At 42.7% G+C, this 576,716-nt stretch overlaps 1 protein-coding gene across 1 annotated transcript; it reads left to right on the top strand.

Annotated features, from left to right (window-relative positions):
• The first annotated feature begins 109,161 nt into the window (after nt 1-109,161).
• Nucleotides 109,162-506,063, top strand: PTPRT (protein tyrosine phosphatase receptor type T). The gene is made up of 34 exons (XM_088538697.1): nt 109,162-109,276; nt 213,721-213,846; nt 258,394-258,665; nt 263,984-264,065; nt 267,254-267,369; nt 269,626-269,800; nt 308,159-308,452; nt 367,411-367,707; nt 370,286-370,395; nt 401,155-401,356; nt 404,763-404,865; nt 418,803-419,076; nt 427,223-427,259; nt 440,752-440,887; nt 447,789-447,818; nt 453,800-453,847; nt 456,069-456,217; nt 461,811-461,888; nt 462,085-462,120; nt 469,393-469,580; nt 475,131-475,218; nt 482,392-482,468; nt 483,406-483,442; nt 484,492-484,589; nt 486,364-486,480; nt 487,806-487,960; nt 490,263-490,398; nt 491,360-491,509; nt 494,575-494,748; nt 497,923-498,054; nt 503,182-503,307; nt 504,465-504,628; nt 505,113-505,248; nt 505,931-506,063. The coding sequence occupies exons 1-34, from the start codon at nt 109,207-109,209 to the stop codon at nt 505,982-505,984; spliced, it is 4,467 nt and encodes a 1,488-aa protein (XP_088394823.1). The 5' UTR covers nt 109,162-109,206; the 3' UTR covers nt 505,985-506,063.
• The last annotated feature ends 70,653 nt before the right edge of the window (nt 506,064-576,716 follow it).

Here is a 576,716-nt window from a genome sequence, read left to right as displayed (position 1 = left end):
TTTTGATGCCTTGTTCCAGGTTTTAAATAGCTGCGAGTCCCCTATTGCTCATTAGCAGGCTCACAGAAATGGCTTTTATGGACCCATGTATTAAACAAATAAGAGACGTCAAGGAAACTTAAAAACACATCCAGCTGCTCACAAATTTACTGCATGGACATTAAACTCTCATTAAATGCACTTTTATAAAGAGTGGCTTTAGTTTTTGAATCTGAATACCTGTGACAGCGGGAAGTAGGGTTATCGAAATACAGTGTCTAAATGAGAACACTTACTGGTGTAAAGTTTATTGGCCACATCTTGGTGCCAAGGCAAAGCAGGCAGGGTGTTTTGTGGGCTGTCACACGGGAAGGTGCTCTCGGCTCCTCTAACGGGGGATTCATGAAGCAAATAAGCATTTGCTTGCTGGCTGCTAGCTCGTTTTCTCCCTCATTTTATCCCCTCAAAAAGGATGCTTAAAATGCCAGTACCTTGTCAAGCTGGGGCACACTGGGGAGGAGACATTCCTTCAATTCTGTGTGTTGAACAATAAAGTTGGTGAAAAAGTGCACTCCCCAGAGCACCCACTCCCAAACTTTCACCTTGTGAGTGGCCCAGTGGGACACTGTGACTTCTGCAGCGGGAGGTAGGGTATCGCCAGCAGCGTTAACCGGAGCTGTGCAGAAACACCTGGAACCTGGGTGTTCCTGTGTCCCCGGTCCTCACAACAGCCAGGACAAGGTGTCTCATGAGAAGGCTCTGTGGAAGGGCTGCCTGCTCTCCAGACGTCTTTATGGATGCACAAAATACAGCAGTGACACCTTAACTCCCTCCCCTCTTGCTTCTAGGGACGAAGGCAGCACCGGAGATCTGCTCCCTGAGGCATATTTACTTGTCAGACGCTCCATTGATATGGACAAATGTGAGCAAACAGAATTGATTTATTCTGTATTTGAATTTTTATCTGCTAGAATAATCCACTTATTAGAGAATAATCCATGCTATTAAATACTGAGATCCCTCCTTTGACTCTGAAAGTCACTGAGCCACAAAGTGCTGGCGGCTGGGTGAATATTTGGCACAACATTTGGGCTGTTCTTGCCATACTCTTTCACTCCTCCTTACTGGCAATGGGCAGAGTCAAGGGGAGAACAGGGACAGACCTGCAGTCTGATCAGCCGTGGCCATATTCATTTTCTGATAAGGTATTTTTCCTGATATGATTCATATATTCCATTTCTGGTTGCACAAGTGAAAACCGATTTGATATCAGAAGTAATTGTTTATGTCTTTGGGGACCAATTTTCTAAATATTGTGCAACTGTGCATGCAATTCTTGGCAATAATTAAGATTTTGTATGCAAATTGGGTAGTTGTGTATGTAAATGTCCTTTCAATGCAAAATTGCCACAGTGCAATTTTTGCAGGAGATTGTATCAACTGCATGTGCAGATAAGGCAATTCCATTCACTTCAGTAAATATGCAGAAGTGTGAATTTCAAACCAGACATTCAAGAAGGATGAGGATTCCTACAGGCTGTAACCAGCAGGATTAATTTTGTGAAGATGATGATCCCGAGAAAGGAAAAAATAATTTTGGTGCATATTATGGCTATCTCACAGCAGAGATGGGCACTGGAGGAGATAGCACAAGCTTTCCTTGACCTCCTTGGCAGGAATTGTGCTTGGAAAGCAAGGCCCATACTAACTTTCTCTCCTCTGCCCAGTGATGACCAGGTGCAGACAGCAAGGAAACTCAGGCAACATCCATTCTTGGGTGGCAAAGCCCAGTGTGAGAGCTGAATTTGGGAAAGCTTGGAGCAGTTTCCTATTGACTTCTGAGAAATTACTTGCCCCCAAAGGCAAGAAGTGTTCACGCTCGGGGACATTGCAGCACTCTGTGCTTTCTCAGACTGATCTGAATTCCAGGTTACCTTGTAGAGCTAACCCTCCATCTCCATCCACGGCAGAGATCTGAGCCTGAAGACATCTGCACTTAAGCCCATGCTTAACTTTAAGCATAGGTTTATTTTCTGTTCAAACTAATACAAATATCCATTATTCAACTCAAAGCCCAGGATATGACAAGGATGGGAGAGGCATTTGTGATAATGCAATTGGAGAGGTGAAGGAAGATATTTCAGTGTCTTCAAGGAATTTTCCCAAACTTTTTTTTTAAACAAACCTCAACCATGTTTTTTTTCCCCCTTTCAACAATTTTCCCATCTAACTTTTAAAGCCCCTTTTACAGAAGATTTATTGATAGAAACCCTCTACTGAGTGCATTGATGGCTCTATATTTCAGAAACAAAGCACCACTGGAAGAATCTCTCTCTTTAGGCTCCATTATCTTGGATGCCTTTTGTTGGCGCCGAGTTATTAAGAACCAATGTTACCCTTAAAACACTGAATAGCTTAACTGCTGAAAACATAAAATGAAAACATTAAACACACCAGGGTTGTGTAAAAAATATATATATAAAAGCACCTATTCCCTTGTAATAAATAGATATATAACAGCAATGGCACTAAAACAGCCTGCTGGACTGAACTCCTCTGTGAAAATACATCACCTGCATTGACTTTAACCTTGATACAGGGGACAGGAGTCACTGCTGGTACCCAGGCCATGAGGTGGCAACGTGGCTGGTTTGGAGGGGCAGCAGCTTCAGGGCAGTTGTCCCTCAGAAAGCAGGACCCCGCTGCGAGCATTCCCGTCAAGGGCTCTACATGGGTTCAGCGGAGCTGGCAGGGAGCGCGCGTTGCTCCCCAGCCTTCTGTTGTGGTCACAATCTTCCTACTGGCAATTAAAGCCTTCTGGGCAAAGATTATATCTATCTGTGATAAAAATTGATAAGATAGATATGTCTTTCTTTTTTTCTCCTAGACAAAGGCAATGCACAGGATCTCATCTATCTGAACCAAAAAAATCATTTGATATGTAGTGCCCCATGGGAAATTATTCAGTTAAATGGAAAGTGCTGAGAATTTATTCAGGAACTGTAAAGTGGGGACAGCGTCGGCTACAGGGATGCTAGTGACAGGAACCACTGCAAGGAGAATTATCTGTCTGACATGAGGTTAGTGGTAAGAGTCCCCCAGGATCAGGAACGGGCCCGAACATATTTCATTTTGGTATTGACCTTGGGAGAGAGCATCGGAGTGTGTCAAGGACTCTTCTCAATGTCAGCAGCATCGCCAACACACGACAGGCTTGGGGTATTAACTAGGCACCAACCTTGAGGGCTGAAGGGAACAGAAGTGGGATGAAATACAATCATGTAAAATGTATGGAAATGTACTTAGGGAGCAGGAGCGAGGATTTTGGCTGTCTGTTAGGAATGACTGAGATGGAAGAGGACCCAAATGTAGCAGGATGTCACAGGTTAACTATTAACTGCCAGTCTGCCATCAGATACATCCGAGTGGGATTTCCAGGACTCCAGGGAAGTTCTCATTCAATTGTGCAAAGGGCTGTAGTGAACTCATTAGAGTGAACTCACGGTTTCCCTCCTCCAAGCTTGAGAGAGAAGAATTTAATGCGGAAATGATCCAGTAAAGAGTTTAAAGACAATCAAAGGAATAAAAAACTATTCTGAGAGAGGAATAAAGTCCATACTTAATCTAATAAAGAAGGGGTGCTGAGAGTAGGATGTACGGAAAGGAAAACACCCAAAGGAGAAAGCTACTCCTGAAAAAAAATAACATTGGTGATGGGTACAAGGACAAATGGTTTAACGATGCCCAGAATTAATTTAGGTTCCAAATGAGAGAAGAGTAGCCACAGGAAGAAGTGGGGCATAAAGCCTCTAACGGCTCTTCTAGGTAGAGCGTGAATGATGTATGATAGAATTCCTCTAATGGAGCTCTAAGTAGCCATCAGGAACTGGGTGTTAGGGCCAAGAAATATGTTTTTATTTTATGTTTTCAAGAAGAAACAGGCCTGCTGGGTGCTGGAATAAGCTGTGTAATGGCAGTGCAGGTGCATAGAGAGAAGTTTTTTATCTACAGGACATCTTTGCAGGTAAGCAAGATAGTTCTTGCCTGGAGAAAACAATTCATTATTTGTCATGATCCTTTTCCACTTGTTTTTAAAAAAGTTATTTCATCCAGTGAAAGAGACAAAAAATCAGACCAAGAGATTTACCTGCTTGTTCACAGGCCATGTCCAGCAAGCAGCTGCACTGAGCAAGCCTGTGTAGAGTCCCTAAGCTTGGCCCTTCAAAGGGCTTGCAGAAAACAAATGCATTTGCCAAAACCGGGATTACTTCATGAATGATGCAAGAACAGAAAACAAGGCTGCATTCATCAGATAATTTATATGTAAGCCACTTGTCCTATCAGCTACAGCATTAACCCAGATACTAGCCGGTCGGAGCCGTAGTGAACTGCTCCTGGTAGGAAAGAGGCATTTATGGCCTGGGATATTTCCCCCTTGGTCCATGGCCGGGCCTGTGGCCCTGGAAGCCGTCTCTTCCTTGCGCTCGTCCTGGCAGTGTTGGAGATGCTGCGGTGCCAGGAGCGCGCGGTCCCGCGTGCCGCGGTGGTGGTAATCGGATCGCGCGCCGGGGCCACGGGCACGCTGCCCCCGCAGCCGTCACTGGCAATTTACTGGCACCAAAGAGCCTTTGAAGCTTCCTCGGTCTGCAAACCTGCTCTGTGACCGTGATCAAGGCTGCGGGGGCAAAAGCAGAGCATTTTTGAAGAGATTTAGGGCCGTGGCTTTAAGGGATCGCCTCCGCGCTAGAGGGTGTAGGGTTCTGCAGCAAGAGCGTGCTAATTGCTGAGCTCTCGTTAGGCTCACTGAGGTCCATTACTCATCACGAGCATGCTCTGGGGTCACTGAAATGCTGCTTATGATTTCCACAATGCTGCAACGCATAATTAACTGCATATGGTGGAACAGAGGGGAGGTGACTTCAGCTCTATGTTGGCATTTTGGCACTTCCCTGCCTAGGACAACCCCAGTCTTATTCAGCTACATGGTACCTCTGCAATTAGTCATCCTTCCTGCTCTTCCTGAGGTGTGTTTGTTGGCAGCATCTTTTTTCCACTCTCTTTCTGTGCAACGCAAGCGTTTGCCCTGTGGCTAATTGATTAGCACAGGAAAAATTCTATTTAAAAGTATGTTTGGAAAAACTTTCGCTAGTATTCATCCAGAGTGTAGTCACCAAGTTGTCCTGAACCTGCTGCAGAGCATAATGGAGAGCAAAAATATGTTTTGCCTTCAAGTAAATATTCTGAAATCCATGAATTTAACGGAATGTGCTCAGTCTGTGCCACTTGCCTCCTACCAATATGACATACAACACCAGCAATTAGTTGTTTTAGATTTCTTCCTTTGATAGGAATCCAGGTTGGGTGGGCACTTGGTCTGACCCAGTAGCACTGCTGTTGTTGCTGTTTTTTTTTTTTTTTTTTTTAAGATATAGACTGAGCTAATAGAAAATTTATACTAATTTGTAGCTCCTCCAAGGTTCTCCAGCTGCTGAGCAGTAATGTTAGAGGTTCACACCTGCAAGGACAAGCTTTGCAAGAACCTGACATCCCTCCTGCATTGTTTCATCTGCCTGAGGATTTCATGGGACAGGTGAAAAGACTTGTGCCATCAATGGGCAAAAAAAAGGAAAAGCCTGGTGCTTAGATCTACTTGTAGCTCTTCCATCTTAAACCTAGGAGCCAAGGGGCTTGATGGGCATTAATAATGGGAATATGATCCAATGCTGTGCTCCCTCCTGACCTTGGGGAAGAGGGTGATGACCCTGCTGCACAGCCTGAGCTTTGCAGGCAGGTCAGAACTACTGCCCTGAGTGTTTTGTCTGCCTTGTCCTCCTTGAATAATGAGTCAAAACTGGTTTAGGCCCATTTCATACCTGCAGGACTGACTACTGCAGCTCCAGATTGTGCTCCCACCAGAGGTACTCTGTATATATTACCTTTTTTTGTTTCTTTTTTTTTCTCCTGTTACTTGCATTTGCACACATTGCATTTGCACAAATTGAAATGTTGTAGCTGACCTATTTCCTACTCATTTCTCTGCTAGTATTGCTTTCTGAATTTTTTCCTTAATATTTCTTCCTTCTCTAGGTAGATCTTTTCTTATTGCTGTCTTTCTCTCTGTCCCTCTCTATGCTTCTTTCAAGGGCTCTTCTTCCTCTTTCATTGTTTCTAGATTTCCCTTACGCTACCTGTCCCCCCATTTATTTTTAAGCTCCTCCTCATATTTTTTTCTTACTGGTCTCTCCATCCATTTTTAAAAGGCATCTTGCATCCAGCCTGCATTTGCATGGATGTTGTTAGATGACTTAAGTTCACCCTTCTGCATAGAGGGTGAATAGAGCTAGGATTGATCTTTTAGTCAGATCCCTCACAGGTGCTTCTTGCCACCCAGTCACATGTGAGTACCCTCACCTTCCCCTTAGCAGATCTGCTCATCTGGATCGTTTCAGAGAGCATGACTGCTGGGTTCTGATGGATTCTCAGTTTCTCTAAAAATTAATTGAATACCAAAGATTTTTCAAAGCCATTTCATCTGCATGGTCTTTGCCTTGTGCCAGCATATGGAAAAAAAAAATCCTTTTAATGTAGACTCTTCTTACTAAAGCTATTCTTGCTAGGCTTATTTTGTTCAAAGTGGATAATTATCAGTATTTTCCTCACAGTTCTGCATTGCCTTGTGCACTTCAGTCCTCACTTCAGTGTTGGTTAAGCTGTCATTTACAAGAGTGTCATTACAATATTTGATTTGATTTTTTTTTTTTTGGTGTAACTATCTTTGAAAGCACATTATATATATCATATATATATATATATATATACATATATATAAGGAAACTTGCTGCGTATTTCTTAAATTGAAGATGATGGTAGTGTGAGGCAGTGGATATGGGAGAACACGTCTTTGACTTCTGCGTTCCTGGAGAACCAGGCCCTCAAGCTGTCATTACTTCCCCCTTGAACTTGAAGGGGCAACCTTTCTTTGTATTATACATCCAGCTATCCCGGACATGCTTGCAATGGACACTCTCAAATGCTTCTTGAAAATGAAGAAAATATTTGATGCTCCCCTGAGCCTCTAGAGGTACTTCACCTTGATTATTGTTTTATTTTTTTCTTTTTTATTTCTATCCCTGTTTTTTGATTTGTTTTTATGATCAACATATGGTCTTCTGGACCAAACATGGCTGTCCTACATAAGGGTTTACCATAACCAGTTCTTCTATTTTGCTGAGAATGACACTGCAGAAAACCTTCAAACTTTACCTAATGTATTTCTTTGCTATTGTGACCATAAGGCTGTTTTTCTATCCCTTTGCAGAACTTTGCTGGTTCTAAGAGTGGGTTTTTTTTTTTTTTTTTTTTTTTTTTTTTAATCAGTGCTTCCATTCCAGAAAGTTTTCATCATCTTGATAACCCTGATAAATTTTGATGCTGGGAAAACTGCTGTTGAATCCTCTATTTTGTTGCTTTTCACTAGTTTTGTGTGTTTGTTTTAATTCTAGTACTTAATTTATTTATCAAAGTCAAGCTCATGTGATTTCCATCTGTTTAGTGCTTTTAGAAAGTGTTTTGGCTACTGCTTCTTTTGTTCTTTTGCTGTTAACATCTTTGATAAGCCTTAACAGGCCCTTCAGCTAGTGAGAACCTGACAGTCAGGACCTTAGTGAGGCCATAAAGTGTTTTTCTGTCACATCTTTGGGAAGCCACCTCAGCTTCATTATCCATATGTTTGCTCTTGTCTATACTCGTATTTCACAGTATTTGGTCTTTGTTTCATGGAGAATATTTTCAGCTGCTATTATGAGAGGTTGATGCTGCTGTTGCAGCTATTTCACACACATCCTAGACGACCTCACTCACCAGGACTTTAAGTTTACGTGCCTATAAACAGGTCGTGGTTGTTACTGGTCGGTGGCATCCTGCAGGAAATTCTGTGATCTGTCAGTCAAAGCCTTGTAGCGTCTCATTTATTCAGTTCAAATTGAAATAGATTCTGTGTTTGTCTTGCAGCCTTTCACTGTCAATTTTCTTAATGAATCAGGTTTCTATTGTTTTTGAGCTTAATCCTAAACCTTTCCATGGAAATTATGAACCCTTCTGGCATCATGCAGTCCCTATCAGTGCTCATTCTGAAATTCCTGTTGCAATAGTAGGCTAAATGCTGCCAGTCTTTCACCCTTTGATCTTCGTTATCAAGACTGTGATTTGACTGCTTCTTTTTTCTTAACGATATTTTTTCTGTCTGAAGTCTCTCATTGCTTAGAGTACTTGCATTTTCACCGAACATTGCAGACAGCTGAAAAACTGACCATTAGTTTTATCCCTTTTGCTTCTTGTTAGGTGTCTGATATTACATGGATTTCAACCAGCTATTTGGCTCCCAAATTATAAACAAATCCTACTGTTTGAATAATTATAAGCTTTTTTTTTTTTTCCAGAATGCAAATTACTCTTATAAGGAAAAGTGTTAAAGTAGTTATAAAAAAGGCTGAGAGTTAAATAACAGTTGTTACTGAAACTTGCAGAATTCTCTTCTACTGAGATTCAAGTCTCCTCTAAGGGTAAGCAATGTTCTAAGCTCTGGATGCAATATCTGCACGGACTTTTCTGACTCCTCTAAGTCCCAGTAAGTGTCCATCCTGGAGAAAGCTGTCACTGTTAGCCTGCTACTCAGGCCACTGTGTGAGACTTAGTGGTCCAGCTGTAGAACTTGAAAGTCAGGTACTTTAAGGCACTTAGACATGCTGTTTGGGATAGTGAAGGAAATGCTACAAACGGTGCCTCTGCTGCACCTGCTCTGTTGATCATTTTCTTTGGTGAAAGTGACCCCTTCCCCCAGGGCTAAGTGCACTTCTGTGCATGTCATGGCCCTTGAAGCCATGAGCACAGCAACTGCTCTCTACCTCCTTGTATCACATGCCCACGTCCTGTTTATAGCAAGAGAAAAATCATGTTCTTGTGCATGGTCCCAGCCAGCAGCAAGCAGAATGGGAGAAGCCAGGGCAGGCAAGTCACCATGCAAGTCAGGTTTCCAACAGGGAAAGGAAAAACTGGCTCCTTCTCCTTGCAGCCTTCTCACAGCCCAGCCCCAGAACGTCATGTTGGCCATCATGCAATCTCTTGGAGGCCACCATACCACAGTAATGAGCACATCTGTATTGAGCCAAGTGTATTTAGTTTTCAGAAGACTGGCATAAGTCGTCTTTATTGAATATAATTTAGTTTTAACATATTGCTCTGTGCTTGAGTTATTATCTTCACAGTGCTTGGAGAAATAAATTACATTGAAGCCTTTATTTTTGACCTGTGACATCAATACACGCCATGGACAGATTCCAAAATCTTATCAGCTTTGGCATGACTATTAAATTACAGTAGTGAACAAACCTCTTTAGAAATGAAAAATGCTTTTGAAGCTTCGACCTTTTACATTTCAATTCGTAAAGAGCCCAGTGCAAATGGGAAATGCTGATCAAAATCCAGTTACTTTAATCTCTTGCAGGGTGTCCTTTCTGCAGAAGAAAAGAACAAAAAGTGTCTCCTTGCTTATTAGGCCTTCAGATCTCAAGACCAATGTTTGCTTGCAACTATGAGATCTGGTGCTGGCAAGCAGGCACCTTTAAGGATATGACATGTCAAATCTGCTAGAGCCACTGGAGTGCTAAGAAAAGGCCAACTCCAAAATAAAAACATGCATTAACGCTGGACAAAGGCAACACCTTCTCCCCTTACCCACGCTCTGTCTTAACCGATGTGCAGGGAGCGCTCTGCGATGTCTTATCCTCCGTTCAGCTCCTCCAGATTCTGCTCTCTGAGCGATGGGCCACGGAATGGAAATTGCTACAGTATGTATTCTTAAGCCAGTTAGAATTTTTCCAAGGTTTGGGCCATTCTCTCCCACTGTGGCTTCTGTCTTAACATAATCATTTTTTCCCAAAATTCTACGTTATGCCATGTGCTACACATAATGTTGTGAAGCCTGTTGAGTTGAAAGGGGAATTAGACTAGGATCAAAGGACAGAGTTCAGAAACTGTATTGCAAGGCTTTAAATAACAAGCTGGGGGGAATACACTGTAAATAAAAGTCTAGGTAGGAAAATGAACAAGTTTACAAAAAACTTTATTTAGCATTACCCATTTCATAAAACTTCCTCTGCTCATTTCATGCACTTGAACCAAATGGTTTTCCTGGTCATAGCTCTACAGCCTAGACAAAGGAGCTTTCAAATCTTTACAGGTTTCAATTCTTTACTTTCTTTCAACAGTTTTATTTACTTCTGCAAATTGCAGTGAGAGGCAATTCTTCTATGGTAGATGAGCCTCAAAAGCAAGAGTTACACCTAAGTTAATGAATACAGCTTAGTACGACTTAATTTCTTGTTCCATTTCATGCTTTAATGTAATAGTAGCACTAAGGGGATGCAGAGGAGTTTCTGGATTGTTCACGTTTTTTCATGAAAGTAATTCTACCATAGCACATTCATCAGCAATGCTCATTTAAATTCCATTTAATCCCACATTACCTTTTAATAGCCAATGAAAATGTTGACATTGAAAGAAAGGGATTAGTGAGTTTGCTGAATTGGAAAAAGGCTTGGACACAACTGTTTGGGATGTGCAAAGGCCTTTACATTTGCTAAGGCAGAGAAGATAATCGAGTATACTGGTGCACTGAACGGATCTTACATATCTAAATGGATAATTATAGGCCAATAAACTTCTTGAGAGAGGTTTGCAATTGTTTTTATCTATTGCAGGAACGATATTGGACCTGAAATTATGGATGTAAGTAGTTAACAAGTACACAAGCCTGGTCTGCTAGCCAGACAGTTAAAATAAAGCACCATGTTGCAGTAAAAGCCTAATGTATGTTAATTGAATGCCAATTGATTAAACATATTCATTGAGGTTTCACATCTAGGTCATAAGTAATCTATCTATTACATACTTGTTAAACCTCATTAAATAATTGCCTAGTGGTATTTAACATGCAATAAGTATCCCCCGAAATCCAACTAAAATGTATTCTCGCATTCGCTTAGTGAATCGATTGAAGAATGTCCAAAAAAAAAAGTTAAATAAAATTTCATGCAAAGTTTTTTAAATAGATCTGCTTTACTGTAGTGCAAGATTCTCCAGTAAGTCTGCTAAAAGATATGGAGTATCTTCACAATTATGCATGTAACACTCTGCAGAGAAAAAGGATTAGTCGCTACAAAGCCATGCTCAGGAGCACGAAGCTGGAGTGCAGGGACAGGCGCAGAAACCGTAACGCTTGGGCACTGAGAGGAGCCAGATGCTTTCACAAGATAAAAGGAACAGGGGTTGGAAACTCGACTTTTGCTCTCTCAGGTGAAAAATGCTTACTAAAATCCTCAGTGTTTATCTGCAGGTACAAAGCTCATTTGTGCCACTTGTCCCTTTTGAATCATTAATAATATCTTGTCTTTACAGTGTCTAGAGTGAAAAAGCTCCAGTCATTTTATAACCGTAAATTAAAGACTCTGAGTTTGTGAGAGGGAGCTGCTTTATACCATACCTTGCTTGGTGAAGGCATGAGCAAACCTAGGCACCAAGTTTAAACAATTTGCCTAGACTATCTCAGAAAAATAGATGGAGAACATCAGCAGGAAAATTCAGAAATCTTTACCCCTGATATGTTTTTATTCATTAAATCATATCTTTCACTGTAGGAGGTGCCAGGTGAATAGAAGAACACACTTCAGCCTGAATTTGTAAGCTGTGACTGTTTCTGCAGAACAGACATGATATCAGGACTTAAACTTTCCCTACCATTTATCCAAATGCAAGTGGCTGCCCTGAGGCCATCATTAATAATGTGCAGCAAACAAAAAAAAGTTTATCGGTGACAGCTTAATTTTTGATGGATTACCAAGACATCTGGTTGTAGCACAAATGTCCACAGCATGCAATTTATGAAATAGTTTTTCACTGTGCAACACAGGGAACCTGTCTCTGGGCAGGGAGATGCAGTTTGTATTCTTTACATGATCCTCCTTGAGGGCCTCAGAGCCCCTAGACAAGTTCAAGGTGTTTCCTTGCCTTCTCAGCCCCTCCAGGATGTTTCTGGGAGACATGGGGTCTGTCAGAGCTGAGATGAGAATCCCACTAACCCTTCTACAGTCTCCAGAAGCCCTGATCATGTAATTAAATGGCTTGAATCAACCCTTGGAGCAATTTAGAGACCGAATCTTAAAGGGATGACAGAGCCAGAGATAGGAAGTTGATTAAGAAACCTAAATATATTCTTTTTTTTTTTTTCTGAGAGATATTTTGTGTTAAATAAAAGTGGGTAGAGTATTGACTGAAATCTGCTTTATTATTATTATTTTTCTTCCATGACTTTTTAAGCTTAGAGGGCATTTATAGTCCAAATTAAACAGGAAACTAATGAGAGCAAACGCATGGGGGAGCACTTAGACAGCAACAGCCAGTAACCAGGCACTTATTACAGCCAGTTACCTTTCCTGAAATTTCTCTTTTAGAGGAAAATCTGGCTTTTCAAAATTCCATTTTGTACTAAATAACTGAAAATTTCTCAAGAAAAAAAACCCGCAGTTTTCCCAAAGCAGCTGCATACCTAGAGCCTTGGCAGCAGCTGGCTGATGTGGGAACTTCTGTCTGCTCTGAGGACACAGCAATGTGGATGAAATCTCCATTCCCCACATGTAGGTGATGGCCTGGACAAGAGGGTCACAATCTTTGTCTCTTTTTGCTTAAAAAGAGAAAGCAATAAAAATTTCAGAAGGCCTCAGTATCTTCCAACTCCAAACAAGTGTCAAATTCTGAAAACTGAATGTTTTCACTAACAGACATCCTCATCTTACAGCTTATAGGCAGCTATAGCACTTGAAATATATCTGTATAATCACTTGCATTTTAGTTTGCCTCTTTGCCTAATAATTGGCATAAAGCTCAGTGAGGATGTCTCATTTGGAAAGGGACTTTGAGACACAGGCTTTGAGACTTCAGTGTGTGGTTGGGGTGCCCAAATGGTACATATGAAGGGCTTGAGCAGTGGGCCAATTTTCCTGCATTTGTAGGCTGTTATTGTCATGTTCCTGCAGTAAACATATATGAAATAGATTTAATGATTTAATTTCTGTAGTACTTGCAAAGATATGACATTCAGGAATTTTGCTTAAAAGGTGAACAAAACAGAAAGCCAGCCATTGGACTGTGTTATATGCTTAAGTTTCCACTTAATGCTATTAATAAGTCTATTTTTAAATTGGGAAAAATTATATACTCTCACACTTCATGAAAGGTGTTGTAAGATTAGTCAGAGGAAATGTCGCTTACACTTTGAGTTTCTTTCATTTTCACATTATTAAAGAACCTTTTCTTCATTGTCCCAAAAAATACTCCAGTGAGCATTTGTAGAGGTAAAAAAACATGAATGCAGGAGCCACCTCTCTGCTGCTCTCCTGCTCCCAGAATAACTATTGCCTTTTTTGCAGCTGCCTGCTGTGTTGGGGTAGGAAATGCTGCACTGTACGTGGAGGGCAGAGCTCCACCGCTGAGCATTGCTGCCTCATGGGGAGGCTCAGGAGGGAGAGCAGGGAGCTGGAATGCACAGAAAGCAGCACCGCAGGAGCTCGTGCGTCTCTGCTGTGTGGCAGGAGCACAGCCGTGACCCACAAATGAGGCTGAGGAAGAGCGTGGGTGAAGGCAGGAAGGCAGCGTTCTTGCATATGGAAGTGGGGAGTTAATTTTGTTGAAATCAGTAATAAATTTGGATTTACTTACCTAATTGGTTATTTTTATTCATGTTAACATTGTTAGAAATGAACTGCAAGTCCTAATGCAAGTGACCTCAGATACAGGCTACCTACATGAGCCTGTGAAGCTGTTGGATGCTGCAGCCCTTGGAAACCCATGAGCAGGTGCTTGTACCCAGTCTCCCTGGATCCTTGTAAGACTGCATTTGCCCTTAAGATGTTTTTGTTTGTTTTTTATATTGGCAAAGGCAGACTTTTGCTCCCCCCTTCCCATGGTGGGGTAAAGGAGGACGGATTTCTTACAGTCCTTCAGTTTGGTGGGTCATTGGTACAATGAAGGATGGCATTTATGGCGATATGGGAAGGTGTGGGAGAACATGTAAGCATCAAGTTGTTAGAAAGAGCTTTATACAGTTGTTTGTGCTAATGGCCTCTATGTGGTTACCAAAAAGAAGTCGATATTCCTATCAGCATTTATCAATAGAGGGAAACTGAGGCAAAATGTGTGGCTTCTTTGAGGTTATTACTTAAAAGAGTGGCAGCCATACAAGCTGATGAATAGTGCACTCAAGGGCTGTGGTACATCACATGTGTGAATTTCTCTTTTCAAGGCTCCTCTGGAGAACCCAAATCAAATACAAGAATTAAAAGCACAGTAGGTATAAAAACTGCTTAATGTTATCTCATGGGCAAAAACTCCGTGGTTCTGTAAAAAAAAAAAAAAAAAAAAAAAGTATTTCCAGCCTATTGCACTTTGTGCCTGAAGAAGAGGAGAGAAAACACTACCTTGGAAAAACATGAATCTGCCAAGGAGTTTTAGGCAGCCTCCTCCCAGTGCTCCCTAGTAGAGCGCAGCGGTGCCCGTGCCGGGACAAGGCTGGCGGGCGACGCTTCCGGATCAGCCCTGCTGCTGCTGGCCGCAATGCAGCCACAATACCGAGTGAGATGGCCAAGGGCGTCACTAAAATTATAAAGCATTTCAGAAGCCTCTTAAAGAGCTAAGCAGACATTTCAGGAATTGGATCAGCTTGGGTAAACATCCAATGGAGGCATGTTGATAGGGAGAAAAAAAAGTCATAGATTACTCATTTATAGAGCTGGTGCTACATTAACTATCGGCACGCAGGAAAACAAAAAGATGCCATTGCTAAGGGACCATCTATTCAGCAAGTAACTGCATTCAGAAAAGCCAACAAAATTTTGGTTTGTATTAAGAAAAGGCCAAGCAGTAACACAAAACTATTCTATAGCTTTTGTATGACCTGACACCTCGACACGGATACCTTGCTCTGCTCTCCAATCTTAAAGAAGGATAGAGCAGAACTAGGAAAAGTTTAGGCAAGGCAGTGGAATTGACTAAAGGAATGGAAGAGTGAAGGGTGAAGAGAGATCAAAAGATTAGAACAATATCTTACACGTCAGAAGAATAAGGGGCGCTGATAGATACATAAAGTAGCAAAACGTTTAAAGACGTTAAGTCAAAATCTCCTATTCCTTGAGCAAGAGGCACATACAGTGAAATTAAAAAGCAACTAGTTGAGAGCTAATAAAGCAAATTCCCTTAGCAGCTTACAGTGGAACAGCAATATTCAAAGGGGAACTGGTGTCTCCCCAAAGGGAATCCAAGCATGCTTTAGGATGCTGATTTGTAACGAGCAGAAATCATCATGATTCTGAGCTCAGCCCAATCCTGAGCTCCTGAAGTCTTGAAGCCAATCTCTTACAACGCATCTTGGTTCATTAATGGATTTACTGCCTCCTCTCCTGGAGCAGCAGACATGCCAGCGCTTAGAGAGAAATAGAGTTTTATATCTCTCTGTACTGAGGTCTTTTTTTCCCCCCTTTATTTCTTTGGAACTAATGAACTAGAAACTCCTCTGAGTGAAAGCTACAGCAGTAGGATCTATCCTCAGTGTCTGTTTCAATAGATATGTTACATGCATTTAAGCCAGACACCATATCTCTTCTAAGACTGGTGCAATTGCTGGAAGATGATGAAGAACAGCTTTCCAAAATGCATCTCGGCTTCGGCTGGCCGAGCTCTCCCAGCTCTATCCAGAGCCAGATCAAACTGCCTGTGTGTTCCAGCTTCAACTTGTGCTGGGAGCACGGAAGGAGCCCTCGCTCCCAAGGGAAAATCATGTGCTTGACCTCCTACCAAGGCCTTGGGCATCTCCCTTGACTTTTTGAATGTGGATGGGGAGACTGCTGTGGGCTCAGAGCGGAGCTCTAATGCTACCCATGTTCTTCAGTATTTATTAAATTGGATGTCATTGCAGTACCACCATGCCGGGCTGGCCATTTCCAAGGAATTGTTACACTTCTCTGATGGTTAATCACACGGCCTTTGGCCTCCTGCCTTATAACTCTGCTTGACATGTCCTATAATTACTACTTGGAGAGTTTTATTACTTAATTATGCTATCGGCTCTCGCAATTTAACATGCCATCAATTTTCACCAGTCCGCCCCTCGTGTACCCCCAAACAAATCCCTCCCTTCAATCACAATCTCCTCTGCAAATTTATACAAAGCTATGGAATTTGTGCTTGGATCAATAAATTGTAAAATTTGCTGAAGTAAAAAAATTCTTCCTCATTCTGCCTCTCCTTCTCCTCCACTTTTGAGCCCTTTAATGTCAGGCTTTTATAATATTCACAGTCACATTTACCAGTGCTGGCATAAAACAGCCAAATCATCTCATCTTTTTTAATATGTCTCCTAAAACCAAATTAGGTCTCCACCAGACAAGCTGTTGGCTTGTTTGAACATCTGCCTGGTGCTTCATGGGCTGCTGCGGAGCGCTCGGCGCCGCTGAGCCGCATCCTCCCACCGACCGGAGGCCCGGCCCTTCCCACCAGTCTGCTTGGCTTGAGTCGTGAGCCATTTTGGAGCACTTCAAAGACCAGCTTTGCTGGTGTGTCAAGGGAATTTGATGAAGAAAACATTGTTAGGTTGTTTGGCAGAGCTGGGGCTTGCGATGGGCTCTCAGCCATTTACTGCTTCTTGCCTTATGGCTTTTGCTTTAGGAGAAGCGTGAGGCTGAGGTCCTGTGGTAGTTCTTGAAGGCAAAATCTTTGTGGCAATGATAGGAAGAGCGTACAGGGAGAGATAATTTTGAACCAACATGACACTCTGCAGCAGTCCCTCGTGCAGGAGGGCACTGATTTATGACAACCTCCCAAATCTGCCTGCAGACTGTTTGACAGGCCAGACAGACACAGATTCTTAATGGTGCACAGGGCCAACCCGTCGCCTTCCACCTCCAACATCTCTCCTGCACCAAGACTGGAGCTCAACATAAATCTGCCAGGCCTGCACTGTGGGACTTGTCCCTTGGCCTCCTGCAGCTTAAGGGATGCTTCAGGAGATGGAATTAGAACGTGGTTGCTCAATATTGATCCTTGTTTGATTTATAACCCCTTGATCTGATTTTCTTGTTGGCGTCATGAGTATAAATCAAAAGTAACACCCACGAGAGTCAAAGAAGCGACACTGGCTTTAAAGTTACGTAACTCAAATTCACATTCTCTTTCCTTAATTTCAGCCTCTTCTGATATGAAGGAATAGCAGATATTAAAAAGATTGTCTCTCTATAGAGTACAAACGGAAGAGACACTTAAGATGCTGCCTTCGGCCATCCATTTTAATTATTCTTGAACCTGGATTTCAGAAGAATTATTTCCTGGATTATATCTCATGGAATTAGATTTTTCTCTTGAAACATCCCCATCCGCAATAGCTAGCAATCTTCCCTCTCAGACTTCCATTTGAGACTTGAATTAAGTTTTCCATGTAGAAACTTGAGGAGGGAAGGTAGTAAGGAGACGAAAACTAGTTATACATTATGATTTCCTATGCATGACCATTTTATATTGAGTCATTTGGATAAGAGCCGACAGAGACATCAAAATTCTGTAATCTTTTTTCGCTCCCAAGAATGTCCAACAACTAATATATCTCCTGTAAATTCAGTGGCATCCCATAGCTGTAATCCAAGGGACTGATATGGCCTTGAAACTCTCCTAGGAAATTGAGGGCATCTTTCTAAGACCAGCATTTCTAAAACCTCCATTTATTTCTCCAGAAACCCGTGCTTATGTACTGGGCAGGTGCTGCGTCATGGAAAAGGCAGGAAGACTGGTCTACGTGCACTATTTCTCTTCATCATGGCATATGAACTGAGGATTGATAAAGGTCTGGAGGGATCAGGCTAAATCCTGATGCTGTGGAAGTCCACTCAAAGTAATAGAACTGGTGTGAAAAATTTATAAAGGAGAAAGCTTCCTTGGAGTCCCCTGGTGATTCTCGGCAGCAGCCCTGAGGTACTGATGTGACTGATGGAAAACGTAAGTGTGTCTGAGCAAAGGCCGCATCCCCTAAAAAGGCTTTGTAGACAAAATGGGCCCTGTTAATGAAGTTGTGTGGTTTTTTGGATCTCCAGGAGGAATAACTGTTCAACAATACGGTTTGGAGTAAACCTGCCTGCCTTTCTTCCTCTCTCTTCATGCCCAGGTTTCCTTCAGCACTCCCTCCAGGAACTCTCTAACAAGGTACAGAGATAGATTTTAGTAAAAGCATTGCAAGTTTTTGTTTATTTGTTTATTTATTTATTTTGAATCAAACATTTGAAAAGAAGGAACATGTGATTGCAGAACCATTATTCCTGTAGAATTAGCATTACCATAATATACTTGTATTTTATCTTTACTACGGTCTGCATTTATAACACTTGCTTGCAGAATAATCCCAGCCATTTTAAGTCTTTTACCTCAGATTACTGCCTCTCATGCTTAAACTCTCAGACAGCCAGATAAGGCTGTTGGAGTATATTTGGAATGCCAGCATTTTGAAGCAACATTCCAGTTTATGAGATTATTTTGAAGTTTTGTCTGATTTTTTTTTCAAACAGGCTTGGAGATAACTCTGCTTTTGAAATTAAACTCACCCTGGGGGGAAGGCTCTCCACGTTCACAAACCAACTTGGGCCAGCCAGTAATGCACAGAATGGAGCATGCACAAGAATTTGGCAACATAATACACTAAGTATCATCTCATAGCCTTGGGGGGAAGAAGAAAAAAAACAGAATCAATGCAATCAAAGCAATGCCCACTCAATTTGCTTTCAACAAATTGTCGTCTCTTCCTTATATCACTACGTTCTGCTAATGAGAAAGGGAGAGGGAGATGATGAGAGACCAGTTGCTCCACTCCGAGCCTTGATGCACGTCGTGCAAGCAACACATTATGAACACTGCCTTGTACCACGCACATGAAAGCACCAGGATCTTTCCTTTTGATGATGCCTCATTTCTTAGGGTAAATAATAAGCACATTTCGTGGAATTTCGAAGAGCTTCTCCAGATTAGTTATAGTCTCTGCTGAGAAACCAATTACTCTAAAGTTTGAATGCTCTTTAAGACTGTGACACCTGCTAAATTGGGTTCAGAGAGCACTGTGTGAGCAAAAAGGTGCGTGTTTTTATTATTTTGTATCAGCGCATTTGTGTGTGTTCAAACAAAGATGGGAGATTAGAAAAAGCCAATTCCCTCCAAATATCAGTCTCCATTTTCATGCGACATCAGATGGAACAGAAAGAAATATAGGGACAAGCAGGGAATTGAGATGAGGTTTGCTCTTTGCTGCAGGATACAGGAAGGAAATATGAACAGCTTCCCTTTGATTAATGTATGCCCAAGGTCACACATGCAACTCTACCAGTCAATAGCAATCAGATTAGTGTAATGTATTATTCAGTGTTTATGATGGTGAATTTGTATAGTGCCCGTGAGGCAGCTTTGATCCCTTTGAAATGTTTTCTGAATGCCATTTGGGACTGCCACAAAACCAAGGCCGCGGTGTAGAGTCTCTAGCTGATGTTCCTCCTGTCAGCTAGGTATAATTACACACTTTTATTGCTTCTTTGTGGACACATGCTTGGTTTTAATTGTCCTACACTTGGTTCCCAGCCTGGCTTTTCCAGTCCAAAGTGTTTTAATGTGGTAAAAGATAAAAATGAATCCTCCTAGCAAAGATACTAAATGCTTTACAAATGCTGCTTCATTAGGCCTCGCTATGAATTGGCGATAGCTGCATATATGCAACTCCTGGTCCATCTGCGAGCATGCAGCTCCTTTATGGATGCAACACTGAAGTGTGTGATAGTTAGATAACAGTTCATAATTTGCATTTTCTTCATTTAACAACCTTCCTCTTTGCTTAGGAATGCTTGTTAAGTAATTTCCGGCTCTTTTGATATGTTTGAAGGAATTTTGCCAATAATTCCTATAAGTAATTTCTGATTTTTTTTTTCTTCATGGTCCTTTGCAGAAAAGTGAAGAATTAAGGGATATTTACACAGTCCTTTGAAAATAAACAAACTGCATAATACAACCAGTACAGTGGGAAAGTTTTTAGAGTTCTGTGTTTTTGGAAAAGTAGACTGTTAATAAACGATTCATTGGGGAGTGGGATGTGAGGTTCATTCCGTGAACCCCACAGAAGATAAACACTCCCTGTTTATCTTAGCTGCTCAGAAACTCATGAGTTTAAAATAAACTTTTCATGAACACTTGGAAACACTTCTGCAGCCTCTTATTCTAACCCTTCGCCCAGGTCAGTGCTAGGGGTCAGTTCAATAGCAGGTCTGTAATTCCCATAATACTACATTTGGGGCCCAGAATTACTTCTCCATCTCTCCATTTCTGAGAAACGCCCTTCTGTCCCCTTGCAGCTCTTGGCAGTGAAAACAAGGGCTCGATTCGAACCTTTCAAACTGTCCATCCCACGCATTCCAATTCCTGCTGCTGACCGCGGTTTGTCCTCAGGTCCGACTCCACGTACCCTCCAGCTTAGGACATCTGTGGAGAAAGAGAGTTGAAACCCTGCTCAAACCAAACGGGCCCAACGTGGAGGTCAGTGCAACTCCATGCCTGAGCTCGTGCCTGTGGGCAGAGGCTCGTTGGGTGCTCCAGGGAGCGTGAGGTGATGTCCAGGAGATGCTGTGCTGCAAACCACGTGCTACAGGTGGGCTCAGAAGGAGAATCCGTTCAGCCCCCTATAGCCAAAAGCAGCTCTGCTCCAGACAGGACTCAGGACATGAGAGAGACAACTGAGAACCTCACAGGAGGGTGAGATCTTCAAATGTCCTACTCTGAAGTTACCCTGAGCTGCACCAATGGGTGCCAAAGACAGAGGGATGTTTGCAAAGTCAGGGTGAAAGAGGGATCTGGATGGGATGGTAGGTGCTGTTCTTATTAAAATAAACTTGTTTGGTTCATGGTTTTATTAACTTTGAAAGCAAAGACACATCACAACTTTATAATGTTTGATTGGGTTGTGCTCTAGTAAATATTTTTGCACTGTGGCTAAGTCATTTCAATTACCTTAGAGATAAGCTCTCTTTCATGGACTGAGATCTAGAGAGCTGTGACAACAGACAACAGACATCAGTGTTCAATATCTGGCTTGCAGAAGCACTATGAGGAGAACCTCAGGGATTTTTATGAGGTCCAGTCTTATTCAAAAGCATCATTAATGACCTGGAAGAATAGGTAAAGAACATATTAATTAAATTCTCAGGTCATACTAAAATTGAAAAGCATAGCAAATAACAATGAGAAAACCATCCTGGAAAAAAAGCTGATGGACCAAGAGAGAAGAAGAAATGAGGCAGAATACAATTAATTTAAATCTATGGATGGATTGATTGGTAGGAGGGATGTACATATCAACGGGAAGACACCTACACTCAATAGGAAGAAACAGTGCAGAGAGACCAAAATGGTTGATATTTGAAAATATCTTTTCAGCCATGCAGTGTGGCTTCAAGTGAGGCTATCATTCACTAGGTCTGAATGAGCAGAAACATTACAAGGGAAAAAAGGATGAAAATCTCATCCAGAAAACCCCAGTTGGGCACATGTAAAAAATTGCATTCAGCTATGAGCATTTGAAAGTTGACAAAGGGAGGCAATTAAGGAAGAGAGATGGAAAGTTATCTGCACTTATAAATAAAAACTATATTATGACAGTTCTGCTGAGCTAAAATCTGAATGGGTAAAAGAGAAGTATGGTGAGCATCAGCACGTATTTAAGATGTAGACAGATATATTTAACATGTAGATAGAGAAGCAGTAGGGATTCTTGGTGGCAGCCAGCAAGTGCTCACTTGGGAGGATAGGAAAATATTGGCTGAACATCAGCATCCATTTCCTATTATCTGAGCAATTAGTCCCATTGAACGATCTCTCAAGAAAAGAGCTGAGTGGTCTGAAGTGGGTGCAGTCCAAGAACGGGGAAGTACACCCGAATGCAGAAAACAATCTCCCATGGGCACATAGTTTTAAAAAGTCCTTCACCTTTAGCAGTTTCATTTGTAGCTCTGATGCATTTGAGGCATCCTAACATCCAATACTTTCACTGTTAGAAGGATCTTCCTATTGACCACTTTTATTTTTACACATCGGAGGGCAGCAGTTAACAAGGAAAAGCAACTCAGAGCAGATGAAGGACCTTCCCTATTCATTCCCTGCAAAGCCTGTGGGTGAAAGAAGACTCCCTTGGGGAGCTTTCCACACCTTTCAGGAGTAACACTGCTCAGATGCAATGGGTTGTGCACCCTTGGAAGGGCTCGTGTGAGTTTTGGAGGAGAGATGAGAAGTATTTTAATGATGCCCCTCAGAGGTGCTTGATAGAGCACTGCCAGGACCTGAGGGGCCTGCAAGGCCATAACGATGTGAACAGCCTCAGCTGGGGCATTTCTGTGCTCCCTGCCCATGGCCCTGGCTCCATTCCAGCCTCAGCCTGGCCTAGAGGTGCTCCTGTGCTGGTCCCATCCCCTGTGGGCTACAGCCTGGTGGGTTTTAGGACTGTGCTGGTGCCATCACTGGCCTGAGGTTGTCCTTGGCTTGTCCTGCCCTGTGGAGCATCATTGTTCCCAGCCTGTGTGACCTCGCAGGATCTCAGTTTTCCCATGGTAGAGGTAAGTGCCAGCTGGTGCCTGTCCCCTTCCCAGCACACTGGGCTCCAAACCCAATGTCTCCCTCCTGCTGCAGTTACCCATATGTTGGATGAGGTCATGGGATAGTGAGAGCTTGAAGGGAGAAAGGGACCTTTCTCCCAGGCTTTTTTGTTTGCTTTCTATGGGCTGGATTGCTGTATCATGTCTGACTGCTGCAGCAGTGAACCCTCTGCTCTCGTTAGGCTTGTATTTCACTTTTTTTTTTTTTAAATTGGATTAACATTAAAGTATTGTTTCCTTGATATACAGAGTAAAAGCTGTTGTATAACATAGTCCTTTGTAAAAAGGGAGAATTTGGGTAGCTGTCATGTTCCTGTCTCTCTGTTTGCCCTTTTGGTTGTCTCCCCAGTTTGAGAAGACTGAACCTTTAAAAATAGTTTCTATGTCCTTGTTTTGCAGAAGTAGATTTTGTGTCCTGAAAATCAGGATTTCAAATGTAGCAACGTGTTTGCGTGGAAAGGGTTATTTGCTGAATCCATCACTCATTCCTGTAGCTGCAGGAGAGAAAGGGGCTTTTAGCAGAGGCGGGAAGTAGCAGAGCCAGATAATATGCTTCCAAACGCCATTTAAATTCACTTTCTTTCTAGTTTTGTGAGGGTCTGAAGTTGGCCCTGCTTTCAGCAATGGGTAGGACTGGATGACCCCTCAAAGGGGCTGTTCTGATCTAAATTATTTGTGACTGTTATATAGTGATTGTTGGAAACACAAGTGGAACTGCCCCAGGAACAGCAGGACTCTCCTGCAGTGTGTCCTGCTACCTGCCCTGTCCTGAAGGAAAGAACAGCTCTGCTCCTGAGACTTCCAGCCCTGTCTAGAAAACTCTAACTCTCTGTGTGTGTTCTAAACAGCCGTGCCGAACTTGGCACCTAAGCATCTGTTACCATCTGTAACTCCATTTGTCAGAATTAGAAGCAAAGTTGGGCCACGTAGGACTGTGTTAAAGGGAAAGGGAGCACCAAGGTCTGCTGCGGTGATGTGAGATCAGGCTTTCAGGTGTGAATCCTGATGTCCAGGTCAACATACTGGGCCTTGCGCTGGAACCATTAACCATCCAGAGCCACAGACACTGGAGCTGCTCTGTAAGGGCTCTTTCCAACAGCGCCGAGTCTCTATGAAGAGGCCAGAGTTTATCATCAGGCTGTGGCATTTCTTTCCTTCTTCCCTGCTCTATTCCAGCCCATCTTCCAGATAAGCCATGGACCATCCAGCTCTCCCCAGGCCAGGGATAAAGGAGATGCCCAGCTCCGTGGTGCAGGCTAGGACAGGAGAGCTGCCAGCTGCAAGTGGGCAGGCAGTGAATATAAGTGCTTCTGCAATCATATTATTACTTACACAGGGCTCGTACTGCACTGCAGGAGAAAAAGGCTCTCTGCTATCAAGTACAGGGGCCAGACTCAATCCCTACTGTACCTTCTCACTCACTTTATTAAGTTTACTTCATTTCTGCTCTGTCTCTGTACCTCTGTGCCCCTCTGCTGTGTGTACCAAATCTTGCTGACATTTTAATATTAAATTATTATGACAAGAAGATATTCCACTTGCTAAGTAATTTGTTTTATTCTGAGGAAAATTGGAAGCTGCAGGAAAAAAAAACATTATGAAAGTTTAAGACAATGGAGTGATACTGACTGATAAAATATAAATTATTATTTTGTCAGCAGCACACCCAAGTCCACTAAAATTTTAAGCGATAAAGCCAGCAAGTTAGAAAATTAAATTTGAGAGAATGAGGAGAATATTATGCACACAGGAAAAGAGTAACACTCAGATATACAAGCTGCAGAAAAACGCATCCCAAAGAAACCTGGAAAAATTCAAAGGGGAATTGCAAAATGAGCTCTTGGCCCTAGTTTTGTTCAGAGCATCTTTGAAATTGTCATTGACTTTGAGATGCAATGGATTCTCTTGGGACTAAAAGAATTACTTTCAGAATGGGTATCTCTCCCATCAAGAGGGATAGATCCCTACTTTTTTTTTTTTTTCCCTCTCATCTTTTTAAGAACTCTTGAGCTCCAAGCACTCCCTCGCAGTAGGTAAAGTTCTTGGTTTTGGAAAATCCAAGCTCACAGCTATCTGAGAAATAAAGAGCTAGTGAGCATAGCTGTTAAAGGATTATTTTATATGAAATTTGTGATGCTGTGGTATCACTGCCAGCACTTGCCGTGCGGATTTCATTTAAAATCAGCTGCCTTTCGTATAAAGAACAATTAGCCAAAACATTGCTCCCACCTGACAATTAACTTGAAAAGTGGTAGAATTGTAATCTAAACAAATGCTACTTGCTCTTTACCATCATCATATATGTTTTTTTAAAGGTAAGGTTGCTCTTGGCTGTCTGAAAGGAGGCAAACATCAGAACCGCTTCAGATTTGGAAGCGCTGTTGTGTGCTTGCCTTAGATAGTTTTCTTTGTTCAAATAACCTTGATTGCCCACAAGAGGAGCAGCTCTTCTCTGCTGCTATATTAGAAACATGCTGCAGAGCAGGTATATTCAGGAATAAAAACTCAGGCTTTTTCCCATTTATCAACTGGATACAATTGGGAAATGCTGGTATCCAGCTTTGACTGTGCATAGGAGCCAAAAAGCTGCATCTTGACTGTAACTTTCGTCACATAAGGTTAACTGCTCTAGGCAGTCAATGGAGCAGGCTGGGGGGAAAGAAGTATCAGTTACCCAAATCGAGCTAGATTTCTGCTGAAAACCAGGCTGAGCTGTGCAGTTCAGCCGCTGCTGTGGCTATGGACCTGTCCCACATCAGCTTGTGTTGATACTTCTTGAGAAACTGGAGGGTTGGCTGCAGATGTCTGCTCAAAAAACACTACTGAGAAAAGCTTTTCTAGAAAGCATAAGTTAAGGAAATATCCAGAAAGATTTTGTGGGCCTAATAGATTCTATGGAACCAAATTAATCATATGAATATAATGTATTCAAGAAAGATGAGCTGATTCCACTGTGTGTGTTTTGTTTTGTTCTTTTTTTTTTTTTTTTTCCCAAGTGAGGCTTCAGGTGATTATTGCAGGCAAGTGATTGCAAGTCACTGTATAAATAGGTTCTTCCTCTGCTAGCTGGATTCATTCATAATATCGCTGTAGATTAAAAATGAAGCCTCAGTACTAACACTGTCTACAGGGTTATTTGTTCAAAATAAATGGAAACATTTCTACTAGAAATACAAGCAAGCTGCGGCTCTTTGTGGTTTCTGAGTGGCTGGAATGTCCCATCTTGGGGACCAAGTATAGAGTATTGGGTTTACTCGTTTGCAAGCAAAAAGTGATTGCTGTTAAGGAGATCAAGTTTTTACCTAGAAAATGGGACCTAATGACAGAATGGATTTGTGGCCACTATCTAACACCTATGCAGCTCCTCGTGCTCTGTGGTGCAAGATCTTACCTTGCATTATTGAAACAAAACAGAAAGAGGTTTGCAGAAGGAGCCTGCTGAATTCCTGTGGCCGCTACCTGCATTTGCCAGCGGTGCTGGCTGCTGCCTCCCATTACAGGGGGAAGAACCCCTGGAGCCTGCGCCTTTCAGCCTGCGTTTTTCAAGGGAGTTATTGTGCCATGGGGATCAGGAAACTTTCACGATGAATCAGTTCAGTGTTTTACCCTTTCTCCTAGAGCAGGCATGTTCTCCCTCCTTCCCCGATACAAGGCAGGAAGGACGAAACACAGACCCATCCCTCATGGGGAAACATAAACTGGAGCTGCAGAGCACAAGGGAAGCCCAGTGCTGGGACTTGGCTCTCTGCCTGTTGTATGCAAGTCTTAGAGGTGAGAAGTGCTTGCCTGACATTTCAAAAGACTCATTAACCAATGGACAAGGTAATATATATTTATCAAAGACCTTTCCAACACCGCTATTAGAGCGACATCCTAAGCATGCTTCTGTATTACTCAAAGGATGCCAAGGCCCCCGTCAAATGGGATTGCTTCAGCACAAGCTTCTTTTGGTCTTGGGGTGATGACCTCAATTGCAAAGACAGAACCTGTCATCCCTATCTCTGGAGCCATCTAGGGCCTCTCAGCATTTCCCATTTAAAACTCAATAATGCTGAATAAAAGTTGAATAGAAAACAGGCAACTGGAATTGTTAGTTCCTTCTTTAAAAGACCTGCAGGAACAGTGTCACTGCCTGTAGGAGACTGCTGGGGAGTTTGAGAATCATTGTGTTCACAGAGGATTGTTATCATATTGAAGTCTAAATTTGTAGGTCTGTGATGACAAAGTTTTGAAGATAAAAGATTGGCCTGTAGAAATTACATTACAGAGCAGCCATTAAATATTAATCCTCCAGTACCTGAGAGATTTCAGATTAAAATTTATGATTTAGAAACATATCAGTGCTTGCTTCACACAAAAGCACCAATTGTCTTGGTAAATGTAACTATATGAGCAGAGAAAACAACTGGGTTCAGGGACAAGTGCAAATCATTTTCATATAAAAATAGAGGAATTCATAGTGAAGTACCAGGTCTTGATGTGGCCACAGGAGGGCAGCAAGGAAACATTGTCCTCTCCAGCATGGCTGTGCAGAGATGCCCTCGGAGAAGCGCAAGGTTCTGCAACCCGTGTGTGCTCCTGCCTCTCTGCCCAGGGACAGAGGTTCCCAGTGCAGGCAGGGAATAATGGATAGGGCTGGCTGGGCTCTCCTGCTTTGCTGGGAGACATTGGAAGAAATTAAGGCTATGTAAATAGCTGATGTCCGGGCTAAAATTTGCAAACTGGAAAGGAAAAATAAACTCAGGTGAAGCTGTAATAAAAGTGTTCCAACACTTTATGTGAATGAGACAGTGACAAGCCATCACTTTGGGGTGAATGTTTCATTTAATCTCCCAGTTTCCCTCCATATTTTGAAATAAAATTGAAATAAATCTCAGTATTGCTTAGAACTACACTGAGTCAAAGAAAACTAAACTTGCTGCTGCAACTGTCTCATGGAACTTGTGTTGTGAGACTAGCTTATCTTGCTCTTTGCTCGTGTTTATCACCCTTTTCCAAAGTAAAACCAAAGGTCATGAAATGTTTCAGGGCATGAGAGCAAGGAACTGCAAGCAACAACTCTTTGCTGCTCTGTCTGGTTCTGCACCCATGGGCCCTCCCAGGGCAGATGGCCCCATGCAAGCAAGGCATGAGCTGCAGCCCTTCCCCACGAGTGCAGCAGCCCAATGCTCTCCTGCAGTAAGTGACAAACAGGCTCTTCCAGTCAACAACGTTAAGGAGAAATTAAATAGGATAAAAGGGTTTCAAGAAATGACGTGCTGTGGCAGACGGCAATTAGGCGTGCGGGCTGAGTGAAGAGCAGATGTTTAATAGGGCTCCAGTGTAACTGAAATGATGTGCTATATTAATATATTTTTTTCATTTTCTATTGATCTCAAAACCTTCAACCCAGCAAAAAGGAAGGGAGGGAGGAGAGGAGAAAAAAAAAAAAAAAACTATTGCAATTGCCTATTGCAGGCTGAACAATATACCAAGCTTTATCTTAATTGAACATTAGGGGATGCTCATATGGCCAGCTCAGGGCTTTTGCTAGTTCAGCATTCAGGATGGTGTTGCCCAATTACTGTGATTAGCACTATACTTAGGGGAAACACTTCATGCTTTTACAGGGAACCTGGGCACCTGTATGAGAAAGGGTGTGAACTTGCAATTTGTTAGTTACTCTGTTGTAAGTGCCCTTGTACCTGCTTTTAGCCTCCTGATAAAATGCAGTGTAGCTGACCTTTTACTATTTTTTTTTAAACGAACGATAAGATGTCTTTAAATTACTTCACACAAACTGCGAGATTAAAGCACGTATGCAGACAGTCTCTATTACTAGGGGAAAAGACTGCATATCCTAGTTTATACTTCAGTAACTTTATACACACAAGCCTTCCCCGCCCTCACTTCCAGTCTCTGAGTTGAAGCTGCCATGGATACTGGACTACTTGGAAAACCATCGCATCCAGCAGTGCTATTTTCTATTGATGATTTCTGGCTACTCACACCTTGGAGTTCTGCTAGTTTATTGCTTTACTATTTCACAGAATCTCAGAATGGCTGAGGTTGGAAGGGACCTCTAGAGATCATCTAGTCCAACCCCGCTGCTCCAGCAGGGACACCCAGAGCACGTGGCACAGGGTGGCATCCAGGCGGGTTCTGAAGATCTCCAAAGAAGGAGCCTCCACAACCTCGTTAAGAAGTCTGTTAAGACTAAGACTGTTAACGCTAAGCCTGTCACTTAGTCTTTCTTCATAAGATAGATGCTTCAGTATCATAATCATCTTGCTCTCTCTATGCTGGACCCTCTCTAGAACCTCCACGTCCCTCTTGTGCTGGGGAGCCCAGAACTGCCCCCAATACTCCAGGTGCGGCCCCTCCAGAGCTGAGCAGAGGGGCAGGATCCCTCCCTCGCCCACTGGCAATGCTGCTCCTAATGCAGGTCAGGATCCCATGGGCCGTCTTGGCTACAAGGGCACATTGCTGCCTCGTGGTTAATTTGTTGTCACCCAGACTCCCAAATCCTTCTTCGCGGAGCTGCTTTCCAGCAGGTCAACCCCTAATCTGTGCTGGTGCCTGGGGTTATTCCTCCCCAGCTGCAGGACCCTGCCCTTGTCCTTGTTGAACCTCATGAGGTTCCTCTCTGCCCAACTCTCCTGCCTCTCCAGGTCCCTCTGAATGGCAGCACAGCACTCTGGAGTGTCGGCCACTCCACTCAGTTTTGTATCATCTGCAAACTTGCTAAGGGTGCACTCCGAACCTTCATCCAAGTCATTATTTTCTGCAGTCAGATTTAATCCAAACCCAGAAATCCAGTTTGTCACATTATAATTCTTCCTTTGGAAGTGATCTGTGACTACAGCACTAGAAAAATACATATACTGGCTGCAGTGCTATTTAAAAGTCTATTTAAAAGTATTCTTCACAGTCCAAGTTTTTTTTGTTTTGTTTTTTTCCCTCTCTGAGTGGAATGGAAATGCTGTGATACCGCACACGTCCTATGCCCAGACTCAAAAAAATCAAAACATATTTTCTTTCTAACTTCACTCTTTTTTGACTTTTGGGGATGTTCTAATGTTGGGTAGCTCTACCCCAGATTTGTTTTCAGATTGCAGGCTTCTCCAGATAGAGCTTGGAGCCTGGTATAATGAATCTTTGCTGCCAGATATGTTGATTGAAGCCTCGGAGTTTTTGTTTACCATGTGATTTCCTTATCAAAATACCAAAGATCACGTTTTTCTCAGTTCTTCCGTAAGATATGCACAAAGTAATGGATGAGTGTCACTTTGCATAGCTGATTGCTATCAAGCGCTGCAAATGAACACACAGCAGGCAGCTGCATAATACCCAGCTTTGCAGAGAGACTTGCCATGCATCATTGCCTGCGTGAGCAGGAGTTAACATGTTTCTGACACAGGTTTCATGTGACAGTGACAGCAACTCTCCCAGGATCTGGAAGGACACCTTCTCTGCCATGAACCCCAAGATAACATGGACACTTGCTTTTTTTGGTAGACACTACTGAAACTCCTGGAACCAACTGAGGAGCCAAGTACGGGCAATGTAGGTTTTGGCTGAGAAAAGGGAGATCGTAAGGGAGGGAGCATTTGTTTTCTTTGCCCTATTCATCAAATGTTCTAAGGAAAGTTGCCAGCTTGATGCTAATTATATAGCATTCATCTGCCACCAGGGCCAAAAGAGACTGAAAGAAAGACTTTATAGTGTCAAGCAGTTTTTTTTTTTTTTTTTTTGCCTAACAAAATTTGTCTTTGGAAATACTTCTAATATCTCAGAAACTAAAGCTTTTCAAGTAGCAAGCCTAATAATATATCTGTCTTTTGCCAGACTGAGCACAACTTAACAAATGAAATGATTAAGCTCAAAATTCCCAATAATTATAACCAATCAAGATGCTCCTTCAATTCTAAAGTTTTGTGCTTCTTTCTGTACGTTTACAATTTTCCCCTTGTTCTCTCTCCAGATTTCAAACCTTTAAACATTGTAGTGACCAATATTTTATTGGTGATATGTACCATAAATATAGTATTATATATATAATATATACCACATGTGGCAATATATATGGTATATACCTATATATAATAACCAGCAAGGTGATTTATTTTCAGGTGTGAAGAGTAGGACATTTGTCCTTTTCAACTCTACTTTGCACTTTGAGGTCTTCCCAATCACAGTCCTATATTTTATTAAACTCTGCAATACTTTATGAATTAAATCTTTTTTTTTTAATGGCTTTTTTTTTGTATTCTCATATGAAAACTATGTCCTGATATACTTATCTATTAAACTTCCTTTGTTGATGGCATGGAATTTGACTCAGACTTGGGTAATTCAGGTTTATAGCAGTCTAGTTGTCAGGAAAGCACTTGAAGCTGTTACACTTAGAGTATATAAGAACATGCTCCTGTCAGTGGTGGGTCTACTGTCTTCCTTTCTATTTACAGCCTTTCTTGCAATTCCAGTGTTGCATAAATCCCTTCCAGGTGTCTTCCATATCTTCAGATCCTTCTAGCTCTGCTGGAACTCTTCTACTGCTCCTGTCGACCATTTGAGATATATTCTTTAATTTCTCTTCACATCTAATAGCATGCAGTGTTCAATAACGTCTTGGGGTCCAAAACACTTGAAAGAGATCCTCTCTATGCAGTTAACAGTTGCAGCTGTTTCGGCTTCAATGAGCATGAATTTCTTCAGCATGTCATGCTGAAAATCCCTGCTTCCTGGATCTCCTTTTTTTAGTTACGGTTCCCAGCGCCGTAGTTATCACCTTCATTAATTTTCCTTCTCCATCTCAGTATTGGAAAAGTCTCTTTAGGAGCTCCTGAGGGAACCAAAAGTTGTAAGATTCTTTAGTCCCCAGGTCATGTCACAGCGGGTACATACTCCACAGGCTCAGATCTGGTTCCTCCTCCCTCCACCTACAGAGGTTCACTGAGCCAATGAGAATAGTCCCCAGGAGGGGTTTCTTTTTTTCCCTCTAACTCCTTCACTGAGTTACATTGCTCTGTAAAAGCAAGGAGCATATCGAGGCTTTCCGTGAACATAGGTACACCTGTTGCTTTAATGCTTGGAGATCTGGGGTGAAAACCACTTTATGGACATTGTCATCTCAATGCATGTGCAGAGCGGGTGCGCAGTTTGTAGAGAAGGTACAGAGAAGGTAAGGACAGGCAGAAGCAGGCAGGGACCAGAGTTATTTAATTCCATTTCTGCAGTCTTCATTGTGCCTAAACGAAGCTTCATCTTTGGCAACAGCTTCCTCCTCCAAAATGCTCAAAAAGCTCCCGTGTGACATGGTGCTCTTTGCAGCAGAAGTGTAGAGCTCGGCAGTTGCTTGCCTTGCTCTGTATGGGCTTGGGAGTGATGGAGTGAGTCATCAGCTGGGAGCTTAAAATTACGATGTGTGCCATGCTTTTGAAAAGCTGAAGAAATTAATATAACAAACAGATACAGCTCACTCAGTGGTAATGAAGAGGTATTGTACACACCAGGCTGAAGGTACACATCTGTTGCTGAAGGTATACATTTAGCAACTATTACCATTTCAATGTACGGAGATTAAGTACACGTTAGAAAATAAGCGTGAGGGAAATTATGCCATAATTTCTCCAGGATTGCACCACGAGAGAAAAGAAGCAGCAAGGAAGAATGTTAAAGAAGCAAAAGGCTATTGCTGCTTTTCATAATTGGTCTACTTGATACTTTCAGCTCTCTTGTGAAGAAAATGCTGAAAAAGTACATGCAGTATGCTGGTAGGAGAGTCGGGTTCAGCATCTGCATATGAAGGGACTGGTTCTAACAAGCCTTAATGGAGATCCTCCCAAGTGAGCTTCCAAAGTCCGAACTTTCCAGCATAACTTTCCTACATAAATGTCACCGATGGTCATGTTTTCTTGAAAATCACACTCAGGTAAAGGTTGGTAATTCATTTGTAATAAATGCCCAAGGACTGCACGAAACTAATATTTAGCACACATTATCCTCTTACCATGCACCTTTACAAGCAAACGTTATTTTCTTTCCCTGAAAAACACCTTTACTGATAAAGTAAGATTATTTTGTTTGTTTGGTGCCTTTTGGAAGTGCTATACGTAATATTTCTGAAAGAAGAATGTTAGCAAATACATTTTTTTCCATTACCGATACTGGGTTAAAGCCCAGTTTCTCCGAGACAGTGCCAGATCTTCAGTATCCAGATGGGCCAAGCCAGACTATTTTTTATTTTTAACTTGAAATTTAGCACTGCTGAGCTTTCTAGCACTAACTACAAAGCCTTTGAAGTAGACCACTGATCTAAGGAAGTGCTACAAAGTCATCAGTTGTGCAGCATAGCCCACACTGTCCCAGTACCATCTAATGTAGGAGGCCAAGTGGGACACTCTGGAGCTCAAGATGTACTTTAGTCATTTTTTTGCTGTATTCATTGAAAATATTCTTGCCCTGCAGGAAGATACTCTAAAGTTCTCCATGTCTTCAACATGGTTGTCCCAACTGCTGTCCCTTGACTGGCAGCTTATGGCCCTGTGTGGATTTTTTTTTTTTTTTTTGGGAACAGAAAGGCCGGATCCTGTCATCGCATGTCTTGGCCTTTATTTCTTATATGAACTGTGGATGTCGAGATACAGTGAACTGTAACACCGAACTAGGCATAATCTTGGAATCATAGCCATGTCTTTGCTTATATAAACAGTACAAAAAACACTATTCAATACCCCTAAACTTGCTTAACATTATCCTGAGTTCTCTTTCCTTGCGTGGCAGGTTGTACCAGAATATCCCCAAGCAGAATTTGATTTGTCATTTTGTTTTCATTCAGAAAGATGGGTGGGTGAGGAGGAGGGATGTTGATTTTTTTGCTGCATTAAAGCCAGTAAAGAAAAGAAGGCAGCTGAAACCTAAGGAAATTGTACTACTAATCATATTTTCATAAGCAGTCCTCTGTAGCATTGCAGTCACAGAGTATGTTTATAATTTGGTTTATATGAGCAACAGTTTAAGTTGAGGAAAATTGGTTTTCTTTTCAAAATGTCATGTTTCTCATTTTCTCTCAGAATCTTGGTCTGTTTCAAGCTCTTATCAGCCTTTAAATCATTCAGAAACACACTCTGTAATTAAAATGCCGTAAATCCTCATGAATCAATTTAGTTTCTGATTTGCTGTAAAACACATTTAAATAAAGTTGAAAGCTTTCTAAAATATGAGCTGATAAACATAAGTGCAAAGGAAAGACAAACCCGCTCTAGAATAGCTGGATTTTGATGGACTTAACATTGAGACATGAAACATGAGTTCCTCTGAACAGAAGGGAAGTGGTTCTGGGTTCCCCAGAACGGGAGCAAGTTAGCTTTCTCTTCAGATGAAAGTGCTCTGACTTTTTTGTGTGTGTTTGTTTATTACTGTGTTGTTCTGGGTTTCTAAGAACATTCTGCAATGTGGTGGTTTTGCTGTGTTAAATCCCAGTTTCCATTTGTCTCCAGACATTGCTCCTGTTACTCCTTACTTGCATCATCTGGGCACTGCAGCACCTGAATGGAGCTGGTCTCACCTAGCTGGGAAATCCTACATCCATAATATATGGTTGGCAGTCAGTCCTCCTCCTTGAAGAAGTCACGTACACTAACCCACTGTAGAAAACTCTTCTCTGCTGTTTTGGGAGTAGGCAGACTCTGGATGCTGCATTCCTGACTTTCAGTGCAGTAATAGGTTTGTAAAATGCTGCCAACTCATTGTAGTCTGCTTGTGACTATGCTTGTAGAGGAAGCCCATTAGATTTAAAGCACCTTTGAGGCTCATTTTTATAGAATTTAATCCTCTCTATAACACCCACAGTATCAAAGCACTTCCCTGTCCCCACAAACTATCCTCATGACGCTCTTCTGGGCAACTGCTCGTGACGTGGCCAATTTAACACTGCCTCCTTATAGTCCTGGATTTTTATTCCATAATTCAGTCAGTGTTTGGATCTTGTAGCTGACTCAAATTCTGCCCTCTTCAAGACATAAAGAAGTTGCAAGATTGGCTTCTCAGCCTCACACGAGTCTCACACTATTCTGCTTGCTTTCTTTTCTGTAGCTCTCATACGTTCAATTTCTGCATTTTCCTACTCCTCCAGTGTGTGTAATGCAGTTAGTATCTTCTGTGAGGCTAACCCAAAAACTTTTAAAATCATGAAACGCTTCAGACCCAGTTATTGTCAGGGAAAAAGAAAGAAAAAGCTACTCTGTCTTCCTCTTTACTGGCACTTACTGCTTTCAGATGCGGAGGGAAACTTTGCTAGTGGCATTTTTAAATGTCTCAGGTTTTGAGTGTCCCGTTGGCACTGGATGTACTGCCTTTGCTTCACTTTACTGATGGCGTGTCTCTCAGAACCATGGTGTTGAACAGAGATCTGGCTCATTCCCCGTTAAAGCATTTTTGAATAAGGGACCTGAAAAAAGAAGTTGGTTTCAACTTTACTTTGGAGTACAGGAAAAATGTTTGAATGGTCAAGATAGTGTAAGAATAGTCAGGTTAATGTAAGATAGAGAAACCCTGGGTCCTCATAAGTCATCAACTTCCTAATTTCCTCTGGATCTTGGAAGAAATTGTTTTGACTTCTGTGTGAAGTAGGCATTGAATTTGCTTATGGGTTGGACCTTTCTTGGTACCTCATTTTGCTGCTTGTGAACAAGGGCTGGTGCCTGTTTGGCTTCAGGTGGCAGAGCTGGGACAAACTCAGTGAGGACTCCGAGTTGCTCTGTTGGGATGGTAAGAGATACTGTTCTGTCACACTGCAAAGATGTTAAATAGTTTGGACATTTTTCTCCATCAGGAATAGAAACAAATTACTGATTAATACAAGAGTCTATTTCCAAACTGTTGCACAGTCTGGTGACATTTGGTCTGGGGTTTGGACTTGCCCCGTTCCTAATTATAAGAATGTGATAAAACTATGGCTTATGAAAAACCGTGGAGTCAAAAATCTGTTGATTCATAGGATAAAAATTCTGTGTTTCACCATGCTAGCCATACTGGTTAACAATCCCTTCCTTAGACCTACTTTATGTATCATGAAAATGTGTGGGTTTATAAGTGTTACAGAAATCTGTGCTAAGGCTTATACAATTATTGGTAATGGTATTCAGATTTATTCAACTTGAGTAGCTGCCTTCAGACCTTCGTAAGTGATAGAATAAGGGACAATAAATTAAAATTAAATCAAAAAGAAATGAAATGGAAAACAACTGACCCTTGGGCCCCAAGAACATCTTTACTTCATGCAATTCTAGTTGTAGAAACAGATACGCTTACAGGCTTGCTGTATAAGAAGCAAAAAACAAAGATGCCACCCTAGAGGGAAACAAAGCATTAATATTTCAGAAAGGAGATTTCTACAAAAAGATATTGGGCCTTCTTTGTTCAGACTTTTCATGTCTTTTGTCTGGGTGGGTAAAGCCAATAATTAAACCTCATGAATAGATTTATTTCCTTTTCTCAAAATTTACCTGCAAGAAAATGTGCTGAGGGGACTGTTGAGGATAGGAACTATTGATGCAACACTTTGTAGGGGGAAAAAAAAGAAAAATGGAATTTTCCTGGAAAGGCAGGAAGACCGGGATCCTTATATGTTACTATTAAGCACTGATAAAGCCCTGTTCTCCTGGGTTACAGGAATTTGACAGACTCTGCATATAGATTTCCCTTTTCCTGTCAGCATTGGGTTGGATGAAAGCCCAATGGTGCATTCTGTTAAGGAGCTTATTCATTCAATTAAGTTTAATTGTCAGCAGTTTTGATACTTCAAACTAAAATGAAACCTGGCTCTCTTTCCGAGGCTTAGATACACCTGAAGCCTAGGAACACTATGACGGGTATTAAAATTAGAATCTCGTATTGCTAGAATACCAGTTGCAAGGACAAATTTGGAATAAGCAGGTTCTTTCCTTCTACTGAGCAGCAGACCTTAAACATAGCCCATTTAGTCTTTTAAGCAGTAGTTTCTCAAATATTGGCTTGTAGGGGGAGTGTCTCCCCTGCTTGCGTTGTCAGTGTGTTTATTTCACAACTCTATGCATTTTAGAACATTTTTTTGAAATAGATACTTGTATCATAGTTCATATTTATATTCAGCTGAAATGCACGGAATATTGCAGATGCCTCCAGACTTTCAGATGTGATGCTGTAACAAACCTTTTATTTATTATTTCCCTCAATTTGATAATAGAAATAGAAATCCTCTATATTTGTTGTTGCTTCCTCTGACACTTAGTGCTCCCCTGCTCTCGGACTCGAGGATTTCTGTGCTTCATTTCCCTTTCATTTTAAGAAGAGATCATAGTAAATCAGCCTCTGTGGTCCTCCAGTGCCAGCTCTTGCCTTAGAGATCCTGGTGCTTGTGTAAATTTCTCAGCTGGCCACAGTGAAGATTTTGTTTATACAGAAGGCACAATGAAGTGGAGGTTAATGTTGCCTTTCCTTCCATAGCAGAGACCTCTGTGACAGACCACCAAAGCAGGTCTTTTAATGATAATATCTGTGTGGGGAGTAGGGAACTAGTTGTCTGGTTTGGCCTGTACCTTAGAGCAGTTATGAGCAGGACTGAATGCTGTGCAGGTTAGTAGTGGGTAGTAGACACCTGCATCAAAGTCCACTCCTACATGAGAGCCTCAACTAGGCTGCAAAAGAGAAGGGTCTGCTGTGGAGTATTTGCAAGTCTTGTGGCTGGGAAACTCTCCTAAAAGGAGGTTTGAGCCTGAATATCCATGTTTTTGGAGAGTCCTTTAACCGGGATGTGAGACCAAGAGTTGTGTACTGCTTCCCCAGCACTTTGTGAGTGGTAATAAAATCCTTTTACAGATCTACTACTTTGCTTCCCATTATCCTTCACCTTAAAGTGCCCCAAATCAAATCAAAACAATACATTTTGTTTAACTCAAGCTGTGGTTTCATTTACTCATGCATATTTTTTCTTTTAGAACACTGTTTCCAGATGATCTGAATGGATTCTTTCCTTCTTCCAGACATCTGTTGTTATAGTAACTTTGCTTGCACATTAGTGATCATTTATTTGTGCTGTAATCAACATCAGCAGAAGTACTTTCAGGAACAGGAGCTTAGTGCCCAGTGCAGGTCATGGTTCTATGATATGAAGAGCAATTTGCAGAAGCAGGGCAGCCACAGCTAATCACATTTTGAAAATCGCACAAAATGTGGCATTACTTAATCATGTGCTGTGGTAAACAGTGAACCCTCTGTCCTTTTTTAGAAACCAAATTGCAAGAAAAAGACAATTTAATCAGAGCTTTACCTGCCCATTATAGTTCTGCTGGCTCATTAGGTAGAGTAATTAAATACCAAGCAGAAATAATTATTATAATTATAGGACATTTGCAAGTTCATTTGCCTTCATGAAATATGAGTTACATAAACTAATTCCTTTCGTAAGGTCCACTCACAATAGCAATGAATGTCTAAACAGATATGCTCTTTACCTCCTTATATTTTGCAACATTATTGGGCCAACCTTTCGGTAGCCATTAAGAAGTCAGTAATTACCAACTATTATGATACCAGGATAGCCAAATGGCCTCTGTGCAGCTAGAAAATAGGGAATTACCATAGTAATTGTGCTCATTCGTTTCGTTCCCGATTCTGGAATGATGACAGGAAAAATAATCGGACAGTGTGTAGTATACTATAGGATAGGGAAATAGTTTAGTATTTGCTCTGTGACTCTGCTCGCTATTAGAAAATGTTTAGCTTTTGATGGGAAGAGCTAATGTTTGTACTACTAGTCTGTATATTCCTGGATTTGGGGTCCAGGATTCCTTTCTCATGGTGCTGAGCTAATCCGACAACCAAGTCCCGCACTCCCCGTTCATCCTTCTTGGGAGCGCTGTGCTCTTGTCTCTCCAGGTAAGTTGTGTTCACTCAAGAGCCTTTGCCAGCCTGTCTGAGGCAATCCAAATTGATCCAAATTCAGAGAGCAACAGGCTAAATACACTTAAGTATTTCTAGTGAAGTATTCTTTCGTAGAGAAAGTGTTAAGAGAAGTGCATGATCTTAGGCTGAAATGCAGAGGAGTTTCCAGGATGTGTTCATGAGTGTGCTCTTCTGCAGTGAAGTGTAAGATTGCTTTGTCATATGTATAGAAAAAAAAAACAAATTTTGCCAAAAACGCCTACTAAATGTGGACACTTAACTACATACCTCTGAATCTGGACACCCATTATACATTTCTACCTTCCTACACCAGCCTTCCTATCTCTTTTCTTTGTGTCCTCTCGTGATCACAACTCAAATGAGCAGTGGCCACCCAGCTGAGCTGCTCCAGCCATGTTCTGCACCAACTGCGCTTTCAAATGGAAATGAGTACAGACTGGCCTATGAATTCAGACTTCTTGAAAGGTTTCCAGGATTACATTCTTTCAGATTATTTGGTCACAGAAGATGAAAAAGGAAAGTCGCAGTAAAAGTTTGCCTGGGTTTCCAGGGAAGCACCAAATAAAGAGCACTGAATAATGCCAACAAGGGGCTAAGACTTCTATTAATTAGTTTGTTGACTTGGCTCCCAGAGAAGCTCCCACTCACATTATTCTGAAAAGGAGGCTCAGGTGGCTTTTTTATTTGCCTATTTAAACACCTTCCCCACCTTATCCTGAGTCCTGGTGGGTCTGTGTGTATGTCAGGCTAACTGTGCTACCATTATTCCCTTGAATGTGTGAGTTTATTCAGTCCTCTATGGGATTATCAGGCAGGGAAGAAGATAACAAAAAGATCTATCTCATCCAGGTAGGCAAATAGGAACACTTAAAATGAGTTCAGCATCTCCACAGAAGTATTAACTCTGGCAGAATTTATCCCTGTTCCTAGCATAATGAAAAAAAGGAATTAGAAGGCATCAATGAGAAAGCAAATTAATGCAACAAGCTACTGTTAATGTGCAAGCTCAGCTGCCTTATTTTTTTGTCTTCCGATTCAATTTCAAATAGATGTAATTAATTATTTTATTTAGTCTCTGTTCTCCCTCTAGTCTACAGCAAGCAGACCAACACTTAGTGGTCTCAAAGCTCATGCCAATATAAAACAAAAAGATATATATATACGGATTGCTGTCAAACAATTTTAAGGCATCCTTGGTATGGCCAGGCTTGTAATTAAGCTGTAATTGGAAAGAAATTAATTGATATAAGTAGGTTATTAGCATCACCATTGATCAGCTATAATCAGAATCAGTTTCTACATGAAATATTGATTGCCACTTCTTCTTTCTAAATTTAATTATAATTGTAGCATGCATTGCCTGTACATGGCTGGGCCTATTATTGCTCTAAATATCCAACTGAAGAAAGAGATGAAATCCTGTACAAACTTTAAAATGCCTAGAATAGGAAGTGTGACATCCTTGCTTTCATTTGTTGCTTGATTAAAATAGGATATGAAGGAATATTTTCTGTTTCCTGGATTACAGTTATCATATTTGTATGAGGAGAACAGTCTCTGGACTGCAAGGCAAATTTATAAATGGGCCAAAAGAGGTCTGCAGTCTCTCAGGTCATACCTGGCAATGTGTCCACAAAAGCTGACCCTGATGTAGAATAGCTAACTTGGCAAGACAGATGGGCAATTGAAAATACACAATTTAACTTCTTATATATTTGACCATAGGACTGATACAGCATCTGGCATGGTAGGACTTCAGTCCCTGGGGCTATGAAATGCTGTAAGAGCAAAATCTCTGTCTGCATCTGATATTGCTCATGCAGTTAAAACCAGTACAGGGCATTTTGGCAGGTGTGGTACTTGAAAATCTGGCCACGTAAGTCACCGGAATATTTATGGCATGAGAAAAATAAAGATCTCATTGAGATGATTCATCATTTCTAAGAACCTACCAGGAATTATAATGTAAATAGAAAATTACTGTAGGTGATTGTAATGGTTAATTAGTCAGCTTACCCAGGTACACCTTTTTCTATAATTATTCGTTTGAAATCTGCTTTTTTCGTTTTACAGTGTTAGGATTTGCTTTACCTTCCCCACCTTTATAGATTCATTGCAGAGCAGTGAGAATGGGTGGGAGCTGGGTAGTTTGACTGTGGGCACTTCTGCACCTTCGATGCCACTTGGCCAAAGGTTGAATTGGTCTCCTTCATCTGAGCCATGAAGCTCATGTCCTGCAGGGGGCAAGTTGGGACTAAATATCTGCATTTAGAGCAGCTCATGTCATCCTCAGATTAATTAGTAGTCACATGAGAAATGAATTTTTGAGTCCTTTATGTCAAGTATTGTTTTTCCAAGCCAAAGATGAAATGAGGTCATGATGCAAGGTGAGAAAACCCATGCAGATACCATGAGCTCTGCCTGCTCCACACATTAGCAGTGTCGCTCCCCAGCTCAGGCTCCTCTGTTCTCTTATTTAATTTGTTAATCATTCAAAATATTTGTATTTTCTGCAGTAATGCTTTTATGTGCTCAGTAGTGGGCACACTGGAATGTTGCAGGCATTGGGTCATCTTCTCCTTAGGACATTGGGTACTATCCATCCAGGATGGATTGAGCTCTGCACACGCAGACCAAATGTAGGTTGTCTGAGGAGGGTTTCCAGAGCAGTTTGTTCACCCTCTTCAGCAAATTTAGAAAGAAATGTGAACCTAATGCGTTCAGCTCTGCAAGTTGCCATGGTTGCAACAGAGACGTTCTAAATGTGGGAGATTATATAATCAGCTAGAATGACTATTTATACAAAGAGTTTAATTTAAACAAAAAGAGAGAAAAGCAAACCTGCTGCACAATGCATGACTTTGTCACTTCTGCTCCTGCACAGCAAAGCTGGTGTAGCACCCATGGTGCTAAATCACAGTACTTGCACGTCTGCTCCTTGCAAGGTATTTGTGATGCGCACTAAATCCAAAATAAAATAAAGAGGCATTAAGTAAAAAGTAACTGACCTGATCCAGGCAGGAAGGATGGAGGCTATTTTATTATATCCGAATCAGTATCTTTTTTTTTTTTTTTTTTTTAATGGGGGATACACAAACGATTCTCTAAGTTTTGTTGTTTTTTTTTTTTTACAGTCCTATAGACTTTAAAACCCACTAGTGTGGAGCTCCTTTTTTATAAGGATCATGCAATGAAATGCAATCACAGGGGCTAATTTATCCTCCTTTAGGAGGAATTAGCAGAGCTCTGGCCCACATGATATTACCTATATATAGCAATTTAATTCTTTCCGTATAATCTCCCAAACACCTTCCAGAAAGGAAGGTCTATGTCAAAAGAAAAAGGAAGAAAAATCACTGGTGTTGCACTGGGCGCTCAGGAAACTCGGCATGGAGCAGGAGTATTACAGCTGGTTTATGGTAATTTTTATGGCAATCTGATGGGAGGAGACACCCTGTGCTTGAACATAGACAGATGGGCAGGCCCCGCTTTCAATCCGGTTTTGTCTCTCTGCTAAGCCAGGCTCTGAGCAATGCAGACTTCTCCAAGCCTTTTCACCACTTGACGTGGGGGCCTCTTCCTACCCTGGTTCTTCCTCTAGGTTGAGTCAAAGCACTGGTTCTCCTCCTTGCACGTATGGGACCTTCCAGAGCTTCGATGGAGGCTGGTTGGAAGAAGAGTTCCCCCCTATATCTTTTCCCACAGATAAGCAATGGAGGTCTGTAAAAATGACTAAGTTCAGTAGGTGTTTTCTCACAAGATGCCATTGGCCAGCACTGTGGAAAGGAGCAGTGACAGTAATAAAATGAAACTGCAGGCAGTGCAGGGCAAAATTTAGCCCCAGTGTAATGAGGGTTGCTTTTCTGTAGCATGTTCGCTTGGAACGTCTTGCCTTTGCTGGTCACAGACTAGAGACCCCTGAACAGGTTGTTTTAATGCTTTATATGACAAAGCTCAATCCCAGGTGGACCTCTGAAGCACTAATTTGGAGCAAGGAGACTTTCTATGTGGAGGCAACAAGCGCTGGAAAGAAACAAGCTAAACTGATGCTGCATTTTAGCATCGAGCAGTGGGGCTATTAGTTTGAATAGTGCGTGTTTCTGCTCCCTGCCTTTTGGCTTCTGTAATGATAAAGCTTCCACCGAGGTACAGTTCTACACAAGTGACAAGGAGAAATGGGCTGAGTAACTGCAGGGAGCAAGGACAGAACAAAATGTCTACTACAGACACCATAATGATATTAAAAATCTGTTGAAGTTGTGCAAGTAAATTCAGTTAGAGGGGAAAGATGCGCAGGAAAATACCTCTGCCCCAGCAGGCCTTGGAGGAGGGTGAATGCCTTGTTTCCTCTTCTACTGACTTTCCAGGTTTTCCTTGCCTTGTGGCAGAGCAGGAATTCAGTGAGACTACAGTTTTTGAATACAGATGAGTTTGTTCATTTTTAGTGGAATTTGGCCCAAGAGATTGTGTTTGACGCCTGACCCTAAGATTCAGTAACGGGGCTCAGATGAAGAATGTGAATCGCCAAAAGCTGCAAAGGAGAATATTATCTTATGCTCTTTCCAACCGTGAAGCCCCAGGTAGTTCTGGAGATACAGGAGCAGGAAGCCTGGGAGGAAGTCTGTTCTGGAATTCCCGTTAATGTGTAGTAAGGTGTTTTATTAAAAAAAAAAAAATAAAGCAGGTAGGGATGGAGAGATGAAGATGGATTCCATCACTCTCCGTAATAAGACCAGGAGGCAGAGCACTGACCTCTGATTGATTAGTGAGGGGAGGGTTATTTTTCCTTGGCTGTAGGAGATATTGCTGCTGCCGTCGTGGCAGGACTGTCTGGGGAGGCTGGCTCTGAGGGAGAAGTGAGCCCAGACAAGAAAATGCAGTGAATGTCAAGCAGTTTTCTCCTGTGATTTGGACTGCTCTGGGAGCTGCATCCTGCCTTGATGCTGAGAAAGATGATGGGTAGTAGGAAAGCATATAACAGAAAGCATCTCTTTGGTAGAGCACCCTGCTTTTTTATATTCACTGTAAATCCTGTAATGTGTGTCCCTCGCCTTGATAGGGTTCACCTTCTCTACTGCTTGGAGTGAAGAAAGACATGCAAATGTCTTGCTCATCTGAAGTCCATTTTCACTTTCAGGGAGTACAAAGAGAAAGCATCTTTATAATTCAAGCAGGGAGGATAAAATCTGCTCTGGTTTTTCTAAAATAAAAATGCAGTGCGAGGAGAGGCCTTGCAGCAGCCCCAAGCAAGCTCCTGCTGCTCTGCTATAAATCTCAGAAAACAGGGATAGTGCAGCCTCTGCTCTGCTGTTGTACAGACTGTTGTCACCAGAGCATAAGAGGTTTTTTAAAGGTGATTAATGTTGCTCTCCCATGCACAGAGCAGTCGCACGCTCACTGCAAGGCCCGGTTCAAAGCACGGCGTGCGCAGGAGCCGGAGCAGAGCTCGTGTGGGGAGCTGCAGCCTTGCTGAACGGGGGGCACAGGGCCCGCGTGTTGGAGTTAAATACTTGCTGGGTTCTTTTCCTGCTGAAAATATTAGTGGAGAACTGTAAGAGCTGCTCCTGCAGGCAGAGCACGCTGCCACGTCCCTCTCAGTGCAGATAGTGATTAGTCAAAATAAGTGAGGAAAGCGATCCTTAAGCAAGATGACTGGATGTGGTGATTGCTTCCCATTCATTTGTGTCCTGCCAGCTTTCGCTGGGTTTTTCCAACTTCCACTTTCCAACACAGCCAGAGAAGGAAGTTCTAGCTGCATATGCTTTTTAATGAAAGCCTGTAAGGGAGCTTCTTCTCTGTTGTTGTACCTGCTCACATCCTGAGGCACATCTCCAACAGCACCTGCTCCCTTTGAGTCTTGTTCTATGTAGGAGGATGTCTCTATTACTGCTCCTCTATCCTTCCAACTTTCCTCTGGCAACAACTTTGAAGCTAAGAAGATGAAAACAGGCAAGAGTTTTAAAAATTGGAGAGGCTGAGAACTTCCTGACTGCTAAGGATGTGACAAGCAGTTATTAACCCTCTCTTCCCTCCAGCATCCTGTGAACTAGCCCTCAGCAGGCAGTGAGATGGTCACTTAAAAAGGATTCATCTTACCAAGCCCTACTGAAAGGAGTGGATGCTTTTAGCATGTAATTCACCTGACTTTGCTGTAGTCTAACACAGACTAGATGAATTGCACCCTAAAAATGCTAATTTCTCTCCTCTGACTTCAAAGGCAGTCCAGGGTGACTCACTGAAATAGGAACATTTACTTTTGGGCAAAAAAATCCCACCCTGCTCTGGCAATAGATTCATGAGTCTGACAGTGAGGGCAATAATAATAATATGGTGAGATCGTGAATTTGGTTATTTAAAGGTGTTTTGTTGTCATTTCTTAAGATCTAGGACAGTGTTCTTTGCATTAAGTTGATTTCAGACATTCCTTTTAATTGTAAATCTTCCCCATCAGCTATCTTGTTTGTACTCTACAGTCCCCCAAATCCTATACCCTTATACAAGTTTCCTTAGTTTCTTTTCTGTGATGGTGTGGGATTGTCCTCAGCGACCTAAAATGTCCTTTTTCATCTGGCATTTTATCTCTCTAAAGCTTCATGTTATCTGTGAAGTGCTTCAAACTGAAGTCTCATTTTCCTCTTGTGTCTCCTAAATAAAAAGTATGGAATAAGCCTAGTCAAAATCTCCAGAGGATTTTTTTTTCCTGATTGACAAGTCCTTGCAAACATGTCCTGGGACCTGTCTGTTCTGCCTAATAAATCATCATTAACTTTCACTAGAAATAAAGAGATTCTCTCCATCTGACAGGGTATCAATTCAGTTGCCTTAATGTATATAAGGTTTTAGGTGCCTGCACCAACAAGCTCCAAGAGAGGCTTTTTGTCAAGTGAAAAATGGCATTCTAGCAGCAGACCTGGGCTGGCAGGTGATGGACGAGGCAGAAGGGAGTGCAGCTCTTTCTGGCTCTGCTTTATTGATTCCAGGGCTCTGACCAGCGTAGCAATGTTCTTGTATCAGTAAAACCAGGCAGAAGTGAGTAAGGGGGGCGATGATGGCTTGAAGTCAATGTCAAAGCCAGAGTAGTCTTGGGGAGAGGTTTTGGGAGGCAACGACAGCTCCTATGTGGATCAGCCTTTAATCTCATGGGACCATAAATTGTAGTGTTTTACTAGCTTATTGCAAGCATCTACTAAGAGGAAGATGCAGTTGTTCATTTTTCTTCATCACTTTTCACATAGGCACATCCACAAAGAACTAAACATGAACAAATGAAGGAATCAATATATGATATATGCAAGCCACAGCTTCAATGTGTATTTTTTACCAGGTGATCCTGTGCCAGACGTGGGAGGTTTACTCTGGTTATTTGGCTTTTCTATCTGTTATCTGCCCTTCTACTCTTCAGTTCCTACTCTTCTTTCACCCAAAAATCAGGAAAAAACCACTTTGTTTTCTATATTGCCACTAGGATCCTGAGGGAGGCTTTGTTTCAACATAATACGCTAAAGATAATCACATAACTGTGTTGATACAATAAAATACCTTTAAAATAATAAAGACGAAGTAGTAATTTAGCATGTCAAATCCTTGCTAATGAAGAGGCAGTCCAGAAATTCCATTAAGGCCATAGATTTCCTTGCTTGTCTTTCTTTGTCTTAAGCTTGTATAAACTGTAACAGTAGATTTTTGAAAGAACACTTCTATGTGTGTATTCCTCACAAATGCAAGGTATTTCCTTTTACACTTTTTCCTCTACAGATTACAGACTTGATAAAACTTCTTTTTTTTAATCTAATACTTTCCCTGCAAGAGCTGAGCTATTAAGCAATGCATCAAATGCAAGTTTTGTCATGTAACCATAAAGGTATCAGTACTGCAATTGTGTCATTGATTTAGTCCTTGTGCAAAAGAATCAGATTTCCACTTAATAAAACATAGTTCATGCAGTATGCATTGATAGCCAGATGGTTTATGGACTATTTGTTAGCTTAGTCACTATGGTAAGGATTTAAAAATGAGCTGATCTTGGGAGAGGGAAAGAACCTCCTTAGTTTTTGAAACAGGCCTGTGGCCTTTGAGGAGCACAACAGAATTTGTGCTGCCCGTTGTATGAAGCATGTGCAGGGCAAAGAGTTGGTGGATGTTGCCTTTGAGTCTGGGACATCCTCCTGAGATGCTGCTGTCCCAGCTGGCCATTGGTACTTTCAGTGCCAAGATGACGGTAAAGGAACTAGGGGGAATCAGATTAATGTTCTCAGTTGATTGTAATAAATTGTCTTGAATCAAGCAGAGCTGATTAAATAAGGGAGCAATCAAATGCATTCTTCCTTAATGTGCAAAGGTGTTGAGAGATCCTCTCTTGCCCCTGTAAACTAGATGTTCTCTTTTCTGAGTCAGATCTCCCTTGGAGCCCTGGCTCTTGAGATAAATGAAGTAGAAATTACTACTGGATGGTCTAATTCTCTAAGCTTTTGAAAGGGCTTTTAAAGGAAGTTCCTTAAAATATCTTCTAAAATAGAAAAACAAAATAAAGTACCCACATCCCTTGAGAGTGCAAGTGTCTTAAGATATCCTTAAGATGGTGAGAGCATAGCATTGAAGTTGAGACCCAAGTGTGTCATTCAAGGAGCAGAGTGGCTCCTCATGGTACCTTTGGAGCTGAAAGGAATATCAGTGGTCCGGATATGGAGCAAAACAACAGAGAGGAATGTAATTAACATCCAGCAACCATCAGAAGAAAAGGCAAAGAAAGCCTTGTAGAAATCAAGCTACTCAAATGTTGAGATGAGTATTAACATCTGAGCATTAATACTCATGAATCTAGGTGACCAGATATAGGTGTCATCTATTGGAATGTAAAAATAAGTAGTTTTGTTCTGAAAGTACCTGTAAAATTAGTGCCATAGAGTGCCAAAAAATGGCAGAGTCTTCCTGTTGCTTCTCAGGGCCTAGCAAGTAAAGGAGACATTAGTCTATGATGAAAAAGAAATTTCTTAGAGCGCATTCCAGTATTTAGTCCAGCCTCATAAAATATTTAATGCTTGTCAATTCTGTGGTGCCTCTGAAATGGTGTGATGTTGTGGGAGAAAACTCATAACACTTTTGTGGTGCAGCAAAATTATGTTATCCTAAATACGTATGTAATTGGCCCTTTTGTTGAATAGGTTCAGAGCTGCTTGAGTAACCGGGGCCTTAGGCTGCATGTGGCTAATCCAGTTTTTCAGTCAAGTGAAGCAGAGAAAAAAAACTTGCAGAAAAAGGGGATTGTGAACCAGTCTTATTAATGCTGCCTTTTCTCATGGCAGGTATTAAGATCTTAAATAGAGTTTCCCAAAAATGCAGAATGCAACTGACTGGTAAGAGCACTACTTGCTGTTTAGGGAAAAAATGCCCAAATGAAGTTGAGCTGAATTCACAGTAGAAAGCAGATTAGATCATGGGGTTCCCATAACTTTATTGTGACCGCTATATTAAGCCTCTTTTTTTTTAGCTTGCTTAATTTTTTGGAGTCTTGAATGTTCTGAAAGGGATTAAACAAGTGTTGTGTCTTGCCATATGCCCTGGCTGTATTTTCTCATGCCCTGATACTGAAACATCACATCTGTTACCTTTCTGTTGATAACAGCTTCATAAAAACTGGCCGGTTTCCAGAGCAGTATCTTTTTTTTGTCACTGTCAACTTCTGTCAGTTCATCTCTCAGTCATAAAAATTATAAAATGAAGTCTGCTCCCTCGTTTAGCTTTCCTCCCATTAGACGTGCCCTGCACTTTCATTGTAGGGTTCTGATTCATTAATTTTTGGCACATGTAGTGTTTTTCAGAACTAAAAGATTTATCTGACACAAATTGACCCTCCCTTTGCACTTAGGAAATTGCCATAACTATCCTTGTTTCACAGAAAATATTGAAAGGAATTTCAGACAGAAGGGATACCCCCATTTTCACTCATGGCCTGTAATTCAGGTATGTTGCTATTTGTGTTCCCGACATTTCAGCCTGAATTTCACTGCAGCTGAATAATAAAGCCTAACAGCTTATGTGGGTACTTTATTCCTCTGGAAACCAGGTGTTTTTAACAGGATGTCCCAAAAGAAAATGCTCACAATAGTAATTTTTAGTACATCTAAAAATAAAACTCAAGTCATGATGAAGGTTCCCTTGTTTTGGCACCAGAACTTCAGTTAAATGTTTCTGGATCTCAGAAACATCGTCAACTTTGAGAGAATTGCAAATCCTTTGCTTTTATAGACCAGGATATTAAGAAACCTTTCAGATCCTCTGCCAGAATTTCAATATGATTGCATTTTTTTATTATTATCTGGCCTTCATTTATATTTTGTCATCATCTTTGTTGGTTTCCCACGGTAATGCACTAACCATTCTGCTGAGGTATGACATGTCCCAGCTAGTGGAAGTCCCTGTTCTCAGTATTGCCTGTGCTGCATTATTGTATCCTGTGGTTCAGTTTATAACCCATCATATTTTTACTGACTCTCTCCAGAGGAAGAGTGCTTCAGATTAATTTTATTATTGGGTTTATTTCAGTTCAAAATGAGGCGTGGGTTTCCAAGTGACAGAAAATGGTCCTTTTCTTAGAGTATAACAATGTAGTTTAGAGATGTATTATCCAGAGAAAATGGGAAGGTTTTAAAGGCTTCTTTAAAGAAAGAAAATTTCAAGCCTGGTTATAAACAGAAAGAAATAAAGAGAAAAGTTCAGCAGTATTTCAAAAACAAGAGTTGCAAGGAATGCTTCCATGGGCTGCTGCTGTAGACTATCACCCCCACAGTGAAGTGCTCCTGGACATGATGGTGTAAAACTTCCTTACCACGAACATATGTGCAAATAGAATAGTGGTACAGGGATTTTGATGAACTAAACCTTAGCACAAGAAGGAAAGGAAGAAAAAGATCTTTGGCATTCTTTTGATTAGAGTATCTGATTCACCAAGTGGAGCATTATTCATCAAAACATCCCCGTCCTCAGTGACACTGCTCTTCATCTTAATTTCTTCCTCTTGCTTTGTAAATATCAGATGCAGTTGGCCATCTAATGAACAACACTTGAATTCTTTCATGTTCTCCTAAGACACGTGGTGTCTTTGTACGTTGAGGGCCACGTTCCTCATGAAATGTGTGCTCATTCTTATTCCAACTTCCCACCTTTACAGAAGAGCTCCTTTACAATGCCTGAATCATGTGCCTTGCCTCTTGATACCAGAAGTGCTATGACTACTGTATTTTGCCTAAATTCAATGTTCTTCTTTACCAGCCCATCTCTTTGTAAAGCATTCACAGAGCAAATTATGGAGTCTCAAGAGTAACCAAGTCTTCCTGTTCAACCATTTTCATCCGTTTAGTTAAAGTTGTGAAGACAGAGAGTAGAACTCATTTACAGGGAGCTGAATGTAACTTTTGTCTCTGCCTTGGCTCCAGAGAGCTCTTAATACAGAGCAATTTCCTCTCATCAAAAGCTTTCTCCAAGGTGGTGCTTGCTCTACTCAGAGTGAGCTTACAAGCATTCATCTTCCTCAATACTTCATTAATCACACAGGGGAGGTCTGTTGTGGAGGATCCTGACTGAAAGCCTACCTATTCTCTCCTTTGGTTTAGAGTGGGAGTTAATGGCTCAGTACCTTTGTAGAAAAAAACATCTACAGAACGTAACAGGGAGGCTAAAAGGACGGGAAGCTCCGCTCACAGTTGTGAACACTCCTGGGTCTAACTTACATTGGGAATTTCCATATACGTTTTTCAATGCCATGAAGTTTAGTACTGCTTGATTCTGATATCCTTTATTCTGACTTACAGAAGTGATTTAGTTTTTAGTGGTTGTCACTGACAGTAATTTTCTAAATGAAAGATTAGGCTGCTTTGTTCCTGATTATGTGAGTGTTGTCAGCTACATGTATTTAACATCATCTTCATGAGTCATTTTGACAAGGTCAGGGTTAAGCATAATTGCTTGCAGGACACTTCGCAAGATCGTGCTTGCAGTTGCGTGCACAGTGCAGATGGGGCAAAGTGCCTTATCTCACCCAGGGCATATTAGTTCTTCCTGTAAGAATACCTGCACATACAGTCCCTCATATGAAACATGTGCCTATGTATTCCTGATATACAATATCTTATTACCATGTGCAAGACGTTTACATTTCATCCTTTCCCAAAAGCTCATTCTTCTTGGTGTTGTTGATGTTCATTTGCATCCTAGGTGCACCCCTGTTTTTTTGCATGGTTAGAGCAGTGTTGGAGTATGAGATGAAAAAGTGTCTGATGATAAGTAATTATCAAATTTCTCTGTCACCTAAGTTTCCTCTCCAGGTCACTTGTGAGTCCAGTATAATAAGGCAACCTTGAAAAAGAAGAAGCAGTTGTTGAGAGGGGAAGGGAAATTATATATGTTGAGATCCAAGCATAGTTAAAAGGACAGAAATTATTTTAAGTAAGAAAGGAACTAGGATGGCCTGACTCTACCTTACTCCACTGGTAAGAGTCTGTGTTCATCCTCATTTCTGCTTTCTAAAGAAATTGTTACTAATCGTCCTTTTGATGGGAAAAATAATATTGATTATTAGTTTTAAAAGAATATGCAATTAGCATGTTGACTTATTCATGATATATACTGTTTTCTTATTTATCTTTAATTTTTTTATGGTCCAGAATGCTAGGCTTCTTGACAGAAGCTGATAGAAATTTCACTTGAGAATTTCAGCTTAAGTTTAACTGTAAGTCTGTAGCTGGTGTTATGCAGCTCTAGAATAAGCTGCGTTTATTTTACTTGAAAAGAGGGGTGAAATAAGGATGTCAGCGTGATCCTGCTAGTGCTGCACACTGACTAGTTAAACAAACTGTTGGGAGTTGAATTAATAGACTACAGGCTGCTTAGTCCCATGGCAACAATCAGCCTTAAAGATCTTTTTAACCTTTCATTAGAGATATAGGAAAAAGAAAGAATGTTAAAGAATTGATGATGTTAGGTATTAAGTAGGGCTTTCATTTTAACAATATCCGTTAATCCTTTTTCCCTTAGCTATTGAGAGAGATTCTTCTTAGGAAAGGCCAGGTTTGGGGATGTTCAGGTGTCTCAAATAATATTTGGGAGAAAAAGAGCAATCAGTAGAGATAATGGAGTTGCTGTTGCTGTTGTTTCTGTTGAAATCTAATTCTGCTGCCCTGAAAAACAAAAACAAGACACTGGAAAGAGGAGCAAGACGAGATTAGTAAAGAAAAGATCCATCGTCTGTCTTCTGTGGGACAGATTTTTCCTGGCAGTCTTACTAGGAGAGAAACAGAGATAGCTTGTGATCTGATCCGCTTCTCCAGGGCTGGTGTGGCGATGCCGAAGGCTTTGCTTTTAGCTTCATTTCTCGTAACAAATACAGCAGTGCTGCAAAAAAGATAGTGTCTTTTTTATTCTCATAATACATAGAAAAACAGAAGAGAAAATACAAGTAGTTCAGTGAGCACCTAAAATAATGAAGTCTGGTTTTCTACAGACACTTGTCCTGTGGCTGACTGAATTATCTGCCCAAGGAAGTTATGGTGGAAACTCTTCTTGCATGTTTAAGTCCCTTTAATAATGGGCTGACTTGCATCTGGTGGGATGCTAATTTATGCTACTGCCTTTTCTCTCGATTAAGGACCTACAGGCGATATTAATAAGGTGTTTTTCCTTTTCTTTTACTCTCAGCTCACTACCGTGATGAGACTTTTAGGAATCCAGTTGTCTTTGAGATTTCTAGTCATCTGTCAAATTTGACAAAAATAGACCCACAGGTTTAGAAGTTGTATGCGAGGTGAAGGAATTAAAAAAGGCAGCAGGATCACACAAGCCTTGTTTCCATAGTAAATGAGGCTAAGCAAGGGGAGGAAGAAAGAGGAGACATATGGCTAGTGGTGATACAGGGAACTAGATATCTCCTCCCGAGGGTGGCTTCAGGGTTTAGTCATATATTGGAGGCAGTGATGGAGGCTTTGTCTGAATCAGCCATGATGCTTGCTGGGGTCACATCGAGTGCCAGAGTATCAGGGATCTAGGAAATAATAAAATTTGCCGTCAGTAGGATGAGCACAGTGCTTGCTCTTCCTGCATTTCTCCTTATTGTCACAACACCCACCCTCCTCCCCCTGAACGTTTTTAAGGATTCCCAAGTGCTGATGGCTTACATAGTTTGGGGGTGACCATTTATTTCTTGCTCTTTAACACATTACCTATTGGCAAATATTTGGTTTCCTGTTCATCCAATTGTATTTAACAGTAAATGGTGTCTGTTCCTCTCAGAGCATAGTCCTCTGCATAGTGTTTTAATGTATTGTGACCCCAAACTGAGAATTGACTGCATTAAGAGAGTGGCCAGGGTGAGTGTGTCTCCAGCTCTAGTAGAAGTAACCCAATAATAAATTAGACACAGTGGGTTTGTTACTTGCTGCTTGCGACTAATAATCTGTTTCATAATGTTTTCCTAATTATCTTCATTAAGAAGAGCTCAGAAAAATCTTGTTTACAGTAGCGATGTACTTATTGCCAGAAAAGCAAAGTATTTTCCACACATTCTCAAGAGAAAATAGGTTTTAGATGCATGAGAAAATTATTTGGATCACATGCTAGAACAAGGCAGAAAAAGCAAAATGCTGTAAGGATCACGCAGATTTTTTAAATCTTGCTAATGCAGAAGAAGTGTCTCTATATATACTTCTAGAATGAGGCAGGACAACTCCATTTTTAATGGGCCAGAGGTTGCCATCCCAAGCAGCATCTGCTGGCACCTGGACCTACTAAAACACGTGATGCTGATAGAGAGGATTTGGAAACGGCAGCTGCTTTGGGCCATGTTCCATCAAACCTCACTGTGCCCTCCTGGCTGCGTTCAGGTTGTGGGCTACGGGCCAGGGAGAGGGACCAGGGCTTTGCCAAGAGGCAGAGAGCGAATTAATGCAGCGGGTAAAATATCCTCGATTTTAGGTAATTGTAAGGCAAAATAGCTGTTATCTGCTTAGTTTCTCAAGGGATTCATAGGGAGCAAAGGGAAGAGCTGCTAAGAGGATTCCCGAGGCAAGGAGGAATTTGTGAGGAAGAATCAGAAGAATTAAATATATAGCATGCGGCTGGGGAGGGCGTAACGAAGAGGTCCATCTGCCTGGCCCAATGTAGCACCAGCCACTTGAATGAATGCATTTAAGGAACAAGCAAAATAGCTATGCTGTCCTGATTCTTATTCCAGAAACATACATTTTACCATCAAAAATCTCAGCCTAAGCAGAGGAAAGCCTTCGTTCCAGTGCCATGGCACTGAGTTGTTCCAGGAGATACGTTTTAGTGAGGCAGATCACTGCAAGGACTTGCTTTGACCACGGTGCTAAAACCCAGCCTTTGGAAGAGCCGAGGAAGGAGTATGACAGAGCTCTGTATATTTTGGAGGCTGTAAATGCTAATGTGAGAGGAGAGGGATTATTTTACATAGTACAAAGGGATCTATTTAAGCATAGAGTTACGCTAAAATAAGAATTTTTATATGAGCCATAAGAGAGTGTCAGATAGCTCAGATAATAATAATATCACATAAAATAAAGTAATTGTATTGTATAAAGGTTGTCAGTTTATTTGCAACACATCTAGTCATAAAGCTGCTCATTTTCTGTTAAATTAAAGTAGCACAATTTGCCTCTGAGCAAAAAATAAAGGGAGTAGTACATTTTATTTTGTATTTGTAATTTATTCATTGCATTTTTAAGTCATTAACTGAAAAACACAGGGCCAGACATTTACTTGCTGAAAGATTTCAATGGGAAAAGCCAAGTCAGCCCCAGCCAGTTGCTTTTTAAAAATACCTGGATTTTGGAAAACATCTCCAGGGAGGCAGAACAAGTGTCATCACATGGTGAGGGGGGAAGCAGGAGGGATGAAGCACTGGAAGATGATGCTGACCATGCACAAGGGTCAGGGCTGAGGGGCTCATCTAAAGGGGCTCTTACTGAGGTTGGGAACAAGACTTGCACGGGATCTGCAGTTTCTATTAGGAAACTTCCTAAAAACAAACAAACAACAACAAAACAAACAGACATGAAGAACAGTTAAATGACTTAATGTTGTACAAAGTAAAAATCCACGTTCCTTAGCAGTAAGCTGAAATAACTCTAAAGCAGCTTGGACTGAAAACCAAAATGTCTCCTAACACCTAGAAAAGAAGGTGCACTTTTGGGAAAAAAAGAGCCAGTTCTCCTTTTCAGCATGTAACTGTGAAATATCTCTTGGTAGGGAAATGCCTCAGCAAAACAGTCCTAACTATTAGCAGCATGCAATTTCAGCTGTCTGATAATTGCCACTGGAAACTATTATTCTCCTGATAGGTGACAAACTGAGGCCACTTGTGTTTACTCAGCACGAAGCTTTATACATGCTCCATCACAGGTCATCGGTCTGGTATCCTGCATTTAGTGGCACAGCAAATAGGCATTTGTGTTTTATTTGGTCCTTGGATCAGGACATATACGATTGTCAAACCTTATAATAAAAATCTTTTTTTTTTCTCCTTGCTAAATCAGTTTAAACTCCAGCCCTTCAGATCAGTGAATAAGGAAGATGAAGTAGTAAAGCAGAGAAGATGGTTGTTGGCAAATGGATTAGGAGTTTGAGAACTCTCTCTATATATAGGCTATAACCCCCAAATCAGATTTGATAAATCAAAAGTGATATTAGAAGAAGAGATCTGCTGGGCTCAGTAGGCTTAAATATGGCAAGGAACTCTTATTCCCTCATATCTGTCTCAATGTACAGCTGTATACTGAATATTAAATGGAGATAGATCCGTCTCCTTACATCAGTTGTTATGTTATTGAAGTTAATAGATCAGTAACTCAATTAATAAATAAAAACAGATCAAATCCTATTCAGCTGGACCTGCATGAAGGATGAATTCTTAGCTCTTAATTTATTTGCAGGTTACTTCAGTGTAATAGGAGTGGCTGTAATATAGACTAAATAGTCTATATAGTCTTTTTTAAATAAAAAAGTCTTTTAAATAAATAGTCTTTTTTAAATAAAAAAGAAAAGGAAAGTGGTGTGGAAATATGGTTAAGATCTTCTCCTCTGAGAATCATACAAGGTTTTCTAGACTTTATTGAAATTATTCCAACCAGAAAGAAAAGCAGGATAGGGCATGGTCTCCAGGAAGCATGGTAAGGGACCCTGGACTGGCACTGCAATTCCTCCTGGGATTCTCCTACATAGAGCTAAGGTGAATCTCTCTGTGTTTGTAGCAAAGCTCATTTTGTCTTGGAGAACTGCTTAGGAAGTGGGAAACTCTCCCCTTGAGGCCTTGTGTACCTCCTGGGCTGGCAACATGGCTCGGAAGGTCTGCTGCTCTTCAGACAGAAATCTGTCTTCTAAAGGTAGGTGCTCCAAATTTCAGTTTAGATACCTGCAGTGCTCCCCAGTCAAGGCCATTAACACCATTTGAACCACTTATGTCTTCAGAGCCAATTCAGGAAATTTTCACTCTAATCGAGGTCCGTCAGTTTAAGTCTTGCTACCTTCTGTAGCGGGAAGTGCTCACCAATGGTGGGAAGCACTTCATAGCTCACCCATATCAAGATACCTGTACTTATCTCTGATAAACCTAGGCTTATTTCAATCACTTTTTTAGTTCTTTTTCCCATGAGGTGTAAAAATGGCTGTTGGAGAATCTACTTGAAAAGTACAAATACTCTGTGAAATTAGTCTGCAACCGCCTCAAATCCTGGATTATATTCCACAGATAGAGTATTTCTCCCTCGTCTTTATGATCATTTTATGTTATTATCACAACCAGCATCTGTCTGACTGAGGATGTTCCCTGTAGTAAATTCCTGTTATGCTACTTGCCAGTTTACTTGCATATATATGACCAACACCTACTTTGGGGGATGCAGATTCCAATTACGTGCGTGTGAATTACCCTGTCTTGAACAAACTCCTTATAAAATTATACCCTACAAGGATGTGTTTGTGCGATGTCCAATATAGCTGGGCCGAGAGGGCTTGTCAAAGGTTTCCAATTAGGCTTCAGAGGAAGGGGAGCCTGAGCAATTGGACATGCACCGTGGGTCTGAAAATCAGGCCCTCGACATGTATAAATACGTACATATGATGAGCCCATTTAAAAGGAAGCTAATTAGAAGTATAGAGAATCCACCTTTCTTCAAATAAAATTATTGTATTCTCTGATCCATAAATCTGACATTTATACATATTTATGTCCTATTGCTTAGTGAATACCTGATTAAGGAATGCAGCTGCAAAGTGAATAAATTTGTTGCTAATCAAATGGTACTATAAAGACAGATCATCAGACCTATTAGAATATATTCATTCAGCAGATAAATCTGTGTGCTGCAGCCTGTTAACACAATGTGTAATGCAAATCTAATTGTTCTTTAGAGCTAAACTTCGAGCTTTGCCAGAATAAAAAAGACTTTGCATGGAGGCCGATGAGATGAAATCCCGTATTTTTACCCTTGGTGTTATGTCTTGTACTGAAAGTAAATTTTACCCTAATTGAACACTAACACTGAGGAATGCATAAGTCAGTGCACTGAAGATTTTACTGTGGTCTGTAATTGCCTCTCTCCTTTGTTGGTGTATCTAATTCAATGCTATAAATTAGCAGCTTAATTTTTTCTTATTGTGTGATGTACTAATGCTATTATTCTCTACTAGCAAGAATTAGCAACTGGCATTTATGTTTATGGAGCCTTTCATCCAGGGAAAATCTAATAACAACATTGGTCTAAATATTACTTTAAAGGGCTGAAGAGTGCTAGAGATGAAAAGATAACCTCAGGAAGCTGTGAAATGGCCACAGTGTTTACAGGGATTCTGCAAAACAGTGCAGTGACTTTCATGAAGTGAAACATTGGTATGTTTTTTAATTCGGATCAGAAACACTGTTTGCGGGATCATATGTTATAAAAAGCCACAGGAAGTATATCTGTGCTTCAGGGGTGAATGAAGGGCTTGCAAAACAGACCATAATGTAAATTCTCCGCTTTTCTGAGCCAGGCACCAATTCTGTCAGGTGCATAAGTATGTGAAACTTCACTTTGGGAGTTCTCCTGGTGAAGAAGCTACCTGTATCATTCCTTAGGTCCTATTCTAAATCTAGTCCATACCTTGAGGAGAAATGCTCCATTTGTCCATAGCTGAAGTGTTTGGGATGGTTTTACACTCAGCACAGGCTTTTTTACCTTAATCATGTGCAACGCGCGCATGTCTTCTTGTTACCTTGCGTAAAACATGAAATCAGGCAGATGGCCCGTTTTTTTCACCTACAACCTGCTTTACTCTTGCTCTCCCACCTACCTTTCCTCCTCTCACCATCCTTTTCACTTGAGGAACATTTGCTGATGGCAATAAATAGGAATAGTCATTTCCCTGTATTTGTTTTCCTTCCACTAGCTGCAGAAGATCTTGTGAGGATGTAGGAAAGGACTGGAGAAAAGCAGGTGGAGAGGGGACTGAAATTTCCCTCCACAGCCACTGCCAAGACATATCCAGGAAAAAAAAATGGCAGGACATTGCTTGTCCGCAGAGGTAAGGCAGAGTCACAACTGGCCGTTTTTTCCCTCTCAGTGCAGAGCAGCAGCTCCCCCCTTTCCCTGCCGTGCAGGACTCAATGTGAATACATAATTGGCTCCCTATTAAGTATTATCCCTATTATCATACATTTCGACCACCCTGCCGGAAGTTTACACGCTAATTTGTATCCGATGAATTGCTTTGAAGAAACCTTTGGAGCACCTTCAGCAAAAGCACTCAAGCCAGACACTCTAGGTAATTTCTTCTTAAATCCCAATTAAATCCTCTCGGTCTACTCCGTGCACTGGCCACCAGGGTATGGTGGTAAGCACGCTGAATGCAGGTCAGTCCGCTTTTTTGAATGCCAAATCTTCCTTTCACTGTTGCCTTTCCAGTGGGGAGGTGATTGCAGCCAATTAATCCAGTAAAGTCAGTGGAGAAAATTAAAATCCATAGCCAGAGAATTAAAACCCAGAGAGCCCCTTTGTTCTCGTTCGGCGCTCGACACTCCTGTTAGGAGGTATGCAGACATGGACATGCACACTGCAATGCTCCTTTAATGCATGGAGAGGGCTCAGTGGTTTCCTGCTTTCAGCATGGATCAACTTATTCCCAAATAAACTCTGTGTCCATAAGTGAGAATCTTTCCAGGAAGATATATGGGTTAGGTAGAGACTTTAAATGTTCTATTTTTTCCCTGATATACAATACTTTATCCTTCCAGCATGTGTTCAGACAGGGTGTTGATGGCTTTTGGCTTCAGATTTTGTACAGAAGCTTTTCTTCATTGTGAAAAGTTTCATCTGAGATTCCTTTTTCACTCATCAGCATTTTTCAGGCAGGTTTACATTGAAAAAACAAAATGCTGCTGAGAAGAAGAAAAATTAATTTTGATAGAGTCCCAAAAGCTTTGTAAAAAAAATGGAATTCACCCTCATGTCTCAGTTATGTCAAAAGGTCGTGTTTTTTCATTTTAAAAGTTGACAAAACAGAACTAAGCAATGTTATTTATTTTGCTCGAGGATACAGGAGATGAGCAGTAAGAAATCTGAAAATCTGTATTCTAAAGCATCAGGTATAACCCTGGAAAAATACAGCCTCTTCCAAAAGCAGTGAACTCTGGCAGCAGAGAAGAATAAGTTTTATTTAATTATTTATTTTTGAGAATTGCATATCAAGAGGGAGAAATTGGCAAATATCTTAAAAATTCACAACAGACAGAACAGAAAAGATCCAGTGGTGGTTATCAGTGTGCTACCCTGAGACTCGGGCTGTAGGCAGGCTGAGGTCGGGTAGCTCTGCATTCTCGTACCGCTCTCCTCTGTCTTCCTTCCTTTATGTCCCTTTGTGTCATCCAGAACTAAGTGGCAGGAAATCTATGAAAAGATCCGTCTGGCACCTCGCCTTTGTATTTCACCCAAGGCAAAGGGCTTTATTCCCAAACAGAGTTTATGAACCCTGCCGTCGGACAAGTTTCTTTTCTATGTCCCGGGATCAATATGCACATAGATTTAAGTTCTAGTTTGTCACTGCAGTACATAGACTTTGACTGGTTTAATTTTTTTGGTTCAATTTTCTGTTTCATTTTGACGCAGCCGCTCCTTATCAGCGGGGCGACTGTGCCGAATGATCACGGCTGTCAGGTTTGGGGACCAGCACGGATTTGTCACAACTGTCTTGCTGCTGCCCGAGCCTCTAATGAGGATACCAGCCTGAACGTCTCCCCGCTGAAATTAGACATATGTCCTGACAAATTGACATTAATTTGAACCATTAGAGCCACAGTGGGTTTATTTTACTAACATTTTTAATGGAATTTCAGGGGAGATGTTCTTCATGGCATGAGTCAAGTTAGGAAAAGGCTTCTGAGCAGTCATAATTCCAAAGATTAATTTGGAAATGATTTTCTTGCCAGAACTGTTCTGAATTACACTTGAGAAGGTGGTATTGTAATGGCTCATGCAGTGGCTGGAGAAGAAGGCTGGATATTGTGGTGGGAATGTGCAAGCCTTTCCATCCTAGGCATCAGTATTCAGCTCCAGCTTGACTCCAACTAAAAAACAGTAATAAAGTAACAAAGTAAAGGTAATAGATTTATTCTACCTCCTATATATAACACTGATGTATATGACTATAGTCTGGGTCCAAAATACATTTTGCTACTAAAAAGGCCTTTAAATGCTAACTAGAAGCAAATGGCTGGAAGTGTTTTGTGTGTCCTGGGCTGCATGGGGCGTGTAGGAAAGGCCTCCCGGAGCCCCTGGTGCCACAGCTCCAGCCTGGGCTTCCCAGCTCTCGCCGTCCTCAAGACACCAACAGCCCCAGCCAAGCCTCTTCTCGGCTATTTACGTCTGTGACCATAAGCAGGGAGTAAAAGCTGCTACGGGCAAGGCCAAATGAAATTTCTGGGTCTGAATCTGGTTTGTGGCATTTTCTGGAGTGCCATTTTCTGAGCTCCTGGATGCAGTTGGTCACTTAAAAAACAGTGGCTTAGTAATTTATTGTGGAGCATCAGAGGAGTAAAAAGAAGCAGAGGGAGAGAGAGGATTTTTTGGGGGGGATCTGGCTGGTTTCTTCAGCAAGCCTCACACACCTGCAGGTGACAGACATGGATGGAGAGTGTCTGTGGTCCTTAAGATCCCACAGTCTCCCTAGTGACAGTCTTGAAAGGAAAAGACTGCCATTAGGCTTAACTTGTGTTAAGTCTATGGGACGTGGCAACTGGTTGTTATTTTTGAAAGGTAAAATTTAACTGATGGCTGGGTTTTAAGCCAGGGCACTTCAGCAGATCGTTCATACTTTTATCCCTTTCTGCTGACTTCATAAGGAGGCACTTTGTGCACTTTAAACAATATTCTGTACACAAATTAAAATCAATAACTTATTTATAGGGCTGCCAATGTTCCCATGGTCAAACTGGCCTGTGAATGTACTGAATCAAATGCCATCAGTCTTCAGCCCCTCTGCGCAGCCAATGGTCTGCGGATACAGGTCAACACCATCCTGTAATTATCTCACTTGGTAGTTGTCGTGCATAAATAAGTAAATAAGATTCTGGAACAAGGTAGCAGCAATGGTTGTGTTTCTAGATCTGCCTGAATGTGTTTCCCACGTACATCATAGTTAAACATGACATTACTCATCAAGATCTTTCAGGAACCCATTTCTTTTTGTAAAAGGGAAATGCATTTTAACCTCCTGTTGATGTTCAAAAGAGCAAACCATGCAGCAGTTCAAGGAGCAAGACAGGAGATCAAAGCTCAGCAGTTGTGTTTTTCATACTTGTTTTACCAACCCCCTCCTCTTATGGCAGTTACGGTGTTTTGAGAAGACAGGTAGTGGCCTTCAGCATGAGGGCAGCTCCACACTACTTGTACAGCATGCCGTTATTTTATTCTTGAGGCTAAAAGCTTCCCAGATGCTATATGAGCAGTGAGACCATTAGGTGGATACAACGCCTGGATGGAGCTTTTCTGAATGGGATCACATCATAATACCCTTTCCTTCCATGAGTTGTCTATTTTATCCCCATCAGGTGCATGACATCCTGGGAATGATGTTTTTCAAAGCCCCAAAGGTCTTTTTTTTTTTTAATCTAATATCCAGGATTGCTAATGGATGTTTCAAAATACTTTGTGTGTATCACTAAGTGACACAAAGTGAGACGGAGGGATCACTTAACCCTTTACTGATATATGCCATTTCAAGACCAGCTGTTTGAACAGTGCACAGCAGTGCCAGAAGGGCGGTTGTAATAGTGAATATGGTTTTCCACCTATCAAAGGACATAGATTTTATAAAGTGACTGAAGGTAAAGATGGCTTTGTCCATTTACCTCTACACAGGGAACTTCTGTTGGCAGAACAAAGCTTGCCAAGGTGCAGTGTAGGCAGGACATCACGATTAATGCCTCCTGACTATAGACCACAAAGATTTGGGGCTTCAGTCTCAGTTAAGTCCTTATAATATCTGATTTTCTGTATCCTTCTGGTTCCAATTCCACTTTCTTGAGATCTTTTGGCTTGGATCATCAGCACCTCTTTGAGTCTTTCCACTCAAGTGGGAAAGGTTTTCAATGGCTCAAATGGAAAGGCTTTCACACTGTGTGTGTTGCAGCGTGTGTAGCATTTTTACATGCTTCTGGTGGACTTGGTGAGATTTTGATGTTTCGGGCTTCCTGAAGCAAGTATTTCCTGAAGAGTGTCCATTTAGGTATTCAACTGGAGGGATCAGTAAGTAGTACTTGAAATTACTGACCTTGGTGGTCAAGGCTCAGATTTTAGACTCTCTTCTGGCTCTTTCAGATGGGCACCACTTTATCTAACATTTTCTACAAGCTGTATCTAAGCAGATGTTATTCAGATTCTTTGTGTATCTGGGCTTTGGTCTCTCACTCTCCATCCCTATGATTACTGTGAATTCATAGGGTCTACACACCTAGTCTGAGGGTGGTAAACAGCAATTAGGTTTCCCCTTTAGCTTCTTCATGGCTTTTTGGTAGGTTGTACATCCTTCTGCCCTTTTCCTTTTTTTTCCCCTCTGTGTCAGTGGCCTGAGCAGAACAGAATCGGCCTCACAGCTCCATTAGCAGTGACTAACACCATCAGCAGCAGAACAGTGGTGAAGAAATCCCCCTATTCCTGCCAAGCAAATCAAGCAAACGGTAATGGGAGGAGAGATGAGAATAGATGCAACACAAATTGTCATTTTGCAAAATGACTTTTTACCAGAGCAGTGCTCTGAATACATAGTGACACTGTACAGATGATTCTTGGCCTGTTAAATAACTGTTTTCCCTTTATTTATTGTTCTTGAGTTGTGCCTGACAGTTTTATTGCATGCAGACTGGCACATTATGAAAAGAAAAGTAAATAGGTCTGTGAAATCATGGCCGCTGTATTCCTGTTTAAGGGGAAAACAACTCTTTGGTTTTACCACATATTTGAAAGGAGAAGACCGTTCTCCCTCTGTGTTTTATGGCAGTTCCCCCTCCTGCCTCCCGCTCCTACCTTAAACAGTCTGGATTTGTTTTGCTTGTATAATTAGGCAATAGCAGCTGATCGGATTTGAATCAATGGCAATAAATCATCGCAAAAGCTGCCGCAATTGATGGACAAGAGAGGCAACAGCCTGTTTATTTGAAAAAGCTATAAAATGGCCTGCCTGAGCCATGCACGCAAAAAAGTACATTAGCTCCAGCTTTTCTGTAATTCTTGGAGAGTAGGCACACTGCTAAGGCACTTGAACTCTGTTATGATGTCAAGCTTCTGGTATTTTCTATTATCCTTGGGACAAAAGCAAACGAAATCTCGTGCATGGTTTCATGAAAGAAAATGCGTTCTTTGAAAATAATTGTGCCCATAGCCCTTAATGCACCATCAAACCTATACAAATTAAAATAACCATCCTCAAAGTCAGTGCAGTTTTTATTTAGGCTAAACCACCTCTTTGCTGAATAATTGCAATGATGATGCAGGGCAGCAGTGCTGAAAATGTGTTTTAGTCTCTTATTTCCTTTCTGAGAAACTCTTCAGGAAAAGATACAGCTATCTTCCTTTATCAGCCCAGATTTGGATTTAATGACTTGGCCTCTCCCTCCCAGCCTTTTCTGTCTGGTCAGGTAAGAGCAGAAGTACGTCTTTTTTTTCTTCCCCATGTATACCTCCCTATTTTTGCCCTCAGTTTCTCCCTATTATCTTCTGCTGTGAACATCTTCTAGCTGGTATTCCTCAGTAGGCTTGCGAGTGCAGCAGCACCCTGAGGACGGCTGCACGTAGGGATGCCATGAATCCAAGGGAACAAAATCCCACAAAGGCAGAAGGTTTTCACTGATCTATCTGTGACTTAGAGGTAGAGCTACTTTGGATGTAAAGCTGTACTTACTAGTTGCAGTGTATCCATTCCAGTGAAATCGTTGACGTTGTCTGCAGGAACTCCTATAGAATTAGGCTGAATTACTTGCAAGAGATGACATATATCTAATGTGGGCAGGGACCTGCTGCATATCAATGATGAAAATAATCAACCGTCTAAGTTATTATTAGGAAACTGAAATAGTTTACTATTCCTATGGTTTACTACAGATAGTTTAGTATCCTTCTGCCTGATACTGGGCCATGCAGAAAGCTTCTCCCCATGTGCTGCTCTTGACATCTCGTAGGAACCAAACTGCTCTGCCTTGCTGTCCGTGCAGCTTCTGGCAGGATATGTTTCTTATGCCTGGCCTATTGCTTTAATTAAAGTTGTAGGAATTAATATCTTTGGAGCTTGTTGCGTTTGGATGAAATGATCAAAGGTCTCAAGAGCTGGTGTGTGGGTGAAAGGGTGGCAAGGCTGTCAGCCAAAAGCATGCTAGAAGCCTATTTGCCTAGTTTAAAATATTGGGCAGAAAGCAAGCTTTTCTCCCTTTCATTTCCTTGGCCACGCTGTCTCTAATATAGCTATAACAGCCTGCACAGCATAGGCAAAATGAAACACAGCTTTGAAAGAAAACTTCTGTAGGCAGAGCCGTGCATGGGTCAGCGTGGTTCTCCGCTACGCTCCATCCCAGCTTCAACTGCTGCTCAAGTCACTATTAAAAAGGAGTTTCTGCGTCTCTTATAAGATGCTCCCTCCTATCACTGATGATGCCAGCAGAATTGGGTCTGTAGGGCTTTGCTGGTGGCAAATCTCACCGCTGGGCAGAGAACACCAGCATGGGCATGTGCAGGATTGGCCTGTCTGGTCCGCCTGGGGCTCTCACTCCCATTTCTTAGACATCAAATGTATTGCAATGCTGCAGCGAGTGTTTTTCTCTTATCTAAGCAGTTGGAGGGGAATCGAGCCAAACAGCATTCACCTAAACAGCCTTTTTCCATTCAACTGTATAACATACACCTTGCTCTACTCGTAAATATGAGTGAGAATATGGTGTCATCAGCCCGTAATAAAGCATTCGGGCCTCAGACTGCCACCCGTCAATGATATTTTAGCTTATTTTCTTTCAAGAAAGAAAATGAGCTTATTTTCTTTAATCTCTTGAGAAATTACTCTTGTTATTTACAGCATTGGATTTCCTCAAAAAAAAAAAAAAAAAAAAGATTGTGCTGCAGCCAAGGGGATTATTTGACCAAATAGGGTTCTTTGCCTTTGTTTTGCCGCATTAGCGTGTTTTAAAGGAGTAAAGAAAACCTCATCTAGCGCTTAGGGGAGGCTGCTACAAGTTTCTTTAGTTGTCGCTTCTTATTTCTCTGCAAAAAAAATCATAATACGGCATTATCAGATACGTTGCACTGATAAGTTATGAAACCCAGACTACACAGACTGACTTTAAAAAGTCAGTTTTTAGAGTAATATTTCCATGTTTTCATTTGCCTTCTGTTTTGAGCTCCCTGGAAGCGCTGGGGACTGTTTGAGTGGAAGGAGCCTCTGCAGTGGTCTTGGAGAACGGAGGCTTCAGACACAACCCCCAGAACACAGCGCGGGCAGCGCTCGGTCGCCACCGGTGCAGGCCCTGGTGCAGATGTGCGGTGGCAGGACTCACCGTGGAGGAAGATGAAGTGGTTACAGTGAAGCAAAGTCATTCCTTTTGCCTTCAAATGGAAAGGGATAGCTCGCCAAGGAAGAGGAGGTGCAGGGCAATGAAGTGATACCATGTGGACATGCTCCCTCCCATCATTTCCAAGTCCTTCTTGAGGAATATGTCTCTTTCTCTGGATAATACAACCTGTGTTTAGCCAAATGAGGCAGGATCAGGAAGTCCTGATGACCCATGTCCTGGGGCAGGGAGGCAGGGAAGACCGGAAAGCAGCTCTCCAGACAGAGATTTGCAAACTAGGAATCATTTCCCAGTAGATTTTCTCTTAAAACTGGTAAAAATTGCAACCCTCATTCACTAAAGCTGAAACCCTCATTCACTAAAGCATTCACTAAAGCCTAAACAACCAGCTCTAAAAAATGCTTTTCTTTCACTTGTAACTAATGAATTTTCCCTCTGCTCTTGTCCATTAATATTCTTTTATCAAGAAACTTCTTTTTTTTTTTCATATTAGTCTCAGCTCTCTTGTGTTGGAGCTTTGATACCTAGTTAGTACAATCGGTAAATACCAGTCTGCAGACATTGCCCAAAGGCAGATTTTGACCCTCGCTCTCCGGCCTCCTCTCCCTTAGAATCTCTGTCTACAAAGAGCTGTTTGAAGATCCGAGGTGACTCTGCAGGCTAGTGCTTCAGCAAAGAGTTAATTTGAGGAGGAGGACATGAAATGCAATGGTGCCTTCGCTTCCCCAAGCCACATACAGTTGTTTTGGCATAAAAATACACTATTGTGACACAGTGTTGTTAACTCTCGCAGTTTTAAAATGATTATTATGTTATATTTCTTTGTTATATTTCTTATGTTATATTTCTTTTTGTTTGTTTGTTTTTCCGCTCACAAAGTCATGATGATGGAGTTATGCCAGAGTGAGAAATTTAGCTTTCTTCCCCCCTAAAAGTAAGCTTCTGCTTCATGATTAAGAACAAAAGCTTGAAAATGTGATTTAAATGCATTTTAAAGAATCAAAAAGCACAAGATAAATAACTCAATGTGTATTATCTTTCTGGAAGATAATACCTCATGTTTTTGAGAGGGCTGACTCGTGACTTTTAAATACTGGTGGTTGGCAGCGCTGTTGTTATAATTTATGACTAAGTTTGTTTTTTTTTTCTCTTATCCATCATATCTGCATATACATATTTATATACATTCCAGAATAAATAATATAACTCACATGTTTGTACTGCAGGATCTACTTTCTATTTATTTGGATATTTATATGAATATAGTGTTAGTCTAAAGAGGCGGGGGAGAAGCAATAGGAAAGAGATATAGATTAAATTTGCAGCCTGTATCTCTGCATAGGTGTGTAGAAAAAGGTAAGAAACCTGGATGCAGAAAGCATCTTTCTACTGCCCGCATCCAGCTTGTCTACTGTGGACTTGTGCTGGAGGGATTGCTGGCAATGTCCACACGGCTGCAGAGATTCCCTTACCTCCTGCAATGTTGAGAAGTGCCTACAACTGACCTGGATAAAATTGTGCAGCGAGGGATGCAGCGGTGCAGGGCTGCGGTGCTACCGAGGCCACGTTCGGCATGTGCACGTCCTTGTGAATTAGCCGTCCATCGAGCTACGTCTCGGTTTGCAAAGGGGTGATCTCCCTCCTCCCCATACCAGAGGGGGAAAAAAAGAAAAAAAAAAAAAAAGGCTGTAAAGCTGTATCGTAGGCATATGTATTTATTGCGAATCCGGCAAACTAGAACATTTTGTTATGAAGTACATGTCACAAAATTGCAGTGTGTTGAGCAGCACTTTTCTGGCTGATTTCTCTTCCACATTGAAAATGCAGAATTTCATGCAGGCAGGAATGTCCTTCCTCAGTGCAGAACTTAGTGATGGGTTTTATTTCAGTGAAGCCTTACAGCAGCAAGCGAACCCTATTCAGGAAGCACACAAAAATATAGAGCAATAGTAACAAAAACCAGTAATCTTAATCTAACCCCAAATATGCTGAACGATCACTGTACAATAGCACTTGTTTCACTGAGCAGTTTTGTGCGTGTCCCGGGGGAGAATAAAATGGGGTTGGAGATTCAGAAAGTGCCGTATTGCAAGTTGGATGTTGCAGAGCAGAGATGCTTCTCATTCCTTCCAGAATATTTAGCTGGGGCCTCCCCATCGCTCACGGTGTCTGGTGGGTCCAGGCTGGTGAGCATTAGAGTTCAGTTTGCTGACCCCCCACTTTTAGCCTTTGTAATTAGGTTTTGGGTCATTTTCTAAGCACGTGGGTCACAGCTATGTGCTTCATCTTCACGATGGCTTTCAGGAATCAAACTTCATTCCCAGCCTGGCTTCCGTGTCCAATAAAAAGGTCCAAGCTACAAAGCCAGCACCATGTCATGCCACCCATCAACTCTCCATATGCTGCTTGAACCCCAAACCAGGGTAGCTGCTCTACAAGAGCCAAGAGAATGAGCCCCAGAGTATTTGTTTGAGTGCACATAGAAGGAATGGTGGAAATCCAATTTAAGGTCTTCAGAGCCTCCTAAGGATTGCGTTTCAGAATTAAGAAGGGAAAACTTATTTTTAACATCTTGGAGGATGAACAGAAACCAGTAAATGCTTGCTTTTCTTGCTTAACTTACACTTTTGCTCCCTTCTGTCTAAACATAGTCTTGATGCTTCATTATTTCAGCCTGTAAAATTCCTGAGGGTTGACTAGCTGGAAAATCTGGGGTGACGTTTAGTTTTAAGCTTTTAAACTGAAAACTATGTAAACTAATTTCATCCTACACTGTTTCTTCCACTTTTTACTGAAGAACTCCACAGATTTAACCTCTTTGTACTAGTGATTTTGTGCTTGTAAAGATTTACTTTAATTAATTTATTTTCCCAAATAACTTTAATCCATTTATATTTATTTGCACTTGATTTTTTTTTCCAAGGATATTTGATTACATAAACATCTTGATAAAAAGTATTGCATATTTTCAGTCTTGAAAGAATAAAACAGAGGCCAACAAGATGGTTAAGATGAAAGCAGTAGCTTCCTCCGCGGAAACACAGACTCTGCTTTCTAAAAATTTTATAAAGTTCAGAAAACATGATTGAGTGAAAAACATGTTCTTGCTAGGCAAGGCACCCATGGAATTCTTCATAACATAACTAGATCCCTGCAATAAATTGAAAGTACATGAAGGCAATCATGAAAAGACTCCCACCGCATCGCAAGTTATCCTCTATCCTCAAAGGAGGAACACAAGGCATCTTCCTAACCTGCCCCTGGTGACTGGCATTTGAAGGTAGCGTCTTGCTGGCTCTTCAAAGTGCTGCAGTTGTCTGTGAACTTGAGCTCTCAGAGCTCAGGGATGCTCTCTTGCTTATCAGGCTTCGTGTGGCAGATAGCGCTTGGATAAAATTTGCAGCAGGTTTGGCTCAGCAGCTGCTGGCTCCTCTGTTGCCCATCTCCCTTTGCCTGTCATTCTCATGAACGTGCCCTCCTGTCCCTGTGGAAGGACAAGTGAAACCATCCTTCCTTGGATGCCAAATGCCCAGGAAAAAGGCTTGTGAGCCAGACCACTAGAGGATGAACGAATGCTCCCAGAGCAGCAGGAACATCTCCACGTGTAGCAATGGCCTTCCCTTTTTCTTTTCCTACTTAAAGAAAAAAAAAGTGTAGTTTTCTACACTCCTTACAGCAGGACCTTTTCCAAATCACACTGTTCCAGTACTGGCAAATCTACCATGATGATTTAGCAGGATCTGGAGCATGACAAAGTATGTTATCTTATTTTTCAGTTCAGGAGGCCAGCACATGAGCACAGCATAGGAAGAGGGGTTTCTAACACATCAAGCACCCATTTGGCAACAGTCAGGGGAGCTTGAAAATCAAAGCTCAGACTAAATAACTAATGAAAAATATGTGCACTTTAGGTGTTTTTGTTTGTGTTTTTTTTTGTGTTTTTTCTTTTCTTTTTTTTTTTTTAGTGAATGTTAAAATTTTGAAGAGTTGAAGAGTTCTAAGGATTGTTGCTCTCCTGAGGTGGGTTATTCTCTAATAGTATAAAAAAGACTGAGATGTGTTTATTAGATAGAATCGCTAACACACATCTGAATACTGAAGGTAAGTAACTGTGTCCAGCTCCAATGGGAGATGAATTCATTGCTGCAGCAAAGGTTTTCCATCATATTGCTGTAATTTGATAATTTTGGGGCTGCTGGTAGCGGGGTCTAGAGCAAAAGCTTAGAGAATTATCAGCTAATAGCTCCTGCAGGCCTGCAGCAGATATTAAACCTGAACTTTTATGAAACTGAGTTTTATTCTGCAAAGCAGTAAAAAGAATACTGAATCTGTGCTAAATGAGAAGACATTTTCTCTGTTTGCATGGGGAGCATGTTATGCTCTCCTTCAGCATTTGCCCTGCCAGATCTGTTGGCTAGCAGCTAAGAATATTTGGCCAATCCTGTTTGCAGACCGATTGCTGACATATTTTTATATCTGTTCCCTGCTGTTGCGCTGCGAGAAGAGCAGTAATTTTTGTACTTGGCTTCTTAACTACACAGATGCAGCCACACACCACTTAGCCTTAACGGCAGGGCATCTAAATACAACAGGGGCTGGCGAAACATGCGACACTTCCCATTCTCATGGGCAAGAGGCAAAATTATTAATGTCGAACCCAAAACTGCAGCTGGGTGGCCAGTAAATTCTTGAAACGCAGACATTTCATCCAAGGCTGTTAGTTATGAATGGGGATCTTTCCATGGGTTTCAGGAGGCTTTGGATTAAGTGCAGAAGTTGTAATAATGCATAAGGTCATAAAGACACCACAATTTGACAGGTGTAAGAAAATAAAGGCTACAAAGGAAAAATCAAGACGTAAAAACCTAATGGCATATAACCCACACTGGCACGTTCTAGCATTTATTTAATCACTCTGTAGTCAGCACTATTAGAAACTGAGTAAGGTATTTCAACATCTTGTTGGATAAACTTGCTGGGAGACACACAAACAAGTGATACTTGCCATCATATAGGCAAAGAGGTTTGTAACACTGATTCTGTGCCCAAAAACAGTGACAAAAAGTAACAGCTGAGAAGGACCTTTGAGAGAATAGGGGTATTTTGACTGACCTTTTATTTTACTATACCTGTGCAATATGGAAAGTTGTCTTCATAAAAGCAACACACTGCAAAATTGATTATTTCAGTGCCATGGTGTGCCAGCTGGCACTTGTGTGCTGCTTTTGTGACCTGCACGATGAGAATAAAGCACATGCCACATCGTGTTTTAATCACTCAAGTTTTATTGACAAGCCCTTAGCAAGCTAAATGCCGAACAGTGGATAATCTGTTAGGCTGCTTACTAAGACTAGAGTTTTTGGGTAAACTTGTTTTGTCAGTACAGTTTTAATGGAAGACGAACAAATCAGTCAGGCACTAGGAGTCTCCACATTTCACTCCGAATGAAACCTGCAGTGGAAGTTTCCCACATCCTGGGACTGGAGCATGAAAATGACTCTAAATTCAGAGGGCAGTTATCAGTGTCCAGTTATTATGAATTAATATAGTTGTGGAAAAAATAATAATAAAAAAGCCTGGCAATGCTTTAAGTATGCAGGCCCAGCTTCTGATCTAAAGTAGAAGCAGATATCAAACTTGCTCCAAACATATCACAAACCCAGTCTGGCTAAGGTCACATGCCTTGTGCTAGCCTTTCACTAGCATTAAAAGATAAATTTTGTTTCAAAGTATAACTGGGAGAATATTATTATACGACTCTGTTAAACAGGCATTTGGGGTATTTTCTGTCAATGTTAAAAATCTGGGTTTCATCACTCTAGTCTGCTGAAGGTTTGATTACAGTAATCCTGTTTATTGTAAACTACTAATTAATGTAGTAATTGGTCCCTGATGGAGTAAAGAAGCTAAGACACTTCCAATCCTGCCTAAAGAAAAGACAAGGATATAAGAAAAGCAAAATCCACTGGCATTTCTTCAAGGTTTCACTGAGTTCTTCTGATCACTGTGACCACCTGCATCAACTTTGCTTGCTTGTATTTTTAATAGGTGAGACTGCATCAGGTGTGTCCATTTGGTGGGTATGATTGCTCCCACCACAGGGAACAGCTGAGCAGGATCCTGACAAGTAGTTTTCAGAGTACAAAGAAGAGAAGGAGAGAGAGAAGCAAATCAAAGAGCAAGCATCTGTAGCCAGGTGTTTATAGTAAGGGAAGGAGAAAGCTCCCAGAAGCCCAAAGGGACTGTGCTGGCTTTGTTGCACTGAGGAAGGCACTTGAGAGGAGGAGAACTCACCTGGAGGGATGCAGTAGGCTGGAGTATGAAGGTTTCTAAACTTTTTTTGTTTTGTTTTGTTTTTTTTACTTTTTTTTTTTTTACTTTTTTTTTCTTCTTCCCTTCTCTCTTTGGGCTTTTATGCCTTTTTTCTATTGTAGAAAAAATAATTAGTGTAACTTGTATTCTACCAAAATCTGACTCTTTGAACTTAAAAGCCATTTTAGTCTTTTGTTGTAGTTTGTAGTATAAGGAAAAGGTCTAGGTGGGCCTGCTTCAAAGCCCTCTCTGATCCATGATTGTGTCTTGTCTACTTATCTGCTATGCAAGCCTGTAGGCTAGTACCCAGTGGTGTATCTATATATGTGTATGTCTTCAATTTTAGCAAAAAGAAAGGAAGTTAAAAGGAAATTAAGAGTAAGTCTAACTCATTCCAGGTCAGCTTGATTAATGAAAGAAAGCTTAGCCTAAGGCAAAGACTAGCAGGGTCTAAAGTGTAGAGAGTAAGTAAAGATAAAAATATATGTAAAAATAACATGCTCTTGATCATTATGGAGTTTCTATTCTTGAAGTCAAGTTCCTGCTCCCCTAATGCCCTTAATAAATCTTGCTAACTTCAGTAGGACTTGTTTGAAGCCTATGGTGGAGTACAGTATTTTGTTTTATTGGTTTCTTTATGGTGTTATTAAATGCTTCTTTAAGAAGAGAGTGACTGGATGAGAAAAGTCTCCTTTTAGAAAAGGAGTTGGTGCTTCCTGCAAGGAAAGTGGCAGGAGCTGGGCAGAGAGGGCTGCAGAGGGTGGGTGGGAGAGGGTGGCCTGGGGGACTCCAGCCTGGGCCCATGGCCTGGGAGGCAGCTGGGATGAGACTTGGGAAGGGAGAAAAGGGAACTGCACAGGGCTGGCAGCAGCCTGGAAAGTCTTTAAACTGGCTTGAAAACAAACCAAAGGGGTTTAGTGGAACTGAAGAAAGTGGTAGGGCTTCTTTATAAACTCTGCTCAGTTCCACTGTGCACAATTTTGGATTTGAAACTGTATCCAGGCTAGTGCTTCTCTGAAGAAAAACTGGCTTTTATATTTCAATGCTCTCCTCCTAAGAGGAAAGGTCTAAACCCTTGTACCTGAAAGCTCTGGCACATAAAATGCCCATCTGGTTGGGAGGGCAGCCTTGTTCCTGATTGCCAAATGTGTCTGCCATGATAAAATCATTCAAAGATGTTGGAAAACTACAGAAGTCATCCTGTGTGTTATGAACTGATGCTGTGATTTGAGAGATCGCATCTTGTCATGTGTGTAATTAGTGTATGTATATATTTTTTTCTCATTACCAGAAGGATCTCCAGAAAGGAATGTAAGTTATTAAAATGGACTTATAAATGTTGACAGTGAAAAATTATGGGTCTACTGGGTGTTTAAGTTGCAAATATTACACTGAAAAGCATGCTTTACAAGGAAGGCTCTTCTTGAAAGATTTATGGCTACAGTCACTTGGGGTGTAGTAAATTTAGCATTGAATATTAAAATGTATCAGTCATGGATTTCTTTACAAGATTACAATCTGTATTAGTTCTGACCATTGCTACCTATCCTTGAATTTTTGACCTCAATTATGACCAAAAGGACTTACTTATAGCATCCAAAGAGGGCTTTTCATCAACTGACCTATGGGGAATGAAAACTTGTGTAACAACTTCCCTCAGAAACAAGGTGGGAAGGAGTTGCTGTCTCCAGGCCTGGTAGTAGAAACATGTCCTCTTCCTCTACCTGAATGGCCAACAGGAGAAAGTAGAAGCAAGTTTTGGGCTTTTGGAATGCCATTCTTTACATGTGCCCCCAGCTAGCCTACTGGGAGCAAAACCAGAAACAAAAGCAAGAGAATTGTAAATGGAGGTAAGATTTATTGGGTGTATGGTAGGCTCTTGGTTTCTATTCTGTGCTTGCTGAACAAAGTTCTCTAGTAGCAGCTTTAACTTGCTAATAATTCAGTACCATTTGAGACTGTTGCTTGCTTTTGTTTTTTCTTGAGGTCGTGGTGGTGGTGACTTATCATGAATAGCAGGAACAACAACCCTCACCCCATCCAAATCATTTAGGCAACTAAGTACCACGGCATGAAAAGTGACCCTTAAAATCCAATCTACTTGGAACGAATTGCTGAGTAGATGTATGCCTCTAGCCTTCCCACGTTGATGCATACCGAAAGTAATCAAAGTTGCCTTTCTCTTCATTCTTTCTCATCTGTCAGCTTAAAAGAGTTTCGGAGCATAATTTACAGCACAGCTCCTCTGCCCAGTTCCATTCTGAAATAATTGGGAGATTATTTTGGTCAATATGACTGAACTATGATTTAATGCATTTCAATGGCTAGTTGCATTAGTGACTCTTTAAGGATTAGAAGCTTAATGAAATGCACACATCAGGACAGTGATTTAATCTTTTTCTCATAAAATCTTCACAACAAGATAATAAACCATAGGCGCAAAAATCATTCTGACAAACCTGTCTCTCTTTCAGACTGTGTGATGTGAGAAAATTACCTGTGAGCTGCTCCTGTTTCATTAGGGATTGTGGAAAGGGCATCTTTCAGTACGGACAGAACAAGTTTCTGTGTGGGCAGTTAAGGATAGGAAGCAGTTTAAGGACAGGAATGGACAGCAGGAAATCTCCTTTCCTGGCATGCTGGGACAGAGCCTCAAACACGGCAGGGCATGTGCTTGTCAAAGGCACCTGGGGCTTTCCAGGGTTTGTTTCTACACACTTCGCAAATCTCATCCTGGAAAGTGTGACTCTTGTGAGTCAACTGGTTTTCAAACAGTTCTCAAAACAAACAACACATTCAAGCCTTAGCAGCTTTATTGGTCTGATTAATATTTCTTCTCTTTTGGACATGGTGTCTTGGTCTTGCCAGTCAGCAAAATCTTCCTCTTTGGGTCATCAAGCTACATTTCTCCAAGGTTGATACATAAGTGGAAAGGGTTAATTTGGCAGCCTCTTCAATGGCATCTATGGAACAAGTCTGGAGTCTCATTCCAGCTCTGACAGGCAGTCCTTGTACTCTGCCACATGTTGCCTTCTACTTCCCACCTGTGCTGGGACCTTCCCTCCACCCCCTTGGTGTTACTGAGGGCTGCAGGTGGTGCCTGGAAGGGAAAGTCCTCTTGTGATGGCCCTGCTTAAACTGAGGACACTTAAACATGGTGGCCTTAAATCCCAGATATTTAACTTCTAAAAATACTGTTAAACCTGTGCTGGGGTTTTGATGTATTTATATATTAGGGGGTATTAGTATTTTCCCCCTTTCTTTCTCCTTTTCCTTGAAAGAATAGGAGGAACCAAGAAGTCATCTGTGGAAACCCTGTATTCAAATCTAACCTTCCCTCAGTGTTGGCGTAGTTGGGTGCTACTGGACTTCTCCATCTCTGTGGAAGAAATATGCTGTGTTCTCATACTCCCTTTCAGGCAGGATAACTATAAGGAAATAAATGGAGAGGTAACATCAGAGATATTGCCTATATGCAGAAATGTGATAGTTCTTAGAGACTTCCAAGCCTGAGGATAATATATTCAAACAGGAAAGCAAATGCTACATTGTGAGCTGCATACTGGAACTTGCAAGTGACAAATTATCTATTTTTAAAAAGTCTTTTTAGAAATATAAGGAATGGAAAAATAAGGTGACTGAAATTGGTTTCTCATCAAATCTTATTCTGAGCTTTGTATACTGTTCTTGTCTTTTGAAGCCTTTTCTGTAGGCACCATGGAAATGCTTTGTAAATGGCTGTAAAATGGAAAGTGCCCCTTAAACGGTGTGGTTTGCCCAGAAGTAATATGAATGCACATAATAAGTTTTTACAGTTGAATATTTTTCTGCAGGTGTTCTTCTGCTTCTTTTTTTTAATGCAGCTCTAGAAATGTTAGAAGAAACACGGAGGAGGAGAGGGGGCACTACTTTCCTGTCAGACCTGATCAGCTGTTTGTGGAGGAGAACTTGCAGAGGGGAAACCTCAGTTATCATTGGCACTGCTTCTAAACTTGGGCTTCTAAGACAGGGACAAGAAGGATGAATAAGATGCCAGGGATGTTGAAATGCATTTCCTTAGTGGTAACAGCAAGGCTTCTTGGAGAATCCCCTCTTACTTGTGTGCATCAGATACTCTTAGGTGTTACCTAACATCTCTCTCCACACTTAGTTTCCTGTTAATCAAAGCCAAAATGGTTTACGTTTAAGTAAACCACTTACGGATAGTGTGGTTCAGTTAGACACTTCATCAGGACCTCTGATGTTGTAGTATACTGTGGACCTGAGTGTAATATAGAGGAAGCCTGCTGACAAAATAAACTCTTGTGCCAAGAAAGAACTAATTATCCACTAAGTCTGTGATACTGTGATTAGAAACTAAGGTAGCTGCTTGTTCAAAATCCTTTTAGACAGGGAGGAAATCTAGATGCTTTTTAATGGGGATGTGCAATGACAAAATCGTAGATCACAGGCAATGAATGTGTTTGGTGGTTCTTTTCCTCCTGAAGCTAGAAGTGAAATGCTTAAGTTTACAAGACAGTAGAAGGACGCACTTGGTGGAAGACAGCAATGCCTCATAGTCACATTGTTCCTGGAACACAAATGACCTACAGGCCATATAGATGTGCTAAATTGCTGTTGCAGTTCTCCTTTTTTTTTTTTTTTTTTTTTTTTTTTTGGGCATGATGACTATCTCTCTGCTGCTGAGAGGTGCTGCAAGTATTGGGCTAAGAGAGAGGGTTTTCTGAATGTTTCAGACCTTCTTAAGGTTTTTAATGCTAGTGGAGAATGACTCTAAGAGTTGTAAAATTATGCCAACTGGGATGTCATGTGAAGCTGTGGACCTTTTCCCCTGGAAGGTGTAGGTTGTTGATGAATACTCAATAATACATTTTCCAATCTCCATATCAGGGGACCTCCCAGAATGGACTTTGGAGTTGGGGGAGGGTGTCAAATGGGGTATGCAGCTGAGTAGAGCACATGTAATAAAATTCCATAAATGAGTCCCCCAGAGGTGTGACTCATGTCCCTGGTCACCCCCACTAGTCTGAAATGTGGTTGTACAGGGAGAGTCTTGCATTGCAACAGTGCAGAGCAGCCCCTCTTGGCATCTTGCGCCCATCCCAGATGGGTGCATTCCAGCCCTGACGCGGGGTCCTGGGACATCGAGGGTGTTCCACAGCAGCTCGCCCGCCTGTTCATGGCACGGCTGGAAAACGTCTGGGCCTTGATTGATGTCTCTATTCTGTGATATTGATTGGGTGTGTTGAAAACAGTCAAATAAAATAAAGTAGCATTTGGTTTGGTGCAGATTGAAAAAATTCATCTCTTGATGCTCAGTGCATGAGCCTGCACTGAGCATTACTGAGAGCTCTGTGTATGTGTGGTGTGTGTTTGTTTTTCCCCCTGCCTCCTTTTTCTTCCCTCCCCTCACTTCTTGGGTTCAACCAAGCATTAAAAACCTCTGTGATTCTCTCAGCTGAAAGATCAAGTAGCTCATCTGCCTTGCTGTGTTTCCGAGAACCTTTAAACAACAAAACATCTCCCTGTGCAGGAGCTGAAGCCTGTTATAGGGATTTTAAGGGGGACAGGTGTTGCTTTCTAAATGGATGTTGGAATATTCTGTAGGATGAAAACTGAGGCTTGGCAGACTTGGTTTTCCTGGCTCGGTGACCAGTGTCACTCTTTAGCGGTAGAAAGGGTCGGCCCTTTTGGGCCAAGGTTCTGGGGTCTGCATTCTCCAAGAGGAGTTGGACATGGGTATGAATGAAGAGACAGCTGCAGTCTCCTTTTAAGGCAGTTAACTGTTTTAATATAAACGTACATTATTATCTTCTGTAAAGACATAGAGACAAGCAGCTCTTCATTCTGTAAAAATCAACTTAAAAATTTTTCTAGCTAAGACTGGTGCAGTAATAGCGCTTGACTTTTCCAGGCAAAATGTTCAAGGGGGGGAAAAGGTGTCTAATGCTCCAGGCAGTCCCTGAACCTTGGGTATACACAAGCTTCATGGATTGCAGCTCCTAACTTTGTATCACCTGATAGCTGCAGGTGATGCTCTTGTCCAGACTTCACTGATTTCATACCTGCTCCTTTGCAACTACCAGGTTAGAGTCATTGAGTTAAAATGAGCAGTTCTCTTGCACTGACAACTAAATGGCTACATCTGCATCACTTGTTTGCTTTAACATATTGCAGTTGTAATAGAAATTTTTCACTGTAGTGAAGAATTTTTTTTTTAAATGGTTGGCTTGGCCTTCAGTATAGTATTAAATTCTGATACTCTGTTTTCTGTGAAATAGCCATTGGCTTCCCTTTTTCTCATCTCTGAGAGAAAAAAATATTGCAACCATTTTGTGGAAGAGTAAAAGGACATTGCTTCAAGATACTTTGTTCAGAGTTGCAAGCACTTTCTTAAAATGGAAGAAGACACCCAGGTGTGGTTATATCCTGAGGGGAAGCATGGTGTTTAACATGCTGACTACAATAATAAATTGCCCAGTTCTAATGCTTATTCTATTACTGACATGGGGCGTGTGCAGTGTTTCTTCTGTTTTAAATCATCAGATAAAAGAAAAACTAGAGCTCTTAGACTTCTATAATCTCTGCTTCATGCCATTTCTTAAGGAACTTTAGCTTTATCCCATTCTATTATATTACACTAATAGATTTACAACAAGGATTGGTTCACATTTGATTTCAAGTTTCTTAATCCTCAAGCCTTTACTGCAAAGTACAGAGACTTCTCGGTTGCGAGCAGAAATACCATGTTCTGTGCGGGTTAGCAGCACTTCATTCATCAATACTGTGCATGTGCATATGCTTGAGCTCCCGTGGGTGTTGGGTGAATATTGATATAATCAAGATCAAGAGGTTTTTGTTTCAACGTCATCATTTAGCTTTGTCCTAATTGTACAAAAACTGTTAAATGCAACTCCCCTTAGAGCTTTGATCACTCTTCAGATTCAAAAAGCTGATGGGAGAGGGGAGGAATTTATTACATCAGATAAACATAAGGGAAATAATGATGCTGGTTAGAAGCCCCTGTTGAGCTCTTCAATTGCGTGGACTATAGACTAGTTTCATGTTCCCCTTGTACAATCCTTTGAGTCCAAAGCGACTTAGCGATGTCATGGTCAGTTGGTTATTTCAAATCTCTCCAGTGCTGAACAGGCTCCTGTCAAAATGTTGGTTGTGAATACTGAATAAATGCTGAAGCTCCTTCCCATGTAGTTGGTTATTGGCCACCTCTCTCCTTTAATCTTTTCCTGGCTAACGCGTGCTGTTTTAAGTGTCCCCTCAGACCACATTTTTGAATGTTGCCCCTTTATATTTTCCTTTTCCTGAGAGCTGTCCTTGTTGAATCTTGTGATCAGTGGTAAGCAGTTCATGGAACACTTGCAATCAAGTTTTAAAGGGGGTGGAATTTGCCCATGTTTTTGTCATCTGAACACTGACCAGAAACACAATCTGCAAGCAGTGAGTGCTGGTTAATGCCATGTATGCAGTAGACCAGCACGTCAATGTTGCTGATGGGCTTGTGTGCAGAGCTGAAATAGAGCATGTTTATTTTTGCAAGTATGAGTCTTTAGGAGTAGGACTATGCTTATTAAAAGGCTCATTGATGTTTCACAGTAACAGTTTCTTCACACTCACACAGTGTACTCAGTATGACTTTTTAACACAATTATTTTTGAAGTTATTTATTAATGTTTCCTTCATAAGGCAGGGCACAAGACAGTGCATAGCTCAAGGGAACTCATCTATATAAAGTGCTGCATGTCTGGGCTACAAGGACTCCGTGCCACCCTTATGGCATATGGTATTTAAGATGTGCAAGATGCAGGTGTCTTGTGTCTGGTAAGTCTCATAGCAAATGCAATTGATGCTTTTGTGTGCTTAAGAAAGATTATATTGTCTGATGGTCTGTTTTCTCCTAAATCATTTGTTTTGCACAGATTGTAAGCCTGAGTAATTAAATGCATTGAAGGCTGCCAACAGATTGAGCTGCAAAGTCTGCATGTGCTGTCTGCACCTGTATTTAGAAAGAAGAGGGGGGGCAAAAAATAAGACAAGAGAAGTAGATTTTAAGAATCTAGGTGGGTGAGCACTAAATAAGTAATGTGAGTGCCTATGGTATTTGGGGCTATTTGAATTCAACTGTGCTTTCCTGTCAGTGACTCTCAATGTGTTTTCCTATTGTAGGGTTCTCATTCTAAGTATGACTGCATTGTTCTTATGCTATAAATTTTTAAGACTTCAAACTGGAGAATAGTCAGAGCCACCTCTCTGAGAGACCCTATAGTCACATTTTTTGATGAATCAAGGTTGATGTTTGTGTTTTCTTGTTTGATGCTGACAGGTAATACGTAGCAAAAGTTTTTGAAGTTAAAACCTAATTAAGAAGAGTGGAGAAGGTGACAGCCCTGATGGTGCTATTGGTCCAGTCTGTTAACTGGCCCAGTACGAAATCAGTGACAAGATTTATAGGGAACTGTTAGGTGCATCCAGGATAGGAAGTGTTATTTAAAAAGAAATGCATCAGTAAACGGAAGGTCTGAATTCTGCACACAGAAATAGCTGTCTGCCAAACACTAAAGGCAAGGTACCTAGCCTGTTTTCCTGTAAGAATATCTTCATAAGTCTTATTCTCCTCTGATTAAATGGGAGGGATTAGACCCATATGGGGGAACTGGAAATATTGTTACCACATCCATAGGTGTGCAATGTAGATAGGTCTACATTGGTTTTCAGGTTATCTAGACACAGCATCCAAGTGTTTTGGTTAATGTACCCTGCTTTTCAGCTTTGTTTTGTCTGTAGCATGATCTGCGTCATTACAGCTGGATTGCTCCTCATACCCAAGTCACAGAACACTGGATCTAAGTCCAGGAAATAAGATCCTAAGTAAGGACATCACCGGCTTCTTTGATGTGCACTGAATCCCAAGCTCAAAACACACTGAAAGTAACCCAGCACTTATGGATGGGCCTTCAGTGCGTACTAGACTGTATGGAGTAGGAGAAAAAGAAGCACAAGCTGAAACTTTATTTCACATTAATTAATGCTTTTTAAAAGCCCAACTCTGTTCCTTGTACTGTGGGAATCCACCAAGCATGAGATGTTGGCCAAACATCTTTCATTAACAAGAGAGCCAGACCCTTTCTAGACGGGGGAGTTGTTCTATATGTGTAGAGCAGGCTGGGGTTAATGAGCTGTGAGAACACGTCATTGTCAGGGTATGCAAAAGAAAATTAAGATGCATAGTCTGCTTTAACTTGCTATGTATACCTTAGTCTGTGGACCACAAAGAATAACATTCTTCACTTTTAAATGAGTCCCATCTTGTTTACAGCTGCAGCCTTATTGGACTCTACTCATTTCTCTGTTCATTCAGCTGAGGGCTTTCTAAATTTTAGATAAGGCATTACTGCTGGTCTACAGAAATTTTCCCTCTACTGGGTGAGCTGTGCTTACACTTATTCACATGGGTACTAGCAAATGCTTTGCACTAGTTCATAACTTGGGACACCTAAGGAGAAAACACTGTTGGAAAATGGCAAAATGGGAATTGATCTTGGGCTGGTTAATTCCTTCCAGCTGAAAATGAGGTCTAGTTGTTGCTTTCTTCAGAAAGCAAACAATTTTTAGGTGGATATTGATAACTGATACAAGTTCTTCTTGCATAGTATGGTTGAGTTGTCAGAGAGATAGTTAGAACTCCCTAGGTCTAGTGATGTGTGGGGTGGCATGTCAGATTAGAGAGAAAATCCTGTAACTTTTACCATGTGACTCCACAGCATGAACTATAACTCCAGCCTTCTTTCTTCATGGCATTTTGTTGTTATGCTGCCTCCTACATGCTGCTTCAGAGCATGTTGGCCCTTGTCATGGTTTCTGCTACTGCTTCACAAAGAAAATGTACTTGCATGCACAGCTAAAATACATCATTAAGTAGGGAAATCTGGAGGTGCATGTATAAAGTTGTGGAAAGATACAATGGTTTGCTTAGCTGTTTGTTCTTACTGCTGTGCAAATAATGGTTATTATAATCAGATTTTACATAGGTTCAATCATTTGAACCTATGGGCTATGTTCTTTAGCTATTTTTAAGTAAAAGTTGTTCTTGCATTTGCCTATAGAAATAGTTACTGCAGCACAACACCAAGATTTCTGTTTCTTAACATACATCTAAAATGCAGGCAGCAAAATCCTTCAGGAGTATTAACAGAAAAGGCAGTAATTGTAGGAATGTTGTGGGTATATCACTACTGGTTGCAGGGAGACTTCGGCTAGAATTAAATTGCTTCCTTTTGTCTTACTTCATTCAGCAACACTTCCAACTCTTTTTAGAAAGATCAATTGTAATTTTACTGTACTAGAAGAGACTGTTAAATACCTAGATCACTAGATCCCCAAAGCAGAGAGAAGTGGAGAATTAATTTGTGTATTTGGTCAGTGACTAAGCGCATCCTGTAGTAGCGGTGCTTTTGTTGCTTTTTCGTCTTTCTTTTTCCCTGCTTTTAGAGAGGGGGTCTTGCTGAGAAGGGGAATCTCAGTCCCTAGTAAAAAGGAAGAAAAATTCTTTATCTAAAAAAAGCATTTAAGTTTAGTGTGTTTAAAAGTCTGGCCTATTTATAGAGAACATACTTGGGAAATGGGCAATTTTTTTCCCATAGGGATTAAATGGGTGAGAGAGGATATGTGGAAAGACTTACAAATGATTCTGCCTCTGTGTATTTATGGAACATATTTAAATCCTGAAGAAGAGGAGAGGTAGGGACAGGCTTGTTGGAAGGAATATATTGTTTTTTAATGGTTGACTTTTGGGGGTGGCTTGTTCTGGTTGCTCCATCTGCTAGACTGAATGCCCAAGCATGACCACTGTTGATTCATCAGAAGAAGCTAATGTGAAAAGGAAAGAGGCAGCAAGAACGTTGATGGAGATTTGCACTGGGCAATGATGAAACTGATGGTATCTTGTGGTCAAAGAAGGTATTCTGATAGGCCACCCCTTGAAAAGCCAGCATCTTCTTTGGCTGATGATCGTGCTGCTCCCTTACCATTCTCCATGGCCTTTGTATCGCACTGTTTTGAAGGTTTCCATGTCCATTTACTCTTGTATGGGGAAAAATTGTTCCCTCGGGTGTATGATAGTTAAGGGAGTTGTATATCGGACCTTGAGCAGTAGAACTGAAATGCTGTTTTGATAGAGTTGCAGGTTTTCAGGGAGTATTAATAAAACAACATTATTTTGCTGCTAGATAGTTGTGCAGTTGACATCTGGACTAAGCAGTGGGACACTGGGTCTTGAGGGATGCCTGGCTGTCTCTAATCTCAAGATACTGGCTCTGGTCTTCAGATCTAGTCAATTAGTTGCTTCATCCTTTGGCCATGACTAATCTGGATGCTGATTGACAGAAGGCAATAGTTGCTGCTTGGACTTAGTCCTGGGTTCTGCACTGGCCTTGTTTTAAGCAAAAACGCTACTTTTGCGCTCTGCCAGGGCAGCACTAACGCTTTCCTAACGCTCTGGGAACCAGGCACAGAGTACATCAGCATTACTGGTATCCCAGCAGCACTCCTCGCCTTTCTATCATACGTGTTTCAAATGACTCTGCTTCAGCCAAACAAATTGTACAGGGTTAATTTCTGAGAAGTCATTGTCAAAATTGCTGAACCACTTTAATTCCAGAGCATATATTTATACTGAGCTGCACAAATCATGTCTGAGGAAGATTACAAATGGAGGAGGGGGGAGAGAAAAGTTTTTAATCAGAAATGAGATTAGATTTGAAAATGTGGAGTGTTAGTGATTGCAGCTAGGCTCAGACAGACTAAGAAGTCATAGATTTTATTTATTTATTTATTAGCTCTCAGTAGCCAGCTGAATGCTCAGAAGAGTGCCCATGCCCTCATGATGGCAGCAGCAGAGTGTGGTGGTGATTGGGAAACTGGGAGGCTTGATGTGAAGCTGGGTCATGGAGGGAAGCTAAGGCAAGAGGAGGAATATTATTTGAAAGTGTCCTGGTATGAAGTGGGGAGGGGATGAGCTGCTCTGAAAGGAGCTCTGGTGCGTGCACGTGGAGACGTTTTGCTTACTGAAACCAGCTGAGAGCAGCATTTAGGTTGATCCTACGTATATCAGTTGCCATCCTCCCCCCACCTCCTGATTTTAGTTGGCTGTTGTTCTTAACTGTCAATAAGCATTTGTATCCATGTGTTGTACTTATACCCAGAGACCTTAGCTTCTTGGTGCGCTGCTCTACAGCACTCCTGGGCACTGGGTTGCTTGTCCTTCCTGCTAGTCATGTGAAGAGGGGGTGTCAGGTGCAGGGGAAGATGGGGCAATGTAGCAAAATGCTGTTTGGAAAGTTTTTCATTAAAAGCGCACAAGGCTTCTGCATTTTATGGATATAGCTGTTGATCGTTAACCTTGAAACAGGATATTTCATCTTTTTTTTTTTTTTTTTTTTTTTTGAAGCTGTCTTTCAAGTTGCTGCCAAAAATTAACTGTTCCACTCTTGTAAGTAAGAAATAAGAATTGGTGTAAGCCTGCCACCACTGCCACATCCCTTAAGCTTCATGAGGAAACCTGGGAAGATGTGAAAACAAACAATAATTGAGAGTTGAGCACTGTCCTCACCACTACCTGGTGCTTGTAAAGATTATGTGTTCCCTTATAATCACTGCAGGGAGAAGCACAGCATAGCAGTGGCTTCTTCTATTACAGATGAGCCTGTGTGTACTCAATCCATGAGTGCTGTATTAGATCTGGGAGACTTGTTAAAATTGCAGTCTGATTAGAAGCACAGACCATGATCAGTGTTACCTACAGTCTGCTATCTAACACAGACTGACACCAGTCATTAGCACACTGTTGCAGTTGATGATGCTCCAGATTGGGTTACGTATCTTCTGGCCAATGCAGAAGGCCCGAGTCTCATTCTTTAAAATGTCTTTGTGCTTTCTGCATGAATGAGAGCATTCCTTGAAGTCTTGTGCTTATTTTTGACTAGATGGCTCCCAGGTCTGTTGAAACCAACTCCTTTTCTCTCATGCTGCTTTCTGGTTTTGTGCTTCCTCCTACTATTTGTTTGTCAAGTAGCTATTTCTGAGAGCTATTTTTCAATATAAATTTCTGGACTTAAAAGGTCATGACCCTGATTTAAGAGATTTTCTGTATAGCACCAAGGTGCTGCTGCTTTTGCTGAGGATTTTCATTGTCAGTGCATGTTTGCTGTGAAGGAGGAGTGCAGGGAGACAGTGAGGAGTCTGTCGTCTTTGGTCTCTGCTTGGAAAGTCCCCCATGGGCTCATTGGCAGTGAAGGAATGGTAGAAACCACAGCCCAACTAAATGTCCGATATCCCCGGTAATGCAGCAGGCAACAACAAATGCAGCACACAATATTAACTCTGTAGTAGGCAGAGGGACTGGATAATCCATCCTTGTGGAAACTTCCTACTGTGTTTAAATCTTGGAGCTCAAAGTAATGCTTCTCTTAGTACCTGCGAAGTCTGAGGTAACACTGGATATGTTTATGGTTCCAGGAGGAGGATGACGTGTCCTAGGAAATGGAAGAAATGTTTTCATTCCTTCTCACACCTGTATCGAATGTCTCAGATAACATTAACTGCACAATGCAGTCCCTTGCTGTTTCAAGGTCTGTTTTTCTGTTATAACTTAGTAGGACACAAGTTGACCATAAGCTAGATGGTTGAGGCACTATTAGGAATAACCATATTGCACTGGGTCTTTGAAATACTGAACAGGTTGTTTTAATAATAATAAATTGCTGACTTTCCATGTAGTAAAGGTAGAATCAGTCCAGGGATTATATTGTCACTTCTACCTAATGTAGAATTATTAAAGCATATAAAGAGAGGAGGAGAACTGAAGGCTAATACATCATGTAATAGACTTTGTGCCAGGCTGCTGAGGCAGTGATGCTCATGAAGGCTTGTGCAAAAGCACGCCTCTTGCAAACAAACCAAACCAGCAACAACAAAAACCAATGCTAATGTCAATTAGTGAGGAATGCCACTTTGGGAAGAAGCAGCAGTTGTAGTGTAACCTAAAAGATTAGGAAGTAAGGCTGGATTTTTAATAGAGCCTTGTGGAGAAATCTGTAGGCATCCCGGAGGGACCCATTAGGCAGTAAACACTGCTGTAAGTTGCCTTGCAATGGAAGGTCTGTGAAAGGAAGAGGACGGTGAACAGTTGCGATATTGAACTTGAGGATGCCTTTAAGTGCAATGATAGCTACAGTGTTGAAGCGCCACGTGTGAATAGGCCCTGATGTAGCATATGTGTTTTCTCCGCACCCCTAAAAGTGCACTGTTGTCTGCATGTAATGAGAAAGAATGAAAATGTCAAGGAAAATCTGGAGGGCTGTTGCTTCCTGGGAAAATGATTAGCTTTGCATTGATTGCGCAGAGAGTTTCCCGACTGCCCGAGATGGATCCTTGGTTACACGTGCTGTTACTATGATTTCCAAAAGAAGGGCTACAGAGCAGTCTGTTCCTATATCTGAGGCTTTATATCAGAAGTGAGTTGAACTTCTGATTGTGTAATACCAGCATGAACTGCCTGGGATTGAAATGGTTGGTTCAAGAATGGGTGAATCACGTGGTAGCTTTCTGTTGTGCTGCTACTAGCCTACAAAGGACATTCAGGCAAACGTTTTCTTCCCTCCCGTGTCCCTAGGAACTTAAAAATAAAAGGAGACAAGCAAGATTGCAACAGGTAGTCGTTTCATGGCACTTCAAAGACTCTTACTTTAGTCAGTCCTCTCCTTCCCCCTTAATATTTCTTTTCAGATCTACTTTTCATAGAATCATTAAGGTTGGAAGGGACCTCTAGAGATCATCTAGTCCAGCCACCTTGCACGTGCAGGATCACCTACAGCATGTGACACAGGACCATGTTCAAGCAGGCTTTGAACATCTCCAGAGAGGGAGATTCCACAACCTCTCTGGGCAACCCATTTTTATTTCAAGTCAATACTATAGCGTCTTGCAGAGGGGACTTCTGAGATGAGGCCCTCTAAGAGTTAAGTATGCCAAACAGTATGTGTTGTCATAATGGCGCAGTGTTGCCAGCAGGTGGAGGGAGATGATCCACCCCCTCTACTCAGCTCTGGTGAAGCTACACCTGGACTACAGGGTGCAATTCTGGGCTCCCCAGTACAAGAGGAGTGTGGAGCTTCTAGAAAGGGTCCAACAGAGAGCCATGAAGATGATTAAGGGACTGGAGCATCTATTTTATGAGGAAAGACTAAGTGAGTTGGGCCTCTTTAGCCTGGAGAAGAGAAGACTGAGAGGAGATCTGATCAATATATATAAATACCTGAGGGGGGGAATATAGGGAGGATGGGGCCAAACTCTTCTCGGTGGTGGCCAGTGACAGGGCAAAGGGTACGAGTTGATTCCCAGGAATTTCAACCTCCATGTGAGGAAGAACTTCTTTACTTTGAGGGTGTCAAAGCCCGGGAACAGGCTGCCCAGAGAGCTTGTGGAGGCTCGTTCTCTGGAGATCTTCCAAACCCACCTGGATGCCACCCTGTGCCACGTGCTCTGGGTGCCCCTGCTTGAGCAGAGGGGTTGGACTAGATGATCTCTAGAGGTCCCTTCCAACCTCAACTCTTCTGTGATTTTTTGTGTAGCAAATAGTGTAAAGGGCTGAAAACTCTGACTACTAAGATTAGGAATTGTCCAAAGGTTATTTATTCTTCCGAGGACCTTCAGAGCTTTCTCAAGGACTGAAGGAATTTTTATCCTTGCTCCTACTCAGAGAAGCTGGTAAAAGAGACTGCAGTGGTCTGTGGACAGGGGAGGCTCTGCATGACCAGCCCAACTCTGTACCATAGCTGGGGAACTGAGTATTGGGTAGACTCATTTGAAGAGCCCAAAAGAATTGTTAGGATTTTTGAATATAAAATGCTATGATGTCTTCTTATTCTGTCCTAAAAAGAAATAATGCTAAGTAGATCCTGTTGAGATTTGAGCTTGTCGCTCTGAAAAGACTAGATATTTAAAAATTAGACCATTTGGTCAAATGGGTAATGCCAGGGTAGGCAATTTGGTGCATGAGTCACCTCGGTAGCATCCTGAGAAGGGATGTGCTTTTGTGATGCACAATTCTCACTCACTTTTGTCAGTCAGCCAGGAACAGATTATTTTGGAGGAGCGGGAGATGGACTCCAGGCTTTTGTCAACCGCTGAGCTGTTTTTCTCTGGTTGGCAGCCAGCAACTAGCTGTGCAACTGCCCTGTTCCTCAGCTGGGGCTCCTCAGACAAATTAAACAGCAGTGCTGATGGAGAAAGAAGTGGCAGCAGCACCAGAAGATGCCCCTCAGATTCACATTTGTTTAGTGAACCAGAAGGTTTTGCCGAGTCTTATGGGAATGGAAGCGGCAGACCTTAACTCTGCCGTGACACTACATTTTTCCTTTGCCTTCCCACTTTCCATCATGACTGAAATGGGAGCTGGGCTGCGTTCCAGGCCTGTAGCCTGTGGCAATGGGCTGAGGAGATAAGGATTTGCAGAAATATGGAATGCAACAAAGTGTGCGGGGAAAATTGAAATGACAAAGTTCCTAAAGTAGAACTTCCAGAATTGGAAATGCTTCAAACTGTTTTGTCCTTTCAGATAAATGCAGCCAGTTTTCACACTCCTTTCGTATCTTCTCCTGCCGTGTCTGCAATTATCAAAGATGTTTGTTTAAAAACCTCTCTGGCTCCTATTCTTCGTTCTGTGGGAAATTCTTTCAGCCAAAGTGAACGTGCACATGGGCTCCACCTCCCTGCAGGTCTCAGTGATATGCTGATCTGCTCGGCATCCACATCACAAACTGGCTGTAACTTGCACACAGTGGAGTGAGGTTTGGTGTTTACAGACACCCGATGGCCCTGACAAGGCACTGTTATTGTTAAGCACAAATATAATGCAGAGAACTGTGCATTCAAGACAAATGGCTAGTTTGCACACAGCAGGTGCAGAATTTTGCATGGACAGTTTCGCAGGCATGTTATTCTGCCAAAGAATTGCCTAGGTGCTGAAATAGAGCTGCGACTTCAATGGCGTAGCTTTTTGATCTATGAAAAGATGAAGATGAGCTGGGCAAACATCTTTATCACCCTGCTGTGATCCTTCTCGCTCTCCCTCCTGTTTGCCTTTCATTGCGTAGTTCTGTCTTGCAATTGCTGCCAGCATTTTAGGGAAGGAGGTAGCACTCTAGCACAGTGGAGCCCTTAATCCTTCACAATGGGGCACTCACGACTTCAATAGCAACGATGATGCGATTTCACTTCTTCCCGGTCCAAGTGAAGATGCTGCCCCGTTGTGTTACAGTGGGTGTTTGTGGTACTGTGGTTTTCACAGAGGTCAGGAGACCAGAACTGTTGGTTTCTTTTTTTCCATTCTTTCTCAAATGCATTGCTCTTTCTCTGTCCATGTCATTTCATGTTGCAGCATTTGGCGATGCCAAATGGAAATGGAACTTCTATTATGTTGCTACTATTATTGCTTTCCATGCTCAAAGGGTCATGGGGAAGAACCATATATTCAAGAGCACATGTGTGCACTTACATGTATGTGCTCTGTCCCAAGCAATGTTCCTTTGCCAGCAGAAGACAGGGAAGGGATGATGCATAAACTTGCTAGATGAAGCTGATCAGATGGATGTCATCAGACAGAGCTCTTTATGGCAATTCAATAGCTAAAATAGATTCAGTAAATTTTTTGAAGCCCTGTAGCTTGGAATGCATTATATACTCATCTATTGTTGGACTCCCAGCATTGTTACTATTGACAGTTGTGTAAAGCAAGCGACCTGAGCAGCTCTAGAGTGTCATTCCATGGTGGTGTGATTTACATTACCAGGTATAAGTAGTGCTATCTGTTGGATATACAATGCAATTTTTGCTTTTATATCATAACAGGAATAAATCTAACTCCCACAAAGACTTCTTTACTGTGGATGTTCCATTTTATATAATATATGCATGCGTGCACTTTTCCTTTGTACTGCAGGACTCTGCCTTATTTAAGTTTCTGACAACAGAAACATCATAGAGTCAGGTTCATCAGACAAGGCTACATTTTTTGGGTGGAGGGAATGAAGGTAAGGGGAAGAGGAGGAGGAGGAATGAGAGGGTGAAATAACATTGCCATTTATGATTGAATAGATGGTAATAAGTGTATGTAATAACAAGAGAAACAGTGATACTTTTCTCCTCTTGCTGACATTCAGTGATGCTTTGAAGACAGCAGGAAGCTTTGCTTTGAATCCTGAGCATATCAAAATTAGATAATTTAATTTTTTTTGCCTCCAAATATACCTTATCCTCAAGCAATTTTTATTAAGGATGCTAATTGCCCAGACTTTGACTAATGCAGGCTGTTCTGTGTTGCTGGATTATTCTCCTTTGCCTCTTCTGAAGTCAGGCAAGGCAAAAATTAAAGCAGAAGATGTAAGTACTTCTTTAGTACTTTATATTGCAAATGGCATTTGCAAGTGTAATATTGCCCAAAGCAATCCCATAGATGGACATCTTGCATAGTTTTATAGTTGTGCTCCCATATTAGTACCTGTGAGCTTAGTTTTGTGAACATAATATCAGTCTCTTGCATCTTAAGGAGCTGAGTACAAATTTCTCTCTTTATGCATCTTTATTATATACAGATGTGCATAACATATGCTTGGATGGGCATAGATATATGAACTGGGTCGTAGGTACCACATCGCTTGATATATCAACTTCATTATGCTATACAATACGATTATGTAATATAAAATAGCCATTCTCTGACTGATGCCTTTGTATGTATGTCCTTGAAATGTGTATGAAATGCCTTAATTCATACTCACAGTAAACAGCTGCTTGTCTGTTGTGTCTAGGGTAAAAAAGACTGTAAAGGATAAAGCAAAGAAATTAAAACATACATTTAAGGTGGCCTTCAGTTTTCCTTTTTAACTCTCTTGCATTTCTAAATCTAATCCCTCAAAATATCAAATCTCTTAATCTCTTAAAACATCAACTTCATTTTCTAATGATTTTTTTAATCTCAAGTCAAACCTTGTTTTCCTCTAACCTTTCACAAATCCTTACCTTTATTGACTTTTTGTGTTCGAAGTCATTGAGTCAATCTCTTTAGACGATAAATTAACTGCCTGACCATTTCTTTCTATATAATCCTTTATAGTAAGGAAAAACTCTATAAATTTGCAGGTGAAAACAATTTCAACAAGCATAAGCACCCCTGGCTTTTCTAACAATTGTGGGTACAAGTAGCTTAGAGATGATTCTGTATCTGATTTTTGTGTCCTTTTTCTTTCTGTCTTTAAATGTGCTTTTTAAATGAACAGTTTCAGGATGCAGAATGATTCCATAGCATGCACTATATAATTTAATTGTCTTTGTAATTTATATTTCAATTCACTCTTCCTTTTATAAGCTCTGTCAATTTAACTGGTGACTTATCTTGCTGCTACGTATATGGAGAAGGAACTAATTACGGATACAGCAGAAATCCAATTTGTTGCCCGGCACTCACCATGGAACAGCTCTGCTGGGCACCCATAGAACCTAATCTGGATTCCTTGGGCAATTTGGTCTCCTTTCTGCCTGGATTGGTTCCAGCATTGCGAGGTTTTTGGTTTTGTTTTCTTGTCTGTATCCCTCAGGCATGATTTTATACTACTATTTATTTCTTTCCTGCTAGCATAGGAATGACTTGGGAGGGTAGGCAAGTTCCTGTGTGTTGTGTAAGACGGCAGAAGTTGATCTGAGAAGGAAGATCTGGAAGGTCCTTGTGTCCTGCCCTGGTCAGGAGGAGGGCTGCAGGAATCCATCACTGCAGAACATCAGGTAGTTTCATCTGGAGTAAAAGTTCAGAGAGCTGTCAGAAGTTAGGGCACCTGTGGTTTATCAAAGAATAATTGCTTTTCTTATCCTTATCTAATTCAATAGCTTAGAGTATCCTTCAGGTTTCAGGACAAGATAGGCTATAATAAAGGAATGTTCCTTTTATTTGCTTGTGCACAGCTTTGGGTACTACAAGGCTTGAAGTTAGTGTGTTCATTGGAGCTGCAGCTTTGCAAGTGTGTGCAAGGAGTGACAAATTTTTAAAAGAACTGGCAGTTTCCTATCTTGCAAGCTGCAAACTTGCAGAGAAATTTGAATTAGTCAAGTGCTGACCAAGGTGCAGGTTTGTCTGTAGAGCCAATTAGTCTTAATTTGCTAGGAGGTCTTAATTTGGTGACAGGTGTAAATGGGTAATGCCATAACTTCTTGGGCTCCTAGCGAGGTATTCAAGGTCATACTCAAGTTATATCATCTTCAGATTTGAGTCCCACAAGAAGTCTAATTTATTTGTCACTTTTTCCCTCCCTTCCTTTCCTCTGTTTTTCAGCCTGATAAATCCGTTATCCAGGGACAAATGCCTGTGATCTCCTGGATTCAGAGAGCTCTCCAAGCCCCTATTCAGAAAACATCAAATATCATATCCAATAGTCTTGTTTTTAGTTGCTAGACTCTCTCCAATGAAGGAATATGCCTCAGGGTTGGCTTTGCAGTCTCTGTTCTGTGGTTACAGTGTCTTGAGGAATTAGAGGAAACTTATAGGTTGGGTGTTTTGTGAGCTCCTAGTTATGCACATTGTTATCCTCCAGAACCAACTAAATAAGTAATTTTGTGATTATAAATAAGTGCTGGTTTTATGATAGATTATTTGTGCTCAGACCTCCAGGCAGGTCTAAGGTGGCTATTGCTTCTTGCAGGCACTGCCCTGGGCTGTAGGCACTTGGTGTTGTATGATGAGGTTGTGGACAAGCTATGAATGCTTGGGCAGAACAAACACGAAGGGCTGTACAATTGTAAAATAGCACTCATCTCCTCAACGCCTTCAGTTGCAAGGAATTGGGATTGTATACATATTTAATTTAAGAGCTTTAAAAACAAGAATGCACCTACTTTTAATGCCAGAACAGACTAGTAGTGCTGGAAAAAAGTAGCACATGGAGTAGACTTTTCTGCAGCTGAAAACATGTTTTTTGAAACTTTAAGTCTGTTTTTTTGTTTTTTGTTTTTTTGTGTGCAGTGAGGACAACTCTCTCACTGTAGACTGCATTTGTGCATGCAACTTGATGTGATTATAAAAGGAGCTTCTGTATATACCAGCAAACATCAAGATCATTTAGGCAGAATGAAAAACTTGGTCCAAATTTGGTCCTTAAGAGCACTTGTATGTTGTCAACCTCATAGAAAGCTGCATGGCAGCTGTATCTGCTACTATCTTAGTATTCTGGTATTGAAACTAATGCTTTTGCCTATCCAGGGAACCTGGCTAGTACAGCCTCACAAATAAGGACAGAGAAGGGAGGAAGGAATTATTGACTGAGACCTACTTCTGGTGAGAACATGTGGAAGTTTACTGAAACATATTCCCAAAATTGTGACCCTCTTCCCTAGTCCTGTTTGGAACAGAGAGCGGGGTCGGAGAATGAGGGAGTGTGAATAGATATCTCTGTAATAATTAATCCTTTGAGAAATTAATTAGTTGGTGCTTGTAATTCCCTTTGAACAGCTCAGATGAAAGATGCTATAAAAGAGTAAAAATACCACTTAAAAATAAGCTGCTCAGAAAATAGTGTATATAAATGAGATTTATAGTGAAGCATGTATTTGTTTAGGGGACACGTAGACAGATTCAGAAATCTCTTTGCATAATGTGCATTCACTAGAGCTGACCATGATATGGAGGATGCTTCATCCTGTGAGCAAAGCCCTTTCCCTTTATCAAGGGCCATCTGCGAACTGGCTACCTTTGAATTCATCTGTTACAGATACTTAGTTGAAACCTTTGGGACAAATCCTTAGCTTACAGAAACCTGAATTAGCTGGGGCTTGAGGAGCAAAGGGCACTGAGAAAACAGTGATCTGCAAGCAGGTTACAGTGAGCATGGGTGAACACTGAAACTGAGAAGTGAGCTTTAATGATCTGATTGCATTGTACTATTTGTCCTTTTTCTGAGCCTTCCCAACAGGCTGGCATTAACCATACGAAATATGCCTTCATGAAGATGTAGACATGTCATATGCTCCTTCTTACTTTGCTTCCTAAAAGGCAAAACCTGCGGGGCCAAGCAAGACAAAGTAATATGTGCTTATGAAGTGCAGGCAGATGATAAAATAGGATGCCATGCTGTCCTCTTAATTTCTTAATGGAGCAGTTTAACTCATCAAGGTGGTACCACAATATCTGCCTGTGGCAGAAGCACATTGAGTTTCATTAGACTTGGGACTGGAGCAGAAATGGGCATCTTGATCACAGTTAGGGGAGAGTTAAAAGTGAAACTGCTTCAGTCTAGTCTTTCAGCATCCCTAGTGACCCTTTCACACTTCTTCCCCACGTGTGTTTCCTATTAAGGAGGTGGGGTTTGTGCATGGGGGGAATTACAGAGCTGTTTTATGGCTTCTTCTGGGCAGTACGATAGTTATGGCATCACTATAGCCTTCTATATTAATAACTGTGTGATGCAATTGGCGTTTTCAAAATACATAATGAATAACCTATACTTAAATTGACTGATATTATGGAAATTGGTACATTCTGTAGGAGCTGAACAGATCAATCATTCCAATACTGTTCCTGAAAATATTAATAATCAGAACGGGCAGTTGAGAACCTTGCATTGCTGAGAGCTGCTGCAAGATTCAAAATCTGTGCAACTCCATTATATAAATGGTGTAAGAGACAAATGTATACATAACTGCACTGGTCTCTTGCAGAGCACAGGAGGTAAAGAATATTAAAAACAAATGAGTGATGGGTATTAAGATAGTTGAAGGCAAAGGATACATTTTATTCTCTCCTGTCATCTGTGGAGGTCTAAGGAATATAGTATATTTATAATGTTATCTGTGTCTCATTCTTCTCTTCAAACTTGCACTTTAGACACCTCTCTGTTTCCTGCAGACTACTTTAGTATTCTAAAAATGTTCTCTGGCTGGAGTTGTTCCGTTTGCAGTTGCTTCATCTTCCATAGACTGTGTTTTCAAACCAAGTTTCAGCCCCTGTAGTTCACAAGTGATGCTCTACCTCTTTCTGAGTCAAAGAGGAAGGGTGGACCCTCTCTAGGTAAAGAATGTCTAAAAGTGAATGTGCAAAAAAAACCAAAAAAACCCCAAAAAACCCCCAAACAAACAAAAAACAACAAACAAACAAACAAAAAAAACCTTCTGGTATTCCCAAGAATCATAGCCTGAAGTATAAATTATAAAACTCAACCTGTATTCAACTAAAATATCCAAAAAAGTCTATGTTTGAAGTCAGCTTCTATAGATAATCTATCCTATTTACTGAAGTATTTTGTTATGTCTTTATTAATTTAAGAATCCCTTCAGTAGTTGGTATTTTATTCTCAAGGACATATTTTTCATCAAGTCCCTTGTAATCCTCTTGATATAATAAAAAACAGAGTTCTTCTTGAAACAAGTAAGACTTTCTCCATCAGTCTCCATATAATTCTTTGGATTCTTTTCTTGCCATTGCCATTATTTTTTAAAAAACTACCTAGTGGAATGGGAACATCAAATTTGTTTTCACCATTCCAATCTGTCTTCACCATTCCAGTTCTCTACTCTGCCCATAGATGTTACTGAAAGCAACATCTGCCCTCTATTCACTGTTCCTTTGTTTTACATATCCTAGGCAGATTTAATTCCCTGAGCAATTTTAGCACTGTAATGTTTTCTTACTGACCAGTATGATCCATAAATGTCTTCTAACTGCTTTCTAAAACAGAATCTTCTATGCTAGAAATCATGCCAGTACTTGTATAACATTTAGCACCAAGATGCCCTAAAACAGCTTTTGTTGGACTGGATATTTGTGTATTGGCAAGCCTTCCAGATTGCTTTATATGACTGACTTGGCCTCATTCTCACATATTTCTTCAAATGTTTCTCATCCTTGTACTTAGCTCTCCTCCAGGCTATTGATAAGCATGGTGGTATTTGATGTGCTTGGTGTCTGTTGCTGGAGAACACCCCTGCAAACATATGTGTTTGACTTGAGTTCCTGGAAGCCAACCACTGCTGGGGAGCGATTGACTCCTCTTGCTTACTTGAATTGCTATGCTTTCCTTATCTTATGGTATCAATTTTGTTGTAAGAACAGCATGCATCATAAAATCAAACATCTTAAAAACACTCTGATTATATTGCATCTATCACTCAGTTTCATGAATGGAAATCAACCCAAATTTCTAACTTCCTGTTCTGTGGCTTGTTCTCAGTTAAATACTTGGTCCATTTTCCCTTTATCTTGCCCAATACTAATGCAGAGCTAATCAGTTAAGAAGAGTTATTTAATTTGCCTTTCTTGGATATTGGTCTGATACTATCAGTCTTCAAAGTTGTATTAAATTTACTGCTTGAGGGTGAAACATGACTGAGGAGAGTTACTTGAGGAATTCTTGGTACAAGTTACTGCATTGTTTTGTTATGCTTTTATGTTGTTCCTTGATTATATTAAATGCTGAAGTATTAAATACATCACTTGTGAAACATGAGGCATTTCCTATTGTTTCTTCCTGTTCTAAGCCAGTGATATTTGCTAAATTCTTATTACTATATCAAAAGGGTTAAAATGTTAACTTTTTGCAATAGGGAGAATTGAGGAAAAAAAAAAAATCTTGTTTTACTTTAGAGCAGTGACTCTCTTACCTTAAGTCCTTTTGCCGTGTTTATTCTCCATTGTCTTTTGAGTCCCTAACCAAATATTCCAGTGAGATGCTGCATGTTGTGGTGGACCAAGGTTGTGCCTCCTTGTCATCATTCAGACCACTTTGGCACTTCAGTTGCTGAAGTTGCAACAGATTTAGGTGGTTTTTAGAGTGACCTGAGTTTTTGTGAGTGTTGGTTTGTGCTGTGGATGTGCCCTCAAGTTCACAGGAACTCTTGCCTCTTTATCTGCAGAGGGACATAAAGCTCAAGACAACTTCTTTCTACTGGCTGTTTGGCTACTGCTCCTGTGCAGTGTGGAGTAAGAAACTTAATCTTTTGGACTTAAAGTCAGACCAGCCAAATGGTTCACCTGTCATGCAACAGAAATCCTGAATATTACTAATTACTATTCTAGTTATGGCCTTTGGGAAAGATGTCGGGATTGTGTAAGGAGAGCTGGTAAGTGACTATTAGGAAAGTGGCAGACTTTTTTTTTTTTTTTTTTTTTTCCTCCCCCTCCTGCCATCCTTCCTCCTAGTGGCAGCTCTATCGGGAGGACTAAAAAGAAGAAATCCCTTCCTGCTGGCCATGCTAGTAGAAGCTAAGTGAAATATTTCCTCCCTGGAAGCCACTTGTGTGTATTACAATTAGCTAGCAAAATGTTCCCATCTGAGAGTTCTCTGATTATATAGATTTTGGATGTTGTGCTTTTACAATTTCACTTGTCGAGGTATTACTTTTACTGCAGACTTAACAGGTTTATTTTTGGCTCTAGCAGAAAGCAATTACTGCAGCTACCAAAATATTGAGCAGTGAACTATAATGTTCAGTATTTCTGGTGCCTCTTTTTTTTCCTCTTCCCATAGCAGAACTCAGTGGTGATATACTATGCTGAGCTTGACTTGAGATGGTTTGATTAGACCTCAAAAAATAAAAGCTTTTTAATGTGGGATTTTTATTGGAAAACTTGATTAATTTTTTTCCCCTGCAGAGAGGTCTCATATTCACTTCTCCCATGTGATGGGTAACTAGAGAGCTGGTGGTGGACCTGCTCCTTGTAGATCAAAGGTGAGGTGAAATCCGAGCTGGGGGATGTCATTTCCTATTTGGATGTCCAGCTTGGATTCAATCTGGTGTTTGCTGAATCAATGGCAATGCTCCTATTAGCTTCCTGGGCACACAGCCTGCAGTGGCTTCAACCGCAGAGTAGCCTATGGCTACTTGCAGGAATAGAAAGTGGCAAACACTAGACAAATTCTCAAATATTTCTCAAACCTGAGCATGTGGCTGCCTCTTGGAGACTTCTTAACTCTGCTCAACTGCTTTATATGGCTATTGTTCCATGAGAGTGTCATGAGTGTTTGGTGGGGTTTTTTTTTGATTGGTTCATGAGATGTTTAAAATAGGTAAACTTGCTCAGCAGGCCTGCCTGAGAAACAGCTGTTTTGAAGAAAAACTTTCCAATTTTGGCCACTTCTGTCACCAGCAGCCCAGTGGCACTGGGTGATCTCATGGGTGGAGGCCAACCCAAGCTGGAGAGACCAAGTCCAAGTAGCAAATTCTCTCTAGGAGCTGCTTTCCCAAAGTGGTAGGGCCTTTCCCTACCTTCCTTACCATTCCCGTTACAAAGTTAGCCAGGCACATGGAAAGCCCATCTACTTGGAGATGTTTTGAACAAATTATTAAAACAGCATTATAGGTCTTCTGCTTACAGACAGCTGGGCTTCTGGGGAGGAAATAACTGTTTGCTGAGTTCTCCATCCTTGTTTTTTGCCTGTCTGTTATGGGCCAAAAGGGTACCAGTAACGTGGTGGTAATTGTGGTTTTTAATCCTGGTTCTGCTATCCGCCTTTCTTCATGCGTTGGGAGGACGTGACCTCTGTCCCCTTTGCAGCTGTAAAATGGAGATAACAATGCTAGTCCACTTGGCAGGCTTATTAGGAGAGTAGGTGTATGAAGAATGCTAGCTGAAAAAATAAGTTTTAAGAAGTGTAGGTAAGCCTATATGTCCTGAATGCAATGGCAGGAGAATCTGCATGTGTTGTTTAAGAAGGGGAGGCTGATAGCCATGCAGTCTCACAGGAGGAGGTCTGAAGAAGAGATTAGCTGCTTTTATAGCCAACTCTATAAATTCCCCTTTCTATTAAGTGGGAAAGGCTGCTGCTTTTGCCTACCGATATCCTCACCATGTTCCCAGTAGGAGACTGATTTTTCCTGCATCTTCTTGAGTGCAAAGGCACTTAGAAAACTCCTGGACTAAAATCAGTTCTCCCATCAAAAGCTCAGTGCCTTTGTTTTCTTTAAAGGCCCTGTGCAAGTGAGCTGGAAATATCACTAGTAGCTGCGATTTGAGTCCAATTCCTGCTGCTAATTACACAGGCTTTTTGCTAAAGGTAGTAAATAGAAAGCATTCATGTGCCCTCCGAGGCCTCCGAATCATTCAGTATTCACAGTAAATATATCGGGGAGCTTCATAAGAGAATCATTTTAAAACAAAACCTGGTCAGCTGCTTAATAATTTACTGATAGCGATAGCAAGGAGAATATCTAATAACTAGCAAGACTGGCTTTCAAATAGAAAATAAATTAGTGTTCAAGGAGGGAGCTTTTTTCCAAAGTATCATAATCGCTATTAGAGAAACATTTGGATATTGTGTCAGTTCTTGATTGCTTTACAAGCACTTACAAAAGCAAAGACGCTTTATTTGATTATGGAGGTAGCTGTGAAGCCAAATTCATTTGTGCTGTGCTTATCTGAAGGAGGCAGCTGAAGTCCAGCCTGAAAATACAAAGCCCTTCAGACTGGGTGCAACATCCAATTGATGCCAGTCCATAGTCATTCATCTGCTGTGCAGGTGAGCACTGCTTGACTCTGGCCAGGCGCAGACACTTTTCTTTCCTTTTTTCCTTTTTTTTTTTTTTTTTTTTTGTTTTGTTTTGTTTTCTAATTAGTTTGGGGCTTGATCTAAACAAGTTTAGAGGGACCATATCAAGGAGTGGCATAGTCAGCAGGAAGCCAAGTTAAGATAGAGATCAGCAAAGGAGAGGGCAGGTTTTGTTTTTAAGCATCCAGCAGTGCCTCTTCAATGCTACAGTATTGACATGAAGAGAAGCTGTTACTTTATTAGTTTTGAAAACAAAGGAAAAGATGGACTGAGGAGTAAATGGGGGCCAGTAGTCTTATACCGTAGGACTCTTGCTTCTCCTGTGTGATACAGGGTTCCTTCATCTTCTCCTAATGACTGGTTTGGTCCACACAGGACACAAGTGTCCAGTCTGCAGCACTGAAAGGTAAATGAGGCCTTAGTGAACTCTAGTGAATGCTTGATATGTCTTCTACGGGGTCGAGAGGGGTGGAAGAAAGGTTGAGGGGTAAGAAAAATAAATATTTGTTTGTTTTATATATGTTCATTGCTACCTGTGGTGTTACAGAATTTCTACAGACAGTTGTAAGTGGACAAGGAGACAAGGTACTTCCTATGAATTTACTATTTTATGAGCTTCAAGCAATACATTAAGAAAGGGTACTCCAGGCTTCTGCAAGTCTTCTAAATGGTTTTCTATGAGTGTCAATGCTGTTCTTGAAGAAATACCTGGATAAGATCCTGTAGTTACTCCTTGGTGTAGTTAGAGATTTGGTGCTTAGCATGCTGTACAGAAGGAAACGTTTACACCTTCTGTGAAGATGCAAGTTTACTTCTTTGGTATTTCCAAGTAATCCTGGTAGCGACAGAGATGCTTGCTTTTATACCTGCAAAGCATAAAAACTTGCTGAAGGCTCACAGGCTTGAGGATGCTAGAGGTTTGCTACATCCCTAATCTCTTCTGGAAAGCCTTGGCTTGATAGATTTGACTGCTTGTATCTGTGAAAAGCCTTCTTCATTGACCTTTAGTTTGTACCTATATTGCTGAGTAAGTCAAATGGTCTTTACTGGTATTCTGGTTTTTGACTGAATTAGGCAATTAAAAGCCACCTGCCCAACTGAGAATTTGTGCAGTGTGATGCCTAGAATCCTAATTTTCATCTTAGCATTTTGAAAATTTTGTGCTTAGAAGGGAAGATGGAGTGAGACCATGAAAGAACTAGCCTTAATTTGTCATATTGTTTTTTTTTTTTTTTGATGTATAGAGGAGAGGGGGAAATGATTTGCAGATAGACTAGCTAGAGGTAGAACTGTCATAGTTGTTAATCCTTTCCTTATAATATTAAAAACTGCTGAAGATTAGGAGGAAAAAAGAGTAGAATTTGCATCAAGATAACTGGAAATATACATGTACACTGAAAACTAATTAATTCCTTTAGCAATCACAAGTTATCAACAAATTTGCCACTGGGAGTTTGGTATGATGCGATAAGCCAAATATTCTTATGGTCATGCTTCATATTTCTGCTTGAGCTTGTCTCGCTTCTTAAGCTTTGCCTGCCAAAGCATATAATAATATTCTTACTAATCGATTACTTGGCTTGTAAGGAGGAGCTGTTTGATTAGCTTTATTGGTGCAGCTGAGTGATTTGGAACTGCTAATGTGAACACTAAGTAAAAGGGGAAATTGGAGAAAGTGTTAGTACCCAATCATCTTCTGCTAGGTCTTGCATTTTAATAATTAATCTAATTTATTATGGTTGTTTTTGGTCCCGTTATGCTAGGCATGGTGTGCTCAGTTACCCTCCTCAATGCATTCTTTTCAGTCACCTCTGATCTCACAGGTTGGGAGATCTATACTTGGAGTTGCATTGTAGAATATAATAAAGCTTCTACTTAAATCACTGCAACAGCAAATACAAATTTCTAACCTTTATGTTCAAGAAACTCTGTTGGTGTTGGGTTGCTTTTGTTTTAGGGCAATGGAACTCTGAGGCCAGTCAGGAGCCAGACCTCTACGAAGTCCTACAGTTAGGCCTACCACTGGATTAAGCCTTTGGGGCATGAATGGCCATACAATTTCTGTTTGAGGTTCTTGGCATAATAAATGAGACCTATAATACATATAAGAAAGACCACTTCTGCAGCCTCTGAACATGACCATGAGCAAAATGTGTTAGGTTTCTGTCGCTCATATCAGAGGTGCCTTTGGCAGGTGGACCGGGAATCACAGGCCCTATTTTTCCTGTATGAAAAACACTGTGAAGAAATGGCTTAGCTAATGGAGGGGAAAAACAAATTCTAGAGGGAATTTCATCTGTATTTATATCTTCATCTAAATATATATGACTACACTATATCAGAAGACTTCCTTTCCCATCAGAAGACTTCCACATCTTGAATTGCTTGTAAATGGGCATGGGCTGCTTCAGAGAAAGCCATAATGGTGGTGATCTGAAAACGGAGGAGGAAAGAAAATAGCTACTGTATACACAGCAGTCCACAGTACCATAAAATTGAGTAATTTCATTACTGCCAATAACTCTTACAGTTGCAAGCTGCATGCTTCAGGGCATAGGCTGGTCACATGAAGGGCTCAGAAATACCTTCCCTTTACCTGTGTATATTGTGGCAGGCCACCAATATGCAGGCATTGAGCTTCTCCTCCTCCTCCTCCCCCCTACACCCCCAAAAGAAGTGACCAAGGGCAAATGAAGAACTAGGTGGGGAAAAAAAGTTTGATCTAGAAATGGTCACAATCACCTTAATTCTATTTACTTACGTTATGACAGAAACTCAGTTCTACCCTTATATCTAAGGGAATGGGGGGAAAAAAAATCTCAAAAGCAAAGAAGTTGTGTGTGAATGTCTTGTGCACAATCCTTTTCCTGACCTCTTTTTTCCTTAATAGTTTAATGTCACTCTTTGAATTTCTGTTGCCTACCTCCATCACAGAATGAGCGAGTTGTCTGAAGGTAGATAGCAATGAACATCCCTTACCTGGAGGAGCGGTCCCCATCTCTTGTGGCTAATAGGAAGCTGCCTGGTTCCCAGTTTAATTGCAGCATCCCCTAGGAAATAATATTGAACACACAAAGCTGCTGGCACTAATTTATGTGAATGCTTGAAAGGTCTCCACTTCATAGTATTCCTACACAGAAAATGCATCAAGTATAACTTGCAAGAAGGGCTTTCTTAGTGTAATAAGTGATTCCCGTTAAGGGTTAGTGTCTAGGAGTAGCACTGGGTAGCTGAGGAGTACAACACAATATTAAGCAGCAACTAAAACCAAGTGGAACATGAACTGTAACCAGGCTAGTGCTTTGGACACAGCTCAGGTTAACAGAATTAGGAAAAATGCTTCTCTTATTTCCAAAGTAAAATGATGAAAATAAGTTCTTGTTAGTCAAACTACTGCCCTGGGAAAATTTACTGAGTTGGGTCTTTGGGGAGAGCCTCTTTAGTCCCTCCAGGGTCTGGTGGTGCTTCTGGTCCCCCTCACCCCTGCAGCCCCTGATCCTCTGCTGCCAGCTCGAATCTCTCCATCCCTGCCTTCCCAAGCTGGGTGCAAGCAGCTGCCTCCACTGACTGTGCCCAGGTGATTCTCAAAGGAATATCCCTCCTTGCAGCAGAGGGTTTCCCCAGCCCACCCTGCAGCAGTACAAGGCAACTGCTGCTGTCTTCTCTGCATCTCAGAGTCTTAAAAGAAGCATAAAGTAGTCAGGCAGAGCAGTGCTGCAACTGTCTTCATAACTTTGTAAATTTTTATCTGCAAACCATTGAGCTCCAACCCTAAAAATGGGTAACCTCTTATTCATAAATACACTTTAGCAGAGTACAGGGATGCTTTAACTCTGATCCATTTTATTATGTAGGAGGACCAAGAAGTCAAGTCCCAAATCTGCTGCTAATGGATAGGAGATGTGGGGTTGGTTGGTGTTTTGATATTTTGGGGCTTTCACTGGATGCTGCTGCCTCCAGTGTTCATGTATCACTTCTCAGATGCAATGCTGTCAAGATAAACCGCTAGATGCGGGCATTGCTAGCGTTTCCCGCAAAGTGTCATTGTGTTAGTATAAAGGTGAACTTGTGTTTCTGAATAATTGATAGTCGGTAGTTAATTTCCTTCCCTTCAGAAAGGAAGGAACTTATTAATGAGGGTGATGCATAAGAGATCAATGCTAGTGTGTCTGACATCGATTAATGGTTGCGTCTTGTAACCGGATTAAAAAAGACGGCTGGTGTCTGTATTTATGCACAGAGTTATCTGCAGACGCCCTGGTAACTCAGTGGGAGTGGAAGATGGACAAGGTACCACTTGATGGGTGCAGGCAGCTGGGCAGAGGTCTTCCCTTTGTGATGTTACTTGCTCTCTTGCTACTAACTTACTAACTCTTCAGTATTTAAGATGCCATGCAGCTGTGGGATTTTTTTCTTTTTTTTTAGTGGAGTCTATGTATGTATGCACATAGGTGGGGAGAAAAGAAGGGTGAGCCCACATGGTGAATTGAAGCCAATACAACTGACAAAGTTTAGTTTTTAATAATAGAAACTGAATTTGGGGAAGGCAGGTGGGAGACATTACAAGTGATAGTGGGGAACCCCACAAGGTGCTAGGCTTCCATTTCCCCCCTCCTCTTTCAGTCCTCCCAAGAAAAATTTATCAGACTGTATCTGAGGGCAGATTTGCTGCACACAGTGCAAGGAAGCAGAACTGGGACTTCAGTTCCCTGGACCGCAGGGGACCTCTACCTTCTGCTTTCATCAATGATCCCTGCTGATTAATTGCAAAGGAAGATACTGTCTGATGGATAGTGTTGTAACAAAAGCTGCAGTGTGTGTTTGCCTGTGTATGTATGCAGTACATAGACAAATATACAGAGAGATCTTATTTGCTGGAGGGAAGAAAAAAGCTTACTGTACTGGATTAGACTGATCTGAATGCGTGCCCAAATTTATCAAAGATGAAACCTCTTGATGCAGCAATCAGGCATGCAATGCTATCTAGATGGGACGAATTTCCTTCCATATCTTTAGTAATTTGTCTATATTAAGAAACTTGAATATTTTGGTGTTCTGGAGCCTTGTTGAAGAAGCATTGTGAACTGCAAAAAGATACTTTCTTATCCTTAAAAGAAGCACATGGGTCATGGTGCCTCCCTCTCCTGGGGAGGAACCAGGTTGTTGGCTGGCAGGTCAGGCGCAGCCCAGGCAGGGCTGGTGTGTTGGCTTACAGCTGGGGCAGGAGACTGCAGGGGACATGAGGAATTTCTCTCTGTTTATGTTACAACCTGATAGCAGGCTTGCCTTGTTAAAGATCTGCTTGTTTGAAGTATTCTGAAAGCATATGCATGGATTCAAGCCCATGCAATGATTTTCTTGGGTACTTTTCTTGAGGTTCAACACAGTCAGTGCTATAGCAGGGCAGTCCCCTCAGTTGTCTGGCATGTGGGTGTGTTTGTTTGTTTTTTTTTTTTTTTTTTTTTTTTTTTTTTTTTCTTCCAGGGGCAACCTGCATCGTTGGGGGAATAAAACTGAGGATTAAATTGGCAGTTCCTCTCATCTGGCACAGTGAGGGAGCAGTTTTGAGGAGCCAAGAAGCTTCAAGCACTAGGCTCAAGACAACTTCAGAACTTATGTTAATGTTTTCCTCTTTAAGCCACTCAAGACCTTGCAAAATAAGCAGTGATAATGTACTCTAAGATGGTAATAATGCTGAAACCTTAAAGACGTTAAAATTTTTTAAAGTGTGTGTATAAATTTGCACGCATGCTTAACTTTATGGCATTGCGTATTATTTGGTGGTGGTTTGCATCAGCATTTTTGGAACACAAGTTGTCCTCATTTTGCTTGATGGTGGTTTATTACTGGCCCTGTTTAAATTTCAGGGACTCCCTTTGCTGTAAATTGGTTGTACTGGTAACACCCCTGTCTCTTTTCAAAAGGAATGTTCCTAGCTTACAGTGTGGTGTTGCTGTTCATCTCCTGTTATCCAACTTTTCCATGTTGGATTTCACCTCAGTGCTGCCTGCCCAGACCTCAAAGGTGACGGTGCCTTAAAGAACATTTCAATCCTCTTCTGCGCTGACAGTTTCTATTGACTTCTTGTCACCATGGTGTTTCATTAGCACACAGAACCAGCAGTATTAATATAAAAATTAAATTTTAACAAGACTGCAAAAGACCCGACTGCTAACATTGCAAACCTGTGACCTCAACCCGCAGCCCTGCTTGCTATTGCCATTCTCTTCCCGGATGACTCTCTGCTGCTGCCATTTCATACTAATACTTATTTTCCTGTAGGTTCTTCTAAGATGTTTTAGTAAATTCTGGATGGGTATAATCTGATTGCACTACTCTATTAGCAAAATGTGTTACTCTTTTTAAGAACTATGGGATCTGCCTAATTTCCAGTTGAAAAATCCATATTTTTATTTTTTTCTGTTTAGCTCTAAATCTTCAAATATTCCTTCATAGATTCTATTTTCTGCCAAAAGTCTTGTACACTTTTGAAGGCAAATAGCTCCAGAGATGCTGTGATGCTGCTTTTCCTCTTATTCCACATGGATGTGGTGCCTGTTATTCTGCAATTAGATATCAGTAGTTCAGTGAAACATTCACTTTGGTGTTTTTTTGCATGATTACACCTGTGTAATGTTAGTACTTGTCCTGTCCTCCGTGTAGTTGTCCCATGTCATCTTGTGCTCTTGCTCTTCCTTTTGCAAGAGCATGGTTTTGTTTTCTGACAACTCTTTATAAGATTTAATTTAGTCCGATTTAGTTTATCCTGCTGTGCAGCCTTGCCCTTTCGGATGTCTCGGGCACACTTGCCTCTTCTGAGCAATCCTTTTTTTTTTTTTTTCTTTTCTTTTTTTTTTTTTTTTTTCTCTCCTTCCTTTCCTCCTCCCCCTTCTGGTAGACTGCTTATTTCTAACCTTTTTCTTTATTCTTTTAGAGGTAAAGGCCCTCTCCTCCAACCTTATTCTCTGTGCTCAGGATATGCGTTGCCCATAGGACAACAATGCTTTGACAGAAGTGTTAAGCTTTCCTGCTATCCACTGCCTAAGCTCCTTGGTCCGGATGACCTCAGTAAGTCACTTAGTTTATCAGATTTTGTTATTTTGAACACGTGTTACAGATGCGCTCTTGCTTTCCCTATTATTAGCTTAGATGAAAACCGGTGGTTGCTTTATTTAGGGCTATTTTTACAACTTGCTCTTATATAATGTTTCTTCTCTTTCTCACCTGCACCCCTCTGGGGGTTCAAGTCCCACTGTTTTTATCACCCTGTCCCACTAGCTACATCTTTCCTGTGCCTTGGCTCAGGCAAGAGCTGTCCCATCTCCTTGTTGTTCTGCTTCTCTACTCATGGCTTTACCACTAGCTGTATCCTTGTTGCCCTGTTACTCTGCTAATGCTAGTCTTAACCATCATTTTTGAAGTGATGCTGATACCTACTGTCAGGACCGTATTTCATTGGCCAGAGGTTCTCTGGGCAAGGGTTGGGGTGGCAGATTGCTTTTAAATAAAAAGCTGCCGTCGTCTGAAACTCAGCTCTGCTAGAGGACATTCTGGAATTTGTCTATATTAGCTCTTGGAGTTGTTTATATAGATTGGGAGGTGTGTGTGAGGAGAGGATATGGAGAAGGACCCTATTTAGGAACAGCTGCAATTAATACAGGCATTACTCAGTATTCTCTACCTGCAGGCTCCTGTGGAATAGATAGTCTGTATTTTTGTTGCTCTGTTTTCTCAGTTCAGTTTGTGCACGAAGATCTGGTCCCATTGTGGAAATCCTGCCCCTGTAAGCAGGGGGAACACATGTGAATCCTTGTGTGTGGTGCAGCTGGGGTTGTCCTGGTGCCCAGCTGCAGCTGGGAGAAGAGCAGTTGCTCTTCACCCTTTTCAGGCAGGATAAATAAAACATTTTGCAGAGTGAGCTCTTCCTTTGAAAGAGGAAATTCACTTTCACTCTCTGGAAGTTTTTTCTTTTTCTTTTTCTTTTTTTTTTTTTTTTTTTTTTTGATAGGTTTCCAAAAAGGAGATAATGCCAATGGAAATAGTGTTTTACACTTAAACCCTGGAATGTGGCCTTGGCTCCTCCCATTGCTCTGGGATTCCTGGTTTGTCTGAGCAGGGAACCTCCAGTTGTCACCTTCTTTTCCAGGCAGCCTCATTCCTGTGGAAAGGGCATCGGCAGCCACTGGGGCAGGTTCAGCTTGGCTGCCAGGGCAGCAGGACTGGGATGTTGAGTATTTCTGTGGTGGCTTCAGAATGTTGACCTGGAGCAAAACCTGCTCCAGCCATAGGCCTCCTTACCCCAGTAACCCCCAGCTGCCTCAGGAGTCTCCTCTCCCCCTGAATGGGAGTCTCTTGCAAACAACTCTGCATATGTACATACCCTCCTGCTGCTGCTCTTTGCCCTCCCTACTATCCTGTGTGGCAATGCCACAGCACCGGGGTCTTCTGCAGGGGCCCGGGAGTGCTCTCCTTCACTCTCCTCTTCCCCCAAATTTATCTTAAGCAGAGACAGGAATGAATTTCTGCCTCTGTTGAGATGGGCCTGAAGTTGTCCGGGCATCTCGGAAATCCTTTTTCCTGCTTAATACGCGATTCCCGGGCTCCCGCGCTCCCCGTTATTTCTCCCCAGGGATAACGGCGCGGTGACGCTTGCGGGGGGTTAATGAGCGGCCGCCGCAACGACGGGGACCCGGCGGGGATGGAGGTGGCGGCTGCTGGCGCAACACCCCCCCCTGCGGGCCGCGCTCCCTGACCGGCCACCCCGGCGCGGGGGACATGGAAATAATGACAAAACAGGTTCAAGTCCAAGTGCTGCTAGTGGAACCGAACCTGGTGGCACCGCATTTTTTTTTTTTCTTTTTTGGAAAGTGAACTTGCTGGGACCACTCACGTCCCGTCGAGCCGGGGGAGCAAGGGGGGTGGCAGGCGCCCCGGGCGGGTCGGACCGCGCTTGTTTTCTCCCTGCGCGAGTCTGAGCTCCGGTGCCTGATTCATACGGAGGCGTCGCTTGGTTCCGCGCTTTTTTTTTTTTTTTTTCCCGATGGAAGGAATGCTTAATTTATAGACGGGGTGCCCGCGGGAAAGGATTTTTAGGAATGGGCTGGCGCTGCCGCGTGTGCCGCTGCGCCGAGCGCGGCGGGGCGCGGTGTGATTAGGCGCTTGTGCACTTTAGCGGGGAGGGAGCTGCTGATGAAATCACCGGCTTCAGCTGCGGCTGCATCTCAACGGCTCCGGCCCGCGCTCCGCTGAGTGCGCGCTCCGCGTCCCCGCGCCGGAGCAGGGCAGCAGCGGCGCTGGCCACGGCGATGCTGCTCCCGGCGCGCTCCAAGAGGGATTAGAGGAAAGCCGGGAGCGAGCGAGGGGCGGGCATCCCGGCCGGGCCGGCTGCGGGGGGGCGCCTCCCGCCCCTGCCTCCCGCCGCGCCCCCGCGCCTCCCGCCCGCACTTCGGCGGCGCCGCCGCGCAGCTCCGCGGCCCCGGCTGCCGGGGACGCCGCCGATGCGGGGGAGAGCGGCGGGGAGGCAGCGGCTCCGCTCCGCCCGACCATGCCCGGCGCCGCCGCGATCGTCCTGCTCCTGCAGCTGCTGCCCGGCGCGCACGGCCAGGGCTTCCCAGGTGAGGTGCGACCTGCCCGCCCGCAGCCGCGGAGCCCCCGCGCGCCTCGGGGTACCGGGCTCCGCGCTGCCGCTCCGCGCTGCTCGGCGCTCCCGTCCCGCGCTCCCCGGCTCGCGGCTCCCCCGGGAAGTTCCCCCCGACCCATCTCTCTGCGCTCTCCCTTCCTCCAGTGCTCCCCGCTCTCCTCAGCCTCGTACGGAGTTGGGGGTTCCTTTATTTTTAGCATCTTTATTTCCTATTATTATTATTATTTTATGGAAGACCCGGCGCGGGGTGAGACGCGAGGGCTCTGGGAAGCGCCGAGCTTGGCACGGCAAAGAGCAGGCTGATTAAAAGTCTTTTTCAGGGTTATCGCCATCCCGACGAGCCCCCAGCGCTGGCTGCGCCTCTCGGGCGGCTTTGCCGGTTCCACCGGAGCTGCCCGCGGAGTGGAGCCAGGAGCCGGGGACCCCGGAGCTGGGAGCCGGGCTCCCCGGCAAGTTGTGGGAAGTGAGAGCATTGGGCACGTTCTTGGGTAGGAGATGTTAGAGTCCTTCTGGCAAGCAGCTGCTCGGGGTCCAAGGTATCTGCAGGAGCCGCCACCCCGGGGGAGCCCCTGCCTTCGTGCTCTGCTCATTCAGGGGCTTTTGGAGCCGCTTTTGGAAGTTTGGTGGTGGTTCTTTCTCTCCACTTGCCCTTGTGTTCCCCAGTAACTTTCTGTGGGGGGCTTAGACACTTGGTCCATGTTCTTCCAAGTTGTCAGCATCTCTGTCATGTCGAGGTCAAGGGACACTTTGTTCTGGGACATGTGTACATTAATCGCAGTCCTCTCTAACCACTCCTGCAAGTTCCTTCAGGCATAGCTGGAATTGCTTCAGGATGACAGGTGCTTTTGCTTCTCACATGGTATTTTGTGCTTGAATCAAAGGTATATGTGGGTCTGGTTTCTCTTGGATCGTTAAATGTCTGATTAATTTTGTCCCTTCACAGCTGTTTTTTAAGGAGGAGAGAGGGGGACACAACTCTGACATCCTGTTCTCCTGGCTCTGGGTCCCTCCAACCTTCCAAGTTTTCCTCATTTTTTTTTTTTTCCAGCTCCAAATTTTAGTTGCATAGGCAAAATTTCATGGCCCGGTGCTGCCTTTGCAGGGCTGGATCTCAGTTTCCGAGACTCGAGTTTTGTGCCTCCAGCTCCTGCTCTGCTCACCCGGTAGCAGCTTTCTCCTCGTTGAGACTGAGAGCTCGGTGACTCCGTCTCCTTCCCTTATGCCAGATGTGCCGTAAAGAGCAGGCAGTGGGAGCGTTACATACACATTTCTATAAGATTTGTGATGCAGCGTGGCTTAAGAGAAAGTTTGATGTGCAAGGGCTGGAGCAGCACTGGAGACCTTGGGGAGCTCGGAGCAGGAGATACTCAGCTCAGCGCGGTGCTGCTGACCAACCCACAGTGTCTTATTTACACTGCTGGGCAACCGCACGCGTTTGGGTTTATTAGCAACACGGGGGAATCTAACCCAGTTAAACGGCTTCTTCAGCGAGGAAGCAGAATGCGGAGCTGTTTTTTCCCTTTTTTCTCTCTTTGCAGCGTGTTTCACGTTGTGTGCGGCTGTCAGCCTGTCGAGATCAGATCCGTGGCTTTTGATGAATCGTTTAGCCAGATACTTGGAGTGAGGGGGTATGAAGGCTGCAAACTTCTCGGGGGGGGGCAGAGGACAGTTGTGTTTGGGGAAAGAGGTAGTATAAAATGAGTAAACCCATGGAAGCAGTAAATGGCTAATCCTTAGTATCAGAAAAACATGGAATAGTTGGTTTTCGTTGTCAGTTCAGTAGACACAGCAATCGGGTATTTTTTGGGTCGTTAACATCATCTTCCACCTCCCATTTTAGTGTGTTTAGTGCCCAGAACAAGAGCAGCTTGCTTTAATAATTACTGTCTTCTCAGCTCCTTCCATAAATGACCCTTAAGGTTGTTTTTGGGTTATAAACTTGGCGTCCTGCATAATGGCTTGTATTCAGTTCATGTGGCTGATCTTTTTATGATAAAAAGAAAAGTTGTTTGGCCGTGCTTCCTTGAAATTCCCATGAAGTTTGGGAGCTTTCAGTCCGTGCCATCTGTGCATCTTCACATCTTCCATGGGGTGGTGCTCTCTCCACAACTATTAGGATGCAAATCTCCACGCTCGCTCTTGTTGCCTGAATGATTTCTCTAAGCCCAACGTGTTTATTCAGCAGCCTTTTGTGAAGCATCCCGTGAAAAAGATCGTTGTGTGCAAAGTTGGCTGTGTTTTGTGCTCTGTTTTTGGTTCCTTATGGGGTGATCTGGGTGAAAAGTAGGAAAAGTGCAAATTGGGGCAAAGCAACAGTGAATTCTTGCCTGGCTTGTGGAGTTTCTTCTGCGTTATCGGAAATCAGAAATACCACAAAACTGTAAATGAGCAGCTGTGGTTTCATGCTAGCTTGTATGGAGGAAGGTGGATAACCCATTTGTCTCTTTCTTATAAAACCGCTCTGTTGCTCTGTTCATATTCATTCTTTTATCTAGCAATAATTTTTAGTTCTGTGCAGTCTCTGTTTACAGTTGCAGATTTGCTTTTGAGGGTAGAAACTTTTCATTACTTCTGGGATCAGCTACTAAGTCACTTCCTCTGCTTTCCTGCACCTGAGACCAAGGGAACACCAGGTATTCCTAGCATCTGCTGAAGCTTCCCAGGAGTTTGGAAATTAAGGACCTTCCCTTGATTCCCCCCTCGCATGTTTGATTTTTCTTCACCCGCTGAACACACTGAATACTCTTGCAGATGTAATCTTTGCTACGGTCCTTTTCTATCAGCATAGAGTAGAGAGCAGAAATGGAGTCCTTTATAGCTGTGGAAAAAAAAAAAGTCGGGGGAGAAGTAGGATGGTGGGTTTATGCTGGGACTGTTCACCTGAACATACGGACTAGATTAGTCTAACTTTCTTGTTGTTTATTTACTTACTTTTTTATTATCCTTTCCCCCAACAGCAGTGTTGACCATATATAGCTTCTTTTTGTTGTGACTTTGCTGTAGCAGAGCTCTTCAGCATTCGGCTGTGTTGCCCCTGGTTTATAGGGGCTAAGGGGAGCAAGTCAGGGAGCGGAAAGGAGCTTGGCGAGGGGGGATTAATTTGTTCACCAGGAGTTCATTTACACTCAGGTTTTTGCTGTCAGTAAATTGGCAATGAAAAATGGGTCTTTGTGAGTAAGCTCTGGGTGCCGGTGCAGCCGTTTAACTCAATAATCACTTTTCGCCCCCTCTGGGGAGCTGTTAGCAGCACAGATCAACTTTATTTTCTTGCCTGGCTGCTTTGGTTTGTTTTCTAATAAATAAACAATTAATATTAAAAAACAGCTGCTGTGAAGCTGTGGGTTTTAACAGTTGCGGTGAAGGTTTGCTGCGTGCAGAAAGGTATTTTAGTCGCCAAGTAAATGTTCTCCTGTCTCACATGCTCTTTTTTAGTGTCTACCCTTGTGAAAACCCCCATCACAACTGCCCGTGTCAAACTGTGCTCTTTCAGAGTCTGTTTGATTCTCTATGTGCAGGCCCACTTGCTGTAGTTTTCCATGATATTATGGGAAAAATTTGGGCCATTCACTGTAGAATATTACAGTATTTCTTTCTTTCTTTTTTTTAAGAAGGCACCACAATCTGTTACTATGGAAACCTGTATAGTGCTAAAGATGTAGGTCTGAGGCTTTGTGAACCTGTTAAATATATATATTTATATATATATATATGTATGTATATGAGCTAGAGTTGTCTTTTACAGGAGAGATTGTTTTTGCATACGAGAATGTGGTTAAATGGGGAAAAGAAAGCCATCGATCGCTTCAGTATCGCACTGAATCCTTTTAAATAACATTCAGCACAGAAGGATCAGTGTGTCAGATGATCTCTCTGTGTGTGGGTTTTTCTGCTTTTAGGGAGTTTTTTGTTTAAGCTCATTATTTATTATAATTACTTTGTGCTTCTGGCAATTTTCATGATAATTTTATGGATGCAGGAGGCTAACATTAGCGTTGGACTTTGTAATGGGGAGGTGCACAGCCGGAGCCCCCGAGTTGAAACATTTTGACAATGAGCAGGTTTATCTAAGCTTGGTTTTTTTTTAGGGTGTTCAGGGTGGGCAGGGGGATGTCTTAAATGCAGCAGATGCAGATGGGTCCTCTCTTGTACGAGCAGTAGGAATGGTACCGTTTACCTGCTTATGCCATAGAAATACTGAAGCCTAATTATCATTCATTTTAAAAAAAAATCTCTTTATGATGTTTGGGTGTGAAGGAGCAGACGTATCTGTATGCAGCTCTGTATAAAACATATGGCTTTGAGAGAGATACTTTTTTAATGAAAACTGCCTCAGTCTGTTTCTTGAATGCCTTCTAACGCACAGAATAAAATGTATAATGAATCTTCAGAACTGTGCGTGTAGGTATGTGCACAAACAGGGCTGCACTTGCAGAGAATGTGAAGAACAGCGTTATATAGGAGTCATCATTTGCTGTGTTGAGTTGACCTATGTTGTAGCTCAGATGTAGCACCCACCGCAGTACGAGTATCCTTGTGGACATCTCCTGCTGCCCTGGAATCCAAGGACTCAGTTTCCTTAAGGAGCAGCTTGGAGATGGATAGTTCTTGGCTCTGTGTTGTCATTCTCAAGAATTCAGTGTGCTCAGCTCTTACTGTATTTCTGCACGTTTCACAGAGCAGTATTACTTGGCTTATTTAAGCTGTGTATTTGGCCAAAGTGCTTTTTTTAGTTGAGCTATCTTTTTCTTTTTCCTAGTTAAACTTATGCTTCTTTGTTCTCTAATTCTTTTTCTGATGGTGCCCTTCCAGGTTTTGCTGGCGAGCACTACCGGAAATAGCTCCATTTTGCTGAGGTTGTTCTTTTGGAGAAGTCCTTATCCATCCCTTTACAGAACCAGATACCCTCACGGTCCTGTTGCCAGAGTCGGTCTCTCTTTACCTTCACGGTCCTGTTGCCAGAGTCGGTCTCTCTTTACCTTCTAATGCTGCTCACCTTCCCTGTCCTGCTCTTTCCCCAGCAAACTGAAGAACTTGGAGAAAACATCTCCCATGCACACGCTAAAGCTGATGCAGCAAGGATGAATGGCACTGAGGCCTTCAGGAAGGACTCTTCACAACCTGACCCTATTTTGCTGTTCTGTTATTGCATAATAAGCAATTGCTTCTAGTGTTCATTATTGCAATCTCTAAGGATCGTATATCTTCATGGTAGAAGAGACAATTACTGTGTCTTAATCAGGCTATACATCATTTAATCAGACCCACTTGTTTTTCAGGATTCGATAAATACATCCCATCTATCATGTGACACTCAGAAGTGTCACATACCCTGCAAGCTGGATGTCAGGGTGCTATACAGCGTAGGAGAGAAATTGTGAGAAGTCAGCAAAAGAAAATAAGGCTCTTTGGAGAAAAGACACTTTGTAAGTGTTATTTGATGTCAGTCAGTTAATGATGATGTGAAACTGACCGAAGTCCAGAATATGGAGCAAGAGGAAACCCCAGGAAGAATGAACTTGGTTCTTGTTCTCCTCTGACTTTCTTGTTTCCTTTCATCTCCTGCTTGTAAATCAGTCCAAGGCTGGCCTCTTGATTTCTTCATTCCTCTCTATCTCCTTGAGTCTGTGGGCTTGGGAATTCAGGTGGGCTCGGTGAACTCTGCTGCAGTTTAAAGTTCTGCAGCAGATGCAGTTAAAGAATGATCAAATTTCTCATGAATTTGGAGAGGATGGAGCCTGGCTCTTGTTCCTTGATATTTTGAGTTCTGCTTGCAGAAAGGCAGTGGGGTTTGACAGCTGACGATGTTGTGTGGGCACAGATCAGTGCTGCAGCCCGAGCACTGCAGACCGTTACGCAAACATCTCTGTTCAGAGGTGCTGTTGCCTTTGTGTTGGAAGCACCAAAAGTATCTGGTGTTTTGTATTCTGTTTTGGTGCTAGCAGAAATGGCTTTGGATTCGGCATAACAGAGGAACTGTGGACTTGGCCATGGTCTCTTCTCATGTACATTCTTGTTGGCATCTCGGCTGTGTTCCCGCAGAGCGATTGCATGTTTGTTCACCGGGAAGCTGCTCTTGGCTGCGAGTTGATGATTCTGTGCTTGTGAAGCTGTATCTGAAGCAAGGGAGGGCTCTTAGCTACTTGGTGTCTGTAATGTTGTTTACAACAACACTGTCGAGGGCATTACAACTTAGCTTACTGTTTATCCACCCTCTTTTCTTTGTGTGGGGACTTGAATAGGCATATTCTTGAATTTGAATATTAGTACCAATGAGGAGAGAAGGGAGATCTGTGCAATAAACTTGGAATCTTCTTGCAGTTTTGTGCTTTTAATGACTTTCCATCTGCCAAATTTGTCACTCTCATTCAGTTGACCTATATCTGCATGGCTGTGAATCTCCATTCCCTGGGTATGGACTCAAAGGTTGCTTCCTCAGTGAAGGAAGGAGAAGCTTTGCAAATAGTGAGAAAGGTCTAAGCAGGCAAATACAGCAGTTGTGTGCAGGGTGCTTGCACATGCTTTTTGTTTGTTTTTAATGAAAAGCACTGAGTTTAGAATGGAACTCTAAACTCTACTTGTCGTGTATGGCTGCCTTTATTAAGACAGTAATAAAGGAAAATTGGCAGAATTGTCTTTTGGAGAAAACAGGTATAGCCGTGAGCACCTAGTGCAAGTAGCCTGTGAAGGCAAGATGGGGAGGGAAAAAAGGGGGGTTAGAGGAACTCGAATGCTATAAATTAGTCTCTTTGCTGGGGTGGTATCAAAAAATTTTACTTTGTTCTATCTCTTTTCATAGCTAAGAACTGGAAAGCACCAATATAAACGTTCATGGGCTATTCCTAGTGTTTTCCATACAAACACCCTGTCCCCAGGAGGGGATACCTGCCCTTGTGTCTAGCTGGAAGATTCACTATCTCTGGCTTGTAGTTTGTGCTTGTCAAGTGGATGTGCAGAACAGCTTGTTATCTTCATTCATATTCTGGACTTGATAGGCGGCTATGAATTTGTAACAGTATCGAGTCATCTCCCCTAGTGAGCATCATCTCTAATGAAAGCTCCTTTCTTTTTTTCTTTGTTTATTTATTAAACCTGGTGTGGTCATTTTGTTATTTAGTAACTTGGAATATCAATGGTGCTAAATGCTTCTGAAATGCAAAAGACTCATTTTGGTGCTCTGAGGAATCTTTACATCTTGCAGTTGTGCAGGAGCCAAAGAGCAGAAGGAGCAGTAAAGGTGCTGGTTGGCAAGACGACATCATGTTTGGGGGTGGAAGGGGTGGTTGGGAAGATGATGAGTGTGATCAAATATGATGAGACTGTGGCAGTAGGAAAAGGAAGGGGTGAAGTATGAAAAGAAACCTGAAAGGTAAGATGAGCATGAAACAGGCATAAGGTAAAACTCAGAAATTGGCTCCTGTTCCTGCTGCTTACAGATTCAGCTGATGGCTGTTGCTGCCAGTGCCTCTGTCTCTTCCCTTCTTGCAAGTTAGTCGACACACAGAATTATTGCTAGATAGCTCAATGCTGTAAATTTTGGCCCATAGGGCACAGCATGGGCCGCAGTGCCAGTTTTTACTGTATGTTTTCAGTTGCACTGGTTTATTTTCTTTTATCAGTTTGGTTTGCAGAGAGATGTACTTAACTGTTTTAACTGTATGCACAATGCTAATACCCAGTTCTAGGTTTGCTAACAGAGTATATGAACGTATTTGTAAAATTGCCCATCGTTAGTATTTCAAGAATCTTAAAACAAGACAAAACCAAGTGTTCCCCACTGTTACTCTGGCTCATCTGATATTTCAGAGATCTCCCTGCAAGTTCTCCGTGTTTGTGAGACAGTTGCACACTTTGCTTCAGTAAAGACAAAGAGTAGGGATGCACTTAAGGATGACAGACTTTGATATATTTGCCCCTTGAAATGCAGGTGCTTGTCCCCAGGTAGGTCCCTGTGGCAGCAGCCCCGTGTGAGCTCCATGGGCACTTGTCCCCTCCGCGGTCCCAGCCAGGCAGCGCAGATGTCTGTGCCGCAGCACCAGGACTGTGTGCCGTGAAGGATCAGATCCATGAGCGAGCTGAAGCCACCTGCTCCTCTGTCCTTCTCCCTCCTTCTCTTTGAGAAGAATATTTTTTTTAATGTTAACCATTGGTTTGAGGAAGATCTTGTTTCGTCATTGGCATTATACGGGGCATAGTCTTCTGATAAAGTAGCCTCACTAACAAAAACAAACAAAGTGTTTTGGAATAGATACCGAGGATCACAGCAGAAGGAAATGCTGCAACTGGAGATAGCCGAAACAGAGCAAGACTGAATTTTGCTTTCATGAATTAAAGACATGGAAGTAGCCCAAAGAAAACTTCTTGTAGCTTCTAAGGGTCCATATCATATAGTTCTTTCTTGTGTGTCTAACCAATAACATGACAAAATTCCTGCAGTAGAGTGGTGTGGTTTTTTTTGTGTGTGTGTGTTTTTTTTTTTTTTTTTTTTTTTTTTCCTTGTTTTCAATAGGCTTTTTGGTCCCTTCACACATCTTCCAGGCCTGTCATAGTGTTCTCATTTTCTCTCCTAGCTCATGTTCAATGAACTCTGTTTAGTTGTTTTCGTTAGCAATAGTCTCCTAGATACCCAGTGACTTTTTTTAATGCATAAAAAATTGGGAGATATGGTAAATGCATTAACAGATATCACCACGTGGTAGAAATAATCAGAGAAGCGGAAAGCTTGGAAATAAACAGCCGCGCTGTCTCTATTGGCACAGGATAACCCTGGAGACTGCCAAAGCCAGAGCCTGCAAAAATAAGAAAGTATAATTAATTGTCCTTAAATGAACCTACCAAACAGAACCAACCTTTTAAAGTAATGTCTTGATTTCCTTTTTTAATTATAATGCATTTCTGTGTGCTGAAGCTTTCAGTGTGCTATAATGTGCTTATTTACATTTCTGTGTATGGTGAGTCTTAGGAATTAGCATACTGAGTGTAGCTGCATTGGAAGTCTGCTTTATTTTGGTACTTTGCTTTTTTAAGCAAAAGTAAAATGAATTCTTATGTGTTTTCTGCAAGAAATGTTTTGGAGCAAAGTGGTGGTGTTTGAAGGTCTCTTGGCATCTTCAGCAAATCACCCCGCTGGCTTTTTTTAACATCTTTTTCTGCTTTTCAGTAGTTCCTATGCCTGTGTCAATATAAAATCCTAGAGTTTTTAACAGAAAAGTATTATCCTCCCAGCAGATCTGTGTTGATAAGCATCTATTGCAATCTGAATGCTAAATAAATAAGAAAAAAAGTTTTACCAAGGAAAAGTACTGAATTTCCTTGTGTTACCTGGCGCTATCCCAGTGGCTACTGACTTTGCTGTGACTTTGCTTTGATTTTGGGACTATGGGACAGACAGAAAGCAACCGAAGCATCAAGAAATGAGACAAGTTTGGAGTTTGTCCTGCTGGCCAAGGGCAAATTCCCATGGAAATGTCCATGACAGAAGGGTACAGAATGTGTCCTTGGGTTGTATGGTATGTGATGCTCCATCCATAACCCACTTTCCTTTAGTGTAGGGGATGGCAGAAAGATTACTTATTAGGATACATGAGACCTTCCCTGAAATTCAGGAAAAATTAGTAGTGCTTTTGTAACTTTTTCTTAGCAATGATGAATGTAAAAGAATTGGAAGGGGGGAACACTGTTATTATCAGAGGAATGAATTGCAGGCAGAAACTTAGCCCCACTTGATGAAGTTTCCCAGATTTGCGGTGTTGCAGTACAGGTCTGGAGTGAAGGGATGCAGGGTTATTTATGCTGGGTGGGAGAAATCCAGGAATGATTTCAGCTGAGGTTTTCAGAGGGCTGACAGTCAACTGCACATTAAGTTAAAGCTGAACATGGCTTTAAAAAGAAGCAAGGATGCTTTTTTCAAGTTGCAACTACATAAACAGCAGGTGAAATACAATGTCTTTTGTATTTCTGAGTTGTTTTGCTCTGCTTTTGGGTTTTTTGTTGTTCCTTTTTCTTGTGTATCTGGAAAGTTGCCCTCAGCCCTGAGCACCTTTTGACTTTTTACAGAGTGAAAAATTAAAGCATCAAGTGTACCTAAAAGGGACTGGTGGTTTCTTCACTTGTAAGCAAAGATTTATAAGACTGAAATATATTTAGCTTGTGGAGCTTAGCTGTGGATTGAGGTGAAGGAGAGAGCCTGTCAGAGGAAAGGAAGGGGGGAGATTTATTTAATGTGCACCCATGATAATAGTGAGATTTAAGCGAGAGAATAATTTACTTTGAGTGCTAGGAAAATCTTTCTGTAGATCCATGAAGCTGTGGAAATGTCTCCCAAAGGATAGGGTGGAAAAACCCTTTTGCTGGAGTCATTTACATGTAGACCAGACAAAATAATTGACCGTCTCCTGTAGAGAGCAAGATATTGCGCTCCTCAGGAAAAAAAACAAAAAAAATGAATTGAATAAGACATCGTGTTTTATTTTTTCCCTCCATCTAAATTTCTAACTTATACTGAAGAGAGGAAGGAGGAGGCATAGCAAGAAAAAAGAGCATGTTGTTTAACATGGATAAGATAATATGAATAACATACAACATGGAACAAGAATAACATAGAAGGGCAACGAAGCTGGCGAAGGGTCTGGAGCACAGAGCAGCAGCCGAGGGAGCTGATATTATTTAGTTTGGAGAAGGGGAGGCTCAGGGGTGACCTTAACGCGCTCTACAACTACCTGAAAGGAGGTTATAGTGAGGGGGAGGTTGGTGTCTCTGCCATAGTAACTCAGGTAGGACAAGAGGAAATAGCCTCAAGTTGTGCCAGCAAAGGTTCAGGTTAGATACTGGGAGAAATTTCTACACGGAAAGAGGAGTCAAGCATTGGAACAGGCTGCCCAAGGAAGTGGTGGGGTCACCATCCCTGGCAGTGTTCAAGAAACGTGTATGTGAGGCGTTCGGGAACGTGGTTTAACAGGTATGCTGCTGAGGGACTTTTTTGCTGTTCTGAGTATTTAAATTATTTGAATGTTCAGAAGGACCAAATCATGAGTTTGTACAGAAATTTCTATTTTTCATAACCTCAGGCTTTCAGTTCACTTTCCTCATTCCGATATTTTATTTTCTTTACAAGCCATATATAGTGGATTCATTCCTCCTGTGGCCAGCGTGTTTCATGTAGTGCCACCTGGGCCATTAGGTTACTTTCTTGGAAATTATTGTGCTGCTGCAGCAGGTGTGTGTGGCTGGGTTCAGAACATAAGCCTAATAAACATGCAGATCAGCTCCTGTTCTGAGGCCATAAAGGTGAATGGATTTATTTAGAAATCCTCTTTAAAATCCCCTGCTTGCTACAACAGCAGTCCACTAAGAAGAGGCAGAAGGTAAGGGAGGGAAAAAATAACAATTAAAAATGTTCTGTTGAGTTTGTTTTTGAGAGGATTTTTTTTTCTTTAATAGGATTTCTCCTTCCTAAAAATGAGATGGATAAATGCGAGACTCTTCTGTGCTGGCTTTATGGCATCCTCCTCTAGGGTGAGGGATGCATTAGTGAAGGGGCTCTGCACTGTCCTTGGGCTGGGATGTCCATTCACGTTTGATTTCCTGGAAGTGCTGCTTAATCCCAGCCCATCCATGATGGACTCAGGCCTGCCAGGCAGCGGTGCATGTTAAAGCATCTTTAGCTGGGAATGGCCACCCTGGTGGTGGTGGGGACGATGATGGGCAAGCAGGAGACCGAGGGAAGTGTGGTGGGATTAATACGCTCAGTTTACTGCTTCACATCTAGCTTCAGCTGTCACCTAATTCATGAAGGAAATAAGGCTGTTGTTTTCAGGATGTTTCTGTCAGAACAGTGACTTTATAAATGGTATCTCTTTCTGAACAGTTAGCAGTTCTTTTTTTATGGGAATTCAGGACAAAATGTGAACCTGGAAACTAAAAATTGCTGTTTATTGTTAATTCAGGCCCATAGGATACAGAGTAATGCAAGGGCATGAGAGAACGGGAGCAGGAATCATATGCACAACCTGGAACCTGGTATAGGGCTTGACCTTGACTCTTCCCTCTCCCTTCCTCCTGCTTTAATGTATTTAAAGGAGAAAGTAAAGGAGAAAGTAAATAGAGATGGGTAACTATTGCCGTACTGAATACTGTTCCTCAGGATATCTAACTTTTCTGATAATCGCTTTGATTCCAAAGAGATTAAGGAGGAAGAAAATGTTTACATTGCTGTTTTATACCAAGGCAAATCAAGTACACAAATGTTATCTGTAATATATGTATAATTACACAGGGGAAATGATTTAAAGAAAATGTATTCTAGGATGACAATGCATCAAGTTCTTCCCATCCCCCAGTCTTTTATGGCACTTCACTGTTAATTAATTCTTTTAGAAGCAGATATATTGCAGCCCTCTGTTCTCAGTATTGTGAGAGCATCATAGCATTTGCCTTTTGCAGTCTCACACGTGAAAATAAAACCTTGTCCCTCCTGGCTAGCATTAGGTTTCCTTGATGACAAAGTAGCCTATTGAATGCTGTACTTAAATCGTGCTGATGGCGAGAAGCACGTTCCCTTCCTAGTACCTCTTATCCTCACGGGAATTCCTGCCTTGTGAGAGTGAGACCTTCATGGAGGCAGGGAATAGTGGAAAGTTTTGTACTGCTTTGATTAGGAGGTTGGGAATGGAAGGGCTAAGCCATCTTTTCTGAGCTCTCTGTTGTGTTTTATAATCTCTGGCAAGCTAACTTTTCCATATCTCAAGCCCATTGTAAATGTCACATGTGTCTTCTCTATATCACAGAGGCCTGGGGAAGATAAACAAGCACGGATGAAAGGCCATGTATGACTCTCCATTTACAGACACGCTCCTTCTCCATCCCCCAATTTTATCCATGGGTAGAATCTGTAGGTGGTGTGGGGAGGTCTTAAGTGACAACCCCTAAGCATGCAGGGAGTGAAAGCAGTGGAGCTTCCCTCCTAGCTGCAGGGAGATTTTCTTAGGAACACTGGAAGTGGAAGGGGACAGCTCTGCTAATCAGGATGTCTCACTTGAAACAGGCACTGGGAAGTGTGTCCTGGTGGTCCCATCACTGCTTGTGATGGCTGTCAGACTCGGCATGCTGGAGTGCATGTGCTGATGGAGCTCGTTTTGGACTGCAGCGTGTAAGAGCTTTGCATCTCCTGTGGCTTGTTGCTTTCTACAACCTAAGTGCACGCACGTATATGCATGTGGTCCTCTTCTCCTTGCAGCTGGGCATATTTCTGCAAGGAAGAGCTCAGGGTGGCCTGCACACAGGGCTAGTGCTTGCATGAGCCCTGGAGTACTGGGTTCTGCTGCTTTGGCAAGGTTGATACATGGGAACGTCTCCATCAGAAATGAATTCTGGAACTTGCCTTTTTGGCGGGCACTTTGTGGCAGATGACAGATGCCTCAAGGCAGGGCAGACATTGATTTTCATAAGGTTGACAAGTATTCTTTTAAGAAAGACAGTATGATAGTAAATATACAAATGTTGGGAAGTGAAAGAGGTTTGTTTTTTTTCACTTGAGAGGTTGTTAAAAATTGATTTTGAGGTGAGACCATCTTTTTTATTTGTGACTGATTTATGTCTCTGCTGCAGTAGAGAAAAAGGTTAATGCATTTCTTCTGGGCACTGGGGGCACTTATAATGGATCAAGGTCATTCTTTTCTATTTTGTCATAAAATAACGGAAGTTTATGTGAGTGGTGAAGCACAGTGTTGTTCAGACACTTTCTTGTTTTTTTTTCCTCAGTAAATGAAGTGTTTAATCTGACTTCTGAACTTTTTTTCTCCCTAAATTACCACGAAGTAGCTCTTCTACCTTTATCACACATGTATTTTGTGGAACAGCAAAGTAGTATCCAGTTAAAAGTGACCTAAAATAGTATTTTCCACTTTCTTGAGCTGTAATTGTTGAAATATACCTAGGCATCTAGGCACCTGTTAGATTCTGGTATCAATGTCTCTTTAATGTCATCACAGAACTATTATATTTGGAAGGGACCTCTGGGGGTGGTCTGGTCCAACCACCTGCTCAAAGTCAAGTCAACCAGATCAGACCATGTCTATATGGGTTTGGTGGTGGGTGGTTGGGTTTTTTTGTTTGTTTTAATGCAATTTCTTGTATTTGAATTTGTGCCAGCTTCCCCTGATACAATAGGGAAAAATCTGGCTCTGTCTTCTCTATTCTCCCTGTCAAGTAATTATAATTGGTGAAAAGATCTTTCTGGAACTTCTTCTCTAGGTTAAGCCATCCCAGCCCTCTCCACCTCTCCTCATATCAAGTGCTCCAGCCACTTTATCATCTTTATGGCCCTTTGCCTGATTCATACCAGCATGTTTGTGTCTCGGCCCGTTACGCTGATGTCTGCATGTGCATACACATGAACATCCAACTTAATGCATTATCTGATCCATGCAATGATATTTGTCTGATCAGCATACTTTGTATGTGTATGAATATGCTTGTGTGGTCCCTTTTCGTTTTTTTCCTGATTTGTATTTGGAGACAGCTGATATATAGGGCAGGATTTCCCAGGTGGTTCTCGTCTGGTTAAATTTCAATTTAGTGTTTCATCAAATATTTGGCTTTGCTGAATGAGTTGGCATATTATGTTAGCTCATCCTGATTTACTGTCTCAGTGCTGTCCACTTGGTGCAGAAAGGTAATAATCAGTGTGTCAGTATTACAGAGTCATCTGCGGAAAAGCACACTAATTCTTTTTTTGAGAGAATATGCAAGAAGTGAGAGGCATCTGTTGGTGAAATACTGTCAGTGCTCAAATGTCTTCTTTCAGTGGTGGAAGACAGAGGTGTTTAAGACAATTTGGTTCTTTTGGGGACTGGGTAGGTTTCCCAAAACTTAAGCTTCTTTGAAGTCTGGAGGTAGCCCTGCTGTTTAGCTGGTGTTAGCTTTGCAGTGCTGTTTGCCTTTTTGATTTGCAGTACTCAAACATACTTCCAAGTCAGGAATTTCCTCTCTTTTATGGTATATTGAATGACCTGGGGCTGTTTGCAGTTTTTCTTCTTAACTAAACCCTTTTATTGGGAGTGCTGCTACAAGGTGGTGCAGCTTATTTGATATCTCCAAGAAAGATTGTAGGAAAATCTTTTTTTCTTCCAGTATTGTGTGCGTGTGTTTTGGGTTGTGTGTTTTTGCCCTAGAAATGCAAGGGAATAAGCTATGCTGAGTGGCACAACATTGAGCTCAGCAGTGCAAGAGCATAGCTGCAGCACTTCAAATCGGACCCTTGGATGCAGCAAAATTTTTGTTTGGGTCATGGACCATGGAAGTTTCCTTCAGTGTGACAAGACTCAAAGCTCTCTATGTAATGTTATCCTTGTGTCGAAACACCGTCAATATCAACCATTAGTTTAGTTTAGAAGTAGCAAAAGAGAAGGGCAATAATGAGGAAGTACCAGCTGGAAAGTAAAAATAACCTGAGAAGCTCTGAAGGACAAATGAATGAGAGGTGCTGAGCTGAGGCACTACTGTCACTATGTGCTTCATGAAGAGCCATGTACCTCTTCATCAGTGTCCTACTCTGTTTTGGAAACAGGACCTCTTACCAGCTGTACTGGAGAAGAAGAGGAGTTCTTAAGCCCAAAGGAATGGTGGCAGGACTTGGGCTGTTGTGAGTTAGTCTGCTTGTTGACTTGCCTTTGCACAGATGATTTAAGACTTTTGGCAAAGATTTATGCTGCGGGAAGCATTTTTAGTGACTAGAAAGAACTCTCTCCTGCAGTGGAGGACTGAGGAGATGAGTGCTGAGCAAGTCTCACCTCTCCAATGTGTTTTGAAAGTTGCCCTAGTTTTGTACCCCCTGCTTTGAGCCTTGTGTTTGGGTGGGAGGCAGATGTCAGTCATGCTCATAAATGGCTTGAGACTGAATCACTTTGTAAAACAGCTTCAGTGGAGCCTTAGATCTGGTGGCTGGCAAGAGGAAGGAGGCAAAAGGGAAAGAGAGTGATGGGAGAAAATGAGGGGAATATGGTAAGAATGGGGTGGGGAAAATGTAGGGGATGTCTTGGGCTGGATAACTGAGAATGTGTAATTTATGTTCTTGCTATTGCCTGTGAGTCAGGGCATGTTGAGTTACTAGTTGGAGTTAAACAATTATTTGAAACAAGCCCTGATCCAGCAGCCTCTGTTCCTGGGACTCATGCTCCAGCTCTGACCATCCTGATGACTCTCCACTAACATCGCTTTCTGCAGCAGTCATTCCCTCCCCTGGTTGGAGCTGTGCGTTCTATCCTACTTTGGCGTCCTCCCCATCAGGATGGCAAGCCTGTCATGTCAGTAGGGATAGTATAATCCCACCCTGACAGATGGCTTCTCTCTTGCTTGTGGCCCTTGTTCCTCAGAGGGTACTGAGGCCACCAGTGCCGAAGCTCTGCCTGTGGCACTACCCATACAGCCAGGTGTTAAAGGCAACCTCAACTACTACTCCTGCCCCGTAGGATGCCAAAATCTCATTGTGACTGTTTGCAGAAGCTAAACGCCGAGGAAGACTTATGATAGCAGGGAACTGCTAGAGGTTGTAGTTTGTTGTCTTGTAAGATGGAGTACCAGTGTTCCAGTTGCAAAGCCCCTTTTTAAGATACCTCTTTATCCCTCTTAAAGAGGACTCCAGAGATGAATTGTCTGGTCTAATGTCCTTATTATTACAATTTCTTACTGCTGAATTTAAGTCTGCATCAATAAGTGACTGTTAAATAAGCATGTTCTTTGTTTTGTCTACTGTAAAAAACTTTAAATCCACATCTGGCCAGGAGCCCTTGGACAATGTGATATTCGCTTAGATATGTGGTTACACTCACAGTTTGATTGACAAACTAGAAATGCTCTTTGGAGAGAGTGAGAAGGTAGTAAAGAACATCAAAGAACTTTTTTTTTTTTTTTTTTTTTTTTTTTTTTTTTTTTTTACAATATTCTTGGAGCATTGCTTAATCTTCCCTGTTTGAAGTATTCAGTGTTTATATTATATGAATCAGAAATCAAAATGGAATTTGTTTTATTGATAAGAAAGCCCAATACTAACTAACAACTTGCCGAGAAGCTTTTTTTTTGGCAGAGCTTATGGAAAAAAACACCTTCTTATGTGTTTTTTTTTGTTTGTGGTTCCCCCTCTCCCCCGGTTTCCAGTTCAGAACAGCATATTACTTGTATTGACCAATTAATCTGTTAGTTTTTGCCTGGGGGGTATTAAAGGAAGTTAGTATATGTTTTTAAACTGTTTATTTATCTTAACATGCCTTTTGCCTTGCATGTATAGCTGACTTCCCCTGCCTAGCAGCCTTCTCCACATCTCTTTTTAAATGTCTACGTTTAAATGTAGAATTGCACAGACTGTTACTTGCCAGCGTTGCTAACGGGTGTCTGTCTACATATGCAGAACTATTTCCAAAATCTAATGTCAAGAAAACTGCTTTTGCGAGGCCTCTTTTTGGGGAATCTGATGAGACCTGTGCAAAAGTAACTTTTTTCCCCATGTTTCTCTGCTCCACATGCATCCAAGTCCCTCTGGATATTTTCTACTCCTGAGCCAAATACTCTGTTGGAATTGCTATCCCAAATCAGATGTTGCATCAAATGAGTTGAAGGATATTAATCCACACTGAAACTCTCTGCCTGTATTAGTGATCCCTGCTGAGAAAACAAAGCCGGGAATAACCCTGTTGCTTGCAAGCCATGTGGCCCATAGAAACTGTTCTCTCTTAATTCCTCAAAGTAAGATTTTTTTTTTTTTAAATCCACATAGGATTTTCTTCATTTTTGTTTTTTAGCCACATAGGGTTTTCTACCTCTGTTATTTTGGAGCTATACATAGGTGCACACTCTTGAACATTTGTGTGTGTGTGTATCTATCTATCTATATATATATATATATGATATTTGTTCATATGGGCTGACACAGGTCTGATAGTTACTTTGCCTAGAGTAAGGAGAAGGCTGCTGGCAAGGTCTTCAAAGAATTTTTAATTCTAGTGAATTTGTAACGTTGTTTAAAGCAAGCTTAACAATTCTGTTCTGAATTTCTTACCTATTAATTATTGAAGGTAAAGTCCAGCTCTATAGAAGAGGCTGGAGAAAGATTGTAATTTTAAATACATGGGCCAAAGGATCTTTTCAGGTATGATGACTGTAAAGGGAGAAGGAAGCATGGAGGAGGCATGGGGGAGAGGTGTTAGGTTCATTTTTAGATCAAAAAACCTGTGTTTCTGGACTGTCTTTCTTTGATAGTGCTTGCACATCACATAGAACCAGCAGCATTTTGGATATAGAGCCATAGAGAGGAGACATAAGATGCTCTTTGGATGTATTTAGCATTTTGGTATTAATGGCTGAGCAGTTGTGCTCATGGGCCTTAGTCAACGCCCAGCAGACTCTGGAGAAGCTCCAAGCTGATTTGAATGGCTGTGGGTCAGCTCCAATGCTGCTTGCAGCTTTGTTGAGACAGATGAGTCCTGGCCATTTAAGTTATCTTGCTCCTTGTGATCGTCTGTTGTGAGGCTGCTAGCTCTGTTTGCAGACCTTGGTTCACCTGGCAGATCCAGCCCTTTGGGGAGGTGAAGGTCCTCAGAGTCCCAGCCAGGACCAAGGCCTTACACTGTTTTGATTGCGAGTCCTCATATTCTGTCAATATTTAGTTCTTACTTCATCTGTTGGAATATTACCCTTCTCAGGAAAGCAAACATTTTTCTTCCCCCGTTTCAATACTGGGCTGTGAGAGAAATGTGGTGATTACTGCTTCATACCAAGCACCTGAAATGCATCTAATCCTGCTTTTGAGTTCACCCCATTGAAATACCAGGTTCTAAAGGTCAACTTATTCTCTCCTTGGGCTGCTGAAAATAATGTAGTTGTGTGTAACTGCTCTGTAACGTATGCAGATAAATGCACCAAGTGTGTGAGTTTGGGAGTAACTTGGCCTGGTATTAAAAGGATTAATCATATATGAACAGTGATGCCTGTGCTTACATTTTTACTGAATATAAAACTTGGCACGACAATATCATGTTTGGGCTAATGTCCAAATATCAAAAATGGTCGATTTCTATTGCCAGCTACTGTGGCAAAGAGCCAGTTCTCCTGCTCAATTCCCATCTCTGTGCACGCGTCAATAAATAATCACTCGGCCATGATCCTCATCAACTCTCCCTCAGATTAAACATATGTGTCCTGAAAGCTTGTAGACTGAAAATGGTGGCACACATCAAAGCATCTTTACTAATTTGCATTTCTTTCGATCGGTTAAAATTCTTATTTAGGGCTTAAGGTGTTTGACTACACTTAAAATACGCTATAGAAAATCAGTTACGCTTTGCATGGATGGATTCAACCTGGCTCAGAAACATCCACAAGCCACATGCTGTGTGATAACTCTAGGAACATGCCTTAGGATGCAAGGACCTGACTGGGTTTCTGTCTCCTTTGGGTCTGTGTAGCTTTGAAAATTATGACTTAAGCAATAACTGACATAAGCAATGACTTTGTACTTATTTTGGTTTAATTTAAAATAAGCTCTTCTGTGTGCAAGTATCCATTGTTCAAGAGCTTAAGCTAAAGCCACAAAGAAAACAATTAGTCCATAATCAATGGAGTTGATAGTAGATGGATCTGTTGATGAGTGATCTTTTTTAATTTTTCTTTTGTATTTTTTTTCCAGGACTGTGGGGTTTTAATGGTAGCTGTGAAGCCACCATGCTCCCAGCATGGCTTGCAGATTTCCTAGCCCATAATCATGCTGTGCTTGAAAATGATGGTCACATCATGCTTTGGTTCTGGCAGAACTCAAGCATCAGATTAGTTCTTGAGTCCTAGAGCGGCTGTGCCTACCTGACCTCAAAATGCAGGTAGCATTTGTTTTTCCCTAATTATGGGAAATATGGGAAAATATGGGAAAAAGCACCTGTAGAGAGAACCATGGTGGCTATGGAGTTTCTGTAGGGTCTTCTGGCATTGTCAGTGCTCTCGCCATTGTTTTAAATCCCACATTATGAGGTCAAGTATTGCAAATCAACTTTTCTGATGTCTTTTCTTTTGAGTTTGTGCGCAGGCATCCTTTGATCTGGGACCTGATGTGTGGCTGCTGGAGGAGAGCTATAGGAATCTCAGCTCCAAGGGGAGAAGGAGGCTTTGCAGGCAGACAGTGTAGCTTGTCGGGAGCAGAAAATAATGGCTACAGATGGCATCCTCAGGTTTTAAACCAGTGAATTTAAGCTACTGCTGAGGTGGGTTTGAGTTGTTCTCCAACATAGAGAGTCTGGTGCAGTCTGAACCAGACCTTGTAACAAGAGGTTGTGCTTTGGTTTGGGAGAACAAGTAGGAACAGGTATTTCTGGTAGGAGCAATAGTATTTAGCATCAAAAAAAAAAACCAGCAAAATTGGGTGGGTGCAAAGAACCTGGTCTGTGACTGTTGTTTGTCTCACTGCCCATCCATTTCTAGCCATGTCCTGTTTTCATACCTTGTCACTCATTTTATTTGTAATGATCCTCTACTTCCATGAATATTTCCCTATGCTGTTTTCAATCAAACCAAAAAATGATGGACCTTATTACTGGCTCTGCCTGGGTGTTTTAGGATTTTAATGCAGCGTGATATAATACTAGATATATAGATACTTAGGTATAATACTACCTTTTTTGTGAACCTTTTCTAGAGGCGAGCAAAACTTTAAAATATTATATTTGGATTTGATTGCATCTTAAATCTAGTAAAATGATCTTGTTTTGCACCAAAACCTCAGCTGTTAGTGTTTATTTTGATGGTAAGTTTCCCAGTGCTTATATAAATACTTTCATATAAATCACTTAGCCAAGTTTATGAAGTATGGTATTAAATACCTCAATTTTGAAAGGGGGAAAAAAAAAGTGCTACAAGTTTTATACTACTCATATTAAGCTGATACCATTGGATTTGTGCTGTGAGAGCTTATTTACTCCAACACAGAGCTGTGTTTTGACTTGGGTGGCAATTTTATGCTCATCTGTCTCTTATTGGGGTCAACCAGTTTGATTCAAGAGGGAGTAATTCAGGGCATAAACACAGAATCTTGGCCATGAAGAACATCTGCATTAATGGAGTTATGGGTCTTAGTTCCTCCTGACGTATCTGGTAGCTTGAAATGAGATATTTTTGTTGTGTAAAGTTATTTATTTATTATTTCCTAAGAGAAATCCTTTATAGCCTTAAAGCTCAAAGAATAAATTAGTTGTTCAGAAGGAACTGTTCTCAAATTAAGGTTGTCTCTGGTTAAAGGAGTTGTGCAGATAGCTGCTAATACTCCATTTTTATGATTAGGACAGCACAAAACATCTCCATTTATATAATCCTTCAGATACTGAATTTGGCAATCCAGCTGCCCGTTTGGGATGGAGATGATAGGCAGTTCTGTGAGCTTGGGGAGATCCTCTAAACCCAATCTGAACAGGCAGAGGTTGCACTGGAAATGATTGATTTGCATGTGGAGAAGTGCGTGCCTACCGGGTGATGCACTAAGTAATCTAGAAACTGTCCGGACAGTCATTTTTAAAATTAGTTCAAAGTCTAAAATTCAGAAAACATAGCTTGCATTCCTGATATTTGCAATACAAACTTTGCTGCTTATCAGGAGGCAGGCACGGGCAACAGAGTTGTTCACAGCCTCAGGTTTAGCCACAGTGATTCTGGTGGCTCTGAAATTCACTGATGTGCCAAAAATGTTTTCTGTGGTCTGTGGACTAGACTCATTTATAGTGTCAGTGGTATTTCCTTTGGTAGTCTCAGCTCCTTGCACAGGAAACGGTGTTAAAGGGGAGGCAGTTATGTCCCAATTCGCATCTTAGGAGCATGTGAAGTGGGGAATCCAACGAAACTGCAGAAATAGGTAAGGTCCAAGTGTCTGCTTGCAAATGGCAGCAAACCTGAGGTGTAGGGAGGGGTGTAAGTTGCACTCTTAGGAAACGATGAAAATGCTGCAGCGTTCCTGCAGTGCACTTTCTTCACATCCAGCACCACGTCCACATTCATCACTGTTGTGCACTCAACGTCAGTGTATCAATCTCACTATTCCACAGGTTATGCTGCTTCAGGCTTTGGTGTTTTTTAAGCTAAACTAAATGTAGTGGGGGTTAACATCTGCCTAAGTTACTTAGGAGCTGCTGTTACAAACTTCCTGCTGTTAGCACGTGATGGAAAGAGGGCACCTGGGACTCAGGTGATGCAGCCCACTCACAGATTTGCTCAGAATTAGGTATTGATTTGTGGGTTTCTGACAGTTTTCATTTCAGGTAGACAACAGCAATTAATTATTAGGAATCAGATATGTGATTGTGCTGTGTCCTGTTAAGATTTTATCTTCCTCCCATTTGATGGGGTTATTGAAGTGGTGATCTGTCATCCTAAATGCTCCTTTGCACTTTCAGTTGAGTATTTTCTTCATTTGCTTTAGAGAAAACGTATATTATTGAAAATAAAAAGCTGCAAACTTCTAATCTGAAAAGTCCAAACTCTTAATATCTCCCGGTGCGGATATCATCTGACCATAAAATCCCTCTTGTGCATCTACATAAGACCAATCCTTTTTTAGATTTACAATAACCTATGAGATGAGCACTGTTACAATTATTGCTTGGGCCGCCTTGGGCTGTTAAGATTTGCGTGTCCAGACTGGTGCAACTTTGTCACATATTGCAAAGTGGCCTAGTTTTTCAGTCTTTTGCAAAGAAAAAAAAAAATCATGTGAAGTCTCTTTATAGATACTGTACCTGAAAGATTTGGACACCTCTACGCTAATATTAACATGGCTGGAAAATGATAACAAAATCACTAGTTTCTCCTAAAAACACTTCTGAATAAAGAGTTTGCAGTTAGATGTCCTTGCCTTGCATCTAGTTAGTTATCAAAGATGATATTATAGAGAGATGAGGTGTAATAAAAACATTGAATCAGAAAGTAAGCAAGACCCAGCCCATGTGATTCTCTAAGTACTATGAAAGGCTCAGAGATGTTTCTCTTAGCAAATTTAAAATAATCATTAGGATCCTTCAGCAGATTGCTGTTAATTGGATTGAGAATTAAACAGCTTTGTATGAGTGCAAAGTTAATTAATAGCTCATTACTTTTTTAATAGGGCAAATTCATTTGGCAATAAGAGAGATGCCATGGAGTTTACCACCAATTTGATATGAGATTGGGAATTTTATTCATTATTTGTGTGGGAGGCAGCACTTATAATTAAGTCACAAAAGTTGGTACGTGTCAGGGGAAATGGAAAAGAGGTTTCCAAACCCTCAAAGGGCAGAGGCCCCCGAGACCTCGAATTGCCTTGTGCAGATATGCAGCAGTGCATGTGCCTGCCTTAATTCTCTGTTGTTTCTGGAGAGCTCAATGCTCTACAAGGGTAAGGCCCTGCAGAGTTGTAATGTGAGAATAAAAAGTCTGGGAAGGATGCAAGTTAAATGCTTGAAATACAAGATGCTTTTTCAAAAGTACGTCCTGCATTTTAAAATGAAATCTTTCTTTCCCTGGCAAGTATTTTACCTTTCTTGATCCTTGGAACACAATTAGCTCATTTTCTTCATTACTTTCTTCTTTCCCGTCTCCATCCTTGATCTGCTTCCATTTGCAAAGGCACGCTTGCCTTTTCGACTTTTCCTGCTCCATTAAATTGGCTATGTGTATCTTTCTGACCTAGAATTTGCCATTTTAGTTTCATACCAGTGGATGGTTTGGGGAAGAGGAGTTCGTTTTGTCTCTGGTTTGCTTTTATCTAGGCCTTGTAAGTTGTACAAAGAAAATGCATGTGCCCATGATCCTGAGGGAGGTTTGGATAACAGTTGGTCTGGTCCTTGTTATCGAATTTTGGAAATTGAGAGGTTGTCTTCATGCAGTGGATCTTGAAATCGGTGCAGGAGCCTGTTCTTGACATGTGATTATGCACTGTGAGCTTCAGACAGGCTGGTTAGTTGAGCAAGATGGCACATTATGCCAAGTAAAATCCCTTGTCAGAGTCTGAAATATTTTTGTCAACACTGTTACCCTTATTGATATAAATAGTTTATTAATTTGACATTGATATATATATATATATATATATATATATATGAAAATCAAAGAGATCACAGTATCCTGCTAAGGCCTGTTATTTCAATCAACATGGGTTTATGGATAAATGATGTCATTTTATTATTTGAATTCTCTATCAGCTATTTTATTTTGTCTGGGATTGATGCCAAGTTGACAATGCTATGGTTATTAGGGTCTTTAACTGACCCTTTAAAAACAATCCACTGTATGTATCTCCCCTAGGTTAAGAGACACTTTATTTTTAACTCAAGGTATAAAAATAATGTATGTTCCTCCCGGTCACACACAGAGTTGTATTTCTGAAGTTGGACCTGTGTGCTAGACGCATAGTTCTGTGGTGCCCCATTTGCAGGGGTCATAGTACGTGTTGGGAAGCTTCCTGTGCAGACAAGGAAAGCAAGCAAACAAAAAAACATTTTTCTATAGGCACTGTGTCCAGATTTTTTCCAGCTTTTAGTCATATTTCAATATGATTTGCACATTGTTTTTAGGTAAACCTGCCCATTTTTAAAATCCTTTTTTTTTTTTGGCCTCGAAAATGAGGCCAGGATGCAATCTTCATCATTTTTTCTCACGCCCTTCACCCTTTTTATTTTCCTATAAAATACAACGAACATAAAACCCAGCCGAGTGAAAACTTGATTATGAGGGCTATAAACACACCTCTATTGCTTCTTAGTACCTTGGGGAGGAAGGAAACCCCTCACGTTGTCGTGCTGCCCTTGACCCTCCTGGTTCTTGAGCAGGTTATAGGCATGCGGCAAGACAAACCCCTTGACCGACATGTTGCTTTTCCAAGTAATAACTGAAAACAAATGAAGATGGCGAGCAGTCTCAGATGAGTTATTCCCCAGGATTTTGGAGTGCTTTATAGCTTGGATATAAATGGGAGGAGGCTTTCTAATGGCTTTTCTTGATGGCCCTCGTGAAGGTTAGCAGTAGGATTTATTTCTAAGAAGAGGTGCTTGTTACTCTCCTGGCTTCTTGACCTATGGCTTTTGGGAAGATGTAGGAGACTTGAGACGTGTTCAAAAAAATGATGATGACAAGTGTAAAGACTAGGAGGCCTAACCTAGTATCTTTAGGTGCAGTTACAATTCCAGGTAAGAGGATAACATGGAAACTCGCTTGGACGCAGTCCTGTGCCATGTGCTCTAGGTGACCCTGCATGTGCAGGGGGGTTGGACTAGATGATCCCTAGAGGTCCCTTCCAACCTTTATGATTCTATGATATTGGGTATTTTAGGAGTAAGAACAGGCGAAATAAGTTAAATGTTAAGGTGCAATTTTGATCCTAAGTGCAATGAAGCTTCAGTTAAACTGTGTCATTAAGGAATTCCATAAACTGATAAATATCCAACTTTTTCCTTTTTTCTTTTCTATTTTTTGGACTGCTGCTGTTGCTTCTGATTCTAGGGACTCACTGTACCATGGATATACCAGCTGTGAACAGCTACGCATGAGTCGTCTGTACTGTGAAATCTTCGTTTTTTAAACGTTCTCTCTGAAAGCTTTTTAAAATCTAACACTCGCTCCTGTCTATTAATGACTTATTTTTGCAGATGCATATAGACTACTGGGTTAAAATTGCAGCCGAGGATTTTCAAATGGTTTTATCAGAAACAAGCAAAATACCCAGCTCTTTTAGAAGTAATTAGGTCAGAACAAATACTGTAAATAAGGAGTTGATCAGCTGTTTCTAAGCTGTGTGGACTTATTTCCAAGCTAGGAAGCCCAGCTCTCTGGAGTTCTCTCAAATGGCTTGGAGCATGCAGATGAAATTATGGTCACTGTAATCAGTGCTCTTGGTTGAAAATTAGTTTAATAAACACTATGAACAGAGGAGAGTTCTAGTCTCCTAGTCTAGGAGTCTTGCAATGGTGTAGGCTGCTAATCAAACCGAGGTAATGGCAGCAGAATATAGGTTCTGGTGTTAATATTGGGATTGATCAGCCCCTGCCCATAGTTTAACCTGCTGGGGAAGTGTTGTGTGCCTTTACCATTCAGCGCTCGTTGCTGCCCATGGTGCAGATGGAACTGTGCTAAATCTTGATATGATAATCCACAGGCCTGCAATTGCTAGCCATTGCAGTTCTGTTTTTTTAGCCATTAACAAGTTGTTTTACTCTAGTGCTGGGAGGGAAGATGGTTCAAAGAGGAGCTGCGCTTTCAGGTAAGAAAGTGGAATTAGAGCAGGAGCCAGTGGAGGGGTTGTAGCTTGGGATACAGAAAGCACCTGCATCCCTGATTACTGCTTTTAGCAATGGCAGTGCAAGCACTGAGAAGTTCTTGCTTAAGAGGAGACGCTAACTGGGTGTCAAGATTGTGTAGGGACTCTGTGAGACATCAAAACAGGTTCCCCTGAACAGTGGTGTATTTTTTTGTGTGTTTTTTTTTTTCTTTTTCTTGCAAGCCACTTTAAAATAAGCTGAAGATCAAATGATTTTTTTTTTTTTTGATTCAGAGGTTTTATTCCAAGGTTCAGCAATGGAGTGAATTAAAATAAAAATGCTTGCATTCTTGCCGTGGCCTTAAAGAGTTAAGAAACTTCTGCAGCACTACTCATTAAATGAAAATCCGTGCTAACCATTCAATTCTGAAGCTATTTGTTATCACTTCTTGTTTCTGCCCAGGGTTAAAGGTAGTGGTCTTTGCCTTGACTGCTGTGTCATTGCTGAGAATGTACCATGAATGAAAGATATTCTCTCTTTCTCTGCCTTCCTCTGTAGTGATGGGAGAGGATCCTAGATGTGTTTTGGCTTAGGTAGCACAGACCTGTCCAAGTTTTGACTGCTTCATGCAGATATGATCTGGAGGACAACTTGTTACTATGATGGCACTTGGTGCCATCTGCAGTGCGTCCTGGCTGCTTTCTGGGATGCCTCCATCGCAAGCAAAGCCTGGGGAGCTGCGGCGTGGTTTGATGACTTAAAGTAGTTAGCTGTAAAAAGGGCTTGGAAGAGAGGAATGAAAGACCATGCCCTGGAAGAGGGGCTGCAGCCTGGAATATGAGGGAGAGGCTGGAGGCGGGATGAGCTGCTGGTGGGATCTCCCTGTGGAGCTGTGTGAGGTGCTAGGAGAAACTGTCATCTGGGGCAGCCTTGCTTGGGGAGATGTTCCTGGCAGGTCTCTGATCAAGGTTTATTTTGTGCCTCTGACCTTGAAGGAGTAAGTTTGAGAATTGGTGAGTTGAGTAGGGCTCGGGCACGTGGTGCTCACCTGCTCCTATGGCATCCTGTGCCTTCCTGCATGCAGGCGCGCGAGCGGTGCTTGATGTGGGTCTCCTCATGTGGGCCTGCGATGGAATAAAGCGGAGGCAGCAAGTTGGCTCTTGCCTCAGTAAGTTAATTGTGTGTGAACATCAGGAGCAGGGAAAATTAAACGTACAGGTGTGAAACAGGCTGCTCCTGTGAGTTGTCTTTGCTGGAACAGTCTGTAATTAGAACCTGGGTTGCCATCCGAATCAATTTCTCAGTTTAGGGTCAAAAAGATCCTTTCCTTGATAATAAGATGAATAAAACAAGTTTTCCAGTATAGAGCATCATCTAGTAATTACTGCAGGAGCAGGAGTTTTGTCTGACTGGTCATTTGTGGGGGTGGTTTTGTTTTTGCTTTTGTCTTCCTGTGGTTTGTGACTTCTGAACAATGTTGAAGTGGCAGTAAATCTGGCTTTTGTTTTTCCATTCCTCAGCTTCTTGATTGAAACTTCTACTAATTTTAGTAGTGACTTAATCTGGGCATGCACTCTGAAGAACTTGAATTGCAAGTGCTATTGTAAGCTAAAACATTGATTATCTTGTTAGCAAGTGCATAGGAAGTGAAGCAACTAGCACTTCTAACAAGGTTATGGAAGAAGCAGGAAGAATTTTTTTTATCTGTTATTGTTACCTTTTTAATACACATAGTTTTGAATGTAAAACAGATTTTGCATTGGTGTGCAGATTGTAATGCTGTTTTGCAATTACTTTTCTTTTGGAAAATCAAATTTTCCTCAAATGTTTTCCCAGAGAAATTGGTAACAAATTTGTAATATATCTCTCTGTGCCCAAAGCAAGTGTCTTTTAAGGTGATGAATAGCTGGAAAGATGAAATTCTCACCTTCTGCAAGCTGTTTTCCACCACTTACCTCTAGATGCATATAAATCTTCCAATGTATTTTCCCTTCCAGTATTGCTGTGAGATGTCTTCTGTTTTTATTTGGCATCTTCATTATGTTTTGGGAATGTTTGAGAGCAATTGTATTTATTTTGTCAGGGAGGGTAGCCAGGAGATGGGCTTGTTCACTTTGTTCTTAGGAGTTGGTGCTGTTTGCGTTGTATTTGTGATTTCTTTTTTTTTCCCCACAAAATGCTAGGTTTCATTATCTTAAGACATTTAAGTATATATAATGAAATTGTAAGGGCTATAAAGCCCTTCTTGGTGGATCACCCCCCTCAGACTTCTGCTATTGTTATAAGATACACCAGTCCAAAGGTGATAACGCTGGCTGCAAGTCCATGTCTTTAGCTATTATCTCTAAGGAGGTACAGATGGCATTAGTTGTTAGTTTGGGCATTAGTTGTTTGGTTTGTCTGTAATTTTGTTTGCTTTGTATCACAGTGATTGATATCTTTACATATGTTTCATATACTACAACCTTATTTTTTTTAAAAGCAATAGCTTAAATAAGGTCAAGCATAGTAATTAATGATGGTAATGATTGTAACCGGAATTCAATGTGAATGGGAAAATGGAAGCCCAAAAGCATAAATGACTCTTCTGTCCGTCTCGCAACCTGTGTCCAGATGTGACACTACAAGTCCTAGGAACACCCTATGTACTGCATACTGCCCCCAGGCTCGAGCTGCAAGGTGAAACGTAGGTCAGGGCTGAGGAAGGACTCAGTTAAATGAATACTTGGGAAGATCCGTTTGATTCCTCCTCTAAACCCACTTCTAAAAGGGGCAGATGAGATGAGGTGATGCTGTTTAGGAAGAGAAACATTTTGCCTGAAGTAAATCTTTAAAGTTTGAAGGTAGTGGCTTAAGCATTATAAACAGCTGAATTATTTTTGTAAGGCCTATTTTTTTTTTTTTACTAGAAGTATGAATTTTTGTTTTCTCTTTACCCCAAAATATCTCAAGTTTCCTAAGCCTTTAAATAAAGTGTTGGGTTTTTGTGTTGGATGAAGCTGTGCTTGCTCTGCCGAATAAGTTTAATTTTCTTACCTATGTACCAGCAAAGTTTACTTTTAAGTATGAGACTTTAAAGAAAAGATTATAGCACTGGTTGCACACATGTAATTTCAGGTACAAAACTCTGCTTTTAGCCCTCGACCTGGCCAATGTGTCCGTCCCATATGGATCCTGCTGCTGCTCCTGCTTCTGGAATTCAGTTATTAACGCTCTGCAAGACACTTTCCATCACAGAAGTTAATGCCTGGCTGTCCTCACATGGCACCAGCTTTTAGCCAGTGCTTGCCTGCTAAGGACACCTGCTTTTAGTCTTGGACGTGAAAGGTTCTGTATATTCTGGAGAGAAATGAACTTGATTTGCGTGTTTTCAGGGTTATCCCGCAGTACTGCATGGGGTCTGCTCATCTGTTTGGGGACATAAACTGTGCAGTAAGAGGAAACAGCTGGGACACGGTATGATAGAACAGCTGTTGAGGTTTTATTATTATTATTTTTCTAGGTAATCATTGGTGATTAATGGATTAGATGCATGTTATGCTGAAACTTTAAAATGGAGATTGTAGGGTCCAGTGGCTTATGAATATCTGCATCCTTATGGGTTAGGTGATGCTGTTTGCAGGCAGGTCATTTTCTGGGGGAAAATACCTGGCTTTGACATCATGGTTAGCAAGAAAGTACATAATCAAGCAGTCACTTCCAGCAGATAAGGGTCTCCCATAGAAATAAAAGCCCAAAGCCAGTGGTGCAGCCCAAGTTGTAAAGGGTTTCCAGCCTTTCACTCTCGAATGCATTAGCGCACGATGAGTTTTTGCCTCCCAGGCTCAAGCTTTGCCTCTGTGCGTGTGGCAGGAGGAGGCTTTTTTGGGTTGGGTTGTGCTTTTAGTTGCATTTAGCTGCTCAAGGCTGAGAATAAAACAGATGCTGATTTATCCCATCTGGATGGGGAGCTGCTGCCGCCTCCTGTGCTGAACTCCCGCGGCGCCGTCTCTGCCCGACTGAACATGTCCATTTATACCTATTTAGTGCGGCTGACAAGATAGCAAACCTGCACCTGATGGGTTTTTGGCACTCCCCCCATCTTATTTCTTTTCTACAGCAGCGTCTGCTAATGAAAGGATTTGCTCTGCCTCCTCTCCATGTGCAGCAGCTCCATTGCTATTCGGAGCAGGCACGGCTCAGCCCGGCTGCGTTTTTACGAACGGGAGCTACGGTGAAAAACGTCCCAGATAGTTGAAAAAAGCAGGGGTGGCTGTGGTGGGTAGTATTTGATGGTGGCATCTTATAGCAACACTATTTGTTCTATAATAGTAGGTCTGATGGGCTTATTATAGCTTTTTATTTATTAACGGTCTGTCTTGGGAATGCTGTTATGAGCCCTTTGGTATCAGATTTGGGGCTATTTTGGGGAGGGGAAGGAATCTTTGGCAGTGACTCTCCTGTCTGCTGCGATCTTGCTGTGACCCACCCAGGTGCCAAATATCCCGGGTGCTGGAGAGCCCGATGGAAGAGTCTCCTTAACCCGCTCGTGCAGTGGGGACAGCAACGTGACCCCTGCAGCGGAGCAGGACTGCCAGGAGGGGGGCCCTGGCTCTCTGCTGCGGGTCTGTGGGGGAAAACACGTCAGAAGAGATGGACAAAGTCCCTTGTTTCAGCTGCTTTAGGGGAAAACACCACGTTCACTTCAAACTTATTCTCAGGAGCAACCCAACACCTCAGTAATTCCATTTAGCAGTTTGGTTTGTAAGCAGATTTAATATAGGAGGCTGGCTGGTGCGTGAAAAAGACTTAAAAATATTAATGATACCTCATTTAAGGATCCTACTTATCTTTCCCCTCCTATTTCAATATTCACCTAAATGAAATTCATGAAGTTTATTGGCCTGTAGTTATAAAGCATCAATAATATTTCACTTGGCAGGCAAAATTAGGGCTTAAAGCATGTGTGTCCGCGTCCGTGCATGGTGAGCAGAGGGGAATGCAATCTCCAAGTTATCAAACTGTTTCACACTGTTCTTCGAAACTGCAGAAATGCTTTGGAATATTTATGCCTCTCTTGGGTCTTATTTCCATGAAAATTATATGTATATTTTATGGGATAGGAAATATATTGTATTTCTTTCTGATAAGAACCAAAACAAATATGACTATTTTTTTTTTCTTGCTGGATGCTTTTGGTTTTCTTTCAGCCTTTGCATCTCTTGATTATATTTTCCTCTTGATTTTTGACACTGCCACTCCTGAGATGTTTCTCGAGTTCATTATTTCAGTTCGGATGCATCAGGCGAGCTGGATGCTCCATCTGGAATCCCTCCTCAGAACAGGTCCTGCAGCTGTGCAAGTGCACAGAGCTGCCTAGGGCCTTCAAAGGAACCCTGTGCATGAAGGGGTAGGCAGGACGGAAAGCTGGTTTTATTCTTCCCTTTCTTCCCAATAAATCAGTACAGAAAAATGCAGAGAATTTGCAGTTCCCACAGGCTTCCCTAGAAAGTAAAGAGCATCTTGTACCGCAAGACCAAGCCCTTGCACATCTGTCATATATATATATGTGTGTGTGTGTATATATATATATATATATATATATATTTGCCTCCCAGGCTCCTCTTCAGGCTATGTAAATCTTGTCTCTGTGTGTGGAAGTTTTTAGTGACACAGGGTTAAACTATGGGCCAGGGCCCTCTTGCCTGTTATTTACCAAGACTTTGCCTAGTCTTGGCATCTTTGCCTGTTCTTCACCAAGTCTTTGACTGATCTGGAGTACAGAGGTATCTTGGAGCTGCCCTGCGCAGACCCTCTGTGTTTACATGACTATGTGTCTTGGGAAAAAAAAAGCAAAGAAAGAGGGGAGGAAAAAAAAAAAAAAAAAAGCTAGAAGGGTTGATGGTGACATCTCTGAGTTTTACCCATGTGGGTGACCTAAAGTGGGCTGGAAGGAGGAAGGGTGCTGTGAAATAAGCCTAAATGTTTCTTCTTTAACCACTGCAGCTCTGGTCAGGTGTGTATTTGGCATTAGGAATGCCTTTATGGATTTAGAAAGCATCTAGAAATAACTTCCCTGAGAATTTAAAGTGAAGTAATCTTTATTTCATATTGAAGTCTCTTGCCTGTTACTTGAAGGCATGGGGAGAGGGGAAATCTTTTCTTTTAGGTGTCGTTTGGGTGTGTGGGGAGAGGGGAAACTCTGACTTTGGGTTCATAAATATGGCTGTGGCCTCTGCATTTCACTGTATGGGGGTGCCTGCTGCTTTATAAAAGTGAGTGTGCCCTGTCCTGTGTTTAAGAGCACACAGCTACTGCCAATTAGATCAGGGAATATAGTGCATCAGTCTGCTGGCTACGGAATAAGCTTTAAAAGTTAATTTGGGACCCAGGAGTGTGCTCACCTCGCTGCTGATGGCTTTTCCAGCTGGCTCTGTACCTTTTCTTTCAGGCTACTGTTCTTTATGGATGCTGAGGTTGATAGGAAAACAGCAGCAAGAACCCTGGACTGTTCCATAGCAAAACACGAGTGCAACTGAGCTTGGCCTGCTGGCCCTGCTCTCCTTTTGCAATACCTAGGTAGGGCTGTGTTAGCTGTTGTAGTGCTAACTGGAGAAACTGGAAGAGCCTGTGTAAGCCAAGGAAAACTGGTTTTAGGGCCCTGTATCACAAAGTCTACTTGTTTTCTAATACAGCATTAAGTTCTGGCAATAGGTGCTATTACTTTTGTCTTAGTTCAGCTTCTCTGCAAATATTGTTCATGTCCCTTTCTTCCCAAAGAGCCTTAAATATTTTGGGGAATTTCTCAGCGTGCTTGCACTTCTGCCACCAAAGTGCCGCAGCTCTCCATCAAGTCAACTATGTTTCTTGCTTTGTCTTTGCAAAGTTACTCTGCTCTTGTGCTTGTCCCCCTTGGTTTTGGGGCTCAAAAGCCAGTTTTGGATTTCTAAGCCTTTCTTCTGAAGAATATCCTTCTGCTAGCAATCTGAATTGGAAGTGCCAAGCTTAAGAGTTGAGTGGGTAAATAAGACAAATGTGTGAGTGCCAATCTAACTGAAATGGCAGGGGAATGCAGTAGGAACGGTTTGGAAATGGCAAAGACGACATCAGTGAGGGCACTAGAGAAAACTAATACTCTTAAATTTTGCAGGAGGGATTTTTTCAATGACCACAGGCAGACAGGACCTCTGCTGAGACTTTCATCCATTTTTAATCAGCTCTTCCTTTCTGAGGGCTGTCTGCCTCTCACAACCCTTTTTATTTTATTTTATTTTTTTTAACATGCCTCATCCCAACAGCTGCAGGGGCTGACAGGACCCCTCAGTGTCCCCAGGTGTCCCTGGGCTGCTCTGACCCAGGTGACCGTCCTGGGCAGCCTCGTGTGCTGTGCAGCCCGGGTAGAGGGTGAGGTGGATGCAAATTCTGACATTAAGTCCTAATTAAGATCCTGGCCACGAATCGCTTCGCAAACCCCACTTAGAGGCGTTGTCTAATTGACTGAGGAAGTAGTTTGAAGTGGAAGAACATTTCTTTCCATTAATGTTGAAATTAATGGCAAATTACAGAACTTTGAAGCCTCCATATTTCCTTAAGATAAAAGCTTTTTAAAAATAAAAAAAAAATTGAACTTTGTTTTAAATCAGAAACAGATGCGTTTATATGTGGTGGTGGGGAGGGGGCTTGAGTAATCTTCTGTGTGAATAATTTGAAAGCTGCTGCTGACTGGTGAAGATGGGTTTTAATATTCCCAAGTGGCAGATTTGGAAATATGTAGGGTGTGTGGTTTTTTATTTTTATTTATTTTTTTTTTTTTTGGATTTTGTTTTTACCAAATGGGGACTGATAGGAAGCAGGAAATATTCCCTGGGCTTGGCAGATATCGAGGCATCTGAGCTGACTCTCATGCTGACCCGTTCCCTTTTCATATTAACTATGATAAAACTATGAATATTAACTATGATAAAAATCTGCTGTGCTACCATGACCCAGTAACAAAGTTAGGGTGTTTGTGGCATTGCTGAATCAAAGAACAGAGGAAGGTGGGTAAAAGGCCGAGGCTGAAACCTAGTCTGTGTATTTTTGCCTACTTTTTTCTTTTCCCGTCTCAGGGTTGCTGTTCTTAGGATACACCACAATTGACTGCATGTGGGGTATCACGTATGCAGCCTATAATATGCGGAGCCATTATTAGGCCAAAACAGGATTATTGTACACAACCTTGTTTAAATTCTGTGGGTAGATTGTCCTGCATAGTTAATAATGATGTACCTTGTACCAGTGCTTCCCCTATGCTAGCTGCAATAAAAAGAAGGGAAAACTGGGGAGAAGCTTTGGATGAAAAAACTGCCATGTGTATGTGTTTATATAAATGGGGAGGTCAGTATATGGAAATGTTAAGTCCCACGGGAGTATAGTTTAATAAGCAATAGATTAGATGTCTCATCATATTCTTTTGTCTTACCTTTCGGAATGTTCTACACTGGCAAGACCCACGAGTTAGTTTTATCACTAGTTCTCCTAAGTTTATCACTAAGTCCTCCTGTATTTCTCTTCTGGGCAGAACCAAACCCTATTCACAGAGGTTTTCCTTAGCCCTTGCAGCCAAAAGGAGGAGCTGCCATCAGAAAACCCTTCCTTTTCTGCACCATAACCGCAGAGTGCTGGGATGAATTCCCAAAAGGGCCACAGAAAAAACTACTCTTTTTTACCAGCTTCTTATGATCCTTTCCCTTTTGACCTAGACTATATGCAGAATGTATTAGGTTTAAATACCGTACTTATTCTGTGAAGGATACTTAAGATCTGCTCTTCATCACTCTTAAATCTCCCCAAGATAATGTATGTTGATAGGATTCACTCCCACATTATTCCTTATAGTATGTGTTTGTCCTAATAATATCTTTTTTATTGTTTTTCCTTCAGCTGTTCTGCAGTCATTACATTTCAGTGAAGAGTCATATATAAAGAATAGAGATTTTACGTACAGCTAATGTGGATATTCTCAGAGGTTATAAATATCATGGCACGTTTTCTGGAAAGGGTGAAAGATGGCACTTAGCACACACATGCTTTGATTTTTACAAGCTGTTTTGACACTATCTCAGGAAAAAAAAAAGTTTAGCATGAGGCCATTTTTGCTACTCTCAGCAGTCAAAAGTCTCGAGTGATGTGACCTTCAGTGAGCAATGTCAGCCTGGTGAGCAAAGATGACAGGGAGATCTTTGCACATGCTCGTGTTTTATGGCGAGGATGCCCTCAGAGCTCTGCTTCTCACATGTAAAAGGCTGATGGATGCTCACAACTACATCAGCTCGCTGCTATCCTTAAAGCAAAGATGAAAGGCCCTTTCCAGGGAGAACAGTGATGCAATATTTACTCAGAAGAGAGGGAGGCAGATAAAAGGAGATGCTTTGTTCTTTGCCTACACTGTATGATGCTGCTTTGTCTTGAAGAATGTTAAAGGAAACTTGCTGTTCAAAACAAGCTTAAAGGAAAAAGGTAATAGGGTTTGGCTTCCATGAGGCTTCTTTAGCTCTGTGGTATTGCATCTCCCTTTTAATTACGGAGAAATGATCCTTGGTCTGCATTAATTTAATACAGACCTATTCTACGTGAGCTTAATTCTAATGTATAGCATGTATCTTTTGAATTGTTCAAGTTATTTCAGTTCTCTAACTTGGGGGCTTTGTGGTAATAGTCTAAGTTTATACCTCAAATATGTCTGGATTTTTTCTTGTCCTGTAGTACAAAAATGCACCCAGAACGTGTGGTGATCTGAGAAGGATGTTAACAGATATTGTTTGGAATGTGTTAAGTGTGTGTGAGTATTGCAGGTAGATTTGTCAAACACACTCTGAAAAGACCCCAAAATCATGAATTGGGACCTATCAGCTATGTCAGATGCCATAGCTCAGGTATGAGACCTTCACGTGAAGGCTTTTGAGCAGTTTGTGCAGCTCCAAAGCCTGGCCAGCCAGCTGTAACATAATGTATAGCTAATGTCCTAGGTAAAAATCAGTTTTCTTTCTGTATAATGTTTTCAGTTCATTCATCTGTCAAAAGGGAAATGGATATAATAACAGCTCTAAATGCCCTTAAGAGTCTTGTCTTAACTCTTGTGCAGTCACACACATCTCTTTTTTTTTTTTTTTTTTTTTTTTTTTTTTTAAGGCTGCTAAGGAAGAGCCTAAATGAAAAATCTGTGGAGACAACTAATAGGAAATTATATTGATTGTTCTTTTGGAGCATTAACTTATGAATCACCTACACCCAGGCCACTCATATATTTGTTTTTGTTGCTATTTTCATTCTGTTTTCAAATGCATGCTGTATTACAGGGCCTTAGGGATGTTTGGAGTGATGGCAGGTGGTGCAGGGAGTAGTTAGGAGTTTCTTTTAATTGACTTTATATTTTATGTTTTGGAGAAACAGCAGCTGATGGCCCATTCCTGAGTGTATCATTGCAATCTAACAAGCTCTTTCAGTCTGAGAGCATGATATGAGAAAAGTGGTAGTTGTGTCACTGTGTCTTTTGCTTAGCCCTGGTGGTGTCAGGATGCTGGAGCTGAGGGAAACTAGTCTGCCTGTGTGAAATTTGCCTTTTCTGATATGCCACAGCTTGCAACACACAACCGTGGTGTTTGGGATGACTGTAAATGCTAACAGTAGGACTGCAAGGCTAAACTTGGGCTTTGCTGCTTTATCAGTGACTGAACACGGAGCATGTTAGACATTTTAAACTGCACCCCCCACCCCCAGCAAGGATTTTGTGGCTAATGCAAACTGACTTTACATTGCTGCCTTCATGGGAGCAGTGCAGATGTGTGGTGAAACCAAGCAGCTGAGAAGCACTGAGGAGGGAACGGGGGTGCAGCACCGCCACGTTGTCGTATTGCCCTTCCTGAGGGTCCGTTGTCTGTTTAGGTGTTGCCTTCCTTGAAACTCGTGTTTGTCAGCCTTGATCTACTTCAGATGCAGCCAGAAAACAGCAGTAAATAATCTCTTTCCAAGATTAAAAAAGTGAAGAGTTGAGTCACGCATTTGTTGTCTTGAAATGTTATTTTTTTTAAAATAAATTGTCCTACAAGTCAGGATGATGCGATGTACTGTATAACCACTGTTATATTGAAAAGTTGGTATTTTCTTTGTAATCTCAGATGTTCATCTGGAGCAAATTTTGTGAGACTGGAAGAAAAACCATTACAGAGAAGAAATAGTCAAGGCTGTTCGGGGTGGGCTGAGGATGTCATCTCAGTTTCACATGTGAAAATGTCTGAAGCGTTGCCTTAGCATGGGAGAAGTCACAATATTTGGTACATCGTTTAAAGGGTTTTTTTTTCCTTCAAATCTTTACTCATTTCACAAATTGTTTTTGTGAAAGTGTCATCTTACGTTATTACACTTGGCATCCTGAACTCTAGTGCCTCTAAAAAGAGATTTTTTTTTTTTTCAAATGTGCAATTTCTTTTTCTGTAATAAAGTAGGCTTTTGATATTTTAAGATCTTCAGGGCAGGTACAATTATGTGTTTCCACAGTGAGTGCAGGAGAGCACTTTTTCAGCTGCCACAAAATAAGTGGCAATAATAAATAACACCCTGCCCCTTCTGTTAGATTATTCAAAGAAAAAAAGAATTGGTCTGCTTGTGATTTCCAATGTACTTGACCTCCAAGGTTAAGGGCAGCCAGATCTCAAAGAATAAGAAAAAGTAGAAACCTAGCAATTAGTTTATTCTTCTAAATGTAGTGGATCCACATGTGCAGCTGCAGATTAGAGATGCTTCATGCCCTGCTCTGGAAGAAGGAATTCATTTCCTTTTCTATTGCATAAATTTGCTTTTTTTTTTTTTTTTTTTTTAATGGTATATATGTTAGGTAATACCAAAAATCATTGTTCTTTTTGGAACTGCAAACATAAAGTAATTACTCTTTAGTTCATAATGGATTTGTGCTGTCATGTTAGTGGCACAGAACTTTTACTGTGTTTAAGATGATTTAATTGTTAAGAAAACAAAATCAAAAACAAAAAAATCCATGAAACTCACCCTGTCCCCACAGGGAGGGGAAAAAAAAAAAAAGCTTCTTTCAAAATACCTCTGTCTCTAGCAAGTGCAATGCTGCTTCCTTCTGCGTGTGGTGTATGTAACCACATACCTATGTGATCATAACTGCAAATCAGCTAAATTTCTCAAAGAGGAATTTCTGCTTCTGAAGCACAGGCTAACGAAGGGCTTGACTCTGCCTGTCATTGGAATTTTGTTTGACTTCCTCCTGCAGCTGAGGTCATTGAGAGGTTGATAACGTGTTCGAAGCCCTGTGCTAATTGACACTTGTGTGCCTGCAAGGGACTCCAAGGTGTCGTGCAGCGACATTGAATGGACTGATTATTTCATAAGTTCGGGCTTTAATTTTTTGTTCTGTCTCCTACGGTGGCAGCAGAAGTGATGCAGTTCATATCTATAGGAAAAAAAAAAAGTATTAAAGAGGAGAGGGGACATACACATATGCAGTATGCTAAAGAGGGACAGAGGAAGGGTAGGAAGCCCTGAAAGCCAAGGGGGTGTGCAGGAGGGCAGAAAGCCAAGTCCCAGAGATGATGTGAAAATCTGGAAGCTAGCAGAGGAATATGCAGTTAGGCTTTTACAAATTTATTTTGTTTCTTGATGGACTAAAGCTCAGGAATTGCTGAGAAAGGAGATGATGATGTAGGTGATATTTTCGCCTGGCTTGTGCAGTCAATCATCACTTTCACACCCGAGTGGGTTTGGGAGCCATAAGAGATCCATGTGAAAGGAACTCACAGGCAAGCCTGATCCTGCGGGTGGTTAATTTTATCTGCTTTTAGACCTGAACTTTAAAAATGAAACAGACCATAACAACTCTGAGATTGGGCTCTGTAGAGTTTATAGCCAAGGCAACTTAAGGATGTAGCCTCTCTCTGCTTCCCTATCCCTTCTGTCAATCCTGGAGCATTGCAACTGCTTGCTTTGGTTTTATTCCAACATCCACATCGGAAGGCAGTGTGAAGTCACTGTAATAAACAACCACTAATGGGTGACACAAAGTCACTTTCTGTAGTTTCAAGTTAAGGTCTATAGCAACATGGTGGTGACAAGCACAGATCTGACCTCAGCTGCTTGATTTAGCCTCAGACAGTAACCGGAAAAAAGGGAGCGAGAGGTGAGCAGCTCTACAAGAAACACAGAAGCAAAGGGAGGTCCTTTTCATGGCCTGTGACAGAGCAGCCTGGCTTTGTCCTTGGGTTGCATCGAGAAGCAATGTTCTTCAAAATTAGCCTGGAGATGCAGCCACGAGTCGCTATTTTGGTTGATAGTTATCAAGCTGGTGGAAGAAGCGAGATGAAAAAGGTTTTCTACTGAGTTACCCAACAGAGAATGTAACGTCATGGGGTGCTGTTTCTTCAGATACAGGAATATCACTCATGGCTGAGACAGTAGTTGGAGTGGAGCCAGGTATTTCCAAAAGGTCTGGCGGGCCCATGACGAGGAAAGGAAGCCATTGCAGTTATGAGGAGAGTCTCGGTCTGTGTCCCTCCTAGAGCTAAGACACAGAAAGCAGTGCCTTCACAAACGAGGGTGCTTCTATCCTCGCACAATCGCCAGTGATACTGTCCCAAGAGGATAAGTCTGGATCACCAATGTTGTCTCCTTATAACTTTTTGAATTAATAGGTTGATTTACTGCTTCACAGTGGGATAATAGGGAGTGGCAGCTGCTTATAAAACTTCCCAGAGCATAACTTTGTTTAAAACCGTTTTTTGTGTGTGTGCGGATGCAATGTTTTGTGGAGGAGGTGAGGAAGCAGTGGTGAGCAGTCATGGAGGCTTCGCAGCACTGTGGGTTGGGGCAAGCTGTGCCCTCTCCTTTGGGGCCTGTTCCAGCTGTGCTGTGTATTTAAGCATAAAAGAGAGGGGACTGGGGGCAGACAGTGTCCCCAGCTCCATGTGAACAAGCAAATTCACTGAGGGGCTTCCAGGTAGATTGTCAACCCTTCTCCAGGAAGGGGAGCACAACGTGGAAACAGTACCTGTCTTGAAAGGGTTTCCACATGGTAGGTTGTCTTCTCGTGAGCAGCGTTAGCGCTTGTTGGGTTGCAGTGTTCCTGGGTGGGGTTGGGGAAAAGCAGTTTAGGCCTTTCTTATTCTTCAGGGCCTATTGTAAGAAAGTTTTATAAGACTTGAAAAGCTTTGTTGACAATTGAGGTTGAAATCATGCACTGCTTTGGGATTGCTGGAGAAGGGGAGGATTGGCAGACAAGCCTATAGTATTGCTGTGTGGGTCTGATTCATCAGGATCCAGGCTAAAATCCTACCGCACACCCTAAAATCATATTGCATGCATCTAAGTGATAGCTCAGACTTGACTGTCAGGTAGACTTTGCTTTTAAGTGTGGTTGGTATAGTGAGAGAGAAATACCACTTGGATCATCGCTTTGTGTAGAGTGATATGTTTATGTGCTTTAAATGACACATTTGTAGCACATATTCAGATGTTCTATGTTCTTTTTACACCCACAGATTTATGCACATGCTTTTTTCAAAATTCAGTCTTCAAACTGGATTGTTGCCCTGTCTTTCTTTTTGGAGCTGTGCAATTGCCCAGATAAATAGTAAGAGTTTGACATTTTCTGTTTGAGAAGTAAAACTAGATTCAGGGGAATATAGCTTGGGTGCTCCGTGTTTCACTGCATCATGCAAGCAGAAAGACCCATTAAACATATAACCCCTCGGTTACAGAGGAGAGGGCAGTTCTTGACCAAAGCAACTTGATACTGTAGAAAGGGCTGGTCTGTGATCTCCGTGTGGTTTGGAGAACACCTACTTGGGGGTCTTTCCCACACTGGTTTGGAAATCTCTCCCTTTACAAGAAGATTTAATGAGGAGAGAGTGAGTAAATAGAAGAGGTTTTTGTGGAAACAGCCTCCTGAATGCCACCAAAACAGGTGTGCTTCTGGGTTAGACTTTTCCTGTGAATGTTGGAAAGTTGTGTACTAGTGTTTTGCAAAAAATGATTGTCTCAGATGACTTTGGAGTAGGGAATTGAAGTAGTTTTATGGCCTTTCAGGGTAGGAGAAAGGGGATTGCAGTCTTTACATATTGGAGTTTTTTATGAATGGCATATTTAGAGAGCGATAAGCAGATATTCAATCTCCTTTCTGAGCTATAAGAAAGTTCTGCATACTGAGCAAAGCAAGGGCAGAAGGATGGACTAAGTGACTCGAGCTTTTGTTATTAATGTCAGATGCATTTACTATGTTTATTATTTTAGTTTGTAAAATGATAATCACAGCAAAAGGTATTTATCAAGCCTTCACACTACTGAGTTTTTCAGAGCTATAACAAAGATACTTGTAAATTACAGTGAAAGTAGTATATGGTATCAAGATGCATGAGATTATATGATTATTCAAACAGTTATCAATTTTGGCTAAGTATAATAACTTTTAAGGTTACTCTTGAATATTTTATAAAAGAATTTGCCTCTTCTATGAAATAAAGCAGGTGTTCAGTTGATTTTCTGCTTTGTACTCAAGTATTCAATGTTGCTACAGACTACTTTGCTTTAAAAATCCCTAGGGTTTCTTATCCTAATTTATTCTGTATTTTCAATTACCCTGCATGTTGTCAAAAAGAAAGTTGCATCTCTTCTTTCTTTTCCTGAAAAAGACATTTGTTTTTGAGTTAAAGTCCCCAGTGGAAGGCTCGTGCAGCCTTTGCTAAGGAGAAATTGGAACCGTTTTCACTGGAAGATCCAGGTTCTCTTCCAGGGCCAGTCACAGGTGACAGTAAAGCCTTAATTGAATATTATAGCATCTTTTATTGGTCTGGAAATCCATATATGGAATATCTTAAAGAGAAAGAAAATAATTTATTTGGGCTTGATTTAACATTAGGGAAAAAAAATTACTAAAAGTGCCACTGTATTAATGGAGCTTAGTATCAAGTGCAAACCTTTTCTCCTAATCTATGTTCGTTGCAAACTGATTCTCATAATCTAGGTTTCCCTTTCCCAGCAGACCACAGAGAGCAGTGGTCTTGCACTGTAAGGACACAATGAAGAGGCAGCTTTATGCACTGGGCCCCTGCAAGTCTTTAGGTATGATGCTGCTGTGTGTTGTTTTGTGATCGCAGTTCATTTATTTTTGCTCAGATTGGCTATTGCATTGCACTTGTGGGAGCTCAGGAATCAAGCAGAACTCTTAAAGTCCTTGTTATTGATTCATCTTTTCCTGCTTCACCTATCAAGGAAGTAGGTATAAGTCTATGTGATGGAGAGCAACCTTGTGTGGGATGGGATTAGGATTCCTAGGAGATGGGGGCAGGGAGAGGATAAAGGATAAAAGCTGAATTCAGAGTTAGGCAGGATCCAATCAATAGCACAACACTGTGTTCACTTGGAAGGATATGGTATGTCTAATTACATATTTAGTACAAGGTTGTGATGTATGAATGTTCCCTACTACTGCAGAGCTGCTTTGTTTCCCTGAATTAAATGCTATTTCCTAGATTAAACCTGTACCTGTTTATAAATATCCCTGAATGGGAAAGCTGGTAAGGCTTCCCTCTTGTGAAGAAGGGGAAAAATGTCTCATCATGGGCAACTTCTGATGTGGGGATGTGCCACCTGAGATGGGGAAAGGTAAGATTGAATCCTTCTGTATGGCTAGAAAAGGGGAGGTTGTTCTTTGTTTCAAGGTCGGTGCCACAGAATACTTCCTCACCCCCGGACTTCTTGTCCCTCTTGAACTCTCTGCCGCCATGGCACAGTGATGTGTACTGGTCTTGGTGTGTTTCCACCCATTTCTCTGAGATTTTTGCCTGTAACTAAGAGTTAATGGAAACATCGAGTCCCTGGAAAGCAGGGGCTGCTCTTTCAGGATGTTACTCCATTCTGACAAGCACTTTTCAAAAGCTTGACTCGGAGATATAGCAAGAAACATGCACTGCTACGTTCATGTGACTCGATTCCTGTGTTGCTTTTTGGGTGCCTTCAAGGGTGTGACAGTGGTTATCTTTTCCAATATAGGCAGCAAGTACCTTGTGAGTCAGTAACGCTACGGAATATCTGTGTTCGAAGGAAATATTAATTACTGCACACAATGCTTACCAGGCAAAGGCAGGGCACTTTTTATGGTGATTATAGTATCACTGAAGAGTAAATACATCAGTCTTTAGCTGACAGTATAATTAATAGCATCTATTTAATGGCTTTTGTTCGTCAGCACCAACCCTATTCTGGACTGGAGGTGAACACAGGACTTGGAGCTATGTGTGAACATCCAGAGCATCCTCTGTCCCTTACTGTGATGGGGACCACGAATGCCCAGTTGTAGCTGTCTTTGCCTCATTAGTGTTTACAAAAAGGCATTTGAACAATGGATTGACCTGTAAGTGTTAAGTAAGAGTAGAATAGATTTAAGTCTCTTCTGTGTACTCAGAAGAATTAGTCACGGATCATTTGCAGTGTTTTTGCTGCTGTAGTGAATCTGTATAAAGACCTGAAGATTGATTCCCAGCATTTCTTTCCAGGAAGTATCTCTCATTTCTGTGGTCAAAAATCATCCTCCCTCAGTGGACGGGGGTTGTATCCAGAACCGTCTGGCTGGTAAAATAACACCCGTATCAGCTGAGACATGCAAGGTGAATAAAACTGAGATTCTGTGCGTAGCTGCCTCAGCACTGATTTCTTTTGCTTCTGTTCTTTCCTGCTTTTCATGTAGTTGAGTGCTTGTTTATCACTAATGATTAAAATCAAACTGCTTTTTGCAGACTGTTTAAAAATTGGCCATCTCGCCAGCGTGTTCTGTTTGGTTTCCAGCAGATGCCTGGGAGGGCTTTGCTTACCCTGAGGATCATCAGCCCGAATGAGTTGTGGCACTTCACAAATTGGCACTTAGAGGTGCATGTTCTTCGGTGAAGGCCACAGGTTCATTCCTGCAGCGCCGTGATCATCACTAATGTTAGGAACACTGCTGGGTCTGATCATCTGTGTCACCTACCTGGGATGCTCTGTGCGATGAGGAATGGGGTGGCATTGTGCAAAGATAATTTAAAAAAAAAAAAAAAAAAAAGCACATATTTATGTTGTTTAAATGGGGCTGATCTTCTCTCTACCATCCAGTAGATCCGAAAACCGAAGTTAATAAATGGAGTCTGTGTAATCTAACTTTAGCAATAAAAGTTTTATATTTCCATTACACTTTCTTGGGATGAAATTTTTATCACAGGAGGTTTATGTGGGCTGAAGGAGGAGGGCATGTGAAGTTTTGATTTGAACTGAGATGATTAATAACAAATAACATACTCAGGGAGGTGGTGATGGCTGTGTCCCACTCATCATTTTTGCAGTTGGTTCAGGTGTGGGGCCGTTGCAGCTGGTAGTGTCACATATAAGAGCAGTCTGTTTGCCAGTGATGTTTCCTTTTCTCTGTGTCAGAACAAGAGCATCGCTGTTGTGGGGTGGGGAAGATGGAGAAAGGTGCAATTTTGCCTTTGGATCTCACCTTTGTGAAGGAGGGAACACTGTTTTGGATTTCAGTTGAAGCCTGGAGATGCACTGTGCTTTAATTATGAAAACCTTAGTGGCTCTGCAATATCTTGTTTTAGTTCTGGAAGCTTTCTGTGGTTTGAATGAATTTGATCTTTCTTCTTGTTTTGATAGGAAAAGTGGAAAAGCAGATCACCTAGGGGTTGCATAAATGCTTATCCTTGCTGAATTTTCAAACCAGGTTTCTCTTTTGGCTTTGCTTATTGGTAGCATAGTGTGTTCAGTACAATTTAATATTTTTGGCTATGGATTGAGAGGCTATGGAAAGAGAAGCTATGGGCTGTGTTTTCAGGTTGCTTTTTGTCTCTAGATACATTCAATTTTTTCCACAGGTATCAAGTAAAAAGTACAAGGATTCTCTCAATTTCTAATTGTGCACAATGATAAATTTAAAAATCTTCACTTTTTTAGTAGATTTCAGCAGTAAAAAAACAGCAGTATCAGTGTGGATGAGTCTGCTTTTGGGGTGTATTAGCAAGTAGTGATGTAGTATGCATTGTACTGGCAGCAGTGTTGTGTATCCTGAGTTATTTCAAGGGAAATAAGGAAGCTGACCTGTATGGACCTTCCTCAGGGTCCTGGAGCTAGCAGCAGTAGTCAGATAACACACGTAATATAGAGACATATAGCTAATATAGCAACAATCTCCTGCCCTGCTAACATCTTGTGATAGTCCCATTTACAGGGAATAGTAAAAATTGGGATGAGGCCTTTACTGCGAAGGTTGGAAAAATGGTAATTAGCCATGTCTCTCTGAAATGACTGCTACGGATCATAAAGGATGTAAATTAAAAGGATGTTGTTACTATTTCTGCAACTGCATCTGCTTTATGTGCGTTATCACTTAGAATGGGATGTATGGACCTCAGCCTTTAAATTCGAAGTTGCAATTTTAATTCCCTCTGTAACCTCTGAAGGTTGTTGTCCTCTCACAACCCTCTACTGGCCTATCTGGAAATGATTTATTGACTCATATTTTGATTTTTTTTTAATCACCTGTTAAGTGCAATGCTGTCCTGTCTTGTATTTTGTTCACAGTTGACCTGTGGTCCTTACCTCTATAATATGGGCTCTTTGCTTTTTAAAGCATGTGTTCCAGCTTGATTTCCAGTCTCTGTTATTGCAGATGGGTAGATATTTCAAGAGGCAAAGGCAGGCACATTGTGCTCCTTTAACCTCTGGGTAGTAGATGTCTAGGTTTGCCTGATGCAGCTGGTCCATAGCAGGTCCAAGTTCATTATAGCTCTGGCCAGAGAGTTTCAGATGACTTCCGTTGTTGCTACCTTTCCTTCAGTTAAAACACAAGCCATTCAAGTACTGGACAGGAAGATCTGGAAAGGCTCTAAGCAGTTTGTGTCATGTGGGGAAAGCTGAGGAAGATCCAAAAGGCAAAACATTATTCTTCCATGACTGTGCACTTACTGCAAATTTGGGCTGTGAGCCCCATGTGAACTATGGACTGCATCTAGAACCTTTCAGATGGGATGGGCATCCATTTTTCAAGTATTTAAAGTAGGGCTATTAGTGCTCCTTCTTGGTTTAAAAAAAAGTGATAACAGGGATTTCTGCTGTAATAACCGCACTAAAAACTGAAAGCACCTAAATGCCCCATTATTCTTGCAGTAAATGTTTATCTTCCTACTGGAAGAGTGACCAGGAATGCCATTAATATAGAATTAAGATTACTAGTAAGGTTTGTTCTCGATCTGTCCTCGACCTAATGTCTTTAGCGCTGTTGTGTTCTTGCAGCTCGTTATTGCCTTGCTCCTTAAATCTTTATTTTTGGTCTTGTGTGTGAAGTGCTGTGTGAAGTATGCTCTTTTGTTAAATTAGTTGTCAATAGAGCAGTTGGATCAGCTGTGTTCCGTGAAAGTATTGAGCCAATTACTTATAGTGTGAATCAAGGCTTTTTTAAAATGCTGTAATGATAATCAGTGGTCAGAATACTAAAGCTTTACTTCAGGCAGATAGGAGCAAGCCCCCCTCCCCACCTGTGAACTATGTTTTTCTGTTTCCTCCTCCCTCAATATTAGCCACACTGTTTTAAAATTTATATAAAAACGTGAAAATGAAGTTTTAAATTATCCAAATTTAAGCTTCATCTCTCTTAAAGCACTGTGTAAACAAAACTTGGGTATTTCCGACCCGTGACCCTGCTGAGAGATTTGGGTGTATCGTTTTGGTAACCTCTATGAGCTGCAGCGGACACTGCACGGATTCCCTGGGTGCTGTTTGCCCAGTCTGCGGGGATGGGGTCTGTTCTGGCTGCACTAGTGGTGACAGTGCCCATCTACTGCCTGTTCCTTGCTCCTTCCTTCTGCTGTCTTGGCATTCCCGGGCAGTGGGGCTGGCACCAGGAGAGCAGCTGACTCGCTGCCAGCTTCGATGGAAGTTTACGGCCATCGTGATGAAGGAAATGCTTGCAGAATGACAACCTCCTTAAGCAGGCTCAGGGTAATATGGCAATTGACTCCCTTTTAAAATCATTTTTAATGTTATTGAAACCTGTAGAGTCAGCAATCCAGTTGCCGCTCAATAAAAACAATTATTTGCTACTCATGCAAAGGAAACATTGAAACTGCCCCTTATGTCATTTCAGTGCATTCTCCTCTTATTATTTTTCCAGATGTCATCTTAATTATACGTTAACTCATACGCTTTTGGAGCCAGGAATAACAAAGACAGCAGAGTCTAACTGTGGTAAAATAGGATTAAAGCTAGAAACCTTGCATTTTATAAGCAGAGGCTTCTAGCCATTGCACATTATTTTTGGATTCTTATTTCTTATGTCCAATATATAATTTGTCAGAGGACACTGCTCCTTCCAATCAATACGAAAGCAATGCTTAGGTAAAATAACAGCCCCTGAACCCTCTTTGATTTGCTCCCTCCAAGAGCAAATCTGAACATAATTCTGTACTTTCTTCTGTATGTACTATAAAAAAAAAAGGACATTTATAACTATTCTACTCTGACAGAGTGTTAAATGCAACCAGTTATTTCAGCTGATGGATCTGCTTATCCTCTAGGAAGGTATAGCTAGCTCTTTGATATCTAATGAAAGTACTTGCCATTTTCAGTCGTTTTCATCTTCAAAGCACTGTATAAACACTTAATTTAATACAAAAACCACTCGGGATAGTAAATGAGTGAAATACGTACAAACTTGCACTTACATGACTGAAAGGCCCTTTGCAGAAGTGATGGAGAGCTGAGCGTGCTTTCCTGAGCGTGGCGCTTGGGCCCCTCTGGCTTTGCCCCTTGCAGGTCACTTGCTGCATCTTCCTTGCAGCCTTTTCCCTTCTCTCCCCAGCCCTGGCATCACTTGCAGCCTTTCCTTCTGTGCTTGATGCTTGTGCATTGCCATACCTGTTCTCACCTCGAGTAGATGGGGTATTCGGGGAAGGAAGCCTGTATACTGCTAGGCAAAAGCCAGACCTCTATCTTCAGCATTTTCCTGCACATTTCCCATCTGACTTGCATGCTCTGGTGACTGGTACCTTTTATTTGACAGAACTGAGGTTTCTGGCCCATGACCCTTGCACCTGCCATCACATGGAAGCAATCTAGTGCTCTCGACCCATGCAGTACAGCACTGTGGGGGATGAGGCTTGCCACCTTGCATCAGCTGGGGGAGCTGGAGATAAGTGCAGAGTAATTTGTGTCTACACTTAATGCAGTTAATCATTATGCTTATCTGGTGGAAATGGTGTGGATCAGCACTTGAACACACAACACTGAGTTACTTCTGTTTTTCCTGGCTTCTTGGTTTAAAGGCTTTGTTAGCTTTCTCCTAACACCGGTCTGATGCATCCCCCCAAGTGTTTTTATTAAGCTGCCTAGATGAACTGTTGTCTGCCTTCTCCACGAGTGGCATCAGGTATTGCTCTAACCCAGAGGATGTAGGGTTTGGGTTTATGGTACTGCCCTATTAATCAGCACTGGCTGAAGTGGTGCTCTCATTCTTTCTGCTTTTTTTGCTAGTTAATCTGCTACAGTTTTGCCCCTGTGCTGGCAAATAGGAGGATGGTCATTTCTACCCACTAGCATGCTGTGTAGAAAAGTTTTTGGTGTCGTGGATTATCGAGTAAACTGAAGCAGAGTTTGGCAGGTAAGGTCAGCGCATTGCAAGTGTTTAATTTCAGCCAGTGCTGGTGGTTAGAAATAGACAACAAATCTGCAAAGAGTTGTAGCACTGGTGAACTTCCAAGCAGGTTTTTTTTTTTTTTAATCCCTGAGCAACTCAAGATGCTGAGTATGCTGTTGGTCCTGCTGCATGCAGAATGCCTTCTGTGCAGTGCTAGCTGCTGGGGTTTCTAACTAACACTTTGAGGGCTTTTCTCTGCTAAAAGAGAAGTAAAAGCTCTGCTCTTCTAGAGCATTTGTTAAATGGAGATATAGAGACATATAGAGATGGGATTCTATCAAATGAAGTCATTCCTGGCAAAGGATATTCCAGCCTAGTTTTTGGTGTAACCTTCCAGCCCAGGAAAGCAGCTGGTGTCCTGAGCTGAAGTCAGTGCTGCCTCCCAAGGGGCAGTGCTCAGAGGCAGCCTGCTCTGCCAACTGCCTTGCACTTTCCACTCCTAATCAGACCTTAAATCAATGAAAGAGGGCCAAAGCCAGCAACTTTAAACCTACACTTAATATGATACATGGTGGCATATTCGTTCTCCTGTATGGCATTTATCTATTAGTATGTGTTTCCATGCTCCTGTAGATGTTTGGTTTGATGTGTTTGCTAACGATGCCTGTTTCCTCATCACAGATTTTGAATTTCTTATTGTTTTCTTGGTTTAAAAAAAAATAACACAAATTGCTTGATTAATCTTTCTTTTGTAAGTATCTGTGTAAAAGAAGCAAGCTTCACACTCACACATCCATTTGTTATTATGGTTATTAATTTCAATTTACAACTAATTATGCTGTTCTGCATCTATCCTGCCCCTCCTTAGCAGTAGCGGAGGGGAATTGGTGAGTGTGTGACTTGCAGGTGCTGGTCTGCACATTGGCAGCGACGGCTTTGCGAGGAGGGAGCCCATCCCGGGGAATGGCGAGACGGGCGCCTGTCCTGCTTCCACAAACCACAATGGCTTTGTCAGGCTTTGAATTGCTTTGCTATGTGGGAAGGGAGGTGAAATGTGGGAATGTCTTGCAATAATTGTGTGGTGTGGTGTTTTTGTTTTTTTTTTTTTTTTTTTTTTTTTTTTTTAAGTTAGCAGAGTGATCAGAAATATATACTGGTCCCACTGAGCGAGGAGATGGGAGGGGGAAATGCAGTAATGCTATGCACAGATGCTCTTTGATCTTGGCTCTAATTCAGAGCAGCACAGTCCTGCTGCAGGTGGCATTAGATAAGAGGACATATTCCCTGGATAGATTTTCCTGGCACTAGGAAGCAATTAACTTTTGCTTGTTTGTAAAGTGAACATAATCAGGTGCTCCCTCCCTCCCCTTCTGAGAGAAGAAGAAAAAAGAAAAAAAGTGTTTGAGAGATTCCCATTTCCCGAATGGATTAATTATGGTTTCATCTCCCTCCTGGATCAATTACAGACTTACATGCTCCTGGGTTTGCTAAGGGGATTTTTTTGCTCCTTTTCTCTCCTTTCTTACTGAACGGTGTGCTTGAACTGAAATATTTCTTAATGTGTGTAAAACAAAAGGTTCAGAAGCTCTTGAACATTAAAATGAGACCCAGTTATTAGGATGGTTTTAGTTATAAGGACCAGAAAATTCCTTCTAGGCACACATTGGCATTTTGAAGATGGAGTGAGATACAAGACAGAGCACCTTAGGGAAGGAGAGCTGCTCTTCAGAGAGCAGGGGCACTGCACATGCTACTCCAGTGACTATTATTTTGCAGACTGTTTCTGTTGCAGAATAGGAATTTGGATGCCTGCTTTCCTGATTTGTCTTTGCTTGTGCTATTTGACCCTCATAAGCAGTAATGGATGCATTAGGAACAGCAGCAGGGCCAACGTGATGGTGCTGAGAATGGAAAGCTGCTCCAGCTTTTACTTTGTAGGTGGAGAGGCACAGATATGACAGTGCTGCAGAGATAAACCTGAAACCCTACAAACTTAGGCTAAAAACCTCACCTCAACGGGCATTTTCTTGCTTGCGGGCGCTGCACCTTGGACGTAGATGAGACCTGCGGGTCAGAGGGAGGAGAGGTTTGCTGCTCTGTCGGGAGATCCGCTTTCGTAGCTGGAGGCAAATAGCTCCTTCCTGCTGCAGCTATAAAATGCACATCTTAAATAAGCCTCCCTCCTTCTGCAAAGGAATTTCAAGGTAAAAAGATGGACTGGCTCAAGTTGCTTTCTCACATAGTCATTATTTGTGTTTTATTCATCTCAAAGAAGATCCGAAGATACGTTCTGTAGTGGCCCCCATGGAGTTCTTGAGATTGTGTTTTGAGCTGTTGCTTACCCAAGTTCTTACCTCCAGGAATTACTCTAACAAATCAGCTTTCTCAAGATCATCAGACATTTGTTGCCTTACAACATAATTGTATGTGACTCTTTCTCATTAGACAGCAGTATTTGCCTCTGGGGAATGGGGCTTTTCAGCCTAAAATGAATTAAAAGGAAACTTTGGCAAATGCCATTGCTGTTGTCAGGACTGAAATAAATGAGCTGTCTGAGCACATGTAATTTCCAACACCTGGGTATTGTGTCTCTGGCTGCTGTAAGCTATCTGAGGATGGAGTAGAAGCTTTGATAAAGCTCTTATCCTTAAACCACATCTTTTTTCCTAAGGAAGAAGAATGCAGTGTGTGAGAGCATTGCTGGAGTGTGTTATATTGAGTGCATTTGCTTTGCACTGGGGACTGTAGGCAGGAAGCCTGTTCATACCAGTGCTGCCCAGCTTGTCAGGCACTCAGTTGTGTTTTGGGATATACACAGCTGTTCTCGTGTGGGTCCAATGTATTAGCTCATTCATACACAATTGCAAGAGGTAAATTCCAGGTTCGAGCATGAAGGACATAGTCCTCCTCTTTTCATCTCTGCGGGAGGAGGATGGGAGTTCTCTCTTGTCTAAAGTTTTTGGGGAAAAAGTTTTGCTTGGCTCTCTGCACGGGGTATGGTTTCATTTTATGGTGTTGCCTTCATAAAACTGTGCTAGATCCTAAAGTCTTTTCTCTGGGGGTCCAAACCCAAAAAGTTAATGAACCATTTGTACTATAGGGACCACTGATCTCCAGAAGCTGAGTAATGGAGGCTGCAGCCTATAATTAGTGCAGATGGGATAGTGATGGGAAAAGGAGGAAAAGTTGAGTTGGTAGAAGCTATTTGGCTTCTGTGTGAGAGGGGTTCAGTAGTTTTGTTTTCTTTTGTTAGTACAGCCCTCCCTTCAGGGTTGTTATTTTTCACTGAAGTACCAAGAAGTAAAAGCAGGGGGGCTATTCCTATAGTCCTTGCCCCTTCAAAATGAATTTGCTTCTTTTGGGCCTTGGGTATGTTTGTAAGGAGGTGCACAATAATCTAGTGACTGGCTTCTATTTTTTTTTTGCTCATATGCTTTGCTCCCTTATGCATATTTCTTCAGCCTTTTCCTTCCTTTCAACCTGTTCCCCTTTACTGCTCTTCTACTCTTCCAGTAAGCAACTTGCCTATTAATACCCACAGGTACTGTGGACTTTGTCCTGTTTGTTATTTATGATGATATTGCTTTAGTAATTTCTGTGTTCTGCCAAGCTGATATCCACATTTGTAATCTATAGTGTCCTGCAGTTTCTCCAGGTAGGGTCATCACAGGTCAGAGTAGGCTATATGTATATGTGTGTGTGTATATATACATATATATATATATAGTACTCTTGCTGTCTGTAACATCCTGCAATTCCGTATGATGTTATCTCAATGGAGGTGCCACTAATTGGAATTCACAGGCTGTGTGTGTACTCTGAGTGTTTTGATCCCTAATTTTGAAACAGTGCCTGGTCTTGCAAGTTGATGGTCTTCTACAGTGCACTCTAGCAGCACTATCACTTCTGCCAATGTTCCTCTGAATGGAAGTTTATGCGTGCCACAAAAACCTTCAGTTCAATTAAAGTGTTTAATCTGGCATAGTTATGAACTAAATCCATGTGGGATTTATTTAAAAAAAAATACTGAAGCTAATGGACCTATGTCAGTTTAGAGCAGCTAAGAGAAGGGAGCCTGAGGAGCCTGATTTATGAAGAACAGGCAAGCAGTTCAAAGAACTGAGCTGATGCTTAGCAATGTCGTGGTCAAATTTCTGTGTGTAGGGGATGTCATGTGGCTGATCTATGGAACATGGACAGTGAGATTCATCTCACAGATGTGTCCGTTGCAGACAGCTGTGTTTAGAGCTGAAGGAGATGAGCAGGTTATTAGTGGTTCTCGGGGATGGTTTGTCTCAGCTAGATACATGCATCAGGATGAGGTGACGTTTGGGATGAAAGTACCAGTCTTTCTTCACAGACTATAGAGATAGCTAAAGATAGGTCCATAGAGATAGGTGAGTTATTCTGTTATGGGTGTCTACTTTATAAGCATTTAAGTTTTTGATGAATTCCACCTGATGTGGTTTTTATTCCTCCCTGAGGTTGGTAGGATTTCAAAGAATTTGGTTTGATGCAAGAGATGGTCGGGAATTGCAAAGCTGAGCTTGAAATGCCCACATGAGATGTGAAAGTCCTTTCATATCTGTCCTAGACTTGTGTTGGCAGCTAAGTGTACTGTGTCCTCCTGTTAGGTGGAATAGTGAATGATGTGATAGTGTTATAAACTGTGGCAGTAAGAAGATGAAAAATAAACCCAAACCTGTTGGTTTTCACAAGAAAATGTGAAGATTTTGTGGGGAAAAATGTGGAACTACAATGATATTTGAGTGTAGCATAGCTTAAATGTTGAAAATGTCCAGATATACGTGTATTTTCAAAGATTTTTGTTATAATTATTTTGATTCTTTTCTAGGACAAGATAGTTGATTCTTGTCCTCATGTTTCCCATGGAAAATATCTGATTTAAATACAAATTAGTCTGAAAACAATCCTCTTGTTATTTCTTTTTAAAGCTTGGATTTAGCTTTTAGGCTCATTAATATTCACAAATACTGCTCAGTTAAGCTTGCTTTAATTTTTCTGTGTGCTTTGTTAACGGGGATTATAGTGATGTTTGCATTTGTATGCCAGACTTCTAGTGTTATGCAAGTTTTGGTTATTACTGTGGAAAAGGGAGAGGAGAAGGAAGTTAACTTCATCCAGTATTTTCTCTAACTCTTGCACTTTATAACTTTCTGAGAATGTGTTTCTCCAGGTTTATTAGGTCAAATTTTTTGTCTCTGAAAGATATCTGTGAGTCTTGGAGCCCCCAAAGAGAAGGCAGACTCCAATATTGCCTTTGGCACATATTACCAACAGGGAACCCCCTGAAATTTGGAAAGGAAGACAGCCTTAGATGAGACCCTCGGTTGAATCTTCCACCCTTCTGTGAACGCTGGGGACATTCATGACCAACCTCAGTTGCACTGGCCAAATAAGCTGGAAAACAGAGCAGGGATTTCTGATGATATTCCAGAGCCAAAGGTCTGCTCCCAGCAAAACACCTGTATCTGCAGCTACATCTGGCTCACTGCAGAGGCTATTAAGTGTGACTGAAAGATAATCCATGGCTCTGTTTCTCTGTTTAATTCTGAACTTGTTTAGTGTTTATAAAAAGGGATGGATTAGTAACTCTGGAAGCTGGAGCCTGCTCTTCTTCCTGAGAGAACACACAGGCCCCTGTGGGCTCCACCGTGCTGGCCTAGTGCATAACGTGGGTCACGGCCTGCAGATCTGCCCTGCTGGGAAAGCCGGGGTGAGAGATGATGCTCTAGAATTCAGGTTGATGGCACAAGTCACTGCAGAGCAACTGCTGTTGAGTTTGCAGGGTTTGGTGCATCCTTTTGAAGGGTGAGAAGAGTTAAATGCACTTTCACTTGCTTTCCTGAGTTACAGCTTAAACCTTTGTTTTTTATTTATTTTTTTGTTTAAGTGTATCTCTGATGCTTTCCAAGTCAGATTCATGTATATTATTTCAGTGTTGTTTTAATGTCTGGCTTTTAGACTCATTTCTGTTCCATAGGCCAAACCCTCGCTTTTGCCAGGCTCATTGCCTTTGGCAATGTGATGCTTTGTTTTTGGTGGGAAGGCCAGTCCAAACCAGCAATGGTTTCCAAGGAACTGCATGGCAGATAACAGTTTATAACTGAGGCACAGGCTTAAATTTTGTTGTCTGCCCACTACTTGCTATGCCTCTGGATGTGACAGTAGAACTGAATGAGGAAAACTCTAGTTTTCCCTTGGTGGGGGGGGAAAATCTTTCCTGAATTTGAGTCTTCAAGAGGGTTGGCGATCAAGATAATGGAAGGCATCATCTGAGGACATGGGATAATGAGGAGATGTGACCTTCAAGGCATGAACTTGCATTTTTAAGTCACTTATGGGGTGTTCTCTGTGTTTCCTGCCTTGTAGGGCTGTTCTCTTCCCCCATCCTATTGACTCAACTTGCCTAAATGCCTTGTCGTGGCTTTTGCAGCAACTTGCAGCTTATATCTTGCAAAGAAGCACATAGAGGCCTCCACCTGATGTGTTAATGACATCTAAAGCTTTTTTGGCCCTGTAAGAGCTCAACTGCTGTTTTTTTTTTTGTTTTGTTTTATTTTTTTTTGTCATGTATCTGTCAGCATATGCTACTAGGTATGTGACTAATGCTAATGTGAACTGCTTAGAGAGCCATGAAGGAAAGTGAGCTCCTAGAATCATAGAATCATAGAATGCTTAGGGTTGGAAGGGACCTCTAGAGATCATCTAGTCCAACCCCCCTGCATACGCAGGGACACCTAAAGCACGTGGTACAGGACTGCATCCAAGCGGGTTTGGAAGATCTCCAGAGAAGGAGACTCCACAACCTCTCTGGGCAGCCTGTTCCAGTGCTCTGTCACCCTCACTGTTAAGAAATTTTTCCTTAAGTTCCTATGGAATTTTTGATGTTTCAGTTTCCGGCCATTTCCTCTAGTCCTATCAGTGGCCACCACTGAAAAGAGACCATCCCCGTCCTCTGCACTCCCTCCCTTGAGGTATTTATATACACTGATTAGATCCCCTCTCAGCCTTCTCTTCTCCAGGCTGAACAGGCCCAGCTCCCTCAGCCTCTCCTCATAGGGCAGATGTTCCAGGCCCCTGATCATCCTTGTAGCCCTGCGCTGGACTCTCTCCAGCAGCTCCACATCCCTCTTGTACTGTGGAGCCCAGAACTGGACACAGTACTCCAGATGCGGCCTCACCAGGGCTGAGTAGAGGGGCAGGATCACCTCCCTCGACCTGCTAGAGATGCTCTTCTTAATGCAGCCCAGGATCCCATTGGCCTTCTTGGCCACGAGGGCACACTGCTGCCTCATGGTCAACTTGTCGTCCACCATGACACCCAGGTCTTTCTCCGCAGAGCTGCTCTCCACAAGCTCCTGACCAAGGTAAAGCTCAATCTGAGTGAACATGCTCTGCTTTTCAGCCGAGTTTTCAGTTTGGGCTTGGTGGCAGGTAGCTTTTAACAAGAGTGGGACATGGCAAGAGAAAGAGATGGGTGGCGTGATGCCCCGGCAGGTCAGCAGGGTCCACACTGGTGCCCGTGGATGCCTTGGGTGGATGTGGATGCCTTTTTCCACGTGTGCAATGCCGAGGTACTGTGGGAAGAGCAGGAGTTTGAGGCATGCTCTCCTAGAAAGCTACTGATGCTTGTCTGAACTCTACAGTTGTATGCAGCTGTGTGCTCAGAGGGAGTATTCCCTTTTCTCTTTTTCAACAATAAACTAGAAGCCAAATGAGAATCTGTACATTTAGCAAGTTTTCATGCAAAGCGATGGCTCCATTTCTTTTCATTTATGCTTTGAATGCACACACGTTGCACCTGCCTTTTTGGCATCTTTGACAACGTGTCCCCTGTACTCTGTAATTTCATGCATCCCTGTAATTTATCACTCATATAGCTTTGGCTTATGAAGCAGAGAGATGTGGCAGAACCTGTAAATCAGATAAAATATTTTGCTTGCATAGTAAGAAGCACTTGTATTTATCTTATGCTGTGTTTTCAAAAGTAGTTCTCAGCTTTCTAGAAAAGTAAGCACCAAGGTAATTCTCTGGCAGTGGAGCAACTCATTCTTTTGCGTTTGGACCTGGTAGGAAGGAACTCCAGTAATTCAATATAGATTTCCGACCAGTCGTGTGTCTAGTCCAGTTTCATTCTACTGAGAATGACTATTGTGGGGTGCATCACGCAAGCATGTCAGAAATGCAGGAGAAAAGAGTGCAACTCCTAGGGGTGTTTCCTTTCCTTTACTGCAGAATTTGCTGTATGTTCCAGAGTTAGAGATTAATTTGCCTTTGAACTTCAGTAAATAATTTCTGATGAGATTATGGGTTTTCAATTTTCAAAGTTGACAATTAATCCTTTTGTTGCATGAGCATGCAGTCTTTGTTGAATTTTTTTTCAACTTAAACCATGAAAAATGATGGTAAAGAGTGGTTGTAGTTTCTGTATCTTTTTATGTTAGGGAATGTTTCATCTGAAATGTCATTTAGCCAATAATCTGTCATCTCTCAAAAGAGGTGAGAACCTGGAAGGTGGCCTCTGATGATGAGTTCGTTCTTTAAAGTTTGAAAGAGAAAGCAAAGAATTCCTCTGTTTATATATGCATATATGCACCAGCAAGAACTTTAGGTGTTTAACGGTGCTATATGTGGTTTGGGGCATCTTTCCCCATTCATAAAAGATAAATACAGAAATTTTTCTTCCTTCCGTCTATTCAACTGCTTTATAGAGTCAGTTTATAATGAATGGTACTCTAGAGACTGTTGTAAGCTTGTGTAATATCCATATAAATGAGGATTGTAGGCTCAGGAAGTGTACTTTGAAAACAGTGTTATCAGCTATTTTCTCCGATAAATTTCTTTTTGAGGATTTACTTTCCTACTTTTATTTTTTATTCCATAAAGTAATTGTCAGTTTTCTCGCTGGAATTACAGCTGTGCTGTGCCCCTCCTTCCCAGGCTGGTCCACAGCATCTCTGCAGAGCCTTGTTTATATCTGCTTGTGCTATGCAGACTTCATGAATGCAGTAGTTTTGGGGGGTTTCATATTAAAATAAACGTAGTAAAATGCACAGACTGGTTTTTTTTATTACTTTAGTTCCAACTGTCAGGACTTGGGGACAATATAGTTGGCTTTGGCTTTTGCATTAGAAGTTCTGGTTTCCTGACAATGACTCATTTAGAATTTTTTGGTTGGTTTTATGATTTGTATATGCTCCAACAGAGGAGTCCTTAAAGGGTTGGTGATGAAAAATCTAAAACACTTGGTCTTGTCAGATGTGCCTGCTTTGTGCAAGTCCTTCTGATTCCAGATCAGAGCGATTGGGACAGTTTGAAAGAGTTAACAGTATTTGAAAGATCTGGGATTCAAATGGAGTGAAGAATGTCTGTATGTCGCAATTATAGTCTCTAACTCCAAGGTAAGGCAAAATTTCCAGAAAAAGAATATCAAATTTTTGAGGCTTAGTCTTAAGGATGAGAAAAATAGGAAGACCTGCGAGATCTTCCACGGTTTGCTTGGATGCAGTGAGTGCTGCCTTGGAGGCTGTTCGGCTCTGCAAACTCCCACCTCGGTTGTGCTTCCTTCTCTTACTGCATCTGTAAAAACTGTGGCTATCTCTGCTGAGTCAAGATTCATCATTAAATAATCCACAGTAGTAATTCCAGTTATCATGTTCCTAAGGCCACCTAGCAGGATTTCACTGTGGAGTGTGTGTGTCGGGGGGATATATCAGCTTGATTGTGGTATTTCAAGGTAGAAGAAACATGTGGTAGTGTTTAAAAATCCTGATACAAAGGGATTCATGGTTTGAAATGTTACCTCCACAAATAATTTCTTTCTGTTTTAAGCGTGTGAGCTGTGGCACAGGGTTATTTGCAGCCATAAGCATTGAGCAGGCAAATAGCTGTGAGCCTGAGGGTTACGGTGTGTTTGCATCGTCTGCGGAGCTGGATGCAGCCCCGAAAGGTCTGAGAATTGCACTCTTGGATAATGACATGTTCATTTACTGTGGCAAAGAAGAGAAGGAGTATTAAGGGAAAAAAAAAAAGTCTAATGATACTGCAAGAGTCTGAAAAACATTAAATTGCATAGATGTGTAAACAGTAAAGCTTAGCCCTGATAAAGATGAGATTATTGTTTCTGTTTTCATTCTGAAGGAAAGCTGAAATAAAGCACTGTTTGCCTCTGAGACAACAATAAGTCCCTTCATACCTTTTCTCATTTTAAAAGAGATGAAAACTGCTAAGCAACAGAATATTTTAACTGTGTGCTACCACGATTTTCCTGATTATGTAGGAAGGTAATTACAATACCACTTTTTGGAAAGAATCAACACTAAAAGATGCTTCTAAAGCAAAATATTTTTATTCTAATAAAAAAAAAAGATTCAAAGCATTTGTTGAAATCACCATGGAATCATTCTCTCTGCTTTTTATACTTTGTGATTTATGATTAACTAATTTATGCATTAAAAATTTTACACCCCTGTGAAAGAAGGCCATATTCCCAGACACTTTCTTCTAAGAATTTTCTAACTGTACTTCTGAGTTAGTCTCAGGGGAGCTGGAAAAGCTGGTTAGGTTGGAAATGTCAAACCTTCATGGGTAGAGGAGGGTGAAATCAGGAGCTGCGTGACTGAAATGGTTAACTTCCTTTCACCTCCTTTCACCTTCTAGTTGAGTAAATATTAGAGTTCAGACATGAACTGCTGTATAAGTCTCTACCCATTAACCAGTTTATTGAATCCTCCTTGCTTTCATGCTCAAGCCAGAGCAGCCACGATTATTTGAATCAAGGGATGATTCAAGCTCAAGCTAGGGTTTATCACGCGGTGGTGTGTGATCTGAAATAAGGGTTTTTTTTACATCCTGTGGCTCCGTAGGTTTGAAATCTCAAGCTCTTCTTTAAAAATTGCCTCACAAAATGTCCAAGCTCAATAAAAGGCATCTTGTTTCCATTCCCTCTGAAGTGGACCTCCTTCTCTGGCCTGCTGAAGCACATCACCATCTGAAAGAAAACTTTTGATGTGTATTTTGGAATGTGTGTTAGCTCAGGCCTGTAAGTCTGAATGTTTCTAAGGGATATCAATCCTTTAGATCAGTTTATGCTGTTACTTTTTCTATTGTTTGTTTTAGGAAAACAACAACAAAAACAACCAAAAAACCCCACACATCTATATGGTTCCCTTCCTCACTTCTTGCTTGGCCTTGGAATTGGATGCTCTTTGAGCTAGGGAGTTTTTGCCACCAGTAGCGATCTTACCTGATCCATTTATGTTATTGTTGCTGCTGCTTCAGTGTTTTGATGGATGAAAAAACACCATAGCAGTAGGAAAAATAAAGGGTGTAGAGTGTTTGTGATGTAGTCTTGCTCTAGAGAGAACCCCCAGCATATTGTCCAAATCAATCCCTGCAGTGGTGGTGGCTCTCCATATTGAGGTGGTTATGTTCTGATCGGTGTTTTCAATAGAACTGTTTTTAGACTTGGATCACTAACTCCTTGGATGTTTGTCTTTTAAATACCTAGTTCTGTGTCTCAGGGAGTTTTCCTGACTCCTGATGCTCATCTTCCAAAGAATTATCAGTTTGTCTCTGCTCTTCTGCCTTACTGCTTGCCTATTATTTCTAACTGAGCATCTGTCCTGATTTTTAAAGCTCTTCCTCTAACCAATAGACTTAAGTAAACACCTTACTGTACTGAGGTTTTCTAAATGAGAGCGGGTACCTTGATTTTTATTGAAACAGTCTTTCCCAGGATGTTTGGCTTCGCTATTATTTTCAGCAGTGAATTTATTACTTTCATCCAGCCTGCTATTTTTAAACGAGGAGATTATTTGGTATGATTAAGGGCAGACTTGCACAAGGACTTCAGCTCAGCAGATTCTTCTTGTTCTGCCAAGGCACAGAAAGCTCCAAAGTTTGAGAAATGGTGGGCTAGAACAGCCACTAAACTCATAGATTCACAGGCATGGGACAAAAGGGACTATCTAGTACCACCTCTTTTGTGTTCGTCGTTCATTTTCACTTACTGACTTCCACTCATGTCCAAGCAACACACTTCTTGATACCAAAGATATCAGAGCCTAACTCTGATGTGGCATATACGTGTTTTTCAGGAAGGTTTCTTTTCAAAACATCAAGATAGGGAGAATATAGCCCTTCTCTCTGCATTTTGTCATTGTGGTTAATCACCCTTACTGTTAAAAATGTGCACCTTCTAATTTGAAATAGTCTGAAATTCCATAAAGAGCAGCTGTGAGTTTGACACAGCAGTGTTTCATGAGATTTCCCTGAAGTGATCTAATAGTATTTAACATCTGTGGACCACTCAGATTGCCAAGATTTTACAAGCCTACAAGTGAGAGAGCTTGTAAATAAATGACATCCCCTTTTTGTACCACTGTCATACATGACAGATTTTCTTTCTGATGAGTTAGCATTTTGGTATCCAGGCAAGTGAACAGTAGATGTTGGAGAGTATCAGTGTTAATGTGAATTTACTGTGTTCCTCACTTTTTATCCCTGTTGCCATTCTGACTCATTCTCTCTGCTGTCCTAGAAAAAAATATCTTGGACAGAAATAGTAACTAGATCAGGGCAAATGTTGCCAGCACTTGTTGTTCATAGAACAGAAAAATTAAAACCTGGAGCATGCATTGATTTGTGCTGGAAGCTCAGTCAGATACAAATCGCTAGGTCTTTTGTTACTCTCAACAAAACTTGTTTGCTTCAAGTATGTGCACGCTGTTTTAGATTGCCTCTCATAAAAGATAGTTTTGGTGATACTCAGAGATTGTTATTCTCAAAGGAACATTGTATTTGGAGGAAAAGTTAGATGATTTGGGCCTGTACGAAACATAATCTCTCACCTTGGAGTTGTGAGATGCCCTGAAGTGTCCTGGAGGCAAAGCTGCATGAAGCAGCAGAAATGCTGGAGGAAAGCACCTCGTTGCTGGGGGACTGATCCTGGTCCTGGAGGACTTCGGTTTGCAGCTGTGTGGGGAAAAAATGGGGAAGGGTGCAAGGGAGCATAGGCCTGGTACCTGGTGCAGTGGCAAAACCGAGCAGCCTGTTTGCAATATGGAACTGTCCAATAGTGTGTTAATATGGAATTTTATATAAAAGAAATAAAGGTTTGTGTGCCCTTATCCTACCTGTGGGCCAGTGCCCCCCCCAAGGTATAAAACATGGGGGCATTTCGGAGAAACACAGCTGGCACAGTATCTGAGGGGAGGGAAGGCTTCAATTTATTTTAGCTTGTTTGCATCACTAAAATTTCCCTGTGATTGCCAGTGGCTTCAGAAAGGATAGGATTAGAGAAAAAGTGATTAAGATTATCCTTTTCCTTTAATACTTGTATTATGTCTATATTGGAATAGCCGGTATGATTATGTGTATATTCTGAGATTGATTTCTTGTTGTCTTACTCAGATGATAGAGCAAGAGCCTGGTTTCTATGTAAACATTGCAATGGTCAGGCTAACTCGGCTGCGGTTAGGAGTGGTGAGGACCTTTATGTCGGCACGTGTGCGAGTGGAAATCCTTGTGTTCTGTGTTTGCATGATAGATCTGCCTTTTGTCTACCCCAGAAGTATTGTGGTCTGTCCCTGCTTGCTGTTTTCCATCATACTATCTGAAATGGATTTTTTTTTTTTTTTTTTTTTTTTTTTTTTTTTTTTTAGATTTTGAAGTGTTTTTTTGTGGGATGCCAGCCCATACTGCATGTAGCTTGAAAATGTTATATTAAAGTTACTTCTGTTTTTATTTGTAGTTTTGTTTTGTCTGGTTTTATTTCTCTGTCAATCAAGCCAACATCCTTCATCTATTGTCAAATCAACATTGTTCTTCTGTTCCTCGTTGGGAGGCAGGGGAGAGAATTGTTTGCGTAGGTGGCAGGGGCTTGATTGGCATGCGAGATATGAACAAGCGGGAGCAAATACGCCTCTTCTTTCTGTTTTTATTTATTTATTTAAAGCTCTAAGCTCTAAGTACTTCTCAAAATGATGTGGTCCCCACCTGTGAAGAACATCTGCCCATCAAGTTACAATCTTTTGTCAGCTACCCCTGAAAATGCTCCCTAATGAAATCATTTAGGATCAGTTGGTGCTCTGGGTGTCTGTCTACCTTATCGTAGTTATAGACACACACTTGATTTCTCTGACATACTTGGATGCAAGCTAAAAAGCCTTCTACAGAGAGGAAAGGATGAACCGAGGCCAACTGTGTAGTTTTTAGGATTAGGACTATATTATAAATATATGCACATATTTAAGTAGGCTTATAGATTATTATATATTCTGATTCTTGGTTTCCTGTATGTTTTCAATCAGTGAATGAATGATTTGCGTTGTTTCATTAGATTTGATTGTTTCCTTTGGTTTGTCGCTATGTATTTGGAAACTGAAATTCAAATTATGGTGGGGAGAGAACAGTACCATAGAATTAACTTTGTGTCCAGTTCTGGGCTCCACAGTACAAGAGGGATGTGGAGCTGCTGGAGAGAGTCCAGCGCAGGGCTACAAGGATGATCAGGGGCCTGGAACATCTGCCCTATGAGGAGAGGCTCAGGGAGCTGGGCCTGTTCAGCCTGGAGAAGAGAAGGCTGAGAGGGGATCTAATCAGTGTATATAAATACCTCAAGGGAGGGAGTGCAGAGGACGGTGATGGTCTCTTTTCAGTGGTGGCCACTGATAGGACTAGAGGAAATGGCCGGAAACTGAAACATCAAAAATTCCATAGGAACTTAAGGAAAAATTTCTTAACAGTGAGGGTGCCAGAGCACTGGAACAGGCTGCCCAGAGAGGTTGTGGAGTCTCCTTCTCTGGAGATCTTCCAAACCCGCTTGGATGCAGTCCTGTGCCACGTGCTCTAGGTGTCCCTGCGTATGCAGGGGGTTTGGACTAGATGATCTCTAGAGGTCCCTTCCAACCCTAAGCATTCTATGATTCTATGATTCTAACTGCATAAAACAGTTGTAAAAATACTGATAACAGGCGAAGAAAACTGACCCATTAAGCAAAGTGTTAATAGAGAATTAAATTAGTCTAATATTAGGTGAGTATTTAATATGAGACACATAGATGCCTTTGGATACTTCTCTTGGGTGTGATTTAAAAGGAATGGGGAGGTTGTGTTTTTTTGGTTTTGCAGTTTGGATAGGGGCAGCAAGCCAAGAATGCAGGAACGAACAGGGAGGAGATCGAGGGATCCTCAGCTAGGAGCAGCCACATGGAAAGGGTACGAGTCTCTACAGTGAACCGAGGAGCTTCATCGTGATCTAGGAACAAGAGTTATTTCCCTTTCAAAGTCTCTTGTGAATTGCTATGTCTGTCCTTGCAGACCATAAACCCTTCCTAGTTGCCTACAGAATGTTCTTTGGGATAAATCCACACTTCAAATTTCTTAGTGAATTCCCACATTTTACTGTTCTCAGTCATCACAAAACACTTTATCCTGGTGAACTGTGAATATGGAAAACTTTTTTAAAAAATAATGTGCTGGATAAGCACAAGATAATTGTGTTTATTTCATGCAAAACCAGCTTTAACACCACATTAAGTCAGAGAAGTCAAGCGTTTAGAAAATGCAGTATTAAAGCTGAGCAGCAAATCTAAATCCTGTTTTTAGTGCCACTTCAGAAGTTGCCTCTTACCAGCTGTCCCTTTACCTTTTTCTCTTTCTTTCTTCTTTCTCGTGAAACAGGAACACCAATGGGTGTCGTCCTTCGTGTCTGCTATTAAAAATCTGTTTGGGCTGCTTTGCCTCCTTCTACACTGCAGTGTAATAATGCAGTGGAGAAAGAAATGATCTCTACATCTAGATCTTGACAACTGCATGGAAACAACTGAGCAAAGAGCGCTGATTTTCACAGCTGGGAGAGATTCATGTCTATGAAGCTTCTTGCTTCTAGCTTCCTTTCCTTTGCTAGCCCCCCACAGCTAGATTCTTCAGCATCAGGAAGGTTGAAAAGTGCCTCTTCATGCTATATCACTGCTGCACCTGCTTTTAGGCTGAGAACTGCGTCTTGCTCTTTCCTTTCTACATATGTTTTTCTTTCTTAGTTGAAGATGCAGCATTTTTTTTTGTTTAGGATAGGAATGGGTCTTTGGTAGACTTTCAGATAAATCAGAATTCAGATATTGGTGAATTCAGCTATTGATCAGAAACTTTCTTTTTTCTTTCTTTGTGCTTTTTTTTAAATGGCAGACTGGATGCCATGAGGCTGCTGGAGTGGATTATTTGTACGCTTTGCAGTGCTGCGTAGTGTGCAAGTGCTTGATGAGATTGAACCAGTAGACAAATCTGACAGCAGGTTAATAAAGGTGGCTTTGGATATTCATTAAACTGATATATATATATATATATATATATATATATATATATATATGATATGTGATACTTGGGACCACTATTCACTCACAAAAACCTTCAGGTTTGGAGCTGGCTGGGCCAGGTTTAGCTGCATGTCAAAAGCAGAGGAGTCTTGCCCTCTCCTTGGCAAGTGTGTAGTTAACTCAGACTTGCTGCTTTTCCAGATATCAATCATACGGCATTTTACCCAGCTATTTGGTAATTTTCAGGACAGCTGTCTGCTAATGCCAGGATTATAGCTAGTAGTATAGTGTGGGAGGGCAGAGGGTGCTTTGGCATCACTAGGTGAAGCTCTCGGGATGGGCTGCTCAGGCCATCCCGAGAGCCTCTTCCAACCAGGTTTGGTTTTTTATCAAGTTCAGGGCACCCAGCTAACAATGAGCAACAATGCAACAGTCAATGGCTATTTATTATTGTTAAAATTAACTGTATGCTTTCTGTATATGCATGTCTACAGTTTTTAGATGTACTGGCCAATTTAAAACATTTTGAACTAATCTTAAATTCAGTCAATATGAAAGCAGTGGAAATCTTAGAAATAACGTTCAGCAGAAGTGTTTGGCATTGGTAGCAGGGGGAAGGGAGCCTGAGTCCTGTGGGCAGCCCCAGACGTGCAGCTCGGGCAGTTCTTGGAGAGCAGCTGTGTGTGCCAGGGCACTGTGTGCAGAGCTGCAGCCTGGCGCTGCTCTCTGTCTCTGCCTGGCACGGATACCTCTGCAAGCGGCAGGAGAAGGGGAGTTATGGCAGTCCTTGGGGCAGGAGGGGCAGCAAAGACTTCCAAATCCAGTGTGAAGCAGGGTTTGGGAGAGCCTCTGCACTGCAAGCTGCATGGCACTTCATCACCTTCCGCTCCAAAGGTAGTAATGCCTTGAGGTTCCCGGCCCCGCAGAAACCTCTGACAGAGGGTCTTGAAAACGCAGCGGAACTTCCCAGGAAATAACCACCCAGCTCCAGGGCCGGCACTGGGAAGCCCAGGTCACATCAGCTGAGGCCGTAGCTTTGTGCTGTGCTCTGTCTCTTGAGGAATGAGTTGATAAAGGTGTTGTGCATTCTGCTGAAGATCCTGTGTGGTTGGGACCGGGGCAGCAGGGAGGCAGAGGGGGATCTCATGCTGGTGCATCGTTTGAGCAGGAGAAAAGCTTTTCCCCTTGTTTGCAGCATAGGGAGGATCGCTGCAGGAGCGCCCTGGAGCCACATCTTCTGAGGTGCAGGGCAGGTGTGGGATTGCTGCTCAAAAATAAGTGAATGACATCTGGATTAGTAGTGCTGTAGCAACACGATGTTGCGGTGTAGGTTTACTTTCTGTGCATTGAGCACGTAATGGCTTGAGCATTTTAAGTACCATAATTTTAACCTTTTTTTTTTTTCCCAAGGCAGTCATTTAACATAAAGTAACGAGAACCTGGAAGGCAGCAAATGCTTTTTCCTTTGCTTCCAAGGGACAGAATCCATCCTCATGCGAGGAGAGTACTTGACAGCTCACCTCAAGACTCTGCATGCAACATTAGAGAGCTCCTCGTATTGCTCCCCCATGCCTGTGTTACACAGCTGTGAGAAAAGGCTTTCTCTCATCTGGCTGGATCCTTGTCAATCATGCTTTGAGTCAAAGGTCTAGGGACCAAGCTCTTGATATTGCCAGAGCCGGAAATATGGCCTCTCATTTGAGTTTGATCTGATCCACTTAGTTCTCTTCCCATCATGTTTCCTGTTTTTGGAGGTATACAGATAAGTAGAGCAGCGTTTGCATAAGTGTTCTTTGTTCTGCTGCTGTTTGATTTATTGGAATCCATAATCATAAATTGTGTACTAAAAATAATGCTAAGTGTTGACACAGCTTCTCCCTTTTAATTTCCTGTGTTTTCCCAGCAACTTCAGCATCAGTGCCACACTACTCTTGACTTGAATTTTTCATACAATGTTCTCTTGATTCTGCAAAGCCAGGATTTTCTAAATTTGTGTTCCCTACATACCCAACTTTGTAACATCCCTTTCCCTTATTGGACCTGGCTGTGTTCTGCCACCTTAGGCAGAATAGTTGCCTCCCTGGGGCATAATGTAGATTGTGGTGAGACTTGGTGACCAGGAGGTGCCATCAAAGGGCTTGTTTTCCTTGTGCAGAATCAGGGTGTATATTTGTAGGAGCTTTAAAAAACAGCTTAATTGGTAATTAATTATCCTGTACTAAGCCAGTTGTCTTCAATTTAATCATCAAGCTCATTTATTTGCCATTGGAGAATTGTCACCTTTGTCAGTGTTTTCTAAGACTGCTCTGTGGCATAACTCTGGTCACCTTTTCAGAGCTTTTATCTTGTGTGGCTTTGCCCGTGCGTTCTCCTATCATGAAGCCATTCTGACAACCAGCCTCTTCTAGGTCTTGTTTTCTTGCTCGGTCTCCTGGTCTTTGGCTGCTGCTCTCTGCTTCCCACTGTAAAGTTAGTAAGCGAAGGTATTAGCTGGTTTTACTGCTGTTAAATTGCAGATCTGATACTAGGAGAGTCTTAACTTTCATTCTTGGTCATCGTGGCCGTTGGTCGCTTTGGGGCTCTCCAGCAGTGTTACTCCGTGAGTGGGATCTCCATGTTCTCTGTGTGTGTCCTTGCTCCCAGTGGTCTGTTACCTCCTTAAGTAGCTCCTCTCATTTTAAATGGTTCCTTATCAGGAACAAATGCTTATCTTCATGAGCATATTTCATTAAAAGGAGGTTGATCAGGCGCATCTTATATCCTGTGTCCTAGGGATGATAACCTCTTGGGCTGCTTCTCTGGTGTGCAATAGATTCTCTGGGATTTTTTGGACATTTAAGTATCCTGCTGATGTGCTGTATGTTTGCTCTGATGCCTAAGCCCATGTCTTGAATTTTTATTAAGGAATTTGGGGATTTTTTTTTCTCTACCTTTGTCATCTGGATATATGTATCTTTAGAAGTGAAGGGCTAACATAGCATGAACTGATTAACTTGTCATTTCTGTCCTGATTTGTCTGATCTGCAGCAAGAGTCTTTACCATTAGGAAACACAGGAGCTCAGTGCTGCTATAACATGTACCTTGTAGACTCTGCACAGAGTTGAGGTGTCTGGCTTTAAACTGGGATTTATACAGACAACAAACAGCATCAGTGTCCTAACTGTGATCTACCGTTAAGCGGGAATAAACGGAACACCGATTTGTGAAAGATGCTGTCAGTTTAGCTTTCTGTGGCTATTATGTGAACAGTGTAAGCTCACTGGATATGTTTTATTTGCAGGAAGTGCAAGACACTTTTTCCTGCCTTTCAGAAGTTCTTGAATCTCTGCTTTCTATGGAACACCTTAATGTGTTCCTTTGCCTAAGAATACAGCAGACTCTTCAGTAGCTCCTGGCCTTATTTAAATGAGTACTTTCTGGCTTCGGTAACTTTATAAAGTTGTTCTTGCTTTTGCCCCTGCTTCACCCAACAGAAATACTGACTGACTTTTTCAGTCTACTTTGCCTAAAGCAGAAAATCAATTAAATGATTCAGTTTGGAAATAGAAACTTGAATAGTGATGTAACCATTTAGAATTGCTTTGATGAACTGCATTGCCTTTTTGTAGTTTTTGAATAAAATAGGAAAAAAAGAAGAATTTCTAGTTTCCATTTATAATAGGGATTTTAATTATTTCTATGTCTTTAGGGCAATACTGAATTGGAGATTCTTCCTGCTGTGTCACATTAGGGGATTGGAGGGGTTTCTGGGGGGATGCCTTTCCTCCTCTTTCTCCTCCTTCACTTTAGCTCCGAAGCATTCACCTTATCAATCTTTTAAATGAGCTTTCATAGAATGAAGTATTTGTGCTACTCCTGGAGAGCCTACAAAAATATACACAACCAAAGATACCATTTCCCTAAACTGCAGCCACCTCTTTCTGGAGTATTGGCACTCAAATGACAGGAGGAGGGAGGAAAAGCTAATTTTTGAACTTTCTTGCAGAGTTTGGAATAGGATTTGCATTTTAAAAATGCAATAGTGATCAATAAATGTGTTGGGAGCTCAGTGTTTTGCACCAAAAAGGTAGATTTTTTTCTGTTACAGACACGTGTTTGTCTTGTTGGGTAGCAGATTGCTTGACCTCTTGATTTTTAGAATGTAGATTATATTTAAGGTGAAAATGAACACATGGATATTCTTGAACACTTTGCAACTGAAAGAAGGATAGAACAACTGATTATTTGTGCTTTTTCTTTTAAAGAGGATTTCTGTTACTCCATTTGAAAGACTCGATATTAATTTGAACTAATCAGGGTGAAAAATTCAACTGCAAAACTACAAAGGCATTTCATACCGTGTTTGCAGGCACCACAGCCTTTCCTCCCACGTTTGCTGGAGGTGCTGGCTGGAGAAGCTCGCAGTCACTGTGTGGATGTGCTCATATCACACAAGTGTGTCTGAGATGAGAGAAGTGTTTGCTCTGTGAATCAGGCTGCCTGCTACATTATGGAAATAGTTTGTGGAGTCCAGAATTTGGGCTGCTTTTTTTTGCTGTTGAATTTTTTGGCTATGTTGATATGTCTGTAGTTAAATCTGGGGTGGTTGAGTTTGTGTGCCTTGTCAGCTGTGTTTGAAACACAGAAATTCCAATGTCCTTGTGAGTATTATTAAGAATTATTATTTCCAAAGCACAGCTGCTTGGAGATGATGAACAAGATGATGAGAGACCAAAGCTCAACTGACAGATGTTTATCACAACACTTAATGCTCTATTGGCCCCAACAGTGATGAGGACTGGGTGAGAACCCATGTACCAGGATCTTCCTGATGCTCTCCTTTGCCTACAGAGATGGATATGATCATAATATATTCAATGCCATAGAAGATTTCTTGATTTTACAGCATTGTAACCGAGTGGGGAAAAAAATCATGCCCTTGGTCACATTTAAAGTTGGCAGTCTGGACTGAAAACTTTTCACTGCAGATTTCAATTGCAGTATTAAAATAGAATCATGAAGTTTTATTGCCCTGTCCTCCTTACTTGCCCCTTCCTATGGGGTTTCTAGGGACCCAAGAGGACCACTTTCATCTGCTGAAGTAAAAAGAGACTCTCTTTTCTGCTGAATTCTTCATTTTTGCTAGCTTAAAAGCTTCTCCTTCAGGCAAAAGTCGCCTTAACACCAAGTGGCAAGGTTCTTATTCCCCCTTTGTTTGGATGAAATTGGAGAAAAACGGAAATCAGCCTCTTCTGTGAAACTCTGGAAGCAGATGACGACTTCTCATGTTTCATCTAAACATAGTATAGATGTATGGATGTCAGAAGGGAAGTTGATATTTCTTCCGTAAATTACAGAGCACATAAGAAAATAATTAGGAGAGATTAAGTTGAACTAATTCTTTAATTTTAGTGGATGTACCACAGACTCCTCCTAAGTTCCTTTGGAAAGCTTCTCTGTAATATTTGGGATTTGCAGAGCTTGCAGGGAATGCATGGTGCCCTCCACAGTCTCTTCTGGTTGAGTTGTTTTCTTATGAAGTCTTTGCAGTGCTGTGAAAGGCGGCTGTACTTGCGTGGGTGTATTTGCTGATAGGGTGTAAATATGTTCTAATTTAGAACAACTCTGTGATTCAGCTAGATTTTTTTGACTATAAAAGTTTGTGGGGCAAATTCACAGTATTAAAATGAAAGATGGGCTTTCTCCTCTCTGCTCCTCCCCCTTTATTTACTTAATTTTGCTTGAAATGATAATTCAAGGAAACAGACTGGGATCAATTCTCCAAGGTGATGATTGAAATTGATGCCAATTTTGGTGATTTCTGTCAGGGTCAAACCAGAATGGCAACCTTCCATGGAATTTCCTGCTCTAATTTATAGGAGCAAGTAGTTTGAGCCAGCTCCAGCCCTGAAAATCACCAGTTTCACCTGAGAGTAGTACAATCCTGTTCAGTTAGTGTTGGGAGGATGTCTCTCTATATAGCTAGATAGTATAAATATACCTAAATCTGTCCTTAGAAATTGATGCTACTAATTTTTTGACTAAATTCTCTATGATTTTATAGAGATAAGCATCTAGTCCATCTTAAACCTACCTTATGCCTACATAACCCTGTTTAGCTAGCCATGTTTACGTATTCCTACACCATCAACAGTTAGAAAAGTAATTTCTCCCTTCCTGTGTGCCGTGTCTTCTAAAATAAACCCTCGTGCTCTGTCTAGGCAAATATGTCATCAAGGAGAAGCTGTGCAGTGTGTTGTCAATGCAACAGAGCTTAAGGTAAGTGAAGTGTAGAGGTTGGGGCTTTCCCCAGGGAATATGTTGCCATGTGCTCCTGTATACATCTGTTTCTCTAGGATGTTGTTTCTCAGGGCATTAGCAGAGAAGTCAAGCAATTTTGGCAATCCCCAGGAGATATCTCTAGTTTTCATTTTAGCAGACAAAATGCCTGTTTTTTAAAATTGTTTTTCTTCATAAAACCCTAGGGTATTGCAGACTTTAATTTACAGAAATTAGTTTCTTAAATTAGTTTAAGGCCATGAATTTTGGAGAACTTTAGACTGCTATAGCTATCTGTGCATATGTAAAATGACAGTGTTGAGTTGAAAGAGGCTGCGACAGCAGCAGAGAGCAGGTTTTCTGGAGAGCTGTTTGGGGCTGGTATTTTCCAGACAGAATAATTTAGCAGCACGTATTCATACTCAGTGCCGTACGTGCTCTCCAAGTTGCTCCTTGCCAACCCCTTTGCAATATTGAAGAAAGTGAGAACAAGTCTTCCAGTGTTACAGGTGGAGGAAGAGAATTGCAAAGTGATTGCTTTAAAGCCATAAGGAGCATCTGGGAGATAAGATTAGGATGTGAGAATCTCTTGGTATTTTTTCTGAATTTCCTGAAACCAAGTGCTAGCGAGAGAGAGGCTCCACATCCTTGTTTGAAGTTTGTTGCACAAAAAACAAACTTTGATGTCAGTGGATTTTGGATCACATGATACAATATGCTGTGTTTACATTGTTTTTAGTGTGTGTGAGTGTTTTTAACTTACATTTCTGAAGATGTATAAGTTAGCTATTTATAAGGGAATTTCAATATGTAAGGTGGTCTTGGATGTTATGTCTGGTCTGGCTAGTCATACTAAGAAACAGCTTGTTTTTTGCATTGCTAATTTTGAAAGCCGTCTGTGCATTTGCTAGCTATTTTAAATGCCTTAAACGTACCAACCCTATTTATAAAGGAAAGAAAGATGCAAGAGAAGTTTTACATGCCAAGCCTGGTAAACTAGTAATGAAAAATGTATGTAGTTACAGCAAGTGTCACTGTTCTCTAATTTTGTGAAATAGCCTTGGTTTGTAAATGTAAATTAGTGACCTTTTCTAATTTATAACCTTTAACTGTTTAATCAAAAGTAAAATAATAAATACAGAGTATACAATGGGAATGCTCTGTTTTGCTCTTGGAAGTGCTGTGGGTTTCACTGCTCCTCTGCACTCACGGGAGCGATGCTGCCATATTACTTCAGATGAAAGCAGTGGAGCGTTGTGCAAGATGAAGGATTCTGGCTAACCATAAAGAGCTCTGCGGCAACAGAGATTGCCTTTTGGCTCTGCAAGAAGGGTACTTCCCCGAGGACACTGCCTCTATTCCCATCTCCGAGTTCTTTTAAATTAAATGGATGCTCTGAGGGCTGTTTTTTTAGAGTTCTAGTTTTCAGGAAAATTGCCTTTGATCTTTGCAAGTGAAAAGTATTAGTTCTTCACCATCTTGGGGCGTTCTTCCTAAAACTGCCTGCTAATTCTTTACATTAGCTTTGAGAAGCAGCTTAGTCAAGGAGGTGGACTTGCCTTAAGAAAAGTCTGTTTTGCATCTCTAGGACGCTTTCCCATTTTCTTCCCGTGTTTCTAGTATCATCTTTGAAAGATATAGCAGAGTAATGGGAGACTGGCCCGCTGATGAGCTTGTATCATGTAAGATTTTGGTAGCCATTGCATTCTTTCCTATTTTTTGGTTACTGTGAAGCCTACTAAACATAAATAAACCTCCTTAGAAAAGCCTGTGGTGGGCCAGGTCACTGAGAAGCATGCCATGCTCCTGGCATTCAGCATTTACGGCTTGGCTATTGTTGAGCAGATTAAGCGAGTAGGCCAGGATGCAAATACTTTTAATGGATGTTATTGTGATGGTAGGGTAGTCATCTTAGGGCAGGTCTTTTGCACAGTGCAGATTTACAGCCTGTTCTGGTTCTTCCAAGAAGCCTGACTTGGCTGGTCTTCTGTGTAAGGTCCTTCATGATAACACTAATCTTGATTATCCAGCAGAAGATTTTCAGTTGTCTGCCTTGGATTGATAAGTTTGTATTCATTTGTTCTGCTGCTTGTTGTTTTTGGAGCCTGTTTTAGGGATGGGACACATGTTTTTCCTGATGTCTCCTTGTCCCGCAACTGGATTTATGAACCAGTACCGAGTGTCCTCTTCTACCACATTCCATCCTCCTCAGCACTGCAGCCTTCCTTGCCTACATCGCCTTGCTTCTCTTGGTTACTGACATCCTCTCTAACCCAGCCCTTTTCTTGAAACCAATTTCTTTTTTGCTATGCAGTTACATTGATTAATATGGAATAAATATACAAATTAGTAAAGCTTATTTTTTGTTTTGTATCTTGCTTAGGGTGTGCCACACTCCTTTGGATGGTATGTACCTCCTGTGCAGTATTTAGTTGTTAGCTGCTGTTTGTGGCTCTAGAAACACAGGACAAAGACATTCAAAAATATGGAAGGTAGAGCATTTAAACCGATGAAAAGAGCACACACTTCACTTGTACCATGCCCTATATTGAGGCAGTTGAGGAAAATAACTTAGGCTTGGGAACAAGAGGACAGATTTACTTGAGAATCCCCAATTAAATTGTGTAAGATGAAGATCTAGGGCAGATGAAGCCTCCTGCTCTAGGGCATGATCCAGCCTCTCATTGCCCAGGGTTAGGAACTGGCTGTGTCCCCGTGACTCTTGTTAACTGCCTGGAGCCCTTGCTGAGTCGCTCCTACCGTTTCTGTAGTTGGCTCCTGATGGAGAGCGGGTGTCAGACAAGCTGCTCTGTTGTTTTAATCCAGCACACTGCTCTTGCTTTAGTTTACCTAAGTACACTAATTAATTGCTCATAAAGTTGTTCAGGCTTTCCATTAGTGGGGAACATGAGTGATTTATAACCCATAGGGACGGCATATCAGATGAACTGTGCATTCGGTCTAGCTCCTTTCCAAGAGGCTCTGTAGGGTTATGCCACTCGCATAGCAAAAAGCAGCTCTGTAGCCATTGGTATTCAAGGAGTGCTGCCCAGAAGGGATTTAAAAAAAAAAAAAAAAAAAAAAAAAAAAAGACGTTTGATCCTTTTCTTCGCTTCACCTCCACATTGATGTGGATGGAGACACGGGCGGCAGGCGCCTCCTTCCCCTCCATGCTGTGCTGGGCCTGCAGTGAGAGTAGGCCGCCTGGCGTCTGGATCTTGGCACTCGTGAATATCGGGGGAGACCATTGGGAAGGGACTTAGGTTGGGAGTAAATGAGTAAATGCCCCGGCGTGGTGGTACGTGTCTGAGGGGGCTCCTAAGCAATCAATCTTGCCATACTGACTATCGAGGAGATACATATATATATCTATACATATAATATATTCCTTTTACTTTGCGATGATATTCCTGTTTCTATGGAAACCAGGATTTTTTTTTTTTTTTTGCAGGCTGGCAAAACTGCTTTGGAGGCAAATGCAGGGGAACAGGTGCCAGGCCTCGCTGTGCGCCTGGCCTGGTGTTCCCCGTGATGGCGGCTGCTTGGGGAGGGCCTGGGCCGCAGCCGCAGGGGCTCCCTGTGCGCTGCCCGGCTAGCGAAGAGGCAGGTCTGGGACAATGAGAGCTAATGAGAGTTTGGGACTTACATGATTAGTGAAGCTCAGCGAGGAAGGTGATGAGCAGGGTGAAAACTTGCCCGGCCTGATAATTTAGATCCATGTTTCGCCACTGGAATAAAGATGGTCAATAAATATTTATTTTTGTGTTCAGAGAAGACAAGTATCACAAGTTTTCCTTGGTACCAGAGCAGGTGGTGTCTTGCTGGAGATCTCACCAGCAGTCCTGGGTGGAGCAGGCCTGGCCACCACGTTGCTCTTCTCTTCCACATCTCCCCAGGATGGTCTTAGCCTTGTGTCCGTGTCTTGGCTGTTACTGTTCCTGGGAGACAGGATGCAATTGCTCATCTATAAAATCTTAGTGTGTGAAATTGTATCATGAAATTGTGTGGCTTTGGTATTTCTGTGGAGGAAAGGGCTTGCATATTAGTACAGGGCTGTATTTATGAGAGTTGGGGCAGGAAGGTTTCTGGTCAAGTTTGTCTCTGTGTTTTGTTGTCAGCAACGAACAAAGCAGAGATCAGAATCATTAGAGAAAAAAAGTTTTTTGAGAATAAGATGATATGCCCTGTTTTCTTGTTGAGGAGGTGAGGAAAATTCAAACAACCTAAGAGATTGATGGGAACTGTTTTCCTCACCCCAACAGTACATTCAATAATATGATGATATGCACTGTAATATGTGAACTTCAGGAAGAGCTGACTACTGGGCACCCCTAGTTCATCTAGTCATCTAGTCCGGTGCGCTTTAGTACGCGACAGGCAAAATTAAGAAATCTCTATTCTTAGCTGAGCACGGAAATGTTTAACCTGTACCCAATTTGCTTCAAGGCAGGACTAGGAGTGTTGCTGAATATCAGACTTCCAAACTGTGGCAGGATTGCAAATGCTCTGAACAAGCCTAATTGGTGGATGTGAATGTGTCTGTTCTCCCCTCAGCCGTCCTGAGAGCCCCGAGCCCAGCGCAGGAAAAATAATTGGAGCTTTAAGGTGCTTCGTAGAAGCTTAGACATGAGTGTTCTGCTCTGTTCACATCTCACTTGCAAAAAGACCATAATCTTAGAGGTCTCAGACTACCCATACATAAGTGTGCTTTCACTGACAAGCATATATATATATATGCACATTTTTTAAAAACAATTCAATCCCTCTTGTGTCTCTGAGTAGTTTATATGTTCCGCAGGTTGCAATCAGGAAAGTATCCACCTGCAAATAATTCCTCTAAGTCGGTTCATCTGTCTATTCACTGAATGCTGCTGAAGCAGTATTTACTTCTACTAGACCTGCAGGATGCCTTCAGGTGAAGTGGCAGAGTGGAAAACATGGTGTTGGGAGCTCAGTTCTCTCGAGCAGCGATAATTTGATTATGATCCCTCTGTATGTTCTCACTCTGCCCATGCTATTGAGATGAGAATGAAAGCTGATGGGCTGCCTATAGTACTTGTCTGAAGCAAGTTGGAAAGTCAGGAGGGTATTTGGTCTGTCCCTGTCCCAACACAGGATTAATCCTACTCAGTTTTCGCAGGACCAGACTATTCTTAAGAATAAAGAAAATCTCCAGTGCTGGAGACTCTGCAACCTTCCAAGACAAACCATTTCCATTGCCTGGCTGCTATTATTCCTGACTGGATATTTGTAACATCTATTTCCCCTCCCCTGGGGTACCACTATCATTTATGACAGTGGAGAGTCCCAGCTTTATAGGGATGAATTTTAGACTGAATTTTATTTTAGTATTGGATGGTGCATCAGTAATCTCTAATTCATTGTTAGGGAACTACTGTATTTAGGAAAAAAATGGGCTTCCGTGAAACCAGTGGATTTCAGGCAGTGGGTTTAGGAGTCTTTTTTATGAGACAGTGTCTAGATAACTAAATTCTGTTCCTCTTTTATCCTTTATCCACAAAGCCTGCTACAGCATTAAAGAAAGAAATTAGATTGATTCTTGACAAATCTGTGTTGGCTGTTACTCGCTTCCTTATCTTCTAAAAGCCTGTAAGTGGTTTGTCTACCAATATGCTCTATCACTGTGAGGGGGAATTTAAGTTAAGCCAACTGGTTTATAATTAGTTGGTGCTTTCTTTAAAAAAAAAAAAAAAAAACGTCCTATTTTTGCCTTTATGCATCTCCTAGAGTTTCATCCATCCTCTAAGTTCTTCGAAGAAAATCTTTAGCCAAAACTTTGGTTCTGAGAATCATGTGAGGCCCAGCCAAATGACGAATATCTGGTGCCTGTAGATAGCCTCAACTATTTCTCTCCTCTTCTACCTCTTTTTCTTCATAGTAAGGTGTTCTCTTACCTGCTTCTGTGCTGTTACCTTTTTGTCATAGTATGATGTTTTTTCAATAATTTTCTTATCCTGTCTTTAGTTTTATGCACTGGCCTTTCTCATACAGATCTTCATATGCCGTATTTTTAAACACAGTCAATATAGTTCACTTTCTTTTGAGAGTTCTTGGTTGCTGTCATTCAAGTTGCCCTCAGTTTTCATATTCTCAACCACTTCAACATGACTTAAATCCAAAGATCTATCTTGTAGTTGTCTGTCTGTTTTTCTGGCAGTTGGGGCCCACCAACAGATGATGGATGATCTTGACACCACTGCAGTTATCCAAGTGCTGATCATGATTCTGTCTTCTGGGCTAACAATATTTCTGCAGGTTTGATCTCAGTCAAAATCTAAGAACCTGCAAAGCCTGAGAACAGTGTATCTGCACAAGAAATACAGTCAGCGGAGCTGCAGCAGGCTTTGTTAAATCAGGTTTGCCCTCTTCTTGCTTTCCTTTTAGAGCTACAGAAATGGTGGGTATTTTCTCCCACGCTGTAAAAAGCTCTGAATGAGGGATGATATTGTCAGGCACTGAGCTTTTGGGAAACCCTTCCTTCTGCAATTAAAATCCAGTCCTCATTTACCCTGCAAAGAGCAGACATCTGAGAAACAAACCTCCAAGAGCACAAGCGTGGAGGTGGTTATATGGTATGCCGTACTCGTGTACGGCTTCAGATAAGCCAGCAGTAAGTGAGGACTTGCTCACTAGGGCTGGGGAATGGGAAATATCTCCCCTTTCCAGAAACAGCACATGATTTGTTAACAAACACTTCTACAGTTTAATTGTTCCAATTGTTGCTTTGTTTTTTGGGTTCCTTCCAAAAGGATCTTGTGCTTCTGTTGCTGTCTCTCTCCATGTCTCCCTCACAGGGTAGAGGGCACCATCTTAGATTTTGTGTATCAACCTAGGCAACATCTCTGTGTTTCACTGCCACTTTGTAAAACCACAGTGTGAGAGGAGAGAGGGAGATGACTTAAAAATCAAACAAACAAACAAAAACCTGTACAGCTTTGAAATTAAAAGAAGGTTAACACATTCCACAGCTTCTCTTCATTACTTACAATCTTATGTGTTTCCAGAGGCACAATGTAGCCAACCAGCTATAGAGAGAATTGAAGTCTTTGAGTTAAGGTTCCTCATGAGCATCTCATTCTCAAGTTAGCATGGTCACACAGAAGGAATGGCTGCAGAAGATCTAGAGTTAAAAGAAGAATGCTCCAAATATTCAGAAACAGACTGAAGGATTCAGCTCTGTGCTCGCCTTTCCTTTCACACAGCATTCCCGTGTGCTCGTCCCTCCTGATGCAGCCAGCAAGGCCACCCGGCACTGCCTGTTAGCAGAACATGGTACTGGAATTACAGGAGCTCCATTTCAGTTCCTGACTGTCTGAGAAATAATGAACAGAGAGTTTGGGGAAAAGTTGAGTAATAGGAGACCTTAAGCCATGCAGGCAGGTTTTTCAAGCTGTATTCTGTACCTTTAATCTTTCTGAAGATTATAGGGTGACAGGATATTTTAGAAGTGGGCCAGATTGCAAAAACTGTCTGTTGGAGATCAGCTGGGAAATGACTACTTTTATCATAACCTCTCAAAGAGCCCCCTCTTTATGCTGTTGAGAGATAAACGTAGGCTCTACCTGGAAAGTTATAATAAATGCTAATTGAGTTTAAGAATTACTTTAAAAACTTCTGCTTTTTCTAGAGAGGGAAAAAGAGAGGAAGAGAGTAGATTTCTGAGTACTTTAAATGGCGTTTGAACTAATTAACAGAACATTAGACTGTGTAAAATATATATATATTTATGCTTTGTTATAGATCCTGCTAGTTTACACAAAGATGCTTTGCTTGAATGCATGAGAATTCACTTCAGCCATCTTTATGGTTGAGAAAAGAAATATTTCTGTATTTCAGGAATGAGGAAAAGACGTCACCATTCTTCAGTACTTTCTGTTGCTTTCATGTTCCCGCTGCCTGCAGCAGATAGCAAAAAGCAGACGTGTGTCTTGCTGTCGCCCCGTGTAGTCTGGGTTTCACAGTGAGCGGCCCTGCTCGGGTATTGGAAGTGGGAGAGACAAGTCCGCAACTTTGCCTCTTCCCAGGTGGATTTGCACCATTTTGCTGCTTTTTAATCTGGGCCATGGCTAAGGACTGCGAATGCCCTGGCAGTGCAGTTAGGCTGGGGCCTGTAACTTTGCTCTCGTTGTACAAACAATATGTAGGCAGCCTTTAAAAAATGGCACTAGGAAGAATACAAGGTCGGCTTCTATAGCCGAGACAGTCAAGGACTGAAAAAAATGGCCTCTCCACAAAACCAGCCATCTAAAAGCCTTGAAGGAGTAGCCTGGCAGACCAACCACACTGAGCTGCTTTGTCTCGGCTGATGTCTGGAAGCAGACATGCCAGTGGAGCCCCTTGGCTCTCCAGAGAGATTTTCATTCTTCTCTTCATCTTGAATTCCTAGCTGTAGAAATAAATCTCGTCTTTGCCAAAATAGGGGTAGTTTTGCCTTTCCCGGTCAGCAACTGAGGCTGCTGTGGCTTTGTGACTGCTCAAGGATTTCACTGGAGGTGTCGTCTTTTCAGTCTCTTGTTTCCTGTATGTTCTAATTAATTCTGATAAAGAAGGTGATCCTAGATGCCACAACAGGGCTTTCCAAACACAGTTAATATTAAGTTATTGGGGACTTGGCCATCATCCTCCATGCTTTTCAATTCCAGAGGGGAATTGTTGCCAGGATCTCCTCAGCATCTCCCTGGAGTCTGTGGCTGCCGCAGGAGCAGGTTTGGTGTCTGCGCTCTCCTGTCCTGGGCATGGGGAGCACTGACCGCTGACCCCTACTTCTTGATGAAAGGAGCAGGGCCGAAAATACTTAAATATTCCCTGCAGGTTATTTTCCTGTCAGGAAGAAGCAGTGTTTTTTCCTGGTGACAATTCTTTGCAAAACATGTGCATTATGAAAAACCACTGTTGCTCCCATCTGTGCCCTGTGTCACGGTGCTGTCTGAAGAGCTCAGTGAGGCTCAAGTTATAGGGCCAAGCAGAAGGTGGAGAGGCTTTTGGCCGTGACTTTCCCCATGGGTGAAATGAGCCACAACAGTAGCGAAGGAGAGTGCTGCCTATAGAGCTGACCAAGTATTTGGTGGTTTAAATGGACTTGGATTGGGAGCAGTACCTTTTGCTCCCAGATGTCCTTAATTGATGCCTTTACTGCAAACGTTGTTATCTGCCACGAACCCCAGTGCAGGTCTTGGTCTCTCTCCAGTTGCTGTATTGCCTGCTAAGATCATAGCTGGGGCCTGACTTTGGCCTACTTCTGGAACTGGTGCATATAAGTCTACCCCGTAGTATTCATCCCCCTGGAGCGGGCTTCAGATAGAACATCACTGCGCATAAAATGGCTGCTGGAGCAGGGAGAAAACTCAGAAGAGCTGATGGTAACGCATGAAGCAAAGGCCACGTGCCACAGGTACTCGTGTCACATGTGGCTCAGGGACAGACCTCTGTGCTGCCGGGCATTGCGGCCGCACAGGCTGGATGAGGGTGGATTCCTCTGAGGAGGATAATGCATCCAAACCTACGCAGACAGAGTAGTAGCTAAGAGGTAAAAGCTGCTGGAATTAGCAAAGGCTACAGGTTCCTGCTGGCTGATTTGGAGTCCCAGAGCTTTTGGGACTGAAGAACAAACGTCTGAATCAAACATCTTTGAGCAAATAGAGCAGCTCAGGAAAATGAGTAAACCTCCCGGTCACTTCTGAGGAAGAAATAACCTTACGATTTTAAGGTGACTTAAAACTGTGCATTTGTGTTAGTGTTAGGTAAAAGGGAGAAGTTTTAGCTTTGAAATTGTGTATCTAAAAGTATAACGATTATGTGTCTGTATACAGTGATTTTTCGTTTGATGCAGTGGGCTTCTTGCATTTATATTTAGTGATCATTAGCATCATGAATAACTTATCATTAATATGCTATCAAAATGTTTTGAACTTTTAAATCATGGAAATGTTGATTATTAAGCACTCTGTTGCAGCTTGCAAGCTCTTTGTGCAGGCAGGTTCCTTTTGCTGTTTCTTGTGACAGCTGAAATGTGTTAAGAACTCCCCCAAAATGACAGCACGAAAGATGCTATCGTGCAGCATAAGGGAACCGCTTGGTTTTAAGTGTTTTCTCAGTACAAGCTGCCATGAAAATGTTTGCATGTTCATAAGGTAAAATAAACACTTTCTCTTGATCCAGGAGGTCGAACAGATTCTTTTTATAGAACTTTTTATATTGTTACAATGAAAGTCCTGATCAGACATTTCTGTGTCAGGAATATACTCATTACAAGAAGGAAAAGGGGTGTGTGTGTGTGTGTATATACATATATTAGATATACAATACTACTTAAAAATACTTCCCTATTTTCTTTTCTCCCTATTCATATGAAGATAATAGAGGAACATTCTCCATATGTAGTTTTGCTGTGCAGTTCTAGGAGGATGCATATGCTCCTAACAGGACAGTGGAAAAAATGTTTACTGTAAACCACAAGAAAAGGAGAAGAAATATAATTCACTTTCAGGATTATAAGCTATAAATAGAAATTATTTGCAATACCACTTTTAAAATTCCACCCATTTCAAATCACGAGACGGTGACAACCATGTCTATGTTGTGCTTACAGCATCCCTATGGGCAGTCCAAATGAGTCTACTCTAGGACAGGCAGGAAAACTAGGGACTTCTGTGATGAAGTCAACTATGGTTCATGATGAACTAAGATCACACTAAAAAGTCCATTTTAGCATGAGATTCCTCACTTTCATGTGCAAGTCACCTTTGCTGCTGTTGTCCGGTCCCTTTTTCTTGGTGCTTTATGAAGCAATTTACCAGTTTCAGCCAAATCTCAAGTAGGAGTTCACGTTGGGTAAATATTTGAAATACAGGGTGCTAGATAGGCTCACGGACAAAAGGCTAAGTCTAGTGTTTCAACCATTTTAGTGATTCCCATCAAATTAGCTTTGTGCAAGTGCTAAGTTGCTCTGCATTAAAAACTCAGATGTTTGACTTGTGGAGAGGGTTTGAACAGATACTTATCTTCAGGAGGACTTTTATATGACTGCTCCAGAAGAAGCTCATTTTGGTTAGAGCACTTCAGGTTGAAGTTGCTGGCTGCGAGCGTGTGGAACTGATTTTTTATAACTGAAGGACTTTTGAAACCTTCCCCAGGGTGAAGACCTATTGCCTGTCTCTGGCTTCCTGATGAAGCAGCACTCATCTTAAGGTAGAATCACAAAATGCTTAAGGTTGGAAGGGACCTCTAGAGGTCATCTAGTCCAAACCCCCTGCACACACGGGGTCACCTAGAGCACGTGGCACAGGACTGCGTCCAAGCGGGTTTGGAAGATCTGCAGAGAAGGAGACTCCACAACCTCTCTGGGCAGCCTGTTCCAGGGCTCTGGCACCCTCACTGTTAAGAAATTTTTCCGTAAGTTCCTGTGGAACTTCTGGTGTTTTGGTTTTGTTAATTTAAGATCCTGATCCAAAACACATCAAAGCCAACAGTGATTTCTGCATCTGCTTTAGGTTGGGCTGGGCTATTCAACCAAAGTGGAAGTTGATGCTAGTGGTGTTGATGTAAGTTTTTGCAGTGGCTCAGTTGAACTGAGACTTGGATGGCAGAAATGGCGAATCCTGCTGTAAAAGGATGGGGATGTTCCGCTCTCTAAGGTGAGAAATGAATAGGTTTTATCCCTCTCTATTTGTGGGGATGCTTTTTCTTTATATCTTTCTGTTAGAATGCAGGACAGCTGATACTCTCTGGCTAAACGCCTCTCCTAGTCCTTTCTGTGTAAGGCTCTACTGTCATTATTTGGTTTAAGAAGTCACCCCAGTGGAACATGTTCGCAGGGGTTCTCCTTGTGCCGTGGTCTCACTAGCCTTTCTCCTGTGTGTTCTTTGAATGCCCGTCGTTTGAGCAACGTTTAAATGAGCAGAGCTCTGGCTTGACATACGCTTCTAGTTGCTGAATTTTGCCCCCCCTTTTTTTTTTTTCCTTCTTCCCGGAGTTCTCTGCATATGGATCACAACAGTCAATGTTTTTGTCTCAAAATACATTTTTCTGTTTAGCGAGAAATTGCTGCTGCATTCGTAGGTTTGTGTGCGGTTCATTATTTCTGTATTATTTCCCACCTGAATGAAATCCAGCTTAGACAATATTGTGGATTCAGTTTTTATTGCAAGCATGTGTGCATCCGGAAATATATTTTCAGTGAATATTTGTATATTAGAGTTTAACATTTTCTTTTTGTCATGTGTGTGTGCCAGAAATGACTGTCTTCAACAGTTCTACACCTGGTATCAATGCAATTAGAAGCAATATTGCTTCCCAGTTTCAGAAAGAACCTTTGCTGTTTGCTAACTTGTTGCCATGGTGGCACTGGTTTTGTTTTTGTAAATTCAGACCTTGCCTCCTCCGTTGTTAAAGCCCTGCAAGTACAATATCAGCTGGCTGTACAGATTGCCTGAATCCTTATTGTTTAAATAGGCAGATCTGGGGATTTGTGGATAGAATAAGCAGATAAGCGGTCAAGGGGCTTCCAGAAAATTGCTCTCCCTCTATTCACAGAAGCTGGGAGTTTTCCCTTGTTGGCTCCAAGTTGCGTTCTTCCTGATGAACTTCCTGGCTTTCTTTGAACACGCAAGGTGCTGAAATCCTCAGAGAGCAGACACCAGACTGCGAGCTCCCTTTTAACCTGTGCTGTTTCCTTCCTTCTGTCCTCATTCGAGGAGCTGGGCCATTTGCCCGAGACAGGGGCTCTTTCTCATGGAGCTGAACGTTCTTCTCAAAGTGATGGGGCAAGTGAGAAATATTTGAGAGGAGCTGGGCAGCGCTGGAGACACAGTAGCACTGAGCAAACCTGCACGTACGTCTGCTTAGCCCTGTGATACTGTATTTAGGCAAGTGGATGAAAGAAGGGAAGAGCTTGGCTTTGCTTAAATACTTAATATGAAGAATGCAAATACCAGCTTCTGGGGAGGCTGGAAGCAGAGGCTACTCTGGGGGCTCTGTGTTTCCTGCAGTGTTGGGAAGAGGTTTCTGCTTGGAGCTACCTCCTGGCTGTGCCTCAGGGTCTCCTCGGGTCTGCGGCACCCGCGGGTTTGGGGCTTGGTTTGCTGTTTGCAAAACAGATCAGGAAAACAGCTGACAACTCCTATATGTGGTTGCTCTACTGAGTGAATAGGAAGCCTGGTATTTTTAATGAGCCCTCCCATCCTGGGAGGACATTTAAAAATACTGTTCATGTGGAAAATAATGTAATTTCCCTCACTGGATTGAGGTGGTTTCTTTTTCCTCTGTTGGTCTCCATGTAGGGCGTTAGATGGGGGAAAAGCAACAATTTAAGATTTCCTCAGCTGCTGAGAGCTCTTGGCACTTGCAGTAAGTGGCACTTTCCAAAATAGGGCCCTTTCCTGATGCTAGTGCTTGCGACAGCTGTTTTATGGGTGAGAAAGGAAGGCTCAGAAAACTCGAGCAACGGCAGCATGAGAAAGTTATTTCCTGGGATTAATCCCACCTAGGAGCAAATACATGTGATTTGCTTGGAGATTTAGGAGGAATCTTGGGTTTCACGTGATTTACTGCGTTTTCCTTGGCACTTCCATTCAACTCCTGCTCTGTCCGTGTCTGCCCTAACCCAAGTGCTGGGATGAGCCTGTGCTGCCTGGGGCTAGTTCTGCAGCTACGGGCAAATGCAGGAGACGTGAAAGATCAGGTCTGACTACTGATGTGTTCTGCTGGCCTCACGGGGCTGGGAAACGATGGATTTTGTGCCCCCTCCTGAGTTTGGCAAAGCTTTGCTGGCTTTAAGCCTTCATAACATCACTTTAATTTAGGATTTAGACCCGTGCTTTGATACGTGGCGTTTGCAGGGTCACATTTGTAAGTGCAGGGGTATTGATGGATGTTCAGTGTGTAAAAACTCAGTGCGCCCCATGCTGTGTATTCACTACTCACTGGTGGCTTCCCACTCACGTCCTTGGTGCTTTGCTTGTAAAACTGAGATCTCTGTTGCCTGTAGTCCTAGCGAAAGGAAAGGGTGTTAAACCCGGGAAGGGTTCAAATGGCAGCAGTGGCTCTAAGGGCCCGTTAGTGCCTGGAGTTGCAGGGGGTGGATGTATCTCTGCTTAGGGACCTGGTAAGTGACTCCCTGCCCCTTGTTCCCCTTGGCTGTTTGGAGCCTGCCCAGGGACATCTGCTGCTTGCTGTCCCCACGGGGACACCCCAGCCTGGCGCTGGAGCCTCTTTATTAGCACGTGGGAGAGCGGAGAGCTTAGTGTGCAGAATGCATGTTGCCTTCTCGACTTGCTCTTTGAGGTGGAATGTAGCGTCGTGCTTCAACATGATGGTATTTTGATTCGTAGGATGCATGGAGAAAATAAGGAATTTTTCCCTCTGCCCGTTATTTGGGGAATTTTCCTCTTAGCCTTGGGAGACGTTGGCTCATGATGGAAAGCAGCTGCTGCGTTTTCCTCACCCCTTGAGGACACTGATGGTGTTTAATTTGAAAGGCAGCCCATGTAAAGTCACTTGTTTTCCTCCGGAAGTGTCAAACCCTCTTGGCAAGGGATTCCTGAGTTAACCAGTTGTGACATAATGGAGTGTGGACATCCCTTTTGGAGTGTCCTGTGCTCCTGCACCTTGCAAGGCCTGAAGAAATCCCATCTCCTTGAGTGCATCTCGGGTGACAGGGAGAGACCCTCAGTGCTCCTGACCTCACCAGCTTTTCCCTGGTTATTCCCCCGTGTTGCTTCGTTTCCAGCTGCTGCTGGAAGCTGCAGGTGGTGTGGCCTGCACTCAGCTCCTCCGGAGTCGGCAACGAACCAAATGGATGTTTTAGTGCCACGCGGCTCCTTTTCCTCCCGCTTCCCTGATGGTCTGTCCCCAGAGTGCTGCTTGCCAACGCTGGCTGCTGGCGGAAACTCTTATCAGGCCTTTGGTAATTAAAACTCAGGAATCTTTGGGCATTTAGGGTCTGTAAAATATGAAATGCCAGATGTTCAGTGTGGGGCAATCTGGAGAGAAGCGCATAGGAATTTTAATGGAGCTATTGTTGTGTATGGAGCAGAGGATGGCTCCATCTGAGACAGCAGTATGAGACATCTCAGGAAATTTGTGTTTCTAAATGTTTTCTGATGTAGCCCTAAATCTCTCTGTAGTCAGCCACTCCTTCAGTGCACAGGAAGAAGTCTTGGTGGAGCAGCTGTGCTTCTGGCAGCTGCCTTGCACTTAGGTTACCTTGAGCAGGGTTAATGCAAGCTGTTGTGGACAGATGCGCATGCCAAATCTTTTTGAGCCTCTTCAAATTTTTGAAATAAAATCAAAAATTGCACTTCCATGAATGAATGCTGTTGCTGCAATAGTATGTCTGAATCACTACAATGGCAAAATGGTAAGTACAGAGCTCACAGAACAGACTCAAACTGAGGTTGGTGGTTCTGGGCCCTGTTTGATAATGTTGGCAGTGGTGTCAAAATCTTGACTTATCTTAAGTCTTACTCTCCCAGAAGAAAATCTGGAGAAGACCTTTATGCTGCTCAAGAGCTTTATAAAGCTCTTTGTGCAGGGTATTAAGTGACATTAGTCTTATTTCACAAGCAGAAGGTATAGTTTTAATATATTCACTTGTACAGGAGAAGAATGGAATGAAACCCTTGCTTTCATTAGGGCATGTGCGCAGGGAGAACATCTATTCATTTACCGTGGTGACAAAAGCCACTGGCTTCAAACTTACTTCAGTCTAATTTTTCTCTATTTCTACTTTTATAGTTGACTTTTAAACCGAACCTTTTACTCTGCTGATTAAATTTGCAGTTGTGATTTTCCAGCCAAGCAATGGCAGTTAAAAGGGTGAGGAACAAAATAAAGCACAAACCCATTGCCGTCATCTCACAACTTGAGTTCTGTGTGTGCAATAGCTGAAACAAATAGCATAAAAGAAGGTGGAAAGTTCTGCGATTGATGAAACCTGGTGCTGCTGGAGACAGGCTGAATGTGGAGGGGATCTAGGTCATGGTCAGCGTGGTAAAGGGAGATACCAGGGTTATTTCAGAGGTAGGTAATCTTTCAATGGTATTGATCTGACTCAGTGTTCTAGAAAGTCAAATTTAAGTTTCCATTCTTAGAAGATCAGAGTAAGATGCTGTGAGCTGGTTCTGCCACATTTCCCTACCACTTTGAGCAGCTGGAAGAGGAGAACTCCTGTGTCTTCCTTGCTCCTTCCTTTTCTCTGCATGCGCTAGGTCCTGCTCCTAATCTCCTTGGCCATTTTTATTCATTGCTTTCAGTAACTTACTCCTGCTAGTCCATAATGCTAGGGACGTCTACAAACAGGAGCAAATTAAAAGTCTTATCAGTATTTAGCAATTTTTTCAGAGTTAAGTGAAAAGCTTTAACACTGCGTTTATTGCAGCATTATCCTTAATGTCAGATAATTCTATGAACAGGTATAAAAAGTAGCACTTTAAAAGCCTTTTTCCCACATAATCTAAACTGATGATAAGTATTTACCAAAAACATTGACTTTTCCAGAAATACTGCTTTTTTTTCTCCTTTGGAAGAAAAATACGGCTATTCTTCCCTTATGCTTCTCTTCTAAGACAGAATTGGAAGGGGAAATGATTCAGCCATCTCAAGTGGTTAATTGTGTTAAATAATAGCTTCTCTTCATGATTTTAGTGTAGTTACCCAAGGATGCATCTGAGTTGTCTGCAGACATGTCTCTACTACAGTTCTACACGACGAAAGTGTCTCCAACACCACACACATCTGGAATTTTTAACCTAAATTGTAAGTGAAAGCTTCATGGTCACAAGTGCTGAAAGTTTGCTCACTCATGAAAGTGAACATGACATTGGGGTATGTATAGGAATACATTCTCATTTCAGAAAATAAAATGCAGTGTTTGGCAGTTTTACATCACTGTCATTTATGTGTTAGCAAAAGCAGTATATTCTACAAAAGCAAAGGTGTCCTGCTAGCCCTGCTGTTAAGCTGCAGAGCTATAGGAGCATCAAGCAAGCTTGTTTGGTGCATTAATTGTCAGATTGCTTTAGCTGAATTTAAAAAAAAAAAAAAAAAAGGCAACGGGCAAGTGAACCCTCATACAAATGAAAACCTGTGCTTTTTTCTATAGTGAAAATATCCTGAGAAAAAGCAGATGATACATGATCATAGCATTTAGTTTATTTGAACAGCATTTTGTACCTCAGAAGGAAAACAAAAATAACCTTTTCTTCAAAAGCAATATTTATCTTGAAAATGCTTGGTGGCTGTTGTATGGTGAACATTCTGGACCTCAAGTGATAGTGTATCCATTACTTTCTAGTTTTCCAAGAGTAGCAGTAGCGAAAATAGAGCATCACTCTTGTAACCTGGCTCTGTGCATAGATAGGTGTTTTGGATGGTGACACTATGAACTTGGACAGGTGAGCTTTTTCTGAGCCTTTCAAAATTCAAGTGGATCAAGTGTGTTTTATGTGAGCGAGAAAAATTTCATGACTGTTTTGAAGAGAATTAAAATGCTTCATGGCTTAAATTCGGTAAAATCTGCATAGATGTAGTGGCAAAAGGGGACAGATGCAAGTCTTAAGACTGAAGGTTTATACTTGTTTTGTCTTAATCTAGAGCTGTTGCCCCTGTGTACCACGAGGTGGCCAAGGCAGAAGAAACCCAGGCAAATGCCTGGAGCTGGGTATTTAAGAAATTGTGACAAATTTCTGGCAGGGATTGGCTTGCTGGTGGGAGGTCAAACATAAGGTTGATTGTATAGACAGCTCTTTACTTGCTTGGTAGTAGTAGATACCAATTTGTTGTGTCCATGCTCTGAAATGTGGAGTTAACACATGAACTGGTTCTAAATATTGCATGCGTTATTCTTGAGAGTGTGTTTCACCTATCTCAGTATTGCATAAATATATGACCATAATGCAGCAACTCTGGGGGACCACTGCTTGGGATGAAGCTGCAGAGAAGAGTTGCTCTATGTTTGCACCTAATGGCTTGCTGGTTATTAGAGGTCTCTGGCATCATGATGCCATGATGCTGTTGGTAGCACAGGAATAGGAATGTTGCTGTGGCTGAGTGTTTGTTTTCTGTCCATTTCGATGGGCTGTTCTAGTTTTCTTTTTCCTTTGGTTAGTTTTCCTTTATGAAAACGGACAACCTTCAGTGCACAAGGTGCAGTCCTAAAAGTGGAAGAGAAAAATTATTTGGGGGCTGGTGTTTGTTAAAGCACTGCTTTAACTACAGATTCTTCTGTTGCAAAATTCCTTCAAATTTCTGTGCGAAGATAGTGGAAAAAGCTAGAAAACTCCTGAAGACCAGGCTTGTACTAAGTGCTTATTAAATTAGGTCTTTACAGGATAAATTGTGCTCTTCTTATAGGGCTTCCCTGGTCGGCCTAGAGAAAACACAAGTTTAATCATGTATACCAGTGCCAGGCTAGCAACAAATCTTAGACTAGTATTAATCCAAAACACTCAGCCTGCAAGAGCACAGCCAATATAAAATTCTTGTGCGTCTCGGGAATCCATTACTGCTTCTCCGTGTGGACTTTGTAATGTGCAGTTTATTGCTGATTCCAAGGAAATGGAGGATTTTTAGCACAATAATGTGAATTTGCTGAGATCCTGACCATCATACAAGTCTCATGGGTGCTATGATAATACAAGTACATGGAGAGTTGTGTATTCAGCTGGGTATAATTTTTATCTCTGGCAAAATGAAAAGGGATTGAATATCCATTGCGAGAAGAGTTTTTTCTGGGGAAAAAACAACTGATTGATATCTGAGTCAAAAAGATTTAAGATTTTTGGAAAACACATTATGCTCACCCAAAAATGCTGGTGATGAAAGGCAGCAATTTGAACAACTCAAAACATTTTAAAAAGTTGTTTATAATCGTGTGTGTTTTATATGCCTACGTTCTGCAGTGTTTCAGGCAGATCATGCTTCCTCAGAAGTCATGCAGAAAAACATGGCCTAATACAAAAACCTTAATAAAAGTAGAGAATGGGAACTTCAGAATGGGGATCTGCTTTATGTATCTCTTGGCACCTTTTTTAACATATCAAACATTTTACAGTGGTTGTATATAAGAGAGTTCATGAAGCCTGCAAAGCTCATGAAAATCAGGTGAAGTCTTTTTGAAAATCACATGCTGATAAGTAGAATTAAGTGACCTTTGTAGTAGCCTGGAAGTATGCTAAGCTAAATGAAAAATGATACAATATGTCAAAAATCTCCTGACATGCTTATTTTCTAGTATGCATGTATTTTTGAGAAATTTTTAAATTGCTAATGGTAATTTGTGTGTGGATGGCAGTTTGAGCTTAACGAGCAGTTAGGCATTTACTATCCAGAGCGACAGCTCTGCCTCTCAAGTGGGAATGCACGCTGAACCAAAATATGTGGGGAGCAATAACAAATCATGCTTTTACTTTTAATTGATACATGGCTGTTGAAAAAATAGTAAGTGTTTGAAGGTTTACTTGCATTAGTGTAGCTGAATAATAGGAAGAAAGTTGAGGTGTTCTAATAATAATGAAGAAAAGATGCTACGTCTAGGCAGAAGGCTTAATTTTCATAGCACATTTCCCCAGTGAGAAGTTCTCTCCTTAGTCTTTCTGCTTCAAGAATTTAAGTGTAGCCAATTCAGCTGATGTGCATGGATCTGTAAGCAAGGTTTGAGGAGTGAAGGGTTAGAGTGCAGGGTTTTGGGTGCAGTGATAGTGCAAATTTTTGAGTTTTAGTAACAGCCTGAGTTAAGAGTTCAGCTCTTTTGCTGTGCTTTCTCCAGGTCCTTTAAAGTATATTTTAAAGATCTGATAGTACCAAGCTATTGCCTTATAAAGCAAGGTATATACCTGATGTTTTCAACAAAACCATCTGGGACTTGCCTGCTTCCCAGCAAAGCCTGGAGCCTTCCCATCCTGCCAGCACAAGGGGTGACCTGTTGTCCACCTTGCACAGAAAATGGATCACAAGAATGTATATAGTCTTTTTTATTTTTTTCCTTTTTTTTTTTTTTCAAGCCAGGGTAAGAATCAGCAAAATTTTATAATGTATGTCAATATTGTAAAATTCTCCCAAGACTCGGGGCGGGGGGGAAGCTTCCCCTAACTTATAAGTATTTTCCTCGTAAGAACAGTTTCTAAATCAGTGATATTTAACTTCAAATTTGAGAAAGTAAAAGGGAGACTTGTTAAAGGAAAGGTTTTAAAGTCAGTATACTCAATCATATCTTTCTCATTATTGCTTTCTTATCTATTAAATGCTGTATCAATTTGAAAGTATTGGAAATCAGATTCTATTAAATGATTGTCCAATTTTAAGCAGTTCCAGCATTACATTCCACTAACTTTAAGGTATGAAATCAAATAGCCCTTCTAATACCCCTAAACTGTGTGGAACTGGTTGGATAAAAGATTAAATTGGTATGGAGCTGGTACCAATTCTTCTTTCCTATGCTACTGAATCTTGTTAATTGTTAAGGCTGGGTAGACGTTGCAATTTAAAGTGTAGGTATTTTACAACACACTCGCGTAGATCCTAAGTGACAGACTATATGAAGAAATCAGCACATGGATGTGCTATTTCACAAGATGCTACTAAAAAATAATTGAAGGTTTTGAGATCAAGTGCTAGGGATGGACTGTGCATGAAGAGGTGGTGCGGTAGATCTAACTCGGGCTTCATAATGTCTTTCTACATAAGACTTCAGTTAAGTAGGTGACACTAGGGCTAATCTGGGTGTTTTTAGCTTTTAGTGTTACCTTTCCACTGCATCAGATAGAAGGGAGGTTAACTAAAGCTCAAGGATAATTTTTGAGATCCAACTGAATTTTTTTTTTCTTTACTGATGCCCTGATGTAAAGACTAGGAATGTGCTAATACAGGTAGTCCACGGCACAGAGGTGGGGGTTAGAATAACTGGTCCAGAATTAAGACTTTGAAGCATAGTAAAATAGAAAGGGGATGTGATTTAGGATTACAGAGTGTGAGGTCATGTGTCTAGGGACTAATTAGTTTTTCTGTGTTACAATAGGAAACGAGTTGAAAGTGACAAGGAAGCTGTTGGAGCATTAATGAGAGGAGATTGAGAGCAGCCTGTCGGATTCCCTCATGAAGAAGGGAAATTGCTCCTGTAAGGAGAGATGGTGAAATAAGAATACTTTATATAGATCAAAAATAATCTTGTCTGGAATATTCTGTACACAAGAAAGGTTAATTCAGCCCATGACAGATGCAAAGAAAGGCTCTGAAAACTAGGGGAAAAATTGAGAACTCTCTCTATGGGGACACCAAGAAAGTGTGGCTTGCTTAATTTAGTAAAACAAAGGTTAGGAGTTGGCTCCTCATGAATCTACCTGGAGAATGGAGACAAGGAAGGGAGACAAGACTCACATTAAGCTCTAACCACTCCAATCATAAGAAACAATAAATAAGCCAGTTACTAGTCATCAAGTTATATATTTAGTCACTGATTGAGAACCTACTGCTTCATAACATGAGTAACAGGTAGGAAAAGGTCCAAGGGCAAGTGAACGGTCATGGTCCCTGATGATATTCCCAAGAATATAATTCCCAAGCTGTTTTCATCCTCATTCAGCTAACCAGATAACCTACCTGGATATTTGCTGATAAATGTTACAGGTTTTATTTGTGGTATGCAGCTCAATGGCATCTCCACCTAGTCCATCACAACTTGCTGTCATCTTCAGTACAGTGTTTCCAGTGGCTGCTGTCAGCACCTAGGAAGGTCACTTGGCCATAGGTCCTATTTTCGTTTTCCCGTTTTCATAGTTGTGCCCAATCAAATGCAGTGTTCTTGGGAACTCTCACCCCATGGAAGTGTTGGCGCCCTTAGCTCTGTGTCCATGAGACATCTTGTGGCAAATACTGAACTGAGCCTCGATGAGTTTGAGGAGCAGGATCACCACAGTGTAACGGTGTTTCACGAGTTAGCGACGCAACGAAAAGTCATGTCCAATATATATAGTAAGTCAGTGTTCACGCTTGTTCTGCATTTGAGAGCAGATGAATTGTGGTGGTGTGTAGTATCTCACTTTTTTTTTTTTTAAGAAAAAATGAAGTGAAAAGGGAGAAAATTTCTATAAAATCCTAACCAGCACAACCCCCTGGTATAATCATAACATTAGAATCCATGTGCCCTCACCTTGTTTCTTTTTATTTTTTTTATGCTAATAAAATCATAACTGCCAGCTAAACACTGCTTTTCCTGAGTCCACATTAATTGTAGTCACACTTCTGGGAAATTATATTAGTTTTTATCACAGATGAGTGTTTTCAGAGGCAGTTAAATTACATCCTTATTCCAGGTGGGATATCCTCTTCAGATTTTCATTCATTATCTAATCTTAAAATAATGTGAAATTGTTGCAATATAGCCCTATATACCACGGTTGTTTCCCTGTGAGAGAGCTGTATAAGGAAAAAGTGCTGGAGCTTGATAGTCCTAGAGTGAAGTCTATCCTGTCCATAAGTACTGGCAGGTTTGGGAGAAGGTTGGGCAGCTTCAGAGCAAAGAGCAGTCCGTGCGTGGGAGGCACGGAGATGCCACCATCCCCATCAGAATGGGGTTGCCTGAAGCTAGGAAGGTGTTTCAGGAAAGATGCGCTGGATCCTTCTGTTCTGGCATCTTTTTTAGGCTCTCCCTGCTACAGTAGTCTGACCTTTGGTCTGATGTGTTTCACACATTCCTGTATTTTTAAGCTGATTGTGTGAAGCATCAACACAGCCCCATATATCTGCTAGTTAGGGGAGAGGAGGGGAGACCCTGGGAGAGAAAACAAGGGTTGATACCCTGTTTCTTCTAGGCATTAAAGTGCGTCGATATTACGTTGATGGATGTCTAATTAGTTTGTTTTATTCCTGCTATGAGTGTCTTTTGTGCAGTACACTAAAGCTGGTATCAGAAAGTTTTAAGTTCTAGTTTTCCTCAGATGAAGAGAACAGGGCCAGTGCTACAGGAGAGTGCTGCTTTTTGGCTGCGGTGCCAATGTGTGGCTGTTAGCTGAAGTATCGATCTAATTGCAATGCAGCTGTAATGGGGTAAGTGTGTTTAATGCTAATTCAGTTGTTCAGAACTTGAATCTGATTTCTGAATTAATACGTTCACAATCTTCTGAAGTGTTTAATGAATCTGCTTCTTGCGTAGACATTTTGAAATTACAATGACCTAGCTAAAATTGTTATTAAAGAACACTGAGTTTATGGGAAATTTTATACTCTACTTTTACTGAGTAGCTTATTAGAAATTTTATAGAGCGCTTTAATGGAGTATAAAATTTCTAATGCTTTTCATGGCTGAAATGTTTAGGAACATTTTTAAAACAATCTCTGCACCTGAGGATCCTACACCTTTGCCTGTGCGTTGGGCAGACGTTACCAGCAACAGTCTTTTAATACTGAGGCTTCCTGTGCCATTAATTAGTGTGCTTAGCTACACTCATAAATGCATTTACAAGTGTAGAAATCAAGTGGAGATGAATCTTTCAGGGCTTTATGAGGGTGTAGGTAAAACAACATCATGCACAAGGTCTGATCTATACAGAAGGTGTCATTCAACTTCTTACTGTTAAGAGAAATCTTTTAAGCAAAGGCATTTATATTTGAAATTGCCGTTAAGAGCTTATTCCCAGAAGTGGCTTTCTAGCAAATGAGCTTTCTGTGCATTTGAATTGCACCTATGAGCCCAGATTATTTCAGTATTAGGAACGGCAACATAAAGGTTGTTGGGAGAACTTCTGGAGAGTGCTTTATTTTACAGTATTTTATCAAAAGTGTTACAGTAGGTGCACAGACTACTATAAGGGCAGGTTAATAATGACAGCTTGTCAATGGGAAACGGTTTCAAACCATTTTTCAAATTTAGACTTTTAAAGCTGGCCCTTTCATCGGCTGTCAGAGCTGCAGCAAGTCTGTCTGTCAGCGGCTGTAACTGTGGGACAAAAAGCTGGGGGTACCTGGCCTGGGTGTCTGGTGAATCAAAGACCAAGTTATGATGGTGAGAACAGGGGTTTTATCACCACTTCATCAAGCAGTGGTCTGTAAAATGATTGCATCTATTTATTTCACTTGTTGTTTTGCGCCCTTCAAGTGCTAGAAGTAAGAACCTTCCCAGCAAAATTCAACCTTGATACTATTTTAAAGAAATAAAAACCCGAATGCCCAGTACATCCTTTTATATATTTTTATTTAAAATGTAATATTATAAGTTTTAGTCTCTAAATAGACTAGAGAGAAAAAAAAGCCTTGGATGAGGGGTTGGATGAGGAATTTTTTCCTCTGCTTTTGCTACCAATCGAGTTCAGTGTCATGGTGAAAGCACAGTCTCAAATCGCTTCTGAATGAAGCGCATAATGACCATAAAATGTTGAAAACATTTTGCAGTTTAGAATTACTTCTTGAAAATCAAGAACACGAGCAAGTGATTATGGAAGAGTTCACAACCTATTAATTGCGGATAATCACTTCTCCACATCAGTGGATCTAGAAGAAAAGAGAATAGCAGAAATATTTTTGTTTTGTGCTCAGCTTCATTGTCATTTAGGAAACTAGCAATTGGCTATTATTTATTATTATTATTGTCAAACTGCTGCTTAGACCTCTCTTAAAATGAAATCTGAGCTCTCTTTGGAGAAAACTGCATTTGTCTTAATGCTGTCCTTAGCTTGCTCACCTTTCGTGTGAGGCCCTTATCTAATGTGGAGCAACAGCTTGGGCTCTCCTGTGTGCCCTGGGCTGCTTAAAACAAGTGGAAGGTGCAGAGCTGTAATAGGGCACTTCCATATGTGCTTGCTCTTCGCACATTGAATGAAGAGCATGATTTAACTGAAAAGAGTTTGAAATACATGTTTCTAAGTCTCCTTGTATGGTACATGGCACCTTGTACGTGCTAGAGTAAGTGCCAGCAATGAGTAAGAGCATATTTTGAGAGCCTCAATGTGAGAAATGGACAAACTTGGAGCCATTATACTTCTTACACCAATAAAAGTTATTTATATGGCCACCAGCTGGAAATAGCTTCCAATTACCCCATTATTAAGTTTTACAGGATATGCCAATTGCAACCCTCATTGCAAATTATTGCCATTGTATTAGCCAATTAAGTTTCATTTGCTGATACTCAGTAATGTCTTTCCTTTTACATCTGTTTCTGTTATTCAACAAATACACAGTTGAGCTGTGGCATATTAAGAATATCAGAGAGAGTCTTTGGAGAGCTGCACAGGGCTGGAGCCTTGGAGGCATGTATTCTTCTGAAGCAGTTGAAACAAAATTAAGTATTATTCACTTAAGAATCAACATGCTTCATTAAAGTCTCCTGCAAGAAAGCATTTGAATTCCTGGGATTTCCTTTTGGAAGCAGAACAGGAACCATCATGACTGAGGGTAGATGGATGGTGTGTCTTTGTGGACTTCATTTAGGAGGAGAGTTGAGCTATTGGTATACTTCTGAAAATGTCAGCCTGGAAAGCACCTAATTTCTTCTCTGAAAGAGGTAAATATATGTTCTAGTAGCTCTAAATGCGTCTGAAGTAGTATTTAATTCTGTGCCACATTTACTGGAGGAGCAATATACCAAACCTGCCCTCGTTCAGGTTGCCATCTTCGTGTTTGCTGACCTGGAAACCTTCTGAGAAAACATCTCAAACGCAAAGATTCTCCTCCAAACCACTAGCCCCAGCAGTGCTGTGGGAACGTTTGTTCAAAGAAAGGAAAAAGATGAAAGCACATTTTTCGATTGACTTGGAAATGCTGAAATGGTGCTGCTGAGACATGGTTTCATTCATCATTGTAGATAATGTGAATCAGCCAATGACAGCCTCTTGCTTCAAGTTCAAACATGTTACTTTAGAGTTTGTATCAAAGCTTCGTCAGAAAAAAGTAGACCTCTTTATTGAATATATAATAAGTGATAAACAGCTATCTCCTGACAATTATGTGTGTGTATGTGCATATATATATTTTTTTTTCTGTTGTGGTGGATATAATAAGTTATATGCCTGATTTAAGTGACTTTACAGTGTCCCGTAACTCCAGAAGCAGGTACTTAAGCAAAGCAAGGCATGTCTTATGTTTAGGTTACAAGAATAATGGCAAATGCATGATGCAAACTTGTATTTTAAATAAAAAGGGGTGCTTTTTTTCATTATATCTTGAATGCCGGAGGAGACTGTTTCAGGACTGGAAAGGCATCCAATTATTGAATTTAAAAGATGTAATTAGGTAGAAGTGTTTTAAAAAGGCAAATGAGGAATGGCAGTTTAATAATATCCTATGTTTTCTAAGACCTATATTCATTTTACATGGGGAGAGGCTAGTCAGAAAATTCTTCCCATAAAGGAAATATGTTTTCGAAGAATATTAACATTTAATATTTAGTGTAAAGCTATGCTGTATAGATTGACTTGGTTCTATAGCTGGAAGAAATCAACTGAGATTATGGATTTGTATAGATATAAACTTTTTAATAGAGCAATAAATGCTAATATTGAGCTATTGAAATAGTGACAGCTAAGCACTCAGAAGCCTTGGTATTAGATAAAGGACATGCTTGCTGTCAAGTGGAGTTAGATGAGTCACACTCGAGTTGGATGTATAAATTTGAACAAATGACATTTAGTGTTAGTTGTACTCCTAGGATATTCCAACGTGATTTCACTGATCCTTGATGGAGTATGAGGTGAAGAACTAGTAATGAGTCTAGTAGCTGGTCTGGTGCTCAAAATTGAGACACATTTCTCAAGTTTTTGCAAAGACAGAAACCTACACTAATGAGTTTAAGAATTAAAACTTAGTTTAACTTGACAAGATGAGGAAATATAGCTTAAATAGTTTCTTGCTCTAGAGGACGAGCCTCACTACAATGTCTGTTGTGCAGCGAAGTGATTCATTGGAAAGAGGAGGATAACTGATAAACTTCGACAGACTCTATTCTGCATTTAGGACCAAAATGTCTTCAGAGAAGCGCTGAAATAAAATCCTAATACTGGGAAGACAAAATAGGTGTTTTGTAGTATGCTAGATGCTATTTAATCTGTCACTTTTGTAGCATTAAATTCATTATGTTATTAATGAGGTTCGTCATGAAAGAACCTCATTGGCCTCTTACACAGCCCCAACAACATTTTGAATATAGCAGGATTCCCATGTGAGCAGTGTGCAAGTGGCTATGTCCATGCACATATGTATATATGCACATGGAGACTATGACAGTAAGCTGCACTCGGTTTGGGTGGAAATGGATGTGTAATATTAAACTTGTCAAGACAGCAGTTTCTTTGAAATATAAATTTGGAAAAGGCTTCCAAAAAGTACTCCCTTAGTACAAGTTTTCCTTAATAGGCTGCTATCACTTGAAAGCATCGTGATGCAAAATATCTCATGTCTAGTCTACTTTGGGGCCATTATGGCTTGCAGTTGAAATAAAGAGCTTTTCTGAATTGCACTTTGTTTTTTTTTTCCCAAGTTTGTAAAAGGGGGAAAAAATGGTAGGGAGATATCTAATCCATATCTGTTTGTAAGCGAGGTATTTGTCTATCTCAGAGAACCAGCACTCCTCACGGTAGCTAAAACCTCGCTTCTAAGTGTAATAATGCTATGTTTAAAAGTAACACGGAAAGGGAATGGAAGCATCCTGTAGTGGATGCACCATCCCTGGGCTGTGAATGCTGATATTTGCAGCAGAGAGGGAACAGAAGTCACCGTTCTGGCAGTACAGGAACATGTTTGAGGCACGGAGTTCCCAAGCGTGGGGATAACCTGGGAGAAGCACGCAGTGAACACCCCAAGATAACAAGCCTGATTTTTAGTGAATTTGTGTTTCGTGGGCAAGTGGCTTAGCTGAATTTGTTAGGTCTGAATTCAGTTCTTGGAGAATTCACATAATGCTTAATACAAATGCTTAAGTGGGAGTTAACGCCTTGTTAGACCCTAGAGAAACTATTGCTCAGTTTCTCCCTGTGTAGATCCTCTGATGACTAATGAGGCACAAAACCCAATCAAGGATTTTTCTGCTGTTTGGGTAGTTATAACATCTTTCTCTTCCTCGTGAAGTCTGGGTTCTGATATGCAGTGAACGCACGTGCTGCTCCTTGTCTCAGTCGTGATCTCTCATTTCTGACTGCAGCCACCTCTTTCCTGGGCCATGGAGGAATATAAAATACTCATGGAATGGTGAAGTGTCGTTTGGAGTTAGTCAGCTATCACAGCAGACTGATAACACATTGATGACAGGTTAGTTGGGTTTGGATCTAGTTTCTAGTTAAGCTTAGCATTTTGGGCTGCTTGTATTCAAGTTTCTGATGTTCAGTGGTATTTCTGAATGGAGTAGAAAGCACACAAAGCTTGACTTTTCCTGGGAGAGGAAAGCCCCATATCTCTTTAAAAGATTTATACTATTTTAAAGCTACTTAGCACAAGCTTTACTTTTTTATTCTCTCTCCTCCACCCCCATAGCAATACATGGTAAGGTTTCTAATGCTGTGTGAGTCTGAAAAATGATTTGTAAATGAATTTCTGTACAGCAAATACTTTCTGTGATAGAAGTTATCCTAGTGAACCAACTGCATCTCTTCTGGCTCTGTACACATGCACATTGCCATAAGAGATGGGAATGAGGGATCAGAAATGGGGGTGCTCTTGCTTCTGGTGTTTGTATAGGTTGTGAGCACAGCATTTGTTTCCTCTTCTGCTCTTGTATCTTGCGAGGCTAAAAACGTCCAAGTAAAAGGACTAAATCTCAGCTCCTGTGAGAGAATTTCCAAATTGATGTTCCAGGAAAAAAAAATGTTGGAATTATACACGCTTTTATCATTTCCACTTTAAAAAAACAAACAAAATGTGTAACAAAACATTTGCTGCCTACAGAAGGAGTCCCTGGAGTGGGGAGAAGGGGATTGCTGAGGTTCTTGCTGTCTTCTCCCTCACCTTCAGGATGCTATAAATGTTTGATTAAGTTATGCTGGATACTGTGTTGTCTTCTGGGCTACTAAAAACACAGGATAAGGAAAGAGCTTTCTCATATCAATGTGTTTCTTTATGTCTTTTTTAGGAGCGTTGTTTTTATGTAGCGAGTCCATGAGAGTTTGACATTGGATGACTTTATAAAATATCCTACTAATTGGATTTGTTAAAATAAATAAATCAAACGCTAATTGGAACGTGCCCTGCCATTATTTTTGCTTACTGAATTAGATATAATGGCACGGAGTCCTTTTTATCGTATTTGTGCACTTATTTAAACACCCCCCCGGCACCCAGTTCTGCAAATTCAATTATATATTCAAAGGAGGCATTCAATTTATGCAAGGCTGGTTTACATTTAATCCGGGGGCAAGACTCGGTAGCTGATGATAGGTCTGCTCAAGATTAATTAGCATCACTCAGCTGAGCGGCCGCATTGTTACGAGCCTGCAGAGTGAAACAAGGGATGTTTTATCCATCCTCTGTGAGCTCCTCTGTGCGTCGGGGTGACCCCTTCCAGGCAGGGAAGGATTTTGCTCTTGCTTGGGTTTCATCTCATGAAAAGGAAGGGTCAACATCACACACGTATTATCTGCCACCATCAAAGTCACCGTCATTTCCTTTTCTTTTCAGCTCCTTTTAGCAGCTTTGTTTTCTGCTATTAGTTTTTAGCTGATTGATAGATTCCAAGATTCCCCTTTGCTTCTGAATATCCTCGCCCTCATAACAGCTAATGAAGATGGAGAAGCCCCTTCTGGTTGTTGTGTGGATGCTTTTGTTTTCCTCAAAGCGCCTTTGTGATACGGTAGCTAAAACTGTAACATGCAAACCAGGTACCTCAGTTCAAACTATAGGATCTTTGGATCTTTTTCTTTCAAATTGTGGATTGTTTCCCCCTTTTTTTTTTTTTTTTTTTTTTCTTCTTCCTCTATTGGCTAATGAATAGGTCCGTTCCGCTGCCAAGCGGGTGGGTTTCACTGATGGATGATTATGCATTAAGAGATCCTTACCCATTTGTGTTTTAATTTATTTCAGCGTACTTAGATGTAGTTCACGTTTAGGTATCTGCACAGGTGACATTTTATGAAGAGGTTCTAAGCAATAAGCTTGCACTGATGGTGAATATCTGCTGGTTTTATTTGGCTTCCCCGTTTTGAACTTATTATTTGTACTTAAGTGGGCTTTAAAATCTATTAATACCTTGGCAGATTAACCCGAAATTCTTTAGTGGAGGCAAAATTTCCAAGGATCTTGCTGCTAGATAGTTGCGTAGCCCACAAAGCCGGTCACGCAGTGTCATCGTGCTAGGAGTAGCTGCACAAGGTCCCCGTGCATCTCCTGGCCAGGTGTCCCAGGTGGAGGACGGGGGCCCAGTCCTCACCAAGCCAAGATCTGATTGCGGAGGTGGTGACATGGTGCAGCTGAGCAATATTCCCAAATACGGGATTCATTCCTTGCACTTCCTGAAGTTTCTTTCCTCTTACGTTGTGTTGTCCACGCTGTATTAGGCAGTGCTGGTAGAAAGGCTGCAGGTGTTTCAGCAGCCCCTGAGTATGGCTTACAATGGGGCTCGTTTTTGCTCTCTTTTGACCCACGTGGGAGCAAACACACGGATAGATGTTTTCTTCCTTTTGAGATCCAAGATCCAACCTTTCCATGCTTACTGCTTGCCTCTGCCCTTGAATTTGACTTGAGGTTTTTCTCCCCCTTCTTGTGTACTGCAAATTCACCTCTCCAAATTGCAATTTTGGTGCTTCTGGTAAATGAGTCCTTCCAGTTTATTGCCTTGTCACTCTGTGTTTGGAGGTTCCTCCACTAACTTTTCCTTTTGGAAGTGCAGGCATCTTGCTGCTACGTTCAAGGCTCTTCATAGTTTATCCTTACTTGTCTTAGGCAAACTCAGTGTCTTACTAGAAGGTCAACCTTGACTTTCAGACATGGCACTTTCAGGCTTCCTTTAGTATCTGATCTTTTTTGGGGAAACTCCCAGATACTTTCCTGTAGTTCTAGCTGTATTCTCTTCTCAGCTTCCCTGATTTTATCTACTTCATTATGTATAAAATAACCTGCTACCTGCTGATATGATGTGATGATGTGATAGCAGCAATTACATTCTCTCTTAAATAAGGACTGTGCCTTGTATTTTTACACAGGTAATGAAGCGCCATAAATACTTGGAGGGAACTCTGCTGAGACAGAGACAGCCCGGGTTGTCTATAAAATATGTACAATCTATCAAAAATATATATGAAAATTGAAATTGCTATTAGTATTTTAGGACAAGCTTCAAGTTAAACTTTTCTTTAGCAACACCATGGTTTGGGATATCAGGGTTTTGGATATCATTCTACAAATCCCCTTAATAAATACTTGATTAAGTTTTAGTAGTAAATTATTTATGTTAAGTTTTGTAGAATTTACTGGAAAATGCTAGAAAATGCACTAGAATGCACATAAAGTCATTTAATAGAGTAAAGATTTAACGGAGATAATGATTCGAAGTGTATTTGGGTTTAATATATATGAAGTGTTTTAGAGGAACCAAGACATGTTTGGAACTTAGAGAATAAGAAAATGCAAGTGATCACTGAAGACGTAAATATCCCCTGTGTTGGGTGACCCTTTTTGCAAAGGAGCCACTGATCACTTGTTCTGGCTGTTTATTGTGGATTTTCAGACGACACAGCCCGTGGGAAGGAGTCAGAGACATCTCTGTGCATCTAATTCTCCCATTAGTGTCAAGAGCAATTGGCAGTTTGGCTGGCAGAACAAGTTAACGTAGCCTTGAGCGCTGCTGAGTCCTCTCGACTCCAGGAGTGCTAGATGTGTCCAGTTGACTTTGGAGCACTAGTGTCTATGCAGAAAAGTTATCCTTGCTTCTCAGAGAGAGAACACCACAGCAGAACAGAGCTCCTGAATGCAAGGTTAAGGTATGGACTCCAGGGCCTAGGCTGCCTTTCTTAATGGATTCAATGCAGGAATGGGTTTGACAGCCCACCTTGGAAGGAGGTGAAGAGGAATGAGCCTGAGGCCATGTAATCAGCACCAACACAGGGCTGATTATTCTGAGACTAATCCCAGCTAGCTTGATTTGTCTGCGTGACGCAAATTTTTAAAATCTGCGCTGTAATATAACATTTCACATTTCACATTCTTTGTGGGTTTCAAACGTTCGGAGAGCTGTCATGGTGTTTTTTTTTTTTTTTTTTAATTGACACTTAAACATAAGTATAGCAGGAATTGCAGTAGGAAAGATCATCTGGTCAACAGCTTGGGATGGGTGGAATTGCCATCCCATCTCCTTGTTGTTCTCATTATAAAAGGAAAGCTTCTACTCTAAAGTACTGTAGACCTTGAGGACAAGTCAGGACCATGTGAAGCTCCGTGTTGGTATCTGTGAAAGATGGCTGAAGGACAAGTTAGTCTTTACAGCAGTTATAACCCAACTGTGTATAATTCAAGAATTAAAAGTGAAATGAAGCAAAGACTTTTAATTATTTTTATTTACTTATTTTGCTGTAAGAGTAGTGGAACTGTGGCTGTGTCTTCAATGCGTGGGTTGATTCTTCCTTCTTTTTGAATATTTGATTTGAAAATATTTCCACTTAGGTACCAGTTCCTGGGACCCAAACTGAAATATGCATGCACAAGTTCATTGTGTGTAACCGTGCTATAAAATCTTAAGGCAAAAGGTGAAATTAAGCTAACTGGTCTGAGGAACAGCAGCATGGAGGTGGGGAAAACAAGGGCATCTAATGGATTCAAGTGATAAAAGATTCAAAAATTATTTTCCAGGTAGCTCCAAGGCACTTCCTCCCTGGTGCCTGAAACCTAATATACTGATTATTATTATTACTATTATTTCTTCATCTTGGAATTTTGGATACAAAATGCTCATGTAAATGAACTAGCATAATGAGAATGAATACATTTTCATACTAATTATTTCTTTTTTCTTGTCTTTAGGTGGTTGCTCATTTGATGAGCACTACAGTAACTGTGGTTATAGCGTGGCTTTGGGGACAAATGGATTTACCTGGGAGCAGATTAATACCTGGGAAAAGCCAACGATGGACCCTGCTGTTCCAACTGGTGAGTAGGAAACTTCAACAACAGGGCAGAATTTTTACCAGCGTTATCAATTGTGAGGATCAACTATTAGCTCAAATGAATTTTATTCAGTGCTGAGAAACTGATTTTTGTGTTCAAAATAATTTGGCAACAGAATCATAAATGTGGGATGGCTTTTTAGTGTCAGTCACTTGATGTCTTTTGATGTCTTTGCTAAATTTCGGAAGAGTTTAGTTTAGAATACTAAAGTTAATGTCTTAGTATATTGGCTTTTCAGAACTTTAAGTTTTCATATGCAAGAAAAATATTTTCCACAGAGGGAGTTACCAGAATATCTAAGTTGCTAACATATATTGAGAACATCCAGCAACATCTTCCACAAGGTACTTGAAACATTCTCTGGAGATGTCCTAGTAATGATGTTTTCTGGAAGTTTTGTTTCTCACTGGAAATGAACATTGTGTGCTAATGTGTATGGGGATAAATTCTCTATCCTTTCTAAAATACTGTGGAATGCTGTGTTGGAAAAGAACTTGTTTTTTAGAAAGTTCATTAAGATTTTTCTAAAATTTCTACTTCACCTGCTGCTTTTGTGACCTAAAATAACAGAGCGATCTCTGTTGAAGTCATTCATATAATGGCAAGCAGCACTGACCAGCCATTTAAGATTTTGCTTTCAATTCTAAGAAAAGATGGATTTGTTTCAGTTAGTGTCTTGCACTCTGAGAAGCATGAGCAAAGTTGCAGAATCAACATGTGTAGTGCTCAAGAGGTACTTTTACCCCTCTGTTTCCTGGGAGGAGAGATGTGAAGTTGCTAAGTGCCTGTTTAGGTCAGAACGCGTATCTGATAGAACAGCCTCTCCCTGCTGTAGCTATTGGCAGAGAGCTGGTGGTACTAGAGTTGTCAACAAAAAACTTGCATGCAGGGCACCAAGCTCACTGCGACTTCCCCATTACCGGGAGTCAGTGCAGCTTTTGTGTCATGTCTTTGATGAGAAACTGTTTGGAGCAAGATCTTTCAAAGCATACAACACCTTGTGTCACTTGATCTGGCCCGGCTATCCTAAAGTTAATGGAAGTTAACTACTGCTTTCTGGTCTCAGCTGTGTTCATTCCAAATGTGTTGCCATCTTAGTGAGGGCATTTTTGTCCCTCTGGTACTGTAGCATCCTGCCTTTGTGTCATACTCCCTTTTGCCAGTGCACCTAGCCAGAGAGACAGGGCGGATTTTTGAATTAACTGGTCCCAGAACACTGTGAAGGACCAAACATGAACGATTTTAAGACAAATTGGAAGGCAAGAAATAAATGGAAAGGCTTGCATGGCCTGGAGGAGCTTGATGTCAACTCTAAGTGTTAATGTGAGTCTAACTTCAGGCACCTGGGGACTATACGACAGTGTGTTACTGTCCTAATCTCATTAGAACCACAGAAAAATAACAAAGAATGGTCTGAAATGGCATGCTAAAAAAACAAACCTACACAAAACCCCGAAACCATCAGTAACAAAACATACAAGGTATTGTGTATGCCTCACAGGGCTTTCAGAATTAATCCTTCTAAAACTAAGCAAATACAGTAAGTTATATGATCTTCCTTTTAATACTTTAATTTTATCATATCTTATAGCAGCCCTAATTATTAAATGCATAGGGGTCTCAAAGCAGCTGTGAATTTAATAATGTTGGACCTAAAATAAGAAATGCAGGAATTTTTTTTGTGTACTTAGAAATATGCATCAGGTGAATCTGCGAACCACCTGGAAGATGCTGATAAAGCAATAATACCTAAAGAAACTTTGGGAAGTGTGAATGGAAATGACTCAGTTCCTCATATTGCCAGACTATTCAATTCATGTAGAGCAAGAGAACATTGCCTGCTGACAATATGAACGGATGCCTCCAGTAGCAAACATGGTTTTGAGCACTGTTCACATGGCACTAGCCTTGAAGTAAATTATTGTGGTCAGTTAGATTGCCTCGAGCTAGCAGAAACACTAGAGCTGCTGTTGGGAGTCTGTCCTGTTGAACATAAGTGGAATACATTTTCTTTGTATTGACTGCACCCTAAAAATCTGTTTTACAAAGATAAAGGATATTTACTTCAAACTCACCTAGTAGTAAAGCCACCTAAATAAACTCATGATTGACACATTCTGCTCCTGCAAGTGGGGACACCTTTAAAACTGGAGTACCGGACCAGTGGGAAAATGCAATTTTCCATTACACCTGATTTCTTTGCAGCAGTGGAAAGCAGCAGGGGGTTCCTCTACGGAGCTGCAGCGGTTAGAGGTGGTATCAGAGATGCTGGTGAGCTCACCATGCTCTGGTGGCCAGCGCTAGCCAGGAGAGCTCCTCTCCTTTGGGGAGTGGGGAGCCAGAGAGCCAGGTTTCATAGGGTCCTGCAGAGGTGGGCAGCGATGCAAAGCACCTTGCAGGGATACTTTTCCAGCAGGAAATATAATAAAATGCTATGTTGTGGAATCCTGAGAGTGGAAATGGTGGGGAAAAACCCTGAATGGGCCTTGAATTAGTTGAAAGATACTAAATAAGTCTGCAGCGCAGCCTGCTGGGGGCTGTGGGCAGGAAGCGGGGCCTCCACCCGGCCTGGTCGGCCTACATTAACATTTCCCTCAGCGCTATTTTCCTCTGTAAATGTGTTGCCTTTCAGAAGCACCAGCAGGCCCCTTTGAATTCAACCAAGCCACAGAATTCTGCCCTCCTGCATACTAATGATAATATCTCACACGTCTTGCAGTGCTTTTCATCGTTAGAGCTCAAAGTGCTCTTCAAAGGAGGTCAGTGCCACGTGTGCCAGCTGAGTCTATAGTGTCTGCTGCCACCCTGCCACAGAGGTCTCTGCCCAGGGACAGCTCTCTATTCTCAGTTGTTTTTTTTCTTTTTTCTTCCTTTTTTTTTAAAAAAAAAAATTAAAATGTCCTGAAAAGAGCAATTAAAATGCTCCATTAGCAATGGAGCTAGTTTGCAGGCGATTTGTTTTACATCTTTGCTAGCAAATAGGCTGCTTTTTGTGAGTTCTATAATTTATTCCTCAGGGCCGGAAGCAATGTTAATTGGAGGATTAATAACCAAAATATTTTGTTGTTTTGAATAAATACCTCAAAAATCAGGAGATGAAAGGTGAGTAGCCAGTCTCCTGACTTTGAAACTGTTGTTCCATGTCTTTATATAATAGCAGGAGAGATTATAGCAGGATATTCTTTAACAGATGGGTGTTTATTTGAACCCAGACAGCCTTACCGATGAGTGTTCTCCATCCTTTTGGCTACTTATTCCAGTAACCGTTTGAGTTGCAAAGTTTCTCAGTCTCCATTTTTCCCTCATTTTTTCCTTCCTTCTTCATGTTGCAACATTGCAGTACTCCAGGCACTGTGGACCTGCCTGCCCTTGCTGCAGTTGTAAGAATAATGTTCATAATGAAAGTATTTAACATTTGCATGTTCAAAGCACTTTACCAGCATTTACTAATTAACTCCAATGGAGACCTAACCAGGGCTGACTTGATTGGAGTAATTACTTTAATTGTATTAAATATGATCCCACTCTGAATACCAAGCCGTTATGCCACGTGCCTTTCTGCTGCAGCATTCCTCAGTGCTAGATTCACTGTTAACCTTGTGGAAAATGTCACTAAGTTTTAGTGTTTTTGTGAGATTATTTCTGTGGCATTTTTCAGTAGAAGACAACTAATATCCCACCACTGGTTCTGAAGCCCACTGGCATGTGTGTTTGTGCTTCCCCTGGTTGCAGTGGAGCTAAAGGATTTGACCTGTTTTCTATTGCTCCAGAAGGCGCTGGTAGGTTAGTAGCAAATGGATAATAAACTACGTAGCATAGTATGTGAGCTTGGAGAAGGAGTCCTGTAAACGGTGGACGCCTGGAGATGGTCAGCAAGGTTAAGGCACAAGTGGGTTCCAGGTTGCTTACGTGCCTGTACTCCATATTCAGGTGAGATGAACCCAACTCGGGAGTTGGTGAGTGTGTGCAGCTCCTCATTTTCCTTCAATACATTGTGGTACCTCACCGAAAATTTATGGCAGATTTTTCTTCGCTGTTGTGGCAGATGTGAGGGCTGGGGACCTTCCCCTTATCTAGCTGTGGGTATGTTTGTGGGTTCTAGTGGCTGGAGGGCTCTCTGAGCTGCTTGCTGGAAGGAAGAACAGAAGGGTTATCATCATTAGCATTGCTTCGTGAAGTACCCAGTTAGCTGGTGAATGTCAGAGGCAGGATGTATATCTGAGTACCAGATGGCTAAATTCTACCTGGACTCCACTGAACTGAGTGAAGTTTAATGTTAGTCTAATGGATCAAATGTTCTTCTGTCACCTTCCTCTCCATGATGAGTGACACCATGGAGTTAGTGTGAGTGAATAATTACAGAGCAGCCCTTACTGAGGAAGGGAAGATGACAGCCTTCCATCTATGCCCACAGGATTCTTTAACTTAACTCACAAGGTCAGTGAACGTAAAAATAATGTTAACTTTTACAAGGGACAGAGAGCCTTGGTGCACGGGTCAGATATTTGTTGTCTATTTTCCTTCAGGCTGGCAAAAAATGCCAAGAGGAGTTAAATACAACATTTATAAATTTGAAAGGCAATGCAATAAAACTAACATTTTCTTCTGTCTGAGTGTATTAATTTTTACTTACAAGAAAATACACCAACAAACTTGTTAAAGGAATAAATTAAAAACCAACTGTGTGTATGATGAATCATGATCCAATTTTGTCTGAGATGGAGAAAGAAATTTGACTCAGCTGCGTATATTATTTTTTCCTTTAAAAAAAAATCAAGGGAAATTACTAAGGATGTGGGAAATATGTTTCTTCAGTCTTTCACTGCCGTACAAGTAAATAGATTAGTCTGCGGTTAGGAAATGAACTAAAAGTCATTTCTTAGCTTTCAAGTTCTAGGCAAAATTGGATCTCTGGATGATTTCCAGAGCGCGTTGATTTTGGTCTTTGCTGTGGAGCCTCATGTCTGTGTTTGGGGGTTGCTTTTTATGGTTGCAGTTGTAAATATTTTTTTTCATTTTTCTGAAATTTAATCCTGAATTTGCTTGAGTTTTGGGAGTTGATTTCTTATTTTCCCTGTTTTATTTTAGTGGATGTGCATGGGAAAGTTGTATTATCGGTCAAGTGTACTGTTCTGGCCTATTTAGCAATGAAGACTGGGGAGAGATGCATATTTGCAAGTAGCTAGAGAAGGCTTTACTGGGTGGCCTTCAGTTGCTTCCCTATTCAGTAGCATCTCCAAAAACATTATTATGATTGATTCCGTAATTGCTGCCAGAAACCCAGCAACTAAATCATAGTTGTGTTAGAATACGATCGGCGGCTTCCTGCCAGGAAAACCAGCAGTGAAGCTCCAAGCGGTTGTTGCTTCCGTTGCACAGAACTGCTTTCAGAAAGGTAGCTGGATGGGGTTGTTCCTACGGGCTGTTCATATCCTCAAACATCTGCGCGTGGCCTCGTGTTCTGTGTCACAGCACTGGGCAGTACTGCTGCTCTGCGCGCAGGCCTGGTGCTTTTGAGCACATGGGCTATATGAACAGGGATGGGCTGACAGAAGTGCACGTGAAGGAAGAAACCTGTAAATTAAGAATCTTAAAAGAAAGGCAGACATCTCCAGTGAAGTAAAATGCAAGATATTGACTGTTAATTAAGTGCATTTACCCCTGTTGAGGCTTTCTGCTGGAGGGTAACTACATCTCAGGTTTTTAATGTCTTGTCATTTGCATTTGGGAATGTAAAACAGAATTTCTTTGCATGTACCACAGAGAGGTCAGCAGAAGCAGGTAGCCATGTAGATTTGGTACATGAAGATTTGGTGCTTCGGTACTGAAATCAAGCTTGCTAAGGCTACTTAGCCTTCCCTGAGCGTCCATGGTATAAAAAAAAAAAAAAGTTATAAAGGGAGTCTGAAAGGATGACTTCTCAAAATATGTTTAATGACCCTGAGGGGATTGCTGTTGGCAGGGAATACGTGTAGTTGCTGCACCTTGATGTGCTGGATTGGACACCCGAACTGTTGTCAGTCTCTCTCTGATCCTGCTCTGTGAGGTGAGCAGGAGCGGGGGCTGTTGGGGAACGTCAGGGCCTTTCCATTAGTGCGGCCGTCGCAAGTAACGCGGCCGCAGCGCCGGCGTCGCGTGGAGGCCGACAGGACGGTCAACGTCCGCGCTCTGCCGCTGCGGATCCAGCGCTGGAGCCGCTGGAATAGCTCTCGGCACCCCTTGGTTCGAATGGGAGCTGAGGACTCGCAGCATTTTAGGACCTGTTCTATTTCTTTGTTAATCTGTTAGTTTGAGTGCTATTAGGGCCCATTGTCCAGATGCCAAGGGTGTTAGGGCTGGCTCTTGCTTGGGAGCCAAGTTATGGCAACACGAATGGAAAAACATTTCTCCTTAAAAGCTTGGAAAGCTTCAAGAATTGGGGGAATACAAGGAAAAGAGGATCCTTTTCATGTAAGGAACTTGATTTAACTATCTTCCAAGTAGAGAGTTTTTTTTTTTTAATCATTAAAGTAGTTTAAATTCTTCAGAAGGAAATATGATTGCCTTGAAATAAGGTTACTCTGTGGAGTAAACTTTGAGACTAAGATCTTTTGCTCTAAATGCTTATTTTGTGGAATTTCTTTCTATGATAGGGGGATGATTGATTGTAGAGCCTTGTCAAGTGTGTTGATGTGAATTTCCAGCTTTTCTCAGGTGTTTATGTTGGGTAGCTGTTGCATGTTATTTACTTAATGCTAATTATTTGCCATAGTGAATACACTTCCTCAGTGCTCACTGAGGTGACTGGAAATCTTTCCACCAGTGGATGGGGATTCATAACAGGCTGTGGGCACAGTCTAGATTTTCAAATATTTTAATATTTAATTAAAAGCTTGCAAGTTGTCTGGAATAGTATTAACATTACCTGTTCACTGGTTCCACTGAGAATACTTATAATCCCTGGGAAAAAGCAGGTCATTTCTTAGGCTTGGGATATATTAGCATTTGCTATTCTCAATATCAGATACTTAGTGTGTATAATTTGAAAGCAAGTATTTTTTATGTGCCAATATGTATATTTTTCCTGAACTTATTTGCATATATATAAAAAAGAAGCTGGTAGCAACAATGCATAGATATTCTCATGGGGCAAAATAATGTATGCATCTCCTGTATCAGGCAATCCAACCTCCTCTGTAGCATCCACCTCTTTTAGGAGGTGGTGGAAGCTGTTGTAGTTGTATTCCTTTAGGATAGAAGTCCTAATATTACAAATTATCACTTGTTTGCAGTATTGACTAGAAAAATAAATGCAATTATGTTTATGAATGTTGAAAATTAAGCAAGATAAAGCAATTGAATGTGTCTGAGAATCTTTTCCAGTGAAAAGCTGCATTCACTGAATTCTCATTGGCGCTTTTTCTCGCTGTCGCGTTTCGCGATGTGAGCGCTGAATTGAATGAACAGCTGTGGCAAAATGGCACCGCCAAGTTGCAAGGAATTCACAGGGAACTGAGACGTTTCATTCCATAATACGAGCTGTGCTGAACACTAATTACTTTGAGAAACGGTTGATTTTTTTCCTTTTATTAGCATAATCTCCATGAATACAGTTCACAGAACAGAAAGGTGTCTGGCCCTTGTTTGCAGCACTTGCACTGGTAGAGTGGGGTAGGAGCAAAGTCTCTGACGCTGGAGGGTTTACATTTCTAGGCATGGAGACTGGCTTTTCTTTTAGTCTTCCGCTTTAAATTTGCTTACAGTGTGAGCCTGAGGGTAATATGAAGGGAATGGCAGTGGTGTTCTTCAGGTTATTCTAAGGAAAGTTGGATAGGAAGGTTTCAACGTGTAACTCAGGCAGCTGAGAGCCTCCTTGGTCTGTCTGATTCTTCTCAGTCAAGCATGTTGTTCACACTAAAGATGGGCCAAATCCCTTTGATCTTTGAAAATGCCACCTCTTGCCTTGCTAGGGATGTTGTCTGAATCAGGCTGTAGTCTCAACTGGTGTTTTATCCACTTTTCTCACTGTGCCTGTATTGCAGATGTAGTGGCAGAAGATGTGGAAATGAGCTCTCAGAAATGAGCTAAAAGAACCACCTTACAGGGAATGCAAGTGGTCTATCCTCTTCAGAATCTGGAAGTGCAGATCCATTTCTTTCAGTTCAGGAATTTAATATGCTTTAGAATAAGTATTTTATGCATTGAAAGTTTGTGCAGTAACTCTCTTCTTTTGTTTTCTATTATACCACCATAACACCCAAGTTTTGACTCACTGAGCAGTGTGGTTAGTGGTTATCACAGGGTAATTTAGTGACACCTCCTTATAAGCCAGTCTGTTTCATAAATTCCTATCTGTTTGCTATTAAGATTCTCTAAGACTTTAAACTTTCAAAAAGTTCGTTTTCACTCTATTTCTCTCTGTGATCAGTATGTATAAGAATTGTTTTTTTCCAGTGCTAGCTTCATCTTTAATCTGCCATAATTGCTCTAGTGAAGATCTGTGTGTGAAGAATCTTAGCAGTAAAATCCAACTCACCTTCTCCCTCTCTCCTTCCCAAACCAGGCTAAAGTCAGATTGTTGTAAAAAATACCATAAGCTAAGTTAACTTCCTGCTAAACTTGATGCATTCTAGGGTGACTGAGTGAAGATAGACCAGAGATGACTTTGTGCATTCTTGTGGCCAGTTTTAGTACTCCATCTCTCCTCAGCAGACAAATGTCTTTCCCCCCGTTAAATTTTATAGATTTAAGTTGTTTAGCCGTACAGTTATGGGAATATTCAAAGGAGGAATCATAACCAGGAAAAGTGTTCAGCTTAGTTCTCATTAGCTGTTCATCTAGAACAGATTGCATAGGATGATCTTCTGGAGTGTGTCTAATTGCTGCAGCATGGTAGCTTAATGGGGACACATTTATAAGCTTGTTTAAGTGCATCTGTGCCAACTGACCTCACAGCTTGGTGTGCAGTGATTCGGCTCTAGAAAGTAGATTTTAAATATAGGATCTCATTTGTATGGTTCCTTTTGAACTTGATTCACTGTTATGCACTTGTTTGATTTTTGTATGGCATCTGGCAACACTGTGATACTCGAGCTCTTCACCACCCATCCCATTCACCGCTCCCAAATATTTGTCATTCTTCAATCTGCTTTTCAAAGCCTGGACAGTCTATTCCTCTCCATTTCTGCTTCTCTGTTTTCTTGCATCGCAAGCTTTTCTTTTCATTGAATATCTGTGTTCCTTATTTTATCTAGGAACTAAGCTTTCTTCCTTTCCTCAGACACATTTTTACCGAGAAAAAAAAAATCAGATGTTATCATAATTCAGCACTTGAGCAGCTCGGACTGGAAATGACACTGTTCTTTTTCTCAAGACCTTTCATGTCCCTTTCTCCCTTGTTTGTTCTGTAGCTTCATCCTTTGAGATTCCCTGTTGCTCACAGCCTTGAGGCCAGTGGAATGTAGATCTGTAAAGCGGTTCCTTCCAGACTAAGAAAACAGACATTCACACTACTTTGCAACTCTGTTCAGTTGCTGCAGAAAGCATCCCTCCACCTTGTACCCTTTAGGTGAGAAACAGGATTTCAAAAGCTAATTTGCTTGTTTTCATCGCATGGCCTTAATTCTGTAAGGGAGAGAAGATGAGTTAATGTAATTTAATTTTACTCTTTGAGAAGAAGGGAGATCGCTTGGCCAGCTGCTGCCCTGAGCAAACAAGGGTGCAAGATAAGCTCTGAACGTTATCAAGTCTCTCAGCAGAAGATGCTAATGAACGTGGTTGGGAGATTTCTGAAACTTTGGGCTTTGTTATTAATTAGCGTGTGGCTCCAAACCGGCAAAGCAGGCTGAGCTATAACTAAGCCACTATAAAACAAGTGCTGTTACACACAGGGCTTCTACCATCCCTGGTATTTTTGGGCAGGGCGGTCTGCAAGGATGTATATTTGAGCTGATTTGTGAAAACACAGGAATTTTATCGACTTGATTAGTTTTTAAACATGCTTTTGACATGTTTTCGCACTGTAATCTAATCTCTTCAAGCTTTTGATTTGTGTATGCTTCAATTGTGTGTTTGACAGGAAGCCTTTTCCTCCCAAATATTTGAGCTTCTAACACATAAGGTAAGAAGCATCCCAAAGCTTTGAGTGCTCATACCAGATTTCTCCCTCTAACGGACTTGATTTCTAAGGGAGCTTGTTGCAATCTAGACCAATACCTCAGGACTCTTAAACTAATCTTTCTCCAAAATAGATTCACTCTGCTCTTAAACTAGGAGTTTTCAGTCAGATTGCCAGTACTGGCTTTTAAGACAGTTTCGTATCAGACACATTTAAAAGAGCCAGCCACCTTTTTATGTTTTTCCTGGAGGCGATGCCTCAGACTCCCCCAAACGTTCAGTCATTAGAGTTTTTTATCTCCGCTTCCACCTTTCTCCTTGCTCCGCAGCCCTGGTGTGAGAGCTGCCTTGTCAAGAAATCTAGAGATCTCACAAGAAAATAAAGTGCACAGTGTTGGCCAAGACAGTTTTTAGCCATGCATGTTCAAAACTATAGTACATATTTGAAAAATTAGGGAGCTTTTTAATGATTGCGCTGCTTTACTTTTTCCAGAGGTTCCCATGCTAGGAATAAGCAGTCTGTGCTGTGTGTGTTTTTACTTGACTGTGTTCCATGTGGAGGTGGGACAGACTGACAGACACCGCCTGTCTTCTGAAAAATAAAACCAGGCAGGACTTCAGTTACAGACTTGCTGTTCTCCCCTGTCTTTAGATCCCTAGCAGGAGTCAATGGCTTTCCTAAGAGAAGAGTCTTTTGTCACAGTGTTTGGGCGAGCTCATTGCTGCCCTGTATTGCAGCCTGAGCAGGGCATGGGGAGAGAATCAATCATCTGTGGAACAGCACGGAGTGGAGGGCAGGGTGTACAGTACGTTAAATTAGCTTACTCAGATTGGGGTTTATGACTGTATCGAAATGAGAATTTCAGTGCATCTCTCTCCCTGCATTCCAGACACTCTTCTGTCTTCATACCCATTTTTGCAGATACTCAGTCTGTTATGGGAAAAGCTCCACTTAATTTCATCTTTAAGAATCTGTTACCCTGACAAGCATAGGTCCAGACTGCAACTTCATATCTATTCTGGACTATTGTTAAACCAATGTATCAGGTGCCTGCAGTTTTGGGAGGCTTTACTTTACATTTAGCCCTTCTCAGACATCTCCCTAAACAAGGAGATCAAAATGTTTAGTGAAAATCTTGGTGTTGGTACAAAGGCAGGTCTGCACTGCTCAAAAATCATGTAAATTAGATCCAAACACTGATCCATGACAGCTTTTTTAGCATCGCTAATACTGAGAATTATTTTGGCTTTTATGTTCTATCAGCTACCCCTTTAGCTTCCCATTTCCTTTTGTGTGAGAGAGATTTAAGAGACAGATGAATCGCCAATATCCTTCCTCTGAAATAGAGATCATAATAAGACAAAGTATTGCATCAGATCTTCTGAAGGACGACTCCTAATCTTCATTTAAGGGAGGAAAACAAGCTAGGAATGTTTCTAAATGCTTCACCTGAAACTTGCTGTTTCTTCAAGTTGAAATTGGTTCAGTGATTCTCTCCCACACCATCTTCTTTATTCTTCAGATACCAAATCCAATCCTCCCACCTGCTTTTCCACCACACTTTCTTTTTATTGCTCCAGAAGTAGAGGCAATAAGTAATACCTCATTTGATGATGAAAATATCTAAAATCCTCTTAAACTAAACTCAGACATGAAATCTGAGCAGGATGCCTCGGGGTGACAAACGTACCATGTAAAACCCCGTGCAGAATCCAGAGGGCTATGGCAGACTGTTTCCCTGAGCATGAAAGCTACGCTGTGTCCTTATGTATGTGCTTCCATACACCTGCTTTTAGAGAAAGTGATGAAAACTTGTCAGCCTTGGAGCCTATTCCGTACTTTATTTAATAGGTGTTCTTAGGACAATGATTAAGCCTTTTCAGTTTACCTACATTTACTCCTGGAAATTCATTGACTGTGGAGCTGTCTCACTGCTTGAGCTAAGAAAAGTTGCTCTTTGCTTTTGTACCTCTCTTGGTTGTGAAACTTGGGCCACGCTGAAGCCTCCTTGTGCAGCTGTGGGAGAAAAGGAATTCTGCAGTTGAATTAGTAGAGCTGTGGAAGCTGTGCTGAAATTTGCAATTAATTTTTTTGCCATTGCCTCATGCCTCAGCCTGAGATCCAAACACAAACGTGCACTTTTCCTCACACCACACATGATAATGTTCTTACAAAGTGATTATGTTTTCAAAAATAAATGCATAATCACTGTGGCCTTCAGGTTGCTGTCTCTAATTGAAAGTTTGCTGCAAAATCTCTCTTAACCAGGACAGTGTAAGCATTTCTATTGTAATTATTTGCTTTTAGCCTAAATTGCCAAGGCAATATGATGCTATTCTGGTGGCTACAGTTATACTGATATGAAAGCTCTAAAAATCCCTAAATGAATATTAAAAAGCCTTTTTGTTTTTAGGAGGGGGGATGCTGGTATAAGCTCAGCACCAGTCAATCAACATTACAGTAATCTGACTGAAATTTTGCTATGAATGTAAATGAGAAGCCATTCTGTTCTGAAAGCTTCAGCTAATATAATTAATTGCGTTCATTTTTGAGGTGATGTCTTGCTTGTTTGTGGAAATGTGCGGTGGGAGATGGAATTAAAAAAAAGTCTGGAAATTTCATCAGTGATTACAAAAGAGATAGTGATTTACTAATTGCCTTTTGCCATTTCCTGACAGTTTGCATCTCTTATTAGCCAAACAATCTGCCTCAAGTCACTGAAAACATTTGTGTGTTGAGAAATCAGGGTAAATATCCTATGAGTAATTGCCGAGCTGTAAATTTGTCCTTTTTTTTCACGGGGGCTTAGATTTCTCCCCTGTGGTTGTGGCAAGCACAGCCGTTTACACAGCACAGCCTCAGGTGAGCGCCTGGGCTCGAGACTTGATGCGAGATGCGTGTAGAGCAGAACGTGGTTGAGAGGAAACCTGTGTTGCTGCGTTTGTTGGAGCAGGGCCACGCCAGCTTCACTGCTTTTAACATTTGGGCTCTGGAAACATGAAAAAGCAACAGTTAGCATCAGCTGAGCGAAGGCACGCGTTCCCCTATTGCTCACTTACCCAAATACAGCCCATCCTCCAAATTAAATGAGCAGGTTTTGACTTAACCCTCACGGTCAGCTGGTTTATCTGCAGTAGGGCAGTGGCCCACCTGGTGGATGGCTCCTGGTTCCTTTGGTTCTTTACTGGCATAGGGTTTGTTGTGTAGTTGACACTCCTGGGGATAGTATTTGATCTATTTACAGGTGTGTAGACTGAAATGTATAAAAGCAGGTGTTTCTTTTGAAATCCAGAGTTCTTAGAGTTCTAAGGGGAACATTTCTTTTATGAACATGAACAGTTGGGTTTTCCTCTCCAAAACAGAGAACCTAGTCTCTGAATCAACACATGATAAGACTTTCAAGGACCCTTTTAAAAAAAAAAAACTATTTGTATGCAAAATACATTTTTGACAGTTACACTTATTGCTCTTACGTTTAAACGTTGTGCATTCCACAACTGTAGGACTGCTCAAATACTGTGTATCCCTTATGTCAGAAAGTGCAAAGAAAATTTTTAAAAATAAGAGGAAAAAAAAACTGCTGGTGCTGATTGAGAGATGTTCTGTAAAGGCCATGTAGCTGTAGTTAAATACTCTAATTTCTAGTAGTAAGTGTGGTTATCGTAGCATGGCTTTTGAGTGGCCACAGGAGGACACAGGTAAACAGGAAGGTAAGGTTCTTGCCCTGCCTATGGCTTCTGTGGCTTAGCAGAGTATTTTATTTTCCAAGACTGTTATTTCAACATCTCTCAGTAGCTTAGAAGAGCCTATTAAAGACGTAGACTGTGAAGAAATACCAATTAGTTTTATGACTGCCTTTAATATGAGGCTTTTTCTGTGTTATCAATCATTACTCCCTGTCACAGTCTTTTAATAGGCAAAAGGGTTTTTAAATTTGTTCAGGAGGGGCGGCTTTTTTGTTCTCTTGGAAATGAAGCAAAGCTTATTCTGGGAGCAAAAGGGCACTGTTTTGTTTTTTTAACCTGATGTTAGTTGCAAAGCACCATAATTACTCTCTGATGTTCAATAAATGCTGGACAAGGTGATCCGTTGCCTGAAGACTTGGAAGCATTTACAGGGCCACTCACCAGCTGAGCTTAGGTCATGAAAAGCCATTATAAAAGTCTGATTTCACATGAAGCAATTTATTATAGCTATTTCTTTTTGGTGGAGGCCACTTCTGGCTTTATAAGATTGTCACAAATGCCTTTGATCAAATGGAGAAATTCCAAGACCGCAGTGTTTTCCCGAGTCGCTGGTGTGTTTTGCTGGCCTCTCTCTGCAGTAGGCCTGGTGCAAAAGCCGTTTGGGAAGCGTCGATGTTTTGTTGTTGATTCCGAGGTAAGGGGAATTGCAAAAGGGACATGGAGGTTGCTGCTCTAGAGTGCTAAGGGGCAGGAGTGATGGGGAGCTCAAAGAAGTCCCCAGTGGTGTCTGGATGAGGCAGGTGGGCAGAGGCCTTGGCTCTCCATCAGAGGTTGGGCGCCATGGACCTTCTGGATTACCCAGCATGGAAGCGTGTGCAGGTCTGGTCAGTGTGTAGAGTTAATAACGGTTAAGATCTGGCAATAATACTCTGTTCTTTCTTTTGTAACCCCCATGAGAGGGTATCTGGAACTCACAAGCATAAGTAACTACAGTAAGATAATTCAATGTATAGAGGCCTCCATACATCAAAGCACTTACGATGCAGTAAGGATAAGAAACTAATCCAGGGTACCATATCTTCATCTAACATAAACCATAAAGCAGATTTAGCTGTTCCTTTAAGTACAGAAAGTTAACAAATGTGGAGTGACATGCAGAGGAGGAGCTGTAGTAGGGGAGGGAATAAAAAGTTAGGAAGATTTCTTTAGTTTAGCTGGAGAAGCTTTGGAGAGCCAGAAATCTGCCCCACACTTAAAAGTGCATTGCTACTACAGGCAAATCCAAAGGAAGCAAACAAGAAATATTTGTTGTGGCTGGTGACTGAATTAAGAAATGAAATAATTTGCCTTTTGCAACTGTTTGGTGTCCCTCATGAGAGCTGTGTGAGGATCAAGATCAGAACCTACTTCTAATTCCAATGTGCTTAAAAATCTCCAAGAGGAACCTCCAGGAAAGAGGAGTAAATAAGCAGAAAATCTCGGAAGCTGAATGGAAAAGCTGAATGGGTTGGACAGTGTATGGAGAAAAGATTACAAGCTGCATATGCTGGTTAGGTGAGGATTAAATCAATTTCCTGTAGCCAGTTCCCTTTGGGAATAAGTAAATACATTTTACTGCATGACTGGTTCCTTTTCTAGTAGAAACACGTTCACCGTTTTCTTTCTTGAAATGTATATTTTTAATTAAAATCAATACCAAACATCAGCCCAGAAATAATGAGGTGTTAAATGAAGCTGCTCTGTGTAAGTGTAAGCAGTGTGTCAGGTTTCTGTGCCCTGGAAACATCTCCCGTGATATTTCTCAATCTGTGCAATACAAACATTGCCACGTGCTGTTAAGCAGGTCCGTGCAACACCACGTGGTATGGTCAGGTGTGATTAATTCTGTGAGAAGGCCTTAGTTTTTTTTAAGGAACAGCTTTTGTAAATAGGAAAAAGTCTTTGTGCAGCTTGTGGATGATTTGGTGGACGGAGCCGGGAGGGATGCTGTGAGCAGGGGCGGATATGGATGCGTGGCCTCGCACGGCTCTCCGGCGATGCTCACAACATTGCAGCCCCCAAATTTGGCTTCTCAGACTGTGCCCCTGTTGAGATAAAGGTGTGTCTGAAGGGAAACATCTTCTGCTATAAATTTACTCCATTGGCCCTTGGTTTCTCTGCTCTTCTTGCAGAGGTGTGGAGGAATGAAGTGGAATTAGTGCTCCTGGTTCTCTCTGCAAATCTTCTCCCCTCCATTGCAAGTTTGTGTGTCACCCATGTCACATTAAGTGGTGGCATTTGTTTAAGAACTCTAGAACTGTTTAGGACACCCACTGAACTCTGAATTCACCAATTATTTTTCTTCTAAATCTAAGCACTTGTTCCTAACACTTAAAGCCCTCGGGCACAGTTTTGTTAACGGTTGTGACTGTCACCCAGTTGTTTTTCTTTCCGGCCCAAATGAGCTGTCTCCCTTGAAAATTACAGGAGTCTCACATGCAGGAGGCACAGCTTTCAAATGTTAAACTAGATGGCAATTATCCCAAATTAGTCCCTCGTTTGCAATACTTCCATTTTTTTGGAGGTCGGGGTTATTATTATTTTTTTTTTAAAGCACTCGTGATTACTGTGGTTTGATATTTAAGGACTTCCTTGCTTTTGAACTGGTTGGAAAAGTCATGTACTGCTTCTTCTCTGTTGGAAAGACAGCAGAGACATACAGGGGTGGCATTTGGGTGATAGGAGATTTGGCAGCAGGGATATACAGGAGAGACCGGATTTGTTTCCATCCTGCATGGTTCCTTCGCCATCCAGCACCTAACCAGAGAATTCACAACCTGTTTTCCTATTCAAACAATCTGCAATATTTCTCTCCAAATGCCACATTTGTTGTACCCCATAGTACTTTGGTTTTGAAGCTTTTATTTATTTTTAATTGCTTTTAGAACTATGACATAGAACCCAAGTCAGGAGATGGGAGCCTTTCTGCTGGCTTGTTTAATTTATTGAGACTGAAATTGGACTGTGGCTCTGAGTGTGTCTGCCAAAAGGCCTTGATCTCTCCCTCCTTCACACAGGAGCTGTATTACTATTACTCCTAGTAAATATGAAGATTAAACAAACTTATCTTCATTTTATAGTGTTTTAAAACAAGAATCTCTCTTTGAGCATGAGAATGATACGGATTTTTTTAATGTGAATACTGATTTCTCAAAAATAGGAAAATAAAAAGGTACTCATATATTTTCTTCACAAAAAAGGAAGTCAGCTCAGGTGGTCCTGTAAAGCATGGAAGAAAATTGCTGCTTCCACAGTATCGTGCTGTCCTTGCTAGTTGCTCTGTGCTCACCCTGGCATTTGGCCTGCAAAGAGAAAAACAACCCATGAGGATAGTTCCGTTCCAGCACCTTTAGCATTATTTCTCAATTTAGGAAACTCATATGAGTATTTCCATGTATGTTTCTGTTTTATGAGCTTGTTCATTTAACTTTTCGTGTTCTGGCACACAAACCTTGAAGATGTTTGAAGCATGGCATGATATCAGAGGACCTTGATTAGAAAGCAGTTTGTGGAAGTGGGAGTCCTGCATAGATCCAGGCTTGCTTGCTGTCCATGTGAATCTGTGCTGTTGTATCTCTTTAATAAAAGTTTGTGTTATTTCCATATCGATTTCTACAGGAATATACAAGGTCCCTTGTCCTATACAAGGAAACAAGCCCTGAAAAATGCTGGGTCCTATGTCTGTCAAGGAAACAAAGTGAGTGTTGAGTTTTATTATTCAAGAAGATCAGCAATTCTCAGTTTCCTATCAGTTGCTTGCTAAAAGAAATAAAAAAGTTCTTTGCTATCAGATAAAGAAAAAAATGTGCGTCCTGAAGCAGGAGAACAGTCTGCACAGATCTCCTGTTCTTATTTGAGTACCAGCAGATGCTCCCTGGCTGAAGTAACTGGAATATCAGCCACAGTTTTGTAGCTACCACTCCAGAGAGAGATTATTAACTCTGGGATATGCATGATCAATCAGAGATATCAAATATATTTCTTTTACATGTAGCAAAGTCCACCTAATTGGCAAAATTTCATACATTTGGAAAAGTTCAGCTGAACTAGACCCCATCTCATATATCACGGTTTTCCTTTTTTTGGAAAACTATGTTCCGGTGCTGGATGTGCTCAGCTTTGTCTAATGCTTTGATAGAGGGGTGTGTGTGTGTGTTGTTTTTCCCCCCCCTTTTTTTTTTTCTCCTCCAATGACTTAAGAATCTCATAATAGAAATTGAAGAAATTCTTTTGGCAAGTGCTCAAAAGGTTCAGGTACTTAAATCCCTTAATGAAGTATAACTTTGAAGTGTAAGTCCTCTTAGTGTACTTTTCTTTATCTCTTAGCTACTTTGGGGAATATTGCCTATGAAGTATTTATTTGTAGTCATAGATTGTTCTAAGTACATGCAGTAAGATACCATGTGCTTCTGCTGTCATTTCTAATTGTATGGTGAGAGCCCACGGACAGGTTCCTAGTATAGCAACCATAAGTAAATATCAGGATCAAAATACTCAGAGGTTAAAGGATCAAAGTATTAAAATAGGTGCAAGAATAAAGTAGCATCCTCATACAGTTTCCAAATTTGGTCCTCCCTATCTGGATATAAAGTAAAAAAACCTAAATGTCAGAGTATCACAGAATCGCAGAAGGTTTGAGGCTGGAAGGGACCTTTAGAGATCACCTAGTCCAACCCTCTGCTCCAGCAGGGATACCAGGAGCATGGGACACAGGGTGGCATCCAGGTGGGTTTGGAAGATCTGCAGAGAAGGAGACTCCACAACCTCTCTGGGCAGCCTGTTCCAGGGCTCTGGCACCCTCACAGGAAAGTTGTTCTTCCTCACATGGCGATGGAACTGCCTGAGGTTCAGCTTGTACCCGTTACCCTTTGTCCTATCACTGGGCCACCACCGGAAGGAGTTTGGCCTCATCCTCCCTATCCTATCTTCCCCTCAGGTATTCGTACATGTTGATCAGTTCTCCTTCCAGTCTTCTCTTCTGTAGGCTAAACAGACCCAAAATAAACCTGTTGTTGGGTTTAGCCATGGGATCTAGTTGGGCTGAGCAGGTGACACCTGCATAAAGTGGGACAGTTCTGATAAAAGAGGGATGAGAAGAAGTGAAAGCAATGACCCTAGTGTAAAGTAGGAAGAGGAGCTGCATTTTCCTCTGAGATGAGGAGCAGTATCTATGAAGAAACTGATTAACTAATGAAGAAACTGAAGAAACTACTTAAAAATACTCGTGAAGGAATCTACTGACAATCTTAAGTTGGTTGGTCTGTCAACTAAACCTGTACCATAAAAAATGGTTGCCAGGAGAGTTAAAGGATTGCCTTTGATAAGTTAACCTGGACTTATGTCTGTGTTATAGCACTTAGGTATATAGGAAATTGTCACAGTGCTGGCTCCTACTCTGAATATTTTTTTATCTGGGATGTGAAATCCATAAAAAGATCCTGAAAATACAAACCTAAGCTTTTATGAAAATGATGATTATAATTAAGGAAGCGATGAGGGGGGGAGGAGATCAGAACTTGTGCCAGCCATGTGGTGAAGGCAGTAAATGATACGGGGTTCCAGATATGCGTAAGGTAATGAAGCTGTAAAAGCTGAAAAGCAAGAGAATGTAAATAAGTGTATAGTGTGAAAAAACAGTAATAGAAAAAGGGTTATAGAAGATAAAGCCAAGGCCTTTAATGCATTGCTCAGCAGCATAAAAAGTGCAGCATTAAAAGCACAGTGGAAAACAAACAAATTCTGGAACGAGCAAGTAGAACGAGCGAAAATAGTAGCTGCATCTGCAGGGCTGTTGGGGTCACTGTATGGTCTCGAGTTGACCCTGTTATAGGAAGGCTGTTAGAGGAGAGAGGAGGATACAGCAAAGGTCAACCTGGGAATGACCAAGGGTTCTGAGCATCTAAATGCATTAAGGGAGGTTGAAAAAATATACATCTAAAATTTACATTTAGAAAATCGAGGGGAAAAAGGCAATTAATGGGGCCTCGTTCAAGTAGAAAGATATTCTACTGGGAATAAAATGGATGCTACAGGAATATCTGAGCTGGTGATATATTTAAGAACAAGGCATTATGAACCAAAAGTGAGAGAGAGCTTAATCAGAATTCGGTAGTGTAATAAACTAGGAACTAACTTTAAGAACATGAGGAAATTTTCCTAGTCTTGCTTCATAATATAATTTGGGGGCGTGGGGGGAAGCACGTGATCTAAACTCTTTGGTTAAGGTTTCTGTGGTCTGAGACTGTTAATGGATATCTAGGCTAAGGAGAAGAGAGGAGAAAGACTCTCAGGTTGCACGAAAACGTGACTCTTGTCAACCTTGCTATTGGACTTGATCTTCTATCCAGTGTTTCTCTTCTGTGACAGTGTGAGGTGTGACTTTCTTTACTTAGTAGAAGCTCTTTTGAAGACACAGGCATGCCACCCCAAAAAGTACTTCTGCAAATATGACTTAGTAGATGCAACACCACACTGGATGCTGGGCTTTAGTAGCAACAGCACAGAGTTCTTCCGAAAGACCGTAGAAGGATTCATTCTCTGGTAGATTAAAATTTCTGGAGAGCCACATTCCTTTAAAGTTAAGATGAATGAGGTCAAAAATGAAATGTTACTGTATTAAGTTAGTTTATGGCTCTTCTGCTGCTCTCCCTCAGCTCTTCAGTGATTATGTCTCACCCTCTTGCTCCAGTGCTCTCATATGTGCTTTGGTCCTGCTGTTTTACTCAGCTGCAAAACTTCATTTGCTTTGTTATTTATGTGTTTTTATTAGGGAAATATGATATATCATGCTGTAGCAGTGAATAAATAATACATGATAGGGCCAAAAGCAGAGTATTCAAGCTCAACTTCATCTGAGCATGTACTTGTTTCAGTATACACGTCGTATATGCTTCTACTCTATTTTTCTGTCCTGCACTTGTTAGTAAATTAATTTAATCATACACTAAGCATCCATTTATACTGTGGCCATAATCAAAACGGTGTTCGGTTCAGTCTGACTGTCCTTAAATATTATATATGGCCAGGCTGTATGTTCTCACTGAACAATAATACAGGAATCTTTCATGGATTTTGGTTCATAGCTAGACTAAGGCTCTGCTCATTAGCTTGTCTAGAGACTTATTGGTTATCTGTCAAATTTTTCGACATTTTAACTTGTGCAGCTCACGTTTTCTAGGCTGTGAAGGCATTGCTTTCTCCTGAAGCAATGATATTTATCTTGGACAGTAGGAATTAACACACTTATCCTGATAAATAGTAAATAGAACAAAGTCATAGATATTGATTCTTGTATTAAAAAAAAAAAGCTTTTTTTGCCCTGCAAAAATATCTTATTTGGCAGTTAAAAATGAAATGTTTGTGTATTATTTTTGTTCATGAAGCTGTTGCTTTTTCTAAAATGCATGTTTCAGAATCATGAGCTCTTTTTGACGTCTGCATGTGGGAAGCATAAAGGAGGCAATCGCTGTGCCATAAAATTGTCTGATAATATTTAGGAGCAAAGAAAAAACTGGTACTCTGCATGACCTTGTTCTTTGGATCCTAACAATGGGAATATTGCTTCTTTTAGCTTCTTGTCTTTCTGTCTCTTATGTCCAGGAATCCAGTCCCTTTGCAATGATTTGAGTGGCAAGTAGTCCATCACTTCTCCTAGGCGACTCTTTCACCAATTACACTGACTGTGCTCTGAGAAAGCTTTCTGTGATACTCAGTGTGTTCTTTCTTTATTTATTTGTATCTCTTTGGAGGACTGTTCCACTGTAGGAAAAAAATTAAATATCTTTTCGGGGAATTTTTTGTAATAATGTTGACAAACATGAGGCATGGATGGTATTATCTAGAGTGGTTTTCTGAGTTTGATAGTGTTTCTCAGTGGCTTTTCATACTGCTTCTGGAAGTATTTCATCCTGATTTTTGTGAGGAATGATTTGAAGGTTGGTCCGATTCCCCTTCCCGTAGAGGTGCTGTTAGGAAGGCTGAAGAGGTCATTCAGAAGCTCTCAGGCAGCAGTGGTCTGCTGCCTTTGGGCTTTTGATGAGTGGGAAAGAGTAATTTTGAGGGGACAGATGAGTTGTACCAAGACTGCCCTGTGGCAGTGAGCAAGAGTTGAGTCTCCTTGCTGTTAGATGTCTAGAACAGAGGATGAGGTTTGAGCCTTCAAGCAAACGATGATGCTTGGGAGGGGCTGGAGCTCCCCACTTTGTGAGGGCCAGGGCATAGGATCTTTGCAAATGCCAAAGGCAGGAGTGTATTCCTGTCTGCTAACCAGCTTCTCATGTGAGATATTCAGTGCATCCCTGTTGGCTTCTTGGAGCCTGTCCAGTTTGGATCAGTTGAGGATTTAATCTTCCTTGAAGTACACTGCTCTGTCAGCTGCAGTTGAAATTGCAGTGGCAAGAACCCTTCTTTCCATTCTGTGACCTGCTTTCCTGTTCATGTTGCTTTTCAAAGGTCAGAATATCTTAGCACGTTCTGAATGTCACAAAGGATTTGAGTAACTACTGCTTCAACATATGGTATGTATCATCAGTGAGCTCTGTTACAGATACTGATAGCTGAAAGCAAATGGTATAAAAGAGTCAGGCAGAAAGACAGAAAATACTAAAAATGTGAAATTAGTGGAACACTGAGACAAATTAATAAATCCATTACAAAAATTTTCCATAAAATAAGCTGCTTGAAGTGCCTAGAAGAAATTAGTCTCGTGTTCAGTCTGTTTCTCACATGAATTTTACATCTTCTGCCTGATTTTAATGTAGCTTTTTTTTTTAATTTAATAACTGTGCATACTTGCTAATCTGAATAATGACAGAAGTGGATTCTTGTAACTTATAAGTAATTGTTTTTGTTTTTTAAGTTAGCAGCTGGAAGACCAGTCAAGATAAATTTGCTTGTGTTCAGAGAAGGCCTGTAGGAAAACGGAGAGAGAAGCAGCAGTTCCTTTCCTGTCCCTAGGAAACCCTACCTAAACAAATTATTTATCAAGAACACGTAGGTCAAGAGAGTTACTTAGTCTTACTAAATGGTATTTTGTGGAATTTGTTGCTTTTCACTGATGGTTATTTCTAGCAGTTGAAATAGCCCATTATGCGTGAGTGTACTTTTACTATATATATGTGTGCACACACACACACACACACACACACACACACATGTAGGCCTTTCTGCAGCAGAGAAATAGATGGCTAGGAACATATGGGGACTCCTGAACTTCTGTGTAGGCTGTCCTGAAACTTGGCTTTTTAGATAGGATTTGCTGCTTTTCCAGCATGGGAATGTCTTACTCTCCTCCTCTGACCTGTACTTCTGCCATCAGAGTGCAGGAGCCCCCCGGCACTCTTGGGGTGCACGTGTGCTCCTCAGGTCTGTCTCTGCACACAGCCGAGTGTCTTTTAATAATTAGCAAGGAGATAGTTTTGAAAGCTTGCTTCTATTTCAAAAAACAAAACAAAACAACAACAACAAAAAGTAGTATCTCCATTCTCTTGGAATGGCACTGAAACTACTTGTGGAGATAGAGTAACCTATAAAAAGCCAGTTTTATTTGCAACCTATTCTGGATAGCTAGTTAAGAAATTGGTGCTTCAATTTACTCTGGCACCTGACTGCTTGCATGGATTAAGTGGAAAAAATATTGCATTATCTGGGGCTTTGTTATTTCATTGTGTACTTTGTGGTGCAGCAGCTCATGGAGCAAAGATAACGGAAGGGAGAAGTTGTACTGGAAGTTAATATTCTAGCAAAAATACTTTTTCTTTAACTTCATGTTTTTTATTCCTGCAGTCTGAGCAATGTTCGCTTGTTTAGTTTTGCACAAAAGGTGGAAATGCAATGTGTGATTTCCTGTAATTACTTCCATCATTGAATTCAGTCCGTTGAAGCAAACTTCTAAATTTCATTTGCAACAGCAGGAATTAAGACTCTTCAGAGAGCTGCAATTTATCACATGCAAGTACAATATATCTTGCCTCACTCAGGCTGGACTTTCATAGATCTAATTTAACTACGTTGCCATTGGGGGTTTTTGCTGCTGTTGGTCTCACTTTGGGAAGGAAGCTGTAAGTATTAGAAAGCAAAATTAAAGCTGAATGGAAAACTAAACTGCAGAAGAACAAAATGTTACATAAGGCAGGTATCCCTATATGTCTTTGAGAAATGGGACTGAAGTTGCCAGAGGTGGTGTTTGTGACTTTATAGCTGACATCAGTGAACCAGGTATGAAGCTGAGAAATGGCATGGTTTGATGCAAGATTTAAAGACACAGACGAGCACAGAGCTGTTTGTCTTGTCCCTAAGCATAGAGAGAACCTGTGTTATTTTAGGAAGAAACAACCTTGGATGAGTGACAAACATAATTCTAGTGTACTAATCTTTTTGCTCATACTCAGCTGTGTTTTCTGTTGAAGTATGGGCTACATCTGTCCTTAAGATTCAAATATGTGTATTTAAAAGTGTGTTACAGTTTATTAATACATTTTTAAAGTATGTGTTTGAAAGAAGCATCTGCAAGACTTGTTTTCAAACAACCATTATGGGAAAATTCCAGGTGTCTTTGCAATGATATTGGGCCTTAAGCAAGCTTATTATTATTATCTTTCCTTAGCTTTTGTAGCAGTGGTGTCTGTAGGCGTCTTCATATTCAGCAAGTGGCAAACACATCTGCTTGGGGATGGGAGTGAGCAAGGCCTTAGCCCTGAGGACACTTGTGCCCCTTTTTCCCAATGCTGCTTCTGCTCCCAGAGCTGCAGCACAGTTGAACTCTGCTTGGATGCTGTGCATGGTACAGAGGGATCACGGTCTGTGCGCCTTTGGTTGATGATTCTCATATGCTTCTAGGGATGTTCATCTTAATTTTCTTAGTCATGGCCAAATTTAAGGTAAACAGAAAGTGAGAGAAACATTGGGAAAATGCTCATAATTGAGAGGGCTTTTTTTCTTCAGGGCATGGAAAAAGATGAGAAATCTGGGGAAGTGCCAGTTCTTGGGAATTCCGTTGCCTACTGGAAAACGTGTGGGTGATGTTTGCTGTTAGTTACAGCAGTAATTCTTCCTTGCTCATAAAAGGCTTAGTGATCCCACCCATGAACAGAAACAATGTTTTGTTGCTAAAGAACACATACCGCGACAAGATAAAATGAAGAGCAAGTAACCCACTGGTTAAAAACCACAAAATTCAGACTATTACAAGCCCTAAAGAAATACATAAGTGTCCAACCAGGTTGGTGGATAACTAGGAAATAAAGGTCCATGTTACTGAATTAAACACGCCTATAGAATAGGCTGTGCCCAGCCCCTTCTCACATTGTAAACTCATTCCCAACAACCTTCTCTTGTTTCACCTCTCCATGGCAGGAATTCAGCTGGCACCCCCATCCCTCAGCCAAAAGTTTGCAAGAAACTGAAAGGCGATCTGTGATCTTCGGTTCAACAGATGGCCTGACAGGGGCTGAAAGGAATCTGGTGATGCCAGGAGAGCCGTTCACTTTGGGTTCCCAAGATCCTGCCTCCATATGTGCAGCAGCAGGGGAATGCAAAGCATTTGCTCTCATATTCATTACAAGGGTCAGCAGAGCAATATGGCTTGGAAGGCCCGTCTGGCACAGAGAGCTGGTGTGAAGGGATGGGTTTCTAATGCTAAACATTTTTTCTGTAGAAGCTTTTTATCTTTGAGAGATATTTTGGGATGGGGAAGGTCAAGAGTACCAATCATGTCTTATGCCAAGCATAGGATTGCCCTGGCTGAGATTAGCTCTTGTGGTGCCTCAATTGGCTGTTATTGCCTGCAGTAAGCAGGTGACTCTGGTCTAGCAGGGCCAAGAAGGCAGTTGGCATCTGGAAGAGGGATTCAGGTGAACCACTCAGATGGTTGAATCATTTCTGATGTGTATCACCTGCTTTTTCATCACTAAATTTGAGTACCTTGTGGAAACTTGGTTCTTTGAAGGGGCTGGTGCTTTTTACCCCTATCTTAAGACAAGGTGCTTAATCTGGCTGGCATTTTAATGGGAGAAGTCCCAAATCTGACCCTCGTATCTACTCATTTCTGAAGGAATCTCTGGGATGCTCTTTCAACAAGCCCAGATTAGCATGGTCCAGCAGCTGCTGTAATTAATACGAGTGGCTCCTGTGAATGAAGGTTCAAGTGAGGCATAAAGGCATTCTGGAGCTTATTTTTGTTATTCAGCATACACTATCAGTATATGTTTATGTACTGCCCCTGTTAACTAAGTGTTATTTGCAGCATCTGGTGCCTTGTGAGGCAAACGCCCCAAAAAACTCCAAGATACAAAAACTAGTATGTTGAGATTGAACTATATCAGCCTTGAAATGCCTTGTTATGAATATAAATAACAAGACTTGGCTGGTGCTATCCCTAATGGCTTATTCATCAAATAGAAGAAAATCTCTATGGGCAAAAGGAGATAAACTTGTGTTCTTTCACAAACATATGTGTCAATGCATACTTCAGTTAGGAAAGCACACATTTTTATAGTGCTAAGGCTGTCATAAAGGACTAAATTATGCTCCTGCACTATGTGGCAGGGTAATATATTTGAGCAAATCTCACTTTTGAACAAAAGCCACATGTCTTTCCATTAATTAGGAAGCAGCGGTGTTCCATCTCATCTGCTTTTTGTCAGGCAACCCTCATCGATTGCACACCTTTAAGTGGAAGGACAGCTTGTTTTTCTTGCAAGTGTTTTATATCTGTTTGCTTTCCATCTTGGGACGTTTACTGGAGGGTTAAAAAGGGCAAATCCCCAATTAAGTGAGATATCAGGGCAATGAAACATCAGGAAAGTGTCTCCAACTGAATTGTGGAGGAAAGGGAATTCTGAATTTTATGGGGTTGGAGGTGGCCTTGAGACCCTTAGCTCATTTAAAATTTGTCTTAGCAACAAATTCTCTGGTACTGCATCTCTAAGCAAAGTAGCAAATATGTTATTTTTCAGTAGCTGAAAAGAATTTATTTTTCTTGTAATACTTCTCTCTATAATAAGCCTTGAAACTCGGAAATTTCAAGGTTTATAACTAATTACTGAGCTTTAGAAGAGTTTCTGTAGAAGATGTTATTCTGTAACTGTCATTATAAGACTTCTTGTATTTTATTTTTAGGGAATATTACAGGTTAGCTGATTTTAGAGAGAAAATAGTGGACTAATTAGTTGCTTATCTGATGTGGGATGTCACTTCCAATGTTCCTTATGGAAACTAAAACGTACAGTCATACATTAGTGAGGTCTAAACTGCTCAAACTAATTGCAAGTTGACCTTAATGCTCATTCAGTCTTTGCTTTGAGGGGAAAAAAAAATGTTCCTAATTATTTATATTTATTAGGAAAGTGTTGAGTTTTCAAGAGTTGCAGGATGATTGTGTGAGGAGGTACCAAGAGCATTTATTTCACTGCTGCTCCTGGTCCTCCACTAACAGGAGGCTTTGGCTGGAGAGCAAGAGGGAAATGTGGTCTCTTCTGTGGCCACCTTGGCTGTTTTTCAGCCGACGGGCTCAGTGGGCTGTTGGGGACCTGCCTTGCTGTGCTCCTGAACCCTGGTGGCTCCTGAACCCTGTGTGGGCCCTGCCGGTCTCCTTTGGATGTTCCCGTGTCCTACCACGTGTCATGTGTGCTTGCACCAAGCTGAGAAGGGCAAACTGAAGATGAGGGTGAGCTGTAAAGCTGTATTTCCTGCCTTTGCCAACCTTAGTTCCATGTAAGATACGGAGATATATGGATATACAGATCAGCTCTCTGCAGTACATCATTTCAGAAATACAAGAACTGCATAAGACACATTCAGAGTTTGTTTGCATAATTTATGCAATGTATAATCTTTCTTTCAGTGTTCTCCCTTTTTAAATTTTTTTTGATCTCTGGGTCAGCTTTCTTCAATACATTGGTAGCTTCCACCGCTAGACGCGTGACAGCCCTTCTGCGGAAGCTTTCGGAAGCCTTCACATCCCTGCTATGCCGGTGGCTTAACTAAGCGTCTTAGGTAGCACAATACTAATAACATCTTGAAGAGCTTAATAAGAAATTAAAAATGTGCACTTTCAAGGTTGCAAATACGCAGCTTTAGCAAAGCCATACATTTTAACCCATGCTATAAAAATAGAACTTTTGCTGTTACAGTTGTGTGGTTGAGTAGGTATAATCCTACTGTGTGGAAAATGTACACAGGTGCCTGGAAAATTGTACCTATAGAGCTGAAAGTACTTCAAAGTGTCTGTAGGTTGCTGACAATGCAGATGATGTATTTAGAGTTAGTTTTTCGTTGTGTTGGCATAATTAAAATTTTTGGTCTGTGGCCTCAGTTTTGAGATGTATGGTGGCATTGGTCGAAACGCTGAGAGGACATCTGTGTTAGGGCTAATGCATCCAGGAATGTGACACTTTAGCTCTTTCTTTTACATTTATGGGGAGAAAATAATTGTGACTTGGTGTGACCTGGAATTGAGTGCTTCGGGGTTGGATTTTCAGTATCAATGGGGAGGATATAGATTTGCTTCATAGTTTTCAAAGTAATAGGCAGTTAAAACAGTATTTTACATTGGTGTGTAATGGAAATATGTTGGAAAAAAATAAGTATGTACCCAGAGAGTTCCATGAAGGTTAAGGATATGCCTTTTAGTGGAAACAGGACTTCTAGAAAGCTATTTGATAGGCACTGTTGCATGCTGAGGCCAGCCAATTCTGTCACCAGGAGGAAATCACTCTGCTGTTCTTCCAAATTAGCCCCCTTGATAGAGGCTGCATGAAGGCAGGTTAGAAGCTGATCTAAATGGGGAAATGATCTTAAATCGTGTTTATTTTAAGCACTGTCATGAATACACAGCCCAAAAGACCCCCAAAGATTTTTTGGGGTAAGGTTGACTTTAATTTATGGTGTCAATAGCAATGTAAAATTAAAATGCCGAGAAGTTATCTAGGTTGAAAGCAGAACCCCAGGGCATTTTGCCAGCTTTTAGCAGAATATGCTGAGCCTTTGCCTTGCCAGGGTGGAGCGTAATTGCATGTCCTGAAAGCACAAGCTGCAAGTGAGAGACATTCAGAACGGAAAGACGTGGTTTAAATGGGCTGCCTGTTGCTTTGGAAATTAGATTCTTCCTTACAGCGTGAGAAGGCAAACTTGCAAAGCAAACTGTCAAATGGGAGAGGACTGCTCAAATTCCCTTCCTTGTGGCTCGCATCATGGTGCTCCACATACCTAAATAACACAGAAAACTAAATAAATGAAAAGAAAAAGTTTTTTTTTTCTTAATGCATTCTTCAGTTTTTGCATTTATTGATAATCAGTAGTGGTCCAGCTCAGGGAAATATCTTACCTAACCACTGAAAATGGTTTATAGAGCCATTCAGAGCACAGCATTATCAGGGGCTTTAAGGTAGGAACAGTTTTGCTGTGCTGCTAAGTAGAGCACTTGCTCCGTTCTGCTATGCTCCTCTCTGGGCCTGAGGCCCTGGGGCCAGGAGGGGATAACGCTATGTGCAGAATGTCACTGGGCCTTGGCCATCATAGGCCAAATGGTACAAATGAGATGTCGAATGGGAAGGATTAATGACACAAATAGTATTTAGGTTCTGCATTCCAGTGCTTCATCAAAGCAGTCTATGTATTTATTTTGAGAAATGTTCATAACTGGAGAAACACTCAAACTCTCGAGTTGCAGGATATGGTCTTGATAAGCTGCTCATCCTGGCAGTACAGGAGGCTGCCTCAACATACAATCTTGGTTAAAACCAAAAAAAAAAAAAAAAAAAAAGATGGGTATGATTGGATGAGGCTTGGCAATAACTTTATTGTGCAATATCCTTCATGAGTGATTGAGTTGAGGAATCTACGCAGGTTATCACTATTGAGCACCAGTAGAAGCTCCAAAGCTGACAGTATTGCTGTGTTTTGCTCATTAATGGTAAGATTATTTCATTAATTGTTTTTCAGAACTGTAAGTTTCCTGATGTTTGTTATATTAGCCTGTGGACTAGGCTAAGGCTTATCTGTTCCTGGACCTGTGGGCACACAGCCTGCTCCAAGCTCATGAGTACGGGCCAGTCAAAGGGAAAGTGGCCCCTAGAAGGAGAGAAGTTATATGTGTATTTTTTGATCATATTGCTAGCTTTAGTAAGGTTAAAGATGATTTTTTTCTTTTTCCTTTTTCTTTCTTTCTTTCTTTTTTTTTTTTTTTTTAAATAGATTCATTGTGTGTCATACACAACTGCTGGAGGAAACAATCTTCTTTGATTATGCATGTGGAGACATTTTCTTATTTCTCCTGTGATTTTGCCTCTAAGGCTGTCTGGATACATGTAGTCTGGAAAACAAAAGCAACACTTGATTTTCCCTCTGAGTTGCCTTTTTTTTTTTTTTTTTTTTTTATGCAGAGATGGTTTAAGCGAAAGTGACCTGCTGATTCTTGTGCTGGCTTCTGTGGAGTGCAGAAAATACTTCTAAACAGTTATTTGACAAAATGCTTTAAGGATTTGGGGGATTTTTCTGCCTTTTTTCTGAGTAGTTTTCTTTCATGAAGACATCTAAAAACTTTAATCACTTTAGGGAAATATCAGCAAATCTGTCTGTGTACACAGACACATGTTTTACTTTCTTACAAGCTGGGCATCCGTTTAATGTTTAGTTTGATATTCTGAAGACAACAAAAGGGACAAGGGAGTCGGTTACACCAACCAGCATTTCTAATGGAAGTAAAAATACAACATAAATGTCTTCCATGCAGCATCTGAAGTTGGTAGAACTAACATATGTCTGGAATTACTCCATTAATGTCAATGGATTAAAAATTATTTTTATATGCAGAGCTGGACTGGAAGCCCTTGATGGGAGGATGAAAAAAAAATAATCCATATTCTTTCTGCTCCTCCTTCAACTCCTGGCTAGAATTCATGTGTGAAGAGTCAAATAAAATCCATTTTAGCTTGCCAGAAACCCAACTGGCTGTTTAAATTGGGTTCCCAAAGTGAATAGGGCATAGATACTAGAGAGAGAAATCTCAGCCGCAAAATCTAGGTCAGAACAGCGTTCACTCTTGGAGCCATCTGCAACGCAAACAGTTCCTGCTCGAAAACCAGAATTTGATATATTTAACCAGGAGGAGTTGAAATACAAGTCCTGGACAAGATCTCTGTAATAGAGATTAATGGGAAAGCCGAAAGCTTAATTGCATCCACATGCTTGGAAGATTAGTCTGTTTGCATGAATTCGTGAAAATTTTAGCTAGCTCAATGTAAATCCTACATAAATTGCTCATTTGTTTGCAAGACTATGAAGAGCAATTATTTTTCAAAGATGGATAATCCTACTGAGAGAATGTATGGTAATAATTTGGCACTGATCCTGATCATGCTGTGTTCAGGAGAGAGCTTCATTTTTCTGCTTTATTTACAACAGGATCAGAACCTGAGAAATCTGCCTGATCATAATTTCAGTTCATGCTACTCAAGACTTTTCAATGTGTTTCAACTGGAAACTCTTGGAATAATGAGGAGGAGCCTTGCCTTTGGAAAAATCTCTGCTCCTTTTTGAGCCTCTGCTGGTACTAAAAACATCATTTGTATTCTGAAAACATGACTGAAGTTTTCAGTTTACCTCTTGGCTAGCTTAACTGTCCTGGCTCTCACTGCCTGACACTGTAGTCAAGTCTCAACACTCTAAATAGTTCTCAGACCTCTCAAAATTCATATTTTTATTCCCATGTATAGAGGGAACGTTCATTTTCTGGTAGCAAATAAAGTGTGTAATGCCCCCAAAAGATACTTGGTACATGCTTAATTAGAATAATTTTAAGAAAAAAAAATAGTGAAGTAAGAGTATGTTGAAGATCTGCCCTTCTGCTGAAGTTTGTGCATATCTTGTCACTGGTTTCAGTTGCAGCCTCAAGAGCAGACAGTAAACTGTGGAGGAAGTCTTCTAAAACAGTTATTTCATTGTGGTGTTGTATTTGGCAACATCATTGAAGACTTAAAGTACCACCTGGGGGAGACTGGGGGGACTGTGATGAGTAGCAGAGTGCTTTGAAGATAAAAACAGCATTCTACTGAATGAAAAAAAAGGAAGCCAATTAATAATTCTGAACTGTAGCGTAGACAATTGAAACTGGGTTGAAGAAATAATTTCAGAATACTCTAACGTGAGGTATGAGGTTTGTTTAAATCTCTTAGTTGCAGGAAGTGGGAACTGGTGAGTCAGCTAGGGTATCAGTAAGGAGCTGCTGCTTCACTGGGGGAAAATGTGCACTTCAGCCCATCTAAACGAGTGCTTTGCGCTAGCCTTAACTCTAGAAATTATCATGTCTTATTGGGGGCAATTTAAGTGAAGATACTGTTGGGCAAATGACCAAGTGTGGCTTTGGTCGGAAGCAAGTCCTTGCTGATGGTCTGAGGAAATGTTTAAATGTAGCTATTGATTTGCTAATGGTTTTTTTCACATCTTTTTAATTGGCTACTAAAAAGAGAACGGAGGGTATTTTTAATTTGAAGAAGAGGAAGGATGATCCTAGAAAGCACAAGGTAATGAATAATTTTTGGAGAAGTAAAATGGTTGAGTAAGAAGATGATGAATCTACCCAGATCAACCCAGTGTGAGAGACTAATCAGCAGAGCATTTGCACAGGAAAACTATGGCTTTCTAATATGCTGAAATTACTTATATGTTGGTGTAATAATGGATAAAAACTGGATTTACCAGGGATTTCAAAGCTATTGAAATACCTCCTGAGAGTTTATTAAATAAAGTAATCCTCAGGGGGGAGCAAAAGTCTATTTGGGATTTGAAGCCTGGCTGTGACAGAAAATAGTCAAACAGGGCAGAAGGTTAACAGCTGACAGCCCAAATTTCATTCCTAATAATATATTAAGCTGCAGTCTGTAAGAGGAAAAGAGCAATTAAATTACTAATGTGGCACCAACTGAAAAATTTGCCGAGGGCTGTGAGGATCTTGAGCCAAACCAGCATCTTCGTGAGAGCTTAGGGGCTGTGTCTTATATTTAACTCGTGATTTTGGGAGAACATTATGAAGTCTATGTATCTTGCAAACTAACATCTCTGTTCTCATAAGCGCAGTCTGTACTCTCATTTTTAATTCCATCTGTTTAACTTGGTGCAGTGCTTGTTAAATGCTGTCTTCTGTTTAAATGATCCTCCTAGTCTGGTCACTGCGTTTGAGACTACATTGGTCAGTTGTTTTGGGTGGCTGCTACTAGATGTGTTACCTAATGGGAAAACAAGGTGAGCTTAGATTGGAGCAAGGAAATGTCCAGGTTGGATATTCAAAGGCTTTGGAAAATTCCCTTTTCTCAAATGATATCATGTCAATCTGTCATTGCCTGTGAAGCTCAGAACATGTTCTGGTAAGCAGCAAAAACAACCAAAACGTGATAGAAATATTCAGTAGATTTTATTAATTTCTGATCAAAATTTAACACATATACAATATCAGTGCCTAAAAAATCATGGAGGCGGATGGAACAGTATGTATCTTAGAATAACTTACTGAAAAATATTTGCTCAAGAATGCAGTCAGGCTCCAAAGCCCTGCTAGAATAATAGCCTCTTTAGATGCTGATAATCCTGTTGTTACTTAGCATCAGAAAGAGCAAGAAACTAGTCATGATAGACACTCTAAATTCTACGTGCGCTAGGCATACTGAGTATATTTATTTGATTAAAATGCAAGACCATATCCACTGGCTTGAAGGCAACATCTTTTAAGCTAGCCGGAGAAAATGTTTTGTTATTGAATACAACTGTCAAGTTATTTGAGTAAAAATACTTGACAGGTTTCAATAACTATCACGCTTGATAAGATAAAGCTTAGACTTTTGTGTAATGATGAATCCAGATTAATAATCCTCAACTACAGTGACATGGCTTGGGCTATTTTTCATTTATTTTTAAGCACACACTTCATTTTGTGCAAGAACATTAAAATTCTTCATATTGTGGAGAATATTGTTCTGTTTGGATTAAGCTAGCTCCTCAGCAAGACTTTTCACCTTATTTTGCGTGCTAATATAAGCCACTGTTAGCAGCAGAGCTGCTTCAAATGAACATTTCCTGTTGTTTTCTTGGAAACCAAATCGGTAGCATTCAGTCAGAAACAGAAGTGACCATCTTAACGGGGCAAAGAGGAGGCTCACGCTGGCTCCCATTTCCAGGTTAGTGCAGTTGTAAACAGGAGGCTTCACTCCTGTGAAAACAGATATTGCTGTTTCAAAAGAAAAACGTAGTCTAATTTTAGTTTTCCCGGGAATGGGCAAATGTTAAGTATCACAACTGCTACAGAAGTAGGTAGGAGTGACTGAAGCTCCATTTTTCCTATGCCAGTTTGCCTCCACAGTGGCCCCCATCAGCCTCTGCTTTTGCAGATTTGAACTGCTCCTTTTGAGGGATTCTTTGCTCTGCCATACTGTGCGATGGCTTGTGAGAAGGTCTTAATTATGTTCTCAATTCACCGTGCCAAATTCCATCCTTGGCTCTCCTGCAGTAAACCCAGAATAGCAACGTTAACTTCAAGAGCGACTAACACTTTCTATTAAAACTGTGCTCAGCATTGATTCAAAAATAGCATGTTCAGAGTTTAGAGTTGTAGTGCTGATTTGTTAAATGTGCAAATAAATGACCATATGGTTTGAACAGTTATGTAAAAACAAACTGTTTAAGAAACAGCTCCTCTTCAGACATCATTTGCTACAGTTGCCTTTTGGCATTAAGTTTAATATGTGTTTTCTGTCACAAATACAAGTGCTAATCCACCAATTTCCTAGAAAATACTACAAGCAGAAGATAGATGTTGCCCAAGTTACAGAGACTGCAGATGTAGGCCAGCAATGTAGCTGAATGCCAAGTAATCAAATGTTTTTACCAGCTGATAAGTAAAACTGTTTTTCAACTGTTTATCTTCAATGATTAAGCAAGCCAAAAGTCCAATAATATATTGACAATAAATCTGTACTTGAACTACTTGGAGCCCAATCAACATTCTAGTTGAGTGAAGTTTTTCCCAGACTGTTTCTGGCTGGTGGCTTGTTGACGGTAAAGGTGAATCTGGAGTGTCTGAGTGTCCACAGTAGTTCAACCCTTAGGTCCAACTGGCCCTTCAATTTAGATTTTGTGTAAGTTTTAATTAAATGCAAGAGCATAAGTAGTGTGTCCTAAACTTAGCAAGAGGCTGTGAACACACAGCTTTCTCTATGTGGTGTTTGAGACACGTGCTCTGTAGACTGTGACAAGTGTCTGACCCAACACAATTCGTGTCATGGTATCATGGTCTGATACCAAGAGATGCCAGGGCTTTGACATCTGTAATGTCTTGCTGTCTGCTTCCTCGTTTAGTTGATATTGCTGTAGATGTAATTAAGTGATATCATTTTTTAATTGTTTGTAATCACCAACTTAAATCATGGTTTTCTTGAGCCTGTATCCATGTGGCTGGAGAGTGTTGTTTTTTTTATTATTTTAGCGGAGGTGGTTTAACAGGATGTGGAATTGAATTTTTCAAATAAGTACCATATTTGAAATCAGACCCATGGAACACACAAAACATTTGTTTTTTCAGGAAAGTTTTTACTAGCCACTACTTCTGAACTCATTTCTTAGCAATTCCTTGTGACATTGTTAGCATTTATGAATAAATGCTATTTGATTTGCTGATGATCATTGATCATTATACAAGTAATTGTAGGTATTGGACTAAACTTGATCAGTCCTTTTTGAAGGATGTGTGTGGAGGCTACTTACAGAACCACTGCCATTTCTGTGAGAGAGGAAAGAGTTGGCAGCAGTTTCATGCCACAGATTGGAGGAGATGAGGAGGTTCCTCAGCATCATTCTGCTGATTCTAGAGCATTCAGGTGGTGTCTCTAGAAGTTAGTAGGTCTTGGAACTATGTTTGCAAGAGGCTTTGAAGGGAGCCTGGCTAGTGCCTCTGCATCTCTTTTGTGTTGGCCTTCTCTTTCAAGGCTCAGTTATACAATAAAGTCCCGGCATGCTAAGAATTGCGATTTTCCAATGTCTGTAGACAAAGACACTGTGTTGAGTTATGACCCTTTACACTATTTTGTTGATTTGCTGATTCAGTAACCAAAACTTAAGTAAAGCCTCCTGTTTATCAAAGCTTAAGATAATGATTAATAAGATGGACTTGTCAAACTACTGGAATTGAAAAGCAACGGAAGCTGTTCACAGTTTTCAGGTTTGGTGTGTATTTTTACCCATTTTAAAAGATTAGTAAGACCAAGTGATTTATACTGTATGTATAAATATTGAATAAGGGCAGTCTGAACGTATACTACAGCAGTGACCTTTGCAGCACTGAGTGCTGGCCGAGACTCCCTTAAAAACATTTTCACTGCTGAGATTTACATAATTGTTTCTAAATATGCAGCACGCCACCCTCTCCTGTTCCTCGGCAAACCTAGGCCTTGGGCTGTGGTGGTCCCTGTTTTATTGAAAAAAGCATTTATGATGCATATGAAGAAAATTCAAGAAATAACTGTCCGTTGTAGAGGTGAGCCGGGCCGTGGCCAGAGCGCTGTATCTTGGAAGCAATGAATGTCTTGAGATCTGATGGACAAGTGTCTGCTTTGGAAATCAAAACCTGAGCTTGGTGAGGGAGAGGAGGTGATAACCCTGCCCCACTGAAGCAAGAAGGTCTGTTATGAGTCTTCACGATGATCTGTGGTGTCCCCACTGTAGTCCAGAACTGCCACATGTGGATGTTCTTGGGAATCTCCTGAAGCTCTGGGTTAAGCTTTTGGGGTGTCATAAGTGTAGTTACATTTTGTTGCTGTACTCACAGTCTATGCAGACGTTTGTTTAACCTTTGCTGATTTTCCTGCCTTTACGGATGGTAATTTTCCACCCTGGACCTAACAGTAGTTTGGATACGGGTACCGGGTACAGTTTATTGACTTGGATCTGCAGCATGTTACTAAAACACATAATTTTTTTCCTTCTTTCTTTTGGGGTCCAATAGAAGTGTTTCCTTCTTCTGTTGAGGGTAGTTCAATGATTCCAGTTTTGACAGTTAACCCCCTGCACTAGATATTACCCAGCCGAGAACTTGAGGAGTGGCAAAAAGGAATGTGTCATTTGGCTGAAGGCCACTGCTAGACTGTCGTCATCTTTCAGTGCTCCTTGAAAGGCATTTGTAAAAGGAGGGTAGCTTGGTAATACCTATGATTTGCTGGTAATGGTGCCTCGGATGGCGCTGAAAGCGCCTGCATCGTTTGTGGCTCAATCAGTGGAATCGATGAAAAAGTCTACGGTTTGCAATTATGAAACTGCGGGAAACCTGGTTTCCCTATTTCAGGGTATTGTGCTTTGTAATTACTTGGTTTTATTATAAAATGAAAGCTGCAAACATCCCTTCTCCCAAGGACACTGCGAAAGGTGCAAACTGGAATTTGTCACACACCTAGTATTTCAGGGAAAGTATTTATGGCACAATCCTCACTTTCTTTAAATAATTACAGCAAATATTTGCAGTCACTAAAGTCATATGGGATAAGCCCTATTCCCAGAGAAGATTTTCTTACAAAGGAAAACATAATTCTTTTCATGGCATAGATTTTCAGAAGAAAATCTCTTTACAAATAAAAAAAGATGGTATCTTTAAAAAATGTTGTCTTATTATCTGACAGTCTCCCAAGTGAATGAATTATCGTCATGAATTTTACGGAATTCAACTTGCAGCTTGTATTCATATTTATCTGTGGATCAAGCTCTTTAATTCACTGGTAGATTAATTCTATATGGCCTGCATTTGAGAAATAAAACCCAGGGGCCTGATTTTGTACAAATATTTGAAAAAGGGATAGCAACTGTGAGATATGCCTTGTTTAATTTGGAGTTTGTGCAGGCACCGCTGTCTGTGGTGTATCAGTCAGAAGCTTGCCGAGTTATACGTGAATATGAAGCGTGGGGATATAAAAATGTGAAAAGTGTGAAGCCAGGTGGGTACTCATAACTTTTCATAAAATAAAAATATAAATTAGGTGGCAGCAGCTTAAGCAAGGACTTAGAAATACTGTTTTTTTTTTTCCCCCCAATACATAATCAGACTTTAGAACCTGTTGACACAGGGTGTTATTCAAAGGAAAAGATGAAGCAGCTCAGACTTCTACAAGGAAGATTCATTTGTGGCTGAGCGTGGAAGGGATGGCTGCAGCCTTTGGTTTAAAAATCCCAAGAACAGGTGTCAAGCTGAAGCAGCATTTTCACACTCCAAAAGGTCCTTTTCCCTTTTGAAAATAGTCGTGTCATTCCTCGAAACTCTGTGCAGAGGTAGATGGCCTTTTTTCTTACATTATCCTTAAACATTTTCTTTCATACTTAGTGCAGATACTTTGCATTATCTGTTCTATGGCATTAAGATTCACTGAGAATATTATAAAATGTGAGCCTTATCAAAAGATGTGTGAAAAGTCATATTTGAGAAGCTTATAGAGAAGGCATGAGCTTGCTTAACTCGCTGGGGTAGGTGTGTGTTTCTTTTGAACTCCCCTTCTGTAAGAATGTCCCCTGATAAGGGACTTATTTTGCACTGCTCCTTCTGGTCATTCTACAGGGACTGGGGCTGACCCTAATCCCAGTCTCTGGTGGGATACCAGGAAAGAGATAAAATGCTCTTGCAAAGCAAGTGATATCTGCAAATCGATTGGATTAATTGGACAAAGTGGCAAGAGCACAAGTAGAGCAGGTGCTGCTGTTGCATTTGCCTTTCAGAGGCAATGCAGAGGATTTCCCAAGGACGTCTGAGAGGGCTTCACCTTAAAGGCTTGAGACTGCTGTAAGATGCCTCACAGCAGCCCCTGGCTGGAGGGGTAGGGACAAATGGCATAGCTTGAAACCAGAGGTTTGGTCTGGGTATAAGGCAAAGCCCTGAGGACAGTGAAATATTTTAACACTTTAACTTGCCCAGAGAGTTTGTGCAGTCTCTGTCCTTTGAAGACACAAGAGGATAAAGGCTTGAATGTGAGCTCTGATCTCGTGGCTGACCCTGCCTTGAGCAGGGGGTTGCGCTAGAGACCTGCTGAGGTCCCTCCAGCCGGAGCAATGCTGGGGTTCTTTGTTCTACCAGAACAGTGTCAGGTGCCCAGTGCTTAATTTGTTGGAAAAAGAAATGAAATGAGCAAAACCGTGTCTGTAAAACATGTTCATGCACCTGATGGAGCTGGTGGAAAGCCCATTCCTGTAGTTTGGAAGGAGTTTGTTATTTAAAAGGACAGTCTGTACCTGATTTTGCTTTTTCGTGTTTCAGAAGTCTCATTTTGCAGTCAAGCGTTTTGACAGCATTCTCCTCAAGTTTACATTCAGTCTTTAATGGCTGCTATAATTTCACTTTTAAACAGCATAGTTCTTGAAAGCCAGCAGTGAAACAGCATCAACTGAGGTCTGTCTGGTGATCACGAGGGGTTCTCAGTGGCTCATTTCTTCAGCTGTCATTTGTCAGAATACACTCATGTAATCTTAATGAACAATGTGCACCGCCATTAAAAACTCAATTACGGCTTTCTTTTTACTGCAGACGTGAGAAAATGCAATCATAAAGTGCTGATGTGTAAACACAATAGCCACCATCTGCTACAGAGTAGCATTTCAGCTCCAAAAAGAGGATATATGTTGCAGATGCATCAATAATGGGAGGCTTATCAAGGCATCATTATGCACCAAGCAGGGGAAAAATTGAAATTTATGGCCAGCTAGAGAGCACTTCATGGTTTAATTCCCCAATTTTCAGTGGTATGTTTAATAACTAGGAGAGAGTGCCATTTTATGTTCCCTGTCGTTTGAACGGATTTTTAAAAATGAATTTATTTACCATCTTCCCTTCCTTCTTGTTTCTGACTGATGTGAACATAGCAGGTTTATTTTTGGTTCTTCAGGAAGCTGGCAGAGCCAGCAGGATATTAATTAATCTAACCTGTTGATCTAGGAGCACTAAATTAAACTGGGCTAATATTCCGCCTGCTTTAACAAGCATATACCTCTATGTGCAATAAATCTAAAGACCAGATTTATACGACATGAGTAACTCCCTCCCAGCTCTTCAGTTCAGTGTCTATTTTATGACATGTGAACCTTCCAGATGAAGGAAAACAAATCAACAAGGTTAATGATTATTATTAGTATTATTATTGTTGTTATTATTCAAAATAGAATGTGTAGTGCTCTAAATAGAAGAGTTTCTCCAAGATAACCTTTTGTTTTATTCAGATTCCTGCGTGGAGACATTGAAGAGGCCTTCAGTCATGCATCGATCAATAATTTCCATTTGTGACATGTTAATTCATTCCCTGCTCCTTTATACAGGAGCAAAAAATGTGACAAGTGGTTTGTTGATGCCAGACCAGATTGTACCTCTTTTATTTGCACATATAGGCCTATAAATTGAGAATAACTCTCATCAGGTTCAATTTTGCATTCAGTCTAAAGAAGGCTGTCAAACTCTGAATCACAATATGGCAGGTTTTTATGCAAGATAATAAGGAAAGAAAGGCTTCTTTTGACTTCTTTTTCTTTCCCCCCGCCCCAGTAAGAACAATGTTTGCGGTCTCAAAGCCACCGCTATGAGGCCTGTGGAGCCTCTTAGTTGTGTGACTTGAGTGTGTGATCCTGGTGGATCTCCCGATGAGTTCATGCTGGGAAAAGAAAAACGATAAAGGTGTTCAGCTTCTATTTTGGAAGCTTACGTGTCTCATACAGGGTGTGATTTATTCTCGGCAACTACATTTTGTGAACAGGTGTGTTTTTATCCTTTATCAGCGATAGTGTTTAAACCTGGGTGTTTAAACCCACTGCTGATAGTGGCCTCAGGGACACCATGTCTGGCCAGGGAAGGTGTTTTTGGGGAAGCTGCTCTGTGAAGCCTCTGTGGAAGTCAGGAACATGCCACAGGCAGAAGATTTAAACATGGGTGGTTTTTTAACCAAGGTGTGAGAGGCTTCCTCCGCTGGACATGGCGCTGCAAATGGAAATTTCTCATGTTTTCCCTGCATAAAATAGTGCATATTACCAAGATTTACCTGGAGACATCATAGAGATGTTTTTTTTTTTCTCTGGGCTTACTATATTAGAGGGAGGAAAAAAAAAAAAACATAAAAATAAGAAAACACTCGGTGGTAGCTAGTGATAGGACAAGGAGTAATGGGTACAAATTAAAACACAGGAACTTCCATCTCCATGTGAGGAAGAGCTGCTTTCCTGTGAGAGTGCCAGAGCCCTGGAACAGGCTGTGGAGTCTCCTTCTCTGGAGATCTTCCAAAGCTGCCTGGATGCCGCCCTGTGCCACGTGCTCCTGGTGTCCCTGCTGGAGCAGGAGGGTTGGACTGGCTGATCCCTAGAGGTCCTTTGCAACCTCAGCCATTCTGTGATTCTGAGAAAATATGCATAATCAGAATTTGGCAATTACTAAATTTATAAGATTATTCTTGCAGTAAAATAAAAATCTGATGTAGTTATTCTGTGCTTTTTTTTTTTTTTTTTTTTTTTTTTTTTTTTTTTTTGGAGCAGTGATGTTTTACGTGTTGCTGCTGTGCCGGTTGCTAGAAGGTGGCTCCAGACTCTTCTAGATGCTCAGCAATTGCACAAAGGGCCATTGTTGAGCTGTGAGCAGCTTGTGATTCATTTTTTTGTGGGTGGCAAAAAATAAAAATGTAATTATTGCTTTGAACTTTATATAAAGCTGATGTTTTTCTCCCAGAGGAAAAATCATTATTTTTATACATGAATCTATAAAAGAGAAATACTCCCTAACTTTTCTTATCTTGAAACACTCGCCTACCCCAGTGTGGTTCAAGACCCTATTGTGTTAGACACAGTGCAGCTTCAGAGTAGCTCTTTAGGGTAGAAATCCTTTTATAATCTAAGTATAAAAGAGATGAAGGACGCCCAGAAGCGATACAGCTTGCCCGTGATCCAGTCAGCAATAGAGCAGAAACCAGTTTTCTTGAGTTCCTTCCCACTGTTTCAGTTGCTTGGTCAAAAACGTGTGGATGAACCAGAACTCTGCTTTTCTTTACTGACTTATTTAATTGGCTGTCCTCATCCTTGAATCTGAGACCTGGCAGATGTACAAGTTGTCTTCATCCGTATTGTGCTACTTCTCTCGTGTCATTAAAATGCTGCAGGCAGTGCGCTGCAAAGCAATTCTATACTCCTGCATGGGGAAAAGTCTACTACTGTTACTCAGCATTTGTCGTAGTGCCTCTCCTCCTGGGTCCCTAGAAGGGGAGTAGTATCATTCCTGCTTTACTTACAAAGGTAAATGAGGCAGACGGCATGTACAGTCAAGGACCATGGAAGTGTGTGACATGTTTAGCCTTAGAAACAAGGGCATCCAGCCTCCTGCTGTGGCCACCATGCTGTTGGCAGTTGTGCTTTCTCATGGTACCTTGAAGTAGTTCGATTTCTCAAATTTTTGGTTTATTTGGGTTATTATATATATCGTGGCCAAGAGTGGGATCCTGGCCTGCATTAGGAGGAGTATTGGGTGCAGCTCTGGGCTCCCCAGTACAAGAGGGACGTAGAGCTTCTAGAAAGGGTCCAACAGAGAGCCATGAAGATGATTAAGAGACTGGAGCCTCTATTGTATGAAGAAAGACTGAGATCTGGGCCTGTTCAGCCTGGAGAAGGCTGAGTGAGAGGAGATCTGATCAACACGTACAAGTACCTGAGGGGTGAATGTAGGGAGGATGGGGCCAAACTCTTCTCGGTGGTGGCCAGTGATAGGACAAGGGCTAACAGGTACAATTTGAAGCACAGGAAGTTCCATCTCCCTGTGCGGAAGAACTTTTCCTGTGAGGGTGACAGAGCCCTGGCACAGGCTGCCCAGAGAGGCTGTGGAGGCTCCTTCTCTGGAGATCTTCCAAACCCACCTGGGTGCCACCCTGTGCCATGTGCTCCTGGTGTCCCTGCTGGAGCAAGAGGTTGGCTAGATGATCTCTATAGATTCCTTCCAACCTCAACCATTCTGTGGTTCTTTGACTATATATATATATATATATATATTTGGGATAATGGATATATGCACACAGAGTAGTCTGTTAAAGCTTCTCTCATTTAGTTGAATAAAGGTGCTTTGTTTATTGATTGGAAGTGGAATTTGATCAAAAGGGAACACTTAACTGTATCTTTTGCTTTTTGGTTATTAGTGAGAAATTGCAAAGTTTGTATCTGCTGTTAAGTTTCTCAAAGTCCTTGCTGAGTTTCTTGATTTGGTGCTGTTTTTATTTTCAACACACCAAGATGAAAGACAGGCTTGCCCGAGAGCGTCTTGCCTGTAGCTTTTCATCTAGCTTAGTAAACCCCCTTCCCCAGCTGGGCTTGCATTGTGCTTGCGTTTTCCGAGGTCTCTGGAGTGTCTGATTTCTTTATGAAAGATCGACTTCCTTCTGCTGCATCCGAGCTTCACAGTCCTTTACAAAATGCGGATGTATCATGTAAACACTGCAAAAAAAAAAAAAAAAAAAAAAAAAGGGGGGGGGAGGGGGCAGTTTTGTGGGAGAAAGTTGCTGGTGTCTGTTTGGGATTTTTATCCGGCTCATCTGAGAGTCTGCAGCACTACTGCAGCATGGAATAGGGATAGTCAATAGGTTAGAGTAGGGCAAGCCTTTTCAAACTCAATCTTCTGTGAACTGCAAGAGGCCAGCAGAGAAACATGTTTGTAGCATGACTTGGTGGCAGCAGCAGAACTGAGAAATGTCAAGAGGGCTGCATTTGATTAAAAATTATCATGCCTGGCTGCTGACACACAGAGTTTTTTTCCCCCCATCTCTCAGCATTTCCTTCAGCTTTTTCTCTGTGTGTCTGCACACACATAAAGTAGCGCCTTTAAACAGAAGTGAATCAAATAACTCTCATAATGTTTTTCCTTATTGCTAACATTTGTCACCTTGATGCATCTGTGAAGAGATGAGTCGAGACGCAACGTGCTGTAGAATAACTGCCTGATGAATCCAAACACGAGTTCAACATCCAGCGCCGTGGTTAATATGATGCAAGCCCCAGGGTTAACAAACTCATCAGTGGCTTCAGTGTATATATTTCCCTACGTAAATTCAGCCCGTCCTTCCCTCCCAGAAGTGTTATTGTCCTTGTTGCATTATTTCTGGCTGCGATGTCACTAACAAGTCTAATTCATCTGGATTCTGCAAATTAGGGTTTTGTTAACACATTGCATCCTTCGAAAGCTGATAGAGCCAAGATGCAGGGTTGGCAAATGGAGACTGGCACCAAGTAGGTAGTTGCATGGAGACTTCCAGCAGCTGAGGCTTTGTGCTGCTGCTCCAGTCTGGTGCTTGGAATGTGCTCCTGGCAAAGGAGGAGCGTGGGTATGTGCTAGGAGAGCTGAGCTGCTGCTTTAACTGTGGATGTGATTCTGTTTAGAGTGACTGTTTTATTATAAGGTTATAAAATGATACAAGCAAAACAGTTTTTTTATTTGTTTTTTAAATTATATAATTATGGCAGTGGTAGTTGGCCCTCAATCTGTTTGTATTGCAAGCCTGTAATTTTAATATCCTTTCTTTTTGTTACCTAACCACTAACATAAAATAGCTAGTTTGAGTTTTCCAGGAGAATGTTTCGTTTTCTGGCTTTTGAAGAATCGCTTGTGTTTTTGATGGAACTGCTTTTGTTGAAAGAGCCAAACAAAAACCCCTTTTTCTTCTCTTTCCATTTTCCCTTCGCTGTCTATAGGCTCCTTCATGATGGTTAACAGCTCTGGACGGGCATCTGGGCAGAAAGCCCACTTGCTTTTGCCTACGCTGAAGGAGAACGACACACATTGCATCGACTTCCACTATTACTTATCCAGCAGAGACCGTTCCAGTCCTGGCTCTCTGAATGTCTATGTGAAGGTGAACGGTGGACCACAGGGCAATCCCATATGGAATGTGTCAGGGATTGTTACGGAAGGATGGGTGAAGGCGGAACTTGCCATCAGTACGTTCTGGCCACATTTTTATCAGGTATGAATTTGTAATACTTCTCACTCTTACTCCTTTGAAAGTCTGGCTAGTTATGAGGCCCAGCTATGGTTAGCAATAGATATCCTGCAAGTTTAAATCTGATCTCTCTTCCCCCTTTTGTGAATTTATACACAGTAGTTTTATAAGAAGAGGTGATTTAGACATTTTTACATGTTTTACACTCTTTAGCTTTTTTTCTTGGGAGACTGTTAGGTCATAGAGTGTTAAATTACTGGAAAAGTTAACACCAACTTGTGTCTTGAAGTTGGCATGTGAACATGACGCTTTGCAAACTTAAGTTTCCAAATGAATGTTGAGATGTCTAACTGTACCTCCTCGTATGAGCCTGTGTGACCTAGTTTGGGACCATACTTGATTCCAGGAGAGCAAATGTTTAACATGTTTATTCAGCTTTGCATCTGGGTTCCTGCTGCACACACTGGATATGTAAGATACTAATAAAATCTTGTACTATGTTTACAAAATGAGCAAAATCTTCACCTGATTTTTTTTTCTTTTCCCTTTGTTTTTAATATATTTTTAAAGCCTTGCTTCTACCACAGCTGGGCTTGTTTTGTTAGGAGATATTTCTCCATGGGTTGGTAAAGCAGGCATTTTCATGATTTTCTGAGCTTTCACCCATTCCCTACTACAGGAAGTAGGCAGACGTGCCTGGTGCTGGAAGTCTTTTGGCTCTGCTAAGATTAATGATCTTGATAACTCGAGAGCTTGAGTGTCTTTGCCTGGAGGAAGGGCAAATGGTAGTTGTGTAAAACTTCAGTTCTGTTAGGGGCAACATCTGTGGTCATCAGCAGGCGCGTTCATCTTGAGAAAGACCCAGGCTCCTTGTTTGGTTCTGCAAAATCTTGATTCCTTGAGTAGATGCAAAAGCTGATGCTCCCTAAGGCCACCTGGAACTGCATAGAGGACTTGGTTAGGGGGTAGCTTGGTTTTTGTTTTAATGTTTGATTACCTTGCTTTCAGACAACGATGTTCGTGCAGTCCGAGAAAGTTGTTCTTTAGGGCGGCAGGGAGTAAATTTGCAGTTAACTGCAGGGGTTTAAGCAAAGAAAGGACTCACAAAATCTGAATACCATGTTTGGTATTCAGACCAAACATTCAGACTGTTCTCTCACCGATTTTCCCTAGAGAATGTCACTGTTTCACATTTTAGCTAAGCACAAAGTTGAGTATTTTAGTGTGCCTTTTTTCCCCCACCTTTTTTTACTCTCTCCTAGCCACTAGGTAGTTCTTCAACTCATGGGGAAGGACTTGAAAATTCATGGTGCAACTTTCCAGATGTTGTTTTAGTTACGGTGGCGCGTAACTTCTTGTTAAGTGTTGGGGCATTTTTTTGTCTTGTTTTTCATCCAAGATAAAAAGCTGAGGAAGTAATTGCATCCCACACCTTGCAGAAGAGGAGGTGCACATCTGAGACTACTAAAGGACACTAGCAAAACAGAAATTTAGTACAGGTTAATCTCTGAAAAGAAAGAGAACGTTCTGTATACAGACAACAGCAGGTGGAAAAGCTTCTTTTTATTTCTTCGTATTATTTTTTTCCCCTTTTAATAACTGGATAACAGCTCTCAAAATCTGAGTTGAAGCAGAACACTTTAATGTTCTGCCTTTGAAAGAGTCAGGACTATCAGCAGAGCCCAAACCTGTGAGACACTGGAGTCAGGGACAGGGGCTTTGAGGACTGAGCATGATTTGCCTCTTATTCTGAAATCATATTAAAATTCTTGACATGGAGTTCACCTTAATGTGAACCTGGTCATGACCCAAAATCATCTTCATAGTTGGTGCTTTTCTTTATCTCTAAAGAGATAGAGAAAAGTTGGTCTTTCACCCTGGTAATCAGGGCTTGAGAAGCCTGCAAAAGCTGGTCTGATATCCTGCTAAGAGATCTACCCTTAGATATACCTATCGTAGGCTTCCTGAGCTTTCACTGCTCTTGCAAGTCCTTTTGCAGGTCAGATTTGTAGTTTCTGAAGAAAAGTCTTTTAAATAAAATGAGTCTTTTTTGCTGCTGCCCAAAACTACACAGTTTGAAGGTCAGCAGCAGCTTTCTAGGAGTAGCTTCTTCCCAGAAACCATTTTTTTTTAAGATACTGCTGATGTTTCAGTCTGTATGTGTATTCTTAATCATTAAAGAAGCTATTTTGTTCCTTTGTGGTGAGCCCACAAGCTAGTGGATTTCTGCATTTAGTGAAAATGGAAAAGAAACAAAAATAAGCTCACAGAAGTGAAGAGGAAAAGGTCTTCAAGGACCTCTGTTAAAATTACTGTTGAGTGACTGCCTAGTGGGTACACCGCAAAGAAGGGAGGATGATGGTGACCGTGTGGTGAAGCCGAGCTGACACTCGGGAGGATCTTGCTGTGACAGAGCTGTCTGCCAGCTGGATATCAGAGCTGCATGCCCGGAGTGCAAACTGTGCCCAAGAGCCCTGGGAGCAATGTGAGGGAAACATGAGGAAAAAGCACCTTCTTCCTGGGTAATTCAGCCTGTTTAAAGAACAACCCAGACACACCTCTCAGCGCATGCAAACTCCCTGGCGTGGAGCTTGGTGTGAACTCATCGTGTCTCAGAAGGATTTGTCATGAGGTATCAGGACGGGGCTGCTGTGTGGCCGAGGCTCCGGAAAGTGCTCCGGGCTTTGGGGACGTGTTGGAGCGAGCGGGACGCGCGAGCAGCCCCGTGCTGCAGGCCCTGCTTTTGGGCCCGGCGTGTCTGTGCGGAGCCCCTGCGTGCCAAGCAGGTCCAAAGCGCTCTGCTGAGCTAGGAACGTGGTGCAGATATATCGTGTCTACCCTAGAGTTAGTTATACTGGTATTCCCAGCCTGCATGTGTTTTAGTGTAGCAAACAAAGCCATGCCAGTACTTGGAGGAAGTTAATGTGTGTAATTCGGAATTATTGCTTGCCATAAGGACGGGCTGAGTCCCAGGGTGCGGTAAGGGCAGCAGCAGTCTGCGGGAAGAGGCTTTTTGATGTATAGTGAGGAGTGTTATTGATCCGTGCCTGAAGAAAACTTGCACCGCGGATGAGCCGGGCTGCTGGGCTAACAGCCGGTGCAGAGCAGCTGTGAAAGGCAGGTTCTTTATTGGCAAGGAGACATGAAATGACTTGGGCTTTGCGGTTCTCAGGGGCGTTTAAAATGCTTCTTAAGAGCAAAGCCTTGCATTTGGTCAATGTGTTGTGTTCTGAGAAGCTCCTTAAGTGTAAAGCACCATTTAAAAAAAGGAAAAAGGATGGAGGGGCGGGAAACACTATATCTCAGCTGTTATAATTCATCTCCCGCTGAGGTTAAAGGACATGAGAGATGTTCAGTGTTGGGTTGGCAGCAGCAGGCCTTGCATAAGCCTGGGTTTCTGCTGCCTCCACTTCACTGGGTCTCAGTTCTGGTCCCCAGCACAGCCTTGGGTGCTCCCATACTCCTGACCTTGATGGGGTTGAGCTGCTGCATGATGCGAACCAGGCCAGGGATGCCCAAGTTTGCCCTGGGAAATAAAGAGAAGATCTCAGCATAGGGATAAAACCCTGCATTAAAACAACATGATGTGGATTCTGCACCAACGTGAAGATTGAATTCAGGGGATTTCTATTGCCTGACGCAGTGACTCCAGCGGCTTGGGGTATATTGCAACATATTAAAGGCTCACAGCTAATGCCAGAGTTTCGGAGAGCTTTTTGTTCCCAATTCCAGGTCTCTGAGGAAAGTGGCATGAGGGAAATTGAGGATGGGGTTTAGCATCTGGCTTAGAGCTTTTCACAAGCACAAAACTAACTTCTAGGAATTGTGCAGTGCCGTTGTTTGAAGGAAGCTGAAGTAGTTCCTTAGGTGACCTTCCCAGCAGGTACAACATGTATCATGAATGACATTTCCTTTTACAAAATTAATTATAATTTCTGTGTTATAGATGTACAGCGCACTATTAGTCTATACAGTTTCTAGATAACCTGTCAAGGATCTTTCATCACTCATGACACTAGTATTTTTTTTTTCTGATCATTATTTTCTCTTCTAGAGACTTGCTTCCCTCTTCCACCTTTTAGGCTGTCTATTTTTGTCCACTGTCCTCTGGCATAGATTTTTTTTTTTTTTTTTTTTTTTTTTTAGGTTTTGTTACCAGAGTTTCTGTGTTTATTTTTGTATTCCACCTGTTTTTCTAGATAACTTGGAGGACTGTTTGGGGTTTGAGGAACAATTCTCAGGAAGTTCTGGGAGCTTGAGCAGAAGCTAGGTTCTGGAGGCTCACATGCAAAGTGCAATGATTAACAGAAAGCTTGTGCTTATGAAGTGCGCACAGCTCTGGCAACCTGAGCACGCAGTGATAAGCATTTGGACCATTGGATATTATACTGTATTTAATGTTCTGATGGAGGACATGAAAAAGAGGCTCAGCAATGAGAGACAGGGACTATCAACTTCAATTCAGGCTGCAAATTAACAGTGCTAAAAGCTGGCTTGAAGTAGTTAACAGACTTTGTGTACACCATATTTAGTACTACTTTCTCCTGAATATAATTTAGCTTATTTGACAGTATTTAGTTTTAATAAACTCTTGACTAGTCTTTTATCTTTTTTCTCAATTCTTTTCAAGTAGTCTGTATATTTTTAGCAACAAGATATTCCAAATTAGGACAGATTTCCAGGTGTGTTTCCAGAGTCATGGAAGAGAGTTGTTTTTTGTTTGCCTGTGCTGTTTGTGTATTCAGCCCCAAATTAATGTAAGATTTTCATTGACCAGAAACATTTAAAAAAAAATTGTTTCTCAAACCATATTAGATTTATCCAGAGAAGGGCAGAGAAGCTACTTTATTCTAATATTTTTGGGGAGGATCTTGTTCCAGGGTAATAGCTGGAATGCAGGGACTTCTATTGCTCATAACTTGCTCCCTGGCACGGTAATGGCTTGCATGGCAAAGCAAAGTGTCCTCCAAATGAATCCATGCAGAGTTCTCAACTCAGATCATTTTATTTCAGGAACAGCTTTCTGTAGCTTTTTGAAGCATACTAAGAATAAGATGTCAAATGACTGCCCACGAACTGTTCTTGCACTGGTGTTTGAATTGAATGCATATGTGTGTATCCATGGAGTATTTTTTTTCCCCCTTCAAATCAAAGTAGTATATAACTTTAATCCTAATAAATGCTACAGTGACTTTGGTTACTTTGCTGAATGGCAGCTGTATCCCCTCAGCATTAGTGGTGAGATGCCTTGAATGATTTTGACCATGGAATGAGAGAGGGATGTGGTATCTGGCCAAATGGCTGGCTCTTTTTAAGAAAACCTTTTTTACTTTGTATTTCAGGTGATATTTGAATCTGTCTCCTTGAAAGGACATCCAGGGTACATTGCTGTGGATGAAGTCAGGGTTCTTGCCCATCCATGCAGTGAGTATTTTTTTTTAAGCATGTTACTGTGTTATATATCAGGATTTGCAGTCTAGATGGACAGTTCACCCACTTCAACCAACTCTAAACTGTCTTCTCAAGTCCCTCTTAAGAGAACCAGCCTTGCATAGCTATGTAACAGCAAGTGTGCAAAAGGCAAGACTGTTCTGGTGGTTTTGTTATTTCTGAATCACACTCTTGATAAAAAGATCCCAAAAGCTTCTGATCTTTTTAAACAAAACTTAAGCCCACTAAGCACTTCTGTGCAGATTTAAAATGTCTTATTCGGACTATGCACTTGCACAGGAGTGAGACTATTGCAGGCTCGTAATGTTGTTCAGAATTTAGTACTATGGCTTTTTTCTGCCCTAGTCACTGTGCATCTGATCAAGATCTTTGTGTTTAAAAAACCCCCTAAATGCCAGCCTTTGGGGCTGAGCTGCTTTGGTTTGTGTCCACAGTGTGTGTGTTGTATACGTAGTGTGCAGTCTCCTCTAGAGATTTTTAGAGCCTTTGTGTTCTTTAATGAGTTCAGACATGCTTTTTGATTTTCTTCTTCAAATATATGAATGTCCTTATGAATAATCTGTAATGATCCCATGCCTTTTAGTGCTAAAGTTATTACATGTTTGGTATTCAAATTCAATTTGGGATGGTACCCTGATTTTATTTGTCTTTTGATGCTGCCAATGCAGCAAGCCTGGGGCCATTTGGAAAGGCAGCACAAGCCCGTTGCAGAGCGTTGCAGCCTGTGGCACCCGTTGGTGGTTCTGGGGAGGCCGTGGCAGCTGCTGAGCACAGGTCAATCACGTGGGCCGTGTCTGCGGGGTGAGATCAGTGGTTTTCATGCAAAACAAAATTTCAAAGAATAGGTGCCGTTGAGTGTGCTAGGCATGGTTCTGCTTGAGCTTAACAGGACATTTCTGCTAACTGCAATATGGATAACTGCTGTTTAACTGAATTACATTTATCACGTGCTCATTTCGTGGGCCTCTGGGTGCATTTACTTCATTAAGAAAAACTTACAATCAGTATTAACCAGCTGCTGTTGCGAACTGGCAGCATCCAAGCAGATCCCCCACCTGGTGCTTCGGTTGCACAGTGTGATGAGTGCTGCCTCATCCCATTACTGGTGGAGGGGCCAATAAAGCCAAGCAAGACCTGGACAAGAAAAGTGGTTTAAAAAGGAGAAAAGATGCAGTGTTAGACCCCTGCGTATTGAAGTATTTAAACTGCTGTTTAAGTCCATTTCTCCAAGTATTCACAGGGAGTTTCAGTGTCAGTTGAACTCCCTTTTTGCCTTTTGTGCAGAGGCCAAGTGCATTGCTCATAAAGATCAACTGAAGTCCTTCATGTTCTTTCTACTACTTTTTAAAAAGAGAAGGGGGCATTCTGCCCAGTCAGGTCTCTTCTGAATATTTTAACTGTCTTTTTTCTGCTAGAATGAATAGGAGTTTCCCAACTGTGCCATTATTATTGGACAAATCCACCAGAAAGCTTCATATCGTCCTTCAGAAACCCGTTAATGCTACTGATGCATTTACTTTATTTACTTTTTAACTGATCTCCCAGTTCAAAAAAACTCCTAACTGCAATGATGCAACCTGTAACCGCTTGGCTGTGCATTGTTTTGCCACTCGCAGCCTCCAGTGGTGCCTGCAAGTAAATTCTTCAAACATGCACAGTGAGGGTGATGATAGAAATTTGAAACAGGTTCGAAATGAGTTTGAATATACGGTATTCTCCCTGTATGTTCCTGGCAGTCTTTCAAATGCTGCTTGTGGCTGATTCCTGCAGCTGCATTTGCTGTTTGGCAGCAAGAGCCACTCGAGGCAAATGTCAGCCAAGTGCTCCCTTGACTTGGGCAGGTTTTGCCCCCTTTTAATTCTTTGCAGGTAGCCTAACTGAAATCCCAGGAACTGTGAAACTCCTGCTTACCCTGGAGATGACTGAAATAATTTTTCCTTTTTCTCATTTCTGTTTCGCCTCCCTAGATCATGGTGTATCAGCAAAATGCCCCTAGTGCCATGGTGATGGAGAAAGAAAATGTCTCTAGGTAGCAGATAATTGCTCTGTTTCTGTGGTCAGAGTTTGCCAGAGTTGTTGGCGACTGTGGTACAGCACCCACTTACAGACATTCCGTGTGAACGTGTCTGGAAAACGTGCTTGCCCACAGACAGCCATGAAAGCGGTAGCTAATGAGCTATATATCAAGCTATACATCAAGCCTTGTGCGCACACACAGATTCCCATGTCCTTTTGAAGCTGTTTAATTCCAGCAGAGAAGCTGGGATTGATATGCGCTCAGAAATTATGCATGCTATTGGTGCCTAATCTCAATATGCACAGGCCTTTAATATGAAAGGTGAGCATGAATTTGAAAAAGTCTGACCTTTAGAGTCTCACAAGACTCCTCTGTGCCTTACTAGAAGTATTTAAGTGGGGCACAAACTTTATTCTGAAGCCCAGAGCAGAACTGATTTAATTTGAAAGGGGCAGATTCACTGCTGTAACAGTCTTACATTCCTCTAAGTTTGCTTACAGAGATGAATGAGTCTATGGTTTAGTTCAAAAACAGCTCCCTAATCTCTTTCCTGCATGAACAGATGATTAGTTAATATCAGGGATGTCAATGTTTTAGTATCAGTGATCTAAAACTTAGTACTGAATATAAAATCAGTGGCACACTGATATTAGTGATTAATAAACTGAGAAGTGATATGCTAATGTCAGCGATGTTAATATTTAATAATAGTGGTTTGATATCTAAAACCCTGGGATTTATTTGACAATGAAGAAATTAAAAAAGGAAAAAAAACAACCCTGTGTGAAATGGTTTGGGGCCTTTCACACTTGACAAACTCTAAAGTGTTTGATTATTTTTTGACCTTTATAGAAACATAGTTTTATGAAGAAAATAAATTACTCAATTAGCCTTTATAGCAAGTGCTAAGAGCTTGTGCTGCTGACTGTGATCTGAGAGTAAATGTGGGATTCGGGATGTGCTGGAGCTCCCTGTGATCCCTTGGGTCGCCCTCTGCTCCGTGCTGAATCCTTAAGGGTAAAGGGCAGCCCTAATTGCTGACCCGCTTTGTCACGGGTGGCCCTGCTGTGGCCCTACCAACTTGCTGAGCGTGTAGCTGATCCCACCTTGCTCCGCTCCGGCGTCACTCGGCGTTTTCTTGTAGGAAAAGCACCTCATTTCCTGCGGCTGCAGAACGTGGAGGTCAACGTGGGGCAGAACGCCACCTTCCAGTGCATCGCCGGGGGCAAGTGGTCGCAGCACGACAAGCTCTGGCTCCAGGTAAAGCCCAGGGCGCTTCCCAAGCAGAAATCAGTATGTGGGGAAGGACTGGGTGGTGGGACAATGTCTCTTCATGGGGATCTTTTTTTAGCTGTTTTAGGCTGTTCAGAGGTCACATTGACAAGATACAGAAGATGGTGACAGTAAAACTATGGTTTCAATCAGATGCCCACATGCCTGAGGTTTCAATCAAACACTTAGTAGTAAAATAGAGAAGGTGCTAACCCCTCCCACGGTAACAGGAGGGATCTGGGAGGGCTGCCTGGATGGTGCAAAATAGGCAAAGCCACTGTGTACCCACCTGATTTCTTCTTTTTAGCTACCCTTGGTTGGGTTAATCAGATCATTCTTTCTGATCATTCACTCGAAGACTTCAAGAAAGAGAAGCAAAATCTTCCACCTCTTTTTTTTTTTGGTCTGTATTTTTGCCCTCTTGGTACCCTCTTGGTGCTCGAAAGACTGGTTCGTGCCGGTTGTGCAGGTATGGCAGCAAGCTTTCGGAATGGATTCCAGTTCTAAAGTTAGAAATGGAAAAATGAGCAAACCTAAAAAGCAAAGTACTTCCCAGTGAAGGGCAAAGTGATTTTTGGCACCCTCTGATGTGCTTGGAAATATGGAATGTTAACACTGCCTTGTTCCACACACAAAGCTCTCCTGAAAGCTTTTAAAGCATGAGAACTCTGCCTGCTTCCAAGCTTCTGTGCCATTTAACTGTTGACACCCCAAACAAGAAGCCTCTGTTTTTCTGAATACCTCCAAGATGTTGTAGACTTCAAACTTCAGCAGCTTTAATTAACTTCAGAGAGTTGAAGGAAATCAGCAGGTTTTATTCACAGCTCAGGCAATGTGATTGAGGCCCTAGTTGGACAAGCAGGTGCTTAGAGCTCTTCCACTACAGCAGAGCTGAAACGTGCAGCTTTCCTTGCATTGATGCCCTGAGGACAGAATTCAGTTCCTTTATTTTTGGCATCTATAAAAAGCTTAATTTTCAACACCTTCTGAAGTAGAGTGACCCTTGCCATAATTGCTATGGCATTTATTCAGATAACTAATGGATTTTCTCATTATTTAAAATTTTATTTTAGAAATGTGGCTGAACTTTAGTTGAAAAAAATTGAGTCTAAATATTAGGAGACTAATTAGCAAAGATGAAAATTAGTAGTAGGAACCCACTTGTAGTAATGGGAAGAATACTTGAGTTGGTGAGAAATGCATTTAGCATTATGTTAAATGGCCCAACAGTTGTTGTAACTGTATGGCTACCACAGCTGTTATCTTAATTCCATTTTTATCTGAAATTTCTTGACTTATGTTGTAGTTTTAATGTCCATGGAGATGCATTTTGCCTTATGCTTTATCTTTTTTGAGTTCTTTCTATAAAATCTTCCACAATTATGACTAGATGTGTGTAAAAGTTCTGACCTGAAGCAGTGTGGGCCTTTTCCCGTGAGAAGCAGAGATTTGAGAGAAAAATTATTGTTGTTGCTAGTGGAAACTTGTTTTCGATTCTTTAAAATTGAAGCATTTAATGAAAATAGCCTTCAAAATGCCACCCAAAAAGATTGATTATCAAAAATGGCAAAATGTTATTTTTCTTTGCAACTCCTGATAAATTAGACCAACTGAGCAAGTTCAGGTGTTTATGTTGTGTAGAAGCATCAATTTATGGTCAGTTCTTCATCTATCTGATTTTCAGTTATGAAAATGTAGTGTGGCCTTGGTAGAGAGGAGCTTTTTGAGCCATGTTTGGCACACAAACATGTCTGTTGTCCAATTAATTTATTTAAATTGGTCCTGAACCAAAATTTTACACCTGCCATTGCCAGGTGTACCAAACCTGTTTGTATTTTTCCAGGTGTACAAAATCTGTTTATTTGTGGCATTTTCACGTGGTAGCTAAGCTCCTAAATGTGTCCTGTACAAATACAGGGTTGGAGCTGTCGCTCTCCAGCCTTTCCAGTACGTCTATCACAGCAGCTATCCAAATATGCTTCAAAAATTGCATAGGAAAACCTGAATAATCTTAAATATATATGCAAGGGTACTTGCACCCATTAGATCCTACAATGCAGAGCCCATGTTAGGTTTGAATGGTCCCGTTAGCAAGCTTTTATTGAGAATTTGTACCATATTTAGCCCAGCAATGGGAATGTGAAGGTCTAAACACTGTTAAGAAGCTTAACAAAGCCTGACTTACCTGCAGAAAAGCCATCAGTGTGTTCTCCTAACTCGTGCTGTTGTTGTCTGCTTTTCCAGCAGTGGAATGGCAGGGACACAGCGTTGATGGTGACCCGAGTGGTCAACCACCGGCGCTTCTCGGCCACCGTGAGCGTAGGCGACACTTCGCAGCGCAGCATCAGCAAGTACCGCTGCGTCATCCGCTCCGACGGCGGCTCCGGCGTGTCCAACTACGCGGAGCTCATCGTGAAAGGTAGGACGCTTCAAAGCAACAAGTTTCTGGTGATTATTTCTTCACAGGCGGCAGCTCTGCATTAAAAAATTACATCCTATTGGACCTTTCTCTTTCATTCGTTATGTTTTAAGTAGGAAAAAAGGATTGTGAAGTGGCATGTATTTCAATCAGTTTTCTTAAATATTTGAATTGTGGAAACAAACTTTGTCTGGATGCAGCCCTGTTCGCAAGCTCTTTTTTTGTTAACCCTATTAGCTATGGGTCCTTTTAATAAGTAATGCAGCACTGGGTGTGCGGTGTCTTTTAGACGAGTCGGTCTGCACAAGGCTGCTCGTGGTGAATAGTGGGCCTGATTATTCTCGTGTCCCAAAGGAAACGGTGGAGACAACAGCAGTTGCTGAAGGAAGCTTGGCCTGTGTTATGCCCTAAAATTTGATAGCTGCTCCTGTTTGGCACGTGCAAGATGGTGCTTGTTGAAGAGTGTAGAACGGGACTAGGTTAATTGAGGAGAGAATACTACCATGAGGCACAGGGTAAAGTGCTGCCTTTCTCAGACTCTTCCTCAGTTACGTCACAGGGACCCTCACTGCCTCTTCAGAAGGAAATCTGGGAGACAGCTGAGTCACTCCTGAGCCTGCTTTGTCCTCAGTCCCATCTTACACATTGGGTGAAAGGAAGATGCTCACAGAGTATGATTTTATTGGTGGAGGGCTGCTGTAGAAACAAGATTGCTTTTTTCCACTGCCGTCCTTGCTACTGGATTCCTAGGGCATTTGACATTCAAACCTTTGCAAGATCTCAAATGCCGAGTGTTGAGTGTTGTAGGTATCCAAGCTGCACAGATCACAAGGAAAATGTTCCAGTGAGGTGCCAAGGGCTCTTAATGTCCCCTGAAGGATCTTGATTCTGTCTTGTTTGCCTCGGAAGGAGTTAATTCCTGATTGAAAAGGAATCAAGTCGCCAGTAGTGGTGTATCTAGTGTTGCATTACAACCAAATAGAAGGAAGACAACCTTCCAGAGGAGCAAATACCAGAATGTGCAAAGTAGGGTGTGTGCTGGACGCTTTCTTGTGTGGGAACTTGAGAAAGGACAAATCAACAGAATAAGTTACGAACACAAGAGATATCCTTTGCATAGGATATCATTGATGGATTCATTGTTGGATTATTAAAACAGGTGGACACCAACCTAGAAGAAATTAAGGGATTATATTGAAAGAATCTTCCTCTATTTCTTATTCCTATTTAGTAAGCAGGTAAGGTTGGTTGTTTGAGGTTAGTTGGAAGCAGCAGTAAATCACACTGGGATTGCATGGATCAGTGCTTCCAAAATAGTCTGACTCATTTTGGTGTGGATAATAACAAATTTGTGATGCATGTGCACAGGCTGAAATGAAAGCAAACCGGAATTGTTAAATTCTGAAGACATGTTTATTGAATTGCAATAATGTACTTGGGTAACATTAAATTAGTTTGTAATTGAAGTTTTGCTCAATTGACAGCTCCTTCCTTAAACTTGCTAAATCCAGCCTAATGCTGCCTCTTGTGTTCCTTCTCGCAGTCAGTTAAATGCAAAACGACACAGGATTGCTTCAGCAAAGGTCAATGTCTCTGTGTGTCTTACCTGTACAGATCTCAGTTTGCTTCCTAGGAATAAGATTTTTTTTTCCCCTATGGTATCAAAATAGGAAAGAGTAACTCATATTTCTTGACATTTCATCATTATTTAATAAGTACAGAAAGAGAGAATTTGCTTTGAAATACACTTGCTACTCTTGCACTTTACATTGAAGCAATAGATGATCTAGTTCACAGAACAGCTTGATCAGTGAAATTAAACCTAAACCAAATCCTTCCTTCCACAGGTTCTCCCCTTCCTTGTCTGCATACATGCAAGTGCTTAGCTAAGCTAAAAAAGGAGATTATTGCAAAGTAATTACTGGAAATCTTGCACAAAAGACCATAACATAATTAGTTTCAAATTATTGCAGTGTGTTTAGAAGCGGCTGATGCTTTCACAGCACTGAGAATAAGTTTTTCTGTGGAGTCAGTCAGTGCTTACGGTAGCACTTCTCTGTATTCTGACTCAGTTGATACAATGCCTGTATAATTGATGATATATTTACTTATTTGCACTCTAGAAACATAATAGTCAAGTAAGAGAAATCTATCATTTCCATCTGTGCACCCTACCATTCCATGCTGCCCCAGTAGAAATTGTTCTCCTTGATTTCTTCTTTCTCACTGTTGCACATGCAGTCATTTAATAGATTTTTGTCCAGGGTGGTTTTCAAAAGCCCCACAAACCCCCAGAGATTCCTGCAGCTTCCCCTCCTGCTGCCATACGAATGAAATGCTTCCTGCCTCTCCTGGCTGTAATATTAAGTTAACTGCACGGCAGTTACTCGTGTTGTGAACTGAAAGTGGGTTTTGCTGCTGTGAAGATTGTTTGAAAGACTGTGAAACCGGCTGCAGCGTGGGCATTTACGATCAGTATTAATGGCGTAGCTCAAATGTCCTTGCAGGAAACGTGTCACCTTATGTCACATTTTACACTGGGTGCTAGGGGACACACATGGCCTAGAGGTTTGTTTGGCAGTTGTTTTGTTCTGCTCCCTCTCGGATATTTTGTGTGCCTAAATTAATGACCTACCCGCTGGTAGCAGTCAGCTGGGAGCTGATCAGAAGGGAGTGTTTCAGCATCTGTGACTTGCCTTTCATGAATGATTTGTTTTCTCTGGCTTTTGCTCTCCGGAAAGGCCCTCCAGCTTCTTTGGGTGCTCTCACATGTGTTTTCATGGCGTGCTCTGCTCCAGGAGAGCTCCCTGCTGCCTGGGAGATGCTCCGCTGCTCTTCAAAGCATTCCCTTAGTCAACACGGATAAAACTTACCTAAGTGGCTTTCTGTCATCATCGGGGTGTTCAGGACAGCTTGGTTTTCATCTGTCACTCTTCTCTAGAAGCTGTTAGCCGTGAGAGCTGATGCCTTGAGTGACACCACGGGGAGAGGTGGCTCCTTTTCCAGAGTTGGACTGGCTGATTATTTTCTCTCCTTCCTTTCAGCGATGACACTTGTTGCTGAAATTGCATCAACTGTTTATTAGCTCACCAGGTGTGCAGGGGAGGCTGCCCCAGTGATAGCAGTCATTTCTTCGTAGTGTGCTCTAGAATTAAAATAAATAATAAAAAAAACTCAGCAGCAACAAAAGCTGCCCGCGCAAGAGAGTCAAGATATTCTAATGTGAAAAGCATGCTAAATAAGAAGACAGTACTGTTAAGAAGCTCCTGTATTAAGCATATTGTGCAAATTCAGGATAATCGTTTAAGAAGCAGACTTAACAAGACAGATATTTTGATTATTTCAGGGTTTATGATAGGAGCTGTGTACAAATAGCTGCAATGAATTATTAAACAGCCAGAAGATTTATCTGGAAAAATAGCATCCTAGAGCTTAAAGAAGTGAAAAATGAGAAGATCTCCAGTCTGTGGCTGAGCTGCAGTTGGCCCCAGAAATGCCTTTTCTGACTCTCCATAGGTTTCCATGCGTGACACAAACACAATATGGGTATGAAAGAGTATAATATGGCATTACGCATGTGCGCTAGAGCAGGACTTCTGTCAGAGTGGGGCAATGTGCTTCACAAAGATGAGAATAAAATTGCATGTCCGTAGACTCCTAGGTCTTAGGTTCCTTATAAAGCAATGGATATGAAGTGGTGGATAGCAAACGGATTCTTTTTTTTCTCCATTTTATTTTCATATTTTGTGAATGGGTAGTTCTGTATCCTAGGATGTTCGTGCCAGATCAAAGAATCACAGAATGCTGAAGGTTGGAAGGAACCTCTTGAGATCATCTAGTCCAACCCCCTGCACACGGAGGGTCACCTAGAGCATGTGGCACAGGACTGTGTCCAAGTGGGTTTGGAAGATCTCCAGATGTACATATTAAAGCTGGCATCTTTCCTTGTCATCGTGGGGTAATAAAGCAGGTCTGGCGAAGATGGTACTCAGGCCCCCATATTTCAGTTGTGACACTGGTTACATTGGTGGTGGTGAAGTGGAAAGTCCTCTTGTGCCCATCGGGATAGCGAGAGGACTGAATCCGGCTCCTCTTGGAGCTGTTTAGGAGATGAGCATTGCTGATGTCAGTAATACATGCATTTTGGATTGCAGTGCTAAAAATATATTTTCTGGCACGCGTAATAAAGTTCAGTAGCTGAAATGAATCAAAATGTCTGTCTGAGATTGCAAAAGTTGCTGCTTAGATTTGAATTTGCCTGCTTGACTAAAGCCCATTAATGAAGATCCTCCAAGTCCTCCCCGTGTGGCCAGGGCAGCGTCTCGTGCTGGTTCCGCCAGCGGCGTCGGCGAGGCCGCGGTAACGGGGTTACCTCAAGGCTGCCGCTGTCCCTGCTCCCTTCTGCGCATATTTGCAGCAGTAAATCAAGTCTGCAGCGTCTGCGTGTCCCTTGCTTTGATAAAGCCTGCAGTGAGGCTGCTCTGTTGAACCCTGCAGCCACACGCGACGCTGCGTGGCTGGCTGGGGACGGTTGTGTCCCCTTGAAATTCCTGAGCAGCTCACACCGACCTTATCACAGAGGTATCGGTTAGAGCCACCGTGTCCAGAAAGAACACCAGGCCACAGCTGGGATGCAGGAATCGTCCATAAACCAAAGCCTTATTGATAATTCAATTTTTACTCTTCCCCAACTTTTTGTATCCATCTTTTCACTTCTATTTGTACACCAAAGACTAGGGAGAATTGTGTAAAGGTTTGTCTTTATTGTAGCTACCAGGGAAATTAATATGACTTTTCTGTCCTGTCACCGAACTGAGTTTCAGGAATTCACTGAAAGGCTCACATGGTGTGCACACTGAAACCAGATTTTTTGTGAGGCAAATACCAGCCAAAAATTTTGGTTTTAATTTTGATTCAAGTTTCACTGAGATGAAGTTCCTTGAGCTTATTTGTAATGTATGGTTTGCCGAAATCGAGCGTGCTTCAGTCTCCCAAGGATGGCAGAGCACTGTGCCTGTCGGATTGTGCTTTTTCTGCCTTGTCCATGGGGTTTTCCCCAGCCTCCCAGCACGGAGGCATCGGGAATGGCTGGGGGCTGCTCTCGGCTCCCACCCTGAGGAGGAGCCAGGAGGCATCTTCTCCGCTCTCTCAAGACTGTAGCAAGTAGTTTTTCCTTACGGGAAGGTGTGGTTAACTTGGCAAGAGGTTTGCTTATTTTTAATTTATCTTTCCTCCCAACTTGAACCTGCTGTAACTGCAAGAGTCACTGTGAGCGGAAGGGAGACTTTTTGCTGCTTTGAAATATTCTCAAAAGCAGAAAAATAATGAAAACAAAATGATCAGGGGGCGAAAGACCTTCTCTATTCTCTGGATCCTTCTGCCTGCCTTGACTTTCAATGATCGATGTTGTAGGAGAGACCTCTGAAGAGGATAAGCCTTGTGCTCTCATCCCCTGTTCAAAGAGGCCCTTCCCTCCATCAGACTGTAAAAGGGGAAAAAATGGGCATCCAATAAAGTCTAACTAAATTAACAGATACTTTTGTCACACTTTAACAGACTTTTTTGCCTGATGACAGTGTCATCTATCAAAAAAATGCCTGAATATTATGTAAAATTTTGGTTTGCAGATAAAAGATGTGGCTCTAAAATTATATTAGCAGTAAATGATATTTGTTGACGAGTCTTCTTTATAGGGCGTGCCCCTAACACACCGAAGCAGGGATGCTGGCACGTGCCTTTCAGCCTGCCTAGGGTGCTGCTCAGGTTGGCAGGCTTGCCCCTAGGCCTGGGCAAGGTAATAGCACGTATTTCATGCTGCCTTGCAGAGATGTCCCAGTAATGTGGCCTTCCAGTGTGTTGCCTCTAGAGTGTAAAAACTATTAACTATTAACTCGGGCTCTTGGGTTTCCAGGGCTGGAGGCTCCCATTTTCTGTAATTTCCATTTGTCAGTCTGCAGGGTTTTGCAAGCACCGGTTCTTATTTATTTTTACAGGGAAGGTTGGAATTGCAGTTACTTTGCCAATATACTTTTCCTCCCATTATCTTTCTAACATGCTTGCCAAGGGTGGTCAGAGCAGAGAATTACCACTTTATATCACTTTTTCTGCAGCCTATGCTGCTGTTTGCAGTAGGTGGGATCGTGCCACGCAACGCCTTTGCTTTGCACTGAGCTCCCTGCCTTCTCAGTGCCTAGTTAAACATACCTGGAAGGTTTAAAGCAACTGTAGTGTTTAATTCAGGACTGTAGGTTTGCAGGTGAGAGCCTGCAATGCTGGGGCTTATTCCAAACCCCAGTCATAGAATCATAGAATCACAGAATGCTCAAGGTTGGAAGGGACCTCTAGAGGTCATCTAGTCCAACCCCCCTGCACACACAGGGTCACCTAGAGCACGTGGCACAGGACTGCGTCCAAGCGGGTTTTGAAGATCTCCAGAGAAGGAGACTCCACAACCTCTCTGGGCAGCCTGTTCCAGGGCTCTGTCACCCTCACTGTTAAGAAATTTTTCCTTAAGTTCCTGTGGAACTTTTGATGCTTCAGTTTCTGGCCAATACCTCTAGTTCTGTCGGTGGCCACCACTGAAAAAAGGCCAGCACCATCCTCCTCACTGCCTCCCTTGAGGTGCTTATAGACACTGCTCAGGTCCCCTCTCAACTTTCTCTTGTCCAGGCTGAACAGGCCCAGCTCCCTCAGCCTCTCCTCATAGGGCAGATGTTCCAGGCCCCTGATCATCCTTGTGGCCCTGCGCTGGACTCTCTCCAGAAGCTCCACATCCCTCTTGTCCTGTGGGGCCCAGAACTGGACACAATACTCCAGATGCAGCCTCACCAGGGCTGAGTAGAGGGGCAGGATCACCTCCCTCAACCTGCTAGAGATGCTCTTCTTAATGCACCTCAGGATCCCATTGGCCTTCTTGGCCACGAGGGCACCCTGCTGCCTCATGGTCACCTTGTCGTCCGCCAGGACGCCCAGGTCCCTCTCTGCAGAGCTGCTCTCCAGAAGGTTGGTCCCCAGTCCTGCTGCTACTCGGGGCTCAAGCGCCTGGCCTGGCACCTCGGAGCAGGGGGTTGGCGTGAGCCAGTGCTGCCGCTGCGCGTTGCTGGGTCCCCTTGTTGGGCCTGGCCTTTTCTTTAATTCATACAGTGAGTTGATGCCTGCTGATGCTAGTGTGACATTGTGAATCAAAGTGGCACTATCGTTTTCATATTGATTATGCCTGCACTAAAAAAATAGAAAAATGAGTTATGTATGTTATTAATTTGTTCTTCAGCTTATCCCTCCTACTTCTGCCTTTTAATTGCAGGGACTGCATTAATAGGCTACCAAATCTTCTAAGACGTATGGAGTATAGAACTGTTCTTAAACTGTCTCGTGCATTCAATCCTGTTAAATGCTTACTATTTAAGAGAAGACCCTTAAAGTATCATCTGTTGTCATACTGCCTATTGGTGAAGACTCTGCTATGATTTAGGCTAACTTTGACATTTGTGAGATATAACTGGTAGGGAGATGATAGGGCAACAGGAAGGGCATCATTTTCACATCCAAATATTACTTTTGTTGTTGAGGAAAAACACAGCCTAAATAAATAGTGAATGAATGTAAGACAAGAATGAAAACCTTGCATACGAAACGAGTTAAAGAGTGAGCCCTATAGATCCCATCTGTGTAGCAAAACCAAATGAATTTCCAGTGCAGCGAGGAGCTTGTTCCCGTGAACGCAGTGTCTCCAACCAGCGTGGCCGTTGGAGCTCTTGGGTTTTGCAGCACTAGGTGCCCAGTGGGAAGGAGGGCGGTTGCTGACGGTCCCTTTCAGACGTCCGGGAGCTCCTGCAGCTCCCAGGCTCTCCAACACTCCTATAGCCCGTGCAGGGCACCGGAACCAAGGAGTTTAAAATGGCTGTGAAAGGTGGATGGTTCCTTGTGCTGAACAAGGTGGTGATGAATTCTCTGCCTGTCTTTGACCTGGCCTAGTCGTTAGTTTTCTGGGTAGCATGTGTGAAGCTGCTTGTGTTTCTGGTTGTGTTTCTTGAGGTGAATGAACTGGTTGCCCAGCTTTTTATTATTTATTATTAATATAAAAAATACGCTTTACAAATCAAAGTACAGAACACTTAAAAATAATGTGTCAGTTCCTAGGAACTCATGCTAAAGACCATTCCATAAAAGGTTTTAAATAGCTTTTTCTCCTGTAGGTACCTTGAACCACCTTTGTACTGGGGCTGAAACCTGTCTTAATCTCTCTTTTCATGTGAATCCTGCCTTCCTAGTGACCGCCGGGTCTGTCATCAGTGGACCCAAGGATGTAGTGCAGACCTTTCTCTCTCCTTTGCTTTTGGCATCTTAGCACAAAAGTTGCTCTGGTTCTATTGTGTGAGCACTTTTAAAACTGCTCTGCCGGGTTTGGAGGTGAGTATTTACAAGCTAAAGAGGTAATTCTAAGCAAAAGCAGCAGTTTGCAAGTTTGGGATGAAGGAATGATGGAGCCTGTAAGCACTACTAGCTAGCTGAGTTCACAGCTAAGGAGATTAGCGCCAGGCAGCTCCAGAATCCCCTTAGCTTCAAAGCCGGGAGTTGGCACAAGTCTTGTGAAGCCTCTTAGCTGTTCTGCATGGAGCCCGTTCAGCAGGGCTGTGCTGGCTGTTGGGCTAAACAGGGTTTTTAGTTTGCACAGTGCTTCCCTTTGGGTGATGGAGCTGCAAGGGTTTGCTTTGCCTAAGCCCGGGGCCAGCTGGGCTCTGCAGGGCTGGACTCATTTGCGCTGGGCTTTTCTGAGCGGAACGATTAAAGAGCAGGTTCCTGCGTTAGGAAAAGAATGATTGTGCTGAGGTTGGTTCCCTGAGGTCATCGGAGACAGGAGAAGGGCCGAAGTTGCAGTCTGAATGGAGGATTTGCGCAGCACTTCTGTCCAATTGAAGCAACTTCCATTCTTCTGAGCACATAATTTCCCAGCACCTATTCTTGCAACCGGACAACCAAATCTAGTTTCCCTAGAAAAACTGCCCCAGAATCTACTGTGCCATTTCTTAGCTCTCACTGTTCTGTTAATCGTGGCCATGTTAAGCACCACCAGTTATTCCCCTCACTTGCCGGTGCTGGGGCAGCAGTTCATAGAATTCCAGAATTGTTACGTTTGGAAAAGACCTTTAAGATCATCGAGTCCAACCGTAAACCCATCGCACCACAGCTGCTAAACCCTGTCCCCGAGTGCCTCGTTTCCACGTTTCCTGTGTACTGCCAGGGACGGGGACTCCACCGCTTCCCTGGGTGGCCTGTTCCAATGCTTGGCTGCTCTTTCCATGTAGAAATTCTTCCTAATGTCTAACCCGAGCCTCCCTGGTGCACCAGGAGGCCGTCGCATCTTTCACGTGACCCTGCCTTGCTGGGACTCCTTTCACAAGAGGCTGCAGATGTGAGAACCCAGCAGAGCAGCAGCAGATCAGTGCAGTTCCCACAGGCCCTGCAGGAGGAGGGTGACGGGAAGCGTCCCAGCCAGTCCCTGCAGCCCTCGGAGCAGTTCCGACAGCTTCTCCGTGGGTCTTGGGATATCCCGGCGGCTTCACAGACCTCTGCTAGTCTTGCTGATTTTCTCTGACTTTCCTTTTATTACAAGTAATTTCAGTTGTATCTCAGTGTATTGACTGTCATTTGCATCCAAGTGCAATGCTGCACAAACATGTAAAAAAAAAAATCCATTTATTCCAGTTGTCTGTCTTTTTCACCAAGGCTTCTCTGCACTGTATCTCTTGCTCGTCTCCCTCTCTCAGCAGGAAGCTTTCATCAGTGAGTGTCTGCGTGCGAGGAAGATGCAAATAGCTGCAAGACTTAAGCTAGCTGTCTTTGGATTCTATAACTCAGCCTTTGCATGTGTTTTACTGTCTTATTTATTAGCCTGCAGCTAATACTGAATTACGCGACAGACTACAGTTTATGAATTGTTTGTTCCTCAGCAGGATACAGACACAAATTAAAATTGAAGAGGTTTGGCTTGCCTATTTCCTTAATTTTCTCTTTTTCTTGTGGCAAATGCGAAAAAATTACACCCTCTCTTGCTGCTGCTTCTGACTTTTGGGTTGTCTCTTGTGAAGGGTGCTCGCAACAACATATTGCCTTGCAGAAGGCTGGTAAACTAGTACTTAGTCTTCTAGCTCAGGCTGCTTACTACGTTGTTATTTGTTAGTATTTCCACACTTACGAAGTTGAAACTCTTAAGCTTGAGCCCTCCTGTCCCCCTGCTTAGTCCCCAGCCTTGAGCACAAACCCGCCTGTTCCTGAGGACAGAAATCTCATTGCAGGCCAAAATCCTGTAGAAATTTCTAGCTAGCGAACTATGAAAAGTCCTAAACCACTATAGTGTTTGAATTCTTTTTTAAGGTTTAAAATTGGGAATGTTCATGTGACGCTGACTTTAAATATATATACAGAGCTCTGAGAGCACCAGGCTTGATTTTTGTGGATGAGCCCTGACAACCAAGTGCCATATTCGTTCTCTGCTCTGTGCTAATGAAGAACAAGATGACATTAAAAGCTTTGTGGATCAGATGACAAGTGTTGAAAGCACCCAAGGTTTAACTTCACAGTCTCTAATTGAATTGCACACTGACAATAATTAGGAGAAATACACTCTGTCTCTCTCGGATGTAACCTTTTCAACATATGTATGGTCCTCCCCAGAGCTCTGCTAGGTGGATATTATTATTAGTTACCGTGCATTTAGCTGCGGTGTCTGAGAAAACTTACTCTGCTAAAGAATAATCTTTAAATTGTTCATCACTTATTTTTCCGTCTCCCCCCTGGAGTCCTGGTGCAGATACAATCTTTGCAGTTGGATTGTTGGTATTTTCTGGACAAAAGAAATGGACGCTCCTCATTAAAACTGTGATAGTTTTAATAGGAACTATGCTCTTGCCTCTTCTAAGAATCACGCTCGGAGCAGAGGAGCAGAATTTCTGCGTGTCTCAGCCCCAGGTAGAGCAGCTCCACACTTGCAAGGAATTTGTTTATTGTTTCTCATGTAACGAGTCTCACTTGCGGATGCACTGTCAGACTGAAAAATGGTTTAATCTAATTTGACCTGCTTCAGTATGCAAGCCATAGAATTTACTAGTCATTTTCGCTCACGTGCAATAATGTATGAATAAAACAGAATAGTTTCAGAGGGTGATTTAAAGTTTTTAGGTGATGCAGAATCCCTAACAACCTTAGGTAAGCGCTTTGAATACCAAATTATTTTCACTGTTTATCTGTATCTCGATTTTAGTCGAATGTTTTTACCTTGTGTATCTAGCCACCGGATCCCAGGCCTTTCTGCTAATTCTAATAAATCTTCAAATATTGAATGTTTTGTCCTTGGGCGAGTATGGGAACTTGTACTGACCATGATCTTGGCTTTGATTATCTCCCGTAAGTGCCTCGAGTTTCTCTGCAAGATCTCTTGCTCTGTTGAAGCACTGCTTTCAGTTCTGCTGAAAGCATCTCACGCTGGACTTCCCACCCCTCCTTGGAACATCTGCTTTTGTTTCCACAATCAATAGGTTTGCTTCTCGTGTTCTCTTTCTTGCTATGAGATGCAGAAACTCAATGCACGAGTAAATAACTTTTCAGGTGTGATGCAAGCCTCTCCAGCAGGGACAAAGAAAGGAGCTATAAATACTTAGCTGTCTGCTAAAGAAACAGCACTTTTTCACATAGAAGATTTCAGGTGGCAGGAGAGTGACTTTGCCTAGGTGGTAACCTAGGGGACTCAATACAATATCAGAACAAACGTATTAAAATTTAGTGAAAGAAACTGTAAGAAAGTGTGCTGGATGCCTCAAGCAGAGGCTGTAAGGAGATTTTTTTTCTACTGAAGTTGTTGGTTTTAAGCTTGGATAGGTAACTCAAATTATGTTTTGTCACGTAACCTTTCAGTATCTGTTACAAAGAAAATGAGCGTCTTGAATCCCTCATCCCCGAAGGCATCTCAGTATCCCAGGAACACCTTCCTAATTGGAACACCCAGGTATTTTTGCATGGGCTTGCACAAAGCTGTACCAGTATCAGTGTATGATGAAGGGTGAACTCTTTCCATGTATTTCCTTGGCATGTCAGATATGGGATGTTTGGAGGCAGTCCTGCATGCGTCGCATGCGTGTCCTGCCCGTAGCCGTGTGCTAAACGCAGGTGTGGTGGCCCTGCAACCAGGTGTTGTTTGATCAGCTTGGAACTAGCTCTCATAAAACGTGGTGGAAGAAATCAATGAAGTGATGTTGCCTGTGGCCATCTTACTCTCGGATAGCCATAAGCTCTTCCACTGTGATCTCTGCTTCCTGGCTCTGGAGATCTGCGCTGGAGATGGGAACCTCCTCTGGGAGGTGAAGCCTCTGCATCGTGAGGGTGTCAGGGAGGTTTGTGAGTGCCCCTTGTGCTTCTCGTGGCACTTGTGCACCTTGTGGCCTGTAGGAATGAAGCACAGAAGGTATTTTATGAGCATTGGCAATCACTCTGTCATCAACAACAGGGTGAACTGGTAGATTTGCCTTAGTGGAAAGAGATGCAATGCTTTATGCTTCTGGAATAAATCAGATGAAAATCTTATTTGGTGCTGCCTCTGCCATCCTTTTCCTTTATGCGGGACTTTTGAGTGGTAGTTTCAATCTTTTCCTCTTTCTTGCAGGCTCTAGAATGCTATTTGGGAAAATACCAAGAGCTATCATGGGTCATTAGAGCTATCATAGTGAACAGCATACTGTGAAGCAGATTGGAATTTCTAGCATTTACTACTTCTTCAAAATGCATTTGGTAGGGAAAGAGAAAAAAATTGATCTTTCGTTGTAATACTTAGGAATCTCTCACGGGGAGCAGTCTAAATCGAGAAGCGTGTTGCAGGGCTGAGCATTAAGCTGAAAATAAGCATGTGTCCAGCTGGAGTGAGAGTGGAAAGTGTGGTGATCCGGAGCACTTTCTGAAACATGGTGTATAATAAAAGACAAAAATGACAGGATAAGTATGGAGTGGAAAAGAAAGATTTGCCTAGTTTTGAGATGGTTTAGGCTGGCAGACCCTTCTGGGGTGTCCTTCATCCCCAAGGAGGAGCCCAACAGGAGTCATGCTGGGGCTGCTGTGCTTAGTGCAATGGCTGGGGGATGACGGGGCAGATCTTGTAGGGTTTTGGACGCGGGCATCCTGCGACTTGTTTTGGAGTTGGTCTAGGTGGGAAGGGAGGCGAAGGGCCCCGCGCAGTGTCCTGCCGTCCTGGGCAGCACGGACGGGCTCAGCAGGTCCTGGTGCCGCCGGAGCCGCCGCACTGGCATGAGGGACCTGAGCGAAAGCAGGACAAGGCGGGTGGCTGGAGCGCCAACACGCAAGGAAAGCCTTGGTGGAGCTTAGCAACAAGCTGAAATGGATTCTCTTAATTTCTTAACGTTACCACTGAGCTACAAGACATAATCCAGCTTTATGTTGTTCTTAAAAAAAAAAAAAAAAAAAAAAAAAAAAAAAAAAACTGGGATGAGTTCGGATGAACTTGAAGACACTTGCTCACCAGAGCAGTTACTGGCTGCATTTTGGCATTCAGAGCTCACTGGTGCGCAGTGGAAGCTCTTCTGCCTCCACTGAGTTTGATTCTAGCTCCTCTAGTCTCAGCTGCTGCTGCTTAACCATCTTTTGCTTTTGAGGTTGACTTGAAATTTTCAGACAACGAGTCCCCCAAGCTGGCCCTAAATATTAAATGCCGTTTACTGCGGCGTACTCTTCAGCTTGCTGCTACGGGAGGTAGCAGGTCTTCAGCTGTCGTGTCTAGAAGAAAGTCAAGTGGGGCAAAAATGGGGGGAAATCACTGAACAGATGTATTTATTGAAAAAATACGGCTTCGTGCACAAAATTCAAGCTGTCCTACCCACTGAGCGGCTTGAATTTTCCATGGAAACAGCATATGAATTGGCATATGTGTAACTTCTAATGCTGGTGACCTCTAAAGCAGAGGCATGTGAAACACGCTGCAATATTTTGATGATTTCCTTATATGATTTGATTTGCTTAGCTCTCCAAAACCGTAGCAGCCTGAGCATCATCATAACCTAGTGACAACAGAACTTCCTTTAGAGCCTGCGCCTGTAGCTCCAGGACCTTCGGAGCTGGGGTTTGTTCCTGAGTTTTGACAGAGGAAGAAGCGCTCTGGAAAAAATACCTCCTGTTAAAGTCCTTCTGGATTGGATCTCTTCTTTAAAAACAGTAGTTCACAACACTGATGAATCGGATTTCTCTTAAAATACCAGCAGGAAGGAAAAATAAAAGAAAAGTAAAAGAAAAATACAAGAATCAAATACTTCAGGAATGGATTAGGTACTTGCCTGGGTAAGAGCTTCCCCAATGGTGCTGCCAGGAACTTAAGGAAGTAAATCCACCTCAAAGCATGATCTGAAGGTCATATCAGAGCATGAAGAAACCTCCTTCTGAAGTCTGCTCTTGTGCAGTTGGTGGGGTATCAAAAAGAAGCAAATTATTTCAGCTGGGCTGCGTACACTAAGTGAGAAACCTTCAATGTGTACAGCCTTCAGTGAGGCGTGCTGTACTACCTTTGTTTATAAGTTCTTTTGGGTAAATCCGTTGTGTGTTTTTGTGTCAGCTCTTCCATTTTTATATGCATCTGCTGCTTCTCTTCCTGATTAACTGCTCTCGAGAGCAGCAGCTCAAGTGCCAGGCCATGATGATGTCCATTCATCGTCATGTCTGTCCACATGAACATGTTTAGGTGCAGGTAAGGTGATAATTTTTCTTACATCAATCAAAATTGTGTTAGTAGGATGGCCCTCTGCTTTCTGCAAGGCATATTTATCTTGTTTTCGATGTGAACAAACAAAAATATGGTAGGTAATGCAGGTAGAACTGAATGGAGAAAATAACTCATAATTGGCGAGTAAGGCAATTGGGTTGCTAGGGTTACTCCCAAATTGTAGCGGTTTATTTACAATTACAGCAGTGCAGTTTCTGATATGGGGACCACAGTGTTGGCATACATTGCTTCAGAGGTGTTTTTTAGAAAGCAAAGCAGGAAAGCCAGGTTATTTACAATTAGTGAGGTGGTTGTATACAAAATACTGCTCTTTTATTCATGTTCCTCCAATGTATCAGAACTGTGTGGGCATTGCTAAGCCAAAAGAATTTGGTGCCAGATATTTGTCTATTTTTCTCTTGCCATTTACCCCTCTTGAATCAACTAATGTCCCAGGCAATTTTTTGAGAGTGACAAGTTCAGCTTTCATTGAGTACGTGGGGTATTTGCTAGCCCTGTGTAAACATCACAGGTGCCTGCCAGCAACTACAGCTAATGGGGGACAAAGGTGCACGAGATGTGCTCACAATCTTTGACTGATGCCACTGCAGGAATAGTCCCTGGTGAGGGCAGTAGGTGCTGTCACCTGGGAGTGCAGGCACATGTCCGGGTCCTGCTGTGCATGACACTGTGTGCGTCAAAGTAGGCACTTGTTCTGCTGCAGTCATAAACCTGCACTTGCTAATGTTCCTGAAAACTGAACCTGGGGGGACTTTAAGATGATGTCTGGCTAAATGACTCTGATTGGAGCCTGGGAGCTCATGGTGTAAAGTGCGGTAGGGCATTAGGTTCACTTACCCGAAATAACAGCTTAAAAATACGATGTTAAATGAGTTGTCATGTATCTTGCTACGTTCTGCTGCCTGCTTTTCACTATATGCATTATTATATTTCTGTGTGGAGGCATCTCTTTAAAAACAAACAAACAACAAAAGCACTTGATAAAACCCTGCTGGGTTCAATTTTCAGGAAAATTAACAGATGTAGACTGACTTGGAGTAATAAAATTGGGCAGGGTCGGGTGTGGTTAATATTGCATGAAATATATATTGAAGAGGAAAAGGAAAGTAAAATTTTTTAGGGATGTGTGTTGCTATCCTCAAGTTGTAGGAAGTGTTCTTCTCCATCCTCGAGGTTAAGGCAGGGCAGGAGATGTGGTCGTTTACTTCCAGTTTGAGTACACGGCTTTGGAACTGCCCCTTAAAAATGAATGACATCCAGGGACAGTGGGAAATGCTGCTTTTACTGAGTAGTTACCTAGAAATTCATCTCAAAACTTCTTTTTTTTTCTTTTCTTCTCATTTACTGGTATCTGTTGGCTTTCACAACTCTTGAGTTTGTTTATTTTTACTTTAATTGGTACCATCTTTACAGCTTGCAGAAAAATGAGCCACTGCGGAGGGGTGACGTTGGGAGGATGAGAGGAGAGGCTTCCGAAGCTGCTACTACTGCTCGTTGAAGCCCAGACAACTGGGCTGCAAGAACATTTGGATCTTGGATCTTTCCAAGTGAAGAGCGAGCAGACCATTAGTGCAGGGCCCAAGATATCCCGGTTTGCATCAGTTATGCCAATTAGCATTCTATTTTCCAATTGAACATGAGATTGCAAATTTAATTAGTCAACAAAAGCTTTTCTTGTTCTTTAAAGACAGCCCTAGGGAATGCTGGTTTTACGTAGGTTAAATTTAGTTCATTTTTAACAAGGGCAGCTTGAATGTTGTAGCAAGTTTATTTTGGTGCAAGACGCTTCACTGTTGGATGCTTTAAAAAAATACTTCTTCAAAACATAGCTTTTTTGTGGGGGTTTTCAGAAGTAAAAAAATTACAGTAAATACCACTGCCATCTGTTTCGTATGGGAAATTCTGAGCTGTGAATGTACTTTCAAAAGCTGAAAAGCCCATCCAGGTTTTTGGGTTTTTTTGTGGTAAAAAAATGAAGTAATTTGTAGAGTTTTTGTTTAATTTTTCATTGATTTGATTGCATGGAACCAGATGTTCTTGTTTTTTTTTCCCGTCGAAGTCTGCACCAAATCAACATGTGTGCGGGTGGCACGTGCATGCAGGAGAGACAGGGCTAGCAGGTTTTAAGAGTCCGGTCTTAGAGGCTTTGAGGGTTCATGGAATCCAATCCTTTCTGTAACACTTAAGTGTGGAAATAGCTGCAAACCTGCCACACTGCCAATGAATGGGCTTATTTAGCCAAACAGATTTTTTATGTATAATGCATTTTTTTGCATCTGTCCTCTCCCCTCCCTTGTGTGTTCACTGTGGATGTAAAACAACTTGGATTCCAGACTTTTTGAGGGAATGTTCAGCGCTGTTATGTGCCACAGAAATGGAAGTGCAGGCTGTGTACGGACTAGAATAAGCGAAACTTCTGCATTGGTTGGAAATTGCAGATATAATCACGAATGCTTTTATGCATCTGGAAGCAGTGTGTTCCTCTAAAAGCCTGCTAATTTTATTTTAAATAGGGCATGTAAATATCTGAGTCATTCTCTCATACGTCTGCTGAACCTCTATAGAAAATGCAGTCTCTTCAGTATTCAAGGCATCTAACAATACTTATTCATATGCCACTTGCCTTTATAATAACTAAATAAGAATTTCTGAATAACCATCATTAAACAAATTAGTGCAGAGCATAAACATCCATTGTAGGGTCCCTGATAAAGAAAGACCTTGTATATTCTCTGATTCAACCATTTCTGTTACCGATAAGTGTCTTCTGAGGAGGCCGCGCTGGCAGATCCGCTTTGCCTCTCGAGCCGTCTGCGCTGAACTGTTTGACACGCGGCACTTCCTTGCGAAAGGATTCCAGGTCTTACTCTGCAGGAGGGATTCAATAAGGATCCCCAAGTTTCTAAGAACCTTTCAGAAGTTCAGTCTCAGGGAACCTTAAACATCTTGCGCCTCCTCTGAGACTGCAGTTTGCACTGGTGCGGCTAGGACGCGGCTTCTCCCAGCTGGAGCCCATTAGGAGCAGTCTTCAACCGCTGCAAGGGCTCCAGGTCATATTTGGGGTGTATCTCCAGCCATGGTTCCTCTGAGCAGCCTCTGCTGCCTCTCTGGAGGCCTTGTCCAAAGGGCTTGGCTTGGTGCTCCCTCTGCAATTCATCTCGTGTGGCTCCTTCACCTCACTGACCTTGATTTGTGGGGACAGGAGAACGGGCAGGCTCTGCAGCCACCACCAAAGCCTGTGGCTGTCATCCTACAGCTGGTTCCTAATTCAGCTTTGTGCTTTGACTCTGGTTTCTCAGATTCCATCTGCTAAGCCCTGGTAAAACCCTACTGTTCCCCTTGGACACAGCTGCCTGTGGTCCAGTTCCTGGAGCATACAGAAATCCATCTTTTGCTACCAATGCTATATATATTGATATTTAATGCATATGGAGTAATGAAGTTTCCTCTCCTACCTTACTGTTAGGTAATTTTAGTACTGCCAGGTGTGCTTCTCAGTGTATCTGTAAGGAAGGCACTGGGGCATAAAACAGTTTTCCGCAATTATCCCACTGGCAGGGCAATTAGTGCATCTCCACTGGCCACTGCCTTTGAATCAGGAATACTTTTATTCACAAGCTGTCGCTTATTACTCTCTATCTAGTTCACAGGCAAATAAAATATGCCATCTTTCAGGATTGCATTATGGAGGGGAAATAAAAGGAGGTTTAATAGGGGAAAAAAAAAAAAGTAAAGCCTGAACAGTAGCCTAATTCTTCTGGGAGAAAATAAAATAAATACCTGCTGACAGCTCTTACCTTAATGATGTTCTTGCTTCTGTCAAAACATCAGACGCCCCATCATTTCCATTGGCATTTGCAAGGCTCTTTAAAGAGCAGAGTGTTTTGATGGATGCTCTCTTTAGTCAGAATCTCTTTCCATACCCACTGGTTTACTTGAAAAAGATCCTTTTTCCATCTGCCCCTTCTCGGAACAGCCATGAGTTTGATTAGAGAAGAGTTTGGGAGCAGGAGGAAATGAAGGGTAGACTGGAGATGTAAAATTTACTAAAGTCAAGCCTTTTTCTCCTGTAGTATAATTAGGCGGTATGTACTGCCACTACAGAATATCACTGTGATGATTAAAAAAAGGTATTTATAACCTGGACGAGCTGGCAATGGGGAGCTGGGATACGATACCGCTGCGGACATCTGCGCGTTTGACATCCTGAAACCTCCTGCGCGGAGGTGGCAGGTAGAGCAGAGGAGGTACCAATGCCCGCTTGGACATAAATAGATCTTTTCAGCGTTCAGTCCTAAACTCCTGACCAGTTCTGGCACTCTTCACAAGCATGCAGGGAGTCTGTAACTCCTTCTAGTGTTGGCTATTATCTGGATTAACGTGGGAGGCGGGAGAGGGGCTGTGTGGCTGGGATGGGGACTCTGAGTGCAGGTGTTTGCCTGGCCTGGTGAAAGAGGAGGGGGCTGGTTGTCTGTCAGGGGGAATAAACCCTTGGAGAGCTGATACCTGATGGGTCTTGGGTCCTAAGTTAATCTGAGCTCATGGAGGCAGTCACTGAAATCCTTTGAATTTGAATTTGACTCTGGTGACTTTAGCAGGTGTCACCTCTTCTCTTAGAAGGTGGTAAGTAACGGAGTCTTGTACTTCACACACTGTGTGGGCAGAGGAGGCTGAAAACACGCCGTGAGCCGTGCCCGTGCCCTTCAGAGTTCACGGGAGCTGCGACAGGGCTGTGGAAACGGGAGGAACGAGCATATGGGGCCTGAGTTGCAGGGTTGAAGTACCCAGGGCTGCCGGAGGGGCCTGTGCTGGAGTTAGGCTGGGAGCTGCCCGAGGCCGACACGGGGGCTCCAGCCGTCTCCGAGGCCGGAGTGGAAATCCCAGTGACACAGGAAGAAGCGCTGAGCCCACAGGAGTTCAGCACAACCCCAGCTACTGCCAGCTGTCAGCACCTGAGGAACTGGGAGGGCTGGAGCGTATCCGGGCGGAGCGGAGGGGAGGCAGCGGGATGCCCTCCTGAGGACTCAGCTCATCTAAAGCTCCCTCCTCCGTGTGCCTAGTGCAGGCGGGAGGAGTGTCAGGTTCAAACTTGGAGTGTATTGAGTAGTAACGTGGTTTACTTCATAGACTCTCCTTCAATAGCAGGCCCCCTAGGATACCAATCTTGTCTGTCCGTGTCTGCTTGCGAGGCAGAGAGAGGATGAAAATAGGCATTGGGTGCCTAAAACAGCGAAATTAAGAGCAATTCCCCCTCTTATCCCCCCTTATTCAGCTGATGGTGATTCCCTCTCCAGTTCCCCTTTACCCAGCTGGCAGTGGTTTGCAATTGCTTTGTCAGGTTGTGTCACCCCAGGACAGGGTGAGGAGGACTCCATCTCCCGCACGCTGGGTGCCATCTGCAGTAGGTGCGTGTTTAGCTGATTCTCCTCCTGCATTTGGTTCTTGTCATGCCTTCAGCTGCTTCCTGCGGGTAGTATAGATATCTCTATATCTATGTAAGTTGTCCATGTCTTTAGACTTGCCCAAATCTACTCCACACAGTCAGGGCTGTGCTGCAAATGTCGAGGCTTTCACAGTTCACATGTCCTGGAAGGACCAAGCACCTTATATGAAAATGATCTGCTTCTCAACTCTTAGGCAAATTTTCTTCACTGCGGGGACTGTACGGGGATGTGGAGATCAAATAGCTTGTGATATGTTATCTACTGATGAATGTATGATATAAGATGCATGCCTGGCTCCCTGAAAGTTTTCACTTAAAACAATTATTTATCAAAGGTGCTTTTTACCTTAAACACTGAGTGCTGCAGTTGTTCTAAGGTGGCTTCTAAAGAAATAGCTGGTCACGGGAAATGATTTTGTTCCTTGCTCACCTAGAGAACAGGTTTAGATTGTCCCATCACAGCTGCTGTTACCTGTCCTTGAAGTGCATCTGTAAAAGCTTCATTTTCCTTTTGTACCTCTTTAGTGCAAAAACTACCTGTATGTGTTTTTTTTTCTGCTTTTAACAAGAAAAATAAATAGTGTTGATGTTTTAGAGTGTATATGCTTGTAAAATGCACTTGTGTACCTTTTCTGGAGCTATCCACAATGTAAATCCTTTTAACACACTTTTCCTTCTTGCTGTCATTGCAAAATAATTTTCAGCAGCTGCCCCTTTGCTGCAAATTTGCAAGACTTTGCAACCTGTGCTAAAGGTTAAAGGTCTGAATCCCTCAGGGCAGTGCTTGTGAAAATGCGTATGTAATAAATGGTGTCAGCTTGTAGACATAAATGTGGAATCTGTCACGCTACTAAACACTAAAAATGAACTGTTGCTGCCATGTCAAATGGATGTTACTGCTGCTCCCCACTGCTTTATCTGTTCAGTATCTGTTTATTTTATTATTTGTGGAAATAAGGCAAGCAGTCCTTGCTTTCTGTAGATAACACTATATATAAGGACTCTGCATTCTAGAAAACAACCTATTGAACAAGCTGACCCCAAACTGCTTATTACAGACATAAATCTTGGAGTGTTCCTGCCCGTCTCTAATGCAACGTGTTAAAGGCGAGGAAAAAGCTGTGTTCTTTAGCTATGGTGAGCCCTAGAGCTGTTCATCCACGTGCTCCAGGTTCCTGCAGCAGGTCTGCGGTGTTTGGTGACCGAAGTGTCCTGTATGATGAGCATCCTCGCGTTGCACAGTGCTGGGGTGGCTGGTTATGTGCTGAGGGATGTCTAAACTTGGGTGGTGATACCCAAGCGCTGCTAGTTGTGAAGTGAGGGGGCAGGGAACCTGCAAGTCCTTTGGGAAGAGGATATCTGGCAGTTGGGTTCATATGGCCCCAAGACCAGTTTGAGAATACTTAAAATGCCTTAAAATGGTCTCTGAGAGTTACAGTGTATATTTAAGTGCCCTATTTTGCATTGGTCTATATTTAATTCTACCGAGCAAGTTGTGACTACACTGAGAGATGTTTTTTAGCAAAGAATGCAAGAATCCCAGGATTGCCAATTGATTCCTCATTGTATGCAGCTAGTAAGCGTTTTTATAAAGTTCACGCACAAGATAATGGTGCCTTTTGATTTATTTCACATTTGTGAAAGAGATGCAAATACTGTTGTTATCCATATAAAATACCTCTCAGCAAAAAAAAAAAAAAATCTTGTGTATAAACAAAACTGAGTTTGGTGTCTGGGCACTTTTAATGAAATGACAAGGAATGATTAATTCCCTGTAAGCTGACTTTGCACTGGGACATCTTTCCTTCTCTTTAATTCCAAAGACTTCGGAAGCAAGACAGGGTGCCCAGAGACAAGTAAGCTGACAGTCTGCTGCTCTTCTACCTTAGCTCTTTTTCAGGAGCTTGTTGTCCTGAGAAGGTATTAAGTTGTATATGTGCTCATCATTGGGTCTTTGATGTCTGGTTAATATGACTTATTTGGATAATGTTGATGCACAGGCTTAGCATCATAAATCTGCAGTGTAACTTCTTAGGAAAGCAGGGGAGTACAAAGCAGTGGTAAATTAATCAAGTTAAGTAATTGTAGCAGATGAATTTTTTAAAACCACAACTTTGCTGTGGCTTTCTTCCTTTCATGTGGCTACTGTAGGTTTCTCGAAGGATTTTACTGATGGAAAAAACATGTGCTGTTGTCACTAAGCATTTGAAGGAGGTACTGAACTTCAAGAATCAAAGACATGAAGGCGCTTTGTAACACGCCACTTAAGGCAAATGCACTAAAAAGATGCTTGCCAGGGCCATGTGGGACAAGTTAGCTAATTGTGAATATTAACTTGTGGACTGTGTTCTGGCCAAGCAGCGCTGACACAGCCGTGGGCGCCCGCGGGCGAGTGCCACAGGGACCCTGTGCCCTTGTCTTTGGGGCCTGTTGTCTGCTGACTTTATGCTGTAAAGGTTTTCTGAAAGCCGCTTTTGCACCATGCATTGATAACACTAGTTTGTGGTGCACAATTTAGCTTAATTCCTCTGTAATTGTTGGCTTGCATTGAATGGTGTAAAGAAATAGATATTTTTTATCTTATGTTTTCAAGAAGATTGGAGACTCTTTTTAGAGGAGTTCTTAGCAACTCACAGGTGGATGCTCAGATCTTTCTATGCCAAAATTCTTATGCCAGAAGTAGAAACAAGCTTAAAGACAAAACTGTGCATTATAGCAGTAATTATTAAGCACGTAAACAAAGCCGACATGAAAATTCTGGCTTCCTGATGATGCAATTCTTTATGAAAGCATAAAATGGACAGCCTGCTTGTGCGGGAGCGCAGTCCAAGAGCTGCAGTCGGTGGGAGCCCCCTGCGGCTTCGCTGGTGCAGAATTCTCCCCCAGCCCCAAACCTGAGGGCCCTGCTGACAGACGGGTCTCCTCGCCACGTCCCTGCTTTGGGTCGTGTGTGTCAGTGATACACGTGGGTAGTGTGGAAACAACACACGTGACTCCAGCAGGTGTACGCTGACAATGGAAATAGTTGGACAAGCAGCTTTTTCTACAGTTAGCATCATCTGAAAAATTTAAGGGTTTAAATGTTATTTCCTGTGTTTCATTTTGTGCCCATTCTGTCTGGTTATATTACCAGGTTCTGGCTCCTCTTATAAAACATTAGAAGTGCAGCCGTCTTTAGGAGATGATATCAAATGTTAATCCTGTGATTTCAGCAGGATAACAAGATAGTCTAAATAGTAAGAAATGGGCTGTAAGGACTAGAAATCAAAATTGATGCCACAGGCAGCTAGGAGTTGTAAGTTAAAATTGCAAGGAATTGTGTAATGGATTGGCAGCTAACACAGTACTTGAAATTCATTTGGCATTTACATGCACGGTAAATTCCAAACGAGCTCCTAAGAACCCAATAAAAAGGGGGAGAAAAAAAAAGTGTGTGCAAGTGTGTGGACTGCCTCTTCCTCCCTCTAACTTATATTCTCTTGGTTCTGCAATTTAATTTGCCTTTGTGTGGTCTTTTTAATGGTATGAAGCAACGATTTACATTCCTAGGTGAAGCACAGGCATTTCAGACAAGGGATCAGAATAAGTGGACTGTTGTTATCGTTGCAGCCGAAGCTTTGTGCATCCCCTGTGAATTCCCTCAATTCTACTGTCTGCTTTTTGGGGCAGCCAGCTTTTATTTGATGAATATTGGTATATCCCCAGAAAGCAGAGCCACGTATTTTATTAACAATGAAGCAAACCCGTTGCGTGGCAGATCACGTTCAGGCTGGCAGCTTATGACAGATGCGTGTGTAATTCACATTCACTGCACTCCATATTTTACTCAAACAACTTTCAATAACAGTTACACAAATAAATTAAAGTGCAGCTGTCAAGGAGATCACCAACGGGAGCTGAAGACATAGACATAATATATTAAAGAGCTGATGCCTCCTGGAAATCTTTGAAATCTGTTTTACTAGATGAAAGGAACAGATTTGTTACTACTGTTTATCTTTCTTCTCTCACTTTTAATAATGAGGAACACTTGTAATTCCAGAGGGTTTTGTTGCTGTTTTGGGACCGGTTTGGTGTTTGCCTCGTTAGTCTCAGCACACCCTTTTCTGGCTCTTTCAGCACTTCAACTCACCCAGCAGTGCAGCCCGTAACGCTTTGCTTCGCCTCCCTGCTACCTATATGTGAAGAGTTGTTGCTCAGGTGGTCCGGGCGGGTTTGGCAGTGGAATTTGTTCCTTTTCCAGTTTATCCAGCAGGTCCTTTTGTCTCCAGTCGCTTTGCAAACAGCTGGCCTCACTTGCTCAGGCTGGAAGCTGTCGGCTCTGCTCCTGCCGGGGTTTCTTAGGGAGCTGAGGCCGGTCCCAGCAGCAGCGTTCCCCACCAGGAGCATCCATTCCTGGTGCTCATCGTCTCCTGATACAGTGGGATTTAATCCAATAATCCCACCGTGGTGAGGAGTCTTGGCAGCCAGGCAGGGGTTTCTTTTCCCCAGCCCCTACTTCTCTCTCCTGGTCCCGGCAGTTTCAGACCGCGTCAGTCGGCAGAATGAGGATGCCCTGACGTTTCTCTGCGCCCAGCTCCGTGGAGCACTCGTCGTTTAAACATCTCTAGAAAGCCTTGCGTGTTTCTTTCCAACAAACAGTGTTTTTTCTTTTCCCTCCAGCCTGGCTCTAGCCACCTGTTCAACAGACTGACTTCATCAAGCTGTTTTTAATCACGTTCGTTGGACTGTGGAGCTGAGCCAGGGTCCTGCAAAGCAGCAAATGGGTTCGGAGCGGGCACGGTGCGGATGCTGCTGGAAAATAGTTCCCTCTGGTGCTGGTTCTTATCAGCTTGCCTATGAAGGATAACAAATTATCAGCATTTCAGATGACTTGGGGACAGAGGAGAAGAATCATGGGTTATTTGCTTCACAGCAGTAACTCATTTATTCTGGATTTGTACCAGCATAAACTAGAGAAGAATTAGGAAACAAGCTAAATAATCTCAGTATTTCTTTAGTAATTAACCAAGTCTAAAAGAAGCTAAGTGGATGAATGGAACAAATACGAGTGAAACGATTGAATGCTATTCATAAAAGCAGAGTACTATATCATAATCTGGATATTCCTGTTCTCGATTTGAAATGTACAACTACTTTTAAGGATCCCTTGAAATAAGGAGCTCTGTTACCAGTGCAGCAAAGAATCTAGTTTAAATAGCACTGCGAATGAATAGATTTCCCTGGTGCAAGTTCTCTGGGTAAAAAATTTGACCTGTAGCATTTCTCTCTAGCTCTTTTAAAAGACTTAATTATCTGCAACAATTTACTTCTAGTGATTTTTACTTGCATTCCAAGGAGGGAATGCGAATTTACAAGTTTGAGAAATGTTTTTTTGTGGCGCTGAAGAAAGATCTCATCAGGCATTAACTGGAGTTTATTTGGAGAGCGTAGAGTTCTGCTTGTGGAGGCGGAAAATAAATAGAAATAAAATTCAGAGGCTGAATCCTTGACTGCATATAATCAGGTCAGATCCTTTTAGATAATCACACAAGACTCTTCTCGCACATGTTTTGTGTTGCTGTTCTCCCCCACGGCTTCTGTGCTTCAGCAAAACCTTGCAGCACTGTTTCATGTTGAGAAGTATTTGCAATCCGGCTGCTTCAGCAGGTACGTGACAGGTATTACTGACAGAACAAAAAGTGAATTTTGACCCCATGCCTGATAATTATGTAGCAGGAGAATCACTTAACTCTTCTTTTTGTGCAGATGTACATGAGTATAAAAATGACAGACTATGCAGTGACTTCTCTGCTTTCAAATTGCCATCGATCTACATCAGCAGGAGCTCTGCATGTACAAAGTAACTGAGAAGTAATCCCTCGTGTGTTGTAACTTTGGTTTACGCATGTAGGGATTGCAGTGGAGGTTACATCCTCCCTGGATGGTTTGCTTGCTGGTGGAGGGGCCAGCCTCAAGGATCTGGAGTTGACTTTCCAAACTCTGGCATTTCTTTACTGAGTTTGTCTGTCCATCAGCACTTCCACTTGCAGCATAACGAACCCAAATGCTTTCTCTACGGAGTTAACAAGCAGCATCCTCATGCAAAAACATGATCATCCCGTAGGGGGGAGAGAGATAATTTGGCAAATTTTAATTTGAAACTACAGTGCAGGAAGAAAGCATCTTGCACTTAGTAGCACTCCCCAGTCCTTACGCTTACAAGAGAGTTTGTACAAGAGAGCAGCTGATTACGCTGTTGTGTGAAGTGACGACATGAGTTTTGTTGTTAGGACTACACAGTGCTTGCTAACAGGCTGGTAAGGCATTCAGGCTACTCCTGTCTTGTTGAGGGGACTGCCACCCTTTCCTTGTATGAGCTGAGCTTCATGATTCGGTGCAGCAGCTGCTTGGAGGGCGCTTCTCAGCGAGATGCTGGAGACATTAAGGTAATACCAAGATTTGCAGGTGTGTACGGGTAGAAACGTACCTAAGCCACCTCTCTCAGCTAGTAATAAATTCAACTCCCCTCGGCAGCAGCGTAGTTAATCAGTTTATGCCTCTCCCATTGCAAGCAGAGCACATGGGTGGGTTCCTATTTCCTGATGATGTTTTAGTAGGGGTAATATCACAGTCTGCAGCCTAGCTCAGCTTCTGCTGAGGTAAAATAGACAAAATATATATAAAAAAATCTTCCTACTGTTGGAGTGTGTTTTGGGTTAATAGGATTGACTCTTGAGTGTTCTTTGTTACCTTTGGAAATAGAAAGTTTGCCTCTGTTCTTTAACGGAGAAAAAAAAAAAAAAGGTTATTTGAGTTTATAATTACCTGTATAAACTTTCTGCCTGGGCAGTAGCTTGGTGTCTTTGTGTAGTACCACATTTATATATATATATTTTTTTTTGCATATTTTACACTAGACAGGGAGATTGGTATGGGATTTAAGGGTGAGCAGAAATGGCTGTGGAGCTTCAGGTCACTCTTCCTCATGTATATCTTGCTAGTCAATATGATTCCTCTTGCCACCACAAACAATGATCCTTGCCATGCTGTTATTTTCATAACCAATTAGATTACTTGCATAAATGTTTACGCGTATGACCTTAGTGACAGCAGAGTAGTTATTGGCAGCTACTTGGCTGTTTTTTCAGACTTTGTTGCATATTTGTTATGAGTAAAAGTCGGAAGTGTAGTCTTAGTGGTGAAACTCTTGAATGAAGAGTTCAGTGCAAAGCACAGTACAGCTAATTTAGGTGGTGTTAGAGTCGGTGTTTGGGAATATGTAGAAGGAATATTAAATGTCATTGATGTCCAATGATTCAGGAGTTTTTTTTTAGGCTTTTAGGTTTTGCATTCCTGCTTGCTTCCAGCTGTGGAAGGAAGAAGTTTTAAGAGCTGAATGAAGCAACGCCCTGATAGCAGCAAAGCCTGTTATTCCCTTGTGCTCACCACATTTTTCTCAGTCTGCCAAAGCAAAAATGTCATTTCAGGCAGTCCCTCCGGAAACACAAACCGACCACCCGAGGTGAGCGCCCAGCACAGCTCCTATCCGAACGTGTCGATGCTGATTCATCCGGGCTTCCTATGGAAGCTCTGATCTCAGCTGCACTCTGGCTCGGATTAACCTTGGGAATGTCTCTACCCTGGCATCCCTCCGCTCGGAGGCTTGGCCAGCTGGGTATGCTGGTCACGGTAGGGGTGCGTTGGTTGAAAGGCCCCTCGGAGCTGGTAGGGGATGTTCCTGCAGCAGGTGACTCATGGAGCTCCTCTGAGGCGGCAGCCGCGCAACAGCGCTGCAGCGTGAGCCCTGAGGGGCTCCGTCAGGCTGCCTCTCCCCCTCGTGTGATCAGTGTTTTCCACAGGAAAATAAATACTGGGAGATCTTTTTTGATTGTTTTAAATGGATCAAAAGAGCCTAAATCTGTATGTCATCACTGGCATACTCTTCTTTGTTGGGAGTCATGGCATCCACTGGCTGGAACGTGGCACTACATTAATTCTCTGGACCTGTTACCACCTATTCATCGTTATTTGCACAATTATAAAACAGCAGTTGAATACTTCCTGCAGTGAATATGAGGAGGAGTAGCCGTGAGTATTGAGTTCCTAAGGAAGAAAATCGTGTTGGTCTCCCTGGTCTCCTTGCCTGAAGCTGTCCCAGCTCTGGGTATGCAACGTGTGAGTGAGAAGACAGTTCTGCAGCGGTGCTGAAAGAGCAGAACAGATACTGCTGGGTGGGAAATCTCCCCACACTTGGGACCTTCTGCTTAAACTCCTTTCTACCTGGGGCTTCAGTTCTCCTTGCTTCTCCTCAGCTCTTCCATACATCTTTAGATGGTGGGCAGGGAGGTAAAGGACAGCAGTTTTCTAATTCTCCACTTTGCCTTAAATGAAATGAAAAATCCTGCCTCAGGCTTTTCCTGCAAACCTAGCAGGTTGCTATGGATTAAGCTCCTTAATCAATCCAGACAAGCCATTCCATGCTGCTCATCGTAGTCGATACCTCCAGTCACTTGCCATTTCAGCAGCTTGGACGCTAACGATCCCTCATTGCAGGCAGAGATGTGCCAGAAAGCAAAAGTTACTAAATAGCCACTATGGACGAAGCTATAAAATCTCATCGCCTTCATGCTTTCCCACCATCATATGCTCGTAGCGTAGCAACTGATGAAGCTGCTTGAACTTGCATTGACCTGAAATTACATGTTTCATGGTTTATGTGTTTACTCCTGCCTTTCTTATTTTTGGTGCTTGTTGAGTTTACCTACCCAGTCCCCCATGAGAGATTAGCAGTTTATTCATGCAGAACGCTGAAATAGGTTTAATAACATGGGATACATGAGCTTAAACAGCCCATGGAGTTAGAAACATGAGACAGAGCTGAAGCTGGTTGTAAATAGTTCTGGGTGGAGAGGATCTCCTTTTGGATAGGATGCGAGTGCAGTTTTCAGTAGCTTTATTACAGACTTCGAGCAGCTGTGAGAAAGGACAGGCTCCCATAGCTTGTTGCATGGTGTAGCCCTGCAGAGTTTGTTGTTAGAGAAATTACTGTAGAATGTAAATATGCAGAGATTATAATAACCTCTGTGCATCTTACTTGGGGGAAAGGCAGTGAACACAGAAGGGCTGATTCAAAACCAACAGCAGGCAACCTGGGAGACTGTTGGCATCTGCAGAGTCACAGCAGTTTCTGGTGGAGACATGGGTAGGTTTTCACGAGGCCTTTTAGGATGCTCCAGGATTTTTGTGTCCTTTGATGGAGGCTAGCTGATTTTCACTTCCCATGCTTTGTGATGTTTTCATAATTACTGCATGTCGCATGTTAAACACTACCTTGGCTTTCTTCTTAGGTCATTTGAAGGTTAACATGAAATTTTAGCATATGTATTTCTGACACAGCTGTCATCAAGGGCAAGATCCAAGTAATGAAGGAGGCAGGAGAAAAAATGACTAATTCTGTGAGAGAGTATGTTGTAAATGAGACTAGAGAAAAGGACTTGGTTGAAGAACTCAGGATTTTGTCAACAAGAAGCAGTTGGATGCTGGTTAGAGAAAGTCATGGTACTTTTTTTTTTCTTTGGTCAAACACAGAGGAAAGAGCTTTTCTCTGTGTGTATGTGATCCAGCTTGAACAGAAGGGACTAAAATGCTCCTGTCTCAGAGCCGTTTCAGTGAGAGAAAGAAATTCCTTCTTTGACAAGAATTGTAACTGTTGAGTTATTAAATCAAAGGGCATCACTGTCACCAGTCCATGTTCTGGCTGCCTTTCTGAAAGGACAGAATGTGTTGTGCTCATCTGTTCCACAGAAAAGCAAAGTCATTAACCTTAACAGGATGGTTTTGGACTGCAGCAGCTGAGTTCTGCTGCCCTCAGTGGGAGGGCACTCGGGAGCATTTGGAGAGCACAGAGAGCACTACTACTTGCTGAGCAGTTTTTTTGCCTACCTTGTTGACTTTGTAGCTTCCACCTCTATTGACTGACTTTTCTGATGCCTCAGTGTTTTGTGCTGAAGGCCAGGCACTGAGAATGCAAGGGTTGAGATGTGGAGGCATCTCACCTAAATTTGAATATAAGTCAAAGAAAGGAACAGTTTCAGGAGGCAGTTCACATTCTGTCTTAAATGTACACTTTAAGATGAGTTACACAGTTCTCTGAAATTGCTGTAAAGGGAACCTGAGATCACTCGTATGGACTTGTATGTGTAGAAGCTGTGCATTGAGAGGCAGGATAGTTCTAAGCTGTTTAAGGGTACATGAAAGATTTCTGAAAATGGAACGGTATATCACAACATTGTCATTCCATAAGCCTCTTGTTCATGGTGTTGTTTAGTAGCTATTTAGCAGCTGAAGACACCAAAAAATTATATGCTCTTTAGAAACAAGAGCCACCTGTTTATTGTCCCCAACCCTAGGGGCTGGTTGAGCTCCTGCCCACGTGTTGTGTAGGGGAGCACTTCTATCCATGTGGAAGGAGGTTGTCTCGTAGCTCTCCCAGGGTGCGAGTTTTACAAACGTCTTTAGCCCCAATACTGGAGGTTCCTGCTTATCAATATCGAGCCATTAGGGAGCCATGGGAGAGTCTCCAATTGTCGTCTTTTTTCCTCTTCTATAGTACAAGTGATGGCTCAAAGAGAAGCATTCAGTTCTAATCTGTGCGAGTTCTTGTAATAAGCTTTACAATTAGAGCACAGAGTCTTCCATCTAATTCGCTTAATTTACGCTGGTAAATGAGATGCTGTTCAACTAATCCAATGCTATTTTCTTCTTTATTAAAGAATGAAAGCATCCTCTGAAAGGCTCTGGGGGGATTCAGGCTAAAGCTTCTGAGACCCCAGCAGTATGAAAGGCTAATGAAATAGAATAGGACGGTAATTCCCGCTTGATATCTGCTGCCCCTCTCCTTTAACCTATAACACAATTACAAGAAGGGTTAGTAGGAGGTAATTGGCCCGTACCAAGTCCTTCTGGTCTCAGGGTATATCTGTACCTTTTTGTTTAATAAGATGATGTGAATAGAGATGAACTTCCTTCTTGCAGGGTTTGTTGCATGTGTCTTGCATAGATGGTTTTCAGGAATGAGCCATGAGGTTGTCTGGTGCTTTAGAGCAACTCCTGTAAGAATTACCGTTTTGTCCTCTTAAATCCACACTGCCAGTTGCTTAATTTAGAATATAGTACTTGCTGATTGGAAATATGTATTTTCACCACTTCCTAAAGCGGAAATATGTAGAGAAGATCTTGCATCTCCATCAGCCTGCATCAAGTTCCCCGTAGTACATCTGTAGGTATCTGGTATGTAAGGACACCGTTGTGAGGTGCAAAGGGAGAGTCTTCTTCAGTCTTTGACTTGTGGGGTCTTTGGGAAGGCCTGAAGACTCCCCTTTTGTCAAATAGTGTCTCTGTGGTGGCTTTGATGATGTTTGCCCTCCCTTGAGATCTGCTCCTCTTGCTTTCATTGCTGTTGTGCTGGTTCGTAGACCACTTTGCTTTGTGCTTGTGCCATTTCTTTGAGCAGTAAATGGAACCCAGAAGTTCAGACAATTGCCACAAAACAGAATTCAACCGCTGCGTTAATAACAGATAGTGTGGAACGTACTAATAAGTAATGCCAATATAAATACTGTGATTCAAAGGTGAGGCTGCTTATTGCTGACATGCAGAGCTAGGGAAGGATGGCTCTTGCATGAAAACTCTTCAGAGAGTTAAACAAATCTCAAAAAGCCAGCAATAATTACAAAAAGAGTATACAAAACAGTTCTGAAAAGATGGCAAATTCTGCTAAGAGGATGAAGATGCAGAAAATCAGGACATGGGCACTTTAGCATGATTTCCATTTTTTTTCTGAGAAATCTGCTTCTGCCTTTTTAAATGCAAATTTAAGTACCTATGTTCTCAGCAGCTCTTAAATTGTAAGTCTATGGCTATTGTGAGGAAAACTCTGCAAATGCACTTTTCTCTGTATTGTTTGTTAAACAAATAAACAACAACGACAACAAAAAACCCTCCGAGAAGGGGGGGTCCTCCTTGCCTCCAGTCCCATTCTTAGCTGCTTGGCAAGCACAGTTTCCACAGCTGCACATGTAGGATCCTGTGAGGAAAACTTACAGTTCCCATTAGGAAGGGAGTAATCAATATCAGGTTTGGAAACATAGATTCTTGCTTGTTGAGCATCTATCTTTACTAGCAACCCCTCTTGCAACCCCCAAAGAATAAATAATATTATGTATCCTCCAATCTTCTTTTCAGAGCCCATACTATATTTTGTGGATGTGTATGGAGACAGTGATCTGGAGTTTTTGGTTGTACATTTTACCATCTGGACTTGTTATCAGCAAAGAATGAATTTTTGAAAGAATCAAAGTTTTACTCGCATAAAACTCATTGCTTAAGAATTTATCCAGTTGTTTCAAGATTAAAATTTTCTTTAATGTCTTTCTCTTGTGGATTATTTCACAGAAGACAGTGAACCTAGTTGCTGGAGATTTTTCTTTCATGTTTCAGTTGTCACAGTCACAGCTGAAGGATAAGAAGTTCTCATGAAACTGGAAAAAATATTTCAGAGATCTGAATTTCCAACCTCAATTATTCTCTTTCTTTATTTTCCTTTATTATTTTTGAAGTGTCAAGTGTGTTCTTCATACAGTTGACCTGTGGAATTCCTTGCCAAGTGATGACACAGATGTTAAAAGATTACTTTAGGAGTTTCAGGAAGTCCTTAAGCTGGAAATATTTAGCATATCATATGGAAACTTAGTGTGTAATTGCCCTGTTCTTGCAGTCTTCCCTAGATCTACACTCGTGGAAGCTACTTTAGAGATGATACTGATCTTGGTGAAGCTTTGGTCTCACCAGGTGCAGCTGCTCTTATGTTCCTACGTACTCTGTTTCTATGAACCAATCCATCTTACCTTAATAAACCGTACAAGATGGGGAAATCATATCCAATACCGCATCCAACAGTTACACTAACTGGGCCTAAAAGACTCAGCTGGTTTCCCTTTGTTTTTTCTCTTGGAAGAGTAGCTGCCTCTCTCCCTGTTTAGAGAGCAGTAAAAATTCAAATATTCAGTTCTTTAATCTTGAACCTCGGAATGGTTGAGGCTGGAAGGGACCTCTGGAGATCCCACCCTCAGCTCAAACAGGGTCACCTCCCGCAGGTTGTCTAGGGCCCCATCCAGGGCTTCTGAACCCCTTCGGGGATGGAGGCTCCCCAGCCCCTCTGGGCAGCTGCTCGGACACGCAGATCATCCTCCTGCCTCACACGCTGTGGTGAAATTTCAAAACAAACCAGCCCCCACCTTTAGCAATTTGACAGGTAACATTTTTCACCACATTTCGGAAGTCAGAGATGCTGGTAGAAAAGACCATTTCCAAGACTCATTTTCATATCTTGGATATTCATTGGTTTTTAGACAATTTTGCTGACAGTTCGTTTTTGACATCCCAGACAGCTCTAGAATATTTGTAGAGGTGCTGGGGAAGGACCATGTTCTTCTTTGACAGGCTGTGTTGGTGGGACTTCAGCCTTCTTTTGCAAAGATTTTATATAGTTGTCTCTCAGCTGTGCTTTTTCCAGCTTCATAATCAGGCATTTTTTTTTTAGTTTAGAGTTCATTGCTTTAAATCTCCCATAGGAATATTTTTAAACAGGCATTGGAGAAGGCTTTGCTGGGGGCTTTACACTAGGTGAAATTTGTCTCCCTTGTCTTTATAAGGTCGTATTGGCTAAACCTCAAAGTTTGTGTTTCTTCATGTCTTGTATTTAAAGCAAAGCTAAATACAAACGTAAGAGGAGTTAGGCTTTGTAAAACTAAAAAGTTTAGGATCTGTCTGCTCTGCATACCGAGACAAGTTAGAAATACCACTAGATAAGGTAGCTCTAGTACCGGTGTGACATGATGCTGCAGTTTATCTGCTTCGTGTTGCAGAGCTCAGACATCCCCTCAGCCTCAGGCAGGGTTTGCTCTGACATTGCATCGTCTGTTGCAATAACAATCAAAAATACGCATTTGAGAAAGTTAAATAAACCCTCCAGTTTGAGCCTAAAATAAGAAGAGGTATCAACTCTCCACAGCTTTGTGAGATTGGATCACTGTCACAGAAAGATGGGAACCCAAAACGCCAGGGCTGAAACACCTTTAGTTTCACAATAAAGCTTGAACCTTTTGCCAAGATGAGGACCTTGCTGTGAGAGTCACTGTGCTGATCCATACCAGGTCAATAAAATAATAATACTTCCATTCCACAGGTGAAGACTGTGTTTTACTTTCCACATTTGTGGCTGACCTGGAACTTCCAGGTTGGCTATGAATCATAGGTTGTCTACCCACAAAAGTAATTGTAAGTAGAAATAATTGCTAAGGCATTAATGTAAGAATTGAATGAATCTGGATGGTCACTGGGTGTTTTATTTAAGCATTTGCTTCTCTCTCCTTGTTCTCCTTATGTTCCTTATCCCTAAGGTTTCTTAGTCCTTTCCATGTTCCAGTGAAACTTGCCATTTTTGTGGATTCTGGGTAATTCATCATCTGAAAAGATGGTACAGATCTAATTATGTATGAGCAGTGTTCATCTAAAACCGTATAAACTTTTAAGATTAACCCAACTTCAAGAACAGAGACAAAATTAATACAATTGACAATGACTGAAAGATTTAAATACCTCTTTAATCATCCAAATGGATGTTATCTAAGAGGAGGAGTATCTCCTTAGAGAACTGAAGCAAAGGGTCTCTGTGTTTATTACCTGGTAGTGGAATCCATACCTTTAACTATCTGGTTAAATTAGGACTGAACATGATTCTTGCAGCTCTATTTTCATGCATCTTTCACCGTGCCTGCTGCTTCATCATATGCTGTTGCCCAAAGGGGGGACGTTCATCCGTAGTTCTACAACTTGAGCTTCCATCTTGAATGCTCTTGTAGGCAGGAGTTTTACCTGGAAGCAGGTGAATTGGACAGAAGTTGATTTAAAAAAAAATCATAAAGATTAGTACTCAAGACAACAATCTTAATGCACTCCTGGGTGTATTTCCAGGATGAAACTCTTGGCTGAATGGGGAATATTTGTCACACAATTTTCACACTTGGATGGTAGACAATCTAATACATTTCTTAGCTGCTTAGGCATGTAAGCTCTCCTGAAACCTTTCACAGGGGTTCCAACGCCTACTGAAGAGAGGATTGCAGTTACTTTCTCCATAGTAGCCAAAATCCAAATGACATTTTGTATTTTTCTCAGGAGCTCTGGTTCCTTGCAGGACTTCCAAACAGCAGCAAAGCCACCACCAAGGACAGACAGGCCAGCTGCATCCTGTCATGCTTCTAATGGGCTTGCTGATTTTCTGCAGCATACCATTTTCTTGCTAATAGTGCATCATCTTTATGGGGAAAAAATAATGCTGAGAACATGACACAAATGAATAATTCATCTTCCATAATGCATTTTCCTTCTTGCTAGTTTAGCAAATCAGAGTTTAGCAGACTTTTATTGTCATTTTGTTTTTTTGTTTTATTTTGCCTTCCCCCCCCCCCCTTTTCTTGCTATTTTACACAGAATTACAGATCTCTGGAGAACTCGATGTAGAAAATAACTTCTTGTCTCACATCTGCTTCACCTGTGCTTTGTCCAGCAGGGTTTTATCACTGAGCTCCCTGTCCCTCTTTTTTGAGCCTGCTCTTCCATGCTCTAATAGCTGTTGCATTGCTTAGAAATGGCATGTAGAAGTATTCCAAGTATTTATGTAATCTTTCCGTGTCCTTCAGGGTGGTTTTGTGTTCCCAGGCTGTTTGCACTGCTGTCGGGGTCCAGCTAAAGCTCTAACCCTGTTCTGCCTTCACAGCTGTGCCCTGCACCTGGATTTCCTCTTGCAGTGGGAGAAGGCAGCCCTGCCTTGAATTGACAGCCTAGCTGGACTTGCTTTGCACATCTGGTTAAGTTAGATAATTTAAAAATTAAATAAGATCTACTTATTTATTTGATTAAATAAGGTCTCCTTACATTTTTTGGATCTTGTAGTATATAGGTCCTTCTCGTCCACTAGTTTCTCTTATGTGACTGGAGGAAGAGGGGGTGAGGCTGGAAGGGAGCAACTGGCTGGATGGAGCTTGCAGTATGAAATACTGTCTGGATTAAATGGGGCTTAAAATACGGGTGATTGCAATTACATATGTACAACCCCAAGCTGTCACCAGGTTTATTTAATCAAGATCACATAGAGATTTTAATCAAAATAGTGAGCTCATAACGTCAGGCTGGTCATCTGTAACTGACAAGTGTATTTAGTTACAGAGGCCAAAAATGTTCCCTGTGTGTGTGCTGGTTTTGCTAAATAATGAGTAGTTTGTTTAAATCACTGGCAACAGTTTGGCACTGAGTGATATTAAAGACTTGCTCCTTGTCCAGTATTTGCTAATAAAAAGGAGCTTGTTGTTTCAGTGATGCAGGAGTAAGGAGACATCTATTTTTTTTATTTACTTAAAAGGACATAAAAACACACAAAAGCAAAGTAAGGGAAAACTACTCTGACTTTTGATAATTTGGCTTAGATATGGCATAAAATCCAGAAAGAAATCAACAATATTGGTTGTCTCCTTAATCGAAATCAGTTTGGCAATTTTAGTTTCTAAACTTGCTTAAAAGCTGTTCAAAAGACAAGGCTTTGGACACGGTGTGACTTGTGAGATGTCATTTTTGCGCCGGGAATAAAAATCGCTTAAGTCTATTTTCTAATTTCCTTGCAAGTAATAAATCGTTTGTGATGGATAATGATCAGGTTTTAATGAAAAGGTATCAACCTGCATTGCTTGAAACCAGTTTTCTTGGAAAAATAGTCTTGGCAAGTCAAAACTTAATCAGTCTGACGTTTTGTATCAGAAAAAGTTCTGCCTAGAGCCATAGGAACAGTGCTGCAACAAGGCAGCAACGAAATTTCCTCCAAAACCCTAGCTCTTGATGCAGCTTTGCTTGTGTTGCATATCTGACTTTCTTCCTCTAGTTAATGGTACATAACTACTGTAATCAAGCTCTGTGAGACAGCATTTGTCGGAGTGCAATCTGTTAGCCAGTGAAAATAAGATTAACTAACATTTCAGCTGATCATTTTGTCCATTAATGGTTTCCTGCTGTCGCTTCCCTTCATAGAGCAGCTGCAAGGCCACTTCTGGGTGGAGGTTCCCTGCTCCTCTCCTCCCGTGGTGCCCACACTCCTTTCCTTCGTGTTTCTGTGTCCGGGGTTCTTCCAGCTTTCCGGTCTCTTTGAGGACTCACCCAGGGGCATGGGCTAACTCTTGTACAGCTCTAAAATTTATAGCATGTCGTAACATTTATGACTTTTATAGGATCCTTCTGCAAGGGCTACGTCCTCTCTTGTTGCCTTAATATCACAAGAGAACAGAATTTGTGTATCCTCTGGGCAGAGGGCAAACCCAAGCAGTGTGTGAAGCAGGGAAAGCTGCATGAGATTGGAGAAACTGCTCATAATCTTGCACAGTTCAATTCAGATTTTCAAAACCACAAGGCACACAAAGTTCATATGGCTTCCAATACCCGTTATTTATATATTGCCTTTAAAAAACAAAGCAAACAGTCAAAAAGAAAGCAGAAAGCAAAACTTGAGCAGGCAGCCAGACCTCCGCAGACTTTTTGTGGCTCTTCTCCAAGGATATAGCGGAGGTGTCTTCCTTGGGCTTGCTTCTCTCTGTATCACAGAAGGGATGTCACGCAGGGATCGCTCTGGCTTTTTCCAGGTTGTCTTTCAGTCTCGTGTGGATTTTACTGCAATAGCTTTGCTGTGAAGTTAAGCAAACTTTGCCACTGGACATAGCAGGGTATAAAATCGATTTTAGCTGTCTCCTATCTCTGATAGCACCATGTGAAAGTCCCTAGTGTTCAAATTTACCAATATCTTGGTATTTTTGTGGTATGTGTTTCAGAATTGGTAATGCTTTTTTCTCCTCTGCTTCCACTCTGAGGGCATTGAATTTTTTGTACAAATACAAGAAGCCAAATTCTTTTCGGTAATGTATTAAACTGTTAGGAAAGGTTTGGTAAATGACAGGAGAAACTGTCTCTGTAACAAGTTTTTGGCACAGCTTCACTGTGGCTGCATAATAAAAATTTGATCTTTTTGCTCAAACCTCTCGCGATTTCTTTCTGCCTACAGAACCCCCAACGCCTATTGCCCCTCCGGAGCTGCTGGCGGTCGGAGCCACCTACCTGTGGATCAAGCCCAACGCCAACTCCATCATCGGAGACGGGCCCATCATCCTGAAAGAGGTGGAGTATCGGACGACCACCGGGAATTGGGCGGAAACGCACATTGTGGACTCCCCGAATTACAAACTGTGGCACCTGGATCCCGATGTGGAGTATGAGATCCGAGTGCTGCTCACGCGCCCCGGAGAAGGAGGCACCGGGCCCCCGGGCCCACCGCTCACAACCAGAACCAAATGTGCAGGTAGGGCTTCTGCTTCCTACGCCGTGACGAGGCTTGGGCTCGCTCGCTGGTGCATTAACTGGTGTAGAAGTGTTTCTACAGAGATTTAAATTTGCAGTAAGATCTGTGACATGTCCTGGGATGTGTTACTTGACTTTCTCGTTTTCTGTAGGCAACTCCTTGAGGCTTGTTTTTATGCATGGAGTATATTTGCTTGCCAGATTTCTGGAGACAGTGTTTTACTGCTTTCTGTTGCAGTGGCCAAGCCAGGGACTAGGTTTCAGCCAATTCTCTAGGAGACAAATTGATGCTAAAACTGCCTGTTGTCAGATTGTTGCCATATGAGAGCATAACAGGTTATATGTTGTTCTTGAGTAGTCAGGCAGTGTTCCCCATTAACAAATTGACAGTGCTGTTAATTGTGTTGAAGTGGTAAGCGTGAAGTTGTTAAAATATACTTTTTGTATCTGTTTGGTTCTGATTTCTCTCATTTCTGACAAAGAAAAGGAGCACTGTGCAGTGCCTTCCCTTTGTCTTTTAGTTTGGAGCAGATCAATTTTGATCTTTCAACTTTCTAAACCACATTTGCTTTTACTGGAAAAACTAAAGGATCGTGTTCCCTCGCTTCTTTTTCAAATATGTTGTCTATTCATGCTGTTTTCATACAGTAGTCTTGAGGCATTAAGGCAAATCAAGCTCTTTGCATTGCAGGAGAATGAACTAAGCAATTTACTACCTAGCAGTTCTGCCAAACAGCCGTTGTCTTCTCAAGGTTTGCACTTTTGCAATTTTTGCAAGACTGTTATTGTGATTTGAACAAAGGACAGAGCCTGAAAGATTGCTCTCCCCTTTCATTTCCTCCCCATAAATAAGAGGTTTACAGCAAACAGACTTAAGTAGTGGGTAACTTACACAAAAGCATTCTCGTTCAAGCTGCTCTTTCTGAACAAACAGCAAGTTTGAAGTGTGAAAGTGACTGAGAGTGCAGCAAAACCAGCCCAACTCCTTCCTGGGCCAGGGCTTAGTGCTGCATTAGCAATCTTCACACGCTGGCTTAACATGGGAACCCCCAGCACTCTCTTCCCTTGCTAAGAGGGGAAGCCCAGCGAGTAAAGAGTGCTCAGAGCGAGGGCAGGAAAGTCATTGCTGCCATCCCTTTTTGGTGTGGGTTATTAAACAGCCAATATCTGCTGTCTTTTTGAGAAGAACTGTTTAAAAAACAATAATTCACAAGGATCTGGCCTGTAACTGTGTTTTGGTCAGCATTTGCCCATTGGTACAGGCAGATCTTGGAGGCTTTCCTGCAGTGACACTTCTCTGCTGCCCTGTTTGGACACCTGGCACGTGCTCCTCTACTCGTCTTCTGGCTGGCTCCCCGTCCACTCAGCACTGGAATTGTGGTCTGTAACCTTCAGTGAAAACAACTGCATGAGACCCTGAGGAATGACAGAGCAGGAAAGAAGAGGTTTGAGTTTGAGCCCAGTGCTGATCTTGGAAAAACGTTACTCTGTCCTGCTCCAAAATGAGCACCCACAAGCTCCTGAGGCTGCACCAAGAGATGCACCGTTCTGCACAGCAGCAGGGCTGTGTCTTGTGTAGCAGATCTGAGAAGGGCAGAGCATTGTATCCTGTGTCCTGCCACTTGCTTGTAGTCCCTCTTGCACTCACGGCCTTGGAAAGGAGCAGCAGCTTTACACTATAATGGACATGATTTGTGTTTGGACATGGCTTGGCCTGTCACTGTGTGCTTGCACGTGCAAAGTGGCTCTGCCAAGGGATGGTCTGTGCAGGCATTGGGGCTTTGGCCCTTGCTCGTCTTAACTGTGAAGGTCCATGCAGCTTCCTGCATAGTTTTTAGTTAAATCTGGAGGTCAAAGAGGGGGGTTGGCTCTGTGCTGGATGATGCTTGTAATGCATCCCGGGTTGCTGCGTTTTCTTGCTTTGCCTGGGAATTGACTGACATCGTGAAAGATGATGTGCATAGTGTGGCCAGTTTGGCTAGCAGTGCCACTCACTGTTTTCCATCCTAATTTACTAACAAAAATCAAACCGGGGAGGCCGTTCTATTCGTGTTAATTGTCACGCAGAGCTCGTGGAGATGGATGGTGGCAGCGTTCGTGCTTGGGTTACGGCATCAGGCGAGAGCAGCGGTAACGACCTTCATCTAAGTGTGGTCTGGAAGGAAGGGGCTTACCCATTTCCACAGTAGTGCAGCTTCTTCAGAAGGCCAACAGAAATGATAGACAAGAAAATGTTAATCATTATCCCAATTTTCCTGTGTGGTGGTAGAACACCTTAAAAATATTCTATTTCTAGTATAATTACATGAAACTTCACAGTCAAGATTTACAAAAGCCTAGTGAGTTAACAAAGCAACACTACTGCCTTCATTTTCCTTCATGTGCCTAATGAATAGCATCGGTTTAAATTGACTTTATTTTTGCTTTTTTGTTTTTTTTCTTGTTTTTAATAGTTTCTGGTGAGTGATGACGCTTGTGCTTAAAGGGCTCGCAGATGGCAAAGCTGAATGCAGAAGTGGTAATGAAGAGCATCATCTATGCTGGAAAAAAAGTATTTTGCGTAGTTATCCCAGGGAGACCTTACAATGCAGTAGTTGTTCTCGGCTCTGGATTGGGGCAGGGATTGAGAGGGACAGGGTTTGTCTTCTGCAGTTCTCCAAGCTCCAGAGGCTGCTCCATGGAGCTGCCGTTGTGTGTGGAGAGGCTCCAAACCGCTGGGGATGCGTTGGGCTTTCCACAGGATGTCATTGCAAGACTTTGTTTATGTTTCATCTCATAAATGATGCTGAAAATGAAGTCTCAGCTTGCCTCTTCACTAAGAAAAGCCAGAAAACGTGGCAAAAGCCATCTTTACAGAGGAGTGATGGATTATTATTATTTCCCCGCCCCGTCATAGAAGGTGACTTGGGGCAGGAAAAGGTAGTGATCTTGCGGCCCAAAGTAGAAGCCTATCAGTTAGGATGAAGAGTTGCCTAACAGGGAATGGAGAGAAGAGAGAGCAACGGCCTCAGGTTAATTCCAGAAACAGTTTTGATAGCAGCTAAAGGGAAGGAAAATACAAAATTGTATATTTCACCCCAAAATACTTGGGGGAAGAGAACAGAACTACATAATGTGTCTTTACTCAGTTCCTTGTCCTGTTCTGTTCAACATCATCTTCTGGGTGTGGGTTTTACAGCTTTGTGCAAGAGGTAGTTCTTTGGGAAACTGTGATTTGGGAAGGCCGGGATTTGCTTTTCTTCCCTGCTCACCTTTCTTCTCGGGATTTTTTTTTTCCTTCTTTTCCGCCTCCTTTTCAGTTGCCAAGCACAAGAGCCTAGGCAAGGAGTCTCTTTGTCCTCTTGCAAATGAGGCCGCTCTTGTGAAAAACCGCCTCCTTTGAAAAGGGTTTACCTTCAAGCTGGAAGAACCTGCATGAAAAGCAAGGCCAAAGAGTAACATTTAAATGGATATGAATAATGGACAGAGGGTTTTTTTTTTATCATTTTTTTCCTAATAATTCTTAGACCCAGTTAAAATAATAGCTGTAAAAAGCTATGATGAGCAATAACCTCTCAGCTTCAGGCGAAGAGCAGCAGGAGAGGGAGCAGGTTGAGTAACCCAGGGGCTCCAACAGAGGAAACCTGATGGTCTGTTTGATGATCCGGCTTAAGGAAGAAAATAATTACGTCTCGATATGAAAGATTTCACGTGGCTCCTTTGGCGAGCGCCTTTGGAGCTACGTGTGCGAGAGGGGACTATTCAGCAGGAGGATGTCATCACACTCCCGGAGAAAGGAGCAGTTGTAAAGATCAATACTCAATTTTTGTTCTTAGGCTAGGGAAATAAAAGCTAATCTCGAACAATGTGATTGAAACACTTCTCTCAAAAGTAGTCACATAAAGCAACCCAGATACATGCAAAGAAGTTGGTATTTTCCAAGCTTGCTCAGACGCTGCTGAGGAGCTTTTTCTTTGCAGGTAATAGGAGCAAGGCACACTGCTGCCACAGCATCTTGCTAAATTTATAAGTAACGAGCAACTTTTGGCAATTTGATGGTGGTCAATGTTCATGTTTTAGGGAAATGTTTTTCTAGCTTGGCTGCTCTGTTACAAATGAGTGCAGTGGAACCACGGAGGTGGTTGCTGACCGCGCCGTGAAACGCACTGCAACATCACTGTATAATTAGCTCTAACAGGGGAAGTCAGTGTAGCTTTTAAAACCTTCATCTTCTACACCTGTAAATGCTCCCAGCTGCAAATGTAGACTCTCACCTAGTAAACATGCATGCACTTAAAAAAAAAAAGAGCCTTGCCAGGGCTTTGGGTTTTCCTGGGAAGCCCGCAGGGAGCTGCTGGCCTCCCTAGCGGCGGGGACCCCGGCTCCTGCAGCGCCTGGTGTTAGTTTTTGCCTTCTAGGTGAATTCCCTGGATTCCTCGAGCGCGGGGCTGTTTTATCCGGGCCCCGACGTTCCCGAGGGATGCGGCCCTCGGTGGCACCGTCGCCGCCGCGGCTGGACGTGTGCGGCCCGCGACGCCGCTGGCGCCGGAGCTTGTCCTCGACCAGCTTGCCTGGTACCTTTAGCTTTCATTGAGGATTGAAGCTCTGCTTTCGTTCGGCCTCCGCAGCCTGTGGCATGTCAGCTAGGGAGATAAGACTTCAGAGTTAAGAAAAATATATATGATAGTCCTTCTTTTTGATCTCTGATCCCCAAATTGTGCTTGGAAATACAGCCTGGCAGCTATGTCGAAAGATAGGGGCTTCATCTATATCATATCCTAGGGGCTTAAGTGCCTTTACATGCAGGATGATAGTTTTCCCCATCACACTGGTTAGACAGATAGCAAATGTGTCCTGATTTTCTCCTTCATCCATGCCCTCTCCCTGCTTCTGTATATTTTTGGGAATGGGTAGACAGCACCTACCCTTTAGGTACCAAGGGAGGGAAAAGGTGCAGTATTTCTTACATGCATTTTGTGACCTTGGCACGTGTGGCTTGATGATTCCTCTTGGCTTGCTCTTGTCTCTTGGTGTCTGTTTAACTTCTCTCAGCCCGTGATGTCCCTTCAAGGACACCCAGCTCTGTGGAAGCAACGTGTTTCCGTGGCCTCTCTTGACCCTGGGAAGGTGCAGTTGGTTACCCTGAATAGTGGCATGATGGAAGCAGCAGTTGCTTGGAGCATCCATTGACAGCAAATTAGATGTGTTTGCTACAGAAATTTGCTCCGAATGGAAAAACACCTTTGAGAGATCAGTGGATATATAATCATATTTAACTGTGAACAGAAGGCAGTGGAAATGGATTGAAGCAAGAAGCACTACTTTGTCTGGGATAGCATAACCTGTATTATGTCCTACATGACACAGAAGGACTTTGGGAGCAGATAGGGGGTTAATTATATATGGGGAAGTTGGAAGCCAAGTGTTTTGGTGCCCAATGGGCGTCCAACTAAATACAGAACTTCACAGAATTGCAGAATGGTTGAGGCTGGAAGGGACCTCTAGGGATCACCTAGTCCAACCCCCCTGTTCCAGCAGGGACACCCAGAGCACATGGCACAGGGTGGCATCCAGGCGGGTTTGGAAGATCTCCAGAGAAGGAGACTCCACAACCTCCCTGGGCAGCCTGTGCCAGGGCTCTGGCACCCTCAAAGTAGAGAAGTTCTTCCTCATGTGGAGATGGGAGTTCCTGCAAATCAACTTGTACCCCTTGTCCTGTCACTGACCACCACAGAGAAGAGCCTGGCCCCATCCTCTCTACATCCTCCTCTCAGGTACTTGCACTTGTTGATCAGGTCCCTCTCAGGCTTCTCTTCTCCAGGCTGACCAGGCCCCGCTCGCTCGGTCTTTCCCTGTTGGAGGAGGGAACGGTGGGAGCCGGCGAGGTGCCGGGTTGGATCCGAGCGCTCGGCGCGCTGCATGTTCAGGCACCACATGGATGCGTCGGCAGCGCCACCGCGCAGAGCGAGGCTGAGATTTACAGCCACAGCCTCCGCGTGCCCTGAATTGCAGCAGCCTCCACCCAGCCCAGCGCATGGGCTGAGGGAATTTCTATATCCCGAGTCCTGCCAGAGCTGCCTTTTGTCTTCAGGCTTGAATACCCCCATCTTAGTCTGCATAAACACAGTTATTAATATAGGGTCAGTTATAATCTCCAGAAGGATTTTGCTCATGATGGGTTTAAATTCTCAGGATTTATTAATGTTTTTATCTCTAAGGGCAGTGTGTTACTTGCGCACACTTTTTATTTTTATTTATTGGTATGAAGACTAGTTATTCACTTCCACATCAAACTTAGTGGTGGAGGGAGGTTAATTTAATGGCTTTCTATAGTGCAGGTTGAATATGGCATTATTTTCCGAGTGGGCAAGCTGGTCTGTAAGAGCAGCTCTTTCATAAAGGCCTTCAGCTTTCATGCTGAGAAGATGAATAGTTACTATTGGTGGGACCTGGTGACTCCTTGGAGAGCAGTGAACCCATCTAGTACCTGCTTTCAAGCCAGCTGAATAGTGCCCCTGTCTTGCAAGGACTTTCCTGGCCTCTGTGTTCAGTGGTCCCGATCCCAAGAGCCTTGCAGAGTCCTGGGATAAAGGGAAAAAAAGGGAATTTGGCTGCTGCGGGAAGAAGGAGCCTGTTAGCACCATAGCATGTTCTGCACGCTTGGTTTTCCCACCGTAAAACAGAGGTAGATTTGGAGAGTGGGGGGAAACCATGTACATATGTGACAGTACCTAAGCTCAGGAGTTGAGCCTGGAGGAGATCTGGAGTTGTCATCACTGGATGTATGGAGGAGACTCCATGGGAATGGTTGAGGTAAAGCTGATCTGTCTTCTGGACAGCAGGGAGGGCTAAAGTCCTTCCAGGTCTCTCCACGCACTCATTATTGGCTAAAATAAAAACATATTCCTTGTGTGGTGAAACCTGCAGCAGGGCAGTGGTCGAGAAGACCTCTTTGTGTTACACAGAGCTTCTCTCTGGAACTTAGATGTTTCTCAGTGCCTTACCCTGTTTCGTTGGACTTGCATCCCTGAGCTCCCGCTGATTTAGTGACACTGCAGATGGGAAGCAGGAAGAGTTGGGTGTGAGGAGCGTTTTCCAAAGGGAAGTGGTTTGGAATGGAGTATTAACCAAATGCAAATCTGATCTGAGCTTTCTGCTTGCAGTTCCTCCACACTGCGCTGCCGCTCACAGCGCACTCGGTGCGCTCGAAGGCGACATCCAGGCTGGCCGGGTAGAAGTGAGACCCACCACAGTCGTTTCAAGTCTTCTGCACCAGAGCCCAGGCTAAAGCGGTGCCCAGAGCACCCCAAACTGAATAAACCTCTGTATTACCCAGGTCCCCATTAGCGAAGTAGCTGAGACCCCGCGGCCGTGCGCAGCACAGCAGCACGGGTTGAATTTCCTTGCCTGTGTTCAGCCAAGCCCTTGATGATTCCCCTTTTTCAGCTCCTTTAAAGAAACTTCAGGGCAGGGGGACAAAATTAGCAGCTATTTGACACGTTAATAGCTGCTTTTCTCTTTGCCTAGGCGCCTTCCCTGGATAGTGAGCAGGGTGTCCGTGCGCGTTCCGGAGGGCTTGGCGCTGGCAGTGCCGCGCGGAGCTGCCTTTGCTGCCGGCACCGAGTTCACCCCCACAAACCGGCCCCGCAGCGCCGAGCCGGGCGCTTTTCTGCTGATTGTCACTCAGTCCCCTGCTAAAAGCAATTTATTTAAATTGCATGGTGTCTTTTAGCCTTCAGTTAAGTGGCATCTTTCATGAAATTTCCTCCCTCATTACCACATTATTCCTGCTGCTGCTGAGGCTGTGCGAGGGGCAGTGAGATGATAGAGGCGGCTTCGTGCGGGTGGGCGACGCTCCGCACCGGCGAGGGTGGCACCGCGTTGTGTTCCTGGAGCAGCCCAAGGGACCTTCCCTTTCTCTTGACATGTAGCGCAAATGGGACCCACTTGAGGAGTGAGCAGACAGGGACGATCTTGCAGCGGGTTTGGCCGCTGGGGATTGCCATGGGCAGCATCTTCTCTTCATCCTGGGTCAAACCTGTCTCGCTGCCTCCTGCACCATCCTCCTCCTGCACTTCCGAAGGCAGCTGAAATGTAAATGTCTCCCATTTCCAAATGCAGTCCTAATGTACGCAGCTCTGCGCTAAGAAGCACTCAGATAATAAGAGGCATTTAGAGTTTACACACTCCAAGTGCCCCATTTTAAGCATTTGAAAGACTAAAGTGCACTTTAATTGGCTTTCTTGGAAGCTCTAATGTGTGACAGAAAAAGCGAGCAGGGGCCGAACGGAGCAGGGAGCAGGACGCTCCAGTTTTAATCCCACGTTACCCTTTCAACCCTGGGGCATCTGTAAGACGTTTGGGAACAGCTTCCTTACCCGTGTACTTGGTTTATGTTTTGCCATGAATGTTTCACCTGTTTATTTCCCCCTAGTGGTTCTAGAAATATTGACGTGAACAGGACATCTGGTTTAATGTTCCCTCGTCCCCGTATCACTCTTAATTCCCAAGCCACAAGTCCCCCTTCTAGCTGCCCATCATCCTTCAAATCACAGGACTGACACGTTGTGGTGCCGAGGTGGTTGGAGAGGGTGGCCAGAGCGTGACCACGAGCCACACGCTGCAAGCTCTGCACACCGAGTACCACCCTCTCCTCCCGCGGCGCTTCCAAAGGTTTCCCCATCCACGGGGGAAAGGAAAAACCAGCAGGGAACAAGCAGGACTTGTAAATAGATCCAAATCTCCAGAAAGTGATTTCATATAGTGAAGGTTGATGAAATGCTCTGAGATAGAAAGACTAGATGATCTATCAAGAAAGTTAATTGCTTTGAAGGTAAAGCCAAAAAGTGACAGAATTTTCCAACCTGGAATTCTTAAAGTACATATATTTTACTAATGTTTTTGATTTCTTAACAGAGGAATACAGGATGTGCAGCTCAAGAGAAGCAGTATTGTACCTAAGGCAATCTTATGTATGAGCTACAGTATGTATAGGAATGAAATCATACCCATTAAAAACCATTGCTTTCCATTTGGTTTTGTTTTTCCTCAAACAGATTATCTGCTAACCTGATATAAAAGTAAATCTTTCCAACTGCTGTTTTATAGACCACCTTTACTATAGCATTTATTTTTACACTCATAACATTCCCCTGCAAAAAGATGCAACTTTATTATTGTTTTTTTTTTTGTTGTGGTGCCTGTGGCTTGGGGTGGTAGCAGACAGGTGTCAGAGATTTCCTCTGTGTGTGTGTTACAGCCTGAGTTCTAAATTATTCCACAAATGCACTCGCATTAGTTTCTGTTGTAAAACTTTCTCATGTCACGGCCCTTTTTTTCTTTCCTTTTTTTCTTTCTTTTCCTTTTTTTCCTTTTTTCTTTTTTTTCTTTCCTTTCTTTTTCCTTGTGCGCTTCCCTGCCCCGCTTGCTGTCCCGCTGGCAGCATCAGCTCTATCCGTTCACCGGTAGCCGTCGGGCTGTGTCAGCCGCCCGCGCGGCTGTTGCTGCTGCCGCCTGTCCCCCTGGTGACTGGGGCAGACGAGTAGAAAAAGGGAGGCCCCGATACAACAGACTTCAAAATCATCCTGCAGGAATCACCTCTGTTCACCATGGAAGGAGAAAAAGCATGACCCTGTGCCAAATACCTCAAATACAGGAGGACAGGAATTGTGAAATAGCGCTGTGCCAAGGCACGCGAGGAATCCTTATAAACCTGGTTCCCTCCGGGAGCTCATGAAACAATCCTGCCTCGGGTTGTCCCCTGGGTTAAGGGCCAGGCTGCTGGTGCTGGGTCACCCTCATGATTGTCTTGAAATTTGTCTCCTTTAAAGAGGAATTGGAGTGCGAGGGGCAGCGGTGCCCTGCTGCTCTGGAGAGCACGGGGACACCGTGGGATCTCTCAGGTCTCTCCTTAAACCCTTTTCTGCTTTGCTTTTGTGGTACTCATGCCAGTTACGGTACTGCTGGTCCAAAGAGCTCTACAGTCCGGAGTCAGAAGCCGACCGTCTCTTCCCCGCCCTGCGTAACCTCCTGAAATTTGATCTTTTCATTTATTTTTAAAATATGCGGAGCTGCTGTCATTGCCTGCACTGTATGACCCAGCGGGTATGTGGCAGAGAGAAATGGAAGTTTGTTTCAGCCTGGTTTGCTAGAGCCCATGTATCTGAGGTGCTGTCTGGTGGCGCCGTGCAGAGTCCCGGCAGCCACGAGGTGGCCCGTGGGGCTGGGGTTCTGCACCCTGGCTTGGGGCATTGCAGGAGATGCCCTTCCCCAGCCTCAAAAGTCTGCTGAAAAAGCAGGATTCTCTCAACTTTGTTCCTTCTGCTGCAACCTCAGGGCGATGGCAGAAGGTCCTGTGGCTGCTCCCCGTGAGCTCCAGGGAGCAGCGGAGCTGTCGCCTTCCTCAAGACGCAGCACTGTGGCCTACAGCAATCCCGATAAGCTCCAGCAGTTTCTCTGAGCTCCCTGGGTTCCTTGCAGAGGTTTCCACCAAACCACAGAGCTTGCAAGACTTTCAGCATTAAAACTGTTGTCTTGGACCCCGCTCGTCTGTTTGAAGGGAGCGCGGGAGCCTCAGGAGTTGTGCCAGTCAGGGGGATCTGAACAGCTTTACATTTCCTGCGTTGCTGAGACAACATATGGATGTACCACACTAAAGAAACATTTATAAGGGCAGATTTGACATGAAGCTTCAGAACCTCTGAGCTCCTTGGCAGCCTTCACGCCATGTCGAACCAGCCTTTATTCATACAAAGCTATTAGAACATTAACATGCAGTGCTCAACCTCGGGGGAGGCCCGCGGATGCTGTGAGCGCTGCTGAGCTCGCTGGAGATGCGGCAAGGCTGGCTTGAGCGCCGCTCGGCTTTTACATTATCGTCTGCCACTTCTGTTTCCTTTATTTTCTTGGAATTTTATTATCTCTTTTTCTTCTAGGGTGAAAGAAGTGTTTGAATTTCAGAGCCAAGCGGGTGCTTCGTTCTCAGGGGAGTGTGAGCTCAGCTGTTCCTCCCTCAAAGCAGGTCTCAGATCTGCCATTCCTGTAAGTGCCGCACCAGCCCTCAGCCCTGGGGTGGCCGCCTTGGGCAAATAGGGAGTCCTGTTGCCTCAAACCTGCCTGTTGTCCTGGGTGGCTGAGGCATCAGGCCAGGGAGGCCGCTGGGTTGTAATTAAACATCTTCTGGTCTGCGTGCCCTGGGGCGCAAAGCATTTTCACCTGCTAGTACCATGGCTAGTAGCCATGATGGCATTCCTTAGGTATGACTGAATAACACGGGGCAAATGGCCTGCAAAGCTGGACTTGAAAACACCCTGCGTGCGCCTAGGGAGGGGGGGGACATAACCCCTGAGTAACATGTGTGACAATGGAATATCTAAGCAGTGTCACTTCCTCGGTAGTGGTGGTGGGAAGATCTCATTATCTGATACCATGTAATGGATTCTTTATGATAACGGAGCTGGAGAGGTTTTGTTCTGCAGCCCGTGCCGCGGAGGTGCTGATGCGTCGTGCGCATGTACGTACCAGAGTCCTGGTGCTCGTGCTTAGGGAACCTCATTGTTATCTGAGGCTCCTAAAAGCTGCAGGAAGGCTGCTACATACAAGGGACATAAACTGCAGGGAGAGCCTCAGCAGGTCCTCACGGCGCGGCCTGGCAGCTCGGTGAACGTGCCTGGCCCTTTGGCCTTCTGCACATGCCTGCGAACAGAGCTGCCCGTCCCGGTGGGAAAACGGGTCCCACCGCCAGCTGCTTCCTTCCCGTGAAGCAGGGACATTTCTCCATGTCGCTTTCCCTGGGTTCTAGTCATTGCAGTGCTGTGCTCACGTGTAACTGTGGTGTAAAACTGGAAAAAAGAAGTCTGGGATTTTTGTAGTTTTCATTAGAGCCCAGGTGGAGGGAACAGGTGAAGGAGGAGGAACCTCCTCCTCGCTGCCTGCCTGGACGTGTCGCCCGTTTTCTCCAGCGCGCTGCCGGGAGCCGGGGCGCTCTGCGAGGTCTGTGCTCCCCTGTGCTGCGCCCAGGTTGCCCCTCTGTCTACAGCGTCTTGGGAGGCTCTGTGGTGACCAGGTGAAAAGGAGACCCAGGAGAATTACTGATGTTCCAATATGAGCTGCCAGTGGAATAATTAAAACAGATGAGTTTGCAATGACCTTTTTCTGTTGCAGAAATGTTAAAATTAAAGCACGATGGGGAAATATCGAAACTTTCTGTTAAGCCTTCTGGTGAATCACTGCTGAAGACCTGTTTTCTTTATGGTAAAGTCTTCATGTAACCGCAACGTGCACATGTTGGCTGTATGTCCCAGTACTTCATTTGAATTGAACTCCATTAGAAATAGCTAAGGAGCTGTGGGGACGGATGTTGCAGCAGTAAATATTACAGCATGTTGAGAAATGGAAAAGGCAAGAGCATTTTGACTTCAGAGTTTTTATTTAGTCCTATCCCCTCCCCCCCCCCCTTTTTTTTTTTCCTTCTTTTTGTAGCCCATTGAGTGAGTCTTTAGCTTTATTGGTCCTTCCTGAAATGAGAGACCTTTTTCTTGCTTTCTGGGTGTGACTCCCTGCAGGGGCACCAGGCTGTGGCCTTCTCCATCTCAAAACAGATCCCTGACTCCAAAGCCCCATTAGAAACCTGAGCAGCCTCCTCCTTACCCTTGCACGTCCAGGAGAAGGTTGCAGTGATATTAAGTAGCCTGCAGTAGGTTTCACACCATCTGTGGCAAACGTGGATTTAAAAGCGTGAGTTTAAATCTGATTCCTGGCCTAAGCAGATCCCATTTAAGATGCAGTACAGTCTCACCCAGCTTCACAGCTACTGGCTCTGCCATCCCAAGATGAGATGAAATGAAGTGTTGTCTTACATAGTAGGTGGCAGTTTGAAGCATTAGCAGCTGGGGAAGAAGAAGATTTGAAAGGTAATTTCCCTTCTCAATTTTCTTTTAGGTCATTAAAATTCATCTTTGGTTCTTGAAACATCCAAATTTCTGTTCCGCTTAGCTCTCTGGATTGGAGATCTTGGGATTGTTCACTGCACTGAATCTCCCTTGCATTTAGAGCAAACTGTTTGACACCATTTTACAAATTGTCCATGATTCTACAGATTTATCTTTAGAAGTTTAATTTTTTTCTCTACCAAATTGAAGCTAATCTCACTGTGAACTGAGTTTAAAACTACTTAAACCTGAATGTGCTACTTTGCTTTTTACCTATTCTCGTTCTGCGGTGTTAAGTCACTTTGTTCTCACTTAGCTTGCTGCAAGTTGGACATATTCTATCTCCTTAATCCTTTGGTTTAATAAGTTGCTTTATGGTACTAATCACTCTATAACCAGCAAAATGACTGGAGGGAGGGACCTGGTATGTTCGTTCACTCATCCAAGCCTTAAAAGCATCTCTTTGGGAGCCAAAGAGACTCTAAGTTTGTCTTAGAAGTGCAGAGGAGCATAAAAATAACTTAGTAACTGTGCCACCTTATCTGACTTTAAAATAGCTCTTGCATTTTTAATTCATGGAAGTCCCTGGCAGGAGTTGTCAGGCTCTGGGTGTCCGAGAGGGGACCTGTGTGGGACGGAGCGCGAGGGCGGTGGGAGCACGCGGGGCTTGGGGTGCATCTCGCCCTGTGGGAAGCTTGAGGAGGGAACAACCTTTTGCCACCTCGTGTCACGTTTAGTTGTGGTTGAAGCCTGACGAGGAGGCAGCAATGTGGCTGCCAGAGCAGCCGTTTTCCCTTGCCTCCCTTCTCGCTCCTCTGCTCTCCGGGTTCGGTCGCTTTGGGCAGTGCAGAGGAGAAGCGCCGGCTCATGGCAGCAGAAGCATCTGGGGGCTTTTCTAGTGCCACCTGCCCCTGCTGGTGACTTGGAGCTAATGCAGTGCTATAGTCTGCACCCTTTTACGCTTAACAGCAGCCCGGAGCCACACTCGTTTGCTCCTGGTTATGGGTAAATCCACAGCAGGGGTAAGCAGGGGCACCCTGCAGTGCATGAGCTCATCGGGGAGCCGGTGTGCTTTGCCTGTCCAGGTAGCAACTCCAGTGAATGAGGATTCCAAAAATTGGGGGTAAATCACAACATTCTGCGCCACAAAATACACAGCACTGTGGAAATGCACTGTGCTTATTTATACCCCGGCCGCGATGCTCCTCGGTGCTGGAGGAGGCTGCTGGGGACTCTCCAGCCTCCATCAAGTGCGCAACGAGGGGGATCGCCTCATTATTTTGTGTTTAAGGGCAAATGCTAAAAGAGAAGGTTAAGTGAATGGTGAGAACCTCTCCTATTTTTCATTTTTCTCTTCAACTGTGCCTGTAATTGTGAGCTGCTCATTAAGTAGCCAAAGGCCTTTTGAAAACTCCTTTCGTTTGAGAAAGATGCCAGGCAGAGCTGCTTGTGAAATAATTATAGAAAATGAGTGTTGATGCATGTTTTGACTCTGCTGCAGAAGTGATTCTGTCTTCTCTAGTTGAAGTAATTACATTTGTTTCTAAATAGAGGAAAAGAAATGATAATTGTCAAAAAAAAAAAAAGTAGATTTGGCTTCTACCTTTATGTAGTAGTAGATAGATGGAAAGCAGAAACTAATTATTATAGTAGTGCAGTCATTATTGTGTGTTATGCGTTGAAATGAAACACCGTTATTAAACACATTGAGTCGGAGAGGACGGGTGCGATTTGCGGCGTTGGCTGCGTGAGAGTTGCTGCCTTTGGTACCACCGAGCCCAAACGTGTCAGCCTGGGTCCTGCCGAGTTGCTGCAGGTCTGTGCCGAGATTCGCTAGCCTGTTGTTTCGTATTTGTATTTTCTCCTCAGGGAAGTTGTGCGTCGTGGTAAGACAGCCCCTGCGGCCATCGTGGCCCTTCGTGGCGCAGGGGAAGCTGCCGTGGGTTTCCTGCAGCCCTGGCAGCACAATCCCTTGCCAGTGAATACCCCTCGATAGAGATGCAGGCAGTAAAACCGTGTCCCTCAAAACGCAGTTGCCAAAGAAATCCTGTTGTTGTGCATGTCGGAGGCAGCGCTGTGGGAGATCCCCACGTCCTTGTAATAACCAGCTGGAACAGGTAATTACCCGTAAATAAACGATGGCCCCGCGGCAGCAGTGGTTTTCCCCGTGCTGGCCCTCCTGAACGTCGTCCTGCCCCTGCCAGCCGCAGGGCTTGGCCAGGCCCTGGCGTGTTCAGTGCCGCTGCTGGCCCCGCGTGCAGGCCCTGCCGCACGCGGGAGGTTGGACCCTCTTCCTTTGCCCTCGTCCGGCCCAGCCGGGACTGGCAGGTCTGGCCCGCGGGCTCTGCGGCAGCCCCGCGGCGCGTGCAGAGCCCGTCGCAGCTCTGTGCCTTCAGGAGCCTCCAGTGCAGCTGCACCCTCCCGTGTGCACACTGCGGCGGGAGCTTCTGGAGGAGCTGCCCACAACAGTCACATCATGGAGGATTAGCGTTTGTTTGCTTGACTTCCCGGTGCTCTTGTCATGCAAAAGATGAGTAGGCTAGTCAAGAATAATCTTCTCCAGTTTAACTCTCTTCCCTTCCACTCTTGCTGATGCCTTTCCCCTCTTTTTTTTTTCCTGAAAAATCATTTGTCATGTGAGAACTGGGAAAATGATCTTACCTGGAAGCAGGGTTTGAACTTTCTGGAGCAGAACAGTTCCTTGTCTTCCTAATGCCTGTCTTCAACTGGCAGGAGCTGCATTTCCAGGCTCTGATAGTTCACGGACGTACATCAGTGAACAGACATACATGAATAACGGGTCTGGCCTAGCACCTACTGCGCTCCTGGGGTCTGATGAGTGAGAAAGCTCTGCATCACCCAGCTGGTCTCAGGTCATGGGAAACCTGTCCACGTAGATAACTGATTCCAGGGTTAAGGAACTAGCCTTGTGTTTCAGCTCACCTTGCACCGAGCACAGAGCCAGCGGCGCTTGGTGTCCGGAACCGCACAGCGAGCCGGGCAGCGAACTCTGCCCTCCAGACTGCGGGGAAGACACGAGAGAGCCTGCAAACAAAAAATAAACCCCTCCCATTCAGTTCTGTGGCCTTTTTTCATCTTTTGTTTGTAAGGAGACTCTTCCTTCCATTCTATGCCTTTTCCTTTTTATTTTATTTTTTAGGAAAGAGTTGCAAAAAAAAATGAGGCTGCTTTTCTGAGAAGGCAGAAGGTCACAGGTCGATTAGTCACAGTTCTGGTTCAGCATCAAACTTGGCTGAGTTACCCCAACCATTCCGCAGACTTGCATGCAAATCATTCCTTAGAGAGCCACGAAATGATGCTCCGTTTACGGGATTTTTTTTCCTTCTTGCTTGTGCTGGGAAGCCTTGGAAGACACATGATGCTGTCAAGCCTGTCAAAACTTCATGTATTTTATTTCATGTATTTTTTTATTTCATGTGTTTTTATTTCATTCTATTTTAACTGTAAAAATTAAACATCCATCTTGACTGCGAAGGGGGAGAAAATGGCAAGAGATCCTTGTGCTCCAGGAGTGAGGAGGCATCAAGAGCTTCCCCTGACCAGTGTTATAGGGAGCACAGGTTCAACTTGGTGTTTCTGGAATGGAGGGAGAGACAACATTTTGGGGCGAAAAGCGTATTTAGTACTTGCAATACTTTTGTGTTAACCTAGTTAGAGTGAGGAGGAACTTCTTGCTACGTAAGTGTCTCCAGTTCATGGTGATAACACTGAGCTAGACCTGGTAGCGCTCGTGCGATGCCCCTTCCTGAGCTCTTCTGGAAGCCTGTGGATCACTTGGGCTCCTTGGAAATAGCTGTCTCATGAGGGGCTTCAGCTGCCCCCAGTGCAAGGGCAGTATGGCAGGATAGAACAACTAAAGAGGTTTTGGGACGGACTTTCCTTTCTACTCCAGCCCAAGCAAAGCTGGTTGTTCTCCCGTAGACATAAGGAACGAAAGGGTCTTGTTGCATAAAGAGCCATTGCTGAGACTTTCATGCAAGAATTCTCCCTATGCTGCTGCTCTTCATAAAACTTCACGGTGTGTTTTTTAAACTCCAGGGAGCAATGTTTTATATTAAGTCTGTGAATGCTTCTAAGTGACCTTTATAAATTGCCTAAGCTACCAGATGGATCATAGACTACCACGTAGTCACCCAAGTGCAGCTGGGTGAGGAGAGCAGTGGTTTTACTGAATGGGGAGCTGCATGCACTGGACTTTAAAAGATTCCATTTAGGGGAAAAAAGAAGAGATTTTTCAAAGCTGGTATTTTCCAAGTAAATAATTCTCTAGCTTTGATATGTCTGTTTTACACTGTCTTGTCAGTCTAGGGGGAAGACGTGTCTTAAATCAAAGCGGACAAGTAAGACCGAAAGCAAATAAAAGATTACAATAAAAGAAGAGAATCACTGTCACCAAAAAAAAATCAAGACGTGGTTTTATATCCATGACAGCGAGCATCCATAGGAGTGAATAGCTAATGTACAGCCTGGACTGAGAAGCTTTGTTGAGCTTATGTCATGTACTTAAAGCTCTGCAAGGTGAAGGGAAAAATAATAATGGGGAGAAGAAGGGGGGCAATCTGCAGCCAGAGTTTCTGCATCACCTTGCACAGTCTTGTAATGTTATCATTATGAAAGAAAAATCTCTAATGGGCTGATAATAATTTTGCCGAGCAGGCAGGTACGTAGCCTGCATGAGCACATGGACCAGGATTCATTAGTGTCATATTTTATAGTGGAAATCAAGGTGATTAATATTTAAGCAGAGCATTCGGCCGCTGACCTCAGGCAGTCCTGTGAAGGACGTCGTTACAGCCCAGTCATGAAGGAGGCAATAGGGCTTCATTAGAATTGAGGTTTTTGGTTGGTTAGTTTTTGGCATAAATCTTTAAAAAAATTGTATTCAGGTCCTGGATATGTGTGTTTCAAACTAGTAATTGCTGTTAAAAGTAGGTAAAGTGGAGAAGCGAATCTGCCCTTGCTGGAAGAGCAGGAGATACGTAACGAAGGTGGTGATGGAAGGTACCAGAACAGCAGGAACGCAAGTAAATCTAAACCCGCTTTGGAAACCCTGCTCAACCTTCACTTCCTTGGCCCAAGGCTCCTGCGTGGCTTCAGGCTGGATAGGTTTGCTTTAATTCCACACTGGTTTTAGTCTGGCATACGGCTGTGTCCCTGCGGAAAGAGCTGTTACGGCCAAGGGGAGGCAGATGAGGAGGAAAGGAAAGGTCAGCTTCAAACTGAGCAGCTCCGTGATCCAAATTCCCAGGTTGGTGGGAAGGGGGTGGCTCAGGTGGAGCCCTGAGGTGCTGAGGGGTCTTGGCAGGGCTAGTTTGAAGTCACTGTGAAAAGAGTGCTGACCTCTTTGCTTTTGCCTCATTTTCCTGTCTATAAAATCAGGATTATCAATACTTCTGTGACTGCAACCCTGGCCCTCCTCCCTGCTTTGGTGTGGTAACTAGCAGCAAGGTGTAATTGCAGCTGTGATACAGAGCATGCGATAGCTCCAAGGGGGGAAGGGTGGCAGTCCGTATCGCTCCGAACACACCCCAGCCTGCAACAAGTGGATTCTGCAAAGTCCTGGGATCTGAGAGATCCCCCTCCTGTCCCGCTGGGAGCCCTCTGCCAAGAAACCCGTCCTTCTCACGTGGAAAATTATCAAAGATTTTCCAAGGATTTCGATTTGCAACCGTATTGCACGGACCCATGAATGGTACGATGTTTTATTTTGTTTTTACTGTCAATGAGAAATTAATTAGTAATGGTTTGCCAGTTAGTACCCATTTTTCTTTGAAATGGTGCAGATCCTGGAGAACGTCATGGCTTATGTGAACTGTATAAATCCACCAGAGCTGATCCTCTAGAGTCGTTTGCTGGGTTAGTAAAAACATGTGCTTGTGGTTTTAGATATTGCATAGGTGGAAACATTTATTGGAACAGTTGTTTTTCATGTCCTTTCCTTTGATGCTCTGTCCTACAGCATTTTAAATAGCTGCTGTCAAGTGATCCTAACCTCTTGCTAGAGACTCACTTCTGGAAAAATAGAAGATTGGAAGTGAAGAGAGTGAGGATGAAATAGGGGCTAGTTATCATTAGCTAGTAAAGGAATGGATGGAGAAAGCTGCAAGAGGGAACAGATCCCTTAAATTAGAAATACAAGCAAATTTAATATACCCCATGAAAAATGTAGTATTTCTTATCAAATGTTACTGTTTTGGGGTGTTAGCCTTTGAATGGAGTCTTTGGCCAAGAAGCCCGTGGAGCTGCGCTCGCGCTGGGTTTACCCTGCCAGATGGTGCTCAAGTTGGAGCTGCATATCCTCAGTGATGGCACTTCCAAAACCGTGCGGAGTCTCCAGGCACAGTCCGTGATGGATGGTGCTCATTAACATGCTGTAAAGCAGCCGACTGAAGCTGCCCAATGTAAGATGTCTCGGGAGAAATAAACTTTGCCCGTCTTGCACCTCGCCAACCATAACGTGGTGCGTTAAAGCAGCCAGGGAGAAGCTATTCTGTGCTAATGTGCTGGGCTAGAGGAACGGCCAGTTTGAGATTGATGGATAGCAGATAGGGCTAGTTAAAAACAAGCACTCATCCTTTATAATATGACTTTTGTGGGCGGCTTCCTCCAGAAATAACTCCCGAAATTTGCAAACCTTAGGGTCAAGCTGAAGTGGAAGCTCCTGGAACGCGCAGACCTGTATCTCGTTGTCCTTTGAGAGCAGCGATTCCCACAAACGTGCTCTGCTGCTACCTCCCATTGGGAATCCCTGCCCGTAACTTGTCACTGAGATGGCCTCAAGCCCCCCGGTGCTTTAACCTGGATTTGCCAAGGTTTATTTTGAGATGGGGGGTGATTTTAGCGGCACTCCAGATTTGGGGGGTGACCCGCTCTTTTCCAAGCATGTTCTCGGCTTGTAGCTGTCTTGAGCCAAAATACACGTGGTCCTGCAGCGTGCTGTGCACAGCAGCATGCTGAGAACTGTGGAGGCTGGGGAGCATCTGTAAATGTTAGAAATAGCCTGTAGTAGGGAAGACAAATAACAAAACAGAGGTTGAACCAGCTGTAACAGCCAAATACTTCTATAGTGAACTGAGAAGTTTAAATGTCGAGGCCAAAATAGTAATTAATTCAAAATGCTTAATTATCATTTTCTATCCTAATTTGCTCTCTGTGTTGCAAAGCCAAATAGTGAACAATTTACGCTGAGATGTGGCCACTGCCAGGAGACACAGTAGGAGTGTTGCTTGAGGAGCCTTATGGGACACCCAACACTTGCACAAATGCTTCCCAGTTTTGAGGGAGCGAGTCTGTGGGCAAACAACGGAGCACATTCCAAGAGAGAAGGAAAAGCAGTCGCCTTCCCTGGCACCCTTGTTTGGAAAAGCAGCAATATTGTGGGACAGGGAGCCAATTGCTGCATCTGCTGCTTGGGCCTCTTTGGGAAAGGAGAGGTCTGTCTGGTGCTCGATGCACTAGATGAACAGTATTAAGTTTATATAAATGTGTATTTACGGTTTATTTTACTTTGTGCTAAAAAAATCATTGGCTTTTTCCTCTTGAAACTACTTCTACAGTATGCGTGTTTGTGTCCTTTATATATAAATTGTTTTGAAATGCATTAACATTGTTTTGATCGTACCTGTGAATGTCTTTGGGATTCTGGAACTGTAATAGCAAGGTATTTAAGAGTTACAGATATGGATCTAGTTTTTTGCTTGTGTGTACTTTATGTGTACTTACAATTTAAACTGTAAAATGTCCTTAATGTGTCCCATTAAGGTACTCACTGAGTTGTTGCATCTTGAGGCTGGAGCTTCAGCTTTCATCCAGTAGCACCAGCAGATCAGCACCCCAAACCAAGACTTCAGCAGCCCATGGTATGCTGTCAGGTAGTTAGAAAGTAAAATAATAAGGACAACATGAAAACCCTGAGAGGGAGAATTTTGATTATTTGGGTTGCCGTAAAGTTAGTTAACACCTTTGCTATCAGCTGCGTTGGTGGTTTGAAGTGCTGGTGAACGTCGGGGTTGTGGGCTGTGAGACCGCCCAAGTGGTGAGTGAGAGGTGTGGAAAAAGCTCAGTTTTATACTGTGTGTGTCATCTTCTGCAGCAGCACTGCATAGTGTTCTTGTTCCCTTCTGGAAACTTGCTGGTTTAATACAGATTGTAAAACACAGATTTTTGTTGCTTAGAAATAGCTGCTGGCAAGATTTGTCAGTCACTTGCAGAGCAGACAGGGAGGGGAAAGAAGTTATTAATACTAGATTATCATCTGCTGTCTGGTGGCCTTAGCAGACCTGGCGTGTGGGCCGTGGCTAGACGTTTCGGGACGTGCAACCTGCTCACGCTCAGGTAGAGAGGCCCACAAGCTCTCGGCGAGATGGCAGTGAGGTTTCCAGCTCAGAGCAGGAATGTCCTCTGTGCCTGTGTCCATGAATCCTGTGAGTGTTGACGTAAGGGCAGCTGGGTTAGGCAACGTGGTGAAGATGAGATCTCGGAAGCATTAAGACCATGGCAAGGGGATGGGGGAGGGTGTTCCTTACTCTGCACTCCTCTTGTTACAAGCCCATGAAGGCGAAAACGGCCCTTATTGATGATAAATATTGTAATTTTGAAATAAACGGAGATGGCAGAGCCCTCGAAGGGCGTCGTTGCTTCTCACAGTGCAGTCTTGTTTTGTGCAAGACTCTTATGTTCAACTTTGCTGTCCAGTCTGGTCTTAAACTGCTGAAACGATGGGATTGTCACCAGGTACTTGCACAGATGGTTTTTTCAGTTGCCTTTTGCTTTTGTTGCTTGCATTATGCATGCCTGCAAAACCTGAGCAAGCTCTGCTGATGAGCTCATCAAATACCTGAGCTCTTCAGCCCTGAGCTTGGAGTGATATTTGCTGATTTAGAGATTTAAATGATAAATCAAGATCTTTTTCTTTTCCTTTTCCTGTTGAGGAGATAGAAGCAAAAAACACAAATTTAAAGAGCCCGGCAGGTTTCCTTGTAGTCTAAAATTCTCTTTATATTTAATTTTGCAGTATGCTCTTGTTCAAGTCTGTCTCTAAACAGTGTCCTTAGCCTCTCAACCAATGAGACTAGGATGCACTCGGGCTGCTGGGTGCATAGGGAAAGCACGAGACAAACTCTACCTTGAGCCGGGATCCTTCCACCTGCCTGGCCCAGGAGATCCAAGGGAACGGGCCCGTTTTCCCAGATAGCTGAGGGATATGGGACATCATGACACGGGAAGCCACCACCACTCTTGCCCTGTGGGGCTGCACAGCTTCTCAGCCCCTCCGTGCTGCTTGTGGCAGCAATTTGGAGAGCAGAGGTTGCATAGTTCTGCCTCAAAGCACAATAGTTACAGAGTGAGGAGTGGCTGTAATAAGTAAAATTGACTTATTTTTGCAGATTCAAGGGTCTAGAATAAGTACTTTTCAACCTCTTATGGCTTGTTTTGCAGTTACACAAAAGAAAATTGGGGAAGAAAATTTTTCTTCCTGTTCTTAATGCCCAGTTGCATAACTCATAGAAGAAACAAAAACAAACAAAAACCAACCCTGTCTGCTCAACTAAGTGGCATGTCTGCAACATCTACTTGGCACGTGTAAAAATGGTTATAGCTTATTCCATTTTAGTATTTCAACTAAATGTGTTTCCAAGGTCCTGGTGACTTCTCTAAGATCAAGGATTTGACTTGTATGCACTACGTGAAATAATGAAGGTCCTCTAAGAAAATGTGTTTAAATTAAAAACAAACTCCAACAAAATTAAAGTATTTAGAAAACTGACATTTACAGATTTCCCTACCTGGAATGAGTTCTGTGATCTCCAGGCTGTTTTTGAAGTTAAGTTGTCTGTATAAAACATGACTTATGGAGGAAATGAGGCAGAAATATGCACAGGCAGGCATACATTTGCATGCATTCACATGAACTTTCTTAGGTTATACATTTTATATACATGAAAATAAAGTACATGCAGTAAATGTGACTCTTTAGCTAACGTGATTTAGTTGTGTTTGACGCTCTAAAATGTCACACTCTTGCTCTGAAGACGTTTTGGACTGTAGATGGTTGTGGTAGTGTTCATTGGCTCAGAGAGGATTGTGAACCTAGCAGTGAGAAGAATTGCCTAAAACAGGGCTCAATTCCTGCAAGAAGTAATGTAAACGTGCTGTGAACCTGGCGTTTTCCCATTTTGAGATTGGATTCATTGCTGTAGCTGCAGATGCTCCGTTTGTTCACTTGGGTACCTACGTGTCGGGCTATAGAGAGGGACTCATGGACTTTGGGAGCATTTAGGAAAAGGAGAATGTGCACAAATAGTGCATAAACAGACAGCTCCAGTGGGGAGCTGATGATCTGGCTCTCCATCATGCTGCTCCCATCTCCTGGGAGTCTTCAGTGGATGGGGACCCTTCCCCTTGTTCTCTAGTACTTTTTGTGTGCTGGGAACCGCACTTGCCCGCAGGAAAAGACTCAAGTCGAGGATTTTTTGCTCACTCATTTATGTTGCTGTCAAAACTGTCTCATGTGAAATCACCAAACTTTGGGCATTAGATGGAGACTTCTAGATGAAGAAGCTGTATCCAGAGCTCCAAGTCTCCAAGGTCCTTGTATTGACTTTCAGAGTTGGGACAGCAAATTACAGCCCAAGAATGATTCATGAGACTGGAAGGCAAGCTGAAAAATGCTCCAAGACCCCATCTTCAGGAACATCTCTGGTTGGATTTGGGTTAGTGTCCTGTAACCCCATTGCCAGTGGTGCCCTGTGTCTAGCTGGCTGCTTTGACCTGTTTGTAAGGCCATAAAGGGCCTTTGGGACCCAGACGCATTAAGCTTGAAGAACTAGGCCTAGTTGCTTCTCTGAGGTCATCCCAAGGAAACAGTGAGGAATATAAAGATCCTTTTAATGGGAACCTTTAGGTTACTTCTTAGGGACACGCAATGAAACTTTCCCGGCTGTTTCCAGAATGCATTTTGTGGCAGAGACCATAGCAATATAATAAATGCGGCATTTTATAGAGGCTGGAGGCCTGAAAAAATTGGAAAATATACTGGCGAAATGCTTAGGGTGCACCTGGAGGCCGCTGCTTTAATGCCAGGGGTGCCTGCTGCTTTCCTGCACTGTTAATCTGTCCTCCCGCTCCATGCTTGGTGCCTGGGGGTAGGAAATCAAAGGACCCTTGGTGACAAAGATGATGGGCAAGTGAATCATGTTGGCAGGGACTTAGGGGGTGACCACCCTCTCCTGGTAACTGAAGAACATGATTAAAATAAAACTCAGTGCTAGTTTTCCAAGCTTGTGAGCACAGGCTTGGTTCTGTTTGGTCTTTCTCTGGGCAGTTGCATGGGGGGCTGTGTTCAGGTGCGAGGGACACATTCGTGCTTTCCAAAGGAATTCCTGTTAGGTGGGAAGAGGATTTGATGCAGGGTCACAGCAGCTTGAGCCCATTGACCTCAAACATGCAGTTTTTTTGATGCTGCTCTTGGGTGGGGTATCTCTCTGCTTCAATAGGAACATAAGGCTTAAGGTATTTAAATGTTTGGAAATCAAGTGATGTAAAGCTCAGGTTTGTATGTGCTACAATTTGCACTATTCGTTGAAAAGGAATAAAAGGATTTTTTTTTTTCTGACAAAAATTCAGAATAGGTGACAGCCTTGGAAGCCTGCACCACCTAAAGCATAGCAGAAATGTCAGCAGCAGAAAGTGATAGGGAAAGGTGTCCCCTGAATTGCATCTGCACATCAGGCACGAGCTGCCCTCCGAGTGCTCCTGTGTTTCACTGGGAGAGTGAAGACATCACGGATCTGAAATGTAAAACCAAGGATGAGCAGCCTCACAGATTACTCATATCAAATAAGAAGGGATTTTTTTCCCCCTTTGGTGTTTCTTATTCAGTTGTCAAGCAAATAACTAGCATTCCCCCGGGAGCACCCAGGCATTGCTTAGGATGGAGAATAATTCAAAGCACCAGAAACCGTGAGACGGCTGAGCTAAAACAAACCCTGAATGCCCCATTGCTCTTCAGGGAGAGGAGTATCGATTGCTTGTTATCTGACGGCTACTGCCTGCTCACAAAGCTGCCTTGTTCCCATGCATGAGGTTTTATTTTGCCTTTAATTGCACAAAACGTAGAAATCGTGGTATAAGCAATGTGCAAGTTCACGAGCTGCGCTACTGTGGAGGAATTGCATTTTCAGTTATCCTTACAGAGCAGAGAGTTCTCTCAAAAATTACCAACATATAGTTCAGGTTTCTTTAGCTTTTACAGTGGAAATGATCAAATCTTTCTCCTAGTTGGAAAGATTTAGTTGTTTCAGGGGCATTTGCTATTTAGTACTAAAAGCCTTCTTCCGAGAGTCAAACTTCTGCAGTTCTGCAGAAGTTGGTTACTTCTCTGATGCAGTTAATAGCTGCAGTTAATACTCAAGAGTCTTCACAGTTGTGATATTTAAGACATGTCAATAGCATGTTTGAGCTGATACGATGCTATATGAAGGACATAGATCTATAAAATAGAAGAATAAAAGAGAAAAAATAGGCAATTAAATAGGGAAGGGAGAGAAATCTCCTTTATCTGTACGTGCCATTATAGTCCATACATATCAGGAGGGCTGATTTGCTGTTTTCCTCGTGTAACATCATGAGGGTGGCCAACAAGATGTACCTTGGTTCAGGATTCCTCTGAGCTCGCATTATCTCTTGGTAAAAGCTAACTTTTAAGGATTGTGTGCGTTGAAATATGGCTCTCATAAGGGTTCTCAAGTGCCCTTACGGCATTGACTATGTCTTACTCATATCTCTCCGTCACTTTGTATGGCACTGGTTGCGTAAATGACTTCTGCAGCCACCCTGGCCTTCTCCTGCATTGGAGATGATGGTGCTGTAGCACCTGCAGAGCTTCCTGCCTTGAAAAGTTCAAGTCTCTCTTGAATTTGAGACTTAAAATAATTTCTGAAATGCAACCTATGTAACATTTAGGCCAGTAGCATGAGCTATAGAAAACAGCAAAAACATGAACAACAAAAAAACAACCCTTCTTATTCATAGTGCCAAGTGTGTAGTTCTAAATATTTCACACAAACGTGTCCAGACCACAAGTAAATATTCAGTCTGCCCATTTTGACTTAATTAAGAGATGTCTGAACTTTGTGCAGAGCTTTCAGACGCAAATGGCTAGCAGGGGGCAAATACTCCTTATTGCTGTAGAGTGTTTTATGTTTTTACCTTTATGCTGTGCTGTTGCAGACAGCATTAGATGCCTGTCTGCCCAAGGAGAAATCTAATTGGGCTTCTTGATCCAGCATCTAGTTCTAACAATGTTAGAACAGATGGACTAAAACTTCATTATTGCCCTATCTATTTAGAAGTAAACCAAAAAAGAGAGAAAAAAAATCCTGGCCAGCGTCTATCTATTTTATAGCTGTAGCCTTTGGCAAGAGCAGTGTGTGCTTCTGTAAATTCTGTTTGATATTGTTGGATCTTTTATGTGACAGCGATGTTGAAATGAAAGAGTATTACAGCAGAGAATCCAGGCATGAATAACATGACAGCCTAGTGGGGTTCAGACAGGGGAAAGTGGCCGTGAGTTTGAAAGGGAGCTATTCTCTTGATTTCTCTCTCTCCCTCCTGGAAGGAAAGAAATGAGAATGCGCCACGTGTGCCGCAGGTAGCGTGGACACTCGCACAACCTTCGTCGTCCTTTTGCCTTTCCCTGCGAATAAATTGCGAGGGGAAAATTTGGCTGGAGAAGATGCTTTTAGATGCCTTTGAAGATGTAAAAGCAGCAAATGGAACTAGCGATGGTATCATCAAACATCAGCCCAAGAAAAATCAAAGGATTTCCCGGAGCAGAGCAGCTTGCCCATAAATCGAAATGCTGCAACTCTGTTGCCTTCCTCTGCGCTGGATCCCTTGTTGCTGCCTTTGATGCCACTCGGATATGAAAAGACTTTGCAGAGCTTAAGCTTCCTGCAGGATTCAACATCTCAGTCCTGTGATACAGTTCTGCCAAACCAACTCTTCTTCCTTGTATCCCCTGTTTTGCTAAGTCTGGACATTCAACTCTCAACCCCTTATACTCAAAACTAAGAAGTCTCTGTTGTTCTAGGGCTGGCAGTAGGTACTGCTGGAAACCTGTGACTCAGAGCACTTTGGCTAGTGCCATTACTATTAATGGCACTACCAGAACTAAGGTATTTCATTAAATATTCTAGTTGATACGACTGTCTGTTTCTATAGAGAATATATTTTGCATGATATATGATTACATGGTTAAATAGGTAAATATTTATAGATAAATAATCTTGCCTGACTAACCTGATAGCCTTCTATGATGAAATGACCGGCTGGATAGACGAGGGGAGAGCGGTGGATGTCATCTATCTCGACTTCACCAAGGCTTTTGACACCGTCCCTCACAACATCCTCCTGGGCAAGCTCCGGAAGTGTGGGATAGATGAGTGCACGGTGAGGTGGATTAGGAACTGGCTGGATGGCAGGGCCCAGAGAGTGGTGATCAGCGGTGCAGAGTCTAGTTGGAGGCCTGTAGCTAGCGGGGTCCCCCAGGGGTCAGTCCTTGGTCCAGGCCTGTTCAATTTATTCATCAATGACCTGGATGAAGGCACAGAGTGCTCCCTCAGCAAGTTTGCTGATGACACGAAACTGGGAGGAGTAGCCGATACCCCAGAGGGCTGTGCTGCCATCCAGGGGTACCTGGACAGACTGGACAACTGGGCGGTGAAAAACCTCATGCAATTCAACAAGGCCAAGTGCAAGGTCCTGCACCTGGGGAGGAATAACCCCAGACACCAGTACAGGCTGGGGACCGACCTTGTGGAGAGCAGCTCTGCAGAGAAAGACCTGGGTGTCATGGTGGATGATAAGTTGACCATGAGGCAGCAGTGTGCCCTCGTGGCCAAGAAGGCCAATGGAATCCTGGGCTGCATTAAGAAGAGCATCTCTAGCAGGTCGAGGGAGGTGATCCTGCCCCTCTACTCAGCCCTGGTGAGGCCGCATCTGGAGTACTGTGTCCAGTTCTGGGCCCCACAGTACAAGAGGGATGTGGAGCTGCTGGAGAGAGTCCAGCGCAGGGCCACAAGGATGATCAGGGGCCTGGAACATCTGCCCTATGAGGAGAGGCTGAGGAAGCTGGGCCTGTTCAGCCTGCAGAAGAGAAGGCTGAGAGGGGATCTAATCAGTGTATATAAATACCTCAAGGGAGGGAGTGCAGAGGACGGTGATGGTTTCTTTTCAGTGGTGGCCACTGATAGGACTAGAGGAAATGGCCGGAAACTGAAACATCAAAAATTCCATAGGAACTTAAGGAAAAATTTCTTAACAGTGAGGGTGACAGAGCACTGGAACAGGCTGCCCAGAGAGGTTGTAGAGTCTCCTTCTCTGGAGATCTTCAAAACCCGCTTGGATGCAGTCCTGGGCCACGTGCTCTAGGTGTCCCTGCGTATGCAGGGGGGTTGGACTAGATGATCTCTAGAGGTCCCTTCCAACCCTAAGCATTCTATGATTCTATGATTCTATGAAATGTATTGTTAATATTATTTATTAGGCAGGTAAATCTTCTGGGCTCCCAGTTTTTGTTAACCTGAGGGAGGAGATGCATGTTTGCTGAGCAGGAAGGAGGAAAGGAGAATGTGGCTCTGCACTGAAAGCAGGAATCACAGGCCAATAGCACAGAAATCCACTGCCAGCTCCTGTATACCCATTTCCTTTGTTTTCTGCAAACTTACTCTTGTGTCAGAGCAGATTAGGCTTAATATTAATGCTAGTAGGACACAAATTTCATTTTACATTATTTTGGATATCTTCCCATGTCTTGCTTTTCAGATGGGAACAAGAAATTGAGCTCTGTAATGGCCTTTGGTTGGTCGCTGTCATAGTGTCCCAAGCCCTGAATCCCTCGAGCCTGGGGGCAGCGCCAGTTCTGTCCCAGCAGACTGCAGAGAACAAATCCCTGGTGTTGAACCCGAGGGGTTAACAGAGGAGGCCCTTCTCCGTGAAAGAGAGAAATACTATTTTGACAAGAGTTGCCAGGTGGTGATTTTCTTCGGATGTGTTCTACTGGGTACTGGAAGAGGAGGTTTTTGTTCTTTCTTTACTTTTAAACAAAAGCAACTTTTGCGAGCTAAGGATATTTTGGGTAATAGTCGTTTATTGGTATTGTGACTGTTTCGTTTTGGTAATTTTCTGTTTTGTAAGAGAAAGGAACTAATGATACATGTGAAAGCACTAAGAACTATGTATTGGTTAAACTGAGTTTCTGGAAGTTTTCGACCTAAAAGGGGCAGTATGATCTGTTAGGCTGGGGGGAAAGAATCCAAATGCTGGAAGAGCAGCCAAGGGAAATGATTTTCCAAGTATTCACTGAACAAAATGAGATACTTCTTGGGAAATTTATTTTTGTTTGCTGTGGAAGTGCAACTAGGAGATGGGAGAGGCTCTCGGTTTGATGTCCGGGTAGGGCTGCAGTTCTGCTCACCCGATGTCCTCCTGGCCCCTGCGGAGCGCCCAGGGCATTGGAGCCTCCATCGGAGCTTCCCCCGGGAGCATTCTGGGAGCCAGATGTTCTGATGGAAAAGTGCTTATACGAGCCATGGGTATATTCTGTTGAAACTTTTGTTGCTTGGGATGATCTTCCAATGGCTTTAGGCTCTGTGCCTAGTGCTCGAGTTGCTGTGCCTGCAGCACCATGTAGACTGTGTCAAGGGGACGTTGTTGATGTTAAACTGATAAAAGAGGGAAAAGGAGGAAAGGAACAGCTTTGACAACTTGACAGTGAAATACTATTTTAATAGCAGCATCCTCCAAAGCCGTGCTGCTGGCCGTAGGGTTTTGTCCCTCCCGGCTTGGCCTGCGGAGGCAGTGGGCTGAGCCGCTCGGTTTAGGCCCTCAGGCCGCGCAGGTCACTTAATGGCTCGTGTTTGCCGTGGGTGGAGTTCAGATGTGTGATAAATGCAGAGCACAGTTTGCTTTCTGCTCCTGCACCCAGACAGGCCTGTGATTCCCTCTGCCTGTGTTCATGTGAATGCTGAAAGTCTCAGACACTTGATCTAGTTACGCTTCTCACCGCCCAGGAGGGAAACCTTATTTCCTCCCTCCTGACTCACCCCAGCAGCTTTTCTTTTGTCCTCTGAAGCTGGGGTTTTTATTGCTTTAAAATTCTGAAAAGTGATATCCTTGACCCACGAGGATAGAAGTATGTGGGAGTATTTACAAGTGACTGGTCTGGATCTGGTCATCTATCCTATGAGGAAAGACTAAGTGAGCTGGGCCTGTTTAGCCTAGAGAAGAGAACACTGAAATGAGAACTCATCAATATGTGCTAGTACCTGAGGGGAGAATGTAAAAAAGATGAGGCCAAACTCTTCACGGTGGTGACCAGTGATAGGACAAGGGGTAATGGGTACAAGTTGATTCCCAGGAACTTCCATCTCCATATGAGGGAAAACATCTTTCCTGTGAGGGTGACAGGGCAGGCTGCCCAGAGAGGTGGTGGAGGCTCCTTCTCTGGAGATCTTCCAGGTCCGCCTGGATGCCACCCTGTGCCACATGCTCTGGGTGTCCCTGCTGGAGCAGGGGGTTGGACTAGATGATCCCTAGAGGTCCCTTCTAACCTCAGCCCTTCTGTGATTCTGTGGAAGGGAGAAGATTGCTCAAGATGGGTTCCTTCTGCCACACTAGATGGATTGGAAGTGGCTTTCCAGTGCATGTGGAGCTTTGCTTTATTCCCTCCGCTGTCCTGTCCTAGAACGCTTGTTCTATTTGACAAGCTTTTTGGTACCTTTCTGACAACTGGTGAAAAACAGTCTGTTACTGGTTGCCGCTCCTATCAGCAGGCTCTTTAGATGATTGAACAGAGAAGCTACCTGCTGGTTTCAAGTATTTGTGTTGCACAGAGCTCAATGTGGAGCACCAAACTGAGATCCTAGCGATGGCGAGCATCCTAATTACTTTCATACCAGGATTTCAGTTGTCCTAATAAGATAGAGAGGGGGGAGTATGAATTTCCTGCCATCAGACACCACATAGGATTCAGTTTAGTTTAGTTGGTTTGATATCTATGGATAAAACCCTCCATGTGCAGAAGGTCCCTTCTGTTTGTTCTTATGTGGCCTCATTTTTATCTGTCCTCCTAAACCCGCTTGATCCAGAAACTCCCTAAAACCAGAGACAAAAAGAGGCATCTCTGAGAGACCTTCTGCTGCTGAGGGGCTCTTGGGGAAGAGGAGTTCATTAAAATAGATCAGGAGCTTTGACTTGCTCTTGCTCATGAAGGAATCAGCAGTCTCTAGTTGGGAGAGGACTCTGCTGCTTCAGCAAATAGGAGAAAAGTAGCAGGACCAGTAGAAGCGTATGGTTATATGTATATTAACTAATGTTCATGCATCTTTCTCTCTGAAGGAGACTCCTTGTTTATCACCTCTTTTTATGTTATTTTCTCACCTCTGAATGGCCAGGCAGGTGCTTTTACAAATGGAACTGTATTGTTGGCATAAAAATGGAGTGCCTGTGCCTGTTAATACCCAAAATTCAGGTATTATTCTCATTCAGATCCTTCTTGGAGAGAAGACGTGGCTCCTTCAAGTGCTTCAAAGGATGCCCACTGGGTCCTAAGCAGCAGATCACACGTCCTGCAGCAATGTCACATTACAGGTGTAATTGCTGAAAGATCAAGCTTGCCGTCCTGCATGGCAGAGTAGAGCATCCGAGCTGCTCAAAGGATGCTTTTTTGTTTGCTAGTGCTGCCTGCGGTGCCTTACAAAATCTTACAAAAAGTTTCCTACAATTGTATTTTTTCCATAGTTACTTTTTTAAAAAACAGCCATTTATTATGTGTGGAAAAGAGGCATAGAACTAGGAAGATGACTGATGTTTAAAATAGTTTTACTGGCCATTTTTCACTTGCTCCTCTTTCAGTGCGACAATATTCCCTCTTCTTGTAAGCAGCGAGTCCCAACCTGTGTCATAAGCACAAAAGGCAACATGTGTTTTATTTGCAGTTCAGGAGATGCTGTGGTTGAGCCTCATGTCCCAAAGATCTGGAGCTGATGCCGGAATCGCTGCAAGGTTTGTGCTGTTAATCTTGCCACAAAGGGTGATGTATAAAAGTGTCGAAAGGTCCCTGAAATTCATTCACAGGGGCACCCTGAAGAGCCTTTGCCCATCAACAAAGCTATTTTAAGGAACATATACTCTAGAAGGAATGCAAAAACAACCATTTAAGAAAATGTTAAGAAACTGAACTGCATGAAAGAGCCGGGACTGGTAGAGTGTGCTGCAGTTCAGGGGTTTGTCTGCTGCACCTTCACACTGCCTGTGTCACCTCCTTTGGCCATCAGCTTGCAGTGTGGGATGCACCTGAGCCACTCGTGGTTTGGGCAGAGCTGCTGAAGTTTAGGGACTGTTCCAAGCTTGGGAGGGAAGCTCAGTAAATTGTTCTGTGGAAAAGGGATCACTGTTCTGTTCTGATGGTTGCATGTTTCATGAATAGAGAAAGCGACTCCTGATTTTCTTTCAGACCCAGTTGTGATAGCTCTTGATGCAATCACTGTTGCTGGGGGAGAAAAAGAAAAGAAAGCACAGACAGCAACTGTAGCACCTGTTTTTATACGAACATTAACTGCCTCTGAAGTAGAAGCCTCATTTGCTGCAGAAACGGCCCCCTTGCAGTTTGCTCAGGCAAAGAGAAGTGGTAACTTGGACAAGAGGACGACTCTTGCCGTGGTTGTAATGGGTGTGAACAGAGAGGACGGGCTGCCCGGAGTAGCTGCCCTGATGTTAGGGGTAGATCCGTAGCTTCCCGTGCCGCGATGGATCTCCTCCCTTTAAGTGTTCCTGCTTTGTCTCCAAAAGCTTGTGAAAATGCAGCTTGCAGTTGCTTCCCCACACAAGATGCTGCCAGATGCTGGTTTTCTTCCTTCCAGTTTTGTTAGCTGCCAGTATTCTTAAGTATTTTTTTTTCTGTTTGTATGCTACAAAAAATTCTCTGCTTATTTTTGACTAAATATATCCTGAATGTTGAAAATATCCTAAACTGGCTCATGAGCATTTTAGCAGCCACAGCTGACAAGGGCTGCAGCTCTTCTTTCCCCTCTCTTTCGTGATACCCTCGCTGCCTCGCGCAGTGTTGCAGCCCTGTCTTGCTCTTGTCTTCACTGAAACGTATTAATGAAACATTCACTAAATAATGCAGATCTTATTTCCGGGCTGCGTTACCTGGGCAGAATGGTCCCTGCAATATGTTGAGTGTTTCTCTTAAAAACCAAAAATGGTGAATCTGAACTCTGTTTCAGCAGCTGGTATCTAGGAAGGAATAAAATGACACAGAAAAAAGCCCCAAACAAGCGCTCAGGAGCCAGTGGCTGCGTTTCCGACTGTGTGTTTTGCCATGGGCTTCTTATGGCAAAGGACTTTGTCCTCTTCCAGCAGACCTCTGCCCTGCCTGGTGACATGATTTCTTGCATAATGCTTCAAGCAGATGCTAAGGACATGGTAGTGCATCTCGGTGTGAGGCCGGTCTTTTTAGTGCAATGTAAGAATATTCCTTCTGTGAAAATCCTGCCCTGCAGGTGTTTTGTGTCCAACACAAAATTACTAAGATCAGAATAAATTTTCCCCCAGAGCTTCCCATGTATCTCCTCTTCTCTTGGCTGTTGCTTCTAGGCAGGCTTCAGACTGCAGTCGTTACCAAGGCAAGCAGCCCATGGAAATCCTGGGCTCTGGGCACGTGTTAAATCACTAACTTTGGGGCCAAGTTGGACCTGCTGCCCTAGGAACAGGACCATGAACTATCTTATATATGAAATATGTTACATATGAAATGAAATATGAAATGAAATATCTTACATAAGAAATATCTTAATTGTGTGCTGACCTGGATTGTTCTGTCCTCGGACAAGGGCCATTTTCTCTCTGGGGCACGAAGCTGTGGAGCAGAGTGTCTCTCACCTTTGCTAGTCCCTTTCTGGATTGAGGCAAGTCTTCAAGTGAAGTAGCAAGCCCAGTTTTGGACACTGCAAAGCCAGATGTGGAAAGTGACTGGACAAGTGACAAGACAAGGGATAACAGGTACAAATTGAAGCGCAGGAACTTCCATCTCCATATGAGGAAGAACTTTCCTGTGAGGGTGCCAGAGCCCTGGAACAGGCTGTCCAGGGAGGTTGCGGAGTCTCCTCTGGAGATCTTCCAAACCCACCTGGATGCCACCCTGTGCCATGTGCTCCAGGTGCCCCTGCTGGAGCAGGGGGTTGGACTAGATGACCTCTAGGGATCCCTTCCAACCTCAACCCTTCTGTGATTCTGTGAAAGCAACCAGAGAAGCCCAACGGAAAGTGGAGAGAACAGTCAGAGGTCTGGAAAGGGAAGATTTAGTCAGTTAAGAGAGGTTAGTCTGAAGGAGAGCTGATAAAGAACATAATATTCTTCAAGAATGTAAAAGGAAATGAGAGAGTAATCGCTTTTCCATGTCGGTAGTGGATTGGACAAGAAGTAATGGGCTTAAATAGCAGCAAGAAAGATTCAGCTGAGGCTTTAGCAAAGAGTCTTTAACAGCGAGGCTAGTGAAGCAGCGAACTGGGTTGAGTGGGGAGGTGGTAGAGCCATCGCATCCGAGAAGGAGGAGAATTTAGCCTGTCCCTGTCGGGAATGGTGCGAGTAGAGATGACTGCGGTGTGGGGCAGGGAAGGGGAGTATAAAGCCCTGCAAGGTGCTTTCCTGTCTTATTTTTCTATACATCTTCTCACATGGTGCCTTAGAGAGGCAGCTGGTGACTGCTGGTTGATGAAATGATTTGCAGAGGCACCCCTGTGCTGGTGGGAAGTGGGTTGGAGGGCAATTCCCCACCCGCCTGGAGCTGCTGCACCGACCCACAACTCCCCACATCACATCACAGTAGCATCTGGATCTTTAAAGTACTTGTAATTAGGAAGCCTCTTGATAAATTACTGCTTTCACCAAGATGGGTGTCCCAACACAGCCGGGTTGGAGGAGGGGGTTCATTTCCTCCAAGAGCTTTGGATTGGATCCTTGTGGCTGGAGAGCTTGTGCCATGTTTCAAGTATAAGTTGACCTCACTGAAGAACTAGTTAAAGTCCTTGCAATTTGATCCAACATTAATATGCAAAAGCAAAGCTTGATCTATATTTTCTTCTTCAAGATTCACGTGGCGAAGTTGTGAAGTTGGCAGCTATACTGCAAAGTGGGATTTAATGCTGTGCAAGAGTAAAGTAGGAAAACAACAACAACAACAAAACAGATCAATGATGTCATTTAGCTAAGTCAACTTTTTTGGTAGCAATGCTTAGAAACGTGTGTGTTTATGATTGAATGCCTAATTAACTATGAGCATCTCACCTTGATAATTAAGCAATAAAGACGCATCAGGCAATGCCTTTCTGGGTGATTATAATGTGCCTCGGGTGGTGCTATAAGGAATGAGGGCAAAGATTAAGTGGCTTAAACCACCTGAGAAATTCCCTAATACCTAGAAATTTGCTGCCTGGATTGTTTTGTTGCTGAGAACTAGATTCATAGGTAGGAACAAGGAAACCAGGTCTGGTGAATGGGAAATGCAGGCAGTGTGTTCACCACATAGGCGTTAACAGTGCTATGAAGGGGTTGTTCCAGGCTTTATATTCTCTGCACAGGGAATATATATTCCCTACATTACTTTTATCATCTGGTTTGGGAGGATGCTCTAATGGGAAGGTTCAGAAAGTGGCCATAGAGCAGAGTTGGGCAGCAGTCATTAGGGTACTGCTGAAACTGGTCCCTAAATCTGTATTTTCTCTCCTCCATCCTGCTCCCATTGGCTCTCACAAGGCTGCATGTACATTCCACCTCAAGAAGTAATGAAAATGCCCACGAAAGCAGGTGCATTTGCTTGCAGTTCCTGCCTGTAACTCCGTTGTACCTCAGTGGCTGCCGCCTCCCCGCGCTCCGTGCGCATCCCATCACGCTGTCCTTGCCCGGGTTCCTGAGGTGCTGCTCTGGGATCAATGCCAGGCAATAAACCTGCGCTGGTTTGGGTTAAGCAAAGAAGGAGATTTAGGGGCTTTGTGAACTTCTGTGCCTTAGAACAGCCTGTACTGGATTCTCCCCTCTCACATCCAGCTCTCCACCAGAGTGTTGACATTAATGTAGATTTACTCTGGGTTTACAGGCAAGTAGGAAAGCTGAAAATTCAAGCTACTTTAGTATATCTGGACAAATCATAAGAAAATGTTATGATTATTTTGTTGTTCTGTTCAAGGTTGATTTTTTTCTCCATTTCCCTCCGCTTCTCTGCTTGTGCCCAGAACAAATATGTTAGAGTTGGATTTCGGATTATTCCAGCGTAGCACATTCCTTAGCACAGCCACCACGTACAATTTTGTGTCAGTGGGGACTTGATGAGAGCTCTCCCGCTGCAGATGATAGTTTTGCCTGTCATCCGAGCTGTGATGCCTGTCTGTTTATTTTTGGTTGGATGAAATATAATTGCTCTTCTGGTTGACATTGATGAATGGTGCTGACTGGAGCGCGTTCCTCTGATTGCTTCAATGAGCGTCGTTTACCGTGCGCCGATCTTTGCCAGTTAAACAAACAGCTCCTTGGGAGAGGGTAGGTGATTAACCTCTAGCAACGAAATGGTAATTAAAGGCTGGGAAGAACCAAGTAAATGAGGGTCTGATGCCCCTTGGTGTTTAGCAAGGATGAAGTTTCACAGAGTTGTTGTGAGATCAGGAGGGAAAGCAGCAGTGAGCAGGAAATTCTGTTTTTTTTTCTTTTGAAAATCCTGTGTTTAAAGATGTTTCTTTTTTCTTTGATGCAAACCTGCTGTACCTCAGTGCGGATGTAATTGCTGCTTCAAAATTAGAACTTAAAAGTGGCTGGTATTAAATGTGTTTGGCTGCATTTTGACCCAAGTTCTGCTCATTTAAACAGGGAGCTTTGAAAGGGTGATTGAAAGGAAGAAGTTGGAATTTCTCTCCCATTTCCACTAAAAAATCTTTCAAACTGTTTCCTCCCAGAGAGTTTTTGAAGCACTTTGTCCTCTCTTTCGTGGCCCTGCAAATGTCCTACCTAGCTCTGATTTAACCTCTCTGTATTTTTTTTCAGTAATTTTCTCATAGTTTGTCTGTAATATTTTCCTATGCTTACTTTTACTCCTAAAATAGCATCTGAATTTACGCATTAAAATTTTAAAAGTCCTCTTTGAATATATTTTCCACAATGTTTTCTGAGAGCTGGCTCAAAATATGGGCAAACGGGGGTCCGCAGGACACGTAAATGTTTTTCCCAACCCGAGCGGAGAACCTGCTCACTCAAAAACCTTCCTCGCACACAGACCTCCCATGGGCAACAATGTCCTGAAAGGCAGCATAAGCTCTGCTTGGAAGGGCCTGACTCTTTCCTTGCTCCTTTAACCTCCCTTAAATTTTCTGACTTTTCTTAAGCCAGAAGATTTCATTTGTTGCATTTGTTTTACTTTGCAGGCAGTGCACTTAGGGGAACGCTGCAGATTCTGACATACTGAAATTACCGGTAATCAGCAGATCAGCAGGAATGTATTTTTTGCCAACTTTATTTATTTATTCACTTATTTATTGCTTCTCTTGTGCCTCTTGCATTTAGAGTGGATTTTCATGTCCACTCGCACAACGTTGCGGCTGGGACTCGTGGTCCTCCCGCTCTGATGACTTAGACACATCCAGTGCTTGGGTTCGAAGCATGAAGACGGGTGCAGGGGAGAGAGCAGGTTCTTCAGCATGTTATTGTAATCAGGGCTGCCTTCAAAATGCTGGAAAAAGGAAAGATTTAAAATAATAGCACTCAAAACACTCAGGGAACTGGGAAGAGCTAATTAGCCCTACATATTGTGTCTTGATTGAGCAGAAGGTACAAAAATCATTTCAGCGTTTGTAAACACTTAAGAGAAAGCTAAGAGGTTAAGGTGATAGCAAGAAGATATCTATGAAAAAAATGGATGGAAATTGAGAAAGAAAAAAAGCCCAGATTAATTGTATCAAGCCTCAGTCTTTGGGAATTCCTTGGAATCATCTTTGCCTGGGGCATTTAAGCATAATGTGGAAATTGCAAAGCTAGATCATTTCCTACAGTATATTTTGCAGAGAGAGGTAAGATTATTTATGATCTGTGTCCTAAGGTGTTTCCAAGTTAAACGTTGTTTGAGGAATTTTTTTATTTCTATATGTCACCTTGTCTTTTCTTTGTTGTTGTCCAAGACCCATTACAAATATGAACGTTTTTGTGTTGACAAGTTAGAAGGATATTCTGTTGAAAATGGTGATGTGATACTGAACTCTTTACATAGAAACATAATGGACATGACACATAATTTGAGCAAAGGCTGCTAGTGCAGGCCTCTGCTGATGGCACAGGAGTACCCCATGCTTGAGTTTGCTCAACTTAGGGCTGCTTTTAAAATAGAAAGGCTTTGGGTAACATGGAACCAAAAGAAAAATCTGAGGAAAAATAATATATTTCAAAGTATGTAAGCTGTAAAATGTGATTTCAGATTTTATGATCGTGCGATTGATCTCACTGATACCTTTGTCAAGAATTTTCATCCTTAATCTTACTCTCTTTGGCATTATCTATGTTATTGATCGCACACTGAAGGCCAATTGCAGGCCAGCAGCTCCTGATTTCCAAATGCCATTTCAGGCTCCAGAACTCTTGAAACTCATTTGGATGCATTAGCCATCGATCAAATCTGGAGTGCCTTTGGTTTGATTCTAGCAGGGAGATAGCCAAGGCGATGTCCAGGGACCGCAGGCATGTCGGAGTGTCAGTTAACCCTTCCTTATGTTACTGCTTGCACATATGGTTTAATTTAAATGCCTCGTTATTTAAAAAAAAAAAAAAAAAAAAAAGTCTTTCTCACACTTTGGCTTTTGTTCTCTTTGGACGTATTTCTAGTGTAATGATCTGGGTACTGTCTGTACAATGTGCATCTGGGCTGCAGTTTTGGGTTCCCTTGGTGAGGGCTGTAAGACCTGCTTCTTGTCACAGTCGCTTGCCGAATTCAAGCACATTCCTCGTTTTTATTTAGCCTTGCAGCATAATGTACACGCGAGTTCCTATAAATCGAATGCAAAGTAACTTGTCAAAGGAGATGGAAACAAACGTGTTCAGTTTGTATTCAGATGCAAATGGAAAAGTGTTCAAGACAAACACTGTCCTGCCTCTGAGCAAACCAATGCATTCCCGTTTGCTCGGGGAGATTTGGGGGCTTTTGTGCTCCTGCCTGCCATAGCAGGGCAGTTGGGCCGCAGCTAACAGCCCCCCTGGCTTCCCCTTCCGAGAGCCTAAGCACGTAATGGGAAAAGCCACAAGGACATTGAAGAGCCACCTGTTTCCTCTTAGGATTATATAAGGATGTAAATATCTCACTTGAGAAAATCTTAAGAACACATGCAAGTATTCGCTGATTCACAAACTATTTATCTCCAAGGTTACCTATCCAGGAGAAAAAAAAAAAAAAAAAAAAGTGCGTCACTCAAATACAACCCAAAATATTCTGTGAACAGTGCAGAACCCTTAGAAATGGGGCAGAAATGTGCTCCATCTCCAGCATGGATGTTTCCTTCCTGAGGTTTTCCTGCCCTGCTCTTCCTTACTGTGTATGAAGGGTGTTCAGGACTGAAGACAGCCGAGGTAGGTGCAGGTACAAGCAGCAGTCAGGGACCGCTCTTGGTGCGGGGAGGGACTGCCAACCCTTCTCCTTGAACAGGCCCGAGCAAAATGGCAACAGGAGTTTTCCACGTCTGCTACTTTGGAAGGAGCTTGCAGACTGTTTCAATGCTTCAGGTCTGTGCGAAAGGATAAACTGGCCTTTCAAATGGCCATCGTATGTCCCAGTAATACTTGGGGAAGCATTTGTTCAAAAACTTCTCGTTCTTCTCTAAACATTCGATATTGGAAGTAGTGAATATAAAGACACAAACCTCCATGGGTACTAGCTAAGAAAAGCCTTGCCTGCTATGAACGAAATGTCTGCATGTGAAGTTGAATTCTTTCCATTAAAAAGATGAAAAATGACCGAAGCTAAACTGTGCTGAAGTTCAAAGGCAACAAAAAGCCATGTGGAAACACTGAACTAAAAGATTTCTGAAATCCTAATGAGGGACATCTAGTCTGTTGGCAGTCCTTTGGGGACTGAATGAAGACAGGAGTTGGTGGGGAGCTGCGAGAGGGCCCAGAGTGGAGGAGGATGACCAGACGGACACGGGCAGTGCCATCGTGTGGTGCCCCTGAGCCAGACCCGTGGTGGGCATCGAGATCTGCTCATGGGCAGCCAGATCCCAGCAAATCCCCGGAGGCCAAGCCGGAAAGCCGAGGCAGCACCAAGCTGGCAAGATGTGTGGCCAGCACTGGTCAAGCCGCTGTGTAGGCCAAGCCAAGGAGCAAGGGGGAAAGCCCACACTTGACTTTGGCATCCCCATGGAGTGTTTTCACGCTAGCGCTCTCAGAGTCAAAGCAGCACCTCTGTTTCCCAGGCAGAGATTCATTCATAAAAATAACCCAGCTAGGGCTGGCACAAAACACCGAGCAAGCAGCAGCGTCGGTGGTTTTAATGCTTGTGTGTCTTGCCTGCACGGAGGGTTCAGTTGCCTCTCATCAGCGCGACGTGTTCATCAAAGAAAAGCCCTTTTATTCCCATTTGATTAGTACTGCAGTTTTAGGCTAGGAGGAGAGTTTGGAGATGAAAGCGGTCGCTAATGAACGAGGTCTGCTTCCCTCTGGCTTTGTGCAGCTAAAGCTGCGTCTCTGCAAGCGCCATCGCTCAGGCGACAGATTCGAGTACGGCCTCACCTGGGCCTCCGGGCTCCCAAATGCGGCTTTGGGGGCAGGTTTTCTGCGATGGCTCCTTCTCCATATGGGCGGCATCATTCCTGCTGCCGAAGCACGGCCTCCCCGTTAGCCGCTATGCGCAAACCGACCCCAGAGCTGGGGTTGCTCAAGAAGGCCAAATTCTCAGCTCATCGACAGTCCAAGGCCCGTGAAGGGGGCACATCACCCCAGATAACCAGGATATATTCCTGTTGTTTCTGATGGAACTGCAGGACATTCCCAAACTGGCAGATCTTTTGGAACAACTTCTTACAAAACAGAAATGTCATCAAATGCTGGCAGTCTTGGGGTGAGCTGGAGGCTTCCACATATGAGGTTGAGTAGCTGTCTCTAATGTCATGGTTTGGGATTCTTTCATCTATATATTTATTGTGTCAATGGACCAAGCCTTTTTTGGTCTATCAGACCAAAATATGGATTTTTTTCCTACTGGATACAGGTAGAAATTGAAACATGGGGCCACTTTGATGTTCCCTTTTTGCATGTCATGTTTGCACAGGGCTACTGTTGACTACTGGGAGTGAGACAGTTTAGCGTTTTCCAGTGTCCTATTTAAAAATTACAAAAAAAAAAAAACCCAAAACAAAAAAAAAACAGAGAGGGTTTCTTACCTTGTCCTCCTATTTGCAAGGATGAAACTTGGTTTTTCAGATCATCAATCTCTGCCCCTGCAACCTACATCTTTGTCTCCCTTTGTACAACAACTTCATTGCTTCCGTTTTAATTTCCTTTGACACTTTAGACATAAAACACATCAAAAAGGCACTTAGGGACATTTTGTCAAATGTTTTAGATCTTGCATACCTCTATTGCAAGTCCATACATCAAAATTCCTAGTCCTTTTCACTGTAGACTCAGGGTACTGTAGGCAAAACACACAGACCTGCTCTTTTTCAGAGTACAGTTACAGTCTGATCCAAACTACAACCGTTCTCCTCATGTTAGCGGATTGAGCGGTGCTGTGTCCATCACCATTGTGTTCTGGCTGAGCTCCGCAGCTGTGTGTGCCTGAATAATGTTTACTCGTGTAAGAAAATCCACAGCAATGTTGGATCGGGCCATGATTGCGGAGCAGTCCAACCCGTTTTGCGATCATCGGCTGTGATTATGGACGCGGTGAGCTGTGGGATCGGAGGTCCCAGAGCAACAGCCGCCCCCCAAACCTGCTATTTTCCCATGTCTGGGCTCTTTATCCCGCCCAGCTCCGGAGGGTGATGGATCCCCCCACACGGCGCAGTCGGAGCGGCTCCCGTTATCCGAGCGTGCGCGGGCAGATGCGCGCGCTGCTCCTTGGGATCCCGCCCTTCCCGCTTAGTGCACCAGGATAAGCTGACAAGGCTGCCTTTTTATCACAGCAAAGCCCGAGATTGGAAATGCCAAAACGGTATTCTTATGTAAAGGCTGGTATTCCAGCTGATGAGCTAAGTAAGACTGATTTATGGTTATTTCTACCTGGGTATTAATTTCTGCTTAGAATAGAAGCGCCGGGCGCTCTGTCCACTGCTGCTGAACGCAGCTTTATTTCGAGCTGCAAAGCCCTCTCCTAGGAAGTTGGATTTGTCACATCTCGGAGAGGAGGATTATCTTCACAAGAGTATTAGCGCTGTAGCTGAGGCCTTCTGGGGGTTGTTACTTCTCATACGTCGCTTATCTTGGGGCTGTTTGGCCTGACAGCAGACCCCGCGGTTTCCTGCTGTGTCCTACCTGGTGGATCTCCCTGGCAGTGCCTGCTGCTTTGGGGGACCTCAACTTAGGTGACAGGCATGTGGCTTGGGGCTCTTATTCCTGGAGATCCCAGCGCCCTTTCTACAGGAAGGGGCAGAGAGACTCGCTCTCTCTTGGCTGCCCTTGGGTGCACTGTGGTTAGGGCATCGTGTGGCAGCGTGGTGCGGGTGGCCGCTCCTCACTGCGAAGTTTTCCTGGATTGTCTCAGGAGAACGTTGCAGCATCAGCTCATCCTTTCCACGGCACTTTGCTTTCCATACAAATTGATTAAGCAATAACATTAATTGAAATGTTCTGCGCGGAGCACGTGAAAAGAGGATTTCACAGGCAGCGGCGATGGTCCTTGTATCTCATCTGGCACGGTGACCGTTCCCGCTTGCGGTGTTGCAGCCCCGTCAGCGGGAGCCCAGAACCTGCTGGTTTAGTTTAGGCTGAGCCCTAGAGGGCCCGAGGCCCCACGTGTGGGTGGCGTGAGGGGGCTGAGCGCGTTGGGAGGCCCCACGGAGCACAGAGGGTTTTGCTTTCCTGTCCATCCCCGTGCTGACATCCGGGCTGGACGCACGTGGCTGGACGCAGGGCTCCGTAAGGAGACAGTTTGCGAGCGGACGTGTTAGCTGGACTGACATGGTGAATTTATTCCCATCGGCTGCGAGCCTTGCCGGGGAACGCTCCTGACAGAAACCCAAAGCTCAGGCTTGAGGGGCTGCTGTGAGCGGGAGGAGGAATTTCCTTATGGTGCCACCTGCATAATAACCTGCAACTTTCCTTTTGATGTACTTTCAGCGCAGTTGCTATGGAAGTATATAAAGAGATTAGTGCTGTTTGGGTAATCTATAACTTGAACTGTTCTGAGGATTTTCTTACTCTCATTCATTAACCTTTATGGGAGCAGTTGTCAAATGTGCACTGCTGGAATCATCTTTGCCACCAGCAGCTGATCTGTTTCTTGGCAGAAAGTGTAGCATGGGAATAAGAAACACTCGAGGAGATAATCAGTGCAACCAAAATGGTGGTTTGCTGATTTTTTTTTTCCCTTCATCTTAATATATATATATTTTTTAATTGACAATCCCACGACAGTGAGGGAAAAACATATATTAGTCTACATGTATTCTGAGCAACGTGTATGACTCTCAGCTCTCTTTCAAACGCCTCTGGCAGATCAGGTGCTTCCCTCGACGCACGTTTCACCCTGGAGTTTTGCAGTGGGATTGACCCAGCATTACCACAAATCACTGCAAGCAAAAACTCATGTAAAACGAGGGGAGAAAAGGAGCCTCAGAAACCCTGAGCTGGGTCTGCCGTGAGCTGTGACTTATTTGAGGCTGTTTTCTCTGGTTTTGTTAATGTTTTCAGTGAAATTCTCGTACCTGAAAAGGGCTCTTTAAACTCATTCCCTCATGTTGCTTCCATTCATGCATTTGAGATGTAAAACCCCCTTTTTCATGCATTTCCTAAAATCTACTTTAAAATTGGATAGATTTTGTAGGTCCATGTTAATCAGAAGGCTATTCCAAAATTTTCTGCGAGCTACAGCTAATTAGTGCCTATAGTCAATCCTAAAGTGCGCTAAAAAGCAATCCAGGGTATCAATAATATCACTTAATTACCAACGCTGCTGAAGAGCTTCCAGGATTTCATTTACCCTAATAAACTGCCTTTTATTGAACCATTTCAGGTTGTCTTGCAGAAAGTCGAAATGTTTCTGTGCCTTTACAAAATGCCTCCACATGTAAGAGCCACCAACTGATACTCGTGTGGATATTTGTGGTGCCTCAGCCTCACTCCTAGCTCTAGATAACACTCCCTGCCTGGGTAATCTGGGATTAGGGATTTTTGATCTCTTTGATACTGAAATCCCCTAGTTAGAAACTGGGTCCTTTCACACTGGGTTGCTCAGCTAATATTGCACCTAATTTGCCAAGTTTCAGCTCTTTTTGCTCTCCTTCCTGCTCTCTCAATGCTGAGCTAATCCATTTTGTGACCGTGCTCACTGTGGTCTATGCAGGTCTCCTGACCAAGTTTCAAAATGTTCTGTATAGCCATATTCCCACTTTCCACGTACCTTACTCCAGTTTAGTTTTTGTATTGTGTCCTAGCAATTTTCTTCTAAATTCTCATTTGTGTTGATCAATTTGGAAGCTTGAGCAATGATTGACTTGGTGAATAACTCTATTTTCATTAAACCTGTAGCTCTGAATCAGAGATTACAACTGTTTTAAATGAGAAAGAGACCGAGAGGCTTTATATAGATGTTCTCCTCCTAGAATGAAGTGCCTGGAGTGTGTGGACAAGCCATTTTGTACTTTCATTTTGCAGATGTCAGAAAAGCATTTTATCTTCCGGAGCGGTAAAAAGGAGAGCGGATTGTGCAGCGAGTTGTACTAAGTGCTGTCAGGCACCTTTCTCTTGGCATATGGAAACTGTATTTTTTTTTTCAGGCTATGTTGGTTCCTCCTGGCCCTTTCCCTTCTCGGAGGAAATCTGAAAACGCCGTGGGGATCTCACATACTGTCCTCTTACACAGAAGGTACCACCACCATTCCCAGGCTGTGGGGAAGAAAAGTCTTTCCTTGCCCTGAACGCCGTTGCTGGAGGCAAAATGGGAGAAAAAATAACGTGAGCTCCATGCTGGAGTTGGTTGGCAGGATGATTCATGGTAAATTACGGGAGATATCCTGCTAAATTCATCCGCTGTGTGTTCAGAAAGCACTAACGCTCTAGGCCAGGGCTTGCAAATTAGTCACACAAATGCCAGTCGGCTTCAGACTTCATAAATGGGCTTTGTTTGGATACTGCAGCATTAGCCAGGAGGGGCAGCTTTGCAGCCTCTCATTTTACTGCAGCCTTTGGGAGAGACTCTGCCCCGTGGTGGTGATGAGTCACAGGGGCACTTTGGGGCAGGACTTCTAGCTGAAGAAACTCCATTTTGCCTGTTTTTCAAAGCAAATATATTTGAAAATTTAGTGGAGAAAGAGCAGAAGGTCAAAGCTGCTAATCAAACGTTAAAAATCCCAAACCTTGTTCTTTTAACAAAAAAAAAGACAAATTTTCTGTAGCTTGTCATCACAGGAGGCAGGTGCATGCGGTAGGTTGCTGCTTGTTTCTCCAAAAAGCCTATTTAGGTGCTGAAGTTGCAGAGTAAAGTTATTTTACATTTTACTGTTTTCTGCTACTTTCCCTTCACATAATTTCCGAGTAAAATAATTCCCTTTGGCTGATGGATTCGGGGAATTTGGCTGTCACATTCGAAGTGTGACATTTGCTAACGCATACTAATAGGCTTTAAATGCGCTGCTGCAAGTTTTCAAGTGATTTTTTTAGTGTTGAGGTGGAGCACTAATATCTCTTTGCTAGAATCTATTGCCCTCAGAGCCAACATTTTGAAGTTCAGTAATATTTGTCACTACATACCCCTTGCACTTGGATCACTAAGAGAAAACTGGCGTGCTTTATAGTCCAGCACTTGTCCAAAATAGCTTTAAAAAAAATAATAGATTTTAGAGCACTGCACTGCAAAAGGTAAAGAAGTGTTGGAGCAGGTGAATAGCCGAGGTGCAGGCAAAGGGGGGCTGCAGAGCCCAGGGTTCCCATTTCATTGCAGGGGTTTCTCGGTCTCGGCCGGTGCCACCCGTTCGGGCCGCAGCGTTGCCTGCATTTCCGCAGGGCAGCGGGGGCTCTGGGGACCCGGTGGGAGGTGGGGAGCTCTTCCAGGATGAGGAGCCGGCTGTTTGGCGGACGTGCGCGCTGGGCAGCGCGAGGGTTTCCTCAGGCTGCAGCTGGAGCGTGACCCGTGCGCGTGTTGGTGCTGCCGGCGGGAACGTGGCTGCCCCTGCTCTCATGTGGCTGAGGTGTTGGGTTGTGAGCACCGTTTGCAAGTCAAAGCGTGGTTCAAATGCCCGTGCTGTTATAAAACACCATTTTCCTAATGTTATACTATTTTGCTCCTCGTTATTAAATCATCCTTGGGGAGTCGTGGCTTGGGTTTCGTGCTGCGGCTGCTTCGCAGTGGAGACAACAAGGTCCTGGTTGTGGGGCTGCCTTGCTCACGGGCCTGCATCCAAAGGGGACTGACCCGCATCCGTGTCCCACCGTGAAAGCAGGGTTCTCAATTAAAAAAAGATGGTATTTTTGTTTGCCAGGCAGCAGAGCATGGAAGCCTTTTAGCAAAGAACAAATGCAAACCACTAAAATGACATTTTCATGGTCTCTTGACCACAGCCATACTTTGAGCTCTTTAATGATGCTCCAAGTTAGCAGTGCAAATTATATGCTGTGTTTGTATTTATAAGTGGTGATAAATTGCTAATCATATCAACGATTAGCAGGCAGCTCACCTGATGAAAGGAGAAGTCATCAGACGGATTCTGCAGGCTGTCATCTGCTCGAGAACAAATATGTGCTGTGCAGAAAGATGCTAACTTCAGCCCGAATAATTGGAGCAAATGTAGATGAGAGCTGTGTGGCTGCTGGAGGTCCCCTCCGCTGTCGCTCTCGGAGGGCTCTCTTGCAAATCGGATCTGTAATGGATATTATGCAGATTTGAAAGAAAAATTGAAACGTGACCTTTTTTTTCTTTTTTTTTTTTTTTTATCTGCTTTTGATGTTGCGTTCGGCTTCTTTCATCTCGGAGGATAAAAGTAATTGAACAATAATCCCAAAGAGAGTCAAATATACAAATCAATAAACTGTTCCCACAGGAGGGAGTTTTGTTTTGCTGAGTGCGCTGATACCCGACGCGTCCCCGGCCTGTTTGGCTGTGCCTAGGTGGTCGGGTACGACTTAATGCAGCTGTCTGGGTCAGAGAAAGCAGTGAGCAAGGCAGCTCTGCTCTGCGGATATCCCAGACAGGAGCAGCTCTCCACTGCCCTTGATCAGCATCCTAAACTGGAGTTGGCTTTCGAGAGCCAGTCGCTGTCTTCCCATTCCCGTGCCGGGACCGCGCGGGGCCAGCGCTGCACGTCGCATGCACAACCCTCCTCCTGACCCATCCCAGCACGGAGGCACCTGCAGTGGGACACCCTTGGGGACAGGCTTCAGAGAGGGATTCTGGAAACTGGGAAGGAAGAGAAAGCGTTCGGGTAAGCCTTGAGAGAATGGAGCTGAGAGTGTGCCAGGTTTGTAGAGACTGGCGTTTGCAATCTCCTACTTCTTAAGCGAAATTGTGGCCATGTGGGGAGCAAAGCAAATCTAACCTGTCTTTGACAGGACTGTTGCTGTTTCAGTAGCAAAGCTGTTTCTTTTTTGCCTTTCCACCCCGAGCAGAAGGAAATCACACGCAGCTAGAGGACACCCAGCAGTCAGACTGCCCTCAGCACTTGTTCTGGGTAGAAATACTAGAGGAAGAAAAAAACAGGAATGCAGAATTTTCTTTATATTAACTCTGTCATATATTAATTGAACGAAGAGAGTGTCTCAGGGTAAGAGCTGTTGCAACTTGCAGACAGGTTGTGGTAGCAAGCATTACTTTATCATTCCCTGGAAGCTCTTCGTGTACCTGCACACGCTTTCAGCATAGGGATTTGGATTGAAGAATCCAAATTCTTCAGTTGAGGAATTGGTAAGAATCTCCATCCACTCCCCCTCTTTTTTTTCCATTTCAAAACAAACTCTTTGAGGGCACAGCAGTCCATTTGTGTGAAAATGGCTTTGTGGAGGAATTGGGAGGCAGGGTCTGGATCAGTTCCTGCACGAGCTTAGCGATATCCCTGGAAAGTGTCATGATCCGTGTTCGGAGCCCCGGGCCTCGCTTAAGCTAGCGAGGGGAGAACTAATCTCTTGCGCTTTCATTGGCAGCCCTGTCTCATAGACTGATCCTAATGGGGTGGAAATGAGTTCAGCTGCCTAATGCTGTTAAAAACATAGGCTTTTTTTTTTTTGCACATGAATGCTCATCTGCTTCCTTCCAGCCTTGTTGCTAAAGCCATGGCAGTGAAGAATCAAGCCATATTGCCAAAAACAAAATACGCCGCCCTTTTTCTTTTTTTTTTTTTTCCACTTCAGTTTGTCATCTTTTAAAAATTTCTTTATTCAACAAGAAAGGGCCAGTGCAAGAGGCTTTATTTGCCCAGAAAAACTTGGGGGTCTTGATGCAGACAGCCGAGCCTTACCCTAACTTCTTGGGCATGGCAAAGTTGCTCATTTGCGCCGTGGTTCTGGGTAGCCCTGCAAACACCAATTCACCTGGTGTTCCTGCACCAAACGGGAGGGCGCTGGCACCCGCACGGCTCCTGGCGCCGGTCACAGTCTCATCCCTGAGCTCCCCGTGTGATGAGCTGCGTGGGGCCAGTCTGCACAGCGGAGAGTGCTTAAGGAATGGGAAAAGAAAGCAATAATTCTTACCAAATAGCTATGCTATTTCCCGTGTCATTGTTTAAACCGCAAAACCCAAAGTCCCTCCAAGTTTATGAAGTGGGTGAAAAACTCTCCCAAGAGAAGTCCCTGCATGAAAAGGGCCCTGTGCTGAGCCCAGACGGGAGGCGGCGGAGCCCTGGGGCTGGCGGCAAGGCTGGCACCTCCTGCTCTGCAGCCCCTGGAGCAGCCCCGGAGCAGGGAGCTCGGAGCCGGGAGCAGGGAGCTCGGAGCTGGGAGCAGGGAGCTCGGACCGGGAGCTCGGAGCTGGGAGCAGGGAGCTGGGAGCCGGGAGCTCGGAGCAGGGAGCTCGGAGCCGGGAGCTGGGAGCTCGGAGCAGGGAGCTCGGAGCAGGGAGCTCGGAGCTGGGAGCAGGGAGCTGGGAGCAGGGAGCTGGGAGCAGGGAGCTGGGAGCCGGGAGCTCGGAGCCGGGAGCTCGGAGCCGGGAGCTCGGAGCCGGGAGCTCGGAGCCGGGAGCTCGGAGCCGGGAGCTCGGAGCTGGGAGCAGGGAGCTCGGAGCAGGGAGCTCGGAGCCGGGAACTTGGAGCAGGGAGCCGGGAGCTCGGAGCAGGGAGCCGGGAGCAGGGAGCCGGGAGCAGGGAGCCGGGAGCAGGGAGCTCGGAGCTGGGAGCAGAGAGCTCGGAGCAGGGAGCTCGGAGCTGGGAGCCGGGAGCTCGGAGCAGGGAGCAGGGAGCTCGGAGCAGGGAGCTCGGAGCAGGGAGCAGGGAGCTCGGAGCTGGGAGCAGAGAGCTGGGAGCCAGGAGCTCAGAGCCGGGAGCAGGGAGCTCGGCGCACAGCGTCGCTGGGGGGAGGATTGCAGCTGGGAGGAGCAAGTTAGGATCACTTGGAATTGAGTCGTTTTCGGAGCAGGCAATTAATCCAGTTGCATTTAAAAAAGAAAGCTGCTGAGTTTAAAAAGGTGTGTTTAAAAAGAAAGACTCGGAATTATAAGAGGCCTAGAAAGGGGTGTGTTTGGAGCATGAACAGGACTGGACGTAATCCCAACGTTAGGATCTGTGCTCGGGTTATGCTGCCTATGACAGGAGCTACGTCGTCCCAGTGAGCTTGGGAGCGTTGCTGAAGAGCCGGTTTATGTGTCTGCTCCTACGTCACGTCCTGGTGTGATTCCTGAAGAGCGTCTCCATAGGGGCACACTCGTGAGAGGGACACGGTCCCTGCTCAGAGAAGCTCTGCTCCTGTCCTTGCCCTCCCAGCGCTTGGAACAGGGAAACCCTAGGCAAGCTACAGAGAAAAATTAGCCCCTTTCTTTTGATTGGAGTTATAAATACAACCACGCCATAGGGAAAGGGCAATTACAAGGCTGAATACAGTGCATTGATCCTGTCCGGAATGAACTTTTACTGCCTCCGATCCCAAAGAGCATGTGCAGCATTTAGAGGTGAACACTGGTGCGAACGCATACGTGGCGTTTAACGGTGCGCGGCGCTGGGGGCATTGCACTGCTGGCTGCAACACGCTGGGGAAGGCAGGCGCGAGCGTGAAAACAGAATTAAACAGCTGATCACGAGTCGCATTTGTAGCCTTTCTAAAAATAAGCTCCTGCAATACCCTGCAACCAGGACGTGGTTGCGGGGATTTGAGAGGCTCCATCTAGGTAAGGGGAGAAGGAAGCCGCATTGACGCAGGGTTAGAGTCTGTCCCTTTTCCATTAGCTGATTTTGCAGCTGCCCTTTTTCTCCCTTGGTCCTTGTTCCCAGGTATTTTACTCATTACGCTTGTCCCTTGTTTGCCAAAACTCACTTATGTGCCTGTGACATACTCTGTTTAGCCCCAAGTAATTATCCAGTTCTCGGCAATTGACAACCTTGGGTTTTTTTTCCCTTGAGCACGTACGGCAGAGTGTGAGAGAAGATTCCTTTTGATGTCACAAAGCCAGGGAAGGAGCTAGTCCTGGGCTTATTCAACCTTCACACGTCGGATGGTGCCTGGTGCAAAAGGGAATTGCAGCTCCTTGTGAATCCTGGAAAAACACCCAGCGAGCCCCAAGTGATTTGGGCCGCCTAGCGCATTTCGGGAGCTCTCAGAAACCTTCCGATGGGCCTGCTAGTAGACTGGAAAACCCTCTTTTACATTTTGCAATTTGTTTTTGCCAGACAGACTTCCAAAGTAACCTAAAGAATTTCTTTTTCTTGCAGACTGCACAGGCGTAAAGAGCAAGTGGAGGTATAATGAGAGAAAGCAGCGCTTTTCTCTCCAGCGTTGCTCAGAATAATTCAACAGACCCATGACTGCATAGAGGAAGCTTCAGTTAAATATTTGCTTAGCTTCTATTTTGATTATCTTATTTATTTTTATGGAAATCATTTTCTTTTTTTTGACAGAAAATACTTAATATATAATTCTAAACATTTCCACTTATTCCACTTGACAAAAACAGCAGCTAACATGCACAAGGAAAGGTAATGAAAATAAATGCACATGCATAATAATTAAATAAATAGTTAAATAGCTTATTTATACATAATAAAACCAACATTTTTTTTAAAGTTGCACTTTTGTTTGCTAAAACCTGAGACATCTACCTGCTTTAATATTCCACTTTCATTAGGATATTTAATTAAGCTTTTGTATTTAATCAAGCAAAAGCTCAGTGAAGTACATTTTGTTCTCAGCTATGGAATACCACCATTATACAAATCCATGATAGATGTTTTTAATAACACCAGTAATTACCCGTTGTTGTCTTAAATAATTATTTTCTTTAAGTTTGTTAGAGAACCAATACTTTCAGGGCTAAGAGGAAAAAGATTTCTTTTAACCATTTAATAATAGAATGGGGAGGAAGCCTTTAAACAAGAGGGAACTTGTAACAAATGGGGATTTTGGAAGGAATTTTGTAACATGGGGATTTCATAGCGCGTGGAAAGGTTTGCTGATAGATACGGACCTGCGTGAAGGCCATTTGGGTTGACTGATGGTTGTTTAACAAGGTTTGAGTAAGACAGCAGAGGCTGTTGAACAGTTTTGTAATGGGGTAGGTCCTTTGCTTTGGATTTTTATTTGTTTTTCGATACAGAAATCAAAGATAGATTTGCAGAGGAAGCAAATCTGTATGAAGGAAATACGGAAGAAAATACGCTGACAGAGCTGAAGTGCAGTGAGCAGGTCAAGTCTTTGGAGAGCCCTGGCTCATCCAAGCACCTACTCCATGACCTAACTTATTTCAGCTTTCTTTCATAAGAGCTTCGGCTACGTGCCAGGGCAGCTCTTCATTTCCCAGAGAATGCCCCAAAATGGCCTATTTGAGCTTGTCAGCTTAATGACACCGATTTCTTTGTGTACGGCTTGGGCTTTGGTTGATTGTAGGTATCTCAACAAACCCTCAGTTTGTTCTGCTCCATTTTATTGTATTAGGCTCCTTCCTCCCTTCTGTTCACTGCTCTCTGTGCAAGTCTTCTCTCAATGCAGGCTCCCCTATAAAATCACCTGCCTGCAGCTCTGTCTGCACTCTGCCCCGCGGTGCCCAAACTGGTTAGAAAACATAATTTAGATCCAAATGTTAGGGAAATGTTCTTTATGCAGAAAAGGGCGAAGCCAAGAGGCTTTTTCAGTACTGGGAGACTAGTGCAGTCTGTTTAATTGTTTTTTTAATCTGTCATGCCTTAAAAAAACATTTAGGCTGGGTTTATGCTGGGAAGGCTTTGAAATCCAAGGGGCATCATCCGAGGGAGTTGTGGTGCTGACCAAGAAAGGCTCTCGGCGGAAGCCAGGCCGCGCTCCGGGGCCGATGGAGCGGCCGTAGCTCGGCAGCGTTGGCACTGGGGAGGCAGGAGCGTTGAGGAAGCCTCCCTAGAGGCGTTTTGTGAAGAGCAAACACTGCTGAGCTGGCAGCTCTACCCTGAATTGTGCATTGAGGCAGCACCACAGTGCTGGCCTTGCTAGTCTCATCGTGGGTTTTGAGGGTTAATAGGCTTCGTTAGGCTCGTTTCATCCTAAGCAAGATGAAGGTGAGGAGGAGGAGGACGAGAAGGAAGGCGACACAAAGCAGCCTTCAGCTCTGGTCTGAACCCTGGAGTGAAGTTTTTGTTGGATAATGCCTTTGCCTTTTGGGCCTTTTGGGTTTCCAACTGCAGCACACAAGCAGAGTCTTTGTAAAACCCATGGGAATCTGCAGAGGAAGGAGGCTGTCACTGACAATTCACCCTCATGAAGGACTTAGATGTTGACACCTGAAAATTGTCCACTGTCTCAAGTTATGGTGGGAGTGGATTGTTCCATGCAGTTTGCAAATATGTGTTTTGTAAATAGAAATGAATTTAAGTATTCTTGTGACCTGTGCAGTGTTTGCACCAAGCTGGTAGCTGGGAGAGCTCCAAATTTGGTCTTACCATCAACTGGCAGTGTATGCAGGTGTCTCCTGGCCTTCAAGACAGGTCTCTGCATGGGCATCCCACCGTAGAGTTGTCAAATAGACAGTTGGACTGCTTGGTCTACGTCTAACTTCAGAGCAGATAAAAAGAACAGCCTGGCCCTCCTTGAACTCTCGCATGGGTCTGGAAACCTTTTGGTGTCCTAACAGTCACATTCTGTAGAACTTCTCCAGCAGGAACATATATTGAGAAGGTAAAACTGCACATTATTGGATACCCTGATAAAAATTGATGTCTCTAAGCTGCAGGCTTTCATCGGCTTTGCAAGTGAATTACAGGAATTGCAACCACTCTCATTAAACTGCTTCAGTCCTCATACTGGATGAGAAGTAAAAGGACTAATTTTAAAGTAATAAATTTTCCATCTCTTTAGCAGTTACTAGTTCCAGAAATCTCTCAGCCACACTTAAAATGTGTCTGTAACAACAGAATTTTTAGCAGCTCTCTGTGCTGGCTTTGCCATTAAGAGTGAGCAGGCCAGATATATTCTCATTTGCTCAGGCAGCAATGATGTACGGAGCCGCATTATTCCCTGTGTTTGTCTGAAAAGGTTGAAGTTGCAATCTGGGAAAGACTGACACAGAGATCGGACCCTTTCTGCATTAACATTTACCTCCGGAGACTCCGATTCCCTTGTGGGAAGAAAGGAGTCACCGCGAGGGAGGACAGGGCTTCGTCCTGTGCCTCAGAGCTGCGGCCTCTGCTGGCCGTAAAATTCATTTCTGGAGGTTTAATAGAGACCTACCCTGAAATGAGCTGCACAGCTGTAATAGCCTTACAAATAATGGAAAAACATGTCCACTTTCTTTCCCAGCTGGAGAAAATGAGAAGGTATTTCTTGCTAAGCACTTGGTATTATTTGATACAGTCTGCCTAGGAAAAAGAGCTGTGGACCTTGCTGGGCTGCCAGATACTAGTTGGTCTATAAGCTCTGGTGCGTGTGAGGCTCACACATGTTTCCATTCTGTTTTCCTTATCAGAAAGCATCAGTTTAGGCTCTGGGGAAAGCTCGTGCGCCTGTCATGCTCATTTTCCTTCCTTTGAGCATTCTCCGTCTCTGTAACCTACTTTTGGGAGGCAGGATTTCATCAGCGGACAACTGCACCATTAATAAACTCTGCCTCTGCTCTCCACTGGGTCAGGAGACATGGACAACGGAGCCTGCAAGCAATGTGGACATCTGCTGAATGCCAGGGTTTTACTGACAGCAACAATTTCTTGCAATTAGGTTCTGGCAGCAGGTAGTTAACCTGAAGGGCAACGGCTGATTGTCTGTGTTTAACTTTTCTGCTCAACTTTAGCTTTGTATTTAAACCTCAGAGCTTTGCCATCACTTCCTTTCCCCTCTTTTCTTCCCAGCATGGAGGCCTATAAACCAGGGACAACAGTTGTTAATAATCTAAATCAACCTTTGCCTTCCTATGTCTCACCTTGAGCCACAAGACCGCAGCGAACAAAATGAGATCTGTAGCCCTTGATAAGGAAGGAGCAAAAGCATCCCAAAATTGGACGTTTTGCAGAATGCCACTAGCTGGAGACGTAGCCCGTGAGCGTTGCAGGTCACGGAGTCAGAAGCGTCTGCGTACGTGGACCAAAGGACCGAGGCCATAGCTGGAGCCCTGTGGGTCACGCTGTCTGGCCGCTTGTCCCTCACAACTTCAGACAGGTTCTTGCCTTGCTAAGGGTTTGCAGCAGCTGCCATGGCCATGCGGCTGGAGTGGTCAGTGGGAAATGCTGTGTTATCCAGTCACAGAATCACAGAATGGTTGAGGTTGGAAGGGACCTCTGGCAATCATCTAGTCCAACCCCGCTGCTCCAGCAGGGACACCAGGAGCACGGGGCACTGGGCGGCATCCAGGCGAGTTTGGAAGATCTCCAGAGAAGGAGACTCCACAACCTCTCTGGGCAGCCTGTTCCAGTGCTCTGGCACCCTCACAGGAAAGAAGCTCTTCCTCACATGGAGATGGAATTTCCTGGGAATCAACTTGTACGCTTTGTCCTATCACTGGCCACCACGGAGGAGAGTTTGGCCCCATCCTCCCTACATTCTCCCCTCAGGTACTTGTACATACTGATCAGATCTCCTCTCAGTCTTCTCTTCTCTAGGCTAAACAGGCCCCGCTCGCTTAGTCTTTCCTCATATGACAGATAATTATCTTTGTTGTTCTACGCTGGATGCTCTCTGGAAGCTCCACGTTCCTCTCGTACTGAGGAGCCCAGAACTGCCCCCAATACTCCAGGTGCCTCCCCAGAGCTGAGCAGAGGGGCAGGATCCCCTCCCTCGCCTGCTGGCAACGCTGCTCCTGATGCAGGTCAGGATCCCATGGGCTGTCATTGTCCTTGACTACAATAGGAACTTTAAACATGTATCTAAGAGTCAAGACAGGCTGGAATAATAATGATGCCGTTTGCCCGGCTTCATGATAAGTGGTGGTTGTTTCATGGTTCTTTCCTGTTAGGGATTTCCATGTTTGTTTATTTCCCCCAAGGTCCCAGGACACTTGGAAATTTCAGTTTATGCTGGCTACAGGGATGTCTTAAAATATGCAATTCCAAAGCTTTAAAATTGAGTCAGTCTGTTTCTCTCTTGCTTTGGTAGGGCGTTTTGGTACAGCTTTCATTGAGATATACCGTGGAAGCTTTTCTTCTGAAGCCAAGTGTAAGGTTAATAATTTTCAGGATTCTTGTTGCTTCATTTGAAGCTGTAACTTCAAGAGTAGAGAAGGGGATCAAGTTGTCTAACCTGCAAATATTTACCATTAGTAGAGGCTTATAGCTCAAATACAAACATTTTTATTTTTCTTGCTTGTTTGAGGGAAAATAAGTCATTATCACCTTATGGAAAATGTGACATTCTAGAGCCCCAGGGGTACATATTAACATCGTTTGAGACTAAGATTGAAACAGAAGGATGTGTATTTGGAAAGCTAAAATGCATAGGGAATTAAATGGACAAGATAGTAGGACTACTGTCCTTTGAAAAACAACACCACAAAATCTCATCTTTGACAATGAGTAAAAATGGCTCATACTGCAGAGGAAATCAGAGTGGAAAATGCGTTCAAAATTATATGGTCTCAGTTTTCAGTAAAAGGAGATTGCAACTGTGGGAAGGGAGCAAGAGAGAATATAAAACTCCTCAAGTCCTGCTTCGATTTGCTGAGTTAGTTCCAGTCTAGTTTCTTCATTTCTGAAGTTAAAGTTCAAATAGTTTTTGTTTATGTGTTTGTTTATTCCCCCTTTGCTCAAGACTCTTCAGGCTGCAGGTGTATCTGAAAACTACTTCCCATTGCTGCTTCTGCTGTGAACTACAGCATCACGGTCTCTTTCTGGGGACTGAAAAATGTCACGTTTTCAGACTACCGACCTGGGATCGGATGGTTCTCGGAGAACATTTTGTGTTCAGTGATGCAGACTTGTAGTGCAGCAGGGTTGCTATTTTAGCTTCTCACTTTGTGACTCAAACCCACCTGCAGTTAATACACAGGTGATTCTAATGGGAAGACTCAATGGGTGAAAAACAAAGAAGGGCCTCAGGCGATACCTTAGAGCATTTACAGAAAAATTTTGAGTTATAGGTAGAGATCCGATGCAAGCCAGCTTCTGAGACTGCTTGTTGGGGGTGAGAAGGGAAAGCGTGGGCAAGAACATGAGGCAGAAAATGAATAAAATGCAAGTAATCTTTCCTAGGCGTTTTGTCTGTGTTTTGGGCATATGTCTTGATGAGGTTGGTGCGGACTCAGAGTCACTGTCTGCACACCAAGGGAGTCAGCACATCTGACATCAATAAACCAACCACCCTCTAATTTCCCAGTCTTCCATAGCATGACTGACTTAAAGAAAATAACTGTAATTTAGAAAACACCATAACGCTGACAAGGGCATTAATTGCCATCTTCAGCTATGGAGTTGTCTTAGCATGGAGGTCTGTGCTGTCTCCCAGCCACGTTCCCGTTGGGGTCTGGAGCCGACTGCTTGGCGCAGCGGAGAGCTAAAGGACATCCTGCACCTTCCTTTATTTTTGGTGTTCTCTCTTTTCAGTGTGTCTTGGAGGGAGGTTTGTGCTTACCCTTGCAGAACCGTTCTCTTGTTCACCTTGATTACCCCCATGAGTCGTCTGCAAGAACTGTTTTTTCAACAGCTTTACAGAAAATGAATGATTATCACCTCTGCCAAGTAAATATATGTATCTATGTGTTCTTTCTGTTTTTTTTTTTTTTCTTTTTTTGACACACGCAGTCCTAAAGAATCTTGTCAAACAGGTTTTTGGATGCTGGGGGAATGGCATGGCTTATTTGGAATAGTACCTGAGTCACAAGCTTTAATATCCCATTAAAAAGTGTGTTCACAGGTGTGTGTAGGAATGCAAATATTTACAGTGGTGTTCATCCCATAGCTGTTTTCCTGTTGTCAGTGTTAAGAGTTTTTTGGAAGTGATATGAAATACATTGGTTATTATAGTGTGTTTTCTGCTGATGCATTAGTTAAAGTCAGTATGGGTGGTACATGCTTTACTTTAAAGAATTACTAGAAGGCTTTTTCTCTGCATTAATTCTCTTTCAAAAATGCATAGCTAGTACTTGGGAGTCTTTGTGATTTCTTTTGTTTCCAATAAAATGTTCTGTTCTTTTCATAGGTTGAAATCATGAGAAACTATGAGAATTGGGTGAAGTACTTTGTGCTTTAAATCAAAAAACACTCTGTGAAATTACATGCTTTCTTATGAGATTGCTTAGGTATCTTTTGAACAAAAAAAAGCTACACGAGTTGAAGAAATGTCAGATGCCAACAAATGATGGCATATGTGATATTACTACCGTGAGACATATCTCAAACACTTTCTGATTTTGCTCTCTCATTCTTCATATTCGCATGTCTAGCAGCATTTGTATTTTATGTAAAGGACAGAGTCTGCAGTCAGAGCATTTGATTTATGCTGTTAAAAATAAATTAAGGAACAGCGGGTGAAAGTGATTCCTGCACATGAATATTCAAACTTTACCTCAGTCTTTCCTGTCAAAAGAATAAAGAGTAATAAAACTTTGCTGGGGCCAGGGCATCAATATGATGTCATGTGAAAGCTTTACTGGTGTGTGCCTGAGATGACTCAGAAAACTTTCTCATATTCCCCCTGCCAAAACAGCCAGGATTCCTCCTGAGAGTAGCACTGGGAGGGCAGAAAGAAGATCTCATCTTCATGCTTATATTTGTACTTTAAGGTCTCAGAAGAACGAGTTAGGGTTGGCAGGAGGCTCTAAGAGTTATGAAGCTAAATTAGAAGTTGAGACACATCAATTCATTCCCGCGTCACTGATTTCTTATATAATTGCATTGCTTAAGGCCTTACCAAGGTGCTGAGGCACTTCAGGTGGACCGTAAGGGTTTTTTTTTTTTTTTTTTTTGTATTTTGTTATTAAGAAGGAAGAAGGAGCAATTCCCCACTGCTTTCAGGATGGGAACTGCAGGATCTCATGTGTGGACCAGGAGTGTAGCTTCCGTTCAGGGCCCTGTGGTAGGGGCTTTTCAATGAAAATACAGGATACGCTTGTGGATGTGACATGGATTGCCCATGTCTTTGTTCTGGTCTCTAAAAGGTGAATCATATCCATGGATTCCTTTTCATCCGAGGGAACATCTAGGAGTGCCGTTAACGGGCAGGTGACTTCCATTAAGGTTTTCTCTTCTTTCCCCATCTGCTTTCTTCACAGACCCGGTCCATGGGCCGCAGAACGTAGAAGTTGTCGATATCCGTTCACGGCAGCTGACCCTGCAGTGGGAGCCCTTCGGCTACGCCGTCACCCGCTGCCACAGCTACAATCTCACCGTCCAGTACCAGTACGTGTTCAACCAGCAGAAGTTTGAAGCGGAGGAGCTCATCCAAACCTCCTCGCACTACACCTTGCGAGGCCTGCGGCCCTTCATGACCATCAGGCTGAGGTTAGCCCTCTCCAACCCCGAGGGCAAAATGGAGAGCGAGGAGCTGGTCGTGCAGACTGAGGAGGACGGTAAGTGGTGTTGGCTTGCTTGGGTTTTGGGACAGCTGCCCAGCAGGGTAGCCACAGGGCACAGCAGGTTTAATTCTATAGAGGCCACTTTCTGAACTCCAGCAGGCCCTCAGAGCGACATCCTTTCTCAAACAGGCAAATACAATTCTGCCATTTGGTGATTTTCCTTTCGCTTCACTTTACTGCCCATGAAAGCTGTATGATGTCTTCCTTTTCAGCCTGTATCACTTCTTAATGCCAGGCTTCTAGACGTAAGATTTGATGCCAATTCTTTGGGTGCTAACTCTTCCCTTGGTGATACAAAAGAGCAGTTTTCAGGAAGTACAGATGCTCTAAGTATCGTTTTTCCTGTCTTTACTAGCTCAGGCCAAGGACTCACCTAGCCCAGCAGCCCCCGTTTTCTCTAATTCATTAAAAATAAAATGTTCTTCCACTGCCAGAGCTGTTAGGAGGCGCTGCCCAAAGCTAAAAGTGGTTCCAGTATATCATGGAGGGCATGTGAGAAGATGGCAAATCTTTCAGGAAAAATGAACAGGGCTTTTCATCAGGCCGGCTTGAGAATGCGTCTAGTTATCTCTCACAGCATTAACATTTTGCTTGGCTATGTGGATTTTTTGCTGGCCTTGTAGCCATAATGAAATATAAATCTTACATTGTTACTCTACTAAGGAAATCAACCTTTCATATTGATAAAGGGGTGCAGGCCAATAGCATTTTTACACCAAGGTGCAATCTGGCTGTTTAGATACGTGGAGTTTTATTGTTGTGCGCGTGAACAAGGACACATTAAATCCCCTATGGAATGCAACTATCTTTTGACATTGCAACTAGAATGTGTGGTAATTCTGTACTCAAAACCTCTCTGCTTACTGTATCTTTAGCAGGTGGGTAAATGAACAAGTCAGCTTGTAAGCAAAATGCAAATGCCTGGTCCTGCAGCCCTACTAATTAGGGGAGAACACTTCGCCCTTGGCGGGCATCGTTCCCATCCTGGCTGCTGCTTTGTGTGACGCCTTGATGTGTTACATGTTACATGCCCGTCTGTAATGGCCCCAGATATAGAACATGAGCCAAGATGGTAGTCATGGAAGAACTGGAATTACTCCTTTAAACTAATCGCTGAAGGAGGCTATGTTGGCTAGATGTTTACACACCTCCACGGGTGTCTTTTTGCTAAAGGAGGCATCCTGCTTCCCTGTGGGTTCCTGTTCTGCCAAGCGTGTGGGAGAAGTATTCTGTGGCTGTGGGAGACTGGTTGGTTTGATAATCCACAAAATTATTGACTGTTTCCTGGAGGGAACACAGCTCTATTGGAAATACCTCTGGATTGTTCCAGAAGGGTTTGGAGGACAGGGAAGGGATTAAAGCAAGATCTGCTGTAACTTCACCTCTGCCTTGGCTTCCAGAAGTTCAGCTAAACACTCAGAGAATTTAGGAGTCATCACAGGTATGTTTATTTGGTGACAGAGCCACACCTTGTCCTAATGAGTGGCCAGACCTGTAATAGGAAGCTCCTGGGCCGAGCGTATGTGATGCAGTGAATGTGAAGGAATCTAGCTCAGGCTCAAATACAAATGATGAAGTATTTCAACAACGAGAAGGTCATACTGAAGCTGAGTAAATAGTGTGCAATGCCACCACTCCTTTCCATTGCAAGGATCATCCTAGGTTATGTTCCCAGGTCTCCAACTGACCAGGCTTTAGGAAAAACAGTCCAGAGCAGTCTAGGCAGAGCTCTGCAGAACAAGTCCGTGAATGTTACTGGAGATCTAGTTGTCCAGAGTTATCCAAGTTGGCTCTGCATCGTGCTGCATTTTGCTGTTTGGACATACCCTGAGGTTTTCCAGTAGTGTAACAGCGTGTGGAAGCGGGATTGGCATCTTCGTGCATTGGGACTTCTCTTTGGGAAGTGCAAATAATACTGCTTAAATCACCTTCAGGTTATAAATCTTTACGTACAGAATGTTAATTACTGTTATTTGCACTTGTGTAAATATCTATATTTGAGGCTATGTTAAATTGGGCTCTTTTTTGAAGTTTGTGTTTGAAAGATACATATTTGGCACTTATTTAAATAGAAGGGAAAACAAGAAAAAATGCATAGAGCAATGGAATATTGATGTTTGAAAGTAATAAGTTCAATGCATAACTTAGCATAAAATTAAGTTGTTACTGTGTGATATTTTATGGGATAAGGAAACATAAATTTATGTCTTCATATGAGGAAAAAATTTTCTGGTAACTGACTGGATAAACTCATGTAAATTTACCTTTGTTCTTTGGTTCCATGTTAGGTACTGAATGATCTATTGCTTCTATGCTGTACTGCAATAAAGGCATATTGATGATAATGTCATTTCTTCATGTATTATGATTTTATTTATGGCCTAGAGCCTGCATTAGGGTTATTTGAACCAAGGTTGAGAATAGCCCAAAGGCAGTGATCGGGGGTTTTGAGTTTCCTTCCTTTTCCCCTGAGCTCTGCACATGTGGTTGGGTGGAATCTTGGTATGTCCTCATGTATGTGGCATCTCCAGCTGGTGGTAGCTTCTTACATCTTTTTTAAAAATTTGTCTAGTTCCTGGACCAGTTCCCTTGGAATCCATCCAGGGAGGCCCTTTCGAAGAGAAGATCTATGTTCAGTGGAAGCCTCCAAATGAGACAAATGGCATCATTACACTCTATGAGGTAAGGAGACCAGATTGCTGTCAAGGAATAAATGCCATGGGGCCTCTTTCATATGTGCTCAAGCCAAACCTGAGCTCTGAGATATTTCAGCAGGTGCTGAAAGAAGTCTGATCAAAATAGATGAGAATTTTCAAGGTAGTTTGATGCTGCCATTGAAAATGTTTTCCAGGTTGGAGAGAGGAAAAAAGAAAATAAGTCGTTACATGTATTTATGGGAAACAAGGGTCATATATTCTCCCATGTCTTAGGTGTTTAAATGCTGCCTTTTTTCTTCTACGATGTTTGCTAGATCTTTTTCTTCACTTTCTGTTTCTTGAGGTATACTTCTGCTAAGTTTTTATACCATCTTAAAATACTGCAACCAACTGCTCTCTGGCTTCCTAGTAGTCATAACATTTTCCAGACACTCTCAACAGAATGCAGTCATTAGGTTTTATCCTATATTTGTTCCTCTGAATACATATGTTCTTCTTTAATCTTTCAGTAATACAGATTTCTATCAGCCGCCCCCTCAAACAAAATATAAAGCTGGTTGTAGATGTTTATAATGCACCTATTACATGATACATGCTAATATAGCATGAATATAAAGCTATAGAAAGATGGCCTATGGCCACTGCATTCAGGATGGAAAAAATGAAGCATGATTCTAGGGTGCATCAGAGGAAATATTTCTAGCTGAGATGCAGGAATGGTAATGTAGTTCTGGAGAGACTGTCACGTATGCCTGCATGTGAGGAAAAAAAGAAATTTAAAGAAAGGACTGCTGAGGGGATCATGGAAAATGAGGAAGTGTCCAACAGAAGAAGATATAGACAAGTTTATTAAACAGTGCGGAGTGGTGCAGACAGTCCGAGCTGGTGCTGCCTGAGCATGCTGCCGGTAAGAGATTCAAAACATTGCTTTATGGTGTAATACAAATCCTTGCTGCAGCTTCATGCAGAGTGGTGTGCTAAGGAGGGGCAAGAGCCACTTGCCTGCTTTCTCTTTTATGCTGGAAGAATGAACAAGCTTATTTTGAAAGTCATGGTTATGAGAAGTGAACTGGAGCCTGAAAACAAGGTTCCAGGCGCGCTTTCCTCCTCCTGATCTTCTCAACTTTGGAACAGCAAGGCATCATGCAATATGTTACTCCTAGAACTGCTTGCTCTCACTGGACCACATTATGTGTGTGTAATACAGTGTTTGTCCAGTGTAACAAATCAACCAAGTTTAATGTTGAGCAACTTGCAGCTCAAGCAAGAGATGGCAGTTTTTCCTCTTGGGCTTAAAAGTAACTCCATTTTTAGGTCCTCTGTTCAGCTGGCTTGCAGAGGGTACACTGAATTTGATACAGTAAAGCTAAATAAATAGAAGTTCCTCATGCTAATTCTGTGTAATTTCAGCCAGGAAAAGTCTTTGACTAAAGTAAGCAGTCATGTTTTGTTGGTCACAGCTGAGATATCTGTTGAAGTCTATGTAGGTTGCATATGACCTGTCTGTTATATTGGAACTAGAGCTACTTCTCCATTTCCATGTTTCTAGAGATCCACCACAGGCTATCCTCTGTATATGGGTAAGGAATTCTACAAGAAAGTTATCTGTATTTTTTAAGGAATTGATTTGAATAGAATCAGTTGCAAATTCGTTATTGTTCTGGCATCAGCAATGACCGATAATAGAACACATTTAGAAATATTCCAAGTCAAATGATGCAAAAATAACTTCTTTTAATTTTTAAAGAGTCAGTTTCCTGCTAAAATATTGCCTTGGGCTGAGCTCATTGAAAGGACGTGAGTAATCTGAGTAGCTTTTCTGGATGAGCAGCTGCATAGAGATACTTTAATGCCTGCAGGGTAGTGATGCATCATGACAGTGCCTCTGCCCCTCAAGTCACATCATTGCTTGGGTCTCAGTGGAGACACACACAAAATATTCCATTTCTGCTAGTGACTCTACACATGTATGACAGCTGAAGACAAAGAGAAGTCAAGGTGAATGAATTCCAGCTCTTCTTCCTTTTCATCCTCCCCCTCAGCTCCAGAAAGATGAAAATCTAAGTGTTAAAAACATCAGGAGAAATGAAGTGCCTGAAGGTCGACACGAACAGAAACTCTTTCCTCTCCTCTCTCTTCTTGCAGGGGGTAGTCACTAAGTGCAGTCCCACACTCTGAGACAAGTGTTCATCAGCTGAGATGAAAGTACAGATGACCAGTTTCGTACAGCTTGGAGAGGCGGCCAGAGCGCTCTTTAGGTAGTTGTCAGGCTGCTCAAGTCCCTATCACATCCAGCAGTATGAGTGTTTATTCTTGATATCAGGAGATTCTGTTTCTGATACTCCTCAGTAAATAAAACACAGGTTGCAGAAGCATCTTAGCCTGCTACCTGAAACTGAAGTGTAATCTTCCTTAAAATACCGAAAAACTTATTGTATTGCCCAGGTGATGGATAGATGCTTATTACCTGCAAGTTCGTATTGGTATTATTTTAGGATTTCATGCCATGTGTATAGGAGTGAAATAATTCTTCAGCAGTAGTGACCTCCAATGTGTTGTTTGAGATGAGATTCCAGCATTATTCAGTATTGCTGTGATCTTGTCCTGCTTTAACAGGGTTCAGCTGGCCTGTTGGTTGCAGAGGAAGAAAACAAGTTGTACGTAGTTGGTGATAAGTTTTCAGTTCTTTGAGACGTCAGTGGTCTGCGGCACAAACGGTTAGGAAGAGAAGCCTTTAACTGCACCAAAAAGGTCAAAACTGCAACCCTAAACTATATGAACCTGCATAGCACATAAATATGAAGTATCTATAGGGAACACTCTTTCTGAAAACAACACCTGCAGTGCCAATCTTTCACCAACAAGACCGGGGGACTCAGTTGATATACTAGCAAATTTGCAGCTATCTAGACACTTCACAACTGTCTTTATGGAGGAAAAACAAATCCCAAGCACCTGCCAAAACTTAAGGAAAAATCCCTTCCAAAGTATAGGTCAAGAAACATCATTTTATGAACGTGGGTTAGAGATGTCAAGATCTGCATTATGCTGGAAAGTAAATGACTAGATCAACATAGAGGTGTCTTACAGATAACTCTCATACTCCCTTATGCACAAATACTCTTAAGAAAAGCTCCTCCTTTGCCCAGATAGGTAATACTTCCTTACCATTACCAGCCAGCTTTATTACTGTATGTAGGTATTTTCTCTCTAATTTTGTTAAAATTATTGTCTGCAGGTTTCCAAATGCTTCCAAATAAGCACACTGCCTATTCCACTTACATCCTGCTTGCTTTTCTTTGGGACAGAATTTCCCCTAGGATCTCTAGTTATTCTTGCAGCTCCTTGGCAGAGAGACTTCCATATCACACAAATTGCCATTGCAATTGGCATGTGCCCCAGTTATTTGCCAACTGGGCTGAAATTCAGTAGCACAATCTTCAGCAAGTAATTTGGCAGCCAGCATCACTAAGTTCATCACGGCTGAATACCTCCAAAGAGCATAAACAAAATCAAAGGACCTTAATGAACCTTTTTGACTTATGCAGAGCTCCTCTGATGGACATTTACCCCACACACGGCTTTTGTAGTGTCTTAAAAGACATATCTACAGCCTTGCATTTAAGGCCAGCTAACCTCCACCCCTGCATTCAGCTACAGAACTAAGTGTCTTGCTAGATATGGTCAGATGGATTTGGAGAGAAAGAAATCTTCTGGATCATGAGGTTAGCAGGTAATTGCTCTCTTTTTCCAGAGAGCAAAAACCTCTTGTTCAAGGAGCCTTGGCAAGCCCCAAGAATTGAAAGTCTGTTAATCAGCATGCTGGAAAGATTGGGATATGAGCTACGCAGAAAGTGAGGGATGCTCAGGGGAGCGCAGGGAAGCAGCTCCTGTAACGGGGAGGTGCCGGGTTAGCAGGTGTCAGTTTGTCTGTGCAGTCCTATGAGCCCAGAGGGAGGGATGCTGCAGGCTGTTGCAGGTAAGCCGTGCAACAGGGATAAAACTAAAGCTAAAGGCGAGTCTACGGGTAGGTTGAAAGTGCATCAGAACTTACATGAGGCAGGTAGATCAAGCTGCATTCAAAACCACAGGTAAACAGTCTTTTCTAGTACAGTGGCTTGGTTAGACTGCCTTATATAGATAATTTTGCATGTGACATTCAGGAAAAAAGGCCTTATATCGTCTGTCTGCTAACTGGCTGCAAGTGGCAGAATTGAATAATACTGGAATAAATCCAGCACCACATTCTCTCTCCTGCCAAACTCAAAGAACCACAACTTGTTTCATGCCTTTTACCCATCGTGTAAAAGCTGCTATGCTTTAAAATCCCTAATAATTAAATGATGCTTAGTGTGCTTGTACTGTGTGGCAGTTCACCCTGTGTGTACAAAGATAAGCGAATAATTTTTTTCATCCCAAGTGCACGTGAAGTCAGTCCAGCATCAAACAGTAGGAAGATCCATGCTGTTATTGAAGGCACATGCAGGCTAATTCAAGGTCACCAATCAGCTTTTGCAATTAAGTTGTTCTGCTTGTAGATCAGGTGAGGTTGGCTCAGATGCTTGTTCCCCAGTTCAGATGGAAGTGCTTCATATGCACGTATGGATCCAGGTATTTCGTGCAAACTTGAATTTAATTTGGAAAATGTAAATAGAAATAATCCTGCATATCTGCATTTTACTGACCATTTTTGGCAGCTGGAAGGTTACTGGTGTACAGTAGAATGTTGGTTTTTGCCCTTGTAAATATATTCTATGTAATCTCTTTCTCAGAATTGTCAATTTTTACAACATTTCTTCCTTAAAGGGAAAGAAAGAAAAAAAACATGCCGCAGTCCTGTCTAAAGTATTTGTCATGTTACTTGAGGGGAAGGCATCATTAGGACACATTACAGTCCTGAAATCATTTAAAGAGTAACTACAGGATATTCAGCTCCTTGGTTGGAAAAATGACTCTCGTGCTGGGGAAGTCCTTGCAATGAGCCATGCCTAAAGGCAGCGTTTCAATGGCAAACGGTCTTTTTAAACATGGCAAGGTGCGTTTCTGTAATCACTTATGTTCTCATCTTTACGATTATTAAGTCCCATGTGAGTTATACACGTGTCTTGGGAAAAATAAGGACGTATTTGCAGCTTTTAACTAGCTAGTTTTCTCTGTTACCATTTCTGAAAGGCTGCAAATCTGTGTTTAGATGCCAGGAATAGTAATATGAAAGACTTTCACATGCATTTTCAACTCTTTAATGGGACGCTTGGAGCCTAGTTCCCTTAATCCCAGTGGATTTGAGTTTAAATTGCACTTCAGAGGTTACAGATCTTCTTAGTTGCCATGTAAAATTGCAGTCTGCCCTTCATCATCGCTCCGGTTGCCAATACACCATTTCTTCTCCATTACTTTGCTGAGTTTTTCTCTGCAGGAGAGGTCGTTACGTGGGAACGGTCTCTCAGAGGGTTGTGCATAAGGTCAAACTTTGTGGGATGCACTGCCTGCATTTACAATAGGGTGGAACAGATTTCTTCTAGCTCTGACCTTTGAAAGTGCATACTTATTATAACACAAAGCATGATTGTCTGGTACGATAGCTATCCACTGCAGGGTTATGCAGGCATTTCTATTCATAGACCTTTTTTAAAAGCTATTTGTGAAACCTGAATTTTTTAGGATAACATCTTGCCTGTTGAAAGGTGCAGGAAATAAAATTTTCCTGGAAGAGCGGTGGGAGCAGAACTTGGCTTTGTTTGTTTGTTTGTTTGTTTGTTTGTTTGTTTGTTTGTTTTAGGGTTTTTTCTTGGTTAAGAGCAGTGAAAAATGGCTCCCACAGGAAGGAAAGTAGCAACCATAGAATCTTGCAACCAATTTATATAAAGCTCTACAGTCGAAAGAGTAGAAAGATGGGCATTTCTCGGAAATTGCCTTCAGTGAGAAGTGGCTTTGAATGTTCCCATGAAAATCAGTCATGTTGCAGCTCCTCAGTCGCGTTTGGCGGATGCATGATGCTCTTGGGAGGAAACTTTCTCACCAAGCTCGCTGAGCGTGCGCTGAAGGAAGTCCATGCCACACACAGCTGGCCACCGCCTTCGGCTGAACATGAAGAGAACGTTAAGGAGACACTGTTAAGTGCTCAAGGCCCAGGAAATGGTCAATTTAAGATTGTATATATGTAGCCCTGGCTCTGTCACCCTTCTGTAAAGGACATAGGACAAGGCAGTCTTCATACAGTTGGATACTACTGCTCTGTTCATCTGTAACACTAATGTGTTTTCCCTTTGACACGAGATTTATGTGGTGTCTTGTACAGCAGTATATTGTTTGTCCAGAGTCCATGAAAGTCAATTACCCAAAGAATAAGTGTTATATTGCATCTGCACTGTGTTGAATCAGAATCCTTTAATAGGCTCAACTAACAACAAAACTGTGCAGCTATGTATAATCTGTTTAAGTTTGAAGCTCTCTCAGCCCTCATTGAGCACTGCATCCCCTCCATTACACGCAAGGAAAGCTGTGCATATACACACGGCTAAATTCATTTTGTAGTTAGTAGCTTTTTGTGCAAAATTGCATTGGAAGAGGGCTAGACTGGCTGGAAATGAATTGTTTGCTCTATGGTTGCTGACTGTGAACGTGTGGTGAAAAGGCTGGTTGGCCACTGCCTTGTCCTCATTGGCATTCAGGCTAGATTTGGAAGAGGAATGGTGCTGTTTTTTTCTTGGCAGTTGACAAGAGCCAGAAACTTGAGCATTTCTGGTTTTCTTAGCAGGTTTAGATGTCAGCCATAGACCCTTTGGTCCACTCCCTGAGGCAAGGCAGAGGATAATGGAACAGTTTTCTAGGTGCAGTTGGAGAGAAGCACTGGATCACAAGAGATACCTTTTCTTTCAGCTCATTTATCTTCAGCAGAATCACATGGAAAGCCCCTCTTCCCCACATTAACATAATAACATGGCTTAAATGCTCCCTGTCACTCCTAGGATTCTTCTAACTAGTAGGTGGTGCCTGTGCTGGTCATGGGGCACTTTGGGTAACTTGGTTTAAAACCAGCACTCGCAGCTCTGCAATGCAGATGCGTAGCCACGAACACAGCTCTGCTGCTCCCATGAACTGAGCACCAACCTGGCAGGAGCTACTCCTAAAGGCAGAATGAGTCACTCCTGCTTTTTATTTCCTGAGACCTCTGTTAAGGAAAGCTCTTAAACACATCTTTAATCGTGAGTATTTGTTTCTTCTCAAGTGCAATCCCGAGTAAGTATAGACTTGGAGGGAGCTAGTCATGTGCCTAAGTCCCATTAACTGCAGTGGTATTAGCACATCCTTAAAATTAAGCAAATGTTTGAATGATTTCCTAATTAGCAATGCTTTTCTGAATAGGCACCTTAAAGAGCTGTTGAAAGAACTTCCTCCAATAACACAGAGATTTTAATCACACTCTACTCCCTTTCTGTTACTTGAAGACATCCTTAACTCGAAAGCACTAGTTAATGATGCTCTCGGAAATCCTGTGGCTTCCAGTAACATCATGATCAGAGAATAAGAAGCTATTTAGAGAGCACCTATATAATTTTTAATGTATGACAACTTTCAGGTAAATAGCATACTCAGGTTATAAATAACATGAAGCAATTGTTTTTTAAAAATTGCTTGATCAAGCTTTATAGAAAAACAACAACAATAACCAATAATAATAAAAAAAGAAAACAAAAAACATAACCCAGTCCCTTGGGCACAGGAGTTTCTTTGATTACCTTCTTTTTGTTCTTTTGAAGTCAACAGATAGATAGAGCAATGTAAATCCAGTGCAAACAAGAGAAGATATTTGACTACAATGAAATCTTTTTTTTTTTTTTTTCCTAAGGAAGGAGATGAATGATTTTAATGTGTAAACCAAAATAAAATAATAAGAACTGAAAAATCACTTATTCTCTTATATAGTAGGTTCAAGTGAAAAAGTCCCTTTGTAGGTTTGTGCACATCATCTTCTCTTTCTGCCTTCCAGTGTTTTCTGTTATAGAAAAAATACCGTTTTGGTTCTCTACTCATTTTTCTTTCAAACATGATGTTTCTTTTGCTCATTCAGAAGACAGTTGACTCTTAATCCTCCTTCTTTTGTCTCATCTTTTCAAGTACCAGTCTACCTGTGCTGTTGCAGTAATACAGATAAAGCTCTTGAGCAACTTCATGTTCAGATCTTGCTTTCCCAACTAAATTAAAACTAACTTAAAAACGTGCCACAGGAACAGGGTTGTGCTTGATTTCCAGATCCCTTTTTCCCTTTCATCTTGAGAACTGCTTAATTTACCAATGAGGCAGTGAAAAGCTCAGACCTGGTGGCTTCATCCTGTGACTGGTGTAACTGAGGAACTGTGCAGAGGAAGAAAAGGCAGTTGATGTTTTACCCCAAGGTGAGGAGATGACAGTGTTATGGTTCCTTCTGGAACTGCTGCCTTTGTGAATGTATTTTAGACCCCTTTTTTCAGTGTGATCTTGCCATCCCGTGGGTGGGTCTTGACCTTACCTTCCTGTGCCCCACCTTCCATTCCCAATCTACATGTTGCTTTTGAGTCCTTTTCCTCCCCTTTTTATCACTGTGTATTCCTGATGGTACCTCTCCCTGCCATCCAGTGGCACTGCTGGCATTGGGGACATTAGAGAAGGGCGGGTTTTGGCGAGGGCAGAGTGATTCCTGGGGTGCCCTCCTTTACTTTTGGTTTCTGAGTCAATAGTTTTTACCTGCAACTTTCAGAAGGGGCTTTGGGTGAGGCAGACACTTGAGAGCCCCAAAGGGATAGTTTAAGTGCCTAAAAATATGGTGTTAATCATCACAGAATCACAGAATGGTTGAGGCTGGAAGGGACCTCTAGAGATCATCTAGTCCGATATGGGTTAGGGCTGATGGTAGGTCTATAAAGGTGACAAAAACACCTCATGGTCTCCATTCTACTACTTTATGGCATGTAACAAACAGAAGAGGGGTAAATTGAGATTATTATAGTTCCATTGCATTGCTTTGGTCTCTTTTTTTTTGCCCACAGCTTTCACTACACCAAATATAATGGGATGAACCAACTATGAGAATTTATTCAGCCGAGCTTTTGGCCTCAAGAACTGAGAAAAGAGCAGAGAGATTGAGTAACCTACCAATGCTGCGGTCCTATCAAAGCAATTTTTATAGTTGTCATTTTGGGCTATTAAACTGAACAATGAGCCTCTCCAATAAAATCATATGAAATAACAGCTCATTAAAAGCTTTCCGTAATATATAGCATGCTAATTAATGTCAGTGGGGTGCAAGCTTGAATGGCAGAATAGACTATAATGTTTAGAAAGTAGGTAAAATAAAAGAAGATATTTTATCATTAATGACCTTTTAGTAAACCTAATGAAATCCTTAATGGCCTGAATACATTACAGAGGCGCTCCCAATTGCTTTGTTACCTACACCTCTCTTTTCACCTTTCTCAAAGACATTAAATTTAGTTTTATTTATAGAAAACACCACCAACAACAAAAAACACAGTAAAGTCCCAGGGAGGCAAAACAGGAGGAGGAATCTAAGCAAGGAAGAGAACAGATAAGACTTCTCATGCCTGATTTCCCCATACCTGGTCAAGACAGCTGGATATACAGTCATGATATAGCCAGTCTATAGGTGTGTTGGCTGTGTTTGGGAGGTTTAATTGACTCTGTGTTTACCACATGGCTCCATAAATCTGTAAGGGAGGAGATGGGTCTCTCTTGTTCACAACTTCCATATTCATTCCTAGAGCAGTGCTGGGGCTCTTTCCTTTTTCCTTTTACCTTTTCTTTTCATGTGGTTGCTAACAAACAAAGAGTATAAGAAAGCAAGACTAAAAGGTACTTGTTTCCTCTCCTTTCCTGAATGAAATTTATTGGGCTGTGGAGTCATAAATGTAGCAATAAATGCTGGACTTGCACTGATTTTTTTTAAGAGAGCAAATGCCCCTAATCTCCTAGTTAGAAAATACAATCTTCCGTTCTGAGGTCCAGCTCTAAGGAAGGCTCTTCACTAACCTACTCTTTTCTTGTTCATTAGAAGATAGCTTCTCCCAAATTACTCCTTTTGTGTAACCCTTAGTACAATTGCCTTTAGTCTGGTACCCTTCAAATGTCTGAAACTTCCTGATAAGATGGAAACTAATGCCCATCCCAGCTGCAGTTCGAATTCAGCTGCACAAAAGTAATTGTTCCAAAGAAGCACAGGCAGTCAGCAAGTTTTAGAAAAAAAGAGCCCATGGTTTGCTGTGTAATCATGTTTCCATCAGCTTTAGAGAGTCATGAAATTGATTGTCCCCCTGACGTTCTCCACACTTCGGAGCAGATCTTGTGTTAGGCAAGTTAATTCTGTACTTGGCTTCAAACACACAAAATGAGAGAGGTTTCTGATTGTCCTCCCATTCTCACAAACCAAGGTGGAAGGCAGCAGTAGCCACCTTGAACTTGCAACTCGAGAGCATAGCAGCATCAGCCGGCTCTGCTTTATTTTCCTAATTATCCAGTGAAGGTCATACTGACTTAGGAGAAAGATGCCCAGCCTGTTGGCTGCATGTAAGGGAACTTGGATGAATGACAAGAAACAGTGGACATGATGAGCAGGTAATCGAGGAGCTTATAAGAATCAGAAAAGTCCGTCAAAATGGAGATTTGACCAGATGCCACATTTGACCAGATGTCTTCGATATTAGAGACAACTTCTCTGTTCTCTTGGAGCTGGAAAAAAAAAAGAAAAAAAGAAGTGATGTGAAAGAAAAGTCTTGAGGCAAAGAAGAAATTTAAGATACCTACGAGGAAGATCTGCTCTAGTCTTCATAGAATTTAACTCCTGTGCCAATCTCCCTCCTTGGAGGACTATTTTGATCCGATCAACCCTTAAGTTCAAAAGAGGGTGTTGAGAAGAGCAGCCTGTTTCTGTCATCCTTAAAATCCTTTATAAGGCCAGCATCTCTAATAGGAATTCTGGAGAAGAACATGAACTAGAAAAGGTAGAGAACTGCCAAGAAAGACACTTCTGTCCAGATTTATGTCATCTTTTCACAGAATTACAGAATGGTTGGGGTTGGAAGGGACCTCTAGAAATCATCTAGTCCAACCCCTCTGCTCCAACAGGGACACCTAAAGCACGGGGCACAGGGCGGCATCCAGGCGGGTTTGGAAGATCTCCAGAGAAGGAGACTCCACAGCCTCCCTGGGCAGCCTGTTCCAGGGCTCTGTCACCCTCACCAGAAAGAAGTTCTCCTCACAAGGAGATCAAACTTCCTGTGTTTCAACATGCACCCATTACCCCTTGTCCTGTCACTGGCCACCACGGAGAAGAGTTTGGCCCCATCCTCTCTACATTCTCCCCTCAGGTACTTGTACATATTGATCAGATCTCCTCTCAATCTTCGCATCTCCAGGCTAAACAGACACAGCTCGCTTAGTCTTTCCTCATAAGTTAGATGCTCCGGTCCCATAATCAACTTTGTTGTTCTACACTGGATGCTCTCTAGAAGCTCCACGTCCCTCTCGTACCGAGGAGCCCAGAACTGCCCCCAATACTCCAGGTGCAGCCCCTCCAGAGCAGAGTAGAGGGGCAGAATCCCTTCCCTCGCCCGCTGGCAATGCTGCTCCTAATGCAGGTCAGGATCCCATGGGCCGTCTTGGCCACAAGGGCCCATTGCTGCCTCATGGTTAACTTGTTGTCAACCAGGACTCCCAAATCCTTCTCCACGGAGCTGCTTTCCAGCAGGTCAACCCCTAATCTGTCCCAGTGCCTGGGGTTATTCCTCCCCATGTGCAGGACCCTGCACTTGTCCTCGTTGGACCTCATGAGGTTCCTCTGTGCCCAGCTCTCCAACCTGTCCAGGTCCCTCTGAAGGCAGCACAGCCCTCGGGAATGTCGGCCACTCCACCAGTTTGGTGTCATCAGCAAACTTGCTCAGGATGCACTCTGTGCCGTTGTCCAAGTCACTGATGAACAAGTTGAACAGTATTGGGCCCAGTACTGATCCCTGGGGGACACCGCTTAGAATCAAAGATTTGTGTTGGCTTTTCCAGAGTAAGAAACATGGTCCACTGAACTGCTGACCTTCTGTTTTCCAGATGTTCCTGCAGAGAAGTGCTCAAAAGCCTGTTTGTTGATCTGCTCCCACCTTTCCTGTCAGTGAGAGTAGGATTAATAGACTATCTTCTGCTGTGGGTGTCCCAAAATTTCACGTCTTCTCCTGGAAAACAGACGGCAGAATAGTGCAATGTAGTTTGGTTGGTTGGTTGATTAGTTGGTTAGATTTTGCAGGACCACAAGGGGTAGTCACTTCAAAGTGATTGTTGGTTTACTTAGTGGAGATGAGAAGTATGAATACAGCTCATGAACACAGACCTCTGTTGCTTTACCTTTTAGGATGCTTTTCCTTCAGCTCTTGAGGTTATTGCTTTCTCCATGAGCTCAACAGCTTTTTGTAAACTATTCAGTTTTCTCTTTCTTTGTGTCAAACTCCTAGTAAATTTGAAGGAAAACACAATAACGTGTATACAGTGTTATTAAACTGCTGTTTTCTTATTTAGGATACAGGTAATTGGAAGTTGTCCAAGTTGCACTAGTTATTCAGACAAATCTCACATCCTTACCTAGCTAGCATAACGACAAACCCTATGATCGTCTCCACGCTGCTGTTAGGCAGAGTACTGCTTAGTGGAATATAAGTCAGTGTTTTTCCAGGATGCTGTAGTCTTCCTCTCTTGTTACTTGTAAAAGATGTCTTGCACCACTCCACCGCGCAGAAGCGTTCTCTCTCCTTTCCAAAGGTCTGTGCACAATAGAGCCGTTTTCCAGCGAAATACAGCTGAGGTTCCTGCTTTAGGAGGAGTGCCAGGAAGAGACAAGCCTGCTGCTCCGCTGATACCTGCCTACCAGCAACCTTGGCTGGGCCGAATAATGAGTCATAGCCCAGGGCTATAATTGCATCGACATGGGAACACTGGGAATTCACTCTGCTTCGCCTGAGGCAAAGGTCTGTCCGTGCTGTCAGTTGAGTTTCTCAGGCTCTCAGCTGCCTCTGTCATGGTAATTGAGCACCAAGAAAGCTGCTTATGAAAGAGTTTTGAGGGAGTCCCTTGTTGCCTGCTACTAGTTTAACTTGTGTAATCTCAGCAGCAGCAACAGAACGGCAGTGCTGGGAATGGTGCGGCCATTTCTAGCTGCTTTATTGAGAGATTTAAAGAAAGACAGGGAGACTTTGCGGATCTTTGCAACAGCCTTGCTGGACCATGAGAAATTCCCTACAGCTACAGCCGTTTGCTGGTATCAGGAAATGGCACTGAAGAGCTACTCTTCTGCCTGCTCAGTGGAGATTTCGGGGTTTCCTCTGAGCTCCTTGGTGGCAAAAGGAAAAGGAAAAAAAAGAAAAGGATGTCAAAGTGTTTGACAATCCTTCTAGGAGAAGCCTGGATGAAAGGACTTTTTTTTTTTTTTTTTTCCAAGCAAATTCTGAGATAAGGAAGAGGAAGCCCTAGTGAAATTGCTGTGCCTGGGAAGAATCAAGACATGCAGGTTATCCTGTTTTTTCATGTCATTGTCTTCTTGTTCTAGCAGCTTTGCTCCTCAAGGGATCTACGCCTGTCTCAGTGACCTGCTGCTTTGCTGGGATTTAACATGGTGCTCTCCTAACAGAGGACTTGTGAACATGTTCTACAGGAGGATGCTGTGAGCACCCGTTGCTTGGGGAAGCTTTGCCTGGGGTTAATCCAATCATAGTAAAATCAGTGGTGATTCCTCTAGTTTGGTGGACAGCTTTGAACATGCTGAAGGTGAATGTACATCTGTACTTGTCCACAGTTCTGTATGGAGTCTTCAGAGTTGTCCTAAACTGGATAAACATAGAAATAGGATACTGTGCCAGTTGTTGCTCTCCCCAAAAGATGCCTGGTTTTTGGAGAGAGCTTCCTTGGTTGAATTTGTGCCATTGATTAGGCTACTGCCATGGTTTTTACAGTCTTATCAAATAGAATGTGTGTAGAACTATGGATAGGTGAATAGACAGAACGTTTGTGTTTGCCCATGTGCTACTTGGACACTCACTACTTGGCGAGTTGAGTCCCTGATGAGATTGGCTGAAATACAATCTGGTTGGGAGATTCATGGCCTTTTCACAAAGCTGTTGGAGATCTCGTCTGAATCTGCATGCTATGTCAGCTCAGATAGGAAAGCCCCCAGAAACTCTGAACCCATAAGATGTACTGCTCTCACCAGGAGACCTGTTGGCCATGTGCATTTACAGCAAAGTGTTCCAGTGTTGACCCTGAGCACTCAAGTGTTTGCATTGTGTGCAATGGAGGTCTCTTCTCCTCTAGCCAGATAAGCAGAGTGAAATAAAATAACTGCAAAAGCAAATAACAGCTTTGAATTAATATTCTTGTTCAGCGTAGGTGAGGTGGACATTCAGGAGTTAGAGGTGTGGGCTAGTTTTATTTAGTTAGCTTCAGAAAATTCAGGACGAGTAGCCAGTGCTGTTGCTGGAAGCTCATACTAAAACAAGAAGGTAGTTAGTGCATGGCAAGATCACTCCCCGCTATCCTTTTCTCACCTCAGGGACCCAGCATTTCAGCAGTGTGCTGCGCGGTATGTTTAGCGGAGCTTTTAACAACATGTCACCCTGTAAATTTACTGCTTATAAATATTTCTGCTTATAAACCTTACTGATTATAAATATTGCCAGCATCTAGATGCATTGCAATCTGGTAGAGCCCATCCAGCCTCGGCTGCCCCTCAGAGAGCTATCATTTTGTTAAAGAAGGTAACAGATGAGGTGACAGAGCTCTTCTCTGAGGTGGCACTTGTTTTTTTCTACTGCTTGCCATTGCAAGCAGACATGTCCCTGGATTGAAATGTAGCGGAAGATGTGTTGCCTTCTGTTCAACAGCGTTTCTTTTCACATTAAAGTCCCTGGAGTGAACTATGCTTCTGTGGATGGGACTGTTAGAGATTATTGCAATCCTCTGCTGTGTAAATAGAGTTTAACATCACTGCCAAGAATCTGTTACATTAAGGAACCAATGTCATGCATCGGAGGAAGGGACAAGATACAATGGCCTAAGAGGTGATAGGTCTCTGCCTTGATTAAGAAGTTTGGAAACTCTGTCCTTGAATAGATCCAGATTTACAGCCCAACAAGGTGAATCTCTATGTAGATGTTTATGTGAAATACTAAGAAAATCAAACTTGAATGTGACTCGTAGAGGGATTTTTGAGGTCATCACTGTCTTTGACAGCCGATACAGCATAAGAACAGATTTGGCTGTACTGGTTTTTGGTGCGTCTGCCTCCAAATTAGGACCAAGCAAAGGGGAAGCAGGCAAAGCAGAGAAGTACAAAAAAGCTGGTTAAAATATTTTTCAGTAAATATTTTCAGAAAACAGAAGCATAATGCCTAAGGGAGGGGTTGCTGAAGGCTTGGATTCAGGCCTGGGCTCCACTGCAGTTTACTTGTGACCTCTGTTATTCTCTCTCTTTTCTGATATGAAGTTATGAATGCTTTTCCTACATCACGTTGCTTTGAGGACAAAATACAGGAGATGTGCTTGAATTATGCTGCTAAACCCGTTGACTTATCCCACAGCAGGCGACTTAAAGTTTCATAATTAGTTTTGCTTGATTCTTCTCTAAAAGCAAACTTGTTCTTTCCCCGTTTCCTTGTTTCCAGCTATGGTCCCTGGCCAGTAGCGCTTTTTGGCAATGTTTTCACTTTAGCGTCTTTTGAGCATTGCAGATGAGTACCTTATGCTGACGTTCGAGCGTTTCTTGTGGCTGTGATCTCAGGTCATTCATTTTCATCAATATTATAGTCAAAACAAAAATGATTGTGTTCGAGAGTGAGAAAAGGGGGAACAGAAAAGCCACGGCACCTCACCGGATCTGCAGCTAAGCAGCTGCTCATCGCTGTACAAGAGGATGGAGTGATCTCTCCACAGATGAATTTTGCAGGTCATGCAGACATCAGAGACCAAAAGATAATGATTTAATGTCAGCGTGTAGTTTGTGCTCTTCTACTTGCATTACTTCTCTTTCCACTTACAGAGTACTCATTGTACCATACTTGTAACTCGATAAACATACCTGTAATAGGAATGCTTAGCTACACCCTAATTTCAGGAGCTCTGTTTCTTATTTTGGGAGGTGTCCTGAGGTTATTATGACATGCTGAATGAATGCAAAGTGGTACCTTGGTAAAGAGTTTGCACAGACTAATTCTGGCTTGCCTGACGTCTGCTAACGTTGTCGCAGTTTTGAGGCCCTTTCTCACGTTGCATCTGAGTGTGAGCTGTGCTGCTCTGGGGCTCACTGCGGCCGGCCCTGTCTCACTGGTCTTACACGAATAGTCTTGACTGGTTGGACCTGTAGAGTCAAGTCATGAGCAGCAGGTCTCTACGCGTCTATTGGTGTGACATCTATGGTGTGATTCAGCCTGCACGTAACAGATGGACATCATCTGGGAACACAGAGGCGGTCGTGAGAAATGGCTGTAAAATAATATTTCTGCAGGGAGGTGGTCTGTCTTCTTCATTGGCTTTTTAGCTACCCGCTGCTATGGTAGGGAGTGAAAACTCACTGTCGTTAGCCTTGCAGAACAAGTGCTCTACATCCAGCTCCTTCCTCGCGGCTGTTGCTCGTCGCTATGTACCAGGCAATTACAAACAGTAGGGTTTGAGCCACAACCTGCAGGTCAGATTGGGCCTGCAGGGCAGTTATTAATGAGGCAAGAGAAGGGATGGACCCAGACCGGCATTTAGAGTGAGAGATGAACTTGCAAGGTTGGCAAGTGGGCAGAGCGGGGTTTCCGCAGGGAGACCAGCTGATGCTAATGGCCTAGCTCCACCAACCCTGCAGCTTCACGAAGGGGCTTCTCCTGCTTCCCTCACCTGAGAGTTTGGATTGGTATTTTGGCAGACGGATTTTTTCTTTTTTAAGTGTTAAATTCAAGCCATTAAGCCCAGAAGTCTGCAATGCATTTTTAATTTTTTAAAATTGCTTAAAAATAGAATCATAATTGGATCAGCAGGAGGCATTTTTTTCGAATTTATTGCATCGTGAAGACTAATAGTAACTTGATGCAATAATCAAAGTACTTAGGTCTGTTTCAAGTTATGCTAGTTTTTGCCAGAAATGGACCATAAAAATTATATTATTTCTAGGACTTTAATGAGCTAAGTATGTAAATTTAAATTTGAGTGTTGGAGACTTTCAGAGGAGGAGAAGATCCAATATAAATGTTTATTCCTGTTCTTTCTTGGAGAGTAATTATTTCCTTTGATGCCCTTTTCTTCTCCTTTCATGATCTGTGGATTCTCTATCTGCTAAGAGAACTATTGATTTTTATTCCCAACACTTTTGAGCTGTCATCCAGCTTTATTAAACTGGCAATTTGTTTTAACATTGCAGTTATGCATTAACTTTTACATTCTCTCTAGCTGTATTAATCATTGCTTTTTACAAACTGGGTATGTAAATTATCTCTGTGCTGTCTGTGCCGTCCCTGTGATAATTTGCCTTTGCAAGTGGTTCCCCAGCACTTTATGCAGTTTTTTTTTCCCCCCTTCACTGTAAGATACTACTTTTTACTATTGTTTTCCTCAGACTAGAAATCACGCCAAAAATCAGATTTTTCATAATGCTGCTTTACATTTCTGTTCATGTGCTTCTCTGACATGAAAGTTTGCATGTGCAAATGACAAAAGCTTCGACAGAGGCTTCTCTTGGGGGGTATAAGATTTGATTTACCTGAGAACAGTCTTGTAACTGATTTGTTTTATCTTGCTGGTCAATCCTAAAATAGAGATGGTGATGGCGCAGTCACACTAGCAGATTCACTTAGCAGACTGAGTTATAGCAAGCAGTCTATGTGCGTATGTATATGTGTAAAATATATCAAAACACACTTAGACTGCTGTGTCTTTAGGCAACGTCTTTCATGCAAATCATGGCTTTTTTTTCAATAAATTACCCTTAATTTGAATCAATAAAAAAAATCTGCCTTTCCATTACTGTGTGATGACTCTCTCCAGTTCCCCAGTGAATTCATAAATGTGTTTCACTTTCAAGCCTCCAAATTATTTTAATAAGAAACAAGGAGGAGCTGTATAAACTAAGTTTTCTGCATGACTTTTCAGGACCAGGTGTTTGCACTCCAATTTGCCACATTTTTATGCTAACCTACTCATGGCTTAGACTTAATGCCTAAGCTGAGCAACATTCAAGCTCCCATTCTCATTACTACTATTCAGTATTTTAATGCTTGTTGGTAAAAGGCAATAATATAGCATTAACTCACGGTGCAGCTGCTAAGACTATTTAAATTATATCTTGTAACAAGATGCTCAAGGTGTCAGTGTAGGAGCCTTTTCCTTCTCTAAAATGCCCATAATGATCTTTTTCCAAGGTAAATTTAGGCAGCACTCACTAATGGTATTTTAGTACCTTTTAGGTATGGCTGAATAAATGTTTCTTAAGGAAAACTGGGGAGCTATTGCTGAGTTTTTTGTTTAGACTTATGGCTGTTTTTCAGTTGATACATTAGATTTGGAGAGCTGAGAAGAGCTTTGTGAAATCTTGAAATTGGGACAAATAAAGCCAGCACAAAATATTGTATCTGCATACTTAGCTTTGAGAGTTCAATAAGAAATGATTCTGTGTTGTTTGGGGCTGAACCAATACAAGTTTTGATGTGGAAACCATGAGTCACTTGAGGTTAGCGGAAAATCTAGGCCTAAGCAATGGCTTGAAATGCTCTGGCTTTGGATGTCCTCTGTGTCCTTGGTTTTCGCTGTTAAATCCATCAAAAGGATGGATCTAGGGGCTTGTCTGGCCACGTCTTCCCCTCGCCCTGCTGTAGCCTTCTTGCAGTGTAGGAGGGATGGCTTAAGCCCTGCGGTCACGTTTCTTGGGAATATGGGTCAGTGCAGGAGAGAGGACTTGAAGAAACACCGTGAAGCGGGAGAAAATATTTTCCTCCTGTTTCTCAATTCCTTTTTCTCTGCTCTCGCTTTGCAGTTGAAACCTAATGAAGTACTTTAAAAAAAATTGCCTGAACCTTTCAAGATTAGTTATATTCTGTGATTCCCAGTGAGCAAACCTTAAGCCGACACGCGCCGCAATTAACCCTGTTCAGCTCCTTGCTGTGCGAAGATAGAGCCCGTTGGCTTCCTCCGGTCGCTCGTCGCGGTGCCCGTGTCTCTGCGCCACCCGCGCTCGCCCCGTGTCCAGATGCCAACGCAGTGGTGCTGTTGGCAACGTGGCTTCTGCCAGCACGACGTGTCGCTGAGAAACCAGTCTGTTTTCTTCCACTTCTGCCCCCGCAAGTGGTTCAAGAGTTGAGGGTGGGAGACAAGGGCCTTGAATTAGGGGAGTTTTCACAGATGTTCCCACTCTACTAGATGTGAGGGAAGAGGCTTGGTGGGGTGGAAGATTTGAGCACAGTGGGCTGAGGAGTCAAGGTACAGTTTTTATAAACATTCTTATTCATAAAGCTGGGGGGAAGCTAGCCAGGCTCATCTGGCAGCTTTGTGCATGATTTTCCAGCTCATTAGCAAAAGGGAAAGGAGAAACGGAGCTAGATTATGCCAAAGGGGAATTCGAAGAATAAATTGGACTATTTTAAATTCTTCTTCTTTTATCTGGAATGCAAGAGTTTGGAGTATGGTGTTTGTCTTGGAACAATGATTTTCAAAATATTTAAAAGACTATAAAAGTGCAGAGTGTTATCATGTGGATCAGAAGTTAATTACAGGACCATAAAGACAAAGCAGAGGTAGCTAGAGGTCTGTGCAGTTCACATTTTACTCACGTGCCCACAATGTGCTAGGAAAACAAAACAATACAGGTGCCCAAAGCCTTACAATGTAAGACAATGTTGTATACGCAACGTAACGCTGCCTTTAGTGCTTCGGAGATCGTCCTCCTGCAGACAAAGCGGCTCAGCCCGTCGGGAGCCTTCTGCCCTTGGGCCTTCAGCGCTGCGCTCCTCAGGCCTGCCCCTTCAGAAGGTTTCACCACATTTTCACCCGGCACTTACATTTGGGGAAAGCGGGATTTCAGGGTGGGAAAAAAAAACCTGCTTTTAAATCCCCTCTGCCCCAGATTCTCAGTGGTGCCTTGTGCAGCGGCTATAACATGCTCTGTAACACATAAGGAATCCTAGGTTTCATGATTCGGAGTAGATGAGCAGGAGATAAGAGCACGTGGAAGAGCCAGGATGCTCTAGGGTGGAAAAGAGAATTTTGCAGGCCTTGTACAATGGCTTTACTTTTGATTATTTGATGGGAATGAAGAAGTGTGAAGTTTCTGCCTAGAGAAACATGTAAATGAGGCATCACAGGAACAGGTCCATCATGGTCAAGTGCTCGTGGGCACTTGCTTTTTAGGACCCGTATCCTACAAACAAGCCTATGTGGCCAGATCTTCCCAGTCTGATGGCTGTAGGCTGAATGAGATTCCCTGCCAATACTGAAGCTCTGCCAGGAGTCAGCATTAGGTAGGAGCAGTTGTTGAATGGCCCTCTCTTCCCATCCTATTGGAGCCTTGACTTGGAAATTTGCCATTCCCAGTTCCCTCCTGGTTAACAACAGTTTTTCATTATATTATTTTCTTGCCTTATTCCTCACCTGATCATAGTTTTTGAGCATGTTCACCTTTTTCATCCACACAGGGTAGGCTAAGAGGTTGAAGCTAACCACGGTCTTGTCCTTCGGGCAAGTTGTGTGGATTGCTCAGGTGGTACCAAATTCAGTTTTATTTAAGCCTCTGATTTAAAATTTTGCTTTAAAATGCTGGAATCATGTGCTGGTGGGTTTTATGGGTTTTATGGCATAACCAAACATGTTTTCCCAAAGTGGTTTGAAACCTACTCTGTAGCAAAGTGATGCCTTGTTAACGGACTTCATGGTAGCTTGTTCTTCAGAGCACCTATAGAAGAGGCTAAGCAGGAGCCTAAGGGCCAGGAGCCAGAACAAAACAAAACACTCCAGACAGGAGAGGGCTCAGGCACTTGTAAGGAATACCAGCGGGCAAGGACGGCCCGTCTTTGATTTGTAGAATGAAATCACTGTACTGAGAAGTGACTGCCAAGGAAAAAAATGTTGCCTCGGTCAGACTTCCGTTCAAAGGTAAGAACTATGAACACATTTTCTTTGCTTATAAGGCTACTAAGAGCCTCTCTGCAAAGAATATTCAGTTGTTAGGAGACGTTTTTCAGCCAGTGGATAGCTCAGAGACAGGTTTGTGCGGAAAGTCACTTAGGAACATTGAAACATTGATTTTTCTAGTGGAAAGTTTTAACTTGCTTTATACGCCACATATTTGACAGCCCATAGTTTCTATGAAAAGACAGTTCGGGTGAATAACCCAGAAAGCTTCCTACAGCTAACCAGATTGGAGAAGACCTCGTCTGCCGCGGTGGTGGAATTGTGTTCATGCAGTGCCTGCAAAATGTATCCCAGGCGCGTGTGCTGTGAAGCTGTTATGTCTGGAGAACAGGGTGTTTTTTCTGAGCTGCTGGAGCATTTCTATCTTTCTGTGGACTTTTGACTCTCCCCAGGTTGTTGGAAAATGAGGCTTGGACTGTATTCAAAAGGAAACCAGCAACAGTGACTTTATTCACTGGAGTCCTGAGCAGTTTGTGCACCCTGGGGAAAGCTCTTTGGGTCTGGATACTCCTGGATATTTCAGGCATGAGATGGGTTCTGTCGCGTGAAATGTTTTGATTAGCATGGAAAGCCAAAGCGAGGCGGAAAGCCATGTATTATGCATTCCCAACGCCAGTGTCACCAGCTGCTGCCCTTCCCACTTGCCTTGCCCAAATCCATGCCTGAAAGAGGGACCCGGGCTCCTCGGTTTAGGGCACGGTAATAGCAGGATAGGGCCAGCAGCCGAATTCGTGTTCAGACTGAAGCTGCACAAACAGCTAAGTAATATTCATAACTTCAACCTCCTCTACCTTTGTGTAGCTGCTCAGGAAAATATGTTCCCTCTTGCTATAAATACTAATGTGCAGGACAGCATCTTAACTGCTAAATGCCAAGCAAATATTTTGCATATAAAAATTTATTTGGCTTCACCCCATATTATCTAGCTGGCAAAGCTGACCATTTTTTCCTGCTAGAATATTGCAGAAGCGACTTTTTTTTTGCTGGCTGAAGCAGTTCAGTTGGATTTATTTGCTATCTCTTAGAACATTAAAACAGGGATTTTCTTTAACTGGTTTCAGAAAGAAGTCTTAACTTCTTATTTATGACAGGTGTGCATTTATGGGGGAGGTGAATTGTCTTCCTCTCTATTTCCTAAGGCTGAATTTAACAAATTGACTTGCAGTTCTCAAAAGCTTTGTAACTGGCCAGCCTGTATTTTAGGGAATTATGCTAGACAGGAAGTGTGCAGGTATTAATTTAAAGAAATAGAAAAATGGGTTTGGAAATTGCACAGTCTATTTCCATCCTTCACTTTCTCTTCTTTTCATATTTCTGGTGAGGAAAATCTATATCAGGGACAGTTTGATGGCATAACTTGAGAGACAGCTATATAAACTGCAATCAGAGTCATTGCTTGTAATAGGCGATGCCAAAAAATGATGAAACCTTCCATTTTTAGGTGTTCTGCCAGCCTGTCGTGCTATGGCAAACTCAGCTTCAAAAGCAATAGCATATGAGAGGTGCAGCAAATGACTTATTGGATGGTTAGCCAAGCACGACAGCTCCTCTGCGGTTTAGTCTTGGGTGTTTGGTGGTTGAGATGCTGGTGCTTCCTGGAAGTCCAAGACTGGAAACGGGAAGTTCCAGACAACAAGGCTAGGATCAGAAACATGAGCCTGAGAAAATGAAACTCGAATTCCAGATGCCTGTGTGATGGAGGCAACACAGCCCAAAGGTTTGGTCCTGGAATGTGACAGAACTGGTTTTGGAAGAAGTTCTGATTCTTCGTGCTGTGTGAGTCCTTCTTTTAAGATAATTTTATTTTTTTCATGTGAGTTTTCATGAACAGAACCTTTTTTCAACCTAAGGATGCAGCTTTGGGCCCTATTTGCCCACCCCTTGCTTTCGAGATGAGCTTGTAGACACATTCCTGGGACAGGAAGTTTAAACGTGTGTTTGAGGGGTATCCTGGGCCTGAAACCTTGCTGAGCCACCTTGAGCTGGGCATCACACAAAGTATTCTACCCCCTGGTCTGTCAGCCATCACTGATGCATGCGCAGGAGTATAACCAGGCTGGGCACTTTTGTGTTCCTTAGGAATATGAAGACCTTTGCAAAATGCTGGATGGGCCACGGATTAGGGTTTAAGCCATAATCTGCTGAAACGATGGTTCTTTGTCTTTTAATTCCGTGTGCTGGCTGCTGTGGAGCTGATTGCACTGTGAAGGCTGCTTGTGGATATGTACCTTACATTTACATGTCATTGGAATTAGCTGACTTGACACCTGCTTGGGTTTTCTTCCCCTTGTGTGATAGCTGACATCAGCAAGGTGATGGAGGGAAGGAGAAGCATTTATTTTAATTTGGTTTATGGAATGGATTGAGGTTTTACTAGTCATTTCTATGCCTGAGCTGTGAAAAATGCAGAGCTGAGACTTCTGCTTTTGACACACTCAGTTTTGAACTTTTAAATCAAATGTGTAGCCCATGCCCAAGGCCCTGCTCGCTGATGATCTGCTCTCTGCTTGCCATCAGCCTGGGAAAGTGTTACCAGTGCAAGCACCAGTGTGGAGTGTGTCTGTTTGGGAGACAAGGCACCCGAACCAGGATCGTTTTTTGCAGGGAAAAGCAGCTCCTTCTACAACTACATGAAATAACAATGTAAATTATGGTCTGTAGTGTGCACACACACACAGGTATTCTTTGGGAAGTGGAAAAGACCTTTAGCATTTGGAAGTGCTTTCAGCAGAAACACAGAAGTCTGGACCCTGGCTCATTCTTTCCTAACTGTTGTTGTTGGGTTACAGCTGACCCAGATGCTGCTTCGCATCCCAAAATCAGCTTTTTTCCTCTCCCTGGGTTGCATTGATGACTGCCTGTACCGGGAAGCTTTCCCATGGATTTCCAGGCTCTGAGAATGACCCCAGAGACTGTCTGGAAGCAGAGAGCTGATTTTCGTTTGTAAGGTGCATTTCAGGCTGGGTTAAGGTGTTGCATTGAGTTCTGCTTTGCTTAGGTACAAGCAATGGCAATTTTCTTGCCTGCGCTCCAGCCCCAGGCCTAGAAGGTGTCACTGAGGGAAGAGGGAACAGAAGCTGGAGCAGCTCATGCCTGAGGGCAGCGTTGTCCCTGCAGGCGTGAGCAGGAAGGTCTGTGCGGTTGGGTGGTTTTAGGAGCATCTCTGTAAGCCTCTTGTCCAGCTTGGGGCAGGCAGGAATGCTGTGGTTGGGAGGATGCCTGTTTCCCGTGGTGATTCGCCATGGAATGTGAAGCTGCTTTTCATATTGAGTGTCTCAGGAACATGGCACGGCCACTTAGGTTCAAAAAGAAGCTTCAGAAGCTCAGTACCAACCGTGTGAGAGAAAAGCAGACGTGGTCTGAACTGAGGAGAAACCTGGCCAATCTTCTGGTCTTCCTGCGCTCAGCGACGGCTGAACTGGAGCAAGATGCTCGGTAAAACATCTCCTTAGCTTGGACACCCTTTGGAGCCCCTGAATTCAAAGAAAAAAGGATATAGAAAAGGCTGTGAACTGAAGGATCCTTTCACCATAAAAATGTTGTTTGCACAGTTGAATTCTTTGCACTCCGTCCCTGGGTGGGCAGCAGCAGCTCTGGAAGCGAAGGAACCGTTCTGCTGGCTTCAAGTTCAAGGAGACTCTTGTGCTTCAGTTTATTAGTGTTTATTTTGGGGAAAGAATGGGAGAAAAAAAAAAAAGTAGTTTGTTTATCGGCTTTAGTAGAGCATGGAGTGCCATATGTAAAACAAGATTAAAAACGAAATGGCCTATTGTTTCCCCGGGAGTTTTCAATCATGAAGCTTTTCAGTTGGTTCCCCCTCTCCTCAGCGTGAGGCGCGGAGGGCTGCGAACGCCCCTGGCTCTCGACGTCGGTGTCTGCTCCCCTCATATCTCGTGACCTGCATAATGATTTCTTGCCTCACACTATCACACTTTGGCTGCAATAAGCTTTTTTTTCATGTCCATTTGTCAAGTTTTGGGCTCACTGTGTTGTGAGATGGAATTGCAGCCAGTGGTGCCGATAAGCACTGAGGGGAAGTTGGTATTTTGAAGGCAACTCCAAGCTATCCTGCTGTCCCCACTGGCTGGAAAAACCACCCTCTTCCTGTTTCCTGCTAGTTGAACAGCAGTGGAAGAGCTGAAACCCATCACTAGGGTCCCTTCTTTCCACTGCCCCTTCTGCAGAGAGGCCACCCCGTTCCGTCTGCCCGTGTGCTCCAGTGTGCTTCATGGTGCAATAAGACCCAATGAATAAAGAAGTCCTGATTCCACATCTCTTCTTAACAAGACAGGAGTGATTTCAAAACACAGCCATAATTCCAGAAAAATTGCATATTCTTTGTGCTTAATGAACTACTACCAGTTGGCTAGTTATGACCTGTTCGAGTGAGGTTGTCTGTGCAGACCCAGATCCTGATCCTGACAAGGTCGTAGACCTGGTGATCTTGGTGTGTTCTTAGTCCTGGCTCCTCTGCAGGCCGTAGCACAAGTCTGAGGACATTACTGATTTAAAATAAAAATAAAAAAATTACTGCTGGCTGTCAGTTCCAAAGTATCCCCTGAAGTCGAGGCCTGTGCATCGTACTGGGGAGAACGGCAGGGCTCAACGGCCTGTTTTATAAAGACAGGGACATAAAACGGCGATGGGCACACGGGGGCCAATGTCACGGATTTATAGGTTTCAGATGCCTTCCCCAAACTGCTACACAGACTGTCGCCAAAATGGAAAATAGATAGAAAGTGGCATAATGTACCTCCAAAGTAGCATTTGATTTAAGAGCAGGTCTTACCATCCGCATTGGAACGGGCTGCGGTTGCTGGGATCAGGGGGAGGCTGAGGGCCCTAATGTGGGATGGCAAATGTTGTTGCAGAGGGCAGAGTTCTGCTCACACAATTGATTAATTCTGTATGACAAAAGATAGGAGATAAAGTGGTGTTTGTACTGTGATCGTTTGTTGTAGAAAGCAACATATGAGCATATTTTTTTTTGCCTGGACTGGCACGTTCTCGATCCAGAGGTGTTTGCGTTTGCTGCCCTCAGTTTTAAGGTTATGAGCACTTGAAATCCGCACGGTTCGGTTGTTCAGAGGTGGGAAAGTTATCAGGAATGCGCGGAATGACCTCATGGATTTATCCACCGTGATTTGAGCAGGTTATCCTTTCTTGTTAATTAATTGATTTATTTAAGAGGATTAAAGACACTCCAAAAAAGCCACCCAGAGTTTTCAGAAGGATTTTACTGCATAGCACTGGAGGGCGAGAAGGGCCATTTCAATGAAAAGATTAGATCTAAATTGCAGTTTGGTCTTGTGTTAAGTTTAGGACCTCCTGCTTGGGTGATAATACATTCTTCTAAAGGAACACGTGGACATGAAGGGTTAACTCATTGAATCTCTTAACCATGTTCTCAGCAACATGTACCCTTTTTGTTTATTTTTTTTTCAATTTTAATCTACACTTTTTTATTAAACAAAGCCCAGAAGGAGGACCACACTGGGGCAACCATCAGCATTAATTCAGCTTCCCATGCCTGGTCCTGCGCTCTGATCTGTGCCTGCTGCTTGGACTACTTGATGAGCCTCTCTAATAACCCCAGCTGCATCGCCAGATCCTCTTGCATGTGTGAACACGCTTGCCCAAACCTGCAAGCTGAGTGAAAATTAAGGGGGATTAAGATTTTTATTTGCTTCTTGAAGAAACGCTTGCAATGAGAAAGAGCCTCCAACTTCTGGTAGTGCTTTGTGATCTTGCCCTTCATGGTGGAAGTTTTTTAAAAAGTCTCGTGTTGTAATGGAAGTTTTACAGTCATAAATGATGATCGAGAGTAAAGTGTTCGCTTTTCCCTGGAGCACTGTGTTAAATTGGGCTCTGCAAAGGAGAGAAGAGCTGCCTCTAATGCTCTCAATATTGCATCTTGATCTCGGCAGTCGTTAATGTCGTGCGTACGTGCTGATTGCAAGGAGTTAACGCTTTCAACGTTGAAAACGAAGAGAAAACAAAGGGGAAGGTGGAATAAAATGGTCTGGTTAATGGGAAGTGAGAGGGCACTGGAGGAGACAGGAGAATTTTCCAGGATGTCTGCCGAGCTAATAGAAAGGAGTGAACTTGCTAACGATCACATTGCTTATGCTCGTCTGTTCTCATTTTATTCTTCATAATCTAACACAGCAGATACATGTCAACACTCGGAAACAAAATCTATTATGTCCTTTTGGTGGTTTCCAATAGGCTTGCGTTCCATACAGCTGACCTGCTTTAAATTTTGTTCATGACACATTTGGACTGATGTAGCCAAATTTTGCACAATTCACATGGGAGCTGAACTGACCAGAGACTCGAGTTGTCATCTCGCTCTGCCTCTGGAATAAATCATTCCTCTCCAGGTGGAGAAGTGCAGAGATCAGAGTTTCATCCCTCCTGGTGTGGTGGGAAAAGCGGCTCTTTCTTACTTATTTTTCCAGATTCCTGTGCTATGTGGCTTTTTGAATTTCTGGTTGTTTTATATCTGCTGCTGCTGTTGCTTCAGCGTAATGGTCTTCTCCACAGCTTAGTGAGAGGGAGCCCAAGGAAGCATTGGAATCATGTGTGTTCCTTGGTTCTGTTGTTTCCTGTAGGGAGAACCGTAGCAGGGGCCATGGAAGTTCTTTCCCCTCAACCATCGAGCTGCAGTGGAGCCAATACATAAATGCTAAACTACATGTGCAAACTTCAGGCAGGCATCCCAGCCTGCAAAACATAGATTTTTTTTATATATATATATATAGATACAAATTCCCTCATCTTTGTACTTGTATTTATTCCAAATCAGAATCAAATCAAATATTTTCAATTAAACTGGAATCTGTAGAATATATTTTTGAATATTTTCTTGTTTGCTTTTTTGTCTAGCTTTTTTAAATGTTTAATTTTATTTCATTTTTTTTCAGACTATGGGAGTGTTATGCGACATGACTTGTCATGAAAATAGCATATGTTAAAATAATTTAGAACAGCTGCTCTCTACTAATTGAGTCATCTAATTTTCTCGCTCAGAATCTTGTGTTTGTTTTGTGGTGAAACGGTCTGTCCCTGGGAACGGGAGCTGCGGATAAACACTCAGCACGTCAGCAGAGGAGTCGATGCTTTTGCTGACAGCCCCTTGTTCCCGGGAGGTGGCATCTCTCCTCTCCAGACGTGCTTAGGGCACTTATAAAGGACCCCAGTGCTGGAAGTTTCCATAGTTTGAAAACAATTCCACACTCGGGTTCCCTGCAATTTCTCTTGCTTCAAAACTTTTAACTTATATTAAGGAGAAAAAAAGGCCATATCTTGCATCTCCATTTCATCTGGTTGTAGTGTGGTAGATTATAGATTCATTCACAGATAATTTTGGTGCCATCCTTGCTAAAATACAGTAGTGCAGCTCCTGCTATGCCATTGCCATGCCAAAACCCCAGATCCAGGGTGGAAATAAATACACAGAGTTGCCTTCCTTCCAGAAGGAAGGACTGGGAGAGGAGGAGGGAGTGGGGGAAACGCAGTCGCTTCCCCCGGAGCTTTCTGCATCAGGATGCTTTGCCCATACGTGAAGTCAGTCTGCTGGTCCACGCTGGGGCCTTTAGAAAAGCAGTGGTGTTGTCTGTTCTGCAGTTTGTATCTGCTGCAGTGGGGAGAACCTGGTGTTTTGGAGCGTTTTGGAGGGTGTCTCACAGTTTAGGGATGTCACGAGTGTCTCCTGAGCCTGTATCCCTCCAAACCTTGGGGCAGTAACGCAGCCTGCCTCCGAGGAACAATCTTTTTGAAAACTGCCCCAAACTTCATTCCTACATCTCAGACCTACTCCCCCTCAAGTGTTTTTTTCGCTCCCTCACTACTTTTAGTGAGTTTTGAATCCAGGTTGTTTTAAGGTCTCTCATGCTCCTTTTCTGTTCTCTTGTGAGTTGCAAAAAACAGCCTTAAATTCCAGAAGGTTTTTTTTGCCTAGATTCCCTTGCTGCCTCCGAGCACCTCGATGAGCCAGAGGTGTCACAGTGTTGTCCCCTGGCTCGCGTGGATCTCCGCTTACCCAAGGAAAAGCAGCAAGTGTGAAGATCTCTCCTGCCTATTTTAAATAGTTTGTTTTAATGACCACGATGCTTCTGAATCCTTCTCGGGTCTCTGGGAACTAGTGAAAATTAAAAAAAAAAAAAAAAAAGTTCCTGGAAAAAAGGAGGGGAGTGTCAATGAAATCCCCAAAAAGTTGGTTAAATCTAGCTCCTTTAGGAGTTCTGCTTTCCTTATTTTTGCTGCTCTGTCAATCTGGATGTGCTTCACTGCTTGTTCAGTCTTGGCCATCAGCACTGTACAAATAACCATGTTCAAACACCCTCCCCGTTCCCTGACCATTTGATGTCAGTGGGATAAGCCTCTTGCTCTCGTCTGTCCTGTTATTAAACCCTCACTTTCTAAACATGGCACATTTACTTTTCCTACAAAGGCAGCATTTTCCTTCTTTCATGAAACAAGAGGCTTAATTTTTTTCAAAGCCTCTTTCAGCAAAGCTGCGAATCAGGTTCTTGTGGAAGCCTTCATAGAAAATGGAAGCCTTTGCTATATTAACATACCTTGATTTATTCATGGTGTTTCATTACAAATAAGCGAGGATCCCATAATATCAGGAAAGGTTAGGAGAGCAGCAGAGCACGCTATATTATATTGACAGCTCAGTTGAAATTGAGCTGCCTTTGGATTGAATTTGGAACAGAGGAGAGGAATTGGCTGGTGAATAAGTCATGAGTTTTGCTTCCAGGTGTCTCTATGTGGCCGGGCTTGTCGCCCGTGAGCGTAGCGCACCCCGAGCCCCATTCCCAAGGTGGGTTCGCATCCCGGCATCTGCACCGGCCGGGGGTTGTTCCTGGGTGGCTCCCCAGGACTGCGGTGCTGCAGGCTTGCTCTCCCAGGCAAAAAGCAGGCTCAGCATCACACAGAATCCTGCCGAGCCAGGCCAAGGAGCCAGGAGGGAGGAAATTCCCTTAGAAACTCGGGCAGGAAGAGAGGTCTTGTGGCTGAAGGCTTCATGGTATTTGCCTCATCTAATCATGTGATTTTATTTTGACATTTCATTTCAGCATGCTCTCATTAGAGCATGAAAAGAATTCCAAAGTCAGGAAAAGGCTCCCGTTATTTTCAGTGGGTTTTGGAAAAGACTGTTTGTTGGAAGAAAAAAAATTACTTGATGGAAAATATGTCCCAATCCTGCACCAAAAGTTTTCCTGTGCTATGGGGAATGGTATGGGAAGTTCTCATGAAGTTTCTGCAGCTCATGCAGCGCATTCGGGTTTGGCTGCGGAAGGTCTGACATCTGTAACAAACAGAAATTCTTTGCACTTTTTGTTTTCAAGCAGCACGTGCTGAAACGCAAGCAGAGAAAATAAATTAGTCCCTTATTAAGTAAAGGCTTGGAAAAATTGCCGTGTTTGCTTGCCAGCATCCAAATGCAGGTCTGTACACTGGAGATACTGAAGTAATGTCTGTCCTTTGATTTTCGGTCTCTAGCCCAGAGCAGGGGAGCAGTAGGGGAGCAGAGAAAGGGCAGGTGCAGAAGGCCCCTTATCACCTTACTGTCCTTGTTCTTCATTTGCAGATTACATACAAGGCCGTTGGGTCTCTGGATCCCAGTGCTGACCTGTCCAGCCAAAGAGGGAAAGTCTTCAAGCTAAGGAATGAAACACATCACCTCTTTGTAGGATTATATCCAGGGACTACGTATTCATTCACCATCAAAGCGAGCACAGTGAAGGGCTTTGGGCCACCCATCACAACACGGATTGCAACTAAGATTTCAGGTACTGCTTTGGAGAACAAGGAACCTGCTAGGACTTTGTGCTTTAGATCCACAGCTAACAGAGAGATAAAACAATACAAAAGTGTTTAACTTAGTGACTGCTATACATGCTTTATAGGCCAGATTTTTAAAGGAGCCACAATCCAGTGTCTGTTCATGTGGATTACAAATGCAGTGGTAGAGTTCACCTGAGGATCATTTTCATGAGAACCTTCATTAGTTCTAGAGATGATTTATCCCTATAATAAGTTATTGATATCATATACTTAGTCTGGTAGGCACCTTCAGCAATGTGACTTTTATCTTTAGTATGTCACCAACGTGGGAGTAGTGAAGTATTTGAATTAATATTAGAAAGACATTAAAAATATATAACAGAAAAGAGGAAAGCACTTCTGTGGATTTTCTTCTGAATAAGGGCAGAGGTAGGGTAAACACACGAATATTTGAAAGACACCGAAGGAAGAAAGGTACCACGTCCTGCGAGGGAAAAGAGGAGTTTGTGGTAGCTAGAACAACAACAACAAAAAAAAGGGCAATGGGGGGAGAGATGGTGGAGAAAATAAGGGACAGACATGTGTAGGTTTTAATTTTAGGATTTAATTGATAGCACTTTATAGCACTAAAATGGATTCGCTACCAGAGTTTAAAACTACTTTTTATTTCTTCTTTTTTTCTTTATTTTCTCAGTAAAGTCAAGACAAGTGTTCATTTTAGCCGCCTGGTGGACTGGTTCTTTGTGACACTTGTAATGCTTGGGATTACTGGGGCATAGAAAAGATTATGCAGTAATACATATTTTCCATTGACCTTGTTTAAAACTGGTTAATAAAAATAAGTTGTTAGCAGTAAGTGATGGCATCAATTTTGAGGAAGCCAAATAGATGCATTCCCTCTAATAACCATTAGCGGGGTGTGAAGGTGGAGTTTGGTGCAGAAGCCCCTGTCTCACCGTGCAGAGCAGCTCCAGAGCGCTGTGGTTCCTGCAGCCCTGCACCCTGGGGAGCCCCTGGCACACGCTCCCTGCACTTGTGTGCAGAACAGCAAAGCACAAGAGCACCACAGACCTGCTGCATTTCCCCTTTCATTCACTTTCTTTCCACATGATTATTCATTGAGTGGTCAGATCACTCAATGGGCAGACTAGGAGCCTGCATGGTTTTTAAGTGCATGCACGTTTTGCTCTGGCTTTCTGCTCTCCTCTGCCTTCCCAGGCTCGGGTTGGCAGGAGGCAGGCGCGGACCCCATGCAGACACCAGGATAGTCTCTAACGTCAGATTTATCCTGTTGCATGCTCAGTTCTGTGCATGTGCTTTGAAAATATCTGCTAAACTTGCACCAAGACACAGTCCCAAAGGAAGCTGGGGGAAAAGTAATTGGCTCTGATGATTTTCATGTAGAAGACTTTCTGGCAAAGCGTATTTTTTAAAAGGAAAAGCGACATTGTAAGAATGTGTGAGTATATGTAAATGTGTAGGTGCACCTTTGTTTAGCTCTTCAGCATGAGTTAAATGGCAGAATTCCTAAAGCCTTGCAGAAGATCAACATTAAATCCAGGATCAGAGCATGTCGTCTTTAGAGAGGTCACTGCTAATTCTCCTTTTACTGAGGTACTGCTTAAATATTCCCTGTGGGGTATATAAGAAAGTTACTGTATTTAATTACAGTCTTTTAACTAGTACAGGCAGCGATCACTGATTTACACTCCATGGCCTTAGCTAGCCTTGGAAAGACCTAGATGTCTTTCAGCAGCTTCTTAACCCAGTGTGGTGTGGAGGCAAGACTGCAAATCTGCTGTGTCCGGTGCGACAGTTTACACAGAAGATTGAAGACCCAACGGGTCTTTGCGCGACCAGGAGGAGACACTCGAGCTCGTTCACGTCTCAGGAGCAATTCTGTTGTGTGAGGACAGCACTCCAGCGAGGCCCTCGGAAGCTGCTTCAGGGCAGAATTACAGAGTCGAGAAGGTCCAGCCTGTTTCTGGTGGCCAAGCTGGAGCTTTTAGGGGCACTGCCTTGAGCTGCAGAAACATCCTCCCACCGAACAACTTTTATTTTGGCATTTCTAGGAAGTGCTGTGATGTCTGACTGTTGGTGAGGAAGGTCTGCTGTGATACCTAGATCAGAAGACAGCTGGTGACGGGCATCTGTGAATGCCTGGTACTGCTGCCCTGGGCGCAGAGCCCCCTTCCACAGAAATCCTTGTAAAGGCTTTGCCTTCGTTCTGAACTCCCTGACAGCCTGTTGATGGGGAAGCTGGTAGCTGAGCTGATAATAGCAACTACCATTCTTGACAGTTTGGGGGCTTTTAGATAAAACTCCTGATTGTAAGCAGGATTACAGTGGAAATCACTGTGAGAGGATTAAGCATGGAACCCCTGCAAAGCAGTTTGCCCTTGCGAGTGGCAGCTGAACTGAGGGGGACTATGGTCTTTGTTTAAATTCTCCTATTTGCTTGAAGGTATTTCAGCAAAACTTGCATCTTTGGGATAAATCTGATGCCACACTATTTTGCGATCTCATCATTTTATCCACTGTAAAGCTCTGGCCCAAACAGGTGTCTGCTACTGGGGAAGGAAGAAGAAACAATATTAAGTAAAATATTGATGTCTAAAGAAACATATCTTACTTTTGTGAAATGACCCTAACACAAAATAGCAAAGCAGGAATAGTCTTGGAAATAAGACTCGTTAGGTTAAATGTGAATATTTTGCAGTTTTTCTTATTGCCTTGGGGGAAGATCCTCAGTGAAAGGATGGACACCGTGGGTGGTTAACTGCTCAAACACAACCATTGGAAGCCTTGCAGCTGCCTAATGCTTTTAGTGTTCGGAATCACTAAAGCACTGGGGTAAAATACTACAGATTTGAGCGCTGGCATAACCTAGCTAATTTGTGCTCCTCTCTTTTCATGCTTTTTTGTTTCATAACACCCTCCAGCTAATCAATGAGACACCCAACTTGAGCCTGTCTATAAAAACTACGCCTAAGATGTGTGAGGTCTGATCTAGGGATGAGAGGAGAAAGCAGGAGCCAGGATTCCTGCCTTCTCTTCCTAGCTCTGCCACTGATTTGCTGGTCCTAACTGGTGTCGTTTAATATTGGTGCAGTCTTTGTAAAATTGAGGAAATTATCCCATCTTAAAAAATTACTAAATCTTAAAAAACTCAAGATATAGGATTTTCAAAGCCAGCTGGAAGGTTTGGGTGTCCAGTTCATATTTGATTTTAATGGAAATGTGTGTACAGATTTTTTTAATGTTTCTGACATTTTGTCATAACTCTTGCAAAGTATTTTGACATTTCATTTGAGCAATATTAAGTAGTCCTCAAGTTAATGTTATGTTGCCAGCGCTACCAAACGGAGGTGGTGGTTTATACCGAACGCTCTGCTCTCTGTTCCTCCGTAGCGCCGTCCATGCCCGAGTACGACACGGACTCCCCGCTGAATGAGACGGACACGACCATCACGGTCCTGCTGAAGCCTGCCCAGTCCCGGGGAGCGCCCGTCAGGTAGCATTTGGGTCTTTTTTTCCTCAGATTTCTCTCTCTCTCTTTTTTTCCCATACCAAGTTTTGCTCAGGCCTCTATCATTCTCATGTGATAACGCAGCAGCTGAAAGCATGCGCAGGCTGAAAGGCCAACTGCTGTTGATGCTGCCTTTCACAGGCTCTATTTATAAGCGCCTCCATCTGCTTGTCTCCTGCTGGGCACCCCGGGCAGGAAGGCTCATGGTGTTGTGAGGGGTTGTGACCCTTCCAGCGTCACTTCTGATGCCTCGGCAGTGCTGTCACTTCGATATGTGCAAGCATGTGTAGGGCAGTGTTTTGGGTTTAGTATTGCCATGCAAAGGCGAAGGAGGCTTCAGGTAAGTCCTTTCTTTGTAGCCAAAGAAGGAATGCCCAAAGCGCCTCGGGTAACAGCACTGGAACAAGTTGCCAGAGAGGTGATGGAGATGGACCTGAACACCTTGGAGATGTTCAGAAGACATAGGGACAGGGTTCTGGGCAGTGTGGTCCAGGTGACCCTGCTTGAGCAGAGGAGTTGGATTAGATGATCTCCAGAGGACCCTTTCAACCTCAGGCATTACAGAATCACTCTGTGACACAGAACATTGAGTGATCTTCAGAATTTTGCAGCTATGTTTCTACAGGTTGTGGGTCCAATGAGACTCCTCATGCTTTGGGTTATGGTCTAGCTGTTCCTCCTGCACTGTCTGTGGGATGAAACAGGAGCTAATGCAGAGTGGGTTAGTCTGGTCTCTGCAGCCAGTCTGAGAGTGAGACTTTGTTGGCTCCTCTGGCGAACAGTGTCCAGAGCAGAGGGCTTAAGGGCAGGAAACCGCACACCTACCCTTGGAGTGAATTGACGACCATGTGGAAAGTACTTCAAGCTTCTTCCTGAGTTGGGCCCATTCTTCCTGGTGACATGAGTGCTGCAGGAACGGGGCACTCGTCCACAGATCACTGCCTGACTGTGGAAATAATACAACTTATAGACACCTGTACTTCACTGTCATCTTTTGTCTAGGTGAATTTGTATGCTGTGAAAGGTACCGGCACAGAAAAATAAACATCCTGAGAGCCAGCACTGACAGCTGCCCTTAGCTGTCCCCAGCAAAAACTCCAGTTAGTCGTTTGTTCTGCTCATCTCTTCAGGAATTAGTTTAATTTTTGATTAAAAAAAAAAAAGCAACCTAGGAGCTTTGCAGAAGTATCCAGCAATCATTAGCTTCCAGTAGGCTCTTCAGACTTTTTGCTCAAGTTTTCAGAATAAACTGAAACAAGAATAAACCTTCTCGGTTTATTGAAATATGCTATGTCAATCAGTGATGCAACCTAAATCACAGATTTTCCCCCAAATTACTTTGATATTTTCAAGCAGAAAATCTGTTCTTCAAGACTTAGCACCATCCCATTTCTAGTTTGTTCTGCTTTAAAGTTTTACTCTAATGTCTGGTACTCCATATGAGCAAATTTAGGAGCCTATTTTCTAAGTCCTGTAGGGATGTTGTTCTGCCGGAAAGAGCAGTAAAATCACACATTTCTGTTTTGTTTCATTTCTTTATATAGGGGAACATTTCTGTATCTATCTTGTTTTACCACCTGCTGTCTGAAGAGTGTAGCTATTTTGTCTTTTTATTGAAAAGTCTTGCAATTTTTCTCAATTTACTACACTTTAACTACAACCAATGAATAATGTATTTTCTATCAAATAAGTCAATTATAAAAGCAAATCCATAACCATTTTTTATAAATTTTCAGTCTGATTTCTTTAATTGCAGTGTAGTCTACCATATACATATTTGCAGAAATGGCAATATTTAAATGCACATTCATGTGATCAGGTTACTACTGCAACGAGCCCATTCCATCGACCTTCAGAGGGATAAATGAAGCAGGGGGTGGCAGGGTGTCATCATTTTTTTTTTTCTCTTACCTTTATTTTTCATGGTACAACCCCCAGGGCTTGACTTCACATTTCCCTCAGAAAATAACTTCTAGATGTTCTTATATCAGTCTAAAGCCCCTGAACAGTGTTAGGATTGATTTGCTGAAGACTGCCATCCATCTTCAGTGGATTCAGAAGAAAGAAGAATGCGAGACTTCCCAATCTACATTCTTCAGCTCTTTCTTGAAAAAAAAATCCAGTGTGTTTTTTGGTTTGTTTGTTTGATTTTTTAGGACAGTTCTGCCTTTGAATCTGTTATTGTCAAGAGGGCTGAGTCAGGAATTCATAGATCATTCATGTATGACGTGTAGAGTTCTGTGTGAGAATTTATATCCCATTTGCTACATGAAAATGTTGCTATGGGGGATTTTATCTGCATGACATCCACTGAGCAGTTTGCAGTATGTTGGATATTTGAAAGCCCAGCTGGTTTATTAACATGTGATTGGTTGTATCAGTCTATCTAGACCACTAGAATGGAGAGCAAAATATGAAATCAGATTTCCAGTGCATGCATTAGTCTTGAGAATTTTGGCATTTACATAAGTGTCCACTTCAAACTTGATTTCCTTGTAGCTATGTTACTCTGGATATTGGAGCTGCTTTTTTTTTTCTTTCTTTCTTTTTTTCTTTTTTGTTTTCCTGGACACTGCAGAAGAAATTTGGGAAGAGTCTGTTATATCTTGAGAGTTTGAGCTTGATTTATGTAGACTGGAGGGCTTCTATCTTCTGACAGCTGTGTGGTGTGTGAAGAACCTGTGATGTTCTTGGTGGACTTGGCCAGCATGACCGGAGTGGTAGTTGGGTGTGCTATGTTGTGCTATGTTAAAAATGGTGCTTTTAGAATATAGGTATTCAGACTTTGCATGTGGCCTCATGCTCACATATATGCCTTGCAAGAAATAGGGCTAAGCGATTCTCGAGAAACATTCTCAGATAAGAGTCATTTATTTTCCAAATGTGGCTAAATGCATTTAATCACTTTGGTTGCAAGGAAAGGTGGGTTGTTGTATTAAAACATGTCTTAAAATACAGACAATATCCTCAATACAATACAATATTTTGTCCAAGAAATGCATTTAATCACTTTGGTTGCAAGGAAAGGTGGGTTCTTGTATTAAAACATATCTTGAAATACAGACAATATCCTCAATACAATACAATATTTTGTCCAAGAAACCTAGATGACCTAGGAGAATCTAGGAAAAGGTGATTTTAAATATTATGAATTTTCCAAATGTAAGTGTTTGGAAGCACTGAGTAAAAATGAAGCAAGTATTTTTGCATCAAGATCGTACAGTAACAAAAATTATTTCATAGGGACCAAGCCCCATAATGGAAGTATTTTGGGTTGCTATGATGCTAAACAAAAGAAAGTAAAGTTGTGTTATATAAGAGAATAGCTAGGAAGGAGGACAGTGTGTTTTTCTACTTTTGTGCTCAGGACTTTAGCTATTCCCCAAGTAAACCATCCTGTACAGTGTATCTGTGTGTTTATATTGCTGCATATAGAAGCAAATGAAGACTTCTTGTGATGTAGGAGTGTTCCTGTGATGAGTAATACTGCTTTTATTCTATATTAGAGAACTGACTTGATGCCGTGGTGGAGAGGGATGGGATGAACAGGAGCTGTTAGCTAGCAATTTTGGGGGGTTTGGTTGGTTTTACAGATAGTGGCTTTGGTTTTTTCCACCTAGGAGCTATCTGCTGAGTGGTGCTGCACGTTACATCTTCTTAGTGGGATTTTATTGCTATTGCATGAGTCTGTCTCAGGTTTTTATGTTGTTAATTAATTCATTAGTGTCAGGAGAGGGTAGCAATTTCTTAGTCTCAGACCTCCCACGCAGCATACCTTGTGCTTGAAAATGAAGACGGGAGTCAAAGATCAGTGAAACAATAGAAAAGGTTCCTATTTTGAAAGCTTCGGGGAGCTTAAAAAGTGATCACGTCCTTGGAGCATCACAAAGTTCAGTTGCATTGACAGGCGCGTTACAAATATCTAGAAATAAAAAATCCTGGCTGCCTTTTTTCTAAACTCAATAAGCAAATACGTGCATTGTGTGAATTGTCTCATTGATTAGAGGGAAACAGTCATCATATTAGATATATTAATTTGGTAGTATCTAATGAGGAATAAGATTATCCATCTAGGCTCCTGATAGTGTATATCTAATTATCTGTATTAATTAACGTCTCCCACATTATAGCCTAGGGATATTGTTCTGAATTCATTAGAGCTGCAAGGCATTCTGCCTTTAATGTAGGCAAGAAAACGATGGCAAATGAGCAAGAGTGACTTTCCACTTGAAGATAAAGCAGGGCTGCTTTTCCTTTAACAGCATGTGAATTTAAGAGGAAAAAAGACCTCAGGTGAGAGGTCGTTATTACACCCAAAAGGAACCCAACGTGGTTCCCCAGGAGCCCTTTGGGTGTTTTGAAGAATTTTTTTTTAGGTGTTGGCCCTGGGGTGTCAGGATTGGCTCCATTTGCGGTCCGCCCTCTGATCTGGTGCAATAAATCTGCTTGCTGCCCGCAGCAGCGTCCTGCTGGTGTGCGCACCCTGTCCCTTACATGTCCCCAAGCTGCCCCTGCGCGGGGTCCCCGCTGCGCCCACCGCCTGTTCCCAGGGAGCTTTGGCCCCAACTACAAACGGGAGAGGAAAGCCTTAAAATTTGCATGTGTTTGAATTATGATATTTAACAATCAAATAACAGATGGAGATGGTTATTGTGTGTCGAGCACCATTTTATTCGTTCACAGTGATGCTTTTGCTAACGTTTTTAGTCTGTTTTATGAAGGCTTGAGGATACTGATTTTGAGGGAGGGAGGTTTTTTTTGTATAAATCCTATTTTGTCTGTGTGAAGTGTCAGATTAAATTCCAGCAATCAAAAGGTTAATGAAGTCTGAACTCTAAGCTGAAAATCACAAATTGCGGGCCATTTTCTCACATTAAGCTGTCAACTGGTAAGATGGGGGGAATGGGAGAAAATAGCCCTGGTTGCCAATTTGAGAACTTCTTTATTTGCTTCACAGCTTCCAAAGCCAAAATGCCCCTTTCTTGTTATCCCAGAACAATAACAGCAAGCTGTGTAGGACATACCAAGAATTAGAAACTCTGATGCCAAGCATCGCTCTGCCTGTGATAGTCTCTGGATTGGACGCTTGCATGGGATGAATTGGGCTCAGCCATGGTCTCCGTGAGCTGCTCATGAGGAGGAGCTTGGCCTTCTTAAGGGACATGGACCATGGAGGAAGCTTTACCAAACGGAAGCATCACCTTCAGATACTTGACATGAGCTGGGCATGAGCGTGGGCGCTAATTCCCGGTAAATGTCCCCAGCTGGGAAGCGGCACAGACGCTCTCGGCAGCGAGCAGCCTGCAGCAGGAGCGGGGCTGAGGAGTGCACAGGGCAAGTGGCTCTTTTCTGCTGCACGTGGCAAGCAGTGTCTACGCTAGCAGGTGCCCCTCAATGGTGTATAATAGCACAGAAATGCAATGAAAGGGAAGATGAGTAAGCCGCGCTTTGCTCTTGCAGACTAAGGCATTTCAGGATTTAATTATACTACAGGTATATAAATTCCGGAAACATGTTAATGCTCCCGTGATTAAAATTATAGAGGGCCTAATTGAAAAAGCATAAACTGAATTGAAGAATTCCTAATTATAGTTTGCTTTGAGGTGTTAATTTCCTCCATAATGAATGCATAATTTCTTGGAGCTCGAAAAGGGGGCTGCTGCAGCAGCGCGTGGGTTGCAGATGGAACGAAGGGATTATCATAAACGGAGCCAGACAATTCCGAAGAGGAAACCTCTGCAGCCATGCTGCTATTTTGTCTCTCTGTAATTTCAGTTCTCCTTGCGCAGCGCTTTTCCAAAGCAAAAGGCAGAGCGTGAAGGCGGTGGGAGCTGAGATGCTTACTGTGCATAAGGAAGGGGGAATGGGGCGGCTTTAATCAAAAGTAGTCCTGGTGCAAAAGTGGAGGGAGAAAGGCAGAGAACATTTTTCTACTGGAAAGGTCAACAAACCAAGTGGAAATAGGAGAGGGCAATTCTGCTTTCCCTGGGTGCCCACCTTAGGAGATTCCTTCGTATACTCCAGGTGTTGATATGCTGATGCAGGTAGAGCTTTTTCTTTCCAAAGGACATACTCTTTGCCTCTTGTTTGCTCATGCTTAGCCTTGAAGGGAGTTGGCCAAGCACAGGATTACGGGATACAACCTGCTGACATACAACTTCCCCATCTGCCCCATTTCCAGCACGGTGGAAGAGCTGTTTGTGAGCAGTGGCAGAGTAGATGAGATTGGACTAGAGAAGGCGCTTTGCCCTGCCCTCTCCTCAGGATGTTCCTTCTCCCCTTCCTCAGCATCAGCTCACTTGTATTCCTGGGCAGGAACAGGGAAGAGTTATATACCTGTACCTGGGCATGAGGTGCCCAGAACAGGGGGGAAGATTTGGTTGATATTTCTGCAGCCTCAGGTGCTCAATATTGGTATTTTCTCTCAAAAGAGCTCATCTTCCCTGCTGTACCTTGATGATATAACTGTGAGTAGAGTATTATCTGACCATATTGGCCCTATCCAGGAATGAAGGTTCTCCTAGGGTTTGAAAGAGAGCTCATTGCCCTCTATTTAAGTCTTTTCTTAACCTTTTAGTTAAAAATGTATTTTTCTGATGTTCTCTTCTATAAAAAGACAACAGATTCTTGCTTCCCCTCCACAGTCCAGTAGCTATGGCTCTGTGAAGGAACTAGAAGAGTTTAGAGTGCAAACCAAGGTTGTTTCTCCATGCAAGTGAGCTCCTTTAATGGAAGCTAGTGGAAATGGCTGTATCTAATGAGACTGAGAATATATCCTAGTATAGACACCCTTGTCCAGCGGTGGACTCCTCTGTGGAGTGCCCTGCATAGGAACTTCTTCACTGTGAGGATGACGGAGCCTGGAACAGGCTGCCCAGAGAGGTGGTGGAGTCTCCTTCTCTGGAGATCTTCAAACCTGCCTGGATGCCACCCTGTGCCTTGTACTCCAGGAGCAGGGTGGGTTGGATCTCCAGAGGTGCCTTCCAACCTCAACCATTCTGTGATTCTGTGATAACTGTGATTGCTCTGCGCTCTCCTCGTTCCACAGCTTGCTGAGGGACCCCTTTAGTTCCTCTTGTCCTTGAAACTTTCCCTTGGTTTTAAAACAAACCAGTGACCACTGAGGATGACAACAAGACCTTGGTCAACAGCCTCTGTTTAATGCTAAGTGACATTAACACAAAAGGGTGTTTTTTTTTTTCTTCTTTCTTTCTTTTTGTAGATCAAACAGAGGGCAGGTGGTTCAGAAGGGAAAAAACACCTCCAAAGCCACTAGCATTAGCTCCTGTTGTTGTAAAAGCCATATCTGTCTGCACTCATTATCTTTAATCCGCCAGCACAAAATAACGTAGAGCTGGAAAGATAGGGTTTGGGCCCATTCCACTGGGGAACAGCAGCTATTTTGTCTAATCTGTGTTGCAAGCCAGGTCAGGCTTATGGAGATGGTTGAGATAATGGAGCGTAGAGCTTTGCGGTGCCCTCTGGTTCTTTTTTTCTTCTTCTTCTTTTTTTGTTTATATTCCCAAGGAGATTAAACAGAGAGAATTTAAGACATTTAAAGGAATGATGCCTATATAACATGGGTGAATAAGAGCTGTGGTAGTGCGCACATGATTGGAGGATGTAAGGAAGGCAAAACAACAAGTGTAGATAACATCTTCTATTAGACTGAGTTAGAAAAAACGGACTTTTAAGTACTCAAATCCCTCTTTTGGTCAATAAATACTGTCTCCCAATTCAGTTGACTTTGGGGCAGCTTCTTTCATTTTCTGGAAGTTGTCACATTTGTTTGCTTTGCACAGATGCTGCTGTGGTTACTAGGTTTTCTCAGAACTATATGGACATAGTTGCATTTCTGGATTTCTTCAGATATCTGCTCATCCTTGATTAAAATTCACTCTAACAAGTTACAGCAAATGAAGCAAAATGGGAGGTTGGAAGGATCGATTTGAGCCATACAAATACATGCATACACACACACGCACATATAGCTGTTTGTTTATACTATTGCTGTTCCAAAAGATGAAGAAAAATCACTATTATAAGCTTTATTTTTGTAAATGTCTTCTAGATGGGAAGAAGCTGATTTATTTAGATGTTGTCGTGGATGGCAGTGCTGATGCTGGTATCCAGCACAGGCTGGTTTTTGAATCTTGAAAATTGCCAAACACATTCTGAAAGACCTCTTTTATTCAGTATGTTCTGCCTACAAGATGTTTACTGAGGGCTAACCTTAGCTTCATATTGCATTTTGTGTGGAGCTGGTCCACACCTTTATGGAGGTTATGATAATCTAATTGAGTTTAAATGGGTTTAAAATCAATCCCTAAATAGAGAGGAAAATCACAGAGCAGTGTATTGAGACCCTGTATCTACTCTTGCTGTCCTAGGTGGCTGTAAACTCGGTTCATGATGTTTTGTGGATTAGATAAATTTTTGTGCTTCCATCCCTATCATATTTCATCAGATTTTCAAGGAGGAGAAAACATATGCCTGGATCCTGAAGTGTTACCAGATCACAAAAGCATATCCAATGCCTGGATCCCCTGTTTTTCTGAGCGCCTTTGGTCTGGAACTGCCATGAGATTTACTTCTTGTGGGTGGTAGTACTTTGTTTTTTACTGCCTAGGTGGCAGAAGTCAGAGGTTTAGTTAGATACCTTGAAGAGACAGAAGATAAAGATGTTGCTACTACTCTTCTGTCTCAGCCTCTGTCACTGAAATCAGCTTGGCCATAAAATAAGCATGTGCCTGTTCAGCAGCTAATTTAAATTCTCAATTTGAGTATGAGGCAACATATCAAACTCTCTCCCTTCCAGGATCCTGGGAGATGGTTCCATGTTGTAGGATAAAGTCAGGAATTATATACAGGACGTATACACACATATATTGAAAGTGGTTCAACCAAATTTAATGGGGCACAAGTTAAATGGAAGAGCAGAGGAAAAAAATACCAAGTGTAACTATCTGTAGCCTGGATTCTTCAATTTCTTTTCATTCATCTTGAAAAAGGGAAGTTGGACTGTTTGGGATTGGGGTTCCCATGTTTTGATAACATCCAGGGAGACAGTTGGTGGGTGCATTTGAAAAGGACAGGCCTGGCATCTGGTGACTGAAGCTGAATCTGTTTTTTTGCCATTTGTTCAAGTGGGGAATCAGTATTTGGTGCCTGAGGTTTCTTGGTGTTGCTTGGCGGAGATGTGAACTTTTCTGATATTCTCAGGATATGCCCATAGTCTTAAAAGCATGAATCTCTAGTATTTTTGCAACCTGAAGAGGAGGAAAAACGCCGACATGATAGTTAGCCCTTCCAGTTAACATACCTTTGATTCTCAACATAGGCAATCGTTGCCTTTGAACCAGACAGAAGAAAATCCTCTTCTCTAAGGGCTGGCTACAAACCCTGCTCACAACCAGCCAGTCAGATCATGCACTGTGAGATCAGGCTTTGCTAATTGCCACTTATTTTTCTTCCCCAAGGGGAAAATATTATTGGAAATAATAAGCATCTGATAACGTATTGATGTATTAAATATTAAAGTTAAACAGAAATCTATTAAATCTTAAATGGATACGGTGCGTTCAAGGAATTCCAGATACCAAAATGGGTCAAGTGGGAATACTAAACTGCTGAAGGATTGTTTCTTCTAAGCTTTAACAGGTTAAGCAAGGAGAGCAGCGTAAGGTCAGGAAGACATTTTATTCCTTTTCCCAAGGTCTCATTATCAGGGATAATAGTGCAGATTTCACCTTGTTGGGAAGTACCATGTCAGGGTGCTCAAGCATGCTGGTGAGTTGTTGGAGCCACTGTGGAAAGCTCTGGAACGGCTTTCCCTCTCCATCCTATACCCAAAACTGTATTTCTGCCTCCTTGCATCATGCTGCAAAATCAAGAGCAGGGATGGAGACATTGGAAAGCGCCCGGGGATCTCTCAGCATCTGGGAAACAGGACTGCGATTTGAAACGTTGCTTATCCACGCTTGTGCTTTCACACTGAGTAGCGAACTCATAAGTTATAAGAGTACCTCATAGATGATGATAAGAGCACATTGCTTCCTGTGCGGACACGTGTGCTGTGGTGACCAGTTTGACTGGTGGTTTTTGTCAGTGATTTAGAATGGAGCTGTCAAAAACTTGAAACAACTTCTATTAGAGTCACGGGGTTTTGCGTATAGGCAGCCTGTGAAGCTGATCAGGGAGCCCAGCAGGGCGCCGGGCACTGGGCCAGGAGCCCGTTTGCCGATGTCCCAGCAGCAACGTCGGGAGAGGGCAGCTCTCTGCGCGCGGGGAGCAGGGACGGCCGGCAGCACCGACGAGCTCCGTTCCTCACCTCTCCTTGCAGTTTGCTGGTGCTGGGCTCTGCCATCTGCTATCACGAGCTTTCCCGTGCTGCTTTCGTAGTCTCTTGCAGTATAATTTCAATACGTGACATCGAAACAGTGTTTTATCCATCTGGGCATCTTGAGCTGATGTGCTGACTCCCGCTATGCGAGCGGTGTTGGCCGATCCTGGCTGCGAGCCGTAGCTTTGAAGCTGGGAGAGGAGATGCCCAGGAGATCCTTGCTGCTGCCTCCTGCTAGCCAGAAGAAAAGCTAATAAAATACCTGGGATAGCTCCTCTGTATGCCCCCCACCTGCACTTTTTTTCCCCTCTATTCTTTGTAATGCTTTTTGGAAGCTCTTTTTCTTAGTTGTAATCGTGCTGCTGCATGCCATGAAACTGTGAATTGTACAGGTTTGGAAAGGCTGACCCTGCTCAGTGTCGGCGTGGGGATGTGTCTGCAGCTGAAGCAGGCTAAAGCAAGCACATCATCCTCACTGCGCCCAACTGCAGCCTTCGGGGGTCGTGAGGCATCGAGTGAAGTTGTCTTCTGAAACAGCTGAATTGCTTTGACTCTTGAGAATTGTTGCACTAATGCAGATGTTCTGGCCAAACTTCAAGGTGGTAATTTTATGCTTGCTACTCAGGATAAACTCCCAAGAGTTTTATTTTGGTGTCGGGTCATTGCCTTTGTCTCTGCCTCAAAGAAGAGATGTGCAGTGATGGTAATCGTCATGGAGGCCGTCACAGGTGTCCAGGCACTTGCCATGCCTAGCAGTACTTGACGATTGAAGCTGGAGAAGCTGATAGCTGAAAATGACCTAGAGGCAGTTCAAGAATATTCTACTTCCCAGTAAAACATGAGAGAAAAACAACCTGAAAAACAGAGATATCAGTGATATGGTAAGAGTTTGAGTACTAGCTGGAATCCTGCCCTTCTAGAGGGAGCAGGCAGACTGGAATCTGGATCACACTGTGAGAGGGCAACATGCAGAATAATCATTTGGGAAGGCAACAGCTTCCCAGAGTGCTGAGCTTCAGGCCGGAATAGTCTCTGGCAGTGGCCCCTCTTTTGGCTCTTGACCACTACCTTTGAGCGGCACTTGACCACCACCAAATGACTGAGACTCTGAAGCAAGAGGGAGGTGAGCAGTGAAGGACACCGAGTCCAGCAGGTAAAGCCAAGAGAGATGGGTGCTGTAGAAATCACTCTGAGCAAGGACAGTGCCAGCCATAAAGGAAAACCCACCGAGAAAGGCAAGCAGTCACTCTTCAGAGTTTCTGCGCTCCTTAAGAGGAGGGAACAGTGACAGCACTGCTAGCTCAGATATTTTTTTTCACAGAAAAAAAGAGGCAGCATTTGAGCAGGAGATTAATAGAGACTTAACTTGCACGTGATTGGAACGTCTGTTCTACTTTGGTTGAATGCTCGTGAACGTCCCATTGTGCTTCCAGAAGCACCTCAAGTTATTTCAAAAGATGAAACATCAGAAGTAAAAATCATCAGTAAGATTTCCTGACATTAAAATGGTGAGTTATCCCCACAACAAGAAGAGTATGAGTTAAAGGCTAAGCAGGAAAGCTACAAGTGAAAGAATACAAATAAAAGAGTATCTGCTCTTAGGTTATGTATGTATCAGAGCTCTTGCACATTGTAAAAAAGGGTAGGTGTATTGGAAGAGCAGGTGATCAGAGCAGTCCAGGAAGACTCTGAGAAGGTCTTAAAAGATAATAGCTTCTCTATGTATAGAAAGAATTTATTTATCTGGGTTATTGCTTAAAGTGGGATATTGAAGAAATTAGGTTGCTTTGGGGACATTGTGGGGACGGGGAGATGGGTAGCAGGAACTCCTTGCTTCTGGGTAGGCTGGAAGGAGTTATATGTATATAAAAAAGAAATATGTTCTACTATCAGCAAAGGGAGGCATTTATGAGGGGATAAAACTGAAACCAACCTTTTCTTCAGATAGAAGGCATGTGGCCAATGCCCTTAAAACAAAAGTGACAAGTGTGCGTGTGTTATTTGGAAAGGCTGCCGTTGTTCGTCCAGCTAGTTGCTGGGTTGTTGCTGTTCAGAGCTTGCACTTCCTTTTGAATTAATTGTAAAATTTGTTTTGTTTTTGAGGATATGGAATATACTAGTTATGCTATAGTGAGCATTTTGCTTACAATAAAACAGGAGAGGAACATGACCTGGCCATTGGCAGGTTTGGAAAGAGCAGGCACTGCTTGGGTGTCCTTGGAACATTTATCTAGGAAAAAAGGGTCAGTGAACGTTGTCCCCTCTTCTGAAGAAGACTTCCTCTGAGTGGTGGGTTTTGTTATCTAGGTGAGCAAACCTGCAACAGAGAATGAAGCCGTGCAAGTGCTTCTTCTCAGAAATGCCCTTTCTCCTCAAACACATCAAAAAACAACTTCTCACCTAAAGCCTTGCAGGTGAATGCTGACTCTCAGGAAATTCAGTGATTGTAGATATTCTTTTCATTGCTCAACAAATTTGGATTCCTTGCAACCTTCTTGAGCCTGAAAAAATAGTCTAGAAATAGCAAGAATCACTATTACATATCTTAGAGGCCCCAAATTTAGCAATTTTCCTTCCTTGCAGAAGGATTAACATTTCATAGAACTGGGGAGACTCTGAAGAGTTGTCATTTACTGAAAAAAAGCAAATTGCAAGAGATGTAAAGGCAGCAGCTCAGTGTATAAGGCTTGGTTTTACTGTTCGAGGTTAGGAGGAAATTTGCCATCAGGAATTAGTATTACAGAACTCCTTATCCTGGGATATGACCCCAAAATTGTTGAAAGAAACATCTAAAAAAAGTGACATTCTTAGAAGTTAAGAGATCTTGTTTGTTGAAACTGATTCTTGCACCCTGAAACATATTTTTCAAAAGGCATCTGACACTGTTGTGAGCTGCTGATGCTTTCCTCTAGCACAATCACCTTTTTGAGCAAACAATCTGTAATTTGGTAGCAGAAAGAGAAAACAAATGTATTCCAATATGCAGTAAAAGGAAAAAAAAATGTTATAAGTTGTATATTTTATATGGTACCTCCTTTTCCCAAAGTATGACATCATTGTGAATAACTACAGATGGGACAAGAGGAAATGGCCTCAAGTTTTGCTGGGGAGGTTCAAGTTAGACATTGGGAAGAATTTCTGCATGGAAAGAGGAGTCAAGCGTTAGAACAGGCTGCCTGGGGAAGTGGTGGATCCCCGTCCTTGGCAGTGTTCAGGAAACGTGGAGACAAGGCACTTAGGGACATGGTTTAGCAGCTGTGGTGTGAAGGGTTTACGGTTAGACCTGATGATCTTAAAGGCCTTTTCCAGCCGTGTTTCTGTGATTCTGTGATTGCAATCTATTTGGACTTTCACAAAGTTCTGCATTGATTAACTCCACTGAACCAACAGAGTGAGTGTTCAGTGTCTTGCCCATGGAGCACCACTGAGTTGTAACTGTGTCTGCACTGCTCCAAGAGCAGTATTGGCTGCGATGCCCCAGAAGTGTTTTTATTGCTTTTGCTTTTGTCATTGCAAAGTTGATGTCTAGGGCTCTTGAGGTTCTAACCTTGCCTTCCTCTCTGCCTCCTCTTCCTCCTAGTGTCTATCAACTCGTTGTCAAGGAAGAGAAGCCGCAGAAAGCCCGGAGAGCTGCAGACATCGTTGAGTGCTTCTCCGTGCCGGTGAGCTACAAGAACGCCTCCAGCCTGGACTCCCCCCACTACTTTGCAGCTGAACTGAAGCCCATCAACCTGCCCGTCACGCAGCCGTTCACGGTGGGCGACAACAAAACCTACAACGGCTACTGGAACGCTCCCCTCTCGCCCCTGAAAAGCTACAGCATATACTTCCAAGCTCTTAGCAAAGCCAATGGAGTAAGTGCAGAGAAAGTTAAGTTGGATCTGTATGTATGGCCCACCTCTGTCTGTCCTTCACACCTTTCTCTTCCCCTCTCCATGAGATGCCAGCTTATCTCTTCTTCATCATAATCTTCTTGCAGAAATTTGGTGAAATCTTAAGCTTGCCTCTACTTGTCCTTCACTCATATCTCTCCCTGATGCTTGGATCCAATGGGAAACCCATAGAGGGACTAGATGATGTAAAGGCACATGTTGGGTTACTGTCCCATGGTTTACAAAGTGGATTGCTAAGAATTTACTTTTTATTACTTTTTTTCCTTGCAGTTGCATTAAAATTGGTGTGGGGACTATTGTTACATCTTGGCAGTCATGAATTCCAGTGCTTGCTGTTTTGGAGGAGATGTTAGGGGAGCTGCCCAAATGCTATAATATTGGTCTACTTTATTGACTTGCATTTACTCACATCATAATTTAGCAATTATGGTTGGGATTTTTAGTTTGAATACTGTGTAAGTTAGGCAGTGGAGGGGACAATGTGCATTTCTGTCTTGTCTCCTTTTGGATATCCTGGACTGTACTTTTTAAAATATTTTCTCTGTGATACTAAGTTTAAAATGGAGACAGGCAACTGAGTCTTCCCCGTTCTCAGACTCAAATGTCTTATGTGTCATCCATGACAGTCATAGGAAAAGTAAAGGCCTCTTCCATTTTTCCCTTTCCAGGCTAAAATCGTTTGTGACTTTCTTTTAACTTGGCTGTTACAGTCTTGTTCAGCTAACAGCGAAGAGGTGAGACCCAGCCTGAGTGGTGATTTACCTTATTCCCTTCCTAACCTTTGGCTCCCCTAATTGTTTTTCACTATCATATATGACACGATCTGATTTGGCATTCCGGCCTCATGAAAAATCTTACAGCATTAATGTGCAGTCAAGAACATGGACAGTTGTGGGAGTTCTTAGCACCTTTGCCAGTGCCTTTATGAATCCAACTTTTACTTGGCAAAGTTTTTCAAGACAGTTTTGCTCTGAAAGAGCAAATTTAGAAGAAGCAATGAGAGGTGAAAGGTGCCATAGGCTTTGCTCTCCACTTGGAATAGAGTCTTCTGCACCGAAAAGACAGTGTATTACAGGGGACTGCACGTTGTTTAGCAGGCGAGCAGTGCTAATGCATGTCCACGATGAGTCTTACTTGCTCAGTGCCTCCATTCATCACTGTTCTCCAGCAGATTCTCTGCTGTGGGGCTGATGAAAACAGATCTCTTCCTTACGGTGCCATTTTTCACCTTGGTTCTCTTGCTAGTCAATGCAGGTTCCTTCCAATACTACTCAATTAATTCAATTTTAGATTTACCTTTATAAAGGAAATTGTGAAATATGTGCATGTGTCTGTCTGTGTCTAGTTAGTTCCCCCTCATGTGCTAGTTAGTTGCTGCTGAATGGATCCCCAGGGAAGGAAAGCTTTATTTGCTCAAGTACAATATAATGTACTGTAAATGAGCAGAATAAATGGAATTGTAGGCTTCACCTGGCAATCTGGATTAAGGCAGCAATCATGTGCAGTTCCTGCTTTTTTCTGGACCTCTGTATCTGGTAATTCCATTGTGATCTGTATATGCAAGGTCACAGGGATGCAGAAAGCTTTGCAAATTTGCTTTGCAAATACTTAAAAGAAATTAAGAGCAGTTAGTAAATGGCCTGCAAAGCAGTTAGACTGTGTGGTGGGAGAGGTCCGGGTCATTGCCAATGTCCTGAGTCGCTGCAGTGGCAGAGAACTCATATAAATTCCCAAATTACCAGTGGATACGGAGTGTGCTCCATCTGTTACAGATAAAAGCAAACTGCAGACGAGAAGTCCAGGAGTCCTTGCCAGTCTGAGCTGGAAAAATTGTGGGTTTCTATCATCTGGGCCATTCCATAATTTTCAATTACAGGCAGAAATGATTATTTTTTTTGCTTACAAGGTCTGGACTTGCAAGCATAAAGAATCCAAGGAGCCTGTATGCAACAGGATACGGCTTGTGAATACAGGGAAAAGAAATACTTAGCAGATAAAACAAATTCTTTCTGAGCGAGCAGTTGCCTCTTGTGTTAATAATTTGTATAGTTACGGCATATGGTTATGTTTCCTTAAAGTGCAGTTTAGCTGATAGGTACAGGAACAAACAGAGAGAAAATATAACAGGGCACCATCTGCTGGGTGCAGGTCCAAGAGTGAAATTTGGCTCCTCAGCTGAATAAATGTGATACTTTTTGTTTCACAATGAAATCCTTATGTCCTGCATTTCAAACATTAGGGTCTGATTTGCATCCAGTCTTTTACAGCAGTAAATAATGAGTTTTGTTTTGTTCCCAGAATTGTTTGCAGGTATAATCTGTATTTAGAGCTCTGGGTAGACACTTGGATCTGCAAATTGAGCAGTTTTGACTGCAGTCTTCACAGAGCCTGCAAACAGGGCTGCAATGTGGCATTTCTGATAGTGCACGTCTGCAGAAATGTTGAAACACTAACGTTTGGCAGCATTAAAATACAGCCTTGTGTTCCCTTGCATATTAAAACCTTTTTAATAGACTGTTGCCACTCATATTTTAACTAGGATATTCTGCAGTCACATTAAGCACTGGGAGTTTTGGAATGATGAAACTTCTTTTCACACCTGCAGTGGAACCTGCAATGAGAAAGCTCCACGCAGTGAACCACAGCATCTTTTGGAAATGCAGGACTCCAGAGAGGAGTAATTTGAAGGAACATTCTGTGTTTGCTCAGAAAGCCTGATGAGGAGGAGGCGCCCGTGGCTGCGGCGTTCCCGCGTTGTTCCCGTGCCTCTGTGCGTGGAGGGCTGTGCTCGCTCCGCGCTCCCGTCTGCTCTCTAGCCATTAGCCCTGATTGTTGCGTTGAAGGGAACATAATTAACAGCTGGGTGCAGAACAAGTGTGGCAAATTGCTGCAAAATCAGATTGCGAGCCTCGCTGCCTTCTCTGTGCAACGCTGTGTCTGCCGGCGCGAGGCTGAGGGAGCTGCCGCTCGCTCAATTCGCCTGTTCTCTGGACCCTCGCGGGAAATCTGGTCAACGCGGCATCGCTTCCAGCGAAGGGAGTAAATAGCACACGTGCAGCAACATTGTTTTGGGCTCTGCCACACAAAAGCCTTCCAAATTGTGCCCGCTTCCCTCCTAGGGCTTGTCGAGAGCCAGATGCTGAGCTGAATGTGTCAAGAGTTTGAAGTAAGAGCGGGGAGAAAATTAAAAAGCAAAAAAAAAAAAAAAAAAAAAAAAAAAGAAGCGAAGAAAGCAGAACCTCCAGGTTTTGTGTGGGTGAGAAGCACAATTAGAGACTGTGGTTTTGTTAGAGAGAGGTGGTGCAAAAAGTGACATAAAAAGAACAGGCTTCTCTAGGTGCCCTGGCAAAATCTCCACGCGTGCTGCTGCTGCCGCTCACGTAGTTACCTGGATTTGCTGTTTGTCCTGGTGCTACCGGCAACATTGGCTGTCTGACCCGGTGGGATGTTCACCTTGTCCAAAAACTGAGCCCCTTCGCAGCACCCTTCTCTGCAACGTCCTCCTGCCCCTGCAAGGTGAGGCTGGTGCGAGACGGCAGCGTCCTGGCTAATAACCAGAGTTAAGTGCTGAGGGGTTTATTGCTCCGCGGTTCTTCCCCCCGGTCATCGCGGGTGACAGTCCCTGAGCAGCGATCCAGCAAACTCATTCAGCCAGGGAGGATTCTCCAGTTGCTGTGAAACCTGCCTGAATTTTAAGTAGTGCAGAAACGAGAGCTTCCTGGAAATCCTTCCTGCAGTTGTTGAGTTTTACTCCTCTGAGTCAAACTGAGATCCGTAGCAGCGCAGTTGCAATCAATAATTCTTGGCCGTTTTCCCTCTAATGTGGAACAGCCCTTGCAGTGCAGCTGGGCGGTGTGGAAGCGCTGCCCGCTGCTCGTGCAGCCTGCTGGTCCAGCAGGTGAGTGTTGCTTTCAGACCAGGAGGGTGGAAATAGCATCGCTGTAATCAATGAGAACAGTATTTTCAAAGAAATGATAAGACTCTCCAGAGTTTCTCAGCGCTTTTTTTCTTTTCTCTCTCTCTAATGACTTGTACTCATGCACAACTATGCAGTTCATTAGTAGCAGGGGACTTGAGGCTGAGTTTCTAGATGCTTCTCACAATACAGAACATCCTTCTAAGAGACTCTGGGCGTATGTTTGGAGCTGGCAACACTTAAGGTGAGATTCATACCTGTGGGAGATGGCCCACACAAAGTGTGTGAGATACTTGAATCCAGCACAAGCCCTGTTCTGGGAACTTGAGTAGTATCTAGATGCCTACACTGCTTCTACAAACAGCTTTGAGAAGCTCTATATTCATCAGGTTTTCAGGTGTACAGTTTTGTCCACTGACGCTTATTCTTCTGAGATACATTTTGGAGCTCCTGGAACAAAAATACAGCAGCTGTGGAAACACCAAGTTCTTTGTAAGCCCTTGTGTTCATGTCTGCTTGGTGGTCCTGGGCCAAAGTATGTTAAACCAGGTACCCAAAACAGCTGGTGTTGGAAAGTCAGCGTAAGGGGTTGGCTTAGTCCTCTAGGAGAACAAGCCATTTTCTTAAACCTGCAATAGAAATTACAGGGGGCTCCATGGATGCTGCCGAACCACACACAAGATGAATTTTAAATACAGCAAACAGTTGCCTTAAGTGAGATCGCATGGACATGGCCTAGTGCTCCCCCAAATTTCAACAAGATTTGTTAAGGACAAAACACAAATATTAATTTCTTAGGCGCTCAGCTGAGAAGGGCAGTGGTTTGGCTTTGGTAGGAAACGTTGCCTGCAAGTGTGTTCATCCTTGGGACACGGGGTGCTAACGGTGGTGCTCGAAACAGAGCAGGAGGTTGGTGATTACGTGATTACGTGTCTGCATCATCCATGCGGCAGCAAAAGTGCAAACTGCTGTGTCCAGTTTGAGCTCCTTGATAAACTGCCTGTTACGGGCCAGCCTGGAGCAGCCCGCGCAGGGGACGGCACCGCGGTGCTCGCCCTGGCAGTGGTGAAGGAAGGAAAAAACCCGGTGTGGAAACGGATGGATGGGAGCGCTCGCTTCTCCTGTTGTGCATACTCTGGAAGCAGCAAGCTGTCATTTTGAAGGGAAAAAAAGCATCACTTGCCCTTTTATCTTGTGAAGATGCAGCTGTCACATAAACATATGTGCTGCTGCCCCTTCCACAGAGAATTGTTTCTGCCCAAACACTCCACGATGGAGGAGGACCAGTCCCCCCGGGCGTGCTTCAGGGAAAGGTGCTTTGGGGAACCTCAATGAATATAGGCAGGATCAGCTCCCTTGCTTTGGAAAGAACAACCTATACTCAGAGAATGCTAAAACATCACAGGCAAAATTGCAGAGAATTCAGAGGTCGGCGCTCCAGGAGGAGCCCAGAAGGGACAATCGGGGGTCCGAAATTTGGGGATATTATTTTTGTTTTTCTAAAGCTTTTTTTTTAATCCCTTTATTTCACATTTTTCTTGCAATTGCCCTAAGACACCTGGATTATAATTGAGAATGAACTGTATTATTTATTCCTTTTTTACTGTTGCCTAAACAGAAGCATCTTCGTTTACTGTGAACAAGTAAACACACTGCCTGAATGAAGACTAGTATTTTTCAGAAAACAGGTGTGGTTGTCAGAAAATTGCTTCACTGTTTTGAGGGGAAAAAAAAAAATCTGTATTTGTTTATTCTGTTTGCTGGCAGAAGAGTTCAGGCAAACTCAAAATATGAACAAAACCCCCTTTTTTGAGACACAGAAGAGGGAAGCACTGGGTTGATCAATGAAAGATGATCAGTGGAGATCAAAGGAGTAGTCAGTCCTAATGGGGGATATGGATGAGGTTCCCTGGAGCATCCGCAGGAGCTGCATGTCTGGTGTTCTTTCGAGTTGCTTTCAAGTTCTTCTCCTCAGAAGATGCTGTCCAAAACTCTGAAGTCCAGAAGACTTGTTCCTCAAGTGATGAATTGCTCTTCCTTTTGTCAGTACCCAGTCACTATCTTTTGCCAGGGCCCACGTCTGCTAAATGCAGCAATAAGGAGCTGTACGTGTATCATCACCAGCATTAAAGATGTGGGATTTCAGGACATGCAGGCAGAGCGAGTGTCCAGTCCTCTCACTTTACCCTGTGGGAGGGCAGTGTGCAGGAGTATGGACAAGCTCAAATGAGATCAGTTACAGCTTCATTAGCAAGATTGCATTCTTGGTTTTCTCACCTATTCTTTTCTCAGCGTTGACTAGTTTCTCCTACTTTCTATTGTGCTTTGGAGCTATTACAAAACAAGAGCTACAAAAACAATAAAAATTTTCCATGACAAAATTCATGCAGGTGCCCAGCTACTTTGGGATGCAAAAATGCTATCTTGATATTCAGTGTATTTCTCATCACTGATTTTCTGGGTCACCTTTCCTTAGATTATAAACTCCACCAGGATTGGTTGTTATTATTATTTCTATCGCTACATGCTGAGGCTGGGCTCTGAAAGTAAAGCTGTGCTCTTCTCGGTTCATATATCATCACCGACATTAAAGATGTGGGATTTCAGGACTGGCTGGCAATTGGAGCCGGTTTCGCGGGAGGCGGAAGGGAGCGCAGAGCCCCATGGAGCAGCCTGCACCGGTGGACTCGCTGGTGCTGGCGTGGGTGCAACTGTGTGGGGGGAGCATTTTTGCAAAGAGAGAGGAGTCATTGCTCCAAAAGATTCAGCTCTGGGACAAACGGTCCTTTGGTCGCAGGCCGAGGATGATCCAGAGGCAGTCTGGATGGGGCTGTCCACCATGGACACGATGTGTCCGGTAGTCCAGGAGCCCCTTGAGAGAGTTTCAAGGGAAACTGGAAGGGAAAGGTTCTCCTCTTGGGTACCCTTTTCTTTCTGGAATACCCGTGGGGTTGCTTTTTCCAACCAGCATGGCCAAGGTTTCCCCTGAGGAGCACGTGGAGAAGGATCAGACGGAGCTGCAGCTGTACATCCCAGCGCACGGATCCCATGGATCCTGCCATCCGCCCTTTCTCGTGCAAAGAGGAAGGCAAGTGTGGCTGTGCGTTCCTGCTGGAGCCAAGGAGGGGCTGCCCCAGGTGCGACAGGCTTTTTCCAGGGGCAAATCCAGCCTTTTCCTGCGTTCCTGCTGTTGCTGGAGGGGGTGGGAGCCGCTCAGCGGTGCATCTGCCGGGTTGTTGTTTCCAACGCACGAGCCACATCCATATTAATGTCGCATTGTTGCATGCAGTAATTTATGCAGTATTCATTACACCTGAGACATGTACAAGAGCATGTAAAGACATAAAGTGCTAAGAAACCCCTGCAGCAGATTACTGACTGACAAAGTCACTTTTCTAACTGAAGCAACACATTAGGATTTGGCTGGCGATGGTGTATCAAGCAGAAGCAATCCATGCCAGTAACGGCTGCGAAATGAGGACTTTGGGATAGCAGAAAGGATGGGTTTTCAATGGAGGTGGCCTGAGAAGTCTGCCGAATTTGAGGGTTGTTAGTTAAGCCAAATACAACATTGTTGCTCACATCCAAATTGCTGTTTATGCAGATCTGTGGACCTTGAGGTGGATGGAACAAAGGCGTTGGGTTTTTTCCAAGCTCCATGGTGAAACCCCGCAGTGGTTTGGGTCATGTCCGAGCCGTGTGCTTGGCAGGGCTGGCCACGCGACAGGCTGCTCTGCTTCCCACGCATTTGAGATAGCTCAAGTACTCAAATGACTGCTTAGGTGTCTCTGTGCTGTGTGTTTAAATAAATACCCAATTTGCAAAATTTGTAGTAATGGTGCATGAAAATTAGATGTATATTTGCATGTACTTTTGACCCAAAGCTTCTCTGCTTATTACAGATCAGATCATTTAACCGGTAATTTCTATTAGTTAATCAGCCCGTTGTCTGGGACCCATCACTCACACATCTAGTGTGGAAAAATATATTGTCACTTTAACTTTGCAGCAGTTAGCAGGCTGCAGGTCCATTAGTATGGAGTGTTTTATGGAAGTGTTGACGGTATTTTTAGAAATGAAGTGCAAGAAAAATGCTAATTTGTTTTAGTGCTTGCTTTTAAGGACTGTATGTTTATTGCAGATGGGCAAATTACACACCTTGATGTTTTGCTCTACTTTTATATTTTTCAGGAAACAAAAATCAACTGTGTCCGGCTGGCAACCAAAGGTATGTGGGTCTCCTTTTCCTGTAAAGCCCAAGGCCAGTAATACAAAAGCTGCAGTGGTGACACAACTTGATTACAGTTACCATGCAAAGGACCAGCCTCGTTTTCAAGGGACAGGTCTCCTTAAAAAAAAAAAAAAAAAAAAAAAAAAGTTTTTTTTTAAGATTATCAAGGCAGAAGAGCAATTTCAGGAACCCCTTTACTATATATGTGGACTCTGCTATTTCTTGAGACAGAGTCTCCTTCTCTCTCTCTGTGGTTCATCTTTTCCCTTAGTCTGTCCTCAGCTGTCCTGTGCCAATGCCTGTCCTTCCTATTGGCAGAAGGTGTTGGAAAATGCTTCCCAATAACTTCATTCTCTCTGCCGCTGCAGGAAGGAGATAAGTAAGAGACCTCCTGTAAGCCTGACTTTCAACGGATTTTGAAAACCCTGACCTTGAATGCAGCAGGGCACAGGTCTCCTATCACACTGTTTTCATGGTATAATTCGACAAACTAGTTGAATTATAAGATAAATAAGAAAAACAAAATTTCTCGTTTTCAGTGGAGGGAGTTCAGGGTAGAGCAAGCACGATGGCCAATACAGACGATTTGACGCTGTGTTGAAATGCAGTGCTCTGATCCCAGGCTCTGCTTCACAAAGTGTAGCTCTTAAGGGACCAGTGATAACAATATCTTGGTTATTTTCTGAATTTCAGAGTTGTTTTTAACAGCTCTCCCAAGGACTTCAGCATCGCCCCAGGGGCTACTTTGCCAGCAAAGGTGTCAGTGAAGCAATTTACTTGTGTCACCAACAGAGGTTTACCTGCAAAAAGACTTGCTCAACACTTACCTGGTCTCAAAATGAGCTGTAAGGAGATTGCTGTGGGCCATGTTACAGGTAGCTGTCCATTTTCAAGACTCATGACTGCGTCTTGTGTTTTCCTAACAGCTGTATTGTAATGCGGAACATCTCCATTACTGCCTATGGAGTCTTTCCAGAGCTGACTAAAATTGGCAGGAGCCTATAACCCTCTCTCTTTAAGAGGTCCCACCCTGTTCTTTTCTCTTCTTTCATTCCTTTCTCTCTTTTAGCAACAAGAGATGCTAATTACTTCTGGGTATTTTCTCCTGGTTGCTTCTGCGCTTAGCGGGCAGTTGGGAGGCATCAGAGAGGCCCCAGGTAGCTGTTGTCCCATGTCCCTGCTATGAGACATGCCTGCCGTGTTAGGCACAGTGCCACACGTGGGGAGGGCACTGCGTTGGGTCACCCACCCCCTGTGTGGCTCTGATCACTGCTCAGACCTGATAGTGGGAGCTGCTGGTGCTGTAAGCAGTTGTGTCACCACTGAAAGCCAAGGAGGAGGATTTCCGCCCTCTTTCCTTTCTGTCTGTAGCTATGGTAGTCCTCATAACCTCTTGTTGCTTTCCCCTTTTAAAAAAAATCCTCATAAAATCGTCATTTGGTTCATATCTTAAGGTTAGTCTGTTTGTCTCAGTCCCCTCTCCTTTCTCCCTCAGTTTTCCAACCTATGAGTGATATGACCATTGCAGATACCTTATTTTGGCTTTCTGGTGGTAGAAAAGCAGGCTGGGATAGAACAAGGCCAGGTGAAATGAACCTCCCAAGGGTTCCCAGAATGTGGCTGGAGGTCTCTTCAGGAGATCAAAGAAAGTGAATTCATGCATTTTTTAAAATCTATAGGATTTTTTTTCCATTTCAGTGGTTCCTATTTTTGGAGCTGGTAGAAGAATGCTGTTATGCTAACAGAAAAGATAATTGTTCAGGCTGGTCAGATAAAAAAAATAGCTTGAAAAATCCTGTTCTTACATGATCTTCCAATTTGCACAGTCTGATTTGGGTAATTCATAAAAGATTCACACAAGTATTTAAACCTTAGGTGGCTTCTGCAAACTGATTTAATTATCATTGACCTGCTAGGTCACAAAGAAGAGTCAACAAACTACCCTCATTCCATCATTTCTGAACGAGTTCTTCTAAAAAAAGTGCTCTCTTAGTAATAATAATCTAAAAAGAGGAACAAAAGACATGAGTAGAATGTGAAGATGCCTAGAGCTTTTGGATAATCTTATTCTAGCATTTTTATTGCTTCACATAAATGGAAAAGGGCAAGAAATTATGGTAGATACAGCATTTATTCTCACTGTCGCAAGTGATATAATGGAGTACGGCCACATGGAGTGTAGAAATTTTTTTTGAAAACTTTCTTTTTCTGTAGGTGCTTTTTTTTTTTTTCTTTTCCTTGCTCTGTGATTGGCAGTTTTGCATTTTTCAATGCCTGACAATTAACTGAGGCACTGGAAATATGCACAGATGTGGCTAATTTTAAGCAAGTTTTTGCTCTTCGAAGGTACCATATCAGCTGCAGCTCGCAAGGAAGGTAGCACCACATGCGAATCTATAGTCTTGATAATATACCATTATCTTGAATTTCTGGCACTTCTAAAGAGTCTTTTGAAGTACGAGCAGCTGAGCAATAGCTAAATAGGGTGGTTCTGTGTTTGGAGCTTTTTTAGTTTAGGATTCCTGCACGTCACAAGGCTGAACACTCTCCTTGCATTAACTGCTTGTGAGTAGGAGGATGCAGCCACGCTACATCCGAGCTCCTGGAGCGGGGCCTCATATCTGCCCCATCTCTGCTGGGTAGCAAGAGGCAGAGGCATTTCAGAAACCGTTAACTACCATGTGTCTGATCAAAGAACAATGGTTGGGATGTCCTAGCTGGCTGTGTCTGTATCCTCTTCTGTCCAGCTCATTATATTGATCACATTTAATGGCATTGCCCTGCAGTTTCTCTTTTTGCAACATTGTCCATCTGAGGCTAGAATGAGTGTAATCTGTAATCTGCCTTGAACAAAAATTATTAGGGCTGCTGGCAAAGATAAGGCTTTGCTTGTAGTAGGGGCAAGAGGCGAAGAATAAACTTCTTGGGAGTCTGGACTAGTCTCAGCATTGACAGTCCTAAAACTCCCTTTGGAGTCTATGCCGTGGAGTGAGTATATTTTGGTTTGCAAATTGACACGAGAGAATAAGTGTATGCTCCTGGTGCCAGGTTAAATGTTCATTTCTGGCTATTGGCCTGATTTTTACATTAGATATTTGACACTCCCATAACTCTGAGTTCTGATTTACACCAGTAAAACAGAGATTACAATCAAGTTATGTGTAAGCAAGGCAAGTATTCTCCTGAAGCGCTCGATTAACAAGGGCAGTAAACATGAATGTGGGAGTAATTAAGTGATAAAATATGTCAGGCAATGTGTTGCTAGGGGATTATAGCACATCTTGGGTGTTGCTGCAAGGTACCAGTCCAGAGTGGCTTTAATGACTTGCAAGGTTGAGGCTCTTCCATCATCACTATTTCGGCAGTCTGCAAGGCAATGAGCTTTTTGCCTCAAAAAAAATTGGAGTAGACAACTCTTCAAAAATATTTTAGACCATTATAAGGAATGTTGGCTACCTCCCAGTTTTCCCTTCTCCCGCTTTGTGTCACTGAGATCTCAATTTTTGCAGGACTAGACGGGTCAGGTTGAGCCCCTTCCCGGGGTGCTCTCTGCAAGGTGCCTCTGCTGCCTGCTGCGCCTCTTTGGAGGGACTTGATCCTGTGGTCCCCAGAAGGGTCTTACAAGTCTTGATGCCAGGGTGGCTCCAGCGTTTCAGCTCGTGACAGCAGTGGCAAATCCCACCCGCAGTGCAGCTGGTGGGTACCCAGCGGGGCGAGCGCGCCTGTGCAGCCCGTTTCGGACCCGCCAGCATCTCACTGCAAGAGTTGGCTGATGCCAGCAACGAGGTCCAGGGGCAGAGACTTGTCAGCTTTTGCTGTGGTGACATTTGACAACCCATCAGAAAGCTCTCTTCATTTGTCCAGTCTGTGTAGCCATTTCACATCTTGTCAGCATGTCGTAAGTCCACAAGCATTATTAACCTCTTGTATCTGTGTATGTATTTATTTTCCGAGTTGCTGGTCTCAGGTTTGTCACTGTTTCCAGCCTTAAACACGTCTCCTCAGATGGACAGCTACTCTTTTTAAATTACTCATGTTTTTTCATGGTATCAGTCACTTGGATGCCTATCATCATCATAAAATGCACTCTAAAATAAGTTTATAATGAAATCCCAGTTTACCAGCTCTCTGCCATACAATTTCCATTCAATTAATTAATTAATTAATTAGTTTTACCATTTGGCTTCCTTAATGGCATTTATTTTAGTATGTCCAATTCTTTCTGATTTAACTGACTTGTTGTCCCTGTCTTAAAGCAACATATTTATATCGATACTTTATTAGAGAAATTGAAACCTTTTACCAAAAGAGAGCGATTACCTCTTGTATCCTTAGAGTGCATTAAATTAATTTCACGGTGCAATTGAAACCAAGGCAAAGGGCTCATTAATCATTCCTTATCTCTTGATACTCATTTCTTCTTTCTTCTAAATGTGAGTTCTTGCAAATTAAAAAGAAATGGAAGTTTATCATTACGAGGTACATTTTTATTTTTTTCCTTTTTGTTTTCTTGTGCATGCTGCCTGGGAACGGTGTTCCTTGTTCTTAGCAGTAATAGGCAGGCAACAGGTAACCACCCGCAGCCCGCCCAGCCTCTTGAGCACAGGTGATTATCAGCTCAGGAAAGGGAAGATTGTTACAACTGGGGCAAGTCTGAGCCGCTTTATGACCTCGTTTCCTGTTTTGTCTGCATGGGAAGATAATTTTTAAGTTATTCTGACTAGAATTTTTAAATTATTCTGACTGTTCGTGGCCCTTCTTTTGCACCAAGGGGAATGGACACCTGTAGCACAGGTCACCAAACACGTACATCTTCACAGGAGCGTTGCAGGATGATTTAGGCAGCATAGGGGTTCCTTGCTGCTCCTCTGTAGTGCCTCAAAATCTCCCTGAATACGCATGGAGATATTTTTTCATTTGTGCATTTAAGAAGCTATTGCATGTTCTGGCTCTTATTTCATTTGGACATGTTGCTCCTGCTGTTGGAGACATGATGACTACAAAATGAAGCCTTGATTCTCCAAGGCCTCTGTTTGCACACACCTGTGGGCATCAGGAGCACTGCAGAATCAAACCCTCGGGAACATGGCATTGAACTCATTCACAGAGCACAGATGGAGAAGCTCCAAACATTTTAAGTATCTTGGAGATTTCCATCAGGACCTATCAGGTCTGTGTGTCACAAGTGTGTTGCATTATGTAACACTGTGTCCCATGTGTCCTAGTGCTCCAGAAAATTTCAAAAGAGAAAACCAATACTGCCAGCTCAACTCGAGCTCAGTAGGCACAGGATCGGGACATGACAGAGTTATGCATCATATCATAAAACAGGAGGGGGAAAGGCAAGATAGTTTTTCACTTTTGGGATGGATTAAATTTTTGTAGAAATGTCCCTCTGTGGTTGTTCTTAGATAGATGAGACTTGCTACACATCAGTTATTTTAACTACATAAAAAGGCAGCCTGGTGAAACTGGAACAAAGAAGAACTGGGATTACTGTGGAGTTCAAATGCTTTTAAAATTGAGAGAAATGGTCCTGTGCTTCCATTGTACATCAGAAACCAGGAGGAAAGTTGTCACCGAGCAAAGGGGCCTGCTTGGAACATGGACACAGAACAAGCTGTCAACCTCGAAAGTGAGCCCAGGTCCAAGAAGTGGCTAATTAAATCATCATGCCCTCTTACCCTCCTTGCAGATCAACAGAAACAGTGCAAACAAATTGAAAATTGGGAGGAAAATCACCCCCTATTCACACGGTTTTGCTGTATATGAAAAATGTTCCTTTAATAGATCCTGTTTCCTAAAATTCATTTAAGAAGGCTCCGTTGTCTTCTGAAATATATTCTAGTTTTGTAGAAAGATAATGTATTTTTTAAACAGATTTTGTCCCACTTCAAATCTGTTTGTTACTGCATTTTGTCTTTTGATACACTAGAGTTTTATTCCTTTGACAGGTTTATTCTGTTTTGTGCTATTTATTTCAGAAGACTTCATTGCATTTTTTAAGTTGGGTGCATAAAAATGTATTTTTTTTTTCTTGAACAAGTCTCTGCCTTCTGAAAGTTATTTTTGAGCCACAGGCTCATGTATCACCATAATTAAATGTTAATAGCAGGTACACTTATGTTGCTCTTACTGAAAAATATTCCCCCCTGGGAAGACAAATCAAACTTCCTGGCATTTGAATGCCCATCTAACTAGCGAGCATCCTCATTTTCATCAAATTTAGTATCCAGACTTCTGTAGAGGGTTTTAAAATGTCTATTCTGGGGTCTTCCTTAACTCAATGAGCTAATGCACCAACTTTGAATTATTGGCCACATTGGTGCAGAATTGGGTGAGGCTACAGGTGAACTGAGTTTGCTGACCTCAGCCGAGTATGTAGGGGACATCTGCCTCTTCTAGAGCTCTGCTACAGTCTAGGGCTCCCCAGGAGGTGTAACCAGAGAGAAGGGAGAGACCAAGGTCTTAAGGTAAGATGTGGGATAGATATTTTCACAGTCTGTTGTTGCTGAACACTTCAGAGTAGCCACCGCTGGGATGCTGCAGGTCACTTGAGAAAAGAGGATTTTTAGAGCAGATTAGAACTGATTATTTTGGGATGAGCCAAGATTCTCTGTATTTGGAGATAGCTTCCTAGATGTGCCACTGTTCATCTACTGTGGATTGCCTGAAAAAACTTTTGTGGACAGATTATTGTTGTCAATGTCCTTGCCTGGCACTTGTGAAGGCACACCAAACCCAAGACTATTGCTAATACTTTATACCTCTGTTTCCTTGAATAGATTTCTCAACACAGCCCCGTACAGAAACAGGCAGGGTTGTTATTAATGCATTAGGTTCTCAATTTCTTTTGGGAACTGGACATCAAAAAGCTATATAGAAGCATGAAACTCTGTGACAAGAGGTAGGTGTGGGATAGGGCATCCCTTAATAACGCTGTAGAGGAAAGTAAGATTTCCTCCAAGACCCAATGGAAAAAGCTGCTTCGACTTGCCAGAAAGTGGACTATTTTATGCACAGTATTTTATGCAGGGCACATAGTGTCTGTGTGCATGGACTCACTAATGAATTGACCATAACAGTCCCTTTTTATGGGTGGGAGCTGGGTCCTCTGCTTCGTGTTGGTCTTTCAGCTTGAGTGTGACGTCTTATTGGACCCTGTTTTCTTGGGCCACCATGGCCTCGTAGCACCTCTGAGCAGTTGGGCTGTAAAGGTGACTTTAATTCAGACTTGCTATAGCCACCTCTGGGCTTTGCTGACCGCTTTTGTAATTCTGCAGCTGGTCTGGTTGTGGGGTTTTAACGATAACCATGCTGAAAGCAAAGTTACTGCTTCAAGAGAGCAGGCCTTGTGTGAGCATTAGGTAACAGTGCCCAGTATTGTTCTGCCTTTATCATTGAATGAATTCATCTCCCTGTTTCTATTTAAAGCCATACAAGAAATCTGTAAATTTGGCCTTGGGATGATGGGAACTTAACTTTTTCTCCAACTTTATGGTTTAAAGCTTGCCTTTAAGTAGATCTGCACAAGTGGAGAGCTGCAGTGGAAATGTGCTGTCGCCTCCCGAACCATCCCATCGCTGTAGACATCACAACAGCTGCTCTTCATCTGAGCTCCCCTTTCAAGAAGATGTAATAACCTTTCTCATTCCTGGGGACTGTAAATCTGCCTGTAGCTCAAACTAAGTGTCTCTATTCTGAAGCGAGAGGAAGCAAAACAGAAAGAGAAAATAAAAGCCTTTGTGTGGTGGGCTTTTGACTCAAATCGCCAGACTCAATTATTTTCTTAGAGCTATTTTTTTTTAATTCTCATCGAGTTCAGTAACACTAATCTTGATTCCTTGCTGTGTGTTTACCCTCATCCCCCTTACAGATTCAACCTGGTTGCCTGCTAATCCCTTGCATCAGTTCTAGTCTCCTGATCTCCCCAAGGCTGCTCAGTCGTGTTGCTTCCCTCCACTTAGAACATGCTTGGCTCTCCTCAGTGCTTCCTTTCCCTTTCAGCTTTTTGTGGAAAATGGGAATGTGGCATTGTAACCTTCAGCCTGCGCGTGGAGCCCTTTGCTCTTTGCAGGCTTTGGCAGTGGAAAATGAGTATTGAGCCATTACGGATTGGTGATAAGGGTGATGCATTGCCTTTTATTTTTAAGGAATTGCAAAGGGCAATGGCTAGAGTGGCAGCCTCCTTTGGGATTAGTGCTTTCCCTTTGTTCCCCAAGGATATAAAGAAACGCCAGCCTCGTGCAGAGTGCCAACCAGCCTGGCTCGTGCAAGCCCCGAACTCGGGGGCTTTGCTGCCTGCCCGGCTCGCTAGCAGCTCATGATGCCAAACACTGCTGGTATCTTCATGTCACCTAGGTACACGGAACCAGCAGCATGCCCTTGTGTTTAGGTCTCGGGGATGATGTTGTCGGAGGTGCAGATATGATCAGGAGCTGAGCGTGCAAGGGAAAATGTTTCTACCGTTAGAGAGGCTTTAATCATCTGTAGGTCACTAGCATAGAAAACAGCATAAAAAGGAACAAAAAAAAAGGAAGAAAGAAAAGGAAACCGTGTTTACAAGTGATCTGAGAATAACTCTCTTTTGAAAGTAAGTCTCTAGGTCCATTAGGATATTTTACCTTCTGCATGCTGCCTAGCTGCTGTGTGCTGCAAATAAATTATTTGGATTAACTAAGTAGCTCATTTTAACTCATAATGAATTTTTAACCTGTTATTTTTCATTAATTCTTCAGGGTTGAACACTGTTGTCAAGTCATTTTTTCTGAGTAGTTTTTGTTTCAAGAGTGATGTTCTACCTAAGCAGATGGCCTTCTTAGGTGGTGTAAATGTAAGACCTATTTTCACCAGATTTCTCCCATTTCTGGGTCTTCCTGTCACCCAGCCGTGGTTGAAACTCCCATCACATCTGCCTTTCTGACTTTGCCCCTATGATTTGCCTTCTCTTGGTGGTTTTGCCCCTGGGTGTCTAGCCCAGCTATCCCTACAACCATTTTGTTTTCTCCTCTGCTCTCAGTGCGGGGTCCAGCCGTTCTCTCAGATGCAGTAGCACTGCTGACAACTATGGTACCACTTCCACTGCAGGACTAACCATCCTTTTTCTTATACCTTCCTACTTGGAAGTCTCTTACTTGAAATTAATAATTAATTTAACCATTCTCTGTCACCTGATGCAATTGCCCCAGGGTGCCAGCTGGGGAATGTCAGTCCTCAGCTCTGCTGCCGAGCAGCTGCAGTGCCAGCTCCTCAGTTCTGTCCAGTCCCATAAAGCTGTGTAATTTCTTACTTACCTTGTACGAGCATTAAGATAATTTAAAGAACATATGAATCATTGTGGATACTTGTAGCACTGCATATGAACTCTTGCTGGTAGGTGGATGGTCTCCGAGGTTTTTAGCGTTTTGAGAGAGGCATACTCTGTAGCAACAGCCAGTAAAAAACTGTGGTTTGGCTGCTCAAAGCTCTTTAATGGGCCAGCTCTTCCTCCTTGTGGACAGACCATGTTCAGATGGAAGCAACCTGGAAGGTTTAACTTGGAATGCAGATGGCAGCCCTTTGTAGTGAAATTCATTTCGGATTTCAAAATTCCTGTTGCTCAGAAGTGGGTTACTAACTTTGGGCCACTGCTCTGCCAGCTTTGACCATTATATAAAGCAAGGGGGAATTTAAAGGCTTGAAAGGCCCGAAGAGCTATAGAAAACAAGCTTTCTGACACAACCAAGAAACATTTTTCCACTAGTTGCACGTTACTGAAATAGTTTGGTACTCTGAATTACAGGCTCAGGAACAGGACAGCTGCATTAGACATGGGGTACCTGTGAGAGCATTACTAAAACAAACACTGTTTCATGATCTGTAAATCTGACTTTTTCAGGCTGATGAGGTTAGCAGCTTTGCAGAAAAACCCGTTTCCCCCTGCTTTGTGCTTTTTGCATTTCTGTGATGTGCTGAGAATTGTATATGCTGTCAACATGCCCCTTGCACTGTGCTCTGTATAGCAAGAAAATGTCAGATGTCGGTGTTTGGGGATCTTGAAAGGGTTTGAAAAAAAAACAAGAATGGGGTCTGTGGGTGAGGATTAAAATCTTCAAATACCTGCGGATGTAAGATAGGGCTCAGTGAATGACAGTGTCTGTGAAAGTCAGTTCTGGTCAAACTTCTGGGACTGTGCAGTCCCAGTACATAAATATATATATATATATATATCTTCGAAAGAAGAAGCTTGATGTAGTGGATAACACACAGACAGGGAGACGAGGGACCTGGGTTCCTCACTCCTCTGGCCGTGACTTTTCTGTCACTTGCCTACCTTATTAAGAAAGGAAGCCCGGGGCAGAGGAATGTCCCACTTCTTGCAGGTACAACGTAATGGGGTCCTGACCTTAACGGGTGCCTCTGGGTGCCTCTGAAATGCACACAGTAATAGCAGTGGTGACCTGTCCCATATACTATTATTCCAGGATCCAGCTTCAGGTACAAGAAACAATTTATAGCCAGAAATGTGGTGGAAATGACCACCAGAAACTAGGGCGATGATAGTTTATTTTCTTTCCGTTTTGATCTCTGCGATACAGAAACATTGCTTTTCAGAAAGAAAAGGTTGGCCCCTCAAGCCCAAGAGTGCAGAGCTTCCAAAGCTATTTAAGGAGATTTGTGTGTAAGAGCCATCCTAGCAATTGTTATGGACTTTTTGCCCGTTAAATTTCAAATCTTTTATGTATGCATGTAATGAAAGAAGCAAAACTTCATTCCAAACAAGTTGTTGAAGGCAGGGAGATATGTAAAAATGGCAGCAAAAAGAAGAATGGAGAGCAGCAGAAGTCATCTTCTGCAGCTGCAGCATAGGCGTCCCACTGCTAGAATAGAAATGTTCTCGGGTACCAGCAGCTGGTGCAACCATGGGAGATTTAGGCCTCTACAAGGAAAATAATCCCACAGAACAGCAGGAAAGCGATGGGCTCTTTCAGAGGACTGTTTGATTGCAGAACTTTAAGAATGCCGAGGCTCGGGAATTTACTGGCTCTGTGATATTATCAGTTCCTAGGCACTATTAGCAGAGACATCTTACAAATGGTTGGACTAGTAGCCTGAAGGAATTGTTGGCCTTTCCCAAGATAGAGGGAGAGTTATATAGGAGCTTCAGTGAATCAGTCACCACAGTGCGTAGGTGTCAGGATGGATAATCAGACTTTATTCTCTTTCTAGAAATGCAGTAGTGCAATGGGAAAGGAAAAAAAAAACACACACATTGACCACTCATTGCCTGGAGTGATAAGCAGCAGCGTCACAGAATTAAACTAATCAAGTGAATTGGGAGATGGCACTGACAGCATATTCAGGCTTTGTTTAACATGGTTTGCAGTAGATAAAGACATTCAGATGGTACAAAAATGGGTGGAAAACCATTCTCCAATAGCTAATGTTTGTGGTCATTGGAGAAACTGGGATTCAAGTGGAGGATAATTTGGAGTACCTCTGATTTTCAGGTCAAACGAATAGTTTTATTTATTTGCATGATAAAATTAGTGACTTTATTTTGTTGTATGGCAATATCAGGGCTAGTTGTCTGAATGAGATATAGCTCACCTCCTGGACAGGTTTGCTCCAAGATTGTGAGAGATGTTGCCAAACATAGATGATAATATGCAGTTGGTATGGAGTCCCATCAATGCTTTTCCGACGTCCACACAAAAGTTTATCAGTGAGCTCTAATTGCACGAAAAAGCTGTTGTACACAACATGTAGCAGATTGGTAGAGTGGCCAGGGACGGAAAGCTGGAAATTACATGTGCCCTGCAAAGACAGTGTTTGCTCGGTTAAATACTGGGTTTGCTGTGGTAAACTAGATCATCAGCTCAGCTTTAGGGAAACTGTATCTTGATCATGGAAAGTGGTTAGTTGTCTTATGTTTTATCGTTTTATATTTATTCCCCAAGATATAGCTGAGAGGAGGATATTCTACTTTGTTCAGGATCAAACTACATCCCGCTGCAGTCCATCAGCTCAGGCTGGTGTTGGTGTTGAGGACATCTTAGGAAGCCCTATATTCGTTTTCCTTATTGGATCAGGGTAATCATTGGGAGTCATCTCTGCAGACAGAGATTTTCTGGATCACATGCAGATTAACAAGTGGAAAATGGTCACAAGAACAACCCAGTGAGGCTTTCTGATTTCTCACCAAAATCTTGGCTAAATTGAACATCATGTCCCCGAATGCTTCATGAGCAGAATTGATTCAGTTCTTCCTGAAAGTCAGCTACACAGAGGGGTAGAAGAGCAGAGCATGACAGTTTTCTGATGACAGCTCTGTGTTTTCCACGTTGATTCTCTTTTCCTGCCATGTCCAAACTGCAGAGGAAGATTTGCCTAAATTTAGCAGTTAGGCTAAAGCCCGACATAAGACTGTGATCCCACGTGACATGAATCCCTGTAACTCCATCAAATTCAATAGCGGTGTTTTTTGCAAGAGTTAAGTTTATTGGGAATATAATAAAAAATAGGGTCATTTAGTCTTTAGGATAACCATGACTCAAATATTGTGGGCCTTTCTAAACCAAATTCAGTGTCTTAAGCTATATCTGGAAAGAAATCTGTACAACAGTAACAAAGTCAGCAGACGCAAGGTGTGTGTATGCATTTGTATATAAGCACTGTACATATATGTGTGTATATATACATATATATATATATATAAGCACTGTGAGTGGTCCCTGCAGCAGAGAGGAGGGCCACATTCAGCCGTTACTGGAGGGGTAACAGAACCTTGAGGTCAGATCATGACAAGTAAGTAAAAGAGGAAATGCTTTGCAGATAAGTTTCTCAAACTGTTTTATTTTTAGGTGTGTAGGCTGTACTTTTTATATATATACATATATATAAGTATATAAAGTGGTAGAAATAATCTCTGGCCTAGACTGGAGAAGAACTCATGCATAGAATGTATTAGATGGTTCAGAGGATGCTCTGGGGGTTGGATTAACACTTGTAACATGCATAATTGGAATTGCCTATTTACAAAAGCCAAGACGGTAGTGTAGTGAGAAGTACCAATGCATCCTGATTTTAAAAGGAAAAAAACTATTTTTGCAGAACTATGAGATATATCACTGCAAACTTTTTCATTCGCTGTTTCAGTGAGTAAGGATTGTACCTCCACTTAAAATACTTGAGATGATAATTGTAACTGTTATTAATCCCCCTGCTTCTGGAAATGCTGAATGCATCAAAAGAATAAATACCCCAGTGCAGTATAATGTTATAAAATATTATTGTCAATTGCATTACACTGGGGTTTTTCTCTTTGTTTTGAAATATCTGGCACTAGCCATTATTAAAGGCAAAGGATTAAGTGGACAGTTGGTCTATTGCTATTAGATTGCAACTTATAGTATCAGGTTTTCAAATGAATGTTGAAACTGAATAATTTCAGGTTTTTTTCTACAAGTTCTCTTTTTATCTCCTCCTTCCTCTCCCTTCATCTTTCAAGGAGCTTCCACACAGAATTCCAATGCAGTGGAGCCAGAAAAGCAAGTGGACAGCACAGTGAAAATGGCTGGAGTTATAGCTGGTCTTCTGATGTTTGTTATTATCCTCTTAGGAGCAATGCTTACCATCAAGAGAAGGTAAGTTTCTGCTTTGCTTCCATCCTAGACCTCCTGTCTGGAGTGCTGAATAAATTTGGTAGAAATGAAATGCTAAGAAACACTAAGAAATACTAATATACTTCTCACAGGTGAGAAGTCTGTTTTGGCAGATCCTGTGTGAACAGCACAGGGCTCCTTGTTACACCTGAGAATTAATGGTTTAAGAGAGGGAGCAGCAGGTGAAGGTGATTAAGGAGATAAAAAGAGAAAAGGAGGCAGTGGCAGTCAGCATGGGAGAAGGCTCAAATGCCTTCTGCAAGCTTGTGAGGGTCAGAGCCTGCAACCACTAGAGCAAAAATAGAGTTTTCTGAAGTGATAGAAAGGGAGGGGATGAGGCATCAGGACTTTTGAAAACAAAGGTGAGTAGCTCATGTTAAAAGTCATAAGCAGGTGGAGATAGCAGAGGAATACAGTAAAAGAGGGAGGGAGAATAGTGTGGTCCAAACTGAGCAGTGTTCAGATTAGATGCAAGCAAGATAATTTGGTTTTTGTTGAAGGGAGGGAAGAGAGTTGTAGGTGAAAGAAGAGCTGAAAACTGGGCATCAGTTTGAGCACACTGTAAATTGAATAAAACTTAGAGAAGTAGGAAATTAGAGATGAGAACAAGCAGGTGAGTGGGATTGTGCAATGACTTAAAGGTATGAGAGGAGGAAGGAAGACAGTGGAGGGGACAGAAAATGAAGGAAGAGCTACTGAGGTTGTCCACTCTGGGCCCAGGACTATGGCAGTAAAGTTGCTTGTGGTGTGGTAGCCACTAAGGACTAAAATGCAAGGCTCAGAAACAAGGCTTTGTGGCAGAATTTGGCAGAATAGCTTCACAGTATGAAGCAAGTCCTTTTATTCCACTGCAAAAACAAAACTAAGGAGTGAAAAATACCTCCAAGAAAGCTGGTGAGCTTTTATAAAGCAGTCTCAGACCTTCAGATAATCACATATGTATGTGTGAGCATATGTGAAAAATGGGCATAAAATGGAAATTGAGCAGCTCAGTAGTATGAAGTCTCTCTATTTTGTCCATTTTGTCAACTTGTTTATTTTTTACTTAAAATTTGTTGGTTTTATACATACAGTTTATATTTTTTCTTTTGCATTCTGGCTTGAAGGAGTAATGCAGCTTTGCAGGGACTCTGCATTCCCCTGAAACTGCCTAATGACTGCTTACAAAAGGCAGTAGAGAGAGGGCTGAAGAAAATTTCTTTCTATTTTATTATTTTGTTCTTTAATCAAAAGCTTGTATTCATGCCTAGAGCAGGGTCTTTTTCCCAAGTGAGACTTGATGGCACATATTTGCACATAGCAATTTATTTGCAAGCAGTGTTCAGCAGGGTTGTTGCCTCTTGCTGAGGGTTAGCAGCCTTTCTGAGAGTTAGTTTTAGTTTATTGGGGGCCAAAACTTTATACAATCACGTACAAAAGAGAAATTTCTTCAAGCAGTTTATTTTGTGTGATTTTTCTTGGGACTCTTTGCACTTGGTCATGGACCATTGCTAGCTACTGCTCTTCCAAGAGCTTTATGTTTGCTGTTTAATATACTATGATTCAGAAAACTGCTTTGGCAAGAGATTTTCCTTAGGAAAAGGATGTATTTTGTATCTGTTTCTACCGGTTGTATTTCTAAAGTGAAGCCAACTTTTCAACATTAATTTCCTTCTAGATAAAATGTGAGCTAGCTAGCCAGGTGGCCCCTAGCCTTGGGTGCAGGTAGCATGACACATGAGTAATCTTGATGACTTTACTGGGTCTGCTGCCAGGAGTGGGGCTTGGCAAAATAAAGCCCTCTTGCCTTAAGTCTCTTATCTTTATGACAAACAGCCCCACATTTTCCAAAAAGGCAACAGCAGTTAAATCAATATATGATTTTTTTTTTGTATATTCCTGCAGTTTGCATATGTGCACAGAGTAATTTTATGTCTTCGATGCTGGAGTGCAGGACTGCTAGTTGGAAGGGTCTTGCCAGGCTGGAGAAATGGGCCGATAGGAACCTCCTGGATTCCAATGCAGTCTTCCCTCTGGGATGGGTTAGCCCCGTGTTGCAGCAACAGCTGCTGGTGACTTGATTACCTGGGCGGCTGTGGGATGGAGAACCTCTGTTCTTGGAGATCATAAAACTTGCCTGGACAAAGCTAAAAGTGAGTTAGATGTTGCCATGTGCAAATATTTCAGAGTTTTTGGGCAAATGTAGCTGCGTACACACTTTACAGTCATGCTCATGACACCTTTGGTCAATACTCAGCCCGAAGACTACAGATGTTTCTGTAACAGCTTCCAGGAGCTTTTCAGCTCTTAAGGAGGAGGGCGGGCAGAAATCAGATGCTGCCAGTGAAAAGTAGAAAAAGTTTCAGGAAAGATTGATCCAAGTTTCTAGTTTTTGCTTAGTGCTCGCTATTCCCTCATTCCTGTTCAAAATTATTTGCTAAAGGCAAGAAAATCTCTCACTTTCAGCTTGAAAATGAAACCTGTAAGGAAAGCAGTCCTGAAGTACAGAATGATGCCACATCCAAACATCCTTGTGTGTTTTGCAGGATTTCGGTGGTGTTAATATCCTTCATTACTTTCACACTATGTAATGAATCATGTATAATCCTGAGCGGAAAACAAACAATTTTTCATGATGATTAAGAATCTATTATTTGGGTGTAATTTTTGAGTGGTGTTGGCATCCTTCAATACTAAGCAGTTAGTATTCATTTGAATTAAAAATATGAAACAGGAGGAATTTGGAAGAGCAGACATAATTTGTCAGTGTATGTATATACACTTATAAATGCTTTAGTGGCAGTAAAGGGAGACATTAAAACACATGAAGGTTGTTCCTGTATGAGAGGTATCAGCAATATCTTCTGATCAGAAAGGAAATCCAATAGTCAAGTATCCGTAGTATTAGATTCATTTAGGGATTTCAACAACAAAGCTGGCTGCCTCCAGCTCATCAGTGATGATTTCAGTTTTCTTAAGGCTTTTTTTTTTGTTTTGTTTTCAGCCAGTCATGTTCAGCACAGTGTCTCCCCTTAGTTGTTCACCAAAGACCATTTTTCCTGTCGTAAGATTTCACATAAAACTTGTTTTTTACAAACTGTCCGCCGCAGCTGTAAAAATGTTAATGTGAGACTTGCTACTCGGCAGAGTGATTGCTGCCAATTTAGTTTTTATATAAATTTCAAAATAGTTAGGGAATTTCTCTGCAGTAGAATTATGGGCAGTTAATTTTCTTCAAACATCCTGGAGGAGATCTTTATCATTCTGGTTCTGATGAATGCATCAGTGTGGGAATATCTTGATGCCTACCCTTGATTCATCAACTGTGCTTAATCTTCTGTCTTCCGTTGGAAACCAGGGAACCAGTAAAAAGCCAGGCTCTCCGTAACGAGGTAATTCTGAGTGCAAGAGTAAAACTTCACAAGTGACTAAAATTGAGAAACCTGCTGACCATGGGTGGCCCTTTGAGGTCCCCTTGAGCAGACCCTGCCTATGGCTGCAAAGCAGGGCTTGCAAGTGCACATGGACAAGTGTTCCCTGATGATGTGCTTAAGCTCTCCAGGCTTGTTTTGCTGGTAAATTAATGCAGGTGAGGACCAGATTTTGTAACAGAAGAGGCTGCTTTGGACCATGGCTTGGTTTGAACTTCTGGAGGAGCATGGCTAGGAGCTCACGCTCATCTGAGCAGTTTATCAAGAAGGTTATTCTCCTGCTTCACAAACAAATGGAGCGTAACCTCCTGGCCTCAAATTTAGTATTAACCTTCCTTTAAAATGAGATTCTCTTCTCAGTTCCCAGAGGCATTAGCATGAGACAGTGTTGCCTTGCAAGGCAACAATGCAGAAAAGTAATTTAATTAGACAAACTTGAGGCGTTTCCTTTGAATGGAGCTGGAAAACATCATAGTGACACTTGTTCATGGTACGGGGCGTCATAGCTCCTCAGTGATGGCCACAGCACGTTTGCTTTTCCACAGTGAAGCACTTTGTGAATCCCTGCAGAGAGCGAAGGAAGGAGCAAAGGGGGAGAGCACTAAGAGGAGGAGGAAACCGGGTTATTAGAACTAGAGAGATCATCGTAAGTTTCTTTTTGCCTTTAGGGAGCACCTTAAATGGCACACTTTGTTGAAAGGAAAAAAATAAATATATATATAAAACGCCTAGGTAAGAGTTGGTTCCTATTTCCAAAAATCATATTTAACTTTTTCTGCAACTGATGACTTTTGTTGGCCTGCCTGCTGTCTTGTGGGGTTAAGCCAGCTGGAGCTTTCATGCAGCTGAAAAATTGCATTTGACCTTTGTTGTTGTCTTAAAATTAGCTAAACCCTGTAGGTCACCACAAGCTGTTAGTACATTTGTATGTGTATGTCTATGTTTTTTTTAAAAAAAAAAAAAAAAAAAAAGTGTGTTTGGGTGTAGTAAATTTCTGCTTTAACTGTAACTAAGTGTCATAGGGCATTTAAAGTCAAAGCAGTTAACACAATTCGGGTTTTTCCTCAGTTTTGAAGCCCCAGTAGCTGTATGGGTTATATGTTTATGGTGCCAATATCAACATCTGGGTATGGACATGCAAATTGCTGCAGAATAATTGAGCCTGTTAATTTACAGCATGTGAGTTGGTGATCAGTGCCCACATGGGTCCAATTACCCACACAACTCAAGGCAGCACAGCCTGCTTTCATTAACAGGTACCTGCCTTGAAACACCTCATATTTATTGCACTGAGGCATCTGTAATGCTCTGAGGAGCTTGTTTGTTTGTCTTTAGTATTAGTTAAATATTTTTGTGCAACAGAGAATAAATGATTACTTGGGAAATTATGAAACAAGGGGAAATAAAAAGGCATTTGGAAACGTTTTTTCCTGGAGGAGATACCCGTTGGCTCTATCCCCTCATGCAGGGATTAACTGCTGGTCAGTTCTGAGCCCCCCGGACAGTTTGGACTCCCCTGTGACCTGCCTGTCCCTGGGGTGACGAAGGTGCCGCTCCTCGGACCGGCGCGTTGACGGGGACAGAGCCTCCGGTGACCCCTTTCAGCGTGAGACTGGATAAAGGGGATCAGACAGTCTGTCACGGGCGCGCTCTAAATAAGACCCGTTAAACTGCTGTTGGTAGCAAAAAAGAAGATTTGAGGCTATGTAGGGTCTCGGATTAGTTAGGTCCAAGAAAAGTTGTCTCCTTATTCTGGATTAGGATTTAGGTTGTCACCTAAAGCTAATTAAATAAAACCCAACAGTCTCTTAAGCAGATCACACCAGAGTTATAGGGCAGAATTACAGGAGAGGTTTTGGCACATCCCGTGACCCCTGTCGCCTGCGTGTCCTTCTTTAAGAAGGATCTTCTGTCCCCATCATGGGCCAGGTTTGCAGGTTACCTGATGCATTCTTGGAGTGAGTTGTTTTCAATGGTCTGTAACTGACCAATTTTAACCCTTGGGTTTGAAATATTGCTTAGTGAGCACATACCTCAGGCACTACAATTTGGGAGAATTTGCCCGTTTCCAAAATATGATCCTCCTTTTGTTTGCTGCCTCTGTTTTCCCTCCTTAGGGAGTTTGTCTTCCCAATCTTCCTCCTGCTGCCTTGAGGCACAGGCAGGAGTTTAAAGAGAAGTGGAGGGTTCTGTGTGATCGCCTAGGTCCAGCGGCTGAGGCGTCAGGAGATACTGCAGCATGCTCAGCAGCAGGATTGCAGGCGGCAGCGCTGTGGGAATTGTGCTGCCAGCTGATCAGAAGGGCTTAATGCGGTATTTTCGGGTGCATCTGCATTAGCTTTTTTTTTTACATCCTGGTGATTTTTTTCTTCTGCTTTGAGGTTCAGAGGAACTCAGGATTTCACAGTGAAGCTCAGTAGCCATCACCACTTTTCTATTTCTGTTTTCTATTTCTGCAATGCACATGCAGAAATTCTAATTTTTGTGCAATTCTGCTTTATGCCATAACTATATGGTGGTCTGCCTGGCCTTGGAGTCAGCCAAAGAGCTTGGGATAGATCAGGTCTCCAAGCCTGAGTTTTGGGTTTATAGCAAGAGCCACAATCTGGCAGCGTAAGCACTTGGTGCTGTCAGCTGCCCTTTCCCAGGAAAAGTGTCTCCCTGGGGCAACAAATTAAATGAGAAAGTGGGACAGGAGGGATTTTTAACATGAGACCACAAGACTGTGTGACCAACCATACGCTGAGTGCCTGGGGATGGATAACCCCAATATGCTCTTTCCTATCCTGGGTCTGAAAGGGGAAGACACCTCCTCTTAATCTTCAGCTGTTCTCCAGGTCTCACTTTGTGGTGCTGCTCCGTACCTAAAAACGGTTTGGAAGCTGATTGTGTAGGAAAAAATGTCAAAAAATATGTTTCATCACAGCAACACAGAAAGCTGATGCAGAGCCAGTGATCAGCTATAAATATGTAATGTTTTGTGAATTGTTAGTAAACTATTTGCAGTTTGGAGTGTGATGAGTCTTAGTTTGGCAGTACGCAGTTGGTTTGTTACCCAAATATTCCAAAATCGTGGCATTTTTCATTGTCACTTTCCTGTTTGTTATTTATATTAATAGCTTTTACATAAAGCTTTCTATTCCCAAAATGTTAGAGCATTTTAGAAGCAAAGGTAAGTCTCATTATACTTGAAATTGTGACAGAAGGAGGGGAAGTGACTTTATCGTAGTGACACAAAGTCAGTAGCAGGAGTGGAAATAGCTCCATGTTTCCCATGTCTGGGTCAGTGTCTGTTCCTCAAACACAAACAGCTGCAGGAAAGAAGCGTAGGAGAAAGAACTCAGTGAAAATGAAAGCACAAGTATTTTATACACTGAGAAAATAAGCTAAGAGATCATATAAATCTAATTATGTATTTTTCTTTTTTTTCCCTTTTGGATGTTTTCTTCATCTGACTGGCTGCCAACATTTAGAAGAAATGCGTATTCCTACTCCTATTACTTGTAAGTACCTGGCTGTGGATGATGATTCCTGAGCATGCTGACTGTTGTAACCTGTGCTTTCTTGTATGCTTTTCTTTTACCATTTTTTAAACCATTCCATGTATCCTTGTCTTTCTAGCAGCTTGCACTTTATTTTCTCACTTCACACCTATTATATTTTCCCTCTTTCACCCTTAGACCTAACACTGTGCCTGCAGACACCTGTGCAAATGGGCATAGACATGTCAGTTGGCATCTATAGTCCCTCACATGCTAATGGACAAATGCAAGCAGTCCCACTTGCACCATTTTTGGTTGTCTAGCATATTTAGCCAGACTGCAGGGAGATTCACACCTAAAATCTATTGTCAGGAATTTCTCAGCCTTGGATATAAGCTTTTTTTTAGAAACATAAGGCTTCTGAATACTATTGATGCTCTTTTGTTACCCAGGAACTAGGGAGTCACCATTTTCTCAGCTAGTGTCTCTGTTCCCCGAGCTGCCAGGTCCAGAGCTGTTCAGACCAAAATCACCCCTCTAACCTTATCTAATGATGATGCTGCATAATTAGGGCAATCATTAAGGCACATGCAAATGCTTTACAGATGACACCTTCAGAGCCAGCTGTTGTCTGAAGTTTGAGGGGCTGGAAACAAATCAGGGCCAGGCTGTTCCTGTGGTAGTGGTAGTTGTCAGGAGATTGGGAGGAGACTTGAGTTGACTTGTTTTCCATGTGAGCTGGTTTGAACCTTAACAACAGGGTGAAGGACTTCAGTGTCAGTCTCCCTGTTTACCTGTTAGTGTGACTTCTTGAAGTGGCAGATCAGAAAATATTAGAAAGAGGCACCTCTTCCACTTGTTATCTGTGCAGAGAGCCCATCTGTGGAGCGTCTGAAGCCCACGCTAGTGAGACTTGACTCTGCTTGGCTGTATAAGAGTAAGTGCAGATTAACGCCCATTTCTCTAGGCTTTACATTAATTCTCCAAGAATTGGCTTTGACCATAAAAATTTAGAATGATTTCCTTGAGAGTTCAATTAAGTGTTAAACTCGTGAGCAGTTTGAACCTCAAGGTGCTTTTCTTGCTCCCAGTTCTCCTGTGTGTTTCCCATGGATGTCACACCGCTGCTGTCTGGGTGTGCACTGTTTTTCTTTTCTTATAACCCATGAGGGCCGTTGTCTGTACAACTCAGTCCCCAGCCTTCTGTTACGATTTTCTCTTCTTCCTACGGGCAGTATGTGGTCAGATTGTTCCTGGCTTATTAAATCCTGAGTTTCATGTGTTTAAAAACCATGAATCAAATTGTGAGGCCTGTCTGACCCTGTTTTACAACAGAGCCACAGTGCTGCTTTAAGCAGCCAGCTGAGGATTGCTCTGCTACGGAGAAAGTGAGGACGTGGTGAAGCCATCTCTTTGCTGCCTTGCAGTGGATCACATAGGCTAGACTTCTTCAGGGATAGGAGAGTGACACAAGAAGAGTGAGGAAATAACCTTCTGGAGATCCCCCAAGCCTGAGACCGTAGAGTGGTGGCTGTACAGATCCAGTAAGGTGGATGTGCATCATGCAGTATATCACAGCAGGTAGAAATCAGAGGTGCCTCAGGCTGTAGAAACCTGTAACTATTTCAACAGCCCCCCAGCCTTTCTGCACATCGGTCATTAGCAGTTCTGTGCTCGTGACATTCCTGGTATCCCACCTCGCATGGGCTCTGGGGCATCACTCCAGGAGAGGTAACACCTAAAGAGTCATCAGATGATTCCAGCAACATCAAGCTCTGCCTGTCCTGTTTGATTGCTGTTCCAAGCTTGGCCTAATCCACAATTTGGCGAAACCAAGTGCCCTCTCTTTTTTTTTTTTTTTTTTTTTTTCCTCCCCTCCTCTGAACAACAATCTAGGTATGAAGGACACTCGTGAATGAAAAAAGCAGGAGAATTCAACAAGGAACGGATAACTAAAGAAAATCTAGTTTCACGTTTCAAATTCCATGTAAAATGGGGTGTTTTACTGTGATTGCAGATGCAAATCTTAAATTGCTAAGGATCGTTATCTTAGGCAAAGCTGATAGAAATTGCCAGAGCCTCTTATGAACAGAAAGAGGTTTGATTTAAGTTTATTTGAAGTGTTGTGAAAATAAGAGCAGCAATATGTATATTGCGGGATTTTTTTTAATAGAATTGGTTTCCATGCTCTGACCTCATATGAATGTTTTAGTCCTGAAGCAAATTTGAATTGAATGAGTTATCAGTATTGAAAAGCAGGTTCTCAAATAGTTCTGCTGGCAGAACTTTAAATACAACCGTAAGGACTTCATTGCTTTATTTTTAGCTTCAATTTCTGGACTCCAAAGTTGTGCTGCTTGGAGAAATTCTTTTCTGCTTTGCGATAATTCCTCTTAACCCTTTCTCACCTACTTTGCTGTTATTTTTTCTCTTGTTAGGGAGCAAAATCACTTGCATTATGTTGCTCTCCAGGAGACTGATTCTGTAAGTCAGTAGAGTATCTGTAATGTCAGAGAAAGCAATTAACAAAAGCAAAGAACTTATTTATAAGAGAAGCTCCTCTTTGTTCTACTTTGTGCTTACTGAGTGAACAACATAGGATTTTTGTATGGCAGTGCTTCGTTACAATTTGCCTGTGGGAAGGGATATTATGGTAGTTAAGATTTTTAGCACAGATTAAGTGGGAATACAAACCCAGGAAGCTTTTTTTCTGAACTTGGTCAACATGTAGGGTCGACATCATCTTGTGTGCCTCGGTTTACCTTCATTAAGCTAATTGCAGAGGTTTTCACAGACCTTGCTTTACCTGGGGCAGGACTTGCTTTACCAGCGCAGGATGTGCCAGTTAAATCCCCCTGTCTCTGAGGAGAGAAGAAAATGAGGGATCTTGATGCACCAATGACATCACCAACACCAGGATGGTGCTGGAAACTACTCAGAGGAGTTAATCTGTATTCATGCTGAGATTTTACCTGATTTTTACAGAACTGCTAGCTGTTTCACACTGCATGTAAGTTTAATATGTTGTAAGAGGCACTTCGGTGTTGTGTTGTTGAAACTACAGGCCATAACATTGCAGCATGTGCAGTATGACCTAAGAATGCCCGAGATGACAATTCTTATGGCTTAGCTGAAACTAAAGCAGAGAAGGCAGTATATATGCTTTAAAGTAGGCTTTGCATTTAATCACAGGCATCTCATATTTTTAGTATCTTTTTCATTGCAGAGTTCTTGTCAATGCTTTATTATTTCCTCGTAAGGTGAGAACTGGGAATGTTGGCATTGTTTTCTTTTCTATTATTACTTTATTTTTAATCTTTTTGCTGATCTGTATTAGAGAGGTATTGTGTTAGAATGACATTTGCTGAGTGATATCACACCAGAGGAGAAATCCATCTGGCGATAGCTGGACTCATGGATGTATTACAAGCACTCAGTTTAGTGGTGTTTCTGAGAAAAGGACTCTCAATAGCAAATACGTTGCTTTCCCTTATTCCTGTTCTGGTGAGAGTGCTGAGGGGCCTGTTGCGATGTATGAAGCACCTGCAACTCCCACTATAATTTAATGCAAATTGGAACAGTTGCAGAAGTTTGAACCAGGAGTTTCTCTTAATGAGAGAGATTCTGTCAAAGGCATTAGGCTAAATGCCTTTTTTTTAAAAATAGCAGAATTTATAGGCTAAATTTATTTCCAGCTTTTTGAGGGGTATTTGAAAAGAAATATCAATTTCATTTATGATTGTAATTCTTTGTAAACACATGCCTGCAACAATATATCAATATATTTCTTTAGAAAGCAGGATCTGCCTGTGCAGGTCAACTTTTAAATCAAAATTTTAGGAAGAAACTGTTTATTATTATTATTATTATTATTATCTGCTGGAGGAACAGAATAATGAATCAGTGGTTATGCCAGGCTAATGAAGGTGCCCCTGGCCCCCCCCCCCCCCCCCCAAAAAAAATCCAGGCAGTATGTGAGGATTTTATTTAGAACATGTCCTTGTGGTAACTGTTAGCCTAGGCTTTGAAGAGGGGTGAATCCCTTGGTGAATCTCCCTGTACGAGTATATTCTTCTGCTGTGCGTCTCTTGTGTGGACTCAACTGTTCCAGTGTTGGTACCATTGCAGGTAAAGATCCTTCACAGATAAAAGAATTGATATTTTTCCCAAGGAAGCATTGGAGTCCCCCATCCTGTGCTCATACGCTCCCTAAAAGATATTCCTGTGGTCGCAGTACTTTTCCAGGTGTTTGAAGACTGTTTGGTCTTGGTACCTTTTGGCACAAGTGTGACTTGAAGGGCTGTATTGCAGAAGTGGGCACCAGTACTACTGGAGAGACCTTCCCAATCCCGAACTGGAGCAAAAGGATAACTCTGCAGCTCACGGTGCAGTGTCTAGTTATTACCTTTTATTACACCAACATGGAGCTATTCCTCCAAGTGACGCCTCTAATCTGACATCGAGATGGGGGAGATTCTCTTTGCAAAACCACTGTTTAACCAGTGCTCCCTGTTGTGCATTGTGTGGCCTGCCTTAAATTTGTGCAGATTTCCCAGGAAAGAGCAAACCACCTTCTGGCAGGCTACTCCGCACAAATACCTAGTAGGAATTGTGTAGCCTTCCTAAACTGCTTATTGCAAATCATGACACTAAGCAATTTTTGTCTGTAGGAGGAAATTTCATGTTTAACTTGCAGGATCTATACCTAATGTCTAAATTACCTGTGCATGCAAATCCACATTATGGTATATATAATCCATCCTTGTGAGACATCTAAAATTAAATCTGTCAATGTACACGTACAGGAGCTCCTTAGGAGTGGCAGTTTGAGATTTAACATTCTTGCTTGTAAAAATGACACAAAGTTGGAGAAGTGTTTGAAGCTGTTTTTAAAATAAATTCTTGCAGTTTTTCCAGACCACTGCAAAATTGGAATCTGATCTAGGAAGCACTTAAAAATGAAAGTATTGCTTGAAATTTCTGATTTATCGCTGTAGTAGCAAGTGCTTTCTAGTTGATAGAGTCCTTGACAGTTATACTGGAAATGCTGCAATTCCTATGTGATGTTTTAGCAGCTTACAGTTTTTCCTTGAAAGGAAGAGAGGTTTCAAAAACAACTAAATCAAATGTCATTTTTTGACCAAAATTGGCACTTAATTTAGACTCACTGCTCCTAGTCCCTGTCCTTTAGCTCGGCCAACTCCCCCATCGTGCCATAGTTGCATTTTTATCCCCCTTCAAGCCCCTCTGTCTCATCGTTCCCGTGTGGAAAGTGCCTCTCCGCGTCTGCGTTTATGAACCCTCCCTACTGAGCCAAAAAGGGCAACCCAGGAACGTCCATCACGGATTCGTGTTGTCCTTTTGGCACATTTCCTGTGCACTTCAGTGTAAAGCAGCCATTAATCTCACCCTGTTGACATGTTGACATTTCAATCTCGCCATCGCGTCTGGACTGTATCAGCCTCTTCTTCCGAGTCTCCCCCGCTCCTGTGTTTCTTCCCCTTTTCCCACTCCATAATGCATGAGGCATCTCCAGGCCGGTGACAGGCCGGCGGGGAGCCCTGACCCGGCGAGCCCTCGGGGCGCCCTGTTTTTGGAAACGGCCTTTTCAGAGAGACGCTTTTCCCGTTGCAGAGACATCTTGATGGGCCGGCAAGGAAAGCTCTGCCTCGCTGGGGGTTTAACCTCTATCCCTAGTGCCACTCATTTGATTTTATGATCCTTCCAATGAACTGTAATGCCGGTAAGGACCGAAGAGGCTTAGTCCTTTGCTGCCGCTCCAAGACAGCCTCAGAAAAGGCATGTTTAGAAAGCGCGAGGCCCTTGGCGTGTTGGCGAGCTGAGCGTGGAGGCCCTGCGGATGGAGCCGTGTTCCCGAGGGCCCCGTGAGCGGGAGGAAGGCGGCGGTGCCCAGGAGAAGCTCACGGCTCCCACGCGCTGGTGCCGCCAACGGCGGTGAGGGAGCACGAGAACTTTAAACTCATGTCACCTTTTCTTTTTAGGCATTCAAGCCAGTGTTTTAGGGGCCTCTCTGTCTTCTACAGGACCAGGTAGAACTGCTTTGCACAGGGCTTTTCCTTTTTTGTGTTTTATTTATTTATTTATTTTCTTCTTGTGAGCAGGCCTTGGGGGAACTGGTCTTGGGTTCTGGGGGATATTTTTCTGCACAGAGTGTGAAGAGTGTGTTACTGGGAAAAATGAGCTTGCCCTGTAGTGTTTTGGTGTTTCTGGAAAAAGATACTGAGCCTGGGCACTTGGAGGAGGTTATTGCCATGGATAACTTGGTCGGGTTTTCCTCAGGAGCTCTCTCCGTGCTTCAATGTCTTGGCATCTCAGCAGTGTGGACTGCGCGGGCTCCCCTGGCACACTGGAGTGCTTGTCGTTAAAGACATCTGCATTTCGAACTAGTGTTTCCCACTGAGAAAGTTTTAATTCCTCTTTGCAAAGATTCCATGTAGCCATGTATGATTAGCAAACCTAAAGGATTAAAGTAAGTGCAGACCAGAGTTAAGGTACTCTCAGGCTATTGCTTATACGAACAGGCATGGGGCAGTGGGCTTGCTTGGCTCTGTCTCATGATAAATAAACCAAACTGCACTCGCATTGCTGTGTATGGAAAGTAAAGCTTGTAGTTTCCTTAAATGCCAGTATTTTGCTTCATCATGCAAGATCTGTTCCACCCTTGGCATCTTCTCCACCTGCAGAAGTGGATGCACCATGGAGATTTAGCAAGATTGTGAGGTCCAAGCATGCCAAGCACCCTGTAGTTATGTCCCCAAGGGGAACAGCTGTGGCTTTGACTTCAAACCGCTTTTTGGTATCTCCAGGTTCTTGCCTGGTTGAGCAGATGAGATAGATGCATTTGTTTGGTAGTTTGCAGAAGCTGTTGGAATTTCTCTATAAATTTATGCTCCCCTGCTCTGGATCATGCAGCTTGCCTTAAATAGTAGTTTCCCCCAGATGCAGACCAAAGTTTGGGTCCACTTTGACCCCTCCTTGCAAATGGATGCAGCTGGCTGGGCTGATCCATCTCACCAGGGGTTGGAGCTTGCTGAATGTGCTCAGAAATGCCAGCTGGCATCTGCAGTGAGCAAATAGAGCTTGTTGAACGGTCTTGCAAGGAATATCCTTTCAAGAATCCAATGAAGTTTAAAATATGGGTAGTACTTACCATAAGCGTGTCACTTCAGTGAAGGAAAACCTCTTTGCAAAAAGATTTAGTATTTAGTTGTTAGGATTTTTTTTCTTTCTTTTTGACTTGTGGGGGAGGAAGAGAACTAAAGCTCCTACTTACAATGATCTGTTTTCCTCCCTTTTATTTTGTTTTATTTTCTTATCTGTGGAAGCCATGTAAGCAAAGTTTCTGCCAGTGCTAGGGATTTGTATGGTATTTTTTCAAGGTGCGTGTTGGAGAATGTCACGCATTCATTTTTAAACAGTTTTGTGCTCTGATATGAATGAAGTACAGGGCAGTCAAATGTCAGAGGAAGCTTAGCAGCTGGCTCTACCTGCTTCTCTCCATTTTCTTATTAGCTGTGTTTGCAAAAGAGCTGCTTATACATTTAGCTTTGTTAGTGTTTTCAGAACTGGCAGCATTTCAGCTCTTGCCAATGTTTTTGGTATCTCCTCAGAATAAGAAAAGATACATTCTGCCAAACTAGATCTACCTGGGCACCTTTTTCAAGTGTTTTCAGCCTTTAATTTTGCCCTGCTCTTCCCTGACTCTGGTTCTAGTGGAGGCTGCTGTCCTGGTTCCTCTGCTTGGGGACAGGAGAAACATCCAACTCGGGGCTGCAGTTCTCCTGTTTCACTAGAGCACTGGGTGAACAACCCAGCCTGAGTGCAGGTGTCCCCAAGGGGTGGGTGCCAACATCCTGTTGGCAACTCTAACCACTGCCCTCATCCAGTGCCTGCTGGACATTCCGGAGTGGCTTCCAGAAATCCGTGCCTGTCCCTGGGGATGTTGTGGCCCCCCTTGCTGCTTGGGCCATGCAGGGTTGAGATGCAGTGCTGCAGGGACAGCTCAGCTTGGGGTCCCATAGTGCCACCATGATGCTTATGGCTCTTCACGATTAGAGGGTCAAGCCCTGGGTTTTCTTCTTGTACGACTTGCATGTAGCAGTCTGTCCTAGTCCCTGCATGTCAGTCCTAGTGGGTTAACTGCATGTGTGTGTTTTGTTTTTGTTTTTTTTAAAAATATATATATCTTTGTTGTTGTTGTTAACAAGGGAAACTGACCTTGCTTTCTCCCCTCTTCAAAATGCCGTAAAGGAAGCTAGCGAAGAAGCAGAAGGAGACTCAGACCAGCACACAGAGGGAGATGGGTCCTGTGGCTACTTCAGACAAGACTTCTACCAAACTCAGTGCTGTTCACAACGAAGAAGCTTTTTCTTCCAGCTGCCAAGATGTTAATGGATTCAGTAAGTTTAACTTGCTTGCAATGGATATATCCCCCTTAGGGAGCTGCAGGGTCTTCAAAGGACCTATTCCTATTGAGTCACAATATTGAAGAGTTAGGGAAGACCATGGTAGACTTTGTTGCAAAAACTCACTAGAAATCCATCTGAAATATCTCTGATACTGCCCTTATTTTAACTGTCAGATAGGTGGAGAACATTCCTGCTGATTCTCAGTCTGCTGAGAATAATTTATAAAATCTGTTTTGGTAATTACATCAGACAATAAAAAAGGCACATATTTATTTGTTCCTCAAAGTCAAATCAAATCACTTAACTACCCTCTACAGCAGTGAAACGACATTTTCTGTACCAAACTGTTGTGAAAGAAAGCATGGTCTCATGGCTAGGACACGGCAGTAGGAGGAAGGGCAGCATTGTTTCTGCAGTGTCTTCAGTTTGTTCTTCGTAGGAGTTCAATAAAATAATCCTAGTTAATGTTTGCAGCCCCTCAGCTCTCTGTGGATGGAAAAGTATTGTGGGCAAAGCAGCACAAAGATGTACTGTAGTCAACCAGGTCCCAGACTGAGAGCATGTAAACGTCTTCGTATTAAATACATCTGAACTTAGACATGATGATAATGCCAGTCTCCCTTTTGACAGTTAGCTTTAGTTTGAAAGAGGGCTAGGTCTGAAACACAAGTGTGTACCAAAACTCTCTTGTCTGTCTTGAACATCTCCAAAGTGTTTTTTCTTAAATACTAACAAAACGCTTGTGTTTTTTTTTTTTAAAAGTATCATTGAAACCTTTCTTTGTAATCTCAGATAGAGCAAGACAGGCTGAGTGAGTCTTCCTTACACCCCTGTGTGTAGGTCACGCCGAGTTCCACCTGCGTAGATTGCTGCTGTCACTCTGTGTAGCCTACCTGCTAGATGGATAAATAGGTGCTCGGGATCTTCAAGGCGAGCAGTGAAGACTTGTCTCTGATTTTAAATTGACTTGAGTCAAGATCTAGTTCTCGCAGGTGCTGAGTAGCTGTATCTCCTAAAGAAGACAGCAGGACTTGTCAGTGGTTCATATCTTCGAAAGACGAGATAGCAGAAGACAGTGTTGTAACAAGCATCCTCGAAATAGCAAGCGGTAGCTCGGGTTAAAAGTGGGGGGATTTGAAGTTCTTAGCGTGTCCTTCAGACTCTGAGGTTTTTAAAACTTACTTCCAACCAGAAAAAAACCTATATTATGCCCCCATCATATTTTTTCTCATTTTGAGAGACTGATTAAAACAGATGAGTTGTTTACTTGAAATGGCAGCTATAGAAAATACTTTTTGCAAAGCAAGTTACAAAATATCCTGCCACATTTCTTCAGCTCTCTGCTTGTTTGACATCATTGCAGATTTTGCCAGTACCTCCCTATGTGACGCAGCCTATTGTAAATCACAGGCTGTTCTGAAATATATATATATATATATATACACACATACATATATAAATACGAGCAATAATTACCAGTAAGTCTTCATGATTTCTCCACATTTTTTCTGCCAAGTCCAGGATGCTGATGTGGCAGAGGTAAGTTCTGTTCTGTGCAGCAATGTGCACATGCTGATATAGGAATGGGTTTAGCACTGATGATACAAATAGAAGAAAAGGGAAGAACCCCCCCCTTTTTTTAAATAAGTAAGTCTAAATGGAATTTCCTGCTTAAGAATTTCTGTAGGAAACTTTTTAAACTTTCAAATAGTGTAAGGCGGATTACTTTGTCACCTTTCTGCTAACTAATATGATTTTACAGGGTAAATCAACTCTTTCCTAAAAGACAGCCAAGTTCCTTCTTAAATTTTCTTCTACCATACACACACAAACATATGTGGTAGATAGTCATCCTCTCCTTCTGGAGCTCAGTTATGGGAGCTTGAGATAGCTGGAGCTGTGACATGGAGACACCCCTTCTTTTCTTGAAGGGAGTCCACCAACAGCTACTGAGTGCTTTGAATCCTAAAATTACTTCTTTAGGGTCACAAAAGCAAAATCGAGCAAAGGGAACTTGTAAAGTAGGAAAACTCCCAAACTGTTGAATTGAATAAAAGACTTGCAGACATATTCCTCTCCTGGTAAGCGTCCTTGCAGGATATGTGTCCTTTTCTCCATTTTTTTTTTCCTTCCTGTCCCCCTCTTTTTAATGATGCTTGACAGAGAACAAATTCCAAGACCCTCTCTAAGGGCCTTTTTCCTCCTTATCTCTCCAGCTTGGCCAGTGCTCTACTCTTGTTGCTGTTCTCGGGTGATTCCCGGTCTCCTGCCGTAGATTCCCTGCTTATGGGGATGTCTGCTCCAAAGGGAGGAGCAGGGGTCCTCTCGTCAGGGTGTCCCAAGGGCACCAGGAGAGAGCGGCTCCCTTCTCACCCCCATCTCTTCAGAAAGAATGCAAAAAGGGTTGGGTTTATACAGTCAGCTGGAAAAAGCATGTGGTGCAGGAATGGTAATTCTTTTGCCATTGAGAATTACCGTCCTCTTGCCTTTATGATTAGTAAAAAATATATATTTCTTCATCTTCTCCATCTCAGTGCTTTTTATTTTTTCCCTGTAAGCTGATGCAAATAGTGTGAGCCATAAAGTCAGGGTGGCGGGGTGAAATGGGGCTCTTTGCAGAGGGCTGCTGTGCTGCACCAGTAGCACAGGATTGAATTTTATCATTTGGCAGAGATGTTTGTTATCAAATGTAATTATGTTCCAGGAAGATCTGTAACCTCTGGGCTGGAACAGGGAGCTCAGGTTTTGCTGAAAATTACCGCAGAAATGGGCATTTATCTTTTTTGGCCCAAAGCAAGGCTCCTTACCCCTTTTTTCCTCCCACATTAATAGTCCTTATTCAGGCAGAATTCATACTGATGTTATCAAGGTTGTTACCAGAGAGGTTTTATGGAACTGACCTGTGTCTCTGACACCATATGGCAGGAGGAATAAATATTTGCTGAAAGATGAGTTATTCCAGCTTGTTAAGTTTTATCCAGAGGTAATGTGGAGACGAAGCAGGCTCATTGTAGTCTGTCTATTTTCCCCAATGTTTTTGGTAGTATTTTTAATACAATAGTGGTATAAACCCTGTAAAGGTAAATGGTGATATTTGCAGTACTTGAGATAGCTCCTTAGTTTGTAAGAACTTCTGGAAAATGCTCATTTTCCTCAGTGTGGCAAAGTCCCATTTAGACATGGGCTCATGCAGGGTTATTATGAAACAAGGTGATAGATATTCCGCAGGGTGAGCCTCAAATTGTCCACATACTTTGACCAGAAGGGTGCACAAGGAGTTGTTATTGCCCATAAATTCTGTGTAATTTGGCATCCTGTCGATGTGATGGCAGAAGCAGCAGTTTGTCATTTCCCCCAGTGATGCACTAATGATCTGCCCTGTGCCCAGGGACTGCTCTTCCAGCTTTGCAATGATAAAATGCCACCCACAGGGCTATAGATAATACAGGCCAAGCCAGGCTTGTCCAAGGAGAATGCTACATCACCAGCAGAGCCATCTCAACATCCCTGTGGACTTGCTGGCAGGTACTCTTTGATTTCCAGCTCATGATCTCTTATGCAGCTATTTTTTGCTAGAGACTGATGTATTATGGCATCCATAACTTTTGTGACATCTTAGTTTGGGAGAAGACTTTTCCAGACTTTTGAAGGAATGAGGTTGAGGCAGATTAGGTCAGTAGCCTTAATGATACAGGTAGCAGGCCATTAATTAAAAAAAAAAATCCAAAATATACAACTAGTTATAAAGCCAAATGTCAAAAGTGTAGAAGGAAACAAAGGTGTGGTTTCTTTATGTCAAAATACAAGAGCACCTTTACTGTTTTTCATGGCAGTTTGTTTTCTTTTGTGGGGGCCTGGGGGAAGAGTTGTTTTTGGTGTTTACAAAGTTCTATAAAAGTTAGGAGAAGACCATCTTTGGTCCTATCTTTGAGATAGGAGTGGACCATCATACTCCATGACTGGAGGGACCTGTATGGCCTCATGTGCTGCTCTTTAGAGGTGGAGCCGCTTTTGAATGAAGCAATGATCCCTATTCAGGAATGAAGTCCAGTGGGCAGTGGTTTCCCACAACAGGTGCAGAAGACCCCCTGGATAGGTGACTGCTGTGAACACAGCTCTGTGCTTGTGCAAGCCCCTACCTGATGGGTTTTGCAAACACGCTCTTCAGAAATGCCCTTTCAAAGCTCTGTTAACTACTCAGACTGCTCAGTGCCCAGGCAAACAAATGACTTTTTTTTTTCTTTTTTTTTTTTTTTGACCTTATCTTACACTCTTTAAAAGTAGTCAGGCTTCTGGTGTAGTAAGAGGAGGGTTGGATTTGGGCTGGTGCACGGAGGAGAGAAAGGGGAGGAGGCCCCAGGTGGGAGATGGTCTGTGCTGCAGTACTTCTGCAGACCGGGCTGTGAGGCAGCTGATGGTCTTAACAGGGTTGCAAATAGTCTCAGTCTTGAAAACAGAGCAGGAAAATACAGTGTTCAAGTGAATTCATTTGCTGGATGCGTGTAAATAGCTTAGGAGGGAACACTGCAGACTTCATAAACTCCCCACATTAGTGACTACTTCATTTTATAGAATAACTAAAGGTTTGAAAGTGATGTTTACTTTAGAAATGCAGGAATTGCTTCTGAAATTGCTTTGCATACTGAGTTTTATCTACTTCTATTGGATTACAGAGTAGTTATTCCTCTGTTATCTATTGTCATCTTTCTGATGTGCTGAGATTTTGTTAGCTTGTTTCCCATCATTTTGAGAAGGGAGATAAGCAGTGTTTGCAACTCTTAAGAATGAACACAGAGGGACAACAAAAGAATGTGATTTTAGTAATGACATATTACCATAAAAATGTGTGTGCATGCTGTCCTGTATATAAACCAACTTCATAAATTTATTGTCAAGAAAATAGACAAATTCTGTAGCTGTATAGAATTGATCCTTGCCTCTTTTGCATGTTTATTTGATTAATTTGGAAACTACTACTGTATCCTTGACCAGAGAAATAGGAGAGCAGGGATGCTTGACCTGCTCAAAGAACCTATCTCAGAGGAGAGAGAACTGTAGGAATGATGATGAACAGTTTTTAGGTGAAGAACAAGTCCCTTATTACCTTAAATCATGGTGCTAAGAAAAAATATACTGTCTTACCTATATACTTGTGAACAACTGCAAAATATGCATCTAAAATATTTTTGTGATACTAGTGTACATTGTATTTGAGCAGGATTACTTTGCTGTTAATACTGCATTTACTTGTTTGTGTTTTGTTTTTTTTTAAGGATCTTTCTCTGAAAGCCAAAAACAGTAATATTGCATATATAGGTCTTAAACACAGTGGATTATATTTTCATCTCAACATGCTTAATAACATTAATACAGTGTGGGCATCATGATGGATTCCCTATATTAAAGGGAATCCATCATGATGACACTGTAATAAATGTAATATGCATGTTGAGATGAAAAATATAATTCACTGTGATAAGCCTTATATATGCAATATTACTGTGTTCTTTGAGGAACATTCTCCCTGATCTTCCTCTCTCTTAATATATGTCTAAAGTCTTTTCCTTATGTCTTTCCTACCTAGCATCACCCTCTCCTTGTTCATTTTCTGTCCAAAGCAAAACCCTTCAGAGCAAATCTTTGTTGAATTCCTACTACTCAGGTACTAGTGCCAGACTTTTATTTCATTCCTTAATTTTCTTTGCTTTTATGCATTTCCCAATATGACATATAGACTGAGTCTCCTGAGTGTTAGATACCGCTAACCTTGTTTCATTTTTTGTAACTTTTTTCCTGTTGATCTTCTGTTGATTTCCATTGATCCGTGTCGTGTTGGTGAACGGAATTTCATCTCAAAGTCTCATCAGACACTGTTCCATCGACCACGCTGCTAGGTAAGAAGAAGGTATGGTGTGCTGCACTTCATTGCAGAGAAAACCACTCCCTGCGCCTCAAAAATGCTCAGAGAACACAGTTAACTGGCTGGGCTCCAAAGTCATTATTTATCTCGTGTTCAAGTACTGTATTAATTCAAAGACCTTTTGCAGGATTTTCTTTATTAGTATTCTAGCTTTATCATTATTATGGTGATGATGTATGTCTTTTTTCAATTTTAGAGAAGAACTGTTTCATTGTTATTTCTTCTGTGAATGGATTTGACATTCCAAGCGAAATTGCCCCATGTTCTCTTGCCTTCTGCTTAGTTTTGGCTTGTGGCAGTGATGGTACCTGCTCGTGAAGCTCAGCCCTGTGTGCCTTAGGCTTGCAAATGGGACTGAGGATTTGCATGTTCAAAGCAGGTGGGAGCTGACTTCTTTGGGCTCTGTAAATAGAAAGATCATATGGAGAAATCAGGGTTTTAGCAAGTGACTCACCTCATTTTATGTAAGCTGTGAATTAAATGCTAAATATTCAAGCAATCAAGTATAGATTTGAGAGGCTAATAAATAGTAGCTCAGAGAGTTGTAGGCTGTCTGTGGCTGCAGTAACTTTAAAGACAGATGATAGTGTTGAACATTTCTGACAACCAGCCCCTTATGTTCAGGTGGTGAAGTGAAGCACCAGGACGTACCTCTAGCTTTGGAGCTTTAAAATAATGTGCTCAGGGTTAAGAGAGATGGCAAACTGCCAGAAACTGCAAATCAGTGAAAAGTTACTCAGATCTGAGATAGCCACTCGAAGGGAGTCCAGGCGCGTATGAGCTGCTCGAAGGGAGTAGCGCAGCGTATGAGCTGCTCTCGCTGGGGACGCGACTGGCCATCTGGGGCCTGGCGGCACGGATCCCCACGGAGCCTCCGGAGGGTGAGGGTGGCTCATCGGGATCTCACCGGGGACTTTAGGAGACTGTCTGTTGGATTGCCTGCAATAGCTGCTCATTCCAGGCACACTAATGGCCGGACCTGTTTTAAGCATTGCTCGGTGCACGTTGATGCCCAGGGTTAGCACGGAAGAAATCGTAGCCCATCACTCGGGTAACTTCTTGCCTTGCAGACTCGGCAGGGACAGGATACAGACATTGATCAGCCAGCTATCGAAATACCAACAGCAATAAATGAGCCTTTCTCCAGAAGGTTTGCTCTTGTTTCCCAGAGACTCAGTGTTGTCAAGAGAAAAGTCTGAAGTAGATTGATATTTGGTTTATAGCCCTTTTGAAATAGTGCTCAGACCTGCAGCTAGCTGGAAGGTGTCCAGCTGGAGGTGTCCTACTCTGAGGGACAACGAGCCATCTGGAGATACAACCTATGCTCCCACAGCGTAGAGCAAACTCCCTAAGGCCCATAAAGCTTTGAAAACAGCGTAGAGCAAACTCCCTAAGGCCCATAAAGCTTTGAAAATAGCAAATTTTAGGGGTGGGAGGAGGGGGAGAGGAATCTGGAATTAGTCTGTACTGATGGATTCAAAACTCTTTCAAACTTGATACCTGCTAAGCACCGTCTCTGGGGTGCATAAGGATTAATATCCCTGTTTTGCACATGGGAAGTCAAGCACAGAGCACTTTTAAGACATGATTTACACAGACAGGTCATTTTCCTGGTTCCACCCGAGCTGAACAGCCCAAAGGGCCATGGAGCAGCCCTGAGCTTTGAGCAAATTTCTGGCCTGTGACTTGGACAAATGAGAGCTGGAAACAGCTGTTCTGCCTTGTCGGACAGATTCACAAGACTTTGGAAGATGCTGTTTAATTAGCAAGATCAGCAAATAGACAAAATAAGTTTCAAAGTTGACCGATAATCATTTCTGGGAAGTAGAGAGAGATGTTAGGAAGGGCCTCAGTCATCCACCACCGTTACCAGGCTCTACCTGCAGTTCAGCAGTGTTTGCTCCCTTGCATGATGCCTGTTGCTAATAAATGTTCTGTGTTTGCAATGACAGATGGCTCAAGGCTAGGCTGTTGCCTGGTTTGTTGATAGTAAGATACAGGGATGTTTGTTTTGTTTTCTTGGGGGCCTCTGCCCCATCCTGTGCTTGGTTAATACTTTTCTGTATAGTGCATCTTTTTAACTGTGTCATTTTGTTTGGATTTAAATGTTTTGCACAGGTTTCTAAGCTAGGAAAACAAATACTTAATAACAACAAAGGAAGTAGGTTTTTCTACTTTCGATATCACAGTAAGAACCATTTTATACAAGTAATGTTATAGGAGGTAGTGCAGACTTTAGAGGATGTCCTTGGAGGAAATGTGCATGGCCAGGAGCTCTAGAAGATGTTGAGCAAATGCCATCAGGGCAGGCTTTTTGGAGGAAGGAGGATGTCCTTCGCTTCATCCATTAACACCATCTGATTGCTGGGCACATCACCTAAACATCATCGTTCCACCTTTAAGGGGGTTTCTTCTTTGCTATCTGGTGAATATGTATGTGTGTGTGTATATAACTGGTGTTTTTTATGAGATTGGAGTGCACGTCTGTAAGCTGATTTCCAAGTTGGTCTTTAAAAATCTCTTAAATCTAGAGGAAAAATTCTCCAGCATTTTTTTTTTTCAAATCATGCCCATACAGCTTCTTCAGAGCATTCCAAATGAAAGATGTATCCTCCGCTTTGTCAAGCGTGGTGTCAGGCTTTTTCCTGAGGAATGTGCCTTGTGTAGCTGAATTGGTATTTTTAGACAAATGATGGTTTAACTCGGCTTTGCCATATGACTGTTTGTAATGTGTATACCGTATTACCGTAGAGCTGGATATTTATCATACAATAAAGCCTTGATGCGCACATAAAAGCAAATTAATCTTACCAAGTACCACTGTATCCCTAGTGTAATGGGAAGAGATATTTGCCATGCTGCAGCCATCCTTGGAAGATGCCAAATAATTGACAACCCTTACTCTAGTAGAGCAGAGATTGGATATGTGTGTAATTAAATCCATCACAAACACCATGCAGTATAATTTATTTTGTGCAAAGGATGTCTTATCGTGTTACACACTTGCCAAGACTAAGAGAATAAAAGTATAAGCAGAGATGATAGGCCTGTCATTATATTGAAGCAAAAGTTTGGAAAAAAAGACTGTATTCAAGCTCACGCATCAGTGCAGCATTGCTTTAGTTGTTAGAGGCATAGATTAGTTTTTGTTTTTTTTCCGAACAGCAAATCAAAATCTGAGTGTATGTGTAGATATCTATCTCTGACCAACAAAACTGTTTATGAAACAAGATAATGCTCATGAAAGGATCTAAATTTTCCATCTCGAATGCTGCTCAGGGTGAGCAGGTCCCTTCCCAGCAGTGTAACGGGTACATTGCCTGGCGCTCTGACCATACACAGCAAATGCTGCCCTGCAAATCTAATTTCTCATCTGTTTTTTCATCATCTCCGTGACATGTATGGAGGAGTTTATCAGCTTTTCTCGGGAGGCAGATGCATGTATTTTCCTCGTCTGGACAGCAAGGAAAGTATATAATGAAAGGTGGTGTAGCAGCAGGCAGGCAATAATATCCCGCCCTCGGGTTACTCATCAGCAGGAGAAGATGCCATCATCCATCCTCGGCTGGAGCTTCTCTCAGCACCCCCTGCTCTGCTGCGCTTCTCCTGGCAGCGCTGGACCTCACGGGCTGCTCCAGCAACTTTATCTCTCCAAAAAGGAGAGAACCACTGAGTGCAATTTCATAAGCAGGGAGAGCTTGTGGGAAATTATGGTGTAGCCAATGTTTCTTTGAATTTGACTGTGTACACTTGCACCCCCAAAGTGATAAGGTGAGACGCCAGAAGAGTTCCGCAATCAAGCTAGTTATAAGGGAGCCAGTGAGTGGGTGTTTGTCTTTGTTTTTTATATGCCTTTAGTAGTACTTGAGGACATTCTGTGAACTGACAGGCTCATCATGAAAGTGCTGTCTTCCAGAAGCCAAAACATTTGCTTTGGTGATGGGTATCTTGAGATGGGGAGCGAGAGTGTGACATCAAAAGTGTTACCAAACAAGCCAGCAGAATATTTTTCTGCTGCAGCTGCTAATACTGGAAATGATCCTACTGCACACAGCTTGGTCCCAGCAGCGTACCAGGTACCTGTTTTATTTACAGCTACTCCAGAAGAACTTGGGATAACTGGAGATGCTTTTAAGAGGGACCTGGAGCTCAGAAGAATGTGCCCTAGTGAGACCTCAAGCTCTCTCCATTGATTTACTTTATCAAAGAGAGAAACTGAGGAAGTGATTTGATCAGTACCTGCACGGAACAAGATTTCAAACACTCAAGGGGCGTTTTAATCTAGTTGAGAGAAGGTGGAATAAGATTCAGTGCTTGGAAGCTGAAGCTAAACAGAGTCAGCTTGCAATTAAGACACTCAACTGCACAAGTTGGGAGGTTGGGATGGAATCACCATCATGGAAGTTGTTTCAATGTGGAGATGTTTCTCAAAATCGCGTTCTGCCTTTGGTATTCAGTGAAATTTCGTGCCTTAGGATCCCAGCAGAACAAGCCCGTATGACTAAACATAAGGTGTGGGTGTGAAATGCAATCCAAAATGTGTTGCATGGTTTTCTGCTCTTACTAGTTAGAGGGCTATTGAATTATTTCCAAAAATACCTGTTTTCATAATTGTTTTTTTTTTCTTTCTCACTGGAAACTTTCATAAGAGTTTCTTTAGAGGTACTGTCAAAAATTTAGGCTCATTTGATCTATAGGCTTATCCATATTTGCAAGAAAAGGAGGGGATGCTTGTTAGCGGGGGGATGGAGAGAGGGGTGTGGAAAATTAACTGTGACTCACAAAGTGCAACAATTAAAACAAATGTCTGATTTTGCTGAGGGGCTGCTGCTTTTGTTGCCTTTCCAGTAATAAAAGTGTCAGAAGAAGCAAAATGCGTTTTACGGCTGCAAGTGGCAGGAGAAGCGAAGCCTGTTTGTAAGCCCTCCAAGGGCTCTTTGGGTTGATGCTCCCAGGGAGAGATCCCTTTGCCGCTCCCTCGCCTCCTACCCTGTGTTTTGGATCATTCATGGAGTTACTGCAAAGGTCCCTCCGCAGGTGCCCATGAGGTGCCTCGCTCCAGGGCCTCGTTAACCGCGTGTAGGTTCATGCTCACGCTGTGGTTAGACAGAGATGCTGCGATACGTCTCTTGCGTCGGATTTTATTAGCAAAACGTATGAGCGCGCGGCTCACCTTGTACACAGCAATCTGTCTCCATAAAAGTCCCTCTCGTTTTCTCTTGGCCCAGATAAAAAGTTTGCGGTGAGACTTGTCAGCGGCCCAAGGTGGTGCAAGTGCCAAGCTTGGGGTTTGGGGGACAGGCAGGACACGTTTGTCATAGAAACCCAGAGGAGGTGATAGTCTTCATTTCAGACCTCAGCGTGTTTTGGGGTTGAGCATAGAATGACCTGTGTTGTGTGAAGCTTTTTCTTTTTTTTTTTTTTTAATTTTTTTTTTATTTTTTATTTTTCTAAGCAGAAATCCCCAGAAAGCAAAGCAAAGAAGCTGTTTTACAAGGGAGAGAGGGATGCACTTCTCCCTTTCACCTCTCCCTGTGAAATCACCGAAGGACAGGAGCCAAACAGGCCAGAATTAACAGATGTGATGAAGAGAGAAATTAATAATTTGCCAGTGAAGGGGGTGACTGATCTGAGCTGCACTGCTGGGCAGCCTGTGCTCTGTGTGTGCCCTCCCTGTATTAATGCTAGAACCATACATTAGTTTTAAGACTCCCTCTCGGATAGAACAGCATAATGTTTTTTAATTGGGGCTGATAAAAAATGTGGCATTGCATGTAGGTTCCTCAGAGAAGCCAGTTGTGAAATTGGGTTTGTATTAAACCTAATGATGGAAAATTAAGCATAGTACGTCTGTCGGAAATGGCCCGCGATAAAATCTTCTCTTTTCCATTACAGGAGGCTAATAGGGAATAAGGGAGGAGAGATGCACTGGGAAAGCGAATCCAGCTAGGGGAATTAATAAGCCTTGAAATTCCCTCTGTTCAGAGTTCTCACACTGTCATTAGTCAGAGCATTAGGGGTGATTATACAAATGCTTTGAACGTTACTCTTCCTTAAATTCCAAATTTATTCCCATTTTGTATGCAAGGGTTGCTTTGCCAGGGCCACAACTCTGTAAACCCAGAAGTGTGAATGTGTTGGAGAACCTGAGCTTCAAAAATACGTTTATCCCTTCTGAAACATGGTTGCAGGGTTGCTGGCATGGGACGGTGTTTAGGTTCTTGGCTTTTACAGTAAATCTGCCATAACAATTGAGCCAGCCGTAAGCAACCTTTATGTTTTTCAACAGTTGGAAGAAGGTATCTTTTATTCTTGCTTATCTGCTGTTACTTGTTAAGACCAGAAAGCCCTGATGCAGAAGGTCGTTCTCTGCCAGGGAGTCTGTGTATTTCCAATACCCATAATAGTAAGAAAAGGCAATGGTTCGTTTGGGAAACCACCAGAATTGAGGCAACTGTGGTAGATAAGAAGCTAAACCTTGCATTTAATCTGAGTTACGTTAAAAATAAATGTTGTAACAGTCAAATGTTTGTTGATTTTAATTCTTTGCCATTAGTCAGTTCTTTAGGGATATTGTGTTGTATATCCAGAGTTTTATTAGGGATATAGGAAGCTGCAATTTCCATCTATATAGTGATAGAGCTTTTTAAATCTGTTTCTATGGAACTTTCTGTTGTAAGTATACTATTTGGAAATTTAAGTTTCTGCATGCAAGGTAACTATATTTTCTGTGCTATTTTATTCATGCTGCTAATGCTATATGTTTAGGATTGATGTGTAAGTTTTAGGCCTAAACTTGCAGATCATTTTCATTTGCCTAACGTGCCTGTTTAAAGTGCTAGTAATATGTTCTCTGTTAACTGGGCCCCTCTCCGTTAGCTCCTGTTGTACCCCCTGAATCTTGACTATCGCTCATCTGTCCATGCTGCTCAGTAATGTTCTTGGCAGGTTTGTGGTGAAAGGTATGGAACTGCAGCAGAGTTCCTGTGCAGAGCACTCAGTTATGATACGTGCTGTTTTTCTATGTATGCTATATGATTATATTTGTTATGTTCTCATCTCTTTGGTGTTTGCCTACTTGGCACAAAAAATACTGTCTGTGATACAGCTTTTCTAGGCTATAGGCACGTGTGCTTTTTTCTTTACCTTCTTTTGCCTGTGTTGGCCCATGGGGGGTGGGAAAACAAAATAGAGTGGAAATAAAAGATAGGCGAAAGCGTGTTTTACCTCCCTATCTTTGAAACAGACAGTAGCCACGGAGAGATGACCCAACCGACCCTGACCATCCAGACGCACCCGTACCGGAGCTGCGAGCCCGTGGAGATGTCCTACCCCCGGGGACAGTTCCAGCCGGCCATCCGCGTGGCCGACCTGCTGCAGCACATCACCCAGATGAAGCGAGGCCAGGGCTACGGCTTCAAGGAGGAGTATGAGGTGAGAGGAGCACCCGCTAAGGGGACAGGTTGGACTCGTGACTAAGGCTACATGCTCAGCAGAGGAGGATAACAGGTTTTTCTTAAATCTGTTTGCTGTCTTAATCCTTCTTTCATCTTATTTCTGTTTATAAGGCTGGTATTTCATAGCAGGGGCAATCTCAAGGTGCCTGCTGTTTCCTGGGTCCACAGACAAGGTGTCTACTACTGCAGTAGGAGCCCAACATCATGTTGATCTGTTAGTGTGTGCCCTCGCAGGTAGTAAATATTTGAGGTGCTGAACTGAGTGAAGGGTTTGGAGTCCCCCAGTCTCATTTTTAGCTACAGGAAGGATCTAAGCAAAGGAAGGGCTTTTGCTTTGGCTTTCTCTCTGTTCAAGACCATTGATACTCTGCATCAATCCATCACATTAAATCACAGCTTAATTGCCTGTGTGCAGGATTGTGAAAGCAAAGTCAGCAACCTGGTGTCGCTGAAATGATGATGGAGTTGTCCCGTATGTTCAAACCCCAAACTCGGGATACATTTGACTGATCTGCTCTTCCAATTCCAATGCGAAGAGAGGCAGTGAGAAAGCTGCTAAAAAAATAAGAAAAAAAGTTCCAAAAGCTGGAAATACCAAGAACATAACTTGAAAGCCAAGACAAGATGAAACATGACACGAGGGAAGAACTGGAAGAGAGTACAGAAGAACAGAAGAGGGAAAGAATATTAAATGTTTGTGAGACTTAGCTCTAACAAGCGATAATTCTAATGAGTGGAGTAATCTTGTGGGAAGGCAATAAGTAATAATGCACATGGTGGCATTAAAACTCTTTAAAAATAACATAACAGCTGTGAAAAAATACGTAATTTAGAGAAAATAGCTCACTTTTCAACCCTGCATGTATGAATCCCTGGGATTTGCCTCACTGGTGCCGGCTTATGCTCTCACTGAGCAGCAGGTGCCCTGGGTGTCACCTGGGGGTGATTTTTGATCAGATGGCCTGAAAAGCTGCCATAGCAGATATTTGTGGTAACGCTGTTACCAGGGTCTACTCAGTCGTGCCCCGCAATCAAGCATGCTAATTAATCTGTCAATACAGAGAGCTGTGTTTAGCAATGCAAAAGGTGCTAATTCTCATAGTTTTTGCTTAGCTTTCCTCCTTAGGCTCCACTTCCATGAATAGCACCCAAAGCTGCATGCAGCTCACTTACAGATGCCATAAGATCTAGTTCTTGATGTTCAAGAAGGAAACAGGTGCTGGCATATATGTAATTTTCTGGCACGGGCATTGGTAATTATCAAAATAACACATTAGCATGAAAAATGTCAATGCAACTTTTGGCTCCACACATTCTGCCTTTTGCAGAAAGTGCTATCCGCATATGTATATAATGATGATGACATATAGATTTGCATAATTCCTTTCTTTACAAAAAATAGCCTGGAGAATTCCACCAGCTCTGAAATCATAGGAAGCAGCCTACCCTTCAATCAGAGGTAATTATCTTAAATGGCACTCATTTTAGGTGGTGGAGTTTGGCTTGCAGAGCATGGGATGCGGGTAGCGCTCCAGCCCCAGCGTGCAACCACGAACAGTAATACCGCAAATATGGGGAGGATGTTGAGGAACATAAAAACCAGTGGAAGGAAGGGAGGAGAGTTGGCAGAAAGCAGCCTCTTGAGCTGGAATCTGGAAGAACAGAAAATCTGTTTTGCAAAATGCTTGGTAATCTCTTTAATAAGAACTGGCCAAAAACTTTGCTTTATGTCGCCCTTAAAATGTATTTTCCTAAACTGATATCTGTGTGACCTCTGAATGTGTTTTGCTTTAAGGAGCTGGTTTTCTCCTTTCTTTGCAAACTGCTAGCATAACTTACAGCTTATTTGGTAACGTGTTATCAAAGACGGTCAGATGTGGCAGTCTCATATCTCTGTCCATTCCCATGTCCGCTTGGCTGCCGAGAAATTGCATTTCTGTTTGTTCGAAAAATACTTTCACCTCTATAACATTAGAGCAAAGGTAGCATGTTTTTCCAGGACAAGCAGAGGAATATTTCCACACAGGAAAAAGTCAGGGAATGACCATGTAGCTGCTGTCACTGGTGGTGCAAGGTAGCCACAGTGTAGATGTGGGCATCCCTGGGGAGTTATTTGGGGTGCGCTGCCCTATCTGTGTCCAAAGTGTGACAAAAGCTGGCCTAGGTGCAAGCCTTTAAGCAGGACTTGCTCACATGTCACCAGTTCGTTCTTCAGCACCTATCGACTGTGATTTGTTGCGAGCTACTATACTAGTCCCAGATTTACTGTGAGCCCGATTACCTGCTACGGAGATAATAAGCTTAAGCCTCCAAACTCATTTTCGAATGTGATTTAGGATGTCATCAAAGTGCATTCCTCTTGCCGCGTAGCCGAGATCGTTTAGTTATTTGGGATTTTGCAGCTCCTTCCTCAAGCAATTTTGCAGTGACAGTGAATCAGAGAAAACCTCTGGATTTTAACCCTTTCCCTTGCGAGTGGCTGCACGTCCTCTTTCTGGTCTAAAGACTAGATCCTGCAGCTCAGGCTCAGACTCGAGGTCAAACAGCTTTTGTCTTGCTGAAACCATGGACTATGCTGGCCTAAAGCTCTGTGTGCCCTTGCTGTGAACCACAGTGGGAAGCTGAACTGTCTGAAATATTTCTTTTTAGCTTCTTTTTAGCCAAAGCAGCCTTTTAGCACAGTGGTGGGAGCAGTTGTGCCCCCACTGGTGTGCTCACCCAGCGGAGCAGCAACGCTGGTAGCTGATGCTGTTTCCGAAGGCTCCGTGCAGCAAACTGCAGCGCTGGAGCAGACGGGTGCGAAGGAAGGACTCGAGTCCTTTTCTGCAAATGAAAAACAAGCAGCAAACTCGCCAAATGCGTCCATTGGAAATGTAAATTGGCCTGTGCTAAGCCTCAATTTAATGCGAGTGCTTCAGTTATACTTGGGTCGTGATGCTTAAAAGCTTGATGGAGATGAAGGTGGCTTCTTTTTTAGAGAACTTGCCTGTAATTTCAGATAAAATATAGACCAGTTTAGTCCAAAAGCATCATTATAACATATTCACAACTAGGAAAATGTTATATATTTTACAAAACTTCTCTTGAAGTACAAAAGAAAAGCTTAAGAAATGAGCCCAGACTTTTGCACACTGAAATGTTGCGCTTAACAAATCAAACAAACAAAAAGAATGCAGAGAATTTACTGTGGATAGCTTAAAATCATCAAATAAGGAGCAAGGAGAAGATACCTGGGTGATCCATGCTAGTTTACCACTCCTGATAGTACAGAGAGGAACAGAAATATCACCCTGTTTTGAAAGCATAGAAATATTTATTGTACAAACCAAAACTCAACAGACAAAACTTCTGGTGAGATTCTTGCTTTAATATTTCAGCTGTGGGTTCAAGTTTTAATTGCATGTGCTGCACTGCAGATGAGTCATAGGAGCCATGGCCGTAGGAGAGATGATCCGTCCTGCAGATACTCCACTTTGTTCATCTGCTGTGTAGAAAAGGGGTGGAATAAACTCCACTTTTGCAGAGGGGTGTTCCTCACTCATCAGGAATCTGCCCCATCTCATCCAATGGAGATGGCTGGTTTGGTGCAAAGTAGAGATTTTGGTGTTTCTTGAGGTGAACAGTCCCAGGTTTTGTTAAATCTCTGGCGGCTCTGTCAGGCAAATACCAAAATACCAAAATTTTAGAGGAAAATTTAATGTTGAAGTCATAGGACAGAATGGAATATAAGAATATAGGATTTACTGGGCCTGAGCAGGTTTCCCATGGCCAAGATAGCCTTCCCCATGTGTGAAAGTGAGGAAAGAGCTTATTTCCTTTTCAGAGAGCTGTGATTAGATGTCTAATGACTGCAGCCATCACTGATCAATCTGCTGTAACTCAGTATTAGTAGAAGAGAAAATAAGGCACCTTTTTCCTCAATCTTTGAAGATGAAAATGAACCTATCTCACCTCTCTTATTCAAGGATTTTTTTGTTGTTGTTGTGTGTGGATTTCTCTCTTTTTTTCCCAAGAGATGAGATACTATTTGGAAACAGCTGTCTGTGAAAGGAAATCTATGCGTGATCAAAGCCTCTGCCAATTACAGAGTTATTACTCTTTCTCGTAGGCTTTTGAATAGGACCTTGCTGTTCCTAGCTTTGTCAGCGATGCTCAGGGCAGTGCTGCGAGGCCTGACGTTTTCTGGCTTCCAACCCCATTGAGGCAAATTCCCCATGATCAGGTGCCAGTTCATCGCTCGTATTATGTTTGATTGTAATCGCGTCAGCCTGCAGATCCTAAAATTGTGTCTCTCTGCAGTTACATTAAGGCACTGTAATAGGCCTGGATGGCTTGTGAGAATGCAGATAAATTCATTTTCCTGTAGAGCTGTGTCAAGCTACCTGCTGCTAACTGAGGATGATATGATTCTGTGGTGACTGCATTATAAAAAAGCATTATTCCTTAGGGATTATAAATAATAGAATTTGTGATGCTGTAGTTGTTTTCAGCAAGGTAGGATCACATTAGGAAGTAGATCTTGGAGGAGAAGGATCAGAAAAAAATCTGGTGGAAGCTGTTCTTTCTCACCTACGTTTGCAACCGAATCAGTATGCAAGTTGGCTGTGGTGAACAACAGTTGTCTTCTGACTGTGACTCTCCTCTGTTGCAACTGGAGGAGGATCCAGCAGCTCCAGCTACTTGGATCTGCCTGTGCTGACATGCCCTGATGATCCTGGGGAGGGATCATCCCTCCTATGGCCAGTTCCAAGGAGGAGGAAGACCACCCTCCAGCTAGGTCCCATGACGACTGCCTTTTTCCTGCCTCTGACATTAAGATCTTTCCTTGACATGTCTCCAGGGAAAGTGGCTCGCTGGTTGTGTTCACAATAATTCACAATAGGACCAAGCTGGAAAAGCCTGGTTTGCTACTAGACTTTCCTTGCCTCATCCCTTCTCCTCTAAAAGAGCAGATTTTAGGAGGATGATTCTTTATTGTCGCAGTCTATATGTTTTGCTTTCTTTTGACTCACTTCCATAGCTATGATCCAGCGCACTGCAGCTCTATATTTTTTTCTCAAAGAAAAAGAACCCATGGCTTATGTAGTGTGAATAATGAAGACATCGCCCCATTATTAATATAGAAGTAGGTGAAAATATCTACTTGAATAGCAAGGCCTGATTCCTGTGGGTTTTCCCCATGAGGGCTTTCTCCTAGGTATGTGCATGTAATCTCTGCAGAAGCAGTTCTTCAGGGGAAAAGCAGCTTGACCTGGGACCGTGCCCCCAGAACAAATTTCTCTGCTACTTGTGAGTCTGAAGTTGCAAGAGGGAAACCCTTCTTTGCCAGCAAAAGCCCAAAGATGCAAATGTTCTGCACCAAGCTCTGCTTTCTAGTTATTAGAGGTGCCCTTTCCTCAAGAGCAGTGGTTGATTGGACCACTGCTGAATTATACAGCACCTTGATTTCTGCCCTGCTCCGTTGTGTTAATTCCCCTGAAGGCATTGCTAGATTTTTATAAATCCTGCACTATTGTTTATTTTGCAGGCACTACCTGAGGGGCAGACGGCATCCTGGGATACAGCCAAGGAAGACGAGAACCGCAATAAGAATCGATATGGAAACATAATCTCCTGTAGGTGTAAATTCCCATTAAGTTGAGTTTCCTGTATGAGTTTATAAGCAGCTTGTGGGAAAGGGCATTTTTGAGAACCTCACTAAAACCTGGCATGTGGTGTCAGGCATTCACTATTTGTTACGGGCTAGTTACTTTTCATGTTTTTTTTTGTTTATTTTACATGTTTTCATTGGTTTACTTTTGTTTTACTTGACTTTACAGTTATACGTTTATGAGCACTGCTAGTTTAGGTTGATGTTTGCAATTTGAGGGCTTAATCCTTTTTTCAGCTTTCCTCAATGGATCATGATGCACGTTATCTGGGTGTTACTGCTACGTTGCACAGAGATTTCCATGCCCTGAATGGGAGCAGGGCCAAGGGAGATGAGGATGAATCAAGATTTCAGGTGTGGCTCAGAGACAGGGTTTTCTCTTTGTGCAAGGACCAGTAACCATCAGAGCACATGCTGTGTGTCTGCAGAGAGCTGCTTGGTTTTGTGGGGCGAGATTTGTTTCTGCTTCAGAATCACAGTCAGGCTGTTGAAAATGCAGTGAGTGCTCCCCCGTTTTCCTTCTAGAAGTGACTACCATTGCAGTTACAGGGACAGTAATTGTAGAATGGCCATTGTGGAATGGCAGGGCTGCAAGGACTCCATAAAAACATTTAGGTCAGTCTTATTCTCTAAGTCAGGGCCAGCTCTGCCACTGTCATTTTTATCAGATGTTTGTGAAGCCTCTTGCTGAAGGTCTCCAAAGCTGAGCTTTCCATAAACTCTTCAGGAAGTTTATCCCAGTGTATTGTTATTCCCTGGGATGAGTGAGTGGGGGGGGGGAGGTACCAGATCATTATTTTTAGGGGTTGCTGAACAGCTGCAAATTGGAGAAAAAGAAATAGGTATCAAGAGAGTGGCTGTTCCATATGTTTACAGAACACTGTAGATCTATGGAAACCTATTCCAGTAAGAAGAAAATCAAGTCACACAGTATAATGTGTTTAGTACTGTATTTTTCCCCAGGGTATCCTGTAGGTCAGACATTACTAAAGGGATAAAATGGGACCATAGTGTGGGACCATAGTGTGGTGGCATTAGGAATATTTGTGCACCCTTGGTCACAAGGAACGACGATCTCACATGTTTCCTACCTCTCGTCTCTGTTTCATTTATCTGAAAGAAGTATTTTTCTGTTTCGGGGACATGAAATGGAGCAAATCAGTTCAGAGGGCTTATTTTAAAGGTGAATAATTCTGGGGAAAAAAGGTCAGAAATTTAACATCTCTGATCTCTTTTCTTCTGCTGGCTTTCTGCGTTACTTGTGAACTGGTTGCGAGCACCTTCTCTCTTTGTTTCTTCCTGTGAAAAATGAAACTAATAATGCCAGATTATTACTGTTAGTGTGAAAATGTCCTTTAACCATCTAAAATCTTGGCCTCTCCGTAAGCTTCCTTTGTGTTAGTGGCACAGAGAGGCACCATTAAACAATGGTTCAATCTAGTTGTCTTGTTGATTAGGTTGAATTGAGTTAGCCTAAGTGAGAGGAATCATCCATCTAACAGCTACATGATGTTTTAAAGAACCAAGTGCCTTTGTGTGTTGTAAGAGCACGGGGAAGACTCTCTGTTTCTTTGCATGTCCTTGAAGAAGATGGCATTATGTAAAAGCTGAGGTGAAAAGAGACAGGATTTTGGACAGTAGTCACCATCTAATTCAGGTTGAAAGTGGCCACAAAAATTGAACTCCAAGTGAAACGCAAGAGAAGGAATTAAGGAAGCAAAATCAAGCGAGATAAAGGGGCTATGACCCAGAGGGAAGGTGTTCGCAAAGATGTATTGTTGTCTAACAAAGAGTGATGCTTGCCTTTTAGCGATAAATATAAATACAGTGGGAATACGGATGGGAGGAGATGTGCTTGTAAAAGGAAATGCAGAATGTAATCAAAGTTAAGAAAGAGGTGTCTGAGCAGTGTAAAGCATGAGAATAGAAGCTCAAGTCGGAGGGCTGTTGGGAAAGGTTTCAGAAGGAGGTAGAGAGGGGTGGAAAGGCATAGATAAGAAAAGCAAAGGTTGTGAAAGAAAGGAAGGACGCATAAGAGTTTAAGTTAAATAACGAGGTTGGATGGGTTTTATTCCCTTCAAATATAGGTGAAATAAAGAGCTTGAGGAGGAGACAGTAGCTCTTCTAAAAGACAGCAAGACGAATTTAGTAACGCGTAATAAAGTGTGATGAAGTGAAATGGAAGGAAATCATCTTTTCGCTTGCATGAGACAGGAGAGAAAGGAGATAATGCCTAAGAAAAGGGGAGACATTTAGCAGGTGTTTTTTGAAACTGGTAGAAACTTGGCAGTGATGCCATGGGCTGTGTGTTGAGCTCAGCTTTATGTTCATGTCTCCTGCATGTGGGGCAGACCTGACACGGAGCAAGCACATTTCCATCCGGACAAACATAGTAGCCCCCTTTCACAATTCCCAGGTTCAGCCATGGAACCAGCATGAGCCATTTGATCCTGACAGGAAAGGAATTTGAAATCAGCTGTTAAAAAGTATCTGTTACAGCTGATGGATACTGAGAAAGTTGTCTACCAGTGGATGGACTATGTGCAGGATTTGCAGCACGCATCAGAACTTAATGGTGCCACAAACGATTGCAACTGCAATATCTTTTATATTTTTACTCTGGATTTTCTGCTGCTATAGAAATAAATAGCTCCCATTAAAGGCTTTGGTAGGTTCCCATGTGCTGTGATAAGACCAGATCCTTAGAAGGGAGAGGAGGGAAGTTCAACACTTGTTGTGGTTTCTCTCCTCTTCCCCTTACCATTACTACTGATGGACTAAATTGGGCAACTTGCCCGAATAAAAGCAACAACGGGATCCAGAATAGAGGATATTTAGCAGAGTTGAAGATAGAAAGCAGGAGACTGGCTCCCTCTGGGCAGATCGTGAAAACAAATTGTACTCGGTGGGTACAAACTATGCAAAACCCTGAGTGGGGGAGAGAAGGTGGAAAGCTGTAATACCCTTAACTTACTGCTTAGTTACACTAGAACTGCGATTGCTGCAGAAAACAGTCTGCCCTGATTACTCTTACCACTTTATTTGGTAAAAGGCTGCTGATGGTGATTAACCTTATTTATTTAACCGCAGTTGCCGTTTCATCACTCCTGGAACAAGAACTTACAAATCCCTTTTGGGGAATGAATTGAGAAGTCAGGTTTTGATCTAACTTTTGTAACGGCTTCAGAGAATTGTGGTGAAATGTGGGTTTGTAAGCTCTTGCAGTAAGTAGCGTTGCTCAGTGAATCACGGCAGATTAGATCTTGTCTTTATGCCCTCTTGGGTAGCAGTGCACTAACAGGACTGTTTTACTCGGCTCATCGCTTTCCTAATGCTGTATTAACACCATGCCTCTCTATGAAAATCTAGATCTTGCTGCCAACCTCAACATCTGCCATTCCTACATTTGCAAACCCAAACTGCAAATGAGGCTTAGCTGCTCATGGAGAGGAGATGCAGTAGAGCTGTCGGCTCCTCCATGTTGCAAAACTAGATTTCTCAGGGTTCCCCTCACTCTGAAACACTGCTGCTTTTTAGAGAAATGAAATTTGATGACTGGAGTGGTCTATGTATTCACAGACATTCTGCTGATGGTGGCAAGATGCTTTCTTACTGCTGTCTGTAGTTGTATAGCTTTCTCCATGCTTGATGGAACTGCCTTACTAGTATTTCTTGCTATATTGACCCATTGACTCTGCTCCTGGACTTCAGGTATAAAAAATTGTAAATGCCATGCAGTTGTGAAGATGGAGGGTTTTTCTTTGGTTTGTGTTACACAGTGGATACATTCATGTACTGAAGCTAAATTACATTTGCTTTAAGATACATTTGCTTTAGGACTTAGATTTTAAGGGCTTCAAAATACATTGATGGGTCTTTGCTAGGGGAAGGATATTGTGCTTGTGGGCCTGGGTAGTCCCATGATACCGAAAACTCCCACAAGTTATTTGGGGTGTCTGGTGTTCAGTTGCACCACGTTCCTCACCATCTTCTCCAAACCACTGCACATAGGTCTGAAAGCTGTCAACTGAGAGCTGAGTGAATGGCTTACAGGAGAGCTCTTGACTTTCTGTTGTCCTGTTGATGAGCACAGGAGGAGCTCAGCTCAAATCCTGCAAGGCTGGCAGGGCTGGTGCTTCATCAGACACAATTCTCCCACCCACAGGGTAGCCAAGCCATCTTCCCAGTTAGGCCATGATTTTAAAGTCACGTAATGGTCCATTTAAAAAATCCTGAGTTGAGCTGATCCAAAGGACAGTGGGGAAACTTGCTTCGTTTTCTTCATGCTCTGATGTGTGTTTTTCCTTTGAAGATTGAGAATCCCAGGATTTTGTGGTGGAAGAGACAGATTTCAGAGAGATTCCTGGAGCTCCAGGCTGAAACTCAGGTTGAATGTGCTCCTCAGCCGCAGAGAAGGATAATATGTGCAAACAACAACAAAGACAACAGAGTGGAATTTGGGTTAAACTAAAATTGAATCTTAGTTTTTCTTCCAAGCATTCTCCTTTCATATTTCTTTTGTGTAGTGCTTTGACCCTAGCTTACCTTTAAAACATCCACATTGCCCCATGCTGGGAGGGTGGATTCGTCACGCTAGTTGTTGCTTTGTTCTCAAGGCTTCGTTGAGAACCAGTGAGGGCAGAGAGGGGAGGACAGTGTCCCTGGGAGGGCACCTTGTCCTGCAGACACCGCCGTGGTGTCTGCACGCTCAGGTGTCTCTGTTTCTCCACCATCCGTGATGCAGGGAGCCCTGACAGCCAGTCTAGACTAGCTCCATAGTGTTTAGGTAGCTGGAGTTGTGGGGGATGAATCCAGCGCTGGTGTCAGAACGAGATGTGGCAAAATTGCCCTGAAATGTAAAATGATCACTAATGGGAATTTTGACAGAAATTTGGAACAATAACATTTTTGTGCTAAAATGGGAGTGTGGTGCTTTTCAGTGAGATTCTTGTCATTTTTGAAATCTGTTTTAAGCCCAATTTTCAGTCGAAGTACTCTTCCTTTCCATAAAAATTTAGTTTTGCTGACTTGCATGGGGACTATAGTAAATAGGGAGAAATAAAATAACTTAAATCTTTGTTTTCCATTTTTCTACCTTCCTAACTTGCATATGGAGTATGATAAGTAGGGAGACATATAAAAAATTGTTTTCCATGTCTATACAGTCTTGACTATCACAAGCATGAATTTTCTATTTTCCTGCATATTTTTAAAGCAATTTCTCATTATCCATCTGTAATGCATGGTGATTTTGTGAGGTCTAATGAATTTTCAAATGAGTTGAACTACACTTTCCATTCGGTGCACCAAAAATGTAGTCTCTTTGGGTAGCCGAATCCTCTGGAAAGTGTGCAGAATCAGGAATACTTTCTAACCAGTGGGAGGAGATGTAATGATGACATTTGCTGTTCTTTAAAAAAGCCCTTTGAAATCCAAAGATTAAAAAAAATGTGAATTAATAGAAGTGTTTTCCCTCAACCGTTAGCTCTGGGGATGTTTTTTTGAGTTTCTTTTGTTCAGCATGATGCTTAACTACCATGGTTTCCAGCCTTGAATTGCAAGTGTGAAATTACGTACAGGAGTTTTTGTGGGTTTTATATATGTCCAGTTTAATCAGCTCTTTGTCTGGCTTTGAGAATTGCTTTTGGTATAATTCTTTTGTTGTCTCTCTCCTGCCTGATTTACTCAAACTCCTGGTGTGATTGCCCTGGGCACGGGTGAGCAGCTAGAGCTGGGACAAGATCAGCACTTTGAGTAATACACCTACCCTCAGTGCATTTGCAAAAGTTGTTTTTATTAATACAAATGTAGTGGAGCCTATGATGGATTCACCTGTGTAATCAGTTTTGCATGCAAATGTAGCATTTGTTAACAGTACCAATATGGGGGTATTTTTTTTGGTGTGAAAATCCCACCCAGAGAATGAACAGAGTATGAAAATCATTGTTTTACATGAGCAAAGGAATATTTAATACATTAATATATTGGTTTTCAGAACTGTGTCCACATTTGGCCTTCACAACTTTTGTCTGATTATGCATTTATTTAAGTCATTAGTAAAACCCTTTCTGACTTAGGGCAGAACCTGCCCTCACATTTTTATGTTTCACTGCTATGATTCTTTTTAATTGAATGTAAATGGTGCTGAGGTCCATATTTAGTAAAATGCTTTTAAACATTAATGTTCTACTCCCTGGGAGGTGCATTCTGCATAACCATCAGAAAGAGTAAAATTGAAATTAATGAAATCTGTGTTACAGTTCTGGAGGGGAAAAAAAAAAAAAAAAAAGCCTCAAGAAGGAAGCCAGAGTGTCTAGCACTGCCCTGTGTCAACCAGGCAGTTGCTCCTTAGATGACAGTTGTGCACATGCCAGTGCTGGAATTTTAGGACGAAGTTGGATTTCCAGTGCAGCTCTCTCTGATAGACCTCAGCGCAAACTGTGCCAGGGACAGATCAAAATATTCCCTTGGTGGAAAATTGTGCTATAACCTGCCCTGAGGTAGTTTCTTTCTAGGTCTGAGCATCCTGGGAGATGAAAAGATTGATATCTGTAATTTTATTGCCTTATCTAAAGCAACTTTTGAATGTTCTCAAAACCATGAACTGTTCTATTTTTTTTTTCCTTGAGTCTCAGTGCCATTTTGCTGCAGCAAGTTTTGTGTTGTATAAAATAATGTTGCTTTGATTTGGTTTGGTGTTTTCGTTTACTTTGGGAAGGGATTGCTGCGTTTGGTATTTGCAGGATTTTATTTGCCATTTTATCATATTTAATATTTCATCTGCGACCTGGCCAGGGCAGTGCTTATTTCCAAGTGTGACTTTTTGGCTTTTGTAGTGGAGATACTTCCCTAAGAGATCTGTCCCCCAACCCCCAAACCAAGCAGTATTTGCAGGCTAGGTAAAGCTGTTATATGACATCAGTGTATAATTAACATTGAACATGAATGAACAGTAACCTAACAGTCTAAACATGACATCTTAATCCAAAAGGAAGATCACATAGTAGGAATAGTTCTGATAATCTCTCATTTTGTTGTAGGCAGTCAATTAACCACTTGCAAGAATCCGCAAATAAACCGAAGCGCCTAGGGAGTCCCTTTTATCGTTACTGTTAGTATTTTTCTTTCCTCCTTTCAGATGATCACTCAAGGGTGAGATTGCAGCTGCTGGACGGGGACCCTCATTCCGACTACATCAACGCCAACTACATAGACGTAAGGCTCGGGATGCTCCTCTGTGGCAAAGACTCCTGCTGACGGGTCCCCTCGCGGATTTGGGGCCTCTTAGATAGGGACTGACTGTTGATCTGATATGAATGACAGACAAACGTTACACAAACGCCATGTTGTGACAGAGGGAGAAGGCTCTTGGTCTTCAGTTTATTCTTTCTGACTGATCTAGATACCTGGAGATTTCCTATGCTTGACAGATCCACAAACATAAGTGGAGTGTGGGATAAATGCACAGCGGATGTGGAAATCACAAATGACATTAATAGGTATCTGAGATTTATTGGCTGCATACAAAGGTGCAGTGCTGTAGGCATGTAAAGGGAGTGGTATACACTTTTACATGTTGCAAAATAACAGTGAAAAAGCCTTCCTCATACATGCAGATTGGCCATGTGAACATGCAGTATTTTGTGCACATTTCCTAGTACGTTGCAACATAATGTCATTAAGAGCTGCTTTAATGGGGGGAGCTGAGAAATGCGCTTAAAGCTGCATAGCATTGACATTCACCGTTTTCAAATGCTCAGCTTGCCTGTTTTCAAACTAGTAGGTGCAACTTTTTTGCATGTTCATTTTCAGAGTTCCCCACAGAGCAGTTATAAGACTTTGAGGGAGTAGTGAAAACTCTCTCATTTCTGTTTTCTCTTGGTGTGGTGAAATGTTCCAGTTTTGGGGAGGGGGAAGGGGAAGGCAGGTTTAAAAATTCAGTCTAAGCGAGATAGCAAGATACCATCACTTATAATCCCAAAGTGTTATGCAGGTGTTTGTCTTCATCTACTCAGTTGCTGGTGTTAGTACACTGTTAAGTGTGCAACAGTTGTTGGAAGGTGTAAAATGATTCCTCTTGTGCTTTTTTCAAAGGTTTTTTTGCAAATGTTTTTGCAAACCTTCACACATTTTCACTTTTTTTTTTTTTTAGGGATACCACCGGCCTCGTCACTACATTGCAACCCAAGGCAAGTTCATTCTTGTATGTCTAAGTACTCGTTAAAACCACTGCAGTTTTAAACTGGTAAAAGAGCAGTTCTGTTCTAGAGGATGTCAGAGAACTTAGGGTGACATAGGGATATCAGAGGGATGTAGGCTGTGCCAAGAGATTTAAAGCAGTTGAACATAAAACCTTACCGCATTGCTAGATATTCCTTGCACTAGGATAATATTTTCCCCCATTATGAAACCTCCTGCTGACAATATTTGTCCTCACATGGATGCACTCCTTCCCTGCAAGCGTGACTTTCCCATAAATGGCCATGGTGTTCAAATTCTGCTTCATGACGTCCCCTCTGTCTTGGCTCTGTTCAGAAAGAAAAGTAACATATTAGAGTAGAATTGGGAGTCAGGTGGTATCAGGGTACAGGGAATGCAGCCGGACAAAGAACAGGGAAGATGGAACATGGGCGGAAGGGAAGGAGGGATCCATGGCAGGATTTTGTCTATGGTGGAAAAAAGAGGAAGGAAACACGGTCAGAGATAAGCCCTAGTCTGAAAAACCTCCTGTGAGTACTGCCTGTTTGACTGCTGGAGCCTGAAAACTTTATCTCTGGGGGAATTTCAAAAATGGGCTCTTTTCTGCAGGTTTCCTCTGCCAGAATTTTCAAATATTAAAGTGAGAAATGGAGGCATTTTAGTCCTGCATCAAGTACAAATCTCAGCAGAGCCTTAATTAGAGTCTCTAGGGTGCATCCATGTCCCATCAATCGTACAAGATTCCCAACTGGGGCAATCTCCAGTATTTACGATGCAACCAGAATCTCTGTTTCCAGCATGCCAGAACCCTACAATCCTCGTGCCAGGAGGGATGAGGTGTCTCCTTTCTTAGGGAGCTCAGTGTCCTTCCCCTCTGCAACCCTGAGCACAGAGTGACGCTCTGAAGGGAGGAGTGGGGACTTCATGAGAACATGGCAAAGGATAGGGAACAACGGGAATGGGTTGCTGGCACTTGATACTCTCTCTCAACGTGTTCTTTGGTCTCTCAACGTGTCCTTTGGTCTTTCTTCCGGCCCAGGGCCGATGCAAGAGACAGTGAAGGATTTCTGGAGAATGATTTGGCAAGAGAACTCCGCGAGCGTTGTCATGGTCACCAACCTAGTGGAAGTCGGCAGGGTAAGGATGCCGTTTTCCCAACAGGTAAAGCCAAACCAGCGCTGGGCATGTTCCAGGCATGCGCAGGGAGGGAAAGGCCTCTTGTTTGCTGTAGTTTGAGGAGCCAGGGAATGAATGATGCCACTCGGGTCCTTCTGTGAAATGCTGGATTTTGTAATACTTGGCTGCTTCCCTGCCAGAATAATAAGGATCTTGTTCCTGCTGTAAATCTGGACTTCAATAGTTATACAAATTTATGCTATCTGAGGAGCTGTTTCTTTTTCACTACACAGGGAAAAATGTACTACTGTAATAATTATTCTTTACCCGTATAATTTTAATATGTCTCTACTCACCAGAGGGTATGTGCAAGGGCATGTGACTTGTATTGAACCTGATCAAAGAGCTCTTTAGATGGCACTTCAAAGCCTAGAGCTTCTGAAAGTTGGAGCGTCACTATCCCAGGGTGGTGTGGGACCACGTACAGATGGCACATGGGGCCACCCAGCAGCGTTGGCCTCCCCAGTACCCACAACTTCACTGTGGTTCAGAGGAACCAGAAGCCAAGAGCAATCACCAGGAGCCCAGGATGGGAGCAGACGTGAGCAATGCAAGAGGTTTAGACTGACCACCACCAAATCAATAAGAAAAAATGCTTCTCCTAGCACATTCTCCTCACTTCTAGTTGTCCTCAGTGTAGAAGCATTCTCAGAGAGAGACAAGAGTGCTTTGAAATTTTGCCATGGTGTTTGTCACCTCCCATTGCTTTGGTACGAAGACAAATTGCGATGATGGGTTACTCACAAGCATTAGTGATTCAACGGTTTCGTATGTGCTTGCCTCTAAATCTCGTGGTTGAATGCCACATGGCCTTTTGATTTGTTATTATTTACTCTATATATTTTGTCTTCTACTGACACTCCTCTCTAAAAAGAATTTACATTAATCATTGTTTTTATATTTATTAAAACCTTTCTGATTATGGGACTGGAATATGAAGCCTGCCTTCTGCCTTTCAGTCGCTAATTAGCTTAGGTTTTAGGTGCCGTTCCAAGTTTTTATGTTACAGCCAATTCATGGTTTTTATGAACTTAAATAGTCCTTGAGCTTTACAGCTCTGACTTGAATTTCTGCTATTAGTTTTGCACATGACTAAAAGTAGCTAAGCTTGGGGTATATTTATATGATATGATTTTTTTTTTTTTCTTGAGCCTCAGGTCAGGCATGTCTCAGCTGGTAAAATGTCAAATTTGTGTCAATATCTCATAAGGAAAGCTTAGAGTCAAACAAATGTAACGTATCAACAAGTATCACTCATCTCCTGTGAACTGAAATTCTGCAGTGAAACAGAGAGCTTGGAATTACAGTAGCATTAGAAAAAGCATTGATTTTAGTCAGAAGGATTGTGCTGGAGACTGCCAGGTATTCTCTGAACCTGATACATGTCTGTTATAAGCCTGATATAAGATATACCGATCATGGGGAGGGGGTGTGTGTGTGTGTGTATGTATAAAAATATATAAGGCAATTTAAGGAAGAGAAGATCAAAGAAAAGCTAAATAAATCCTTTGCCATTGCTATTCACTACAGGGGAAACTGAATAAATGTCCTCCCTGTAGTTTCCATCTATGGCAGAGAAGTTTTGGCCTCACTTATATACTATATTTTTACAGGATCTGAACATCAGGAGAAAGGCCAATTTGTGTTGAGCTTCAGCTTGAAAGTGGAGTAAAGTGTAGTTCAGTGCTGATTCAGCTTGAACTATTTCTTCTCAATATTTTCTTTGTGTCCCCAGGTAAAATGTGTTCGGTACTGGCCAGATGACACAGAAGTGTATGGAGATATTAAAGTCACATTAATTGAGACAGAACCATTGGCAGAGTATGTCATACGCACATTTACTGTCCAAAAGGTAAGGAAATCTCTAGTCAGCCGAGGTCCTGATTCAGCACTGCATTTGTCATCTGTCAGAAACTTGTCCAGGATCCTCTCGGAGAAACTGGCAATATTTGGATAGGTTTCAGTCCAGAAACCAAAGCTTCCAGTTCTGGACAAGTGATTTTGCATGAATGTCTAGATATGGGCACAAAGGTAGAATCCATAGTGCATGAAGTCTAAATGCATCCAGAAGCTGGCAGGTAGTTGACAACATGCCATGGATAATAACTTCTGTTTTGTAGTAGTAAATTACAGATGATAAAAGGTACCCATTAAATAAGATGAGAGGTATGGTCCATTTCTGATAGGAAAAGAATTATAATAAGGGCTTGACCGCAAGCTTATCCCAAAATCTGCAGGATTGGAAAGATTTTTTTATTATGTTTCATTAGAAATTGGAAGTCTAAATGACAGAATATTCCAGGTCCATCCAAATCAAAGTACAAACATTCAGGGAGCTGTTTTAAAGCTTTTCAGAAATGGTCTTTGAGCGAATTTCAGCTGAGCCACACTGGGAATGTTCTTCCAGTTTTCTAATGCACCAGCTCTGTGTTTTGTTAAGCCACTGAGAAACTTAATAAGAAATGCTAATGTCGAAGGATGTGTTGATGCCAAAGTGCTAATGTTCACCTAGTCTCCCTCAACGCTGGATTCCACATACATTTCCTATATGATAAAATACTAACTGGCACCTCTTTGTTACCCTTTATGTGGCAGACTTTCATGGTCTAGCAATAACCTGCTCTCACCAGAATGGCCAAGAGATGGGTCAAGATATCAGTTTTAGCCCACTTAGCTACTTGCTGCCATCTCAAGATGAGGGTGTTTTTTTTGACCATAGGTATCTACTGTTCCCTGAGACGTACCTGCTCTGAAGGTTTTAATTCCCCAGTCTGTTGCTTCAGTACCTTTCAATTAACATTAATATTCATTCCATTGAGAAGGATTTGAGAGCATGGCTTGATGGTGGTTTTGGAAATGTCACCAAAGGAGGCTGTGAGTAAGTGCAGCCTTGGTACACTGGGACTAAAGTCACCTTGAGAAGTCCCCAGTCGGCTGGTACTGAACTCAAGGAGAAGGTGGACTAGGGAGCTGGTGTGCACTTTCCCACTCCTCCACTGCATGTTACCCACTTCATTTGTAATTGGAGACACTCTCTCTTGTTCTTTGAAATCTCTTGGAGTGAAAAGCAGTGATGACACGTTCCTGCACATAATTGGATCTGCAGAAGGGATAGGGAGCAAAATAGGCTGGTTGCAGCCTGATGGAGGGAAAACAGTGGCTGCCTTCTCTCCTCAGAAAGGCTACCATGAGATCCGAGAGATCCGGCAGTTCCACTTCACCAGCTGGCCGGACCACGGCGTTCCCTGCTACGCCACGGGTCTCCTGGGCTTCGTTCGGCAGGTGAAGTTCCTCAACCCTCCGGAAGCAGGACCTATCGTCGTGCACTGCAGGTACGCGGGAGGTTTGCCTTTCCTCTCCCTCCCTCAGCTTTCTGAGGTTTTTTATCCTTTCTCTGCTAGCCCCACAGTAACCAACTACATCTTGTTTGCTTAAAATTACATGCAGTTTGTCCCACGAAGGAGCAGAGTGGAAGCAGGTTCTCCCTTCCAGCGTGGCAGCTCTGGAGCTTCGCTGACTATTGCTGTTAGTGTTGTGGGCTCCTCTGCTCTGCCTTTTCCCGGCTGAACTTAAAGCCCTGCTATGCAAGGCACTAAGTAGATATGTAGGAGAGTGTCCCTGCCTTGAAGAGCTCAAGCAGTGCAATCAGACACGCCAACGATGGGAGAGCAGAGACGTGCAAGGGCTGGCGTCAGGGCCAGGAAGGGAGCCCAAACCTCCTCATGGGGACTGCCCTAGTAATTATCAGGTTTCCGCACCGATTTGCAGCATAAGAAAGCTTTGGAGGATTCGAAAACTTGGATTGGATCAGGGGATTTATGTGATCTATTATGAGGATGATATACTAAAGTTAACAAATCTCAGAAAAAAACTAGTGAGTGTTGTATGTACAAAAACACCCTTTTCTCAGCTTTACAGTGAAAACAGTGGCTCTTGTAGCCCATCAGTGAAGTATACTTGTTCAGCTTATTATTTTATTGACCTCAAATGCCAAGAAAGACATTGCTACCAAAGCAGAGTTTGAGTTTGTCGCAGTTAGTCCTGCAATGCTGTGGCCACAGCTAAGTGCACCAGTCCTGTAGAGGAGATAGGGCTGCAGCACGAGCCTCGAGCAGAGCTAGCTGCCCCAAAATCTCACCCCAGATCAGTCCACTGGTAATTCCAGGCTGTGGGATCAAGAGGAGAGAGAGAGAATACCTCCCTAAACCGCTTCAAAAAGGAAAATCTAGTAAATTTTACTTTTTTTTTTCTTTTTTATTACAGACTGTATTTTTCAGCACACAGTGAATCAGATTTATAATAAAATACAGCAAAACCTCAGGAGCTGGCCGGAGGGAGTTCTTCCACAGCTTAGGGCTTGGATTTGCTTCCTTGGAGCTGTGACATGGGTCTGGCCTTGGAAAGATTCATCGTCACCAAGAAAGCAAGAGGAAATTTTTCATCCTTCATATTTTAATGAATAAATGCCATTTCCTCTCTGTTATTTATCTGCTTTCGAATTTTAATGACTTGCTTTAAGTAGTAATTACCAAATTCTCCCTACCGATGCCTTGCTGGATAATGCTACTGTTCGATATTTATGAAGTGCCAGGGTCCTCTAAATATAGAAATGTTATAACTATTTGTTAAAATTCTGAAAAGCTGAGAGATAAAGGGAGAGGAAATGCCGCTTATTCACTAAAATTCTGCAAATGAAAAATATCTTCTCTCTATTCAGCAGTTGATTAATCTGGCCCATTAATTTATGGTCATTCATATCTCTCTGCTTTCGGCTCTGCTTGAGTTTCATGCTACTGAAGTTTCCCTGGTTCCAGTGAAGTTTTCCTCCTTCCTCCTCCTTCCCCCAAAGCAGTGTGAGGACTTCCTCCTCCCTCTGTCCTTCCCACCTAAGCAGCTTGGATTTTCCAGGAAGGAAAGGGGACACAATGACAGCACAGTGGGACACACTGACAGCACTGACAGCACACTGTAGGAGATGGGCCCAGGTCTCACAAGCAGCAGGGGGTTCTGAAGTGAAAGGTTTTAGTAGCCTTGAGTTCCTTTATCTGCTATTTTAAAACCTTTGCCTTGACATCACCTTGTTCTGACCCAAAAGGTCTCTGGAAATAAGTTTAAAAAAAAAAAAAAAAGGAAAGGAGATGTTTGAGGAGGAGGACTGAACATCTTTCATCATGCCCACCTGGGTAAATGTGCGCACTTTCCAAAAAGCCCATGAGGAAAAAAGAAAAAAAATATTAAAAAGCTTTTTTTTGGAATTGTATCTATTTGTTGCCTGGAGGCTGTAGTGCCATATCCTTTGCACTGGCAGATGTGCAGCTGAACAGGCCTGTAAAATCATGATGACTCTGCTTTGAAAAATTTGTCTGTAAATGTTCAAGAAAGAATGTGATTTTTTGTTTGTTTGTTTTCTCCTGCTGCCTGCTCCTTTCCACCTTGAAGAAAATTTTCACCTCCTCCTCTCAAATCCTCAGCTGATTTAGCCACACACAAAACCCAAACCTGGTGGAGAGAGAAAAGCAGCTTCTGAAGGAGCCAGCTGTGTCGATGCTTGAGCCATTTTCGTCTCCTCAAAGCTCTCCCCCTACGCCGTACTTTAATTCTTTTTTTCCTTTTTTTCTTTCTTTCTTTTTTCAGCGCCGGGGCTGGGAGAACAGGGTGTTTTATTGCCATTGACATCATGCTTGACATGGCAGAGAACGAAGGTGTGGTCGATATATTTAACTGTGTGCGAGAGCTGCGCTCCCAAAGGGTCAATTTGGTGCAGACAGAGGTAGGTGCCAGCCCTTCTCCCCTCGCAATGTTCAGCTTCCCCGCAGCTCCGTGGGGCCGGGTTTGCTGCCTCTGTGCTGTGCCTGTGCAGGGCCCTCTCTGGCTGACCATGCCAACGTCCCCCGAGTCTCGTTCACCGGCATCTCCTACCTGCCTCCGAGGCAGGAAGGCAAGTCATGAAGTTCAGGCTTGGCAAGGCTGCTTAATTTTGTTCTCATCTTGCATAAAGTCTCATTAATGAATCCACTCTTGCCTTGTTTGCAGGTATATTGTAGACTTGGGCAGTACCCGCTTTATATCAATGACTACATAAGAAATGAGCGAAACATCCTCAATTTTTGCTTTGAGGTCCAGATTAAGTAAGCTGCTCTATCCCAAACATTTTGTAGCTGCACAGGCTTCCAGGGAGCTGCTGTCGTACTCAGAAGTGTTACAGAAGGTGCTTTGATACCTTCCCAAGGGTCAAGTCAGTGGTCTAGAACAGAGCATGACCTCAACTGGGCTTCATATCTCATGTGGGTCAGGAAGGAGCTTTACACAGAAAACCAGGCATCTCCACAAGTCCATTAGAATCGATGGAGAAGACCTGCTAGCACTGTTGGCAGTGTTGCAGGTGTTACAACACCCAGCAAAGGGAGCGTTGTCTCATGCTCGGGGACAGAAGGCCTCACGTGCCAGTTTCCCCTCAGTCCATCCCCATTTTGTCTCAGCATCCAGAGATCAGTGACTTCACATCATGCTTTTAAACTGGAAAGGAACATGGGGCTTCATGTTCAGTGATGAATGAAATACGCTCCGAAAACTGTCACGTAGCACGCTGTGCAATTTGCACATGAAACATGAGCCAGGTATGCGTATCGGGCACAGAGGAAAAAGGCAGCCTACATTATTTAACTCGACTGTGATATTGCATGATCTGTGTTGAAAATATGATCTTCATGTCTTGTCCCGGCGCTGTGCAGGAGCAGTACGTGTTTGTCCACGATGCCATTTTGGAGGCATGTCTCTGTGGCAACACAGCCATTCCAGTCTGCGAGTTCAGATCCATATATTACAACATCAGCAGGCTAGATCCACAAACCAATTCCAGCCAGATAAAAGATGAATTTCAGGTAATTTCTTCCGCCTGTCTCGGTCATTGCAGTTGGTGTATTAAATGTGTGTTTAATCAATTTCTTCTCATTATTTGACAATTTCCAACAGAGCGGAGAAGGGGGACACTGAGCCAGGGGCTGACTGCAGGTGATTTTTGTTGGGTTGCTGCTGGATTGGGTTGAAGTTCATGTTTGAGCATAGACTTTTCAGCCTTCAGCAAAGAAAAATTTCCCCGTCTCTTCGACAGAGCAAGGATATTAATTTTCGCAGATAACGTTAGACTTTCTCATTTCAACAAATATGTTGTTCATTTGTTTCTGTAATATATGCAGAAACATTTGTGCCTCAAGGTCCCTTATTAACTGGCTCCCGGCTTACGGGCTGTTCCCACGTCCTGACTAGTCATTCGATTTGCTAACATCCCTTCCTGCAAATGAGGAAGGGAGCAACGAGCGCTGCTTTTTCCAGTGCTGATTCTCAGCAGACTGCAGCCCTTAGTGTGCTGTGCACTTCTTCACCAAGTACCTGGTGGCCAGAACTGAACATCCCAAAACTCACAAGCAGGGGAGTTGTGCAGCTTGCCTGGAGCAAGCAATGAAATGAGGGCTGCTCTGTATTTTGCTAACAGCAGGGCTCATCCCATCCTAATAAAGCGAGGCTCAGGACCATGAGCCAGTTGTAGCCCTTGCCTAGGAAGGGCCTGTCCTTCCAGAGCAGAGAACTGAACTTGTCGCTCTTATTCCTGAGGTATTTGTAAAGTCTGTCAGGATTTTCAATTGGCTCCAGGGTGTGGGTGGGAAAACATAATAATATGTCAAATTTGAGGCAAAGTGAGTTGGACTGTAAGGCGAAGGAGACCCCTGCCATTTATTGAGGCTGTTCTAAGTCAGAGGTAAAAAGGTGGAGAACTCTCTGGCCATAGATGTTCTTCATCCGCCAGCCAAGTGTCTTCTGCAGCAGTAGAATGACTCCTAGCAGCCCTGGCATAGGTCAGATGCAGCTGCTGCCGCTTCAGGGCTTTTCCTTTCTCTCTGCACAAAGGGATGATTTGTTTTTTATTTGAAGCCTTACAGACAAACATCAGGGTTAGTATAGTGAGATAAAAATTGTGGATCCCAGCTGATGGCAGCTCAAGTGAAAAAATCAGGTTTTCTCCAGTGATATCAGATCTGTAAAAGTGTTTCTGGTTCTGGATGCCTGATGCGAAGGAACCAAAGCCTAACTTTAGCAAATGCTGTTATGCTATTAAAAAAAAAAAATGACACTGCTCGCTGTGCTTGTTTTGTCATGATATGAGACAAGATTTGTCACTTGTGTACTTGTTCCTTTGAGCTGCCAGGGGCTGGTGGCTCCTAAGGGAAGGAAAAGCTCCCCTGTACTTTGCATAAGAGGTTTGTTCTCTGTCTCGTTGTAGAATGCTGTTTTTACAGGATTTTAGCTTAGAGCGCTCCTCACCCTTAATGCCTGCATTCAATGCAGCCCGTGTTATCTCTTGCTGCAGTCTTTATGAACTGGTTGATCTAACTGTAGATCTGTTACTAATCTGTATTACGTTGGTCCCACCGGTGGTTTTCTGGCATAGTGCACGTTGTACAAGCGGCTCCGCTCGGGAGAGCTGGTGGAATCTCACCAAGCACAAGAACGAGGGCGAGAGGGGAAGGACATGGAGCAGAGGGGCAAATCGCTAACGTGGCACCTGCCTGCTCTTTTGCACTGTCAGAAGTTTAGCAGAATCATTATTACTATTTTTTGTGATTTCTCTGCCAGGCTGCCCACTGTCCATTTGTGCACAAAGGGATGTCTGTGTGCAGCCTGCATAAGATAGAGCAGCAAGATAATTTAAAGTTTTATACTTCGTGCGTTCTTGAGTATTAGATTTTGATCTTCCTCATTTTTCCATTAATAACCTTTCTGTGGCAGAAATCCCACCCTATGTAAGTAAAGTTTTGCCCGCCAGATTTTTACTTGTTCATCTGATGGCTGCAAATGAATTCACTCTATTCAAAGAAGGGCACATGGCAAGTACAAGCAGAGTGATATCGGATCACCCTGGTCTACCAGCACTTAAGAGATGGTGTGGAGATGCATTCACTTTCATTTGTTGTTTCTGACCCCTGCTAAGCTCCCTGGACTGCTTTGTCAGGAGACCCCCACAGTGATTAACACAAAATAAAACTAGATTTAAAGAAACATCTTCCATCGTGCTGTGGGAAAGACAAAAAAGTGTGAAAGACTGACAGGCTGACCCCACAGGCATGGTATGACTAGGTAAGAGAAGCATCCAAAGCATCTCTCCAAAAGGAAAGCAGCAATCTAAATAATATACACAGCAGCTTTACTTCCTTCTGATTTTGTTTTGTTTTATTTCGTTTTGTTTTTTAGAACAAAAAAAGGAAAATATATGTATATATGTTTTATATATATAAAAATATAAATATATAATATGTGTATATTTTATAAAAAATGTAATAATATATATATGCTATATGTTTATATATATGTATGTTTTATATAAATACTTATATAGTTAAGATAAAAACTTAGGGTTTGAACCAGATGTTGCCTGCTGGAGAAGTCAGGTCAATTCTCACCATGCTTGTGCACATGGATCCCACCAAAGGAGGAGAGGGATGCATGAAGGATGTGTGCTGCCACCCCGGAGGTGGTGTAAACACAAGGAAATTTTGCTCAGTGATGGAGTCAAAGCTGCAATTTGTAGCTGTGACAGCTATTTCCCATCTCTGGGAAGGAACAGAAACGTGTTATCTAACTGCTGTGGGATTTTAGAGCTGGGAATTGTTAAAACTTCTATAGATTAAATCCCTAAGGGAAAAAGAAAAGATCTTAGAAGTATTTAGTGCCCTCAATTTATGCTAGATTTACTTTGGAAGTGCTCCTCAGGAGTACATGCAAAACTTCTGTATTAGAACAGCAACAAGCTCTTGAGTGCTTATTAATGTTCATAGTCTCTGGGATAAAGCTATTCCAGCTTTAAATTCCATTAATTGTGTGGAGGACCTCCCTTTTAGATGTGAACTCGGAGATACTCATCACGCGCCCGTCTGTCGTGCCCCTTTTGCAGACTCTCAATATCGTGACGCCACGCGTCCGGCCCGAAGACTGCAGCATCGGGCTCCTGCCGAGGAACCACGACAAGAACCGCTGCATGGACGTGCTGCCCCTGGACCGCTGCCTGCCCTTCCTCATCTCCGTGGATGGGGAATCGAGCAACTACATCAATGCTGCGCTCATGGATGTAAGCGGCACGGGAGAGTCCACGCTGCCCCTGGGTTGCATGGAGGGAATAAGGGACAGGCACGGGAGGGAAGTGGAACCAAAGCAAAGGGTATTTTTTTCCTGCAGTTTCTCAAGCTGACATCTGGAAGCAGAGCAAAGTCACATGAACTCTGTCACCTTCACAGAAATGCAAAAATAGGCCACGCAGACTGTGGTCACAATACTTTGTAGCTTTGCTTCACATTAGTGGAAAAATTTTGACTAAACAGCACATCAGCTTGCAGCCTGGGGTTACATCTTAGAAAAGCAGATAGATAAAGAAGTGGTAGGCCAACTCTTGCACTGATTGATGTGTAAATGAAAAGAGAAATGTTCACCAGAAGGAACTGCCAGGTGAACTTTCTGGTAAGAATAGTTTGCAGTGTGAAGAGAGCGATTTATTTCAACTTATGCAGTTAAGACTAGAGGAGTACAAGGATGAGATGTGCAAAAAGCTTAAGGTCGGGAGGATGAGTTACACTGATATGAATCTGTCTGAAGGCATTTCCCTTTGTGTTTATAGAATCTAGCAGGGCAGGTCATTTGTGTATGAAGAATTACATTGATGGTTTCTTTTTTACTATGATGTCTAACTGCCTTTGGACACAGATGCCAGTAAAAGCCTCTAATTATTGCGACTGGAGTATGTGTAAATATGATCTAGGGTGAAGTGTCATCATTTTTTTTCCAAGTATGGTTGAATAGGGTCAGGCTTTTTAATTGTGCTTGGTTCATCATTCTTTGGGAAACAGTGATACTCTTGTATTTAAGAGGGTTAGTCAAATGGTTGTAGAATGGATTTTAGATGTTTCTGTTCAGAAACGTTTTGATATTTTCATTACAAATGTGCCTGGCGAAACAGTTATTCTTTTTTTCTTCTTTTTTCTTTTTCTTTTTTTTTTTTTAATGTGTTTTGTGCTTTGGCAAATCTGCCTGAGCACAATCAGTTCTCCTGTGATTTCTCAGGGCTTGTGAATGTGCACATTTCCATGTGCAATACTTTGAACCAGCATCACCCTTCCCTACAAAATTGCTGCCAATTAATATCCATGTATATGGAGATGTTTCACCTGTCATTGAAATTCAAACACCTATGATGTGATGTCATCTCTTAGGATGTCTCTGACATTCCTTTATCTTTTCGTAGAAGAATCATTAGCTCTTGATAAAGTCTCAACCTAAATCCCAGATCTTCCTGGGCTGTCCCTACTGGGGACAGACCTTGCAATTATTTTAAACAGAGAAGGCCCTTTGGACCTGCTTCTAGAGCCATGGAGGCTCTGGAGGAGAGAAGGTCCCTCAGAAATTGGAACACTTCATCCGAGCTTCCAGTTCAAGCTGTGTAGAAGACTGTCAATGTCTCAGTTCTGTCTAAGTCTGCAGAAGACTGAAGAGACTAAGAAACTGGCCTTTTGGGAACACCCTGAGCAGTTACTGCCTAGGAATACCAGTTAGGGAGTATCCGTGCGTGCCAACCAACACCCATTCCAGGCACTCAACTCCATCCTTCTGTTGTTCATTTGAAGAAATTTTTTAATGAATATAACAAGCAAAAGAAAAATGTATTAGTCTACACACTGTCTGGATTTGAGCAAAATCTTCTCTGGGAAATAAGGCCAAAGGGCTGCTGCTGTCCAGGGAGAACAGAAATTCTACTCAGGGGTTTTCAAGACTCCTGGCCTTTTCTCTTCACCTCCTCTGTCCCTTTCAAGTCAACAGATCTTCGGGTCTTTGCTGTGACAACCACTCAGTGTCACATTTGTGTCAGCAAAATGCCTTGTTAAGAAGAAGGGTGAAAAGCTGTTTCTGTTCTTCCCCCAAAGGAGTCCAAAATGCTTCTTAAGCAAAGGGCCTGTACCTGCATGTCTAGTTCATGCCTTGCAGAAGTTCTGGTGGGTTTTATTTATCTTGGGAAAGGTGAAAGTGTTTTCTTTCCAAGAAATGCTCTCTTACATGATGAGTTAACATCTTGGTGTGTCAATTCCTTCCCTTCAAAACAGGGCAGTGAGGCTGGCTCCTCACTTACAGCCCACCTGTTTCTTTGCTTTATTCTTTTTTCTCCTACTGGCAAAACCTACAAACAGATAAGACCTTCAACCAACTGCTCAGCCAATTATGCAGCCTGCTAATGTGGAATGAATAAATTAGCAGAAACATCACCATGTTCCTGACCCTATGGTTTGCTTTTGGATGGGAGGATGGAGGAGATAAGTTTCTCCATTTTATGTCCCACTCTATTGTCTGTCTTGGTATGTACAGCATAGCCTTAAATCCCTATTGGTGCTCGTAGGTTTGAAATACAGAGTAGGAAGAAAGAGGATAATTCACTGCAGATGTTTTCACAAGAGTTTTCCTCTTCCATCCCTTTATTTCATTTCCCTTCACCGTGTTTGCCCATGCACTCTCAGAAGCAAGTTGCAACCACCCTGCAAGCTGAATAGACGGGTGCAGAGCATGGGCAGCACCGTCTCATCCCCAGCATAGTCTGCTTGGCACTTCCACCCACAGATGTCTCACATGGAGGAAAAATTGCCAGCCTTAACAACTGGCATCGTGATACTTTGAGTATTTCTTTTTTCTGTATGGTAAAATCAAAATTTGCCTTTGTCTTTTACCTAGTCTGGCAGCCTGGCATTTGCTCAAGGTAGCAGCAGCCGTCGATGCCAGGCTGAGCACTGCCCTGCACGCTCTCTTGCGGCATCTGTAAATTCAGATGAGCCCGTTCAGTGGCACCATGCCACCAGGGAGCAAGAGCACATGGGGGCTAATCCCTTCTGTATTCCCGGAGTCCCTAGCAGCAGCAGGGATAACATTCTGCTTCCGGCTATTTTCTTGCTAATTATTAATATTACTACTAGTAGTGCTAGTAGTAAGAGTAGAATTAGAATTATTTGCTGAGTCTCAAAATATAAATAATTGATTTAGGTAATCTCTGCTCTTGTGACACTCCTTTAATGAAATGTCTTCATTGGGAGCAAAAGAATCCCATTATGAGACATTCATTCATTGCACAGCGATAACAAGGAGAAGGATATGTGATTTGTATAATCTGGTTAAATGGCTCAGATTGCCTCGCCGTAGCCTCCTGGGTATAATATTCTTTTGAATAAAAGTTGATTGAATTTTTTCTAAACTAATCTTGTTCTTTTGTTAGAGCCACAAGCAACCTGCTGCCTTTATTGTAACCCAGCACCCTCTGCCCAACACCATAGCAGACTTCTGGAGGCTGGTGTTTGATTATAACTGCTCCTCCGTCGTGATGCTGAATGAGATGGATGCAGCACAGGTAAGTGATTTTCTTATCATTTCTTCATGTGGCTTTCTTCTCGAATCCATTTTCTTGAGGATTAAAAAAAAAAAAAAGTACCAGGGGGAACTGGAAAGGAATAAATAAGATTTTAGGGTACAATGAAGGCTAAAATCTGGGTCCACAAGTAAAGGTGGTTGGCTCTCACTAAGGCACCTCATTCTCATAGCAATTAGCAGAGATTAGCTGTATACATATGCAGGCCTATGACTCCCTCCCAAAGCTGGTTTCTTCTTTTTCTTATTTTCCTTTTACTTTGGTTCAGAAAAATGTAATTCCTCACCCATAGCATCAGTGTCTTCATGCTTGGCCATCATTTTCCAAGATCCCAACTGTAACTGCAACAGTGCAGTCAATGTGCCACTTGCCGTGGGGTTCCAGAAGAATGGAAGCAAGAGAGATGCTGAAACTGTATTGAAGGAGCTCAAGAGCTTCCCAATGGAATTAAATAGGGTAGAGAAGTATAGTTAGTTGGTGTAGGGTCTGGAGAAGCAGATGATGCTATGTATTTTTCTTTCTGGAGTCGTGTGAGTTGAATTCTTACTGAACGCAATGTTATTTCAGAAGTAGGTCTTGCTGGATGAGGAGTAGCTCCTGTTCCTTCTGTATGAGAATTTGCAGCCACCTTGCTGATGAGTGGCAGAAGATAACAGCTTTCAAAAAAGGGTAATCATGCAATTTGTGTAAAGAGTGCATTTGGCATTGCTAATTCATCCATTACAGCACTCGTTAAGCAAGAGGAGAAGAGCCCTCAAGTACTTGGTACTTTACAGCTTAATTTTTCATTTGTCTCTTCACTGCCTTCTGAATCTTACCATACTCAAAGACAGTAAGATTATTGGGACCTTTTTGTGATGGTAATGGAGAAAACAATCATGTTTTCATTGAGGGGATCTGTGGAGGCTTGTTCAAAGACAATAGTACCTTGTTAGCAGATAGTTAACCACAAGGGTGTCAGTCTTTGCAGCAGATGGGGGACAGAGCCGAGAAAGACGAGGACTGAGGAACACCTCCCCCTGCCTTGTGTGCGACGTGTCTTGCCAGAAGAAAAGAAACAAAGCCAGACAACCGCGCAGGTGGCCAGATGCTGATTGGTTGTGCGCTTTGCAACACTTGTGTTAAGAAAGTATAAAAAGAAGTCGGTTTGGAAATAAAGTTGTCTCACTCTGCACCCCAGACTGAGTCCGTTTCTTCACAAGGTGCAACAAATGGCGCCCAACGTGGGGCTCGAAGACTAGCTGTCTCTCCGGTTGCACCGCCCAGCTGAACTCCCGGGAATCACGCTGAAAGGAAGCGTAAGGATCAAGCTGAAAGGAAGCTTACTTTGTGTGCACACTAAAAGCCTCTTGAAAGGAAAGAGGTAAGCGGCTGGGAACTATGGGTTCATACCTAATGAAGGAACAAAAGGACGATTTAGAAGCTTCTCCTAAAAACTTGAAACCGCAAAGAAAAAAATTAGGTGAAGAAGAGCTGCAAAAGGTTCTTGCATGGGCTTCTAAAGACGATCCTTCGGTGAATAGTAAGAATGTTTTTAATCTGGAAAGATGGGACCAAATTGGGGTCCGACTGTGGGATAGTGCCACGCGCGGTGATAAGGCTGCTGCTAACCTGTTGCCACAATGGCGAGTTGTACTCGAAATATTGAAATCTCATAGTGGGTTGCAGTCGAACATAAATGACGGGATCGGGGCCCCTGCCATCCCCTCCGCGCCTCCTTTACCTCAATCGTGTCCTGATGAGAATCAGAAAAGAAAACGTGCTGCAAAAGCCTTTGCGGTACTGCCACCTGATGAACAGGACGATGATCCTTTTGGTCCGGGTCCTATTGACCCTGGAAAGGAGCCAGACCTATACCCCCCGGATCCTCACGATAAATGGGCCTCAGTAAAACGAGGAGCAAAACAGGCGGGGGATGTGGGCATGCTGAAAGCCTTTCCCGTTATCTGTGCACCAGACCAGAATCCGCGTTGGGAAGGTTTGTCGTATAATGTTACTGTGGACGTGCTAATGGGGGAGGGCGATCACAGTGCTACAACAGCACAAGCAGAAATCCCCCCTGAGGGCTTGCAACAAGTTAAGGCACTTGCTCTCCGCGCCCTTAAGGCCGTTCCGGAGAGTGGTAAACAAAGACAACCTTTTGTTAGCATAAGACAAGATGCGAATGAGCCATATATGAAGTTTTTGGATCGGCTTAATGAGGCTCTGGAGAAACAAATTGATAATGAACAAGCACGAAGCTACATTTTTAAGCAACTAGCAGTTGAGAATGCTAACCCCGATTGCCAGAGAGTTTTGCGGCCACTAAAGGATCCTACTATTGATGACATGCTAAAAGCATGTATTAATGTCGGTACCAAACAGTATGAATATTCACTGATGGCCGAAACATTTGCAACAATGTCTATGAAAAGGCCATGTTTTGCTTGTGGCCAATTTGGGCATATTCGTAAATACTGTCCGAAAACACAAGCAAACAAAGGAGCGCCTGGACTATGTCCGCGCTGCCACAAAGGACAACACTATGCTAATCAGTGTCGATCAAAATTTGATAAGGAAGGTCGACCGCAAGCCCCTTCGGGAAACTTCAAGCGGAGCGCGGCGGGGGGTCGCGCCATGACGGCAAATCACCCCTCGGAGTGGCTCCCACCGGGAAGCAGCCGCCGCTTGTGCGCCAGCACAAGCGGCAGCGCCGGGGTGGACCTGGCCACCACAATAGAAGTGCTAATTACTGATACATCAGTTGTGCTAATTCCAACTGGTGTCCACAGCCCCCTGGGGCGAGGAATGGCAGCACTATTGATTGGGCGATTTTCAACAACGAGACAAGGGCTGTTTGTGTTACCTGCAGTTATCAACGCAGATTTCATAGGAGAAATTAAGATAATGGTATGGACTCCGATACCACCCTGTACTGTGCCAATGGGAAGATATGGATGATATATTGATTGCTGCAGAGCAAAAGGAAACAGCAGAAGAGGCTCTGCATCAGATTACGCGAGCAGCATCAGCTGCAGGATTAAGAATTGCGGAAGATAAAGTACAGGAAAGTCCGCCTTGGCGATATTTAGGATGGAGAATTTCTGATCATCAAATTCGACCACAATCATTGACCCTAAAGACAGACATAACGACTTTGAATGATCTTCAAAAACTTTTGGGAACTATTAATTGGATCCGTCCCTCCTTAGGGATTTCCACAGAAGATTATCTAGTCCAGTAAATCCGTTTGTAACCTGTCTAGTAGGACAGCCTGTTGATGTTTGGCATATTTCGTTTATTGTTAGTGTGCCTGCTTTGTTTCTTGTTATGTGTTTAAGGATAGATCATTTAATTAAGTCATGGCTGTTCAAACAAAAACAAATAAAGAAGGGTGAGATGTGGAGGCTTGTTCAAAGACAATAGTACCTTGTTAGCAGATAGTTAACCACAAGGGTGTCAGTCTTTGCAGCAGATGGGGGACAGAGCCGAGAAAGACGAGGACTGAGGAACACCTCCCCCTGCCTTGTGTGCGACGTGTCTTGCCAGAAGAAAAGAAACAAAGCCAGACAACCGCGCAGGTGGCCAGATGCTGATTGGTTGTGCGCTTTGCAACACTTGTGTTAAGAAAGTATAAAAAGAAGTCGGTTTGGAAATAAAGTTGTCTCACTCTGCACCCCAGACTGAGTCCGTTTCTTCACAAGGTGCAACAGGGATCTGTCTGCAGGATGAGAGCTGTGGGATTTCATTTCTTCATGGAGCTGAAGCGCTGCCTTCCAGCCCTTCTGCCGTGGGCTGTCCTGGTGACCAGCGCCCAAGTCCTGATGCTCCATGTGAGGAACCAGGGCCCATACATTTTGTACCACTGGTCACATTCTCCTAGGCAGCTTCTGAGTCTTGGTATTGAATCCAGATACAGATTTCATCTTTTCCTGATGCTTTAAAGAAATGCACCTTCTGGAAACCAAACACAGTTTCTCATGTTTTGCTTGGAAAACAGTTTGATACCAGCTGTGAAAATAAGGCTTCTGGACAGGAAACTCAACTGTCTTAGGAGTCACTCTATGCCCACATCATTGTTATCTACCTGTTCATCTAATCTGAACACTATGCCATAACCATTACCAAAGTGTCAGTCTGCAGTTGCATGCAAATACTGTCCTAGTGCACTCAAGTATTGTGTTCCACCCATGTGGATTTAGAGGGCGGGCTTGAAAACACCATCACAGGAAGTGCTTATATGTCCAGCTATGGCTGAAATGAAGAGTTAAATTAAATAGATAAGTAAGCCTGTAATCCACTCTGCAGTGAAAAAAGGTTCAAGTAAAACCATTTTAGAGTTCAGAGAATGTAACAGACTATTTTAGGCACTGTATAGAAGACTGCATTTGGGTAGATGGCCATTCACAGACCTTCTTTATGGAAAGCAGATTTGTAATATTAGGACAAATCTTTCCCTTCTCTTTCTGATGTGCTTTAAGGTGGTTTCCTAAAGCATCTGCACAGCTTGGATATCCTTACCTATTGGAGAAATGCTTTGAGAGGAGATCTGTAGGCTGCTTGACAGTCTGAGAGAGGAGTAAAGAAGCCTTCAAAGGAAGACTTGCTTACATGGTCTTGGCTTACTTTTTAATCTTGCAAAGCTAACAAGGGTAAAGATGCATAAGATTGCATGACTATCCCAAATTTAATCCTTATGATCAAAGGAATAATGGGAATGCAGAATTAATGCAGTGGCATGCGCACACTTGGCGTCATTACTGACTATGATTGAACTTAAATAGCTTGAGATCAAGTTCAAATGAGCATCTGGGGGTTTCAAAACTTCTTAAAATTACACTCGAAAATAGGAAGAAGAAAGCACAAAGAAATGCAATCTCAGCAGAAACTACTAATGAGATCCCATTCCTTTTTTTTCCCCACAATCTATTGCAATCTGTGTGGTTAGGATTTTCTTGTCCTTTCAATTCAGCAACATCAGCATGGGCAAAGATTGTGCATTTAAAAAAAAATAATCCAGGATTGGTTGCAGATTTGAACTGGATATAAATTCAAATGGACAGAAGAGTTACTGTAAGGTTACTTGTTTACAGTTAATGTGCTCTCCCTTTTTTGTGGTATTTTCACCAGCTCTGCATGCAGTACTGGCCAGAGAAGACATCCTGCTGTTATGGCCCCATTCAAGTAGAGTTTGTTTCAGCAGACATTGATGAAGATATCATCAACCGGATATTCCGGATCTGCAACATGGCCAGGGTAAGATCGGTGAAATAGGAGTTTGCTCATTTATTCTGTAAAATATAATTTGGCTTGAATCTCTCACCCAGGAAAAGGATTCCAGTGCAAAATACTAGCTACTTGCTTTAATTAACACTTAGTTGCATCAGTCTACATCAGTAAGATCTTTCTGGCGGAAAGCAGCAAGTGGGGGATAGAAGCTGAAAATATGCATTTAAATGGAGTGCGTTTTCTGTGTATATTTGAAAATGATTAATCACCTAGTAGCCAACATAAAAGCATAAATATTGTAGGAAATAAACTAGGATAATGTCAACTGCTCTCCATATGTCAACTACTATGCAGGATTCTTACAGTAGTTCTGTCCCTGTAGACAGATGCAGTTTCCTGGCTGGACTGGGATTCCCAGTCCAGTGTTTTCCCATAAATAAGCCACTGCCATTTCTGCAAGCAGCTTCCTGTTCTGCAGCCTGGGGGTAGCTGAAATGGTTCTCTCTAAGTTTATCTGCACACTGGGCCCAAGCAAAGCAACCTAGGGGCTGCAGTGCAAAGGATTTCGGTAGAGGATTTTTCCATAGTTTTGCCCAGATTGATTATATTCCCCCCTCCTTTTTTTTTTTTTTTTTTTTTTTTTTTTTTTTTTTAAATCAGAAGAGGAAACAGGCTCCAGAAATTAGATTTCCATCCTAAGCATCAGTCTCTGATTGTGGGTTAGATGTGTTAGAGTCTATGCAGTTCAGTTACACCATTACAGAATGAACCTTGTCCATTTACAGGAACGGATAAATCAGGTACACACAGACACCCTGACAGTGTCCCAGGGCAGCTGCCTGTGAGCCAGGGACAGCCCTGACAACAGGTAGCCAGTAAGACTTGGCTTCTGTGACTCCCACAGTGGAAACTAGCTGGGAAAAGCATGGATTGCAGAGTGGTTGCTGGAAATTCCTGGCTCTCTCCACCCATCTATGTTCAACAACAGCAGCTTTGCTGAAATCTTTACGAGGAGGGTTTCCTTCTGTGGTCCCCAGAGATATTTTGAGGGCAGTCTTTGCTTTTGACTCGGATAGCACAACAAAGCTGCAGTGCAGGCTACCAGGAAAGATGCATCTGACCTGTTCTTGCAGGTGAATGAGACTTCGATGATTTTAACTTCTTAAAAATGCTTTTTATTTCAGCCCCAGGACGGATACCGCATCGTTCAGCACCTGCAGTACATCGGCTGGCCGGCATACAGGGACACCCCTCCTTCCAAACGCTCCCTCCTGAAGGTGGTCAGAAGGTTGGAGAAGTGGCAGGAACAGTACGATGGGAGGGACGGACGCACTGTTGTCCACTGCCTGTGAGTCTGACAGGAAAATTTGTGTGACTTTGTGAGCCCTGGCTGATGAGCGCTGATTATAGATCTGGAGATCTGGTAGGCTGCCAGGCTTCCGCTGGGGAAAATGAAGTTTAAATTACATTTGCAATACAATTCAAGTTGAATATTGTGCTACAGCCTCGCTTCCTGGCCCCAGGAACTTACTAAGCATAATGAGGAGTAGCCGAAAAGACTCTGTTGCTTTGTGTCGAGTAAAGGGGGATTTTAACCTTGTGCTTGCAGCCCAGACCTGCAGAAACAGCAGCGCCAAGTGCCCAGCTCTGCTCACAAGGCTTCTCATGCTTGTGTGGCCAGCTCAGGGGGAGCAGCACTGCGGTTGTGGGGCTGTCTGCTCTCACCAGGGATCAACCTGTCGCTTCCATCCCCAACTTGTACTGCTGTCCATTTCTTCCATTGCTTAGTCCTTGGCCAACTTTACCCATTGCCTCTTTCCTTCTGCACCTAGGAATGGCGGGGGACGCAGCGGCACCTTCTGTGCCATCTGCAGCGTGTGTGAAATGATCCAACAGCAGAATATCATCGACGTGTTCCACATAGTGAAGACGTTGCGGAATAACAAATCCAACATGGTGGAGTCGCTGGTAAGCTCGGTTCCTGTGCCTCACGCACCCAGGGTGTGCCCAGGGGGTGTAGGATAGCAACAGAGCTTCCTGGCTTAGCTCTGTCAAAAGCAATCTTCATTTAATGCCCTCAGAATTAACACCAATCCTGTTGTTAGCACACACAGTGGGTTCTCCTCCTTCTCCTCTTGAGACGAGGGGTTAGGGTCTCCTGCATCCAGCTGCCTCCAGGGGCCTAAAGCCCCCAGTTGCCTCCCCGATGCAATGGGGAGGGAGAGAGGGAAGGGAGTAATCCCCGGTGTCCAGGGCTGAGTGCGCCTACATGCCTCGAATCTGGGAAGGGAGAAGAGCCCAAACCCAGGGCTTTGCTCCCTGTAAGTGAAGAGTTTAAACTGTCCTGAATTAGAGCATCTCAATTGATCAAACTGAGTTCTTGCCTCAAAAGCAATGCGTGCAATGAGGGCATGAAGGAGATAACGAATGGCCCATGTCATGCCTGCCTCTTTGGGTATTCTCCCTTTCGTTGACTGTAAATCTCTTAGTCGTGTGCATCCAGGATCCCCATGAAATACAATTAATGTTTGTCTGCTCCTGCCAAATGGTATCAGTGAGGGAGAGGCGGGTGGTTTGGGCAGCTTGTCCAGCGAGGCTCTGCAAGAGTTGACCCATGTCCTCCTGCCACGACTTTCTGCTCTCTCCTCAGGAACAGTATAGATTTGTATACGAAGTTGCACTGGAATACTTGAGTTCCTTCTAGCCGAGCGGAGGGCGAGGAGTCTCCGGAAGGCCGGAGCCCGTCTCAGACAGACGCTCTCTTCCCTCTGCCATGCTTGAGGGCAGTGACAAGTGCGGGAAGGAAAAACTCTCCTGCTGGAGCCGGAGCCTGGGGCTGCGCAGAGCTCGGTGCCCGCGGGACGAGACGATGCTGTGTTTGCTGCTGCCTGCTTTCTACCGGAGCCTCCGCCGCTTCTCAATACCCCACTGTACAAATCAGCAACTGGGAGACGGGCTGCAAGACTGGACTTTGTAATCCCCTCTGACTTCTCTCCTCTTTTGGATTGTATTTTTGTTCTCTTCGCTACAGTGTGGAGACAGAATGAAACCTCGAGGAAACTCTGTCTTTTAAATGTCTCCTTTTTAACTTATGATTTTCTTCTCAAATCCCCGTCTTTAAATTTTGAATTTCATGCAGCAGTGATCTGGGAAAAAAATGAGATATAGCCATAGGGGATATATGAAACTTTTCATCACAATTTGTCTGCCATCCCGACTGGGGGGCGAGGGGAGGTGGGGGTTCTGTTTTCTTTTGTTTTTCCAACACCAAAAAAAAAAAAAGCTGAAATTCTCTTCCTATATCCAGTTCTTTTTAGCATGAAAATAGACAGCAGAAATGAGAAGCTGTTCATGTATTTGCTGCCTCGGCTTCTGCACAAATGTCTCCTCCCAGTTTCTGCTGGACTCCTAGGGCTGTGCGCAGGCTGGTTACATCTCTCCAGTCCATGTTCTTTTCAGTGCTGACAAAGCATTATCATTAAAAGACTTTCACAGCCATTTAACTCTTAAAATTAAACATTTACATCAAACCAATTGCATTTGGCTTGCAACTTTTGGTAACTTTGTTACCGTATTTTTGAAGAATTTGCTAGGGTGCAGTGTGTCTTTAAAAAAAAAAAAAAGATATAAAGTCAGTATTTATTGATCGTATATTACGTATAGTTATTTTTTATTTATTCTTTGTATTGCTGTAGAACTTAGAAACCCTAGTCACTACAGAAGCCAATTGAACTAGGGCATTGTGCAAACAAAGAACAAAGAAAATTCCTGGTCACAGAGCTTAAAAATCTGAAGGTAATCTTAAAATTGTGTTTCATCATGATTTCTTCACTCTTTCCTAACTGTTGTACTGTCAGATGTAACTGAGCAATTTATCCAGATTTCCAGGCCTTGCAAACTTAAAAGCAGTAACCCATCCAAGCTGTAGGAAAGGTAATGTACGTACACAGAAATCTAGAGTGACGTGCGTTAAGAAATGCATTAAACCAGCACAGCAACTTTCCATCCTAAGCAAAACAGCTTTTGTTTTCTTCTGCAGAGGTGCCTGTGCAAGTCTATTTTTTCGAAAGAAACAGCAGATGTGTTTTGCCACGGTTCTGGATCTTAATCTGGTTTCTTTGCGGCTAAGAAATTGCTTTTCCAAAAGAGTATATGTAAGTAGTTAATCATTAAGGTCTGCAGGGTAATCTTCCCCCAAAAAGAAAAAAGAAAACTTAAATGAATAAGTGTAACATTCAGTGTTTCAGTTTAGCCATTCATTTATACAGAGGGTGCGGGAATATGATGTTGCTGTCTATGTAAATCCGATCCTGGCAGAGGTAGGTTCCTTCATAAGCATTATTTCTCTAAAAGCTAGACTGAATGTGAGAGTTGAAGAAAATTCCACTTTCTGACCATTCTGTAGTTTTCTGCTCTCAGGTAAATACTCAGAGACTGTGCCATGAGCTCTGGAGCTCTGTCATGTCCATGTCAGAAATAGAGAATGTCAGAAGAGCCAAAAAGGTAATGATTCTGTTGTCATTCTTTTTCTTTTTTTCTCTCTCTCTTTTTTTTTTTAAGTAGTCATACCTTCACCTTGACAGTGAAGGAGGAGAAAGGAGGAGAAATTACCAAATTTTATGAAAACAACTCTTAACATAAACATACATGTACCTAACTGAAAAGTTGTTATCTCCTCAAAGACCTGCAAAAAATCTAAGAGCTGCTGGGTACTTGCAAGCAGAACAGGAAAGTAAAAGACAAAGCAACAGTGTGACATAAAAAAGAAAAGAGAGGTAAAATAGTGCTTAGATTAGAGGCATCTTGCTGTAACAGTGTAGTTCAGTAGTCAGGTGCTGGTTGCAGAGAAGAGGGGAGTCAGCACTGATCCCAGAGCAGAATTTTTCAACAACTGCCTAAGCAAAAAGCTGCAGGTCAGCAAGGTGTATCCTGAGTTCCTGCAGTCCAGAAAGAGGGAATCAGCCTGTTTTCCAAATCCCTATCACCCCTCTAAAGAAAATGGGCTGTGTGCTTTGAGATGGTTGTCATGGCCAGGCAGTCTCCTCCTTAAGTTGTTTCTGGGCTATATGCTTTTTGGTGATGTTCTCCACTTTTTTTTAAATAACAGGAGTCTTCCTAAGTGTCTCTCAGTATTGTCAAAATATGCCTAGAAATGACCCAAGTTAATTGGATGCTATGAAGATATGAACTGGTATTTAGCTCTGTGATAATTTTACATGCAAGGTAACAATGCAGTAGTAAGAGGTTTGTCTCATGAATTATTGCAAGATTAGCTAAAGCAGTGAGGTGTAACAGCAAGGCCAAAAGGAATGTAGAGGTAGAAGAAATGACAATATGACTGAAGTGTGAATGTAGGAGGGTAGTTCTAGGCTTAAGAGTAGCATGAAATGAAGTGGATTAAAAAAAACAGAAGAGTATATGTGGAACAGATGTGCATGGAGTGAACCAAGTGTCAGAAGAACAGAAGAGAATAGCATCACAGTGGAGTGGTTTATGGTTTGAGGTAGATTTCAGTATGTTTTCATGGTATGAAAAATGCTGTAAAAGGATCAGGCTGTATCAGCCGACCCACAGCAACTTGCCATGAGTTGTCTTAGCGTGAACTTTAGTGCAAGGTGGTTAAGCCAAATTTTATCTTGTGTTTGTAATGAATGAGTAATACAGATGTTGGTTAGCACAGCCCAGCTGATGGACAGAAGGATTTTTTTTTTTTTTGCTGAGCAAACCCCACAGGGTTGGTTGTCCATAGCCCCACACTGCTGTGTTGGCATGGACTTGGCTGCGTTCAGGGGCCTGGCCCTGCTCTGTGTTGGCCGAGGGATCTTTATGCTGTTCATCACCACACAGTGTGTATGTATATGCTGTGCCTGAAATAACGATGAAGGAAACTGTGTGGAAAAATGTGGAAAAAGAAAAGAACCTCATTTAAAGTAACCTATGAGGTTATTTAAACCATAGAGAACAGCGTATAGCACAAAAAATAATGTGTCCAAAGCAGGGTTATGGGCATTGGATTTGTTTTCAATGGGAGAGAGAGATGTGAGTGGAGATAAAGAAGACATCTCCTGCAAGGATTAATAACTAATGGAGAGTATAGTTGATAGAAGAGATTGAATTTAAACAGGGAAAATATGCTATTGACAATATATTATCGTTCATAATGAAGACAGATTTACTCCTGTTCAGATATCTCCAGGATCAATGGACCATTGTTTATTAGTGGTCCATTTAGACCAGTATTGGTCTAAATTCTAATCTAAAATTCAGAGAGTTAGAAGTAAATAAAGAAGGGTGGCAGGGAACAAAGGGTGACTAACATCTTAAATTATTAAGGAATGTAACTGAAGCAAAGAACTCCAGAAATACCTAGAGTGGCTGCTGGAGAAGGAAGACCCTGAGTTGTCTACAGGAGAGATAGAGACCCAAAGCCCTAAAAGGTACAGTAGGCTTGACAATTGTTTCAATTTCTTTGTTTCTTTTTTATTCTTTTAGTTAATAGCTCTTCAGCAGCTGTGTCATATGATGGCACCTCCCCACACCCTACTCCCCAAAATGGTCTGTAAGGAGAAGGTATCTGACCTCTCGTGTATATGGACTTGAGGCACTGGCTCATGCTTTCCCTCAATCCAAGCCCGCGTATTGTCTGGATGACAAAGCCCAAAGTAGGGACCAGCTGACAGTTAAACAGCAATTTCTCAGTTAGTCACCTTTTGGCCCTGATCCAAGCCTCTATTACTGGATCCCATCACTCTTGGCCAGTGCCCTGCCCACATGCACAGTTGAAGAGAATGTCCACCGAGTTCCCCAGAGTGGATGGGGATTTGGGGAAATGCCCATGATCCTTAATTAGTTTCATCCATGTAGCTCTTTGGGAAAGGAAAGAAGATTGGAAGGTGCAACTTCAACCAAATGAAGCACAAGTTTGTATGTCAGGAGCTTCCGAATTTTTATTTTGGATGTGAAAAACTTTATATAAAAAAAGCAAAGCCTAGTGGCAATGCAGACCCACAATAGCAGATTTAAGCCTGCAGATGTTTAGACTGTTTTTTTTTATTATTATTATTTATTTACTTTTCACAGGCCTTTTAGAAGTAGTTTAGGGGATTTCCCCTAGGAATCCACAGACCCTGGATTTCTGGTCACTGCTCTTGATGTCCTGTAGAGTCAGGCAAAGGAAAGAGGCTCCTCCAGAAAGTGCTTCAGAGGCAGTTAATACTAATTGCCATGTAGAAGAGAAGGAAAGGAGAAGAAATCTCCTTTGGGAGAAAAGCAAACATTGCCGGAGAAGGCAGATTAAATGGAGCCCCAAAACAGGTAGGAAACTTGCACATTGTTCCACTTCTTATTCTCGAACAGAGAAGTAGTAACTTCTATATCTCTTATTTTTCCAAGTTTATGCCAAGATCATAGAAGCAGGTAATACTACATTCCACTTGTGGACTCTCTGGAGACCAAACAGGCAGTATTAACAGCAGGGATAAATCCTGGGGGACAAACATTTAAAAAAAAAAAAAATCTTGCTTGAGAGACAAATCTTCAAATATGAGGCGTCTTTACCAGTCGCAGTTGCAGAATTTGTCACAAGTCATCACAGAGCAATGTACAGGTCTGAGATTCCCATCCAAACAAAAGAAGGGAAATTTAGTCCTCAGCAAACTTTATTGTCCCATAATCGGTTTAAATTAGTGTATTGCATTATAGCACAACTGGCTTTGAAATACCTGGTCATTTCAAGGGGTATCTCAAGAGCTTGATGTGAGCCTGTAGTGTTTTCATCTGGGATTCGTTCAGTAGTGAGAGTTTACAAAATTCTGTGGATTATAGTTTGTTAGAAAATAGGGCCCCGTGCCAAAGGTTGCTGAGCATGACCACTTCTTGTGGGCCCAAAATTCAATGGATTTTTTAGAAGACCGTGAAACATTAGAACAAGTGACTGCATTTTTTTCCTGCCACAGACTTTTTCAGGAGTAGAAACAGGGAGAGGCAGCTAGTCAAAATCTGGCACATGGAAGTGAGTATAAGAATTCTGTTAATCCTCCCGTGTTCCTATTTACATTTATATCTTCTGTAGCCATACATGCTATATAAAAATGCAGGTGCCCTTCCCGCTTTCCAAAATGCTAACAGCTCTTCCTTCAGCAAGGGCCAGTAAATAACAGAGAAAGAAAAGTCCATCTTCTGCAGTTTTGCACAAAGCTACCAGAAAATCTTTCATGTGTTTTCTCTTAATTAACTTGGAAAAGGTATCAGTCACCTCACTCCTAATATATACATTTTTAAGAATGTACTTTTTGCTATAACAGGCAAGGTAAATCATATTTTTTTCATACAATCCTGCTGGCACTAAATTTGATGGAGAAAAATATATATATATAACCAAAAAAAAGTTGCTGATGTCCAGTGGCCTCTACTCTATAATCTTTATTTGCTGCATTAAATGAATTTAAAATCCTGCCTTGTACACAATAAACGATACATGGCATATCCTACAGTTTTTGTCAGATTGGCATAATTGAAATACTAGCAACTTTCGTCTGTTTGTAAAAGCCCCAGAGTTCCACATTAATCTTTTCTTCTCTGTCCTTGTCCCAAAGCATCAAGCAGATTTTTTCATCCTTTTTCTCTGTCTTCAACCTGAGCCTTAAGAAACAAAACAATGCAGCAAGCTGAATGCCAGATGCTGGTGTTTCTGTAGTGTTTCCTGTGATGGTGCTGGGGCAGGGGACCTGAATGAAATGAGAAAAGAACAAACCAAAATGCTTTTCTTTCAAGTTGTTGGAGCACGAGGTGTTTCTGAGCAGTGCAGACGTGGGCTAGTCCACAACAGTTTGTCGGAGCCAGGATTTGCTTGCTGCAAGGTGAGGTGACTTTCAGGAGGAGTCCTGATCTCTTGTATGTAGGTTTTCAGTGTTGTAGAAGTTACTTTTGTGGAGTTGCTTGTTGCAGAGTGACAGAATTTCAATGGTGATGGTGTTTGCTGGGAGATCTGATGTCCCAGAACAGGGCTGTGTTTGGGGAAATTTGTCCTGTATCTCCAGAGCACTGCACTACAAAAACATCCCTTTGCGAGTACCTCTTTCAGTGGAGACCTTTAGGGATCGCATTTACGTGAAGTTAAGGGAGTGGTTTTGCAGAGGAGGAGGAGTGTGGCCAGCACTTTGTAAAGTGATTGAATTTAGTTACTCTAAAAATATCCAGGAAAAATACCGATGGATTGTTTGGATTGCTGGAAGTCTCACCAGACTTCTTGTGCTGGACTTCACGCACCTGGAGCAGAACTGGCTTTACCCCATCATCACCCACGTGGTCCTTTCTTCTCCAGCACTCACACTGTACCTCTATGCCAAAAGTTTCATCCGTTCCATGTTTAGCTCACACGGACTAGCCATGTTAACAAAATTCATTCCCATACTGATTTAATCTCCTTCCCGCCCTGCACCAATCCTGCCGAAAAAATGTCCTAGCCCCTTTTGTAGCCAGCCTGGTTGCTCCGGCGCACGGCGATGCCGTGGCCGCCTCGGGATCAGCAGTCTCCTGTTTCTGCTCCCTGAATTGCAGCCGTTTGGCCAGGGACAAGTGCTGCATGAGAGCTAATCTCTTTGCTGTCGCGATTTCCAACCCCCTTCCCTCCTTGGCCCTTATGGATTACTGATGAAACTCACTTGTACAGTTTGGATGTTTGATAGATAAAGCACGTATAAAAAAAAAGGAAAAAAAATATAAATACAGAAATCTCAACACTGTGCATTCAGTGTCTTTTCTTTCTAGCTTAAAAGAAGGAAGGTAAATAATGTCAAGTCAATGAATATCAGATATATTTTTTGACTGTACATTACAGTGAAGTGTAATCTTTTTTTTACAACTGCGAGTCCATCTTATTTATTCTTGTAAATGTTCCCAGACAATGTTTGTAATATGGGCTGTGTTGCAAATCCATAAAATAAATCTGTGATCTGAGAGTAATGTTTTACTAAGAGACTCTTGTGCTTGTGCCTTTTCTTTGCACCTGGTGGAGACACTTTGTTGCAAGTAACGCCATCAGAAATGGTGAAATGACTGCATGGAAGAACCAAGACAAGCCTCTTGTCACATTAGTGGGCAGTGGCTTTACATCATGGTGGTAATTCAGAAGTAGCTCAACAGCAACAAAGAGAACTTGCTGGACAACTCGGTCCCGCTGAAAAGTTTGATTCTGTCTTCTAAATAACCCCAAAATTTGAGCTTTTTGACAATATTGGTCCTCACCACATGCATTAGATCTAAACATATTTTTGAAAAGTGTTCTTACTAATATGTTTTACTGCATTTTTTTTTGCTTATTCAAGTCCTGCAAGACATTGCTAATACGATAGTGACATTTTTATAGTGTTTTCTATAGATAGACACACACATCAAACTTCTGTTTAGGATTTCTGTATCAGTAGTCAATAATTTCACACGTTCACCAGCAGGCCGCCGACTTCTGGCCTTCCAGTCTTGGTTGCTAGAACATGTGTATGATGGCAATCTGGTTGAGTTAGCACAAAGGGGTAGATCAGAAGATAGGCAGGATTCATGCACTTGCAAGACAGCTTTTTTTTCCCCAGAATACAAGCACAAGAGTGCACTGAGATTCACAGATTAGAGTGTCAGGGTAGGAGCATCATGTCTTGGTATGCTCTAGCTTCAGGAATACAACCCCGGTGATAGGAGCTAATCTCTTTTGCATTGGCAATTAGCCTTCCTTAAAAAAAAAAAAAAAAAAAAAAAGGCATCTGAACTAGAGTGATATTACTCCTGTTTTTCTTCGCGTAATGAAGTTACCTTAGAAGCATATTTTCTCTTTATTTTATGCATGTCTTAGTTATTTTCTTTTGAAAATATTTCCTTGAATTTATTCCCAATTCATGTGAACAAAAGCCTTTAACTGTGCTAGAAATGTTTAGCTCAAATGTTGCTGTTTCTTCATCAGCCTGATGCAGCAAATTCCTACATCTTAATTGTAGCTGAACATTCAGATTTATTCAACAATTTATTCAAATGGTTCATTAGTATGAGGTTAGACTGTATAAAACTCCCTGCAACTACACAGTTATTGGTACAGTGGGGAGTCAGAAGGAAAAAAAGTGTTATTGCCAAAGAAATTTCTTTGCTATAGTGTTAGTTTGAGAGGAAACTTGCCAGGACAGTTGTGTTTAATAGATACAGTTATGTATCCATAAGGATTAATTATAATTTGCCTTGCCATAGGACACTTCATTCAAGTTTGCAAAACATTTTACTGATACTTGGTATTAAGAGCAGATTGCATTTATCGAAGGTAAACGGCAGAGAAAGCTCTGTGAGATTCAAGTCAATCATCGTCTCACTGTGATTTATTCTGAAGTGCCAGATTTTGGAAAGCAAAGTACAAACTCATGTGTCTATCCTCTTGTTTACCCAGCATTGCTCACCCAAATGTATCAGTGGGTTAATGATGGTGATAGACAACAGATACAGAAATCTGAAACTTTGGGGATTCAAAGTGCTTTGTCTAGTGTTGCTTTTTCTAGTGTTTGTCTAATGTCAATATTGCTGTTATTGACACAAGCTAGAGGGGTGAATGTAGTAGGTATTTTACCAACATCAGTCTCTCTCCTAAAGCATCAGCTCCTGTTTGTCCCTATGATAACCCATATTTTCCTACTGGTACTACTTCAAATTCAGTCAAGTTTGACAAGGCCTCTTCACCTAACCTAAAGTTCCTAGTTTCACAAGTTAAACCTTCAAATTCTGTGTATCATCCTGAGCTGAATATGCAGCTGTTGTTTAAGAGCAGGTATTGAAAAAGGGGTTTATCTCATTCAGGCATGGTCATCTGTGTGAACACAGAAAATCAACTCGATGGTGACAAAAAGGTGCTGGACAGGGTGAGTTCATTCTGGATAAAGCCATGGTAAGACGACTGCGTTGGGTTGTCCTCTGGATGTGCCCATTTTGCTTTGTTTGATGACCTAATTTGCTGACCAGCATCAACTCAGCCAATTTTGAGATGTGTGAAATTAGATGGGATTATTCACCCCATTAGCAGATATCTTCAAAGGTAAAAAGAGAAAGGGAGAAGGAAGGGTGGGCAAGTGGAATTAATACTGTTTGCATAATCTGGGAAATTCTTCTGAGCAGTCTGGCTTGACTATTTCAGGTGGTCCTGTATTTGTCAAAATTTTAACAAGAAAGAAAAATATTTTTTTTTAATTTAAAGTATTTAAAAAAAAGTTAAATTTACTTCTGTGGTATAATTTTAGAGGAACTAAACTGAACAAATGGACATGTGCTCTTTCTTGAAATTATTGTTTTCAGTGACCTTTCCATGCCTATTTGGGAGGACATAACATTTGCTCTAAGAAGCAACTTATAAGTGGCTGCTAAAGATTTATCCATAAAGTGTTAATATATGGTATGAGTCAATAGTTGTAGAGCATTTATATTACAGGTCAGTAGGGTTATTTGCAGATGTAATGTTTACTGGTGTGTTTATAAACACTTACAGCATACATCAGAAGCAATATAACATTTATTACTCCTTTATTAATGCTTTGCAAATGGTACACTGTTAGGAATAAATGTGACCTGGTAAATTTTCAGTGAAGCAGTGAAGTAGATTTTCTTTGAATGTAAAAAAGGTTCCCCCCAAAACGTCTGGGAGAAAAGCCTGGCTTGAATAGACAATTTATTGCAATATATATGACCTTATTCTTGGAGAGAGGTCAGGCCAGGAGTTCCTTGCCCTAGTCTGCTCAGGAGGCTCACATCTAGGATGAATGTGAGCCCTGCAGGCTCAAGAAATGGAAGAGCTTGCCCTGAATATCCCTTTCTTTCTTACTTCTGAAGGTGTTCCTGGGAGTATCCCTTAACTTTGGCTTTGTGACTGATTTCACTGAGAAAGAAGGAGAGCTTACCAGTTATTGCATGAGCTTATTACTTAAGAAACACGAGGCGCTCTCTTCCACTATGGACTTTCCATCTGTTATTAGGAAAGTTATTTCATGTTCCTCCAGCTGTGTGAAGCAACATATGGACAGCAGTAGGAGACCTATCCAGAGATCCCAGCAGCCGCATAACCCGTGTCTGATGATGGCATGCTGGATTCTGAAGAAAAACATGAATGGCAATAAGTTTTTAATGACCTTCTCTGATATAATACCTGACTGTGGGATATCACAAATGAAAAGTGGTGTCTTGATGGAGCTTGCTTTCTGGTAGTGTGTTGGGTTGTGCTTGAGTCCACACAAGCTTCCTGCATCAGTAGGATCTGTGCAGGGATTCTGACCCAAGAGCAGAGCATGCCAAGAGCACGTGCAGCAAGGATTGCCCCTGAAGGTTGAGATGGTCCAGTTTTGTGGATCACTCTTGGCCAGGCACCTGCCCATCATGAAGGGAGGCAACGGTTGGGCATGCAGATCTGGGCACACACTTCTGTGAGCATGTATCGTTTGGCACCTCCTCCTCCTGAGAGCTGAACACAAATGTGCTTCTAGAACATGAGCTACTGGAAGGCTTTTTTGGAGGCGTTTATACAATCCGGAGCATTGACAATGAAAGAACAGGTTGCCTAGGATAATGCTGGTGACGTGCAAAGAACCAAAATTATTGTTTATTCTGGTGCAATAGGAACTATCCTGCAGTGAAAAACAGGTTTTGGCAAAGGAGGTAATGAGAAACGCCAGTTTTCGTGGTACTGATGTGCTCACGTTGCAGGAGGCTCAGGACTGAGATGCGATTTTGTGGCTAGACAAGCTTAGAGGTGGGAAACGCGAAACAAGCGTGTTGAGAGGGAGGAGGGAAAATATCAAATATCACCTCTCCCGCAGTGCTGGCTAAGGCTGTTCCTGTGCCTTTCCCAACCCTCAGTGCTTTTTCGGGATCCAAACAAATTTCATACCCTCTTTTCATCACTTTTGAGGTTGGTCCAAGGGACCCCTGCCTGTTCTTCCCAGATATTTCTCATCAGTGGGATCTCCTGGAGCTTGGCCCCTTGTTATTGGGGTGTCATTCCTCCATGGCCCCTGCTCAGATTCCCCCAGCCTTGCCTGCTCATTGTGCCCTTTCGAGAATATCTACAATAACATTCAGCAAGCAGTGAACAAATAATTAACTCCAAGCTCAGCGTTAGCTGTAAACAAGCCAGTAGTTCTCACTGACAAACTCCTGCTGCTGCTGTTGCTCACATGAATCCGATTTGCAAGTTTGGAAACTAATTTTGCAAATTACAGCTTGGAAATTATAAGACCAGGCTAAAAAATACTCTCTAACACAGTGGAAATATAAAGCGCTTACTGGCTTGCTCGGAGAGAATAGATCTCTGTCAGAACCAGACATTGTAACAGCTTTTGGTCTGAAGCATGTTGAATAATGTCAAAATTTTGTATGCATTAGTCTGTAGAAAACAATGTTATTTTTTCAATGCTACTTGGATTTTTTTTTTGACTGCTGTTTTCAAATAATTCTTTATGCTGCATGGAAGGGACTGAGTAGTAGTGAGTTTATGCAAGCAGAGGACTGCCAGATCAGAGAGGAACGTTTATTCTTGGGAATCTAATCATATTTTTAGGGAGATAATTCCATCATTTTAGCATGCAATTACTTGCAATTTGCTTCTCCTTCTTGCTCTCTGACAGACTTTTGAAAATGGTAGGCTGAGAAGTTATCAGTCTCAAAGCAAGCTCTGAGGGATTGATAAGGTCATGCTATACTGTTTGAACCTGAGGGGCCAACTCAAAAAAAAAAAAAAAAAAAAGGTGAATTTAACTGTTTTTGTAAATTAAGTCGCATATAGTAGAGAAATCCAAATGAAACGTTTTCACAGAATCTCCAAATAATTGGGATTGGAAGGAATTTGTGGACTTCACCTGGCTCAAATCCCTGCTCAAGCAGGGTCAGCTAGAGCACATTGTGCAGGACAAAGTCCAGGTGGGTTTTGAATATCTCCAAGGGGGAAGATTCACAAATTCTCTGGGAAGCCTGTTCATGATTTGCTAACATGTTCCCTCTGGTATGTAATGACCAGATATTGAAATCGCTTTTTGCAGTTTTTTTCTTAGATTTTTCCCCATGTCTACCTGTCTTCATTGGAGAGTAATTTGCGTTGATTATCACTTCCTTGTGCAAAGCTGGTCCAAGCCTGTCCACGTGGCTCAGCGGCTTGGTGAGTTTGTTTGGATTAAATATCATTTTAATCTTACTGGCATTTTGGACCTTCACTTCTGGGAAAGATCCTGTTTTAGTTTTACTCAAAAGTTTAATTTCTGTAACAGCTGTGTATTGTGGCAGGACACATCACCTGTGTGCAGGTATCTATATGCTGCCTCGAGTGAGGTTATCTAGTAAGCTTGAATCTGTATCTGTTACCTGGGGAAGGTGGTAGCCTGGGGGAGTATGTACTGGTATGATACCTGTTGGAAGAGATGGTGGCCTTCATCAAAAGGCCCGTATTATCATAAAAAGACCCATATTTTGATGTGCTGGTAATTTTCTTCAACTCTTTCTAAACTTTGTTGCTTCTTTTGACATCCCTCAACATGACAGTGCTGTTGCCTTTGGCAAGCTCTTCAAAGACACAGCTAATCAGACTGACAATCATTTAGTTTTTCTTACAATCTCACTATTTGGTTCAGCCTGGGAGATTATATAGACCTGAAACCCTTTCCTCGTTCTACTGTATCTAGTCCCTGCCACCCTCAGCATTTCCTCTGAATTGAATGAAGTTAAGACTTCCCTTTAATTAACATCATTCCTTCTGAGGAATCCTTGAGCACTAGGACAGAGCTGTGTTTGCTCATCAGCATAGTAGGAATGTGCTAAGGAGAAGATGCGGCTACTAGGTGGTAAACAGAGAATTTAAATTTCTGAAAGCTCTCTTAAACCTGTGCAAATCTCTGTGCAGTGTAGATAAGGCCAAGCTGTTGTATGAGCTGACACAGTAGGAGCAAACTCCTGGTGTATGCACAGCAGCCACAGTATTAAAATTGTAAAGCCCCTTTTTCTATCTGTTTTTTTTTTTTCTTTTTAATTGGAGGTCTGAGGAGGTTTGAAAGGATGGTTTGTGTATGCAGTTACAAACAGAAAAAGTCAAGGTGGGTTGGAAGGGAGGTAAGGTATCTAAGCAAACACTGCCAGTCTGATCTAATCAACCTGGTTACCTCAAATGTCAGCACTGCTTTCCCTCAAATACTTGTAGGCTCAGAACATTACAGATTTTTGTGTCCTTTAAGTGAAGAAAGAGAAAAACCCTTTTCATTGATGCAGTCCTCCTTTCTGTGAAATACTAACCTAAAATCTGTGCCTGAACCTGACTTTTAGCATTATCTTGGAGATGAAAATGTACAATAATCTGGAGGCCAGTGGATTTGTGTTGCTGGTTAGAAACTTGTTTGATTTGCTCTGAGTGGGCAACCGCAGACGACGTGGGGTTCTGCTGGAGCTGGGCACCTCGGGTTTAGAGGCTTTGGACTTTGGGCCCCATAGCCAAGTGTGAACCCAAAGGACTTAAAACTTTTGGAGATGCCTTTCGTCTAAAACAGAACGTGAGAGTGTTTTAAAGGTGCAGCTTTTTTTTCAGATCTAAAATATTGGGAAACATAAAGCGAATATCACCAACTCTTCCAGGGATTCTCAGCAAACACCTCCTAGCAAAAGTGCACTCTTTCTCTCAATTTTCCTTCTTCCCTGCTCACACAAAGACAGACTAATAGCAAAGATCTGAGCTATATTTAAAGCCTTGCCTTTAAAATTTGAGTGCTACATTATAGCCTTGGTTTCTGTAATGTTGCAGGAAAGGTTTGTATTTTCTGATTTCAAAAGTGCTACATTAACCTGAAACTCAGGTATTGCCATAGCTCTTGAGAAGTTTGAGTAAGAATTTCCTGTCAAGATGCTATAAAAACCACTTGAAAGATTTAAGCAAAAGACTCCATGTACAAGGTCAAGTGCTTTCTTCTGTGTCTGTGTTCTCAAAACAAAATACCATCAGTGCAGGATCTGCAGCTGCTATAAAATGGTGGGAATGAGAGGTAAAAGTGAAGGGAGTTAGAGCAATTCCTTCAAACATCAAGGTCCGCGTGCACAGAAGGAAGCAAATTGCAGAGAGGTCAGGAGAAAATGCCTTTGCCCTCTTCCAAGCTGAGCATCCGATCAGACACAAAGAGCTTCTGGCTCCTTTGATGCTCGTCTTGGGCAGGCTGGCTGTCACATTCAGGTGTGCTGTGATGGCCAGGGAAGCAGGTCTAGTGCTACCAACACCTTTAAAATCCAACTATCAGCCTATGGGAGAAAGACCAAGTGACCACGCTGCCCTGGCTCCGGGTTAGAGAGCCAGCGAAGCGCTGCAGCTGGAAAGGCAAAGCATCCCTTCAGAGAGGCACTGAACAGCAACATATGTATTTATGTACATATGGTACTTTAAAGCACAGTTATACCATGTGTGTTTAGACAGAAGGCACCAACATGAGGTCTGCTCTGGAGTGCCAGGGGATCGCAGTCCATGCGGCTCCAGCAACCCACCCTGCGTGTGCTTGTTACTCCTATGGCCCCGTCATTGACTGATTTAAATTACATTTAAATTTAAATTACATTTAAACACATTTAAATGTGTTGTGCTGCCCTTCAGGAAGGAGACCCTCTTGGTTGTAGGGATGGACCTCGTAGCTCCAGCCTTGGGAAGAAATCCTGAAGCAAAATGATGGAGAGAAGATGCTGATTCTTTTGTCTTGTAGTTCAGAAATCAAAGCAGACATTAAAAATGAAATAATGAGCATAATTAAAACAACAAAACTGCTTGCTATTGGCAAAATTTTGCTAACTTCAGTTTTCCCCTTTCAGTTCAATATATAGATTAAACTGTGACCAAAGCAGAAAATGCCATAGTTTTATTTTTACAGAATTTGAACAATAGTATTTTATGAAGGCAACAGTTTCCTTTTGTCCTGAAGGAATGAAGATTTTGGCATCTTCCTTGAGAAGGGCTTGCCAAGAGCTTTCCAACTACCAGTCCCCAGCCTCATGATCCCCATGGCACATATGCCTGAGAAATATAATCCTTCCACTATGAAATGCCTGCTCTCTATTTTGAATACTATTGCGATTGTCAGCATGAAAAACAATTGGAGTTGGGAGCGTTTTTTTGGCTTTAAAACTTGTAGGATGACAGCTCAGGCTGACTTCTAGCACAAGTGATCAAGGGAAGAGCTGAATCTGCCAGAGAATAGGAGGTCCCTCAGCTGCACTTAGGGGACTCTGCTGAGCCTTACGTGGAAATGACTTTTCTCCTGGTATTAGCTAACTCTGCTTTGTTAGAAATATTAGACTTTGGGCAAACTTGGTTTTTCTTTTGTTGCCCATTGCTCCAGCTCTCTCCTAAATATTGAAGGTCTCTTGGGAAGAGCATCCTGTTGTGCTGTCGCTTTGAACAGCCTCTGGATCTGGATTATAATGATGGGGACTGCAGTGTTATATGGACTCAGCAGATAAGTAAGAGTGACTCTTCAGCGCATTTCTTTGCTTTGCAGGACTGGAAAGCTTTTGAAATACCTGTTCTCAAAATTGTGTCTGCCTTTAAAAATATTGTTGTTTGGTGTTGTCTGTGTATGTGCATTGGAAGGGAAAAATACTGGTGAAAATCAATTTCAAAAATCAAACAAAGGTTTCTCCCTTTCTCCCAACTGAAAACCCAGGCTGTTTTCTTTCTATTAATTCTCCTTTGAGTCTATAGCTACCTATTACCTTGGACTGCAATACCTTCAATGGAGTTTTATAAGCCTTTGCCCCTGTCACTATAAAAAGCTTCCATGTTTTTGCCAAATCTCCCTCAGAAAGATTACTTTTGCTTTGAAGATGCCAATAAAGGAAATTGCTTTCACAGAGAAGGAGCAAGGAAGACAACCCTAGACCCTTCATTTGGATTTCTTCCAATCTTAAATTTATTGGAACTCCAGAGCAATCCTGAACCTATTACAAAGCCCGCTGTGGGCTGAACAGCCAGGTCCCTCGGGGCAGAGCTCAGATGTGTCTCGATGCCCCTGCGCCCTCTTCAGCTTCTCCACAAAAGCTCCAAGAGGGGGAAAAAGAAAAAAAAAGCAACCGGCCAAGCTATGAGGGGTTTGGCAGTGGGATGGGGACAGGCTATCCTGCTGCATGGCACGGCCTCATTGTCAGCTGCTTGCAGGGATGAAAAGTCCCAGATGGCAAGTAGCAAACCTGGAGCTTGTCTCCGTGCACAGGTGAACTCGTGCCATTTTCTGCTGTCTCTGAAAGGAAGTTTGAGTCCTTCCTTATATATCCATGGAGTTGTGGGGTTTGGTTTTGTTGGGTTTTTCTTTTTTTTTTTCTTTTTTCTTTTTCCCCATAAATCCCTTTTGCATAATCTTAAGAGTAGCACCTTTCTGCTGACCATCTGGAGTGTGCATCATGGCGTCAGCAAAAAAGATGAGCCAGAAAAAGTATTGTATTCTTTATCCATGATGAGATACGTAGCAACAATTCTAGGAATCTTGTTTAACCTGAAGTCTAGAAATAGCCTGTTTCTCCATTTCTATCCTTCTCTCTGGCCTGCTGCTGTTGGAGGAGGCCGCCTCGGGCATGTAGCATCATGCTGAGAGCAGCACAAGTATCTTCTCTGTCCTGGGATTTCCCATCTGAGGAGAGGGCTATTGAAAAGCTTGGGCATGAAGCAGCAGGCTGTAGTTCAGGGTAAGATGCTACAAGTTTGCTGGGAGTGTGAGTTCCTTCCTAAGTCACTTCTCTATCTGAGTTGATGGCATTTTGCCAGCTAGTTGCATATCCTCTACGTAGAAAAAGCTCTGGTTATCTAAATATGCATAAGGAATATGTTCCTTCCTTCCATCTTTTCAGAGCAGATCAGAGAATAGGTTGGAAGGGAGCTCTGGAGACCTCTAGTCCAAGCTAAGTCTCATTACAGCAAGGACCATTTCAAAGTTAGATAAAGGTTCTCCAGGCCTTGTCCACTCAAGTTTTGGACTTCTCTACAGATGGAGCTTTCACAGACTGTTCAGGCACACATTCCAATTCCCAGTCCTGTGAATAATTTTTACATAGCCCCAGTGAGAATTTTTCTTGCTGCAAATTGTAACTGTTTTCCCTGGGCATCTCAGAGAATAACCTGTCTCCATCTCAATATACTCCCCTTAGATTCCCTATAAGCTTTAAGTAAGTGTCCCTATAAATTGTTTTCATGGGAAGCTGGCTCAGTATTTTGATGTTTGGTTCCTACACTTCTTACCCCTTGCCATCTTCAAAATACATTATTGTTGAAAATTGTTTTGTCAAATCTGGTTAAATGATTGGATATGCAAAAATATATGCACCCACCCAACTTCTCTCATCTGTAATTAAGTGCTCAGTGAAGATGTGCAGAATCTCTACAGATGATGTGCACAGCTCTGTGTTCAGGGAGCTCCTTCCAGAAGTGCCCCCCAAGGGTAAATTCATCAGATCTTTTGTCTTTCTGCTGTGGGATATAGTCACCCTCTTTGGAGGATGATTGATTCAAATCACTGTTCAAGATTTCAGAATGAAACAGCCATAACAGGAACCCAGTTCTCTCCTGATAACTTATTCTTCAGTGATAATGGTGATGCTTTGGTTTTACTTGTAGTTATCAAGATGCCTTTCTTCTTCATAAGCATCAAAGCAGTAGTAATTTATCTTGTCTTCCCTGAGTAATGATTTTGCCTCATACTTTTTCAGTTGTGTTTATCTTCAAGGCATTGATTTCATTCCTTTTTAAATTTTTTAACATTTTTTTCTGCTCACATTTATTTTGAAGTGATTCTGAATGAATTATATCAGCTTTGTAATTATTTTAAATAGACACTACTCTACATGTAGTGCCAAAAAAGGTAAAAACCCTAGGCTAAACTATTCTAAATATAACTTCCCCTGTGCCCTCAGAAGATTTTTCAAAATACTGCTTTGTTAATAGTTTCACTGAATATATTAGTTACAGTAATCGACTGTTTCCTTGCTCTGTGAAAACAGTGTTTTGGGGCTATTGAATTTAGTGATATTAAGAGGGTGCAATGTAAAAGGATTCTATGATTTGTTGAGAAACTTGTGCAAAACTCCAGCTAGGAAAACACCAGTTTAGAGACAACATAAAACTCAGTTGCTTGACCATTAGATGTTTGCAGGGTGCAACTGTCTGCTGTGCTCAGTTTCCCTTTACAGCGCATGGGCTGGTGGAGCCCTTCAGGGAGACAGTCCTGCCTCGCACCAGGTCACCACGTCAAGTCACCACGTCAAGTCCCCGCACTCTGTGCAGACCAGACGTGATGCAAAACCCTGAGTGTAGCAGGTGGCCAAAGGACCGTGGTCCCCTCTGGTGCCCATAGTATTTCTGAGGGCACCACAAAGATGGTTTGGTGCATGACTGGGGAGACTCCTTGAAAAGTAGACCTTTTATTTTTAAGACTTGATCAGAGGTAACTCCTTTGGAGACATTGCAATGGTTCTAAATCCTAACCTCCCTATGTAGCCCGGAGTCTTGGACACAGGCATGGGGTGCCCTCGCTGGCTATGGGCACTTGGGCAGATGCTGGGTGGCTCATGGGGATGCCACGTGGACCTCTGCTCTGGCCCCTCAGCCCCAGCTTGCCACAGGCAGCATGTGGCATCTGAGGGCTCAGAGACAGCGTGCATGTCCTGGAGTCTTACTGTGGATCAGATAGTCGGATTTAATTTTCCCGGATTTCTGGGTGTAGGATTGAACCGGCAATTTAGTTTACTAAATCCCTGGAAATTGCACACAGCTCTGTGTGCTGCCAAGCAAGGGCTGGCAGAAGGGTTGCGAAGAGGCGAAGGTGGCAGCGGCTCTGCCTGCGCAGATCCTCGGTGCAGCTGCTGAGCTTGTGTTGAGCCCTCCCAACAGCAAATCTGCATTCATGGCCTACAGCCGACTGCGCATCGAGTCAGGCCCTGCAATCAGTGGAATAATTTATTTGCATGAGTTTCATTTCCAGGGCTGTGTAGCAATGTCAGTGTAGCCAGATTAGATGAATTTGCGTTAGGAAATCTGGATGCTTATGTGGAGCGTCTAGATTATTAGCTTGCCTGTCCCATGTCCCTGGTAGTCTACACCTCACCTCGGAGTTCAGGTGAGCTAGAGGTTACATGTGGGTTGAGTGGCCCAGCCCAACTATAGCAAAATCCTCATTATGTGTATAGGAAAAATAGGAATTGCTGTGTGAGTGTACACACTGAAGGGTGTCCCAAGTCTTTTGCTTCCTCCATTACTTTGTTTTGTTTGTTTTTCCATCTCTCTTTTTTTTTTTTTTTGTAATCATTCTAAATGTTACATAGTTAGTTCTGTTCAAACAGAATTTTACATAGCAAATCCAGATGACCACAAAATCCCATCGTTTGCAATGTAATATTCATGGTAGTAGCTGCATCGTGTAACTTGTCATCTTGGGAGAGACACAGGAATGTGACAGGCACTGTGTGTTTATTCTGGAAAAAGCTATCAAAAATTTGTATTGTGAATTTGTAGCCAGAGGAGTAATTTCACCTGTGCAAAAAATAACCTACGCAAAACTAAAACCTAGGAAATGAGGTATTTATAGTAAAATACAATTTGACACCTAAAGACATGTATCCCTCAGAGACTCTGGAATACCAGTGTCCAGTGCTTTGGTCTAGGTGTCTGGTGTGCCAGAAGGGCCTCAATTATGAAATAAACTTGAGAAAAATTGGCAAATCCGGAGTGTGACCAATTTGAGAAATTGCTGTATCGTCAAGCAATCCAGGAAAGGAAAGAGATCATCTCTGTAACAGCACTGTGGAAAAATGAATTTTTTCCCACCTTTGCAGAAAGCAAGCACCTGTACTCACCTGACAGGAGATTCTGCATGAGCCAAAAATCACACAGAATCAGAAAGCCTGCAAGGACTTAGCGTTTATTAATCTATTTTCCATTTCATGTGTTCTGATACCATGGTGATGGGCAACAGAAGAAAGTCCTAAAATAGAGTATAAGTGTTTTCAACAGCTTTCTCTTACTAAGTGCACTTTATGCTATCATGTGAAAGTCCTCTTGATTTTTTTTCCCTCTTTCTCCCACTTCAGATAGATTGTCTAGTACCTAAAAGGTCATTTTGAAGAACCTTGCTTTTCTGTAATTTACTGGATTTTGTAAAAACACTGAATATAAGTGACAATTTCTTGACTGTCTGTATTTAGCACCTTACTTTTAGGCTCATAAGAGACAGACTTTAACCATTCTTTTAAAAGGGATGGGGCGAAGGAGGGAGGACATGTTGTACTGCCCTTTCTTTCTGTGTTTTTCCTATTCCTTGAAGAAGAAAGGCAGAAATAACCCTAGAATAATTAATGATATTAAACCAGACTTGGAAAGCATTATCTTCTGAAAAAAAGGTAGTTGTTTCTCTTTGTGAAGAGCACTAGAAATGGAATCTAGTGCATTGTGCATGAAGCTTTTCAAGGGAATTGCATTTGAACTGAGGGGGGCAAGTTTTGCCAGGTTGTTCTGATCTTGTAATAACTTTTTCTCTGCTCTCTTCTGTATCTAGCCTTATGCTTGACTTCAATATTTTTGTAGGTATTTTTACTGGGGCATTACTTAATGGGGTTCCATTTGTTAATCTTTCTGTCTACTCAAATCCTCTACATGATCCCACTCCTTACAAACTTACAGCCACAATTACTCGGGATAATTGAGAAATGACATGCAGCACATATCACTTTCTGTTAAAGAGAGAGTGTGTGTGCAGGATGTGCTAAGCCTCTTGTGGGAGCAAGTCTCCTACCTGGAAACTTTCCCTTTACTTTGAAATTTTCCTGTCATGCTCTAAACACTTTCCTTCCTCTGGTGATGCTGTGATACTCAATGGCAAGTTCGAATGCAATATTTAGGGGCCTCATGACTGTGGATTAAAAGTTGTCTTAATATCTTTGCACTCAAATGGGTTTTTTCTTATAGTACAACAATTCTCAGATCTTCTTACAGCTTCTTTCTTATGCAGGCAAAAATTCCAGAGTTGTAAATAAACCAGAGGTCTCCATGGGTCATATCCCATCTTCAGCATCGGATATTTGTGTGCTGTCTCTTTGCATCATTCAGTTTTGATGGTTTCTTCTTACTTTCCAAGTACTAAGTGACTCTAGGAGGGAGCTGAGCATATTTTCACTGCTTGTATGTTACCTTTCTGTTTCTTTCTTTCCTTCTATGCAAAGGAGTGTTATGAGACTGAGCCAGGCATTTAACACTGTGCTGTGAAGAGGAGTTGAAAAGACTGAAAGCAGGAAGAGAGTTTCTTTTGCTTGTTTTTCAATGTTTGACAAATCTTCTTGGTTTTCCGGCTCTCCTAAGGAGGTCCAGGAAGGAGAGCTCTTAATTCCTACTCAAGATTATTCTGTTTCAGATCTTCCTGAAGCACTCTGTAAATTGCTTCTATGAAAGCATGGGATCGCTTGACCGTTTTGATGTTTGCAATGACTGCTCTGTCATCTGCTCTTCATTATAATACCACCTTCAATGCTTTGGTGCTTGTAGTATAATCTGCTGCTCCAGCAGTCGGGCGGGTGCGACGCTCATTTTAGGCCCGTCAGTTTTGGCAGGCCTGGCGAAGTCTCAGGGGAAATATTGCAGATTAGACTTTAATAGACTAATCCACGCTGCAATGAAGCCTTTTCATTGATTTCCAGGGATTTTGCTTCAGGCCATCTCGTGATGCAGTTTGTGATTTGAGCAAGAGGGGATCTGTGCGAACTACAATTTGCATTTTGTCCTCGCGCACACGCGTTTGCCCGCCAAGGCCCATAACCATGGCAACCAAGTGCCCATTATCCATGCCAAAACATGCAATTTGGGCTATATCAATAACTCTTTTTACATATCAATTACCTTTTTTTTTCCACTCTTTTTTATGTCAATAACCCTTTTTTTTGATAACACCTTTTTATAGAAAAAGAGGTGAGAAACAAAGAGGTTAAATGATTTTTCCTGATCAACACAACAGGATAAAGCACGGGCAGAAGGAGGCAGCTTGGCTGAAGCAGTGGCGCGCGGCTGCTGAAAGGTGTCATCATCACTGGCCTTTCTGTGCTTCGGGCCACGTACCAGCTGTGTGGCCAGGCCCTCGGTGAGCGATGGAGGTTTCTGAGCTGACAGAGCACTGCTGTTTTCCCTTGGCTAGTTTTAGGCTGTGTAGGGAGCTGTAGGATGTAAGTGAGGCCCAGCTGGGTGGGCCACTGCCATCTCCCCCAGGATTTGGACAGAAAAGGCTTTTCTTTCCAGAAAGCATCCGGGCAGAGTAAAGAAATGAGTCGATGAAGATCAGCTCTTTCTCCCTCTTTGGCATCCTTGACATGCAAAGTCTCATTCGTGAGCCTCATAAGCCAATGTCTTGGCTTCGTCCTTTAGTTTTGGCGTTGCCGTGCCTTGCTTTTCACTGCTAGCAGCACAGATCCTCTCTCCCAGCTGCTGTGGCCACTGTCACTTGAAGCCACTTGATTGAGAAGCACCTGTAAATTGAACGCGCTGATGAGCGTAGGCTGCCCCAGCTCCTCCACACAACCCAACGCGCGCGCCACCCACGCGCTCCTCTCCCGCCATCCCCCAGGGCCAGACGCCTCCTCTCACTGGCAGCGTGTGGCGAGGTGGCATTTTTGTGATGGATGAGCCCAGCTCTGGGAGCGCACCCATCATTCTTGGTGCCATATGGCAACGAGTCTGTCCTTAAGCAGTCAATTAGGCACCATTTGTATGCACGCGTCGTCCCGTGCGCTGTGGCGGCTGTAGCTCCTGCGGGAAACCGCTCGTTTCTCTCTGCCTTTCTCCTGCCTTTATGCGTAGGGAAAAAAATAGGACATTTCTTACTCCTTGGTCATATGCATGCTTTTTCAGAAATGAAAGTATTGAGGTGCTCACTGAGGTGTAATGCTGGATGAAATATAAAAGTCTCGAAAGTACCAGGCTTGGATTTAGCAGAACAGGGAGCAGGTTTTTCGCTCATCACATGTTTTTGAGGTAATTGTTAATTTAGCAGAATTGGCCCTCCCTGCCTGCAAGGGTGGCCAAGCAATGAGGTGCCTTGAGAGAAGTGATTAGGGAAGTGTTCAGCAAGGACTTGCATCTTAAATGCAATTCAAGAAAGAAAAAAAAAAAAAAAAACAGATCTGCCCCAGGCAGGAGGCAGAATGCTTGATACAGAAGTTACAGTATCCTTGATATATTACTTTTATTTATAGCTTTACAGCAGTCATTTCTGCAGCCCCCAAACCAGACCATTGTCCTATTATGTGAGGCACTCTCCAGTCCGTGCCACAGACATGATCCTTCCCTCAGAGTCCTCTTAATCTACATCAAAGTCCAGGAGAGTTTGAGATCAGAGCTGTTCTTGTGCTTTTGTTGCGAGTGGGAAGGTAGGCCGTCGTTAAATGACATGACATTGGTCTTTGCACCTGCGTTCTGGTCTCCGCCGTGCCATGTGGTGGTGCCTGAACATCTGGATGGGAGTCTACCAGTTTCAAAAAAAGAATTGTATAATGGAGAATCAGTAAGCTATTTGAGTGGAAAATTTTCTCCTAACTGAAGGGCAGAATCAGGGCGTAGTGAAAGGTCATGAGAAGACATGTTGTTATCAATGCTGTTTAGTGTCCTGAAACAAACAGAGAATCTGGTGTCTAAGTTGGTTTGAAGACACAGAGGCAGCGTGTTGTTTTATTGCCTCCAACTTCAGTCAATTCCTTGCAAGTCTAGGACAAATTACTGATCTGTCTGCAATTTTTCATACCTGTCTTGTATTCTATTTTGCTATACTTTGTTGTGATTACTGCATATTCTATCTCACAGCATCTTGTAAATGATATATCAACCATATTGAACGTGCTGCTACCTCCCGTGTCTGCTGAGCTGAGTCCATCCTTGGATACCTGCATGCGGCTGTTCGCAGGGGGAAGGAGTTGAGTGTGTGTGTGTGTGTGTGTGCGTGAGGTGTTTTCTCTTTGGCACAGCTGTCAGATACAGGTCAGACCCAAAACTGAAATGATTTGAATTTCCTCCACTAAGCAGATCTTCTCTCATCACCGTGGTGTTTCCAATAGACTTTCCTCTAGTGTTCATTGTCTTCCGTTAAATTTAGTGTGTGTTTGTTTGTTTTTTAAGCAAGTATACATGTACTAGCTACAAATAACAGGAAAGCAACCTTGTAATATGATTGGTTTGCTTGATCTGTCTTGGTGGTTAAGCAAGTCAGTGGTGAGTTGATTTCTCTCAATCCTATTCCCAGCCTCCTTAACTTGTCCAAGTTTTGCTCCCTTCCCACTGAAGGGAATTTGCCACTTCTCTGTGGCATGTGGTTGATAAAGGGCATTCTCGCAATTTAACATAGCACACAGTTCTGTACAAATTCTCCAGGACACCTCTAAGACTGTTCAACCTCATTGGCTTTAGTTTAGTGAAGAAAATATTGCCTGAGGTGGGGAGGTTCAGGCAGAAACCATTGAAGATTTGTACCCAAACAGGAAGGAAACCCAGGTACCTACTTCAGTAGCTTTAAAGCACAGCAAAAGCAGGGGCAGCTGCAAGGGGACTTCCCATGAATGTCACTCCAGGAGCCCCACCTGGGTCCAGGTCCAGGTTGAATACAGGTGCAGGACACATGGAGGGAGGCATTGCCCCCTTTATCCAGGCTGAGGAGACAAGAGAGGAGGAGGAGTCTGAGGAGAGTTAAGCAGCAGGGAGAGACAAATTGATGGGGAAATCTGCCAAGGCCAATTACTTTGAAGTTTCTAGAAGAGTGAGTTACAAATAATAGAGAGAGAACTGCAAGCTACAAACTCACATTACAAAGTGCCTTCATGTACTAGGGACAGATAAATGAGACAGAAAATGTTCATAGAATCATAGAATCATAGAATGCTTAGGGTTGGAAGGGACCTCTAGAGATCATCTAGTCCAACCCCCCTGCACACGCAGGGTCACCTAGAGCACGTGGCACAGGACTGCGTCCAAGCGGGTTTTGAAGATCTCCAGAGAAGGAGACTCCACAACCTCTCTGGGCAGCCTGTTCCAGTGCTCTGTCACCCTCACTGTTAAGAAATTTTTCCTTAAGTTCCTATGGAATTTTTGATGTTTCAGTTTCCGGCCATTTCCTCTAGTCCTATCAGTGGCCACCACTGAAAAGAGACCATCCCCGTCCTCTGCACTCCCTCCCTTGAGGTACTTATATACACTGATTAGATCCCCTCTCAGCCTTCTCTTCTCCAGGCTGAACAGGCCCAGCTCCCTCAGCCTCTCCTCATAGGGCAGATGTTCCAGGCCCCTGATCATCCTTGTAGCCCTGCGCTGGACTCTCTCCAGCAGCTCCACATCCCTCTTGTACTGTGGAGCCCAGAACTGGACACAGTACTCCAGATGCGGCCTCACCAGGGCTGAGTAGAGGGGCAGGATCACCTCCCTCGACCTGCTAGAGATGCTCTTCTTAATGCAGCCCAGGATCCCATTGGCCTTCTTGGCCACGAGGGCACACTGCTGCCTCATGGTCAACTTGTCGTCCACCATGACACCCAGGTCTTTCTCCGCAGAGCTGCTCTCCACAAGCTCGGTCCCCAGCCTGTACTGGTGTCTGGGGTTATTCCTCCCCAGGTGCAGGACCTTGCACTTGGCCTTGTTGAATTGCATGAGGTTTTTCACTGCCCAGTTGTCCAGTCTGTCCAGGTCCCTCTGGATGGCAGCGCAGCCCTCTGGGGTATCGGCTACTCCTCCCAGTAAGGCAGGCGGCCAGTAAGGCAGCGGCAGGCGGCCGCTGCCGGCGGAGAAGATGGCGGTGGATGGGCCCGAGCAGATGGAGACGGACGAGGGCAGGGGCGGCGCGGGGCTGCGGCAGTACTACCTGTCCAAGATCGAGGAGCTGCAGCAGCTTATTGTGAACGAAAAATGTTTTTTACAACCATCATTGGAAACATCATGGGGCTGCTGAGGGAGCAGCTGACTTCCTGCCTCAGCTAGAGGATGGGCTGGGCTTGCTGCTGCTCAGAGATGGTGGGCACACAGGCATTGCACATCCTGGGGCACGTTGTGCCCTGCCAGAGTGGAGAGGTCTTCTGTGAGACTAACAGATGGTGTTGACTGCCACCAGTTAACTCCTCTGGCTGAGTTCCCTTTGGGAGTCTTGAAGGGATGAAAGCTTTGTAATGTTGGCTATGGAGATAGAGCTTTAAACCATGGAAGGTGGCAAAAAGTCACGTGTTCAAGGAGCAGAGATTTCTTGAGGCCCAGGAGGACAGAACAAAATCAAGAATCCCTCTGTACTGCTAGGAAGCACTGTATGGAGGTGTGAATGATGGAGTAAGTCTTGTCTGCCACGCTACCACCGGGAGAAAATAGGGATTTGGGAGAGTTTTTGAAGTAAATCCTTCTACCAAGAGAAAGAAGGTCACTAAGTGGAGGAAACAGTCAGATGAGATTAACATAATAACACTGTTGGTGTACCACAGTGACATAAAAGTGAAGCAGAAAGACCTGAGGCTCAAGAAAGAAGTGGAATTTGAGTGTCAGTTAGGAAAAAAGGGAAAAGTGAGAAAGAAGAAAAGGGAAAGAGCTTGCTGCGGGGAAGGAGCTGAGAGGTTGCTACAACTTGAAAAATACATTTGAAGTACTACTACATTGAATGAAGGAGGTCAATAAGGGGGAATATTTTTCTTTGTCAGAAGTTCTGAAGAACTGAGCTAATAAAGCAGGGTGAGCAGTGTGGTCAAGGAGGCCAAGATGAGCACAGACACTGCTTTACAGGTCTGGCAGATCCATGGTTCTCTACCCACGGTGGCCCAAACATGGGACAAAGACCTGAAATAAAAGGCAAAAGATAAATAGTAGTGTGGGAAAGCTTTAAATTAAAAGGGGTTGACTTCTTCAGCTTATGTAAAAGTTTCTTATAATTTCAGTTCCCTGTGATTCAGCATTTCTGACCATAAATAATTGACAAAAGTCAAGGAGATATTAGACACATGATTGCAAGAAATGAAGGTAAATACAAGAAGATTGATCACTGACTGGGAAGGATGGAATAGGGTGATGTAAGAAGTCTGTAGCTGCATGGGACCATATAGTGAATAGCCTGTGCACAAGGGAAAATTTATAGCCCATTATTCCCAAAACTGTAGTTTCAAGCTCCCTGTGCTGAGAGTCTCTGTTCTCTCTGTTTCTGTTAAAGGTTATATGCATTTTATGCCAGGATTCAAAGGACTGCACTTTCTCAGACTCAAATAGACCAACTCTCCTGTGCTGGAGAGTAGAACGATGACACTTATGTATTAACCCATGAGCAGAGATTGACCTCCACCGTGCTACCACTTAAGTTAACCAATTTTATTACATTTGCACATATAATTTGCTGCCAAGGTGACATTATCAAGTGCTCATGATGATAAGGACATGCTGTTATTTAGGGCAAGAGAAAAAGAATAAATACAGGCTACAAATCTGAGCTGCAGATGAAGTTCGGTGAAGGGACAATAAAATAGAAAACATAAAGATAGTGATAGAATAGGCTTGGCTCTCTGACATATCTGTAACTTATATCTGTCTTGTTCAAACTGCAACAATTCTGATAACTGCTTTTAGAAACTTTGTGTGAGGTTCGTGTTTGGGGAGTGGGAGGGGTAGGATTGCCTTGTAGTTTTAAGATTCTTTGTTCTATTTTTCCTTACTTGTTTTTGTTTTTCAGACCTAGCAGAGGGCCAACAGAGCTCGATAGCAGTCCAGGTCTTCTCTGCCTAGATGACTCTAGGGAGCTGCAGCTTCAGATACCCAGCTGCGGCTGATGGGGCAGCAGCTATTATTAGAGTATTGAACAGGAATCATACTCAGATGTATCCTAGTGCGAGGATGCCTAAAGTGTGCGCTGCTACATAACCTTTTGGCTTTCGTTGGGAAGCTGCACAATGATCCAGCTTTTGTTCTGTAACTAGAGGAATAGATCCTGTGCTACTGATGGCTGAATACAGCCAGGGAGTGGTGAGAAAGGCTCCAAGGTCACCTCCTGCTCTGAAGCATTGGTTGTGACTAAAACTTAGGCTTATCTGAGTGAGGAAGGGAAGGGTTGAGCACACTATCTCAGCTGTTTGAATGCTAAAACTTAGCATATTACTAGTTGTTAGCCAAGCTTGGATAACCAGCCATAGTCACAGTCCTAGCCAGTTATGGCAAATAACGTTAGCTTATTCTATAAGCATTTATTTTAAAGGCTACATTTTCTTGCTGGTAGTGTTGCAAAGATACATATTTTTAATAGCCTTCAGAAACCAACCATGTCTTCCAGCAGCCCTCAGGGTCCCAAATGACAGGAGGCTTCGGAGACGTTTGCACGTCCTGCTGGCATTATCCCCGCGTTGCCGTGTCGGGGAACGGCGTGAGGTCGGGACAAGCAAGCGGGAGCTGCAGCTCCCGGGGACAGGCAGCCCCAACCTCCCCGAGCGGCCTCAAGGTCGGGGATCGCAGCTGCTCTCCCACCGCTCGTGCTCGCAGCTCTGCAAGGCTCGGGCGTTCCTGCAAGGCACATCATCCCCTGGAAGCAGGGAAGGAGAGGACAAGGACTAGGAGGGATATGGTTGGCCTGACATTTTTGTTTCACATTGAACCATTAAGATGAATGGGGGGAAATGCCTTTTTAAAAGATATACTGAAATAAGCCCTAATAATTTTGTATTTCTCCCTCATTTTACAGCACTAACTGTGGGTACTTTTAATGAGTCTTTTTTATGAAAACCTCCTTTGGTGTGGGGGAAAGTTGTTAAGCCTCCTACAACGGGACTTTATGGTTTTAATTATAAACAGGTAATGGAGTCTGTGTAAAAATTACCTTTTGACTTTGCAATAAAAACACGTTTTCCCCCAAGGTAAGAGCTCCATAAAGGGAGAATAATGTGGCAAGGCAGTGGAGAAGTCAGCACTGAACTCAAAAGATGCCTATACAACAGCAGCTTTCAAGAAGCCCGAGGGATTCATCGACCTTACGCTGTGGTATCAGTTTGCCTTTTCCAGGCCAAGGGAATAACATAAAGCTCTCATGGGTGCCAGGTTGCCCAGACCGTCTCGCCGTGCTGCGTTAGAGCAGCCTCCTGGCTTCTTTAAATGATTGTTAATAGTCACCTTAAGGACTCCCCTCTCCAAAACAAAAACCATCTGGAGACTGCTGTGTAGTGTAGGGTATATAGGAGATAGTAGCACTGCTCATTTCCTTGGAGCTGTGCCCAGAGCTGCTATGGCTTGGGAAGATTCCCTTTTTACTTTGAAGGAAGAATGGAAGAATAACCTTCCTTGAGTTACCTGTGCTGCCCTCCTCGCTGAACTTTGTTTGCCCTGCAGCAGAAATCACCTGTGCCCAGCCACGGATAAGACGGTTTGGAAAAGGTCTCTCTTCCAGGTCATCTTCTCGCTGAAGGACCTGCTGGCTCAACACCAAGATGTCTTCAGAGTCCCATGCTACCTGAGAAACCCCTGACAGAGCCGGCTGATCACTGGTAAAGTAAGTCTTTGTTGCAGTAACTTGCCCTTCATATGCCCAGAGTATTTTTCTCTGCATCCTTGCCATGGCCTTGACCCTGCAGCACTCAGCAGTTCTCTGGAGACCCTCTGCATCTGAAACACCTTGGGAAAGATGAAGGAAGAAAAAGCTGCCCTAAAAATGTCTTTTGCTTGCTTTTCCTGATTATTACAGGGAAAAATTTCCTGGCAGTAAGACCTGAGCTGGACTCTGAACTCAGCGATGCCCATGATGCAGACCTCTGAGGTTATCTTTCAGTAAGTTGTTTAATTTTGCTTTGGCTCTTGTTCACCTATCTTCCTTCCTTTTGTCCTGCTTCCATGTCCAGCAGCTGGGAATTCTGTGATGAACGGGTTGTGTTTTAATGTAAGGTCAAATGATGGAGAGGGCCTGAGTTACTGTGACTTAGAGAGTTAACAATGTCACTCATCCGTCAGCAAGAACTGATTGAAGGAGCACTTAGCTTGCTTGTGCCAAGAAGTATATTATTTTAAAACACCATAAAAACAGCGTCACTTCAACCGAATGACTGCTGCACTTGACATAAGGGACAGAGGAGGACTGAAGACACTGAAATAAAAAACATTTATAGAGAGTATAAACCCACTTTTCCTCAGAGCATAACCCTGGAGTCCAGAGGCGCTCTCGGAGCGGGGTCAGCGAGGATGCCTCACCAGGGCACCCCCTTGCAGCAAGTCCCCTCCAGTGGCAGGACAGGTACGTCCCACACTCGGGCCACCTGCACACGAGCAGTTATTGCAGCAACGACCAGACGGTCCCTGATGAACCAGGGGATCCTTTCGGGGAGCCCCACGAGCACCGTGCAGGCCGTGGCTGTAGCCCCAGTGCCCGAGGCACCATCCTCACCCTGTGGGTCCTCCCCAGGTCCTCCCCAACCTCTGGGTGCTGCTGTGACCCTCGCCCACATCGGCTGCCTGCTCCATCCCCTGGGACCGCTAGTTATTGGGCTAAGTTAATATGCGGTCGGTCAACATAAATTTCAATTGGCCTCTGCGCTGCGAGATAGAGAGGGAGAAATAAGTGAGGAGGGGAAAAAGCAGCTGAACATTACAGCCTGTAATTTGTTGTCTTTTAGTTCTCCCTGTATATCATTTGTAAGGATATATAGACTGTAATGGCTCATTGTATTCTGCTAATCATTAGCGAGGTGCCTTTTCATGCCCTAAAGTTAATGTCATAAACGCAAAGTGTGTTTTCTGCTGCGGGTCCATTTGAGTTCTTTATACAAATGCCGCAGTGCCCTTCCTAATGTATTTGCTATAAATCTTGACAGCACTGTTTGTTTTGTTTTTCTATCTAAATGCAGGGTTGAGTGAAAACAGCCTCATTATCTCTCTGTTTTTAAAGGGAATCCACTGTCTTTGAAAGGTGCTATATTAACAGCCTGAGAGATAGGAATCCCTATACATACAGAAGAGGTACAGCAGGGCAGACAAATTGACCCTCCTCCTTCCTCCTTGCTGTTGTACTTTAAGCGATAAGTGGTGCTTTACTTATCTGTCCCGGACTCCTGGTGATTCAACAACAAGTAGCCTTGGCTTTTCACTTGCTAATAGCAATGCCAGATAAAAGATTTTATGAAATCTAGGTAGCCACAAATTTGCTTTTTGCAAACTTATTTGCCTCTTATCCGAGTTTGAGAGAGTTGATTTGTAGCAAGCTGAACTTTGTACTGTCATTAGTAATAATCATCTTCATCACAGCATTATCTAAGAGTTAGTGGAGTCTGGATCCCCGCTGCACTAGACTCCCTTTAGGCTGAGTTCTTACTCCTGCTGTATTTTTCTAGGTGTCTGTAATGCTTCCTTGCTTTCCTGCATTTTGCTTTTAAATTCTCCAGCAGGTCACAGTTCCACCCATCACTATCCATAACCTTCTTGTCACTTACAGGAAATTCTCTGGGACACATTCCTCAATGTGGGCACAAGGCAGCCTGAGTGACTGTGGTACTGATAGTGCTTCAGGCACCTGAAGTTTCACTGGAACTGCCTTAAATGAGGTTGTACAACTTGGTTTCAAGGAGGTTTAACTCAGTTCATGGCAGTATTTTAAATTGTTCCAGGAAAGTGAGATGGATTACACCAAATTTATTCCAAAAATCTAGCTCGGAATTTAAGTGCCAAACTCAATGCATACAATTTGGTAACTCTAGAAATGAAGACAAGCATCCATTTGGATGTAGACCTTATCCATGTATCAAGAAATAAATCACAGCCTTAAGTAAGCTGCTTACAATTGCAGATAATAGGGTGTTTGGAAGGAGGAAGGAAAGCACTGATTTATTACTTGTATTGCTGCTTCAATGTCTGGTAGTCCTATTCAGAGATCAGGACTCTTAGCTCTTAGGAACCATACAAAGAGAACAAAAAGGTATTTTCCTTCCAAAGATTCTGTATTCTGGTAAGAATATGTGAGACAACAGGTGGATACAGACAAGTAGAGTAGAGTAGAGGTGTCAGGCAGAGACTGTGATGTCGAGAGAGGGCTAAGAAGGGAGCTGAGAAGGAAACAGTGGGTCTTTCCAAGGGTGTGTAGGAAACCATGGCAGAGTAGGAGGTGGTAGAGGTCTAGCTTGTGTTTTCTCACTAGTGGACTCCTCTTTCAGAGGGATATTGTTTGGGACAAGGTGGCTTCAGCTGAGGCATGCTGATGAATGCCACCTTCCTGGTGATTTCTTCACTGGAGTGATTAGATTTTGGCATAAACAGCAAACACAAAGCACATCACAGTCAAGTTCCGAGCTGTACCTTCCGCAGTGCCTTTCCTTCTTTTTGGGAAGTCTCTTGTAGCCTTGGCTAGGCTGGAAAGCAAAGCAGCAATGCTCTCTTGCTCACTCCCCACTGCCCTCACACCATGTTGTTGCATGAAATAACAGAGCAGGGCACTTTGCTGAGAAAATCTATTGGGAAATAGGTGGATACACAGTTGCTTTTCATATCTGGAAGTTGTTTTTAAAAACTTTTTTTTCCTAGTGAGAAAAAGAATATGCTACAAAAAAAAGAGCTGGAGAAAATGGGAAAGCAGGGCACATTAAGAAAATGGAGCTTAAGGAGGGAGACCATGTTAACTGTGCCTTTCTGTCTTGCTCAAATCTGCCATTTTTAAAGATAGGAATAACTATCTAAGCCCACCTGCATCTTCTTGGAACGATAAGGATTGCTTTAAGCCCCTGAGCCTCCATAAGGCCTTTCCAAATTGCTTATGGTTGTCTATTTAGATGGAATTGATAGCTAATCTCGTTGCACACAGAGCCACGTGCACCCACACCAACACGCACTCGCATCCCCTCTTTCCTCACCCTCCCTTTCTTCAGAGACCCTTCCTAAGCGCATTTTACATTGTCATTCAAAGTCCTTTGAAATCGAGGAGGGTCATTCTTATGGTTCTACAGGGCTTTGACTGTGAGCCTTATCCTTATTTTAGAGCAGTCTGATTTTCTTCTGAAGAAATTCCTCTGAAGATTCTCAGAGGAGGTTAAAGAAATGATATTTATACCTCAGACCTCTGCCTGGGAGGTACGATACTATCATCTATCAGCATCAGTTCCATGTTACAGATACTTAAAGAGTTAGAAAGATACTTAAAGAGTTAGAAAGTGCTAAGTGATTTTTTTCTAAAAAGTCTTGTAACAAAGTCCAGTTCAACAAACCACTTATAAATATGTTAGTGTCTTGTTTGTCACACTAGGAAACTGCTTGGCTGAATCCCAGCCAAAGTAAGATCCTTCCGATTTCCACTTGACTATAAGAAAAAATTGCATTCATTTTCTCTTCCAACACACCTACCAAGGTTTTAAAAGCTTACTGTCAAGTTGTAGGTGTGCAAGGTCTTGGGAATTTATGTTACAGAGTCATGTAGTGGGAATCCGATTTTAGAAGAGCTCTCTCTCCCTTATATGTAGCATATTAAAATCAATAGATGCATTATATGCTTTGTACTCCTACTTTTTTGTCTTATTTTCAGTCATCTTTTTTGGTCTGCAAAAGCATTAGCCCTGCCGATCCTCCCTGCACAGTTACTTTGGTTCAAAGAAATGCAGATTGGATGTTGCTTTACTTCAAAGGTAAGCAGGCAGGAGGGAAGGCACTTCACCCTCCTCTGCAGAACTTGTTTGTACTGTAGGAAAGTGCTTCAGAAGCTCCAAAAGCATTTTGCACCAGAGAATATTTCTGTCACCAAAATATACTTCCTCATTTTAATCTTGGCAATTAAGCGTCACAAAAATTTTGTATATGTACTATCTGAAAAATTCAACTTGCTTGGAATTTTTTTTTGCTGATGGATGTTTTCCTTTTATCCTCCCGCTGCCAAGCATTCCTGCTGCCAGCACTCCAGCTCTTCCAGAACCCCATCTTTGCAGAATCCCAGAGATCCTGGCAATATGCGAATCTATGCTTTTTTTTTTAATTCAGAAATATACTCGCTTTTTCTTTCTTATTGCAAGCGATGCTAACCATGCACATAGAAATGAAGTAACTAGTTTATCTATTCAAACTTCTATTAGGTAGATCCCAAGAGGGATTTTGCTTGTCAGAGGAAAGTAAGTTGATCTCTAGGCTCCTTTCTTAATTTCATACCTACCTTCCAAATCACCTCACATCCACAGCTCAATGTATCTTTCATAAAAATCAGTGTTCATGATTAATTTTTTTAAATCTAACAATTGTCACACACTGCTGAAAAGTGGATCAGATGCTCAAGGTTTTCACTGCTTTGGAGCTGATTAATTGTAGATATTAGCAAAGACTGACTTTCAAAATTACAGCTACTATAGTTCAAGACAGATGCCTTTATTTATGAAACGGGATTTTAGAACTGCACACCAAAACCTTTGCAGAAAAACAGTGCATTCTAAGAAATCATACATTATAAACTGTGTTTTTTAAAACACTCCAAATTTCAATTCCCGTTTCCTCATTGTCAGACAAATCCAATGTAGCTGCTTTCTTAAACGCGGGAGTGTATGTGCCTTGGTTTTCCCTAGCCAAATATTAAAAACAGAAACTTCTGCATTCCCTTAGAGCTGAATATATTGCAGAATTCACCTCCAGTCTTATTCAAACTCCTTTGAACTCACTTCTGCTAATGCCAATGTTCTCCTCTGTCATATTATTACTTTCATTCTGTGTCCATTATATCAAAATGTGGATCCTGAAATTCAGTGACTAACTCTTTGGCTTGTTTTAAGGTGGTTGTTCTGAGATATTTAAGTAGCTGGAACACAGCACTTCTTCATTCTTCAACACAAAAATGCAGAGCTGCCCCAAGTTGGGCAGAATTCAATGGGAACGGGCTCCCAGGGATCCCACTGGAGACTTTGCTGTGCAAATCGTTTCTGTGTAGAAAGAGAGGAGATAAGCACAAGGAGGAGCAGTAGTATAAAAGTTGTGCTTGATTTGAAAAGAACAAATCTTATCCCAGGAGAGTGCATACCTGTTAATGTTCTAAGGGTAGCAAGTCCTCTTTGAGGAAAATGTTCCTCCTCTGCTGTTATTTTCATTTCCAGTTTTAAGAACAACTCTTAACAATCTCTTTCCTGTCAGCACAGCATATGTCTCCTCTGCCAGGCTCTTCTGAGCAGAATACCAAATGGAAGCTATTTCCAAGAGCACAGCAAATATTAAGACATGCAGAAGTACAGGGTACAGGGTGCAGGAAAAAAAGTTACAGCAGTTGCCTGGCGCTCTGCAGTGTGGTGTGGCTGCCCAAATATTCAAGATGAGTCCAGACTGTTCCAAACAAAGAGACAGATCCTGAACCTTAGTTACATGTTTTTGGAACACTTCTAGGTTAGGATTACTTTTATATTTGCTTGATTTGGTGCCTACGTCTCCTGAAAAGTTGAACAGCCTGTACGATCTGGTCCACTCATCAGTCTCGTACAACATTAATACCAAAAACAAGCCTCTGGCGTTCTGCTGATAGCCTATTTTAGATAGGAAGAACTGATTTTATCACACTCTAATCCAATGTATTCCTATCAGCCAAGTGCAGACCTAGACTAAACCAACATTTTTCCATTTCATCACTGAAACACTGTAATCACAGACCTATAATCACAGTAGATCAGTGCTGCTTCCCCTACGTCGCCTGGCAGATTTGTCTTGAAGAAGATGTCTTTGGAGTAGAGATTAGGGCTTCTGCACCATTTTCACCCTCAATTTCCTAGGAGCAAAGGGGCTATTCAGTGTCCTGGTAGTGACACCTGTGCACTCAGGAGGAGGCCACCACTACCCATTCATGCAGGACCTTGAGCTCCCTTTGCATGAGCAGGGTTGTGTTTGCCTGTTCTTCAGGCTGTGGCTGGAGCTGGAGCCACCATCCACAGGCCATATCCAAGGCTAAACAAAAAGCTTGTTCCTATTTTAAAAGAGCTTGTTCTCAAAGGCTCTCTAGCAACTCTGATAAGATTTGCGTTCGTGGCTTTGAGGTGGAAGTTCCTCATTCTCAAACTGCTGCTTTCGATCTAGTTATCATTATGTTACGGTTACAAAGGTATAGTCAACGTATGGTGGGGGCACACATACACATAGTGTCTGTTGACAGTTAAAGAGTGCTTAGGAAGTACTTTATTATTTCTATACTATACTATATTTCTATACTAATATTATTATTTATGGATTATTATTTTACAAGAAAGCAGAATCTATGTGTAGGTCTACCTATTGCAGAACAGGACTTTGCACTGTCAAGACAGAGAACAATCCTAAATCCGCTGGGAAAGGAAGAATCTGAAATGTTTGGTGTTGTGTAATCTAGCCTAATTTAACTGTTAAATATGAATTCTTACTGCTCTAACATTAAGACCAATATAACTCTTGGCACTAAATGTAAACAAAGAGATAAAGGCAGTAAAAAGGAAATGCAGGAGAATAGTGTGACACAGTTTTATTTCCAGCAAAATTGGGTAGTGTGCGAAAGAATCTATTTGTTTTAGGATTATGAAATTGCAGTGCTTTTTGGTTTGTTTTGTTTCATTTTTAACATCAGAAGAGGATAAATGAAGATAAGTGGCTGACTCAGGCATTCCGAAATTTGTGCCGAAGCTTTCTGCTCTAGCCCGTCATTACTCTGTGGACTTGTGAAGCAAGAAAATATGGAAGTATTAAGTGAAGATGCCATAGAAACAAAGTGTTCGGTTATAAGGGCTGAAAAAACAGCTTGTTTTTATTGGCCCCTACACATTTTTATTTTTCTATTCACTTCTTGTTATACAGGGCATAGGTCCCCAGAGAGAAAACAGACATACAGAGAGCCTACCAACTGGTGCCTAGTGCTTAGACTTTGCATGTGCATTACTATGCTACATGGATTTATCACAGGCTAATAAATAATATAATATCTTGTGTTCATATAGCACCTTTCTATTCCCAAGGATTCCAAAGCGCTTTGAAGACAGCAGGACTTAATTGTCTTCTCACTTTGCTTTTATGCACCGTTAACAACATGGAGATTACTCTTGATTTACACTAAAAATACACAGGAATTACTGTCTTCCCTCTGGAGCACGTCTAAGAGGAACCATAGCAATTATGAAAGATCACTTTGAAACACAAGAAGACATTTATGACTGAGAGCAAAAATGGTGGGGTTTTTTTTGCCTTAATGGACAGAAGAATATGGTCAAAAAGCAAAATACCACCATCCACAACCAGAATTTGTGTAGGAGTCCATATGGCAGAACTATTTTACTCAAAGCAGCTCTTAGAGTCTCAAGTGGCTGACCTTGGCTTAATATCTCAGAGGGCGCTTTTGAACCAGTGCTAGAATATCGTTTTGGTGCTTACAGTTGTTCACAGCCAACTTGTATGCACAGGATTTCATCAAAATTGTCCCTCTCCTGTGGGTAATGTCTATGTGAGGGGTAGATTGGCAGCCTGTCATTCATTTCTAGCAAAGGATGAATCTGTATAAAACAGTCTTTGGAAACAATATTCTAATTTTTCCTTGATTGTGAGGAATGTATGATCTAAAATGTACAGTAGGGAGAGCAGTGTCCTGTAAAGAATATGGTACACGGTGCTGTACTGAGATCAGTGTCCCTAGCTGGACTCTGTTGATGAGTGAACATTTTTGATCAAAACATTAAAAAAAAAGGAGATTTTCATTTTCACAAAAGCCAGTGCTTCAAAAGTCCATGCCGAACTGTTCAGTCCATGCAGAATTATTCATTAGAGAAGAAATCCGAATATTCTGATATTTTTAAATGCTTGACTGTTTTAAAATTGTCTTTAAAGTAATTTGAAAGTCACTTGATACTTTAAATGGGACAGTGAAAACAGCATTCAACCAAAACAGGAAAGAAACTTCTAATTGCACCTTCATTATTTCTTTAATTTTTTTTCCAGCCACTTAAAAATCAGATATTTGCACTTGATTAAAAACATTTTTATTTTTTAATTTCTTGTGAACTTAAAAAGCCATAATTGCCTGTCTTTAATGCTGGAAAATCATTTATGTTATTCTGTTTTGATGTTTGATCGCCAGAGCAGGCATTTCTTTCCACCAGCTCGGCTTTGACCGTGGCACAAAAGGACTGGAGCGCTGGTTGTAGCAGCTGAGGCTCTGCCTCCTGGTACACACATCTGGGACAAGAGTGCAAATGGGACTGAAGATTCAAGGCCTACAGTTGGTTTCCAAATTGTCCGTTCTGCTGCGTGGCTCTAGGGGTTTTGGTTTTGTTTCCCGGACACAGGAGCGTGACGGCAATGATTAAAAATGGATTGAGCTGCTCAGGGCACTGGAGGTGGCAGCGCTGCGGGGGGCTGCTCCTGTGTTTCCTGGCTTGTACACTTTGGGGTTTGAGGGCTATTTGTTCCTGAGAGTTATGTTCAATCATAAACTTAGTTCAGCACAGGTGCAAGCTTGAGAAAAGCTATTATCCTGCTATTAATAAAGGTCACGGCTGTTTTTGCAGGGCTGGTAGCGATTCCTGCTCAGCGGGACCGCGCTGGGGCCGCGTGGGAAGCCCTCGCTTCAGCTAAGGTGGCAGCTCTGCTTTGAGCAGAGCCCAGGTCTTGGCCCGTGTCAGAAGATGACCCGAATCCAGCCACCACCAGGTGCCTGGGGAGGTCTGTCCTTGGAGCTAGTAGGGTTTTGGTCTAAATCATTGTCTTCCTGCTTCCTGTTTATAGATTTCCAAGAAAAAGACCTTATTCTGGACATTAAGGGTCAGTCACTCCTCACTGCCGCCTATCCAAATGGCTCAAGAACTTGAAAAATGGTGAACCCTCACAAGGAAAGGGATGTTCTCAACTTGAGATTCCTGAACTTATGGAGCTGCACATTTTATGGCACATGTGTGCACAGTATTCAGAGGTGAGTTCTTATAAATGGCCTGGGAACCAAATAGGATACGATAGCATCCTTGAAAACAAAGTGAACTTGGAGATACTAAAGACAAGATTAGTTCCCTCTCTGGAGGGATTTATATGAGCAATGTGGCCACATTTGTTTAAAGGCGCAATAAAGAAACTGATCTCTTCCTGTGCTGAATGTCAATGTTAAAAGAAATGGTTGGAAGTAAATAGGTTAAAATGCTGTTTTTCCTGAATATATCTGCTTTCAGTGGATTCAAAATCAAACTGGTTTGCTCCAACCTCCCATGTCTTCCCCACGGCTGAGGAAGGCAGGGGTGGTGTACTCTTGTCCAGAGCTCTTACTTTCTCATGTTTGTCACAGGTGGGGCCTAAGGGGAAAGAAAACTGTCTGCAAGAGCATCCATGAGAGATGGCCCCAAACCCCAGGTCAGCCCGGGTTGGGCATCTCCAAGCTGGTTCTCTGATGCTGAGAGCAGGATGATGTGCAGGTAGATGAGGCTCTGTCTCTCCTCACTAATTGCTGAAGGAGCGTAGGTGACCTGTGCAAGCTGTTTAAGCAGCTAATATCATGTTAGATGAATCTGGGCCCTGGGGAGCTCTTCATGGCTTTCCTGGGCTTATGGCCAGCTTCTTGGAAAATAAGTATAACATCCTGGAATGACACTTTGACAATTGCTTTTTGCTGACAGTAGCAATCGTCTGCATTTTGTGCATAAGGAAAAGACGTTTCCCCATTCTCCCTACAACACTGAGCTGAAATCCTGTCTTTTAACACTTGCAGTGTTACAGAACGTTGCCTCCAGATCGGAGCGTGTCAGCTCAGTCTGTCTGTACGTGCGAGGTCACATTGTACAGAGACATCCAGAAATGCCCTTGTGTGTTGCTCTAAAAAGAAGGAACGTTTTAATTTAGCGATAAGTTGGCATCCTACAATAACACCAGCAAATGGGTACAGTGATGTTTTCATTTAACTTCTCATATGGCCTTTGTCACTGTGGCCTTAGAACAGCTCATAAACTTCTCAGCTGTCCCTGGAGTAGAGGAACAGTGTCACAGGGAGCCTGAGTGACTCACCTCGAGTTGTATGAGGATCCAGTCCTCCTGGAGTTGCCTGTTCCCTCCTAGCTTGCACACGGGTTGTACAGGGCGCGTTTGAACCTATTGAGAATTAGACACGTTTTTGAGAAAGTGTATTTGTATTATAGGAAGATAATATCCTCTTAAAAATACTATTATGAGTGTAATTAAAAGAACTCCCAGAAGAAGAGATTCAGCAATTTTGGAAACAAATTCAGCCTTATGTCAACTATAGAATGAAAGGGCTGGGCAGAGACCTCTAAATGCTTCATTTTGTGTTGTTGCTGTAGTGTTTCTGTGCTTAGAAAAAGGTTCTACAAAACACTTCAGAACTGTACTTTAAATAGTTGAGTATTTAATAGAAAATTGAAGAAAAACCATTGTCTCATGCAGATGTGGTTAGGATCGTCATATTTCTGTATTGCCTTAGCGAGACACGAGCATCTCTGAGTGCCTGCTTGCAAGAGGTGTGTGCCCTGTGCTTGCAGCGTCTGTTCAGAGCCATTGGACAGTGCTCATTATTTTTTGCAGCTGTTTCCTCCTCTTTCCCAGCATGTGCTTCCAGGTGCTTCCTTATTTGTGTATCCAAATAGCTAAAAAGCAGTTCCAGAGGATGTTCTTGTGCATCTCATATGATGCAGGCCTTATGACAAGTCTTCATTATACTGCTGTCCACTTGCTTTGGGCAAGCATGTGCTATACGGAAGAGTTTTAAAATCTTTTTATTCACTGAAAGCCATAATGTGTGTGGCAATAGATTTTTTTTTCCTTTTTGTCTATTTTCTGTGATATACTACTTTCATATAAACGACCATAGTTTTATCAAATAGATAAGGGATGAAAGCTGCTTTTTTTCCCAGGGAAACACATCGATGACTTAAAATTGGGAGCAGCAAATCCCTGACATAAAAGAAGTGTACTCAGTGGAGACCTATTTGAAAGTAGTATGATGTCTCTACCAATGTATTTGTGCATCCTAGACTTTACTGATGTGTTTTGATTTGTTATCAGCCTTCTCATATCACAGTGTAATTGTACTCAGAGTCTTAGAGATGATCTTAAGCTGGGCTCCCATTAGGCCAAGAGAAGTATCGTGCAAACCTACCAGTTGTTGGAAGATCCAGTGTTAAACTCCTGGGGTCCTATGCAGAGGATAGCATTGATTGTGGTGTCTTGTGTTCTTTTTGCATGTCCCAATCTCCCTGTTTGTTAAACCTGTGGGTCTAGAGCTTAGCTAAAGAGCAATGTATTTTTAGAGAATGCTGACAGGAATTACAGCTTCACTGGGGCACCAAGGATAGCTTTTGCATTTAGAGAGGAAAAGCTAGTTTTAATTGTGCCTTTTTGTTTGTGCAAAAGTTCAGAAAAAGATAATATCTAGGAATCTGGCCTTTCCTTTTTTTTTTTTTTAATTCTGGGGATTGTTTTTCTTTTCAAAGACTTTGATAGTTACATGTGAATATGAATTCCTAAAACAGGTAATGGTCATTGGCAGATTTTATTCTGGATATCCTAGGGACAGAGGAAGGATGTAGAAAGGCAGCAAGAAAGGCCCTCGCTGTGTCAACCCTGTTTGAAATCTGGCCTCACAAAATGGTTTAATGGAGGGATTTGGATGCTGGGTAACTTTTTCCCACCACTTTTAGGTACACTAACTGAGAGAGGGATAATCAAATTTAAGTGAGTCTGCTTAATTCACTGGAAATCATACGATCCACCACTGCGGCAGCTCTTCTAAATGGCCTGCTCCATTATCACAAACAGTTTGGGACCCCTGGTGTACAGACGAGCACAGAGCAGAGGCAGCAAAAGCCAGCAAGACTTTTTTCCAAAGCTGCTGGAATTTCTATGATTGCTGCATTTTAAACTACTTACTTACAAACATACTGTTAATCTGCTCCCAAATACACCTATGTTTTAGGATTGAGATAAGTGCATTTGAATGCAAATGCGGGTAATGCAATGCAAATTGCTTTAATGAAAATGAGGCTGCCTTTAAAAGCATTGGCATTACCAAAAGAATACAGGCTCGTATAACTTCTTGCAATACACAACATCCTGAGTTTGCTTTCAGAACTAGACCCTCACCTAGGAAGGCACATACAATGCAGAGAAAAAAAGAGGAAAGTACAATGATCAGGGAATAAGGCTGAGATGAAAGGAAAGAGGGCAAAGTGAGAGGGAAAGAGGATGTAACTTGCATCTGATCACAAAAGAAGAAACTATGCTGGGGCAAACGGTCAAGAGACAACAATACATACATGTATTGAAAAAGAAGTGAGAGGGGGAAGTGGGTTTGATCTGGAAGTGGTTTGGAATTAATATCTTGAGGCCAGTCCTGTCCCTGATCTGATCATAAATTGAGTGTAATAAAGGGGTTTTCCCTTCAGTGTTCAGAGAAAGAAGGATCTGTCCCCAGGCCTCCATATGAGGGACAGTGGCTGCACCAGAACTAGGTCTGGTCTTCAGATTGGGGAGGTGCCCTCCAGTCTCTGCTCCAGATATTTTCCTGCTCCCACCGTTCAATTTCTGTTCTTCCTAAGGGCTGCAAGTTGATCTTCTATGGAAGAGGTAACAAAAATGAGTGGCAGCTGTTCTCAACAACCCTCCATACAGCCCCCAGGGTGCGTAATGCCAGAGCAGACCTGGAGAGAGAGCCCTGCTCACATGTCTGTATTGCATCAGCTGTGACATTTTGATTTATTGATACTTGTGTTGCATCCTTTTGAGTGAAGGGGCCTGTCTCTGCCAGCTAGGACAGAAAGGCAAAGACAATTGTAAGAATTGCGGCATCCTGTGTGAGTGACATTTTGCTTTGCAGCTATATGGAGTGCAAACAAAAGGTTGGGCTGCAGCAGGGCTGACTCAGGAGAACAGTGCACATGGCTAGAAATGCAGAGAGGTGCCCTCTTGCCCTGCAGAAATCAATGTGGGAGGAAGCCGAAATCTCTTGTCAGTCTTGCACAATGTGGACGTTAATTATCCCCTCACTATAGTACGGGGCAATTAGAAGAGATAACATTTTATCTCCTGTCTGTTATGGCTGGGTGTCAGGGTGGTGAGCACAGTGAGAATCAAGACTGCGGTGGATTTGCTCCTGCCTCTTTTCCTTTAGCAAGTGACAGAGGAGACCCTTGAGTGGCAGGTGGGCACCTTGATGGACACCCTGCCCAGCAAGAGTTCCTCAGTCTAGTGGTCCCCTTGATCTCTTGTTTGGCCTCTTTGAGGTCCACCAGAAGTTATTGAGGTTTTCATGCTGTAAGCAAACAGCTCTGAGGATGGGTGCTTTGTATGTCTGTAAAAAGAGCAGATATGGAGTAAAAGAAATGAGAGTTCCCGTCCCTTGCACCAGACCAGAGGAAGGAAGGTGCTTTTGGTTTTCCCTCTTTGCTCGTTGTCCACTTGGACAGTAGGACAAGACAGGAAAGTGGGTTGTTATAACTACAGCTCACAGAATTATTCTTAAGATAAATAGCTGTAAGCAAAAGGACTATATTAGATTATGGCTGACAAATATATGGCTATTGCAATATTGCTCGACTGAAGTGGAGATGTGTAGATAAATTGGCTAAACACTGCTCTGGGTGTTTTAGTGATGATTTGCTTAAAAAGTCTCAGCAATCAATGTGTGTAGAAACCCCACTGAACACTGAACTAGCAGCAGCAAAGGCAGATCCTCCTGTACTGCTGAAGCAGCCTTGCACAGGGACCTTGCAGTGCTTCTCTAGCTCCAAATGAGACTGGATCTGCTCCCTCAGGTTGAAGGGAGACAAATCAAAACTCTTTTGCCTTTGGAGGAGGCTTGTTGCAGTCTTGGTTCTTGCATTTTCTGTGCCAGCTTAGTGGCAAAGCACTGTTAGAGGATTACACGGACTTAATAATCGCAGTCACATTTCCTTCAGCTACGAGGCTGATAACTGGCTACAACCCAGTTATTGAGAACAACTTCTCTAGCTCAGGGTGGAGATATATTTTGCTGATGCTGGCGGTCACAGCCATAGCCTCTGCTATCATTCCTCCTGGACATCTCAAGTGAGCCAAGGATGCACTTTACCAGCTGCCAGGCAGGACAGCAGTGATGCTCCTGCAGACAGATGCTCTGGCCTGGGGTCCTGGACGCTGCTTGCTCTGCTTCGTTATGTCACGTACCAAGAGAGTGAGCGCGTGTTCCAGTGCCACCCTTGATACGCCGGTGCTAGGGAACAGATGCTCTGTCTGCACTAAAACATCAAGCCCACCTTCAGGATGCTCAGGGAGTTAGGACATTTACAGCCCCTTTCGGAATTCAGACATTTACAGCCCCTTTCGCTCAGTGTTTTGTTTCCTAAAGGTGCCGGTGTAGAAGAAGCTCACGACAGTGGCAGAGCAGAGCTGGTTGTCCTGCTGCCAGGGTGTGCTGCCCCTTCCAACACTGGATCACTGAGGAACGGATTGGCAAAGGCAGACTGCTCCCAGCTTCTTCCCTCCTCACAGCATTATCCTAAATGCTAACTACTGCACAGCAAAACTGCTCGGATTTCCACTCATTTCTTTCCAAGGCCCTGGAAACTGCCAAGAGGACACAGCAGGAAGAAGTGGATGGTCTGGAACATGATGCTCCTGGTAACGTGGCCTGACAGTGCAGCAGGTTAGTGCAGGTGGGAACGGGAGCTGCATCTCTCCGTTCTCGGCAGCAGCGTGTGCCACTGGCCTGTGCTGTGCTGTGCGAAGGGAGCTGAGCTCCAAGCTGTTTCAGTGCATCAGCTCCTGCAGTCCCACCAGTCCTGCAGTGAGATGGTCTAAGTTGACTTCAGGTTTCTACTCTGTCGATTTTCCATGGAAATCCCTTCCCCAGGCTTGGGGCGGAGGGTTTCCTATGCAAACCTGATGCTTGGGCAAATTCTCCATCCATATTGAGCTGCTGATTTCTGGGTCTGATCCTCCCTAGTTTCCAGATGTCCTGGATCCATTAAAAATAATCTGGGTAGAGCAGCAGCAGGGATGAAACTCTATCGCCTTTTGTTTTTCTTATTGATGTCAATTAAACTGGATTTATGGCTTATTTCTGTGTTCTGTAATTACCCCCTGGGATTTATATCAGATATTTGAGGAAACCAATATACCTCCAGAACTTTCTGGCTGCTCAGAGAGTTATTGCTGTAGATGCATATTGTCTAGGAAAAAAAAAGAAAAGCACAACTCCATTACATGTTTTACTGAGCAAAAGAGGAAGGCGTCCACTGTAATTCTGTTCCCTTCCAAAGCACAACACAGCACATGGCCTCTAGGACACATTTAATCACCGATCACGGGCAGTATTAATTAACCCCTGTGCACGTGACGCAGTGAGTGCTCCCCTGTGCTAACCTGCAGCGCAGGGCTGCGGAGCAGCCCCGTCCTCATCAATAATGAGAGAAGGCCAAGCTGTGGTTCGTGATGAAGCACTCACTAATGACGGGCTGAGGTGCTCATACTTTTATTTTGTGTGCATTTCAATAACAAAAATAAGGTCTTTTGTATTTCTGCTTTAAAGCATGTAATCAACTGGCTTTTTAAGATGAGATGGCGGATTTTTTAAAAGCCAAGGGGTGGGGAAGGGATTTATTTGACAAAAAAAGTGGGAGAAATATTGACACAATTTTGGTAACACTCACTGTAAACAAGTTGCTGGGTTTTTCATACCACAATTTACATATATTCCTCTGCAGAGCGCAGCCTGTGCATTTTGGCTCGTCTGAGACAGAGCCAATCGTTCTGACTTGCAAGGTTCCTCACACGTATTTGTGCCATGTTTGCCCTGAACTTTTAAGTTTGATGAAACCCCACATCAAGTCAAACTCAGCGGGAATCACCAAGAGCTTAACACAAGATAACAAATTGTCTTGTTTTAGTCACGTGTAGCTTTAGTTCACGCATCGTAGCCTGAGTTTGTGAACAGCTTTACTTCCAGCACAGTGATTTGGGATTCCAGGTTAGCTTTAGGTTGTGCAGGTTGTTTTGGAGAAGTTCACACATGCCAGAAAAATACACCCTGGGAATGGGGAGCTTCTCCCTGCAAATGAAGACCTGTGATTTTGCATCCAACCATCCTGCCTGAAAATGGCTGGGTGATCATTAATGGAAATGACTAGATCCTTACTTGAAGTAAGGCCAGCCGGGCATAAAAGCAACTCACACTGCACCTTTAGGTGATCCTGGATGCTTGTTCCTGCCCAGTGCAACACTTGGGCCTCAACACTTGAACCCTGATTTAGTCTGGACATGTTAATTCCCCTCACCCCTGAAGGAGCAGACAGCTATGCTGGTCCAAGGTGAGACTGGCACAGATACACGTTGTTACTGTGCTGCACAAGGCTGTGAGGAGCATCCTTGGAAGATGGTAGAACAAATCACCTTGCTCCTGTCTTCAGATGCAACGTCCTCTTGCTCAGGAGAACAAGTTCTCGTGTCAAAGGCAGCATCGCTGTGCATATAAAACCTCCCCTGCTTGCCAGAAGTCGTATATTATAATGCATCTCATTTCTCAAGGTGCTTTGCAATGACTTGAGTGTGAAGAGCAGAGTATAAAACCAAATTAATTCTTTTTCTAAAGAGTGGCTTTCTATAGAGATCAGCCTCTAAATGGGCCCTCTCCAATGGCTGTCTTTGCAGGTTAATTGCAAGGTGTTGTGAGTCCCTCTGGGTAGCACTGAGTGTTCCCCATGATGAGCACCACTATTTACCTTTCTGTGTCTCAGTTATTCTTTCTCTTCTGTGTCAGTCCCATGTTCTGCTCTCTATACATCTCTTTGTTGCTACGTTTCTCCAAATTTTTGGAAAAACATTGCCATGTCTCAGAGGGCAGGGAAAAGTGTAGATGGCTGCAAAGGAAAGAGCCTTGCCCTTGCCAGGGCTTGGTGGGGGAAATAGAGACTCCCTCTTTCCCATCATTTCTGCTGTCTGTTGTTCGCTTCCACCATATGAGTAGCTCTCATAAAAAGTTAGGAAGCAGCTCTGCTCTTTCTGCCTCCAGAGATCCAACCCAGTGCTGCAAAGGTTATTCTTGCCATTATAAATGTGAAAAATCAGACCGATCGTGGCTAAACTTTCCTGCTAATTATTACAGAAGCAGATGCTCACATTTCTGTGCCATTCTGAGCAAGGCTGTCTAGGACTTCCTGAAGTAACAAAAAGTAACAGAAAGTGCTGTTTATTTTTTAAATATAGCAGGAACAGCCAGGGAGAGGACAACATTTCCAAGTGGAAATGAAAGGTCCGTGAACTCTGACATGTATTTGCTGAAGTGCCCGTGTTCGGTGCTCTGCGCCCAGTTTGAATTGCAAGCACCGCATCTGAGAGGCTCCTTCTGCCATTGCAGCTGTGCTGGTAATGTTAATGCCTGCCTCTCAAAGTGTTCTTGCTGAGAAGCTTTCAGGTGTTTTTATGTGTAGCTGTTTCCCTAATAGTGTCAACAAGGCAATAAGTTCTTCAGGTGCTTCATCTCTCTGTCTCTCTTTTAAATTTACTTATAAGTAGCCATCAGCCATTCTGGGGAAAAAATCACTAGTACTTTAATCTAAACAAATGAATAATGCTCTGACAGTTTTCAGGTTCACTTTTAAGTTGCTGTCTTAGGCCTTCTTTCATATGGGGAGTTGTGAGCTAAATTCAATAGGGTCAAGAGTTTTTGCACAATGAAACTTTGCAGAGTAAGTAGCACCAGGATGACAAGATCTCACCGTCTATATTGCAAAACAACAGGGAAGCTGGTACTCTGAATTGAACTGAATAATAAATCTTCACTGAACTGTGATGTCATTTCTCATTTTTGAAAAAATTTTGGGCAATCCTAATGGAAAGCTGGCTGAACGTAGACATTGCTCCCTTCGTACAATCAGCAGCAGAAAGGAGATAGAATCCCCAGCCCACAGCGCTCAGCTTGAAAAATCCACATTTGATGCATGAGCAAATCTGCACAAAAAAAATGTGGAAAGATTTTCAGAGCTGCAGATTGTCCTGTCAAAGTCAAGGGCTCCTGGTTGGGGTGACAAGTGCCCGTGGAGGTGGGTAGCTGGGAGCAAGAAGCAGGTTGCTCTGCAGCCTCCTGCTGCAGTTCTGCCTCCGAGGGCTGCCCACGTTTCCTCTGGTGCTCCCACATTTGCCTTGCTATCCAAACAGGAACACTGGGGTTTCGGCCATGCTCCCTGTGTCTCCTTGTGTTGAGGGGCTACAGATGAACAGGAAGGAGGAATAGCTGTCTGATGCTAGAATAGCTTCGAAATTGCTGGGATAAGTTTGTGTTGCCCCTGTTGCTTTGTATGCTTCAGAAGGGGGAGGCACTTTATTGGGCTTGCTTCTCTTTTTTGTGTGTTTTTTATCTTTTATAGGCAGCCTGGACTTTGGCCTGTTTGACCTGCTCTCCTCTGCTCTGCCATGGATTCAACTGCTTCCCATTTCCACTGAGTGGTCGGTGGAGAAGCTGCAGCTCCAGCAGGAGAGGCTGGCGAATCCAGACTCATGGTCCCTTCAGGTTGCACCACAGTAAAGGCTGTGGGAGCCCCTCTGGTTGGCAAGACAAGATGTGGGTGTCAGGTCAGCCTTGCAGTGTCGTAGCTGGATATTCAAAACAGTGCTAAAACTACCAGTCGGAAGCTGTAACAGCTACAGTTTCCATTACATTAAGTCACTTCCCAGTTAAAATATAGAAGTTTTTTCTCTTCAGGGTTAAGCTTCCAAATCTGTGCTTTAAACAAACCTGAGTGTCTCTAGATTTGCAGCAGAAACCCAAGAAGGTGCCTTCTGCCTGCATGCTGTATGGCAAGAAAAGGTACTTGCGTGGGCTCACGTGGGGCTGGTCTTCCTCAAGGCTCCTTGTTCGCAGGTAATTACAAGCTGCTTTTGAGTCCTCCCAGATTCCCCACTTCTGCTACCCACATTTTGCCTGGACAACAGGAGTTCTCGGTCTCCGCTGTGCTCACTCCCACTTCGCGCATTGTCAAATTGACTGCTCAAGAAGTAAAGAAATCTCTGCAGCGCTTTAAATTATTTATTGTTCGCAGGTAAGTGCAAATTGGACTATGTGTAGGTAGGCAAAGACGAGGAAAGCTAACGCTTCCAAGGCTCACATTAAAAACAAGGCCATGCTAAGACTCTTTGCAGTTTTCCCTCGATTCTTCGCTTTGTTTTCTTGCCTGCATCTCTACTAGGATCCCTCAGCACTGGAGCATGGATAGCCTGGTGTTCGCGGGATAGCCTGGTGCGCCTCATGTGCCAAGGCTTGTCAAGATTTAATAGACCGCTTACGTATTTTCTGAGTAAATCTGGGAACTCAGTGACCTGCTCATAGACAATTTATAGGTGATGAAAGGTGAAACTAATAGGTCTGTCCACAGTGAATGATCAATTCTGCGTCCCTTTCTTTCTTCCTCTTGAATTGTGGTCAAGGCAGCAATCAAAAAATCCCCGTGAGAGGGCCTGCTGCTGGGGCTGACGTTGTCAAGGCTGGGATATCGATCTCCTCCTCCCGAGATTTAGTGAGCCCGGCTCCCAGGGGTCCCAGCAGGCTGCAAATCCACAGGACCAGGGACAGGTCCACCCGCAGCTCCATGTGGGCAGCACCGGGATGTCCCACGGAGCTGGTTCTCACCTCCAGGTTTTCAGCTTCAGCTTTAGAGGAACGCCGAACCCTGGAGAACAACCCACCCCTCAGGAAAGGAGAGATTTGTTCATGTAGACAAGTGAAATATTAATATAATTTTTGAGAGCTGTTGTCAGTAAATCACTCCAGCAGTTGCTGGTCGCCTATCCATAGGGCTGCATCAGGGCAGGGATAATGTGGAGCATCCCTCATTTCTGTTAATGCAGGGAAGTGCTGGGGAGGTCTCCTGTGTCATGTGCCATAGTTATTCGTTCAGGTGGCCTCTGTGTCTCCCTGTGCAGTGAAATGGAGAAAGGAGGTCAGGTCCATGGCTAAGTCTGGCCTCTTTGTACACGGAGCTTTCTAATGCAAACCTGACTTGTAGCAGATAGACAGGAAAAAAGTGCCGGTGCAGCCTGTGTGTGTGAGGAAGTGTATCTTGGATAGACGCTTGTTTTGATGGTATGGAAAACCACAGCGACTTTTTTCCTCTCCAAAGGCAGAGGGAATTCGAAGTTGTCCGTCCTGACTCCAGCTCCGTGCAGCGAGGGAGGAAAGCACAGCACTGCACTCGATGTGCCTTGGTGCTTACACGTGGTTATACCCCATGCCCTGAGACACGGAGAGTGGCTGGGGTTTATTGGGTTATCACATCTTACTGTAGGGATTTCCCACTGATTTGAACCTAGCAAAGTCTGCCCAGACAACTGCCTCTCTGCCTGGGCACTGCATTAGCCATGAGGGAAATAGCTCATGCAAGGTCTTTGTGCATGCAGGAGTGTGTGAAAAGGCAAGAACATTCAAAACAGCAGCCAAATAATTTTACTGTACATGGAAAAACATGATGACTAGGCTATAGAGAATGGTAGCAGGAACAGGACTCCTGGGCTAGACAGGCAGAGAAAGGATTTGGGTACCGTGAAAAAAAATGAAGGTCAAACTCAAGCTTTTGTGATAAGTGCACAAATAGCTTCTGTTGTCATCAGCTTTCAGTCTCTTCCCTGTTCACCCTTGCAGTGCTTGGTAAGGAGGGCTGGACGCACTCCAATACAAATGATGGATCTGCCCACCCTGAAAACCAGTGAGAAACTTTGGATTTATTCTTGGCTCTCCTGGGTGGGTACTCAAGACACCAGAGGGCATTTGCGCTTGTGTTCGTGAATGTACGTGGCCACTTTTGCTTCTGCTCTCCATCCACGGGACAAATCTGCAGCTCTGTGCCAGGCAGTAAGTATTCGTTCCTCATGTTCTGAAAATATGTATATATACGTATATATGCACATCCACACACACGTACACACACACTTATACACACACACAGATGTGAATATGTGGAGAAGACATGCTTTCTGACAGAAATATGCCATTGATGGTTATCATGAGATATATTTGTGATATCATGAGATATATTTGTGAGAAGTCTTATATACTCTTATTGTGTGATGTATTGAAACGTAATCCCTTACACTGAAGGATTTAGACAGCTCCTTAAGCTTTTATGGCTGGGTGTCTAGTTACTGTGTGGTGTGTTTTAGCAAATTAGAGGGTCATGAGACACATAGGAAACTTGCTTGCAGAGTACATATCTAATCCACTGTCCTGATCATCCCAACTCACTGGCTACTTATATGCCACAGAGTAAGAACCAACCTTAAATGAACATGAGCTGCTGAGGGGTCATTAAAATTCCTTTTCCGTCCTGATCATTAAACAAAATATACAAGAGACAGACTCTATACCTGGAGAAAGTGGTATGTTAATGGAGATGCACCCAGCGTAATTGCTGTCATCCATCACCCCTACCCCACTGGTATTGACAAAGTGCAGCTAAATATTTAAATAAGCCATTTTTCTTCAGAAGCCAAAGGATTAGATGCAGCCAAATTTCTCAGTCTAGTCAGCAAATGATACAAATCCAGGGATTAAGCAGGATTTGCTGGAGTGAATGAGAGCTGCTTCTGCATTATGGTTTATGAAAAAATATTCTTTGCTGCCAAGATTGTTGCTTGGGGCTAGAAGGGGAGGAGAGATTATTCTTTTTCTTATTGCAAGCAAGCAAAATAGAATTAGTTTCTCCTTACTCGACATTCCTGATTTACTTTGAGGGTGTAGTTCAAAGAAAATGTGGCTTTCCCAAGCCCCATTAGACACACACAGTGTTTTCCTCTAAGAACAATGCATTTGAAATGAAGATGTAGAGGTTAGAAGGCTACATACAGTTACATCTATTTCGCTTAAGAGCAAGTTTCTTGGAAGGCATGCCAGGTTACTTCCAGTAAAATAGAAAGAGATGCTAGCAGAAGTAATTTTTACTTGGATGCATGTTTGCATGCTGCACTTTTTCCACTTTTGGTGATGGGTATATTGAATTTTGTTGGGAAACATAAAAGGTTCTCATTGCACAGCAGGCATTTACTGAAGCAGACAAACACAGGAAGAAATCTTTGTTGAGGCTGGTAAGGAATATTTTGAGGAAGAGTTCTCGTTTAGGATATGTCAATTCATTACAGACAAATGAAGTCATTCACTGGAAAAAAATGGTATTGATTTTTTTAATAATCCAAATGTAAAGTTTTAGGCTTTGATTATTGCTTTTTTTTCCTAGCACAAAGATCAAATATGGTTAAAGCAGCTGAATCAACAGAGAAACACAGTGAACTGTGCTAATTAAAATTAAATTCATCTGAAATGTTTAAGTTGGCCCAAAGTTTCCCTTGCAATTTTGAATTTTCATAAAGTTAGAGCTTTGAAGCTTTATGTTGGTCCAAACTGGGAGATCTTGCTTGTCTTAGGACTATTTGATGGAAGGGGGAGGAAGAGGAGATTTGCCTTTGCTATGATTGCAAAAGCATTTGTATGTCTTAGCATTTTTCCAGGTAGTGTCCTGGATGACACTACCTTCTTGTTTGGAAGATACTGACCTGCTGATGTGGGAGATAGGCAAAAGTCTTGTCCATTCCTTTTAATCACTATATGATTCTTAAGACGAATTGCAATAAATGACTTGGACAGGACAATTTAGTTCATGTAGTATTTGGAAAGACTTTTTCTTCCGGTATTCTTTGCATATTTGTAATAATTTCCTAAAGAAACTGAGCTCAGGCAGGATGTGAATGAACTCCGTTCAAGACTTAAAATATTACCTCCTCTCAGTCGTACATCTGTCCAAGGTTACATGTGTGCATCTTGTCAGATCAAATATTATGTATTTTTTCTCCTTGAATCCATCAATGTCAGGAACCAAAATCTCATGCCTATCTCTAGGGGAAGACACCAACATTTATAAATTATAGAGAAAAATTGAAACTGGTAAGATAAATATTTTCCAGCTCAGGCTTGCAAGGGACCATAGAATGAATATTTTCCCCTAAACGATGAGATATGAAACTGTTCTACCCTTAATTATAGGAAGCAGTTTTTGGTGGAAATAGAGTAGATTATCCCTCATGACTTTATTGAAATTCTACTAAAATATGTAAAAATGCATGAGCCTGTTGCTTTACAGACAGTTCTGTGCATTTAATATGTGTGAATTGATAGTGATACATAAATGTCAGCTTTATTGAACATGTCTCCACTGTCTGGCTATCCAAACAGTATTAATTAACTCCCAAAGTCCTGTTCCAGCATGCATTTGGACTCATTTAAAAACCTGCACTTGAGCAGTTGCTCGAGAAATGTGGCCTAGAAATATGGTGCACATTTTTTAGTGAGAGTAATTAACCACTGAAATAAATTACCCAGCGGCAAGGTGGATTCTCCATCATCTGAAGTCCTTAGCTCGAGGCTAAATGTATTTGTGCAAGATATGTCATCGCTCCAAGAGAAGTTATAAGCTTGAGGATGCGCAGTCTGTAGGACACAATTATGTATTTACAGCTTCGTTAAGCAGGGTCTGTCAAAGCGTTATTCATGTTCTGCACTGTAGTTACAGGAATTACTGGTGGGAAATAGCTACCCCCATTAAAATTAGTTGGCCAAAGCCTGAGCTCCATTTTTTTCCCCTCTGTATTCCTTACCAGGGCTGAGCAGATCATTCAAATCTGTGGTATGTCAGCAAAATGGAAAACATTTCAGTAATATTTTAAGGAGGGTTTTTTTCCTATTCTGTGAGCTGTAATTTTGTCTTGAGGAAGCCTGGCAAAACTCAGTGGGGGTTAGCCTAGGGAGTTGTAAATCAGGGAAAATAACTAAGTTCATTGGATTTTTATCTTCAGGAAAAAATGAGACTCCACCTAAAAATGATGATAAAATGATATTTTATAGTTCCTCATACAAATGAACATTCTTTATGACTTTGGTTACCTAATTTCATTACAAATTAGACAAAGAAATGCTTACTTGGATAAATTTCTGGTAGATCAGAGTGTGATCTAAATTATACCTGTGCGATTCTATTAACTTCACTAGAGTTGTTCTAATTTTTTTCTCGTATATTTTGCCCTAAATTTGGCATATTAGCTTCATATTTTTATGCAGTACATCTGGAGCAAAAGTAAAAGTCAAGAGAAACAAAGGTGTAGAGAGAACAGAGCAAAGTTCTGCTTTACCAGAAAAAAAAAAAAAAACAGATTTAGAAAAGTTGGTGCAAGTGGTACAAACTCTAGAGATTTCTTTCACCGGTGATGGGGAACGAGAGGAGACAGCAAAGCAAGTAATGTCAGGAGTAGACAGTCTCTGGAGTCGGAAGTGGCATCTGGGCTCTTTTGGGAAGTCGTCTTCCTCTCTAACATACTGACATCTTCCTTGTGTCGCAGAGCAAAATAAGCCACTACTGATGTATCCTTACGCAAGAACTATACTTCTCCCATCCCCAGTTTGTTCAAAATTCAGCCCTGCTTAACGTTTGATGGAAGTTTATGATGAAAGGAAGCCTGCTTCCTTCCCCGCATCCCTGCTCAGCTTAGCACAGGCAGGAGGTAGTAGATTGCATTTCCCTGTGTTTGGTCCAAAATACAATGCCTTGAGTAAGCTGAGACACACTTAAAAGCTTTCAGAAATCTGAATACATCTGTCAGAAATCTTCTATTGGCATCATGGTTACAGTGGATGACTTCTGAGCGTAGCGTCTGGTTCAGAAGACAGTCTCTCAAATATTAGACATTATAAAAGTGTTTTCTCTCTCTCTCTGTGTATATATATATATATATATATTTAATCTCTCTCTATATATATATTTATATATATATATATTTCATCTTGTTCTGTAGCAAATGATGCTGACAGATCCCAAAGAAGACTGCTCACTGGTTTGGGCTAGTACAGCAGTGGCTCTCTTGTTATGTGCTGGTGCATAGTGTCCTTCTGGATAACTGCATGTACAAGACTTGCCATGCGTAGATGGTACCCATCCTCTGCAAAATTCATGGTTGAGGGCCAAAAAATGTGTGGTTTTGTTAAACCAACCAGCCAACCAACTGAAGTTGAATGCATGATGGGTGCAAGGTCGCTGCTGTGTGCTCAGGTCCAGTAAGGTCTGGAGAAGGATCCGGATCTCCCTTTTGTGCCATAGTTATTTGCAGCTGCCCTCTCTCTACCCAGGTGGGTGACAGTGGCTGGTGACCTGGAAGGACAGACAGGTAAAACACAGCAGCCACCCGAGCTCTAACAGGAGGTACCTGCTGCAGCCTGCAAATGTTCAGCCTCCCATGGAGACACCAGGATCATCCTGAAATGAAGCGCTTGGAGCCGGGCAGGCCCGTGTGATCTCCAGTGCAGGTCAGTGTCAGATAAACTCATCCCAGCCTGGTTGAAGGCTGACAGATAATGTGATTAAACAATAAGCGTTTTGTCGCAGTAATGAATACTGGCAACCGTCTTCTGATACGATTAAATTAGTCTGGAGACAAATTCTTCATTTCTGACACTAGGTCAGCACACAAGTGCGCTGCTTGTTTTTTGTTTGGATAGTCCGTTAAGGAAGGTGCCACCAGCAGTAACGAGGTCACTCGGAATTAATTCCCTCTGCAGTGAACGGCAGCGGGCGCCGCGCACACGTGTGTTTGCTCAGCTGCAGATGCTGACAGTTCTTTCCCCAGGATAGCAGTGGCCGCCTCCTTGCTCCGCAGCGGGCGATCAGCCGCACGCGCACACAGGAATAAATAACTTGCTCCCCTTTACTCGACATGCTCCAGCTCCAGTCATTAATAATGTTGTGCAAAGCCCAGTAGGGCTTAGCACACAGGGTTATGCCACAAGGCCTGCAGAGAGCTGTTAAAAAGCCATATACTTATGGCCACCCATGAAAAGTCCCTGTCATGGCAGTTCGGATTCTTGCACTTTAAAGAAGGCTTTGCAAATACACCATCAGCCATTCACAATTAACTTGGTTATTGATGATGCTCCATAAATGTTTAAAAACACTGAAGGAGAAGTAATAAATGGTTGATTTGTTTTCTTCACCGCAGCTGCTGCAGGCTCGCGCTGCTTGTGTATAATTCTTTATTCCACTTAAAACCAGTGGATGTATCTTCTCTTACCTCCCCACCTTAAACTAGGCTAATGAGATATCTTCTGTATTTACTGCAGGCTAAAAGGAGCTGACTGCAGTTCAGTACTGATAAAAAAATCCAGCAAGTCTGCACAGAACTGCAGGTCTTTGCTTCTTGGGGATTTTAAGGGATTACTCAGATTGTACCTGTGGAAACGTGGACATATTTCCCATCTCCCAGCATGCTGCTTTTACAAACAGCACTTTAGCCCAGAAGTTTGCACCATCTCTTGAAGCCTGCTGTTAGGTTTCCCTGGCTGCTCTGCTCAGTTTGAGAATTGGGAATGATAAATGGAAACTATTTGCTCTTTCATCTGCCCAGCATGACTTTTCATTAACTGGGGCACATGTATGTACATGCACCTCCCTGGATACCCTGTAAATTCAAAAATCAGCTGGCTTTTTTTTTAGTTGGTATAATCTAGGTCTTCCTTTCATCCATCATTAAGACCTGCAGAGGCAACTTGCATGCAGAGACTGATCCACATCTCCAGAGTTGTAGAGCCAATGCATGAATCTCCGTCACAAACTAGAGTTTTCTTTCCCTTTGGTAGCCATTGCAGGGATTCACAGCGCTCCGATTATGGGTTTGGTCATGACTTTGGACAGAGAGAGGAGTTACAGCTTGGTCAACAAGTCATGATAACTTCCGTGATGTGGGACTAGCAGGCCACACTGCTGCATAGCTTAAAAACAGCTACACTTGCTCCAAGTGTCCTCTCACTTGCAGCAATAGATTTTAGACTCTTCCAATCACTCCATTTGCTTTCCTGTAGGTTGTCAGGGGCATCAGCTACTGTAACAAGTAGTCCATCCAGTGAAATATGTCTCCTCGGGAGGACAATATTGTTCCTTTTTTCTCTTTGAATAAAATCTAGGGAAAAGTTTGCTGAAATTCTCAGCAGAGTCATTCAGTGCTTGACTGTTTCTGTTGTCCAACAGGGAAGTCTTCTCTTTCCACAGTCCTTGAGGCACTAAAGGCACCCTTATCATAAGCAAGGGAACAAATCCAGTAAAACCCTGAAGTTCTCTGCTTGCAGTTCCCATGAGCATCTGTGCACAAAGCTGAACTCCTCATTGTACTTCCAGTACCAAGAAAGCCATGGCCCTGTGCGCTCTCGAGGCCCAGGGTGACAAGATGGGAAGGCTGAAACACCTGCCATCTCCAGCCTCAGTGCTGGAGGGACCTACAGAACAAGGGGTTTTGGCTTGTGGGATCGTGACTCCAGGATGGATTTAGGCATCGAATGGAATTAAGGGACTAACCTTGTTTCTGTCCTCAGGACTGTGATGATCACAGCTGGGGCACTGCTCCCTTTCTGATATTGCCTTTTTGGAGAGACGTGAGGATCTTAGAGAGACCTCATAGGAAGGCTGTGAAAATGAATCAGGGGATAGGAAACAAGTTATGACCTGAGGCTTAGGGTACTCTATTCATGAGCTTCTTAGAAGATTGAAAGAAGACCTTACTGTTCATTGTAAGAATATATACATGGAGACCAGTCTTGAGAGTTAAGGGTCTTTTGACCTTGCAAAATAGAGCCTAACAAGAAGTCTGGAAAATGAATGTGGAGAAATTCAACCTTGAATAAGACAGCATTTCTGAGCAGCCAGACTGAGCAGAGTTTCCACTGTGGACTTGCAAGTGGATTGTGCATAATGAGATTTGATATTTAAAAAAAAAAATCCATCCAATTTTAGTGAGAAGCCCTTTTCCCTGTGTGCTGGTGTGCAGAGGGAGCTGGGGTTGCTGGCATACTCGTCTTGCCGTTGCCATTGCAGTGTCTGAGCTGCAGTCCCTCGGCACCGTCCCCGTTCCGCTGTGCTGCTGGTTGCCCTCGCACAGCCTCCCTCCCTGGGACAAGGAGCACAGCTCATGCCAGTGCACTGTCAAATGCATGAAGGGACCACAGGGTTTGAACTAGGCCTTCTTGGCTCCATTTGATGTTTTTTGAGCTTTAATTGAGGTACAATCCTGGGTTTTTCAAACAAATTCAATCCTCTCCCTATGTGGTAGCAGCAACCAGGCAAAAGAAATGAGGCAACTGTGCTACCCTTTGGAGCCAATTTTTCCCATCTATGTCAACGGAGGCACCAGGCGTGAATTTAACCCTTTTCTTAGAAGGGCTTTGGCTTGGCAAACAGCACTGGCAGGTAGAAAATGACTGATCTGCAAGTGTCTCACTGCAATGCACTAGCACCACGTACTGAACTGCTTGAAAGGGAACTGAGCAGGAAGACAAGGCAGCTCCTTCCTTCAATTCCGTTCTTTGGGATTTTTTTTTCTTTTTTTCTTTTTTTTTCCTTTTTTTGGTGCCACTTTACCTGCCCAGCAGCTAAGGTCTAAACGGAGTGTCAATACCGTGCCTTTGAGTTACACTGGGGACGCATTTGACCCATTTATTTCTAAGCGTTTGTGCTCCCTTTTAGGTATGTGCCCCAACGTGTGCTATAAAAAAGGCTTCATTAAAGCAAAAGGTATTTGATCCAGCCTGGTCCCGTGTGCCTATGTATAAAAGAACATTTTGGGAGCTAATGGTGGGTTTCAGGGGAGTTGACTGTACCAGTGATAATTGAAACAAACAGAACTCAGCGGCCTAAACTAATTCAGTAGAGCTATATTCCCCTTCCTTTTATATTATATGTTTGGTAGTTTAGTGCTCCCCAGTCCCCCACTGGCATTAAGAGACACTTACAGCTGTTCTCGACTCCCTAATAACAGCACTCGGTAGAGCTAATGTTGGGCTCCGAGGGCCTGATGAAGCGATGTGGAGCCAGCTGGGGGACTCGCCATATGCACAGGGAATTTCACCCCGCTTCAGCTGCAATTCGGCTGCCGCTCCCAAGGTGAAATCCCATTTAGGTCAGTACGTTTCTGCTCCAACAGTTAGAGTTAAGCACCGAGCACTTGCTTTTATTTCCGTTGCGCTGGCGTCGGTTGTGCGTAACCAGGTATCTGCTGCCTTCACCCCTGCCGCGGTGACCCCAATCGCAGGCGGAGAGCGGGAATTGGGATTTCAACAGGGAAAACTTTGCTTGAAACGTAAATAAATAGATAAATAAATAAATAAGTAAGTGCAAGAACTGCCAGAGACTTCCCATGCTGACTTTTGCTGCTGCTGTGCTTGGCAACCAAGGAGAAGATTAAAGTCTTAGAGTTTCCTGCCTGATACACACAACCCATCTCAGATAACCTCGTGGAGGACAGTGGATTTATTCTGGTTTTATAGCAAATGGACCAGAAAGCAGGATTTGCTGCGGGCAGTCTCATTACAAAGCACCAGCAGCAATGGCCAGAGGAGTGAGGAAGTGTTTGTGGGAGATGGAGAACCCATGGCTTACATAATAACTTTTATGGCTGTTTCAGTGGAATTGTCACTGGGGGGCTGCAGTGCAACAGGATCCATGAACCAGCTGCCTCCCTTGCTCTGGGGTCCTTTGGGCTGGACCGTGGGTCTTTGCTCCCTACTTGAGGTTATGCCAGCCAAGACCCCCTCCAAGTTTGCCATTCACAACTAAATATTCTGCAGAAATTTGTTACAGGCCATTAGTTTTTCAAGTTTTCCTTCACAGGCATGGAACTAGAAACGTTATTCATTTGCTTTGGTTCCTTATTTGGTGTTTGCAAATTGCTCTGTGATTTTAAGCACAAGGAAGCTCAGGTCTGGATGTAATTACATAAATCCCAGTTATCTGCAGTTACTTGTGCCCTTAATGAAGCTCTGAATATTGTGAAATATTCTACTGTAACCCCTAAGTACCTATCAGTGCATCAAATTTAATTTAGAAGATTTTCTAGCAGAAAGAAAAGAAAGAACTTCTGTATTTATTTATTTATTTATAGGTGCTTCTCTCGTGCCCTCCTGGGGGGTGGTGGTGGAGCAACTGCATTACAGGCTGGCTAAATTTGGGGCTGAAAGGACCCCTTTTGGCTGTGCTGGGCAGCATGAGGAGGAGGAAGGTGTCAGCTTCAGATGCCTCTGGGATTGCAGGTTGTACAGGAGCACCGAGTCTGTCAGTACCATCCACATCTATCTGGGGCCAGAGTGGCACTTACAAACCCGAACCCATTTATTTTGGTTTTAGTCCCTTTCCAGTGTGATGCAATATGCAGATACTGTGAGCATGGAAACTTGTTCCTGACCTTTTTAAACTGTAATTTCTGTCAGTCATGTCACCCACTAATTGCTGCTGCAGTTCATGGCCCTGGGTGGAAGGAAAAGCGTAACAAAATTGCCCTTGCGAAATATGAATTATTTTAATGATAGCCAACATTCACTTAGCGTGAAACACACTAGATTAAGCTTCCAGTTGGCTTTTAAACTATATCTATAAAGTGCACAAACATCTCTTGTCCATGCAAAGGATGGGTGTACTTGCATGGGGATTTACTAAAACACTGGCGTGGGAGCTCTGCAGTTCACATATGTGTTTTGATTTTACATGCCTCGGGAAGGATTGTCACAGAAAGAGCAGAGATACATACAGAAAGAGCAGAGATACATGCAGTGTTCACAGAGGCAGGTATGGAAGCCTGCAGAAATGTAATCCAGTATTTAGGTATGTTGCTTTCCTCAATATTTCTCTCGTGTTTAAGGGATGGGTATTAATGTCAACTATTTTTCAGCTGAGATACTGCAGCCAAGTAATGAAATTTCCTGCAGGCTTGAGCTAGGTCTAGCTTCCTACCTCAGATACCTTTTTTCTTAAACGTATGTATATATATATAATTACTTTCTGTATAGCAAGGTACAGGTGCTGACCTAAGGTAGCTGCTCAAGCCCTGACTTGTAGTTCATTCCTATTAAGCAAAGCAGTTAAGCATGTTTCTTTACTGAAAGCCTAAGACCTACTTCAGACTTTACTGAATAAGGATTGATTTAAAACTGTGCTTAAATACTTTGTAGAACTGATGTCTATATAAAGAAATATGCAGCTGGGGTTTCTCTTCTTTTGCACTGATATAAATCAGGCATAAATGTGCTGAAACCAGTGCTACATGTGGGAAAAGAATACAGTCCCAAGTGTATTAGAAAATAGCTGTGAATACTTCAATTGTCTTACAAGCTAAGCCATATTTTTAGGAAACTGGGATTATCAGCCATAGCTACGCTTTAAAAATCAACCCCTCAATAACCAAAACATGACCCGCTAGCTATTCCATTAGCTGATATCTCCTTTTCAAAAAGATGTATTTGAATGTTCATGCAATCAAGCTATCATGTTGGCTAAGCATCCTTCAGAGCTTTCTAATACACAATAATACAGCTATCGCTTTGTGCTAATGTTTCATAAAAATGCCATATATAATGCTACCTTCTTGGCTTCCTATCTTCTTTAATGAAAGGTTGCAGTAGTTTCATTTCCAAATGGTTACCCTACCAATCATAAAGGAAAAAAAAAAAAAAGCCAGGAAGCTCTGGTAAAATGCTCTGTAATTGGGGTGTTGGGGAGGGAAGTGGTCTTCCTGTACCCTGTAGCACTCAGAAGCAGGAACATAATGAATGTGTTATCAGCGACAGCAATCGTTACATCTCATTTGTGCAATTTCATAGTATATTTGTGTATATCCTCCGCGTTGCCACCTCTTATGTCTCCCATGTGTGGCTGTATGAGAGGTGCTGGGGTTTGGAAAGTCACACACTGAGCCGTTGGCTTTGGCAACATTCCTCCCAAGGACTAATGTATATAACCAGTATATATGGGCAAATAGAAATTGATAAAAGCAGCAGCCAGGTGTGAGGTTCACAACTTCTGTTACCTAGCTGGCCATTAATGTGTCCCTGTGCATTCAGATGAGATTTCTCATGAGCAATTACCTCACTGTACTGGGTCTCCTGCAGTTCTCAGGAACAAGTTAAATTCCAATCTCTGAAAAATAGGCTTGTAGGAGATTCATTTTTTTCTCTCCCAATCATTTCTGAATCCTGTCTCCCCTTTCATAAGCTTGGAAACACTACACAGTCATTTACACTCCAACTTTTCCTAGTCAAATGTCTTTGGTACCTGACTTTGCCCATCTCCAGTAAACAGACACCTGAACGGCTGCTCACCATTCCTGTGGGTTCACTGACATTTTGAAAATGTGCTTCCTTTTATCATCTCTAAAATGACTTTATCTACAAACATCATGCTTAGAACGATTTATTAGCCTTCCTGGAGATTTCTAGCTCTCAATGCTCACCGGGGAATTTTCCAACAGATTTCAAAGATGTAAAAAAATTTGTAATGGGATGCATACGTAAGTACATATATAAGTACATACAGATATGTATGAAACAGTTGGCTTAAATCAGGATAGATTAATCCAGACCTACAAAGAAATGCCATATGAAAAAAAGACAGAGGGAAGGAAAGGACAAGAAAAATGTCATAAAGTTTGCAAAGAGGAATCGTTTGGAAATATGTCTTGTTTATGTAGAACAGGAAACATCCTTATTTTCACATCTCTGTCAACACTTTATTATAAAGCTCGACTTATCAAATTCAAGTGTGACAAAAGCACTTTGGGGCTGAATTTCTTACCTGAGGCTCCTAGGCAGTGGAATGGAGGCAGCAGAGCCCAGCAATGGCCTTGGCCTCCCCATGGGAGTGCAGATTCCTGACCTGGAGCAGCTCTGCCTCCCTATCAGTAGAGTGTTGGTCCAAAATCCAATTTCACCCATTAGAGAAGGGCAAATATAGTTCATCCTGTGAGCTGGGGTACTGCTGTTAAAAATTCAGATGCATATCTGTCAATGTTGGAAATGTAAAAAATAGCGACTCCCATATGCCTGCCCAGATTTCTCCCCAGTTTCCCAGATGGAAGTGCAGATGCTGTGCTGCCTTTGCAGAGCTAATCCATCGTATCCAGAAAGATCTGTAGATACCTGAATGTCTCTGAAAGCATTTGCACATGTGGTCATGAGATGTGTTGGATTCGCCACACGTGCACCCTGCCCTTGCTCAGGATGGACAGACTGCTCAAGCTGGGTATCAGCTACCTGGAGAAGGCCGACAAGTGCTAGAAAAGCAGAACAGAAGTCAATGACATGCAAAAAGAGTACTGAGCCAGCAAAGGGAGAAATGTGGCACATGAGCTTAGGAGAAGAGATTTCGGTGAGTTTCAATTAAAAAAATCTACTTTTGCCCTCAAAGATGGGGCTGAATTTAACAATTCTTCATGATAACTTAGGCTGTGACACAAAGAACCAGGGCATGATGGTACATTTGTTCCCTTCCCACGCCTCTTCTGAAGTACGAAAATAATTCCCTGCATCCTTCCCCAAACCCCACCAGCTTTCTTTAACCTTAATAGTATTTTGAAAGCCTTGAAGCTGTCTGGCAGTCTCCCTCTTGAATCCTTTTAGAGATAATCGGTGATGTGTTAATCACATTTGTGCTGTATTTAAAAATAGTGGGATAAAACCTGAAAAATGCTGAGCACGAGAAACTGCTGTTCACCTGCAGCGAGCAAAGCAGAAAGCAGAGAGCGTGGCGATGGGGGTGTCCAGATGCTTTCTTTGCATTTGGATTAGAGAAGGCAATAACCCAAACCCTGCTTATTCCCTGGCTCGGGGTTGCTTTGCTATGGTGGAGGGCAGGGAGAGGCAAGTGGTTTGTTTGGCTCGCTTGTGTCTGAGGCTAAACAGCCCTGGCTCATCCTTGCTCAGCCCTGGGAGCCGTCCCTGGTCCCGGGGATTTATGCTGCACATGATTAGGGATGAAATGGACAGGAAGTTTATTGCAGAACACTTGGCATGGGCATGGGAAGTAAATTGATAAAGACGACGTGTACATTGTCAAGTTGGCTGTTCTTAATTTATAGAAACCCTGAGAGCCATTACTCAGTTCTACCCTGTGCAGTTCTTCCTGCCAAATTGTACTGTATTTATAGGAATAAAAGGAAGAACCAGTTCAAGATGAAGAAGCCACTAAACACCCGCATGGTCATACAAAATGCTCATTCTTTGAGGTCTGGCAGAGTCTCTCTTTGAAGAGAGCTCTTACACCCAAAACTACCCATTGTGGAGACCTGCAAAATGATTTTGTTCTCTAACGTTTTTCATTCAGAGATTCTTGTGGATATAGGTCACTGTAGCCCATTCCAAATTTGGGTGCAAAAGCAGAAGGAAAAAAAGCATTCCACTTAAATTTTCCTAGAGCCATTAGAACAAATCACCCTAAAATGATATCACCCTTGTCCTCAGATAGTGCCCGCTCACAGATGGGTTAAATCTGTTACTCTGACTCACGGGTTGATTTTAAACTGTTAGGAGAAGAGGCTTCTTGGCAGTTCCCCTTGGTCTGTCCTGGCTCCAGGCGGGTGCACCCGGGTGTCCCGCGCCTCCTTCCCTGCAGTCGGAGCATCCTTAGCCCCGAGGCAGCAGGAGCCCAGGGGATGTTATTGCATGGGATGGAGATGAGGGCCCTGCACAGGACAGGGAGGATGCTCAGGGCAGGGGCCCAACTGCCCTGAGCCCCCTGCAGCAGTGACTCAAGTCAGAAGAGCCTCAGACACGTCCCTTGCCCTTGGTGAGAAGACACTGTCCATGTTAGTTTTGGATGTCACTGTTAATGAGAATGATTATTCCCCAGCTCACATGTCTCTTCCCATTAATCGCGGCGTACAGCTCCCTGACACCCTGAACATGTTCTCTTTCTACTCTGCATCCTGCAGCCTGCTGCATAAATGGCAATGCAAATGTTTCCTTGATAATTTTGTCACACCAAATCTAATCACATTTATTCAGTCTCACGCACACTCAAAGATATTTGCCCTCAGGCACCAATGCCAAATTCTGCTCTCTCGGCTCAGCTCTGTTGAAGAGACTCAGTAAGCTGTGGTCCAGAGTGCTTGTGCATTGAGGTGACTTGTTTTAAACAGAGTTGTGGATGGCTGAGCTTTGTAGAATAAATGGGAAATAGAGGGGTAGTGCTCTTGGAAAGCACTGCTGTCTAGTTGTGCACAGGGAGTGAATTCAAGGGCCACCCTTAGCTATAGCCTTGCATAAATCACTTTGTTGCTCTGTGCCTTGGTTTGATAAAGCTACCTATAGGCTTATTTACCAGAGGTTTAATTAATCTGTTTGCCATGTGCTTTTAGATGGGCTGTGCTCAAGCAGTGTTGAGACCACAGTCACCTCTTAGGTAGAGAGCTTCATCAGCCATTTCCCAAACCTGCACTTCTTAATTCAAGTTGTAACCCATGGCTTCCTTGAGCAAATGAGGCAGGCCTTGGTTTGCATCAGCTTGGGGCTGAGCAATGCTGAGCTTGGTAGTGTGAATGCCTTCGTCTAAATCCTTCCCTGTGCTTCACTTTTGAACAGAGATCCCCAAAGACATCTCCTTTCTTGATGCACAGAGCAGTTTCAGACCTTTCGAGATGAAAGCCAGTCTGAACTAGGTTTGGAGAAGGAGCTATCAGGATTTGAGCTCAACTGCCAACATTCCTTCTGACATCAAAGCCCATCTATTCTCATTTGCTATAGCCTCCATATTTCAAAGGGTGATTAATTCCCCTTTCTCTATCCTCTTGAGATAAGTAGTTTGTTTCCACTCTTTTTGATGGTTGGATTTCCTAGGTGCTGCTAGAGAAATGGGTGAACCAGCCAGTCGTGCCTGGAGACCATTGGCAATGTTCACCTTCATTCAGCCATTGGCCCCCACCTAGAAAGCTATGAAGTGAAATCAGAAGAAATATTATTTTATTTATTTTATATTATTTTATTTTATAATATTATTAAAGCAGAAAAAAAGAATGGTTTGCCTTCCTACGATACCAGGAACAAAATCTGTATCTTTTTATGTGGAGAAACAAAAGAAGAGAAAAAAGCATTCCCTGCTAGGAAGTGATTTTTTTTCATTCTTTTAACAGCAGATTTAAGATTGAATTTCTCTGCAGTGTGAGCCCAAGCTCCAGGAGCCTTTGAAAGCCCAGCAGCTGGAGCTGATATAAGCAAGGGTTTGGAGGAGACCTCACCCTGCACTATTCAATCTAGCACGGCAGCAGTGATGCTGGAGATCAGCACTGCCCTCCACTCCACAGCCAGTGCGCAAGCAAAACAGAGCGTGAGCAGCTGCTCAGCGCATCGCATCTTTATTTCTAAAGCATTTTATGTAAAAAATTAAACATTAGCAGCTGTTTGCAAGGGAATATGCAGCAATTCCTCATTTGGCATAATAGCCCTGAAGGACTAGTAAAACTTTTATCTGTTCCACTTGGTGACATTATCAGGCTCACACAGATCTGAACAAGGACAAGAAAGGGAACATTATAATTAGGGGCTTATTGATTGCCTTAAAAATTAAATAAAAGGTTTTATGCAGTGGAAATACAGCCTTCTTCTTAGCCATTAGATGAGTCAGCCTAACACAGGTTCGTGATTCTTGGGCCTCGAAGTGCTTTGGTGCTGCACTAAGGAAGGAACCAGCAGAGCGCTGCAGAAGAGAATGTTTTGTTAGTGTGAATCCCAGGATTTTGCTGGGCTGCCTTGTGCTCCTCTCGCTTCCTTGCCAGCAGAGCTGGGGTTAGGTGACACTTTGGGATGGTGCAGTTTGGACTGCAAGTTTAGCAGCCTGTGCATCCCATACGACGCAGAGTTTCTTGTGTGCCTGAAGTCTGAAAGGGGGCTGATTTGGGGCAGTAGGAGAAGGGGCAGGGAATGGATGGCTCGGGGGAAGGGAGAATAGCTTTGGTGGTCGGACAGGGCAGCACTGGGTGCCTGCAGCAATGTGGATCACAGAGCCACCAGCACCTGGTGTCTCTGGGTAGGGAGCAGAGTCCACTCTTTCCTCTCTCCAGGACTTCCCTGTTTATGTTGGATGTGTGTATTATTTACATAGTGAAAACTTTTGTTTTTCCTGCCCAGGCTTCTGCTTCTCCTAGTGAAGGAAAAAGTCTTCATTGGCTCCATCCCCTGGCTGCATCCCTATGTCATCTCTTGGATACCCATACCAAGTGATATACCCATGCCCTGGGTATATTTTTATTAACAAAGTGAGTTCAGATTTATGATTAAATCTGGGTTATTTCCATAGAATGGACACTGAAAACAGAAGAACCAAACAGGAGACAATTCCTTTGCTGATGTGTTTTTTCTGGTCTTTACTTCATCATGCTACAGGTGTTCTAGTACTACAAACATTTAATTTCCTAGCCACTTTCTGTGTTCTTTTATTGGTACAGACATGGGGTTAAATGCCCTCTTTGTTGTGTTTTAAGGTCAGAGCAGTCTCGTGGGCCCTCAGTGGAGCTGGCCCCTAGATGACATGCAGATGTGGCTTAGGGGGTGACTTGCTTTCTTTTGTGTCCTTGCAGGGTGGTTTTCTGCTCTTGGAGGGTGGCTTTCTGTTCTGGACCTTCAAAGAGTCAGTTTAATGTTTTAGTTCTATTATACCTGAATTCCTCATCATCCCCAGAGTATCTTAAGCACTGGCAGAATGGATAATTCTCTGTCAGATCCTAACATGTGTATATTGTGGTAGACATCCAGTGGAGCTAAATCAATACCCTCCATGGAAGTCAAAATTAGGAGCCAGCTGAGTGCTGCATAAATCTGTGTTAGGCCATTTACGTTTATATAATTATTTTTTGGAGATGAATTCTACATTAGGCTCTGCATTTCCCACTTTTCCCAGATTTCCTTTGCCAGGACAGAGCCAGGCAGTGAGAGGGCAGGTTCCCAGGACGTTGCCTGAAGGTTCCTTGGCCCCATAAATAAGGAGTAGGAGCCCAAGGAGGCACACAGAAAGGTGGGTGCAGGAGTAATTTGAAAGCTACCATGGTAAAAACAGTGATGGTGCACAGTGTGCTTTACACAGCTGCTCCGGGAGACCAGGGCTGGGACAGTAACACCAGGGTAAAGCATGGCTTCTTCCTGGTTGTCCTTGTTAATCCCATTTCCTATTCTGTGCCTTCTTCATATGCCAATAGTATAGAAATTTTTGCTCTTTGGGACCCTATGGAGCTGTCTATAGGGCACATGCATTTCTGGACTTACAGAAATCCTCTGAGTTATGTAAAGTTCTCCAAGCTGTTTCAGCAGGACTTTTAAGCATGCTTTTACTCCTTGAGCTGCTCCATGGGTGCACATGGTCCTGGTGACTTGAGATTGCAGAAGCCCCATGTAACCCCGTGGGGCTCTGGCAGTGGTTTTAGGGGAGCACGGGGTCAGATGAGGCCAGAGTCTGTGAGCAATGGACCAGGGATTAATGAAAATGAACATCAAAAAGATCGCTGCATCAAAGTGTAGTAATTGCCAGAACAGGAGAGATTTTAAATGTATGATAGCTCATTTATGAGATTAGCAGTTATCAGAAGGGGGAAAAAAAAAAAGTGGAATCAACAAACTCATGAGCAGAAAATTAGAAAAAGGAATGGAAATGGCAACATGACATTTTGCATCCTGTTCTCAAAAGCAGAGCAACAATGTGTATCTGGGTAGAGACAAAGCCAGACCTGAAACTGTAATATAGACATTAGGAATCTTTCAAAACTGGCAAAAAAAAAAAAAGAGGATTAGTTCATGTCTGATGCAAGGATCATTCACTTGATATCTATGCTGTTATGAGGACATGATGCTTTCATTAAAACTGGTATCATGCTAAGCTATCATAGTATTTCTGTTGATTTGAGCAGGTGGGAGCTATTTTGTGGCTGGAGAAGGTGGCTACAGCATGGGAGGCTGAGCTGGAATACTTTGGTGGGGATTAAATCTTCAGAAGGAAGATGGGCCACAATTAAATCTTCCGAGTGAAGCTAGGCAACAATTTAAATCCATTTATCAAAAAAAGCAGTTCTCATTTCGAGGCAGGTGAGACCTTGGTGATAACTTTAGAGTGCAGAAACTTAATCTATAGGCAGAATATTTTTAATTAATGTTCTGCAACTACCAAAGGCAAAAATCAGCCGACTTATAAATTTGATGTTGGTTCTGTCATCAGACTATGGGACTTTCTTCTGTGGGTTATTGGTTATTTTGCTCGCCTTGCCCGTTCTGTCAAGCAGTTCTGTGCAAAGCTGATGGGTGGAAGAGAAGTGAAACGTCGTGTCGTTTTGCTGGGCACAAATGTTTTTCCCTTTCAAGGTAAAGAGGCAAAAGTCTGTAGTAAGAATTACAGTCTTTTTTGCTTTGCTGTTGTTAAGCCTGTTCCATCGCCATATCAAGTGCTAAACTTCAACTTTTGTGACTGAAGGGATGGCAGTGAGCAAATAATTGCCAAATTTACAAAAATAGGGGGAAAAAAAGAAAGGGGCAGGAATGGGGAAATATTAAATGATTTCATCCTCCCAAGGAAATGAATTGAGGCTGCTACATAGCTCAAGAAGACAATTACAGGGAAATAATCTGTGGTGTTTAGTGAAGCGGTGATGTGGGGCATGCTGAACATGATGGATCTGGCTGCTATTTCCAGTTAATAATAATACACTTTAAAACAAGGCGGTGCTGCACATGTTTGTGCTTTTGTGTCTCATCATGTACTAGAGGAGCCAGCCAAATCTTCCCGCTCCCCTCCGCCCCTGCACTGGGAATTGCCTTGAAGCCAGTGATTAGAGTGGATCTAGCAGTACAAGTTCCCCCTTAAGGCAAAGCCTCTGTAAGGCAGTATTAGCTTTTGGGAAGATCTTGGCCCTCTTTCCAGCAGTCCAGCTGCTGGAAAATTGTGGCTCAGGGAGCCATTCTGATTATTGAGAGTTGGTATAAGCCCTGGTTGAGAGTCATCTTCATCTGAAATCCTTGGTGTAGAACAGAACTAGTCCCTAAAATAAAAAGTGTCTGTGCTTAGAAAAACTTATCAATAGAATCAAGCAGGGAATGATTTTTCCCCTGGCTAAACCTTGGGTCCTCCTTGCCGCTGCAGGGCTCAGCTGACAGCTGGGCAAGGCCTTCTCCTCACTTTCCTATTTCCTTTTGCTGTAGGTCCTAGATCCAATCTGATGATGGCTTTAAATGCTGCTCCTCATCAAGCTCCGGAGCGCAGCCGCTCGCATTACTAATTTACCCGGCGTTCAGTCTGTGCGCTCTGTCAAGCTGCTTGAAACTCTGATATCCTCAGCCTGATTTCCAGGCCAAACATATTAGGATAAGCCTAGAGAAAAGTAATAAAGACAAACACCTTTAAATATTAATCTGAAGTGAACTGATTGAAACTGCTAAACTCTCAGCTGAGGTTCGTCTGTTGCTAAAGATTTGCTAATAAGTCAGTCTGATGGGCTGACAAGAAGACACTTTTCATGGGGCCTCTGCTCCTGCCTCCTACTGATCACTTGGTGAAAGTCTTCTTTCTTATCACCGGTAGATACCTGCAAATTATTTGAGAAGCGAAAGAAGGAATCAAAAAATGATTCCATGAGAGCATTTCCAAAAGATGCATTGCACAAGAGCAAATACAATTCATATGTTTATTGTCCAGAAGAT

This window comes from Tinamus guttatus, unplaced genomic scaffold (assembly GCF_059628265.1).
Source record: "Tinamus guttatus ecotype Peru unplaced genomic scaffold, ASM5962826v1 Tinamus_guttatus_pri_ptg001150l, whole genome shotgun sequence".
Classification (NCBI taxonomy): domain Eukaryota; kingdom Metazoa; phylum Chordata; class Aves; order Tinamiformes; family Tinamidae; genus Tinamus; species Tinamus guttatus.
Note: the sequence above shows the minus strand (reverse complement) of the source record. Positions and strands in the feature narration are given on the sequence as shown.

Coding starts and splice junctions, on each gene's coding strand:
- PTPRT (XM_088538697.1), top strand. CDS start 109,207: ATGCCCGGCGCCGCCGCGATCGTCCTGCTCCTGCAGCTGCTGCCCGGC. Junction 308,453..367,410: donor AACCAGAACCAAATGTGCAG/GTAGGGCTTCTG, acceptor CTTTCTTCACAG/ACCCGGTCCATGGGCCGCAG. Junction 440,888..447,788: donor ATGCTTACCATCAAGAGAAG/GTAAGTTTCTGC, acceptor GCCAACATTTAG/AAGAAATGCGTATTCCTACT.